The following is a 548,812-nucleotide window of genomic DNA, read 5'->3' on the forward strand; positions in this document are numbered from 1 at the left end:
TCTGTACATCTGTACCTCCTTTTCTGTTTTGCATATAGTGTTATCATTACCATCTTTTTAAATTCCATATATATGTGTTAGTATACTGTATTGGTCTTTATCTTTCTGGCTTACTTCACTCTGTATAATGGGCTTCAGTTTCATCCATCTCATTAGAACTGATTCAAATGAATTCTTTTTAATGGCTGAGTAATATTCCATGGTGTATATGTACCACAGCTTCCTTATCATCACACTTGGTCTTGTTGTGGCATGTGGGATCCAGTCCCCTGACCAGGAATGGAACCCAGGGCCCCTGTATTGGGAACATGGAGTCTTAGGCACTGGACCACCAGAGAAGTCCCTAAAACAAAAGGTTTTGTATTTTAAATCAAAATGTTTCTTTGAAGAAAGCTTATTTACTAGACTTTTACAGTGCCTCCACATTATAGGAAAGGAGAAATGTGATATAACTGTTATGTTTAGAGGAATTTTTAAAGGTCATGTAAATATATGTAAACTACTAGACACAATTTTTATAATAGAAAATTAAGTTTATTTTCTAGGAAAACATCTTAAATGATTAAAATTTGAGAGTAAATGAAAAGAACTAATTGGAAAAAAACATTTTTTAAAAAAGTCATGTAGGACCAGATAGTTGTACAGGCTACCCTCTGAAGGAACAGAAAATCCTATGGAAAAGTTGTTCACTCATGCTAAAAGACTACCATAATTCTGATAATAAAATTAGATGTAAAGTAGCCCTTGAACAAGAAATTCCAGAATAATGCCACTTACACATGAAAAAAAAATATGATAGTCAAATGATATTTACTCAAAATGTTTAACTTCTGATCTGGATAGGTGGTAATTCTACAGTTTAAACAACAGCAAGATATTATGAAAATATACCTTCTCAGTTTAGTATTTGATTTAGTCTATGTGCATTTTCTCGGTACCTTTTAGTATTACATGAGTTAAGGAATGCTGAATATGTGTATTTATATTTAGTACATTTATAATTCAGTTATTTAGCAGTAGTTAAACAATATTAGGGAAGAGTCATTCCCTCCTTAATTACTGTCTTTTATGGAATTTCACAACTCATGGAAAAAATGAAAATTTTTGTTACATGGCTTTATTATTAATAAACAAACCATTCATGCTGACTGAATTATTTTTAAGGTGACAAGTACACTAAGAAAAATAACATTTAGAGCTTTCTGGACATCCATATACATTTAAGTAGGACGCGTTCCTGTTTTCTTTGGCCCAGACTGCCTTGTTTGAGTGTATTGTCTTGCTGCTATCTCCTTCATGGTGAATTTCTGGATCTCATCAAATTACTGAGGTACATGCTTCTTGAACTCCACTCTATTGATATGTTTGCGGATATTGATAATGTCTTCTCTAGTCTGTCTTACAGATAAGACAGGTAAGAATGGCCCTTAGTTTTTTCCTAACCACCGTTCTTTGCAGGAGCCATTATAGTGGGACCATTTGGGGAAAGAACTTAATAATTAGTCTTAATACAACTGGATAAAATGTAGGGGGAAAAATTAGGTTCATGCTAGGCAGTATAAAGTAGGGTAAATTCCCAACAAAAGGTCTAACTATTTTTAAAGGAGGGGGAAAAAAATGAAACTTTATTACAGGAAAACATGAATGAATTCCTTTATAACTTTGGAACTGAGATATCAATAACTGTGATTCAAAAATCCAGGAAGAAGTGAGGAAGAAGTCAATTTTTTGTAGAACTAAAGCTGTGTCAACAAAGGTAAAGGAAAATTGCAAATTAGAGATATTTGCAACTATATCACAAACTCATATTCTTAAAGAGCCTAAAAGTTGAGAATATAAGACCACTACACTGAAATACCACTTTATACCAATCAGATGGACAGGACTCCAACAAGGTATTAAAATATTCTATTGGCAAGACTGGAAAAACAAGGACTCTCACATTGATGAAAATGTAAAATAATATAACTAATATAGGAGAGAACTGAGCAATGTCCATGTGTAATATATATATATATATATATATATATGTGTGTGTATATATATATATATATATACACACACACACATATATCTATCTTAAGACCGAAACCCTTGCTTCTAAAGATACACTGGTGAAGTTACAAAATGTGGTATGCATAAATTTTTTAAAAATGCTGTATGTGAGTGCAGCAGGCTAGAAATAAGATGTCCAACATAAACTAGATGAATTAACTTCATATTTATGTAACAGTGGGATATCATGTAGCTGTATCCTAATAGGGAATGATCTTCAGGATACATTAAAGAAGAACATAGGTAAGTGGAGAACAATATGTATATTATTCTAATAATTGTAAAAGGAAGAGAGGAATACTATATATGCCTATACTTTAAAAAAGAAATAATCAAAATGAAACAACAGTAGGGAGAGGACTCTGTCTGCCTCACAGGGGGAGAATACATAGTCACTAAAGGGCTCAGCAACCAAGGATGTTAGAAGGCGGCAGGTGCACCTGTCACACAGCCACAAAAGTGCACGCACACACACATCCGGCGCTGTGGAACATAAAGGGTATTAATAACCTATTTCACTTTACTCAAGTGACTCCTCAGAGGTTCTAGAAAACCTCAGAGGTTACTAGACCCTGAATCTTGCAGTGAAGCCTTCCGAGAAATAGTAGTCCAGGACTGAAAAAACTGCAGAAGTCTAAGAAGTAGGGTCCAGATTTCTCAGACAGAGCTCTGGTTTGGATGTGATGATGGTGAGTACCGGGTTGCTGCTCAAAGGGGTTCAAGGGTGTGATGCTTGCTTCATGGTGGTGGTGGGTATGTGTCCCCTGTGTGTGCGTGGGCGGACGCACAAGTATCCTCTACTGGGGAAGGGAAGACTGTAGGGAGTGTGATGTGTGTCAGACTGTGCTTGAGTCTGAGAAATGTTAGTGGATAAGCATATAATCTATTTGGGATTGTTAAAGTGTCTCGGGATGGTGTGACTATAGCTTTAAGGGTGATGTCTGGGATTAATCAGTCTATGACTGAGTATTTTATAACTTGTTAAGAAAATGATTTTATTTGCATGGTTGTGTACTTAGCTTCCTATGAAATTATAGAAGTGTTAAGTGAAAGATACATGGGGAGTTCATTTGTAGCAGTGAATGCATTCACAGTATTATAAGAATGGGTATGATTGTGTCATCATGCAGCTCTGTGTAATAGTGATATCTTTAAGCTTCAGTGTCCTCGCCTGTAAAACAAAGCTAATATTCATGCAGTGTTGTCCAATAGAAATTTCTGCAGAACTGGGTTACATGTTCAATGTCTGCTATCCAATACTGTAGCCACTGGCCACATTTGTCCACTGAGCACCTGAAATGAGACTAATTTGACTGAGGGACGAAATTTTAAATTGTTTAGTTTTAATATTTTAAATAGCTATTGTGTTGAAAACCGTGAAAGTGTTAGTCACTCAGTCATGTCCGCTTCTTTCAACCCCATAGACTAGACTGCCAGGCTCTTCTGTCCATGAAATTCTCCAGGCAAGAATACTGGAGTGTAGCCTTGCTCTTCTCCAGGGAATCTCCCCAACCCAGGGATTGAAAGTGAGTTTCCTGCATTGCAAGTAGATTCTTTACGGTCTGAGCCACCTAAGGCAGCCTGAAGCATCAATTTACCTTCAAGATTTGGAGGGGGAGAAACTTAAATAATTTCATCAAATTAATTTGAAAATAATTTGAAATATTTCAATAATTTGAAAAATGAGAAATGAAATGAGAAATATATATTGAAATGAAGAGAAATGAAAAATGCAAATTCAGCTGTCTTTACTGGGGGGATAATTTGCATAAAGTCCACAAACCATTACTATATACCTTAGGGATTTTTTTTTTTTTTAACATACCACACACATCAAGATGAAGAACAGGGATACCAGAATGTTCCCTTTTACCCCAGCCTGGTCAGTTCTGACTCTACCTACAAATGACCATTATTTGGACTTCTGGCACTGTAGATTAGTTTTGTGTATTCTTGAACTTCATTTAAATGCAGTCAGTGTAATATGTGTCTGGCCTGTTTTTAATCAACATTATGGCTCTTGAGATGAGTCCTTTAACCAGCTAGTAAATATTTTAGGTTTTGTGGGCCAAATGTTCTCTGTCACAACTGCTCAACTCTCTCAGTGTAGCATGAAAGCAACCATAGACAACATGTAAACAAATGAATGTGGCTGTATTCCAGTAAAACTATAGACACTGAAATTTGAATTTCATATAATTTTGACATGTTACAAAATATTTTTTTTTACATCCTTTAAAAGTACAAAACCTTTCTTAGGTCTTTGGCCATACAAAAATAGGTGACAGGCCATGTTTTGTCCACAGGCTACAGTTTTTCAGTTCTTGCTATAATTTATCCATTCTGTAGTGACAACAGACATTTGGGTGGTTTCCAGGTTTTTGGTTATAATGAATAAACCTGCCATGATTAACCTTAAAATATCTTTTGGTAGACATAGCATTCATTTTTATTGGGAGTCCAAGAGTGAAATAGCTGGATCATAAAGTATTAATAGGTTTACATTTATCTGTGGAAGTACACTGTCAAACTATTTCCCAAAGTATTTGTGTCAGTTTACACATATATCAGCAAAGTAAAGGATTTCAGTTGCTCCATATCTTCTTAAACACTTGGTATTATCAATCTTTTTGATTTTTACCATACCAGTAGGTGGATAGTAATATCTCAGTGTGATTTTTATTTGCATTTACCTGATACTCACTTTAGCATTGATTCATATGTTGGCCATTTGGATGATCATTATGCTGAACTGCTTTTTTCACTCTTGACCATTTCATTAAAATCATTTTGTGTTTCTTGCTATTTGTTTATAGGTATTTTTATATGCTGGGATATGAGGACTTTGTAAGACATATTTATTGTGGATATTATTGGGGGTATGGCTTGCCTTTTCACTGTGATAATGAAGTCTTCAAGAACAGATGCTCTTAATTTGAATGAAGTTCACTTTATTAATCTTTTGTTTATTATTGATGTCTTTGCCTACCATAAAGACATGAAGGTAGAACTCTGTTTTTCTTCTAGAGACATAATTATTTCACCTTTCTCATTTAGAGCTATAATCCATCTCAAATTAATTCTTCTGTTTATTTCTTTCGAGGTGAGGGTCCAAGTTTTTTTTACCATATGCATAACAAGTTGTTCTAGAACTATTTATTGAATTGCAACAGTGCATTTGTAATAGGACTAGTGACCTTATATGTGTGCATGTTTTCTGTACTCTTATTTTGTCTTTGGTATATCTAGCTATTCTTGTACTTATACTGAACTGTTTTAGAGTAAATATTGAAATATGGTATACATTTTAAGCTTTATTCTTTTTCATTATATTGGGTATTCTAGGCCTTATGCAATTCCATATATATTTTGAGAACTGGTGGTTAATTTAAAACCTGGAGGAATTTTAACTGGCATTTCTTTGACTCTTAAAAAAAAAAAAGGTGAATTGTTTTAATACTGAATTTTTCAAGTCACAAACATATCTCTCATTTTCTTTAGGTCTTCATTAATTTCTCTCAGCAATGTTTTATAATTTTCATTGGAGAAGTTTTATACATTTTAAAAAGCTTTATCGAGATATAATTAACATACCAAGAAGTTCTTTTATTTAAAGTGTTTAGTTCAAGTGGTTTTTAGTATATTCACAGTCATACAACCATCCCCACATTTTCTGGTTTTAGAACATTATCATCACCTGAAAAAGAAACCCTATATCCATTAGCAATCATTACCACTTTCTGTCCCCCTACCCCCCAGTTCCAGGCACCCATTAATCTTCTATCTTTATCTGTATAATTGCTTATTCTGGACCTTTCATATGAATTGTTGTTGTTGTTCAGTCGCTAAGTCCTGTCCGACTCTTCGTGACCCCATGGACTGCAGCACTCCAGGCTTTCATGTCCTTCACTATCTCCCAGAGTTTGCTCAAATTCATGTCCATTGAGTCAGTGGATATGAATAAAATCGTACAATATTTGTTTTCTTTTGTGATTGGATTCTTTCGCTTATTTTTAAGGTTTATCCTTATTGCATGTATCAGTATTTTATTACTCTTTATTGTTGATACTATTCTATTGTGGGGCTTCCCAGGTGGCGCTAGTGGTAAAGTGCAGGCGATTCTGGGGCCGGAAAGATCCTCTGGAGGAGGAAACGGCAACCTACTCCTGTATTCTTGCCTGGAGAATCCCATGGATGGAAAGCCTGTTGGGCTAGAGTCCATGGGATTGCAAAGAGTTGGACACGACTAAGGTGACTTAGCATGCACATTCAATTGTACATATCTATGCCACATAACTTAGGAGAAAACATTCAGTCTTTCTCCATTTATTATCAAGTTAGCCGTGATTTTTCATAAATGCCCCTTATTTGAAGAAGTTTTTTTCTATTCTGAGTTTGTTGAGTGTTTTTATCATGAAAGGATAAAGAATATTGTTAAATATTTGTCCTGTGCTATGTGCTTTCTGTCCTTCATTCTATTAACATGATGTATTATATTGATTGATTTTTGCATGTTAAACCAACCTTACATTCCTGGCATAAATCACATTTGGTCATGGTGTATAAAATTAAAAAGTTACTGGATTCAGTTTGTTAGTATTTTGTTGAGGACTTTTGTGTTGTTTGTTTGCTATGGTAGGTACCTTTGTTTTTTTTAATGATTTATTTAGTTATTTTTGGCTGCACTGGGTCTTCCTTGCTACATGCAGGCTTTCTCTAGTTACAGAGAACAGGAGCTACTCTTTAGTTGAGGTGCACAGGCTTCTCACTGGGGTGGCTTCTCATGTTGCAGAGAATGGGCTCTAGGGCAAGGGCTTAGCTGCTCCATGGCATGTGGGTCTTCCCAGACTATGGGAAGCATAAGAACAACATATGTTGTTCCTAATATAATGTCTATATATGTTAAGTTGGCTAGTTATAGTAGTCTCACGCACAGACACAACCCCATCCACATAACGTACTCATTCAGGCACAGTGACATCCAGCTCGCTCTGGGATCCTGCCCCTGGCAGTTTTACCACCCAGTTCCAAACCCAACTGCTTGCTCCTGAAGAATCCAGCGAGAACACACACTCCTCTATGCGCCTGCTGCACTAGTGACTGTGTTTAGCATTCCCTGCGGTCTCCAGAAGGAGCGGGTCGCAGAACCGATAACTAACTAAAGAAAAAAACCCAGAATCTCCGACACTTCCGGCAGAGTCCCAGGGAGGAATTAGTCGCAACTTGTTACTCAAGGGTTCTTCTTCAGTGTTTTGAGATTTTCTTGTGTTTGAGAACTATCAATAACCTCAGATGTGCAGATGACACCACCCTTAAGGCAGAAAGTGAAGAGGAACTAAAAAGCCTCTTGATGAAAGTGAAAGAGGAGAGTGAAAAAGTTGGCTTAAAGCTCAACATTCAGAAAACTAAGATCATGGCATCTAGTCCCATCACTTCATGGGCAATAGATGGGGAGACAGTGGAAACAGTGTCAGACTTTTTTTTTGGGGGGGGCTCCAAAATCACTGCAGATGGTGATTGCAGCCAGAAATTAAAAGACACTTACTCCTTGGAAGGAAAGTTATGACCAACCTAGATAGCATATTAAAAAGCAGAGACATTACTTTGCCAACAATGGTCCGTTTAGTCAAGGCTATGGTTTTTCCAGTGGTCATGTATGGATGTGAGAGTTGGACTGTGAAGAAAGCTGAGCACTGAAGAATTGATACTTTTGAACTGTGGTGTTGGAGAAGACTCCTGAAAGTCCATTGGACTGCAAGGAGATCCAACCAGTTCATCCTAAAGGAGATCAGTCCTGGGTGTTCATTGGAAGGACTAATGCTGAAGCTGAAACTCCAATACTTTGGCCACCTCATGCGAAGAGTTGACTCATTGGAAAAGACCCTGATGCTGGGAGGGATTTGGGGGAGGAGGAGAAGGGGACGACAGAGGATGAGATGACTGGATGGCATCACCGACTCGATGGGCATGAGTTTGGGTAAACTCCGGGAGTTGGTGATGGACAGGGAGGCCTGGCATGCTGCAGTCCATGGGGGCACAAAGAGTCGGACATGACTGAGCGACTGAACTGAACTGAACTGAATAGTTCATTGTCTGGAGGAATCACACTTTATCCATTCACCTACTGAAAGTCATCTTGGTTGCTTCTAAGTTTTGACAGTTATGAATAAAGCTGCTGTATCTGTGTACAGGTTTTGTGTAAACATAAGTTTTCATCTACTTAAGGATCTTAATTTCTGGGTTGTATGATAAGAAAGAGTATGTTGGACTTCCCTGGCCATCCAGTGGTTAAGACTCCATGCTTTCACTGCAGGGGCCTGGGTTTGATCCCTGATCAGGGAACTAAAATCCTGCATGCTGCACAGCGTAGTCAAAAAAAAAAAAAAAAGTCTGTTTACTTTTGTAAAACCACCACCAAACTGTCTTCCAAGGTGGCTGTGCCAGTTTCTTAACTGGAAAATACTACTTCGTAGCACTGTTAGGAGGGTTAGATGAGTTAATAGTGCAAAGTCCTTAGAATAGCCCCTGCCACATATTAAAAGCTCAGAAAACATTCCCTGTTATGTGTTTTTCTCTGCAGGCAGAATGAGCACCCAGCAGTGGGCACAGTCAGGTGACCCTGGTGAATGGAAGTCCATGTTGCTGAGCCCATGCATAATGTCCATCCCCTGCCACCACTATGTTCCACTGGATGATAATGGGGGGTGACTGGGAAAAGAAACTTATCCACAGAACAGACCATCCTACCCACTTGATTATTAAATCCTCTGCTGAGGTCACCCTTTAGTGAGCAATTACACAGGACACAAATAACTTCAAATGTTTTGCCCAGAGAAGCCTATCCACGCTTCTCTTTCCCACATTTCACTGTCACCAGATTTCTAATCATCTTCCTTCCACCATTATTCTACGTCTTAATATCCATTCCTATACTTGTTCCCTGGATTTCTGTCTGTACAAATTAGAAAACTCAAGCAGTTCTTTTCGAGTGTAGCACACTTCCTCTCAGGTCACACTTTGAACTTCACCTTTAGGAGTCTGCTGGGACTTGAGTCTACTAGTGATGGGCCCAGAAATAAAAAGGGGTAGCAGGGACAGTTTCTGAAGAGTCACATGGCCTCTGCCTCAGGGGAGATCATTATGCTTTTCAGGCAATGCAGTGCCTATCCCATCAAATGGAGGTCTGGATAGGGATGCCACTTCCACTGGTAAAGCAGACTCTAAACTTAGGAGTTCAATGCCCCCAGCATCACCAGGGTCTTCCCAATGTCTCCAAACCAACTTACAAGATGCTATTCTTTCCCAATCTATGCCCTCACTTTAACAGTATTTTAACACTATTTATTCAGCTGAGAATTTTCTAGATCTTTAGGTTCTGCTTCAAAAATTCCACCTTTTAAGTCATTTCTCTTTTCTTGCACTTCATTATCATCAGCCGGAAGGAGCAAAGCCACATCTTCAATTTCATTGCTTTAAAGTTCTACTTTCCACAAAACATTAGAACACAAACACAATTTAGCCAAGTTCTTTGCCACTTTTATAAAAAGAATGACCCTTCCTCCCACTTCCAATAATACATTCATTTCCAGCTCAGAATGAACCAGAATGGTCTTTATTATTCATATTTCTACCAACATTTTGTTCATAATTTATTTTCCAAGAAGACTGAGGTTTTCATTTCAGCTCTCCTCTTTTCTGAGGTTTCACCAGAATCACCCTTATCATTCATTATTCTTTGCATACATGTCAAAACTCTTCAGCTTTTATCCACCCACTATTCAGTTCCAAAGCAGCTTCCATGTTTTTAGATATTTGTTAGATTAGCATCCATTTCTAGTACAAATTTGTCCTATTTAGCTTGGGCTCCTATAACACAGAATCACAGACTGGGTAGCTTATAAACATATTTATTTCTCACAAGCTTGGAGGCCGAAGTCTGAGATTAGGGTGCTAGCATAGTTTTGGTGACTATTTTCTCGTGACTTTGTTTTAGTGAACATTTCCAGATTGAAAACTGTCATCTTCTTGTCCTGTCATCCTCATATGACAGGACAGGGTGACAGAACTCACTGGAGCCCCTTTTTTAAAAGCACTAATCTCATTTAGGAGGGCTCTATCCTCATGACCTAATTATCTTGAGAGGCCCCATCTCAATACCATCACAGTGGGGCTTAGGATGTCAACACATTTTGAGGAGACAGATTCAGTCCATTGCAAGAGCCAAATGGTTTCACTGGAAAATTATACCATTCAAAGATTAATTAACACCAATTCTACACTACCTCTTCAAGAAATTAAAAGGAGGCAATACTTCCAAACTCCTTATGTGAGGCCACCATCAACCTGATACCAAATGAGAAAAAAAAACAGAACAAAATTATAGACCAGTATCCTTCATGTAGACACAAAAATCCTCAAGAAAATATTAGTAAATCATAGCAATCATAGCAAATCCAGTTATATATATATATATATATATGTTTGTGTGTGTATATATATATTTAAAGTATACACTACAGACAAATGAAGTTTACTACAGTGATATAAGATTTAATCAGTATTTGAAAATCTATCATATTAACAGAGTAAAAAAAACCACATTATATTCATTGTATCAATTGGTGCATATTTCAAGTAGAATTTCAAAGAAGTATAGAAGATTCATGACAGTGTTTACAGGTAGCAAAGGGTTCTCAAAATTACAACGGGCTTGAGAGGGGAGGAACAATCAAGTATGCGGGGTTGTCATAAAAATATGGCTCCAGGGTAAAGATAAAGCCAACTTTCATCCTTTCTGTGAAAGAGCAGGGCTTCTAAGAATTTTAAAGTCATTTTCGCACAGAAGCCTCACAGGAAACCCAATACAGAGAAGAACCTGTTGATCTTCTAACTGATGAACCCTAATAAAAATCATAGAAAATACAATCTTAAAGAGAATTGTACTTGATGCACTGCAAGCTTGAGCTTAATGGGAAACAGTATAAAATTTAAAAAAGGCCTTTGGATGCCAAAACATCTACAGGCCAAAAGCAGTCTGCGAAAACGACTCAGCTGTAAACACAGGCTACATTTTATGAAGAAGGGGGAAAAAAAAGTCCAGCATGACTCAGGGTAGAACCAAGAAGGCCTCAGTAAACAAACATGCTACTGGACAGCAGAGACACACTTAAATTTGGGTTCTGTATTATGTAGTAACAAATCCACTGAAGTTCACAGCTTCCCAACTACAGCAGAGAAATGCTGTGAGAAATTGAGATGTTAATTCCTTTTTTGAATGAAGTATTCAAAACCTCATGTGTATTTTACACTTAAGACCATTTTAACTTGTACTAACCACCATTCCAGTTCTCAGTAGCTCAGTTTTAAGTGCTCAACATGCTGCTAGCATCTACTTTATTAGATACTACAGTTCTATTCCATTGATTACACAAATAACTGCAACTGCTCTTTTTACTCACTCCTGAAATATATGAAGTACTATGGGAACAGGTACTACAAGAGATGTAGCATTAGTTGCACTAGGGAAAATCTGGATCCTCAATCTTAATTTCCCCAATACCTTATAGAACACTTACTATCCCTATGTGTAGAACTTTAGTTACATCCGTAAGTTCTGATAGGTAGCCATTTACAAACACCATTCACTTAAAGCTGGCTATAATTTCATAGATGCTTTATGATTTTAAAAGTGATGGAAAATTTCAAATACATGAAAATAGAGAAAATAGCAAAAACAAAATAAGCAAAAACCATGCAACTGATTTATCTTACCATAACTTAAACAAGTTATCTATCCTCACTTTTCTTTTGCATGAGCATTTTAACAGTAATTCTACACATACTGTTTATGTGTATAAACTTGCTAATTTATCTCCAAGACACTTTTACATAAGCATAATGCTATTAGCACATCTAACAAGAACATAATTTCTTAATATTACCTAATACTGTCAACAGTTCCATTTCCCCAACTGTCATAAAAATGTCTTTTGTTTGTTCAACCTGTGATCTAAATGAAAAACACTAATTCATTGCATTTGATTGATACATCTCTAAAGACTTCGTTAACATCTGAGAGTTCCACCTCCCTTTTTTCAATCCATTTCATTGGGTGAGAAGCTTATAGTCATTACTCATAGAATTAACCACATTTTATTGGTCTGCTTCCTGTTATATGATGTAATTTGTTCTTCTGTTTCCTGAATTTTCTTTAAAGTGGGAGTTAGATCTTGATGCTTAATTAGATTCAGGTTCAATATTTTTGGCAATGGTATGTCTTATTGTATCGTACAAGGAGGCATAAAATGTTTTGTCCTATTTTTGATGAGATTCAAGTTGATCAGTGGGTCAGATGTCAACCTGATCTATCCACTGGGAAGTTCATATAGACCATTCACCTAGAGGTCTTAACACTTCTACTGAGAACTGTGCTTAGATCCATTATTTCATTATGTCCTACAAATTCTCTAATAAAGAACTTTACCTCATCAACATCTAGTTGCCTTAAGCTATAGTTTATACAGGAAATGCAGGCTAAATCACTCCTTCTTCCTCTGTTTATCAATGTCCAGAATGAGTTGGTGCCCTGGCAACCTCCAAAGGTTGGTATGGTATGTACAGACGAAAGAACAGAGGTGGTAATAAGTAAGATCAAAAGCTTTTTCACATTCACTCTTTAAGAGAGTTTCTTTCTATGAATTTCTATCAGTTTCCAAAAGTTTAACATGGTTTGAGTGGTGATAAAACACTATGTATTCATTAAATTAGCCTACTCTTTTAAAACCTCTTGTTTTAACTTTGAGCATGAAGCAAAAGGGATTTCTACATTCAAATTCTCCTCCAGAATTTCTTTTCTAATGCTCCTTAACACAAAATTCACAATGGGTGACTTTCTTGTAACTATTTAGTGACATTATGAACTCGCTGATGGTAAGTAAGATGTGAATGCTGCCTAAATGCCTTCTTACATTCCTTACATTTGTATGGTTTCTCACCAGAATGAATTCTCTGATGTTGGATAAGAGATGAATGAAGTCTAAAGGCCTTTCCACATTCCTTACAGTCATAGGGTTTCTCACCAGTATGAATACTCTGATGTTGAGTAAGTTGGGAGAGCAATCTAAAATTCTTCTCACATTCCTTACACTTATAAGGTTTCTCACCAAAATGAATACTCTGATGTTGAGTAAGTTGTGAGAACAGTCTGAAAGCCTTCCCACATTCCTTACAATCATAAGGTTTCTCTCCAATATGAATACCCTGATGTGAAATAAGTTCTGAGTAACGACGAAAGAACTTCTGACATTCCTTACATTCATAAGGTTTCTCACCAGTATGAATTCTCTGATGGAGAGTTAGATGATAGGCACGACTAAAGGTCTTCCCACATTCCTTACAATCATAGGGTTTCTCGCCAGTATGAATTCTCTGATGAAGAGTAAGTTGTTGCCGCACTCTAAAGGCCTTCCCACATTCCTTACAGTCATAGGGTTTCTCACCAGTATGAAGTTTGTGATGTACTCGAAGGCCTGTACTACACAGAAAAGCTTGCCCACATTCCTTGCACTCATAGCATTTCTCAGCAATATTAAGTCTTTGATGTCGAGTAAGGTGTGCATATTGTCTAAAGGTCTTTCCACATTCCTTACATTCATAGGGTTTCTCACCAGTATGAATCCTTTGATGGAGATTAAGTTGTCCTCGCACCCTAAAGGCCTTCCCACATTCCTTACAGTCATAGGGCTTCTCACCAACATGAATTCTCTGATGTACACGAAGATCTGCACCACATGTGAAGATCTTTCCACATCTTTTACATTCAAGGAGTTTGTCAGAAGCGTGAATTCTCTGATGTCGACTAAGGTGGGCACACTGTCTAAAAGCTTTTCCACATTCTTTACATTCATAGGGTTTCTCGCCTGTATGAATTCTCTGATGAAAAGTAAGTTGCTGGCGTACTCTAAAAGCCTTCCCACAGTCCCCACATTCATAGGGCTTCTCTCTACTGTGAATTCTTGGATACAGAGTAAGAGATGTGCGTTTTCTGTTCTTGGGCATTTTTTCAGAGGTGGTCTTTTTCACTTGCCTGAAACATGCCTCGTGAGGACCCTCCTGTCCCTCAAACTTTTTGTATTCACAATCTTTCCTGAGAAAAGAGTCTTCAAGGCCACAACCTCTAATTCTTTCCATTATCTCCCACTGAGAGAAACTCATTTCACAAATATCCTTTACTTGAAATAACTTTTTAGTGTCACATCTGGATTCCAAATCTGAAAGAAAAGAAGATAAAACACATGCTATTTTCTTCTAGAAAAAGTAAACAAAGAAGCAAATAAAAACTTTATAATAGGAAAAAAAAAATAAAGTCCAGTTGAAATAAATGTGCTTAAAAGTACTTTAAAAATGAACATAGCTTGAGAAAAGCTAAGAATAAAGAAAATGATGAATTAAGACCAGATAATTCAGAAGAAAATCGAAGTCTGAGATCTCTACCTAAACTTTTTAATGATTTCCTTTTTAGTAAGAATAAAGTACAAACGCTTTATTATGAATAACACAGCCTTTGTTTACCAAAAGATGTCATTTCAAGCTGTAGACCCCTTTACTCCCTATGTCTGTCACCCTTGCCTCCTTTCAGCTACTAAAATATGTCACAATCTTTCCATTTTTTAGAGCTTTTTACTGGCTATTAAATCTCCCAGGAATGCTGATGGGTTCTCCACATGGTTAGGTTCTTTTCATCCTTTAGATATCATGATAAAAATCAGAAAAACTATCTGTGCTGACTTCATCTAAATTATATCCTTCATTTTCTATCCCAATAATTTGTTCCCTGCTTCTTAGCACTTTTTTCAATTCTGTTGTCATATATTCATTAATTTTCCAAGTTTTTATTCTGTGTTCTTACCTTAACAATTTCCCAAGAGAAGAAAAAATCTTTCACTTATCACTGAATAACAAATGCATAGCACAGAGAAACTATTTATTATTAAGTTTTCATAATTAGTTAATAGTAAAAATATATATGTTTCCTTGCCTCCAATCTTACACCTTTTTTTAAGCACTTTCTATAGAGATGGGAGACAAAAGCACACCAATGCTATCTCAATCAAATACACAAATGGAAAAATTTCTTTACATCTGTTCATCCCTCCAATGGCCTCTTTACTTTCATGTGCAGATATCTCCACTTCAGCTCACTGTCTACATAGCTGTAAGTGAACCTCACTTTTGCAACCAAGGTAATGAAAGGTTCTATTTATTTATCTTCAAATTTATTAACTATACACATGAATATTACAAACATGCAGCTCATTTTGTTTCTTCATACCCTTTCCTATATTCTCCCTAAAGTCATCATAGCCAGTGTCATTTAGTTACTGTCTAGAAAGTATATTAGTGATTTTTTCAGTCATAGCAACAGGTTTATAAAATAGTAACATGCTAGTAAAATTCTGAGCAAAAAAATTGTATTTTTTTAGAATATCTACAACATTATTTTTAATATGCACAAACTAGAAAGAATCCAAGTATTCATTAACAGAAGAATGACTGAGAAAAGTTATATATATAGATATGGATACAACACAATAAGAACAAACTGTAACAGAAATAAGAATGAATAATCTACAAGTACACACAACAATATGGGTCATTCTCACTAACATAAGGGTGAGCAAACAAAGCCAGGCATAAAATAATATATATTATTCCATTTTTATAAAGCTCATAAACACTAAAACTAATCTATGGACTTATTAAAAGTCAGGCTATTAGTTAATTTTGATAGGGAGGAATGACTGGAGAAAACTAGAGAGGAGCTTCTGATATCCTACTAAAACTATTTCTGAATCAGTATACTGATTAGCTGGGCATAATTACTTTGTGAAAATTCAGTGAGCAGCATATTATGATTTCTGTTTGGATCTATTTCAAAAAGTTTACTTTAAAAGTATATAATAAAAAGATGTTAAAAGGCAACAATGATTTAAATACTGTAGATAATTTGTGAGCAGAGACAAATAAGTGAATGTCACAGAAGACACTCTGATGAAATCTGAGTATCTTTCTGCCTCCTTCCGTCTCCCATCCCTCTGTCCCTTCCTTCTTCCCTTACTCTTCCTCTTTCCTTTCTCTTTTTCTCTTCCCCTATCTTCCCTTCCTTCCCTTCCTCTTTCCTTTTCTTTCTCTCTCTCTCTCCCTGACTATCTTCCCTATTCAAGAAAGCAATGTAAAACTAATGTAATTTTGTAAAAGTTACTGGGAAAAAAAAATTCAACACCTACAACTGTTAAGGCAAATAAGTTATAAATGATATATAAAATGAACAGTAATTAGCTAGTCATAACAGTAGTAAATAACTAGGTAACTACAAAGGCGTGACAGCTGTTATTAAGATGGTGATTTCAAAGAATTTACTTGTAAATTAAAAATCAGTGATTTAAAGAAAAATAGTAGTCAAAATAAACACTGAAGGCCCAAACATTGGGAAGAAAAATGAGAAAGTGTATACAAAAAGCTCATACAAACTGGTATAGGAAAATTAAACAAAAAAAAAGAAAAGAAAATTAAACAATTGAAAAAGTAAGAGAATAAAGGAAGTGAGCAGACAATGCACAAAATAAAAATATAAACACATTGAGGACAAAATATCCATATTCATTCATTTAAAAGAAAAAAAAGTAGAAGTTACAATACTTACCCTATAGAATTTGAAAGTTTTAAAGAACAAACAAAACATTCCCAGTGTGGATTTAGTGAACCTGAGACCTTTTTTAAAATTAATTTATTTTTAAATTGAAGGATAATTGCTTTACAGAATTTTGTTGTTTTCTACCAAACCTCAACATGAATCAGCCATAAGTGTACATATTTCCCCTCCCTCTTGAACTTCCCTCCTACCTCCCTCCCCATCCCACCCCTCTAGGTTGATACAGAGCCCCTATTTGAGTTCCCTGAGACATACAGCAAATTCCCATTGGCTATCTATTTTACATATGGTAATATGTTTCCATGTTACTCTCTCCAAACATCTCACCCTCTCCCTTCTCCCTGTGTCCATAAATCTGTTCTCTATGTCTGTTTCTCTATTGTTGTCTTGCAAATAACTTCATCAGTATCATCTTTCTAGATTCTATATATATGCGTTAGTATACGATATTTATCTTTCTCTCTCTGACTTACTTCACTCTGTATAATAGGCTCTAGGTTCATCCACCTCATTAGAACTGACTAAAATATGTTCCTTTTTATGGCTGAGTGTAATATTCCATTGTGTATATGTACCACAACTTCTTTATCCAATCATCTGTCAATGGACATCTAGGTTGCTTCCATGTTCTAGCTATTGTAAACAGTGCTGCAATGAACACTGGGGTGCATGTATCTTTTTCAGTTTGGGTTTCCTCAGGGTCTATGCCTAGGAGTGGGATTGCTGGGTCATAACCGAGACTTTTATATGGCTTCCCTATCTGACATGACACATTAAGACTTTGGAATGCTGAATATTCACATCTAGGAGACTATACTACAGTTGACCCTTGAACATTGGCGTAATAGGGGCCAATACCACCCCTCCATTGAAAATCTGTGTATAACTTTACAGTTGCCCCTCCATTCCTGCAGTTCCACATAAACAGATTCAACCAACCTCAGATCATATAGTTCTGTGCATGTGTGCTAAGTCACTTCAGTCATGTCCAACTCTTTGTGTCCTTATGGACTGTAGCCTGCCAGGCTTTTCTGTCTATTCTCCAAGCAAGAGTACTGGAGTAGTTTGCCATGCCCTCCTCCAGGGGATCTTTCTGACCCAGGGATCGAACCCACATCTCTTACACCTACACTGGCAGGTGGGTTCTTTACCATTAGCATCACCTGGGAAGCCCACACTACTGTAGTACACATTTTTTTTTTAAACCCATGTGTAAATGGACCCATGAAGGTTAAACTCATGTTGTTCAAGGGTCAACTGTATAAACAACTGAACTGTAATCTTACGATTTCTATAAAAAGTCAGTCATGATTTTTCCCAAATTTGTTTAATGCCAGTTCTTTCCCCTTCAAGAAACTAAAAGACAGCCATTTCAGTCAATCAAAACTAGGTTCAGTGCTTTGCTATTTCTGACTATAGATGCACACTGCATTGTTTCAGAGTAGACAGTGAGAAAATAGTAAAGATTGATGGGAAACATAAAAATTCATGAAGGACTCTGCACACAGATTACTTTACAAGTATCTTTAGATTCTTGTTCTACTTTAAATAAATTGAAACTGGAAATTATAGCCTATGCACTATACATGTGATTTAATCAAGAAAAAACTGGCTGGCCCAACACTGAAACAAAGGACAAACTAAACATCAAAAGACATATACAAAATATTTAACTACTCAAAATAAACCAAATACTAGTTTGTAGTCTATTGAATCAAAGGGCTTTATTCTAGTAAATGATACTAATGCAAAAGCAAAATATTAGCCCATCTTAGAGCAATGTAAAATGAGAGATGTTATTTCCATTGGCAGGATACCAACTTGAATTAAAAAGAAAATAAGGAGCAAATTACCTTATAAAGTTAATTTGTTTCCTGAGATGATGTCTTCAATAACTTTGCTGATACAAGATGATATGAATGTAGAATATTTATGACAGAAGCAGTTTTAGTCACATTAACACCAGGGTTAATGTATCCAGAGATCTGTAAATGTTAAAACCTTATAACCACAGAATTGTACTTCTGAAAGTCAAAACTGATTACATACTAAATAATCCATACTGAATTCTAAATAATTTTCATATTCTGCTAATTTTATTGCTAATTTCATCAAAGAATCAGAAGCAATGGAAAGAAAAATGTTATTCTCCCCTTTACCACGTTATCCAACCACTTAAGTTCATATTCTTATCTTATGCATTGGTTTTCCTTCATAAATTGGCTCCTACTTCTACTCATTTACTGAAAGTCACTGCTTACAAAAGTCACCCTCTCTCTTGATGCCATCAGTTTTCCTCTTTGAAATCATTCTCTTCAGCCTATATACAAGTCCTAATACCTCACATCTTAAGATACTTTCCCTGTACCCCATGTATCTGCTTTTATGGCAAAATTCCTCTTAAGTATTACATACATTTATTTTCACCACTGTCTCACTTTCTTTTCCTTTTATCTCCCATTAACTTTAAAAGAAACCAAAATTTTATTACAGAGTATTTCTAACATACACAAAAGTAGAAGAGTAATATTAAATGTACAAGTTATCTATGGACCAGCCTCAACAACATCAACCAAGCCCAATACTAACCTATGCAGACCCTTATCCACTCTCCTCAGATTGTCTGAAGCAAGTCCCATAATATATTTTGTAATCACTTCAGGATTTATCTCTAAAAGGATTTAAAAAATAATTGTAATACCATTACCCAAACCTGAAAAAATGAACAGTAACTCTTTGTCATTGTTGTTCAGTCGCTAAACTGTGTCCAACTCTTTGTGATCCCATGAACTATAAGCACACCAGGCTTCCCTGTGATTCACCATCTCCCAGAGTTTGCTCAAACTCATGTCCATTGAGTCAGTGATGCCATCCAGCCATCTCATGCTCTTCTGCCTCCTTCTCCTCCTGCCTTCAGTCTTTTCCAGCATCAGGGTCTCTTCCAATGAGCTGGTTCTTCACCTCAGGTGGTCAAAGTACTGGAGCTTCAGCTTCAGCATCAGCCCTTCCAATGAATATTCAGGGTTGATTTCCTTTAGGACTGACCGGTTGGATCTCCCTGCTGTCCAAGGGACTCTCAAGAGTCTTCCCCAGCACCATAGTTCAAAAGCACCAATTCTTTGGCCCTCAGCTTTCTTTAAAGTCCAACTCTCACATCCATCCATGACTATTGGAGAAACCATAGCTTTGACTAGACAGACCTTTGTTGGCAAAGTAATGTCTCTGTTTTCTTTTTATTTATTTATTTTTTCCATATGTCTCTGTTTTCTAATACGCTGTCTAGGTTGGTCATAGCTTTCCTTCCAAGGAGCAAGTATCTTTTAATTTCATGGCTGCAGTTACAATTAGCAGTGATTTTGGAGCTCAAGAAAATAAAGTCTGTCACTGTTTCCATTGTTTTCCCATCTATTTGTCATGATGTGATGGGACTGGATCTTAGTTTTCCTGAATGTTGAGTTTTAAGCCAGTTTTTTCACTCTCCTCTTTAACCTTCATCAAGAGGCTCTTTAGTTCCTCTTCACTTTGACCCTATAGCATTTCTCATATTCTGACTGTATTCCCAAGATGTAGTAGAACATGTTTCTCTATCTTCCTCCAATAAATTAGTGGCTGGCTAATTTAGAAGCTCCATCAGACTTAGGCCCACTTCATAGGTGATACTGTATTCTTTCATTTGAAGAAATACCATCTGACTGTCTCTATTTCTGTGATGTTATCAGCAGTGATGTTCAGTGTCTAGGTCCAATAGCTCACTACAGGTTCTAAGCTGGTAATATTCTAAGTCTATAATCCTTCATTTATTCACTGAATACTTTAAGAAAAACATGGGCTTCCCCAGTGGCTCAGCTGGGTAAAGAATCTGCCTGCCCATGCAGGAGACATGAGTTTGATCCCTGGTTTCAGAAGATCCCACACGCCACAGAGCAACTAAGCCAGTGTGCCACAATCACTCAGCCTGTGCTCTAGAGCCCATAAGCCACAACTACTGAGCCCACACGCCACAACTACTAAAGCCTGCTTGCTTAGAGTCCATGCTCTGCAACAAGAGAAGCCAGGTCGATGAGAAGCCCATGCAACACAATGAAGAGTAGTTTCCACTCACTGCAAGTAAAGAAAACCTGCATGCAGCAATGAAGACCCAGCACAGCCAATAAATACATAAATAAATCTTGGGGGAAAAAGAATTTACAGAATTAAGTATATTTTATGTGGTTGTAATACATTTCAGTTATGTATACAGATGCTTAAGTGATTCCATCTTTTACAGGTTGAAGAGCCTCTGCCAACTGGTTCCTCTTCCCTGACTACCCTATCTAAATTACCCCATTAATCCATCATAATTCCCCATATTCTTACCTCCTCACTCTTCTTAACAATATTTAATCAGTTCATGATACTAATCCATTTGTTTACCATATGATTTCCCTACTACAATGTAAATGCCATGAAAAGAAGGCAATGAAGAAATATATACCTAAGAGGCAAAATACAAAAGATGACCTAAGTAGAAATTAGATGCAAAATACAAGTAAAATGGTGGTCACCGGGGAAGAAAGCTTTCCCCCATTGAAATGAGAAGGAAACAGGATAGTGGAGAAAGAAGAGATAAGTGGAAGTAGAGATGAAATTTCTTTGGCTGTCCATGCTGAGATCTAAGTTTTCTTCTCAGGTGTCACGTCTCTCCTTCATAATCAACATCAAAGGAGTGTGTCTCTTCCCAACCTGCAGGGATATGCTGTGCCACAGTAGCTTACCCTCCCCGATAAGTACTTACTCACCTAGTCTCCATCTTCTTTTCTCATCCCTCACAACCATCCAGGGTTCCTTCCCTTGCTCTAACAGGGTAATTACATCTGGCTTAGAAATGGAACATCCTCCTTGGGAAAAAACCACAATAGAACATAATAAAGAAAAGTATAAAATTGACCAAGGCTTCAGAACAAAGAAGGGTAATTGGACAGAAAAACATTCATATTAGAGTTACTTGAGGATCACAAGAACAGAGAGGTAGGAATACTGTCTTATTATAATTGCCAGTTCATACAGCCTTTGTCTCTAGAAGTAATCGTTGAGAGCACTGGCTTCAAATGCTGCCTCTGTCACCTGAGTCACTTACAGGCTAAGTTTTTTCAGTTGGAAAAATAATTATACTCATAAGTAAATAATAATATATTGAAAAATATATTAAAATATATGAAATAATAATGTATACCCTGGAGAAGGAAATGGCAACCCACTCCAGTACTCTTGCCTAGAGAATCCTGTGGACAGAGGAGCCTGGTGGGCTGCTGTCCATAGGGTCGCACAGAGTCGGACACGACTGAAGTGACTTAGCATGCATGCATGCATTGGAGAAGCAAATGGCAACCTGCTTCAGTATTCTTGCCTAGAGAATTCCAGGGACAGAGGTGCCTGGTGGGCTGTTGTCTATGGGGTCGCACAGAGTTGGACACGACTGAAGTGACTTAGCAGAGGCAGCAATGTATACCCATAAGATTTCTGTGAGGTGTCACTTAATAAACCAAGTGCCTGGATGAGTGCCTAGTACATACTAAGCACTATACATGTTCATTAGGTGCTATTTTTGCTTTTATTTAAATATTTTGCTAGGAGGAAAATAATTTGTTTCTCGCCAATATATTCATCCAATGTCAAATGCAAAGTTCATGTATTTTAAACTTTTAATCATAAAAGTTAATGTTTAAATCAATTAAAAACATAATGTTTGTTGTAGTAAATTGAATGTGTCCACTTGAATTTCAACAAATTTAATCCAGTATCATACACTGTATCAATTTTTTCAATAGGTATATACAGCCAGACACCTCTGTCTTCCTACTCACACTGCAGGTAAGTTAATAGATAATAGACCATCTACCACAATATGAAAACAGACTTCTTTGAAAATGGTTTTGCTCTGAGTGTCTAAGAATTTATATCCAACTGTCATTAAAGAGAAGCAATTATATAATAGAAAAGGCAAAGGAAAATGTAAAGGCCAGTGATTTATGGGGGAAGCTAACGGTGCTATTTAATAGTTTAACAGCTCAAGGCACCTATTCTCAAACTACAAAACAGACAGTCGGCTAGTTTTTAGACAGTCAGCCCTGAAATTCAGTCATGTGAATGTCCACATTATTTGACACAGATAACTTACCCAGTGACACCAAGTTGCTATAATTCTCTAATATCACATCTCTGTATAAATTCCTCTGATTTGAGTTCAGGCATTCCCACTCTTCCTGAGAAAAGTCCACAGTCACATCTCTGAACATCACCAAATCCTGAAATGACAAACCCATGCTTTATTTGTAAAATTATTTATTTCTGTATAGGGCCATATGCCACATATTGTCTCTGCATATCCTTCCCTTTATCTTCTTTTTTAAAATAATTATTTCAGAAAGTAATTAACCATAGCTTGTACAAAAATAGGACCTGGGTTGACTCTGGCTCACAAGCTGCAGTTTGCCTATTACTGCTATACATAAAGCTTCCTATATACTGTGGTATACCTAGTTTTACTTCCAGATATGCACAAGTAGTTAATCAGTTTCACTAAATCATAGCAATATGTTCTTAGATCACTCTCCCACAGCAAAAGAAATAAAAGCAAAAATAAACAAATGGGACCTAATCAAACTTGAAAGCTTTTGCACAGTAAAAGAAACCATCAATCTTCTATTGATGGACACAAAAGAGAACAAAATGCAAAGACAGCCTACTGAATGGGAGAAAATATTTGCAAATGATGTGACCAACAAGGGGTCAATATGCTAAAAATACCAAGAACTCATACAACTCAATACCAAAAAAAAAAAAAAAAAATCAAAAAAATGGGCAGAAGACCTAAAAAGACATTTTTCCAAAGAAGACATTCACATGGCCAGGAGACACATGAAAAGATGCTCAACATCACTGATTATCAGAAAAATGCAAATCAAAATCACATGGTATTGCTTCATAACAGTGACAATGGTTATCACCCAAAGTCTACAAGTAATAAATGTGAAGACGGTGTGGAGAAAAGGGAATCTTTCTACACTGTTGGTGGAAATGTAAATTGGTGCTGCCACTATGGAGAACAGAATAGAAGTTCCTTAAAAAACTAAAAATAGAGCTACCATATGATCCAGTAATCCCACTTCTGGGTATATATCGAGAAAATAAAATTGGGTCCGGAAAAAATTCTTTAGTTTTATGCAAACTCTACTTTTTAAAACAGAGATCCAATTTCATCACTATATGTATCATTAGCATTTTCCCTTATTATAACAAACCTTTTATTGAATATTTTAAGCTTACTACAAAATAGTCCATTTTATAGATATGTTGGCCTTAATGATTATATTTAGATATTTCTTTTTCTTTTTAGTTCTACCACTTTATTGCTACCAACCCATCTCCCTCCACCCTCGTGCACACATGCTCAGTCATGTAATCCCATGGACTGCAGCCCGCCAGGCTCCTCTGTCCATGAACTTTTCCAGGCAAGAATACTGGAGTGGGTTGCCATTTCCTTCTCCATAGATATTTCTTTTTTTTGTTTTGCTTTTTTTCTGTAACAGATGTTTATTTTTGTTTTTTTCTTTTCTTTTTTTTCATTTATTTTTATTAGTTGGAGGCTAATTACTTTACAATATTGTAGTGGTTTTTGCCATACACTGACATGAATCAGCCATGGATTTACATGTGTTCCCCATCCTGTACCCCCCTCCCACGTCCCTCCCCATCTCTTTTACAAAATTTCTAAAGCTTGCTATCTTAGACACACGTGGTTACTGAGCATTTGAACTGTAGCTAGTAAAAATTTAGATGTGCTATAAAATACACACCAGATATTGAAGACTTTATGAAAAAAAAAGAATGCAATATATCTCAATAATTCTTATTTTTGTTATACTTTGAAATGATAATATTTTGCTATATTTGGTTAAATAAAACACTAAGATTACTTGTACATTTTGTTTTTACTTTTTAAAATGTGACACTAAAATGTTTGAGATTACGTGCCTTGCATATTATTCTACACTTTTTATGAGACTGACATGAGGCCTACTGTGCTAAGAAGGCATTAATTTTATATTTTTAATATTGGACACTGCAGCTCTAAAGTGTTCTCCAATCCTGAGTTTCTCATATCAGTTGTCTCCCTCAAGGGACTTCATTTCTGCTTTATCACTGCTCTAGACAAAGACTGAACACACAGGAGACTGAATAATTTGGTCAATTCACACACGGACATGGATGGACAAGAGAGGGGCACACAGGAAGGGCCAGGCTGTCTGGCTCAATCCTTCACTAGAATGGGAACATCTAGGAAGCCGTTTGGACAGGGTTCTGTTTGGAAGTTTCAGGACAACTAATGAGAATGTTCACATAACCTGAAAAAAAATTACAGCATTCCAAATAGAGAAAAATACCAACTTACATGAGCCATGATTTCAGAGTTGCAAGAAAATGGTTAGTTTTTCTCAAGGGTCATTTACTGAAGAAGCAGAGTCCACAGACAGAAGCCAAAAACTGGAGGAAGAGTATGAAGCCATAAGAACAAAATCCCAGAGCCCCCAAATTTTAAAAACTCACATGACTCCTCCATTCCTACATGCAACACCCCTCCATCACAACTCCCAACACACAGACAAGTTATGAAAAGTAAGAGCTAATTTAGACAAATACATGCCCTCCCCAAAACAACAGGAAAATCACTGCACAAGGATAGACATGGAGAAGACTCTCCAGAAGAGAAGGTCATTTCCAGCTGTTTTGGCAGGAGAGATTCCGGGCAGTCCTCCACCTCAGTGAGGCTGATCTGGACTCAAGAGTAGGCTACCCAGACCTGTCCTGAGCAGAGCTCCATCTCCCCTCATTCCCAGTTTTCCCAGCTAATAAGTGGCTACACCATCTAAACCAGAATATCCTTCTCAGACTCAGGAATCTGGCTTGCCTACCCAACCCTGAAGACAGAAAATATTATAGAGAAGAATTTTCTAAACTATGCCACACATTGGAATCACCAGCAAATCTTTTTTTTAAGAGTACTTAAGTGTATTTTTTTTTTTTTAACATTTTGTTTATTTGACTGTACCAGGTCTTAGCTGTAGCACCTGGGATCTTTGATCTTCATTGCAAGCATGGCAGGATTCTTTAGTTATAGCATGCAAACTCTTAGTTGCGGCATGTGGGATCTTCTATTATAGTTCCCTGGTCAGGGATTGAACTCGGGCCCCCTACATTGGGAACACAGTCTTAGCCACTGGACCACCATGGAAGTCCATTAGCAGACCTTTATTTTTTTTTTGTTTGTTTGTTTTTTTGTTTTATCAGACCTTTAAAATATACTGATGCCTGACTCCCATGCCCCAAACATTCTGATTCAGTTAGCAGAGAGTTGTGACTCGGGAATCAAAATTTTTAAACTTTCCACAGGTGATCATAATGGGCAGGTTGAGTAATCAAACTTTGTATGCATCAGAATCACCTGAAAGGCTTATTAAAATACAGTTTGCAGGGCCCTGTTCCTCAAGTTTGGCATTTACTGGAGCCAGGGTTGGGCTTGAGAAATTGCATTTGAAAACATTTCCATGTTGATACTGATGCTGCTGGTCCAAATGCCACAATTTGAGAACCACTTGCACAGACCGTGCCTAGCAACCTTTATAATGGCAAAACTGTACTTGCCCACTGGGATCTCTTCCTCAAGGCGGAACTATCTTTCCCAGAATCCTCAGAGCTCACTGTTCACCACCTTCCTATTGGGAATCATCAATATTGTCTACATGATCTCATTTACCGATCCTATTCTCTTGGTACCCAGGCTGGGGAAAAGTGAATTTGTAAAACCTGAGTATGGATAATGAAATAACCCACTAGTTAAAACTCAATAGTAACTAAGGAGTTGCATTTAAAGGAACTGGATTAGCAGATTTTAAAAACAGATAATACTTATCACTAAGACTGGAGAAATGGACACTTGTGGTATGGTGTAAAAAGAATGAAATCATACATGGAAAATGATTATAATGAGACCAAAAAAGTCAAAATGGACTTGGAATAAGATTTTATTGTGTTACCTCTGCTGGATGGTATCTCACGTGATCTTTATTTTGTTCTTCCCAGGAGTCTCTCAATTTTTTAATCAAGAAATTTTTAATCTGTAAAAAAAAAAAGAAGAGAAAACTTTAATTTGTATCACTTGTACCTGAACATAAATTTAAAACAGCTCTACAAGGGATATCACAAAAAGCCCCAACAATTCCATCCCTGCTACCCTTTCCCCTAGCTTCCAAATCTAGAGGCAACAATTTTTACCTCTTTTAGCTATTTCTTTTGTTATATAAATACCATATATTCAAATCACATGCTAATATTACCACTTCAGCTATCTTTTATCCACCCATCTTCCCACTTCATGCATACATAACTGCATCTCCCTATCCTTCCAATATGTTTTTTTCCCCAATGTGGTTTTGTTCTATTAAAGGGTGCACAGATATTCAGTTTCTATGACTATGACTATTTAAATACCATTACCAAATGAACTATATAGTATAATCATATTATTTTGCCTTTCTTCTCTGATTTTAAAATGATTTTGTTTTTTGTAAGATTCATTTTCTGGGCAATTATCATTAATTTACTTCTCAAACTCTCACTCAAATGAAGGATCAGGAGGATGAAGCTTCTGGCATAAAATAACAGAACTGTCCATCTCATACACTAAGAATCCTTCAGAAATAAAGCCAAATACTTCAGAGTTATCACTTGTATCCCGAGTTGGCAGAAGTCAATGCCATATTCCTCAACGTTCCTACCTCTGAAATCCCACATGACTTTGAAGTGAAAAGTTGGTTAAGTAGTAGGACCTAGAAAGCCTGCTGAAGGAATTGTGTAGGCAGTTTTGAACATCACTTCCCAATAACTTATTTCTTAAATACTTGATAAAACATTCACAAACAGAATAATAAAGTAATCATTAAATGCTGAGTTTTAGAAAACTTAAGGAATGGAAAATATCCAAGACACACTGAAAGAAAAAAAATCAGTTTAAAAAATATATAAAATCCATAAAAATGTTACAAAATCCATGAGAATACTGAATTCCTTTTTTATTAATTTTTATCCTCTTTTTTAAAAAAATAATGAACTTCTTTTTTATATAATTTTATTTATTTATTTTTGGTTGTGCTGGGTCATCATTGCTATGAGCAGGGGCTACTCTCTTGTTGCAGAGCACAGGCTCTAGGGCACACGGGCTTCAGTTGTTGTGGCTCCCCGACTCTAGAGCACAGGCTTAATAGTGTATATGGGGTAAGCTGCTCCACAGCATGTGAGATCTTCCTGGATCAGGGATTGAACCAATGTCTCCTGCATTGGCAGGAAGACTCCTTACCACTGAGCCCCCAGGGAAGACCCCTGAATTCCTATCCTAAATGAAGAACCAGAGGTCTTGCTTTCCTTTAAATTTTCAATTAATGTTATCCTATTCAGAAATAAAACTATATACAAAACCACAAATGCTTATTAAAATATTTTTGGGAACATATGCTCTAAATATGAATAGTGATTATTTCTGGATGTTGGGAATATGTGTGTGTATGCTTAGTCAATTCCAATTCTTTATGACCCTACTGACCATAGTGTACCAGGCTCCTCTGTTCATGGGATTTTTCCAAGCAAAAATACAGGAGTGGGTTGCCATTTCCTCCTCCAGGGGATCTTCCCAACCCAGGGATGGAACCTGCATCTCCTGCAAGTCTCCTGAATTGCAGATGGATTCTTTACCACTGGGAAGCCCTCTTGAGGACTATAATTTTTATTTTCTTCTTTAAGGTTCCTTAGTTACTAAATATTTCACAAGCTTGCATTAAATACATTATCTGAAATTTTTAAAAAGCTATTACCATTAAAAATAATTTTTTAATGATTTGGGTAGACGGGTAGTCATTAAGCAAACTGTGATTACATAGGCCTGCATAAGTGGTAACAACAGGGAAATCAATGTCACTGGAAAAATAATTCTTACCAGTTCTTGAACACTGTATTTCATTAACACCCAGAAACCCTTCTGTGAAGGATCACAATGCTGATTCACAACATTTCCAAAAATCAAGAGATAGTATGCACAACAGGCAGAAAAAAATGCTTATTTCATAGCAAATGCTCAATCATTTGAGTTGACTCCTCCTGAATAACCAATTACTAAATCCTTGCAAAAGATCTTATTATTCCTTACCTTAGTGTTCAAGATACAGAGGTAACAACAATTTCTTAAAAATTTTTATTCAGAACAATAAATACTTCCCAATATTACATTTTATATGGTTTCTTCTTATGACTTTATAATCTTTATTATCCCATAACATTCCATCATATGGATGGAGTGTGAATCACTTAACATTTCCATATTGTTAGATACTAGTTTTTTAAGATTATCCTCAAAATTATTCCTATTTATTCCAGACTTTGATGCTAGACCAGTGAAAATCAATCTTGTTAGGTCTTATACAATTCTGATATCATGAAATTACAAGTAAACAGATTCCCCTCCCAAATTAACCACTGAAAAATATTTACAATATTTCTCTATATATATCTTTGATTTTTTTTTTCCTGGTCCTGAAAACCCATAAATAGAACCCAAAGACTTCATGTTAAGAATCCCTATGCTGGTCCATTTGCTGTTGATTTTTCTGCTTGCATTCATCATAAGTAACTCCACATTTTCATTATTCTTGGGAATAAAGAAACTTGACAGGGAATGATTAAAAATCATCACTAACAGTAACCACTAATATAATTAAGCAGTATTCTACTATGCTAGGTAATGTTTTAAGAGCTTCAACAGATATTAATTCAGGTAACCTTCAAAACAACCCTGTGATGCATATACTATTATAATTCTGATTTTACATATGAAGAAACTGCAACACAGTTTTCCTTTGAGTGCCCAAACTCACTTAGATTTAAGTGATGGTCAGGATTAAAATCCTCTTAATCTAGGTTCAAAATTCTTAACCACTGCATACATCTCTGTTCCTCTATCCCTAAAAAGTGAAAGTGTTAGTTGCTCAGTCCTGTCTGATTTTTTTCCCACCCACGGACTGTATTCCACCAGGTTCCTCTGTCCATGGAATTCTCCAGGCAAGAATACTGGAGTGGGTAGCCATTCCCTTCCCCAGGGGATTGCCCCAAGACATACCCAAAACAAACTCATGCTACAAAATTTCATTTATAATAATCTCTGAAGACCTCATGCACAACATGGTTACTATAGATAATAATAATGTATTACATACTGGAAGTTTGCCAAGAGTATATCTTAAGTACTCTTGTCATACACAAAATAGTTAACCGTGAGAGGTAATGGTTAATCAGTCGGTGTGGTATTCTGTTCCATGATGTTTACATGTATCAAAACATTATGCTGTACACATTAAACAATTTTTCATTTGTCCAAAGTAAATAAAACTCATGCTACCAAACTCTAACCACATCAGGCTGGTACCAAAAAGTTCCACTCATGGATTCCCTTTGGGAAAAAAAATCCCAACTCCTACTGTGGAATAATTAGAGATGTCTAAACCCAACACAACCCAATAGCCATGAAATTAAAAAACACTTACTCCTTGGAAGAGAAGTTATGACCAACCTAGACAGCATATTAAAAAGCAGAGACATTACTTTGTCAACAAAGGTCCACCTAGTCAAGGCTATGGTTTTTCCAGTGGTCATGTATGGATGTGAGAGTTGGACTATAAAGAAAGCTGAGCGCCAAAGAATTGATTCTGAACTGTGGTATTGGAGAAGACTCTTGAGAATTCCCTGGACTGCAAGGAGATCCAACCAGTCCATCCTAAAGGAGATCAGTCCTGGGTGTCCACTGGAAAGACTGAGGTTGAAGCTGAAACTCCAATACTTTGGCCACCTGATTCGAAGAGCTGACTCATTTGAAAAGACCCTGATGCTGGGAAAGATTGAAGGCAGGAGAAGTGGACGAAAGAGGATGAGATGGTTGGATGGCATCATGGACTCAATGCACATGAGTTTGAGTAAACTCCGGGAGTTGGTGATGGACAGGGAGGCCTGGCGTGCTGCAGTCCCTGGGGTCGCAGAGTCGGACACGACTGAACTGAACTGAAACCCAACACTACTTAAATCACAGTCGAAAAGAAAACATAAACGGTAACTTCCAAAGGACTACTTCCATCATTAGAAACTGGGCTCACAGAGCAACTGGATTTATAGCACATGGTTAACTAAGGTGGCTCGGTGGTGAAGAATCTGCCTGCTAAAGGCAAGAGACACGAGTTCGATCCCTGGGTCGGCAAGATCCCCTGGCGTAGGAAATGGAAACCCACTCCAGTATTCTTGCCTGGAAAATTCCAAGGACAGAGGAGCCTGGCAGGCTGCAGTCCATGAGGTCCTGAAGAGTCTGACTGAGCATAACTAACTGAAGAATTGCGCTAAGTGGGCAACAGAAAGGGGAATCTATAAACTCGGTCCCCTGCCAGGACGTAGGTAAATCCTAAAGTCAAAATCAGTTAGTAGATTATTCTTACGCAGGACATTTCAAGAGAAGGAAATTTTAACAATCTCGTGTCCCAAATATCAAGTGCATTTCACGCAAACAAAGAAGCAGCAGAAACTCACAAAGAACGTGGCTTTTAGAGATGCAGTGGCGATTTGCTTCACTTCATAGGCCTCTGGAGACTGAAAGGGCTCGGGAAGCAAACCCGGTTGATTACATCGCAGGCGTTTCTGGACTCGGTCAACACCCACCGTCCACGCCCCCTTGACCGTCGCTACCCACCACCTGCAAACACAATGGGCAGATAAAGACCGAAGAAGGTCCGCCGCTCTGGGTCGGCTGTAACTCAGACACCGCAGCTACCCACGCTCGGGCGGCCACCGCGCCTTGCAGGGGACTTTCATTCAGAGGTTCCCCCTCCCGTTTCCCTCTCAGGCCTTTCCTCTACGGCCAGGCCTCGGTGGTCTGGGCGAGGAAGGCGACGGGCAGGACCGCCGGGAACAGGCCGGGGCGGCGCCCAATTACCGCCGCACGAGCTTAACCCCGCGCCGCCCAGTCTCAGAACTGCAAAGCCGTCTCTCCGGCCTGAGGCCCCCAAATCCAACCTCGATCTGGTCCGCAGAACCTGGCCGGTCTCGCGCTTGTTTCCTTCAGAAGAGCAGCGGCTACCAACAAGTCTGCCTTACCGCCCTCGGGCTGCGCCAGGCTCCGGGGACCGCCCAGCGCTCAAGACCGCGGCGCCGGAATTCCGGAGAGTGCCTTCTCGGTCCCGAGTGCGCAGGCGCGAATGGGGTGGGTGGGTGTTGGGGGGCAGTCCCCCGGCTCCTCAAGAAGCGCTCGGGAAGACTGCTGCGGCACGATGCCCGCGGGGTCTGCAAGAAGAGCAGGGTTCCCTCGTAGGCCAACTCCTCGCCTGTAAAGGTGATCTTGTGAGTGACTGGTGCCCTCGAGCAAAATCCACACCTGCTCTCCTGTTGGAACTGCAGTCCAAAAATCAGAGAAACTATATTCCAGCTTTTCTCACTCGGTTCTCGGCTCCGCAAAGGGCTCAGACCCGGAGCTCCGCCCCTGGCGCGAGAGCCAAGCTCTCAAGCTCCTGGAAGGTTCTGTCTCTGTCCCTCGTGGCCGTGAAGGTGTTCCAACCGGGGATTCTTAATGCAGCTGAGGAGGCTCTTGGGGCCACGCACATTGAGGGCTGGGGGAGGAGGGGTACGAAGAGATTGGAGCCAGTATTCCCAGTTGGTCTAGGGTGTCCACATCTTTAGATTTTTAAGGGTGACCCTGATTGCTATATCCAGTGCCCCAAGCGTGTCTCTGTGACACTTGCCCAAAGACTAACAGTGGTGTAGTGCTCTCTGTGCCTGCCTTGTGATCGTGGTTGGAGTTGTGTTTTCTTTTTTTTTTGCCCCCCCTCCCCCCCCGGAGTTGTGTTTTCATGCATTAAGTTTCATGGGATGTGTGCCACTCCGTGGATGCTGGAGTGAAAAGGACTCAGGGAGAAAGGAAACCAAGCAGGACCCCCTGCGGCCCTCCTTGATACAAAAGCTGTTTGGTTTTAGCCTCCTGCATCTTCCCAGAGTTCCAAAAGGCAGATTCAAACAGTTGCTAATCAAAAAAAAATGGGGAAATGTAGAAACAGAAGAGAGGGGATCAAGCAACAGTGATCAGTACAAACAGTGCAGCAGTGGAAGTTCTAGTTTTTCCTCGAGGAATATACATAGCAATGTATCTGAGTTCTGCTGGAACTAAGGCCCACACCCTGGTGGAGGATGGCAACATGAGGCTGAGTACAAAAGTCTGGGAGCCCTGTTCTGTAATCTCACCACTAACCAATCAGAAAAAGGTCACACAATCCACAGCCTTCACCCCAAATTTTGCCTTTGAAAACTCCTGGAAAACCATTAAGGAGTTTGGGGCTTTGGAGGACGAGCCACCTGTTCTACTTGCTTGAAAAGTGGAAGTCACTCACTCATGTCCAACTCTGCAACCCCATGGAGACTATACAGTTCCTGGAATTCTCTAGGCCAAAATATAGGAGTGGGTAGTCTTTCCCTTCTCCAGGGGATCTTCCTGACCCAGGGATCAAACCAGAATCTCCTGCATTGCAGGCAGATTCTTTACCAGCTGAGCTACCAGGGAAACTGCTACTTGCTTAACCCTGCAGTAAACCATTCTCTGTTCCAATCTCTTGATTTGTTTGGCTTCACTATGGGTTGGGCACGAACCTGCATTTGACAACAGGTCGCATGCTATTATGCTGCACTGTGAAACCAGGTTTAGGAGTGTCTGGTAGTGTTGAAGAGGAGGGAATTTTCCTCTTAAGCTTCCAAGTTCTTCTGTCTCTTGTTACTTGAAAACTGGGTTTCCCTCTTTTGGTGTTGAGCCAGAAGACACTACTAGGCCAAAGATTGGGAGAAGGATGAATTATTACCTGCAGCATTTAAGGGGAACACTGGGATCCTTCCCAAAGCAGTGTCTCCTCAAATAGAGAAATTGGGGAAGTTTTAAGTTAAGGGCACATGCATATTCATGAAGGGGCTTGAGCAGAGGAGAATTCAACATTGAACTGGTATAATTCTAGAATCCTAGCTTTAGCTGACTTAAGTCTGAAAAAGTCAACATCATCTTTCTGTCCTCCTCCTCAGGTGGTGGAGCCTTAGTTTCTCTAGAACTCAGAGATATGTTAGTCGGTATATCCCTTGAAGAGGAAATAGGACTTTGTTTTATGACTGCACTATTGTTTGACTGCCTTTTCTCTGTTCCTACGTTCCTTTGTTGCCTTAAGATCATTCATTACTGAGTCTGTTTAAGGCAAGGAGATCACAAAATGGCTTAGGCTGGGACTTCCCTGGTGGTCCAGTGGTTGAGAATCTACCTTCCAACGCAGGGGACATAAGTTCCATCCCTGGTCAGGAAACTTATGTCCCATATGCCACAGAGCATCTAAACCCATGTGCTGCAACTACTGAGCCTGCAAACTCTGGAGCCTCCATCCCACAACTAGAGAGAGGCATGCCCCAACAAAATCCCAGGTGTCACGACTAAGCCCCGACACAGTAAAAGAAAAAAAGGCTGGACCAAAATGGCTTCTCTGAATTCTTTCCTGGAGAATCCCAAGGACAGAGGAGGCTGGTGGGCTACAGTCTATAGGCTCAAAAAGAGTTGGACACAACTGAAGCAATTTAGTACATACACTCATATATGTCAGGAAAAGCATTCCTGGTTCTCTTTCTCCAGTGACCTCCTACCCTAACTGCTTACAATCTAAGAATTAAGTTGACATGAGACAGGTTAGCAGAATAAAATCAGACAAAACTTTAATAACATGTATACTTGGGAGAGATCCAGAAAAACTGAGTTACTTGCCAAAATAGCTAAAGACAAAAGAGAATATTGGGAGTTGTGGTTTGCGAATTCGAAGAGGAGGAAGACAATTCAGCCAGAGATGGAAAAGCAAACGTTTGGTAAGCAAATGTTTGTTGAGCTACTCAGAGACAATGGAACAGGTAGTGGACCCATCTCCAGGCCCTGCCAAGAGTTTCCCCACCTCACTTAATTTGTGTTCTTTGCAGATCTCTAGATTGCTCTATTCTGAAAACAGCCCTTTATCTAAACTTGTGCGTGCATACCCAGTGGCATCCAACTCTTTGTGACTCCTGCCTGGCTCCTCTGTTCATGGAATTTTTCAGGCAAGAATACTGGAGTGGGTTGCCAATTCCTACTCCAGGGGATCTTCCTGACCCAGGGATCAAACCAACATCTTCTGCACCCCCTGCAGGGAGATGTAAAAAGAAAAACTTCTGAGTCTTCTTTTTCTTAAATATAATCAACCTAAATTAACCCTCATGCCAAAGAGACATTGTTTTTTTAAATAAAAAGTTTTATTGGAGAAAAATAGAACCACCATGTACACAGGGAAAAGAGCACAAAAATTCAACTGATGCAGAACTGAAAGTCACAACTACCCAATGTTGTTTGCGATTACTTTTCAATTTCTTAAATGGCTTCCCTCAATTTTTTAAATAGCCTTGCCGATTTTCAGCTGAAATAGAATCAAGTTTTCAAAAAATTAAGAGCCTCAGTGAAGGGACCACCTTTTAAGATAACAAAGGTGACACCAAGAGTCTCCTAATAGGACCAATTCTACTGAAAAATTCCTGAAGCACATAACTACTGAGTCTGGTAGAACAATAGCTCAGAGACCATCAGGGATTAGTCAGAACACTGACTCAGATGGTCCAGTATGCAGAGAGGGCAAACAAAAAAACTGCATTTCCCTGTCAAATGAGTTCATGTAAGAAAACCAAGGAGATGCTAAGAAAGTACAGGCAATGGCTGCTCAAAATAATTAAGAAGGCATTCTAAATACCACATGTTATTAGACAACAGTGTGTAAAGTGATGCAACTAGAAAACAGGCAACTTAAAAAAAAATATGGTCACAGGTCTTTGAGAACTCAAGAAAACAATCAATAGCAAACACAAGAGCTGAAAGTCTTCTCAGCTGAGGGTTGAAAGTGAAAGTGAAAGTGAAGTCGCTCAATCTATCTGACTCTTTGCGACCCCGTGGACTGTAGCCCACCAGGCTCCTCCATCCATGGGATTCTCCAGGCAAGAGTACTGGAGTGGGTTGCCATTTCCTTCTCCATGAAAGAGACATATTTTGGGTGGCAAAATTTGCTCCCGTACAGCCACTTCCTTGTGAAGTACCTGAGATTATGTGTATCTGTGAAGACTGTGCCTTGAAGGTAAACCATAGTATGTCACTCCAACGTGTGCCTTTTTGATATAAAAACAGTTTTGAGTTGAGGGCAATTTAGAACCATCAAATGCAGGAAAAACTCTCTCCACCCTCACCCATTTCTGCCTAAAGACAGGATACAAATTCTCCTTTACAGGAGGCAACTCTAGACTCTTAGCCCATAGACTGCACCAGAGGAAATGTGCAAATAAATTTTACTCCATTAGTTTCCTCCCAGTTTGCCACCCATGGAAGCTCAAGACTGCTTTTCTTTATCCTGTCATTTCTCAATAAATTTATGTTCTTTGTTGACGATACCACATAATATGGAGTTCTAAGCCACACTTTGAATTGCTCTTGTTAAAGTTTTCCCATATGACAGGTACACACAAGTTAATAAATTGTTTTTGTCCTGTTAATCTTTTTTTGTGAAAGAGACCTGTGTGCGAACCTAAGATGGCTAGAGGTAAGATTTTTCTTCTCTTGTAGCCCTATTATATTTTGGGGATGGTTTTGATAAGCCAGCACTTCTGGCTCTTGCTTTCTATGAGAAGTGTGTTGTGGGTCTTTGTGTTACTAGATGTTAGGTTTTTGATGATCAGTGTCTAAAGTGTGTGCCCTCAGAGATGTGGAGCTGTACAAGTTGGATGAATAATTACAGGCACAAGCAACACTGGAAAGGGAGAGGCAAGGTTATCATTATTTCTGAGACAGAATTGTAGGAGTATATTAAAAGAGATTTTCACATTTTGAGGTATGGGGAAGTCATTCTGGCTTATACATGATTTAACTCAAATTCTATGCTAACTAAAACAGGCTGTCTGTGACCTATCAAATGTACACTGCACATCTGCTTCAATTATTAAGGGAAAAGATTCAAAGAGCAGAAGTAAAGAATGTCCATTTTAAAGATAAAGATTAAATGCCTCTCTTCCTGAGATGCCAGTGTACTAGCTCCTTTGATAAGACTCCCTTCCTTGGTGCCAAGGCCTTACTCACGCGCTGTGAACATGCTCATCTGTTTTGTTTTGTTGAACCTTGAAGGAGTGTATCCCTGACATGTTTGGTGTCTTTTGTACTGACAAGATATAAGACTGTGCTGAAAGCCATGCTTCTCTAGAGCAGATCCTCCTAGTTATCTGTGAAGCTGTCTTCCAAGATATTGTTTTCAGTGTGGCTCAAACAAAATTCTTTTCGACTTCTATTATAGATTGTTTATTCATTATTTTTGTGGGCAGTGTAATCAGAAAGTTGAAATTAATAGGACTTTGTAAAACAAAAGAGAGAGGAACTTTATTTTCTCCCATAATTGCACTTGTAGTATTCCTCTGTGGATGAGGGTCTTTTCCCCTGCTCCTAGATGAAATCTTGGATAAACTCAGTGTCTTCATTGGATAATAAAAGTTTCTTTGAACATTTTTAAAAGATCAGTCTCATTTTATTAGTTAAAAATATCTTTTAGTTTCAACTAAAAAAAATAAAGTGAAGTGAAGTGAAAGTTGCTCAGTTGTGTGCGCCTCTTTGTGACCCCATGGACGATACAGTCCATGGGGTTCTTCAGGCCAGAATACTGGAGTGGGTAGCCTTTTTCTTCTCCTGGGGATCTTTCTAACCCAAGGATTGAAACCAGGTCTCCTGCATTGCAGGCGGATTCTTTACCAACAGAGCTATCAGGGAAGCCCCTCCTCCCCCAAAAATGTACCACCAAAATGTTGAGAATTTTATTATTGAGGAATATAGCCTAGGAAGGGGCTTCTCTGGTGGCTCAGTGGTAAAGAATCCACCTGTCAATACAGGAGATACTAGAGACTCGGGTTCAATCCCTGGGTCAGGAAGATCCTCTAGAAAAGGAAACGGCAACCCACTCCAGTATTCTTATCTGGGAAATCCCATGGAGAGAGGAGCCTAGCGGGCTATAGTCTGTGGGGTCACAAAGAGTCAGACATGACTGAGTGATTAAACAACAATGATAGCCTGGGATACAGCCTCTCAGATAGCTCTGAGGAATTGTCCCAAAGAGGTAAGGGAGGAGCCAGGATGTATGAGGTTTTGCTGGGGGGAAAAAAACAAAACATATAGTCAAACATCAAAATATTTCTGCAAATCACAAAAACCAGACATCTCAAGTTAATGATTTTAGTGCTTTTCTATGTATAGAAAGATGCAAGAGTCTGGGTGCATAGAAATTATTCCCTTGATATGCATTTTAACTGCTAGGGCCAGTATTCTATTTTTCTCCATCCTGAATTCTCCTAAGGGCTCACTTTCAGGGGTGACTGCAATGGCAGATGGTTTGATGATGGGCAGTATTTGTTGTTTACTGAAATGGCAAGTAATATTTTTTGTCCACATTAGCAATAAAAATGTGCAGTGTAATAATACTTCACTTAAAGAAAAAAAAACTTGTTTCTTTTTGACCATCTTCAAATATAGTTAAATCTCAGTTATTGGTTATGTCAATATAATTATGTAAATTTTTTAAAATTCAAAACCAAGTGTAGTTTTAGATACATTTTTGTCTATTAAGGACTTAATTAGGGACTTCCCTGGTGGCCCAGTGGCTAAAGACTCCATGCTCCCGGTCTGGGTTCGATCCCTGCTCAAGGAACTACATCCCACATGTTGAAACTAAGGCCTGGTGTGGTCAAATAAATTTTTTTTTAAAGGACTTAATTAGCTTTCTATGTATCTGTTGCTAGTTTTAGAGATGTTCCAATGCATGTGTTAAGCGTCCATTGGTTTCTTTTTTTAAGTTGTTCAAATATCCAGTTGGTATCTCTCAGGCTTTCATTCTGTGCCTCTAACTAGACTGTACACTTACTGTGAAACTTACTTTCATTGTCTTCCTGAACTGGATTCCTGTTTCCTAGAATTAAGTTAGTTTTTGCTAACGTTTCATTTTTGCTCAAGTTCCTTTTCCAATAGCTTCCTTAAGACACATGCGTTAGAAGGAATCCCCTAATGCTGCAGTGGTTAAGACTGTGCTTCTGAGGGCTCAGGTTTCAATCCCTGTTGCCATGTGGCCAAAAGGAGAAAAAAGAAGAAACATGCATATTTTAGAGATGAATATTTGAATCTTTCATGTTTGAAAATGGCTTTATTCTACACACTTTGCCAATATTCAGAATTTGGAAACATCACCTCAAAGTTTCCTGGTCGTTCCTGTTGTCAAGTCTAATGCCAATTATTTTCTGTCTCTGTGTATATTATCTTATGCCTCATTCCTGCTCACCTCCTAATACTTACTGCTTTTTATATTTCCAATGTATTAAATTTTCATGATTTATGTTGTGGATTTTTTTTTAACACTTTTATGCTACGGAGAGGTGAGCACTTTCAGTTTGTAGGATCCTGTTCTGCAGATTTTTCATATATGTTTGTTATTTGATAGTCTTCTCTAGGTTTTTTTGTTCTCTTCCTGGAATTTGTATTTGATAGAAATCTTTTTCATGAATTGTGTCTAACTTCTTCACTGCTTTCTATTCTTACTTATCGATGCAACATAATCTCTAATCTCTCAGAGAGTAATTAGATTTGTTTAAAGTTTTCTTGTCCATTTTTGTCTATGTCCAAACCAAACTTTAAAAAAAATTTTTGAATTGTCCTCTCCCTGTTGCATTGAATACTTTCCTGAAATGTGTAGTGATTCGGGCCTCCAGTTGTGAGGTAAAACTTCTCAACTTGTAGACTTTAGAGCCAACCTTTTTGCCAGGAGACTGCCAGAGCTCTGTTCTCTGCTTTTTAGTTTACAGCAGAGGACAGCTCCAGTCTCTTGAGTGCTGTGGATGGGGAAGATCCTTAGAGGCCCAAAGTCCTGGGTATGGTTTTTCACTCCATCTGTCTGTGCCTCTTTTTTTTTTTTTTTTCATTTATTTTTATTAGTTGGAGGCTAATTACTTTACAATATTGTAGTGGTTTTGGCCATACATTGACATGAATCAGCCATGGATTTACATGTGTTCCCCATCCTGATCCCCCCTCCCACCTCCCTCCCCATCCCATCCCTCTGGGTCTTCCCAGTGCACCAGCCCTGAGCACTTGTCTCATGCATCCAGCCTGGGCTGGTGATCTGTTTCACCCTTGATAGTATACTTGTTTCAATGCTATTCTCTCAGAACATCCCACCCTCACCTTCTCCCACAGAGTCCCAAAGTCTGTTCTGTACTTCTGTGTCTCTTTTTCTGTTTTGCATATAGGGTTATCATTACCATCTTTTTAAATTCCATATATATGCGTTAGTATACTGTATTGGTCTTTATCTTTCTGGCTTACTTCACTCTGTATAATGGGCTCCAGTTTCATCCATCTCATTAGAACTGATTCAAATGAATTCTTTTTAATGGCTGAGTAATATTCCATTGTGTATATGTACCACAGCTTCCTTATCCATTTGTCTGCTGATGGGCATCTAGGTTGCTTCCATGTCCTGGCTATTATAAACAGTGCTGTGATGAACATTGGGGTCTGTGCCTCAGTCTTATCTTTCTTTGTGCAGGTATACATCCTCTCCAGGTCAATTTATGCAGAGATCAAACCTCCCATTAGTGTATTATATTTGGTTAGAGAAAAAAGTAAAGGGAGAGAGCAAATAATTGTGCACAAATTTTCAGCCAGTCTCCTGTTTCCAGTTCTGTATCTCTCCAGGGTCATCAAATTTCATACCTGAGTGTTCAGAGGTCTTATACAGTTAATTGTCTCACTCCATAGGCCCTTGGAAACCAGAGTTCTCCAACAGTTCTCACTTGTTATCATTTTCATTTTCTTTCGTTCTCACATGTTAATACTTTTTGTCTCTCTAAACTAAATATACTCACTTTAACCTCTCTTTTTGTAGAGGAAAAATGGAAACTAAGTTCATCCACTGGCTCTGTTTATGGAAAAGCCTCTCTTACTCTTTCTAAATCATAAGACTTTGCTTTCGTACTGGAAGTTTTTCTCTTATGTCAATTTTTTCTTTTCACTACCGATTTTCTTATTTCATCAATTTTCACTTTTTTCACATTTCTTCTGACTGCTTTCAGTATATTTTGTCAATGAAAACTTAATTAAAAGTCTAAGGAACAAATAGAGAATTGTACTTGAGCCAACCTCAGGATTATAATCCAAGAGACAATCTTTCAGAAAACTCTGAGGACTATTTTCCTTGTTAGAGATTAAAGCGGATTTATATATGTTTTCAATGCAAAGGATTAACAGTACCATTGCATGGAGCTGGGACTCAGGGATCTTTCATCACGACCTGCCTTACCACATTTCCACTCTGTCCCTCTCTCCCATTAGATGCAATTTCCACATAACCCAAACCAGGAACCAGGTTTGGTGGCAGAGATACAGTATAATTGATGTAAAATGTTATATGTTACAGGTGTACAATACACTGATTCATGAATTTCTAAGGTTATAATTCACTTATTATAAAATATTGGCTATATGCCCTGTGCTGTATTAATAATACAATATAGCGTTGTAGCTTTTTTTAAAGATTTTTTTTAATGTGGACTTTGTTTTTTTTTTTTAAGTTGACTGTGTTGGGTCTTAGTTTCCTTATGCAGGATCTCTAGTTGTGGAGTGCAGGCTCAATAGTTGCAGCACGCAGGCTTCTCCTCTAGGGGCTCACAAGGCAGGAACTTTAAAGATAGGAATCATGAGGGGAGGAACAGTATCTATCTGCATCTTGCCACCGGGGCCCGCCCCACTGCAAGCAAGCAGCAGAGATCTAGAAATCTGGGCTGTCAGAAACCAAAGGAAAGAAAGGCTGGTTCACCCTCCCTGCTGTTCCCCAGCTGGTTGCCCCAGACCCATACCCCTGCCCTTCCCCCGTGGAAGCCAACTGTGCAGGCTTCAGTGGCAGAACCAAACCTCAAAAGGAGAGAACCAGACCAAAAAAATGAATATCAGAGTGGAATGGTTTAAATCACCCTCTTGGTCTCTAGTGAACCTGAGCCTCATTCTGTGCTCAATGGACTCCATTTGCCTAACGGGAAACACCTGACCACATGGAAGGATTTTTTTTTTTTAAAAAAACGAACAAACAAGATGGGACCACGGTTCCAGGAAGAACCCTGCTTTTTCTAAGAAAATCCAAACCTCTTTCTCCCTCATGATCCCTACTTTTTAAAGTTCCTGCCATGTGAGCCACTAGAGGAGAAGCCTGCATGCTGCAACTACTGAGCCTGCAGGTGGAAACTAAGACCCAACACAGTCAACTTAAAAAAGAAAAATCTTAAAAAAATAAAACAAGCTACAAGGATACATTGTATTAATACAACATAGGGAATATATCCAATATTTTATAATAAGTGGATTATAACCTTAAAAATTCATGAATCACTGTATTGTACACCTGTAACATATAATATTTTAGATCAAATATACTGCAATAAATTTTTTAAAAACTGAACTTTCTTCAGTGAATTACACAAATATATATTAGAGTATCTACAAGTGTTTTCTTTCCCTCTTCTGGCACTGGGAGGAAAAAAATGGATACCTTTGGGGATCTGTCAGAGCCGTAAGTGCTATCAAGAGGATGTTCAAAGGTATGAAGTAATAAAATCTCTCTTCTTTCTTCAATAAGTTCAGTTTGTTTACCAGATGGATTTGTTCTTGTCTCAGTTCAGTTCAGTCGCTCATTCGTGTCCAGTTCTTTGTGACCCCACGAACCGCAGCACTCCAGGCCTCCCTGTCCATCACCAACTCCCGGAGTCCTACCAAACCACTGTCCATTGAGTTGGTGATGCCATCCAACCATCTCATCCTCTGTCATCCCCTTCTCCTCCTGCCCTCAATCTTTTCCAGCGTCAGGGTCTTTTCAAATGAGTCAGTTCTTCGCATCAGGTGGCCAAAGTATTGGAGTTTCAGTTTCAACATCAGTCCCTCCAATGAACACGCAGGGCTGATCTCCTTTAGGATGGACTGGTTGGATCTCCTTGCAGTCCAAGGGACTCTCAAGAGTCTTCTCCAACACCACAGTTCAAAAGCATCAATTCTTCCATGCTCAGCTTTCTTTATAGTCCAACTCTCACATCCATACATGACCACTGGAAAAACCATAGCCTTGACTAGACAGACCTTTGTTGACACAGTAATGTCTCTGACTTTTAATATGTTGTCTAGGTTGGTCAAAACTTTCCTTCCAAGGAGTAAGATTGCATGGCTGCAATCACCATCTGCAGTGATTTTAGAGTCCAGAAAAATAAAGTCAGCCACTGTTTCCACTGTTTCCCCATCCATTTGCCATGAAGTGATGGGATTGGATGCCATGATCTTAGTTTTCTAACTGTTGCGCTTTAAGCCAGCTTTTTCACTCTCCTTTTTCACTTTGATCAAGAGGCTCTTTAGTTCTTCATTTTATGCCATAAGGGTGGTGTCATCTGCATATCTGAAGTTATCGATATTTCTCCTGGCACTCTTGATTCCAGTTTGTGCTTCATCCAGCTCAGTGTTTCTCATGATACACACTGCATCATTTTCCAGTGATGACACTTTTGAATATTTTAATATGTTGAAATATTTTTATGTTGTTATGACAATGGAATTAAGGCAGGATTGTTTCCAAAAATTTCATTATCTAAGGAACTCATGGAGAACAGAGTTGGCATAATGCAGTACCCCACTGCCCAGAAATACAGACTTTCAAACTTTTGATATGTTTGCTGTTTTCATCTATGTACATTTCCAAGTGGTTTTGTTGCTGTAGAACTGAATTAACCAAAAAGAGGACAGAGACTCCAACTCTAATTTTGAAGACGTAATCTGACCCAATTATGGCCCAATTTGGATTTCTTTATATCAGTGCTTGCAAGTAGTAGACGGAAAGGCTTTCTTTTTTTAAAAATTATGTATTTATTTATTTATTTATTGGCTTGGCACAGTTGTGATGAAGGGGCTTCTCTTCGTTGCATGGGCAGGTTTCACCTTGTGGTGGCTTCTTTTGTTGCCAGGGATTCCCAGGTGATGCAGTGGTAAGGAACCCGCCTGCCAATGCAGGAGATTCAGTCCCTGGGTTATGTTACCGTGTAGCCAGCCATAATGAAACTGAGAGTGTACCCTGTGGGGTGTTCCAAGCAGTACCTGTGGGGTCCAAATTGTTTCTGTGTCCCATTTTCTTATTTGTAGGAAACAGGCTTCATTCAGGATCCTTGACCTTCCCAGAGTTCCGAAGGGCAGATTCAAATAGTGGGTAATCAGTGAAGGGAGAGAATGCATATACAAGGGAAAAGCAGTGAAGAAAAAAACAGTGCAGCTTTGGGGCAGCATGCCATTCCTCTAGGAGTCTACAGAACAATACATCTGCAAAGAACTAAAGTGTGTGTTAGTTGGTTGATCATGGACTCTTTGCGACCCCATGGGCTGTAGCCTGCCAGGTTCCTCTGTCTATGAAATTCTCGAGGCAAGAATACTGGAGTGGGTTGTCATTTCCTTTTCCAGGGGATCTTCCGGACCCAGGGAATGAGCCACCAGGGAAGCCTGAACTAGCAAAAAAATAAGGCCCCATCCAGCTGGAGGATGAGATGATGATGTTTACCCCTAGTGACTTCAACTAAAACTTGAACTCTGTAGACCTTTGTCTGAATCCTATGCTGAATTCTCTACTCAAGCTTGCTCATGAATATGCATGTACCCTTAGCTTAAAACATCCCTACTTTTGCTGTTTGGGGTACCCTTTGGGAAAGATCCAATGGACTTCCCCGGTACCTCAGATGGTAAAGCATTTGCCTACAATGCGGGAGACCTGGGTTGAGTCCCCGGGTCAGGAAGATCTCCTGGAGAAGGAAATGGCAACCCATTCCAGGATTTTTGCTTGGAAAATCCCATGGACGGAGGAGCCTAGTAGGCTACTGCCAGGGTCCAGCCTCGGCAGGATCCAGGGGGTACCCTCAGGATGAACGGCGTCGGCGAGAGATAGAGAAGACACGTGAGACTAGCCTTGATAGGGCCAAGTCTGCGAGGGAGAGAGAGAGAAAGAGAGAGAGAGAGAGAGAGAGAGAGAGAGAGAGAGAGAGAATGGCCAGCCGGGGGTGCAGAGAGTCTGGCAGAGTCTGGTAATGCTTTATTTTTTACCATGGCTTTTATACCCTAAATTAGTACATTTCTAAGGGGAAGATAATTTAACATTACGTCAGCTTGTTCTTCACGAAAGCAGGGTGTTTTCTGCATACTTCTTTGTTTATGAGGGTCTTGTACATTATCTTCTGGCCTTGGGGCCTGTTAACATTTTATGCAAGTCAGGTGAATGTAAACCTATTTTCTGTTTTTCTGGTGACCTTAACTGAAAGGTAGCCATCTCATAGGGCAACAGTACAGAGTGGAAGTATAATCTTGTTAACACAAAAATTAATCCTTCTGCAGAAGTTGTCAGTTGCGTTTATCTAAGAAGTTTACCCCACACTGACTCTGCGACTTTGGTGAGGCAGCTTCTGCCTAGCACTCCTGGCTGACAATTAACAACCATCTCATTGTTACCACAGTAGGGCTAAGTTCTTATTTCTCTAGATCTTTAACTATATTAACAGTGGTTTCTATAACACAACCTTAGCACATTAAAAGCAAAAACACAGCAAGAAAAACACAGCAAACAAAACACAGCAAGCAAACGTCAACCCAATAAACACTTCTATAATAATTTTTTCTTATATTTTCTAATAAAACTCCTTCACCCCTCAAAAATGCTCTATGTCTATTAGGGCTTTTATATAATCAGGTTCTTTATGCTATTTTATGATTAGAATATTATAAGCAATCATGCATATTAGTACCAAGGTCATAAATCCATTTGGCTAACAAACTACCAGCAAAGGAGTTTAAATTAAAACACTCCTTTCACCCTAAATAATCTCATAAAATATCACCACCCTAAAAACTTATAAATTAAAGTTCTAAATTGATTCTTATTTGGAAAGAAATCTGGGAAGGCCTTCTGTCTATGTTACAGAAATGAGGGAGTAGTCCATTGAGGCAGGCATCAGAAAGACAGATATCTTTACGGTGAGCGCCGGGGGCAGCTTTTCGAAATCCCTGAAAACCTGATCTGCCTTGCCTGTCAGGCTTTCTCCTCGTGACCTTGTCATGGATGGGATCTCATAAGCTGGCCTTTTCGAAACCCCTGAAAACCTGATCTGCCTTGCCCGTCAGGTTTTCTCCCTCATGGCCTTGTCATGGGTAGGGTCTCGTGTCTTGGCTCCCGGCAGGCTACAGTCCATGGGGTCGCAAAGAGTCGGACATGACTGAATGACTTCACTTCACTTGGGAAAGATCCTCAGTGTTCTCTTTACTTGCTGCAAGTAATAAATCCTTCTCCTGTGGTTTGGCTTAGTTGTGTCTATTGGTTTGGCTTAGTTGTGTCTATTGATTTGACATCTACCAAGAAGTGAACCCAGTTTTCGAGTAACAATAACATGTTGAACCTTTTGCTTACTGTGAGATATTTTATTTTTTTAGTTTAGGTTGTCTGGAAATCATTCTTCTTTTGAGGGGGTTCCTAAAATTTTTCTTAAAAACTTCCTTTTTTTTTTTTTTTTTTTTTTTGCCACGCCATGAACTATGCAGAATCTTAGTTTTAAAGACTGCTAGTCTTTCCATGTATTATTGATATATTCATGTGTTTTATAGAAAAGAAATATCGGCCAACCAGGGTTTTCTATTGACATTATATCTGGAATATTTTCCATGTCCTTCAATATTCTTCACAAGGTAATATTAACGACTACTTTGTTTTCTAGTATAATAATGGTATGTCATATATTTAGTGAGTGAGCTTTGCTACATTCAAAATGTGGAACATTCTTGTCCATTTCCAATATCTTGACAAACTAACCAATTTCTAAGCCACTAAAGAGGTTCTGTTTGGGATGATATGACCTCTTTTTAGTCTTAAAGTTAAAATGTTAAAAATGGAAGAAGGAATATCTTCTCACAACAGATGAGTTGCTCAATCTTAGGTGCATATTCACCTGAACAAAATGATACATTGGCCAGAAAACTTCATGTTGAAGTGTCTGGGTCTGGCTTCAATACAGAAATGCCTCTGGTCTATGCCTTTGTGCAGCTGTGGACTCTGGGAATTGGGGGATGAAATGGATTTGTCCAGAATCCTAACTTCCCTAAATAACTATGATGGATAGCAGTTTGGAACTTGGAATGAAGGACATAATGATAATAATAACTTAAATCCAGTGGGGAAACACAGCAGTAAAGCACAGCTGGTCTCAAGGTCTTTCTCTTTCCCCAGGTGTGGTTTTCTGGACTCTGTTTTTCTGATAAAGGAACCCTGAGGACCGATCAGCCCTTGCAGGTCTAAAACCATGGCCCGGGTAAGTTGATGTTCTTTCACAGTTGAAATTTGTGTGTTTTTCACCTCATGTAAGTACTGTCCTTAATTTTTGTGAAGTTTCCTACCCAAGGAGGAAACTTCATTAGCCTACATCTTAGTTCTTTTCTTCCCATAAAGTGTGTGCCACATTACCCAGCTTCCTCCCTCCATGGCCCACTCTGAGCTAATTACTGTTCACTGTCATTATTGGCCAGATTACTCAACATCTCCCATGTGCCTATTCTTTTATTAAAGACACCAAAGAATGAGAAAGCAGACAAGTTACTTGAAGTCAAGGTTTATGCATTTCATGTCTGTTGTGTCCTCTGGTGAGACAGAGACAGTTGTTCTATTGGTCTGTCCATGAGATGTGGTCACTGTAGGGCTTAAATGGAGTGGATCTGCTTCCAAGCTTACTTGGATGGTTGTTGATAGGATCTAATTCCCTTTAGGGAATTAGGTTGTTGATCTGGGAGCCTTCCTCAATAGTCTTTGGCTGGAGAACTGCTCTAGGTTTATTGTCATGTGGGCTTCTCCTTAGAGTACCTCACCACAGAATAAGTGGGAAATCAAGAGGGGAGAACAGTCTGGAAAGTACAGTCTTTTATATTCTGATATTGGAAGCGTCATTCGCTCACTTTTGCTAATTCTGTTTGTTAGAAATAAGTATGTCAGTAGGTTCATGCCATCCTCAAAGGTAGGGGATTATGCAGGGCATAAATGCCAGGATGCTGAAGTCACTGATTACCATCCTTGAGGTTATCTTCTACACTCAGAATATGAAAAATGTTCGATGAGACATGGTAGGTGGCAGTGAAAAAGAATATTGTAAGGAGTAGGTAAACACAGAATCCTAGTATTGGGGAAGGCCTTACAAATATTGTGTAAACTAGCATATAAATGTTTATGCTTAATAGAATTTATATTATAAGATCTATAATATAGATCCCTAAAATATGTCTTATGATAAAATCTATTTGCTTATTCGAAGCACATGATAATGTTTATGGTAAGATTTGACATCCACATTTCTCACCAAATTACTTTATTGTTGTAATGCATGGTTTCATTTTATCTACTTCTGTTTTCCATATATTTTTCTGGATTTTCCTGAGTAATTCATAGTATTGCCATTCCAGTGACCAGTAACATTCAGGGATGTGGTCATAGAGATCTTTCTGCATGAGTGGGAATTTCTCAACTCACTTCAGAAGAAATTGTATTGCGATGTGATGATGGAGAACTGTAGTAACTTGGTTTCACTAGGTATGTTTATTAGCCTCAGTTAGAATCTACTCTGTAGGTTATATGTTTTTTCCCACTGTGATTTTTAGGACTGCCTTTTAAGAAACTGATTAAATTTGTTTTCCCTCTCCCCACCCTCCAAAAGTGGTTTGACCTTTATCACACGGGAAATGGCAACTCTGTTAAAACACTTTCATCTTCTCTATCCATCAGTGACTTTCACAACTCCCTTTGCTTCTCCTTGTATTTTCCTCTCTTCCTTAAGGACCAAGGGGCTATCTCAGACTTCCCTTCCTTTGATTATGTAACCATTGTGAAAGGATCCAGGTTTCTTATTCATTTCTGCTCAGAATTGCTGTGGTCCTCAGTCATGTTATATGATTCAGTTATTGGGACATTAGCTTGATAAAGTGGTCTGAACTGCTCTCATGTAAAGAGCTTCTGTAATGAGGAACACTCAGCTTCAATGACTTGCGCAAGGTCGTATACGGTTGGGAAGTGTCATACACAGGAATTGATGCCAGGCTCTAGATTCTGTGTCTTCCACTATATTATGCTTACTCTCAAAAGTTAAGAGGACAGAGGAGTTTAAATTTTTAATAAACAACAAAACAAAAACTTTTGCCCTCCCTAACTGATCTCTTATTCTTTTATTCTCTGATTCTTCTCAAAAATCATATTCAGTATGATTTCTGCCTTTTGTTTATTACAATTTTAATTTTAATTTTGACTTTTAAAGTTTGTGTCTATATTCTGTCACATTTCTTTTCTTTGTAAGCAGGCCATTCCATTTCTAAGCCAGACATAATTGTGTTATTGGAGGAAGAAAGAAACCCCTGGATGGTTGTGAGAAAAGAAGCAAGAAGCTGGCATACAGGTAAGTATGATGAGCAGGCCAGGTGGGGGAAACCACCCATATAAGTGGTTGCCCAGGTGATCAACACTCATTGAAGACATCTCTGAAACATCATTTGGTCCTACCTCCTTTCGAAGACAATGGGCTGCTTTTCTGGGCGCCTGGTGACCTCAGCTAGCGATCAGAAGTTGTTTTGTGAAGTTTGCTCTGTGTTCAGTTATTCTTTTGATGAATTTCTAGGAGAGAAAGTGGTCTCCCCGTCCTACTCCTCCGCCATCTTGGCTGAAACATCATTTGGAAAAGCTAACTTCTTAGTGGAGAAAAAGCTTGTGATGTAGAGAGAATATCTTGCATGAAATATCTGGTGAGCTTTATGTCCACCTCGTTAACCGCTTGCCATTTTATACTCCTATTTTTGTCCCCAATTTAGTGAGAGTTACCATCCTTCCACAGAGTCACCCTTTTACCTCTATTTTGGATTCAGTTACTTTGCAGATCCTCTTTCGTATGTAGAGTTATATATGTGGCTCTGTTGCCTAAAAGTACATCATTCTATATCTAACAGGTATTTGAGTACTCTGAGCCTGGTGCTATGCTTAGCACAGTTAACTAAGTAATACTGAATCAACAGATTAATGTTCCTCTAATCATGGACATTGTAATATAGAAAGGATGATGTAAAATACACATGAAAACAAAGTAATAGAAGCAGGTAGAAATGTAGCTGAATTAGTGAGGTGTGACTAACAAGATACTACTAGGTCAGTGTGTTAAGAAGAATCAGGTCCTATGAGATTTTGAGTTTCATTATGAAGAAATTAGGATTGTTTTCTAAAAGCAATTAGGGGTCATGTTCTCACATAAGTTTTTATATCATTACCTTTTAAAAAAGATTTCAACCTTTGTATTAATGTTAAGACTTATATAGAAACCCAGGTTAAATAAATAGAATGTGATGAGCTATTCACTTTCATCTCTTACTTTTATTTCCTTTTGTTTTAATGTTGTCTTAACATAACAGGTTGAGTTTATCCTCTTTCTTTCTATTTTGGTATTCTAAAATAATTTTCTCTTTAATTTCTACTTTATTCTTAAGCTCTGTTGTTTGTGAGCTTTGCTGTTTCTCTTCATGTTGTTTTATATTTCTAAGTACTTCCTTTCTTGTATCTCATTATCAAATAGCATAGTGTTAGTCTGGTTTGATGGCACTTATTTGAGTTGTATTTCTGTTGTCTATATGATGGTCATTTAGTCTGTTTTCTCTTCTGCATTCTTGTGTGGGATTTGACCTTAGGCATTTTTATCATTCATTTGTTTTTCTCAAGCATGAGCAAAGAGTCATGATTTAGGACCATGACTTTCATTTTAGTTTCCAGATTTGTGGTTTTAAAGCTGTCTCTTTTATTTAAGTGTTTCAGTTATCTTGGCTCTGGAGAAGGAATGGAGCTATATGGGAGTGCAGCATTTGTATACTATTGTAATTCAGTGTAATAAATCTAATTTAAATTGTCAATAATTAATTATAATCACAAGGGGAAACATAAGAAAATAACTGAAATTTTAAAACTGGGGAAGGAAAAAGTATGAGAATTTAACTGGTATCTAGAAAATATCTATGAAAGAGAAAAGAAACCAGTAATGGAGAAATAGAGGAATAAAAAGACATAAAATACGTAGAAAAGAATCAGGAGCAAATCAGATGTATATTCTATAGGTAATTTAATTAAATGAAAATGAAGTGAACACTCCAATTAAACACAAAACGTGGCAGAATGGATTTTAAAGAGAAAACTTCTTAGTATATGCTGTTAACCACAAAAATATTTTATAGTCAAAGGCACAAATAAGTAAAATTAAATGATGCAAACAATCAGAATATTCAAATAGTACAAAGAATGCAGAAGTGGTTCTACTAATTTCAGACAAGATAAACTTTAAAATGAAAGAGTCAGATTATATATATTACACAAACACTAAAGAAAATAGAGTTTAAGGCAAAACTTGGTAATAGGGAGAAAGAAGAAGGACATTTTATCATAAAAGGGCCAACCCTCCGAGAGAATATAACCATTATAAATGTATGTTACCTGAGAACAAGTCCCAAAATGTATGAAGGAAAAAAAGTGATGGAATCAAAGAGTAAAGGTATAGAAAATTGAACTATAATTGATGGAGACAACAGTAAACTGGTTTTAATAATGAATGAAGGAACTTCTGGTGGTCCATTGGTTAAGAATCTGCCTGCCAATGCAGGGGATGCAGGTTTGATCCCTGGTTAGGGCAGTAAGATTCCCACATGCTGAGGGGCAGCTAAGCCTGAGCCACCACTAGGGAGAAGCACAAATGCTGTAATGAAGTTTCCGTGTGCCACAATTAATCTGACACAGCCAGAAATTCAGTAAATCAATAGCGTTAAAAAATAACCAGTGGAACAACTGGATAGAAAATCACTATGGAGAAAGAATACTTGAACAGTATTGTAAACCGAGTAGGCCTAACACAGTTCTGTGGAATACTTCTCCCCAAAACATCAGAATGCACATTCTGTACACAGGCAACATTCTCTTCGATTGTAGAACATGTTTTTTATCCACAGTTGGGTCAAATGAAAAATGCATAACCTTTGGAAGGATTTTTGGGAAATTTAACTGTATGTGGAAGTTAAACAACACAACCCTTAAAAAAGCAATGGGTCAGAGAAGAAATGAAAAGAAAATTAGTTCTTTGTGACAAGTGATAATGAACATGCAACATACCAAAATTTATGGGATGCACCAAACTGCAGTGATGTTAAGAGAGAATTTGAAGCTATAAATGCCTATATGAAAGAAGAAGGAAATCTCTAATATTTTTTAACCTACCTATAAACAAGGAAAAGAAGGGCAAAATAAACACAAAGTATGTTGGAGAAAAGAAATAATGATTGGAGAAGGAAATGGCAACCCACTCCAGTATTCTTGTCTGGAAAAATCCATGGACAGAGGAGTCTGGCGGGCTGAAGTCCATGGGATTACATGACTGAGCATGTGTGCACGAGGGTGGAGGGAGATGGGTTGGTAGCAATAAGCTGGTAGAACTAAAAAAAAAAAAAAGAAAAGAAATAATGATAAGAAGGGAGATAAATGAAACACAGAATAAATACATTAAAAATACAGAAACTTAGCCTGAAAGTTTATTCTTTGAAAGATAAAAAAAAAATTGACAAACCTTTGGATTGAGTGACCAGTAAAAAGAAAAGATCCAAATCACTAATATCTGGAATGAAAGGGTACAGTTCTTCCCACCTTAGGAAATAAAAAGGAATTATCAGGGAAAGTTATGAATAACTGCCAACAAATTAGACTGAAGGATATAAAGTTTTCATATTTCTTTATTTTCTTTTCAGTATCTTAGTGATCATTTCCCATAATTTGATACTTGTACAGCCATTCTATCTTCTACATCATGTTATTGTGTAGAGAAATATCTTTCACCACTTTTTACTTTTATATGTTTAACATCTTTATAATTAAAATAGCACTAACCCAGTCTTCGGTTTTTGTTTTGTTTTTTTGGTTATTGGTTGGTTTTGTTGGTTTTAACAATCTGGATCTTTTTATTGGAGTATTTAGCACATTTATATCCAGTGATATAGAGGTAGTTGAGTTGAAATTTACATCTTGCTATTGTTCTTTGTTTTCTCTACTTGTTTTGGCTCATTTTAATATTTTTTACATTTAACATTTATTTTTTAATGTTTAAAAAATTTTAAATATTTTAATCTTATTATAATATTAAAATATTCTAATATTTCTAAATATATTCTAATATATATCTAATAAATATATTCTAATATTCTAAGTATATTCTAATATTTCATTTTATCTCCACTGTGCCTTTGGGTAATGTTTGTTCTAGTCCTCACAATAGGCATCCTTAACCTATCACAGACTACCTTCAGACAGTATTACATAGTATATGTAAGGCCCTTATAATAGAAGCTTTCCTGGTGGCTCAGATGGTAAAGTGTCTGCCCGCAATGCGGGAGACCCAGGTTCAATACCTGGGTCGGGAAGATCCCCTGGAGAAGGAAATGGCAACCCACTCTAGTACTCTTGCCTGGAAAATCCCATGGATGGAGGAGCCTGGCAGACTACAGTCCAGGAGGTCACAAAGAGTCAGACATGACTGAGTGACTTCACTTTCTCCTATAATAGTCCAGTTCCATTCTCTTACATAACTTTTATGCTATTGTTGTCATAGTTTTTCTTTAATTCCTGAACAGTGTTGCTCTTGCTCTTCCATCCTCTGTAAACCTTGGGGAGTTGCCTTTACATTGTAACAAGGTACTTCTGGCTGCTCTCTTGGTAGGGTTTTCTCATGTTAACATAACCAACATGAAATATTTCTCTGTTTTCCTTTTTCTGTAGAATTCTGAGTTAAGCCAGACCACTAGAGATTGGCAAGATAAATATGAAGCAGAAACCATATTCTTATGTTTGAAATGAATGCAGGCCAGGACACTGTCTTACAGTCATACATTTTTTCACTCAACAGCTGGCTAACTACGTTGGCTTGAGTCGAAAGCTGAACCTAGTTTCTCCTGTCTTTGCTAGAACTCCTCTTGCAGCTGCTATACATCTTGGGACATATCAAGTCTCTAGCTCCATGGAAAAGGTGCCAGCTTCTGCCAAATTCCCCCCTTGTCAAAGCTGGAGTCTTGGAGAACATGAGATGTCAGGGCAAGTTCTAGTCTATCTTCATGGCTTCCAATTGATTTTCTAAAATTCTTGTTTAAAGGTCCTTGCTCCCCTCACTTCACATCCAAGCTTCTTGCCCAACTGTGCACCACCCTAAGTAACAGTCTCACAGAGAGTGTTTAACCAGCTCCCACGATAATTTACTTAACTAGTGGCCTGAGTAAATCCCTTAGTATTTATCTTTAATTTGTGTTTCTATCTTCAAATCCTGTCTTCAAACCCTAAATGTTTTAATGGTACTATTTTCATTGTTTTATCCAGTCACATCACTATACACCTTTGAATGCTTCTGTCTTTTTTGGCTTAAGATTTCTAGGCTTGCTCTTCCAGTGCCCTTCTTGAATTGTGCCTTTGTCCAACTATCCTATATTCATACTTTGGAACTGTATATTCAGTCATTACAATATAGGCAAGAAATCCATTTAGCTTTCTCTTCTGTGATCAATTGTGATGAATATGTCTATTCATTAGCATTCAGTTATACCATTATATAGTACTCTTGTAATTTATTTTATTTGTTTGCTTTCTTTGGGGGTTTTTTTTGTTTTGTTTTGTTTTTTGGCAGCACTGTGTGACTTGTGGGGAATCTTAGTTCCCTGATCAGGGATTGAACCCAGGCCCTTAGCAGCGAAAGCACCAAGTCCTAGCCACTGAACTGCCAGGAAATTCCTCTTGAAATTTAAATAAATTTCTTTATATTTTTGATTTTCCTCTTTTAATTTTCATTATTTCTTTTTATAATTTTTGATTGGTTTAGGCTTCTGTGGTGGCTCAGACAGTACAGAATCTGCCTGCAGTACAGCAGACCCAAGTTCGATCTCTGGGTCAGGAAGATCTCCTGGAGAAGGGAATAGCTACCCACTCCAGTATTCTTGCCTAGAGCATGCCATGGACAGAGGAACCTGGTAGGCCACAGTCCAAGGGGTCACAAAGAGGTGGACACAACTGAGTGACTAGCACTTTCAATATTTTACTTTATGATATTTCTAAGCACCAGCTCTTCAGTTTATTAGTTAATGCTGTTTTGTTTCCCAATTCGTCACAATCTCTTTTTATCTTTAAGTTTCCAATAGTTTACTGTTTATTTCCAAAATATTGGGTCCTACATTATTTGTTGATTCTAAAATATTTTTCTTCCTTCTTTCCTTCCTCCCTTCCTCTCTTCTTTTCTTTTTCTTTTTTTTTGCCACATTGCATGACTTACAGGATCCCAGTTCCCCAGCCAAGGATTGAAACCTAACCACTAAGTCACCAGGGAACTTTTCAAATTTTTCTTTCATTTTTATTGAAATAAATACTTCAGTCTCTGAATTCCCTCAGTGTTTGTAATGAATGTCCATGATTATGAAAAGCAGTTATTTTTTTCTATTGTGATTTGATAGGATTTTTAAAAATTTTTATTTATTTTTGGCTATGCGGTGCCTTTGTTGCTGCTGTGGACTTTCTCTAGTTACAGTGAGTGGGGGCTACTCTCTAGTTGCAGTGCATGGGCTTCTCATTGCAGGTTTCTCTTGTTGCAGAATATGGACTCTAGAGCACAAGCTCAATAGTTGTGGCGCATGGGCTTGCTTGCCCTGAGGCATGTGGAATCTTACCAGATCAGGGATCAAACCCTTCAGTGGCAGGCAGATTCTTAACCTCTGGACCACCAGGGAAGTCCTGGTAGAATTTTTCCATTTCAGTTTTTTAATTTCCATATTGTCCTAGTGTTTATTATGTAGAGGACATTTCCATTTCTATATGGAAGGGCTCATAGTTTTTTTTTTTTTATGTTATTAATATCTTTTGTTCCTGTATTCTGGAAGTGTTGTATAGATTATTTCAGTTTTGTACACAAAACAGACTGTAGTTCCAAGATGATACTTTTTGCCTTGAGTCATGTAATTTGGCACTTGTGACTTTGTTCAAACTATCGCTTTGTATAAAATATAGACTATTATCCTGCAGTTCCCTTGTTCCAGTTCTTTTTCTTGTAGTTCTTGCTATTTTTGCTATTGACAAACTTTATATAATTCAGGTCCACCTGTTTTGCTTCAAAGAGTCAGCATTCTATTAAAGTGGTGTTTATACCTGGTGCATGTCTGAAAACTCATTGATGTACTCTTCTGGGGATGAGAAGAATGGTTGGCCTGGGTTAAAAGGGAAAGCTGGACCAGACCTTTACGAAGATAGGAAGGAATAAAACGGATAAAATGGGTTGGTGATGTGAAATCTCAAGAGGAGTTAAGTAAATAACAGCTCAGTATCATCTGAAAAGAAGACATGGCTGTGCATAAGAGGGAATGAACTACAGTGAGGGAGACATTTGTGACTTTTAGGGCATCATAACTGCAGAATATCAGATACAGAATGCTACCAGGCATAGATATTCATCTTTTCTTATTATACATTTGTATATACGTACACTTAATGTGGGAGTGGTGTGTTAGGGTTAAGCAGTAATGTCATGCCAGGGCCAGCTATACACATCTCTTCCTAACTCTGTGTTCACCAAATTATATTAATACATTGATATTAGCCATGGTAGGAGTATTAACACTGTAAACACTACAAAATAGAGGTGTCTGTGTAGAGCTGGTTGTTTAACCAGCACTTCACTCCATAAAATCATTGTTTTTTGAGCTGTCCTTTCAGTATTTCAAATTTTACAACTGTTCTCTCACCCATCTTCACTGGGGCAGATTTTAAAATTTCTATTAATTATACTGTAGAACATTACCTTTTTCTTACCATGGAATGATAATATTTTTGTTTTTTCATTTATTTTAGATTTGGATTCAAGTTATAAAATAATCAGCGATAGAAAAATATTTGTATCTGGGAAACATTCATCTCTTTTTCTGCATCAGATCACTCATGGTGGTGAGAAACCCTATGAAGAATGTGGGAAGGCTTTTTGTTGTGCCTCAAACCTTGCTCAACATGGAAGAGTTCATACTGGTGAGAAATCCTGTATATATAAGAAATGTGGTAAGGCTTTTAGTGATGCTTGAACTCAGATTGCATCATAGAATTCACAGTGGTGCAAAACCCTTTGAATGAGTCAAATGTGGGAACTCTTTTACGTACATTTCAAACTTTAAACCACACCTGAGAATTCATACTATTAAGAACACTCTAAGAATGGAAGAAATGTGGGAAGGTCTTTAGAAGGTGTGAGAGTCTTAATCAACATCATAGAATTCATACTGGTGAGAAATCTTATAAATGTAACATGTATGGTAATTCCTTTAGTGTCAGTTCAACCCTTCACAGAGGATTCATACTGGTGAGAAACCCTGCTAATGTAAGGAATATGGGAAGGCCTTTCACACTGCCTCATACCTTGTTACATGTGAGAGAATTCATACTGGTGAAAACACCTTTTGTGTGTCAAGAATGTTGCAGAGCTTTTAGTTACAGCTATCAACTTACTGTACTTTATGGAGTTCACAGTGATGAGAGACCTTATGAATGTAAGGAATGTGGGAAGACCTTTGGTCTGCATGGAAGATTCATCAGGCATCAAACTACCCCTGGTTGTAAGAAACCCTTTGAATATTACAAATGCAAGAAGGCTTTTACATGCATCGCAAGCCTCAAAAACATCAGAATACTCATGTTGTGAGAAACCCGATGAATGCTGGAAGAAGCTTTCATGATTACTTTCTGTAGTTTCTTTCTTTTCAGTTGAAACAGTGCCTACATTCTCTATACTTTTAATGTCACCCAATCTCCTCATTAGCATCTTTAATGAATTCCATGTATGTGATGGTAATAAAAGGATGAATTATTGAAGTTGTCCTTCAGTTCGTCCCATTAATGAAGAAACTCCTGGGCTTAGCAACAGACCAGGAAATATCCACTATACTTAGTCACTTTGAACAAAAACGAAAACAAACTGAACTCTCTGTTTCAGTTTTATAATGTAATGAGGATGGAGTAGCAGCCGTAAGTTGGAACTACCTGATTTCCATGATTAGGGAGAGTGAGGACTTGGTGCTCCCTCACAATAAGTTGAGATTGTCCACTCATATTGAGGAAAGAGCATATCTCAAATGGAATCAAGATGGTTAGGTTGCGAGGTCTTGAGAAGTAGATCCGAGCCGTGACCATACTGGTGGCCTGTGTGCTTGAAATACTAAGTTGTTGAATTCTGAGAGGCAGCCTCCTACCCTTGCTATATTCACAAATCCTAACATGGGGCACAATTAGGGAAGAAAAAAACGTAAAAGGAGAACCTGGGCAAATTAATACTCAGTCATCATCACACACACACCAGAAGGCTCATTTTAAAATTTGACAGTATTAACTTAAAATTAAGTAATATTTTTAAAATACTGGAGTGGATAGCCATTCCCTTCTCCAGGGAATCTTCTCATCCCAGAGATCAAAGCCAGTCTCCTGCATGGCAGGCAGATTTTTTACCATCTGAGCCACCAGGGATGTCCTTAACTGTTAAAAGAAAGTGATGTTTTTGAATTATGATACATTTGTGGACTGTGAATAGTTTATTTACTTTGGGGGAAATACAGCAACATCTAGTGAAGCTGAAGATAGTAATCAGGATACCTACACCATTCTTTTGGTAAGTTCCAAAAATGAAAACAAACCACATTGATTATTCTTTTTTATTTTGTATAACTTTATTTTTTAAAGCAGTTTAAGTTTTAGAACAAATTTGAGAGGGAGATACAGAGATTTCCCATATACTCACTGCCCCACACATGCATAACTTGCCCCATTATCAGCATCCTTCAATAGAATGGTAAATATTTTACCAAGGATGAACCTAAACTGACACATCATAATCACCTTAAGTCCATAGCTTACCCTAGGGTTCACTGTTGGTATTGCACATTCTGTTGATCTAAATAAAGGTATACATATAATACCAAAGTTTAATGTGTGTGTGTGTGTGTGTGTAGATACACAAATACAATATACAGAGGATATTCACTGCCTTCAAAATCCTTTGTGCTTCCCCTACTTATCTGTCTCCCTTGGCAACCACTAATTTTTTTATTGTGTCCATGGTTTTTCCTTTTCCAGAATGCCTCACAGTTGGAATCGTTACAGTACATGGCATTTAAAACTTGGATTCTTTGATTTAGCAATATGCCTTTAAGGTTCCTATGTGTCTTTTTATGATGTGACAGATCATTTCTACTTGTGTCTGCTAAGTCGCTTCAGTTGTGTCCAAGTCTTTGCGAACCCATGAACTGTAGCCTGCCAGGCTCCCCTCTCCATGAGATTCTCCAGGCAAGAATACTGGAGTGGGTTGCCATGCCCTTCTCCGGGGAATCTTTCCAACCCAGGGATTGGACCCACATCTTTTATGTCTCCTGCATTGGCAGGTGGGTTCTTTACCATCAGCACCACCTGGGAAGCCCCATTTCTACTTAGTGTTGTATAATATTGCATTATCTGGATGTTTTACAGTATATTTACCATTCACCTACTGAAGGACATCTTGGTTGCTTCCAAGTTCAGGCAGTTAGGATTAAAGCATGTATTCACGTGCACATTTTTGTGTGTTTTCAACTACTTTGAGTAAATACAAAGGAGTACAATTGTTGGACTGTATGTGAAGAATATGTTTAGTTTTTTAAGAAACCTCAAACTGTCTTCCAAAATAGTTGTAGCATTTTCTATTCCCATTAGCATTGAATGAGAGTTCCTGGTGCTCCACTTCCTCACCAGCTTTGGATGTTTTCAGTATTTTGGAATTTGACCGTTGTAGTAAGTGTGTAGTGGTATTTCCATATTTTAATTTGTAATTCCCTACCTGGTGGCTCAGAGCTTAAAGTGTCTGCCTGCAACGCGGGAGACCCGGGTTCGATCCGTGGGTCAGGAAGACCCCCTGGAGAAGGAAATGGCAACCCACTCCAGTATTCTTGCCTGGAGAATCCCATGGACGGAGGAGCCTAGTGGGCTACATTAGTCCATGGGGTTGCAAAGAGTCGGACATGACTGAGCAACTTCACTTTCTTTTTTTAATGACATATGATGGGTGTTCCTGGTGGCTCAGTGTAAAGAATCCGCCTGCCAATGCAGGAGACATGGGTTTGATCCCTGGGTCGGGAAGATCCCCTGGAGGAGTGGCAACCCACTCCAGTATTCTTGCCTGAAAAATCCTATGGACAGAGGAGCCTGGCAGTCTACATAGTCCATGAGGTCACAAAAGAATTGGATATGACTTAACTACTAAACAACAACAAATGACATATTATGGTAAACATGCTTATTTGCCATCTGTTATCTTTGGCAAGGTTTCCGGGTATTGTGCCCATTTTTAACCCATTTGTTTATTTTCTTTTTTTTTAATAATTGAGATAGAATTAACATATACCATTTTATCAGTTTCAAGTGTACAGCATAATGATTCTTTTATATAGTGTGAAACAATCAACACTGTAAGTCTAGTTAACATGGATCATTGTTCATAATTAATAATTTTTTGTTTTCTTGTGATGAGGACTTTTAAGATCTCCCTCTTAGGAACAGACTGCCAGGACTCCAAGATGGCGTCAGTTTTACTACTGAAGAAAAAGAAACTCCTGGATGCCAAACTGGATCCTAATGCGAGATTTCATCCCTAAAGGCATTGCTGGAGCGTTTCAAAGAGGTCAGAGCCTTATGTGTAAATAAAAGCAAGTCTCTGGGTCTTCAGGTCTCTTTTTGCCCTGAATGAGTTTGGCCAGTAAAAGCTTTCTTAGACTAATGTTATGTGGAGACAGACAGGGCGAAATTGTTATCTCCTGAATTTCCATGTTTGATGGGTCCTATCCAAGGCGGGCTCTGAGGCATTTTGGACAAGGAAATGTTTTTGTATTGCTGGGAATCAGTACCACTGCCTCCATCATTAAAGAAATGTCTGAAGACTTGAGGAAAATGAGTTTGAAACATAGGGAACATCAATCTATGATGCTCCTCTCCCTGTCAGAGAAAACTTTTGAGATGGATATTTGATATGGGCTGTCCTTCAGACCTGTGCATTTTAAAGTGCATGACTAGTCAGATCAATCCTGTGGAACCCATGTCATCATCCTTTGGGGGCCTGCATGGTCGCCAGCCTCCTCAGGGGCCCTCTTCCTTCTGTGTTTTTTTTTTTATAATTTTGGCCGCTCTATGACTTTTTTGTATACTATTTCCTCCTGCCCTGAGGCCTTTCCTCAGCTTTGTCCTCTCATATTAGAATGCATAGAATGTGCCCTCAGAGAAGTGACTTCCTCTCCTGTTTGCAGGTTATTGCCAGTATTACAACAAGTTAAACATGAAGAAAGGGAGTGTCGCTGGGCTTTCTATGGTGCTGGCAGCTTACATCCTGATCAACTGTTACCGTTCTTACAAGGAACTTAGTAAGTCTCTTGCGTTGTTTTGCCTTTGGTGGGGTTTCCTGTGACAGGGTGGTATTGGTTCTCTGTCAAATTAAGAAGTCCATCATTCTACCGACAGCTGAAGAATTGAAAGGACTTATCAGAATATAGCCCATAAGTGAGAAAACTGTGGCAAAGACAGGAAAATGAGATGGGGCTGGGGTAAAGGTAATACTTAGGCAGCTTTCTCTAAGTTACCGCAGGCAAAGGCTGGTAGAAAACTTGGCTTTATCTTCCTAGCTGCTGCTGCTGCGGCTAAGTTGCTTCAGTCGTGTCCAACTCTGTGCGACCCCATAGACGGCAGCCCACCAGGCTCCCCTGTCCCTGGGATTCTCCAGGCAAGAACACTGGAGTGGGTTGCCATTTCCTTCTCCAATGCATGAAAATGAAAAGTGAAAGTGAAGTCGCTCAGTCGTGTCTGACTCTTAGTGACCCCATGGGCTGCAGCCTACCAGGCTCCTCCATCCATGGGATTTTCCAGGCAAGAGTACTGGAGTGGGGTGCCATTTCCTTCTCTGTATCTTCCTAGCAGCCATTGTGAATAAGAAAATAGGTTGAGTGCTACAATCCAGTATCTGTAGTCTCTGGAAAAGCATGGCTGTTTCTGAGACTTGAGGGGAGTGTGTCTGATAGGAGACACATGGTCAGGACCTGTGTCAGTGGTGGCCACTGACTGGGTTTCATGGACCGTTTCTGGCTGCATCCAGCCCTTGCCAGTCTGGCACCCAGAGCAAAGAAGGATGGGCTCTTGGGTGCTGTTTTTCTGAGTGAGTGTTCCTTCAGGGAAAGAAGAGGCTCCCTAGGTGGCAGATTAGCTCCTAATTCCTCAAACAGGTTGTGGGTCATCTCCTGAAAGGAATTCTCAGGATGGTTTCACGTGATCTTAGCCTGCTGCCCTCCCCGTCATCCTGTGCTTTCACCATACTTTTGAAGAAATTGACCATTTTGCCTTTGTAACTTCAGAACAAGAGCAGCCAAGCGAGTACCCCTGAAGAGGGCACATCTGCATTCCTGACCATCACCTTTGCCAGGCACCCCTGAATCCTTTCATAGCCTCATGGAGAATTAACACCCAATTAAAGATGACTGGTTAAAAAAAAAATCTCTTAGCAACTTTCAAATCAAGTAATATGAATTATAATCACCATTCTGTATATTACATCCCCATGAGTTATTTACTTTATAATTGGAAATTTGTGGCTTTTGGCCTCTTCACACATTTCAGCCACTGCCTCTGGCAGTCATTAGTTTCTTCGAATGTTTCTTCTGTATCTGTGACTTCCGTTCCATCTTTTTGTCTTTGATTTTTTTTTCCAGAGTCCACATATAAATGAGGTCATACAGTATTGGTATATGTCTTTCTGTCTGACTTCACTTAGTATAATGCCCTCATCCATCCATGTTGCCACAAATGGCAGGATTTCCTTCTTTTTATTATTGGATAATATTCAATTGTATACCTGCCACCTTAAAAAAAAATCTCTTGATGATGTCTTGTTTCCATGTCTCTAAAAAATGCTGCATTGAACACTGGAGTGTAGATATATCTTCAAAATAGTGATTTTGGTTCCTTTGGGTAAATACCAAGAAGTGGAACTGTTGGGTTAGATGGTAGTTTCTAGTTTTAATTTTTTGAGAAATCTCCATACTGTTTTTCATAATATCTGAACTAGTTGACATTCTCTCCAGCAGTGTAGTGCTTCCCTGGTGGCTCACAGATGGTAAAGAATCTGCCTGCAGTGTGGGAGACCTGGGTTCAATCCCTGGGTTGGCAAGATCCCCTGGAGAAGGGGATGGCTACCCAGTCCAGTGTTCTTACCTGGACAATTTCACGGACAAAGGAGCCTAGCGGGCTACAGTCCGTGGGGTTGCAAAGAGTCGGACACTACTGAGCAACTAACACACACATACACCAGCAGTACATAAGGGCTCCCTTTTCTCCACGTTCTTGCCAACATTTGTTATTTCTTGTTGTTGTTGGTTTTTTGTTTTTTTTTTTTTTTTTTTTTTGTAATAACCATTCTTACAGGTATGAGGTGATATTTTATTGTAATTTTGATTTACAAATTTACTGATGGTTAGTGATGTCGAGTATCTTTTCCTGTACTTGTTGGCCATTTGTTTGTCTTCTTTGGAAAAATGTCTATTCAGATCCTCTTCTCATTTTTAAATTGGGTTGTTTGCTTTTCTGTTAAGTTGTATGAGGGTTTTTTAAAAAAGTATATTGTAGATTATAAATAAACTATATTCTAATAGAAAATAAAAGTTTTTAAAATATACTGCGGAAATTGTTTTATTATGATACTTAGTGCCAAAGGCAGAAGATATTATATACTGAGTAGTAGTGCATTAAAATGTACATCAAAAAAAAAATAAAATGTACATCCAGGAATCCTTGTAACAAACATTTTGAAATGTTCATACTGGTTTTAATATAAGAACTGTATTATGCAGGATTTGATTCTCCTTTATGTTTTTTCCCCAAAATATCTTAGATAATTTTACCAAAATTTCTGTTATAAAATCACAAGAAAGCAAATATTTCATGTGCTTTCTCCCTTCTCTTGTAGTATAAGGCCTAAAACGTTCATGTGGTATCTTGACATCGTTGAACGTCACTGGGCTCAACAGTCTAACCATCAGTTCCCCTCTTCTCACCAGATATGCCTACCACCCAGTGGGAAAGGCTTTCAGCTGGTTAGTTCCCATATCTGCCAAACCATCTGTACCCTTCCTGGCCTTCAACCTGTTGGGGTGTATCTCCCTGTCAGTCACAAAGTTAATCAAAGAAGCCAATCACATCCTTCCACAGCAACCAGGGAGCAAGCACCTCATCTACTAACATCTTGTTAGCAGAACTCCTGTCTTCTACCACTCCTTGTTTTACTCTGCTCCTAAGTGACACCACCCTGTGACCTGTTGTGTCCACCTCCCCTAGGACTTCAGGATACTCGACTCATAGACTACCGTCAGTCTCACTTGTCTGGTATCTAGGTGTGTATTCAGATATCTCCAGAACTCTAAGGCAGGACTCCTCCATTGCTACTAGCTGAGAAAAAAGCTGCCTACTCATTTTTACTGCTATTCCATGAGTTGTCAGCATCTACACTGAGAAAAAAAATTTTTTTTTAATTTGGCTGCCTTGGGCCTTAGTTGCGGCACATGGGATCTCCATTGCATCATGTGGGATCCTTCATTGTAGTGTGGGCTTCCTAGTTGTGGCACATGGGCCTTCAGGTTGTGGCACATGTAGGTTCAGTAGTTGAGGCTCTGCAGGTTTAGTTGCTCTGACACATGGGATCCTAGTTCCCTGACCAGGGATTGAATCTATGTCCCCTGCATTGCAAGGTACATTCTTAACCACTGGACCACCAGAAAAGTCTCAAAAGATTTTTCTGAAGCTCAATTAGCCTTCAAATAGGAATGCTAGATCATGTTGTCAACTTACATGTCTGTGACTGAAATTTTATTTTGCTGAGTCTACAAACTAATATTATACTTTTGCCCTATTTGTAAGACAGATAAGGCTAAAATTAATGTAGGTATCATAGGTAAGGAGCCCTCATTAAGCTTGGAATCAAATAGAAAAGGATGTTTTTTGGATTACTTCTTCAGGTTGGGTGCAAGTCAAGCATTAGAATAAAAGAACTGCAAGTTAAAGGGGGTGAGGTGAGAAAAAAAGAACAGTTAAAATGGGAAAATGGTAGCAGAAACACATTCTTGTACTGCTGTGAGAATGTAAAATGGTATAATCACAATGAGAAGTTTGTCGGTAACACAAGTTAACCTGCAAAAAGTAAGTCTACTTTTGAAGTTAACTCACATATAAGCCTTATATATATGTGCAAAACTGAAGTTTATGTAGGGATATTAATTGAGCATTATAAGAAAGTGTAGGAAAATTTATAATATTTATTTGTAGAGTTTCATTTCTTAGAAAAGGGTTCAGTTACACATACTGTGGCCTACTTTGCAGTTGTTGAAAATGAAAACATTTCTTGTGTACTGATATGGAAACACATTTGTGTGAAGAAAAACATATACTTTCATATGCATATAGCACACATAGTATTTGAAATTACATATACATTTTGTATTCATGTGTGTGTATGTGTAAATATCTGTATATTTTATTTTAAAATATCATTTGAAACAACAATGTCCTACTGTATAGCACAGGGAACTACATTCAATATCCTGTTATAAACCATAATGGAAAAGAATATGAAAAATTATATCTATGTATAACTGAGTCACTTTGCTGTACTGCAGAAATTAACATTATAAATCAACTATATTTCAATAAAATTTTAAAAGATGTCAAGATAAATTATTTTTATGAGAAGAGGAAAAAATCTGTAAGGTTAAACACTAAAACCAAAATGCTGTGCATGCTAATATTTACCACTGTATGTCTGAAATATATTGCAAAAGAGGTTGATCACATTTTAGTTAAATTTTATATCCTTTTAAATGCTAATCTATTCATGGTTTGTATATTTAAAATATGTTGTAATGATGATAACTGACATATAGGTATCCTTTGATGAGAACTTTACATTTCCCACTTGCTGGTCTTACTCATTTATCTAAATTTATATGAATGCAACTTTGATTCTTCTGATAGCCCAGAAGAATTTTCCTCTTAGATTCTGAGCCTGATTTATCTTCACTGTCCAAACAACAAAGAAGCAAAATATTTTTCAATGAGATGTCATGACCAGGCATTAGGAATTAAAAGATGTTTCTCAACTTGTGGGCTCTTAAAATGCAGTCAAACCCATCAGTTCATAATAGAGAGGGATGAAAACAACCCCTTAACAACAATTTCAGGTGGACATAGTATTGTAAAATGTAAATAAGGTATTGCTTTTCTTTTTGTTCTAGTTTTCAGAGAACTCCTGCAATCAGTAGTCTAGAAAAAGGGACCAAAATTCATTCTGCCTTTTTCTACAGTGGGAAAATGTTATATATTAATAGCAAAGTCTCACTTTATCCGGGCTTCCCAGGTGACTCAGTGGTAAAGAATCTGCCTGCCAATGCAGTAGATTCAAGAATTCTATCCCTGGGTCAGGAAGATTCCCTGGAGGAGGAAATGGCAACCCACTCCATTATTCCTTCCTGGAGAAGTCCACGGACAGAGGAGCCTGGCAGGCTACAAGTCCATGGAGTCGCAAAGAGTCAGTCGACTGAGCAAACGCACACACACACACACACACACACACACACACACACACACACACTTTATCCAGCTTTTCTCACCTGGAAACACGGCTTTGCTAATCAACAACATAGTGTTATACATCCTTTGTAACCTCGGAGACTTCAGCTGTAAAAACGACAGGAATTAGTATCTGTGGCATTTTGAGTGGAAAGAGCCTTGTAGGGAAGGGAGAGTTTGTTTGGATTATGAACCCACCTTCCAGATCTTCCACTCCTGGCCCTCAGGGTCATATTACTGACTTAATTGTGCAGACCTCTCACAAGCAGGCTTGAAGCTTGGGAAAAGAAGAGCCCCTCAGTCCACTGCTCCCAGTTCTTTGATCTGGTCCCATCCGGACACGCCTCCTCCCGGCCCCGGGACCCGCTGGACACGCCCCCTACCTCATGTCCCGCCTCCTGTCTTTGAGAAGTATGCCCTGCGCAGGCGCAGTCCGGAGGTCACTCCCAGAAGTCTCCCGGCCCCACCCGGCGGCTACTTCTAAGTTTTACGACGTGGAGCCTCACGTCGCACAGACGACCGGGTGACTTTGGCCTCTGGTTCTTTTCCCGTATCCCTTGTTGCAAACTGCGCGTGAGTGGCACCGTCTGAGGAGAAATCCAGCGTGGGTCGCCGCGGAGACGACGGTGCAGACTTAGCCAGAGCCCGCGAGGGACGGTGAGTGGCGGTGGGAGTGGGGTTGCGAGAGGCGCTCAAAGCGTGGACCGCCCGAGCGCCGCCGCGCGAGTCCGCCCGTCCCCTCGGGGCTGTGGGCGCTTGAGCAGCGGGGTTGAGGGGGCGCTGGGTTTTCTCTTTTAGGGTGAGTGCGATTGTGAGACTGAGAGGTGCACGTTCGTTTTGTGTGACGGAGACACCGAGTGAGTGCCCTTTCTGTAAACGTGGATTACACAGAGCTCTTTGTCCCCGCCGCTGCTTCCAGGCTTCTCTCAAACATGTATGTCTCCCAAAGAATGTGGGGGCTCTTGGGAAATCTGTTTTTGAGTCATGCAAGACACCTTCCAGCAAGAAAGTACATACCGACTGCTGAGATCGGAATTTTAAAATCAAGAATTGTCCCTGAGGCCAGGGTTCTGAGAGAGGCCACTTTGTAGGAAGGGGCCTGAGAGTCTGTCCTGGTCGCTGCCCACCCTAAATTGTAAATTCCCCCATTTCTCCTCCGTCCAGAACTTTAAATAGCCTCCAGCACACTGTGTGGCTGCCAAAAGTTGTATTAATAATTAAATAATGTCCAACTGTCAAAAGGCTGTTAAAAAAAAAAAAAAGAATTGCCCCTGAGACAGGTTCTACCCCGATCCTTCCTCGGGTTACCCTTCCTGGAAATTCTCTGGGGCTCATTTATACATTTGAGTATGAAAGCATTTCTTGAGCTCAGACGGCGGAAACCTGCTATGAGCCTTGATACAGTTTCCACAGTCCTACTTACTTCTGGTTTTATGTATGAGATCACGGCGGATTTAGTAGCTTTGAAGGATGGAACACAATAAATGCTTAACATTGTCTTTATTGTGGTGTCATTCACCCTTCAAATTTCTATAAATCAATGACGAAAATATGAAGTTAATGTGATGAGTGCTTCTATATCAAAGGGCTGCTGCTGCTAAGTCACTTCAGTCGTGTCCGACTCTATGTGACCCCATAGACGGCAGCCCACCAGGCTCCGCTGTCCCTGGGATTCTCCAGGCAAGAACAATGGAGTGGGTTGCCATTTCCTTCTCCAATGCATGAAAGTGAAAAGTGAAAGTGAAGTCACTCAGTCGTGTCCGACTCTTCGCGACCCCATGGACTGCAGCCCACCAGGCTCCTCCGTCCATGGGATTTTCCAGGCAAGAGTACTGGAGTGGGGTGCCATTGCCTTCTCCTATATCAAAGGGTTAGGTGGAGCTAATTTTCCAGTGTTCTGATCCAGGGGTCCTTTGTGTTTGGGGGCTTACAAGGGACCACAAACTCTTTGTAATTGTCTAGAATTACCGCATATATTTGTAAATGCATTTTTCAAGGTGTGCATAACCTTAACAGATTAGACTTGGGTAACTGATCTGCAATGAAAGATTTTTATACTTTTGGATGATTTTTCACAAAATTAAGGATTATACAAATGGAATGGTTAAGAAAATCACAGGACACCCATGAGTTAAAATATTACATAGATAATAAAATTTCATAAGAATTAGTCATTACAAGAAAAAAATGGCTATGATCTAATGTTGAGCAATGTTAATATACTATAGTTATAAAACAGTAGTCAAGAAAATTTGAAAGCAGCAGCTCATTTTATTTTTTTTTTAGCAGCTCATTTTAAAAAGAGAATTTTGTAAAAACTTTTGCAAGGATTATAGACAAAATGATAATTGGTTTTTCAGAGAAGAATAAAAGTGTTCAGCTACATTTACTGAGCATTTTCTATGTACCCAGAACTTTTCTGTCTACTTGGTATACATGTTCACATTAATTTGTGAAGGCAATTTCCCATTGCGTTGATGTTAGAATGTTTATGGTGAAATGTCTCTAATTATCATCAGTGCAATACAGCTAAAGGGTATTCAGGAAGTGAATATACTTAAGTGGTATTTTAATCATGTTGAGTTTTTCATCGTAGGTCTGATATTAACAAATCTTTTTAATGAGGAAAATATAGCCTCTTTCCAAAGTCATGTCTACAAATATTTTAATACTTTGAAATATCTTTATATTTTATTTATGATAATGGAATTAATACAGGTTTACTGCCAAAAAATAAGCCTATGTTCACTTCCTTAAGGAATTTATTGAGGAGAAAGCAAGGATAATCCATAATCTCCCTAGAGATAATCACTTTAACATTTTGGTGTGTGTATATATATATATATATTTTTTTTTGTTGTTGTTCTATTTTTGTGTGGCTTTGTTTTGGCAGAATAAAATTGATCAAGTAAAGGAGACAAAAGAGTCCAACTCATAGTTCAAAAAATCTAGTCTAATCCAATAATAGATTTCTTTATGCCCTGTATATGTAAAGAGAAGAGGGAAGGGCAGAGAATCTTGTGTGAAAAGCATTACAAACAGTTATGCCTTTTATTTATTACAAATGTTATTTGAGACAATTACCAGGGCACCATATTACTAAGGGAGACATCTTTTCAGAGTTAATAACTTAGAAGTTTGAGCTTACTTTCTGAAAAAATAACATTAATCTCTAATTTCCAGGTGTCTTGCAAGTACAAGCAATATTTACAAACATAGTTGTTATGCTAGAAAATAAAGATGATATTTATAAATATTTATGTAAATATGTGAAGAATAAAATTGATTCTCCAGTTGTATTCTCAATTTTATCATACTATTCTTTGAACTGGTTTATGATTCTGAAAAGTTTTTCTTACTCTCTATGGCTGCTGCAGACTGAGAAAACGCAGTTTCTCCTTTCTTGTCTAATAATCTCTCTTTTTAAAAATAATGATTTTATAAAGCAGAAATCTATTTTCTCAAATGTAGCTCCTAAAATTTTATTAAATATTAGAATTATAAGAAAGAGGAAGCTCAAGAAGCACAAGTTTTAATATAATAAAACCAGGAAACATCAGAATTAACTTTTTTTTCTAGTGAAAGATTAAGGAATATGGAATGATTTTCTTCTTCAGTAATGATAGAAAATTTACATTAGTCATCATGATGTACAGTTTAGTATGTATACGGATTATTTTGCCTAGTCTTCAAAATAGTTATATATGATTTTTTTTATCCTTACTTTGCTGATGAGGAAATTGGCATTGAAATATTTTTCTTAATTTCAGTGGGATGCCACCTCCTAAATTATGCATGCCTTCTTCACCGAGCAATTCTTTAAATATTGTTTTCCATTAGTTATATGGTTTAATATCATCCTTATTAAGAATTGCATGGCATATATGTCACAATATAGCAGACTATAATATATTTAACCTGTTTGCTTGCAGTGAGATTTTCATGTTTTTAATTGTGGACCATCAAAGATTATTCTCTGATGAACATCCTTGTGTATAAACTTTGTAAATTTATATAGTTATTTCCTTTAAAATTTTTTGAAAAGTGGTATTTTGTAGTAAAAAAAATCATACTTCTTTTAATTGTTTAAAATATGCCAGACCTAGAAAGTATAATATTTGAGGTAATACAATTACTAAAGACATAATTGCTTCCTTCAGAGCACTTATAATCTGTGAAGGAATTTAAAACCTGAATAGGAATAGGGCTTCCCTGGTGATTCAGTGGTTAAGAATCCACCTGGCAATGCAGAAGACATAGGTTCAATCCCTGGTCCAGGAAGATTCCCATATGCCTTGGAGCAACTAAGCCGGTATGCCACAACTACTGAGCCTGTGCTCTAGGGCCTTGCAAGCCACAGCTACTGAAGCCCATGCACCCTAAAGCCCATGCTCCACAACAAGAGAAGCCTTTGCAATGAGAAGCCTACACACTGCAACTAGAGAATAGCCCTGCAACTAGAGAAAAGCCAGTGCCACAGCAAAGACTCAGCACAGCCAAAAACAAATAAATAAATTTTTAAAAATTAAAAAACAATCTGAATAGGGATAATTATAAAGTAGTATGTGATAAAGGCCACTGGTGAGAGTTAAGTGACCTGCCTAAAGGAGACATCCGGGTGACTGTAGTGACAGTAAGAATATAAACAAGTGACACTGAGCACATGGGATCTATATGGCAATATAAGTGGATATTTTTACTATAACCTTTATATCTTGTAGACATCATTCTAGTATGAGATGTATAGCAAAATTATAGGTAAAATAATTCAGTAGCTTTTTGGAGGGTATCATGACAAAACTGATTGGTTCAGAAACAAAAATTCTTCTGTCAAAAAGATCTGAAATAAAGATGCATTGAGACTGTCATCACTTCATAAAAGAGATTACTCAGGGATTGTTCCCAAGTTTTTTGTAGCCAAAATTCTAACATAACTGAGAAAAAAGTATAAAATGAGCTATTAGGATCCAAAGGAAACAAAAGCCATTTAGTAAAATAACGTGAATTTAAAGAAGAAAGAACTTTTGGGAAGTCTTCACCTTAAGCTGAAAAAAATCTTTCAAATTCCTATGTAAATTGTTACAATGATTATGAGGTAACCTTTTAAAAGAAACAAGGTCTAAGCAAAAAGATAGGGATTGCTCATGTCAAATTCTGATCATGGTAAAGGTGTATTTTATGTCTTCAGTAGTCTTATTTGATTGTTTCATGTATGGACTAAAAACAATTGAATACACAGTGATTCATTTCTAAGGACATCCCCACAAAAACAAACAATGCAAAACATAACCAAAAATATAAGAGCTCTTAGTATGTAGACATACAAATTTCTAGACATTTCTATCTTCTGTTTTATGATTGTCATTCTTTTCTCTGTATTGATTAATATGCTGCTATATTTTATAAATAGAAATATATTAAACTTGACTTTTCTATGGATGTAAATGAAACATTTTCCACTTCGTTAAATATTCTTCCCAATTTAACATTTAATGACCACTTTGTATTCTAGTATATTGTTGGTCTGTCATATATTTAACTAATAATCTTTGCTGGACTTAGAATGCTGAACATTTCTTGTCCATCTCTAACATTTTGATCAACTGCAACCACTTTCAAGGCCACAAAAGAGGTTTTAATTTGGATTACATAGCCTCTTTTCTGTCTTGAAGTTCGCAATGGAAAGAGGAAGATCTGCTCAGAGCAGGACACAGCTGCCCAATCTCAGATTCATATCAATCTGATCACAATGGTACATTGGTCATAAAATTTTCTACTGAAGTATCTGGGTCTGGGTTTCAATGCAGAAGTGATTCTGCAGCTGAGCCCTCTGGGAAATGAGTGAGGGATGCATTTGTCCAGAATCCTAACTTACCCAAGTTGGGTGTGATAGAAAGTGATTAGGAGTCTGGAATGGAAGAGCATAAATAGTGATATTAACTGAAGCCCAGTGTGGAAACCCTAAAGCACATCTGAAAGTCTTTCTCTTCTCCCAGGTCTGTGTTTTTTGGACTTGGCTTTTCTGATAGAGAAGCCCAGAGGACTGATCAGCTCTTACAGGTCTAAAACCATGGCCCATGTAAGTTAATGTTTCTCTTCTCATTGAAATATATGTGTGTTTTTTAGGTCATGTAAGCATTTTCATTAATTTTCCTGAAATTTCCTAAGAGAAAGTTTGCACAAATAACCTGTTTCCTAAATAAATAAATAACCTGTTTCCTAACTATTGTTCCAGAGAAATATGAGGTCAGATTACCTAGCACTGTCTCTGTTTGACCCATTCGAAACTAGCATTCATATCATTATTTCCCAGATTATTCAGTATATTTTAAGTGCCCATTTTTCAATTAAGGGCAGTGATGGAATAATGGGGCTTAAAGTTCTTTGAGTAAAGATTTATGCTGTGCAGGTCAGATTTCTAGCTTGAAGATAGAGACAGTTCAGTTTAGTCGCTCACTCAAGTCTGACTCTTTGCAACCCCATGGACTGCAGCACGCCAGGCCTCCCTGTCCATCACCAACTCCTGGAACCTGCTCAAACTCATGTCCGTCGAGTTGGTGATGCCATCCAACCATCTCATCCTCTGTCGCCCCTTCTCCTGCCCTCAATCTTTCCCAGCATGAGTCTTTTCCAATGAGTCAGTTCTTTGCATCAGAGTTTCAGCTTCAGCATCACTCCTTCCAATGAATAATCAGGACTGATTTCCTTCAGGAGATAGAGATAGTGGTTCTATTTAACTATCCATGGTAAGACTTTGATGTTTTCCACAGATGTGAGATTTCCAGGTAGATGAGGTGGAATTTTTCATTGAATGACCTGAATCTTAGTGTGGTATGAAATTCTTGCTTTCTGTGGATTAGGTTATGATTGGGGCTTTTAACATGGCAGTCATGGATTTGCTAGGAAAGCCATGAGACATAAATACTAAGGCTATTTTGTTGTTGAATGAGACATGCTACATTAGTGTAACATCTGTATATTGACCAGCCTTCTTCAGTAACATTTACGTCAAATGAGTTATCTTTTACTGCATAATTAATTCCTCTGAAATTAATTAATTTAATTAATTATTCTGTATCTTAAAGCAGCAAACGTTTATCTCACAGTTTCAGTCAGTCAGCTATTGAGATGTGGCTTAGCTTGACCCTTCTGCTCTGGGTCTCTTACAGGGTTATCAACGTGTTGGTCAGGTTTGCAGTCATTTTAAAGCCCAACTCTGAGTGGATCTGCATCCAAGCTCACTGAAGTGGTTGTTGACTTGATGCAGCAAGATGGCTGTTGGATCAAGGGCCTCACTTCCTCAGCAGCTGTTGCCTGGCAGCTGTTCTTGGTTTATTGTTATGTGGGCCTCTCCTTAGAGCAGCTCACAACATGGTAGCTGGCTTCCACAGGGTGAGCAAGTGAGACTGCAAGAGAGAATAAGCAATGTGGAAATCATAGATTTTATAAGCTAACGTTGAACATGACATTCCATCACTTTTCTGTATTCTATTCTATCAGAAATAATTCTCTCAGTTCAGCTCACATTCAAAGGAAGAGGATTACATGAGGACAAAAATTCCAGGAAATGGAGATTATTGGTAATCAATAAAGTTACCTGCTACACTCAGAATAAGGAAAACATTCAGTGAGAAATGGTAGATGACAACAACAATGCATATCAATATATGTAGTTGGTGAAAACAGGACCTTAGAATTGTGGGAAACTTTCCAAATGTTGTGTATCTAATTGTGTAAATGATTAAATCTGATTTACTTATAAAATACAATGTCATATACCAAAATAATACATGGATTTATTGAACAAAGCAAAAATGCTTATGGCAATATCTGACATAATGAAGTACTTAATGCTTATTTCAAATCCTGAAAGATGATGCTATTAAAGTGCTGCAGTCAATATGCCAGCAAATCTGGAAAACTCAGCAGTGGCCATAGGACTGGGAAAGGTCAATTTTCATTCCAATCCCAAAGAAGGGCAATGCCAAAGAATGTTCAAACTACCGCAAAATTGCACTCGTTTCACATGCTAGCAAAGTAATGCTCAAAATCCTCCAAGCTAGGCTTCAATGATATGTGAACCAAGAGCTTCCAGATATACAAGCTGGATTTAGAAAATGGAGAGGAACCAAAGATCAAATTGCCATCTGTTGGATCATAGAAAAAGCTAGAGAATCTAGAAAAACATCTACATCTTCTTCATTGACTACACTAAAGATTTTGTATAGATCACAATAAACTGTGCAAAATTCTTAAAGAGATGGAAATACCAGACCACCTTACCTGCCTCCTGCAAAACCTGCATGCAGGTCAAGAAGCAACAGTTAGAACCAGACATGGAATAATGGACTGGTTCAAAATTGGGAAAGGATTATGACAAGACTGTATATTGTCACCCTGCTTACTTAACTTATATGCAGAGTACATCATGCAAAATGCCAGGCTAGGTGAAGCACAAGATGGAATCAAGATTGCCAGGAGAAATACCAGTAACTTCAGATATGCAGATGACACCGCCCTTATGGCAGAAAGTGAAGAAGAAATAAAGAGCCTCTTGATGAAGGGGAAAAGAAGAGAGTGAAAAAGCTGGCTTAAAAAGCAACATTCAAAAAAAAAAAAAGATTATGGCATACATTGCCATCACTTCATGGCAAATAGGTGGAGGAACAATGCAAGCAGTGACAGACTTTATTTTCGTGGGCTGCAAAATCACTGTAGACGGAGACAACAGTCATGAAATTATAAGACATTTGCTTTTTGGAAGAAAAGCAATGACAATCCTACACAGCATATTAAAAAGCAGAGACATTACTTTGCTGACAAATGTCCATCTAATCAAAGCTATGGTTTTCCCAGTAGTCATGTGTGGATGTGAGAGCTGGACAATATAAAGACTGAGTGACAAAGAATTGATAACCTTCAAACTGTGGTGCTGGTGAAGATTCTTGAGAGTCCCTTGGACTGCAAGGAGATCAAACCCGTCAATCCTAAAGGAATAGTTAGGATTCCTGAATCAACCCTGAATATTAATTGGAAAAACTGATGCTGAAGCTGAAGCTCCAATACTTTGGCCACCTGATGCGAAGAGCTGACTCATTGGAAAAGACCCTGATGCTGGGAAAGACTGAAGGCAGAAGGAGAAGGGATTGACAGAGGATGGATGGTATCACCAACTCGATGGACATGAGTTTGAGCAAACTCCGGGAGATGGTGAAGGACAGAGAAGCTTGGCATGCTGCAGTCCATGCAGTCACAAAGAGTCAGACATGACTGAGTGACTGAACAACAATGCTTGAAGGATGTCTTAATTTTATGCAACCCAGTTTTCTAAAATTTGAAGAAATATTTATTGAGAATTTTTGAGGCAGATACTATTTGAACATTATTCTTATGTAGGCTTTTTAATTTAGGAGGGAAACATTATTATTTTGTCCATTTCCAAATGGTTCAGATATTTAGAAGTATCCAGAGTATGGAAGACATTTGCCCTGTGTCAGCAGGCTTCTTAAAAAATACATATACATTGTGCTTTGGTTTCCTTCCACATTCTAGATTGCCAGTCTACATGCTTTCATTTTCTCTTTTCCTGCAGAAAAGTCCGTCAATTCCTCTGCTTCTACAATTTCTTCAGTGACGCATATATTTATGGTTTCAGGGATTGTTGACATTCAGTGATGTGGCCATAGGATTCTCTCAGCAGGAGTGGGAATGCCTGGATCCTGTTCAGAAGACTTTGTACCGGGATGTGATGATGGAGAACTATGGTAACTTGGTCTCATTGGGTACGTTCATCAGCCTCAAATCATTTAGGTTAATTTAGAATCTGCTCCATAGGCTATGTATTTTTTCCACTGTGATTTACAGGGCTGCCTTTCAAGAAACTAACTAAATTTGTTTTTCCCCTTCCCCGAAAAGTTGCTAAGCTTTGTCAGGTTAGAAATGGCAGCACCATTAAATACCTTAATCTTCCCTATCCTTCAGTCATACTTATATCTCCATGTGTTCTCTTTTGCATCTCTTCCATAATGACCAAGCAGCTAAATTAGAAATTTGTGGCATATATTGTACAACATGGTCAAAGGATCCAAGTTTTTCATTCATTTGTGTTCCAAACTGCTCTAATACTTCATTTTATGATTTGAAACAGTTTTAGGGCTATTAGTTTATCACAGGGTCCTGAATTGCTCTCAGAGCCTCCACAGTTTGTATGATAATGGGTTGGATAATTGGAATTTATTTAAAATTGTACCAAAAGCAGTTCATTTCCTAAAACAAAAGTCTTCATCTGATTTGTGGCTGAAAGTTGTGATTGGTGAAAATTACATTCAAAATGGAATGAATATCTTATAGCTGTCTTTTCTTGTGTCGTCTAGTGATACTAGAGCATAAGAATAAAATTAATAGTTAACATTTTGATTACTGTGTAGTAATTGTTATTCTAGGTACATTATGTGGTTTAACTTATTAAAATAACTTGAGAATTAAGTGGTTTAATTCCCACAACAGTACTATTATCCCCATTTTATAAAGGAGAATACTGAAGTGCAGTGGGTTTAAATGAATTGTTCAAGGTTATGCCAAAGGCAGGAATTGATTCCAGGCTTCAGAGTATCTTTTTAACCACATTATACTTGATCTCTAGAGTTAGAAGACATATGAGTTTGAATTTTAAACACAGCAAAACAAAAACTTTACCAACTGATCTCTGTTCTTTAATTCTCTCATTCTTTAAAATAGTCAATATCATTATAATCTTTTATAATCATAATTATAATTTTAATCTTGACTAGTTGCAATTTATTTCTCCATCCTGTGGCATTCTTTTTTCCTTAAAACAGGCCATTCCATTTCTAAGCCAAATGTGATTACCTTACTGGAGCAAGGAAAAGAGCCCTGGCTAGTTGTGAGAGAAGAAGCAAGAAGTTGGTGTACAGGTAAGAGCCAGGCAGGCAGAAGACATTTGTGTAAGTGATAGCCCAGGTAGTATGCACTTGGTAAACATATCCTTGAAACATTAGTTGGAAGGTTTCCTTCTCAGTGATGTGTGCTAAGTTGCTGCAGTCATGTCCAACTCTTGTGACCCCGTGAACTGTAGCTCACCAGGATCCTCTGTCCATGGCATTTCTGAGCCAAGATTACTGGAGTGGGTTACCAGATCCTCCAGGGGATCTTCCTGACCCAGGGATCAAACCTGAGTCTCCTGCATTGCGGGTGGATTCTTTACCGACTGAGCCACCAGGGAAGCCCAGAAACTGCATGTTTAACAATCTTAGAAAGTTTACCTTGCTCCATTCCACTTACTCCATATTCTTTTCTTTTTTTTTTTCCATATCCTTTTCAACACTTGATCTTGTCAGTCACTTAAATTCTAGATACTACAGTTGGTATGTAGTAGTATCTTAGTGGTTTTAATTTGCATTTCCATGATGACTAATGATCTTGAGTTTCTTTCATTTACTGATCATTCATATTTTTAGGAGTATTTGTTCAAATCTTTACCCATTTGAAATCATTATTTTCTTACACTTGAGGGGTAACTGTTCTTTATTTTGCAACAGAAGGAAGTTGTTTTGGAACATTAAAAACATTTTCCCCACAATTTGTCTTACCTATTTTATTACTATCTTAGAAGGAGTTTTAAAATTTTTATATATTCCAATTTATCAAATTCCTCTTTTATGATTTTTTTTTTGTATATTATAAAAGAAATATTTGCCTACCCCAAGGTGGCAAAGTTTTTTCCCTACTTTTTCTTGACCTTTTTTAAGTTTTGCTTTTACATTTAGTTCTGTATTCATTTTGAGTTAATTTTTTATTACAGTGTGAGTAGGGTTCAGGACTAACGGTTTTCCTATGGATACAGTTATTCTAGCACCATTTTTTAAAAAAGGAATTTCCTTTCCCCTTTGGATTGCTTTGGCACCCCGTTGGGTTATATGTGTGTGTGTCTGTTTCTGGCCTCTGTTGTGTTCTTCATGTTGGCATAGAAAGTGAGAATCTTGAGGTAGATTTTTTTCATTTGTGACCTTTGTTGAATTGAGGTAGTTTTATTTTGTTCCTAGTTTGCTGCTTTCTTTTTTGTTGCTGTTTGTTTTTTCTATGAATGGGCGTTCAATTTTGTCAAATGCTTTATCTGAGTCTATTAAAAATTTTTTTCAAAACTTGACATTTCTTGTGTCTGCTCGTAATCCTTCCTGCTCTGTCTCCTTTCAACTTCCCTAGGTAAGCACTGATCTACTTTCTACTTTCTATCACAATTGAGTTGATTGCATTTTCTGTAGTTTTATATAAACATGATAGTGTGAAGTTTTTCATCTTCCTTTAGTCAGTGTAATTATGTTGAAGTTCATCATGTTGCTATTTTTATTTTACTGTTTATTGCTCAGTACTATACCAGTATTTGATTATACCGTAGTTTGTTTCTTCATTATCTGTTGATGGACATTTTTGGTTTTTAGCAATAACAAGTTAAGATGCTGTAGACATTTGTATACAAATTTTTGAATGGATGTATGCTTTCATTTCTTTAGGCTAAATACCGAGCAGTTGGATGCCTGGATTATATGGGATGTGTATGATTAAATGTATAAGATTTAAAATTCAAATTTATTTATTTATTTTTGGCCATGCTGGGTCCTTGCTGAGGCTCAAGGGCTCTCTCTAGTTGCAGCAAGTGGGGGCTCCTCTCTAGTTGCAGTGCGTGGCTTCTCATTGTGGTGGCTTCTCTTGTTTCAGAGCCTGGGCTCTAGGGTGTGGGTTTCAGTAGCTGTGGCTCACAGGCTTAGTTGCCTGGTGGCATGTGGGATCTTTCAGGATCAGGGATTGTACCTGCGTCTCCTGCATTGGCAGGTGGATTCTTAACCACTGGACCACCAAGGAAGTCCAAGATTTTAAATTTAGATAAATAAGATTATATATTTAAATTTGTAAGAAACTTTTATAGAGTTTTTATACCATTTCACATCTCCACCAGCTCTAAGAGAAGGGTGGATCCTCTATATCTTATGAACAATTGGTATGGTCAGTCTTTTTAATTTTATCCTTTTAAATAAGTATATAGTGGCATTTTGTTGTGGCTTAAATCTGATTCGCTGTAATGGCTAATGATATTGAGTATCTTATTTACTGTTTCTTTGGTGCAGTATCTTTTAAAATCTTTTCTCTGTTTTCTTATTGAACTTATAAGTTACTTTTCATATTCTACGTTAAAATATAATGTTTTTAATATTCTCTTTTTCATTGTGATTTTTCCTTTCATTCTTGTAGCAGTATGTTTTGGAGAACAGAAGTTTTTAACTTTCACAAAATTGAGTTTACCTATTTATTCTTTATGAATCATGACTTTTGGTGTATCTAAGAATTCTCCTTGCTGTCCAAGGGACTCTTAAGAGTCTTCATCAACACCACAGTTCAAAAGCATCAATTCTTTGGCACTCAGGCTTTCTTTATAGTCCAACTCTCACATCCATACATTACTACTGGAAAAACCATAGCTTTGACTAGACTGACCTTTGTTGGCAAAGTAATGTCTCTGCTTTTTAATATGCTGTCTAGGTTGGCCATAACTTTTCTTCCAAGGAGCAAGCATCTTTTAATTTCATGGATGCAGTCACTATCTGCAGTGATTTTGGAGCTCAAAAACATAAAGTCTGTCACTGTTTCCACTGTTTCCAAATCTATTTGCCATGAAGTGATGATCTTAGTTTTCTGAATGTTGAGTTTTAGGCCAACTTTTCACTCTCCTCTTTCACTTTCATCAAGAGGCTCTTTATTTCTTCTTTGCTTTCTGCCATAAGTGTGATGTCATCTGCATATCTGAGGTTATTGTTATTTCTCCCGGCAGTCTTGATTCCAGTTTGTGCTTCATCCACTCCAGCATTTCTCATGATGTACTCTGCATATAAGTTAAATAAGCAGGGTGACAATATACAGCCTTGATGTACTTCTTTCCCGATTTGGAACCAGTCTGTTGTTCCATGTCCAATTCTAACTGTTGCTTCTAGACCTGTGTACAGATTTCTCAGGAGGCAGGTCAGGTGGTCTCGTATTCTAGCCAGTCCATCCTAAAGGAAATTGGTCCTGAATATTCATTGGAAGGACTGATACTGAAGCTGAAACTCTGATACTTTGACCACCTGATGTGAAGAACTGACTCATTTGAAAAGACCCTGAAGCTGGGAAAGGTTGAAGGTGGGAGGAGAAGGGGACAACAGAGGATGAGATGGTTGGATGGCATCACCGACTCAATGGACATGAGTTTGAGTAAACTCCGGGAGTTGGTGATGGATGAGGAGGCCTGGCATGCTGCAGTCCATGGGATCACAGAGTCGGACACAACTGAGCGACTGAACTGAATTGAACTGAACTGAAGAATTCTTTACCTAGCCCAAGGTCACACATTTTTTTCCTGTTTTCTTCTAGAAGTTGCACAGTTTTGTTTAGTGTTCAGGTCTGTGATCCGTTTTTTATTTCATTTTTATTTATGAAAGTCTGCATTCTTTTTTTCTTTTCCCTTTTTGGCATATGGGTATCCCAGTTGTTCCTGCATCATTTCTTTATTCACTATTGCCTTTGAAATGATGAAAGTAAAATTTTCACATATGTATTGATCTATTTCTGATAATCTGTTCCATTGGTTATGTGTCAATTTGATGTGTCTTGCTGATTACATATCTTCATAAGTCTTATAATTAAATAGTGTTATTTAGTCCTTGTATTACAGTCTTTTCAAAGTTTATTCTAGATCCTTTGCATTTCCTTATAAATTTTAGAATCAGCTTGTCAGTTTCATCATAGACAACAAAAATGTTTGCTAGGACTTTTTAATGAAATTACATTAAATCTATAAATCAATTCAGCAATAATTATTGACATCTTAATAATACCAAGTTTTACATCCCATGAACATGATATATCTCTCCATTTTTTTATTTATTCATATTTCTCAGCAGTGTTTTGTAGTTTATAGTGTACAGGTCTTACACATATTTTTTGAGATATATCCATCATGATATCCTGTTTTTGGTACTACTTTAAAGTTTTTAAAATTTGAATTCCTGAGTGTTCTCTCATATTTATTGTACATATTGATTGTATATGCTTCAGCCTTGCTAAACGGAGTTATTATCTTCTAGTAGCTGTTTTGTAGATTACATTTGACTTTCTACATGTATGATTAAGTAATCTTGATGAATGACATTTTTTGTTTCTTAGCTTTTTTCCTGCATGCCTTTATTTATTTTCTTAACTGCACTGCCTGGAACTTCTAGTCCAATGTTGAATAGAAGTGCTGAGGCCATAACTTTTTATTGTTCCTGATCATATGTGGTAGGTATAATTCTCTCACCATTGGATATGATGTTAGCTGTGGGTTTTTGGCAGGTGATCTTTATTAGGATAAGTTCTTTTTTTCTCGTTTGCTGTAATTTTTTTTAGATTTTCTTTAATGTGAACTATTTTTTTTGAAGTCTTTATTGAATTTGTTACAATATTGTTTCTGTTATTTATATTACGTTTTTTTGCCTGCAAAACATGTGGGATCTTAGCTTCCCGACCAGGGGTTGAACCCACATTGGAAGGCGAATTTTTAACCATTGGAGAAAGTCCCTGCTGTGAGTTTTTATGAGGGACAGATATGACTTTTATTAAATGCTTTAAAAAAATTTTTTTTAGACATGATCCATATGGGTTTTCTAGTTAATTAGATTGATGGAATTTTCAAATATTAAACCAGTCTTGTATTCCTGAGATTGATCATTGATATGGTCTGAATGTTTCTATACCCCAGTATGCACGTATTGAAATCCTAACCCCCAAAGATAATGGCATTTGGAGGAAAAGCCCTTGGAATTTGCTTAGGGCATGAAGGTAGAGCCCTCATAAGTAGAATTAGTGTTCTTATTAAGAATTCCCACACAGATTCCTAACTCCTTACACTGTATAAGAATGCATTGAGAGGGTACTGGCTATGAACTAGGAAGAAGGCCTTTCCCAAAATATGATCATACTGGTCCCTTGATCTTGGACTTCTCAGCCTCTGGAACTGTGAGAAATAAATTTCTGTGTTTATGAGCTACCCAGGGTATTTTTTGTTACAGTAGCCCAAATGGACTAAGACAGGCATAATGTATTATCTTTTTTATATGTTAATCAATTCTGTTAAGATTGTGTCTAGTATTTTGCATATATGTTTACAAAGACTTCCCAGATGGCTAAGTGATAATCCACCTGCCAAGCAGGTTCAATCCCTGGGTCAGGAAGATTCCCTGGGGAAGGAAATGGCAACCCACTCCATTATTCTTGCTGGGTAATTCCATGGACAGAGGAGCCTGGCAGGCTACAGTCCATAGGGTCACAGAGTTGGACATGACTGATCAGCTAAGCATGCACACAAATATATTTACAAGATTTTATACTGTTTTATTTTCACTTCTTACAATGTTTTTCTCCTGTTTGGTATCAGAATAACCAGCTGCATAGAGTGATTCACTCCTCAATTTTCTGAAAGAGTTTGTTTAGAATTGGTAGTACTTCTTCACTAAGTATTTGAAACAGTTCACCAGTGAAATCACCTGTGCTTGTAATTTTCTTTGTGGGGAGGTTTTCAAATTGTTTTGTAGGTATAGTGTTGCCACACTGATTTATATCCTCATGCACATGTCATTGTTGGTAAGGGTGAATGTTGTACTGATCCATACCCAAACAGGCTTCCCTGATAGCTCAGGTGGTAAAGAATCTGCCTGCAATGCAGGAGACCCGGGTTCGATCCCTGGGTTGGGAAGATCCCCTGGAGAAGGAAAAGGCTACCCACTCCAGTATTCTGGCCTAGAGAATTCCATGGACTGTATAGTCCATGGGGTTTCAACAAGTTGGACACGACTGAGCGCCTTTCACTTTCACATATCCAGATACCAAATTAAGAAATCTCCTTTTCTGGCTATTTTGTCCCAGTGTTCCCCCCTTGCTTTCTAGTTTGTCAGTGCTCCCTTTCATTGTTCTTATAGCCAGAAATATTGTGGAGTTTCTGTGGAATTCTTGTAGCCCATGCTTACCCCACAATAACTGGGACCTGCCCTTAAAACACAGACATGAAAGTGACTTAAGCAAGAAATTCAGCTCAGTCTCAGCTGCTTTGTAAAGTCTAACTCCTTTCCAAAGCCCTCATGATTTATTTACAGCCTTAATGTAGTTAATTTTTATGTTTTGTCAAGTGTTAATTATTGAAGTCAGTCAGAAAGGGGGCAGGCCATAGGAACTTCATGCTGCCATACTGGTACTAGAATTTCTTTGATTAGAGTTATTTAATGATGAGAAACAATTTTTATCTCTTGTATCACTGCTGATTCATTGCTTTTTTTTTTTTATTCATTGCTTTTTATTGCATGGTTTTTACCTGTCACAATCATTTTTATGCCACTATTTTTTTTATTTTTTGGCCAGGTTAAACTTTGTAAGCTTTTGAATTCTTCCTCTCTTTTGGGCATGAGAGCCTAAATTTTCCCTTTGCCCAGCTATGCTGTATCCATTTTTTTAGATCTAGATATTGAGAAATTACAGTACAGGTGTTAAAATATGTTTATTACTTTTTTTTTCTGGCAGCTTTTTTTCTGTTTCTTCTGTAGCATCTGATTGGTTCAGGCTTTCTCTTCTGTGGTCAGTTTTGATAAATTTTCCCAGAAAGTAATCCATACTTTCAAAAGTAGTCATGTAGTATAATTCATACAAATTATACCTTACAGTTTAAATAAATTCCTATTTCTTTTAATTCCTCTGGTGGTTCTTGTTTTCCTCTTATTATTATTTGCTTTTAATTGTCTTTTTTAATTGATTTATGTAACACTTCTTATAATGATTTTTTTAAAACACCAGCTCTTTATTTGTTAATGCTACTGTTTTCTAACTCATTATGTTCTACTTTTATCTTTATTTTACTGCCCCCCTCTGCTTTGTTGTTTGTTGTTTATTTTTTACATATTAGGCTTTGAGTCTCAAATCACTTTTTTGTAGAGATAATTATTTTAGGTTTTGAGTTCTCTGCCTGGTGATACAATGCCCAAGATTCAGATATGGGCTTGTTTTCTGTGTGGTCCACTTACTAGAATTCTTTTATTTTAGTTTTTCCTTCCTGTCGTGATCTAGCCTTTTTGGAGAAAGCATTTTCATTTCCACATGAAAGCTCTTTTGGTTTCTAGTATTTATTAATTTCCATTGTTATCAATTTTGAAGCATGTTAATATTCTTTCAATTTTTTATACACATACCACACCATACGCTAGTTACAAGAAGATATTTTTTGCTCATAGCCTCCTCATTATACACTTTGTATTTTGATCAAGATACTTCACAGAGACTTTATCATTCAGCCCCCAACTGCTAATTGTTTTTCACATAATTATTGGTGCTCTTCTAGACTCTTTTGTATAATTAAAATTCCCTCTTTTGCCCAAAGTCCCTAAATGTTCAAAATACTACATGACTTGTAGGTATATCTGGTATATATCAGAGAACTGATGGACAAACTTTTCTGGGGATGACCAGAATGGTTAATGATGATGATGTGATGTTTAGTCGCTAAGTTGTGTCCAGCTCTTGTGACCCCATGGACAGTAGCCTGCCAGGCTCTTCTGTCCTTGGGATTTCCCAGGCAAGAATACTGGAATGGGTTGCTATTTCAGTCTCCAGAAGATCTTCCCAAACAAGGGATCGAATCCATGTCTCCTGCATTGGTAGGCAGATACCTTACCATCAGGGTAAAGCCTTGATCAGAATGGTTGGCCTTGGTTAAAAAGGAAAGCTCGAGACGACCTGAGAAAAGCTATGAAGGAATGAATGAGATTGAACATCTATAAGGATGATAAATAATAAAGTGTCAGGGGAGGAGTAACTAAGCAAAGACCCTCAGTATCTTAATTTATTATGAAGAATAAATAAAAGCACATGTGGCTATGCACAGAGGTAGAGTCACAGTGGTGGAAATGAATATTTTTAGGGGAATTGTAATTGAAGACTGATCAGATATATATAATTGCCTTTTGAAATTTTGTATATGTACCTATTTATATTTTAGATAGAAATGGTATTTAGAGATGGCTGATACTGGCTCTCTAGGGACAAGATTTTACAAATCATCTTAAGTCTAGTTTCAGTTACATTACACTGATAGCTTGAAATTGCCTGTGGTGGGACTGTTTACACCATAGACATTGGCAAACACTATAAATCAGGGCTGGATGTGTTCTGTGTATGTCTTTGTAGAGCTGGTTGTTAAACATTTACCAGCACTGTACTTCATAAACTTACTTTTTCTGAGCCTTCCTTTTAAATTTTCAAGTTTTATAACTGTATTTTGGAGTTCTTAAACCATCTCTACTGGGTGAAATTTTCAGCTTTTCTCTTAATTCTATAAAATGTTTTGTGGTCAAAGGAACTTTTTTCTTATTTGTTTTAGATTTGGACTCAAGATATGAAATAACCAGCAATGGAAAAGCATACATTTATAAAAAACGTTCATCTCTTACTCTACATCACAGAATTGGTAATGGAGAGAAACCATATGAATGTAAGGAATGTGGGAAGGCCTTTAGTCGTCATACAGACCTAAAAGTACATCAAGTAATTCATACTGGTGAGAAACCGTATGGATGTAAGGAATGTGGGAAGGCCTTTAGTCGTCCTACAGATTTAAAAGTACATCAAGTAATTCACACTGGTGAGAAACCGTATGAATGTAAGGAATGTGGGAAGGCTTTTAGTCGTCTTACAGACTTTAAAGTACATAAGAGAATTCATACTGGTGAGAAACCCTATGAATGTGAACAGTGTGGGAAGGCTTTTAGTCGTGCTTCCAACCTTGCTCAACATGCCAGAGTTCATACTGGTGAGAAATCCTATGAATGTAAGGAATGTGGGAAGGCCTTTACTGATGTTGGAACACTTAAAATACATCAGAGAATTCATACTGGTGAGAAACCGTATGAATGTAAGGAATGTGGGAAGGCCTTTAGTCAAGCCTCAAACCTCATACAACATGACAGGATTCATACTGGTGAAAAACCCTATGAGTGTAAAGACTGTGGGAAGACCTTTAGTCATGCTTCACATCTTGTTAGACATGAGAGAATTCATACTGGTAAGAAACCCTATGAATGTAAGGAGTGTGGGAAGGCTTTTAGGAGTAGTCATCAACTTACTATACACCATAGATTTCATACTGGTGAGAAACCGTATGAATGTGAGGCATGTGGGAAGGCCTTTAGTGTGTATGGACGACTTACTCGACATCAGAGTATTCACAGTGGTGAGAGACCTTTTGAATGTAACAAATGTGGGAAGTGCTTTAGGCTCAGTTCAAGCCTTAAAGTACACCAGAGTATTCATACTGGTGAAAAACCCTTTGAATGCCACAAATGTGGGAAGTCCTTTAGGCTTAGTTCAATGCTTAAGGTACATCACAGAATTCACACTGGAGAGAGACTTTGTGGGATATATGTATAGTAGACAGTGGAATTATACAACTTGTAATGAAGAGAATGTGAGAAGGATTTTATATGGTTCAGTTCTTATAAGGCATCAGATAATTTAGGAACTCCTTGGAATTCAAGCAACGTTTGAAGTTTTTCAGTTATGACCCAAATACTGTTCACCTCCAGAGAATTTATATTGTACTTTATGTTAACAAGTCTTTTATGGCATTCCCCTTTTGTTACTATTCATTGAGTGACCAAGCTCTCTGGCCAAGGTTGCAAAGCAGATAAGTGCCTCCAGTTCCCTGGTTGTGGAATTAAGATCCAGCAAGCCATGCAGCATGGCCAAAAAAGGAAAAAAGGAAAATAAAAACCTCCCAATAAAGAAAAGTCCTATGCCTGGTGGCTTCACTGGTGAATTTCAACAAGAACTAATACCAGTCTTTCTCAAACTTTTCAGAAAAATTGATAGAGGAGGGAATACTTCCTAACTGATACTGTGAGACCAGCACAACCCTGTTACCAAAACTACGAAAAAACCACTACAGTAAAGAAAACTACAGAACATGTCTCTTATGATCAAAGTACTGGCAAACAGAATTCTGCAGCATATTAAAAGGATTGTACACAATCACCAAATGGATTTATTCCTAGAATGCAAGCATGGTTCATCATGTGAAAGTTCACCAATGTAATATGGCACATCAGCAAAATAAAGGAAAAAAACATGATCATGTCAACCAATACAGAAAAAGCATTTGACAAAATTCAACACCCCTTTATAATAAAAACACTCAACAAAATAGGAGTAGAAGGAAGTCATCTCCATTGTAACAATAGGTATATATGAAATTATCTCCACATAATAAAAGCTATATGAAAGACCAATGGGGAAAGAAATCAAAGAGGACACAGATGGAGAAATATACCATGTTCATGGATTGGAAGAATCAATATTGTCAAAATGGCTATACTACCCAAAGCAATCTATAGATTCAATGCAATCCCTATCAAGCTACCAACGGTATTTTTCACAGAACTAGAACAAATAATTTCACAATTTGTATGGAAATACAAAAAACCTCAAGTAGCCAAAGTAATCTTGAGAAAGAAGAATGGAACTGGAGGAATCAACCTGCCTGACTTCAGACTATGCTACAAAGCCACAGTCATCAAGACAGTATGGTACTGGCACAAAGACAGAAATATAGATCAATGGAACAGAATAGAAAGCCCAGAGATGAAGCCACGATCCTATGGACACCTTATCTTCGACAAAGGAGGCAAGGATATACAATGGAAAAAAGACAACCTCTTTAACAAGTGGTGCTGGGACAACTGGTCAACCACTTGTAAAAGAATGACACTAGAACACTTTCTAACACCATACACAAAAATAAACTCAAAATGGATTAAAGATCTAAATGTAAGACCAGAAACTATAAAACTCCTAGAGGAGAACATAGGCAAAACACTCTCCGACATAAATCACAGCAGGATCCTCTATGACCCACATCCCAGAATATTAGAAACAAAAGCAAAAATAAACAAATGTGACCTAATGAAAATTAAAAGCTTTTGCACAACAAAGGAAACTATAAGCAAGGTGAAAAGACAGCCCTCAGAATGGGAGAAAATAATAGCAAACGAAGCAACAGACAAAGGATTAATCTCAAAAATATACAAGCAACTCCTGCAGCTCAACTCCAGAAAAATAAATGACCCAATCAAAAAATGGGCCAAAGAACTAAACAGACATTTCTCCAAAGAAAACATACAGATGGCTAACAAACACATGAAAAGATGCTCAACATCACTTATTATCAGAGAAATGCAAATCAAAACCACAATGAGGTATCATTACACGCCAGTCAGGATGGCTGCTATCCAAAAGTCTACAAGCAATAAATGCTGGAGAGGGTGTGGAGAAAAGGGAACCCTCTTACACTGTTGGTGGGAATGCAAACTAGTACAGCCGCTATGGAGAACAGTGTGGAGATTTCTTAAAAAACTGGAAATAGAACTGCCATATGACCCAGCAATCCCATTTCTGGGCATACACACCAAGGAAACCAGATCTGAAAGAGACACGTGCACCCCAATGTTCATCGCAGCACTGTTTATAATAGCCAGGACATGGAAGCAACCTAGATGCCCATCAGCAGATGAATGGATAAGGAAGCTGTGGTACATATACACCATGGAATATTACTCAGCCATTAAAAAGAATTCATTTGAATCAGTTCTAGTGAGATGGATGAAACTGGAGCCCATTATACAGAGTGGAGCAAGCCAGAAAGATAAAGAACATTACAGTATACTAAAACATATATATGGAATTTAGAAAGATGGTAACGATAACCCTATATGCAAAACAGAAAAAGAGACACAGATGTACAGAACAGACTTTTGGACTCTGTGGGAGAAGGCGAGGGTGGGCTGTTTCGAGAGAACAGCATCGAAACATGTATATTATCTAGGGTGAAACAGATCACCAGCCCAGGTTGGATGCATGAGACAAGTGCTTGGGCCTGGTGCACTGGAAGACCCAGAGGGATCGGGTACAGAGGGAGGTGGGAGGGGGGATCGGGATGGGGAATACATGTAAATCCATGGCTAATTCAAGTCAATGTATGACAAAAACCACTACAATATTGTAAAGTAATTAGCCTCCAACTAATAAAAATAAATGAAAAATAAATAAATAAAAATTTTAACCAAAAAAAAGAACTAAAAAATGAAAAACCAAATCTGATCCTGTATGTACATTCAAATCTTTGATAATTAAAATACAATAAAATATTCTTAGCATGGGAACTAACTGAAAAAAAAAAAAGGCCAATGGGAAGCATAATACTTGATAAAAGATAAGATTTTTATTTAACATCAAGAAACAAGACAAGCATGTCTGCTTGTACCACTTCTATTCAACACAGCACTGAAAAGTCTCAGCATATCATTATGCAAGAAAAACAAAGGCATCCAAACTGGAGAGGAAAAGGTAAAATGATCTCTGTTATTAGGTGACATGATGTTATATGTAGAAAACCCTTAAAAGACTACAAAAGAAATCTGTTAGATTTGATAAATGAACTCAGCAAAGTTTCAGGATGCAAAGTCAACATGTGAAAATCAGTTGCATTTCTGTACATTAACAAAAAACAAAAGGAAATTTCAAAAACAAGTCCATTTATAATAGCATCAAAAAGGATGAAATAGTGAAATTAACCAAGGAAGTAAAAGTACAATGAAAGCTTCAAAATAAGAAATTATAGAAGACATAAATAAATGGAGAAACATGCCATGTTCATAGATTAGAAAACACTATTATTAAAATGCCAGTGCTACCCAAAGCAATCTACAAATTCGAAGCAATCCCAATCAAAACCCCAATGATGCTTTTTGCAGAAATACAAAACCCCACCCTGAAATTCAAATGGAATCTCAAAAGGATCTCTAGTCGCCAAAACAATCTTGAACAAATCTAGAGGACTCACATTTCCTGATTTCAAAACTTACTATGAAACTTTAATAATCAAAACAGTGTGGTATCTGCGTAAAGACAGACATATCCACAAGTGGAATAGAATAGAGAGCCCACAAGTAAACCCTTACATATATAGTCAAGTGATTTTGACAATGCTACCAAGACCATTCAATGAGGAAAGTACTTTTTTCAACAAATATAGCTGGGAAAACTGGATGTCTATACTGAAAAGAAAGAAGGTGGACCCTTACCTAATGTCTTGTACAACAACTATCTCAAAATAGACTGAGGACTTAAACACAAGACTTAAAACAGAACTTTTAGAATAAAACAGGACAAAACTTTCATGACATTGGATTTGGCAATATTTTCTTGGATATGACATCAAAGACACAGCAAAAGAATTGGACTTGATGAAATTTTAAAAAATCGTATCAAAAGACAGTGCCCATTCAAACAATATCATTGAAACTAATGGAGTATCATTTTCAATAGGTTATCTTTGGAAATTACTTTTCTATAACTATGTATCTTCTTCATTAGATGAGAATGTGTAGATCATTTTCACCTGAAGGAAGAAAGAAAAAACAGGCACTATCCACAGAGTGAAAGGCAGTCCACTGAATGGGGGAAAATATTTGCAAATATGATAAGCAATTATATCCAGAATGTAGAGAAACTTCTAAAACTCAACAGCAATAAAAAAAAAATGGGTAAAAAACTTAAATAGACAGTTCTCCAGAGAAGATATATGAATGGAGAATAAGCACATGGAAATACGCTTAACATCACTAATCATTAAGGAAATACAAATCAAAACTACCGTGAGGTGCCACCTGACATCTATTAAGATCACTACTATTGGGGGAAAAAAAAGAAAAACAGAAGAAGAACAGTGTTGGAAAAGATATAGAAAGATTGGAACCTATCTGCACTACTGGTGGGAATGTAAAATGGTACAACCATTGTAGGAAGTGTATGTAGTTTCCTCAAAAGGTTAAAAAGAGAAGTATGTATGATCCAGCTGTAGGTATAATTGAGGTCAGGGTCTTTAAGAGCTAGTTATATACTGTTCATAGCAGCATTGTTCACATTAGCTCTAACATGGAGGAAATCCAAGAGTCCATAAGCTAAATGTGGTATATATATATAATGGAATATTCCTCAGCCTTTTAAAAGAAGGAAATTTAGTAACATGCCAAACGAAGATGAACTGTGAGGATATTTTGGTGAATGAAGTAAATTGTGACAAGAGGCAAATATTGAATGATTCCACTTACGTGAAGTACTTGCTCAAAAATCATTGAACTTGTAATGGTGGTTGTCAGTGCCTGGGGAGAGTGGGGAATTATTGATTATGATTGATATGTATAAAGTTTTAGTGTTAAAAAATGAAGAGTTATAGGGTTCAATGGTAGTTTTGACTATATACAATGTCACTGAAATGTATATTTAAAAATGGTTAAGATGGTAAATTTATGATATATGCTGTATTTTAAAAATACAGCAACAAAATTTCACAGACTGGATAGCTTTAATTTATCTTCTCGTGGTTCTAGAGACAAGATGTCATCAAGTTTGGTTTCTTCTGAGGCCTCTCTCCTTCGCTTGCGGATGACTGCCTTCTCACTGTGACCTCGTGTGACCTTTTGTCTGTGTGTGCGCATCTCTGTTGTCTCTCTGTATGTCCTAATCTTGTAGTAACATTAGTATCAATAAGAGTGGATTAGCGCCCACTCAAATAGCTTAATTACTTCTTTTAAACCTTATCTTCAAATACAGTCACATTTTAAGGTCCTGGTGGTTAAGGTTTCAATAGATCAATTTTGGGGAGGCACATAACACTGGTTCATAACACTGGTTAAACTGATAAAACGAGGTCTCAGGCATACAAAAAACTTTTTAGGCAAGATATTCCAAGGGATATTCCAATTATTCCCAGAAACTGCTCAAAATCAATCCCTTCTTAGAATGTGCAGGATTTGGGCAAACCAAGGCTGAGGTATTAACCCTTTACTACAAGCTATGCAAGCACTAACTCAAAGCTAATTAAGAAAATAAAGATAACCAGAGATAAAGAGGAATAAAAAGGTGAACTCATCAGAAACATGCAGCAATTCAAAATTTTGTGTAAACCTAATAACATAGCTTTAAAATACATGAAGTAAAAAATGACAACAAAAAGAAGAAATAGAAAAATTGGCAATTATAGTGGAGGACTTAATCCACCTCTCTTTTTTTTTCATTTATTTTTATTAGTTGGAGGCTAATTACTTTACAATATAATCCACCTCTCTTAATATACACATAGAGAGAGAATAAGTAGACAAAAGAGTCAATGAATATCTGAGTAACATGATGAGTGAATTTCACATATATAAAATACTATACCCAATAATGACTGATACACACCTATTTTCCCATGCATATGGAACAATATGTAAAAGTTGATCATAATTTTTGGTTGAGCCATAAGTTTCAAAGCATTTTTAAAAATTAGGATTGTTCAGATCATGTCCTCAGAGTAGAAGGGATCTTATATAGTAAAGAGTTTTATCCAGAAAATTTTTTTCTTAATGTTGAAATATTGAAAACTTTCCCCTGAGACTTAAAGCGAGACAAGATATCCATGGTCACCATCACTACTCAATATTGTATTGGAGAACTTGGCCATTGCAAAAGGCAAGTAGAAAAGACTTAAAGGTTGGAAAGGAAAAACTGAAATTGTCATTATGTGTACATAGGGTATCTAAAAGGATTTCAGGTAGCTTAGAGGGAATGTATGAAATTAGTAAGGTTACTGGCTGTAATGTCAATGTTTTTAAATTGTTTATATGTACCAACAACAAATACTTTAAAATGTTGTTTTTAATTACAGTTTATAAAGTATTAAAGTCAAATACCTAGAAATAAATTAACAAAAGACATGCAAAACTTCTACACAGAAAAGTATGAACTATATTGAGATGAAGTAATACCTAAAGAAATTAAAGAACATATGCTTTGTAGATTGGGAAATTGTTGAAATAATTTCAGTTCTCTACAATCTGAGTTGTATATTTATTGCATAGTACTCCCCCCAAAATACCGTCAGGCTCTGTGTGTGTATAATGGACAAGCTGATTCTAAAATATACTTCGAGTTGCAAAGGAGGAAGAATAAATAAGACAAATTTCAAGAACGGGGAGGAATAAGAGCAACAACAAAACTGGAGGACGTGTACTAGCAGGCATCAACTCTCACTATCCATTGTGGCTTTGGAATTTCCCCTGAGGCTTTGGTCAAGGATAGATAGATAGACCAGTGGAACTGTAGAGTACAGAAACGGGCTCACACATGTAAGACAGAGTTAACACTTGGTTGTCAGTTGGGAAAAGAATCTTTCTTGTAAGTATTTCTGGGTGAATTGAATATATGTATGGAGAAATATTTTGATGCCTACATTACACTTTTCTCACCCTCATAAACATACCCCCTCATTCATATGACTTGAAGGACTAAATCTGAGATAAACAATAAAGCTGTATGGGAAAAAAATAGATTATGATACTGGGAGTAGGTAGTAAATTTTTCCTCAAGTAGTGATAAAGTTTTTTTTATATTGGTATATAGTTGATTTATTAATTTCTTAAATAGAGTATAAAAAACAATGCCACTGAGGGAAAAATTGATAATTTGATCACATTGAACTTAAGAACTTGTATTTGTCAAAAGGCACTATAAATAATGTGCAAGAGGGTGGCACACCCACAGAGTGGGGAAAGATATTTGCAGTGCATGTATCTGATGAAGGCTTCCTATCCAGAATAAAGAGTTCCAAATCAATACGAAAATGAGGAAAAGGTGTGAACTGCATTTGACAAAAGGTAGATCCAGGTGACCCCAAAACATGAAAAGGTGCTCACCCTCGTGAGTTATTTTGCCTTATTTTAGTTTATCCAACTACTCATAGTTCCATAAATTTGAAGTTGCACCAAGATGTTTTATTGGGTTCTAATTGATCATTTTTGGCAAGAATACTTCTTGCCAAAGTATTACTAGGTGACATTGTATACATTAGAAAGCATACAATGTTGGAGTTTTCCAGTGTTAACGAATGCTAAATGCTGTCACTTGGTTAACGTGCTACACACTAGATACTGCCATTTTAGAGATCAATTTTACAGTTAATTTGTGTGATACTGTTTTATCACCTCCCCTTTGATGTTTATAAGCTCATTTATATGTCCCAATTAATAATCAAAATAGTATTCTTTCAAATATCCCCTCCCCCATGGAATACAAGGAATATATCTGGAAATACATTTTAGGTTTGGTTATGAAATGTAATCTTCAACCAAAGCTTCCATGGGGAAGCAGGGGTCGCTAAGACACTCAGGCTGCAAAATTCCCCACAAGGACTTGTGGGCATTCAAAAGATAGGATTAAGGTTTATTATAGTGACTGCTACAGATTAAATTAGCAAAAGGAACATTCATATGGGTAATGTTCAGGAGGTACTAGGCACAAGATTCCAGGCATCCTCTTTCATTAGAATTAGAGGGGGACATGCTTAATCTTCATAGCAATGATACATGACAACATGTTCATGGTGCCAAATAGGGAAGCCCATCTGAACCTTGTGTTCACAGTTTTTACCGTGATGTGTGTGTGTGTATGTGTGTGTGCACGTGCGCATAGTGGTCTTGTAGTGCCCACACAACTGAATGTAACTGTTCCAACTCCAGGCCCATAAAGGTCAAATGGTCAAATCTTGCTGAGGACTTTGGTCATACAAAAACAGTTTTCAGCATTATTTGCGCTGTTAGCATTAACTATCAGGGCTTCTCTAGTGGCTCAGATGGTAAAGAATCTGCCTGCAGTGCAGGAAACCCAGGTTCAATCCTTGGGAAAAGATCAGAAAGGTCAGAAAGATCTCTTGGAGAAGGGAATGGCAACTCACTCCAGTGTTCTTGCCTAGAGAATTGTATGGACAGAGGGCCTGGTGGGCTACAGTCCATGGGGTCACAAAGAGTCAGACATGACTGAATGACTAACACTTTCACTTTGAAACCAATATAGCTTATCAGGGCAGATACTCCAAGGACTCAGGTTCAGTCAGTTCAATCCCTCAGTCGTGTCCGACTCTTTGCGCCTGCCTGGACTGCAGCACACCGGGCTACCCTGTCCATCACCAGCTCCCGGAGCTTGCTCAAACTCTTGTCCTTCGAGTTGGTGATGCCATCCAACCATCTCATCCTCTGTCGTCCCCTTCTCCTCCTGCCTTCAATCTTTCCCAGCATCAGGGTCTTTTCCAATGAGTCAGTTCTTCACATCAGGTGGGCAGAGTATTGGAGTTTCAGCTTCAGCATCAGTCCTTCCAGTCAATATTCAGGACTAATTTCCTTTAGGATGGACTTGTTGGATCTCCCTGCGGTCCAAGGGACTCTCAAGAGTCTTCTCCAACACCACGGTTCAAAAGCAATAATTCTTTGGTTCTCAGTTTTCTTTATAGTCCAACTTTCACATCCATACATGACTACTGGAAAAACCATAGCTTTGACTAGATGGACCTTTCTTGGCAAAGTAATGTCTCTGCTTTTTAATATGCTGTCTAGGTTGGTCATAGCTTTTCTTCCAGGGAGCAAGCATCTTTCAATTTCATGGCTGCAGTCACCATCTGCAGTGATTTTGGAGCCCCCCAAAATAAAGTCTCTGTTTCCACTGTTTCCCCATCTATTTGCCACAAAGTGATGGGACCAGATGCCTTGATCTTAGTTTTCTGAATGTTGAGTTTTAAGGACTCAGGTTATCTCCTCTTAACACAGGCCTTTCTTTGGAATGTAGTACTTGAGCACATGGGTCTTCTGAGTTAGCCCTCTATTGTATGCTCAGCTCATTTTCATCATTCTGATTTAGATAACCTGCTGCCTTTCATATATTGTAAAATATCCATGTAATAAATGATAAAGGAGAATATTGAGGACACAGAAAATGTTTGAGAAATACTGTCAGAAAAGTCAGGTTACAAAGCCATATGTAGAATATGATACTATCTGTAAAGTATCTGCATATTTCAATATATAATTACAGACCATTAGACTTAACAGAAAAATTCTAGAATGTTATACACCCATATATTAACAATTCTTATCTTTTTGCTTTGATCTTGCTGGAGGTTCTTTTGTTTAAATATATCATAGTTTTTGGTTCAGTGGCCATGCCTTACTTGAAATATATAGGTATGTGAACAGTTTTTATGTTTTAAGAGAAAGCTATCCTTCAAAAAAAAGAAGTTCTTTTATTAAAACCATTATGTTCATGCATGTGGATTTCTGTCTATAAAATGGGGATATCCTTGAGTAGAGTCTAATATATACTGATGCTGGACTCACTTCTACATCCTTTTACAGATCTTTACAGAAATATTTCTGTGTTAGTCATGATACACTCCAGATATGTGCTAAATTAGCCCGTTACTTTCACTTTGCACCCAACATCATTAGAATAAAAAATGTAAGGTATAACTTACAGCATAAATTCCTTCCCTTCACCCCAATCTTATCAGTTAGGCTTAATTTAATTATGATCTGATCATGGTAACTGTAATCAGAATTACATCACTACATCAAATTTCCAGGTCACGTCTTGTTAGCAGCCCCTAATCCTTAATACATTTATTCCTGTTGAGAGGTTATCTTACTACATAATAAGACACTTTAAAAACTATGTCATTTTAGTCTATCACCTCAAAGACTTTGATTGCAGGATCTGGCATGCCGTAGGTAATTAGTAAAGGTCTGGTGGTTTTGTCCCAAATTCTACTTCTAGCAGTCAAGTTAAGGAAATATCTGTAGAAATTTATGACATGAAAGGACATTCAACATATGTTTTGGATAACCAAACATTAAAAACAAAATTCTAACAATGGGCAACAGATTAATTAATTTGGTTCTGCTATATAAAGACAAATATACTATTGTTATAATGATTTTAGTCTGGATTAATTGCTGAAGAATTAGTGAGTAGGTTTAAAATAAACACATAATTTGGAGATGGTATCTTGTTGAAATTTAGATCATAGGGTCTCTTGTCAGATTTTTAAAATATGAAACTGAGTTCATAGTGTTTATGACATCTTAATGCCTTGTTTTTTCATTGATAAATGTAGAATATCACCTACTATGAGTATTGTGAAGAAAGATACTCTATAAAACACCTAGTAGTATTTTATCCCACATATTAGTGTAAATTAGCTGGTTTTACTCATGTGAAGATGTTACATGTCCTCAAATATAAAAGAATCTTAATAGTAATATTATTATATTATACTATTAAGAAAATTTGTTTCTCATGCCTGCTATTTCTTATAGTGCTAATAACATCCACCCCAATTTAGTAGTTAAGTGTGAGAGTACATTTATTCTTATTAAAGGAATATCTTTTTAATCAGAAAAGAGTTTTGAAATACAAACCCAACCCACATTGCCTGAGACTGGCCTTGGCTCAATTAATAGAACCTGAAACTGTAAGAAAAAAAGGGAAAAGAGGTCTTTTTAAACTCATGTGAGTAAACTTAATTTATTCCAATTGTTATTTATAAGCTAATAAGTTTTATATTGAAATAATTGATTCATGACTAGGTTTTAAAATGAAACTATGAGATATCTGATTCTATCTTTATGCAAAAATTAATTTGTAAATGAGCTCTATTTATTCATTGAAAAAGACCCTGATGCTGGAAAAGATTGAAGGCAGGAGGAGAAGGGGATGACAGAGGATGAGATGGTTGGATGGCATCACTGACTTGAAGTTCCCCAGACCAGGGATCCAACCCGTGCATCCCACCCCATCTCCCTCACCCCCACCCCCTACCCCACCACTGTGGTAGGAGTGAGCAGTCTTAACCACTTGACCACCGCCTGGGAAATCCCCAATCCAACTTTTTGATCAAAGAAAACTATATTTCTAATAGATGTGGACACATTCACAAGAAAATTGAGTTTCCTTGCAGCTTTGAACCTTACTGAACACTTCTGGAGGTCTGGAGAAAGAGTTTTCCTCAGCAAACTGCCTAAAAATCTACAGTTCCACATTTCTGATTCTGGCTCTTCAAAAATTATTTAGAAGTATCAGGAATTTCTATGCTTGAGACGTGGTAGAAGCTTGTGTGGGAAAATAACTTCAAATCAACTTAATGCTTCTATATCTGTCCTCTTTTTCATTTTTTCTGCACTTAAGATAGAAAATGTTATGAAACTTACCCAATATCCCCTTTTAGTCCTGGGTACTTTTTTCCAATTCCAGATATTACTGGGGCCCCTGAGTCTTAGATTATCTGGCTCTCAAGGAAGAAATAAATAAATCAACTAACTGAATGTGATTTTGATGTGATCTGATGTTTAACATGATGTGATGATGTATGCCCCTTCCGGAAAAGAGAATTACTATAGACTGCAATTTCTGAAGTCAGTGATCTTAAAAAGGACCCAAAGTCAGTCACTCCTTGTCTACAATGAGAATACACTAAAAGGTAGTCTCACTTTATCCAATAAGACCTGGAAACATGGCTTTGCCACTAAACAGTGTAATTTGTATCTGTTTTGATCTCAGAAGCTTCAGTTCTAAAATGGAAATACAGGGACTTCCCTGGTGGTTCAGTGGTTGAGAATCTACCTGCCAGTGCAGAAACACGGGTTCGATCCCTGGTTGGGGAAGATACCACATGCCATAGGGAAACTAAGGCCCTGCACCACAACTGCTGAAGCCAGGGTGCCCTAGAACCCACCAGCGACAAGAGAAGCTCCCACAATGAGAAGTAGAAGCACAGCGACTAGAGAAAGCCTCGTGGGCAACAATGAAGTGCGAAGCAATGAAGACCTAAAGCAGCCAAAAATGAAATACATGATAAAAAACAAAATAAGATGGAAATATACTAAGCATCTGTAACATTTCAGGTGTAACTGGAATTTTAGGAAAGATATGTACACCCCAACATGCATACACACGCAAATACATACACAATCGTACAGCATGGGTAGATTATGAACCCAAGTTCGGGTGCTCACCTGTCAAGGCTTCCATGACCTTGGGCATCCCATCACTGACTCAACAGGGTGGACCCTCACACATAGTCCTGAGCCCTCGTAAAATATGATCTCTGCAGTCGCCTCTTCAGAATTCTCCGGGGCGGTGCCACGCCACCGGGGGTCGCCTCCTCCTAACCCTGGGAACCACTCAGCTTAGCCTCGGCCTCAGGTCGGACCGAGATCTGCGGGCAGAGATAAGCGGTGCGCACGCGCAGTCCGGCGGTCTCAGAATTCTCCGGCGGGCTGGGAGCGGCGGCTTAGCTTTGGGACCTCCTAGGTCAGACCGTAGCTCCCACAGTCGACGAGGTGTCTTCATCCTCAGGTATTTTTCCCATGTCCCTTGTTGCGCGCTGCGCGCAAGTGGCACCCTTCCAAGGAAGAATCCGGTATGGGTCGCCGCAGAAATGACTGTGCACAGGTAGCCCGAGCCCGAGGAAGACGGTGAGTGAAGGTGAGAGTGGAATTTCGGGAGGCGCTTAAAGCGTGGGCGCCCCGAGCACCGTCGTGGGAATCCCCCAGCCCCCTTGGTCCTGTGGGCTCTTGAGCAGCGGGGAGGGTGGTTGCAGTCCTGAGAGAAAGTCGGGACGGGTGCGTGGTTGTGAGAGGCCTTGCTCCGTGCGAAGGGCCGCGGGGGAGTTCCATGGCGGTGGGTCGAGACCGGACGAGGTGCTTGGTTATCCTTGCCTGACGGGGATCAACGGTGCATGTCCTTTATGTGAGCGTGAATTGCGGTAGCCTAGTGGTGACTATCTCAGTGACCCATGGGTCTGAGCTCCCTGCTGCTTCCTCTACGTTCCTGTCAGCACCGACAACTGCCACAGAGAAATCACTCCCAAGTGGGAAACCAGATGCTAAGCCCTCGATGAAGGTTTTTGGTAAGAAGGTACAGACTGGCTTTTAGGATGCGAATTTTAGATTAGGGATTGTCCCCGAGTCACGATTCTAGGAAGGAATGGATAGGCTCTTAAGAATGGGGTTCCTTCCTGTGACAGTTATTTCTGGGTTCATTGGTACATTTGAGGATAACAACGTTTCTTGAGCTGTGAAGGCATGAACCTACTGTGAGCACCCTCTTATTTAATTTTGGTTTTCTATATGAGCTCACAACCGATGGAGCCACAGAGGGTGTATTGTAATAAATAATAAATACCTAACGTGTGGTGACTCTGATTATTTCCCTGCAGGTTTCTGTAAAGAAACAAGAAAAATGTGAGGTTAATTATGACTTCTGTTTGAAAGTTAAGCGACTGAGCCAGAATTCAGTTGTCTAGTTCTTAACCAAAGTTCTTTTGATTGAATTTATGGGTGTAGAGGGAACCACAACCCCCCAAATTTTTTATAGATAATCTCTATGTATATTTGTAATTTCCATTTTTCAAAGGTGTACGCAATTCAAAAGATTTAGACCTGGGTTTTTATCTAGAATAAAAATTTATTATATCTTGGGACAGTTTTGTACAAAATTAGTGATCAAGATAATGAGAATGATTAAGAAACTCCCATGACATCCATGAGACGATATTATGTAGATAATAAAATTTCTGTTTGTAAAGTTAGTCATGATAAGGAAAAATGGCCATGATCTAATGTTAAATCATTTTCATATGGGACTTCCTTGATAGTTCAGTGGCTAAGACTCCTAGCTCCCAATGCAGGAGCCCCCCAACCCCCTTTACATCCCTGTTTGGGAAACTAGATCCCACATGCTGCAACTAAGACCTGCTGAATACAAATAAATATTTTAAAAAATCATCTTCTTCATAGTTGTAGATAATGATACCCAAGAAAATTTAAAATTACATGTGGCATTCATTTTTTAAAATAGGGGATAATCCTTGCAAAAGGATCCCCCTTCCTGCAACACTTAGTCTTCAAAACAGGCCTCTTTTGTAGGTGGTATTCTTATCCCTTTCTTTGCTGATGTTATAAGTTAACATAGGCACTGAGATATTTTTAACTCTCACAGCTTAAAGTTGGTTTTCAATTCCCGAAAGTCCAACAACATAGCTTGTGTCTTCATTTTAACAGTATATTATCTTATACATTTGCATGCCTTTTTTTCCCTTTTTTTAATCCATTATGTCAGTCTCTTTTAAGTGAACAGTTTAATCCATTTAAATTTGAAGTACTTACTGATTAGGAGAAACTTATGCCATTTTGCCATTTGTTTTCTGTGTGCCTTGCCTTTTTTGTTCCTTGATCCCTCCATTCCTGCCTTCTTTTTGTGTTTAATTGATTGTGGTGTCCTGTTTGATTCTTTTTCTCTATTTTTTAGTTGTTTTCTTAATGGTTATCTTGAGGATTATAATGAGCATCTTAAATTTACGACAGCCTAGTTTGAATTAATACCAGCCTAGCTTTAATAGTATACAACAAATCTGCTTTTTGTTTGTTTGTGTTTTTTTTGTGGGGTGTTTTTTTTTTTTAGTACACTGTGGGTATAGCTCAGTGGTAGAACATTTGACTGCATACTTTTGAAACCTGCCTTGGTCTTCACTGAGTCAATATTGTTTTCCATCATTTCATATGGATTAATTATTAAGGAAACCTTAAGAAAGGCAATGCCAAAGAGTGCTCAAACTGCTGCACAATTGCACTCATCTCACACTCTAGTAAAGTTATGCTTAAAATTCTCCAACCCAGGCTTTAGCAATATGTGAACCGTGAACTTCCAGATGTTCAAGCTGGATTTAGAAAAGGCAGAGGAACCAGAGATCAAATTGCCAACATCCGCTGGATCATCGAAAAAGCAAGAGAGTTTCAGAAAAACATCTATTTCTGCTTTATTGACTATGCCAAAGCCTTTGACTGTGGATCACAATAACCTGTGGAAAATTCTGAAAGAGATGGGAATGCCAGACCACCTGACCTGCCTCTTGAGAAACCTGTATGCAGGTCAGAATGCAACAGTTAGAACTGGATATGGAACAACAGACTGATTCCAAATAGGAAAAGGAGTATGTCAAGGCTGTATATTTAACTTACACGCAGAGTACATGAGAAACGCTGGGCTGGAGGAAGCACAAGCTGAAATCAAGATTGCCGGGAGAAATATCAATAACCTCAGATATGCAGATGAACTGTGGTGTTGGAGAAGACTCTTGAGAGTCCCTTGGACTGCAAGGGGATTGGACCAGTCCATACTAAAGGAGATCAGTCCTGGGTGTTCATTGAAAGGACTTATGTTGAAGCTGAAACTCCAATACTTTGGCCACCTTATGTGAAGAGCTGACTCATTTGAAATGACCCTGGGAAAGATTGAGGGCAGGAGGAGAAGGGGACAACAGAGGATGAGATGGTTGGATGGCATCACGGACTCAATGGACATGGGTTTGGGTGGACTCCGGGAGTTGGTGATGGGCAGGGAGGCCTGGCATGCTATGGTTCATGGGGTCGCAGAGTCAAACACGACTGAGCGACTGAACTGAACTGAACTGAATGGGTCACCATATTGCAAGCTGTCATATTTTTAACCTGTTGCCTGAGAGAGAGTTATTTTTAATTTTTGCCTATCAAAAATTATTCTCTGATGAACATCCTTGTATACATGCTATTAAGTGCCTACAATATTCTAGACCTAGAAGTTGTAAGACATGGGTAATACAATCACTAGAAAGTCATAGTTGCTTCCTTTAAAATGCTTATTATCTAAAATGAGGTCAAATCTGAATAGGAGTAAGGTGGTGTGAAATGAGAGATGAAGGTGACCTACCTTGTGAATTCACAGGAATGTCTGTCTGTAGCAATAGTTAGGACCTGAGCAAAACACACAGATTCTATGAAATATCAGTGATAATAAATGGATTTTTTTTGTTGTGACTTTTGTACTTTACAGTTTCCTTCTAATTTTGTTGGGCACAAAGTGAACCTAGTAGGATATCATAATTCAGCAGCTGTCTGGGAGACATCTTGGCTTAGTTGACAAGTTTAGAAACCAGGTAAACCTTTCTGTCAAGAAAACCTGAAATAAAGCTATACTGAAATCATCATTTCATACAAGAGATTACACAAAGACTGCTCTCTATTTTGTCTAGACAGAACTCCATCATACCTGAGAAGAAATGGTAGAGTGAATGTAGATACTGGGATCCAAAGAAACAGACAAAAGATAAGCCGCTCAGTAAAACAATCTAAATTTAGATAACAAAGAATTTTCTTGAATTCTTCTTTTTGGACAACATCTTCCTGTTAACAATTTTTTGAAAAATAATACACATTTATTTCAAGTTTCTTGTTGTTTAGTCACTAAGTCGTTTCTGACTCTTTGTGACCCCATGAACTGCAGCATACCAGGCTTCCCTTTCCTTCACTATCTCCCATAGTTTGCTCAGACTCATGTCCATTGAGTCGGTGATGCCATCCAACCCTCTCATCCTCTCTTGCCCCCTTCTCCTACCCTCAATCTTTCCCAGCATCCAAGTCTTTTCCAGTGAGTAGGCTCTTCACATCACACGGTCAAAGTGGTAATTGTTAAAATAATTATTGAATAAACTTTTAAAAAGAAAAATCAAGATCAGAATTAAAAAATAAGCACTGCTGTTAGATGGTCACATAACCTTCCAGACTTTTATTATCTACTAATTTCAGTGGTCTCTTTCTCTGACTCTGCTTCTCTATGTGGCTTGATATATTTAGATATTGTTCAGAAATACATATATTGGTCAATCTGATTGTTTTGTTGACAGTGTATCTGGAATATTTCCCCATATCCTTAAATATTTTCCCAACTTCACATTTGGTATCTACTTTGATTTATAGTACAGTGATGGTTTGTCATATATTTAACTAGTAAGCTTTGCTAGACTCAAAGTCCCGAACACTGACTTTCTCTCTTCAATGTCTTAACCAACTTCATATAATTATAAAGCCACAAAAGAGGTCCTTATTAGGATGGTAGTCTTAGAAAGTGGGAATAGAAGGAAGAGGATCTGCTCTGAGCAAGACTGCACTGCCCACTCTTAGGTCTGCATCTCCCTTACCAAAATGATACAGTGCCAGAAAACTTGCTGCTGACATATCTGGGTCTGGCAGAAATGCCTCTGTTCTATGACTTTGTTCCTCCTAGACCCCTGGGATTTGGCAGAGGAAATAGGTTTATCTAGAATCCTGATCTACCCAAATCACGTGTGATGGTAAATAGTTTGGAACCTGGAGTGGAAGATTATAATGTTATTAACTTATGTTCTGTTGGGAACACCAAACTGCTCTCAAGGTCTTCTCTTCTTCCAGCTCTGGCTTTCTGGACATCTGCTTTTCTGTTAGAGGAACCTTGAGGACTGATCCAGTCTTGCAGGTCTAAAACCATGGCTCATGTAAGTTGATGTTTCTCTCATTCTTGGAGTATGTGTATTTTTTTAGATCATTTGAGTATTTCCATTAATTTTTCTAAAGTTTACTACCCAAAGAGGTTCCTCAGATAACCTGCCTCCCAGCTTTTGTTCTAGTGAAATGTGATACATAATTACCCAGCATCCTCTCAATGTGCTTCAGTCTAAACTAACTAGTGTTGGTGTTGCTGTCCCGCAAAGCTGGTGTCAGACGAGCTGCAGGGCAGTGCAGCCAGGCAGTGAGGTAAGCTGTCTGGCCTTTAACCCTTCCTCCTTGGTTAAGGAAGTGGCCAACCAGTACAGTGTTCTCTTCAGACAAGAGCACACCCATGATGATGCCATCTGGTCAGTTGCCTGAGGGTCAAACAAAGAAGACTCTGACACAGTGGTCATAGGATCCCTAGATGACCAAGTGAAGGTCTGGAAATGGTGTGATAAGAAGCTGGACCTACAGTGGAATCTGGAGAGCCATCAACCGAGTGTGTTGTCTGTGGACTTCAGCCACACCCTACCCATTGCTGCAACCCATTCTCTTGATGCTCATATTCTTTGGCAGTTGGAAAAGAGCAAACAAATAAAGTCTGTAGATGCAGGACCTGTGGATGCATGGACTTTGGCCTTTTCTCCTGATTCCCAGTATCTAGGCAAGGAATTCATGTGGGGAAAGTGAGCATTTTTGATGTGGAAAGTAGGAAAAAGGAGTATTCTTTGGACACAAGAGGAAAATTCATTCTTAGTATTGCATATTGTCCTGATGGGAAGTTTCTGGCCAGTAGAGCCATAGGTGGAATCATCAGTATTTTTGATATCACAACTGGGAAACTTCTGCATATGCCAGAAGGCCATGGTATGTCCATTCGCTCCTTGACTTTTTCCTGGATTCACAGATCCTTGTAACTGCTTCGGATGATGGCTCTGCCAAGATATGTGACGTACAACATGCCAACTTGGCTGGCACGTTGAGTGTGCATCCTGGGTGGTGAATGTTGCATTTTGTCCTGGTGACACACGCTTGGTTTCCAGTTGATCTGACAAAAGTGTAAAAGTTTGGGATGATGGAATGAGGACTTGTGTTCACACCTTCTTTGATCACCAGGATCAAGTCTGGGGAGTCAAATACAATGGAAATGGCTCAAAAATTGTGTCTGTTAGAGAAACGACCAGGAAATTCACATCTATGATTGTCTAATTTAAAGGTCAAAGTCTTCCAGACTAATGCAAAGAAAATGTATAGATTGAGCATGACATCCCTTACCTTTCTGTCTTGTGTAAAAGAAATAGCATTTATTGTAGCAAAAACTTTTGTAGATACGCATAAATCTTTTCATGTTTTATTGTAAATGCCATTCATACTTTAACATGAAGTGTTCTTAATGCAAAAAAAACACCCAAAAAGTAGTGTTCATATTATTACTAAGAAATTATCCAACATGTCTTACATGTCCATTCTTCTATCAAGGGCAGTGTTGAAGGAGTGAAGGAGATAAGTCCATTAAAGATTTGTTATATGAGTCAGGTCTGGATTTTTGTTGACATGGAGACAGTGGTTGTATTTGACTGTCCAGGAGAAGACTTTGAAATTTTCCAGATGTAAGATTCCAGGTAGATAAGACAGAAATTTGGTATTGAATGACTTAAATCTCAGTGAATAGTAGTATCTCATAGTTTATGTGAATTAGTGTATATACATGATTGAGATTTGCAAACTTGGAGGTCATGGATCTTGGCAGGAAATCCCTGAAAGGTAAATATCAAGACTATTGTGTTGTTGAATGGAACATACTAAATTTGGGCGACATATTTCAACATCCTTCCTCAATATTCTTTAACTCTACCTATTAGTTATCTACTGTTACATAACATATTACTCTGAAACTTAGTAGCTTAAAGCAGTAAACGTTTATCTCATGATTTCACTGGTTCAGAAATCTGGACATGGCTTGACTTGGCTCTAGATCTCTTTACACTAGGTCTCTTGCAAGGCTATTAAGTTGTTGGATAGAGTTGCAGTCATCTTAAGGCCAATATTGGGTATATCCTCTTCTAAGCTGACTCAGATGGTTCCAAGATCCAGTTACTCATGGGAGGTTTGGAGGCCACCCCTGGTTGAGCAAGTGAGACATCAAAAGAGGCAAACAGAATGACAGTCTTAGTCTGCAGTCTGCCATCACAAGTAACATTTCACCACTTTAATCATATTGTGTTTATTAAAAACAAGTCACTCAATTCAGCTCATACACATGTGAAGGAGAGTGCATAAGGGCATAAATACCAGAAAATGATCATTGGTAACCTAAGTAATCACTCAGCACAAGCCAAGTGTTCAGTAATAGACGTTAGATGGCAGTAAAAAGAAAATGTATCATCATAAGTAGTAAGTGAATACAGAATCATAGGATTGGAGAAGACCTTACAAATGCTGTGCCTCCTAAATGTTGTTCACTTAAATCTGATGTATACATAAAATATAATGTCATGTGCCAAAAATTAGGTGAATTAATTTTTTAAAAAACTATAAGATCTGACATAGTGAAGCATTTAATAATTGAGGAAATTCTGTTTTATATAAACTGTATTTGCTAAAATTGGGGCTTTATACTGCATTAAAAAACAGCTGATTAAATTTTCACTTCTTTAAAAAGCAAAAATTTTCCTTGACAGCTCATGTTTACTGAGAATTTACATGACAGATACCAATCAGGCATTATCCTCATGTTCACTATTTAATAACCAAGTGTCACTATTTTACCTGTTGTCAAATGGTTCAGATACTTAAGAACAAGCCAGGCAATTTTGTCTATTTCAACAAGCTTCTTCAAAAATACCTGTATATTCTGCTTCAGTCCCTTCATATATTATAGATTTTTAGCCCATGTACTTGCCATATTACTCTCTTCCTACAGTACAATCCTTATCTTCTCTCCTGTGCTCAAAATATTCCTTTCATCTCCCCAATAATACATAGGTTTGCTGTTTCAGACATCGACATTCAGGGATGTGGCCATCCACTTCTCCCAGCAGGAGTGGGAATGTCTCAACCCTGTTCAGAAGAACTTGTACCGGGATGTGATGATGAAGAACTATGATAACTTGGTCTCCCTGGGTATGTTTTTCAGCCTCAAGTGATTTAAAGTAATTTAGAATCTGCTCTTTAAGATATGTATTTTTTCCCACTGTAATTTTCAGGGCTGCCTTTAGGAAACTAGTTAACACTTTCTTGTTCTTTTTTACCAAGGAAGTGGTTTGAGCTTCGTCAGGTTGGAAATCACATCTGCATTAAATATCCTTATCCTCCCTCTCCTTCAGTTACATTGATACCTCCTCTGTTCTTAATTACAGTTGCCTCTCTTCCTTTATGAATAGGGTGTAGTTTAGAAATCTCTGGGATCTGTCATATATCATTGTCAAAAGAATCCAGATTTCCTATTTATTTGTGCTCAGAGTTTCTATAGATATTCCATTTTATTATCTGATCCTCTTGCGGAGAGATCAGTCAGACACAGGGTGCTAAATTGCTCTACTTGCTCTAAAAGAGCCCCTATAATTTTTATAGCAGTGGGTTAAATAAATGGAATTCATTGAAAACTGAAGAACATGCATTCTGTTTTGGAGAAATTTTTTCTATTTTGCAGTTGAAAGTTATAATCAATGAACACTGCATTTTAAATGTATTTAATATCCTGCAGATAGGTCTTCTTGTGTACTCTTTGTAAAACAATAATATAGGTAATAGTGTTAATAGCTAACATTGTGCTTAGGATTTAATAGGCAAGGCTCTAAGCATTTTATATACATATATATATCAACTTGTTTTTTCCTCCTTATCATTCCCATTTTATAAGTGAGTACTGAGGCACAACAAGTTTAAGTGACTTTCCCAAGGTCAGACACAACTGGAAGGTGTAAAAGCAGGAAGTGAATTAAGGTTCCAGGATCTGTATTTTCAACTAAGGTATTAATACATGTGTTCAATAAAAAGAGGATATATGAGTCTATGTGTATGTATTCATATATATATATATCTTAAACTGACCCCTCCTGATTTCTTGTATTTCATTCCTTTACCTTCTCTTCTAGAAAATTTTATTCAATATTATTTTGACCTTTTAACTGAGCGATGTTTTCTTCTACATCGTGTGCCATTGTTTTCTTTGTAAGCAGGACATTCCATTTCTAAGCCAGATGTGATTTCATTATTGGAGCAAGGAAAAGAGCCATGGATGGTTGTGGGAGAAGAAACAAGAAGATGGTGTACAGGTAAGTATGAGCAAGTCAAATTATGGGCCCACATCCATGTAAGTAAAAGCCCAGTTGTCAAGGAGACACACACTTGAAATATTGGCTTGGAAAGCTTCATTCACATTGGAGAAAATACCTTTGATCTAAAGTGGAAATAAATGCTCTGCGTGAACTACCTAGTGAATTTTATCTTTACTTCATTAACCACTCCCTTTGTTATTCTTCTTACATTTTCCTCCCAGTTCAGTGATGGGCACTGTCCTTCTTCTTCATGCACCTCTTATTTATTTATTTATTTATTTGGCTGCACCAGGTCTTAGTTGTGGCATGTGGAATCTTTAGTTGAGGCATGTGAACTCTTAGTTAAGGCATGTGGAGTCCAGACCAGGGATTGAACCTGGGTCTCTTGTGTTGGGAGCATGGGGTCTTAGCCACTGGACCAGCAGGAAAGTCCCCTTATGCATCTTTTATTATGTATTTTGGACTCAAATGTTTTCCAGAACCTCTGGGGCACTTAGGTTTGTAATATGGCTTCATTAACTAAAAATATATTTATTACTATATCTGGTTAATAAATGGAGTTTGTATTATATTAGGGAAGACATAAAATAAATGTAAACAAATAAGTAGATAAACAGCATCACATAGTGAAGCATAGTTTGAAGGAGACTGCCAAGGATAAGGCAAATTTAGATAATGAGGTAAAATGGTCAGGAACCCTTTTCTGAGGAAGTGATATTTGAGCTGAGACATGAAGGGTAAGGGCCCAAAGCATTTGAGTATATGAGGATGTCCATTACAAGAAGAATAAATAATACATACAAAGGCCTGAAGGTGAACATGAATGTTGTGTGTTAAGGAGTATGTGGCAGATTGGAATAGAGTTATTGAGGGTTAACTAACAAAACATGAAGTCAGTATATTATGGGAGTTCAAGTAATTTAAGGTGTTATTAAGAAGAATTAAAATTGTTTTCTAAGGTTATTTAAGAGCCATGGTCTGATTAAATTTTTAATATATTTATATATTTTAATACATTATTTCAGAAACCTTATTTATGAAACTTAGAAGTCTAGATAAAATAAATTAAATTTGTTTATTTTCTCATATACTTTTTACATATTTGAAATTTTTTATTAAAAATTTTTGTCCTAATATTAATATATTGGAGTTTTTCTTATTTCTTTCTAGGTTAATATTCTGAAGTTATTTTTTCTTTTATCTCTACTATGTTCCTGAGCTCTATTACTTCATTTCTGAGTTTTTCTAATTCTGATTTATGTTGTTCTTTCAGCTCTTATAGCATATCAGAAAATTCAGAACACTTAATACAGTTAAGATGGCAATACTATCCCACATTCTGTTGCTCAGTTGCTTAGTTGTGTCTAACTCTTTGCGACCCTATAGACTGTAGCCTGCCAGGCTTCTCTGTCCATGGGATTCTCCAGGCAAGCATACTGGAGTGCGTTGCCATTTCCTTCTCTAGGGGAACTTCCTGACCCAGGGATTGAACTGGCGTCTCTTGCATTGGCAGGCAGATTCTTTACCACTGAGGCACCAGGGAAGATTCTTTAAACCATAATTTTAAAATTCTTTTTCAGGAACTTCATATATCTGCTTTTCTTTAGAGTTGGTTTCTGGCACTTTGTATTGGTCCTTTGATTTCCCTGTTTCTCTGTATCCCTTGTGATTTTTCACTGAGGTTTTGGCTTTGTGGAAACAGCCACTTCTTGCAGTCTTTACAGACTGCCTTACTACCTTCATCAGTAAGCCCAACCAGGGGTCCTGGAACCTATCAACCACCTTTTCTTGGGATGCATCTTCTTTGGGGTTGTGTGTATGCTTTTATTTTAGTATAAATGGCTGCTTCTGACATGTTAATTTGCTGTTTCTTCTGAGGATCTTTTAGTTTCTCTTGTATTCCTCTAACCCTTAATCTATTGCTTCTCCTGGTGCCTGCCTGTGGAAATGTATATTTTTTGCTACCCAAACATGCTGCAATACTCAACTGTGTTTTCAGTGGCCTCCAATGTGATGTACAAACTATGCCACCATTCCCGTTGGCAAACCAAGCCAGATAAGACAAAAAACCAGTCCCTTGGGTAGCCCCCAGAGAAGTCAGAATGTTGGACACAAGTTCCACTTTTTTCCTGTCCTGAGGAAGGAGCCAGAAATTAGGAGTAGGTGGGCTTCCCAGGTGGCTCAGTTGGTAAAGCATCCACCTGCTAATGCAGGAGATGCAACAGACTCAGGTTCAATTCCTGGATCGGGAAGATTCCTTGAAGGAGGAAATGGCAACCCACTCCAGTATTCTTGCCTGAAAAATCCCAAGGACAGAGGAGTCTGGCGGGATGCCATCCATAGGGTCACAAAAAGTAGGACACAACTGAACGACTGAGCAGGGCACATATTCTTCATCACACCTCATTATACTGGGTGGCAAGAGGGACTCGGGCAAGCGAACTCTAAACAAGCAAACTTCTTGGCTGTCTTTTCTTTTGTTTATGTATTTATCTGAGTGCTAGAGCCCCTTAACTAGTTTTTAGAGTAAAGATATTTTGGTACATGTAATCCTATTGATTCAGTATCTCTTGGGGAGAATGAGGGGCTGCATCTTTATAGTTCACTCTTCCTAATGTCCTGTCTTCCTTTGCTTTAGGTCTTTGAAAGTTTCCATTTCCTGCTTTGTAATGGAGTATTGAAATATTTCTTTAGTATTCATTTTCATTTTTCTCTTGGCATTTTGACTATTTCTCTTTGAATATTTGTTTTAGTGTATGTTATAAGGGTTACAGTATAAAATATACTTAAGCTTTCACAGTCTATTTTTTCATATATTGTAGCATTTCTTATGAAATGAAAAAACTTATACCTTCAATATGTTTATACTTACCTTTCCGTTTATGTTATAATTGTCATGTTTATCACATTTACATATATTGAAAACACCACCAGACTGTTAAAAGCTTTGCTTTCCAGTCAGATACATCTGAAATAACTTAATAGGGGAATAAATGATCTTAATATATTTACCTAGATATTTAGCTTTCATGTTGCCATCTTTCATTCCTAAAGATTCTATCAATGTAAATAACTTCCTGTAGTCATTTTTTTCAATCAGTTTTTTGCCTCACTGTGTCTCCTTTCCTTTTCAGATTCTATTTGCATCCTTACATATATTACCACAATAACTTTTATACATCTGTCACGTTTACTTTTTCCTCTGTCATTTCCGTCTGCTGTAAGCCCTCCAGCATTTTTTTCCCTCAGACTTTAAACTTTTTATTTTGTATTGAGGTATAGCCAACTAACAATGTTGTGGTAGTTTTGCCCAGGCTGAGCAAAGGGACTGAGCCGTACATATACATGTGTCCATTCTCCCCGGCATTTTAGGAGTTACTTATTTCAGTTCTGTAGTTTTAGTGTTTTCCTTTATGTGGTTTCTTTTTCTCTGTGTTGTCTCAGCATCTGTGGTTTATCTTTTACCTTGAGAGTGGATCACATTTTTTTTTTTTTTGTTCTTTTTACAATTAATAATTTTTAAGTTGTTTTTTGGACATTGTGAGTGCTGTGTTATGTTGAAATGTTTACATGTTGATATTTTTATTTTAGCAAGTAATTGAAGCAATAAAATTTAGGCTACATGTTATGTCTTGCTGTTTGCAGTAGTATAATTCTCTGGTTCTGGGCTTAGCTATACTGGTTTGTGTCCTTTTCATGCATACACGATTCATGTTTAGGCTAAGGTTTGTACCTGTTTCCTTCACACATTAGGGAACCTTCTCTCAGTGTTTCCTTTCCAGGACTCCTCCCTCACTTCCCTCTTTGGTGGTATTCCTTACTGTGATTCTTGTAGTAGGAAATATGTTGGGGTTTTTTGTAACTCAGTTTTGTCCCAGTATACTTGAGGCCAACCTATATTGCAAAGCTATGAGTGATAGAGAAAGTGGCAAGAAACTCAGTCTAGTGTAGGTCATTTTTTAAGATTTTTACTTCCCTCCACAACCCTTTTCTGTTTAATTTACAGACCTCAAGTGTTTGATTTTTTTATTCTGTCAAGCATTTTTAGTTGATATCAGTCAGAGAGGTTCAGAGAGGGAGATGATCTTGAAAGGGTTTTCATCACCATGATGGTACTAGAACATATTCAGTTGAGGAGTTATTTAATGTGAAAAAATTTTTTTAATTTATTTTCTGTTGTATCATTGTGGACTCATTGCTTTTTTTAAAAATTTGCTTATTTTTACTATTTATTTATTTATTTGTTTGGATGCACTGGGTATGAGTTGTACCATGTGGGATCTAGTTCCCTGACCAACGATCAAACCCATTCCCCCTGTGTTAGGAGTCCAGAGTCTTAGCCACCAGAAAAATTTCTGATTGCCTTTTATCATATTGTTACATTCCATCACAATAATTTTTATGCTACTGTTTTCACAGTTTTGGCCAGTAACACCTGTGTACGTCTTTGATGGAAACTGATATAAGAAAGAGTATATTAAATCACTCTAGTAAAGTATGATAAATGAGTTATGGAAACTGTCATTGATATTACACAATGTATAGCTGATTTTAGAGTTATCTAAAGTAATTCACTCTAATGAGTGATATTTTTAATTTAAAAGAATGCAGTGTAGAATATTCACTGTTCTTTGTCAAGGAAAATAAAATGTTTTTCTCTTTTAGATTTGAATTGAAGATATGAAATAATGAGCTATGAAAATGTACATATTTATTAAAAACCTTCATCTCTCACTGTGCATCAGAAAATTCATACTGGTGAGAAGCCCTATGAATGTGACAAATGTGGTAAGGCCTTTAGTTGACACACAGACCTTATAATACATCAGAGAATTCATACTGGTGAGAAACCCTATGAATGTAAGCAGTGTGGAAAGGCCTTTAGTCGTTCATCCAACTTTCTGCAACATCAGCTAATTCATAGTGGTGAAAAACCCTATGAACGCCATGAATGTGGGATGACCTTTAGTCTTAGTATAGGTCTTAGGGAGCATCATAGAATTCATACTGGGGAGAAACCCTACAAATGTAAGGAATGTGGAAAGGCCTTTAGTCAGGCCTCACATCTTGTTCAACATGAGCGAATTCATTCTGGGGAGAAGCCCTATGAGTGTAAGGAATGTGGGATGACATTTAGTCATGGCTATCAACTCATTCCACATCAGCGAATGCATATCAGTATAAAACCCTATGAATGTCGTGAATGTGGGAAGGCCTTTAGTCATGCTTCAGCACTTATTCAACGTGAGAGAATTCATACTGGTGAGAAACCCTGTAAATGTGAAGAATGTGGGAAGGCCTTTATTAATGGTGGAAGGCTAAGAATGCATCACATAATTCATACTGGTGAGAAACCCTATGAATGTAAAGAATGTGGAAAGGCCTTTAATCACCCCTCAAACCTTGTTAGGCATAAGACAATTCATACTTTAGAGAAACCACATCAGTGTAAAAATTGTTGAAAAGCCTTTAGTCATGTTGAAAGCCTTAGAATGCATCACAGAATTCACACTGGTGAGAACCCCATCAATGTAAAGAGTGTAAGTAGTGGACATCAACTAATTATACAAAGTAGATTTCATACTGGAGAGAAACCCTATGAATGTAAAGCTTGTGGGAAGCCTTTAGTGTGTATGAATGACTTACTGGACCTCAGAGTATTCACAGTGGTGAGAGACCTTTAGAATGTAACAAATGTGGAAAATCCTTTAGGCTTAGTTCAGGCCTTAGAGTGTATCAAAAAATTCATACTGGAGAGAAATGTTACGAATGTAAGGACTGTGGAAAAGCATATATATGCAGTAGAGAATGTATAGTAAGTCACTGTATTTATAACACTGAGAAAAATTTTGAATGAAAAGAACATGGGAAAGCTTTTAGATACGGTTCAATTCTTAAGGCATTAAATAATTTATACTGGTGAGAAGCCCTCAGAATGTAAATAATGTTTCAGATATTTTAGTTATGACCCAAATGTTCAAATTCAGAAATTTACAGTTTATGTTTTTGTAACTCAGAAGGCCTTTACTAGCATTTCTCTATTTATGGATTACCAGAATATTTATAATGGAGAAAAATTCAGAGAATGTAGAAATGCCCTTGTTTTGTATGCTCTGTTTATAAAAGCTCTATAGCCCTAGTCAATTCTTGTTACATTTGAAAAAAACTAATGCCAAAGAAAATCCTTGTTGACCTAACAAATCTGAAAAAAAACCATCCTGATTGCCATTTGATTTTTAGAGCCTGCGTGCAAGATATCTATCCCTGTGGGAGTCTTTTGTAAGTGATCATAATAGTACCTACATTATAGTGCTGTTATTGGAGTATAAGAAACATGGAAAGCTATCTCAAACATAGTATTTATTCAGTAAAGGTGTGGTGTGTGTGTATGTGTTTAGTTGCTAAGTCGTGTCCGACTCTTGCGACCTCATGAACTATAGCCCACCAGGCTTCTCTGTCCATGGGATTTCCCAAGTAAGAATACTGGAGCAGGTTGCCTTTTCCTTCTCCAGGGGATCTTCTCTACCCAGGGATCAAGTATCTTGCATTGGCAGGCAGGTTGTTTACCCTGAGCTATCTGGAAACTTATAGGAAGCAGTCAATACAACTAAAATTATTACAAAATGACACTAATAAAAGTTTGGTTTTTTTCTGTGAAAAGTTATGAATACATCTAAAAATATAGTTTAATAATTTAGAAATGTAACAGTAATCTTGAAACGATTATTTAACTTAAAAATTTTTCTATTAAAAATGTTAACATCAAATAAACATTGGTGGATCTGGTCAAGAAAAATTATAAATGTTACATTATAGCATTGTTAGTAAGAAAGGGGATTTAGCCATAAATATGGAAGAAGAAAAAATCAAAGGAAAACAACTTTTTTAAAAGACAGCACTATGGCACATAGTCAGGTAAGACTTAAAGAAGGAAATTATTTCTAACAGTCTTTCTAGCTCATTACTGTATGGGTTACATAATTATAACAAGTCTATTAGAATAATAGGCCCTAAAAGTCAAAAGCTAAATGAAGTTTCCTTATGAAATTGAGCATAGAAAATCCAGATATATTACCCGCCAACTAAAACTGAGAATCTACCAAAAGAATTATGTAATTAAAAATCATTTATCTAGAATATTCAAAACTTAACTATTCTTGTTTGACTTTAAATCTTGAATGATTTAATCCAGTATGAAGCAATTGATCTAATACTTTCTATTTATTTATTTATAATTAGAAGATAATTCCTTTGCAGTGTTGTGGTTCTGCTATACAACAAAGTGAATCAGCTACGTGTATTCATGTATCCCCTCCCTCTTGGACCTCTCTTTCACCACCCCCACCATCACACCTGTCTAGGTCATCACGGATTACTGAGCTGAGTTTCCCTGTGCTGTACTGCAGATTTCCACTAAGCTATCTGTTTTACACATGGTAGGGTGTTTATATCTCCAGTCTGGTACTTTCTAATGTTAGAGGTTAGCAAATGATTGCCCTGTGGGCCAGCCACCTGTTTTCTAAAGTTTTATTGGAACACAGCCATATTCATTCACTTACATATTATCTAAAGCTGTAACAGAAAATGTATGCCCCGTAAGCCTAAAATATTTACTCTTGACCTGTAAGAACAAGTTTCCTGATCTGTGATCTAGATTCATTCGTTTTTCTGATATTAATACTAAAAGGAACCTCTCTCCCACCCCCTCAACACACCTACCTGACCATTTTTAAAATCAGGATACCTACTTTCAAACACTTCCAACCAGATAAATGTCAGAAATTAGTCATTTGAAATACCTTCCACTTTTTTTTCTGGCAATGTCAAAGAAGTGCCAGCAGCAAATCATATTGGTTTTGATAAAATATTGTGTATTTTTGCATAGTTGGTATTCAGTCGCATAGAAGAATTGTTATTTGTCAGATAAGAATGATTCAAATTACAAATTATGCATTGTCAGCTCACCATCTGTGATGTCAGTGTGATTGTCCCTTATAACCTGTACTTCTCTAACCACTTGTTGCAGTTGGGGAATCCACTATCGTATTCACCATCTGATGGTTAACATCATTGTCGCATACATGTTTTGCTGTTGTTTAGTCACGCCATAGTTTCTGACTCTTTGTGACCTCATGGACTGCAGCATGCCAGACTTCCCTGTTCTTCACCATCTCCATGCTTAGGTTTTAGAATTAAATATAATACAGGACAGAATAATTTGAGTTCTATAATAAAATAAGCCTGCAATAGGTCAGCATGGTACTTCTCCAAGTTACTATATACATAGTATATAATACATGTATTATTATATGTTGTTGTTGTTAAGTCATTCAGTAGCGTCCAACTCTGCAACCCCATGAACTGTAGCATGCCAGGCTTTCCTGTCCTTCACTATCTCTCGGATTTTGCTCAAATTCATGTTCATTGAGTCGATGATGCCATCCAACTGTCATCCTTTGTCTCCCCTTTCTCCTCCTGCCCTCAGTCTTTCCCAGCATCAGGGTCTTTTCCATTGAATCAGCCCTTCGCATCAGGTGGCCAAACGATTGGAGCTTCAGCTTCAGCATCAGTCCTTCCAATGAATATTCAGGATTGATTTCCTTTAGGATTGACTGGTTTGACCCTGTAGTCCAAGGCACTCTCAAGGATCTTCTACAATACCACAATTTGAAAGCATCAATTCTTCAGCACTCAGCCTTCTTTATGGTCCAACTGTCACATAACGTTGGAGAAGGAAATGGCAGCCCACTCCAGTATTCTTGCCTAGAAAATCCCATGGACAGAGGAGCCTGGTGGGCTGCTGTCCACAGGGTTGCACAGAATCGGACACGACTGAGGAGACTTAGCATGCATGCATGCATGCATTGGAGAAGCAAATGGCAACCCGCTCGAGTATTCTTACCTGGAGAATCCAGGGACAGAGGAGCCTTTTGGGCTGCCATCTATGAGGTCGCACAGAGTCTGACACAACTGAAATGACGCAGCAGCAGCTCACATACATACTTGACTACTAGAAAAACCATGTCTTTGGCTAGACAGACCTTTGTCAGCAAAATGATGTCTCTGCTTTGTAATATGCTCTCTAGGTTGGTTATAACTTTTCTTCCAAGAAGCAAGCGTCTTTTAATTCCATGGCTGCAGTCACTGTCTGCAGTGATTTTGGAGCCTGAGAAAATAAAGTCTGTCACTATTTTCATTGTTTCCCCATCTATTTGTCATGAAATGATGGAACCAGATGCCATGATCTTAGTTTTTTGAGTGCTGAGTTTAAGTCAGCTTTTTCACGCTCCTCTTTCACCTTTATCAATAGGCTCTTTAGTTCCTCTACCAAACATTTAAAGAGGAAGTAACACCAATTCTTCAAAAATAGAAAAGGAGAGAACACTTCCACACTCATTTTATGAAGCCAATGTTGCCTTGATACCAAAACCAGACACTACAAGAAAAGAAAATTACAGGTCAATATCCTTATGGTCATATATGTAAAAATCCTCAACACAGTGTTAGCAAACTGAATATAATATATTCAAAGTATACACCATGATCAAGTGAGATTTATTCCAGGAACAATAGGATGGTTCAACATCCACAAAACAATTGATGTGATACACCACATTAGCATCATGAATAAAAATGTGATCATTTCAGTAGATGCAAAAGAAAAGCATTTGACAAATATCTATTTATGATAAAAACAATGTGGGTATAGATGAGGCATAGCTCAACATGATAAAGGATGTATATGAGAAGCCTACAGCTAACATTGTACTCAGTGGTGAGAGACTGAAAGCTTTTCCTGTTAAGATCAAGAACAAGACAAGGATGCCTACTCCCACCACTTTTATTAAACAGAGTACTGGGAGTCTTAGCCAGAGCAATTAAGCAGGAAAAAGTAATAAAAATATGAGAAGTTGGAAGAGAAGTAAAACTGCCTTTTTGTAGATGGTAAGGCATTATATAGGACACCACCCCCCAGAAAAACCTGTTAGAATTGATACATGAATTCAGTAAAGTTAAAAGATGCAAAATCAATATCCAGGAATCTTGGACTCCCAGACCTCTCCCATGATATCTGACTTCTGCTCCAGGGTCTCTTCCCAAAGCTCCCAAGCTTTGGATCGCCTGGGCTTCCAAGCTTTTGCTTAGATTCTGTCATCTCCCAGAGGACTCTGATAATTCTTACACCCAAGAGCTTCTACTGAGCCTCTAAGCATCCTCAAGCTCTGGCATCTCCTTTGCTCTTGCTCGCCGTCTCTTTGAGCTCTGTCCCTGTTCCCAAGGTACCTTCAATCTCTCTTGAGGTTCCAGACCCCTCATCTAGCCTACAGTTCCTCTCCTGTGCTCCCAGTATGCTAAAATGGGCATAGGCAGGATTTTGTTCTAACCTCATAATGAGCCCCATTTTTGCACATGATAAAACAGGATTAGAGACGTGAAATCATTGGCTTGAGATTACATGTTAAATTGAAAGATAGGGATTCAAATCCTGGTTTGAATCTAGAACCTACATTTTTATCCCCACACTATATCTCATTAAAAATAGCTATCCATTAGAGGAAAAGGACTGAATTCCAGGAACTGAATTAAGCATTTCACTTAGGTAGACATTATTGTCACCATTTTACTTTGAGAAAACCAAAAACTAAGATTAAAGAACTAATAAATGGCAAAGCAAGGGCTAGAATTCTTCTGAATTCAAATTGATTAACAGCCATTATTTCACTCTTTATCCCTGTGATGTACATGAGAACACTGAATCAGAAATGTTGAAGAACTTAAGTCAAAAACAAAGTTTAGGCTTCCCTGGTGGCTCAGTGGTAAAGAATCTGCCTGGCAATGCAGGAGACACAGGTTCGATCCCTGTTCTGGGAAGATCCCACATGCCATGGAGCAACTAAGCCACAACTACTGAGTCCTCCTGCTGCAAATACTGAAACCAGCATGCCTAAAACCTGTGCTCCACAGAAAGAGAAGCCCACATATCAAAACTAGAGAGTAGCCCCCACTTGCTGCAACTTGAGAAAATGCACATGCAGCAATGAAGACCCAGCACAACCATAAACAAATCTTTTAAAAACAACATTTTTACAAAATTGTGGGTCTTCTTTCCTTCCTCTCATATTAACACTAAATAAACAAAAGTCCACCTGTACCAAACACTCCCTCCAAGATCTCTTGAGGAAAGGAAATTACAACCAAAGAATTTGAAGGACAGGCTTTTCTGTCAAAAAGTGATCAAACACTGGCCCCTGACCTCCAAGGGATGTAGCCCACTGAATGGAGAACTTGTGCCTCTTCAGTTCAGTTACTCAGTTGTGTCCCGACTCTTTGCGACCCCATGGACTGCAGCACACCAGGCCTCCCTGTCCATCACCTACTCCTGGAGTTTATTCAAACTCATGTCCATTGAGTCAGTGATGCCATCCAACCATCTCATCCTCTGTTGTCCCCTTCTCCTGCCTTCAATCTTTCCTAGCATCAGGGTCTTTTCAAATGAGTTAGTTCTTCGCATCAGTTTGGAGTTCAAGTTTCAGCATCAGTCCTTCCAATGAATATTCAGGACTAATTTCCTTTAGGATGGACTGGTTGGATCTTGCAGTCCAAGGGATTCTCAAGAGTCTTCTCCAACACCACAGTTCAAAAGGATCAATTCTTTGGTGCCCAGCTTTCTTTATAGTCCAATTCTCACATCCATACATGACTACTGGAAAAACTATAGCTTTGACTAGACAGACCTTTCTTGACAAAGTACTGTCTCTGCTTTTTAATATGCTGTCTAGGTTGGTCACAGCTTTTCTTTCAAAGAGCAACCATCTTTTAATTTCATGATTGCAGTCACCATCTGCGGTGATTTTGGAGCCCAAGAAAAGAAAGTATCTCACTGTTCCCACTGTTTCCCCATCTGTTTGCCATGAAGTGATGGGACCAGATACCATGATCTTAGTTTTCTGAATGTTGAGTTTTAGGCTGACTTTTCACTCTTCTCTTTCACTTTAATCAAGAGGCTGTTTGGTTCTTCACTTTCTGCCATAAGGGTGGTGTCATCTGCATATCTGAGGTTATTGATACTTCTCCCAGCAATCTTGATTCCAGCTTGTGCTTAATCCATCCCAGCATTTCTCATGATGTACTATGCATATAAGTTAAATAAGCAGGGTGACAATATACAGCCTTGACATACTCCTTTCCTGATTTGGAACCAGTCTGTTGTTCCATGGCCAGTTCTAACTGTTGCTTCTTGACCTGAATACAGATTTCTCAGGAGGCAGGGAAGGTAGTCTGGTATTCCCATCTCTTTCAGAATTTTCCACAGTTTGTTGTGATCCACACAGTCAAAGGCTTTGGCATAGTCAATAAAGCAGAAGTAGATGTTTTTCTGGAACTTGCTTTTTCGATGATCCAGCGGATGTTGGCAACTTGACCTCTAGTTCTTCTGCCTTTTCTAAATCCAGCTTGAACATCTGGAAGTTCATGGTACACATACTGTTGAAGCCTGGCTTGGAGAATTTTAAGCATTCCTTTGCTAGCATGTGAGATGAGTGCAATTGTGTGGTAGTTTGAGTATTCTTTGGCATTGCCTTTCTTTGGGATTGGAATGAAAACTGACCTTTTCCAGTCCTGTGGCCACTGCTGAGTTTTCCAAATTTGCTGGCATATTGAGTGCAGCACTTTAACAGCATCATTGTTTAGGATTTGAAATAGCTCAGCTGAAATTCTATCACCTCCACTAGCTTTGTTTATAATGATGCTTCCTAAGGCCCACTTGACTTCACATTCCAGGGTTTCTGGCTCTAGGTGAGTGATCACACCATCTTGATTGTCTGTGTCATGAAGATCTTTTTTGTATAGTTCTTCTGTGTATTCTTGCCACCTCTTCTTAATATCTCCTGCTTCTGTTAGGTCCATACCATTTCTGTCCTTTATTGTGCCCATCTTTACATGAAAATTTCCCTTGGTAGCGCTCATTTTTTTGAAGAGATCTCTTGAAGAGATCTCTAGTCTTTCAGTTGTTTTCCTCTATTTCTTTGCATTGATCACTGAGGAAGGCTTTCTTATCTCTCCTTGCTATTCTTTGGAACTCTGCATTCAAATGGGTATATCTGCTTTTCTCCTTTGCCTTTTGCTTCTCTTAGGACAAAGATTATTTTTTTTTATTCCTGTCTACTTTTTAGGGGATTCTAGGTGTGGGAAGGAAGAGAAATAAGCCAAAGTATTTGTTAGATTTTATTTTCTTGGGCTTCAAAATCATTGTGGACAGTGACTGCAGCCATGAAATTAAAAGATGCTCCTTGGAAGGAAAGCTATGACAAACCTAGACACCATATTAAAAAGCAAAGACATAATTTTGCTGACAAAGTTCCATATGGTCAAAGCTATGGTTTTTCCAGTAGTCATGTACGGATATGAGAGTTGGACCATAAAGAAGGCTGAGTGCTGAAGAATTGATGCTTTCAAATTATGGCACTGGAAAAGACTCTTGAGAGATCCTTGAACTGCAAGAAGAAAAAACCAGTCAATCCTGAAGGAAATGAACCCTGAATATTTATTGGAAGGTCTGATGCTGAAGCTGAAGCGCCAGTCCTTTGGTCAACTGATGCAAAGAGCCAACTCATTGGAAAAGACACTGATGCTGGGAAAGATTGAAGGCAAGAGAAGGAGAAGGCAGCAGAGGATGAGATGGGTAGATAGCATCATTGACCCAATGGACATGAGTTTAAGCAAATGCCTGGAGAGAGTGATGGACAAGGAAGCCTGTAGTGCTGCAGTCCATGGGGTCTCAAAGAGTCGGACACAACTTAGCGACTGAGCAACAACAAATTTGTTACAAATGAGAAATGTCATTTTATTTAGTATGTATTAATAGGTTTCTGGAGCTGAATGAAAAGGAGTCCATGTCGAGCCTCACCTTAAAGTGGGTACCAGGTAAGGAGGCTTAAAACCTGTGGCCGGGTCTTATTTTCAAGTAAGACCCCAGAGTCTTAATAGTCAACCAAATCAGAGAGTGGGGGTAGGGATTTTGGGCAGCCTCTCCCTACGGTAAGGATTGGCTTTTGGTAGCCTTTTCCAGGCAAGTTCTAAGAATCCATACTTGGCAATGCCCGTGGGTTGGATAGTATGCACTCTGTTCTGCCCAGGCAAGGGTATAACATTCTGGAATTCAAGGGGACCTGCAGGGGCATAAGAACTACCACACATCAGGTCACAGAGTAACCGTTCACCAGGCACCAACTCCTTGATCCTTGCAGCCTCTTCGTAAATGGTCTGTTGTGGTTGGAGTCTCTTTCTCTGCAGCAACTCCAGTAGCAGCCTCTGGATTCCGGGGGACTTGAGTTGGTACAAGTCCATGAGATGTTTGAACTGTTCCATCCACGCAGCACTGTCTCTTGCATATCGCTTCTGCAACATCCGCAGAACATGGTATAAGGCCACAAACGTCTCCCATTGGGGGAGTTCTTCCTTGTCTTTAGAGACAGGTTGTGCCTTCTTTTCCAGCTGGGGCAGCTTGAGGGCCCTGCCTTCACCCTTCAGAGCTCTGAGATCATTCTGAAACATCAGTGCCAGAGTTTGTTTTTCCACAGAAGCATGGGCACCTGTGAAAATGTCTCTTGTGGCAGGATGAAAGTGTTGCATTCCCATCTCTTGGAGAACATGGGATAATTGCTGTGCCCGTGCACTCCTGTAAGGCTTTCCTAAAAGAAGCCAAGTTAGAGCCTTTGGATCTTGAACCCTGTAGGTCATTGATGGTAATGCTGGTGTAGGGATGGGCCGGGCCTTTGCCTTGTGAAATGTGGGGAGCTCACTTCTCCCCAAGGCTCGGATCTCCAAGGACTCTTTATCCACAGGGGGATAGACGGCTGTAGGAACATCCTTTCTGGTTTGATAAAGGTGCTTTAACTTCTTGACAGCAGTGGATAACTGCTGTACCTGCTCCTTCCTATAGGACTCAGCTAAGGGATACCAACTGAGATCCTGTGTTGTCTGAGTCCTGTTAGTAGCTGACAGTAACACTGGCTCATGGATAGGGAATGACTCTCCCCAGCTCTCCATTTCTTTCCTTCTGATTGGAGGGATCGCTTTTATGTATACTGGGCTCAAAGCATCTTTATAGCGTCGTGATATATCTCTGTGACCTACCTGTAGGTTCTGCTGGAGGTGTTTAGCCACAGCTTTAAGACTGTACAGATGGGCCTGTTTCAAATATCCCTTTGAAGTGAGGTGCTTGAGGAGTTGGCTCAGTCTATGGAAACTGTCCCTTGAAAGTTGTTCTCCTGCTTCCAGTCTTATTAAGGCATTACTAATCCAGTCCCCATCTGGGGAATCAAGCCTCTTAGCTGGCATAGAGGTAAGGGATGGGTACAGGGCTGGAGCTGGGGTTGGGGTTGGGGCAGGGGCCTGGCCCTCAGTCTTGCCCTTTTGAGATTCCTGAGACTTTAAGAACCACTTCCATGTGCCGTCTTTGGGTCTGTGTTTAGGTTTCTGTGATTCTCTGATAATTTCAGTTAAGTGGGACTTTGGCTTGTGGAGGCCTTTTGGGGTCTGGGTCTCCATTCCCATGACTTGTAAAAACATGCCCTTGCCTTTCTCCAAGAGCACATCCTCTCGTCTTCCCCATGACGTTGTCATGGGGTGTGCTTTAAGAAGTTGACTTTCCTGTCCTAAATCGAAATGATGCCCTAACACTTTGAGGAGCATTCCCTTTTCTTTTCCCAGGGCTATAGGAAATGGTGTTTTGAGGGGGCTCTTCATAATTGTTGGCCACATAGTCTTATCACTAACTGTGGGACTTACCTGTCCATAAAACAGTGTGTCTTTTTTAGGAGCCATTTCTTCTTTAGCTATGTCCTCCCTTTTCTCAGCAAGAACCTCACTTACTGTCTCTGGCTTCACAGGGAGTTCTGTTTTCCACACTCTCTGCTTTACTGGGAGCATTGCCTCTGTAAGTCTTCTTGGCTGTTCCTTCTCTTTACTCATACTCTTCTTATCCTTCTGTCTTGCCTTCTTTTCCTCCTCTTTTTTCTCTGTCTTCTCCATTTTTTCTTCTTCCTCCTCTTTCTCACTCAGACTCTTCTCCTTCTCACTCAGAGCCTTCTCTTTCTTACTCAGACTCTTGTCTTTTTCACTCAGACTCTTCTTCTCACTCAGATGCTTCTCCTCCTCGCTCAGCCTCTTCTCACTCAGGCCCTCTTCCTCCTCGCTCAGGCTCTCCTCCTCTTTCTCACTCAGCCTCTCCCCCTCCTCCTCACTCAGCTTCTTCTCCTGACTCAGACTCTTCTTCTTCTCCCTCAGACTCTTCTCTTTTTCATTCAGATGTTTCTCCTCACCTAGGCCCTCCTCTTCCTTCTCACTCAGACTCTTCTCCTTCTCACTCAGGCCCTCTTCCTCCTCACTCAGGCTCTCCTCGTCTGCACTCAGACTCTCCTCCTCACTCAGGCTCTCTTCCTCTTCACTCAGACTCTCCTCCTCACTCAGGCTTTCTTCCTCTTCACTCAGACTCTCCTCCTCACTCAGGCTCTCTTCCTCTTCACTCAGACTCTCCTCCTCACTTTGGCTCTCCTCCTCACTGAGGTCCTCCTCCTCCTTCTCCATATGTGGCTCCCCACCTTCCTCCTTGCTGAGGGGCTCCATCTCTTCCTCATGTGGGCCCTCTTTTTCCTTCTCCTTCAGCTTCTCTTTCTCCTGAGTCAGTTTCTTTTCCTTTTTCCTTATTTGGGTTGAACTCTTTTTCTTATGCTTCCCAGCCAAGCTCTCCTCCAATTTCTCTTGACTCAGGCTTACTTTCTTTTCCTTCTTCTTCATCAGGTATTTCCGTTTCTCTTTCTTGGGCAGAATCTCCTCCTCCTCCTCCTCCTCCTCCTCTCCTTCAATGAACCTCTCCTCGTCTATCCTCTTCTTAGTTGGAGCTTCCACTTCCTTCTCAATCAAACTCTCTGATAAGCCTTCGAATAGTATGTCTCTGATATTCTCTAATAACCACTTTACCGGGGTCTTTTCTGGTTTCTTCTCTTTGATTATCTTTAGAAGCTTCTTCAGCTGCTTTTTTCCTAACAAATTTTGCTGCTGGGCCTCTTTTAACATACTATCTACCTGGGTTTTATCTAATAGTATATTTTCCTGGACCTTCTCTAATAACCTTTGGTCTTCCTCCAAGCTCTCTTCATCGGTCAATATTCTCTGTTCAGTAGCTAGTCTGTCGTCTTCTAGTTTTCTCTCTTTCTGAACCAGCTGCTTCTCTTCTCTGGTTATTTCCTCCAGTTCTTTAGAAAATTCCCACCTCTGGCCATCAGTTTCACTCATTTCCATAGAAAACAATTGATCTTCCTCAGGTATTCCTGTTTCTTTCAATGGCACTCTACTCATTTCTCTAATTATTTTAGCCAGGATCTGCATCAGGTGACTCTCTTTCTTCCTTATATCTTTTTCTCTGGAACTAGTCTCTCTTCCTTCAGAACTAATCCCCACCCCTGTATCCAGTTTCCTCATTTCCTGTATACTCTCCTCTTGGATTCTTTTCTTTTCTTCCTTAGCAACACCCATCTCCTTGGCCCTAACGTCACAGGCCAGTTTCCCCTCATCTTCAATAGTTTCTTTCTCTTCTTGAGTTGCTTTTTTCTTTCTCTTAGTTACACCAGTTCCTTCCCTGGCTATTGCCCTTTCTTTCTCGGCAGTATGCCTCACTTCCTTGCCCAGAATACTGTCTTTTTGAGTCAGTCTTTTCTCCAAAGCCCTTGCCTGTCTTTGCTGGGACTTTTTCTCCATTTCACTGGCTTGTTTCTTCTCTTCTCGAGACAATTTCTCTTTTCTCCAGGCCCATTGTTTTCTTTGATCACTCTCTTTCTGACCCTGTATTCTGTCTTTCTGGGCCTGTTTCTCCTCTGGTAGGGCTATTTTTTGTGTGTGGGCCCATTGTTTTTTTTCCTTGTTGATTTTCTTCTCTTTTTCCATGACCCATTTCTCTTCTTTTGGGGACACTTTCTCAATTTTCTGTCTACTCTTCTCTTTTGAGACCAGTTTCATTTTTTCTCTGACTAGTTGGGTTTTTTCCTCTGCTGCTTTCTCTGCTTTTGGAGTCAATTTTTCCTTTTTCTGATCCCGTCTCTTTCCTTCCTGGGCCTGTTTCTCTCCTTTCAGTGACAGTCTCTCCATTTCCCCAGCCTCTCCCTTCTCTCCTAGGTCCACTTTTTCCCCTGAGATCTGTCGTCTTTTTTTCTTGGTTATTTTCTCCACTTTCTGGGCCCCTCCCTCCTTTTCCCATGCTTTGCTTGCCCTTTTCTGGATCTGTTTAACTACTTGTTGTGACAGTTTCTCCTTTTCTCCAAACAGTTCCTCCTCTTTTTGGCTTAGTTTCTGTCTTTTCCTGGCTAATTGTTTGTCCTTGGCATCTTCCTCCTTTTCCTTAGCCTGCCTCTCCTTCTGGTCTACTTTCTCCGGTTTCTCAACTGGCTTTTCCTTTTCTTGGATTTGTTTCTTTTTATGGGCCCTTTTCTTCTCTATCATGAACGATTTCTTCTTTTCTCGGATCAATTTCATCTCTCGCTTTACCAAGCTGTGTCTTTTTAATGTCCGTTTTCTCTTTTTCCCAGACAGTCTTTCCTCTACTTTAGACAAATGTTCCTCTTCCTGGGCCAATTTTTCTCTTTCCCAGGCCTCTTCCTCATCATGTTTCTCCATTTCCACCATGTGTTTCTTTATTTTGCGATAGTTTTTCATCATTTTTTCAATTTGTTTCTCTAGGTGCTGGATTATTTCCTCCTTCTCCTGGGCCAGCTCCTCCTCTTCCTCACCCAGCTCCCCCAGTTCCTCATTGAGCTTCTCCAGTGCCTCAATTAGCTTCTCCATTTCCTCACCCAGCACCTCCAATTCCTTTCTCAGCTCTTCATCTTCTTCACTCAGCTCCCCATCTTCCTCACTCAACTCCTCCTCTTCCTCCATCAGCTCCTTCTCTTCCTCCATCAGCTCCTCCTCTTCCTCCATCAGCTCCTCCCCTTCCTCCATCAGCTCCTCCTCTTCATGGAGCAACTTCCTCTCTTCCCAGACAGGCAACCCTTCTTCCTGGGCCTGCCTGCCTTCTTTGTACCATGTTCTTTGTCCCGGGGTGACCTTTCCCCCTTTCCAGTTCATCTTCTTTCCTTTACCTAGTAGTTCCTCTTCTTTCCCAGTTCTCTTCTTTTCTCTTTGGACTAACTTCTGCTCTGCCTTGGTTAACTTCTTTTGTGAAATGGGTGATATTTCTTCCTCCTCAGCTCTTTTTTCTTTTTGAAGGATTGATTTCTTGTCCTCGGCCAGTTTCTCTTTTCCTTGCATTAATTTCAAATCCTGCTTACTCAGTTTTCTTGCTTCCCCAATTATTTTCCCTTTTTGCATAGCTAGTGTCTTTACTTTTTGGAATCTCATTTTGTCTGATACTTCATCATCTAAGTAAACAAGTTTCTTTTTCTTGACTTTAGAAGACACCTTGCCTTTCTTTAACATTTTTTTAGCTCTTTGTTCTTCTTGTTCTCCGGGTCCTACTGTCTCTTCTTCCTTGACAACCTCTGTAACCACTTCTGTTACAACAGGTGTTTCTTCCATCTCCATGTCATCCGGTTCTGATGAGTCCTTTAAAAGAGGACAAATCTCCTGGAAGAGATCCCAGCTGGGCTCTTGGGGAGCAAGTATTGCCTGAGCCCAGTTCACCACCTCTTGACTCAGATCCCTTAACATTCGTGGATCAGAACTTGCTATCCTTGAGGTCACAAGATTGCAAATGTCATCGCGCCAAGATCTGGCTTCTGACTTGGTTGTGCGGCCAGGCATCCCAGACAAACCACGACCACCCTTTCTAAATACTTTTGTTGCATCTTCTTCTTGCTCAGCAACCTGTATAACCTCTTTCTTGGGCTCTTCTGCAGTTGTTTCTGGAATTACCTTCAATTTTCTCTTCTCTTTCAACTTCACACGTACTTTGTCATGGCTTTTTTTCATTGCTCTTTCCCAAAGCCTTTTCAGGTTTTCTTGTCTCTGCACCTTACGGATCACTTTTCCATAATCTCTCATGGCCTGTTGATCTGTGGCCTTCATAACTCCCATGGCCTCCACTGCCTCTCTGACCTTCACTGCTTTTTTGATCTCCAAGGCTTTTGTGGGTTCTGTGACTTCTGTGGCCTCCAACACAACCTCCTTTGATTCAGCATCCTCTATGGATGTGACTGGGCTGAAAGTACTTAGTGACAGGTCTGGCTCTGAGGCAACATCCTGAATGTCAATTTGATCTGATTCCTTGGCTTCTCTCTGTTCATCTTCATGCTCTAAAGTCACCAACACAGGGCTCAATTCTGTCTCTCCCTGCTTCCTGGAAACTTTCATGTCCTTTTTAACTGCAGAGATATTGGGAGAAAAGTAATTGAGAAAAACACAGAGGTCCTGCGTGAGATCCTCTGACACATCTCGTTCAATGAACTGCTGTAAAGGGTAACAAAAAGTACAGGCACCAAAAGCTTTATGGCCCAGAAGTGCCTGCTGTTTTATCCCAGTTTCCATATCCCTAAAGAAATAAGACCTTGGTATTTGTTGTGGGAAGATCCCCAAGAGAAGGAAATGGCATCTCACTCCAGTATTCTTGCCTGGGAAATCCCATAGACAGAGGAGCCTGGCAAGCTACAGTCCATAGGGTCCCAAAGAGTTGGACAGGACTGAAGTGAGTTAGGACAGCACAGCACAAAGAAATGAGACCTTGATGTTTGTTGTGGGAAGATCTCCTGGAGAAGGAAATGGCAACCCACTCCAGTATTCTTGCCTGGGAAATCCCATGGACAAAAGAGCCCGGCAGGCTACAGTCCATGGGGTCACAAAAGAGTCACACACAACTTAGTGACTAAACAATAAAAACAAATTTGTTATGGGGTAGATCTTTCCCAGAAAGGTTACTTTCTGTGAAAGAGTCCTTAAGTCTGTCACCACTGGTATCTTTTTATATAACTTGGGCTTATTGACCCTGCCTTTTGGTGCCATAAAGTGGGCCCCAAATATACCCTATATGTCACCCCATACATACTGAGATTTTTGCTCTTTGCTGTAACAACACGTGTCATTCTTTGCTTTGGCTTGGCGATCTTTGCAGGTTCTGACCAAATTTTGAGTGTTTGTTCATCAGGGGCCTCAGGTTCATGATCCCTTGATATAACTAAAACCAAAGGAGGTTTCTCCTCTCTGTGTGACAGGGTCAGGTTCTCATTTAACTGCTGTTCCACCTGAGTAAGCAGGTACTGGATACCACTAGCTTGAATTCCCAGCAGCTGGTTCAGAGAGATTTCTCCAATGAAGTCTTGCCTACAAAAGTCAAGGTAAAACAAGGATTATACTGAGCCATCAATTAAACAAAATTAGAGGGAAAGGAGGAGGAAAGGGAAGAAGAGGAACAGGAGGTAGTGGCTTAAGTATAGTGGAAGAAGCAGGGCTAAAGTAACCATCTAGGACAGAGTAGTTCAAGGTAAAAGATGGATAAAGAGGTAAAAATCTACAACAGCAAGGAATGAGAAGTCAGAGTGACCCAAGATGCTTCTTTAGTTGGGAGATTTAGGGACTTGAGTCTTGAAGAATCTTAAGGAAGTGAGGAAATGATGGAAGAGCAGGCTACTCAATGGACAGAAAAAGAGGGTGTCAGCTACAAATTACCACTTGCCAAGGACACTTGCCATCTGCCTCTACAAGGATTAAGTCATGTGCAACTGTGGCTTGCTGACCTTCAACACACCCTGAACTGTGTTCAGGAGGTGGAGATCAGGAACAAGGCAGTCTGCTCTGGAAAAGCTGGCAGAACAGATCTTTAGATAGTTAGATATTTTCAGGAACTGATTTTATGTGCCCAATTCCTTCTTTTTTCTTTTTTGAACCTTTAATTTTTTATTGGGATATAGCCAATTAACAATGTTGTGATAGTTTCAGGTGAGCAGCAAAGGGACTCAGCCATACATATACATGTATCCATTCTTCCCCAAACCCCCTCCCATTCAGGCTGCCACATAACATTGAGCAGAGTCCCGTGTGTCAATACAGTAGGTCCTTGTTAGTTATCCATTTTAAATACAGCAGTGTGTACATGACCATCCCAAACTCCCTAACTATCCTTTCCACCTGGCAACCATAAGTTCATTTTCTAAGTCTGTGAGTCTCTTTCTGTTCTGTAAGATCATTTGTATCATTTCTTTTTAGATTCCACATATAAGGGATGTCATATGATATTTCTCCTTCTCTGTCTGATTTACCTCACTCAGTATGACACTTGCTAGGTCCATCCATATTGCTGCAGATGGCATTATTTCATTCTTTTTAATGTATGAGCCCAATTCTTGCATCTCCTCATATCTAGAAAAGCACCAGATTCCTTCATGGTGATATCTGCTCCTCGTGACTAGCAGAAACCTGCAAAAATATGTGCTTGATTGTATGAACTCCCCCTTCACCAAAATCACATATATATTGACCTCCCCCTGTCCCCCCCCACCCCAATCTCTTTGGAGCATTTTCTCAGAAATATCTGAAATGCTGTCATAGGCTGAGCTATGATTCTCATTTTGCCCAAATAAAACTTAACTCACGAGTCTCACATTGTGCTTTTTTTTTTTTTTAAGTCAATAAGGGATAGTGTGGTGTGGGGGAGGGGAAGCAAATAGAAATAAAGAACACAGGCAGAAGAAAAGAACAGAAAAATCTGTGGGAAAAGGAAAAGAAGCAGTCAGATCAGGAGCCAGAAGGAACAGAAGGGAATAAGATTACTGACTTACTGCATTTCCTTGAGAGTGTCTCGTCTCTTCAGCAGAGCTATCAGCAGGCTCTTAGTTTGGATGCCCGTGACTCTTGCCATAAGGTATAAGGCCTTAGCCCGCACATTTTTATCGCTGTCCATCAATCCCACAGCCAGGGGAATTGCAAAGAGACGGCTCATGAAGCCTAGCTTCTCCAATCCCTCCCAGGCTGTCTCCCGGACCTCTGGATTGGAATGAGTTGTGTCTTCCATGAGGCAACAAGCAGTCTCAGAGTGCCACCTTGGAGATACTTGATGGGAGGCAAAAATCTGTGCCAGGATACTGATATATGTCTTGTATTGCTCTATAGAACAGTAAACTCTGAGGTTGAGGACGGTCTCAATTATAGTATTGATAAGTCCTTCATCCAGTTTTCTTCCCATCCAATTTTGACTGGCCAAGTTTACAAGAATATCAAAGAAAGTTTGTTTCCCCAGCATGGGTTTTTGGTCTGGTTTCCTCTTTGAGATTTTCTGTTTTATTGAAGTCACAGGTGACAGTGCCTGACTTCTGCTGAGTCCAGTCATGTCCCAGTCCTTATCTTGGTAGGATAGGTGGAGATCACAGTGCAAGAAGACGGGGGTACCCTCAGGCCAAAGACGGGCACGGATCACTGAGTTGGGGATGTAGCCATCTGGAGGAAAGGGCCAAGGCCGCCCTTGACCAAAGAAATGACATAATATCTGGTAGGGTTTCAACCCATCCCAGCCGGCCAGTCGCAACTGAGAAGGAACCACGAATGGGGGACGATCACGCTTGGGAGTAAGAGTAGGAAAATCAGTATACTTATCTTCCAAAAAATGCAATGTGGGTCCCTCCTGCATCACAGAGGACTTAGGCCTCTCTTCCTCTACAACATGGGGCACAGTATGGTCAAAGGCAATCATCCGTTTGTTAACAAGGGCCTCTAGCCCCTGTAATTCCTGTGACCCTTGACCAAAGTAGACAAATTTGGGTACAAATACTTTTTCGAATGAAAAGAAGAAGCTAGGCAGGAAGGGTTTAGGGGCTTCTCGTATGTCATCTGCATTGTCCAGGAGAGTTAGGTGAATCAGCTGGGCTGGAGGGAGCAGTTTTAAGCAGGATACCAGGTAAAGACTCTGGTTAAAAGTCAAAAGCAGGTCACCCCGGTTATTGGCAAAGCACAGTGGGCCAAAATGTAACGCAGAGTCCAACTCGGTTATGAGTTTCCCATGGAAGTCCCAGATCCGGACTGAGCCGTTAGTGTCCCCTGTGACAAAAAGTTTCAGGGAAAGGCAAACATCAAATGAAGTGATGGCACACTGGTGCAGGCATTTTGTCTCTTTAAACTCAGATCTCTGCTTTGAGCCTGGAGATGTCAGAAAGTCCTGATAACTCCAGAGATGCCAGTGGTGGTTCTCAGTGATGGCACCCACAGAACCTGGCAAGAGTATCACGTGTTTTAGGGGGTGAACACAGAGAATTTTGCTGACAGGCTGCAGGACTACCCTGTCCCCCTGCAGGACAGCTTCTGTCAGATATACAGTATTATCCGTGCTGTAAGAACAGAGCAAGGAGTACTCCTGGGGACCCTCCAGGGTAGACAATGCCAGGACTGCCCCAGAGTGAAGAATCTTTGCTGCTCGGGCACAGCTGTAGTGGGAGAGGATTCTCACAGTGCCGCTGTCATGCCCACTGAACATCAGTCCTACAAGGCCCTTACCCAAATGGTACTGCCCATAGGCCAGGCATTTGACTCTATCCCCAAGGCTTCCTGAAGGACACATAAGATACTTGGCTGTGCAAGGAGAGCGTGTTGCATCAAACACCAGCACCTCTGAACTATCTGTTGCCACAAAGAGCTCCTCTCTGTGTGAGTCATAGGCCCAAGCCACGGCCTTATCCATGATAAGTAGAGGCCAGGTGATAACCAGGAGATCTCCCGTTACTGGAGACAAGAAGCGCAACAGACCATCCTTAGTGGCACATAGGATCCGAGTCCAATTATGGCCACAGCAGACCCGCCGCACCTCCTGGGGAGCAGAACCACAGATATTGAAGAGGCTATAAAAGTAGGGCAGGTGATACAATGAGACAGTGTGGTTAGTCTGGCAGAAAAAGGTGCTATTATCAATGAACTGCAGTCTCTGCATGTTCTTATCAATATCCAGCTGCCGCAGCAAGTTCCCAAAGGCAAGGTTCCATTCCTTCACTACACCTTCACCACCCGCTGTTAGTAAGGTATAGGTCTCTGACCGGCTTTGGATACACATCACTGATGAGGAATGAGCCTGGAAGCTGTGGAGGAAGTTACCTCGGTCTAGACCCCAAGCATGGATTTCTCCATCCTTGTTTCCAACATAGAAGTAACCCTGAGATAAACAAGTGAAGGAGCAGGTGATGGTGGAGCCACTGTTGATGGGAGTGAACTTCTTCACCTCTTCCAGTTGGCCCTGACCTTGGTGGGTGAAGACTCTCACCTTATTTTCACAATGAGCCAGCAGGGAGCCCGGGGGGGCATTTAGGGAAAAGCCTTGAACAAGCTCACCACCAGGCATAGGCACAGTTTGGGCCATTTGCAGGCCCCTGCCGTTCGGCAAGATAAACCAGGTGACCACAGCCCCCAGGGTGCCAGAGAGAAGCATCTCAGTTTCTGAGTCATAGATGAGGCAGCTGATGGAGAAACGACAGGGGACCACACCCAGAGATATGAACCCTTGATGGTGATCCCCAAAGAGCCACAGGCGCATGTCATCACAGTAAGCAATTAACATGTGATAGGGACCTGTGTGGACCATTGCTTGGATGGGTGGCACTTGAGCCATCACATGGAACTTTATCTTTTTTATCACTCCTTCCATTTCTGCAGCTTTCTTCTGAATCCAGAGTACTGCCTAGAAGAGGATGAGAGATGAAAGCCTCACCATGGAGGAAGTCTGCTCCCTAATGTAAGGGGTAGATGGACCTCCCTGGTGGGCCAGTGGCTACGACTCTGTGCTCCCAATGCAGGGGGCCTGAATTTGATCCCTGGTCAAGGAACCAGATCCTATATGCCACAGCAAAGATCAAAGATCCCACATGCTGCAACTAAGACCTGGCACAGCTAAATAAATAAAAATTTTAAGTGAGGGGTAGAAAAAGGTTGAATGTTTAGATCCCTTTTCCCTCTTGTGGGTCTAAGAAAAGACTGAATAGCTTGACTTTGGGAGTTTCCTGATGCTAGGAGTCAGGTGTGTGATAGAAACACTATGCTTAAGGCTCTTTCCTTGGCCTTTAGCCTACTTTATGCGGAATATGAATTCTGTCAGCCTGATGACTAGAGGGGAAGAAGGATCACCGCATCCAGGGCAGAGTGGGATATAGAGATGGGTATTACAATGAACTAGCTTAGAATCACCCTCAGCATCCTGAGATGAGGGCAGTTGAAGTATGATGCATGTAAAGTGGATTAAGAATGAGGTAGGGGACTTCCCTGGTGGTCCAAAGATTAAGAATTTGCCTGCCAGTGTAGGGGACATAGGTTCATTCCATGGCCTGGAACTATTCACATGCTGTGGAGCAGCTAAGCCTGTGGGCCAAAAATATTGAGTCTGTGCTATAGAGCCCACGAGCCACAATTAGTGGGCCTATGCAGCGTGACTGCTGAAACCTGTGTGCCCTAGAGTGCATGCTCCGTGACAAAAGAAGCCACTTCAGTGAGAAAGCCGCTCACTGCAGCTAGAGAGTAGCCCCCATTCATCACAACTGGAGAACGGCTGAGCCCAGCAACAAAGACCCAGTGCAGCCAAATAAATAAATACAATTAAAAAAAAAAAAAAAAAAAGAATGGGGGGAAAAAGGATGAGGTAACTTTACCTGCATTTGTTTTGAATACAGTTCTGCCTGGTGTAAGGAGACAAAATAGTTGTCATCAATGGAGTAGAAGCAGATGAAAGGTTTGCTTTCAGGATGGTGAGACTCTTGGCATAGAATCTCAGCCCAGTCACTCAGCATGTTCACATCACCCTCTGTTTTTTCATCAACCTGAGAGAGAGGAGTGACCTGAGCTAAGAGGGTTGAATCCCCACATACTCATTCATTTAATGAATATTTATTGAGGGGTTAGTAGAAATCTGTTCTTTCGCTAACCAACATTTATTCACCCTACTTCTAGAAAGCACAATTGGGGGAGCTATCCTCTCCTCCCTAGCCCTCAGAATGCATCCTAATTCATCAAAGTATCTGCCAGCCTTTCTCACCAAATTTCCATAAAAGAAGTAAGCCCCAACACCCCAACATATCTATTCTATATAATGGGTATTAATTCTTCCCTATGCATCTGGAATGCTACTAGTTATGTACCATCCTTAAGAGAACTGAGAAAATAGTCACTCAAATCATTGTCTGTGTCCTATGGGTCAGATGAGGTACCACCTTTGAGAAAGGCTGGTGGTATGTTTATGACAGGCACTGGGGATATAATCCTGAGCAAAAGACACACGGGCTAAGCTCTTAAAAGATAAGAGTCCAGTGGAACAGATGCTAAGCACCCAACTAACACATGACTGTATGTATGCATGTATGCTCAGTTGCTCAGTTGTGTCCTACTCATTGCGACCCCATGGACTGTAGCCCGCCCGGCTCCTCTGTTCATGGGATTTTCCTGGCAGGAATACTGAAGTGGGGTGTTGTTTCCTCCTCCAGGGGATCTTCCTGACCCAGGGGTCAAACCTGTGTCTCCCGCGTCTCCTGCATTGGCAGGCAGATTCTTTACTACTGAGCCTTCTAACAAATGACTATACAAAACAAAGTCTTCAAAAGAAATACAATCCTATATGAGTATGACAAAGGAACTCAACCTTGGCAAATATCTCTCCCTGTCACAGTTGAACCAAAACTTTAAAGTTCCTGCCTGCACCCAAAGGACCACTCCTGTCATAATCACAGACATGATATGTAGCCTCTGGGAAACTCATGCTTTACACAGGTGGAATGACCACCGTGTGTGACAACTAGACCCTGTGGCATGCATCTCCTTCACTATTCTCATGTACATCCATAGAAAACATGTTGACAACACAGAGTTAGCTGTGCGTCAGCTCTAATATTCTGAATTCTGACCCAGTGGAGTGAGTGTGTGTGTGTGTACATGTGCTCATGCACTTCACACACATGCATCTCTGAAGAGAAGTTTGTTTCTTTTCAACATGTTACATAGTACAGTACACACCACCTTCTAGTGACCGTAGCATCTTCCTAGGATATATATCCTTATTTATATAAGGATATCACTATAACAAGCATATATGAACTCCTCATTCTGACTAACCAAAGCTGAGGCTCAATAAGTTTATTTTGGAAGTCCCTCTTCTCAGCAGACACTCATGCTATACCTGCCTCTTGAACAATCCTCCATGAATCTAACTCTCCAAGTCTCTCTGTGTTAGAATGTGCACTATGACCAACGAGGCTGACAAGTAAAATCCTCAAGTTCAGTTCAGTTCATCTCAGTCACTCAGTCATGTCCGACTCTGAGACCCCATGGACTGCAGCACGCCAGGCTTCCCTGCCCATCACCAGCTCCTGGAGCTTGCTGAAACTCATGTCCATTGAGTTGGTGATGCCATCCAACCATCTCATCCTCTGTCGTCCCCATCTCCTCCTGCCCTCAGTCTTTCCCAGCATCAGGGTCTTTTCAAATGAGTCAGCTCTCCGCATCAGGTGGCCAAAGCATTGCAGTCTCAGCTTCAACATCAGTCCTTCCAATGAACACCCAGGACTGATCTTTAGGATGGACTGGTTGGATCTCCTTGCAATCCAAGGGACTCTCAAGAGTCTTCTCCAACACCACAGTTCAAAAGAATCAATTCTTCAGCACTCAGCTTTCTTTAATGGCCCAATTCTCACATCCATACATGACTACCGAAAAAACCATAGCTTTGACTAGATGGACTTTTCTTGGCAAAGTAATGTCTCTGCTTTTTAATATGCTGTCTAGGTTGGTCACAGCTTTTCTTTCAAGGAGCAAACATCTTTTAATTTCATGATTGCAGTCACCATCTACAGTGATTTTGGAGCCCAAGAAAAGAAACTCTCTTGCTGTTTCCACTGTTTCCCCATCTATTTCCCATGAAGTGATGGAGCCAGATGCCATGATCTTAGTTTTTTAAATGTTGAGTTTTAAGCAAGCTTTTTCCTCTCCTCTTCCACTTTCATCAAGAGGCTCTTTTAGTGCCTCTTCACTTTCTGCCATAAGGCTGGTGTCATCTGCATATCTGAGGTTATTGATACTTCTCCCAGCAATCTTGATTCCAGCTTGTGCTTCATCCAGCTTAGCATTTCTCATGATGTACTCTGCATATAAGTTAAATAAGCAGGGTGACAGTATACAGCCTTGACATACTCATTTCCCAATTTAGAACCAGTCTGTGTTCCATGTCCAGTTCTAACTGTTGCTTTTTGACTGCATACAGATTTCTCAGGAGGTAGGGGAAATGGTCTGGTATTCCCATTTCTTGAAGAATTTTCCACAGTCTGTTGTGATCCACACAGTCAAAGGCTTTGGCTTAATCAATAAAGCAGAAGTAGATATTTTTCTGGAACACCCTTGCTTTTTCTATAATCCAGCTAATGTTGGCAATTTGATCTCTGGTTCCTCTGCCTTTTCTAAATCCAGCTTGAACATCTGGAAGTTTTCAGTTCATGTACTGTTGAAGCCTGGCTTGGAGAATTTTGAGCATTACTTTGCTAGCGTGTGAAATGAATGCAATGAGTACATTCTTTGGCATTGCCTTTCTTTGGGGTTGGAATGAAAACTGACCTTTTCCAGTCCTGTGGCCACTGCTGAGTTTTCCAAATTTGCTGGCATACTGAGTTCAGCACTCTAACAGCATCATCTTTTAGGATTTGAAATAGCTCAGCTGGAATTCCATCATCTCCACTAACTTTGTTCACAGTGATGCTTCCTAAGGCCCACTTGACTCCACATTCCAGGATGTCTGGCTCTAGGTGAGTGATCACACCATCATAGTTATCTGGGTCGTGAAGATTTTTTTTTTTTTTTTTTTTTTTTGTATAGTTCTTCTGTGTATCCTTGCCACCTCTTCTTAATATCTGCTGCTTCTGTTAGGTCCATACCGTTTCTGTCCTTTATTGAACCCATCTTTGAATGAAATATTCCCTTGGTATCTCTAATTTTCTTGAAGAGATCTCTAGCCTTTCCCATTCAATTGTTTTCCTCTGTTTCTTTGCATTGATCACTAAGAAGGCTTTCTTACCTCTCCTTTTTCTTTGGAACTCTGCATTCAGATGGGTATTTCTTTCCTTTTCTCTTTGCCTTTAGCTTCTCTTCTTTTCTCAGCTATTTTTAAGGCCTCCTCAGACAACCATTTTGCCTTTTTGCATTTCTTTTTCTTGGGGATGGTACAGTGTCACAAACCTCTGTCCCTAGTTCTTCAGGCACTCTGTCTATCAGATCTAATCCCTCGAATCTATTCGTCACTTCCACTGTATAATTGTAAGGGATTTGATTTAGGTCATATCTGAATGATCTAGTGGTTTTCCCTACTTTCTTCAATTTAAGTCTGAAGTTTGCAATGAGGAATTCATGACCTGAGCCACAGTCTGCTCCTGGTCTTGTTTTTGCTGACTGTATACAACTTCTCCATCTTTGGCTGCAAATAATATAATCAATCTGATTTCGATATTGACCGTCTGGTGAAGTCCATGGGTAGATTCAACTCTTGTGTTGTTGGAAGAGGGTGTTTGCTATGACCAGTGTGTTCTCTTGGGAAAACTCTGTTAGCCTTTGCCCTGCTTCATTTTGTACTCCACGTATTAATACTTCTTTACTCAAAATGCCCATTATGTCTGCTGCCTACATCCACAGAGGCTTTGAAACTGTGCTGAAACCATTATCGACAACTCAGAATCTCTGTTTTCCCTAAAATTCTCATTGTCAGATCTTTGTATGTTCTGAGAGAATACAGAGAGCTGGAGAACTTCAAGTATGATTCAGGGACAGACACAGAGTGTGTCTAATCATGATCTTCCCTCTTCATTGAACCAGAAACCTCATTTACACACCCTTTATTCCTTAGTTAATCACCATTCCTCTCCTCCTTTCCAGACTTCATGTACAAATAATTCACTCACTCATTCAGCACTATCAATGCTCATCTACAGAGGAACTCTAAAAGAAAAGGATATCTTAAGCCCAAGCAGTGTATCTGTACCTGGCACTACTGTTACCTACTCTGTGTCAATCCCCATTTCTTGCTCTTCCTCCTCCTTCCATTCCAATAAAATTTGAAACTTGATTAAGGTGATCATGGACTCAGAAATTCTGGAGAGTGGTACTGACGCTGAAGCTCCAATACTTCGGCCACCTGACGTGAAGAGCTGACTCATTGGAAAAGACCCTGATGCTGGGAAAGATTGAAGGCAAAAGGAGAAGTGGGCAACAGAGGATGAGATGGTAAGATAGCACCACTGACTCAATGGACACGAGTTTGAGCAAACTCCAGGAGATAGTGAAGGACAGGGAAGCCTGGTGTGCTGCACAGTCCGTGGGGTCACAAAGATCAGACATGACTTAGCAACTGAACAACAATGACAACAGAGTGGCACCATGGAACTTCAAGGCTGGCACAACCCTGTGCTCTCTGACCTTCTGTCTTCCACCTACTTTTAATTTAAAGCTGTAAGTGTGGCAACTATCTTGTACCCTTATGATAGTAAGCTGAATACTAAAGAGGTTAAAAAAAAAAGAGTAAAAAGGAACATGGTTCTCTGACACAGTGTAAGACAAAGATGCTTCCTGCTTGTTTAATCCATTTAAGGCCATTTTCTGGTTTTCATTTTGTTTTTGCAGAGCATGTTCTAATTATAACTAACGTTATCATATTAATCTAGACTTGGAAGTTGTTTAGGGCTATGAGAGGGCCCTTCCAAAGTGACTCACATGTTGCTCATGCCACAGGCCGCCCTGGCAGGGATAGATAATTAGTCCAAGCCCACCATGCACATATCTCTCATACACTTCACCTGTTTATCCTTCAGGATATCCTTTAAGAGGGGTTTCAAGTCCTTCCACTTAGGAATAAGTCTGGGTGATGTTGACGTTCTCGTGATATCCCAGCACTTAAAAGACATCTTGGATTATTTAATCTGTGGAAGCAAAAGTGACTGAATTACAACGTCTGATGTGAGACTGGAAAATAAGGAAACTGAGAGAGGGAAGAGCAACAGGGAAACTTAGAGAAGTGGAGAAGTAAAATTAGTCCTTTAGAAACAGGAGAAGCTCTTATTTCAGAAAGAGAGGCCAGGACTTCCCTGGTGGTACAGTGGATAAGAATCTGCCTGCCAATGCATGGGACACGGATTCCATCCGTACTCCAAGAAGATTTCACATGCCAAGGAGCAACAAGCCCATGCGCCGTAACTATTGAGCCCACGCTCCGCAATGAGAAGCTGCTGCAATGAAAAGCCTGCACACAGCAAGGAAGAATAGCCCCTGCTTGCTTCAACTAGAGAAAGCCTGAGTGGAGCAGTGAAGACCCAGTGAAGCAAAAAAAAAAAAAAAAAAAAAAAAAAAAAAAATAGGGGTCAGAGTGAACTACTGATACTTGCAACATGGATGAATCCCAAAAACATTATAGAACATATACTATTTGATTCCATCTATTATATGAAATTCTAGAAAGGAATTTCTCTGTCTCTATAGGGACAGAGAGCAGGTGAGTGGCTACTTGGGGCTAGGAATTTGGGGACTTTCCTAGGCAGGCATAAAAGGGAACATCTTGCAGTGATGGAAATGTTCTATATCATGACTTTGGTAGTTGTCACAGGGGTATATAAACCTGTCAAAACTCACCAAAACATACACTTCAATGGGTATACTTTAGTGCATGCAAATTATACCTAAATATGATTTCTAAAAAGAGATAGGAATGAAGTAGGGGTTTTTATGAAATCTACAATTAGGAAGAAATGTAGCAAAAGCAAGCTGTGAGGTGAGCTTAGGTGAGTCAGTTGTAGCATAGGTAAAACAACAGAGGAGCCCAGCTTTCCAGCCCTCCTGTAACTCTCTTCACTGGCATGCTCATTTCTCAAGACATAATTCTGTAGACACAACTGTGTCTAACCTCATCACAACTGAAGGCTTCATGTATGTGAAAGTCACTCATCCGTTCAACGTAGGTTCACTGAGTGTTCATTATATGCTAGGCTCTGTGCTGAGAGCTAGAGACAAAGCAGTGAACAAGAATGTTTATCTGCCTGCACGGAGTTTACTATCTAACACAGAAGGCAGACACTGAACAAGATGCCAGAGTAAAATAAGCTGAAAGTCCCCCACTACAAACTCCTTAGAGATTCTGGGTAGAATAACAAGTAGCTCAATTCCGGGAGCCAGAAATGAAGAAAGGGTTAGGGAGAACGACACAGCAATAAGTGCAAACTGCTTCTGTGATGGTCCTGAAGAGATGTAGTTTTCAGAGCCTCAAACTGACCCTAATGGTCACGCCTAGCCTTTTGATATACTCTGCTGTGTTCCATGTAGCAGCATCATACATATTTGTAATAATAACTTTATCATAAATGAAAAACTTAATCCTTTTATGAATCCCCATTGGTAAACCTAAAGAGAGGTGGGCAAGAAGTATATATCTTTTTATTGTCACGTGAATGTAAGGTCAATAAAGACACACTTTTGCCTATAGTGATGTTGTGTTCACAGCACCTGGAATTAAATCATGTAGCACTTTAAAAATGTCTTTAAGTTAACAAATGAATAAAACAATTAAGTCATAATGGTCTAAAATATGGGACAATAGTCTTTAATTGAAGAACATATATTGGCAAACACAAGGTTTTTCTTTTTCTTTTTTAAAAATTTTATTTATTATTTTTTGTTTTATTTTATTTATTTTTTATTTTTTCATTTATTATTATTAGTTGAAAGCTAATTACTTTACAATATTGTAGTGGTTTTTGCCATACATTGACATGAATCAGCCATGGATTTACATGTGTTCCCCATCTCGATCCCCCCTCCCACCTCCCTCCCCATCCCATCCCTCTGGGTCTTCCCAGGGCACCAGCCCTGAGCGCTTGTCTCATGCATCCAACCTGGGCTGGTGATCTGTTTCACCCTTGATAGTATACTTGTTTCAATGCTGTTCTCTTTGAACATCCCACCCTCGCCTTCTCCCACAGAGTTCCAAAGTCTGTTCTGTACATCTGTGTCTCTTTTTCTGTTTTGCATATAGGGTTATCATTACCATCTTTTTAAATTCCATATATATGTGTTAGTATACTGTATTGGTCTTTATCTTTCTGGCTTACTTTGTATAATGATAAGTCAACACATGTAAAGTGCTTAGAATGGTGGCTAGCAAGTATTAAATGAAAATTAGTTGTTGGGAAAAAAATAGTTGGCTACTATTGTATTCAGTTGACCTCTAACTTTTTTCTTAACCACAAAAATGCTTTTAGCCTGAGCTCTCTTTTCAATATCCATGTCATGCATTACTGTAAGACCAAAATGTTATTTGTTAGGAACACTATAATAGCTTCCTAACAACTGATGGTCAGGCCAAAAACATCTCTTTGTGGCTTACAAAAAGTCAGATTTTGTGAGTGCAACTACATAGTTATATTCTCTATGAATTACTATAAGACCGGGAAGTGCTTAGATGATTTGTTATATATTTCTGACTTTGCATGTGTTGAGAAATAGAGTGTAGGAGATATCATGTGTTAGATGAATGATAAATTGCATAGAGATTGTATTGTAAAAATGAGTTTTGTGTTGATTTAGGTTTTATTTTCACATTGTTATTCCTTTAATAATATATAAAATTAATAAACTTGTGATATTATGAAAAATTAAAAAAAAAAACTGACCCTGATTGCTGGGAATTAGGGTAGTACTGCCTTGGCTAAGAGAGGAGAGAGGACTTGGGCCATGAGAGAGAGGGACCTGGGGCTTTGCTGGTGGTCCAGTGGTTAAGAATCTGTCTGCCCAACGTAGGGGACACAGGTTCGATCCCTGGTTCAGGAAGATCCCACAACTAAGCACACAGGATGCAACTACTGAAGCCTGTGTGCCTAGAACCCATGCTCTGCAATAAGCGAAGTCACCGCAATGAGAAGCCTGTACGCCTCAATGATGATTAGCCCCCGTTCACCATGATTAGAGAAAGCCAGTGTGCAGCAGCAAAGACCCAGCACAGACAAAACTAAATAGATAAATAAATAGAAAAGAGAGCTAGGGACCCAGAACTGAGACTCCTCCATTACCTTGGAGAGTAATACTTCCACAGACAGAGCTGGCTTATGACCAGCTTCATGAAAGCTTACACACCTTTAAATCTTTTTTCCATGCATGAGTTGAGAATGTACACACCTCCAAATTCAGGAGATAACTGAATGGGTATCATCAAGCTCTCCAAATAATTCTCTGACACATATCTCCCAAAGAAGAGAAGGAAGGAGAAATACCACAGAGCATATGAATAGTTCTTTCTAAAGAAATTATTTAAAAACTGCACCTGAGAGGGTGGTGAGCTACAAAGGTAACAAAAATCTCCTCTACAAGGTCTTAGCATGCTCTGCATAGGTTATCTGACATCTGCTGTTCTCAAATGAAATTCCCAGAACATTGAAAGCCATATTTAATATTATGTTATAGGTGTATATTAAAAAATCTAAGGAAGCCACCAAAAACAAAGAAGCAAATAGACTGTATGATTTAACCAGGGGAAGGGGATAGGAAATAAAAGAAATATAAATCAATCCAATAGGGGAAATACAAGACAAAACATAAGAAGGAAAAAAGAGGTCTTGTAAATAGAAATAAGGTGATAGAAACAAATCTAAATATGTTATTATCATAATAAGTACAGACTAAACTCTTTAGGTAAAAGAGAAATTTTCAAACAAATATTGTATATTAATGCATATATATGGAATCTAGGGAAATGGTACTGATGAGCCTATTTGTAAGGGAGCAGTAGAGACACAGACATGGAGAATAGACTTGTGGACACAGTGGGGGAAGGAGAGGGTGGGAAGAATGGAGAGAATAGCATTGAAACCTTTACATTATCATATGGTAAAACAGATTTTTTTTTTTTTTTTTTTTTTTTGCTGTATGACACAGGGAACTCAACCCCATGCTCTGTGACAATCTGGAAGGGTGGGATGGAGTGGAAGGTGGGAGGGAGGTTCAAGAGGGAGGGGACATATGTACACCTATGGTTGATTCATTTTGATATATGGCAGAAATCAACACAGCATGGTAAGGCAACTATCCTCCAATTAAAACTAAATTTTTTAAAAGACAAACTTTCAGATTAGATTTTTAAAAAAATGAATACAGTATAGTTGTATGCTGTTAGTAAGAAACAAATCTAATATTTAAAAGCATGGAAGCTTTAAAGTATCATCATTACCATGGTCTTCTATTCTGAAAATAATCTAAAAACAAGAAAAAGAATGAAAAGATCTTTGCAAACTCCACATTCAGCAAAACTAGGAGATGAGTCTAATTGGAAGAGAATAAGTTACATGTAAGGACTGAGAAAAGCAGCTGAAATTGGGGGCAATTATGAAATGGGAACTGGAAACAAGAAACTATGAAGAAAAAAAAAGAGGGCTTCCCTAGTGGTTAAGAATCCACCTGTCTACACAGGGGATAGGGGTTCGACCCCTGATCCTGGAAGATCTCACATGCCATAGAGCAGCTAAGCCCGTGCACCACAGCTGCTGAGTTCACATGCCCTACAGCCTGTGCCTGCAAAAGGGAAGCTACTGCGATGAGAAGCCCACCCACTGCAGCTAAAGAGTGGCCCCCTCTTACTGAAACTAGAAAAAGCCTGACGGAAAAAACAAAGATCCAGGGCAGCCAAAAAGAAATAATCGATTAATTTAAAAAATAATAATAGAAACTATGGAAGAACATTTGAGCATAAAGAGGGACAAGCAGAGGCAGATGTAAAAAATATGAGGAAAATTACATTTCCCGAAGGTGAGGGTTTCACCATTAGCGTCCTCCTACTTGTAACGATGGCTGCAAGAAACTGGGAAACAGAGCAAGGAGGGCTGCTCAGTCCTTTATAAAAGTCATGTTTATGATGGGAGACAAGAAGGGAGCTTTAGTTTCGGTTTTGTTTTTGTTTGTTTTGGCTATGTTGTGGGGGTTTTCCTGGTGGTTCAGTGGTAAAGAATCCACTTGCAATGCAGGAGGCGTAAGAGACTCGGATTTGATCCCAGGGTTGGAAAGATCTCCTGGAGGAGGGCACTGCAACCCACTCAAGTATTCTTGCCTGGAGAATCCCACAGACAGAGGAACCTGGTGGGCTACAGTCCATGGGTTCTCAAAGAGCCAGAAATGACAAGCAACTTAACAAGCATGCATTCATGTGCGACCAGGGATTGAACCCAGGCCACAGCAGTGGAAGCCTGAAATCTTAACCACTAGGCCACCAGGCCACTCCTAAGAAGTAAGCTTTAATGTTATGAAAACCAGCTGACTTGGAACTCTACTCTGACTCCTTCAACATACCCAGGAACCTCTTGCAAAGAACTAGTCTGAGAAAACTCAACTCAGACAATGATGTGCAAGAAGAAAAGATTGAGTATAATATTAATCCAAAGCTACAAGATGAACTGTTCATGGGTTCTTGAGGCAAGAATACTGGAGTGGTTTGCCATTCCCTTTTCCAGTGGACCACGTTTTGTCAGACTTCTCCACCATGACCCGTCCGTCTTGGGTGGCCCTGCACGGCATAGCTTATAGCTTCATTGTGATCCATGTGATCATTTTGGTTAGCTTTCTGTGGTTGTGGTTTTCATTCTGGAGGCTGTGGGATTGTAGTACTTGCTTCTTCTGTTTGATCTCTGATAGATGAGGATAAGAGCTTGTGCAAGCTTCCTAATGGAAGGGAGGCTTCCTCCTTGGAAGAAAAGCTATGACCAACCTAGACAGCATATTAAAAAGAGACATCACTTTGCTGACAAAGGTCCATATAGTCACAACTATGGTTTTTCCAGTAGTCATGTATGGATGTGAGAGTTGAACCATAAAGTAGGCTGAGTGCTGAAGAATTGATGCTTTTGACCTGTGGTGTTGGAGAAGACTCATGAAACTCCCTTGGACAGCAAGGAGATCAAACCAGTCAATCCTAAAGAAAAGCGACCATGGATAGTCACTGGAAGGACTGATGCTAGAGGTGAAGCTCCAGTACTTTGGCTATCTGATGCAAAGAGCTGACTCACTGGAAAAGACCCTGATGCTGGGAAAGATTGAGGGCAGAAGGAGAAGGGGATGACAGAGGATGAGACGGTTGGATGGCATCACCGACTCAATGAACAGGACACTATCAAAAAAATAAAAAGACAGCCCACAGAATGGGAGGAAATATTTGCAAGTCCTCTATATAGTGAGGGTATAATATCTAGAACATATAAAGAACAGTTAGAATTGAATAAAAAGACAAATAACCCAAATTTAAAATAGGCTAAGGATTTGAAATGACATTTCCCCAAACAACAAATGCAAATGGCTAATACCCACAAGAAAAGATGCTTAACATCATGAGTCTTTAAAGAAATGCAAATCAAAACAACAGGATACCACCAAATATCCACTCCAATGGCTATACTTTTTAAAAATGGAAAATAACAGGTGTTGGCAAGGATGTGGAGAAATTGGAATCAAAATTGTCAAAACTTGGAAGGGCATCCTTGATAGATAAGTGAATAAATAAATTGCAGTACCTCTAGACAATGGAACATTATTCAGTTCTAAAAAGAAGTGAGCTATTAAGACATGAGAGGACATGGAGGAACATTAAATGCTTATTATTAAGTGCAGAAAGCCAATCTGAAAAGGTGACATACTATATAATTCCAACTATATGACATTCTTGGAAAGGTAAAACAATGGAGACAATAAAAAGATTCGTTGTCAGGGTTGGGTGGGATGAATTCAGAGATGAGTAGGCAGAGCAGAGAGAATTTTTCTTCTGGTTCTTTGTTTCATTTTGGCCACGAGTCATGTGGGATCTTAGCTCCCTGACCAGGGATTGAACCCATACCTGCTACACTGGAAGGTGAAGTCTTAAGCACTGAACCACCAGGGAAGTCTCTCAGAGACGCTTTTTATGGCATTAAAAACACTATATGATGGGACATCCCTGGTAGTCCAGTGGCTAAGACTCTGAGCTCCCAATTCAGGGGGCCCAGGTTCGATCCCTGATCAGGGAACTGCATCCCACATGCCACAACTAAAGATCCCACAACTAAGCCCCAGAGCAGCCAAGTAAATAAATGAAAGAAAGTGAAAAGTGATATTTGCTCAGTCATATCTGACTCTGTGCAAATTCTCCAGGCTAGAATACTGGAATGGGTATCCTTTTCTCCACCCAGGGATCGAACCCAGGTCTGCCCGCATTGCAGGTGGATTCTTTACCAGCTGAGTCACAAGGGAAGCCCAAGAATACTAGAGTGGGTAGCCTATCCTTTCTCCAGTGGATCTTCTTGACCCAGGAATCAAACTGGGGTCACCTGCATTGCAGGCAGATTCTTTACCAACTGAGCTATCAGAGAAGCCCCAATAAATAAATATTTTTTAAAAAATACTCTATGATATTAAAGTGATGGATATATATCATTATCAGTTCAGTCACTCAGTCGTGTCCGACTCTCTGCAACCCCATGGACTGCAGCACACCAGGCTTCCCTGTCCATCACCAACTCCTGGAGCTTGCTCAAACTCATGTCCATCAAGTCGGTGATGCCAAATATATTTATATATATACTTTTGCCCAAACCTGTAAGATGCACACCAAGAGTGATAAGACATGGACTTGGATGACTATACTGTATCAATGTAGGTTCATCCTTGATGAAAAATGTACCATGCTGGTGAGTGATGATACTGAGGGAGAGGTAATGCATATGTGCAGGCAAGGAATATACGGAAAATCTCTGTACTTTCCTCTCAATTTTGTTATAAAACTGAAAGTGCTCTAAAAATATTTTTTAAAATATCTTCACAACTGATTTGCTTTTTGTATGACAGGAACCAATACAACTGTTAAGCAGTTTTCCTCCAATTAAAAAGAGATTTTAAAAAATCTTTACTTAAAAACTTGTATAGAAGTGTTCACAGTAGCATTATTCATAATAGCCCCAAAGTATAAACAATCTAAATGTCCATCACTGGTGAATGAATTAAATTCTTTTTTTCATCCACAAAAAGGAGAGTTCTGGTACATGCTATAAAATGGATGAACCTTGAAAATACTGTATTATGCTAAAATATTATATATCTGGATGAAAGCATCTGGACACTGGATAATGACACAAAAAACTAGTTATAATGAATTTCAAATGTGAAATTCTGAGCTGTGGGGTCATGAGTATTACTTTCCTGCAGCTTATCTAAATTGTAAACAAGGAATTCCCTGGCAGTCCCGTGGTTAGGACTTGGCGCTTTCATTGCCGTGGTCTGGGTTCAGTCCTTGGTCAAGGAACTAAGATCCTGAAAGCCATGCACTGCTCAGCAAAAAAAAAAAAAAAAAAAAAAAAAAAAAGCTAGTTCCAAAATAGTCAACAACTATTTGTTGACATTCTACTTTATAACATATACTTTGCTATCCACTCGTTATCCTAAGATCAAAAGCAGTCACTGTCCTCAAGAAACTTACCTGATTAAAATTCAGTAATTGCTGTAATGGAGCACATGAAGCTGCATGCGATGCCACAGAAGATTCTAGGGGGAAAACATAGGTACTCAGCGCAAGAGGAGCATGAGGGGGGCTACTCATGCAGATAATGCATTCCAGGAGGAGAGAATGGCACAGACACTGAAAGTATGATTTGTGCCCAAAACTACACAGGAGTTACTCTTTTTTTTAATTTTTAAAATTTATTTTATTGTATATTAGGGCGGGGGGTGGCTGCACTGAGTCTTCATTGCCACATGAAGGCTTTTTCTGGTTGTGGTGACCAGGGGCTACTCTCTAGCTGTGGTGTGTGGGCTTCTCATTGCAGTGGCTTCTCTTGTTGCAGAGCACAGGCTCTAGAGTGAGTGGACTCAGTAGTTGCGGCCCACAGACTTAGTTGCCCCATGGCATATGGATCTTAGTTCCCAGACCAGGGATCAAACCCATGCCGCCTGCACTGGCAGGCAGGTTCTTAATCACTGGACCACCAAGGAAGTCCCAGAAGTTAAATATTCTTACAGCACAAAGTTCAAGAGGGCAATAGGGGGGAAAAAAGTGGCTATGTAGGTGGGAGTCAATAGTAAGCAACAAACTAAGGAGTTCAATTTTTAATTTATTTGTTTTTGACTGCTGGGTCTTTCTTACTACACTCAAGCTTTCTCTAGTTGTGGTGAGTGAAGGCTACTTTTCACTGAGGTGGGCGGGCTTCTCACTGCAGTGGCTTCTCTTGTTGCAGAGCATGGGCTGCAGAGCAGCATGCAGGTTTTGTTGCTCCACTGCATGTGGGATCTTCCTGGAGCAGGGATCAAATCTGTGTCCCCTACATTGGCAGGTGGATTCTTAACCACTGGCCCACTGAAGTCCCAGGAGTTCCATTTTTATCTTGAGTAGTTGTTAGAAAAACACTTCAAAACAATTTTATTAATATATTAGCTGATTTAGAGCAGTGGGAAAGGAAAATCAAAATATGAGAGCAATATAAGATATTTAGGGGTTAGAAACTGTGGGCTTCCCAGATGGCACTAGTGGTAAAGAACCTGCCTGCCAATGCAGGAGATGTAAGAGACAAAATTTCTATCCCTGGCTAAGGAAGATCCCCTGGAGGAGAGCATTGCTTCTCCTGGAGGCAACCCACTCCAGTATTCTTGCCAGGAGAATCCCACAGACAGAGGAGCCTGGCAGGCTAATCTATAGGGTCGCAAAGAGTCGGATATGACTGAAGGAACTTAGCATGCATCACACAGAATCTATGGATCTTGAAAATTAGTTGGTGGGGAGAGTCAGGAAAGGAGAAATCTATAATGGTTCCTGGGTTTGTGAGTTGGCTGTGAATGAAATTTGGTGCATTCAGATGGACTAAAGAAGAGCAGGTATGGGGAAAATCAGTTTGATTTTGGATTTGTTGAGATGGTTATGGAGTATCTAAATGAAGACAACTGGATATGTGGGTCTGGAGATCAGAAAAAGTTCTGGATTGAAAACAAATCTGAAAATGATCAACCCATAGGGAAAGCTGAAGCCAGACACCTGGAGGAGTGTGCCCACAAGGGAATATGCAGCATGAGAGGGGACTTGATAAGCAGATAACTGTGGGGAAGCACACTGAGAAGGAACAACTATAGGAAGATAGGATGTTCTCCCAGAAACCAGAGGAGGAGAGTTTCATGAAGGTAGATCAACTGTAACAGAGAGATCAAATGAGATGAACCAAAGAGTGGATTTGGCAAATGCTACTGGCATCTTTAATGAGAACAGTATCACAGAAGAGTGATTCTTGAAGTCAGATTGGAAGGAGCTGAGGAGTAAATGAAAAGTAAGAGTACATCATGAGAAATGCTGGACTGGAGGAAGCACAAGCTGGAATCAAGATTGCTGGGAGAAATATCAATAACCTCAGATAGGCAGATGACACCAGCCTTATGGAAGAAAGTGAAGAAGAACTAAAGAGCCTCTTGATGAAAGTGAAAGAGGAGAGTGAAAAAGTTGGCTTAAAGCTCAACATTCAAAAAACTAAGATCATGGCATCCAGTCCCATCACTTCATGGCAAATAGATGGGGAAACAGTGGAAAGAGTGGCTGACTTTATTTTTCTGGGCTCCAAAATCACTGTGGATGGTGATTGCAGCCATGAAATTAAAAGACGCTTGCTCCTTGGATGGAAAGTTATGACTAACCTTGACAGCATATTAAAAAGCAGAGACATTACTTTGCCAACAAAGGTCTGTCTAGGCAAGGCTATGGTTTTTCCAGTAGTTATGTATGGATATGAGAGTTGGACTATAAAGAAAGCTGAGCGCCGAAGAATTGATGCTTTTGAACTGTGGTGTTGGAGAAGACTCTTGAGAGTCCCTTGGACTGCAAGGAGATCCAACCAGTCCATCCTAAAGATCAGTCCTGGGTGTTCATTGGAAGGACTGATGTTGAAGCTGAAACTGCAATGCTTTGGCCACCTGATGCAGAGAGCTGACTCATTTGAAAAGACCCTGATGCTGGGAAAGATTGAGGGCAGGAGGAGACGGGGACAACAGAGGATGAGATGGCTGGATGACATCACTGACATGATTGACATGGGTTTGGGTGGACTCTGGGAGTTGGTGATGGACAGGGAGGCCTGGGGTGCTGCGGGTCATGGAGTCACAAAGAGTCAGACATGACTGAGCAACTGAACTGAATTGAACTGAAGAAACTTAAATGCAGCTTTTCAAAAGCCTGGAGATGAAGGGAGGGAGGATGGAGAAATCCAGAGAGAGAGGGAGAGAAGTAGAAGAGTATATAGGGTCAAGGAAAGATTTTTTTTTAACTCCAGATTTTTCATTATTAAATTCAAAAATATGATTCCTGTCAAATCGCTATAAAAGTCCTGAAATACTTTCTCTGAATTTCTGTACTTGTTGAGGACCGGAGCAAACAATTCCTGGCTGCCATTAGAGTACTAAGGGGGACTGCCTTAGGGATTCCTACAATTCCAGGCATTTCTCTCCCACCTAGCAACCTCTCGTACTACCTCACTTCAGTTTCTACCACCAGTAAACTTTAAACCTTCTGAAATCCTCCATATGTCTCTCTAGGACATGCATGAGAAGACCAAATGCCTGCATGCTCAGTTACTCAGTCACGTCGGACTCTTTGTGACCCTACAGACTGTAGCCCACCCCATTCCTCTGTCCATGGGATTTCCCAGGCAAGAATACTGGAGTGGATGGCCATTTCCTCCACCAGGGGATCTTCCCAACCCAGGGATCAAATCTACATTTCCTTTGTTAGTAGGTGGATTCTTTTACCACTGGGCCACTTGGGAAGCCCAAAGACCAAATGATTGGTCCCTAAATGGTCCAGATGAACCAATTTGCAGGGCAGGAATAGAGACCTAGATGTAGGGAATGGCTTTGTGGACATGAGGCAGTCCGAGGATGAATTGGAAAATTGGGATTGGTGTATGTACACTGCCATGTATAAAACAGACAGTTAGTGGGAACTTGCTGTATTGCACAGGGAGCTCAGCTGGTTGCTCTGTGGAGGGGTGGATGGATGGGATAGGGCAGGGGGTGGGGGATGAGGGAAGTTCAACGGGCGGGGTATATGTATATAGAGCTGATTCACGTCTTTGTACAGAAGAAACTAACACAACATTGTAGAGAACTATACCCTGTTTTTTTAAAAGGATTGTTTTAAATGAAATAATTAAACATGGTTAAATGGTGTTGGAGAAGAATCTTGATAGTCCCTTGGACAGCAAGGAGATCAAACCAATCAACCCTAATGGAAATCAACCCTGAATATTCATTGGAAAGACTGATGCTGAAGCTGAAGCTCTGATACTATGGCCAGCTTATGAGAAGAGTCGACTCACTGGAAAAGACCCAAATTCTGGGAAAGATTGAGGGCAGAAGAAGGGGGCAACAGAGGATGAGATGGCTGGATGGCATCATCGACTCAATGGACATGAGTTTGAGCAGACTCCGGGAGTTGGTGAAGGACAGGGACATCTAGTGTGCTGCAGTCCATGGGGTCACAAAGAGTCAAGACACGACTTAGTGACTGAACAACAACAAATGCCAGGAAGGGGATGCCATAAAGGAGGGAGAGTACAAATACAGAGAAGAGAGAATGGGCTGCTACATCAAGCTGATATGAAGAGAAATGAGGATTGGTTTCCACAATCTTAGAGACTCCCTAAAGTTTTCTCTAGTAATTCAAGACTTGGAGCTCTGGCTGGAAAAAAAGGAACATGTCTGACACTTCTGTCCAAATTCTGGGCTAGGGAATTCCCTGGTGGTCCAGTGGTTAGAACTTGATGCTTTTGCTGCATGGGCCCAGGGTTCAATCTCTGGTGGGGGAGCTAAGATTCTGTAAGCCTCTCAGGAAAAAAAAAAAAAGATCCTAAGTTAACACTCCATTTCACCAAGTTTGCAGTGAGAGGCATTTCACTTTAACCCCTCTTGGCCTCAAGGAGGAATGCCCTCTCTTTCTCCCTATGAAAACCTTTAAAAAATAAAGTGAGATACTGAAATTCAATAGATTTTGTAAAAGAAAAAAAGTACAGTAAAATTCAGGGAGGCTATTATTGTGAGAGAAGTGAAGGGGCATGTTGTGATTGAGGGGAATAGGAGAGATGAATAATGACACTTGAGAATAAAATAGACTTACATGTATAATCCTAGGTTCTGCCACTTCAGTTTCTTCTTTTTTCCCTTTAGGTTTCTCAGACTGAACAAAGTCTTCTCTCACATATATCAGATACCTTAATGAGCTCAGTGGCTCATTAAGTGGCTCAGATACCTGAATGCCCCTCAATATACATTCTCCAAGTTGGTAAATTTTTACTCACATCATCCATCACAGGTTTCCCATCCCCTCCTTATTCGCTCCTAGCTCATATACCTTTATCTTCCACAGAAGATAACATGCCCCTAATTCTAGAAGAGACTGTGTCACAGCTTCCTATAGAAAGAGTGTCACTAGCTCCAACATCATAATGGTTCAGATCTCTCAACCCCTCCCCCCCCCCACACACACACTATGTCCAGTGGGCACAACACCAGCACTGTTAAAAACCTAAAAATCCCCACATGAGTTTGAGGAGCACTGGGAGCAGGGAGAATCTGGCCCTTTGAAAATATGGCAGTAGAGTGGAGAGGGCATGTACACTGGACTTGCTACACAGAGTGGCTTTCTGAAGGGCGACCATTTCAGATAGCACAGCCAGATGACTACAGACCCTAATGTGTTGGGATGTGATGTAGTTAGAGGAGCTTTGCCATTTTATATAAACTTCACTGCATGTTTACATATGCCAGATACTATTTTAGGAACTGTTTATGCACTGCTCCAACAATACCTTAAATCAGGGTTGCCAGATAAAATACAATTATACTTGAATTTGATTCCCAGTTAAATTCGAATTTCAGAAATACAGTATTTGGGACATGCGCTAAAAAAAAAAGAAAAAGAAAAATTGTCCGTCTTGTGACTGAAATTCAAACTTAACTGGAGGTCCCACATTTTCATTTGCTGACTGCAGCCCTAAAGTAAGGTACTGTGATGCCATGGTCGGGTCACACAGCTAGAACGTGGCAGAGCCAGAGTCAGAGTCCAGGCATGTTCTTAGCTATTATGCCATGTCACCGGATCTGCGGGGATGCGCATTTGAGGCTCTGGCCTTTATGACAGAGGCCGGGCATCAGCGGCCGCGGGCGCCGCTGCCCCTTTGTGGTCATAAAGGGGCTCCTCGCGCCTTGTACGATGCCTGCGCCCGAGCCCCAGCAGGCCAGATGAAGCCACAAAGCAAAACCTTTTATAAAAACACCAGTGGTAGGAGATGGAGCAGACAGATCCACACATTCCTCTGGCTTCTTTCTGCGCTATCCCTCACAGGCAAACAGGCAGAGAGGCCACTGGAGGGCGAACTTGAGAGAACGGCCCCGCTCCATCCCCGTGCAGGTTGGTCGGGAGGAGGGACGCGCGTTTGAGTCACACCAACGCTCCGTTCCGCGTCCGCCCGGCCCTCTGCGAGGATCTCGCTCCCGCCCTGCTTGGGCCGGGAGGCGCGGCCACAGCATTTTGGCGGGAAAGCACGGGAGCCCCACCGGGCAAGGGGGCGGGCACGGGGGGCGGAGCTCCGACTAGCGCGGAGATGTGAGTGACGTGAGTGCGCTGGCGCCCACCCAAAGGCCCTGCCCCACCCCACGCCCCACTTTCCACACCTGAAGGCTCTCGAGGCTTGCTTCGCCTTCTCCCGCTCGGTGGCGCCCATTCTTGGCCTCTCACGCGCTCTTCGGCCTCTTTTCTCCACGGGTCTCGCGGTTTTCCCGCTCTTCAGTCGGAGACACCAGAAGGGAGGGACAGAGAGACCCGCGTGAAAGGGTGGCTAGTAATACGCGATCTCTCTCTGGGCGGGAGATTTCGTCCCTCCAGGCAGGGGACTTGGAACAACACCCACGACGGCGAGTGAACTACGACTCCGGTTTGGGCCGCGGAGGCAGGACGACATTTCCCGGCGTCTATGCAGCGCTCCTTAAACCAAGTCTTTCTCCGTCTCCTGGAGACGTGACGGCTAGAAGTTTGGATTTTTCCAGTGTGCTGCTGAATCATGCAGTTTCCAATACCATCCGTCCCAAGTTTCGTTAAGTTCCGCCTTTCACTTCAGCCTTAGCTTGTTCCTTAGGGACCCCAGGCCTAGGGAGAGGACGGCGCGGGGGGTCGGGAAGGTGCGGCTGCAGCTCCCGGGATGCTCGTGGGGAAGCTCCTTGGGGTTTACCTTGCCACCAGGCCAATCCACCTGCCTAGTATTGCCTGCGGTAAGTAGGTAGGAGGCGGTGTTGGGAGTGGATGGGAACCATAACCCCTAACCTACACAATGTTGTGAAACTAGTTCCTGTGTGCTGCTTGCCTAGCTCCTTGTGTTTCTTGGAGCCAGGGAATTACAGCTGTCTCTCTGGAGACCCTGGGGAGAGAGGGAGCTTTCCCAGGAGGCCCCGCGGGGTCACCTCTCTCCTTAAGTAGTCCAACTGGACCCGACCCAAACTCATTAAAAAAAATTTTTTTTTCTTATGGTAAAAGTCACATAAAACATACTATTTTAGCTATATTTAACTGTATAGTTCAGTGGCACTAAGTACATTCACATTGTTGTGCAGCTGTCCCCATCATCCATCTCCCCAATTTTTCACCTTCCTAAACTGAAACTCTGTCCCCATTAAACACTAACTCCTGATACCCTCTTCCCACCCCCAAGCTGCTGGCATCTGCCAATGTACTTTCTGACTCTATGAATTTGACTCTTCTAAGTATCTCTAGGTATAAGTAGATACAGTATCAAATCATTCTTAATGCTTCCCAGCCCTTTTTTTCCCCAAGTCCATTCACTGTCACCCAACTTTTCAAACACATACTCCCATTCCCTTTCCCCCAACTAATAACCCTGCTTCTCATTTCACTGGGAAAATATAAGCTATCAGAAGAGAATCTCCAGACTCACCCACCTACCTACTAATCTACCTCTGTACCTCTGTATGAACACTCCTCTAGTGCTCATCCCACAACTAAACCATGATTTGATCTAACTCTAGTCTTTCCACTTGGGCACTAGATTTCACCCTTTAAAAATTTTTTTAAATTTATTTGGTTGCACCAAGTCTTAGTTGCAGCATGTGGAATCTAGTTCCCTAACCAGGGATCGAACCCAGGGCCCCTGCATTGGGAGCACAAAATCTTAGCCACTGGACCACCAGGGAAGTCCAATCTCACCTTTTTTTTGTTTGTTTGTTTATCAATTTCTCTCTCTTTTTTTTTTTGGCCAAGTGGCTTGTGGGATCTTAGTTCCCCCACCAGGGATTGACCCCTGGCCTGCAGTGAAAGCCACTGAGTCCTAACCATTGTACCACCAGAGAATTCTCTATCAAGTTCTTGACTCCAGCAATTCCCTTACCTTGAAAACACATACACACACACGACTTTTATTTCTTTTCTCTCATCAACTACTGTCACATTTCTAGCAAAGTTACTAGAAAATATCTATATTTCTTGCTTCCAATTCCTTTTCTCTTGTTCTGTCTTTAAAGCAGTCTAATCAGACTTTTGCACTCATCACTCTACCAAAACTACTCTTGTCAGCGTTACTGATAATCTTCATCTTGCTAAATGTAATCACTGACTTTCAATTATTTTCTGCTTGACCTGTTAGCAGCACTTGACACAATTGATCACTCCTTCCTCCTTGGTACAGTTTCTTCACTTAGTTTCTGTGACACCAGAGGTTTCTTGATTTTTCTTTCTACTCATTAGCGTTCCTCAGTTTCCTAGGTTGACTTCTCCCTGCCCTTTTAATGTTAGAGCTCCTCAGACTACAATCCTTGTTTCTCTTTCTTTATCCACGTCCACTTCCTTGATCATCTCATCCAGTCTCTTGGATTTTTTAAAGTATCATCTATACACCAGCGATTGCCAAACTTATGACCCCACTACAAACCTGTCTCCTAAACTCCAGACTTATATCCAGTTGCCTTCTGGACATCTCCTTTTAAATGTCTCATGGGCACATCAATCTCAATTCGTCCAAAACTGAATTCATGAACTCCTAATCTTCCTAGTACCAACTCCTTGTTAATCTTCCCCAACTAAATAGATGGTGCCTCCAGCTTTCCAGCTGGTAAAGCCCCAAACCTTGGGGTCATCTTTGACTCCTTCTTTCTCTCCTGTTCACGTCCATTCTGACAGCACATTCCAGTGGCTCTACCTCTAGATGGGTCCAAAACTGCCCAATACTCCTCATGTCTACTGCCTCTTTCTCCCTGGTTCAGACCCACTGCCCTCTTTCCTCTGAATTGTAGTAACCTTGTCATTAATCTCCCTGTTTCCATTCTTGCCCCCAGCCTCTGACTCCCTTACCACAATCTATTATCCACACATAGGATGCTTTTTGAATATGAAAATTGATGGGATTTTATTGGCCGAGACAAGTGCAGCTTGAGGGATGTTAGTTCCACAACCCGAGATTGAACCCTTGCCCTCGGCAGTGAAAGTGCAGAGTTCTAACCACTGGACCGCCAGGGAATTCCATGTAAATTAGATTTTTTATCACTCATCTTCTCAGAACCCTCCTATGGTTTCCATCAAATGCAGAGTAAAAGCCAAAGGCCTTAAAATGACCCCAAATTTGTTATAAGATATATGAACAATCTGTAGGATACCCCAGAACTGAGAGTACCTGGAGAAGAACAAATTTGGAAGAATGCTCCCTCTCCAAGGCAGTGGGTGGAGGAATACCTTGCACATACCAACAAGTCTTTTTAATCTAATTTCAGAAGTTTCATGCACCCCTGACACACAACCAGATCTCATTTAGCAAAACTCTGCTCAATCAGAAAACTACATGGGAGAAACCTAAAGGATAACTGATTCAGTGTCTTCAAGAAATCTACAGTGTGGAAAAAACCGGAGAGAGATGAGTGTAAATATTTAAGATTAAGAGTCTTCAGTTCAGTTCAGTTCAGTCATTCAGTTGAGACCCCCTGGACCGCAGCATGCCAGGCCTCTGTGTCCATCACCAATTCCTAGAGTTTACCCAAACTCATCTCCATTGAGTCAGTGATGCCATCCAACCATCTCATCCTCTGTTGTCTCCTTCTCCTCCTGCCCTCAATCTTTCCCAGCATCAGGGTCTTTTCAAATGAGTCAGCTCTCTGCATCAGGTGGCCAAAGCATTGCAGTTTCAGCTCAACATCAGTACTTCTAATGAACACTCAAGACTGATCTTTAGGATGAACTGGTTGGATCTCCTTGCAGTCCAAGGGACTCTCAAGAGTCTTCTCCAACACCACAGTTCAAAAGCATCAATTCTTCGGCGCTCAGCTTTCTTTATAGTCCAACTCTCATATCCATACATAACTACTGGAAAAACCATAGTCTTGCCTAGACAGACCTTTGTTGGCAAAGTAATGTCTCTGCTTTTTAATATGCTTTCTAGGTTGGTCATAACTTTCCATCCAAGGAGCAAGCATCTTTTAAATTCATGGCTGCAATCACCATCTGCAGTGATTTTGGAGCCCCCAAAAATAAAGTCAGTCACTCTTTCCCCATCTATTTGCCATGAAGTGATGAGACCAGATGCCATGATCTTAGTTTTTTGATTGTTGAGCTTTAAGCCAACTTTTTAGGAAGCATAACAATAAAATCCAATATGTAGCCCTTGTTTGAATTCTGATTCAAACAGATTAAGCATAAAAGGACACTTTTGGGGACAACCAGGGAAATTTGCATAGTGCATTGGATAATAGTAAAGGATTGTTTTGTTAGCTGTGAAAATTTTTATATAGCAAAATTTTATTTTTTAGAGATAAGTGTCAAAGGACTTAGGGGCCTTTGATATCAAAGACATCATGATGTCTGGGATTTATTTTAAAATATTTCAATTAAGGAAAAAATAGATGAAGCAGTTTTTGCAAGATGTTTATAATTAAGTGATGGGATGTTAGGGATCTGGGGGGTTCATGATAATACTCTCTTCTACTTTAGTGATTGAAATTTTCCATACTAAAGAGAAAATACAAACAAGCCCTGGTCTCTGCCATTCTGGTAGAGGCAAAAGGCTATCCAGGTCATCATAGCCATAGCCATAGCCACTACCATCCATAGAATTGAAGAACCATCTATAGATTTCCTGACTCTGGGGCAACAGTTAAGACTATTTCTTGTTACAGTGTTTTATTTGTTGTTTGTTGACTGGAAGACCCACTGAAATCCTGCAAAATAGATTTGATAAGTATTACTATTCCCTTTCTGGATCTTTCTAGGAATTTGTCCTTTTCATCTGTGTTGTCACATTTATGGGCATAGAGTTGCTCATATTAGTCTTTGCCCTGTTAATGTCTGTAGGGTCTGTAGTGATGTCTCCTCTTTCATGCCTTATATTTGTAATATATATTGTCTTCTTTTTGACACAGATAAGTAAACAGATGCCAGAAGGAGAAAAGATTGAGGTCAAGACTGCAGAGCCAGCTGGACCATCCTTACTTCTGTTGCCTTGCCTGACTGTTGGGTTGATCATCCTTTTTGAGACTCTGTATCCCCAGCCCCCAGCTTGCATATATTCCATACTCCAGGCCTAGTATGTAATCTGACGTGCAAGAACCCTACTACATACTCAGGGCTCTCATTATCCTTGGCCTTCAAAGTGAATCCAACTTCTCAAAATGTTCTGTTGCCCCCTATTCCTGGATTCCCCACAAAAGCAAACTCAGGTGGAGGGAGTAGAATAAAGGAGAGGTTGGGATCGAGGGTGGCAAATCGCATAGATGGGCTACTTGCTAGAATATGTTGGTTTGGCTTACCTGGAAAGAGGCAGTTTTGAAGTCTTCATAGTGGGAAGAGGAGATTGGGGAGGATCACCATTACTGGCAGTGACAACTTCCTCCACTTTATTAACTCTTTCCCTTTAACTTGTCTTTTTTTTTTTTTTTTTTAAGATTTACTTATTTATGGCTGTGGTGGGTCTTCACTGCTGCGCACAGGCTTCCTCTAGTTGCAGTGAGCATGGGCTTCTCCTTGTGGTGTGTTCTCTTGTTGTGGAACATGGGCTTAGTTGCTCCATGGCATGTGGAATCCTTCTAGACCAGGGATCAAACCAGTGTCCTTTGCATTGCAAAGTGTATTCTTAACACCACACCATCAAGGAAGCCCCTCTTGTCTCCTTAATCACTAGAGAAAAGGATCATAAGTCCCTAGAATGTCCAGGGCCTATTAGAGTTTACACCTAATCTTTCAAATTTTCATTCTATCATCCTCCCCCAAACCCATGTTTAGGTTGGCAAAGGAAGTGAAAGACATAGTCTTCCCTCCTTTGCTTTCTGCTTTAACCTCAAATGGCCTCATCTTTTAATGCCATCCAGTAATGAGGTCACCAGGTGGTACTGGCTAGAACTTGAAGTTTTTCCCATATTCTGAGGATTTTCTTGACACCCACCATACAGGCTGTTTGGGAATTAGGCATCAGCATGCAGAACTATGATCAGGGAACTAGAGTCTGCCTCCACTGTGTACATCCAAGATCCAAGGGCAAAATGCTAGGTCTTTTGATTCTAAAATCCATTTTCTTTCCCTTGTATCAATGCCTCTTATATTAATGCCAAATATACATTCATTTTTGTGCCAGGTGCTTCCCTTCCTCTGGTCTTTAGGGGAGAATGGTGGGGGGCAAGGAAGAAAGAGGACAAAGACAGACTCTTCTGCCAGAACGCCTCTGGAGGGTGAGCACCACTGGCTCTGGAGGAGTTTTCCCACTCTCAGGAGTAGGTGAGTGTCTGGTCTCCCTGGCTACCTTCCTAGAGAAGCAATGTTTGAGGAAAAAAGGACCCATCACGGTGCTTGTTGTAAATGAGAACCTCCTCTTTATTCCACGTATAAAGGCTAGTTTCTGGAATTGTCCAGGGAAAGAGCTTTGACCTGGCTCTACCTCTCTGTGAGTCCTAGAGGTAAAGGTCTAGATCCTGGTGACAAGGCCTTTCTCCAGGTAGGAATGAAAAACCCCGCCCCTCCAGTCCCAAATCAGAGAGTAGGAGCAGCTACATAGGGCAGTTCATTGGTGAGGTGTAAATCAGCTTCTGGCAGGCTCTTCCAGGCAAGCTCTAAGATCCCATACTGGGCAATGCCCATGGGGAGCATGGTACGCACAGTGTTCTGCCCAGGGAGGGGAACCACCTCCTGGAATGCCAGAGGCTCTTTAGGGGCTTGAGAGCCACCACAGAGCAGGTGGTAAAACAACCGCTCCCCAGGGGCTAGCTCCACGGCCCTTAGGGCCTCTTTGTAAGTGACCTCTTGGAACTGGGGCTCTTCTCTCAGTAGCAAGTCCTGCATCAGCTTCTGGATTCGGGGAGACTTAAGCTGGTATAGGTCCATAAGACGGTTGAATTGTTCCATCCACGCAGCACTGTCTCTTGCGTATCGATCCTGCAACATCCGCAGAACATGGTACAGTGCCACAAACGTCTCCCACAGAGGCACCTCCTCCTTTACTTTAGAGACGGGTCGTGCCTTCTTCTCTAACTTGGGCAACCTGGAAAACCTGCCCTTATCCTTAAAAGCCCAGAAGTCTTTCTGAAACATCAGCGCCGAGGTTTGTTTTTCAACACAGTCCAGGGCACCTGTGAAAATGTCTCTTGTGGCAGAATCATAGTATCGCATCTCCATCCCCCTGAGAGCAGTGGCTATCTGCTTTGCCCGCGCACTCCGGTAAGGCTCTCCCAGAAGATGCCAGTTGATAGCTTTTGGGATCCCTTTGGTAGTTAACAGAGACTTTGGTGTGGAGACAGCCAGATGTTTGAGCCAGCTCTCGTTTTCCCTTCCTTTGATGGGAGGGATCACTTTCAGGTACTTTGGACCCAGGGGCTCCTTACTGGGCTTGGAGACATGTGTGCCTCGGGATTCCATGATCTGCTTGTGATGGTACACGATGGCTTCGAGCTTGGCCAGGTGCATCCACTCTAAGTTCTCCTTTGCGGTGAGGTCTTTGAGAAGCTGGCACAATCGGTGGAAACTATCCCTGGAAAGCTGTTCTCCTGCCTCCATCTTTTCTAGGACATGGCGGATCCACTCTACATCCGAGATACTGATGTCTGTGTAGATTTCCTCAGCCAGGATTTTGGACAAAGGTAATTGTACCTCACTCTGTTTCTTCAGAGATGGATGACGCTGCAGGATCCACTGCCACTTGGCCCCCAGTGGTTTGCCTTGGAGTTTCTGAGCTTCCATGGTCTTCCTCAGCATGTGGGATAAATATGGGGTCTCTAAGTCAGGCTCCTGGGCCTCCAAAACTATATCCAAAACTTGTAGAGGTATGGGCTTATATTTCTTCAACAGTTCTTGTTTATCTATAAACCCTGCCCCTGGGAATACTCCAGGCTTCCCAAATGCTATGGCCTTATCTTCCCAGGATATTTGTTTAGTTAGCACTGGCTCTGATATCTTCTCTTTGCTCCCCAGAACGACTGAGATCAGTTGCTTGGAAGGGCTTTTCAGAACTTCCAGTTTTACAGCACTGCTTTTGATGTCAGGGATTCTTTTTTCAATAGAAAGGACTTCTTCTCTTCCTCTTAAGTGCTTTTTCCCTCCTTCTGGTAACTTATATATTTTTTCTCCTTTAAAAATTGTTTTTTTGTTGTCTACCTCTTTTTCTAACAAGATTCTGTGCTCTCCTTCCTCTTTCTCACTCAAATGTTCCATCTCTTCATCACTTGTGCTTTCCTCCTCAACTACTTCCTCTTTCCCCTCTTCCTTCTCTTCCTTTTCCTGCACTTTCTTTTTTTTCTTTTTCCTTTTCTTCTTCCTCTCCTTCCCTTCCTCTTCCTCCTTCACCAACTCCTCCTCTACCATTCCCTCTTCCTTCACCTCCTCCTCTTCCATTTCCTCCTCCTCCTCCTCCTCTTCCTCTTCTTCCTCCTCTTCTTCCTCCTCCTCCTCAGACAAACTCTCTTGCTCTATTTCATCTAACAGGCGTTCCATTTCTTCAGAAGAGCTCTCCTCACTTTTCACACTTTTCACCTCGTCCTCTTGGCTGAGTAACTCTTCCTGTTGTGTATCAGCTGTCTTTAGCTTTTCTCTTTTTCTTGACTTTTGTTTAAGGAATGACTTTGCCTCTTCTTCCTCTGTTGTTTCTTCTTCCTCTATTTCCTGTATGACATCTTTCTGTTGCCTGGCCAATACGCTTTCTTGTTCAGTAATATTTTTCTCCCTCTTTATCAATCTTCTAATTTCCTTGGCTAGTCTTCTCTGCCTCTTAGCCAGTTTCTTCTCATCTATGGTAATTTCTGGTTGTTCCTTGGAAAAATCCCAGTCCTTGGCATCAAGTTCATTCTGTACCTCGTTCAATTCCCTTTCCTTAAGGACAAATAACCTCTTTAATTTTGTCATCTCTATTTCTTCCTTGGTTAGTTTCCTTTCTTCTTTAATAAGGTCTTGAAGTGTCTTTAAGGCTTTGCTGCTCACTTTTAATGGTTCCTTGGAAATGCCCTTGCTTTCTTTAGCTAATTTTCTTAGTAACCTGGCTAGCTTCCTTTGTTCCTGGGCATATACTCTCTCTCCTCTGGTAAATTCCAGTTTTTCTTTGGCCATGTCTGTTTGCTCTGTGGCCAGGATCCTTTCTTCATAGAGCAATATCTTTTCCTCTAGTGACAATTTCCTCTTGATTAGCTCTAGCTCATCCTTAGTTGGTCTTTTCTCTTTGGAAGTTTCTTGAGTTTCTTCCTTAAAGAGAATTTCCTTTTGCTCAGCCAGTGTCTCTTTCTCCCAGGTCAGTATTTTCATTTCCATGTCCAGTGCCTTTTCTTCCCTGGTAGTAGACCAGTCACCTCTGAGCTGGTTCAGTTCTTGGAACATTGCCCTCTTCCCCATGGCTAATTTCATTTTGTCATGGGCTACTTTGTGCTGTTTCTCAGCCAGGCTTCCCTCTAATTGAGTCAGTTTCTCCTCAACAGTAGCCAGTTTCTCCTTCTTCTGGAAGAGTTTCTCCTTTTCCTCCATCAGCTTCTTCTCTATCTGAACCAGCCTGTTCTTATACATGTCATACTCCTTCTCAGGGACTGATTTCTTTCTGTTCTGGATGAGGATTTCTTGGAGCTGGATTAAGTTTTCCCTCCTCTGAGCTAATTTCACCTTCTCCTGAGCCAGTTTCTCCTTCTCCTGGGTCAGATTCTTTAGCCTCCAGGCCAGTATTTCCTTGCTTTGGGGAAGTTCCTCCATGTTCTGGACAAGCTTAGCCTTCTCCTGGGCCAGTTTCTGCTTATTCTTTATCAATTTCTCCCTTTTCTGGGCAAGTTTTGCCTCCTTCACTGGCAGTGTTTCCATGTTCTGGGCCAGTTTCTTCTCTTCCTGGATCAGTAGCTCTTCCTCTTGGGCCAGTTTCTGCTTTTTCTCCATCAGTTGCTCCCTCTTCTGGGTAAGTTTTTCCTCTTCTCCAGGAAGTTTTACCCTGTCTTGGGCTAGTTCCTTCTCTTCTTGGATCAGCAGCTCTTCTTCCCGGGTCAATTTATGCTTATTCTCCATAAGTTGCTCCCTTTTCTGATCAAGTCCTTCCTTTTCCTCAGACAGATTTTGTTTGTCCCAGGACAGTCTCTTCTTCTCCTGAACCAGCAGTTCTTCCTCCTGGATCACTGCTTTCTCTTCCGCATCCAGTTTCTCTTCTTGTGATGCCAGTGTCATCTCTTCCTGATCCAGCCTGTTCCCTTCATTGATTAGTTCCTTCTCTTCCTGATTCAGTTCCTCTTCTTTCACAGCCAGTTCCTCCTCTTCCCAGGTCAGATCCTCCAATTCCTGGGCTAGTTCCTTTTCTTGCCATGCTAGATCTAGCTCCTTCTGGGCCAGTTTACCCAATTTCTGCATCATTATCTTTTTGACCTCAGCTAGCTTCCCTCCTTTCTTTGCTATGTTCTCTTCTTCTCGGGCCAGTTTCTCCAATTTCTTGGCTAGTCTCTTCCTTTGCTGGGCCAATTTCTCTGCATCCTGGCTCAGCATCTCCTCTATTTGGGCTAGTTTTTCCTCATTCTGGATAAGCTTCCTCTCCATCTGGACCATTTTCCTGTCTTTCTCGGCCAGTTTCTCATACTCTTGGGCCATTTTCCTCTCTTCCTGAGCTAGTCTCCTCTCTTCATGTGCTAGCTTCTCCTCTTCCTGAGCTAGCTTCCTCTCTTCTTGGGCCCGTCTTCTTTCAGCCTTGGCCCGTTTTTGCTCAGCCTGGGCCTGTTTGTATTCTTGGTGGATCTGCCTCTGCTCTTCCGTCATTGGTGCTTCTCCTCCTTCTTCTTCTTCTTCTGCTGTTGCTTCTGCTTCTTCTTCCCACTCCTGAGGTGGTTCTTCCTCCAGGGTCACTTCCTCCTGAGTCACCAACATCTCCTCCCTGGCCCTGGCTGACATCTTTTCCCAGATCTGTGACCATTCATCCCATGTCCGCTTCGTCTTGTCCCTTCTGACTTGTCCTTCTTCTGCATCCGGGAGCAGCAGCTCTTCCTCCTCAGGTAATTGCTCCTCTTCCTGATGACGCTGGCTTTCCCATGTGTTCTTCCATTCATCCCATGATATCCTTGTCTCACCGAAAGCATTTTTCCATTGATCCCATGACTTCTTCCACTCCTGCCAAGACAGTTTTATTTCATCCTTAAGTGGCCTTCTTTCTTGCTCAACCACTTTCTCCTTTAATTTGGCCACCTCCTCCACTTCCTGACTCCTGCCCCTCTCTTCTTTGGCTATCTTCTCTTTTTTATCCACTTTTATCTCCTGCTGGACTGCTTTCCTCTGTTTAGAAGGTTTAGAGGATTTTTTCTCTTCTTTCTTTGATATTCGTTTTCCCTTGCTTAGTTCTGGTTGTGCAAAAAGAACTTTCTTCTTCTTGCCTTTTTTTGGACTTACATGGGCTTCCCACAGGTCCTGCATGTCCTTTTCTGTCTTTTGCTCTTGCGTCTCTCTTGTCTCCTCTTCCATGCCTCTGATCACCATGTCCTCTCTAATTGCTGATCCGTGAATAAAAACTGGTTTCTCCTCTGGCCAGGCTACATCCCAGTCAAGGTCCTCAAGCAGTTCCTCACTGTCTTTCTTCAGCAGGGGGCAGATCTCCTGAAAAAGCTCCCAGCTGGGCTGTCGATCAGCCAGCATCTCCTGAGCCGTGGTCACTAGCTCATTGTTGAGAGCTTCTAACATTTTTGTCTGGGAACCAGATATTCTCAGGGTCATAAGACGACACAGGTTGTCCCGCCACATCAAGCCATCTCTAGACCTGAGGCCAGGAGCTCCAGAGGCACCCCGCCCTGTGCTTTGCAATGGCTTCATAATTGAGTCTGTCTTTCCAGTATGTGGTAATCCCTCATATGTAACTTTAGTGTCTGTTACTTTCCTTTTGCGCCTCTTCATGGTTTTCTGAGATACTGATTTACGGCCCCTTTTTTCACGTGTCTTTCTCAACATCTTCATGGTCAAGGCCACGTGATCCTTTGAGGCATCTACCTCTGAAGATTGTTGTTCATCATCTTTTACAACCTTTAATATACTGGAGGCTGAAGACCTAGTCTCCTCCACCTCAGTGGGTGCAGCTTCACTCTGATCACCTTCATCCTCTAAGGGACCTGGCTCTGTGCCAGTTTCTTTGGGCTTTTTGAGGCTCCGCAAAAATTTTCGGGCTATAGGGAAAATCAGGAGATGCAGATAAGGAAAGCTTGGGAGGCTTAGATAACACCCTTCCCAACTGAGCTAAGATGAACTGCCATAACAGAAGTAGTGACAGAGGGGGCTGAGGGCTTTAACAAGAAGGCCTTCTCCTTGCTTTATCCCCAGTGCCTTCCTTCCCTCTTCCCCTCTCCACCCCACCTCTGCCGAGTCCCACAGAGATAGGTTTTGGGGTCCCTCTTAACTTGGGTGGATCCTTCCTAGGAGGGTTCTTTTCTGTGAAAGGATCTTTCCAGTTATCTCTGTTCGTCTCTGATACCTCTTGTCTCACTTTAGCCCTAACTGCTCTGCCTCTTGGGGACCCTGAGGCATGAATCAGATTACCCCATACATACTGTGCTTTCTGACTACTGGTCGGCCCCGTCTTGGGCCTTTGCTGTGCTTGACGGCAGCTTCAGGTTCTTCAGGGACAGTATCAGTTTCCTTGGAAAAGGCAGTAAGTTCAGAAGCCCCTGAGACATCTAAAGTAAAAGTAGGCTTTTCATCACCCTGGTATAAGGTCAGGTTTTCATTCAATCGCTGCACCACTTGAGTATGAAGGATTTGGAGATCTGGGGCTCTCAGTCCCAGCAGACGGTCCAAGGTTTCCTCCCCAACCATTTCCTGCCTATGAAAGTCAAAGGAGAGAAATGACCATGCTGAATCAGGGACAAGAGGGAGAACAAGAAGGAAAGAACTGTTATAGAACTGGCAGGAAACTGGGCAATGTAACTCACAGAGACAGCATATTTAGAGGAAATGATGGCCAAGAAGAAAGAAAAAGTCTAGGAAGTCAAGATGGCAATGAATGGAGTGACCTGAATGGGGGCTTCCAGGGTAGAAGAAAAGGGTGAAAGGGGTTCTTAAAGAGGCAGGGGACAAACAGGAACAGAAGAAGAAATGGAGAAAGGAGTGGGCAGTTAGGGGATCATCAGATAGGCTAGGAATGGGAAAAGACTATGAACAAGGGAAAAAGACAGGAAGAGCTCATGAACAGAGATGAAGAGACAGTGAAGGAAGGGAAGGGGAAAATGGGGAAGAGGAAGAAGAAAATCAGAAGTTAGTAAAGAATGGAGGAAGGCACAAAGAACTTACTGCATCTCCCGGAAAGTCTCTCGATTCTGGACCAAGTTCAAGAGTGAGGTCTTAGAATGGATTCCAGTATCAGCCATGAGGTTCAGGGTCTTATTCCTCACTCTCTCATCTTTGTCCATTAGTCCTTGGGCCAGAGGCACGGCAAAGAGATGAGTAATCATTCCTAGACGCTTCAGCCCTTCCCAGGCCAGCTCTCGAATCAGTGGGTTGGAATTGGTTGTATCATCCAATAGACGGTGGGCTGTTTCAGAGCGCAGGGGTGGAGACACCTGGTAAGAGGCAAAGATCTGCCCGAGAGCACCAATACAGCACTGGTACTTCAGTGGAGTGGCATGGATTATAATATTGAGAATTGTCTCTATCAGGCTATTGATAGCAATTTCACTCATCTTTTTTCCCAGCCAACTGCGGTTTGCTGAGTCTGTAAGAACAGTGTAAGTGATATCCTTGGATGCTCTTGTGAGGAGGAAGTCTTCATCTTCCCTTTCATGTATGTATGGTCCCACATCGCTTATAGCTCTTGCCCGGCTGTGCCAGAAGAAAAATTGTTGAGACTTGTCCCATTCCAGCTCCCGCACAGGTGAGTGCAGGCTGCACTGCAGGGATATCGGGCTGCCCTCTGGCCAGAGACGGGCCCGGATCACTGAGTTAGGGATGTAGCAATCTGGAGCCAAGAGCCATTCCCGCCCGTGACCAAAGTAGCATTGCAGTATCTGATAGGGGTTGAGTTCATCCCAGGTAGTCAGCTGTAGCTGGGGAGGAAGCACATGATGGAAATAAGGTGGTTTTTTCACCTGTGACGCATCAACTTCCTTATACTCGAAATCATGTTTGAAGGAAGAGAGTAGCACAGGGCTCCCTTGCTCGTCTTCTTCAATGACATGTGGCACATTATGATCAAAGGCAATGGCCCGATGATTGACGAGACTCTCCAGACCCACCAGTTGCTGCTGCCCATGTCCAGGGTAGATATACTTGGGCACAAACATGGTCTCGAAGGAGAAGAAGAAGCTTGGTATGAAAGGCTTAGGGACTTCGAGCACTTCATCTGTCAGACCCATAAGGGAGAGGCGAACCAGCAGGGATGCGGGAAGCAGCTTTAAACAGGACACCAGATAAAGACTCTGATTGAAAGTTACAAGCAGGTCACCCCGGTCATTTGCAAAGCAGAGTGGGCCAAAGTGCAGTGATGAGTCCAGCATGGCTATGAGTCTCCCATGGAAATTCCAGATCCGGACAGAGCCATCACTGCCACCCGTGACAAAAAGACTCAGGGACAGGCAGACATCAAAAGAGATGATGGTGCATTGGTGCAAAGGCAAGGTCTCTATAAACATTGAGCCATCCTGTGAGCCAGAAGACAGAAAGTCATGGAACTTCCAGAGACGCAGGCAGTTAGTCTGGGTGATGGCACCCACTGACTTGGGCAAGAGTATCAAGTGTGTTAGCTGACAGCTGCAAAGAATGCTGGCAAGGGTTCGCAGTTTCACTCTGACCCCTTCAAGCACAGCTTCTGAGAGGTGTATGTAGTCATCCATTCCATAGGAACAGAGCAAAGAGTTTTCTCGGCTACCAGAGAGCCCTCCGGGCAGTGTAGAGAGGGCTAAGACGGCCCCAAAGTGCATGTATGTCTCAATCCGGGCACAGCTGTGCTGGGAGAGCACTCTAATCATACCACTCTGGTATCCAGAGAACATGAGTCCTTCTAGACCCCGGCCCAGGTGGAAGTGCCCATAAGCCAGGCACTGTACCAGGTCCTGAGAATCTGGTGAGGTACATAAGAGATACTTGGCCATGCAAGGGGAGCGGGTGGTGTCAAAGACCAGCACGTCTGGGCTGCCTGTTGCTACAAAGAGCTCCTCTTTATTGGGGTCGTAGGCCCAATCTGTGGCCTGGTCCAGGATTGAGAAGGGCCAGGTGATGACCAGGAGATTCCCCGTTATCGGGGACACGAAGCGCAGCAGGCCATCCTCGGTGGTGCACAGGATCCGGAACCAGTTACTGCCACAGCGGACCCGGCGCACCTGCTGGGGAGTGGAGCCACAGACATTGAAGAGGCTATAGAAGAAGGGCAGGCTGCGCAAGGAGAAAGAGTGGGTAGTCTGGCAGAAGAAAGTGGTGCTGTCAATAAACTGGAGCCGATACAGCTCCTCGCCCAGTTCGAGCCGCCGCAGTAGATTTCCTGAAGTCAGGTTCCACTCCTTGATTATGCCTTCCCGGCCAGCTGTGAGCAGGGTGTGGGCTTCTGGCTGGCTGCGGATACAGATCACTGAAGAGAAGTGGGCCTTGAAAGTGTGGAGGCAGTGGCCCCAATTGAGGTTCCACACTTGGATCTCCCCAGTCTTGTTTCCGGCGTAAAGAAAGCCCTGCTCAGAACAGGTGAAGCAGCAGGTGATCGAGGAGCCACTGATGGTGGAAGAGAACTTTTTCATCTCTGCCAGGAGGCCACGGCCCTGGCGCTCCAGGACCCTCACCACATTCTCGCACATGGCAAGCAGGGAGCCGTTGGGGCCGTTCAGCATGATGTCATGGACCAACTCGTCACCAGGAAGGGCGACCATGTGGGCTATTTGGAGACCCCTGCCGCTGCGCTCAATGGTCCAGGTGACCACTGCCCCCAGGATGCCCGACAGAAGCATCTTCATTTCTGGGTCATAGCAGAGGCAGGTGATGTTAAAGCGACAGGGTACCACCCCCAGGGATTTGAATGACCGAAGGTGGTCCCCGAAGAGCCGCAGGAGCAGGTCACCACAGTAGACCACGAGGATATGAAAGGAACCTGTATGGACCATGGACTGGATGGGTGGCAGTCGATCTGTCATGGAAAACATTCTCTTCTCCACCATGTCCTCAGTCTTGCTCTTCATCCATACTACAGCCTGAGAGAGAATAAGATGGAAAGTATCTAGGGTAGATAGTAGAAGAGCAAGGGGCAGAGTAGTCAGCTATTTTTCTCTTGCTAAGGAGAAGCTGGAAGATCCTAGAGTGACTTTACCCACTGGTTTGAGGAAGTGGAAATACTGTAAAATCAGGAAACCTAGGACTCTTTCCCTAACCTTGGCCTACTTTAGGAAAAGAATAATATCTACTCAACATGGAGATGGTAACTGGAGAAAGGATGAACGAGGACTCCTGGGTCCAGATCATGTTCACTCAAGGGGTATATCTTCCTGGATTAATCTAGGGTCAGAAGTTACAAAGGCATGGCCCCCACTTGGAATGGGCTAAGGAGAAGAAAGACTGGGGAGTTTTACCTGTATTTCTTTTGTGCTTGTTGTCACCCAAGAGAGGGAAGAAAAGAAGTGGGCGTCACTGAAGTAGTAGCATATAAGCGGCATGTTTTGAGGATAGCGAGACTCTTTGAATAGGATCTGGGACCGGTCACTCAACACAACTACATCAGTCTTCAGGTCATCTAAATTTTGCTGGGAAGAGGCATGGTATTAAACTCAGAGAACAGGAACACACATACACTAAATATATTCTCACGCAAGTCACAATTGAAACCATTGTCAAATTTCTGCCTCAGCCCCAAGGATCACTCCTGTGACACCCACACATGCAGTTTATCACCTGTGGGACACATGCACTACACAAGGATGGAACAAAACCCTCAACACAAGGGTGAACCAAACCACTGTAGGGTCTATGTGGGCATCAGGGGAAACTGATATTCCTTCCAACGTGAAGTTAGCTGTTCTTGAACATTTTCCCTTCTGTCTAATAGGGCACACATGTCATGAAAGAAACATTTAACAGATTATAAAGGCAAGTACACTGCCATATGCCCATATGCATCAGGGAAAACTGATATTCCTTCCAACGTGAAGTTAGCTATACCTGTCCTTGAACATTTTCCCTTGTGTCTAATAGGGTACACATGTCATGAGAGAAACATTTAACAGATTATAAAGGCAAGTACACTGCCATATGCCCACAGGTAAAGTAACAGGGTGTCCCAAAAGTCAGTGCAGCTTTATTAAAGCCTGAAATTGCACTAAGTAAGACTTTCAGGACATGCTACCTGGCCTTTAAATTTGACAGAGGACAATAACCTATCTATACACACACACATACACACATGTGTATATATGATCCCATGGTGACAGAGCATGTGCTATGAAACATGCACCTGGCGTCCTTCTACAAAGAGTCAAGTCACAGCAAACCTGAGGTTGGCAAATGTTCTCTCTGGTACCTTCTTCCTTCTAGTCTAGAAAAATCTCTCTTCCCAGAGGGTGAGTTCTTCTGACAGTGCTCCAAAGTGTTCACCTCTCACTATCAAAATGTCCCAGTAAGAGGTCTCTAGTCTCACTTGGAAGTTGATGGCCCACTTCCTGCTATGGGGATAGTTGTCCTTATGATCTTCCCTGCCTGCTTCCTCTTTCCATAGGTGATCTATGCCCCTCTGAAAGGCTCATAACTTTTCTGACAGACAGGAACCAATAACATGTCTGTCCTACATATACATTACCGTGCTTTTCTGTATCATGTCACTTAGAAGGTATTTAAAGTCCTTCCACAGGGGGATGAGTCTGGGAGAAGTCATCACGTCGATTATCTGCTGGTCTTCCTCAGGACTGTTGTTTAAAAACCGGTGGGAATCCGAACAGCTTAGCCACTGCTGCTTTTTGAGAGCTGGAAATCAGAAGTCCAGAGCCATGAACTCATGTTTATTGGACACTTTTTGAATGTCAGGAACTATGCATAAGACATACATTCTTAGGAGGAGAAGGGGACGACAGAGGATGAGATGGTTGGATGGCATCATCGACTTAATGACATGAATTTGAGCAAGCTCTGGGAGATGGTGAAGGACAGGGAAGCCTGGTGTGCTGCAGTCCATGGGGTCGCAAAGAGTTGGACATGACTGGGTGACTGAACAACAACAACAACAGCCTGGGGAGGTAGGCATTATCTCATTTGAGAAAACTGAGGCTTGGAGAGGGTAAGTAAAGGAGATGGGCTGTCAGATCTTAGCATGGGCTGTCAGATCCAATTATTCCAGGGGAAGGAAGCAGAGAAACCTAAAGGGGCTGGAAAGGAATACTGTCACCGGCAAATAGTTATTCTTCGTTCGTGGTGGGCTGTCAAGAGAGCTTTCTGCCAGGACTAGTAGTTCCCAAAGTGTGTCCTGTGACCTCCTGCACCATGATTCCTGGGGGAGAGGTTCATCTTAAAATGCAGATCCTTAGGTACTGAGGGCCTCCCTGATAGCTCAGTTGGTAAAGAATCCCCCTGCAATGCAGGAGACCCAGTTTGATTCCTAGTCAGGAAAATCTGCTGTAGAAGGGATAGGTTACCCACTCCAGTATTCTTGGGCTTTCCCAGTAGGCTCAGCAGGAGACCTGCACTGGGTTCGATCCCTGGGTTGGAAAGGTCCCCTGGAGAAGGGAAAGGTATCCACTCCAGTAATCTGGCCTGGAGAAATCCATGGACTGTATAATCCATGGGGTCACAAAGAGTCAGACACGACTGAGTCACTTTCACTTTCAGGTACTGAAGCAGAACCATGGCAGTGGGATCCTGAGTCCTTCCCTTGTAATAAGCTCCCTAGGTGACTCAGTGGATGTTTAAGTTCAACTCCTGAAACAGGAAATCAAGATAAAAGGTGCCCAGGACTAAGAGTCAGCCCCACGTAGTCCAGCTGGAGAAAGAATCCAGTCATTCAGCCATGCAGGCTTTCCCAGGCTTGTGGAATCAAGTCACTTTCTTGTGTGTGATGCATCTGCTATTCATCTTCTTCCTCCCATCCCCTTCTCTCTAGCCTTCATGAGGATAAACCTCTACTTTTTCTGACTGGATGTGAATAAAGCCTACTTTTAACAAGTCCCCTTTGTCAGGGAGTCTATCATTACTGGTCTGACGATGGACTTGTTTTCCTTATTTGTATTTATAATATGAAAATGCCAGTCTCGCCTGCTTCACAGGATTGTTGCAAGGATCAAAGATGATAATTCCTGTGAATACCTTTTAAAGTATACTCTGAAGCAACAGACAATATGACTGCTGTTTTTAGGCTGGTTTGGTTCTCCAGAGTAGTAGTTATTTCCTCCCAACCTATACTTTGTACTTTTCAGTTGCTCTGGAAACATTATAACTAAATTTATAGTCTGGCCAGCAGGGGGCAGTGGAAGCCATTCTTGCACATGCCAGATGAAGGAAAATTGGTGGACTTTAAAAAAGTAGCCCCAAAGGGCAATCCTCAGGACAGCAGCATCAACATCACCTGGGAACATGTTAGGAATGTAAATTATCAGGCCCTACCCTCAACCTACTAAATTGTAAGTCATAAGGGTAACGCCAAAAATTGAGTTTTGAGCAGCCAACCTTCAAGTCTAGGAACTGGTGGTTTGGAGAACTCTTGGAATTCCAGGTCATTTGGCCGGGGCATCCTGAGGTAAGGTCAGCAGAACCCACCCTCTTGCGTGGCTAAGCCTAGACTGTGTGTTTCCACAGAGACATGATGGCTGGATTTGGGGCAGAGGGAGCAGCAGGCAAAGCTTATCATCATCTCATGTGTAGCGTGGGTAAGAGCCCCCCCCCCCAAAAAAAAAAACCCCACAATCAATCACTTCATGAGTTCTCGAAAGAAATCTTAGAGGCAGATCCTGTCACCTCCATTGTATGGATTAAAAAGTGTGAATTCAGAGGGGTGAAAGATGCAAACAGAGCTCTGCATGGTAGGCTTAAGACTAAGACCCAACCCACAGTTCAGGATTCTCCTGTCCTTTCAGAGAAGCAGGAGGTTCTCCCAGCTGAGGCTAAGTGAGCTCTCTACCTCACAAACTCACTGATGAGAGCTGGGGACTGGCTTTCAGACACTAGCATCCTGTGTTTCTTCTCTCCCAAAGGCTGCGCGCTGCCCTCCTGCTGTATATTTTTTTCCGTTCTATTTCCCTGTGACCCTGCACTTGCTGACCGCCTTTGTGGAGCCACTGTGACCTGCTGAAATAGATCAGTGGGTGGCCCCTCAGGCCAGGGCTCCATAGCGCAGAACTATACCCCCCCCCCCCCCAGCTCCTCCTTGAGGCCCCAGAGCTACTGAGAGAGTGGTCACTTGGAGTCAACAAATCTGCCGTCACTGCCGTAAGTTTCCATTTTTCCTAATATCTCCTCTGGGTTCAAGCTTCTCTCAACCAGCTTATAAAAAGCAAGTGGTTGGGACCCTTGAGGGCATATTCTTTGGAAGTTAGTAAGAAAGAAGTCCTCCAACCCCCAAACCTCTGTTTGTTGTTATTTTGGGAAGTTTTGTTTGTTCATCTTTTTTGTGGGATCTTAGTTCCCCAACTAGGGATCAAATGTGTGCCCCCTGCAGTGGAAGCACAGAGTCCTAACCACTGGGATGCCAGGGAATTCCCTGTTTTTTGTTGTTCTTTTGGCCACTTTCTCCCATCTCATACACTGGTCTCCTTAGAGGAAACGTCTCCTATAATTTCCCACTTTGATTCCCTAATCCCATTACCTGTCCTTAAAAGCAAGTCCAGAGTGAGCTTCAGATGCCTTAAGCCCAATGATTTTGACTTTTTAATATCTTGATAACTGAAAGATGATCTAATGTGAAGTCATGCAGCCAACCTAGTGGAGTCAGTATGTGGGGGCCGAGATATGGTATGTAATACTGACTATGAAGACAAACTAGGTCTATTATTGGACACTGATGCTGGCACCACATCCTTTTTCTTAACTGCAGTCCATTCCAAGGTACAGTGCTCTGTTGATGGTGGGATGGAAGGCCAGCATCCTGTGAGCCCTGCCTTTGTAATACAGAGAAATGACTCTAGGGGGCACTGCATCCCATGTCACTGTTGGGCCTTATTTTAAGACAGAAAAGAACAAAGTATTTTGAGTATGTGTAACAGGGAAACCTGACCACCCTAAAGAGTAGTGATGTGAGGTAAAGCCCTGCATGGATCTTATAGCCTTGCAGGTGGCTCATATGTTTGGGGACAGCGATGCAGAAAACCCAGCTGACATCAGTTGACTGGAAAGTCAGAGGGACTGGAAAGCCAGAGGGCAATCTCAGCTTACTCTGTTGTTGTTGTTGTTTTTTGAATGACATTTCTAATAAAGAGCTAAAGTCTGTCCCCAAGGCCTGGACTACTACTCTGGTCTTATAAGTGATGTCACAGCTAGGGCTGGGCCTGGAATGCATTTAACACACTTTATGGAAAGAAACAATTTTCCAGGCTGAAAAACATGTATTACCAGGGTGGGCAAGTTCCTATTAGGTAAAGAGTTATCCATTCAGCATGGGACTAGTGATAGCATCCAGAAATGGTTAAGGTTGTAAAGTGGTAGGTAGGTACTTTACATATATTGTTTTAATACTATACAATAATTCTGTGACTTAGCTATCATCCTCCACTAATTGATAGCTAAGTCACAGAATGGACATGGTAAAAATATTCAAAACATACTAAGGAACATATACTGAAAAGAGAGTTACTTGTCCTATTTCCCTTTCAGAAAGGTAACTCTGGTTGTCTTTCTACAGGTGTTCTGTACACACACAAGGATGTATGTGGAAAAAAACTACTTTTCTTACACAAATGTTAGTACGCTATATTGTTGTTTGATCACTAAATCATGTCAGATTCTTTTGCAATCCCATGGACTCTAGCCTATCAGGTTCCTCTGTCCATGGGATTTCCCAGGGAAGAATATTGGGGCCAGTTGCCATTTCCTTCTCCAGGGGATCTTTCAGACCCAGAGATTGAACCTGTGTATCCTACATTGGCAGGTGGATTCTTTACCGCTGAGCCACCAGGGAAGCCCAGGTGTTATACACTGCATTTTTCTCACTTAATAATCTTAAAGATTAACTCATATTAAAACATACACTTCTGTCTCATTTTTCAACAGTTGTCAGCTGCATGGTATTCCATTGTCCAGCTGAACTATCATTTATCTAATGTCCATTAATAGAAATTGGGCAGTTTCCAGCCTTTTGCTATAACCCATGTCACAAATGAATATTTTTGTTAATGCCTCACAGTTTAAAACTGAAGCAATGTAAACCTTTTTTTCATTAAACATAACTTTATTTTAGATATACTGGTTTAAATTATTAAAATTTCACCTGTTTAATTTTTTAATGTAAATTTTAAAGTTGCAGATTTGGCTTGCATTATACTTCTATTAGACAGTATTGCTTTAGATTATCACCTTCCGATGGTGGTCTGGACTTTGGTTCCTTGAGAGTAGGAACCGAATCTATCTTGATTTCTCCCCTGTCCTGATAATCACCCAAGCTGGCATGAAGTAGGTGCCTAATACATTTTTGTTGACTGAATGAGCAAATGAATCACCCTCTGCCCCTCTCCCAGGAATAGAAATATATACTTCCCAGTTCAGTCTCATTCAGCATCTTCTTGGAAGTAAGGAGATGGGAAGGGTATTGACTGGTTTTTCTTGACCAAAGAACCTTGCAATTCCAGCTAGTTCCTTCGGTAACCCCTTATTTAGTAGTAGGAACGCCAATAAAAAATGTCGGATCCTTGATTATGTCGGCATGTGGACTAAATTTTAACAAAATCTCCCCAGCCATAGGTACTCAACGAACACTGGTTACCCTAAGAATGTGCGATCAACGAATGAATGATAGGTAACATGGCTTCCAGGGCAACCCCATGGGTGGTGGTGAAGAGACTCCCGTCGAAGGCAGAGCTCCGGAGACTCCTACTACGGGGAGAGGCGACCAGACCGGAATCCCAACACATTCTGGCATCCCGGCTCTCCGCGTGGGAGGGAAGAAGGGCGTGTCCGCCTCCTCAAGGCTGGGGCCGCGCCTGTTACCTGCGACGACTGGGCTCCAGACAAGGGACGGGTACGGCGTGTGTGGCGGCACTCCGAAGCTATGTGAAGGGCCAGACCTAGAATAGGAGCGCCAGAGGAGCGACCTTGGGGATACTGCGGGAGGACTCGGCCAACAAAACGGTTAGCTCCCCAACCCCGCGCCCGGCGGACTGACCAAAGCAAGGGGAGTGAGCGCGCGTGCGCACTGGCGCGCGCCCGGCAGGAAAAAGCCCAGCGCGAGACCCCGCGCGCGCGCGCGTTCGAAAGGAGAAAAAAAGTCTTCCCCGCGGGGGCCCGCGGCAATTTAGGCCGGAGTTGGCCGGCGAGCGCGCGTGCGCGAGCGCGCATAGAAGCCTTTCTCCTCAGCTCCCCTCGGTTGGGGGTCTAGCGCTGTGTTCCGCTGCTCCCACTTCTCCAGAGGCTCGCGCCCTCGGGGTAAGTACCTCGCGCCTCGCGGAAAAGGAGAAAGAGGGTTTACTGAAGGAAGGGAGGAGGCGGATAGAGCTGGGAAAAAGGAAAAAACCGCCTTCGCAGAGCAAGGAACGCAGTCAACGGGTTGGAGTCCACAGAAGACACACCTCCATCCCTCACGCCCCTCGGGGCTGCGGAAGTACTCTGGAGACTCGAGCGGCACGGAGGCGACAGGTGGACTACCATTCCCAGAAGGCGGCGCGGTGCCGCGCCTACTGCTCCCGGCAGCACCTGCGCATCAGGCTTTTTTCAGTTTGCGGCCGCCTAGGGCGAAACTACAGTTCCCAGGAGGCCTCGCGCGAAGCGGCTTGGAAGTGGGCAGCCTGGAAGTCACTCGGGCCACTGGAGCTGGCGGCGTCTCCAGCAAGCGGCGCGGATCTGGACGCCGCGGTCGTGGGGCCCGCGGGGCGGGCAGCCGGGACACCCAGGTGTGTGGCTCTGGGTGCAGGGTTGGCCTTGTGCTAGGGTGGCGAGGAGTCGATGTCCAGTCGGACCCCGAGGGTCAGCGCGGGCGAGCTACTGGGCGGCCGGCCGGGTGTGGGCACCGGCTGTTGGGGGGCGGCGGCGGCACTCTCACCCCCCGGACCTGGCCGGATTCGTGCCCGCATGCTTCAACTTTCCAGACTAGCTACCGGCGCCGTTGCGGAAAAGCATGGTATGGGAGTCGGGTAGCGGTGGGTTCGCGTACGGACTCTGCCTCTCGGGAGGTGCAATCTAGGGAAACCGCGCCGAACCTCAGTTTCTCCTTTCGGTCAAACCGGGGAAGAATAGTGTCTGTCTTATGCTGGGAATTCTGTTGAGATGTTGAGATCCGATGAATAAAGCGTTTGGTACATAGAAGACACTTATTGCTTGCTTGCTTTATTGTTAGCTCCGGAGAAATGGGATGAAGGTATTATCGACTGAATGTGGTAAGCCGAGGGTGAGCCACATGGTTAGCACTCGGTGCAAGGTGGCTGTTGTTAGGCGAAATTATTTTGCTAAGAGCTTCGGTTTTGGAGGCAGAGCCAGGTTCAAATTTAGGTTCTACCTTTTACCAGCTCTGTGACCTTGGGCGACAGACTTCACTGCTCTGTACCTTGGTTTTCTCTGTCTACAAAATGGGTATTTTTTAATAGCAGCCACCTTGTAGAGTCGTTTTGAGGATGCAGTGAGAATACCATTTGTGAAATGCTGAGAGCAGCAGCTGGCACATAGTCAGCATTTAATAAATGACCATTGATTCAGCGTTTTCCCGGTTTCTCCGAGACCCCCTGAGGGTGGGGCTCTGCCTGTAGTCTTGCTTTTCTAGTGGATCAGACTTATACCTGGTCTGGTTGACTTCCTCTCCTGCACCCTCAGGTTCCATCCGTGTAGAATGGGATAACAATATCAGCCTCAGAGGGTTGTAAGGATTTGCTGATACCGCGTTCCCAGTCCAGAGCCATCTCTCACTAAGTAGCAGCTCTTATATATTGTAATTGTTGTTCTTCCATGTGCTCCATCTGGCCCAGAGCTTGCCTAACTGTGGTGGGATGTGACATGACAGCCCTTAGCTCCCCCACATGTTCACTCCCAGCCTCAGTGTCCCATCTGTGAAATGGTAGTCATAGGACATTTGTGCCAGGGTTGTTTCAATGATTCCAAAAGATAATTCATGTGTAGTGTTCAGCGCAGGGCCAGGTGCATCCTAAGCACTTAAACAGCACACCTTTTTTTTCTTGATGGGCTTTTGCTGCTTAAGTTTGTATTACAGTGCAGAGCAGGACAAGGTTAATGTCCCCTTGCCCCGAATTTTTACTCACCAAAGGTAAAATTGTGGAACATACTGCCATATAAGGGGCTGAGAAGAAATGGCACTGACTAGCTACTATCAGCAGGCCTCTTGCCCTCTCCCCAGCTCTCACACACTCCTGCCCCCAAATCGACCACTCTAGGGCTTTTAAGTGTTGTACCACTGCTGCCTGCACTTGACTGTCTCAAAGCCCCATTAGCCCCCCGAGCTTCACTTCCACATGTGGGGCCTGTGCTCCTTGATGTCCTCTGCTGACTTGATGTCCCCTTGGGTGCCATGAACTCAGAATGTTAAATCGAAGCTCCTTTTCCTCTCAGACCCAGTAGTCACCACCTTGGCAGATGGACCAAGCCGGAGACCTGGGAGTCCTTCTCCCCCAGGCTTCCCAGATGCACTTGATTGGCAAGGAGGATGGTGCTGTCATTCCATAGCAACCATTTCATTGGCCTGTCTTGGTTTCTTGTCTGTGGGCCCCTGAAAGTCCCCCTTGGCTACTGAAGGTGGCTTTTTCCAACACAAGGTTGAGTTGTTTCTTTCAAGTCACCAAGGATGAATTCATGTCAAACACTGTATCAGTAGGAACCAGAGAAGGCACTGCAGACAGGGCCAGGTGTCAGTGGCCACGAGTCTGGAGTAAAAGCCCTGGCTGTCAGGGAGTCCGTTTCTAGCCTGGCTAAGCTTAGCTGAGTCGCTCGCTTTCTTTCTGCAAAGTTACCCAGTGTCAGCGGGTTAGAATATCCTCTGTGCAACAGGCCATCCTGAGTGTTTTGGGAGGCAGCACACGCACACCCAGGAAGAGGCCGGGCAGGGAGTATGTTAGCTCTCCGTTTAGGGTGAGTCTGTCATCAGATCTGTCATTGTAATTGCTTTTTTTTTTTTTTTTTTTAAAGATTTTATTTATATATTCTTGGCTGGGCTGGGTGTTCCTTGCTGCACGTGGGTTTTCTCTAGTTGCAGTGAGCAGGGCTCACCATTGTGGTGCACAGGCTTCTCTTTGCAGTGGCTTCTCTGGTTGCAGAGCACGAGTTCTCTGAGTTGTTGTGGCGCACCAGCTTAGTTGCTTCTTGGCATGTGGGATCTTCTCGGACCAGGGATCAAACCCGTGTCTCCTGGGTTGGCAGGCAGATTCCTAACCCCTAGACTACCAGGGAAGCCCCTGTAATTGTAGTTTCATTTGGTGATGGGAACCTGTGGTCTCAACTTTGTTCTTATTTTTTTTATTAATTGATTGAATTTTTTTTTTTTTTTTTGGTTGGCCATGTTGCTTGTTGGATCTTAGTTCCCTGACCAGGGATCGAACCTGGACTTCAGCAGTGAAAACTCCAAGTCTTAAGCACTGGATTGCCAGGGAATTCCCACAAGTGCTTTTTTTTTGCATGTGAGGAAATAAAACAGTGACTTTAAAACAAAAATCTTGGTCTTAATTGTTAGTGACAACAGCACCTGGGTTTTTAGCAGTCTGTGCGGAACGGTCAGAGTTAAACATGAGCCTGTTTTTCAGACATTGCAGTTGTTAGGCGGTAAATCAAAAATGGAATTTAGAATGTGCAGTGATTGGCGCCTTTTTTTTCCCTGTGAAAGTTATTTTGCTTATATTTCAAACTTCAGTTTAAAAAAATGACCCGGGTTATGATAACAGCTTAACCTTGTTGTGTGTATAATTTCCCAAATCTAAATTAAATGTCTATATGTTTTGATAAAATAATTGAGCCATCATTGCCTCTAAAGTAAAGGGTTTTTAGCAGTTAGAATGAGAGGCTGTTAGGACCAGTTTGTGCATTTGTCCTTTCTTTAAGACACTGCCTCTATTTCTTAGGACTTCTGTGGTCATGGCCTTAATTTGTGTGTGTGTGTGTCTGAGGATTGGTTGAATTTGGCTTTTAAAAAGTTATGCAAAGAAATGCATACTCGTAGTAACCTGTCAAACATGACAGAAATAGGCAAGGGAAATAATAACTGCCACCCTCCATTTCAAAATCCCATCCCCCTAAGAAAACCATTTATTCAGACAGTGAGTGTTTACTAAGTGTCCAGTGTCAGGCTTTGGAGATGTCTGAGAAAATAGTGTAGATTTGTTACCTTTGGAAATTTGGGGGTGGATGCTCTCATCTTTTTCTGTGCTTGTTTGGATGTATGTATGCATATAGTGGGGCATCATCCCTGGTGGCTCAGATGGTAAATAATCTGTCTGCAATGCAAGAGACCCGGGTCTGATCCACTGGAGAAGGGAATGGCAATCCACTCCAGTATTCTTGCCTGGAGAATCCCCTGGACAGAAGAGCCTGGTGGGCTATAGTCTGTGGAGTTGCAAAAGAGTTAGACACTACTGAGTGACTAAACAGCAGCAATGCATATATCGACTGTTTTCTTTCTTCTCCCTCACCATTCCCCAGAAAAGGAGGGATCAAGCCACACATATTTGTAACTCGATTTTTAAAAATATTTGATAGCGCATATCTCTTCAAGTCATTACATACAGATCTGACTCATTCTTTTTAACAGCTAGACCCACGTTCTTCAGTGTGGCTTCTTCAGAAAGAACATTTAAGTTCTTTCTGGTATTTCTTTCTTTTTTTAAATTTATTTGGTGGGCACCAGGTCTTAGTTGCAGCATGTAAGATCTTTAGTTGTAGTGTGTGAGATTTAGTTCCTTGACCAGGGATCAAACCTGGGCCCCCTGGATTGGGAGCGTGGAGTCTTAGCCCCTGGATCACCAGGGAAGTCCCTCTAGGTTTTCTATTACATCCACAAACACACATCCAGTAAGCATTCTGGTACATAGGCAGTACAGCATAGTGGCTAAAAGCATAAATTCTGGACAGAGAATAAGAGAGACAAGATCTTTGCTCTCCTAGGGTTTACATTCTAGCTGAGGGAACACGCAGTAAACAAGGTAATCTCAGGTGGTGTTAACTTCAGATGGAGGAAATAACAGCGTGAGGGGATGGAGTAGACCGGTGATGGGGAAGGGCTGGTTCCTTTCGCTTGTATGACCCCAGAAGCCCTCCTAGGCCTCACTGAAGGGGAGTCATGTGAACTGAGACCTGGATGCGCAAGAGGCACCAGCTGTGCCGAGAGCTGGGGGAAGACCATTCCAGGCCAAGGGAACAGGAAATGCAAAGGCCCAGGTGTGGGAATGTATTTGCTACAAAAACAGTATCATCAAAACTGGAGAAGGGTGAATTCCCACTGTCCAGGCTCATGCTACTTTAATTTTTGTAAAATAATAATAATAGCAGCTGACATTTCCTGGTACTTTACTCTGTATTCAGTGCTCTTCTGGGCATTTTGCACTTTTCCTCAGCTAATCCTCACTCTAGAAGAAGGGGACAACAGAGGCTGAGATGTTTGGATGGCATCACCGACTCAATGGACATGAGTTTGAGCAAGCTCCAGGAGTTGATGATAGACAGGGAAGCCTGGTGTGCTGCAGTCCATGGAGTCGCAAAGAGTGGGACACGACTGAGCAACTGAACTGAACTGAATCTTCACAAGAGTCCAGTGAAGTAGATAAATGTATGGAACTCATTACCGATGAGGATGCCGACTCCAGGGTCCCAAGTCTTGACCCATATGCTACACTCCTCTTCCCAGGCCCCCTTGACCAGGCTGAGGCAAGTTTAAGAAGTGGGTGCAGCGTTTCCTTTCCACGTTGTTTAACATGCAGAGCTCTGCGGACTGTATTTAGTACCTCATTCATGTGGCAGCGGGAGTGGTCTGGGGATGTGGCGTCGTTTCCACAGTAAGACATGACAGGGTCAGTTTCTGTGGGGATGTTTAGTTGGTTGGTTGTCGGTTACTTCAAAACTAAAGGCTTTTCAGCAGAGCATGTCCTCAAATAAAACAAGATTGGCGGTGTGGCCGCCACACCAGACACAAGTTAGTAAGAAATGAGGTGTGGTGTTGAAGGAGCGTGAACAAGGAGGTGTCCCATTGAGCTTGCAAAGGGTGAGCTTTGCAAGAGGACTTGGATCAGCTGGAGAAAGAGTGTCTCTAAGCACTGAACTAGTATTATGGATTGTTAAAGTTTTAAAATACCGTCCAGTTATTAAAGTACTGATGCCTGGCCCCAGTAGGGGCTCCAGGATCCTGTTCCAGCCACCATGACCGTGTCCATTTTGATCTGGTGTAGCTTGGACCTTAAGAGTTGTTCAATATTTTGAATGAAGGGCAGGCCTGATTAGATGTGAAGATGGTGGTGGTTGCTTTTAAGACCAGGAAAAGTGTGGAGAGCATCTTTGATCCAGCCATCTATGAAGCATGTTTTTCTGCCCAGCCTGTGTGCCAGGCACCATATGTTAGACACTGACAGTATGAAGTCAACATAAGAAGACTCTGGTTCTCCAGGGTTTGCACCAGTACTGTCCATTAGAAGTATAACTCGAGCCACCAGTGTGGGCCAAAAACGTAACTGAAGCTCTTATGGGGATCACTTTTTAAAGAGTAAACAGAAATAGGAAATGGACTTTAATAATAAATTTTATTTAGTCCAAAGCATACCATTTCAACATGTAACCAGTATAAAATTATTGAGATATATTACATCCTTTTTTTCTCACACTTCCTTCAAAGAAACGTGTGAAATCGACTCCTTCAGCCATCTCCATTTGCACCAACCGCGTTTCAGCAGCCACATGTATTGGACAGAGTGGGCCTCAGGTGTGAGCCTCAAGTGTGGGTCAAGATTCACAGTGATGGGTCGAAGATGAATGAGGGCAGATGAGTGGTGAAAAGCATGCTGATCAGAGGCAGGCCTCGCTAAACTCACAGCTGTCGTCCTTCAAAGGCGCCTTCTGGGCCTGGTGTTCTGCTTGGCTCATGTGGCCTGTGTTCTGAGGTGGCCGGGACTCTGATCATCCCCACTAAACAGATGAAGAAGCTGAGGCCTGGCAGCAAGAGGCCGCTTGCTCACAGTTAGCAGGTGATGAGGGCAGAATTTGAACTCAGGTACAGAGACCACACTCTTAAGTCTCTGCTGTGTCTGTGTTGTGTTAGTGTTTGAGGGAGGGTGGGGTCTGAGCTCCTAGCCATAGAAATACCATAGGAAGGACTCATCACACCAAACAGACTTCCAGTGTTCATCAGCCTCAGTCCTCGAGTTTCTTTTGGTGCTATAGTGCTGTTTTAGACCTGAGAGGTTGGCTGACCCCCTCCTTACATTGAGCCCCAGGTTTGGTGGGAATGGATCTTTACTTCCCAGGAAGGGGAAGGGTGTTTGGGGACTGAGGACAGTGGGCAGGATGAGTGAAGGAAATGAGAAAAGGATGCAGCCTATTGAAAGTCCATTCTAAGTAGCTTATGTGGGCATGAAGCCTCTTTTCTTTTTAATATTTATTTATTTATGTATTTGGCTGTGTTGGATCTTAGTTGCGACATGAGGTGGTCCTCCTTCGTTGTGGAATGTGGGCTTAGTTGCCCCACAGCAGGTGGGATCTTAGTTCCGCAACTGGGGATCGAACCCTCATTTCCTGCACTGCAAGGCAGATTCTTAACCACTGGACCATGAAGGAAGTTCCTGAAGCCTCTTTTCTCTTTCATCTGCCTCCTCTCTCTGTCCCTCTTGACTGTGGCCTCCTGAGGGATCTTCGTGGCCTTTTCCTGTGAGCTCAGCGACAGCCGAGTTTACCCAGTGTGTGAGTATTGCCCTTGTACAAGTCTCTGCTCTGGGTGCTTTTCATGTGATATCTCATTTAATCCTCACAACTCCATGGTGTAGGTATTCTTATCATTCACATTTCTTAGGTAAATAGACTCAGGTCCTGAGAAGTGCAAATCACAAAGTTGGTGAGTATCAAAGTCAGGATTCAAACCCAAGCCAGTCAAGTCCAGGCTCTTCTTTTTTTTTTTTTAAGTTTCATTTATCTGTTTTTGTTTTTGTCTGCACTGAGTCTTCGTTGCTGCATGCGGGCTTTCTCTAGTTGCGGCAACTAGGAGGTACTGGCGGTGTGGTGGCTTCTCTTGCTGTGGGGCGCAGGCCACAAGGCTCATGGGTCCTAGTTGCTCTGTGGCATGGGGTATCTTCCTGGACCAGGGGTTGAGCCTGTGTCCCCTGCATTGGCAGGCGGATTCTTAGCCACTGGTCTACCAGGGAAGTCCCTAGGTCCAGGCTCTTAAATGCCCTGTCTGCAGTCTGTCTGTGGCGGCAGGTGGCCGAATGGGGTCGGGCAGCAGGGCCACACTGACGAATTGCAGTCTCCGCACTCCACACGTGGTCTCTGAAGTGGTCTGGGGTAGTCCTGCAGCTGGTCCCAGGCCCCTTTGAGTCTGGAGACTTGACCATCACTCTGGGCGTGAGGTTTTTCTCTGACTGTGGACTTGAGGGAGTTCTGCCTGGTGGTCCTGTGGCTAAGACTCTGTGCTCCCAATGCAGGGGGCCCGGGTTCGATCCCTAGTCAGGAAACTAGATCCCACATGCCACAATAAGACCTGGGGAGTCAAATAAATAAGTACAAATACATATTTTTAAAAAATCAACCAAAAATAACAAAAATGCACTGGATGTTTGACATTATTAAGGAATTCTTGTTAATTTTTGAAGGTGTGATAATGATACTGTGGTTCTGCTTAAGAAAAGGTCCTTATTTTGAAGAGTTCCAGTCTGAAATCCCCATTAACTGTTAAGATATCTGAGATTTGCTTCAGATTAATACGAATGGGCAGGGAGGCGAGGGGGCCAAGTGTGTGGGTGAGGAAAGAGATGAAGTGAGACTGGCCAGGAGGCAATGCTGTTGAAGCTGGCTGGAGGGGCGTTCTTATGCTCTGCTTTTCACCATTGTGTGTTTGCACCACAAACATCTTACCACAAAAAGTTAGAAGCAAATATAACAAATGTCACTCAGCATTTGTGTGTTTCAAACCAGAGTGTAGTGTGGAGGGATTCCCTGCCTCTGCCCAGTCCACTTATATAATGCAAAGGTGGCATTTTTTTTTTCTCTTTTCATCCTACGAGTCAATCTTTGGCTCCGTTGGCCACATGCTCCCCCAACTGCTCTGAGCACCATGGCACTGGTTCTCTGAGTCAGCTCACAGAGGTCCCTCTTCCCCAGGTCTGGTTCTCTCCAGCATCTGAGCGTGGGGCCCCTCCCACATTTTTTCCAAAGACGAGTTCCAGCAGGAGGCCTCAGATCCTAACCCCGTCCTCCCCTCAGGACAGACATGCACAGATCCTTCCTCTGATGTGTCTCTGTCAGCCTCAGCCCCCCCCCCCACCCCCACCCTGCACGGAACCACAATCCAGCATTTGGTTTTGCCTCCAGCGCTGCTGCGGGAGGCAGGGAAAGTGCCCCCTTTCAGTCCTGACTTTTGACAAAGCTACAAGATGCAGCATGTGATGGTGCCACGGACCTGATGATATTTCTCATCAAGCCAGCAGATAAAACTCCTTTAGAACAAACATGCGCAACACCTCCCCTCCCCCCGCCCGCCCCTTCAAATCAAGCAGAGAGGCTTCTGTTGCATTTGTTCTTTGGGGGTCTCTAACTGAACAGTGAGTCAGCAAGGGGCAGAAATCCGTGTGGCAGGAAAAACGGGCACCCTCGCGTTTGGGGGTTTCTGCTTGTGGTTTGCTTGCCAGGGAGGGGTAGAGATGTGTGATGTGAAGAGGAACTCGGGTCTGGCCTTGCTCGTGGTCGGCGCCATTGGTTCTGGTGATGGGCTCTTTCTCTGTTATCACGCTCTTGGTTTGCAGGGAGGAAGGCAGGCCAGGGCCTGGAACCCCCCACCACCCCCACCTCCTGCGGGCGTTGCCACCTCTCCCCCCACAACAGTTCTGCTCTTTCGTGTTCCTTTGCAGGCTCTGAAGCACGTCTAGCACAGAGAGAGCACATTAGGATCCCTGTCATCAGTTTAGGCAGCCTGCTTTTTCCCGGTTTCCCAGTGTAGACCTATATGTGTTGAATCTGAAGGTGGCAGACGCCAAACACTGATACTGATTTTTTTTTTTTTTAATATTCATGTATTTATTTGGCTGCGCCAGGTCTTGGTTGTGGCACATGAGATCTTTGATCTTTGTTGCGGCATGCAAACTAGTTCCCTGGCTCGGGATTGAACCTGGGCCCCTTGCATTGGAAGCACAGGGTTTGAGCCACTGGGCCACCAGGGAAGTCCCCCGATTATGATTCTTACACTTACTCATTCAACAGATATTCATCCAGCTGAATGCTCTTCCAGGTACTAGGTTTATAGCAGTCAGCAAGGCAGACAAGGGTTCTCCCCATCTAGGGCTCTCATTCAAGCCGGGGATTCAAACAGTCAACAGATAAATAAGACGTATACTTCGTTAGGGCGCTTCCCAGGGGCACTAGTGGTAAAGACTGCCTGCCAGTGCCGGAGACGTAAGAGACCTGAGTTGGATCCCTAGGTCAGGAAGATCCACTGGAGGAGGGCATGACAGCCACTCCAGGATTCATGCCTGGAGAATCCCATGGACAGAGGAGTCTGGTGGGCTACAGTCCATAGGGTCGCAAAGAGTTGGACACAACTGAAGTGACTTAGCACGCACGCATACTGTGTTTGATGGTAATAAGTTCTAAGTGGAAGAGGTTAAGAAAGGGGATGTGAGATATTAGGGTGGAGGATGTTGACGGTTTAGACAGGGTGCCAAGGGATGGTCTGCCTGGGAGTGACTTGAGATCAGGCCTGAAGGAGGCGAGGCAGTGTGAGCAGTGGGGGTTTCTTGGCAGAGGGAGCAGCCAGTGCAAAGGCCCTGCGACAGCGGCTGCAGCAGAGTGGAAGGGGGAGTGGATGGGAGGGCACGAGGGTGCAGGAGTTCGCAGATCTCTTGGCATCTAGTGTGGCCTCGTCTTTTCTCTGAGATGGGACCATATTGCAGGGTGTGTTGAGTTATTAAATTTCATTAAGGGACTTCCCTGGTGGTCCAGGGGTTTAAAAATCCACCTTGCAATTCAGGGGATGCAGGTTCAATCCCTGGTCAGGGAACTAAGATCCTGCATGCTGCAACTAAGACCTGACACAGCCAAGTAAATACATAAATAAATGATTTTAAACGTTTCATTAAGTTTTGATTAGTGGCCACACATGCAAGGAACCAAAGGAACAAAAATAAAGCACCCAGTTCCCTTCTCCAGAGGCCATCACCATCGCTGGTTCTTGTTGGTGACCAGTGCCTTGGCACTGCATTATTTGAGTCATTTCCTGGCCTACATTTGATCGAACCATATGAAATTGCCTTTTTTTGTGGGTCAAAAAGAATGGTTGAATGTTGACAGTTTTGGGAGGTTCAGCCTCAGAGCTTCCTTTCCAGGGCCCAAGGAGCTTGACCCATCCTTTCTTTGGGGCTTTCCTGGTGGCTCAGACAGTAAAGAAAATACCTGCAATGTGGGAGACCCAGGTTCTATCCCTGGGTTGGGAAGATCCCCTGGAGAAAGGAGTGGCTCCCCACTCCAGTATTCTTGCCTGGAGAATCCCATGGACAGAGGAGCCTGGTGGACTACAGTCCATGGGGTTGCAAAGAGTGGGACACGATGAACACTTTCTTGCCTCAGGGGTTGGTGGTCAGAGGTCGGGACCCCCTTTCTGCACCCGCACATCTCTCTCATTAACTGGCCCAACAGTGTCCATGACACCAGTGTGTGTAAACCCCCTGCTCACCCATAGCCCCATACCCGTCTTGCTGTTAGGCCTGACGAGAAGCTGCCTCTTCCTCCTAGGATGGTACCTGGGGGTGGCATTAGTCATTCTTTGGCTTTCTGCATCTTGGTGCCACCAGTTTTGAAATCACAGATAACTTCCAGAGGGAAGGGCACCCTGGACTCTTGCCAGGTGTTTGGCATGACTCACATGGCGGGACTGGATCAGTAACTGGGCAGAGTAGGTGGCAGGGAACGAGCCCAGAGTATTCAGGAGGAGGTACTGGGACTGTGTAGGCTCAGGCTGTGGGGGGAGGGCTGAGGAGCGATGGTCTGGACTTGGGAAGGCCTTCCCTCTCCTCTGGTGTGTCCCCTCCAGAGAGTCACACATCCTAATCCCCAGGGCCCTGGGCCGGATCTTTCTTTGGGGGAGTTCAGCCAGAAAATTGTTTCAGTTGGTTTGCCTTTGGCTGCCAACAATAGTAAGAGCAACAGCAGCAGCAAATTTTTTTTTGTTGGGGGGGGGGAGGCGTACCACATGGTGTGTGGAACTTCCCTGACTAGGGATCGAACCTGCACTCCCTGCAGTGGAAGTGCAGAGTCAACCCTTGGGCCATCAGGGACATGCCAGCAAATAGATAATTTATTCAGTGTCTACTAGATGCTAGGCACTGTGCTCAGTGCTTCCCATAAAACGACTCATTTAAACCTCCCAACAACCCTGTAAGTACCCTTATTATTCCTGTTTTGCAGATGAAGCCAACTAAATTTAAATATCTTGCCCAACAGCTAGAAAATGGTGGGGACATGATTTGGATCCTGGCAGCCCGGCTCCAGAGGCCACATTCTGAACTCTTAATCACTGTGCTTCTGCAATGGTTCTCAAACCCGAGCAGGCACCGGCGTCCCCCAGAGGCTGCTTAAAACACAAGTTGCTGGGCCCCACCCAGAGGTTCCGATTCAGTAGGTCTGGCTTGAGAATATACATTTCTAACAAGTCCCCGGGTGATACTGCTGCTCCTGGGCCTGGGAGCACATTTTTGAGAACCACTGACCTACTATAACAGGAAGTTCAAGTGAAATTGGCCCCAAATCAGGAGATTGATGATCTGTAACAGAGAAGCCTGCAGATAGGCAGCACCAGGGTAGGATAATTAAGCCTGTGAGGAGACCAGCCTTCTCCACTATGCTTGGTGTGTCTCCTGTGTCCTCAGGCTCCCCTCATGGCCACAGGATGACTGTCACAGCTCCAGTCATCATTCCCTGATGAGGCGATATGCAGCAGCAGGAATATCCAGCCTCTGGAGGCTATATCCAGAGCATTCTTAGGAGTGTGGAAACTCTTCCTAAAAGCCCCGCCTCCCAGATTCCCCTCATATCTCATTGGCCAGCATTGTGATACCTGACCACGCCTGGGCAAATCACAGGCAAGAGCCCATCAGGATTTACTGTCAGGGCGGGGCTAGAAGCCTCTTCACCTGAAGCACAGGACTATGCGGTGCGGCTGCAGGAGTAAACCCTAGTGCTGTTTAGGAACAGACTGGGAGAGGGGGTGGATACTGGGTGGGCAGACAGTGGATCTGCTACAGAAGTTAGGGAAACAAGGTGAATGCCTAGTACCTATCCACTTTTGTGTCACTGTCCTTACCAACTTCCTTTTGTAATTACCTGAATCAGGACATGGCTTTTTAGTTCTCTAATCATTTCCACCTTTAAGAATGTGTGCACATACAATAAAAAAAAAAAAAAAAAAGAATGTGTGCACAGAGTCCCTGTATCATAGGAGCTCTCAGTCCTTTCGGGAAACCAAGTATTTCATCTGAACACTCAGGGAAACCCAAGCTAGGTGATGAGGCAGCAGTCTGAGGGGCGGTGTTGGTGGTCCGTGAGCGCACTCACTCTGCTCAGCAACACTTGCGGCTCTTCTCTCTGCTTCTGACCACTTTTCCTGTTCAAGGTGCTCCTTGCAGAGGCTCAGTTTCCCCCTTTGAGGACTACCTTCTAGGGTGGTTGTGAGGATGAAAGGAGAGGATGCAGGTCAAGTGCTGACCCCCAGGAGCCAGCTCATGGTAAGTGCTCAATAATGTGGCCCCTGCTGTTAACATATTTAATTTGACTTACTAATTGAATAGGGCTTCTCTGGTGTTTCAGGGGTAAAGAATCTGCCCACAATGCAGGAGACATGGGTTCAATCCCAGGGTCAGGAAGATCCCCTCTAGAAGGAAACGGCAACCCACTCCAGTATGGAAAAATTTTCCAGTCTGGAAAATCCCATGGACAGAGGAGCCTGGTGGGCTACAGTCTATGGGATCACAAAAGAGTCGGATATGACTTAGGGACTAAACAACAACAATTAATTGAATAGCTATCATTTAATAATCCCACCCTTTCCTCCCAACAACCCATGAAAGTGACCATTCATTTTGCAGACTGACATTTCCTGTGGGTGCCTGTTGCTGCTGCTTATGGACCCAGCATAAAGCTGTTGCCCTGTAGATCTGCCAAGGGACTGAGGAATGAAGTGCGGGCTGTGGAGCCACACCACTTGGGCACAAGTCCTGGATCCATCTCGGGCTCCCATGTGACCTCGGGCAAGCCACTAGCCTTGCAGTACCTTGGTTTCCATATCTTTAAGGTGGTAATGAAACCGTGTAACTCAGATTGAGATTTGAATCAGTGAGCCCAGACTTGAACCCAGCCAAAATCCAGATGGTGACTTGAATCCACGGTCTTTTAACTGAGATCCCACACCTGGTCTTAGGACTTAATGAAGCTCAGGTTCTTGATGTCTTCTTGCAGAAAGAATTCAGTGAAAGACAAAGTGATGGCTAAGAAGTTGATTTATTTAGAGAGAAACACACTCCACAGACAGAGTGTGGGCCATCTCAGAAGGGGAGAGTGTCCTTGAAATATGGTATGGTTAGTTTTTATAGGCTGAGTCATTTCATAGGCTTATGGGTGGGGGGATTATTCCAACTATTTTGGGGAAGGGGTCGAGATTTCCAGGAATTGGGCCACCGCCCAGTTTGTGGTCTTTGATGATTGGCCTCAAAACTGTCACGGCACCTGTGTGTCATTTATCTTATGTCTATGTGTTACAGTGAGTATATACTGAGGCTCAGGGTCTAGTGGAAGTTGACTTGTCCACCATCTTGGACCTATTTGGTTCTAATCAGTTTATGTCCTGTCCTCAGGCTGTGTCATTCTTACAAGGTCTGTGCCTTGCCACCTTCCCTCTGGGGCTGATGGGAGCATTGCATTCAAGCACACAAAGCATTTTGAGTACTGCAGCCCCTGGCCCCCAGTGAGCACTCAGTATATCCGCTGTATCTGCTGTTCTTTGAATATTTGTGCCAGTTTATTCACAGGGGATGTGACTTCCTTGGTGGCTCAGTGGTAAAGAATCTACCTGCCAATGCAGGAGACACAGGAGATGGGGGTTCAATCCCTGGGTTGGGAAGATCCCCTGGAGAAGGAAATGGCAACCCACCCCAGTATTCTTGCCTGGAAAAATCCCACAGACCAAGGAGCCTGGTGGACTGAAGTCCGTGGAATTGCAGAGTCAGACTTGACTTAGCAACTAAACAAATAAATAAGCTCCTTGAGGGCAGGGTCTGTGTGTTTTTTGTTGAAACCACTGTGTCCTGAGTAGGTGGGTTATATATTTCTTTTGTGGATGAAAACAAGGGCAGTAAATCATCCTTCTTTTGTTTTCCCTTCAGTTGCCCAGAGTTTAAACTCGGTGACTGTAATAACCTCCTGTTTTGAACCTGATTGAATCTGGGGGCAGCATGTGATGACTGCAGCTGGTGGTTATTGAGCGTTTTGTGCATTAGGGCTAAATGCTCTCTGTAAGCCCTCACTGACTCTTCACACTCACCCATTTTACCAGTGAGGAACCTGAAGCCCAGTTGAGGATGGGGCACCTGTCTTTCCTCTTGAGGCGCTCCAGTGCCGAGGTTAACAACTGGAAACCCAAGAGTTGCTCTGCTTGGCTTAACTCTGCGCAGCCACTTTCTTGCTGTGTGACCTTTCTCCTGTGACGTCTCTGTTCTTGAATTTTCTCATATGTAAAGTAGGAATGCTAATCATGCTTACTTAGAGAGGACGGCTGTGAAGGCTGGGGGAGGGGGCGATAATTCACATCCCGTGGAGTGCAGAGCGAGGAGGGGGCGTTCTGGGGCTGTTATTGTTGGGCTGGCCCGAGGGGTCCGGTGGCCGCGTTTAATCATTAAGCCGCGCTGCTTCTGCGAGCCCGCTCGCCGTCCGCCCGGCCAAAAGGAGCCCATCTTTGGATCGTGCGGTTATGAATGAAGCGGGCAGGGGAGGCCGTGGGCGCCGATCCAGCCCTGGATCGGTCAGCGAACAGGTGGCGCGTTCCTGGATCCGAGGTCACCGGCCAGCCGCCTTTGTTACCTTGAACTTTCACTCAAGCCCATTCAGGCTCCTCAGACCACGTGTCTGATGAGTAAGGAGTCCTTCTATTTCCCTCCCCCGAAGGGACCTCTGGCAGAACAGCCCGCCCTGGGGACGCGCGCCTGTTCGCCGAGACCCGGCCTGCTGTCGGGGGAACTCCGGTGGCCGGCGGGTCGTTGCTGCGGCTGTTGTTGAGTAAGTCGCTGTGAGGAGCTGGCACGGCAGGTTCCCGCTTCCGCATTCCAGACACCCACCGCGGGCGGGGGAGGCACCACCCACCGCGGGGCGAGGGCGGCCGCGAGCGCGGGCAGGCAGGTGGCCTTGGCCCGGACCGGACCCAGGACGGGGCTCGAGAGCCTGGAGCTCCCCCCCGGTTCACCTGCCGCCTTGGTGATCCCGGCCGGGCTCCGGACGTCTTTCAGGTGAGCGGTGTCGGTTAAGTTTGGTAGCGGCTTGCAGAGAAAGTGAATAGTGTGTTTCCTTCTTTTCGGGCATGAGACTGGTGGCTTTCTTTTTTTTTCCCCCCCTCCTCTCCTCTCCCATGAAATGTTTACCTGTCTGCTGCTAACTGTGAAGAAAGGGTGGGCGGAGTGTTGAGGGAATGAGAAGGAAATGGAGGAGATTTCTCCCGCAGAAGGCATGGGTGAAAGCTGAACTCCCTGGGGGATGCCAGCTTCTGTACTAGTGGGGTATCCTAGCCTGGTCCGGATGAGCTGTGTGGTCTCAGGTGAGTTCCTTTCCCTCTCTGAGGCTCAGTTTCCTCATCTGATGAAGTGGTAAGTAGGAGCAGTACCCACTCACCTTCCCAGTGAAGCATTGCTCACAGCCTGGGCGCTCACAGCTTGGGCACAGAGCGGTGGTCAGGGTCAGCTAGCCCTACTCCCACCCCAACCCCTAGCCCCACTGATGCCCTGTCTGACCTTATCTCTGACTTCTCAGCTGCTGCTAGCTGCCTCCGGCCCCCCCTCCCTCAGGGCTTTTGCCCTGACTGTTCCCTCTGCCTGTAGCATTTCCCCAGTATCCCCGAAGCTCCCACCCCCTTTGGGACTCTGCTCACATGTCACCTTCTCAGTGAGGCCCCTCTCCTCCCTAAGTAGCACCTTCTCCATCACACTCTCGCCGTTTACTCTGCATTCGTTTTCCTCATAGCATGACCACTGATGTGTTTATTCTCCCACCTCCCCTCCCGTTGTTGTTGTTTAGTCACTAAGTCGTGTCTGACTCTTTGCGACCCTGTGGACTGTAGCCCCAGGCTCCTCTGTCCTTGGGATTTCCCAGGCACGAATACTGGAGTGGGCTGCCATTTCCTCCTCCAGATAGTCTTGCTGACCCAGGGATCGAACCCGGTTTTCCCCTGCATTGGCAGGCAGACTCTATCCCTGCGTCGCCAGGGAAGTCTCCTCCCCTACCGTAGGCCCCAGGAAAGCACACTGCCTCTTTTCGTGGAACCATCCCTGGCATGTGGTAGGTGTGCGATATACTGTTTTATGAGTGGATTTGGGATCGTGGCTGAGGAAGGGTGGCTGTTCCTATCTGGGTTTTGAGGAGAAAGTCAGCATATCCTCAGAGCTGCAGCTGAGGGTGGGGCGGTGGTGTGCGCACTCCCTCTCCTTGGTCACCCAGGGTCCTCGGGCCTCCCCGCAGCACCCAGCCCTCTAGCTTCCTGTCCGTCAGCGCCTCCAGCCTGTGTCGCCTGGGCCCTGACAATACCATGGGTGTGTGTGGCATGGAACAGATGGCCTTGACCCTGGCCTTGCTCCTCATGAGCACAGAGGATGTGTGCAGTTTAGCTCAGGTGAGGAAGGCTTTGTTGAAGACACCGCACACCCGCCCCACACACACATACCCCCCCCTCCCCCTTCGCATATATATGGAAAGCTGACGCTATCATCAGGCCCTCTTGAGTGTTCCTGCAGAAGTAGTGGGTCAGAGAATACCTTGGAAATAAGAATGAACTGGCCAGGCAGAGTTTATCGGCCTCCCCGGGTTTAACAGGCAATCATTCTTGTTCTGGGGCTGAACAGGCTTTAATTAAATGGTGAGCTCCACGAGTCTGACCATGTAAGAGCTGACACTTCCACATCTGTCTCCTGGCTCCAGGTGTCAGCAATTGATTCTGTAAAAATATCCGAGGAGTGAGGTCAGTGGCCCTCTTGGGTTTCTCCAAACAGCATGGAGGGCCTGAGGTGTGCGTGGCCTTCACACACATCCTCACACCTAGGGGCCTACCGCTATTTTAAGAATGTGTGAAGTGTCAGAGTTGCTGCTCCCGTAACCTCTAACTGTCCTCTCAGCTCAGGTGCAGTGGGTTTTGGAGTTGACCCTCTTGCATAATAGTGCTCCCAGCACTGCCCAAGCTCTCAGCCACAGCACTTAGCTTCTCTGGGCCTCAGTTTCCCTATCTGGAAAATGGGAATAATTAATAGCACCTGCATTAAGTGAGCAGTTTAAAGTGTGATGGAATGACCTAGTTAGCACTGTGTCTAGTGGATTGAGAGCACTCACTTAATGGGGATAATTATTTTTACGAATTTTTTTCAACTCATTTAAAAATGTTTCCAGTCCCTTTTTGGGGGGTTCCTCTCTACTGCATCCCCATGCCAGCATCCTCCCACAGTCCTTCACCCATGGGAATAATCAAGCACTGTATGTATCTTTCCACATGTTTCTCCATGGTTATATAATCCTATAGGGGGAAATATTACCTATAAGGGATGATAATGCCCTCATTTTCCTGCAGGTTGCTTTTCTTACATGGCAGTACTGTGTGGAAATGGAGGCCCAAGTCCTCAGGTTATGCTCAAATTTGCTCTTGTTAATGTCTGTGTAACACATGGAGGGATGGGTGTACCACAGTTTATTTGGCCTGGCTATTACTGTTGTGCATTCCTTTTGTTTCTAGTTGTTTGTTTGTTTTTTCTCATCCGTATTATTTTTACTTATAGCTTTTTTAAATTATTTTTTAAATTTTTACTGATAGCTTTTTAAAATTAGATTGCAGACATCCCACCTTGTTAAGCTCTAAACCTTTGAGAATGAATAGGAAGTACCATTAGTTTAATGAGGCATCTTGCCCAGATAGGAGATGTATTTTTGGAGGGTTCTCACCCGGTCCAGCACAATGTTGAGCCATCTACTTTAAATGCCTTTTACTTATAAAAATGATTAATAGATTCCTCATCCTCTATACAGATTATTTGTGCTTAATGAGTAATTATCACCAAATAAGAGACAGAGAAAGTTCTTATTTTTTTTTATTAATGATCTTTGTTGGAAATCAGAACATGCAAGAGATCTTACTAGAGTTGTGATCTATTGGCAAATTTCCTTTTAAGGTGGTACTTTAGTAAGGGAATATATTTGGCTTCCTGAAACTTGTGCAGTGGTGTATCCCTTTAGAGGCCTGTTTCAGTTCTCTGCTACATAACCAGCCATCCCAGAACTTATGCCTTAAGGGGATGGAAGTTTATTATTTCTTATCAATCTCTGATTGACTGAGGCTCATCTGGATGGCTCTTCTGCTAGGTTTAATTGGGATCTCTTATGTGGCTAGAGTCAGAAGACGGATGGGGCTTAAGATGGTTGTACTCACAAAGGCTTCTCTGGTGTTTCAGCAGTAAAGACGCCCCGTGCAATGCAGGAAACACTGGTTTGATCCCTGGGTCGGAAAGATCCCCTGAAGAAGGCAATAGCAACCCACTCGAGTATTCTTGCCTGGGAAATCCTATGGACAGAGAAGCCTGACAGGCTACAGTCCATGAGGTTGCAAAGAGTCAGACACAACTGAGCTACTCAGCAACAACAACACCTCACACGGCACCTTGGAGACGCCTGGCCCCCTCTCTGTAGTCTGAGAACCTCTCCTTCTGCATGGGTCTTGCCAGCCAGTAGCTGGACTTAGAACATGGCAGCCCAGAGCTTCCTAAGTCAAGGCATAGGTCTAGAACTGGCCCAGTGGCAGCCCAGATTTCATGTCGGAAGGCAGACAGAAGACTTGAGTTCTGGAAGGTGTGGCCTATTGAGGGGCCATCTTTGGAGACCACCACAGCCTTCATTTTCTCCCAGAAGGAAAAGTGCAGAGGTCTTGCCCACGTCCCTCCGGGGCACGTTGGGACCGGGGTCGGGTGCGGAGAGCCCTTCATCCCGGGACACGGGGCGCGGCCGGAAAGGCAGCCACCCCCTCACCTGTCACGCACCACATGTTCGTGGGGAACCTGGTGCTAAACCATTCGTAGACGACCTGCTTCTGGGTCAGGGTTTCGTAGGTAGCAGAGCAGCTCCCTCGCTGCGATCTATTTAAAGTCAGCCCTCGTCGCAAGGGTTTGTAAAACAAGAAAAAAAAAAAGTGCAGAGGTCATGAGGGCCAGGTGGTGTTGCTGTTTGCAGCGCCCCAGTCTCTTGTTTATCTGCATTGCTGCCCTTAGCCTCATGGTGACAACAAGGCTGCCCTATCTCCAGTCTCACATCCTTGTTACAGGCAGAAAGAAGCAAAGCTCTAAGATAAAGAAATAGCACCTTGTCAGGAAGCCAAAGTCTTCCCTGAAATCCATAGCAGACTTCTGCTTCTCTTTGGTTAGAACCTTGTGACAAGGTCACCCTTTGACGAAAGGAAGTCTCAGAAGCAGTGCTTATTGCCGCTTTAGACAGAGGGTCAGTAAGGAAGCTGTGAGGAGAAAGGACATGCTGGGTAGGCATCTACGAGTGGTCTGTTCAGACAGCTAAAGATGTGGTGGGTAAACTGAGGCAGCGAGAGTTTATTTATCAACCCTTTGTAGTGGGTACATGGAGTGGGCAAGACATTGGTCATCGTCTTTTTTTTTTTTTTGACATTGATCTTACAGAGGCTACAAAGATTGGAGAAGTGGGTACATTTGGGGCTTACACTGACCAGGATCATCTGGTGGCCTGGACCAGATAATTGTTTAGCTTTGGTCTCCCGTGTAGATGTTTGGAGTTAGACTAATGATCATAGAAATAGCCAGTCTCATTAAGGGTTTAATTTGTGAAGAAGAACTAAAGAACCAGCTCATGTTACCTCATGGCCCTATGAAGTAGGCACTGGTATCATGTACCTTTTCAGGTACAGAGAAATGAAATAACCTGCAGAGGCTTATGGCTAAGGAGTAGTAGAGTCGACATGCCGTCCCTCTCTGGTGGTCGGCCTCCAGAGTCCGTGCACTGAACCACTGTGCTATCCTGCTCTAGTTTGTTTATGATTAACCCAGCGTTTCTTGTTGAAATGAGTGTGTAAGTGACAGAAACCACTTACTACTCCATCCCTCCCCTCCTACTTCGTGCCTTATTGGTCTTATCTGTCAGTAACTTGGTGTATGTTCTTTTTCACCTCTTTCTATATGCATTTCGATTTTTAAAGGTGACCTTTGGACACACACAATTGGGTTAATCATAATCCGTGCTGCATGATGCACTGGTGTTTTTGGTCTGTACAAAATGTTTATTACAATGAATGGCCATTAGCCTACTCTATGCCCAAGAACTAGAACATTACCTACCAGTAACTTATATGAAACTGTGGTATTTCCCATTCAGATCCCAGGCTGCTCTCAGCTGTGGCCACCATCTTGAATTTTTTGTTTAAAGTTATTTGCTTTGAAATAGTTATTTTTGAACATCTACAGCGATATCAAACTATACATAGTCTTCCGGGGCTTGTATTTTTCTTTTAATATTGTGATTAATCCAGACCATTTGGTATAGTGGTATTTCATTTTTTACTGCTGTATAATATTCCACTGGCCAAAGATACCTTCTGTTTGTTTTAGTCATTTCTGTGGCAATGCATATATCATTAGTTTCCAGATTTGTTTTTGCTATTCTTGGGCTACTGTGAATGTTATTAAACACATTTCTTAAGGTGCCTGAACAAGAATTTCTTTGAGGTATGTAATGGGCACAAGATTGGTGGCCATAGGATGTGAGCATCTTTAATTTTGCCAAATATCATCAAACTGTTCTCAAATTCTCACCAACGATGTGTAAGAGTTCCTGTTGTTCTATATCCTGTCACACTTGGTTTTATAAAGCTTTTTTTATTTTTGCCAGTCTGATGTGAGATGAAATCTCATGGTTTTAATTTGTATTCCCCTGAGGACTAGTAAGACATTCTTTTCATTTATGTTTCTTCTTTTGGATATAGCCTATTCATCCTCTTTGCTTCTTTTTCTTATTGATTTGTAGTCATTCTTTATATAGTCTGGTTACTCATCTTGAGGCTGCAGCCAGACCTAACGAAACATTTATGATTCTCTTGTCCCTGTTTCCTTTGTTGTCTCCTCTGTCCACTCTCTCCCCAACTCCATGATGCCTCTTTGTGTTCTCCAGCTCACAATGATTCTCCCTGGAACACTTCTCAAATTATGGGCGTTTTTATATGCTTGCGTGGATATATGACTATACCTGTTCCACCCACTGTACCATTGCTTTGTGATCCCAGGTGTAGCAGGATTAGGTTCAACTGTAGGTAATAGAAAACTGCTTATAAAACAAACTGACAATGGCTTAAACAAGGTAGAAGTTTATTTCTCTCTCACATAAAGGAGTCCAGTGATAAGGAGGCCCGGGCTGCACTCTAATCAGGAACCCAGGTTCCTTCTGCCTTCGTGCTCCACCATCCTTTTATTGTCACCTCATGGTTCAAGATGGCTGCTTAAGCTCCAGCCATTATATCTCAGCAGGGGATGAAGATGGACACTTCTGCCTTATGGAAGTTTCACTCTATAGTTCTGCTTACAGACTCTTGCCCAGAATTTAGTCACATATATAGTTATAAGGGAATCTAGAAAATGTATTTCACATGACCTTGTTCTTAGCTAAAAATCAGATTCTATTACTGAGTTAAAAGGGGGGACTAAATATTGGATTAGGCAGCCAACAGTTTTACTAGTTCTGAAAAGTTCCCTAAAAATGGCTCTTAAAGGAGTTGCCAGACACCAGGATGGCGCCTCTACATGATGCCCCTTTTGATTCTTTGATTTGTTACACAGATGTTTAATGAGCATCTGTTTTGCACAGGCACTATTCTGGGAAGCCAGTATTGAACAAAACAAATGAAGTCCCCACCCTCACGGAGCTTATTTTTATAAAAGGGAAGGTAGATAGTAAACAGACAAGGAGTTTATAGTGAATCAGAAAGAGATAACAGGTGTGAAAAGAAATGCAGGAGAAGGCATGGGATGAGGGTGAGTAGCATGTGGTGCTGTTTTATTTTGTTTATTTTTTAAGGATTCATTTATTTTTGGCTGCATTGGATTTTCATTGCTGCACGTGGGCTTTCTATAGTTGTGAGTGCAGGCTACTCTTCGTTGCAGCGTAGGGGCTTCTCATTGCAGTGGCTGCTTGTGGAGCAATAGAGCTCAGCAAGGCTTCAGTAGTTGTGGTTCGCAGGCTTAGCTGCCTCGAGGCATATAAGATCTTACCGTATCGGGGATTGAACCCATGCACCTTGCTTTGTAGGCACTCTTAACCACTAGACCACCAAGGAATCCCTGGTGGTGTTTTAGATGGAGTGAGTGGTCAGGGAAGGCCTCCTTCATGAGATGACTTTGAAGCTGAGATGAAGGAGGCAAGTGAGGGAGCCATGTGGATCTCTGGAGGAAGAGCATTTGGGGCAAAATAAGGGCCAGTGAAAGGCCCTGGGGCGAGACAGTTACCCTCCTGTTTGAGGAGTTTTGGGGAGTGGTCCACAGAGCTTGAGATTGATGAGGGAGGGTGGTGGTGGGAAATGAGAGGAGAGAGGTGATGGGGCAGATCGGTGAGGGGGTGGGGGGGGGCTGTTTGTGGGCCACAGTGAAGACTTTTGGCTTTACCTGGGGTGACATGGAGACGCAGAAGGGTTCCGAGCAGGAAGAAGATGTGGTTTGATCATTAGCACTTGATAGTGGAAGTGATCTTTCTTTCTTCTCAGTTCAGTTGCTCAGTCGTGTCTGACTCTTTGTGACCCTGTGGACTGCAGCACACCAGGCTTCCCTGTCCATCACCAGCTCTCGGAGCTTGCTCAGACTCTTGTCCATTGTGTCGGTGATGCCATCCAACCATCTCATCCTCTGTCATCCCCTTCTCCTGCCTTCAATCTTTCTCAGCATCAGGGTCTTTCCAGTGAGTCAGTTCTTTGCATCAGGGGGCCCAAGTGTTGGAATTTCAGCTTCAGCATCAGTCCTTCCAATGAATATTCAGGACTGATTTTCTTCTCAGAGCAGCCTACATTTTTCACCTCCAGACACCTTTTGAAAAAGTAAATAGCACCAGGGGGACTTCCCCAGTGGTCTAGTGGTTTAAACTCTGCCATGCAATGTAGGGTATGCCAGTTTGATCCTCAGGCTGGGAGATCCCATATGCTTCGCAGCAACTAAGCCTGGGCAAGTAAGACCTGACACAGGCAAATAACTAAATAAATACCATCAGCTCTTATTAACCACTCTGGTTTTATAGATATCTGCTGCTGACCTCTCCCACTGGATTATTTTAAAGCTAAATATTTCAATATTGATCTCTGAAAGATAACGATTCTTTTTCCTTAAATTCATTGTTCTTTCCATAATGACAGTATTACTGTCATGATTAAAATAACTACCAATAATTGAATGTCATCATCTAGTGTTCAGTTAGTGGCTCTTCTCATAAATATCTCTGTAGAATTGATTTGTTCCAGTCAAGACCCGACAAGGTCCATAGTTGAATTTGGTTCACATGCTTGTTAGGTGTCGTTTCATTTATGGGCTCTCCCTACCGCCACGTATTTTTTCCCCCCTTTTAATTTATTTGTTGAGAGAAGCCATGTCATTTGTCCTGAGATTTTGTACATTCTGTGTCTGGCTGATTGCATACGTGTGGTGGTATTTAATGAGCTCTTCTGTCCCCGTGTTTCCTATGAATGAGCAGTAGGATTGAGACTTGAGCAGATTCATATTTGAGATGCGTGCACACACACACACATATTTGTGTGTTGCTGTGTTTGTATATCCATTGCTGCTGTTGTTTAGTAACTACGTCGTGTCTCTTTGAGACCCTGTGTACTGTAGCCCACCAGGCTTCTCTGTCCGTGGGATTTCCCAGGCAAGCCTTCTGGAGTGGGTTGCCATTTCCTCCTCTCAGGGATTTTCCTGACCCAGGGGTCAAACCCACGTCTCCCGCATCTCCTGCATTGGCAGATGGATTCTTTACCGCTGAGCCACCAAGGAAGCCCTTGTATATCCATCAGGGTCTATAAAACCTGATGTCTCTTTCTGTGATGTTCTGTAGAGTTAACCACTGTAAATGACTGTTGCCTAGACCCAGGCTTTCACTTGGGGGTTGCAAAAATTGTGACATTGTAATTCAACCCTCCTCTTCACTTATTAGCTGGAATATTCCTCTAGAGAAGAAACCTCTCTCATCTATTATTCAGCTGTCCCGAGTGTACTGACTCTTTTCAGCTTTTGTTTACATTAGAAATGAGTAGTGAACAACTGGGCTGGTGTCTAATCAGCTGGCTTTTCCTTCCATGATTCTAGCCTTCTTTGTTTTTGTGTTCACGTGTTTTGTGATATTTACTGGTCTCGGCTCCTGCCCACGTCCGTCTTGGATTTGGGAACAAACAGATGAGCAGCGGTCACAGTCATCTCATTGTGTAGGCATGGCTGCCTCGGGCCTTACCTTTGACCAGGTGGAGCCCTGTATGCTTGTCAGTGTAACCAGGGAGAGTTGACTCTAGCCTGTTGACATTTTCTTTTTTTTTTTTTTTTTGTCCTCTCCTGCCCTGGCCATGTATTTCCAAACCAACAGCCTCTGGAGAGTTCTCGTTCAGTGCCAGGGGATTAAATCTTTCTGCTTGGGGCAAGAGGTTTTTGAGCATTTGAATTTCTTCTGATCTGAAACTCCATTCTTGAGACAAAAGAACAATAGAAGACGCCTCTCCTTTGGAAAGGCCAGCCCTTCTAGTAGCCTGGCCAGGGGTGAGCTCTGACCCCAACCACTGTTGTCTGGGTCATAAATTCTTTAGGGCACTAGCACGCTTGAAATCGCTTGGATGCTTTGTGGTCAGTTAGGCACTGGATACCTGAGGGTTTTCTTTCCTCCTGGAGATTACAAACACATTTATTCCCACTGGGTGGGGAGAGAAGATTTGATGTGGAGTGGTTCAGAATTCATTAATTCCTTCATCCCCTGACTTGTTCATTTGGCAAATATTTATGGAGCCTCATGTGTTCCAAGTGCCGGGGTCAGAGCCTGGGAAGGCCCACACTCTGGGAGTTTACGTTCATGCTGAAGGACCCAGGTGATAACGTCGTAAACAGAGTGATCATATCCTTTCAGGTGAGGATGAATAATGCTCTGAAGTCATGGAAGCAGAATGTGAGCGGACACACCTGGAAGGTGGAGGGGGGCTGTGGGAGGCCAGATAACTGGGGTGCTTGGGGGAAAGCCTCACTGGGGTGGTGACACGTCAGCTGAGCTTGGGATGGTACGGAGGTGACAGTCTTGTGTAAGACCCCGGGGAGAGCCCTCCCAGCTGCAGGGGCAGCGAGGGCAGGGGTGGGAGTGAGCTGGGTGTGTCCGCTCTCTCATTCCCTCTGGCTGCTGTGACAAGCAGAGATGGCAGAGGTGGGGGCAGAAGCGGGGCGATGAGGGAGGTGGAGTGAGCAGAGGAGTGTGGAGCCAACTTGAGTGGTCTCGTTGGCGCTAGGGAGAAGCGCACGGCCCCACAGGACGTGCCAGGGGATTGGTCAGAGTGGATGGTGAGTGGGGTGAATGCTTTTCCAGAGGCTTCGGGCTTTGCCGGTTTGGGTGACAGTTGTAACAGTCCCAGGTACCCTTAATTTATTTATTTTAAGGTTTTTTTTTTTTTTTTAATGTGGAACATTTTGGAAAAATGTGCTTTTTGACATGTACACACTGCCCTATTTATTTATTGTTTACTTATTTTTGGCTGCACTGGGTCTTCGTGGCTGGATAAGGGCTTTCTCTTGTTGTGGAGAACGGGGGCTACTCTCTGGTTGCGGTGCTCAGGCTTTTCACTGCAGTTGTTTCTTTTGTTGGAGGGCATGGGCCCTAGGCGCACGAGGTTTAGGATTTGCAGCAGGCGAGCTCCGTAGTTGCGGCTCGCTGGCTCTAGGACTCACAGGCGTCAGTAGTTGCAGCACAGGGGTCTTTTACTGTGGCTCTGCATCTCTAGAGCCTGGGCTCAGTAGTTGTGGAGCACGGGCTTAGTTGTGGAATCTTCCTGGATCAGGGATTGAGTGCATGTCTTCTGTATTGGCAGGCAGATTCTTATCCACTGTGCCACCAGGGAAATCCTCGTTTTTGTTTTTTATCTTTATTGAATTTGTTACAATATTGCTTCTGTTTTATGTTTTGGTTTTTTGACTGCCAGGCATGTAGAATCTTAGCTCCCTGACCAGGGATCGAACCTGCCCCTGCTATATTGGAAGGTGAAGTCTTAACCACTGGACCACAAGGGAAGTCCCCTAGGTTCTCTTTAAAATGGACTGAGGCTCCTACTTACCCCTCATTTAACCATCACTTTGGTAGGCTCTTAGTCCCCTTTTCACAGATGAGGACACCGAGGCCCAGGGAGGTGAAGCCCTTGATCCTTGTCGCCCAGCTCCTCGGGGCCCAGGTTGGGACCCGGGTAGCTCATCCCAGAGTCTGACCTTGGTTGAGCTGCCTGACCACAGCTGTTAATTCATGATGTTGACAGAGTCTGTGCCTAGCAGGAGCCAAATGTCAGTGTCCTACATGTGTGAAATCAGGACAGGGGTTCAAGTCCACATCGGTGTCCCTTCCACCTTCCTGCTAACCTGGGTCCTGACACACCTTTTATTACAGTGTTTATTACAGTGCAGAAAACAAGGACTTTCTGGTTGCTAACATATTAGTAACTTGACTTTGTAACTTGACACTCAGACCAGATAAAACGTGTACGTAGGCCCCGGACTTCAGGCTTCTGAGCCTGCTTAACTGATGGGGCTGAAAGTCTCCCCAACCATCAGATCCTTCTTATCTCCTCCTCCAGTGCTCCATGGGTCAAGGGGGCTCACTACTTATGTGGCGTGTCCTGTGTGATGCCTCAGCCAGACTCACGGCTGTATTTGGTGTCCCCAGGAGAGAGGCTTGAGATGTCCGCCTCCCCCGACACCCCCTGCCCCCCCGGATCATGGCTCCTGGAAAAGGAGTTTGATCCTGCTTACCACTTACCCTTTAACAGCACCGATGGACGCTGATCATCTGCCCCTACCTGCATTTAGGGTAGGCAGCAAAAATTTTCTATTGATAAGTTTTTTAAAATTCTGTTTTGGGGCTTCCCTGGTGGCTCGGTGGTAAAGAATCCCTCTACCAATGCAGGAGATGCCCAGAGGCCTTGGTGCAACTAAACCTTGCTCACTTCAATGAGAAGCCCATGCCCCGCAACTAGAGAGTAGACCCGGCTCGCCACAACTAGGGGAAAGCCCTCGTGCAGTAAGAAAGATCTAGCACAGCCAAAAATAAATAAATAAAAAAATTTAAATTCTGTTTTAAAAATACTGATTTAAAACTTATGGAAGCCACTTGCTAGTTTTAACAGTTCGAAGAGCAGAGCGGCATGTAAAACGAGGACGCTCTGCGTTCCCATTGTGGCCCTAGCACTTGGCCTTCTCCTCACCTCCCTCACTTGCCCAGAGGGACACCACGTGTGCCCTTCCTTGCTGTGTGTACAGGGGATTGTGTGTGCTAAGAAAGCGGGCTCTGGAGCCACAGTGCTTGGGTTCAGATGCCAGTTTTGCTGTGTGCGTACTTGGGCCTTGACTTAATCACTCTGCCTCAGTTTCCCCCTCTGTTAAATGGAAGTGATGGTCCTAACTTCTTGACTGAGGATTCATTGCATTAAGTATGTAGCAGTTAGAGTGGCACCTTGCACGTGACAAGTACTCACACATTAGCTATTTTTATTAACACAGGTATATACGGGTATTGTTTTACAGACATACTTTTCCCACATATGCACTTTCTGTTAATAATCAATCTTGGAGAGCCGCCCATGGTACTCACTGGGTCAAGGTCAGCCACATTCTTTTTAATGACTTCACAGCATCCCATCCTGTCAATGCCTGTTGTTGAACACACTGGTTGTTTCCAACCTTCACTGTTACAACTGAACATCTCACACACCAAAACCTTTGTCTGCTTCTTAGATTTTTCTTTTTTTTTTTTTAGATTTTTCTTAAGACAAAACCCCGGGGTTGCAATTACTACCACAAAGTGAATAAATAAGCTTAAAGACTTGTGATATTTATTGCTCACTTGACTTCTAGGATCTCTTTATTAAACATATGTATTCCTTGTTAGTTGCCTGTTTGTTCTAGGGTTTTTTTTTTTCCTTATAGATTTATAGGGGATCTTTACATTATTGAAGGTATGATTCTTTCATTATACGTTGCAAGTTTTAATTTAAAAAAATTTTTTTAAGTAAATTATTTTTTTGCCCGCCATGTGGCTCGTGGGATCTTTGGTTCCCCAAGCAGGGGTTGAACCTGGGCCCAGCAGTGAAGGTGCCAAATCCTAACCACTGGACCGCCAGGAATTTCCCTATTTTGTGAGTTTAAATTCCTACTTAGTTTTACTTTTTATTTTATTTTTTTATGTTGTTAAACATATCGAGGCTTTTCTTTTTAAAGCTTTGGTCTTAAATTTGAGATAAATATATCCCTAGTTATTTTATGGCTTCATCTTTTACATCCAATATGTGGAATTTTTTCTTGGGGTTAGGTGTGGGATAAAGATCTTAAACATACCCTTCACCCACCCCCAAGCAGTAGTTAATGAATTGTCTCCTTCATATTGTCAGAGTAATACATCCTTTCCCACCCATTTGAAAAACTTATGAGCCAGGCCCCAGTCTAAGTGTCTTAACACTTACCTCTCAGCCCCCTGCCATAACTCAGTGAAGCAGGTTGGTAATATCACCATTCACTGGAGGAAACCAAAGCACCCAGGGGGGTGATCTTGCTTGCTTAATGTCTTACAACGTGGATGAGGCAGAGCCTGGCTTGCAATCTTGTGGATTTATTCAGTAATGAGCTTCCTTATTTCTATTTTCAGCAGCTTTCCCTGCAGTTGCTTGACAGACCTTCCTTTTGTCCACTAGTAATAGCCATTTCCATTGCCCCTGTGCTATTCTCTGCCTCGTTGCCTTGGCCAGGACTTCTGTGACAATGTTAAATACCAGTGGGGGGTTGCAGATGGGCGTGGGGGCCTCAAACTGCAGGGCGCCCCATGTTGGGGGCCTAGTCAGGCAGGGACCAGAAAAGTGGCAATGTCAGTACAGTGAAGCAGTGGTCCCCAACTTTGATCTGAAGTAGAGCTGATGTAATAATAATTAAAATTAAGTGCACAACATATGTAATGTGCTTGATCATCCTGAAACCAACTTCCACCACCAAGTCAGTGATAAAACTGTCTTCCATGAAACCGATCCCTGGTGCCAACAGTATTTGGGGACCCCTGCAATAAAGACCTCCTCTGCCCTGTGGCTGGGCCAAACCAGGGAAGAAGCTGGCTAAGACTTGACTGGCTGTCTCCATTTCAGGACAGGGGGTCTGATTGGCCCAGCCATGGTCAGTTGGCTTCCTCTCATTCAGAGCTGAGGAGAGGCAGTAAGCATGGTACACACACCTCTCCTAAGATGAGGGCTTTCAGAAGCCCAGCAGACCCTCTTCTTCGCTCTCCTGGCCGAGGACATCATTCCTCTTCTTATATATGAACCATCATCATGCAGTGGTTTTGCCCATGGGCCAGATGACTTGGATTGAAAGCTCAACCAATTACTAGCTCTGTGTGTTTACCTTGTGTTCATCACTTCATCTCTCAGGGCCTCCGATTCCTTACCTGTAAAAGATGATAATGGTTTCTACTTCATCAGGCTACTGTGAGTATTTAATAAACTTATAGAGGGGACTTCCCTGGTGGTCCAGTAGCTAACAGTCCATGTTCCCAATGCAGGGGGCCTGAGTTCGATAATTAGAGAACTGAATCCTGCATGCTGCAACTGAGACTCAGTGCAACCAACTAAACTTTAAAAAACTTATGGAAAGTATTTAGTCTGAGCCTGCTTCATTGTAAGTGCTCAGGAAGCATTAGTTCTCATCACCATCATCATCTTTATTTTTTTCTTCTGGGACTAGATAGGGTTCTATTGTTCAAGCTTGGGCTTTGGAATAAGGAGTCAGGAACTGATCTCAGCTTCCCCAGCTAACTCTGTGACCTTCACCGAGTGAGTAACTTCTGAAGGAGCTTTAGGTTCTTCATCTGCAGAGTGGGAAGAATCACAAGCTGACAGAGCTCCTTCCCTGGATGTCTCATGTGCTGTCTGTGGTTTGGGGCGATTGTGGAGAGGGAAGAGATCCCCGGTGTCTGGACTCAGTATAGCCCGAGTTCCTCCTGATCACACACCCTGCGAGTGTGACCTGGTGAGGCTGAGGTTAAGACCTGCCTCACCTCCTTCTCAGAGCTGTGCAGGGCCTCTCTGCACGTGGTATGACACCACACCTGTCCCCTGGAAGTCCATCTGCCGCCCCTGGACCTGTGAGAGCAGGACCCAGGTCTGACCCACCCACTCCTGTCCCCTGGCTTCAGTGCCAGGTGGGACTACAGAACACTCACCCTCATCAGGCTTCTTTTCTGGAGAAAGACAGATCTGGACAACAGCTTCTCAGGAAGTGTATCTGTATTTGTATCTGGTCATACCCCTTCCCTGGGTGGTGATTCTGAAACCTGGCTGGGCATTCGCCTCACCTGGGGAATCTTATTAACAGTTGGGCTTTTCTGGCTTCCCTCCTGGAGCTCCTGTTTGGGCAGGTGTGGAAGATAACTGTCTGCTGCTTTGGCTGCCCAGCAACCATTCTTTGAGATTTTCCCTTGGGGAACTGCTTCCGCCATTCAGTCCGTTTATTTACTGAGCTCTACTGTATGCATGACGAGGTCTTCCCTGGTGGCTCAGCAGTAAAGAATCTGCTTGCAGTGCAGGAGACCCAATCCCTGGGTGGGGAAGATCCCCTGGGTTCAATCCCTGGGGCAGGAAGATCCCCTGGAGGAGGGCACGGCAGCCCACTCCAGTGTTCTTGCCTGGAGAATCCCGTGGACGGAGGAGCCTGGTGGGCTGCAGTTCGTAGAATCACAAAGAGTCGGAAACGACTAAAGCAACTGAACGCGCACTATATGTATGACACCAGTTACTCTAGCACTGGGGACCGGGCGATGAATCAGACACGGAAAGCCCTGCCCTTAAAAATGAGATGACAGTGTCTCTGCTTTTTAAATTTTTTTTCTTTATTGTGATAAAAGTCACAGAATATAAAACATGCCACTGCTGCTAAGTCGCTTCAGTCGTGTCCGACTCTGTGCGACCCTATAGCCGGCAGCCCACCAGGCTCCACTGTCCCTGGGATTCTCCAGGCAGGAACAGTGGAGTGGGTTGCCATTGCCTTCTCCGATAAAACATGCTCTCTTAACCATATTTAACTGTACAGTTCAGTTACACTAAGTAGATTCATATTGTTCTGCAACTCTAACCATCATCCATCTCCCGAGTTTTTCACCTTCCTAAATTGAAAGGCTGTCCCCATTAAACACTAACTCCCATCCCCCCTCCCCATCCTCTGGAATCTACCACTGCCTCTGTGAACTTGACTATTGTAGGTAACCTCCTGTAAGTGAAATCAAGCAGTTGTTTGTCTGCTTCACTGGTGGCTCAGATGGTAAAGAACCCGCCTGTGATGCGGGAGACCTGGGTTCGATCCCTGGGTTGAGAAGATCCCCTGGAGGAGGGCATGGCAACCCACTCCAGTATTCTTGCCTGAAGAATCCCCAGGGACAGAGGAGCCTGGTGGGCTACAGTCCATGGGCTCGCAAAGAGTCAGAAACAAATGAGCCACTCAGCAAACACACGATGTGTATTGGAATGCATGTTTAAGGTTAACTTAATATATGGAGATGACAATATCTTGTAAGTTATATATTATCTTATAAGTTACATATTAGATTAGATACATTAGATAACAGTCATTTTCTGATTTCAATAATTGTACTCTGATTAGGAGAATTTCATTGTTCTTCAGAAACAGGCACTGACTTCTGTAGGGGTTAAAAAGAAGAACCAATTCTTGGGAAAAGGACAAGCAAACCAGTATTGGCCGAGCAATCATAAAATTGACTAAAATATTTATCCTTTTCCAGTTTGGGGGTAATGGTCATGAAGACTCAGCCATGAGGAAAGTTTTATAGAATAGGTTTGTTTTATAGAATAGGTTTCTATTCAGGAAGTCAGTGTGCATATGCACAATTTTGAGTTTAAAGGTTCTAAAAACATTAGGAGGTAGAAAGTTTATAGATTCTTTTCTTTCTTTATACTTTTATGTATTTCTCACATTTTCCAGAAGGAACTTTTGGAATAGCAGTAAGAAGCAGCTTTAAGGAAAAAAAAAAAGCCCCTCCTCCCCACTTGTGGAATGTTCTGGTCCATATGGTTTGGCTGTGGAACCGTGAGCAAGCACGGGTCCTTCCCATCGGCCCCCCTCCCTGCTACAGTGACTGGTTCAGGAAGTGGGGGTCTCGTCAGACCACTCAATTAATGCCGGAAAGCGCCAGGAAAGAGGTATTTTTCTCTCTGCTGGGATCTGAAGTTGTGGGGCAGAAACCTAATGCCACTGGGGACCGTCTTTTCCAAGGGGTCAGACAGAAAGAGGATAGAAATGATTAGTTGCTCATAAGCTCTGGAAGTAACTGGTGTTGGAATAACCCCTGCACTTGTCAGCATGGTGACCCAAAAGGTTTCTTTTTTTTTTTTTTCCCTCCAGCCAGTTTGAGTTGGGTCTCAGTCACTGGCAACCCAAAGAGCTCTGTAAGTAGCAAAATAATTTTAGTGGGCCCTAGAACCTGGAGCTTAAACATTTTCCACAAATTATTTGCATCAAGTTTCAGAACCACTTTGCTAGGGTTTTCCGAGCGGTGATTCTCAGACTTCAGTGAGCAGCAGACTTGCCTGGAAGTCTTACTAAAAATACAGAGCCTCTGCTCTGTTCCAGACTGCTGGAGATTCTGATCTGGAGCCAGAGGCCAGGGGATCTGAGTTTTGAGCAACAACCACTCTGACAAAGGGTGGAGATCATGCCCAGTCTAAGGCTTTACCCCTGGTTGGGGCCCGCGGTCTCTCTGAAATGAATGAAAGTAAAGTTTGAGGCTAGATCACCTTTGGAAAATCATTCCTCTCCTGCCTGTTACCCAGCTATGCATACTACATGATGTTTTAATAAATCTAACCAAGGAACTTCCTGATGGTCTAGTGATTAAGACTTTGCCTTCCAATGCAGGGGCTTTGGGTTCCATCCCTGGTTGGGGACTGGGATCCCACACGCCTCACAGTCAAAAAAACAAAACAAACCCCCCCCCCCCAAACATAAGAACAGAAGCACTGTTGTAACAGACTCACTTTAAAAATGGTCCACATCACGCCTGCACCCACATCACCACTGTTGAGCCTGAGAACCTCAGCTACTGAATCCCGCTCACACTGGAGCCCATGCTCCCCAACAAGAGAAGCCACCCCAATGAGAAGCCTGCACACCACAACTAGAGAAAGCCCACGCAGCAATGAAGACCCAGCATAGCCAAAAATTTTAAAAAGTCATCCACTTCAAAAAAAAACTTAAGAAGTCTAACCAAAGGAAGATATGTGAGCTTCATTAGTGTAATGGTTTAACCAGCGTGGACCCCTCAAGTAATTTGGAAACAGCTGGATATTGTGCAAGCTGAAATTGTTGCTTCAAATTCAAAGCAGTCTGCTCTTGAAGAAAGCTTTTGGCAGTAGTGGAAAATGTTCCAGAGGGTAATTACTCACTGACTTAGTCTGAGGTAATTTATGGTGAATGCTTCCCTCACGTGTGTGTTGTGTGTGTGTGTGTACATGTGGACCCGTACTTACTTGGAGGTGAAGGAAGGGCCATAGCCCTTTTACTTGGGTGAAAGGGAATCTTTTGAGTTGACCCATCAGGCCAGAAAATCCCTTTTCACATACCGTCTTGTAGCAGCTTTGCTCTTGAGGCCCCTGAGAGCTGGGGGAAGAAGAATGTGGAGCCTGAATGAAATGCCCTGTTGGCGCTCACCCCAGGCACGTGTGGCTTTGCCATTGTCTAAAGTCTTCCCCACCCCCACCCCCCACAAGGATTTGTACCCTACGCTGAGTTCCTATACCTCAGCCACCAGGAATTAGGGTGTGGGTTGGCTATGATTATGCAAATTTAAACTGATCATCTTCAGATATTTTTATTTGTGTCCCCTTAAGAGAATTCTGATAAGCCACACCTCCTTTTACATTATCAAGCTAACATCCAAAATGATTTTATGGTAATGTAAGATTTTTCTTATTTTTGGGAGAAAGACAAGAGTGCATATTTTTGTAAGATGAGATAAGATGAAGATTAATTGAAATAACTAGGATATGATTAGATAAAGTAGGTTTTTCACTCCTCTATCAAATAAAACATGCAGACTCTGAAAGAAATCAGATTTGGAAATTTTTTCTGGTGGATTTCAAAAGGTTTGGTGGTCCTGCAAAACATTCCATTTAAGTGAATCAAGACCACTAACCTTCGACAGTTCTGAATTTAGGCAATCCCAGCATAGACCAAAATATCCTGTTTTTAAGGCCAAGTTTCATATCTAACAGAAATATGTGTAAGTCAGGGAAAGACAGGCAAGTCTGGGAGCTTAAGGAGCTTTATTATTCATTAAAGGCTACTTCTCTGAAACCAGTGTTTTGATGCTTTCTGTTGCTCGGAGGCCTGGAGATTTATACACCCCGCTGGGCAGTGCTTTTTGGGAAGAGGTGGGAGGTTGGGTAATGAAGGCTGCACAGCTGAGAAGGCTGGCTGGTTCACAGATCAGTCTCAGGAAGGAAACCTGTGGCAGTTGACAATCTCTTCCCTTAGAGACATTTGTGTTCTTGGATCAACTGAAAGTCTCTTTAAACCCCTGGAGAGAAGTACTTCCTCTGAGCATGAAGACTCAGCTGAAAGAATTTCGCTGTTTCTTATCTCATTGATGAGGAAGTCCAGAGGTATCTAGGTTACCGAGATGGTTGACTGGTTCACCACGGTCACCACTACTGCCATCATCATTGCAGATCCAGTTGATCTCATCTCCTGGCTCAGCAGGCTTCCTCCTTCTGTGTGCATGGTCCAGGGACCACTTCTGCAATCCTGGGCATCCTGGCCAGATAGGATAGTGTATATGGGAGAAGGAAGGTGATACCTGTCTCCTGAAGCCCCAACCAGCCTCTTCTTGCTTCTTCTTGGCCAACTGGCTTAGGCCAGACCATCTCCTACTGAGAGGTAACAAACTATCATGTTAATATGTAAAAATTCTAAACATCACTTCTCGATCACTAGTTAATATGGTGGCTAAAAGCCAGTTGTCACATCCCTTTACACCATGATTCCCCTCTAATCAATATCTAAACTTGCATCACTTATATCAGCCTTGGTCGACTGGTTTCATGTCCACAGGTGGTTCTGACCTTCTGATTGTATTTAAAATGTAACCTTGAGACTTTGCCTGCTTAAAACGTTGTAATGAATTTTGAGAGCATAAATTTTTCCCACATAAAAATTAGGTGAAAACACATCAAGAACTGTATACACTCAGTGAACTTTGTGTATTAAAAACCAAAGAGGCATTTTACTGGGAAAAGAATTTTAACCTGGAAGACATTCTTTGTAGTGATACCTGGCTCATAATAAGCCCTCAATAAATGTTACTTGTTATTCTTACTGGTAGGCTATTTGTTAAAATCTGTAATACCCTGCTTCCCCTAAATTAACAGTGTCTAATAAAGTAGCCATTCGGTAAATGTTGTTGAGTGAATTAGAAAGCATGGGGTAGTGACTGAATTGACAGCCCTGGAATTGTTGTTGTTGGTCACTAAGCTGTGTCCGACTCTTTGCAGCCCCATGGACTGTAGCCTGCCAGGCTCCTCTGACCATGGGGTTTTCCAGGCAAGAATACTGGAGTAGGTTGCCATTTTCTTTTCCAGGGGATGAAACCCAACCCAGGGATCAAACTCCCATCTCCTGCGTTGGCAGCAGGATTCTTTACCACTGAACCACCAGGGAATCCCAGTAGCCCTGGTATTAGACAGACCTAAATTCTAATCCCACCTCTGCCATCTTTTAGCCTTGATTAATTTCCTAGTAAAAACAGGATTAACTCTAAAGGTACTGAGTCAGTATGGATAGGCTAGGTTATGCTGCTATAACAAATAACCCTAATATCTTAGTGACTTAAAAGAGGGATTGTTTTCTTTATTATTACCACATGTTCCTTATGGGTTGGTAGTATTCCCTGTTCTGCATCATTCTCATTCAGAGATCCAGGTTCTGCCATCTATAAGTTGTTCAGTCTTGCAGGAAGGAGAGAATGGGGGATTGTACCTCAGCTCTCAGAGGATCCCACGTGGAACTGACCCACATTGCTTCTGCTTATGTTTCATCGGCCAGTGAAATATAAGCCTTCAGTGTGGTGGAGAGGTGTAGTCATACTCTTTGCCTAAAGGGTGAATCAGAACTAATACAATTGCTGTGTGGCTTAAGTAAGAAATTTGTGAAGCATTTAGCACTGTGTCTTATGTTAAGTGGGAAGTATAAGTGCTGTTTTGTTACGGTTGATGATGATGATAGGAGATTAAGTGGTTATTACTTTCATTCTGCAAATTTGCAGTGAGGTCTAGTGGCTGAGCTCTGTGATTCAGGTGCTGGCTTGGGTTCCAAAGTCAGTGGCCCTCCTTGCTAATAACCCTGTTGTTGAAGAGTGGTTCTAGTAGTGAACTCTTGGGGACATGGGGATGTGATGTTTGTGCACAGAAGGGATCATTCCAGAGCCTTCCCTGGACACAACCAAGAGTAGATTGTTACTGTTGTTGTCACCCACATTGTTTCATTAGCTGAACCTGAATTATCCTACATAGAGTAAGTTTAAAATTACTTAGCTTTTCTCTTTTGCTTCTTTTCCCCTACACCCCATTCACTCCACACATACTTTACAGATTTTTGCTCTGTTATTTATTTATCTGGCTGTGTTGGGTCTTTGTTGCAGCACACATGATCTTCATTGTGTCATGCAGGACCTTTCGTTACATAACCTGGACTCTCCAGTTGTGGCGTGAAGGCTCTGGAGCACGTGTGTTCAATAGTTGTGGTGTGCGGACTTTCGTTGCTCCGAGGCATGTGGAGTCTTAGTTCCCTGACCAGGGATCTAACCTGAGACCCCTGCATTGCAAGGCGGATTCTTAACCACTGGACCACCAGGGAAGTCCCAGCCCTACAGATTTTGATACGTCATTTCTTATGAATCATACATTTTTTAAATGATTAGCAGTTTTAAGGTACCTTTATTGACGTCTTTTTATACCTGGGTTCTGCCACTAGCAATCTGTTTTTTAGGCTCTCCGTGTTTTAACATGTTTCAGTTCACTCCTTTTGTTGCTGGATAGAATTCTATTGTATGAGTATACTGCCTTTTGTTTACCCATTCACCAGTTGGTGGATATTTGGATTGTTTCCAGTGTTAGGCTAGTATGAGTAATGCTGTTATGAACATTTGAACATTGATGTACAAGTCTCTTTGTGGACATTTGTTTTCACTTCTACCTAGGTGTGAAATTGCTGGGTCATTTGATAACTCTGTGTTTAACATCTTAAGAAACTGCCAAATTGTTTTCCAAAGTGACCATACTGTTTTACGGTCCCACCAGCAATGTATTGAGGATTCCAGTTTTTCCATATTCTCATCAACACTTGTTGTTATAGTCATCCTAGTGGATGTGAGGTGGTATCTCATTGTGGTTTTGATTCACATTTCCCTGTTGACTAAGGATGTTGATCATCTTTTTATGTGTTTGTTGGCCATATTTATATTTTATTTGGTGAAATGTCTCTTTGAATCTTCTACTCAATGCTTAATCCTGCCTTCTTATTTGGTTGTAAGACTTTTTTATGTTGTGGATAACAGTCAGTCATCAGATATATAATTTGCAAATAATTTCTCCTAGACTGGAATTTGTCTTTTCTTTTTCTTAATGATGTCTTTCGAAGTGCAGAAGTTTAACATTTTGATAAAATCAAGTTTATCAACCTGTTCTTTTATGGAACCTGCTTTTGTGTCATGTCTAAGAACTCTGCCTGATCCAGTGTCAGAGATATTTTTCTTATATTTTCCTCCTAGAATTTTCATACTTTTAGTGTAATTTGACCTAAAGTCCTGTAATCTATTTTGACATCACTTTTGTGTATTATTTGAGGTAAAGATCTAAATTTATCTGTTTGTGACTGTCCAGTTGTCCCAGCACCGTTGGTTGAAAAAAGCACATTATTGCCTTGAGTTGTGTTGGCACTTTTGTTGAAAATCAGCAGACTGTTCATGTAAAGATATACTTCTGAACTCTCAGGGTTGTTGTTGTTGTTTTTTTTTTTTTGCCACACCACATGGCTGTGGGACCTTAATTCCCTGGCTAGGCATGGAACCTGGGCCACTACAGTGAAAGTGCCAAGTCCTAACCCCTGGATCACCAGGGAATTGTATTTGCAGATGTTGAACCAACCTTGCATTGCTGCGCTAAATCCCTCTTGGTCATGTTGCTAGATTTAGTTGCTAATATTTGTTCAGGATTTTGGTATGTAACTGCTTCCCTGGTGGCTCAGAGGGCTTCCTTTGTGGTTCAGACAGTAAAGAATCTGCCTGCAATGCAGAAGACCCAGGTTTGATCCCTGGGTTGGGAAGAGTCCCTGGAGAAGGGAATGGCTACACATTCCAGTATTCTTGTTTGGAGAATCCCATGGACAGAGGAGCCTGGCAGGCTACAGGTCATGGGGTTGCAAAAGAGTCGGACATGACTGAGTGACTAATACTTGGTATACGTATTCATGAGTCATAATGGTATGTAGTTGATTTGTTTTTTTATGATCTTATCCAACTTTGGTAGTAGGGTAATACTGGTTCCATGGCATGAATTGGAAATATCCTCTCCTCCTGTGTATTTATTAGAAATTTATGAAGGGTTGATTTTATATCTTCTGTAAGCCTTTCACAGAATTCACCAGTGAAAGCATCTGGGATGAACTTTTGTTTATGGAAACATTTTTAATTACCTCTGTAAAATCATTTTCTTGTTAGGTCTAGTCAGATTCTTTTTTTTCTTAATGCAGGTTTTGATAATTTGTGTTTTTTTAGGAGTTTGTCCTCTTCATCTGAGTTGACTAATTTGTTGGCATAAAAGTTCATAGTATTCCCCTATATTTCTTTTAATTTCTGCAAAGTTGGCATATTTTTTCACTCCTTATATTTTCTTTTCTCTCTCTTTTTGGTTGATCTTTTCACTAAGAACCAACTTTTAGTATATGTGCTGCCAAAGCAAGCATAAGAACTCACTTTTGGTTTAACTGACTTTTCTGTTTTGTCAGTTTTTAATTTCATTGATTTGTTTTTTAATTGAATTATTGAATTGACAATGTAACATTGTTAGTTTCAGATTTCAAAGCATCACCATTTATATGTATTGTGAAATGATCACCACAGTAAGTCTAGTTACATCTGTTATCATACATAGTTAAAATTTTTTTTCTAGTGATTAGAACTTTTAAGATTTACTCTTAGTAATTTTCAAATGCAATGCAGTATTATTGACTATAGTCACTATGCTATATATTACATCCCCATGACTTATTTCTTTTATAAATGGAAGTTTGCGTCTTTTGACCACCATATCCCCCTTGCCCACCTCTGGCAACCCCCAGTTTGTTTTCTATATCTGAGTTTATTTTTTGTTTGTTTGTTTATGTTCCTCATGTAAGTGAGATCTTATGGTATTTGTCTTTTTCTGACTTACTTCACTTAGCATAATGCCTTCAAGGACCCATCTGTGGCAAGATTTTATTCTTTTTATGACTGAATAATATTCCATTGTGTGTGTATCACATTTTTGTTTTTTAAAGTTTATCTATTTTTGGCTGTGCTAGATCTTCATTGCTTCTTTTTCTCTAGTTGCGGCAAGCCAGGGCTCCTCTCGCTGTGGTGCTCGGGCTCCTCACTTTGCTGAGTTCCCTTGTTGTGGACCATGGGCTCTAGGGCATCTGGGCTCAGTAGTTGAGACACATGGGTTTAGTTGCTCTGTGACGTGTGGAATTTTCCCAGATCAGGGATCAAACCTGTTTCTCCTGCATTGGCAAGTGGATTCTTCACCCCTGAGGCACCTGGGAAGCCCTGTATCACATTTTCTTCATCCATTCATCCAGTGAAGGATATTTATGTTGTTTCCATGTCTTGGCTCTTGCAAATAATGGCTGCACGAACATGGGGGTGCATGTATCTTTTTGAGTTAGTGTCTCTGTTTTATTTGGATAAATACTCAGAAGTGGAATTGCTGAATCTTACGGTAGTTCTATTTTTAATTTTTTGAGGAATTTGATCATCTGTTTTTAGTTTCTTCAGGAGAAAGCTTAAATTATTTATTTGAATTCTTTCTTATTTTCTAGTATAGGCGTGCAAAGCTATAAATTTCCTTATGAATACTGATTTGACTGCATTCCATAAATGTTGATATGTTTTTATTTTATTCAGTTTAAAATATTTTCTAATTCTCCTTGTGATTTCTCCTTTAACTCCTGGGTTATTTAAAAGTGTCTTATTTAATCCAAATATTTGGAGGTTTATCAGATTTCTTTCTGTTGTTGATTATTGATTTAATTCTGTTGTGTTGGAATAACATTCTTTGTATCATTTCAGTCCTGTAAAAAATTTAAATCTCACAGAGAAATGCAAAAATACCATAGGTGGAACAAATGGTTATCTTCATGCAGAAGAACAAAGTTAAAGTCCTACCTCACACCATATACAAAATTACCTCAAAATAGATCATAGACCCAAATGTAGAGCTAAAACTGTAAAACTCCTAGAAGGAAATATAGGAGTATGGCTTTGTGACCTTGGGATAGGGTAGTGGTTTCTTAAATATCACTCCAAAAATACAAGAAACAAAAGAAAAAATAAATATATTGGATTTTAATCAAAATAAACTATTTTATGTGATTCAAAGAACACCATCAAGAATATAAAAACACAAACCATAAAATGGGTGGGAAATGAGCTGTTGATTGATTTGATGCTCCTTGTGCATAACCACCTGTTTCTTTCTTCCTACTTTAAAGATTTTATCCTTGTCTCTCTATTTCAACAGCCTGATTATGTGTTTCTAGGTGTGACTGTCTTTTTAGTTATCCTGTGTGTTGTTTGTTGGGCTTCTTGGACATGTAGACTGATGTTTTTCGTTAAATCTGAGATGTTTTTGGCCATTATTTGTTAAGATTGTTTTTTTTCCCCTTTTCTCTTTCTTCCTCTTTTGGAACTTTCATTATACCTGTGTTATTGTCCTTCCTTCATTTCTCCCCCCATTTTTTGCTGTTTCAGATTTGATAAGTTTTGTTGATCCACCTTTAAAGCTCACTGGTTATTTCTTTTGCCATTTCAAATCTGTTGAGCTCCTCAAGTGCCTTTTTCTTTGCAGTTATTATAAACTTCAACATTAAAAGTTTCTTTTTTTAAAAAAATATTTCTTTATTGTCTCTACTTTTAATTCTTTTAACATGATTTCGTTTAGTTGTTAACTTATTTACAGTAACTCTGTGAAGTCTTTGTTTGCTAAGTCTAACTTCTGAACCCTCTCAAAGACAGTTCCTGTTAACAACTGCTGCTTTTCCTGAGTGTGGGTCACACCTTACTATTTCTGTGCGTGTCATATTCTTTTGTTGTTGTTGAGAACTGCACATTTTAGATTGTATATTGCAGCAATTCTGGATTCTGATTCCTTTTTCCAGACCATTGTTTTTCTAAAGTTTTTTTGTTCTTTTTATTCATTGGATGACTTTCCTTGGCTAATTCTTTGGTGTCTCTCTCTCCTGTGGTATAGAAACTGATGCCCATGCTCTTTAAAAAAAAAAAAGGTCTTAATTGCCAGATTTATTTATTAGAGGTTGTCCTAGGTTCAGAACGATTTAGTGGTGGTGGTTTATACGCCAAGTCGTGTCTGACTGCAGTGACCCCATGGACTGCAGCCCCCCAGGCTTCTCTGTCCATGAGATTTGCCATGCAAGAGTACTGGAGTGGATCCCTGTTTCCTTCACTAGGGGATCGACCCGTGTCTCCTGCTTTGGCAGGCCGGTTCTTTACATCTGAGCCACAAGGGAAGCCCTCAGTGTGGTTTAGTAGCCAGCGGATGCTTGATCAGAGGTTGTGCTGAAAAATCCCTGAGTTGGTAAGGCAATCTTTTGTGTGAATTGGGTAATATTTTCAAAGTTTAAACAGCCTATGAATTTTCCTCTGTTACTGCTTTATGTCTGGTCATCTGGTATCTTCTTTGCATAGTCTGAAGGGCTCATGTTCAGCCAGGGATATGTGGATAGTGAAGGCCCTCTCTTGTGCCCTTGGAGCTTGCATGTGGCCTTGTATAAATATACATTCTTCCAGACCAGCAGTGATACCCAGGAGCTGACAGGCCCAGTATGGCTGTCTCATTCTCTGGATCTTCCTGTGAAAGTTCTGGTTAGTCTGCAGGTCCATTGCTACTCCAACCTGGTCGTAACCACAGTTTAGCTGTGATGAAGGCCTCTCCCATTTGTTTGCTACTGAGACTGCTACTGTTTTAATAATGCCCAGGGGTGTGGGGTTTTGCCTGCTCCTCTCCAATTCGGTCAGCCTCTCCAGCAGTGAAGTTTTCATGGCTTGCTCTGCTTTGTTTAAACTGTAGCACAGATGGAGCATGTGATGGGAGTAACCTAAGTTAAATAGCACATACCTCCACTGTTCTTACTCAGAATTCAGCAGTTTTTCTTACGTAAATGCTTCTTAGGTTATTGTATGCCTTTGGATGATTTCTGGTGTCCTCAAATGTTTGTGTTTAGTCATTTTGTCCATTTTTAAAAATTGGTTTGTGGGAGAAAGGATTTTCTGAGTTCCTCATGTCACCATTCCAGATATTTGATTGACAGTTTTGACTTTTTATTTCCTACTTAAGACAAGCACAAGTATTTGCGAGTTTTGCAGATTTCAATTATGTAACCCTGGTTACCCCTTTTGATCTGTTGGGGAACTTTTATTTATTTATTTTAAAATGCTTTTATTTATTTGGCTGCCCCAGGTCTTTGTTGTGACACTTGGGATCTTTAGTTGTTCCGTGTGAACTCTTAGTTGTGTCATATGGGATCAAGTTTCCTGACCATGGATTGAATCTGGGTCTCCTGCACTGGGAGTGTGGAATATTAGCCACTGGACCACCAGGGAAGTCCTCATTGGAGAACTTTTTAAATTGTTTTTTTGTTTGTTTGTTTGTTTATGTTTTACCTTTTATCATGAACACTTGCCAACATGTGGAAGTACAGCATATATGATCTTGTCCTGATCAGTCTCACCTCATTAATATTCTGTTTGTGCCTGCTTCCCCCCACCATTAGTTTGAAACAAGTGTTATACATCATATCCAAACCACAGATATTTCAGCATGTAATTCTAAAAGGAGAAGGTCACTTTTTGAAAACATAACCACAATGCCATTATTACAACTAAAACAATTTATAGTAATTGCTTAGTATCATCACATAAGCTTGGAGAACTTTGAAAAATAAGATGCCCAATCCAATGAAATCAGACTCTCTAGGGCTGAGGTCTCGGCATCAGGATATAGGATTAAACTCCCCAGGTTTGTTCGCTTGTTTATTTTTATATTTTATTTATTTATTTGGCTGCCTCAGGTCTTCATTGCATCATGCAGGATCTTTCGTTGCTGTGCACAGACTCTCTAGTTGTGGTGAGAGGGCTTAGTTTCCCAACTAGCGGTGGAGCCCACATCTCTGACATTACGAGGTGGGTTCTTAGCCATTGGACCACCAGGAAAGTCCCCCACTCCCCAGGTTTAGAACCACTAGGTTAGATTTCTCTTTATCCTTTTCCAAAATTGAGTTTATTTCTAGTTTAAATGCATTAGGGTCAGTGTATTGTGATAGGAAAAATTCTCTTTGGGGGAATTTGAGAATTTTCTTAACATAGGATCAGTTTTTATGAATATTCAGTGGATATTTTATAAAGAATGAATCTTATCTGCTTTCAGGTAAAGATTTATATCAACCTTTAAAACCAAATTGCTACCAACAGGGACCTACTGTCCAACACAGGAAACTGCTCGATATTCTGTGATAACCTAAATGGGAAGAAAATTTGAAAAAGAATAGATTCCTGTGTATGGATAACTGAATAACTTTGCTCTACACCTGAAACTGACATAACGTTGTTAATCAACTATGCTCCGATAGAAAACAAGGAAGCCGAGTTGCTAATTTATGTTTTTCAGTTTCTCTGTCACCTTATTATTTGGCCACATTATATATTGTTACTTTCCTGAAAGGAGTGTGTGTGTGTTTCCCACAGTCATTATGATTTTGTCTATTCTTATATTTCTAATGGTTTCTGTTTTAGGCATTTAATTTTAATTAAAAAAAGTTTTTTTTGGCCATGTGGCATGTGGAGTCTTCTCCCAACCAGGGATTGAACCTGTGCCCCCTGCACTGAGAGCAGAGTTTTAATCACTGGACCACCAGTCCTGTTTTAAACATTTAGATTCACATTTCCCACATAACTTTCTGCCACAAAAAGTTGAGGAAAACAACAGCAGACTGTCTCCTACCCACCCACCCCTCCGTTCCTGCATTTCCAAATCCTTAATTGTAGTTGGAATGTTCTCTGATGTCGGTATCATCAAATGTGTCGGGTGACATCAAATGCCATTTCAGCCCTTCTCTAACAGGCCCTGTCAATCCAAGGTTCATCTTACGGTCCCAGCCTTTGACTGTGCCTCAGTATGTCTGGACGTGGCCACCTCCTGCCCACCTCCAAAGCATCTGCCGTGTTTCTGATCTTTGTGCATGGTGGGCACTTAAGGGAAGCATGTATATTAGAAACAGCAAGCTGTGTGTGATTTAACACCTGATTTTTTGTGGCCCGGGTGTGTGCTGGGCTCCCTCTCCACTCCCGCTGTTAGTACCATTTGGTCTAGACACAGAGTGTCTCCCCCACCCCCAACTCCCCTGCTGTGTGATCCACGCCTCAGTGTTTTTCCCCCCCGAAATAAGTGCTAATTGGTTTTCAATTCCGCTTGGATTTTAATGCTGCCCACTTCAGCCTTAGTCCAGAAACACTGATCCATTTGAAGAGGTGCCCCTCAGGAGGAGGAGTCCTCACGGCAGGGAGCTGGCAGGCTCTGCCCTCCCCAGCTTGCCATGGTGGCCATGGGCCCCTGCCAGCCACACGTGCCACCTGCTTGGACTCCGCGAGGGGTGTTCTGCAGAGACCTGCTCACAATGGCGAGGACAGGTTTGGACAGAGCTTCTTTGCCTCCATGAGTGGAGAGCAACTGGGTCTTGGTGGGCAGGGGCTGGGGGAATGTCATTCGGCCAGCTTTGGGGTGGTGGGATGGGGACTCCTGATCCAAGAGCGTTGCCCTGTCTTCTGGATGACTCCTGCCAGAGGCCCGTCTCCCTCCGCCTTGCCCATCTGGGGTCGGCTCTGCTCTTGGGGCTGCTGCCGTGCCAGCCATCTGGGGTGGGGAGGTGGTTTTGATCCGCCTCCACTCTCCTCTCTGGTGTTTACTTCTGTGCAGAATGCTGTCCGGGATTGCCCCGCTTCTGGGCAGCCCTCAGGACCTGCCCGTCTGCCGCCCATCTTCCCTTCCCCTCACTCATCCAGGCCTTGGGAGCGTGGGGAGGCCAATGTCAGTCATGCTGATAGAGACCAGGGGCACATGGAGGGTTGGGGCCGTTTCTAGACCCCGGGGTGGGGGATGCGAGCAGTTGCCACAGGCCTGAGGAACAGAACGGTGGTTGGAAACACGGCCTCCCAAAGTAGACAGATCCAGCACCTCCCCCGCCAGCCGGGGCATTTGGTGACGGTGACCCCACCCCTCCAGACCTCAGGTTCCTCTTCGCAGTATTAGTTTTCTGGAGCTGCCATAACCAAGTACCATGAACTGGGTGGCTTACACAACTAAATGTATCATCTCACAGCTCTAGAGACGAGAAGTCCAAGATCCAAGTGTTGGCAAGGTTGATTCTTTCAGAGGGCCACGAGGAAGACTGTTTGCCTCACTCCTAGCTCCTGACAGTTTGCTGGCAGTGTTTGGTATCCCCTGGCTTCTGGTGCATCATTTTGAGCTCCGTCTTCACTTTCACATGGTATATGGTGTTCTCCCTGAATGTATGTCTGTGTCCAAATTCCTCTTTCTTCTAAGGGCAGCAGTCACACTGGGTTGGGGCCCACCCAATCCCAGTGTCACTTTGTGAAGTCAAAGTGTTAGTTGCTCAGTCATGTCCTATTCTACAACCCCATGGACTGTAGCCCACCCGGCTCCTCTGTCCATGGAATTCTCCAGGCAAGAATAATGGAGTGGGCTGCCATTTCCTTCTCCAGGCATCTTCCCAACCCAGGGATCAAACCCACATCTCCTGCATTAGCAGGCAGAGCCTTTACTCTCTGAGCCACCAGGGAGCCCAGTATAACTTTATTCTAACATAATTGGTTACATCTACAACAACTGTGTCTCCAAATAAGGTCCCATTCTCAGGTGCTGAAGGTTAGGACTTCAGCATATGAGTTTTGAAGGGGACACAGTTCAACTCACACGAGAAAAAAAGCAGCTCTGATAATACTATCCATGCACTAGGATTGTTAGGTTGCTAAAGCACTCAGCTCAGTTCCTGTCATGTACTAAGTGCCCAGTAAATGTTAGTCTTGTTAATAGGCTCTGGTGACCTCATCTTCCAGTGAGACTGTTGAGGTAGCCTCCTAACTGGCTCACTGCTCCTATTCTGGCTTCCTCGATTCATTCTCCAAATATAGAAATAAAGTCATGTTATTATCCTGTACGTGCTTCCCCGGTGGCACAGTGGTAAAGGATCCGCCTGCCAATTGCAGGAGATGTGGATTCAATCCATGGGTTGGGAAGATCCCCTGGAGAAGGAAATGGCGACCCACTCCACTATTCTTGCCTGGGAAATCTCATGGACAGAGGAGGCTGGTGGGCTACAGTCCATTGGGTCACAAAGAGACACAGCTAAGTGACTGAGCACACATGCATACCACATATATAAACCCTCCAGTGGTTTCCCATTTCTAGTAGTCAGGAAATTAGGATTGCAAGAAATAAAACCCAATCCAAACTGGCCTACGGAAATTGAGAAATCATTGGTATGACTTGATTTTTTAAATTAATTTTTATTGGAGTATACAGTAGTTGCTTTACAATATTGTGTTAGTTGGCGTGACATAATTGAAGTTCATTATGTCATGAACTTCATGCTTTAGATGCAACTTGATCCAGAGCTCAAATTATGCTATCACCAATACTGAGTTTTTCTCCTTGATCCCTCAGTTGGTTCCTCTGAGCTGTTTTTACTCATAACAGTTCTGACACCAAATGTGTGGGTGTTTCCCTCATAACATCCAGTCCTTCAACTCTCTGGATGGTAACCAGGTGTCCCACAACTCAATCCAGTTCTGAAAATAGCTACCCTGAGTTGTCACGGATCCCACAGGTGAAGGGCTCAGTTCCACAAGGCTGCCCCCACTTTGATGCCAGGTGCAAGGCCCGCGTGGCCCGCTGTCCTTGACCAGCTGACTATAAATTGAGGGTTCCAGTGACTCCAGTTTATAGTTAAACCCTATAAATTGAGGGTTTCAGGTTTGATATTGGGTTGGCTAAAAAGTTCATTCACGTTTTTCCTTAAGATGTTATGGAAAAACCCAGTCGAACTTTTTGGCCAACTTGACTGTTTTCTAGATGGACTTCCCTGGTGGCACAGTGAGTAAGAACCCACCTGCCAATGCAGGTGAGGCGTGCCTTCGATCGCTGGCCTGGGAAGATCCCACATGCCTTGGAGCAGCTAAGCCCATGCGCCACAGCCACTGAGCCTGTGCTCTAGAGCCCACTTGCCACACAACTCTTGAAGCCCAAGTGCCTAGAGCCTGTGCTCCGCAATAAGAAAAACCACCGCAATGAGAAGCCTGCACACTGCAAGAAAGACGCAGTGCAATCAAAAATTGTAAAAAAAAAAAAAAACAAAAACCAGCATTTAAAAAAAAAAAGATAATTTGCTGTAACAGCTCACAAAAGACTGGAAAACACCTTACTTAGCTTTACTGGTTTATGATAAAGGATACAGCACAGGATGAGTCCAGTGGAGAGGATGCACAGGGTGGAACGTGGGAGGAGGACCGCAGAGCTTCCATGGCTCCCCAGGGCCACACTCCCCGAGCCTCCACCTGTTCACCAGCCTGGACACTCTCCCAACCCGTTGTTTAGGGTTTGATGGAGATCTCAGTATGTAGGTGCAGTTGATGAAGTCACTGGCCTTTGATGGTTGTCTCAACCTCCAGCCCCCCTCTCTTCCTGTAGGTCGAGGGTTGAGGCAGACAGTTAACAACCCTTTGATGATGCCTCGGTCTTTCTAGTGTGACCGGCCCCCATCCTGAAGCTCTCAGGGGCCTCTCAGTCAAGAGTCACTTTATGTGCATAAACTCAGGTATCGTTACACACAGCAAGATGTTCCAATCACCCCTGTCATTCAGGAAGTTCCAAGGGTTTCAGAAGCTCTGTGTCAGCAACTGGGGACAAAGACCAAATATATATTTATCACAGTTCCAGTCTTAAATTGGTTGTTCTCTGATAGTTATGATTGCAACAACTCTAGTCTCAAATTATGAGGCTCAAGTCCAGCGGAGAAAGAGCTTTCTTAAGCGCCCCCCCCCCCTTTTTTTTTGGTGTGTGGGAATTTCTACAAAAGTTCTGAAGTCCACTCTGAGCCAGCAGAGGTCATGTGTGCAAGTATTACCTTCAGTATGACCTGGGGAAGGTGAGACACCTTGATGGACTTAGTCCTGGGTCAGGGCTGGAGCCCCACTGACATCTGGCCTGCAAGTGGGGGCGATATGGGCTCCAAGTGCAGATAAGGTACTTTGTGGGAAAAGAGATAGTGGTTGCCAGTGGGGACAAAGAACAGTTACCTACTAATTTACTCCTGTACCAACAATAACTTTCAGAGATCCTTTTCATGGCCAGGACTTCCCTGGCATTCTAGCAGTTAAGATTTTGCATTTCCACTGCAGGGGCGTGGGTTTGTTCCCTGGTCGGGGAACTACGACCCCCTCATGCTGCGTGGTATGGCCAAAAAAAAAATCCTTATCATGCCCTACATGGTGCCCCACAATACAGCCCCTGCTGACCTCACTCGCAGCATATGAGCCAGTCTTTGATTTAGTTTCTCAAACAAGCCAAGCTTTTCTGACCTCAGAGCCTTTGTTCATGCGCTTCCTTGTCCTTAAAATGCTTTTCCTGATGGCTTTTCTCCTAGCTTTGGTTTTCATCCCGAAGATTGCAGCTTAAATAGCAAGGCTTCTAAGAGTCTCTCCTGGACCATCCTGATTCTAAATTAGGCCCCCTGTTATCCTCACCTGGCAAACCTTCAGAGCAGTTATCATAATATTTAATTATACATTATGTTTGCCTTCACAGGTTTAATGCCTGTCTTCTCCACTGGGCTGTGAACCCCCGCAGGTCACGCCTAGGCCTGTTTTTATTTCCTCGCGTTGCATCTGCAGTACATGCTAGGTGCTTAAAAAAAAACCTTTATTAAATGAATGTGGTGGAAGTGGAAAGGTTTACTCATTTAAAATTATGATTAGCCTGTCATTGAACTAGGGTAGGAAACAGTGACTGACCGGAAGTTTTTTAAACCCTGGCAGTGAAATTTCAGAGTGAAAGTTTTACTAGTAGATTAAATGAAATGCCTGCCTCAGCTATATTTTTTATAGGCCTCTGGGTATTAAATGATACCCAACGTGACCTTCTTTTTGGAGTCTTGGGGCCAGTTGAGATGGTCCATCTCCTAACAATAAAAACTTCACCACATGAACTAGAGAAGGAGGAGGAACACACATTTTTAATTAGCCTGTTAGTCATCTTGTATCTGAGGAGGCCAGAGAGGGGGAAGCTAAGGTCAGGCACTTGAACACTTGGCTACGTTGTCCTGCATCTCTGCAGGCCACGGAGGCTCCTGCCCTTGGAACCTTTCCCCGCGTGGCTCTGCTAAAGCCGCAGTCAGCCTCTCAGTGCAGAGCAGAGAGGTCACCAAACTGGCACGACAGCCATGGTGCCTGATCCCTCCTCTCCTGCAGGAGGCAGGGGTGGGGACTCTTGAGCTTGGGGAGTGCACCTCGTGGCAGAGTTAGCTTTGGCAGTCGTCGAGTAAAGCAGAAGCACTGTAGGGTCAGTTGACCTTGAACTTCCTCTTAAGATGTCTGGTATCACTTAAAAATACGTGGGCTATTTTCAAATATCTTTTGGTATTGATTTCTAACATAATTCCACAGTAACAAGAGAACAGACTCTGTATGATTTCAATACCTTTAGACCGTGAAATTTTTGCGCCTTGTTTTATGTCCCTGGATATGTTCCAGTGTCTCTGAGTTTATAGTCTATGGGAACTTCAATAGAATTTGTATCCTACTATTGTGTGAACATTGTATAAATCTTCTTTATGTTGAATTGGTTCATGGTGCTTTTCAGGTCTACTATATACTTTTCTGTATATTCATTCTATTAATTTTTGAGAGTTTGATATTGAAACCTCAACTAAAAATTGTAATTCATCTTCTTAAAAGGTAATTATAATATATAGTGGAACTGTATGTAACTTTGTTCTGTATTTTCCAAGTCTCCTGTAAATGTGTTATCATACTTTCATAATTTAAAAATTAAAAGCAAAGAGAAAAAAAGATGTTGGGTATTAGTTGAATATGGATTCGGCTGCTGTAACAGACCCAGAATAGCAGTGGCATCAGTGAGGGAGCAATTGATTTCTCTTTCCTGAAACATTTGAGAGTGAGCAGCCCAGGACTGATGAGGCAGCTCCAGAGTCTTGAGGACCCAGGCTTCTGCCAGTTTGTTGCTCCCCATTCCTGGGATGTTGTCCTCATCTGCATGGTCCAGAATGACTCCCCACCATCACCAAGTGTGCCTTCCAACCCACGGGAAGGGAGGATATAAGAGAAAGGGAACCTCCCCTTCTCCTTAAAGCACTAGTTGCTTCTGTTTTGAGAGAGAATTCACACACCATAAGATTTACTGTTTCATTTTTAAAAAGTTTTTTTAATGTGTACCATTTTTAAGATATTTATTGAATTTGTTATAATATTGCTTCTGTTTTATGTTGTGGTGTTTTCACCAAAAGGCATATGGGAACTTAGTTCCTCAACCAATGATAGAACCTGTGCCCCCTGCAGTGGAAGCATGGAGTCTTAACCGCTGGACTGCCAGGGAAGTCCCAAAATAAAATTTTTGAAATAGGACGATAACAAATTTGTGATCTAGTGTGGCAAAATCCAATGACAGGACCAATAGCTGCATGATTTCAAAGTACCAGAAGACATCGATACTGTTTTGAGATGTTTGTAGGAACTGTAGTGTGGTTAAAAAAAAAAAAAAAAAAACCTGTGATTTCTATTGTAGGTGACAAATTCACAGGTATTGTAAAAACTACTGTGGTTTGCCTGTGTTCATAATGGAAGGAAATGATGAATTTTGGTTAGAAGCTAGTGAAAATAAAAGAGGTAATCTTCCACCTCTAAATTAATGGAGCTCCTGAATTCTATCACACTTCAATGAGCTGACCCAGAAATCAAGTACAGCTGTTCCATTTCTGTCCTGTTGGTCTGAACTTAGTCACATGACCACACCTAGCTGCAAGGGAGGCAGGGAAATGTAGTCTGCATTCACATCAACCATGTGTCTGGCTAACATGTAAGGAGTTCAGTTATTAAAGGGAAAAGGGAGAAGGTGTGTTGAGGGACAACAGGAAGTTAATAATACACTACACTCCATACAGCTGATTTCTTGCCCAAGTTCAGAACATGCATTCTTCTTTCTGACAAGTGCCTCCTGAAGGAGCTGGTTTGCCTCGAGAGGCCATGTTTTAGGAAAATGTACATCTTGAGACACTGGAATACTGCTCAAGATGGTGAGCTGCTAGCTGAATCTGCCTGAGGGAACAGTGTATGCTCAACTCCCCTCTCACATTCACACCAGAGCAAGTGCTCATGAAGTGGAATGCTGGACACTTGTCCCACCTTAATGATTGGCCCTTTGGAGGAAGGAAAGGGGTCATGTGCATTGTTGAGTGTGTGCAAGATAAACATTTGACGCAACCTCTTGGTACCTCTGGACTGTGCTGTAAGATGTGCGGTTGGCTTCTCAAATGCTAAAGTGAATGTTCCATTGAACGCTTGATCTTAAGTGTCAGAACTCATCTTAGATCACACAGGACTGGAGAGGGGCTGATTCGCTGGCTCCGAGTGCAAGGAGTTTGGCAACGAAGAGAAGCGGGCAGCTCAGGCGTCAAGGGTAGGAAATTGCAGGTCACATTTGGCCCATTGTCTCGGTCGTAGGGCCAAAGAGCAGTGATGCTGATCATGGTGATGGTAACAGCTAGTTTTCATTGAGTGCTTACCGTGTGCCTCGAGTTTATGAGTGAGCTCATTTGACAACCATCTTTTGAGCTGAATCCTGCTGTGTCCCCCTTTTCCTGATGCACAGGAGTTAATTGGCCCATGCCCGAGATCATATAGTTATTTATTCATGGCAGGGATGGGATTTAAACACAGAAGGTGTGGTTCTGGCCTGTGCTGTTAATTAACCCTACTGTCATGAGGACAGAAAGTGAGCACAGGAGTAGAAAGCTTGAAATTCTGGAAGGAGGAGTATGTTTACTTTCACGCTTTCATTTCCCCAGTATTTATTTTGTTGCTGACTTTTGAGTTGATACCGCAATGGTACCGTCACAGACTCCCCTCCTGCTGCTGCAGCACCCAGGGCTACATCCTCATCTTCTCAGCTCCACCTCTGAAATGCTCAAGTGACTCTGTTGATCTCATTGCCTGCCTCGATTCTAGGCCACCCCTTCACCCTGGTTTCAGTTTTAACAGCCAGTGTTTTGCTGTCCTAGTTTTAAATGTGAATTTTTTAAAAAGTGGTTGATTTGCTACTCGGCTAGTATTTCCAGAGGCCAGATCTGAGCCAGCAGACACGGGTAAATCATTAAGCAAGTCCCTGCCTTCATGGAAATGACAGTCGGGAGGGGAGGCGAAAGACTCAGGCACCCAACAGATAAAGACACCATCAAGGAGAAATGCAGGGAGCTCGGAGAGCATGTGAGGGTTTCACTGGTGGCTCAGAGGTAAAGAATCCGCCTGCCAATACAGGAGGCACAGGTTTGATCCCTGGATTGGGATGATCCCCTGGGGAAGGGAATGGCAACTCACTCCAACATTCTTGTCTGGAGAATCCCATGAACAGAAGAGCCTGGTGGGCTACAGTCCACAGGGTCACAAAAAGAATCGGACATGGCTTAGCAACTAAACAACAACAGAGAGCATATGAACATGTGGAACACAGGTCCTGGGCTGGGGGAGGGTGGTGAGGAGGGGCAGGGCTTCCTGGGGAGGCGTGTGTCTGTGCCGAGGCCTAAAGCTGAGTGGTGGTGTGTGGGCAGCATCTGGGCGGAGGGGAAGCAGACCACCTTCAGGATGAACTGGGAAGCCGCAGACACTGGTCACAACCTCACTGGACTCTGAGGAGACTGCTTCCAAGCGAGGCCCCTCTACCTACGAGCAAGATGCAGCCTAATCAGCCTCAGTTTCCTCATCTGTCAGATAGCGGTGACCTTGGTCATGGTGCCCACTTCATTGGTGGCTGTGAGGATTAAATGAGTGGATGTATGTAAAATGTTTAGAACAGCTCCTGACATGTAGCAGGGGCTCTCTCCGTGTTAACAGGTCATGAAAACTTGTGTGTTGTGGGACTTAAAACAGCTAATAGAAAATCAAAGAACCCAGCCCAGGGCCAGAATCCAAGCTAGGGAAGAGCTGGATGGGGGCTGCCAGGCCTAGGGACTTGGTGTGGGTATTAGGGCAGCAGCAACTGGATTCCATTCCCAGGAGGCTTTCAGGAACATATGGGGGTAGCTTTGATCTCACAGTGAAATGATAGGGACACCACAGGAATTTAGGACCTGGAGACCAAGGATGCTGAATGTCCTGCAATGCAGAGAATTAGTAACAAGAGGGTCCCTCTCATGAGTTTGTGTCATCTCCATATATTAAGTTAACCTTAAACATGCATTCCAAAATACATCGTGCTTGTGCTCAGTGGTTCAGTTGTGTCTGACTCTTTGTGACCCCATGGACTGCAGCCTGCCAGGCTCCTCTGTCTGTGAGATTTCCCAGGCAAGAATACTAGAGTGAGTTGCCATTCCCTTCTCCAGGGGAATCTTCCCGACCCAGGGATCGAACCCTTGTCTCCTGTGTCTCCTGCATTGGCAGGTGGATTCTTTATCACTAAGCCACCTGGAAAGCCCAACAAAGGATTGTTCCACCCAAAATGCCAGCAACAGTCCCCCACCCCACCCCCTGGAGAGAGCTGTCTCCTAATGAGTCCCCTTGGTTCTCTCCTTGCTCTCTGTATCCTGTTGGGTTTCTCCTCCCTTCCCTCACCCCCTTCCTCCCCACTGTGGAAAGAGGCTGCTCTGGCAGTTGCAGGCCACCCCCAATGCCCTGACCACCAACTCCACGTCCTCAAATGTTCCTAAGCTGCTCCTGCCCTGTAGCACTTGGAGGCACACTCTGCCCATCTGGCAGAAAGTGTGAAACCAAGTAAGTATTCCGGGTTTATCAGTCCGTTTCTTGGGTTGCAGGCAACAGAAACCAGCTGGGGCCACCTGCAGTAAAAGTGAAACCGAGGTCAGGCAGCTCGGGGGCACCTCGAGGTGGGTGTTCAGGGCCATCTCAGGGGTCGAGGGGCCAGGGGAGGGGAGCCGTGAGGAGCTCTGACTCCATAGCTGGCCTCCTGAGGATGAGTCTCAGCCTCACCGCTTACTCAGAGGTTTCCCAGCCTTTCTGTGCCCCAGTTTGTCCGCCATGAGACGGGGAATAAGAAGGATTGGGACCTCCCTGGTGGTCCAGTGGGTAAGACTCCATGCTTCCACAGCAGGGGCCGTGGACTTGACCCCCTGTTGGTGAACTGAGACCCCACATGCCGCACAATATGGCCAAAAAATAACAATAAGATGATAATTTTTAAAAAAGAAAGGTTGTTGTGAGGATATAAGTTAATACTTGAGACAGATTTAGAATAGTGCCTAGTACAGGGTATGTGACTCTGATAAATATTACCTGCTTTTGCTTTTATTTTATTGCTGTAATTACTGTCGTCATTATTGAAGTCCAAATTCATGAGCAAGACCAGCTGATTGGCCGAAGCTGGTGAGGGGGGCAGAGTCCCATGATTGACAGCCCCCTCCTCCCCAAGCTAGGAGGAAGTGGGGAGGAGCTCTTCTCCTAGAAGTAGGCTGCTGTCACTCAAAACTGGGGCAGGCCCAGACCCCAGATGTCCTCCAAGCTCAGTAATTTGACCCCATTAATGTTGGTTATTTGCCTGCTTTGTACCACGACCCGCTCTAAGGACAGAGGACACGGAGGAAACAATAATGAGCAAGGTCTTTTCCTGACAGGTCTCAAAGTTCAGAGGGAAGCAGCTAGAAGACAAGGGGCCTCGTTAAGACCAAGTACCTAGAATAATGCCTGGCTCTTTGGAGGTCAGTATATATTTGTTGAATGAATAAAGACACAGGAAAAGCAGAGGATTATAGGAGCACACCACCAATGCATCTGCCTTCCCTCTGATTCCATCAGTTGGTTTGTTTTTGGCTGTGCTGTGGGATCTTAGTTCCCCAACCAGGGATAGAACCCCTGTCACCTGCAGTAGATACTTGGAGCCCCAGCCACTGGACTGCCAGGGAAGTCCCCCATCAGTTTATTTAAAAGAAGCCCATGTTTGCACCTGCAGCCTCCAGGGCATGGTGCAGAGGGGTGTCTATCTGCATGCCCTGGCACATGCGTTTAATAAATGGGCACTGAGTGATCCCATGGATGCAGGCCGCAGTCCACCCCGTGTGACACTCAGGGACAGACCCTGGGCTAGGAAACTGGCCTCCTTCCCCGCCAAACAGGACGTGCAGACGTGGCTCCAGGAGGCATCTTTGTGGAATGTGGTTGCTAATACAAATGAGCTTCCTTACGTCACAAGGCATCCATTATATGGACAGTCGGATGACTCGCTGTGGGACTGGGCGGACTCTCAAGGGGAATTTTACAGCCGCAGTTATGTTTCAGGCTTCCCTTCGGAGGAAGGCTCTTCCCCATGAATGACTCTTAATGAGGATAATAATAGCCAGCATTTTCCAGGTGCCTGGCGCTGTGCAAAAGGCTTATTAACCCATGGAAGCCTCCCAATTGCCTGTGAAGCCAATACTGATGTTATCCCCATGGTGCTGGGGCTCAGAGATGGCAAATGACTTGCATGTTGGGTCCACAGCAGGTGAGGAAGAGTTGGGATTCCAGCCATGGTCTCTAAGTCCTGAGCGTGGGCTCTTCACCCCACGCATAGCCTCCTTTCTTGTTTAAGTATTAACTTTAAGACAGCACTCTGTTAATTCACAGATGGTGTGCTGTGTGCTAAGTTGCTGCAGTTGTGTCTGACTCATTGCAACTCCATGGACTGTAGCCCACCAGGCTCCTCTGTCCATGGGATTTCCCAGGCAAGAATACTGAAGTGGGTTGCCATTTCCTTCTCCAGGGGATCTCCTTGATGCAGGGATTGAACCCATGCCTCTTACATCTCCTTCATTGGCAGGCGGGTTTTTTGCCACTAGTTCCACGTTATTTAAAAATTTTAAAATGAACTTCCTGCCTTGTCCATCTCTGAACCCTGCATAGAATCAGCCACTGTGACCTGTCTCCTTCCTGAAATTCTCTGCGTATATACAACAAGCATACACATGGTGCCATTCTCTATATCCAGGGCGTCAGACTGCAGACCGTGGGCCATTCAGCCCGCTGCATGTTTCTGAATGGTCCAGGAGGTAAGAATGATTTTTACATTTTTTTTAATGGTTAAAAAAAGAAAAAAAATCAGGGGATTATCCTGGTGGTCCAGTGGCTAAGGATCCACCTTGTGGGAATTCCCTGGTGGTCCAGTTGCTAAGACCCTGCACTCCCAATACAGGGGGCCTGGGTTCAATCCCTGGTCAGGAAGCTAGATCCCACGTACCACAACTAAGACCCGACGCAGCCAAATAAATTTTTTAAAAAATCAAGAGTATTTCATGCCATGTGAAATTAGATGAACTTCAGGTTTCAGTGTCCGTGAGTGAAGTCATGTTGGAGCACAGCCGTGCTCACACTGTCAGGGCCGCTCTCACACGACAGGGCAAAGTTGAGTAGTTGAAACAGAACCATGTGACCCCCCCAGACTTAAAAATAAAAGATTTACTGTCTGACCATTGACAGGAAAAGGTGACTGATCCCTGAACCACGCTCTTTCAGCAGTGTGTCTGAGAGCCCTTTTCTTGTATAGTAATTGTGTTCCCTTCCTCCATACTCATTAGTTTATTTCAAGGAAACCGACAAGCAGTGGGCTAAGCTCCGGTGTGCAGCGGGTGGTGAGTTGAATGGTGCATCCATTGCCGCCCACTCTGAGCTCGGGCTGGCAGCCCGAGCGGGTCCAGACCTGACCTCAGGGGTCCTGAGGGCCAGTGGGTGAGTCGGACATTATCAAGGAGTCCCACAGATGGATGTGTTCGGGTTTGTGGTCACAGGCCACCTCTTACCCTCTGCCCTTCACTCCTGCTTTGCTTTGTTCTGTTTGTTTTAAATTTTACTTATTTATTTATTTTTGGTTGTGCTGGCTCTTCACTGCTGCGCAGGTTGTGGTGCACGGGCTTCTCATTGCCGTGGCTGCTTTCGTTGCGGAGCACGGGCTCTAGGGCACTTGGGCTTCAGCCCTTGCAGTTCCCTAGCTCCAGAGCACGGGCTCAGTAGTTGGCGTGCACAGGTTTCGTTGCTCCACAGCATGTGGGATCTTCCCACACCAGGGATCGAACCCATGTCTTCTGCAATGGCAGGTGTATTCTTTAGCACTGAGCTACCAGGGAAGCCCCCCTGCTTTGTTTTCGGGATACTTTTTAAAAAGTAGGTCATACATCTGTAAGCTTCAAAAGTCAGTTCTGCGTGCATGCCTCTGTGCATGTGTGCGCATGTGTAGACACACACACTGAGCTCTCTCCTACCCACTTCCCTGCCCACCTTGTCCCTCCACCCATTAAGTAATCATTCGTATTAGTCTCTTGTGTATCCTCTAAGCTTTATGCAAATACAAATATCTATTTTTATCTTCCCCTCCTTACACAAAGTGCAGCCTACTCCACACCCTGTCCTGTACTTTGTTTTTTTATTTGATTTTTTGAAATCTTACCAGCAGATCACGGAGCTGTCTTGTTATCCAGCCCAGTGGCTAAACATTGAAGGGTTGGTAGGAATTAATTAAGGGAAAGAGAATAATATGTAGTGGGGCAAAGGGAAGCATGAGGAAGAACATTCTAGGCCAAGAGAAGAGTGTTCGTTGAGGCTCTGGGGAGCAGGGCTTCCTCCAGAGCAGAGATGAGGCTGTGAGGCTACAGCGGCGGGGAAGGGCCTGCTCTAGCTCCGAGGGCCTGATGGTCAAGGGAGGGACCATGGCCTTGAATCTAGGAGTAGCTGGGAGTGGAGTTCTGCTCTGTTTCCTTCCGTGCCCTGCTTTTCTCTGTGGCCAAGTACACGTGGCCTTTATCACACATGGCCCAAGAGAGGCCAATAGTGTCCTTGAGAACAGGTTATTGAGTGTGGTTAATAGTGAAAAGAAATGTCTCCTGCGAGCTATTTCCAAGAGGTGTGATTCAGTGTCTGGGGGTTTACAGACCTGTACCTCTGACCTCCGTGGTCCTTACCAATCATGTGACAGAGGTCAAGTCTAGTCACCTCTCAGCTTTTCAGTGAACACGGTCATGGTGCTGAGACAGGGGGTCTTTGGAGCGTATCACACTACGCCAGGCTCTCAGGTTGCCACATAGTAAGTGCTCAGTAGGTGGTGGCGATAATTTTTATTATTTTTACAGGGCGACCTTGTGCTCATACTTGTAAGTGTAGCTCACAATGAAGGCTTTATTTTAAAAAGGTGTTTTTTGGCTGTGCTGGGCCTTTGTTACTGTGTGTGGGCTTTCTCTAGTTGCAGTGTTCGGTCGGACTCCTCGTTGCAGTGGCCTCTCTAGTTGCAGTGCACGGTCTGTAGGTGCAGGCTCAGTAGCCGTGGCACCCCGGCGTAGTTGTTCTGTGGCATGTGGGATCTTCCCGGACCAGGGATCGATCCTGTGTCCCCTGCATCTGCAGGGTGGATTCTTAACCACTGGGCCATCAGGGAAGTCCACGGGTGAGATTTTTGGTTAGGAAGCCTGGTCACATGGGTTCTGATAGGTCCTCTGCCACTTACTATCTACATCTGGCAAGTTACTTAACCTCATTGTGCTTGACTTTGGTCGTCTGTAAATGGAGATGATAATACCTGCCTTTTGATCCTGTGCTGAGGCTGAAATGAGTTATCATTTGTATTGCACTTAAAATAGTGCACTGCAAGTAGTGACAAAAGGGGTTGCCCGCCATCATTATTACATCACTGGACACCCTCTGCTTTCCATCTGGAGGTCTGTACACTGTACACTCAGGGGGAACTTGATGTCACCACCGCCATTTCAGGAGAACACTGCCCTCTCTGCATTTGCAGAGACATCTCACTTTTTCCGAAGATCACCTGCCCGCAAATACCTGGAGAAGATTGTCTGTTTAATCAGGAACGTCATTCCACCAGACTTCCTTTTATGTCTTTGGCCATATAAAGTCACGTGACCACCCTTAAGTGCAAGGGCGGGTGGGAAATAGTTTTCTAATTCTCTCTCTCAGTAGAATACAAATAATATATTCACAGGCAGGCTCAGTAAATATTTGCAAGCATAGAAACTCATTTAACCCATCTAGCTATCATGAGACTTCCCGGCATTTTGCTCATGTCCGTGTTGGGGTCAATTTGCAGAAAGTGACCCATGAAATGTGGCAAAACAATTGGCCCCCAACCTGAAGTGCTAGAAGAAAGCTTGTGAGGGACACAGTGTTAAAGCCTCTTGAGTTGTAGCTGTCTAATCAGGGAGATAATTATACCTGCTAGATCAGTGTGGCGGGGTAGGCTCTGGGAACTGGGCCCAGAGCAGCCAGAGAAAAGCTGCAGAACCGGTTTCTTAAACTTTTGATTGCCAAGGGGGAAGGGGAGGGGGGAAGGGATAAATGAGGAGATTGGGAGTGAGGCAAACACACATGTAAAATAGATAACTTGTAAGGACCTACCATATAGCACAGGGAACTCTTGTCAACACTCTGTAATGACCTATGTGGGAAAAGAATCTAAAGAAGAGTGAACATGTGTGTGTGTGTGTGATCCCCATGCCTGAGATGGCAAAGAATATGCCTGCAATACAGGAGACCCGGGTTCGATCCCTCAGTAGGGAAGATTCCCCTGGAGGAGGGAATGGCAACCCACTCCAGTATTCTTGCCTGGAGAATCCCATGGACGGAGGAGCCTGACGGGCTGCAGTCCATTGAGTCGCAAAGAGTTGGACATGACTGCAGCTAACACAGCACAGCATAACTGACTCTATTTGCTGTGCATAAGAAACTAACATAACACTGTAAATCAACTATACTCCAATAAAAATTTAGAAGAAAGAACCGGTTTCTTGGACAGGTCTGTTTACCTACTTCTCTGATGCCTACGGAACAGTCCCATTGGCTAGGCCTCCCAAGTCATCTCCTCCCTTAGGCGGGGCCTCTCTTTGCAAACAGCTGCGTGCTGTAATTCATGGGGTCGCAAAGAATCCGACGCGACTGAGCGACTGAACTGAACTGAGACAGCCTGGGGCCAGGAAGTGCCTACTGTGTGTCTGGTGCTGTCCAGTGTGCTGGAGATAAAGTAAAAGATGACATTTATTGGGTGCTCACCATGCCAGGCGCTGCAGGTGCTAGGGTTAACTCATTTTCTCAGCAGCCCCATGAGGTGGGTCTTGTGTTCCGCCCATTATAGATGTATGAAAAACAAAAATACGTGGGATTTGGGGATTTTTTGCGTTTTCTCCTTTTTTCCCCCCTTTATTGAAGTACAGTTGATTTACAGTGTTGTGTTAGCTTTAGGTGAACAGCACAGTGATTCAGTTATTTCAGATTCTTTCCCCTTATATATTATTACAAGATATTGAGTATAGTCTTCTGTGCCATACAGTGGTCCTTGTTGGTTATTTATTTTATATATAGTAGTGTGTATATGTTTATCCCAAACTCCTAATTTTTTTCTCCTCCCCTTTCCCCCTTTGGTAACCATAAACTTGTTTTCTATATCTGTAAGTCTATTTGTTTTGTAAATAAGTTCATCCATATCATTTTTTTAGATTAAAAATGGATTTGGATTTAAAATTGTGGGTTTTTTAAATTGAATTATAGTTGATAGATTGTTGTTTAGTCACCCAGTTGTGTCTGACTCTTTTTTGATCCCATGGTTTGGGATTTTCCAGGCAAGAATACTGGATTGAGTTGCCATTTCCTTTCTCCAGGGGATCTTCCAAACCCAGGGATCAAAGCCACATCTCTTACCCACATCTCCTGTGTTGCAGGCAGGGTCTTTAATGCTGAGCCACTGGGGAACCCCATGGTTGATGTAACATATTATCAATAGTTTCAAGTATACAGTGTAATGATTTTATATCTGTATATATTGCAAAATGATCCTAAAGTCTTCATTGAAAAACCCTTATTTTGTTTTTCAGTCAGTAAGTTATGTCTGACTCTTTGCAGCCACACGGACGGCAGCGTGCCAGGCCTCCCTTTCCCTCCTGTCTCCCGGAGTTTGCCCAAGTTCATGTCCATTGAGTCAGTGATGCCATCCAACCGTCTCATCCTCTGCCAACCCTTCTCCTTCTGCTTTCCGTCTTTCCCAGCATCAGGGTCTCTTGCAGTGAGCTGTCTGTTCGCATCAGGTGGCCAAAGTGTTGGAGCTTCAGCCTCCAGTCCTTCAGCATCAGTCCTTCCAATGAATTTTCAGAATTGATTTCCTTTAGCATTATCTGGTTTGATCTCCTTGCTGTCCAAGAGACTCTCAAGAGTCTTCTGCAGCACCTCAGTTCAAAAGCATCAATTCTTCGGTGCTCAGCCTTCTGTATCGTCCAAGTCTCACATCCGTACATGACTGAAAAAAGCCATGGCTTTGACTATACGGACCATTGCTGGCAAAGAGATGTCTCTGCTTTTTAATATTCCGTTTAGGTTTGTCATAACTTTCCTTCCAGGGAGAAAGGGTCTTTTAATTAAGTCTTCATTTAAAAAACTCTTATTTTATATGATGCTTAATATTTTAAAATTATGAGTATTTGTTATCTCAGTATAACATATGCCTTTTTCACTGATGGCTTGTTCTATTAAGATTGATTCTTTTTTAAAAAGTAGATTTACTTTTTATAGCAGTTTTAGAATCATAGCAAAAATTGAGGAGAAGGTATGGAGACTTTTCATGAATCCATACCCCACTCTAGAGTAACTTCCCCCATTATCAATATCCCCCACCGTAGTGATACATTTATTATAATTGAACTTACATTGAAGCATTGTTATCACCCCGAGTTTATAGTTTACATTAGGGTTCACTCCTGGTTTTATACTTTCTGTGAGTTCAAACTAATGTATGCTATGAGTCTACCATTGTGATGTCATACAGATTTTCACTGCCCTAAAAAATCCTGTGTGCCCCACCTGTTCATTCTCCCTCCCCCCAACCTCTGGCAACCATTGATCTTTTTACTGTCTCCATAGTTTTGTCTTTTCTGGAATGTCATATAGATGGAATCACACAGTAGGTAATCTCTTCATATTGGCTTCTTTCACTCAGTAAATATCATTAACTTTCCTGAATGTCTTTTAATGGCTTGATTTCTCATTTCTTTTCTGTGCTGAATAATATTCCATCACATATATATTTCGAAGTTTTGGCATTTGAGTAAAGCTGGCATAAGCATTCTGTGTGCACAGAAGGTTTCAACTCCTTTGGTAAATACCAGGGATCATGATTGCTGGACCATATGGTAGGAGTATGTTTACTTTCCTGAGAAACTGCTAAGTTGTCTTCCAAAATGGCTATACCATTTTGCGTCCCCACTCGCAATGAATAAGAGTTCCTATTTCTTCATATCTTTGTCAGCATTTGCTGTTGTCAGTTTCCGGTTTTGCTGATTCTAACGGGTATGTGGTGGTATCTCACTGTTCATTTCCATTTTCATTTACCTGGTGAAGTGGAGCATCTTTTTATTTGCTTATTTGCCATCTGTATGTCCTCTTTGATAGGATGTTTGTTAAAGTCTTTGGTCTGTTTTTAATCATGTTTCTCTAATTGTTGAGTTTTAAGAGTTCTTTTTATGTTTTGGGCTGCAGTCCTTTATCACGTGTCTTTTGCAAATATTTTATCACAGTCTGTGACTTGCCTTCTCATTCTCATAATGCTGTCTTTCATAAAGCAGAAGTAGTAAATTTTAACAAAATCCAGCTTATTGATTCTTTCATGGATTGTGCCTTTAGTGTTATAGCTGAAAAAGTTATTCCTGTACCCAGGGTCATCTAGATTTTCTTCTGTGTTATCTTCTAAGAGTTTCATAGTTTTCATTTTACCTTTAGGTCTATGACATATTTTGAGTTAACTTTTGTGAAAGGGGAAGGATCTGTGTCTAGATTCTTCTTTTTATTTTTTTTGCATGTGTATTCAAGCTGTCCCAATACCATTTGTTGAAAAAGATCGTCTTTGCTCCTTTATCAAAGATCAGTTGACTATACTTATGTGGGTCTATTTCTGGGCTTCCCATTCTGTTCCATTAATATAGTTGTCTGTTCTTTAGCCGGTACCACAATATCTTGACTATTGTAGTGAGTCTTGAAGTCAGGTAGTGTCAGTCCTCCAACTGTTCTCCTTTGATATTGCGTTGGCTGGCCTGGGTCTTTTGCCTCTCCATATAAACTTTCGAATCAGTTTATCAGTATCTAGAAAGTAATTTGCTGGGATTATGTAGAATCTATACATCAAGTTGGAAGGAACTGATATCTTGACCACATTGGAGCTTACTATTTATGAAGGTGGAATAGCTCTCCATTTATTTAGTTCTTTGATATCTTTATCAGAATTTTGTAATTTTTCTCATTTAGCTCTTATTGGGGTATTTTATTATATTCTCACCTAAGTATTTCCTTTTGTGGGGTGCTTAATGTAAATGGTAATTGTATTTTTAATTTCAGATTCCACTGTCCATCGCTGGTATATACAAAAGCAATTGACTTTTTAATATTAACCTTGAATCCTACAGCCTTGCTATAATCATTTCCAGGAGTTTCTTCTTTCCCTCCTCAATTCTTCAGGATTTTTGACATAACGATCATGTCATCTGCAAACAAGGGCAGTTTTATTTTTTTCTAATATGTATTTCTTTTATTTCCTTTTCTTGTCTTATTACATTAGCTGGGACTTCCAATACAGTGTTGAAAAGCAGTGGTGAGAGGGGACATCCTTGTCTTGTTCTTGATCTTAGTGGGAAAGTTTTCAACTTCTCACTAGTAAGTATGACACTATGAATATGACTTTTCTCTCATTAGTTCCCCTATGCCAGACATTTGGAGAGTGGCACCTTGTATCTACTTCCCTTAGCCCAATCCTGACCATGTAATTGATTTTAAAAACATGTCAACGAATGAGTAATAAATGACTCTAGTGGCACAATGAACAGCTAAACAGAACTTTACTTGCAGTTATCTTCTGGGCAGATGTCAAGTTAGAGTTAAATAGGCAGTAGAGGGTAGTGATTGTCAGCAGAGTCTAGAGCCATGAGCTGGTGTTCAAGTCTGGCTCTGCTGCTTGCTTGCTGAGTAACCTGGGGCAAGGGACTGTACTTCTTAGGACCTCAGTGTTCTCATCTGTGAAGTGAGGATAATAATAGGACCTGCCCCATGAAGTAGTTGTGGGATTTAAATAAGTTGGGAGTGTGGAGTGTCTGGCACACAGGCACACGTGTGAGAGTGAGCTACTGCTGTTACACTGTTATGTTACAGTGTTATGTGCTAGTTTCAACTGTAAAGAGTAATTTGTCTTATCTTCAAGTGTGTGGAGAGACAAGTTCCAGGGAAGTGAAGTTCAACCCATGAACCTGAGACCCAGCGATTTCAGCCCCCAAATGGCTGCTTGGCACTGATGTGGAATTGTAAGTCCAGCCCTGATCAGTACGCTTGCTCGTTAGTACAGGTATGACGAAAGTTGGAATTTTTGGAGTTGTGTTCTTTGTGGGAGAAGTTGGGAGAAAGACACAGCCTGCTTGAATCTCCTGAGAACGTTGAGGCACTTTCCCAGATGCCCTGTCATTCCGTTCTCAGGAAGCACTGCCATATGCTCTGTGCAGAGCAGTGGTTAGATAGAGCTCGGTGCAGTATTCAGTCCTCGCTGAAGTGTGCCCTTGGGCAAGCATCATAATCTTCCAAGCTTTGGTGTCCATCTCTGCAAAATGACGAAAAGAATAAGATGCTACATCCTAGGCCTGTTAAAGAGCTTTGAACTAGTAAAGCTCCTTGCAGTTTCTGTTCCTTGGAAGAAAAGCTATGACAAACCCAGACAGCATATTAAAAAACAGAAACATCGCTTTGCCGACAGAGGTCCATCTAGTCAAAGCTGTGGTTTTTCCAGTAGTCATGTATGGATGTGAGAGTTGGACCATAAAGTAGGCTGAGTGCTAAGGAATTGATGCTTTCAAACTGTGGTGTTGGAGAAGACTCTTGAGAGTCCCTTGGACACAAGGAGATCAAACCAGTCAATCCTAAAGGAAATCAACCCTGAATATTCATTGGAAGGACTGATGCTGAGGCTGAAGCTCCAATACTTTGGCCACCTGATGTGAAGAGCCGACTCATTGGAAAAGACTCTGATGCTGGGAAAGATTGAGGGCAAGAGGAGAAGGGGGTGACAGAGGATCAGAGGGTTGGATGGTATCATTTACTCAATAGACGTGAGTTTGAGCAAACTCCGGGAGACAGTGAAATAGAAGGAAGCTTGGCGTGCTGCAGTCCATGGGGTTGCAAAGAGTCGGACACCTCTTGACGCCTGGATGACAACAGGTAACTCTATAGCAAACTAGAACGTCGTGGTCTTGGTGAACCCTCAAGAAGATAATATTTCATTAACCTGAATAGAAATAAAAGTTTCACCTATTCACTCAACAAATATATGCATATATATATAGGGCTTCTGTTCTGTGCCAAGTACTGTTGTAAACCTCATGTCCACTGTAGACAAGACAGACACAGTCCCGGTACTCCTAGAGTACAAGGTCTGGTGGGGAGGCAGATTAGAGTGTATCAGAGTGATATTGTTAAACTAAACTAAAGCAGGATACTGAGATGTGAACAATGGTGGGAGAGGGACTTTGGCGAGCGGGGTCAGGAGATGTTGTTTGAGCTGAGATTTGAAGGCTAAAATTGTGTCAGCCATGCAAAGAGGTGAAGAAACAACCAAGAGAACAGCAGATGCAAAGGCCCTGAGGTGGAAATGAGTTTGGCAAGTTGGAGGAAAAGAAGGGAGGCTGGCATGGCTTGAGGTGGGTGGACAAAGGTGAGACTGTGGGGGAGGGATTTGTGGGCCCTGAATTTGCTCCCTGAAACCTGCGCTTTCTTGCATCCCTGGGAGTGTTTGAAGAGAAGGGCTATGGAGTGCTGACTTCAGTACCTAGGAAGAGGTGTGGAGGGAACCAAAGGCTTGGCTCATGCCTCAGCTCTTACCAACCTTCTCAGAGCCCTATCCCAGGGACTCCAAGCCAGGATGAAGAGACCTTTCGCCCCATGGCTGGCTTCTCTGACTTCCAGCCAAGAATGTGGTCCACATTTTTTTTCTTGTCTCCAATGTGGCCTAGCTGTGCTGTCAAGCGCGGCAAAGCCTTGATGCTCTGTACCCGAAGCCCATTCTCCTCTTCCACAAAGTAGGACAACTGAAAGCTAGCTGCCCTGGAGAGATACCAGGAAGCACCCTGGCCAAACCCCCCTGCTTCTTGGGAACGTGGAGGATGCTTTGTGCCAAAGGCTGACAGGTCAGGTGCTCAGTCATGTCTGAGACTTTGTGACCCTGTGGACTGTAACCCACCAGGCTCCTCTGTCCATAGGATTTTGTAGGCAAGAATACTGGAGTGGGTTGCCATTCCCTCCTCCAGGGGATCTTCCCAGGGATCAAAGCTGAATCTCCTGTGTCTCCTACATTGGCAGGTGGATTCTTCACTGGTGACTCAGCTGGTAAAGAATCTGCCTGCAATGCAGGAGACCCCGGTTTGATACCTGAGTCAGGAAGATCCCCTGGAGAAGACATAGACTACCCACTCCAGTATTTATTCTTGGGCTTCCCTGGTGGCTCAGATGGTAAAGAATCTGCCTGCAATGCGGGAGACCTGGGTTTGATCCCTGAGTTGGGAAGATCCCCTAGAGGAGGGCATGGCAACCCACTCCAGTATTCTTGCCTGGAGAATCCCCATGGACAGAGGAACCTGGCGGGCTACAGTCCATGAGGTCAAAAAGAGTTGGAAATGACTGAGCAGCTAAGCAAGCACAGTGCCACCCCCGAAGCCCCGTGCCAAAGGGGAGAGAGGTGTTAAAGCCTCAGGTCTTGGTGGGAGAGCAGTTCAGCAGTGAGGACTCTGAGTTTCAGCTCTTGCTTTACCATCTATGAGCTGTATGATCTTGAGCAAGTAACTGGCCTGTGCCTTGCCTTAGCTATCTCATCTGTAGAATGGGGGCATTAGCTCCTGTGCTTAGAAACAGGCACACGGGACACGCTGGCTATTGTTAGTATCACCTTCCAATTTGAAGTCACAGTGAGATAAGTTTCTCTTTCTTCTTGTTTCCTGTGAACAGTTAAGACGCTCAGATGTTTTACTCCTGTTTCTCCACATCGGCCTAGTTCCTGCCCAGGAGCTTGGTGTCTGGCAGACAGCATAGGCTCTGGGTGCCAAAGCACCCCTGCTTCTCGGGGCCCAGGTTATTCAATGCCAAGGACCCGAGAGTTGATCGGATATTTGTCACCAGAGGGCGGCGACTCTATGGGGGGCCTCTGCAGTGGTGACTGCTCCTGCCTGCCAGGGAGAAAAGACTGCTTCCTCCAGGGCTGTGCTTCTGGGCTTCTCAACCCTGAGTTTGAATTGGTACTGAATTGGGAAGGTGGAGCTGGACTGTCAAAACCTGCCCAGCTGCCCCCCTCCATCCTGTCCCTATGTAAAAAGCCTGAGGCCCAAGCATGGAAAATTTTTTCAGTGCTCCCTAATTTGCCACTAGGATTCCCTGAATGTCCCATCACTGAATGTACCTGAGAATCTTGTTAAAAATGCAGATTCTGGGAGATAGCTAGTGGGAGGCTGCTGCATTAGCATGCAGAGCTCAGCTTGGTGCTCTGTGCTGACCTAGAGGGTGGGATGGGGGTGAGCGGAGAGGAGGCCCAGGAGGGCGGGGATACATGTGTCCTCACAGCTGATCCGTGTTGTTGGACAGAAGAAACTTAACACAACCTGGTATAGCAATTATCCTCCAATGAAAAATAAACTGAAAAAAAAATTGCGGATTCTGTTTCAGCAGATCTGAGGGCAGGCCATGGTCTGCATTTCTAAGGTGCTCCCAGTGTTAATGACACCCCTGCTCCCTGGACCAGAACTTTGAGGCTCACGGGCCTAGAAGTTGGCTTCACAGACTCAAGAATCACCGCACCCCTCCCCCCGCCCCACACACACTGAATTCCAGTCTTCATTTTTACCAACTCCATTGGTGCTTCAGCATCTTTTTATTGTTTCCGAGCCTAGACCCAGGGTTGCTCAGCCTCATTTGTCGACCTTTGGGGCCAGATCGTCCTTTGTGGTGGGGCTGTCCTGTGCATCGTGGGACATGGAGCAGCGTCCCTCACGATTGTGCACCAGATCCCAGTAGCAGGCACCACCCCCAGTCAAGATGCAAACGTCCTAGGGTGGTCGTTCAGTCACCAAGTCATGTCTGATTCTTCACGACTCCCTGGACTGCAGCATGCCAGGCCTCCCTGTCCCTCACCATTTCTCTGAGTTTGTCCAAGTCCATGTCCATTGAATTGGTGACGCCATCCAACCATCTCATCCTTTTTTACCCTCGTCATCTTCTGCCTTCAGTCTTTCCCAGCATCAGGGTCTTTTTCCAAGTCGGCTGTTCACATCAGGTGGTCAAAGTCCCAGGGTAGGGGTGGCAGAACACCCCCAGAAGCAAACCCAGGGGTCATGAGCCCGCCAGCTTGGCCATGCCTAGGAAGCCCCTGGCCAGGCAGGCGCACAGATGTCCAGGTCCTGATGCAGAGGTCACGACTGCTTTAGTTCTGGGTGGGGTTGGAATTCATAGAGAATAAACACACACAGTGCCAGACCAGCCAGATCATTACAAGTGGACTATAATTACTGCTGTCTCACAGCTGGTCAGCAGGAAACCGAGAACCCTGCCCCAGCTCTAGGCTGCTGTGCCCTTCACCACCAGCAGGCCTGTGTGCTCCTTTGAGAGAGCCTGCTTTTAAAAAAAGAAAAAAATTGTGCAGCTGATGGGTGATCACAGGGTTTCTTAGAGACTGACTGGGAATCTGCCCTCCCAGTGGGCATGAATGTGTTTAATTGGGCTGCTCTTACTACAGCAGCAAATACCTTTTTTTAAAGCCTTTTTAAAAAATATATTTATTTTTTAATAGATTTAGTTTTATTTGGCTGCACCAGGTCTTGGTTGCAGCATGTGGGATCTTTTTTCTTTGTTGTGGCATGCAGTATCTTTAGTTATGGCATGTGGGAACTAGTTCCCCGACCAGGGATTGAACCCTGGGACCCTGCATTGGGAACTCGGAGTCTTAGCTACTGGATCAGCAGGGAAGTCCTATACAATAGCAAATATTTATGTAGCTCTAAGCACCAGGTCCTATTCTATGTATTTTTACACAACAACCCTATGACATTGGTACCATCATTATCCCCTTTTTCAAAAGGGAACCTGAAGCACAGAGAGGAGAGGTAACTTGTCTGAGGTCCCATAGTGAGTAAGTGGCAAAGATGGGATTTACACCCAGACCATCTGACTTCAGAGTACTTGCTCTTAAACATGCTGTGGACATAGCACAAGATTGGACAGAACCAGGATTGCTCACGGGTTGATCTCTTTGGGGATGTGAGGAAGCCCTGTGAGTGCAGAAGTTAGCAGTCCCAACTCCAGACCTTCAGGGAAGAGACAGCTCCCCATGTCCCAGAACAGAGGCCATGGAGTACACCTGAAACTCATATAACATTGTTAACCAACTCTTGTTGTTGTTTAGTCCCTAGATTGTGTCTGACTCTTGCAACCCCATGGACTGTAGGCCACCAGGCTCCTCTGTCCATGGGATTTCCCTGGCAAGAATATTGGAGTGGCTGCTATTTCCTTCTCCGAGGGATTGTCTGGACCCAGGGATCAAACCTGCATCACCCGAATTGGCAAGCAGATTCTTTACCACTGAGCCACCAGGGAAGCCCCTAATCAACTATACCCTAATGTAAAATAAAAATTTTTAAAAAAGGGAGAACTAATAGGGAAAAGTCAGACAAGATTATTCATTAAAAAAAAGAGAATGTGTAAAGAAAATTAAAAAGCAAAGGAACACAGTTATAGATGCTGCAGAGATTAAACATGTTGTGAATAACTTTATGCCAGTCAAGCTCAAAATTCACAGGAAACAGATCCACTCCTAGAGGTATGAAACACACACACAAAAATCACTCTGTAGAAATAACAAACTGAATAGTACTAACATAGAAATTACCAAAAATTAATCAGATATTGATGATTGTACAATATGGTGAATGTGGTTGATGCTGCTGAATTGTCTGTTTAAAAACCATTACATCACAAATTTTATGTTATATATATATTTTACCACAGTAAAAAAACAATGTAAAACCCTCAATCTAGAAGACAGGAACAACAAAAAAAGGTCATGAATAGTAGAGACACAGAGGTAGAGGGTGGACTTGTGGACACAGCATGGGAAAGAGAGAGTGGGACAAATTGAGAGAGTAGTCTTGAAATATACGTATTATCATATGTAAAAGAGCTAGTGGGAAGTTGCTGGTTAACACAGGGAACTCAGCCTGGTGCTCTGTGATTACCTAGAGGGGTGAGATGAAGGGGGTGAGAAGGAGGCTTATGACTGATTCTTACCTGGGAAATCCCATGGACAAAGGAGGCTGGGGGGCTACAGTCCGTGGGCTCGCAGAGTCAGACACACCTGAGAACACACACACCCATGAATGATGCACTTGAGTTCAGTAGGCTCCTTACTGGGGAGGGGGGATGGTGCAAAGCAGCAGTTACCAAATGATGTGCAACTGCCGCGCCGTCTCCTGTCCTGGGGATTGACCAGGGCTTCTGGTCACTGGGAGGCCCAGTAGCAGTGATGACAGTCCATCGTGAAATGAATATTTGGAGCTGGAGACCGGTTTCTCTTAGGGGGCTTGCTGGGAACAGGGTAGAGATTTCGGACCTCTGGAATTGGGGTGTGAGGCTGTGAATCCTTGCAGCTGAGGGTTTTGGAGTCACGCGGTCGGCACCCGCGTCCTGGTCTGTCCTGCACTAGCTGCGTGACAGATGGGACTGCACGTCTCTGAATGTCAGGCTCTTTGTTTTTAAAGCATGCACCTTGGGACTTCCTTAGTGGTCCAGTGGCTAAGACTCCGTGCTTCTAATGGAGGGGGCACAGGTTCGATCCCTGGTTGGGGAACTAAGATCCCACATGCTGTGTGTCATGGCCAAAAAAATGGGGAAAAAAACACCTCATCAAGGTGTGTGTATACGGAGGATAGGGGTGGAAGTCACTGAGGTCATCTTGTGAAAGGTGTTTAGTCCAGAGCCCGGCACCCATGAGTGTTGAGTGCACAGGCGAGATTATGTCGTGGGAGGCAGTGTCCCTGAATGGTTAGGACATGGCCTCCGGAGCCACCACTCCCAGCTCTATGGCCTTGGGCCAGTGGCCTTAGCCTCTGTGGAGCAGCATTTGCTCATCCTAAAACAAGGATAATGCTTGTCCTTACCTCATAAGGTTGCTGTGAGCTTTGGGTGAGTCAGAACCTGTGAGGCAGTTAAATTAGCACAGGGCCTGGTGCTCGCACCTGTCATGGTTTAATTATCATCAAGAATGTGGGCCTGAGGCCTAGCAACCAGGTGAGGAGAAACCTCGCACAGAAGAATGTTATGAATGGGCTGGTTTTAGAAAACTCCACTTAGGTCAGCCAGCTTCCCTCTAGGCACAAGAGACAGTGATGTGAGGCTCCTTTGGTTGTGTCAGGGCCTCATCTCCTTGAGACGGGGGTTGGCCTCTCGGGGCTGAATAACGTGCGCCAGGGCCCCGGGCCTGCGTTCCCCTCGGGTTCCACTCAGCTGCTGGCTGTGTGGTCGGTTATGAGGGTGAGAATGTGTTCCAGGATCGGCTGACCTGGATCCCAGCTCTGAGCGGTGTGACTTCAGGCGAATTCCTCAATGTCAGTGTTCAGTTAGCTAGCAGGAGGTTAGTCTGCGCCAGCAGTTCTGGGGTCAGCAGGGTAGTGAGGAAGTTAGGAGGGTGGACCCCTGGAAGTTAGGGGGGTGGACATGGATTCAGCCTTGGCTATGTCACACCCCCGCTGTGGGACCTTGAGCAAGCAACTTAATCCCTCGGAACCTCGGTTCCCTCGTCTGTGAAAGGAGAGTGACCCTGCTTTACCTGGGGCCTTGTGAGGATCCTCAGTTCGTGGGTGGGGGGTCCCGCATTGTGTCTGACTCTTTGAGACCCCATGGACTGTAGAGTCTGCCAGGCTTCTCTGCCCCTGGAATTCTCAAGGCAAGAATACTGGAGTGGGTAGCCATTCCTCTTCTCCATGGCATCTTCCTGACCTAAGGATTGAACGTGAGTCTCCCGCATTATCTATATAAAGTCCTAAAGCAGAACCCAGTACAGGGAAGGTCCTTAGTGCACGTTGGCTGTTGTTCTTGCTGTTATTGTTACAAACCCATCCTGGAAGACAGTGTAAGTGAAAGAATGAACCATGGATCCATTCCAGGGGACAGAGCCCTAGTGAGGGAGTTTAGGGCTCTGCATCTGAGCTAGCATCTGAGCTTTGGTGTTTCTAGAATGTAAGTGAGAAGAACGTGCAAAGGAAGGGGGGTGGAGGGGTAGGAACCTGCTGACTAGGAATGATGTCTTACTGCCATAGGGACGGGTTTCCCGAGGTCGGATCGTTCCACTAGATAATTTGAGGTGGTATGAGTAAACACGGTAGACAGTTTCATAGTCCTACTTTTATTTTCATGTGTAACAGCAAAAGAATTTCAATAGCATATCAAACCTGGTATTCCATGGCTGTTACTGCTTTGGGTGAGGCTAGTGATGGTATATAAGCCAAAATAAAAGGGAATGCAATTAAAGAGAAGTGCAAAGTAAGTCATAGTACCAGTGGTCTGAGGATATGGCAAGAATGGTGAAGGTGCGTACAGATCCCGGCACTTAGGACATGTGCATTAGGAGAATGGGTCTGAGCTAGTTTTGTTGTTCATTTTTTTTCTTTTTTTTGGCTGCATCAGGTCTTAGTTGCGGCATGCAGAATCTAATTCCATGACCAGGATGGAATCCGGCCCCCTGCATTGGGAGCACGGAGTCGCAGCCACTGGACCACCAGGGAAGTCCTGCCAGCTGGGTTCTAACCTTGTTTTTCAGCCTGGAAAGACTGAGGCTCCCTCAGGAGGCTGCCAAGCTGCAGGCCTCCTTTCGCCCCTCTTCTCCTTGGCTCTTTCTTGCCCCTGAGGGAGGGTTGCAGCCGCCTCAGAGAGGGGCCGCAGCCCTGGAGGCTGTAGCTCCCTCCGTCTGGGGTGGCAGGGCGGGCGCTGAAATGTACCAGGTGTCTGCAGCCGGCCCCTCCTCTCTCTGCCAGGGGATGTGGAAGCAGCTCACTATGATAATGGTAATAATCTGTAAGCAAGATTGAGTGAGCACCCAACAACATCCCAGGTGCTTTACATGCGTGATGGCGTCACACCCCTGCTCTGTGAGGCGATGTGTCAGTGAGGATACATCGGGCTGCAGGTAACAAGATGCCTGGTGAGGACTCCTGCCATGACTCAGTGGTAAAGAACCTGCTCTGCCGATACAGGAGACATGATTTTGATTCCTGAGTCAGAAAGATACCCTGGAGAAGGAAATAGCAGCCCACTCCAGGATTCTTGCCTGGGAAATCCCATGGACAGAGGAGCCTGGAGGGCTACAGTCCATGGGGTCACAAAGAGTCAGACATGACTGAGCGACTGAGCACCCACCTCTTGTGTAGGTTCCAGGGCAGATTCTACATAGGGAGTGTTCACCAGTGCGGGTAGGGAGTGCGCTGTGGACCCTGGAGCAGTGGCCTCCCACGTGGAAAGCCCAGGATGCTAACTTGCCAGGATCCGGTGTTCTCATCTAAACCTTGATTGCTTGCTCTCACCTGTCAGCTCTGGCACATAAAAGCTGTGTAACCCTGGACAAATGACTTTGCCTCTGTGTGCCTCAATGTCTACATTGGTACCGGGAAAAAAATGCTTAAGACATCGCCAGGCACATGAGAAGCATCAGTAAATATTTTTTCATCGAGTCCACAAATGGAAGAGCTAAGTCAGCAGATACATGCTGGTTGTCAAGGTTTTGGGGATCCGTATTGCCACGAGGCCCTGTAGAAAGGCATTTTTCCATCATACTAGCCGAGGTGACCCATTTCCCTACTCCTTAGTCAACATGAGGTCTTACCTTCTAGGAAAAAATTCATTGTTATTTTGATCAATTAAGAAACCAGCTTAATATTGTGGACACATAAGCACCTGTCTGCATACTTCAGATCTACCAACTGAAACATGTAAGATTGAAAGGACCTGATATCTAGGATTTACTTTAAAATCCTTCACACACGAAAAAAAAAAAAAAAAGAAAGGCTTCAGACAAAAGGAAAGGGGTGGGAGAGAAATAGGGAATAGATGAAGCTAATGGGGCAGAATTGATAATTACTGAATCTGCGTTTGAGTAATTGAGAGTGCATCGTACTTTCTCTCTACATTTTTAGAATATTAGCAAAACTGAAAAAACCAGGCCCCCCCTCCCCCCCCCCCCACAGCACCTAAAGACTGAAGCATGGTGAGACATTACTGAGCTCTGACTGTACACAGGCATTTAGCAGGGCCGGGGCCCAGGTAGGTTGGATACATGGCAGCCTTAGAGCCCTTGGTCACCCCTTCTCTGCATGGATCCTCTTCATGGGGAGACTGTTTTGGCTCAGCACCCAGAAGGATAGTAACTCTCAGACCCCAAGGCGCGATTTCTCATCTCCCTCCCTGAACCAGGCATTCTGAGACTTTTTCCTGAGATAGAGGTTTTCCCTTCCTAACCTGGAGGGAAAACAAACTCCCGAGTAACTAACTCCTGGGAAAACCCCCTGTGCTTGTGGGTCTGGTTTTGCTGTGGGGTTAGAGGGAGTCACAGAGCTGCTGTGATGATGGGAAAAACATAAGTGGCTGATCCTCTGTGGTGATTCAGTATTGACACTAGCCCCACTCAGCCTCTGAACGTGCCGAGAGCAGTCCCTGCCCACCCCTGTCAGACAGCTGTAGCCCTCAGCCCTCTCTCTAGATTCATGTGTAAATACATGGCGGCCAGTCAGTTTTCTAAGCCTGTTTTCCAACCCACTGGGAGGTGAAGTTTGGGAGGGGCTTTCACATCCCGTCTGACACTAGGTGAGGTCTCAGTCGGGGGAGTGTGATCCACCCAGGAACTGACCCCTGGTCCCCTCCAGAAAGATCATCATTTAAGAATGTTTCTTAGCCCAGCAGAGACCTACATGTGTGTGTGGTCAGCTCTAGTTTCCGGCTATCTCACTTATGCTGAATTTCAACAATTTCTCATTTCCTTTAGGAAATAAAATGAGTCTGGAAAGAAGTATGAATAATGATGATGACAGACTTGGCAACAGGGACATTGGGAACCTTGCCCTGAATGAAGCTCATAGCTGGTGTCATTGTTGTCAGGGTCTTGATAGTTGAACCCAAAGGAAGAGGATCGCTGGGGCCAGATGACTTGGGTTCGGACACCGGCACCGGCCATGTGACCTTCAGAAAGTCACTTAGCCTCTCTGCTTCAGTCTTCTCATCTGTAAAATGATAATAGTACCCGCCTTATGGGATTGTAAGGATTAAATAAAACAGTCTTTATAAAAACATTTAAAATGGCCTGATTGAAAGTCGTTATTCAGTTAATGCTAGCAGTGGTGATTGTTATATCCCGTTATGGTCATGCGGAGTTAGGATTGAGAACAACTGGTCTGTTCTCAATGGTGGTCCAGTGGCTAAGACTCCGAGCTCCCAGTGCAAGGGGCCCGGGTTCAATCTCTGGTCAGGGAACTAGATCCCACACGCGCATGCCCCGGCTGTAAGATCCCACATGCCAAAACGAATATTGAAGATCCTGCATGCTGCAGCTAAGACCCAGTGAAGCCAAATAAATATATATATATTTTTTTTTAAAAAAAAGGAAGAAGAAAGAAAAAAGAATCACTGGTCTGTAATGGTGGTTCAGATGGAAGCAGAAGTTAGAGGATCAGAAGAAGGGGATATTCTTCCTTTTTCTTCCAAACAAGTGTGTAGTTTGGGGAGACAGACTTAATTTCGCCATTTAAAGATATTTTTCACTCAATGTTTAAAATCTAGAAAAGCACAGGTGAAAGACTTAAAGGAAGAAAAAAAATCTCTTTACTGCTCTATACACATATTGCTCACACTCAAGAGAAAAGACTAGAAGGAAATGAACTAACATCTTTATAGTGGTTATTCTCTGTGGGGAAATTATGGGTAACTTTATATTCTTCTTGGCACATTTATTTTCCAAGTTTTTAATGTGTATGTATAAGCATATATCACTTTCATAAGCAAGAAAAATATTTTGAAAGGTAAGGAATCATGTGAGCTGTGGCTTCTGGGGAAGCTAGGTGGAATTCTCCCAGAACGGAGCTGTCTGTCTAATGATTGAGAAGCTTGTGTTCCAGCCTTCCTTGACGAGGCATACTCCCACCCTGTAACATTTTTACTCAGAAAATCCTTATTATCAAAGCTGATTCCTCAGCATCCAAGCCTCCACCTGGCCAGCCTTGCTCTAGGTATTCACACTCTCTCCCATCCTGTTCTCAAGATGAAAGAACTCCAGGTTTTTTTTGGTGGCTCTGACCTTGAGAAGGAGGCTCATTTTTAAACGACCATGACCAGTAGTAAGTAGCCCTTACATAGGTGCATCTCAGCTCACTGCTGTGTGCATACAGGTGCTTTCGTGTTAGCTAATGTTATGAATAACTATCAAACTGGAAACAAAGCAGTTGATTTATGTATTCAATAAACATTCATTGAAGACCTGTCCTGAGCCAAGTATCAGTGAGCAAGGCAGACTCGATCTGCCCCACCACAGAGAGTGGAAGACGCAAGAAACACATGGCCACACAGCTTCTAAACATTCAGAAGAAGGATAAGATTTTTTTGAGCCATAGGACAGGCGCTTCCCAGAGGCTCCTCAAGGAAGTAGAGTTTAAGTAACATACTCCGGGTGCAAATGGAAAAAATGAACCTGGTGTCCATCTCTAGATAAGCCTCGCTTCCGAACGTTTCCAGCTGTGGGCAGGGATCTCCAGATGGGCGTTGCTATGGAAGCATCTTCCAGTTCTCACTTCCTGAGTTTATTTCCGAGTTTCCCGCGCCCATGCCAGTTCCCAGCTGTGGATACAGACATGGGGTGGAGGGGGGTGGGTGGCAGTCCGGTCTTCCTGCTGCCTCATAGCTGTGCGGAGAGCGGATGTGGCTGGAAGCCAGCCGGGAGCCTCCTCCCGGCTGAGCTAGTTGTGGAACCTGCCGTGTCGTGGTTTCTCTTGCATCCGGGCTCTTTCCTTTGTCCGCTCATGGGACTGTGCCAGCATGTCCCAGCCTGTGTTTTGAAACTTTAGACCCCAGCTTGTATTCGATGGAGAAATGAGCTCATGAGGGCTTCCTCCGCCACCCAGCTACAGAAGTTGAGTCTAACCGCTTTCATTCAAATTCCCTCACCCTCCCCTCGGAGCTTAGATTTGCCATCCTCCTGACAGAAACTGGGCTGGCTGTTTGTTCTTTGGGACTGTTAGTGAATAAAGGATTTGATGACCTAAACAAAAGGAGTAGCAAAACAAGATGGGGGAGGGCTGTAGCTAATTGCTGTCTGTGATTGAGACCTTTCAGCCTACCCTTCGATGCTTTAGTATAATCATTGCTAACATGTTGAGAATTTGCATTGTGTTAGGTATTCTTTAAATTGTTTCTAATCCTCTTAACCCAGTGGAGTGTTTATTATTATTATCCCCATTTTACAGCTGGATAAACTGTTGTTCAGTCTCTCAGTCGTGTCCAGCTCTTTGCGACTCCATGGACAGCAGCACGCCAAGCTCCTCTGTCTTCACTGTCTCCTGGAGTTTGCTCAAGTTAATGTTCATTGCGTCCGTGATGCTGTCTAACCACCCCATCAGGGTAACTTGTGACAGGGGGCAAATTATGTTGTCGGTCAAATTGCTTTATTGTTGTCTTAGAGCTCCTTAAGGCCTGCCATTTTAGCAGCTTTTTAGGCCCCAAAGGAAGATTTAACAAGAGGGTGCTAGGATGGCCCAGAGAACCAAAGCAGGACCTCGGGAAGGACTGTGTACCAGTTGCTTGGTTACAGGTAGCGGAAACACCAAGTCAGATGGGCATAAGTCCTGGGGACAAGATTGACTCACAGCTGGAGAGCCCAGAGGTGGGACAGGCTTCTGGGCTGGTTGGCTCTGGAGCTCAGGGCCATCCCCAGTGACACACTTTCTCTCTGTCCTTCCGTTCTTTCCTCTGATGTCCGAGTCATCCTCAAACCTGGCTCTCCTGGAGGTAGCAGACTGGCTGCCAGCACTGGTCCAGGCTTTTGTCTTCTCATCTCGGCCTGAGAGGTGGAGAGAGTGTCTTATCCCTCAGCCATAGTGCAAAGCTGCGGAGTTCCTGTCTGGTTAGATTAGCCTGGGTCATGTGACTCTCCTGAACCAATCCCTGTGGCAAAGGGCTGGGGCCACACAAACAGGCTGGTTGCTCCCTCCCAAAACCACTCATGGGGAAGGGCGGAGTGGGTGCTGGGCAACAGCCAGCCTGTTGAATTGGAACCAGCACACAAATGCCACCAGCAGGGTTCTCTTCCTCCTTCCTGCCCCCGCCCCCATCTGCTTTATTCATTCTCTGATATTCATAGTCTTTCTGCCTTTCCCTCTGCCCACTGACGACCATCTACAGACCACGCTGTATACCTGTAGTGGGCTCCCAGAAAGGCCAGAACAACCCAGGGGAGGGAAGGTGTCTCCCTTTGGACTCATCGGCCAGGGCCAGGGAAGGGGTTCTCAAGATGGGCTCAGTTGAGGTCAGGTGCTCTTTCTGGACCAATAGGCTGTAGGCAGGGATGGAGTCATTGTTCCCTCTGTCCTCCCCTCACCCCCCCAGGTGCCCTACTGTATCCTTTTCTCAGGACCTCTGGGCTGAAAGTCATTTAAGCAGGACCCCTGAAGACAGCTTCCCAGGTGGTGCAGTTGTAAAGAATCTTCCTGCCAGTGCAGGAAATGCAAGAGACCCAGGTTTGATCCCTGGGTCTGAAACACCCCTGGAGTAGGAAGTGGCAACACACTCCAACATTCTTGCCTGGAAATTTCCATGGCATCAAAAAGAGTCAGACACGACTGCACACACACACGCACACGCACACACATGCACACTTGAGGACAGCAGTTAGGCCTCACTTCTTGACGGTAGTGACACTAAAACCTCATTTTATTTCCAAGCGGCTGGACATGAAGGGTGTCCCTTGCATTTCCCACATTCCTGGAGCTGTCCCCTTGCGAAAAAGCCAGGTCTTAAGTCTCACCAGGCTGAGCAGCCTGTGGCCCCTGCTCGCCTGTCCCCAGCCTCATCCTGCAGGCCCCTCGACACTCCACCCTCCAGCCACCTTGGCTGGCTTTTGGTTCCTGCAGCGCATGACATTTGTTCCGTCTCCTGGAGAGCTTCCCCTTCTCCCCGGTCTTGCTCCCCACCCTCCCACCACCATTCTGGCCTCCCTGTGCCACCACTCTTTCAGATTTCCCCTGACACATTTCTGCAGGGGCTTACCTTGACCACACACCCTACTCTTCTTCCCTGAACTACTCAGCTGACATATTCAGGGCCATTCATCCTCTTAGTGAAAGGATCAAATCTACTTTGCTAAAGTTGTAGCCCTTTCTGTCAAAGAGATGCCTGACTAAGTTTTGCTGAGGGATTGAATGAAGCAGTAGTGACAGTAGTGGTCTTTTTTTTTTTTAATATTTATTATTTATTTGGCTCCACTGGGTCTTAGTTGCAGCATGTGGGATCTAGTTCCCTGACCAGGGATCAAACTCAGGCCCCCTGCACTGGGGCCTCGGAGTTTTAGCCACTGGACCACCAGGGAACTCCAAGACTTGGTTGATTATGGCAATTGAACTCAATCTCTAGCCCCTCTCCTCTCCTCAGAGGTCGGGGGATGGGACTGAAAGCTCCAACCCCCTAATCCGAGTTGGTTCTCCTGGCAGCCAAGCACCTCAGTGGGTGTGGGGGTTTGGGGGGAATCCTTGGGTTTCCTCTAGGGACTTTCCATTAGTCACCCCATTAACAAACTCAGGTGTGGTTGGAAGGGACTTGTTCTGAATAACAGGACACTCCTTTCCCCTTTATAACTCTGTAGCTACTTTAGGAATTTAGGACAAAACACCAATAATTTGAAACAAAAGATATTCCCTTTGCTCTTATAACTTAGGAAATTCCCAGGATTTTAGAAACTCTGTACAAAAAACATAAGTTTGAGCAAACTCCGGGAGATGGTGAAGGACAGGGATGCCTGACGTGCTGCAGTCCATGGGGTCACAAAAAGTTAAACATGACTGAGTGACTGAATTGAACTGTGCCAGAAACAAAGACCAACTACATTTCTTACTATAAATCACAACACCACAATACATATTTCTATACATTCTATGTGTATAGTCTACATATACTCTACATGGCACATAATAAGATAAATGCCAGTTAAGATCATGCTGAGATAATAGTTTTCACCTCTCAGAGACTTCCCTGGTGACTCAGACGGTGAAGAATCTGCCTGCAATGCAGGAGACCCGGATTTGATCCCTGGGTCGGGACGATCCCCTAGAGAATGGAATGGCTACACTTCAGTATTCTTGCCTGGAGAATTCCATGGACAGAGGAGTCTGGCGGGTCCATAGGGTTGCAAAGAGTCGGACACGACTGAGTAACCAGCACACTTTCAGTCCTCAGAAGGGCAAGAGCAAAAGGTGAGCTGCAGGCAGTGGTGTGGGGGAGCAGGCAGGCTTGTCCAGTGCTGCCGGGGGTGGGTGAGCAGGGCCGTTGTTTTGGAGGGACTTGGGCGATGTCAGCCCCACACTTGCACACCGCTCCCTTTGAACCCTCCCTTTGCCCAGCACTCCCACTTCGAGGAATGTTTGCCTCAAAAGATGTTCCCGGGTATGAGAAGTGATCTCTGTCCAGCGTGGGTCGTTGCAGCACCGTTTGGCAGAACAGAAGCTGGGAACTGCCCTACATGTCCCTCACTGTGCGGGGACTGGATGAATCAGTGAGGGTCATTGTACAATCGAATACTGTGCAACTTTGCAGGGGGCATGGGTCCTGATCGAGAGTGTCTTTCGTGTCTGTGGTACACCGCCAAGTATGAAAAAGTAAAGGAAAAGGAGCACCTTTTTCAAATGATGCTCCGTTGGGAAGGGCATTTTGGAACCTGAGGGGGAAAGTGTAGGTGTTTTAGGAAGGGGGTCCCCTTGCAGGGTCTGAGAGTGGGCTCTTGTCTAACCCTCGGAAATGAATTATCCGAGGAGACACACATGCTGATAAAGCAAGAGACTTCATTGGAAAGTGATGCCTGGGAGGAGAGCAGGAGGTTAAGGGGACCCAGGAGAACTGATCTGCCACGTGACTTGAAGTCTCAGGTTTTATGGTGATGGGATTAGATTCTCAGTTGTCCCTGGCCAATCATTCTGATTCAGGGTCCTTCCTGGTGATGCATGCATTGCTCGGCCAGGATGAATTCCAGCGAGGAGAATTCTGGGAGGCTGGTAGAACACGTGGCATCTACAGTGACCTTTCTGGGATTTTTCTGGTTGGTGGTGGCTTGTTAGCTCCGTGTTCCTTACCAGGACCTCCGGTCATAAAATAACCCATACAGATGGTTGCTATGGTTCCTGGCCAGGATGGGTGGTTTCAGTCAGTGTGTTTCCCCTAATATAGATTTTTCGAAGATTCCAACCCCCGTAGCCCAAGAGCATGAGTCACTATCAAAGCAGATACCTTAGATTTCTATAGCAGGGGCTGTGTTCTTGGCTCTGTGCATGTGTGTATATTATGCATACAGCCAACCAGCCATATCCAAGATTATGTATGCATGTGGGTATGCGTGTATATATAATTTCACTACTTTATTCAGGCCTCAGCTTGAATGGCCCCTCAGAGGGGCCTTCCCGAGCACCCATCTAAGACAGCTCCTGCTCTGTTTTCCTTCATGGCAGCCGTCATCTTCTGTTCTTACACATTGTTTGCTTTCTGCACCATCCTCCTCAACTCTGAGAGCAGCGATCATGGGTCCATTCCTTGTCTTATCTCAGTGTCTAGAGCAGTGTCTGGCCCACAGTAGTTGCTTAATAAGTCTCTGCTGAACGACTGTGAACACGCCTGAAGAGTGAAAATTGTCCCCATGTTAGGTGTGAACCTGACGCCCTCAGAGGCCTTGACCTTCTTTCATGGAACAGACCGAGGGCCCACTGCTCTTCCGACTGGGAAAGAAGCAAGAAGTGGCCCTAGACTGCCTTTGATGTGGCTAAAATTCTTGCTTTACTCACATTTCCACCTTGAGAGATACAGATGTAGGCTGGGGGCGTCTGCCTGTGAGGCACTGAAAAACGAGCCTGTACTGTTCTCATGTGATGCCCACTTCCCAGACTGTCTGTGGCCCATCTCTCCTCTCTGGCTTGCATTCGTGGAGAGCAGCTTAGAGGGAGAGAGAATCTTCCAACTGAAGGCTCCTCTCCCCTGGAGGACCCTTCATTTCTGCCCTGTGCTTGATATTATGAGTCCAGTTTGGCCAAAGGATGTCGGCAGATGTGAGGAGTTGAGAGTATTGTTTATGGTTTCTTCAGTGTTTGGGGTATAACAGCTTTGCTAACATCTTTTAGGGTTCCCTCTTTGCCAAGCGTTTTGCTAGTCCCTCAATCCCTGTTACCTTATTTAACCCTCCCAACACGCTTGTTCAGGGGTGGACATGACCCCCCCACCCCACCCCCACCTTTACTGATAAGCGGACTTGGATTCAGAAAGGTCTAGTCATGAGTCATGGGTCACATAGCTGCTGAGAGGCTGAGCTGGGATTTGATTCTGGCCCTCGCCAACCACCATGAAGGCATTCTCCCAGCCACATGGCCTTACTGCTTGTCCATCTGCTTTGGGTATTCTCCCGGTGGCCAGTGGAGGAGGGTCTGGTTTCCTTCAGTGCGATATGATGGTTTGTCGGTCAGGTCACAAAGCCCCGCTGGCCAGCATGAGGCCTTGTTGGGCTGGAGGAAGTGGGTGGAGAGCCTTCTGCTTGTTTCTTTCTCATAGACATTTACTACGCAAATGACCAAACTTCTGTTTCTCTTCAAGACTGGTTTTCACCTTGGGCAGGAGAGAGGGTGGGACAGCAGCCAGGGGAACCCTCTTACCACCCCGTCAGATTTGTCTGTCCTCTGCTCCCTATTACCAAGTAAAAATCAAAGTCCTCATCGTCCCCACACAATCTGCCCCTCCTTGACCTGTGACTTCCACTCCTCACCTGCCTGGCTCCTTCCATGGGCCTCGTCAGTGCTCCATAGAGACCAGGGTATGTACCTCCTCAGGACCCTTGCTCTGGCTCTTCCTGCTACAAGGAAGGCTCTTATCTCATACCCACGCACTTTGCTCTCACTTTATCTTCTAGGGCAAAATGTGCAAAGGCCCTGGGGTAGGAATAAGCTTGAAAGGGGAAAATAGGCCAGTATGGTGGGAGCATTTGGGTGAGAAGTAAAGTGGAAATGGATGAGGTTTCTAGAGGCGTTAAAAAATTATAAGCAGGAAAGGGATCTGGTCCTTGTTTGATTTGATCCTTCTGGCTGAGTGTGTGTAGAATAGAATCTGGGAAGGCAAGAGTGAACTCAGGAAGACCAGCAGCGGATGTCAGGGAGCTGTCCAGGTGAAAGATGGTACTGGCAGCTTGGCCTGAGAAGAAGGAAAAGGGGGTGAGGGGGGTGGCTTCCCTGGTGGTCCAGTGGTTAAGACTCCACCTTCCGGTGCAGAGGGAGCTGGTTCAATCCCTGGTCAGGGAACTAAGATTGCTCTATGCCTCAGGGCCAAAAACCAAAGCATAAAACAGAAGCAATATTGTAACAAATTCAATAAAGACTTTAACAATGAAACAAAATTAAAAAGGCAAAGGAAATAGATTCAGGATGTTCAGAGGTCCTGGCAACAGAACTGGCGAACAGACTTACTCTGGAGGGTGAGGGAAGGAGAGACATGGACTCTGGTGGGTGTCTGCACTGCACTTTGTTGGCTCGCCTCTGCTGACAGTCCCTCAAGTTGTCTCCCGTTTTCCCCATTCATGGAGGCCGCCCACACCCTTGCTGGCCAAATCTCGAAGGATCAAGGGCAAGGGCATTCCAGGTGGAGGGAACCACTCCAGCTAAGGCTGGGACCTCTGCTGCACCTGGCCCAGCTTGGGTCAGAGTGTGGGCTGCAGAACGGGAGCAAAAGGCCTCAATCCACCACCTGAATCCTGTGGACCTGCTACTGATTTGAGATGTGTTTTCATGCTCTCCCATCCCCCACCTTCCCCTGAGTAGCTTTCTCATCTGGCCACGTCCAGTCCCTTCCCCACCCCCCAACCCCCTACCCCCGCGACAGGTGAGTCCAGAGCTGCAGGCAGTGTGGCCACAGCAGGTGTGTTCAGCTGGAACAGCTGCCAGTGCTCAGGGCCCTCGCTGTCTACACGAGCTCAGCTTTGTCGTCCTGTCATTTGAGTCACGCCGGGGCCTTTGGTTCTGGACCAGCCCTGCAGGCTGACGGGCCTGTAGGAAGGGAACGAGAAGACCTTTTGCTTCTCTGAGCTCGACTCTTCTGTATTCTTCATCCCCTGTTCCCTCCTGTCTCGTCCTCAGAAGACAGGGCCCCACCGCTAGCCGCTGCCCCTGCAGCCTCCCTCGCCCTTCCTCAGAGGCTAGGGGCACTTGGGGGTCTCCAGGCTGCTCGCTAATGAGGCCGTTCAGCCGGCAGGAGTTTCAAACTGTGACCTGCATGCCTGTGAGGACAGAGCGTCCCTTCTGTCTTCTGCGTTTGGTGCCTTCAGGTCCCTAAAGACCGGCTCCCACCCTGCCTGGGGTTTCTCTCTTGTGCCGTTGGGAGGTGTCGGCCAGGCTGACTTGTCAAAATTAGTATCTCTGGCAGTTTGCTTTCTGTCTGCCCAAGGGCTGTGGAATTAGAGGAATTGTGCATCTCGTGAGCAGGTAAAATGTGATGTTTGAGCTTGCACCAGGTCAAGAAATGGGGGCTGGGGGAATGGACAGCCTTGAAGGAGAAAATATAGGGCATTAATGAGCTCAACCGAGTCTTCTCCCACGTTACTGGAGGACATGTGAATCATCGCAACCTTTTTAGAAGACAGCCTAAAAAAGAAACCTTATTTATTTTTGAATGAGCCGTCCAGGCACGTGATAAAGCAGTCAAATGACACAAAAAACCACGTACAGTGAAAATCAAGTCCCCCTCCCCAGTCCATTGTCACCCAGTTCCCCTCCCGTGAGGACACCCATTTCAGGTGTATTCTTCCAGTGACACTCTATACCCCAACAAGCACCTGTTCAACACACAGCTCCATCCTTTGATCTCGGAAGCCATTCTCTAAGCTAACTGTAAAATACTCCATAAATAGCCTTTGATGCCTGCAAATCTACCCTGCAGAAAAAATGGTCCCCCGTACAAAAGATTACTTATTGCAGCATTATTTGTGGTGGCAAAATGAAAAACAAAGCAAAACCCCGGAAGGAAAATGAACGCCCATTTTTCAGGGGACAATTGAGTAAAATATGGCACCTCCACACTGTGGAATATTAGCTGCTAAGAAGAGTGAGTCAGAGCTCTCCTAGTTGTTTTAGAGGCGATTCTGTGATGCAGTTAAGGGAAAGCAAGATTCCGAGAAGTAGATATGATATGATTCTGTTTATCTAAAATACAATGAGAAAAATCTGTATGTTGTGTATGGTTTTTAAAACAAAGCAAGGCATTTATTTATTTGCCTGCACCAGGTCTTAGTTGTGGCACACGGGATCCTTAGTTGTGGCGTGCAAACTTTGAGCTGTGGCATGTGGGACCTAGTTCCCTTACCAGGGATCGAACCCAGGCCCCCTGCACTGGGAGTGCGGAACCTTAGCCCCTGTATGTTGTGTCTGAGTGGTGGCTATCATACTCACGCTCTTCCACATCACACGGCCCAGCGCTGTCTTCGGGAGACTTTGCAGTGTCCTCCATTGTGGTCAAAACAAACTCCACTTGTTGGACAACCATAGAGGCCCCCTGGGGAGGGTATCGAACCCACATGACGAGAGCCCATGGATTTGGTGTTGGGAAAGGTGCCCCGGGCCTCTGTCAGCATAGAAGGGCCTCGTGTGGCATGTGGTGAGAAGTCCCTTCTAAACGACAATGACAGGCTATTTGACCTACTTCCCAGGCATTTGGTAGGATGAAATAAACAGAATTTGGTCAACTGTGTAAAGCATGCAGTGCCACCAAGTCTGCCCCTCACGAGAATAACCAGGAAGAGTTAGGGAAACGCCGAAGTCAAGGCCTCAGATCCCAGGCAGTGATCCTGGTGAAGCTGCCCAGGGCAGGCAGCACAGGTAACAAGTGACCTCACGTCCACCCCCAGCCCACCCCACGGAGCCACACGGTGGGATGCTGCTCACACCCACCCCTCCAAAACAGACCAGCCCTGTTGCTGGGGAGAATGGACCTGGAAGGAAGCCATGGGAAGGAGACATCCCCAAAGGACTGTATGTCTCGCCACTCTGGGGGCTCTGTTTGTGCTGTGGTCTGCGATCGCGGTGGCCCTGGAGCTGTTCTCTGTGAGGCTCTGCTTCCCTCCCCGTCTCCTGCTCCTCGGCCCAGAACAAGGATTCATTCCTCCAGGATTCTGGTGTCCCCTCAGGATGCACGTGGCTGTCAGTGGGTTGGGGGCTCATGACCCCGGTGTGTCACAGCTTATCTGCTGGGCTTCCCTGGGTGATTGTTGTTCCGTTGCTAAGCCAAATCCAACTTTTTGTGACCCTAGGGACTATAGCCCGCCAGGCTCCTCTGTCCGTGGGATTTCCCAGGCAAGAATACTAGAGTGGGTTGCCATTTCCTTCTCCAGGGGATCTTCCCGACCCATGGATTGAACCCAGGTCTCCCGCATTGGCAGGTGGATTCTTTCCCACTGAGCTACCAGGGAAGCCCTCACCTGCAGTGGCTGTTCTTGATTGAGGTACAGGTAAGGATATCATATGGAGAGAGAGACAGAGAGAATGTATGAGAGAACATATATATGATCGTACACACATACGTATGGAGAGAGAGAATTCATATCTTTATTGAAAATACAAAAATATGCCCTACAAAAAATCAGGCAGCGACTGTTCATTTATTGAATTCATTTCACAGGCATTTGCTGATCTGCTCTTCTTGTGCTGTGCTCAATTGGAATCTGGCAGAAAAGCACTTTGGAAAAACTCATTAGACCATGTAAAGATCACTCTCGAATCTTCCTTTTCCGCCTCACCCCATCACCCCTTTCACACCCAGGCCCCCATCAGGACTTCTCCATCCTTGACCTGAAACAGATCATCACCAACCTTCTCTTCCATCCCGCTGCCTTCACCCTGCTCCCAGCCACCAGCATTCATCCTGGGGTGTGACAGCAGCCACTTCACCCTTCTCCCTGCTTCTCTTCAACCCTGGCAGTCTCTGTGAAACAACCAGAGGGGTCTTTCAAATGTCAATCAGAACATACCATCCTCCTCCTCCTGGTCAGACTTAGAATAAAGAGCATATGGCTGACTGGGGCTCACACAGCCCTTGAGCTTCTGCCTCATCTCCCAGCACCCCCTCCCTCCCTCACTAGAGCGATCTGGACGAAAGGGCCTCCTCTGAGTGTCTTTAAAAAATTCCTCCATCTCCTGGAATATTCTTTTTCTTTCTTTCTTTTTTTTTTTTTTAGCTTTCATTAGAGACTTTATTACCAATCTGGTAATTCAGTCTGAGTAGCCCTTTGAGTGTCTTTTAATTGAGATATAATTCACATACTGGGCTTCCCTGATAGGTCAGTTGGTAAAGAATCCACCTGCAATGCAGAAGACCCTGGTTTGATTCCTGGGTCTGGAAGATTCCCTGGAGAAGGGATAGGCTACCCTCTCCAGTATTCTTGGGCTTTCCTTGTGGCTCAGCTGGTAGAGAATCCACCTGCAATATGGGAGACCTGGGTTCAGTCCCTGGGTTGGGAAGATCCCCTGGAGAAGGAAAAGGCTATCCACTCCAGTATTCTGGCCTAGAGAATTCCATGGACTGTATAGTCAGTAGGATCGCAAAGAGGCGGACATGACTGAGGGAGTTTCACTTTTCTTCTTTCACATACCATAAAGTTCACCCTTTTAAAGCATAGTTCAGTGGTTTTTTGTGTGTTCACGAGATTGTGCGACCATCACCAGAATCTAATTCCAGGATGTTTTCATCCACACAGGAGACACCCTGTACCCATTAGCAGTTACTTCCCTTCTGTGTCCCCCACCTCCCAGCCTCTGGCAACCACCAATCTGAATTGTCCTATTCTGGGCATTTCATATAAATGGAATCTGCTGATATGAGGTGGTATTTTGTGATTAGCCTTTTTCACTTAGCATCATATTTTCAGTGTTCATCTATGTTGTATTTACAAATCTCTTTACAACTGAGTAATACTCCACTGTATGGATGTATCATGTGTTATTTATCCATTCTTCATTTGCTGGGTGTTCTGGGATATTCTTACTCCTATTCTTCACATGGCTTCCTTCTCCTTTCTCTTCAGTTTTGTGCTGAAACTCACTCAGGTTTCCTACATCATACTTCTTATGGTTTGCACTTATATATATATTTGTTCCCCTGTTTATCTTCTGTCCTCTGTTCCGGACTGTGAGTTCTATAAGGGTGGAGACCCTGTCTGCTTTTTTTTTTTTTTTTTTTTGGCTGCAGGGTCTTCACTGCTGCTCATGCAAGCTTTCTCTTGTTGTGGCGTGTGGGGGCCACTCTCTAGTTGGGGGTGCACAGGCTTGTTGCAGAGGAAAGGCTCAGTAGTTGTGGCTCATGGGCTTAGTTGCCCTGTGGCATGTGGAATCTTCCCAGACCAGGGATTGAACCCGTTTCCCCAGCATTGGCAGGTGGATTCTTAACCACTGGAGCAACAGGGAAGTTCCGACTCTTAGCTGCTTTTGTTCACCCTGCCTCACTCAGTGCCCAGAATAGGGGAGTGTGTAGTAGTTGCTGGATGAATGACTCAGTACATCTCATCCAGTTCTCACTTTACATCCTCTTAAGGCAAAATGATTGTAATTCCTTTCTGTGGGAAATTCTGTATCTAGCCTTCTACTTACTGTACCTAGCTCTGTACTCTGAATAGTGGCAGGTTGCTGTGAGGATTCCTCTGGTGTAGAACACTGTCCCGTCTTCTGTGTAAGGCCACAGTGTCATTGGAAACTGCATGTGACTGCCAGTAGCAGAGATGAGAAGTAACAGTGGTGTAAACTCAATGGAAGGTGGTTTCTCTTGTGAGTAAGATGTCCTGAGATCTGCAGTTTGGGGCTGGGCTGGCAGCTCCATAGTCCTTGGGTAAAGCAAGATACTTCTATCTTTTTGCTTATCCACACTGGCACAAAGCTTTCATCCTTAAAGTGGCCTCATGGTCCACTGTGCCTGCTGGAGTCAAGCCAGCGAGTCTGTAATCCGGGTGGGAATCGGGGTAGGGAGTGGGGCACAAGAGTGTGTGTTAGTTGCTCAGTTGTGTCCGACTCTTTACAACCCCACAGACTGTAGCCCGCCAGGCTTCTCTGTCTGTGGAATTCTTCAGGCACGAATACTGGACTGGATTGCCATTCCCTTCTCCAGAAGAACTTCCCAACCCAGGGATTGAACCCTGGTCTCCTGCATCTCAGGCAGATTCTCTACCATTTGAGCTAGAGGGAAGTCCACAAGAATATAGTCCAGCTCTTTGTTCCTGGTGAGGAATTTTCTTTGAAGTCCTGTAATAACATCTCCCTACCTTTTGTTGACCACCCCTAGCTGCAGGTCATCTTACACACTAGCAAAGTATTGCTCAAAATTTTCCAAGCTAGGCTTCAACAGTATATGAATCAAGAACTTCCAGATGTTCGAGCTGGATTTAGAAAAGGCAGAAGAGATCAAATTGCCAACATCTACTGGATCATAGAAAAAGCAAGAGACATCCAGAAAAACATCTACTTTTGCTTCATTGACTACGCTAAAGCCTTTGACTGTGTGGATTACAACAAACTGTGGAAAATTCTTGAAGAGATGGGAATACCAGACCACCTTACCTGCCTCCTGAGAAAGCTGTATGCGGGTCAAGAAACAACAGTTAGAACTGGACATGGAACAACAGACTTGTTTCACGTTGGGAAAGGAGTACGTCAAGGCTGTATATTGTCACCCTGCTTATTTAATTTATATGCAGAGTACATCATGCAAAATGCTGAACTGGATGAAGCACAAGCTGGAATCAAGATTGCCAGGAGAAATATCAGTAACCTCAGATACACAGATGACACCACCTTTATGGCAGGAAGCAAAGAGGAGCTAAAGAGCCTCTTGATAAAAGTGACAGAGGAGAGTGAAAAAGCTGGCTTAAAACTCAACATTCAAAAAACAAAGATCATGGCATCCAGTCCTATCACTTCAAGGCAGATAGTGGAGAAACAATGGAAACAGTGAGAGACTTTGTTTTCCTGGGCTCTAAAACCACTGCAGAAGGTGACTGCAGCCATGAAATCAAAAGACGCTTGCCCCTTGGAAGAAAAGCTATGACAAACCTAGACTGCATATTAAAAAGCAGAGACCTTACTTTGCCAACAAAGGTCCATCTAGTCAAAGCTATGATTTTTCCAGTAGTCTTGTATAGATGTGAGATTTGGACCTTAAAGAAAGCTGAGTGCTGAAGAATTGATGCTTTTGAACTGTAGCCTAGGCAAAGACGCTTGAGAGTTCCTTGGACTGCAAGGAGATCCAACCAGTCCATCCTAAAGGACATCAGCCCTGAATATTCATTGGAAGGACTGATGCTGAAGCTGAAACTCCAATACTTTGGCCACCTGATATGAAGAACTGATTCATTGGAAAAGACCCTGATGCTGGGAAAGATTGAAGGCAGGAGAAGGGGACGACAGAGGATGAGATGGTTGGATGGCATCACTGACTTGGTGGGCATGAATTTGAGCAAGCTTTGGAAGTTGGTGAATTACAGGGAAACCTGGCATGCTGCAGTCCATGGGGTTGTAAAGAGTTGGACACGATTGAGTGACCGAACTGAACTGAGCTTTGGGGGAGCTTGGGAGTTGTTGTCTTTGCTGAGCATCCCAATAAGAAAGAGAAGAATGCCTACTAGCTGGACAGCTCGCACCAGAAGGTCCATTTCCTGCCCCTGGGCCCTGGCAGCCAACTTCTGCCCATTGGCCTGGGCTTTCAAGCCTTCTCCTTCCCTAAATGGCCAGGATCAAAGGAGTGCCTTTCTCTGCCTGATTGACCAGAGGGGGAGATTTTGAAGCCTCTTGTGGGCTTTTAGTCCAAAAAACTGACCATGTCACCAGCATTAAAAATAATGGTATTGCACCTTTTTGAACATTTAGTACATGATCAGTCCTGCTCTAAACATTTTTCATGGAGTAATTTACTTCATGGGGCTTCCCAGGTGGCTCATTGGTAAAGAATCTGCCTGACAGTGCAGGAGACACAGGTTTGATCCCTGGTCCAGGAAGATCCCCTAGAGAAGGAAATGGCAACCCACTCCAGTATTCTTGCCTGGAGAATCCTATGGACAGAGGAGTCTGGTGGGGCACAGTCCACGGGGTCTCAAAGAGTCAGACACGACTGAGCGACTGAAAAATAACAACAGTAGTTTACTTTATCCTCATCTCCACCTTACAGATGGAGAGACTGAGGCACAGAGAGGTTAAATAATCCTAGACATTCTCACTGTTAATATTTCTTTCTCATTCTTCCCTTTCAGTGTATACAATGAATAAGAGGATTAAAAAATAAAGCCTGACCTATTTTGGTAGATTGACCAGTATTTGGTCTCCCGTCTGATGAGCTGAGTTCCAGAGAGTGCTTTGTGGAAAAGCACTCGGCAGTCGAAACCACACTGACAGGCTGTTTTCATAGGAGTGCAGGAAGGGGCTTAACTCTTGGCACATCCAGCAAATGCCTACTGACAGGAGGAAAAAGGATCCACAAGCTCTGCAGGATTTCCCCAGCCCGTGAGCCTGCAGCCAGTAGACCTCAAAGCATTTCTGCCAATGGGCGGGGCATGGCCTTTGAAACCATGGCCTCTGCGACAGCTCTTAGGGTCCATGGGGAGAAAGAAGGCCCTTTCCAGTTCAGATCCTTTGAGAATTAATTCAGGCACCAAGTCATCTTTCTGGATGCCTCTGATCTGGGAGGTAGTGAAGGACAGGGAAGCCTGGCATGTTGCAGTCCATGGGGTCACAGAGAGTTGGACACGACTGAGCGACTCAACAACAGTAATGATCAGCCATGCTTGATGGAAATCTCCGATTCTCAGAGTTCACCTCTGAATTGGGACTTTTTGAGAGTTTCAGGCTCCTATTAGAGGCTCTTTACAAACTCTAGTTAGTGGTGTGATGGTGCACTGTGATGGAGCAGGTCTGTTTCGGTCAGGAGTGCATTGGGCTGCAAGTATCAGACAACACAGGTGGCATTGTCACTTCAACACATTGGAGGTGGTTTGTGTCTTATAATACCTACAGGGAGAGGATGTGACTCAGTAACTTGGCAGAGTGAATGCCAGCGCTGTGCCCCATCGTGGCCGCAGGAAGGCTGCTGCCCCCACCTTCCCCACGGGGCTGGGGCACCCTGAGAGTTCAGTCCTTTCCTTCTGGCAGAGGAGTGTTCTGGAGACAAGAGGGATCCTCTCAAATCCAAGTATCATGTCCACATTCCAAGCTGGAAAAAGGCAGACTGGTGAAGGGGCAGAGGGTCGTGTGGGTGAGCCTCAGATGCCCTGACTGAGAACGTTCACTTACCCTGGTGTGGAGATGCGATTCTGCTTTATCTTCTAGATACACTTGTAACTTCCTTTTGCCTTTAGGTCTTGGTTCCATCTGAAAATGATGTCTGAATGTGGAATGAGTTTGGGTTCCGGGCTGAGCCTTTTCTTTTAACTCTATGTTTGGGAAGTGGCATTGGGAAGTGGCATGGTTGGTGGTTCTGGTGCCAGACCCACTGGGTTTGAATCCTGCCTGGCTGCACCACCTCCTTGGCTGTGTGACCCTGGGCAGGCTACCCCTCTGTGCATCAGTTTCCTGAGCTGTTAAAAATGGGGATGCTGGTAGACCCTCCTTCACAGGCTTGTTATGATGGTTAAATGAGTTGATAGTTGACTTGAAAACAGTTCCTGGCATGTAACAAAAATCAAAGCCTTACCCTTCAAGCCAGAATGAGAATTCACAAGGTCTCGTGGGTCTGGGGACTTGGCAGGGAATCTCAGACCCCAGTCAGTGGGGAGAGTGAAGCATGTCACCGAGGTCACCGTCTCTTTCTCTTTACAAGAAATGGCCAGACTGTCCTCTGAAGATGACTGTTGCAACATACGCTCCCACCTGCAGTGACTTCCCCTAATTCCATAACTTCAGTACATTTGGTGGTATCAGACTCTGACTTCTTAGCCAGTCTGCTGTGCATGGACGCTTTACCTGAGCAGTTTTTCTGTAGAGGTATGTCATGTGCCACTCAACCAGAAGTTACTTGGGCTAGGCTGGAGGCAGGACAACCATGAGACAGTTCCCCCCACCCCACCCCACCGCTGGCGCAGTGAAGACCTCAGAGTTCCGTGCTCAGAGCCCAGTACCAAGATGCTTCTCTGGGACAGGGTTGGGGAGGGGTGGAGGCTGAGGAGAGGATAGAAGGTGAAGCTCTAAGACCCTTGTAGTGAGTGATCCAGCCTTGGTCATGACTGTGGACTGAATCAGTCAGTGAAAGAACCAGTGCTGAATCGTTAGTGTGTGTTATTAATAGAATATAGGTCATAAGAGAAAACATGATTAATTACAAGAGGATCCCAGCGGCTGTCATACAAGATAGCAGTTGAGGGCCTGAATTTTCCCACGGCAAAGTCTTTTCTTCCCATAGCAGCTTTTCTTTGTTGGCAGGTGGGTAGAGGCAGTTCGTGAATGGAGATTTTCCGAAGTTGCTGTTTCAGAGACAGGATAGGGATGGGTATAATGGGAATCTTCTCTAAATGAAGGGTGATTGGACCACTTTATTAGTAGGTCCCTCATGCCCCCAATGTGAAGCTCTGGTAAAGTCTAAAAAAGAGAATGCAGCTTGTAGCAGAAGACCCTTCCTGGGCTTGGTTCTCCTTCACCTCGAATTGAAATGCCTAGGCCAGCCACTTATAGACCTGTCTGCCGCAATGACCGCCTGGTCAAGGGGGGTGCCTAGTGGTTGGATGAACACCAGCCAGGATGTGTGTCTTGCTTAGTAAAAGACAGAAAGCTGCCGTCTCTGGGCACAGGGGGAGAAAGGAGCTGGTAGGGCCTGGTCCTAGCCTTTGGGGCTGCTGATCCTGCCGACTGGGAAAGTGGGTGCCGGCGCCAGTCACAGGCTCTCACCGGTCAGATTAGCCACCGCTTTACCCAGGTGGCACTAGTGGTGAAGAATCAACCTGCCAGTGCAGGAGATGCAAGAGCTGTGGGTTCGATCCCTGGGCCAGGAAGATCCCCTGGAGTAGGAAATGGCAACCCACTCCAGTATTCTTGTCTGGGAAATTCCATGGACAGAGTAGCCTGGTGGGCTACAGTCCCTGGAGTTGCAAAGAGTTGGACACGACTGAGCATACACACACACACACACAGACTTCCTTACTTGGTCTTTGTGAAGAGGTATGAGTGGATGACCTTTGCTACATGACCTGAGATGGAAACTAAAGGGAAGAAGTGCAGGGACAGAAAGACCCAGGTTCATAGGCTGCTCTGGGGTCAGGAGAGCAGCGCCCGGGCTGGCTGGCCTTGGAGAAGCACCTTCCCTGGAGCCATGGCTATAAAGCCGGCTTCACAGGATTTCAGCAAGGATCAAAGCCAAGATCATTAACATGTAAACACCATGAAATGTGATATAAGAGATTGGTTTTCAGGATGTTGATTGTGGAGTAATGGAACTTTTGTCAGACACTTCCCTGAGAGCCCATTTTTAAAAACAGAAAAAAGTAGAGGTGCTGTAGGGGAATGGGGGTATGGAGGCCCCCTGCTGTCTCCCTAAGGACCATACTCAGGGGAGTTCAGGGTGAAACCTCCTGGGGCTCTGAGGAGGCTTTGCCCCCAACTGGCCCTGAGTCCCAAGCAAGACATCTCAGCATCCTGAACCTCAGTTTCCTTATCCATTAAGTGGGCAGATCAGACTAGCTTGAAGAGTTCTTCACCTGGTTCCTATGAACAGAGGTTTCAGAGGTCTTTGACATCCCTGAGACAGTTTGGGGGGTGGAGGCAGGGAGGGGGCGTTCCTAGAGAGACAAGACATAGTTTTGTTTTGTCAGCTCCTTGCAAGGATTATGTTCATTGGAACACGAAAGAGCACTGTTTTGATTTCTGAGGTCCCTTCCAGTTCTAACAGTCGGTTATTTCTGTTGTAAATGATAGAATGAATCCTCCCAACTCAAACTGGCTTAAAGTGCAAAGGGGGAATTCATGGCTCTGGGACTTGAAAATCTCAGAGCTGGTCTGACCAGAGTCCGCACTCAGGTGTTCTTGTCAGGAATCCACCCTCCACCACTTGTGGATTCTGCCTCTTTCGGCTTTGACTTTTATTCTCAGATGACGTTCCGCTCCCCCAGGGGGCAGAGAAAAACCCTCAGCAGCCCCTACCTTCCACCCATTTCTTCCTCCCAGTAATCCAACGAAATGTCCGGGGTCGACTGTGATTGGCCTTGCTTGGATCATGTGTGTCTCCCAAGAGCCAATCTCTGTGGCCGAGGGGAGGAGTCATCAGACTTGGAGGCAGGCCAGGATGCCCTCTCACCCCCAGGTTCTCTCATCCTGGCTTCTGTTTCTTGGTATAAACCCTAGGAAGCAAGGTGCGCAGCCCTGACTGTAACCTCTGTGACGGATGAGCCAGGGCTGTTGCTCTGGTGGGTGCTGGAATTACGTAAGCAACTCCAGCGGGGGTCCTTCCTTCCCAGGTGGTATAAGAGGGGCTCTGGGCTGTCTGGGGTCCTGGCTGAACTCCTGGTGCTAAACCCTGCCTTTGCTGCATTTCCACATGCCTTGGGCATCTTCCTTTCTGCTGCGGCCCCTCCTGTGTATCAGGGACACCAGACTGATGGACATCACAGCTTCCTCCATTTGACAGGAAATAGATTCCCAGCTCAGAGAGACGTGGCACCACCGCACATCACTGCTGATGTGCCTTTAAAGAGCCATGAGCATCACTCTAGAGAAAGAAAGGGGGGAAATGAGTGGCAGAAAAGCAATTTCCGATGCAATTAAAAAGGCACTGATTACAATTTTACAGGAGCTTTATTGCAGGGGCTTCCCCATCATCCCAATAATTTTTTTAATGATAAAGCCTGGTGATAAAGGAAGGTGTTCTAGGTGCTTCTGGCTCCCTCCTGCCCTTCCAAGCATGTCGAAAATCAAAGTCATTAGTATTTCATAGACCAGCTTTAGAGACTTCAACCACCCAAGAGATTATTTCTGAGTTTTTACCGAGTGTGTGTTTTTCTGTATCTGATGATTCTATGTATAGTAGCTGTTTCTAATTTTATTTTGTGCTTTCCGAAGTGTCTTGGTAGTGAGCTGTGGGAATTGTCAAGAACCCTGCTCACTCCTTCCCTTCTCTGTCCGTTGAGAGTCATTCGGTTGTGTGAACAAGTAGAAATTCAGGTCAGCCTGCTTACATATGAGAGGAAGTGTTTGAACTTGCAGTCTGGGACATTCTGTGTGTAACAATCTCAGGGTTGCCGGGACCCCGTTTCCTTCCGTCTCCTGGCTCTACAGTCCTCTCTTGGTTATATTGTCAGATAGGCTCTGGGGCGGCTCCAGGTATATATCCGACCAGCTTAGCCGCCCCCGGGATTTTTCTATTATCCCAGGTCACGTCCTGAGACTCTTCTGTGGACCTGATCAGCTGGCTCTGGTGCTAGGGTCATGTCACCCTGAGCCATCCTTGAGGTTAGGGCTCTGGAAGAGGGGGTGCAGTGACTTTATTGGCCAGGCCTGTGTTTTTATGACACCATTCCCTTCCCTACCAACCTATGGGTGGGGTCATCCTCACAGGAATCCCATGGGCTGAGTGAGAAAGATGAGGTTCCGGGGGCTGATCTGGAAAAGGAAAGTGGGTACAGAATGCAACAAAACCACTCAGTGCCCAGGACTGCTTCCCATGCGAAACTCACACAGATCTGGATCCGCCCCACACCCCCTAGTTGTTACCTTCCCCGAACACCTGCTCCGCCTTTACCCTAGCTCAGGACTAGCACAGGTGTTCTTAGTCTTGGGTTCACGGACCCTTGAAGAAATCCTCGGATGGAATTTAGAGGATCACGAAGTTGGCTGGGGAAAAATTACGTCTTTATTTTCTCTACCATCTAACTGAAATAATTTCCATTCCTTCTGAACAAAGACCACAAGCCACATTGTATTAGCAACACCCATGACTTTGTCGCCACTTGAAAACTCAAAAGTATTTCCATATCACATTACTGTTGTGGATAGTGCAGCTTATCATTGACACTCGTCTCTTTCTAAATGACTGTAGCTCCTGGACCCACTGCTAAGGTCTTGTGATTTGAAGCATTCATTGTTGCTGTTGTTCAGTTGCTCAGTCCTGTCCAACCCTTTGCAACTCCATGAACTGCAGCACGCCAGGCTTCCCTGTCCTTCACTGTCTCCCAGAGTTTGCTCAAACTCGTGTCTATTGAGTCAGTGATGCCATCCAACCATCTCATCTTCTGTCACCCCCTTCTCTTGCCCTCAGTCTTTCCCAACATCAGGGTCTTTTCCATGAGTCGGCTTTTCACATCAGGTGGCCAAAGTATTGGAGCTTCAGCTTCAGCATCAGTCCTTCCAATGAATATTCAGGGTTGATTTCCTTTAGGGTTGAATGGTTTGATCTCCTTGTTGTCCAAGGGACTCTCAAGAGCCTTCTCCAGCACTACAACTTGAAAGCATCAATTCTTAGGTGCTCAGCCTTCTTTATGGTCCAGCTCTCAGTGGAAAAACCATAATTTTGACTATACAGACCTTTGTCAGCAAAGTGATATCTCTGCCTTTTAATACACTGTGTAGGTTTGTCAAAAGCATTTGTAAAGAAGCACAAAGATGACTGTATAGAATAGGTTTTGTGCTACAGATATTTTGATATCTGAATATAACTGATTTCCTTTGTAATCTTGTGTATTGTATTTTGTACACTTGAGCATGTGATTCTAAGAAAGAACCCACACCCTTTTTTACCAGGTTGCTAGCAGGGGTCCTTGGCCTGAGAAAGGGTAAGAACTAAGAACTCCTTTTGGCTTCTCGATTATTGAAACTGTCCTCATCCTTAGGCTCTGGATAGTAGGTCAGCTGCTTGCTAGGTTTCCTTCCTCGGAGGCTCGCTGGAGGATCTGGCTGGCGTGTGAGGTCGGCCTTGGTGTGTGGGTGGCATGTGGATATGGCAGCATCGGGGAAGGACGGGGAGGGTCCCTGCCAGCCTGCAGTTAGCCCTCTCTTCGTTGATCACCGTGACCATGTGGCCTGGCCAAGTGGTCGGGAGCAGGCTGTGAGCAAGTGTGAGGGACCAGGCTGCCTGGGCTCATCCTCCCTGAAGTGTACTTTTGACTGGCTGGGCAGCCTCAGCTAGTGGGCCCTTTACCCACTGTGTGCCTCAGTTCTCTCATCTGTAATATGGACGCAATAATATTTTGTATTTCCTAGGGTTATTGGGCAGGGGTGGAGACTTGAAATGAGCCAGCACATTCTGCCTGGACAGAGCCTGGCACACAGGGAGAGAGAGTCACCATTTAGCACCTGGGAAGGTTCTAGGTTGTCCTCTCAGATCTCATCTTCCTGCCTTCATGCCTAGCCTCAACTGAAATGTGATGGTGAATTGTGCAGACGGTGGCCTCTCGACCCAGAGACATTCATTCATCCATGAAATATCCACTTAAAGATGCACAACCATACTAAATATTCAAAAACATAAATTAGTAATACAGAGTTACAAGTCAGGACAAGAGCTTTTTCTCCACCACTCCTCTGCTCACAGTTGTCTGAAGGAGATGTCATTATAATGGGCTTTCATCTGTGCTCCTGACACCTCCCTGCCCTCATCTCCTGCACGCACTCTGCTTCTGCTGCTTCTGCACGCCCCCCACCCCCACTCCAGCACACACACGCTCACGTGCGCACACACGCACCCACCTCAGGTTGCGTGCACCGGCCATCCCTGTGCCTGGAAGGCTCTCTCCCAGATGGTCACCTAGCTCATGGTCTCCTGTGTTCAGGTCTTCGTCCTCAGGCCTCCTCTGACCCCTCAGGAAAAGCAGCCGCCCCCTCAGTCTTAGGCTCCATCAAGGCGCCTGCCACTCTCTGGCTGCAAATTGTATTTGTTCAGGGTCTCCCTCCCCTGCTTCAGTGTCTACTCCCCATGGGCAGCGACCTGGTCCTGCTCACCGGCATACCCTCGGTGCCTGGCACGCAGCAGGCATTCAATAAATGCTCACTGAGGAGTGAATTCATGAAAAACGGGTGGGTACTATGGTAGGAAGGCTCATATTGGCCAAAGGCGTAACCTTGTGTTTTGGGTTTTTTTTCTCCATAGATGCCCAGTCTTTGACCTTGGCTCTCCTGGGACCCATAAGGAGCGCTAGTGTCCAGAACGTACCAAGGGTGAGTACTAAGGTTTGTTTGACTTTGGTTTGCTTAAGCTTTACAACTCATGCATTTAAGTCTCTTTATTATTTTTTGCTTGTTTTTTAGTTTTTGAGGGTTTTTTTGTTGGTTTTTTCTCTTTTCTTTCTTATTTTCTTAAAATTTTTATTTAAAAGTGTATCAGGGGAAAGACAGAAGTCTCCTTCACTGTCCCTCGCAACACCCACAGTCTGATGTCTTCCCTCCGAAGTAATGACTATCAGTAGCTGAGTGGGGTGTCCAGCCGGACCTCACTTCCTTTCAACTTTTTAATTTCCGTTTTTAAAATTTACACCAAGTGAAATTCACCCTTTGGTGTGTAGTTCTTTGAGTTTAGACAAATGCATGCCATTGTGTAACTGCTACCACAGTGAGGATACAGAATGGCCCCATCCCCCACCGTGTGGATGTGCTGGGTGTCTATAGGCTAAAAATGTCATGCGAGTAGTTACACGAAATTTAGATATGTGTACACGGTAAGTACTTACCTGTAATATGAAGATTTTTAACGTGTTTTGAAGTGGATTTCTGGGTGTTTGGCTAGTGAGCACCCTCTTTGGTTTCTTTGGCCTAGGCCAGAGGAGGGGGCCTCAGCGTGGGGGGTGTCCCAGGTGACAGTGGGGATTCCTAAACGAGGACACCTACCTTTGTTGTCAGGATGCCACAAGGGGCTTGGGAGAGGGGATGCTGTCTGACCCTTGAAGCACCAAGAGACCCCAATAGTGTGGCAAGTGAGAGAACAGAAGATTCTGGCATCCAGGCTCTGGATGCAGATAATGGTATTGGCTGAGTTGCACGGACCAGACAGTTGAGTTTGGGAACTGAGTGACTCAAACTAAGATCTTGACATCTGGTCCCATCACCTCATGGGAAATAGATGGGGAGACAGTGGAAACAGAGTCAGACTTTATTTTTTGGGGCTCCAAAATCACTGTAGATGGTGACTGCAACCATGAAATTAAGACACTTACTCCTTGGAAGGAAAGTTATGACCAACCTAGATAGCATATTAAAAAGCAGAGGCATTACTTTGCCAACAAAGGTCCATCTGGTCAAGGCTATGGTTTTTCCAGTAGTCATATATGGATGTGAGAGTTGGACTGTGAAGAAAGCTGAGCGCTGAAAAATTGATGCTTTTGGACTATGGTGTTGGAGAAGACTCTTGAGAGTCCCTTGGACTGCAAGGAGATCCAACCAGTCCATCCTAAAGGAGATCAGTCCTGGGTGTTCATTGGAAGGATTGATGCTGAAGCTGAAACTCCAATTCTTTGGCCACCTCATGCAAAGTGTTGACTCATTGGAAAATACCGTGATGCTGGGAGGGATTGGGGGCAGGAGGAGAAGGGGTCGACAGAGGATGAGATGGCTGGATGGCATCACCGACTCGATGGACTTGAGTTTGAGTAAACTCCGGGAGTTTGCGATGGACAGGGAGGATCGTGCTGCGGTCCATGGGGTTGCAAAGAGTCAGACATGACTGAGTGACTGAACTGACTGACTGACAGATAGAATTCCCTGGCAGTCCAGTGGTTAGGGCTTCAAGCTCTCACTGCAAAGAGCCCAGGTTTGACCCCTGGTTAGGGAACTAAGATCTTGTGGCCAAAAAACAATTTTTTTTTTAATTAAAAAATTTTAGACAGCATCTTCCTCCTTGTTTGTTTCTTGGGTCTCTTCATATTCCTTCATCCTGGTCTATGGCTCTGCCCAGGTACAAAAGCTTGTTTGTGGGGCAGTCTCTTGAGACCAGATTTCCATTGTGGGATGCTTCTTGGCCCAATTCTTTATTAACTTCTTTTTTTTATTTTAGAGGAATTTTAGACTTATAAAAAGTTACAAAAATAGTACAGAGCGTTCACATTATCTACCCTTCAGCCAGCATCACCTAATGCTACCACCTTATACAACTGTGGCACAGCTATCAAAACCGGAAAGTGAGCTCTGGCCCAGTACGGTGAACTAAGATACAGACTCATTTCACTTGTTTTTTCACTGATGTCCTTTTGCTGTTCCAAGATCCTGTCCAGGATCCCTGACTGTGTTTAGTGGTCCCGTTTCCTTAATCCTCCTCTAGTCCGCCTCGGTTCCTCAGGCTTTCCTTCTCTTTTATGACTGTGACACTTCCAAGAGAGCGGTTCTGTCATTTTGTAGATTGTCTCAGTTTGGGTTTCTCTGATATTTCTTCATGACTGCAGCTTATGCGTTATTTGGTGGAACACCTCGGAGGTGAGGTGCCCGTCATGGTGCGTGGCACCCTCTGGTCCACATGTCTTATCACTGGTGATGTTAACCTGGATCACTCAGTCAGGTTGCTGTCTGCTGGTTTTCTCCACTGTCTGGTAACTGTTTCTCCCTTTGTAATTGATACTTATCTTGGGAGAGGTGCTTTGAGACCACATGAGTTTCTCCTTAAGCTTGCACCCACTCATTTTGGCACTGGTAGGGTGCATCTTGTATGCAAGTTATTACTGTGGTATTTCCCAATGGTGATTTTTTTTTAATATCCTTCATTCCTTTTACATTTATAAATTGTCCTCATGATTAGTTCTGTAAGGAAGACCTGTCCCTTGTCCCTCATTTATTTCAGCTATTAACATATACTTGTATGGCCTCATGAAGTGAGGTGAAAGTTGCTCAGTCGTGTCTGACTCTTTGCAACCCCATGGACTATACAGTCCAGGGAATTCTCCAGGCCAGAATACTGGAGTGGGTAGCCTTTCCCTTCTCCAGGGGATCTTACCAACCCAGGGATCACACCCAGGTCTCCCGCATTGCGGGCAGATTCTTTACCAGCTGAGCTGCCAGGAAAGTCCAAGAAATCTAGAGTGGGTAGCCTATCCCTTCTCCAGCGGATCTTCCTGACCCAGGAATCGAACCAGGGTCTCCTGCATTACAGGCAGATTCTTTACCAGCTGAACCACCAGGGAAGCCCTATGGCTTCGTAGGTACTCATTTTAATCTAGTGTGGCCCTTTATAACATGGTAAAAGGGGGACTTCCTTGGTGGTCCAGTGGTTAAGTCTCCACGTTTCCACTGCACCAGGTTCAGGTCCAGTCCTTGATAGGGGAACTAAGGATCCCACATGCCGTGCAGCATGGCCAAAAAAAAAAAAAATTTTTTTTTTTTTTTTTTTAAATTTAGTATAGTAGAAGTTCCAGTTTCTGAATGAATTCCTAGTATCGCCTCTCAAGCCACAGGAGGGCCAGCATTGTTCCCACCTCGTAACCAGTACATCAGGGACTGGAGAGCAGGAGATGGGGTTTCATTTGTCCCTTCATTTGTTCCATTCATTCCCTCAACAAATAGTCATTTGAGCACCTACTGTTATGTTCTAGGTACTGGGGATTCAGAAATGAACAAGACAGACAAAATCCTTTCCCTGCAGGCACTGACATCCTACTGAAGGATAAAACAACAGACAAACGAGTGATTGTCGGGATAAGTACTATAAGGATGAGTACAGCAGGAAAGGGGACTCACTGGGAGCAACTGGGGGCAATTTTATTTTATTTTTGGCCTCACTATGCGGTGTGTGGGATCTTAGCTCCCCAACCAGGGATTGAACCAGTGCCCGCTGCATTGGGAGCACGGAGTCTTAGCTGCTGGATCACCAGGAAAGTTCAAGAGGGCAATTTTAGACCAGGTGACTCAGGAAGGCTTCTCTGAGGAGGCCCTGACCTAATTCTTCCACCTGCCAGGCAGGAGAGCTGAACGAATTAACTCACTTCTGAATAGGGTTTTGGGAATTGTGGCAAACAGGAAAACGTGTTCCCTCTCTGAGGAGCAGCCCCTGCTTAGCTCTAGCCCATTTGCTGCCCTGTGGAAATGCTGAATCTTGCCAGATCTTCTGATTTTTTTTTTCCCCAATAGAAGACAAAAATGAGGAATTCTTGCCAACCACCTGAACCCAAATTATGGTACATCAGTTAGCTTTCAGAAATCAGTGGATGACTATCTTTTGTTCATTTTCATTGTGTTTATTCATTAAGTTACTTTTGTAGCAGAGGATACCAGTTTTGCTGTTTGAGTAAGAATGTAGATTCTACATATAAATACATGTATATATATTCAAGTTTATTAAGTAAGTAATTGTATAATGGGACATATTAATAGATGCAACTGAAGAGGGAGGGTAGAACACAGCCACTCAGGTTTGGCAAATGCTGCCCTGTCTTGGCCTTCCATGCTTTCTTCTCTGGATCAGGAGTTCTCAGCTGGGGACCTGAACTGAGGCTGGCAGACGGTTACCATGGCCATGTGCCCTGAGCCATCCGTGTCATGGTGGGTGCAGCAGCCTGGAATGGTTTCAGCTGCAAGAGCAGAAAACCCAGCACACAGCAGCTTAAATAAATGAGGGTTGCTTTCTGTCCCGTAACAACAAACCAAGAGGTACTTGGCTGCCAGTGTTAGTTCAGAGGCTGAGTAGTGTCTAAGTTGGGGCTTCCTTGAGTCCCTTGACCTTTTGCTCATGGTTCCAAAGTTGCTGCTGCAGCTCCAGCCAGCACACAGAAGGATGCATCAATGCCCGCAGCCTGTTTTTTCTTTTTCTTTTTTTTTCCAGTTCTGAACTGCTCAGCACTCCCAGAATCCCCCTCCCCAGAAGATTCCACTTATGCATCCTTGGCCAGAAATGGGTCATATAACCTCCACTAGTTCTAAACTATGAAAGTGTTAGTCACTCAGTTGTGCCTAACTCTTTGTGACCCCGTGGACTGTAGCCCACCAGGCTTTTCTGTCCATGGAATTCTCCAGGCAAGAATATTGGAGTAGATTGCCATTCCTTTCTCCAGGGGGTCTTCCTGACCCAGGGATCGAACTTGGGTCTCCTGCTTTGCAGGCAGATTCTTTACCATCTGAGCCACCAAGGAAGGTGAGAAGTTTCGTTTAGCTTTTCAACATCTTCTGAGGGGGAAGCTAGAGAAAAAGGGAATCAAGAGTGTCAGTGGGTTAGCCAGCCAACAGTGTCTGGCTCCACAGGGGAAGAAAAAACAATAATAACGCACATTAATGGGTGCTGACTCGTTGCCAAGCCCTGCTGTAAGCACTTTACACGCATGATCTCATTCACTCCTTCCACCCACCCTGTGATGTCTCTGCTGTGATCTCCCCACTGTAATGACTTAGAAACTGAGTGCCGAGAGGTGAAGCCCTTTGCCGGGTAGAGGAGCTGGAGTGGGAGCCTTTATTTATTTTTTTTTTTTTAATTTTAAAAAGTGATTTTATTTTGGCTCTGCTGGGTCTTCACTGCTGCAGGCAGGCTTCCTCTAGTTGTGGTGAGGAAGGCGGCTACTCTCTAGTTGTGGTGCGTGAGCTTCTCATTGGGATGATGTCTCTTGTTGCAGAGCATGCGCTCTGAGGCACACAGGTTTCAATAGCTGCAGCACGTGGGCGCGGTGGTTGCAGCTCCCAGGCTCTGGAGTGCAGGCTCAGTTGTCGTGGCGCACCGGCTTCGTTGCTCCGAGGCACGTGGGATCTTCCCAGATCAGGGATCAGACTCATGTCTCCTGCATTGGCAGGTGGATTCTTTACCACTGAGCCACTGTGGAAGCCCCAGAGTGGGAATCTTGACAGTGTCTCCAGAGTGCTCACTCTTGGCCACTGCATTTGGTTGCTTCATTAAAGGTCCTGGGGTTCCAGACTGCTAGCTGTCTGACCTTAGCTTAAATTCTTCTAGGAAGGCAAGAGTTGGGCAGCATATTTACTTTGGGGAGGTTTTGGTCATTAAAAAGCTGCTTTGTGAATCACATCCGGTCTGTGTTCACATCTCAGTGGTTCTGGCCCCATCCTGGTGAGGGGCCATGGTCACACACCTTCCTCCCGGGGGCTGTTTGTGGCTTGCAGATGGCGGAGTCGTCTCCTGAACTCTGTTTCCAAGCAAGCTATGTCTGTGCTTTCAGCTCTTCTTCCCAGAATGATGCTTCCAGCCTGCCCTCCTTTCTTGGGGTTCTGCTGGTGGATTCAGTGCCTCCTCGGTGCCCATCCCTGTAGTGTAGTGGTGTGGGCGAGACGGCCCCATGGCCGAGTGGACCATGGACTCGGGGTTCCTCATGTAGTGAGGGAGGCAGACCCTCAGACAGTCACAGCCCAAGCTGTATGGGGCAAACCCAGGAGGTGAGGGGAGCCCAGAGGAGGTGCCCAAACAAACATGGGGGTCAAGGAGGTCTCCTGGGAGCAGCTAGGGTCCTTGAAGGAGGAATGGCAATCATCAAAGAGCAATTTCTCTCTCTCCTCTACCTCCCCTGTCTTCAGGGAAACTCTTGCACTGCAGCTTTCATTGCTGTATCTCCACTGCCTTCCTGTAGGATGAAGGGTTTGGACTTGGGTTTCCATCCGTCCATCCAGCGAACAGATCCCATTTGGGCACTGGGCCCCCAGGCCTGCCCTCTTGGATAGAGAGTATTTGGGGAAAGCTTTGTAGGTGCACAAGCCAGAGCGATGAGAGTGCTGAGAGGAGAGGCCACAGGCCCTGGGAACTCTGAGGAGAGACACCTGACATTGGCTTGGGGCTTCAGGGCCAGCTACTTGAAGGGGGTGAAATCCATCAGAGCAGGCTGACACAGTGGCCGAGAGCACAGGCTCAGAGTCCAGCCCACCTGGGGTCTAGTCTTAGCTTGATCACTGATGAGCCCCAAGTGGGGAGCCTAACTGTTTTCTGTTTTCTCCTAAGATTGCCTTGGGAATTACAACATGACTATGAATGTTGGGGGAGCTTCTGTTTTCTCCTAAGATTGCATTGGGAATTACAATATGACTGTGAATGTCGGGGGCTTCCTTGGTGGCGCTGATGGTAAAGAACCTGCCTGTCAGTGCAGGAGACAGAAGAGATGCAGGTTCGATCCCTGGATCGGGAAGATCCCCTGGAGGAGGAAATGGCAACCCACTCCAGTATTCTTGCTTGAAAAATCCCACGAACAGAGGAGCCTGGCAGCCTGTAGTCCATGGTGTCACAAAGAGTAGGACACACCTGGACAGCAACAGCACAATGAATCTCAAATACTTAATGCCTGGCCGAAGTCGTCACTTAGTAGATGAGATGGCCATGGTGGTGGTGGTGATGATGGCCACTTTCATTCATTAGCCTTGACTGCATGTCAGAAGTTAGGCATGCTTTAGTCGCCAACCTGTAAGATAATAATAAGCACCCACTGCTGCTGTTAGGATTGATACGAGTGTTTACCTTGCGCCCAGCTCCAAGCTAGCAGGGTGCCTGGACTGTGCTCTGGAAACAGCTGAGACCTGAGCCAGAAATTTTATGGGAGAAGAGAGGAGTTTGTTCAGTGTGTATTGGAAGCCGACAGCTTTCAGTCTCCCCATCCCCTTTCCATCTAGTCCCTGGGCCTTTCAGCGAGCGCTAGCCTCCAATGCATGGGCTGCCCTTGACCTCTGTGGCCAGAACGCATGGATGCTCTCTCTGCTCAGCCCATCAGCCGAGTCCCAAATTAGACCTGACAGTGTGATTTATTCTCTGGGATGGAGCCGGGAGGGCAGAGCCCCAGTGGGTGATTCCGAGGGAAGGTTGTCAGCCCGAATTAGCCCAGGCCCTTCATGCAGCCTTGCTGTTTCAGCTTCCACTAGCTAATAGGGTTTTCCAGGGTGTTGCTGGCTTTGGAGTGGCCTCCTCCCCATTCCCAGGGGCCAAGCCTTGGCTGTGATCCCTAAGGGGCTCCGTTTGATGAGGGCCCCGAGGCGGGCTCTATCTGAAGGGAGTCGGGGCTCTGGGTCCTTTCATCTGCCGCAGCAGGCACTGAAAGTGGTGATGCCCCAGGGAGCAGTTATTCAATCTCCCCCTCTCATCCTTTCAGTGAGCTCAGTACTGGCAGCTGAAGCCACCTCCCTGCTCCTCACCTCCCAGTCTGTAATCACAGTTGTCTCTGCCTTCATTCATCCACGGAGAATGTGCCAGTGAGAGACAAGATTCTGCTGCTGGGGCAAATTAACCCTGAGATCCTAGAGGCTGCATGCAACAAATGTTGACTTCTTACTCATGACCCAAGATTGGTGGGGGTGGGCATTGTGGGGGAGGCTCCCTTGTCTTGAACAGCGGGAACATGCAGACTCCAAGGTCACCAATGCAGCGCACTGGAACTAGAGGGTCACACAGCAGAGCTTAGATGCCAAGGCCGGAGTGACACAGTCCACCTCTGCACACCTGGAACTAGCTGCATGGCCTTGCCTAACTGCACGGGGCCGGGATGTGGTTGCTCGTGGGTATTCAGTGAGCAGTAAATATCCGCCACTGTAGGCAGGTGTGGTCTTTATTAAGCACTTACTGTGTGCCAGCTCTCCTCTGGGGGCTCTGAAGATACAAAGGGGCCCTTGCCTTCTTGGGGCCCGTGGTTCCGTGGAGGAAACACAACCTCAGTAAGTAATCACTGAATGAGCCGAGTCATTACCTCTGCACTTCGTGCCCCAATGGGGGAACCAGGAGAGCCTATCCAGGGGGGATCTGCCCTGTTCAGAGAGGTCAGAGGACGTCTATCATACAGACTGCCATTTGAGGGGAGGCCTGAGGATGTGTGACTCCCCAAGTGACTCAGTGTAAAGAACCCGCCTGTTAATGCAGGACACGCGGGTTCAATCTCCGGGTCAGGAAGATCCCCCTGGAGGAAGAAATGGCAACCCGCCGCAGTGGTCTTGCCTGGCGAAACCCATGGACAGAGGAGCCTGGCGGGATACAGTCCACAGGGTCACACAGAGTCAGACACAGCTGAGCATGCACACACATGTACTGAAGGCTGTGTAGACTTTCATGGATCAGGGCACATGCCCAGTAAAGGAAACAGCATCAGCGAGTTCTGGACGTGGGAAGGAGCTTGACTTGGAAGGAACTGGAAGGCGGCCAGCCTAACGGCAGGATCCTGAGCTGGGGAGAGGAAGGTGGAGGCAGACCGTGCAGGGGCTGCGTGGTTGTGGGGAGGAGTTCGGTATTTGTTAACACCTACCTTTTGGAGCTGTTGGAGAAGTTACATGAGCTCAATCATTCTTTCAGCAAAGGCTTGTTTCAACTCTTTGGCAGGCAGCGTTTCAGGTCCACGGGACATAGAACAGGATGGACACGTGTTCCTGTCTCATGTAGCTGGCATTCTGGAAAGTCGGGGGAGACAGATAAGCAAGAAAGCCAAGTAGTATCATTTTACCTGGTGCAAAAACTTCTGACCAGTGAAACAGGGTAATTTAATAGAGAGCATTTAGTTCAGATGCTTTTGGCCACGAGTAACAGAAAACCTGATTTGTGCCAACTTAAACTGTCAGGAAATGTGTGGGCTCCAAGTCTAGGTGTTCTCAGGGCTGAGGACTTGGCTGCTCAACGTGCTGTGGAGAACCCAGGTTCACCCTGCGGCAGCTGGGCTGTCCATGATGCACCTACCTGCACCTTAAGACAGGTCCCTGCCATGATCACTGGGTGGCAGTTGGGACATCGCAGGCAGTCTCGGGTAGAAGCAGAAGCTTTTTCAAATTCTGTGTGTCCCCACTAGGGATCTCCTTCAGCCCACCTTTGTGGGCTGTGAATTGTAGGGCCTGTGGGAGAGCAGGAAGGCGGCTTCTGCCAGAGTCCAGATGGCAGAGGATGGAGGACAGAACCAGAGTTGGGGGAGTGGAGGGCGAGGAGGGGGCAGGTTAGCAGGTAGAATGGCTGCGGTTTGCTAACAGCACGGCTGCTGGAAAGAAGAGATGCTGAGCACACACGCTCGCATGCAAGCTCACACACATGGATGGCCGCCTTGTACTGTGTCCTTTTCTTGCAAAAATAATGATGCATATTTGCATATTGCAGGCTCTGAGAAATCTTGCAGGAAGGAAACCTGCTTCTTTGACGATGGAACCTTTTGCTTTTCTAAAAGGCACTTAGTAACCTGTTCTGCAGAAAAATTTGAAAATTTTTGCTTTAATGGTGTCTCATCTTTGTGGCACCTTAGAGTCACATGGGGAGCTGTGAGAAACCCCAAGGCCTGGGCCCCACCCCAGAGCATTCACTAGAGTCACCAAGGGTAGGACCAGGCGTGGGATGGGTTTTTTTTTTTTTTAGGCTTCCCAGATGTTTCCGGGGTGTGGCTGAGGGTGGGAACTATTGTGTTATTGTGTCCTTTGGTGAGCCTCACATTATAAAACTGTATTGTTTTTCTGTGTGTCTGATTATCAAAGTAATAACTTGCTTGTTGTTTAAAAAAAAAAACATCAAAGGACCTAGACTCTGCCAAGATAATCATTTTTTCAAGCCTGATGTGTTCCTTCCAGATTAAAAAAAAATCCTTGTACCTAAAAATATGTATATGTTTTGTATAAAATATTATATATGAAGTGTGTGAAGTGTGAAAGTCGCTCAGTCATGTCCGACTCTAGGCCAGAATACTGGAGTGGGTAGCCGTTCCCTTCTCCAGGAGATCTTCCCAACCCAGGGATCGAACCCAGGTCTCCCTCATTGCAAGCGGATGCTTTATCATCTGAGCCACCAGGGAAGCCCAAGAATACTGGGTTGGGTAACCTATCCCTTCTCCAGAGTATCTTCCCAACCCAGGAACCAAATCGGGATCTCCTGCGTTGCAGACTGAGCTACCTACTGAGCTACCAGGGAAGCCCCCAATATTTTATTTATGTATATATATACACACACACATACATACACAAAAGCCCCTAATACTATATATATATATATATATATATATACACATACGTGTGTATATATATCCCAAAGCAGGGTGAGCGACTGAATTGAAGGCAAAGTGATTCCCCATCTTTCCAGAGAAAAGATTTTTTTTAAAGTTTCGGGGTCTATTTGAAATATTTAGGGATATTGATGACATAATCAGCAGCCTATCTATATTTTTAGCTTATTAATTTTGTGACACATTTAGAATCATGATATTAAAAATGTTGAATTTAAAATATGGCTTAGATCCTCTCACTTCATAAAATGTCACTCATACTATTCACAGACCTCCTTCTCATCATTGGAGCCCCTTTTCAGTCATTGATGCACATTTCCAGAATACACTGTTTCCACCTACCTCTAAAGTGCTTGTGATGTGGCACTTCTTGAATCTGTGTATTAAGTCATTTCTGGAAACTGTATCCCAAATAGTCTTATATCATTATACAGTTTTTTTCAAATTCCCCTTTTAGTTGTGTGTTGGTGATCTCTAATGTGTAGCCAATAACTTTTACTATGTTACATTAAGAAAAAAAAACAGATTTTTTTAAAAAGGCAATTACAGAAAATTAATAAATGAAAAAATATGAACATATAAAAGTGGTTACATAAGCATTCATTTTTTTGAGTCAATCAGACTAATGATTCCAGTATGAATAATAAATGACAGTTTAGGAAAATGCAGTTTCATCCCACACAGCAGCAATTTGCCTCGAGATGGTTTTCAGTCTTACTTTACACAGCCTTTTTTTCAGTTTTCAAAATTCTAGTTTAAATGCCCCTTCCAAAAGTCCACAGTAAGACTTTTTTACATTGAGTATTTTCTTTAAATTAAATGATTTCTTTGTCCCTATCTTGCTTTCTGTCTTTAAAGGGCCTCTTTAAGTGACTTATAACACTTGGAATTGTGAGGTCAAGCCCCCCAGAACAGTTCCTGAGTCTGTTATACTATATCCCTCCTTTTTTATTGTTGCCAAAACTGGCATCACTGAAATCTTTAGATGCTACTGTGACTTTTTCTCAGATGGCACTTTGTTCAAAAGAAAATTATGTGAAAACTCTTATTTCTGAAGATCATTTTTGAGGGGGGAAATCTTAACTTTGTAATTGGGTAGATCTTATATTCAGACTAAATTAATTAGGTTAAACACAGTTCACTCAGTGGTATTTGTATTTGATCTTCCTGCCATGAGCAATAACTCCTTGGAAAACCTGAGTTTTCTCTTTCCCAGCTTAAGCTCATTCGTTCATTCAATACTGATTAATCTCCTATTAGCTACCCTAAGAACCAGGCTTCCCAGGTGGCTCAGGGGTAAAGCCACCTGCCAGTGCAGAAGAGGCAAGAGACAGGTCAGGAAGATTCCCCTGGAAGGGGAAATGGCAACCCACTCCAGTATTCTTGCCTGGGAAATCCCACAGAGATGCCTAGTGAGCTACAAGCCATGGGGACCCAAAGAGTGGAACAGAACTGGGCGACTGAGCATGCGCAAACCCACGCACCCTAAGAACCAGTGAAGAGTCGTGGGACAAAAGGCCTGTGTTGGAATCCCAGCCTCCCACCCATGTGAGTGTGGCCACCCACAGCACTTAATCTCCCTGTGCCTCGGCGTCCCCATCTGTAAACTGGAGATGATATCACTAACTCCTTTGTAAAGTGGTTGTAGGGATTCAGGGGTTTAATACAGATCCACAGTCCCAGGTGGAATGTTTTCCAAACAGATAGATTATCATCACTGTAGGAATAGCAATGTGACGGATGCTTCCTGGGACCCTGCTGGGTATAAGTTCTCCATCGCTTTTCTAAAACCCAAATCATGCAGGATCCCAGTATTCATTTGGTCTAAAAGGTTTGGAAAGGCACCTGTATCTATAAAACACTTAGGAGTGCCTGGCACATAAGAAGTTCTATGTAAATAGTAACCCTTCGTTGTGTGTGTGTTCAGTCGCAAAGTCCAGTCCGTCTCTTTCTGGTCTGATGGACTGCTGCACACTTGGCTTCACTGTCCTTTGCTGTCTCCTGGAGTTTGCTCAAATTCCTTTCTGTTGAGTCAGTGATGCTATCTAACCCTTCGTTATTATTATTATTTAAATAATAATATTTTTAAAAAATAACCCTTTGTATCATATTATATTAAATAATAATAATATGATTTAAATAACCTTTCATTATTATTATTATTTGAAGCACATACCTCACTATCCTTAATCATCATGTGGAAATGCACATGATAACTATGAGATGCCTGCCATTGCACACCCCCCTCAGTAGCTGAAATCAAAAGACAACACGGGAGGGGATGAGGTCAGAGTTACATGTGAGGCCTTATAGGGACCGAGGCTTTTTCTGAATGTGTTGTAGGAGGGCTCCGAGCAGAGGAGGGAGATGGTCTGACTCAAGTTAGCAGACTCCCTCTGGCTGTGTGTGGGAGTAGGGCCGGGAGCTCCTGCTTTGGTTCATGGCCCAGGCTGGCGGGGAGCGGGGGAGGACCAGGGAAGTGGGCAGATCCTCACCATAATTTGAGGGTGGGGCCAATACTAACTTTGAGTGGACTGGATGTGGGGGTGAGAGAAGAGGGTGGAAGGTGGCACCAGGGGACGAGTGAAGGTGTTGATTGAGAACCAGCAGAGTGGAGATGTGCAAGGAGCAAGTGAAGGTGGGAAAACCAAAGATAGAGCTGATGGGAATGGATTCAAGAGAAAGAGGAGTTTTAAAGGTATACAGAAAAACGATCATAAAGTACAGAGAGTTCTCACAAACTCCATCTCTCCCCACTATACAGTTTCCCCTTTTATTTACGTTCCTATTAGCGTGGTATGTCTTTTTAAATTGACGAACCAGCACTGATATGACATTATTAACTGAAGTCTGTAGTTTATAGTTAGGGCTCATGCCTCATGTTCTACATGCCATGGGTTGTAACACGCGTGATGTGTATCCACCATCACACTGTCATGCAGGGTCGCTGCAGAGCTCTGTGCTCCACCTATTTGGTCCCACCCCTCCGCCAACCATCACCCCCCTCAACCACTATTGATCTCTCCTGAAGAAGAACAGGGCTTTGTATCCATCCCCCCAGCAGACGTGAGCCTGTGAAAATGCGGCTCCGTGTGTTTTGTTTGTTGCTGTGCCTCTCATGCTTTGGCCATGCCTGACACACAGTAGCTGCCCAAGAAGACTTACCTGGCAGTCCAGCGGTTAACACTCTGCACTGGGGATGCGGGTTCAATCTCTGGTTGGGGAGCTTGCTGTGCCGCACGGCCAAGAGATGAGAATAAAAAATAATATGCTCAGTTAGTGTCTTCTTGGATTGGAGAGGCATTAGAACCTGAAAGGGCTTCCCTGGTGGCTTAGATGGTAAAGAATCTGCCTGCAATGTAGGAGACTCGGGTTCAATCCCTGGGTTGGGAAAATCCCCCGGAGAAGGGAATGGCAACCTACTCCAGTATTCTTGCCTGAAGAATTCCATGGACAGAGGAGCCTGGCAGGCTACAGTCCATGGGTTCGTAAAGAGTCAGACATGACTGAGTGACTAACACTTGTAGAACCAGAAGGAGCCCGTGGAATCAGAGGTGATACATAACCAGCGTGTGACACAAATGTGCTCCATGGACCTGGGCTTCTGCTCCCCCGTGGACTCCACTCCTCTCTACCTTGGACATTAGGGGGCAGGAATAATCAGAATGTACCCTCAACATCTGTGTCCCCCCTCACCCCCAAACTAACCATTTACAGAGTGCCTGGCCCCATGGACAGGACTGGCGTGACTTCCCCATCTGTAAATTAGGGTAGTAATAGTATTGACCTCACAGGGCTTTGGTGGGGGGTCACTGAGATAATGCTGTAAAAACATCGTAGGTGTTTAATAAACATGATGAGCTGTTGTTAAAAGTAATAATGTCACTGCCATTATTCTGACTTCATGGCACTCCCCATGTGCTGAGGGAAATTACATGTCGGATAATCACTCAGATAACAACATAATTTAAACTGGTGGTTAAACTCTAAAGGAAAAGTTCAGAATGCCTGGAGAGAGAGTTAACAGGTGGGCCCTTACTGGAGTGGGGTTGGGAGAGTCTGAGAAGCCTTTTCTGGAGAAATGACCCCTAAACCTAAACTTGAAGGATAAGGAGGAGCTCATCCAAGGGCAAGCTGGAGGCCAGGTGTTTTGGGGGCAGGAAGATGAGCCTGTTCAGAGGCCCCGTGTTGTGGTGGAGGGGAACAGAGGCCCATGTGCCCTGAGCAGAGAGATGGGGGGAAGGGTCATTCCGGACCTGGTGAACCATCCATCACGATTGGTCTTCTTCTGGGGGCCCCTGAGATAGAGGAAGGGTTTTAAGGAGAGAAGTGATACCGGTTGGCTTGGTTCTTTAACTCCCGTGTGCAGGGCCCTTTCACAGCCTGGCCTCCCGGCTGCCTTCCTCCCCCGAGACAGTTTATACCAGAGAGTAAGCCAAGGTCAAGGTCAGAGACTGCAGCCCTCCCTTGTGATGCTCTTTGTGGCCCTCTGGCTGTCCGTCTGCAGGGCTGGAAGGAGCTTTACATAAGAAGGTGCCCCGGTTCCAGACTCACCCGCCCTGAGGAAAGAAGCAGCTTGCGGATCCATCCCAGGCCACAGGGAGGCCCGCGAAACAGGTCACCGCGGCAGGGCCTCTTCCTCAGAAAGGCTCGGGGCCTCGCTGACTCACCATCCCCTCCTCTCAGAGAAGGGACCCGGCCCCACCCGTTTCCCTGTTTCTTTTGCAAGATGCCCACCGGTATGCTTCTCTCAGTTCTCTCTTGTGGGCCAGGCCCTGGAGAGACGGGGGACAGCAGTGGGGAGGAGAGATTCCTGATGACCTTGGTCTCCTCAGCCCGGCACAGGAAACAGCTATTTTGTGGCCCAAGAGTTTGGGGAGGCCCCTGCGCCCGGCCCCTCCGCGAGGGCTCAGGTGATTCCTCCAGCCTGGGGAATGGTGTCAGATTTCCGGGGTGCGGAGAGGCCCAGGTGCCCTGAGCAACTCCTCCGCTCCTGCCCTGGAGTCTCCTCTGCTGGTTTCTGGGTAAGTGGAGGCCTTGCTGTCCCCTCTTCCGCTGTGTCCCTGTCTGGCGGTTCCCAGAGCTCTCAGAGGGGAACTCTAACCCATGGAGGGGGTGGGGGTCTCCCTTCTGAGCACTCGGGGACACTCTGTCTCAGGAAGCCCACAAAACTTTGAGCTGTGGCTTCTCATCATTGCTGCCTGGGGTGTTGAGAGGCTTACAGAGTCTTTTAAACTGATGGATTCCACACCCAGGGTCTGTGCTGCTATTATCTTGCTCAGTCCTCCCAACAGCCCTGGGAGGTGGGTTCTCTTAGGAAACCGATGAGGAAACCAGGGCACAGGTCTGTGAGGGCGCTTGCCTCAGCCCCGCAGCTGGGAAGTGGTGGATTTGAACCTGGGCTGTTTGGTTTCCTATCACTGGCTGTGCCTCTGGCCTGCCTGCCCTTATCACAGCACTCTGTTTATTTTCTTTTTAGCACCTACTCAGTTTGTTGACTTGTGTATTGCCTATCTACACACCCTTTAGGATGTAAGCTCCTATTTGATAATACAAATTACGCTTCTTGTTTGCTGCTTAATAAACATCTGTTGAATGAATGATGACAAGGATGTGGAGGAACTGGATCACTCCCACTTGCTGGTGGGAATGTCATATGGTACAGGCACTCTGGAAAATAGATTGGTAAATTCTTAAAAACTAAGTGGGCAACTCTCATATGACCCGGCCGTTTGACTCTTGGGCGGAGAAGTAAGACTTGGGCTCACACAAAAGCCTATATACACAGTTGTTCACAGAAGCTTCTTCATAATAGCCACACACTGGAAACAGCCTGGCTGTCCCTCAGCAGATGAATGGTTAAACTGTGCTACATCCATACAATGAAATACTACCAGCAGTAAAAGGGAACAAACTACTGATACACTTGCCAATTTGGATGAACCTAAGGAAGTTGTGCTGAGTGAAAAAAGCCAATCCCACATGGTTGCAAACAGTATGCTTCCATTTACATAACTTTTTTTTTTTTTTTTACTATATATGCTATAATTATATTTTTTCCACTCATCATTGATAGTTATCTTTGTTTTTTATATATATAGTTTTTAAAAGTTACACTCCATCAACAATTACTACAAAATATTGGGTATATTCCCCACGTTGTACAATACATCCTTTTAGCCTGTCTTACACCCAGTAGTTTGCACATCCTACTCCCTAATTCCTGTATTGCCCCCCCATAACCACTAATCTGTTCCCTGTATCAGTGAGTCTGCTTCTTCTTTGCTATACTCACTAGCTTGTTGTGTTATTTATGTATTTTCTTTTGGCTGCTCTGGGTCTGTGTTGCCATGCGTGGGGTTTCTCTAGTTGCGGCGAGGGTGGGCTCCTCTCTAGCTGTAGTGCACTGGCTCAGTATTGCGGCGCAAGGGCTTGGTTGCTCCGCGGCTTGTGGAATCTTCCCCGACTAGGGACCGAACCCCGTTCCCCGTGCCTCGGCTGGAGGGTTCTTTACCACTGGACCACCAGGGAAGTCTCTTGTATTTTTCAGATCCCATACCTAAGTGAGATCCTACAGTATTTGTCTTTGTCTGACTTATTTCGCATTGTCCTCCAAGATGCATGTTGTTGCAATATGTAACATTTTAAAATGCCAAAACCATACAGATGGAGACCATGTTGGTGGTTGTCAGGGGTGAGGGCCCTGGTTATGGAGGAGTGGATGTGGTTGCACAAGATAACACAAGGGATCTTTGTGACCATGGAACTGTTCATATCTTGTTTGTATTGGTGGATACACGGGCACACACATGTGATGAGTGGGTGCAGAACAGGATTACACACACAAATGAATACAGGAAATTGGAATAAAGTCAGTAGGTTGTTTCAGTGTCCATATCCTGGTTATGATATTGTGTTTCATTTTTATAAAATGTTGCCTTGTGCCAAATTGGGTCAAGTGTATGTAGTATCTCTCTGCAGTGGTGGTTTAGTTGCTAAGCTGTGTCCAACTCTTGCAACCCCCGCCCAGCTCCTCTGTCCTTGGGGTTCTCCAGGTTGTATCATGGTTTACAAATGTAGGCGAGTCTGCAATGATCTCAATAAAAAATGGCTATTTTTAAAAGTCACCAGTGAGACAGGAAAGAGAGAGACGGGGAAGGGGAGGATGGATCTCTCTGCAGAGACCAGGGAGAGCACAGGGCCTGGAGGCCATGGGAGGGGTTTAGAGTTTACCCTGAGGTCAGCCCCTGAAGGGTTTCAGACTGGAGAGGGGCCTGGCCAGTTAAGTGATAACATCACACTTAGAGATTGCAGTCAGAGCAACTGGAGGACAGAGCCATGGCAAGGAGACCAGAATGTGGAGGAAAGGGAGCTGGCTGGGGAGCCTTTTAGGGCTACAGCTGACCAGCCTCCATAGGAGAGGGTCAGTGATGACTCCTGGAACAAGGCACTCAGTTAGTTATGTTTGGTCAGCTAGCCTCCGTGTCTTGTTCAGAGTGTGTGTTACACATGTAGACATATGTCAAAATTATATATATAAAACACACACACACACATACACACACATATGTGGTGGTGTTCAGTCACTCAGTCATGTCCGACTCTTTGCAACCCCATGGACTGCAGCACGCCAGGCTTCCCCGTCCTTCACCATCTCCCGGAGCTTTCTCAAACTCATGTCCATTGAGTCGGTGATGCCATCCTACCATCTCGTCCTCTGTCCTCCCCTTCTCCTCCTGCCTTCAATCTTTCCCAGCATCAGGGTCTTTTCTAATGAGTCAGCTCTTTGAATCAGCTGGTCAAAGTATTGGAGCTTCAGCATCAATCCTTCTAATGAATATTGAGGATTGATTTTCTTTACAAATGACTGGTTGGATCTCCTTGCAGTCCAAGAGACTCTCAAGAGTCTTCAATACCACAGCTCAAAAGCATCAATTCTTTGATGTTCAGCTTTCTTTATGGTCCAACTCTCACATCCATACATGACTACTGGGAAAAACGTATGTGTTATTTATTTATTTGGCTGCTCTGAATCTTAATTGCAGCATGTGGGAACTTTGGTTATGTCATGTGAACTCTTACTTGTGATATGTGGGATCTAGTTTCCTGACTAGGGATCAAACCTGGGCCCCCTGCATCATCGGGAGCATGGAGTCTTAGCCACTGGACCACCAGGAAAGTCCGCAAACTGTATACTTAAAACTGATATGTGTTACTATATGTAATTGTACTTCAATAAGATAGCTTACATTTATTAAGCCTTTACTCTGTGCCAGACTCCTTGCTAAGCGCTTTACACATATTCATTCATTTTATCCATACAACAATCCTGTGAAGTGGGTACTTCTGTCCTTATTTTATAGATGAGGCAGCTCAAGTGAAATCACTGGTCCAGGGTCACGAGGCAGCCTCACGACTGAGCGGCCATTGGCACCAGGGCAGGCCAGCTACAGAGGGCAGGTCTCTTTGAGCCCCTTTCATCTCATTCAGGCCTTTCCCTTGATCCTAATGGAGTGATGGTACACCGCAGCCAGTGGGGTGTCCTTGCCGAGGTCCTCAGGCCGTGAGCCATTTCAGAGAGCCTAGCTGTAGTCATATCTCAGGGTTCTCAGATCCAGAAGTCCAGCCTTTGATTCAGGAACAGAGTCTCTGCAGGAGAGCCAGGCTGGGCTTTCTTGTCCTGTCTGTCATCCTCAGCTGAGTCAGCTGGGGATTAACCCCCTGCTGAGTTCAGGACTAATAGAACATAGAAAACTGGCTGCAGCTTGGCTCTTATGAAGAATGAAGGAAAGGAGTAACCCACCGCATAACGTTTCCTGAGCTCTCGGGCGCCAGAGACAACCCGACAGCCTGTTTCTGCAGCATCCCATGTGTGATGTTGTCCCACCAGGCAGGGGACGCACACCTTGAGACTTGTAAACCTTCTCGATGCTGCGTTCCTTCCTGTCGATGTCGCAGATGCCCCATTTCCCTCTTGCAGGATTTTCCTTTGTGAACAGTCGAGAAACAGCTGCCTTTGTGGCTTTAAGGATGCTTTCAGTTGCAAGTAACAACAACCTTGGTATCATTTGGCCAAATGGTAAAGACATTTAATCCATCTTAGAAGTCTAGAAGTGAGTGGGTATCAGGCCAGGTAGGGTCAGCAGCTCAAATGTCTGCCATCTAGGTTCTCAGCATTAGCTTCATCCTAGAGTCTCTCTGTCTCTATCTATCGATATATATATGACCCATATGCCTCTTGGTCCCAGGATGGCTGCCAGTGACAGTCAGGGCCACCTGCTTTCCTGTCTCCAGATATCAGGAAAGAGAGAGAAGAAAAAGAGAGCCCAGTCCCTCATGGATTATAAATACTTCCCTTTAGTCTAGGATTGCTCCAGCTGAGGTCATGTGCTCTCCTCACCTGGCCAGTCAGATCACCAGAGGAATACCATGCCCTGATTGCCTTTGACCAGTTGGGGTGCATCTTCCAGGGGAAGAGGGGAGTGAGTATTAAGTAGACAACCAAATACCGGCCACAGCTGGGCAAGGCCTCCAGACTCAGTGACCGAGGCTAAGTTAACAAGTTGTCAGGCCCAACAGGTCATGCCATTGGAGAACAAAGATTTCCTTTCGAAGAAGTGTAGTGATTCATATCCAGTTTCTGCCTTCTGCCTCCTTTTCCACCCTCACCATGTGTACCATGTACTCACTCCCTCAGTCGTGTCCGACTCTTTGTGACCCATGGACTATAGCCCACCAGGCTCTTCTGTCCCTGGGATTCCCCAGGAAAGAATACTGGAGTGGGTTGCCATTTCCTCCTCCAGGGGATCTTCCCAACCCAGGGGTTGAACCCACATTTCTTGCGTCTCCTGCTTTGGCAGGCGGATCCTTTATGTCAGGTCGGAAGCCCCCAGAGAAAGGCGGAGGGTTAGGTAACTTGCCCACGGTCACACACCTAGGGAGCAGCGTACCAGGAATCCACATACGAGCAGTGGTAATAGCAGCTAACGCCTCCTGGTGGTTACCCGTGCCAGGCGCTGCCCTCGGAGCTTTACATATGAACCCACTTACTCTTCACGTCAACCCTGTGAGGGGAGGTATTTTAGTTATTTCCATCTTACAAGGAGGTGACAAGTCAAAGACAAGAATTAACATTTGCTTGCGGGGATGCTTTGTACCGGACTGTTTCAGATTTCTAGTTCAACAAAGCTGAGACAGATCATGGTGGCCACTTGACAGGCAAGAATACTGAGGAGGAAAAGAGGTTGACAGTGATAGCAGCTGCCACCCATCGCTGGCATCAGGCCCTGTGCTAAGTGCTCCAGACGTACAGATATTGATGCTTCCTCTGGAATCCTGTGAGGTAAGCCCTCACAGATGAGGAGACATAAGCTCAGAGAGCTGAGGTGCCCTGTGTGGAGCTGGAAGGTACTGTTGCTGGCACTCAGACAGTAGCGCCTGTGCTCCCAGCAGTTGGCCACAGTCACCAAGGACATCGGTGAGGATCAGTCACCAAATATCACCTGTGTGCCCACTGTGCCAGTCATTATGCTGGTGCTGAGACATAGCCTTGCACAGCACTGGCAGTGACCCCCTCACGGAGCTCACATTTAAGTAATTGGACACAAACAAGACTGATGTTCACCGTCCATTCTGGTTGCGTGTTACCATGTTGTTGTTTTATGTCTCACCCTGGTATGTAAGTAATGCAGAGTCAACTCACAGTGGCTTATTGATCAAGAAGTTCAGAGAAAAGGTAGTTCTGAGATTGGTTTCACAGCTCCACATGTCAGGGCCCCAAGAATGCACTCCTGAAATCATCTTGACCTTTCCTCATGGTTGCAAAATGGTTGCTGTGGCTCCAGGTAACATGTCCTTTCAGCCACAAGGCAGAAAGCAGAAAGCCAGCTAGGACTGCCAGATTGCTCTTTTATGAGTAAGCGTTCCTATCTTCTAGCAGCCTTCTCAGTTGGAAAAGTGAATATCTAGCTTTTTCAGCCTCAGTATTGGCAGGTTAACAAAGGAGAGGGGGTTTAAAATGTGGGGAGGCCAGTTGAGAGTGTTTGCTGTGACTTAGGGAGAAAAAAGTAAACTTTATTGCTGCTCAAGCCTGGCCCCAGGTGACTCTCTTCATGCCATGGACATTTGCACATTTATTCTTGCAATGGAGGAAGAGCTCCTAGAGGTTAAAAACAGGGACTGTGTAGAGTCAGTCTGCAGGATTTGAAACCAGCTTTGCCATTAGCCAGCTGTGTGACCTTGGGCAAGTTCCTTCATTCTATGCCTCAATTTCCTCCTATGTAAAGTGGGGTTAATAAAAGTACCATTCTCAAAGGGAATGGCAACCCACTCCAATATTCTTCCCTGGAGAATTCCATGGACAGAGGAGTCAGGCGGGCTACAGTCCATGGGGTCACAAAGAGTCGGACACCGACTGAGCGACTAACACATACTGACATTTCTCAAAGGATTGTTGTGCTGATCAAATGAGCTAATACGCATAAAGTGCTTAGAACAGTGCCAGGCACATAGTAGGCCCCATATGAATGTTGGGCAGTGTGATTATTCTTTGTCCCATTCATCAGATGGACTTGAACTTGTCCTGGAGGTGCCAGCACTCCTGGGAGAGTCGGCACAGACCGTAAGACTGCAGGAGCTGGTGTTGTGGAGGCTAACACACTACCCGATAGGAGTGCCAAGTAGCCGGCCTTTCCAGACACCACATCAGGCAGCCAATGGGCAAGACAGAGGGGCCCCGTAGCTTTCCTGAGGGGCCATGTCACACGGGTTAGGGAAATCAGGGAAGGCTTCACCCAGGAGGTGGCTTGGGAACTGGGTTCCCAAAGATTGGCATACATGGAAGCCACTGCAAGCAGAAGACAAGACCAGTGCAAGGTAGGGCAGTGAGGAAGCTGCTGGTAGAGTAGTTGGGAATTCGCTGGGAATCCTGGGGGTATTTGACTTGTGAGAAATCATCTCAGTTAGGGTTAGGGTTAGGGGTTGTGTCGAGAAATCATCTTTGCATCCAAGAATCCCCTAGAGATGGTGAACACTTTTGGTCACAAGAAGAGGTCTTTGGAGGAGGAGATCCACACTGTACCTCTGTGATAGTAATAATGGAACCAGTTATTGGGCACTAGCTGGACACTGTGCTTTCCATTCATTCCTCATTGAACCCTCGCAGCTTCCTGTAAAGCCAGTGGTGGGGCCCCCATTTTTCAGAAGAGTCCCTCCACCTTCCCTAGCTTACTTGTAGCAGAGTACAGTCTTGACTGACAAGAGGACATTGGTCATTGCTCCTTTGGGAGCACCCACCACCAGCCCAGTTCAAAGCAAAGGAAACTTGTGCTTCTAGTGAGGGGAGTAGACAAGCAGACTACTGAATGGAGAAGTAAATTGAAGCCAGGTTTTCTGTAAAGCCAGTATTCTTCACTAAGATTCAAGGAGCTGTTGATACTATGAAGTGGTTAGAGTACAGGCTCACATTCCAGCCTTATCTCTTCCTGGCTGTATGTGACCTTGGGCTAGTGACCCTTCCTCCAAGAGCTTCCATTTCCTTACCTGTAAAATGAGGATCTGGTTAGGACCTCATATCTCAACATAGTTTCTCTTGCACATGGGAAGGAAAGGAGTGTGGGTGGACTGGCACAGGGCCACTGGCTGGGAGAGAGGGCTCCTGAATCCTTGTATGTGGCTTTCAGCCTCATAGTCACAGTATGGCTGCCACACCTCCAGCTATGGCATCCACATTCCAGGAAGGAGAAAGATGCAGAGGATGTGCTCCTTTTTATTGGAAAGCAATAACTTTACCAGAAGACCTCTTCCCCCATGCCCAGTGGACTTCCACTTAACCTCTTGTTGGCCAGAATGAGACAACTATTAGTGATAACTACAAGGGAACCTGAGAAGGCAGTCTCTTTGGATGTACATCCCGCTGCTCAAAACAAATTCAGGAAGAAGGTGGATTTGGATTTGACAGCCAGCAGTGAAGTCCATGGGCTTCCCTGGTAGCTCAGTTGGTAGATAATCTGCGTGCAGCATAGGAGACCCAGGTTTGATTTCTGGGTTGGGAAGATCCCCTGGAGAAGGAAATGGCAACCCACTCTAGTATTCTTGCCTGGAGAATCCCATGGACAGAGGAGCCTGGCGGGCTACTGTCCATGGAAGCGCAAGAGTCAGACACTACCTAGCGACTAAACCAGCAACCACCACCACCAGTGAAGTCTATGCAGACACAAGTGTGAACTACTCAGCATGTGATGGTTAGCATGGGTGCTTAGCACGGGAGCGGCCTGGGTGGAGAGTCACAGTATTCTCACAACCGAGGGCCCGGATTCTTACTCTTGTTATCAAGAAACACCATGATTTGCACCCAATTTCCTTATCTACCCATTGGGGATGCTCCTTGCCTTAAGGTCTCCTGAGCAGCACTTATAAAAGCCTGCCCAGAAAGGATTTTGAAATACTGTGCATCCTACCCCATCAGAGGGTAGGGACTGACTTTTCTTTGGAAACCTGTCACATTTCTCACAGCTGCACACAGCCCTACGAGGTGACTGTCAGCCCAAGCACTTTGCCCTGTGATGGCTCATTTGCTCACCTCTGCCCCTCTGTAGCCTGAACAGCGTGGGGCTGAGAGCAGAAGTGATGGCCTGCCTCTTGGTGACCTGGTCTAGGCTGTTCCCACCTGATACTCAGTTTAGGACTGAGTGCCCTGGAGTTCCTCCTGTGTGAGGAGGCAGCCAGATCCTCTCCGGTCCGCGCCGTTCCCCTTCCCTACATCAGCACCACCCCCGTTCTGGGCAAGGCCACTCCTGCCCTCTGCGAGGATGGCTACCCCAGCTCCCAGGGGGACTGACTCTGCCACTTACCAAGTTCATCATCTACGTGGCAGCCAAGCTGGGTCACTGCCTTCTAAACCTGCCATGAAGGACAACTCTAGACTCCTCAACACTCCGGGGTCTTTCCACTTGCTCTTTAGCTCTACTCCTCACTTACCACCCTCCCTCCTCTGGTCAACTTCACATCCTTCAGGGCTTAAATACCACCACTTCCAAGAAGGCTTCCTTGATCACCACACTGCAGCACCCTGTTCTTGTCCTCCATCAGCTCATTCTCTCTTCACATCGCTTATTCTAATGTGCATGTTTGATAAGGGTACTCAATTAATATATATCTCCCCCTCCAGCCATGGGGCACAGGGGGTCTAGTTCCTTCACTGCTTTATTACAGAAACTTCAGGAAACATTCCTCTAGTGAAAGGAAATCAATTAAATGAATGAAAACTTACTGCTTTGTTCCCCTGATTTTGAAAACATTTTTTAAAGGTAATTGGGAAAATATAGGAATGTTTAGGTATAAAAAACACATTTTCAAAAATAACTAGGTGACTTCCCTGGTGGTCCAGTGGTTAAGACTCTAAGCTCCCAATGCAGGGGGCCTGGATGTGATCCCTGGTCGGGAACTAGATCCCATATGCTACAACTAAGACCCAGTGGAGCCAAATAAAAAAATTAAAAAAAAAATCACTGGTAGTACCAACTCCAAAACATAATCCTGATGAACATTTTGCAGTTTATTTCCAATCTTGTGTCTATCACTACATTTGCATTTATAATAATAATAATGTATAATGTCATAAGGATATGTGGTAATATATTTAACCATTCTCCTGTTAGACAATGAGGTTGGTTCTTTTTTCTTCCCCCTTTATAACCAATGCCATGAATTTTTTTCTTCATTTCTGTTTCTTTGGGATCAGTTTCCAGAAGTAGCTCTACTGGAAGGTAAGAACCTTTTTAAAAGCTGTTGCCAGGTTTCCTCTTAAAAGCTCCACCAACTGTGACCATTAAAAAAAATGGTTGTCCTGCAAGTGAGTGGCTGGTTTCCTGGCGTCCTGGGCTCCTTTGAGCTCGCAGAGAGCCCCTGCCCTCGCCTGCTCACGGCCAGTGCCCCTTCCAGCCTGTCTTCCTCAGCCTGGGCCTTGTTCTGAGTACCTGTCCTGCGTGCAGTCCTGGGAAAGGATGTTTGATTATGGTGGTGTTCAAACAGAGCTGCAGTCCCCGCCAGCTGTCAGCGGGTATGTGGGCCCCAGAGGAGGCTGCGCACCCAGTCTCGGGTCAGGAGCCCTTCAGAGCTCATCGGTCTGGTGAGGGACAGGGGGACCCCACCCAGCCCTGTGCCCCGAAGCCCTCCTGCATTTCTCAGGTGGCTGTCTGTCCCCCCCACTCTGTCCCCAGCTGTCACTTGACGACTTGTCCTGAAACTGATACTGTGAGACACCCCTCCTCTCCCTACACCCGCCTCCCCGCCCAGGGCTAGGAGGAAGTACACCTTCCCTCAGCCTGCCCAGGGTGTTTGTGTTCACACGGGCCAAGTGGCCCTGCAGGTTCTGGGAAGTGGAATCCTTTTACAGAGGAGAGTGAGAGCAACAAGGGTGGGTGTGTGTGTGTGTGTGTGCACGTGCGTGCGTGCCAGGAGAGTGAGAGCAACTGTGTGTGTATGCATGTGTGTGTGGCAGGATAGTGAAAACAGAGTGAGAGCAACTGGGGGGTGTGTGTGTGTATGCACCACCCACAAAGGCATAAAACTGACCCTCAGGTACTTCAGAGTGGGTCTGCAGAGATCAAACAGCTGAGATTTTCACACATATTTACCTGCTTTTTAAAATTACATAATATGAGTACAATAGTATATAATACTCATGTAATAGAAGTATGATCTCATTTTTAAAAAGAATTCGTACAATGCAAAAGACTTTTTAAAAACTTTGCTACTGGGGAACGTAACATAGGCACAGAGAAGCATATTTAAGACGTAAATATACAGTTTGGAGAACAGTTATAAGGTAAGCACTCCTGTAACCCCCGGATCAAGGAGAGAATCTTGCTGGCACCCCCAGAAGCCTCTCCCTACCCCAGAAGCCACCACTCTCAGGACTTCCCTGCTCACCGTGTCTTGCTTTTGAAGTTTGGTCACTTGTGTAAACAACTCTGCAGATCATGGCTCCATTTTGCCTGTTTTTGAACTTTACCATCATGGAATCATAACCCATATTACGTCGTTCTCTGTCTGGCTTTTTTTTTTTAAACCGCCCCTCAGGATCATGTCTGGGAGCTGCATCCTGGTTTGGATGTCAGTGCATTTCTGGTATGAAAGCTTGTTCACACTGATGTACAGACAAGTCTTACGAAGGCTCGCATTTGTGCACTTTGTTTGATGAGTATTAGAAGAAAAAATAGTAACTTCAACACTGTTATTATTAAGGCTTTAGTGAGTGAGTTGGTTGAAAGGACCATCTTAAGTAAATAATAGCACAGGTGGTCTGTCAAGTACATAAGCCCAGGTAGTCTGTTTGGTCTCAGTGAAGGTGTGTGACTTCGGGAAGTTTGGGAGCTTTAGGGTCCAGGACAGGATGTTCGCTTGTATGCATACCACCACTCCCCTCCCTGGGGTAACTGCCGACAGCTGGAGCACAGCCTCCCAGATTTCAGCCCTGTGTTGACCTAGGTAGCTATATAGATATAGCATAGGTAGCTGGGAATTTTTTTTTTAATACGAATTTTTTTTTTGTTTTTTTGGTAAGAGTGTGGGCCATGCTTCTAAATTACTTCTTGAAGTTTCTGAGTTTGTTCTCCAATTAAAATAGCCCATTTCCTTTTAAGATTGCCCTTCGGGGTGGAGATGAGACTGGATATATATACATATATGTATGTATGTATGGTCTCAAGCTGCAGATGTTGGGAACTTGGAATCTGGAAGGAACTTAACAGAGGGATCAGGCAGAGACTGCCGGCCTGGGACACATCCCCCATAGTGAATTAGCACGGGATTGTGACTCAGGGATCCGACATGTGCAGGGCCATGATGTGGCCATCTGTGCATGCATATGTGTAAGAGAGACACACAGAACAAGGACAGGGACATGGAGAGAGGGGAACAGGGACACAGAGGTGGAGCAGAGACAGAAATGTGGGGCAGAGATGCAGACAGACAGGGGTCGAGGGCGCATTGAGACCAGCTCGATGGCTAACTTGCCAGGCGGCTGGTTGGCTAGTTGGTTATCTGGCTGAGTGACTGATTGGTTGCCCTGGTAGTTTTGGCTTGGGGTTTTTTAAATGGACTCAGGAAATCCAGGACTCCCTGGATTATGAGGACTCGCCCAGATCTTGGAGCTGCTGTGGACCTGGGGACAGAGCGGTTGACAGTGGCTGCAGAACATCTGGGTGTATGACCCTCCCCACCCCCATGAAGGTACTTTGAATGTAGCTGCTTTGTCTTCATTTTTTGTGTGTGTGTGTGTGTGTGTGTGTTAATCCTGGATGAGGGTGTATGAGTGCTTTTTAAGCACCATTACTGTGGGGAGTGGGGCCTTAGGTCACCTCGGGCTCCTGCAGCAGTCCGAAAAGGCGACACTGTTAATCCTCTCTGGTCTGTGTTGGGGCCAGTATTTGATCCCAGGAGATCTGGCTCCAGAGCAGGAGCCTAATTTCTGCCATGAAATCACCCAAGAACAGAGGCCAGGCATTTACTGAAGACTCACCATATTCACGGCTTCGTGCCTGCTTTTTAGAAATGACAGTAGTTACAATAGCCATAGAGTCACCCACCTGGGTTCAAGCCCCATCTTGCCTTTTTCCTCACTGGGTGATCTCAGACAGGTAACTTGCCGCTCTGAGCCTCAGTGTTCCTTTCTGTAAAGTGGGGAGAACAGTAAGGCCCTCCCCTAGGAGGCGGTGTGGATTGAGGAGGGCCAGGCGTGAGGCCTGTGCTTCTTAGCAGGGCCACCATTATTACATGTAGCTTAGGGGAATGGACCTTGGGAGCAGGCCTCCAGTCTGGGCTCCGGGCTCCATAAGAGCCAGATTTGGCTCCTTCTTTTGACAGCTTGTACTCATGTGCAGGGATCCCCCGAGTGATCTTGCGGCAGACTCTGGAGTAGTGAGCCAGACCGAGGTTCAGACCCCCGCTCCTCTGACAGTGGGCGTATAATGTCCCCTCTCAGAACCTTGCCTTCCCCATGTTGAAGTGGAGGTGCTGAGAACACTGCCTTCGAGGGTCGTTAGGAAACTTAAGTTCAGTTTTGTGGCAGGTGCTCTGCAGGGAGCCTGCACTCTGGATGGGGGGGGTGGGTAGTTACTGTTGGCAGCTGGGCGCCACCCAGGAAATCAGGGCCCAGCTCTCTGTGTCCCCCTCACCCCCTCCCCGCCCTCTCACCATGGGGAGGCTTCCTAGTGTTCCTGGGGGGTCCACTGCCCACCACCCCCACCGCAGAGCCATCCTCAGGTGAGGACACGCGGAGCCTGGCCCCCCAGGAGCAGGCTGGAAAGAACAGGGCTTTAACAGATGTTCCTTGACGAGGATTCCCTGGCTCTGTTTAATCAAGATTGTCAAATATTGATTTAATCTCCAGGCCCAGCAGATGTGATCTTAGCAGTGGCAATTAGCTGGGATTAGTTAGTAAGTCGGGCTCCACGCTGACAAGACATCATCTTCCAAAGGCAGCCTGACCTGGCCACAGGAGTGAGCCCTGGGAGAGGGGGACAGACTGATATTTAACCACCAGTCCGACCAGCAGTGGCCACGAGAGCAGAGTCAGAAGCAGGGTCCTGGAAGCCCCTGTGGGCCCAGCGTTTTCCGAAACAGTGATCGCGGGAACACTTGGGGTTCAAGGCAGCAGCCGTTGACTGAAAAGCTTCAGTATCAAAATAAACGGCACAGGGACTTTGCTGGTGGTCCAGTGGCTAAGACTCCACACTCCCAATGCAGGGGGGCCCAGGTTCAATCCTTGGTCAGGGCACTAGATCCCACATGCCACAGCTAAGTCCCAGCACAGCCAACCAAATAAATAAATGGGCACGACCACACCAGTGCTTGTGGTGTGACACTGGGTATATAAGTGGGGCGATCCCTTGAGGGGTGTCTGACTCTTGGAGAGGGGCTTGTGCTCCCGATTAACTCTCCCCAGAAGGATCTCCCCCTTGACCACAGAGGCCTCCAACCCGGCTCTATCACTGTCCCCCACTCCTCAAGCCACGCCACAGCTCCTGGGTGGGCCTGGCACGTGTGCCCAGACTCCAGGAAGCATCCTTTTTTAATTGTGCATTTCAAAGTCTCATTTGAAGTGAGCAGGACTGCACCCAGAATTGGAACAAGATGCTCAATCCACATGTGCTTCAGGGAGGTAGTGACACCCTCACCCAACCCACCCGACCCCCCAGGGACTCAGCAGCGAGTGCCCTCCTGGCTCTGGGACCACCAGGAAGGAGGGACTTGTTCAAGGTTGGCTGGCTTCTGAGCCCAGAGGAACCAGAGTTCATTCCAAGGCCACGTTTGGTCCTATTTGTTTGCTTGAGATATTATTATTACATAAATGAAAATGGTAATTTTCATTGTTGTTTAGTCGCTGAGTCGTGTCTGACTCTTTTGTGACCCCTGCATGAACTGTAGCCTGCCAGGCTCCTCTGTCCATAGGATTTCTTTCCCAGGCAAGAACGCTGGAATGGGTTGCCATTTCCTCTTCCAGGGGATCTTCCCGACCCAGGAAATCAAACCCATGTCTCCTGCATGGGCAGGTGAATTCTTTCCCACTGAGCCACCTGCTGATATTTATATATCACTGTGTGCCAGGGTTATTCTAAGTCTCTACGTTCATTAGTTCATAACGTCTCCAAGAGTTATGCCCTATTATTATCTCCATTTTACAGATGGGAAAACTGAGGTATCAGGCGTCTAAGTCACCCGCCCAGGGTCTAACTAAGGGGTAGAGGTGGGAATTGAACCTGAGTGGTCTTTGCTTCTAACCTCTCTGCTGCTGCTGTCACATCAGGAAACATCTCTGATCTCTGCTAATAAGTAAGAAAAGCGGCCATGGAGCTGTTAACTCATTTATTTAAAAAAAGATTCATCTCTGGGTATAAGCACTTACTCCAGCTTAAGCATTTTGGGTAAGTGCTGTTCCCATTTCTCTGGGGAACACACAAGCCTGAGATGGGTGCCGCTTCCTTCCCTCAGAGTGTCTAGGGGCAAGCATCCTGTCAGACCACAGAGGAATCTCCACTTGGAAAGTCGTGTATTTTCAGACTCCATGGCGCTAGAGGCGACGTTATTGTTGTTCAGTCACTCACTTATGTCCGACTCTGCAGCCCCATGGACTGCAGCACACCAGGCTTCCCTGTCCATCACCATCTCCTGGAGCTTGCTCAAACTCATGCCCATTGAGTCAGTGATGCCATCCAACCATCTCATCCTCTGTCGTCCCCTTCTCCTCCCCAGCATCAGGATCTTTTCCAGTGAGTCAGCTCTTCGCATCAGGTGGGCAGAGTACTGAGGTGCGGACTTGTGCTCAATCCAGGGGGCGGGGTGGCTCTTCCATTCTAACCACATCCATCAGGGTGTTTGCGGCGTGGCTTTCGCTCCACCCCCATGTTTCCCTTCCCAGGCTCCAGTTTGAAAACTGAAAACCTAATCCCAGCCTGAGTCGCCCATCGCCTATGCAGTTGTGAGCATTTCCTTATAGACTTTCAGAGAAAGATTTGGAAGAAGACATGCACGACCCGTTCTTTCTAGGATTTGAATTTGAGACAGAGCCTCATAGGAGGAATCTTGAAGAGGGCCTTGAACTTGCATGCTTGTAAAAGTTTATATATAGCCAGGGGGAGAATATTTTGTTTTTTTAAGTTTTCCTTTATCTCCATTCCATTTTACTCCTTAGAAGTAACTGCTTAACAGTTTGACGGATGTCTTCCTAGACACTTTCTTGTCTATTTTATAGGATTTATGTACATACACACTCACACTAACAAAATTTGCCCCCCCCCTTCATTTAAACCTAATGGGGTGATGGGGGGGGATCTTCCCTGGTGGTCCAGTGGTGAAGAATCCGCCTTCCAGGGCAGGGGACGCAGGTTCAATCCCTGGTCCAGGAAGATCCCACATGCCACGTGCTACTAAGCCCGCACACTGTACAGCCCGTGCACCACAGCTAGAGAGTCTGAGCGCTGCAGCAAAGACGCAGCGTGGCCAAATGAAAAACACACCATGCTTTCTAGCTGAGTGACCTTGGGCAAGTCACTAAGCCTGTCTGGACTCAGTTGCATTGATTTGGTTACTTGTTTTTAATATTTATTTATTTGTCTGTGCCAGGTCTTAGTCGCAGCACCCAGCATCTTTGATCCTTGTTGCAGCATGTGGGATCTAGTTCCCTGACCAGGGATCAAACCCAGCCCTGCGTTGGAAGAGAGGAGTCTTAGCCACTGGACCACCGGGGAGGTTCATGCATTGTCTTTAGATGTCTTTGAAGGGCCCTCGGTTAGTCCCTGCCTCTCAGGCCGGTCAGGATGAAATGGGTGAATTATGTAAGCATTTCACCTGGTGCACAGTAAGCACTCCATAAGTAGGAGCCAAGCTCATTCACTTCAGGCCGTGGAGATGATTCCCCTGCCTGACACAGCGCTCCCTCACTGTTTATCAAAGCAACGGCACCTTCCCTGGAGTAAAGGCAGCCAGACACGCTTAACCCATCATCTGCTCCTGGGCACTGGGGCTCTTCCAGCGCTCCCATATCACAGCAGTGGGGCAGTGTGAGCGTGCCTGCGATTGAACCACCTTGAGCCTGTCTGTCAGGGTGCACTGGGGTGAACACCTGAGGGAGAAGTTCCTAGAAGGGGAATTGCTGGATTCAAATACAGCAATATGAGGACTTCCCTGGTGGTCCAGTGGCTAACACCCCATGCTCCCAATGCAGGGGGCCTGGATTCAATCCCTGGTCAGGGAACAAGATCCCACATGTGATAACTAAGAAGTCACATGCTGCAGCTGAGTCCTGGTACAACCAACTAAATAAATATTAAACAACAACCAGTATGCACACCTAAAATTTCAATGTGTAATTCCAATTCGTTCTTCCTATTCATTCAAGAGGAAAAGACCATTAACTGATTTATATCATTAGAAACAGGATGAGCCACTGGGGAACTCTGACCTGTTTGGGTGAAATAGCTCTACATGGCTGCCCTTGCCCATGTGGGGGCTGCCCTTGACTCCTAGGTAGGAACATGGACCCCTCCTGGATGCCTGGGAACATTTAGTTAAAAACACCCATTCAAAAAAAAAAAACACCCATTCATGGGGCTATTTGAGGTTAAATACTAAAGTACAGGTTCTTACCGTGTGATATTATGATATAATAAGAAAAATATTTTGCTCTTCATTCAGGTTTCTGGCACAAGAGCTTATAAAACCCTTGACTGATGTGGGTGATACCATCTCTTTGTTATTCAGGATAAGCTCCTTTCAACCATTACTTGAGTTTATGCTGAAGAGGTGACTCTTGGTGGACCCCTGAATAGCTTCAGGGTGGGCTGGTTGCAAGAGGAACCGGCCACGTGCTTAGAGGGTTGGACCTTTCAATCCCATCCCCTGACCTCTGGGAAAGGGAGAGGGGCTGCAGGTTGAGTTAATCATCAGTGGCCAGTGATTCAGTCAACCCTGCCTTCGTAACGGAATCTCCCGGAAACCCTGAAAAGGAAGGCTCAGAGAGCTTCTAGGTTGATGAGCTCATCCATGTATTGGGAAGGCACCAGACTCCAAACTCCATGGGAACAGAAACTTCTGCACTTGGGACCTTTCTGGGCTTCGTCCTGTGTATCTGACTGTTCATGTGTATCCTTTATAATAAGCCAGTAATAGAAAGTCACACTACTATATATAAAATAGATAACTAATAAGGACTGACTGTATAGCACTGGTGGCTCAGACAGCAAAGAATCTGCCTGCAATGCAGGAGACCTGGGTTCCATCCCTGAGTCAGGAAGGTCCCCTAGAGAAGGGAGTGGCCACCCGCTCCTGTATTCTTGCCTGGAGAATCCCATGGACAGAGGATCCTGGTGGGCTACAGTCCGTGGGGTCACAAAGAGTCGAACACGACTGAGCGACTAACACTATGCCACTGGATAGCACAGGGAGCTCTATTCAGCACTCTCTAATAACCTAAATGGGAAAAGAATCTTTTTAAAAAGGAAGTAGTGTTTCCCGGAGTGCTGTGAGCTATTATCACACATGATGGAGCTTGAGGAAAGGCTCTTGGGAACCCCTGATCTATAGCCAAGTCGGACAGAAGTGTGGGTAACCTGGGGACCTGCTTCTTGCTGTTGGGGTCTGAGGTGGGGACAGTCTTCTTGGACTGAGCCCTTCACTTTTGGGGTCTGCACTAACTAGCAGGTAGTTAGTCTGAGGACTGAGCTAAGTTGTAGGACATCCAGTTGAAGAGTTGCTTGGTATGGAAAACCCAAACATTTGGTGTCAGAACTGTTGAGAGTACAGAACAGATCACAGTAGTATATGGCTATGGCCAAGGCCCTGCTTCTCGTTCTTTGGGCTGATGGAGCAGAGCCTCTGCTGTGATAACTTCCTAATGAGATTTCTGAGAATCCCATCCATCTTGTTTCCTAGGGGAGCTCTAAAGCAGTCCTGTGTTTGCTCAGATTTTCAATAAAGTGGGGAAAGATATAGGAGGAAGAAAACAGACTCCTAATCTGAAATCTGCTGAGCTGTTGCTGACATTCTAGAGCTTTGTCCTTATGAATTGATTCTGAAGATACATGTGTCACTCATGTATTCACACAGCACACCCGTGGGACCTGCTGTATCTTTTATCGAGAGTGGAGCGGGGAAGGTACGGGACTGTTGAGGTTTGCATCCCAGCTGCCCCACTTGCCAGCTTGTGACTTGACCATGTTACCCTTGCCTCATCTGTAACATGGGCATGCTAGGGTCCCTGTTTAATAGGATAATGATAACACACAAATTAATACACCCCACGAGGGTAGCTCCACATGTAATCCATCAGAACTCATAGTGTTAGCCTTATTGTTACAAACATCACCACCATATTATCCTTCCCCTCTTCCCAACCCACGTAGCAGGAACACATATGTTAGATTCCAGTCCACCGCAGACTTGGAACTGTTCAAGGCCTGAGAAGGACAGAAGATATTCAGAGGCTTAAAAATTCAGTGTACTTGGGACTTCCGTGGTGGTCCAGTGGTTAAGACTCCACCTTCCCAGTGCAGAGGGCCCAGGTTCCATCCCTGGTCAGGGAGCTAGATTCCACGTGCCACAACTAAAATCCAGCACAAATAAATAAATGTATCTTTAAAAATCCAGTGGGCTAACTCTTGTAGGTGAGTGTGTGTGCAGCCCAGACCCCAGAGAGCTCAGCCAGGGGAGGACAGAGGTGAACCCTGCCTGGGGTGTGGAAGAGCTGGCAGAAGGAAGCCATGGTGGGCCAGCAACACCGGCGCTGAGGGGTGTGAACTAGGCTCCCTGGAGCAGCAGTCCTCTGCAATACCTCCTGCAGTCGTTCCCAGTGCCCTTCAGACCAGTGCTGTGTGCTTGGTTGCTCAGCTATGTCTGTTTTCGACCCCATGTACTATAGCTCACTAGGCCCCTCTGTCCATGGCCTTTCTGAGGCAGGAATCCCGGGGTGGGTTACCATTTTGTCCTCCAGAGGATCTTCCAACCCAGGGATCGAACCCGTGTCTCCTGAGTCTCCTGCATTGGCAGGCTGATTCTTTACCCCTGAAGCCACCAAGGACGCCCTCTTCAGACCAGTAATCGCCACCAAAGGTGATCCTCTCGGCAGCATCCAGCCCTGTGGACCCCCTGGTCCTCCCCAGACCACCTCCCCCTCCGGGCCCCCCTGCATCACACTTGCCCTCCTGCCCCTCGGCCTGAGCCCCCGGGGACCGGGGTGCTCACTCCCTCTGGCGTTTGCGGCCTCTCGAGGCCTGACATCAGACCCTCCTCTCTCTGCTGTCTGCATTTCTCCCCCTGTCCTCGGCCCTGGCTGCGTACTGGAGTCAGCTGCAGAGCTCTTAAAAGACGCTCATGCCTGGGCCCCACCGCCAGCCAGGTGATTCAGACACTCTGAGGAAGGAATGGGAACACCTGTATTTTTACAAAGCTCCCCGGGTGCCTCTAATGGACAGCTCGGGGGGAGAACCATGACCTCGGACAACCCCTTGTACACAGCCTCTCCCAGCTTCCCTGCCCGGACACGTCAGCCTTGCTCATCAGCCCACCTGGAACAAAACAGGCACCCTCTCTTAGTGCTGACCCCCATCAGAGGGCACCCCCTCTCTGAGCCTCCAGGGTAGGGCCTCCTCCCACCCTGTCCCAGCACTGACTCCTTTATATGACTGACTCCCCTTTGAAGTTCCCTTGTTTTCTGTCTTTGTTTACTCATTCCTCTGGCTTCCTCCTACTGGAAGTACATTCTTAAAAGAAGGCGTGGTCCATCCTCTATCTTCAGTTCCTGCAACAGCAGCACATAGCAGTAGATGCTTTAAAAAATTTATTGACTAAATTAACCGATTTGAAATGTTTGTGGAATGAATGAGTTACACACGCCTAGTGAATGTTGATGAGTGAGGGATTTTTAAATTTGTATTTGATACTGGAATATAGTTGATTAACAATGTTATGTTAGTTTCCGGTGTACAACGAAGTAATTCACTTTTACATAAACATGTGTCTGTTCTTTTACAAATTCTTTTCCCATTTAGGTTATTAGAGAGTATTTATCACAGAGTTCCCTGTGCTGTACAGTAGATCCTCACTGGTTATCTGTTTTAAATATAGCAGTGTGTCCATGTCAATCCCAAACTCCCTAACTCTCCCTCCTCCCCAGCTCTTCCCCCTCATAACCATAACTTCATTCTCTAAGTCTGTGAATAGGTTTCTTTTTTGTGAATAAGTTCATTTGTATCATTTTTTAGATTCCACCTCTAAGTCTTTGTCTGACATACTTCACTTAGTATGATCTCCAGGTTCATCCATGTTACTGCATTGGCCTTATTTCATTCTTTTTAGTGGCTGAGTAGTATTCCATTGTATATATTAGCAAATACCACATCCTCTTTATCCATTCTTCTGTCAATGGACGTTCAGGTTGCTTCTATGTCTTGGCTGTTGTAAACAGCCCTGCAGTGAACATTGGAGTGCATGTATCCTTCTGAACCATGTTTTTCTCCAGATACATGTCCAGGAGTGGGTTAGCTGGATCATATGGTATTTCTGGTTTTTGTTTCTTAAGGAACCTCCATACTGCTCTCCATAGTGGCTGCACCAGTTTACGTCCTCACCAACAGTGTAAGAGAATTCCCTTTTCTCCACAGTGAATAAGTTTTTAGTACTTTAAGAATGTGGTAGATACTTGTTGTGTGAGTGAATGAATGAATAAGTTTTAAGAACTAGTTCTTACTGGTCAAATGAATGACTTGTATATGCCAGAAATGACTGAATCACCAGTTGTTATAGATGTTTTGTTGTTGTTTCGTCATGTAACTAAAAATGTCCGAAGGTAGAATAGACTTGGCTCCAGGTTCAGGCTTGATGTTGAGACTCACATAGTGATTATAAGCCCCCAGGTTGGCTGTAACCTATGCCCCTTTCACAAACGATTCTCCCTTCATGATCACAAGATGGCTACAGTGATTCCATCCTTCACATCCTTTCCTACTTGGGGTAAGAGGAGAAAGCACAGTCTTCAGCCCCAGCATTTCTAGCAAAGCCATCACGAAGTCTGTGGTTCTGTTTGGGTCATGGGATTTTGTTCCTGACCTTGAGAAGAAGCCCTCCTCTAGCCCATTGGATGGAGATTAGAGGAGGCAGATTCTCAAAGGGAAGTCTGGGCTGTTGTTAGAAAAAGAAGTCATGGAGCAGACTATAAATGTCTTAACACCGGAAGACTTGTGTTTTTCCCTTCTGGTCTGCCCTGTGAGGTTCTGGTAGACATTGTGGCCCTGCTCTGCAGGGCCCTTTAGAACCAAGATGCTGGGGCCATGGTGCTAGCCTGTTGGTCTGCCGTGCTAGCCGCCAGGCTTTGGGGGCCTGATAAGGAAGTGTCTTCTCAGCTCCAAGTTAGTTCCCCAGCATCTCACAAATGACAGTCTGGGAGCATTTAAACAGATACACCATAAGTTGCCTGCAGACCTAACACAGTCTACCTAACAGACCGTGATGATTTCAGGGGACCAGTGTGGCCAGCCCCAGACATAAGTCCTCCCTGGCCCAAGGACAACCAGAATAGTCACAGATCTCGCTTCACCAGCTTCTCTGGCAAATAGAGTGGCCATAGTGACCACATTCTGGTCAATGAAACATAAAAGAAAGTCTGTGGAGGTAGGGGCAGTGTTCTGGCAAACGTCCTCATTCCTGGTTAGAGCAGATAGGTAAGAAGAACACTCTTACATCATCTTTTCTTTAGCCTTTGCCAATAGTGCGGCGAGAAGCATGACTGTAGCTGCCAGCTTGTGACCATGAGGCCACAGTCAAAGATGCAAGCCAGCTGCACACTGCCGGACAGTGGGGAAGGGGGAGGATAGAGAAAGCGCCTGACATCATTCACCTGGCCCAAGCTGCCTCCTTCTTCCATGAGATGATGAAATGTCTTCATTGCCCAAGACACCACTGGGTGATAGCATTCAGTTCAGTTCAGTTCAGTTCAGTCGCTCAGTCGTGTCCGACTCTTTCCGACCCCATGAATCGCAGCATGCCAGGCCTCCCTGTCCATCACCAACTCCTGGAGTTTACTCAAACTCATGCCCATCGAGTCGGTGATGCCATCCAGCCATCTCATCTGCCATTACTTGCAGCCAAATTCCTCCCACCTGACTCACCCATTGTCACTTGCTTCTCCTTGTGCCACTGCTTGGACCCCGTTTGTTCTCCTCTGCCACTCATGGCTGCCTTCTTTGCTCACAGCACCGCATATTCGTCAAGGTCCTCAAATGCCAGCAGCAGAAGCCTGACTTAACAGTCTTGGGCAGAAGCAGATTTATTGTGCCTCATAGAATCAAAAGGGGGCCAGAGGGGCAATCGTAGAAAGCGGGCAGGAGCCAAGCAATCCTGAAAGGATCTCAGGGACTTCCCTGGTGGTCCAGTGGCAAGATTCCATGCTCCCAGTGCCAGGGGCCTGAGTTTAAATTCCTGGTCAGGGAACTAGATCCCACATGCTGTAACTAAAAGATCCTGCATGCCACAGTGAAGATTGAAGATCCTGTGTGCCACAACTAAGACTAGGTGCAGCCAAGTAAACAAGTACATATTTTTAAAAAAGAAAGAAAAGAACCCAAGCATCCCTTGCAACTCACATGCAGGAAAAGCCAGATCCATATTCCCTATCACTGCAGGACACCCTCCAGCCTTTCATGCTCTGCTGAGGTCCTGTACCCACCCACACCCCACCCACACCCCCATCCCTGTGCACTTCTGTCATTGGGGGAGGGGGAAGAGCTCCTCCAAAGAGACGCGAAGGAATGGTGATAATAGCAGGGACCCTGAACTAGAGAGTATTACTCTCAGTTTACAGATTAAAACTGAGCCGTGGTTTCAGTGACTAGTCCATGGCACAGCAGTGTCTGAACCCAGGCAGGCTGGCGCTCAGGCTGTGAGCATCCCCGTCAGGGTGATCAGAGGGCATTTAGGCAGAGGGAGCTCGACAAAGGCAGCTGGAACGGGACCTGTGTGCACTGGCCCCTGAGTCCCAGGGAGGCTGCGGGGATCACACACTCAGTCTGGGAACGTCACGGGGAGACGCAGCGGCACCTGCTCAGGGAGGGATTTGTGCAGAGAGACTGGGGCCTCGAGAACATCTGTGTGTTTTCACAGAGCAAAGCGAATTGGGGGTTTCTGACTGAGCGGGAACAAAATGCCATCAGCAAAGCCCATCTGTCAGAGGTGTTTGCATAAGCAAGTCAGGGTTGCTTTGCGGCCACTGTTTTTTTTCCCAACCAGCCCAAACGGGGCCTCTGAAGACTGATCTTCTGAACCCTGTCAGGCTGACCCCAGGACACAGCCGGGCTGCTGAGCGCTGCCAGCCTGGACCCCCAGCCTGGCCTGGGACCTGGGGCCCAGCAGAGTATGGGACTGCCTTCAGGCCCGCATTGCGGGCAAAGCTGAAGACCAGTCACATAAAGTCACAAACCAGCAGCCTCTGCTCGAATCCGGCCCACATGCTGACTTTTTCAGCCGTCCTGGTGATGTGTGTTGTAATACTATTGAGAGGTATTCTGTTGACTAGGAATACAGGCAAGTAATCCAAACAGTCGCCAGCAGTGTGCAGGGAAAAATAAGGCTCCTTCCCACCCCTTCTTCAAAAACTCAGATCCTGGTGATACACGGGCCTCCCAGGTGGCACAGTGGTAAAGAATCCACCTGCCAATGCAGGAGATGCGGGTTCGATCTCTGGGTCAGGAAGATCCCCTGGAGAAGGAAATGGCAACCCACTCTAGTATGCTTGCTTGGGAAATCCCATGGACAGAGGAGCCTGGTGGGCTACAGTCCATGGGGTCACAAAGAGTCAGACATGACTGAGCATGGGGATACATAGTAGCTCACATTCTTTTGGGGAGGAAGACGAGGGATAAATCAGAGAAATAAGTACTGAGGAAAATACATGAAGCAGGGGAGGGAGGGGGCTGGGAGTGGAGGAAAAAGATACCCAATCTCCCTCCCCAGAGGCAATCACCATGAGCGGTTTCTTGAAAATCCTTTTAGAGGTCATCTCTGCATATTAATTTGTTGCTGTTATAGCTGCTGATTTTGTTTTTTCAAACTGGGAGATGTTGCATAGAGTTCCAGACTTCCGGTTTGTCTTGGAAAAACCCCATGATCAGGCATTCACATTCCTGCAAAGCTCAGTTGCAGGAGCTGAGGCCCACCTGCCTCTTCAGAAGACATTTCTCCTGGCCAGGTCACTACAGCTTCACCTGGCCTCCATCTCCTTTAACCAGCCCAGCCCTGGGGAGTTTACACTTTCTCGCTCCTTCTCTACCCCGTCCCCTGTGTACCTTCCTGCAGCTTCTTCAGGAATGCTCTCCTGCTCTTGAGGAACCAAGAAGAGGGTGCCCTTTTGCTCCTCACCTCACACCTCTCCCCTCACCTCGTTTTCATTTTCTCGGAGGTTACAGGCTCCCCTTAGGAGGCTTCCCAGGTGGCGCAGTGGTAAAGAACCCGCCAGTCAATGCAGGCTTGATCCTTGGGTTGGGAGGAGCCCCTGGAAGAGGGCATGACAACCCACTCTAGTAGTCTTGCCTGGAGAATTCCATGGACAGAGGAGCCTGGCGGACTGCAGAGTCCAAGAGTCGGACACGACTGGAGTGACTTAGCACTCATAGGCTTCCCTCACTGTTTTACTCCGTGAATCTGCTTCATGCTTCCCGCTCGCTCCCTCTCTGCCAGCCAACTCCATCCCTCTGGGCAGGAGTTGTGAAATGCTTCCTGCACGTGTGTGTGCATGTGAGCACACACTCACACTCTCACACAGGAGGCCTTCAACTTCCTCACTCAGAAAGCACGCATAGTCACCGACCACAGTGGCTGTGTCCAGCTCCACATTCTCAGGGACAGAAAAGCTGCGGTCCCCTTGAGTCAGATGCTGACCCAGCACTCTGCCGCCTGTAGAGAGTCAGTTCAGTTGGCAGGAGGAAAGGGCACAGCTGCTGGGCCAAGCAGCAGGTTTTGCCACAGGCCGTGATCCACTTTCCCTTTCCTTCCCCACTGAGGGTTTCATCTTCCAGAAGCTCAAGGTAGAGACAAACAGAAGTGATCCTGCAGAGGACTTTATGTTGCCGGGCAGAAGAAGGATGAATTTCCTTTCCCCAGAGGTCTGCAAGCCAGGATGCACATATACATCAAGTTAGATAGAAGCTCTCTGTTCGCTCATTCGTACACTAAAAGAGTGAGCAAGGGTCCCAGACACTGTTCTGGGAACTGGGGCTACTTCAGTGAACAACAGAGACACCCCTGCCATTCTGGAGTGGAGATGGTCAGTAAATAGATAATGAGCAAAGTAATTTCAGTTAGTGGTAACTTCCAAGGAAAAAGAAGAAAGGGTGACAGAGAAAGGCTTTGAGGGTGGTTTTGGAAGGCTTCATTAAAGAGTGAATGTCAAATGAGGGAACCGGCCTGGTGAAAAACTGAAGAAGGATTCCTCGTGTATCCCGGATGGGGCTGGATGTGTTAGAAGAACAGACAAGAAGACCAGTGTGATGGGATCTTAGGGCTAGGGAGAGGCATCAGAGAGACTGGCCAGTCCTGTGGGGTTGGTGAGCCAGCAGGAGCAATTTAGATTTTATTCTAATAAATTAGAAGCTACTGGGGATATCTCAGTGAAGTAGTGATGGGAACTGATCTACTGGCTCTCAGACTATCTAGTAATCACAAAGATTTCCAGAGACAGTCCCTCCAAAAAATCCACCAGTGCTCATGGTGATTCCTCCATCTTTTTCACTTCCTTTCTGGTGGGTGAATGGTCAGGTGGACTGGAGAACAGACCGACAACAGTGCAGCCTCTGCATACAGCCACCAGTAGACAGGACTCATGGTGGGAGGCAGGGGGCACAGGGGAACATGTTCGGACACTGCAGAGAATAGCCAGCAGATCCTGAAAGTGGGAAATTCTGTGAGACAAGTGACCCTATTCCTTCCAGAAGTAAATATCATCAAGATGGGGAGGGAGAGGTGTAGAGTAGCAGAGACCTGAGGAATATAATCTGCCAGACCAGAGCAAAGATATTGTTTTGATCCTGATTTGAGCAAACCACCTCTCAAAAGACACTGCTGAGATGATGGGGGGGAAATGTAATTCAGTTGGGGTATTACCTGACCTTAAAGAATTCTTATGTATCTAGATGGTTGTGACAAAGATGAAAGTGAAAAAGTGAAAGTGTTAGTCACTCAGTCATGTACAACTCTTTTGCAGCCCTATAGACTGTAGCCTGCCAGGCTCCTCTGTCTATCGGATTTCGCAGGCAAGAGTATTGCAGTGGGTAGGCATTCCCTTCTCCAGGGGATCTTCCCAACCCAGGGATCAAACCCAGTTCTCCTGCATTGAAGGCAGATTCTTTACCATCTGAGCTACCAGAGAAGCCCCTATAATAAAGGTATCATGGTTATTTTTTTTGAAGGCCTTATCACCTAGAGATACAAGCTAAAGTATTTATAGGTGACATGGCCTGATGTCTGGGATTTACTCTAAAATATCCTGTCAAAGGGCTTCCCTGGTGGCTCAGTGGTAAAGAATTCATCTGCCAATGCAGGAGACTCAGGTTCAATCCCTGGGTTGGGAAGATCCCCTGGAAGGAAATGGCAACCCAATCCAGTATTGTTGACTGGGAAATACCATGGACAGAGGAGCCTGGCGGGCTACAGTCAATGGGGTCGCAAAGAGTCAGACACAGTTGAGAGACTGAACAATAGCAGTCCTGTCAAAGACAACGTGGAGGAGTAGGGGAACAGACGCAAGGAATGAGAAATAGTTAATGGTGTAGAAGCTGGTGGGGTGGGTCATGGTGTTCTTCTCTCTGCTTCTGGGTACGTTTGACAATGTCCATAATAAAAATTGTTTTTGTTTTTTAATAAGTTGAAAAAATAAGTCATTCTGTGGCAGCAGTAACCTCACATCTCACTTCCCTCTTTTTTCCCTTTTCAGCATGGCAGGGAAGGCCCCCCTGCAGCCCGCCGGCCCTCACACATAACTGCTGCTCCCTCTGCCCTGCTGACCCACTCAAGTCTGGAGGCCCGGGGACAGCGCCTGCCTCGAGAGGTTGTCCAGGCACCGCTGTCCACAGCGATGGTGGAGAATTGGACTCCACAGGCTCACAACCTTCCCGTCAGGCTTCAGGGGCCAGCAGCCTTCATCCTAGGACTGGTGGCCCTGAACAATGGCTGAGGGCCAGGGGACCCCATAAAGTTAGTCTACAGCTTTCAGGGGCCAGCAGCAATCCAGTGCCCGTGGACTATGACCACCTATCGGCCCATCCCCAGTGATGGTGTGGACCTGGCAGCCGGCTGCGGGGCCAGGGCGGCCGATGTCCTGCCCGGGCCGCACACCGGGGACTACGCTCCCTTGGGATTCTGGGTGCAGAACGGCAGCGTGCCCCAGCCCGTGGGCGAGAGCACGGTCAGCGCCGCCACCCGGCCCAGCCCCACCACCCCCGCCATGCCCAAGATGGGCGTGCGCGCCCGGGTGGCCGACTGGCCGCCCAAGCGGGAGGCCCTGAGAGAACAGAGCAACCCCAGCCCCTCCCTGGACGCAGATGGCACGAAGGCCACGAAGGCGGCCCATGCCATGAGGAGCGTACAACAGAACGGACAGCCCCCCGCCGGTACCCCTACGCCGGCTTCCTCAGGGTCCAAAGCCTTGCACCGACTCGCCAGGAGGCGGTCTAAGGATGTGGAGTTCCAGGATGGGTGGCCCCGGTCCCCCGGCCGGGCCTTCCTCCCGCTGCGGAACCGCAGCAGCAGCGAGATCACCCTCAGCGAGTGCGACGTGGAGGACACGGCGGAGCCCCGGGCGGCCCGCCACACGGGGGCGCTGCCGCTCTTCCGCGAGTACGGAAGCACGTCCTCCATCGACGTGCAGGGCGTGCCCGAGCAGAGCTTCTTCGACATCCTCAACGAGTTCCGCAGCGAGCAGCCCGAGGCCCGGGGCACGCCGAGCCTCACCGAGCTCCTGCGGGCCGATCCCGGTCCCCACGTCTCGGGGGGCGGCGGCGGCGCAGCCAAGGGGGAGGCCCGCAACGGGCAGCCCGCCAAGGACAGCCTGCTGCCGCTGCAGCCCCTGAAGGAGAAGGAGAAGGCCCGTAAGAAGCCCGCGCGGGGCCTGGGCGGCGGGGACCAGGTGGACTCGTCCATCTTCCGGAAGCTGCGGAGCAGCAGAGCCGACGGCGAAGCGGCCCGGTGCTCCGGGGAGGCCGAGGACGGCCGGAGCCCCCCGGAGGCCAGCCGGCCGTGGGTCTGCCAGAAGAGCTTCGCCCACTTCGATGTGCAGAGCATGCTGTTTGACCTCAACGAGGCGGCGGCCAACCGGGCGTCCACGGCCCAGCGGCGAAACACGACCACCGGGGCCTCGGCCGCCTCGGCCATGGCGTCTCTGACGGCGTCGCGGGCCCACAGCCTCGGCGGCCTGGACCCCGCCTTCACCAGCACGGAGGACCTGAACTGCAAGGAGAACCTGGAGCAAGACCTGGGCGACGACACCAGCAACGACCTGCTGCTCAGCTGCCCGCACTTCCGCAACGAGATCGGCGGCGAGTGCGAGCGCAACGTGAGCTTCTCGCGGGCGGCCGCCTGCTCCCCAGGCGGAGGCGGGGGCGGCGGCGAGGTCCGCCCGCCGGAGCCCACCCTGAGCGCCTACCGCACCAACGCCAGCATTTCGGTGCTGGAGGTGCCCAAGGAGCAGCAGAGGACGCAGAGTCGCCCGCGGCAGTACAGCATCGAGCACGTGGACCTGGGCGCCCGCTACTACCAGGACTACTTCGTGGGCAAAGGTGACGTGGGGGGGCGGGCGGGCGGGTGGGTTGGTGGGACACTGCTTGTTTCTGAGACGCTCACTGCTCATTCATTCTCTGTTTGCCTCCTGCCTGGCAGGGAGGATGCAGCAAGAGGCAAGACCTACAGAGAGGGACTGGGGGGACGCAGTGAGCCCCGCCTCATGACACATGCTTCACACTTTGAGCTGTAGGAGGCAATAGATAGACATTAGTTCAGCAAGTATGTACTGCGTTCAACTACGTGTCAGGCACTTTCTAGAGCCAAGATATACAATATTGGCCAGCTTAAAGCAAAAACCTTGTCTTCCTAGCTTTCAGTGTCTTAGTGGGGTAAGACAAGCAATTATACTAGATAAATATATAAAGTATATAAGGGGTCATGAGTTGGGAATTGCAGTAGAGAAAAGTAAAACAGAGAGGCAGGGAAACTGTCAGTATTGGGGGATGCGTTTTCAATAAGGAATGGTCAGGGAGGACTTTCTAGGTGGGTCCCCTTTGAGTACTGGGCTGAAGAAGGTGAGGGAGGGAATCTTGTGGAGATTGGAGACACTGTTCCTAGCATGGGAAACAAGTACAAAAGTTATGGAACACTGGGGGAATAGGATGGAGGAATAGGGGAATAGGCTGGGACAGAGTGTGTGATGGAGGGTGAAAGGAGACAAGATCACATGGGATTTTTGTGAGCCAAATCCTCACAAAAGTGAGGACTCTCACTTTTACCCTAAGTGAAATGGAGCCACAGGAAGATTCTGAGCAGGAGAGGGCCTTGATCTGACTCAGGTGTTAATAGCTTCCCTCTGGGGAAGGAAGCTGTAGGGGCAGAGGAGCAGGGAGACCCAGGAGGAGTCTACTGCAATAGTCCAGGCAGGAGATGGTGATGGGCAGGTCTAGGATGGGAGTCCAGGAGTGAAGAGGAAGCAGGCAGGTTCTGGATCCCCTCGGAAGGTGGAGCTGCTGATGTTTGGAGGGTGTTAACATGGGGATCATACATGGTTAAACTCACTGATGCTGATGAGGCAATCCTCAGAGGCAACAGAACATAGTGCAAAGACCACAAATCCAGGCAGCCAGAGAGACCAGGCAGGAGACAATAGAGGGAGGCAGGCCAGGCAGGGGCTGTGCAGAGGGGAACTCCTGTTCACTGTTGTCATCCAGGAAGTGTAGACAAACCCAGTGTTGCCATCCTTTCTATTATTAGATAATTATAGAATATAATTATCTAGATAATTCTAGATTCTCCTGAAATTCAGATTTTTTGAATATGGATTCTCCTATGTCAATTCAAAATTGCTTGTAATTGCTAGTAACAGGCTTAAACAACATAATTTATTTTTCTCCGAATAAAAATGTCTAGAGATGTGCACCTCAGGTATGGTTACTCCTCAGCATCAGTGGAATGCCAGCCTTAGTGCATTAGCCTCCAAGCCCTCAGAGTGATCTCCTGATGCTCAAGATGGCTGCCTGAGTTCCAGCCATCCTATCCATGTTTCCAGGCAAAGAGAAGGAGGAAAGGATTCAGACAGAATAACAGATTTCCTGTCAAGTCAGCACCCCTCCCCTACCTTTTTATTAAGTCAGCCCCTTTTAAGACGAGCATTCTCGTCTGCTTCTGTTTATTGGCCACTCCAGTCTGCAAGGCAAGCTGGGAAATGTTGGTAAGACATAGACTCTCTCTTTTCTTCCTCCAAGAACAGAGAGTTTCTCTTAAGAAGAAGGGAAGAATAGGTAATGAATAGGCAGCTAGTACTCCGCAGCTAGTACTCCACAGCAACTAATTTAAAATTTTTTGTAAAGCAGTATCCTAGTCAAACGCAACTAATGTCATCCCTCTGGGTCATCCCTCTGTCTAGAGTACAGTCTCTGGCGCTCCACCAATGTTGGAGTCAGAAAGCCTTGGGCTTGGGATGTATGTTTCATAACTTATTAGCTACGTGACATATTTTACCCCTTGGACTCTCTGTCCTCGTGTGAGGAACAGAGATGATTGTAGCAGCGTCATGTGCCCAGAAAAAAAGTGACACAGAGATTGGAAATTAAAGGATGAAAAAAAAATATTCAGACAGTGCTAATCAAGAGAAAGCCGGTGAGGCAACATCAGTATCACACGAAACAGACTTCAGGGCTAACAGCATTTGTTAGAAGAACCAAAAGGACCGTTTCATGTAGATTTTTTAAAAATTTACCAGGAAACTCTGATAGTTGTGTACCTGGTAACCTGATTGAGGGGTATATAAATAAAAAACTAATACAGCTACAGGAAGACATGAACAAACCCACAACCCATGGGAGAGGTTGGCAGGATCTCTGTTTGAAATGTATAAACCTAGTGGCCAGAATATTCTGCTGAGGGGACTTGAAAAATCTGGTTTTGCATTTATATTATATTAATTTTCTACCTAACCAGCAGAGAACACATTCTTTTCATTTAACACATAGAAATACCTACACGGAAGGACTGTGGTAAGGATCAAAGAAGACTGTACATCAAAACACTCAGTTCTTCGTCAGGCAGGTAGTAAGTACTTATCATGGAGCTTTCAAAAGGAGCTGTTTTCTTTCAAAAAATAATTTCTTTGTAGCTCTGGAAGCTCAGAAATGTTAGTCATTGGTCAGTGTTTATTGAGTGCTTAGTCTATTCTAGGACCTCAAGGGTACTGGGTATGCATTGGTGGAAAGCAAAATAGCCCCTGCCAATGTTTTGGGGATAGATTGATATCTGTGAAGCACATTTATTCTGTTCTCTGACCAGTTGGGGAGATTGTCTAACCCACTGCAGGTGCTGTTCTGATTGGGACCATTAATTAACGTTATTTGAGCTTTAGATAAGCCTTTAATTCACCAAGAGCATCTCATGAGACTAGGAACCCTCTTTTAAACATGGAAAGCACTGGAATGGGAAGAAATTTCTTGCGGTGTGTAGATGCCGGCTTCGTGGACTGAAGCTGAGACAGACTGCTGGTGGTCATGCACCAGGAGCAGGAGGTACTTGGGTTAGACACAGGAAGAACTGTTTGCCTGGAAAAATTGTAAGACAGCAGCATTTTTTTTTTTTTAAAGCAGAGACAGCTGTCATTTCGGAGAGAGAACAAATGACTTTCTCCATGACTCGTTAAAGCTCAGTCACCATAAGAAAAAAAAAGAGTAGTGTTGATGTTTCCTCCATCTATGGGAGCATGGCTAGATACAGGTGATGCTTAGGGACTTGAATTATGGTCCTGTTCTGTGATGAACATCATACCCTGAGGGTAGTAATAGCCAACACATCTCACTTGCTCCCTCTGTGCCTGGCTCTGTGCTCCACGCTTACTAACCTATTTAATCCTCACAGTCATAGTGAGATGTGGATCCATCCTTCCTGATCCCATTATATTAATGAGAATGCTGTCAAGTGACGTGGGCCACATCTGATGAGTCCAGGGCCCAGATTTCAGCCAAGCAGAAGACACTTTAGACTACAATCTTACTTCTTTTTTAAGACTAGACTCTTAACAGCTTCACGAGGGCTAATTGGCAGCTAAGCTGCTGAACATTTGCAAATACGAGATAATCACAACGAGAGGCTAAGTTTATTACAAGGCAGGCACCGCACTAAGCTTTTTTTTATTTGTAGCTTCAATTCACTCTCACATCACCACTTACGAATTGCGGGTAGCACTAGGGCCCACTTTATCCTAGATGAGAGCATGGAGACTCAGGAAACTTCTGTGGCTGGCAGGAAGGTGCCGTAAGATGGGCTTGACCTCTCATGGTCTCTCCATCGAGTGTGGCTGCGACCAGGCTTTGTGTGACCAAAACCCCACAGGGCACACAAGAGCCTTCCCCGGCTGTCCCCTCGGCAGGCCTGCCGTGGGACGTCAGCCCTCCTTCCCAGAGAGCTGACTCTGAACTCCCTTGCTCTTCCTTCTCAGAGCACGCCAATTACTTCGGGGTGGACGAGAAGCTCGGGCCAGTGGCCGTGAGCATCAAGCGAGAGAAGCTGGAGGACCACAAGGACCACGGGCCTCAGTACCAGTACAGGATCATCTTCCGGACCCGAGAGGTGGGTCTCGTCACTCCTGTTACTGTCACATGCGTCACAGCCACTCACATCGCTGAGCCCTTATCGGTGCCTGGTTCTGTGAGCAAGCGCTTCCCCTGCTCCAACTTCTTCAGTCCTTCCCACAGCCTCACAAGAGCCATCCCATCAGTCTCCCCATTTTACAGACGAGAAGACTAAGGCTCTGAGACATGTTTGAATCAGTGGCCAAGATTAGAATCCGGTGGGTCTGACCGCAGAGCCCCGGATTCTGACATTTGCAAAAGGTTGAAGGTAGTGAGCATAAAAAATAAAGGGAGAACCGTAGGCAATTCTTTCAGGATCGTGAGGTGTCCTGCAGAGTGGAAAGGTGAATGAAGGCCGCAGGTCTCAGGCAGGGCAGGAATTGGGGACTCTTAGGAGCAGGCACTGCTGTTGATGGGCTCAAGACATCCCAGCCCTGCCCCTTCCATTCAGAATAGAGGAGCCCCTTGTCCCAGCTTGGTCCGAGTCTTCCCCTGGAATAAAGGTTAGCTGTGGCTAAGGAACGAGGCCTGTTCGGGGAACCCTATGTGATTAGGTCTCTGAGTTTTAAATGGCAGATAACCTACTTCTATCTGGGGTTTTTTGTTTGTTTGTTTTTATTAGTTTGGCTCCTATAGACAGAGGAGCCTGCCAGGCTCGTTGCAGCTTGCGAGATCTTTACTTGTGTCATGCGAACTCTTAGTTACAGCATGTGGGATCTGATTCCCTAACCAGGAATGAAACCCAGGCCCCCAGCATTAGGAGGGCTGAGTCTTAGCCAGTGGACCACTAGGGAAGTCCCAGTTTCTGCCCACTTTAAGCAAGGAGTAGAATTCATTGGCTCATGAAACTGCAAGTCCAGGGGTAGGACTGGCTTCAGGCAGAGCTGGATCCAGGCACTCAAATGACGTCACCAGAGCTCTGTCTTCCTATCTCTTCCACTCAGCTGGCTCTGCCACTTTTTGCATTGTGGGTTGTCATTGTCTTCTGCGACTAACAAGCTCTCTCCATGTCATGGGAAAACTTGACCAGCTGCTCAAGTCTTCTACATCTTTCTACTTTCTCCTCCACATTCTTACCTGCTGGGGCTCTGGGAAGGGCTCTGATTGGCTCTGCATGGATCACAAGCCCACGCCCCAGGCCAGTCACTGTCATCAGGGATGGTAGAGCAATGCTCCACCCTGGGTCCCGGGGGCAGGCAGGGCGCTGTTACTGATGGTCCTGTCAGAGCCCCCTGGCGGTGCTTGAGAGGCAGTTCCTCAGCAAAAGGAGAGGGAGCTAGGCCAGCAGAAACGATGGAGACTTCCAAAAGACCCAAAGGAAGACTTTTCCAGAAAAGAGGCAGTCATCAGCTGGGCTTCCCAGGTGGCGCTAATGGTAAAGAATCTGCCTGCCTGTGCAGGAGACATGAGAGACGCAGATCCAATCCCTTGAGTCTGGAAGATCCCCCAGAGGAAGGTGTGGCAGCCCACTCCAGTATTCTTGCGTGGAGAATCCCATAGACAGAGGAGCCTGACGGGCTACAGTCCACGGGGTTGCAAAGAGTCAGACATGACTGAAGCGACTTCGCACGCACATCAGCTGGGCAGACCCCCAAAGTTGATCTCCCTCCCCACATACATTACCCCATCCCCCTTGCTCCTGGCAGACATGGGGACCAGCAGGCAGCCGCTGCCAGGGAGTTTGGCTGTGGGGCCGGCCAAACCTGGACCTCATCCAGACGGCAGATGCTGCACCGAGGGCCGCGGCCCCATCCCCTCACAAAGACCTTCCCACTGAGGGGGAACGAGAGGACACCGAGGCTTTGTGGCAACGCAAGGGAGGCAGCCCCCAAAACTTGGTGTCCATCCCGCAGGTGGTCACCATCCCCTCTGTCTCCCTTGCACTGCCCCCCACCCTGCCTTTCTGGCCAGATGAGCGCCAGGGCAGAATGTGAGATGACAGCTCCCACTGCGTCAGAGTGTTATTTGACATATGGGGAGCGGCCAGGTGAAGTGACAGCGGCAATCATATACTAGTAAATAATATTGCAGCTTCTCTTATATTGCAGGTTCACGTCACACTGCGTGTCAGGCATTTTCTATACTCGTTATGTACATTCGCTCACTTAAATGTCATGACAGTTCTACAGTGAAGGCACTGTAATCCTCCTCATTGTAATGATGAGACAGGCACAGTCAGGATGGGGGACTTGCCCAGAGCACCCTCAGTGGGTGACAGGACAAGGTGTCGGCTCAGGCCCCAGCCACCCCTCGGCTGCCTCTAGGGTTCCTCTGACTCAGCTCAGGCTGTATGTACATCGGACCCATTCATGAGTTATGAATTCCGTTTCATGCCAGCGTTTTATTGTGTTTGTCTTTTTGGTTTTTTTTTTCATGAAGACAGAACATGTAGAATGATTTTTTTTTTTAATGTACCGGACTTTGCTTTTTTTGTTTGTTCTTTTGTTTTTAGGGGATTTTTTTGGCCATGCTCTGTGACTTGCAGGATCTTAGTTCTCTGACCAGGGATCGAACCCAGGCCTTGGTAGTGAGAGCACAGAGTCCTAACCACTGGACCACCAGGGACTTCCCGCAGAGTTTATTGTTCACACCGAGAGTCGTGGAGATGCTACGTCAGGGTGTAATATTTTTCTGTGGTTCCTATTCAGTAGGTTTGAAACTGACTTGGTGCCTTTACTGGATTATGCCTACTTTTATACACTTCCCACCCCCAGTGCCCATGAAAACTAGCCTCTGAGCCGCCCCAGGCTGGACATAGGGTCCTTGGAGCTCAGGGACGCAGGTGTGGAGTTCCTCCACTCGACAGAGATTCACTCAGCACCACCAGCAGCCAGCCCTGCACTGGGCACTGAGGAACCTGCAGTAAATGCAGCAGAGATGCTCATGGGACCGTGGGGAGGGCAGACAATACATAGATAGCCTAGTAAATTATACACTGTGGTGTATGATGACAAGGTGGAACAGAAAGCAAGGAAGAGATAAGTGTGGGCGTGGTAAGATTTTTAGACAAGATAGTCAAGGGCGGTGTCACTCAGAAGAGAACATTTGAGTAAAAGGCCTAAAGAAGATGAGCGAAGGAGCCACGGGGACATGTGAAGAATGCTCCAGGTGGAGGGAGCAACCTGTGCAAAGGTCCTGAGGCAGTAAAGTGCCTGGTGCAGTCACTCAGTGGCTGTGAAACCTTGGACGATTTCTCTCAGAGCTTCCGTTCCCTCCGTGGGATCCCAGTCTCTCAGGACGGTGGCGTAGGCTTGGTGAGGTTGCCTGTATAAAGTAGGCAGTGCTGGGCCTGGCCCTTGGGGAGAGCCCGCAGTTAGTCTTTGGCAGGGGTCTCAGTCTCCCAGCCCTTTGTCACAGTCCAATCAGCCCTGTTAATTTTGGCCCGGCGTGAGGTTCACAGCCAGAGATGGGCCTTTCTCTGACCTCACACGTGTGCGGGCCACGTGGGTGTTCAGGTCTGGGCCCAGCCCCTCACAGAGCTGCCTGTTGGGCACCCAGGCCTGAGGACCTTGTCGTCTGGAGGAAGGGGCAGAGGCCAGCAAAGTTTGCCTTGCTCCTTCCAAAGGCCCTTCCTGGGACTTACCTGGTGGTCCACTAGCGAAGACTCCACACTCCCAATGCAGGGAGCCTGGGTTCGATTCCTTGTCAGGGAACTAGATCCCACATGCCACAACTAAGAGCCAACACAGCCAAGTAAATATATTTTTTAATTTAAAAAAAAAACAAAAGGCCCTTCCTGCCGTGGCAGCAAAGGAGTCACATAACCCAAAAGTAGTAAGGACAATAGTGATAAGAATAGTTAACACTTGTAGTGCATATTCCTGACATGTGCTGTTCCAAGTGTTTTATATTCATTGAGCTTTCACATCCTCTCAGTAGCCCCTTGATGTGGGTTCCATGATCCCCATTCTACAGATGAGGATTCTCAAGGTCTAGGGAGACAGTCACTTGTCAGGGTCCACAGTGGCAGAGCCAGGATAGGAACCCAGACTGCCTGCATCTCCAGTCCATGCTGTTAACCTCTAACCACTCGCTGTGGGGCTGAGTTTGAACCCTGGCCCTGTGAACAGACAGCGTGGGGTTCGGTTGAGCTCTGCCACTCACCAGCCTTGTGACCTTAGGCAGACAGCTTTACCCCTGGACGCCTCCATTTCTTCATCTGTAAAATAGACCTGTACTGTCTCTGCTGTCTCCAGGAAAGGCGGGAAGGTTCCCCTGGACCCACACATGGGAGCTGGTAACACACGGCTGCAGGGTAGCGAGTGCTCTGAGCGGAAGGTTCTGTGATGACGCTGAGGTTGTGGCTGCCCCTCTTTCCCGAGAGGTCAGAGGGCCATGCTGGGGAGTGAAGGTCAAGCTCACAGACAGAGTTCTTTCTGTCCTTCTCCTGTCACGCACTTGTGTCTCGGGGGCCAGAGCGAGGGGCCCAGGCTGTTTTCCAAGCCAGCTGGCTGGTCCACCCCAGATGGCCGCCCCCGGCCACCAGGGAGACAGAGTGGGCCCACGTCTCCCAGCAGATGGGACGGGAGCGTTGGCAGTGCCAATCTTCCCGCCAGGGCGGGAACAGACTGGAGCTGGGCTTCGGCACCACACACCAGAACGTCAGCCTCACCCGCCCTGAGCCTGGACAGGACAAGCTCCAGGTCCAGGCCAGGGCAGCCCTGCCCTGAGCCCCTGGCTGGCAGGACACACAGTCTGCCAGTCGCCAGGGGCCCCCGGGCCCAGTAGCTTCGCTTTGGCTCCCAAACACGAGTTTTTGACAGCCTTAGTTTGGTTAGGGTTAGAGGTTTGTATTCTTTTTCTTTATTGAAAAAAGTAGCAGTCACTCATTATGTATTTAAACATATACACAGTAGAAAAGGAAGAATCTTGTATTAAGTGCAGAAAGTAAGTGAACCTCATTTGGGACCTCACTTGTGTTCAGCAGGTGCCTCTGTTGGTGTGGTGTAATCTCCAGAACATACTGTTAAGTGAGGGGAGAAACCAAACTGTAGCTTCCTACTAAGGTTAAATTTTCTTTACATTTTTAACGGCACATATGGCTTTGTGTAAATGCATTTGTGTACTGTGACAACGACTGACATATTGAGCGCTCAGTTTGTGCAGATCGAGTGGTAATAAGCACTTTATTGAATTTTTTATTTTGACTGTGCTGGGTCTTCGCTGGTGCTTTCAGGCTTTCTGTAGTTGTGGGAGTCGGGGCTGCTATTCACTGTGGTGCACGGGCTTCTCGTGGTGGTGGCTTCTCTTGTTGCGGTTCCCAGGCTCTAGAGCCCAGGCTCAGTGTTTGTGGCACACGGGCTTAGTTGGTCCGAGGCATGTAGGATCCTCTCGGATCAGAGATTGAACCTACGTCTGCATTGGCAGGCGAATTCTTTACCCCTGAGCCACCAAGGACGCCCTTTGTATTGAATCTTTACAGCCTTTTATGGCAGGCACTGTTATTCTCCATCTTATAGATAAAAGGCGTGGAGAAATTCAGCAACTTGCCAGAGTCACACAGCTAGAAAAGGGGGAAGAGCTAGGATTTGAACCGAGGCAGACCGACTCCCAAGGGACCTCCCAGGAAGACCTCTGGGAGAGTGGACCAGTACGGAGGAAGGCAGGCGCGCATCTGAGTCGGGGGCTGGTGAAGAACCCCAGCCTGCGCGGGTGGGAACCTCCTTGCTGGCGTGGCCCTGAGGCCCTTTCACAGCTCAGTGAGATGATTCAGGCCGAGCGGCGAGTGTAGATTTTATTGGGAGAGAGATGGACTGCTGTCAGCGGCTTCTGCACAGAGGAGAGACATGATCTGACTCAAGCTGCTGCGGGAAGAACGGACTGGAGTCAGGTGGTGGCAGGGCGGGCGCAGGGAGACCAGAAGGCTGCTGTCACAATCCAGGTAGGACAGGACCAGGTGGAGGGTGGAGGTGGCCGCACGTTGCAGCCTGCCAGTGCCCTAGTTATTATCCCTAGCAGAGAAGTGCAATCTGGGAGCTTTTCAACGTGGCTTTTGGTCAAGTCTTCAGAGCCAGAAATGTGATGGTAGGCCACCTGTCTCCAGTGTGGAAGAAAACGAAGACTTCTGGGCCACACTCTCTCTTGTCTCCAGCAGAGGGCGCTGGGGGACAGTGTCCGCAGGATTCAAAGGCACTGATCCTGTGGGTCCGTGAGTGGAAATTCACAATCCCAGGGCCACCCAGATTGACAGAGCAAAGCATCCATATCATGGCTTTTCATGATCTATTTCAAGACTATCCTGCCTATGATAAGAGAGCTGTTTGTTTATAACTGGGAACTCCCAACCATGAGATCATCTCCTTTCCATGCCTCTTGCCCAGGTCCTGTTTGGCAAGGGCAGGCTGTGTGTTTAGAGGCAATGTTGTGACATGTTCTTTTTGCTGTCTCTTGCGTCTGTTGACTTCAGGTGAGCGTGTTTTTCCAGTTAACACTAAGCCGTCTCAGTCTTTTAAACTGTAGCCCCACGTGTGTTTCAGGTGCTCACAGCAGTCCCCTCGGGGGAGGATTTTTTTCCCTGTCCTGCTGTAGACCAGGGAGTCATCTTGCAGTGACGCTGGAGCTGCGGTGCCTCACCCAGGACATGGCGTAGCCTGGCAGCCAGCAGTGCTCTGTGGATGGGAGCCCGAGCTAGAGTCAGTGAGGACGCGCAGCAGGGGCTCTCAGACAGGGCTGGCGGGTGTAAATGGACACAGCCACTTGGAAAACTGCTTGGCAGTTCCATAAAAGTGAAAATTAACATGCCTAGTGACTCAGCAATTCCTCTCCTGGGTATAAACCCAGACGCAAATGTGTTCATGTGCTCTGAGAGGTGCTTCCATGAATGTTCCTAACAACACTGTTTGAAGTTGTCAAACACTGGAAGCAGCTTCCACGCTCATCAGCAGTAGGATGGATTAAATCCATCGTGGTAAAAACGGTATTCTCTTGCAGCAACCTGGTCCCATCTCATAGCTGTGGCATTGTGAGAAAGAGACCAGATAGAAATGAATACAAACACATGAAGCTCAGAAACAGGCAGAAATACATCATGGTGCAGAGAGTTACGATGGGATTGCTCTTGTTCTTGTTTAGTCACTGAGTCGTCCCCGACTCTTTGCAGCCCCACGCATGCACTATGACCTGCCAGACTCCTCTGTCCATGCGATTCTCCAGGCAAGAATGCTGGGGTGGGTTGCCATTTCCTTCTCCAGGGGATCTTCCTGACCCATGGATTGAACCCACGTCTGGCACACTGGGAGGTGGAGTCTTTACCACTGAGCCACCAGGGAAGCCTAGGGTTGCTTTTAGGGAAGTGAAAAGGGACACAAAAGAGTTTTTTGGAGACTGGCAATGTGTTTCTTCATCTGGGTGGTGATTGCCTAGATATTCACTCTGTGCTATTTCCTTGAACTGTACTTACATGTGTGGTGTACTCTTCTAGAGTACATTATATTTCAGAGGGAAAAAATTACTCAAAGAGAAAAATCATGAGCTCTGGAGATGTCACACCTAGGGTGGAATCCTGGTTCAGCCACTTAGCTGCGGTGACCTTGGATAAGGCACCTAGCCTCTTAGAGCTTCACTTTTCTTATCAGTAAAAGGGAGAGAGTAACATTCCCCTCCCCCAACAGACCTATACATATACTAGTAGTTATAACTACTATCATGCCTGAATACAGTGCAGTTGAACTATACTTTCATAAATGTGACTTGTTATTAAGATATATCTGTTAGAAATTACTTTGTCTGCAGAGTAACAGGAAACATGACTATAGCTAAAACAAATACGGGGTTATTTTAATTATCTAACAGGAAATCTGGAGGTCGGAAGTGACAGGGACTGACTTCTATGTCATTTTGTTGTTGTCTTATTCCTAATGATCCCAGGATGGCTGTTGCAGCTCCAGACATCTTATCCTCATACCAGTGTCCTTAGAAAAAAATGAGCAGGTGGAAAGGGGCTTTTTAAACCAGGGAAGAAAATCTTTCGCCAAGAAAGAGAATCTACCACAGATGTCTTCCCCAAGCTGAATTTCCTTCTCATGTCATGGCTTGAATCTAGTCATGTGGCCACCTGTAGGAGAAACTTGCATCTGAAAAGCAGCATCTGGGGAAGGGGAATGCAATGGCCATGATTGGCTTGACTAAATGTTTTTTTTTTTTTAAAGCAGTTTAGACAATGTATATTTCATAATTTACTGTTACATTCCATCAGGATATTTGTTACGACAGTCCAGCAGCTAAAACATGTATCTTTGGAAAAAAACTTCAAATGCTTAGTTTTGTAACATATAAACATAATGCACATAACAAAGATATAGCAAGATACCTCCACCTACCCACAAATTGAAAAAGACCCTGATGCTGGGAAAGGCTGAGGGCAGGAGAAGGGGGCAACAGAGGATGAGATAGTTGGAGGGCAACATGGACTCAATGGGCATGAATTGGAGCAAACTCCGGGAGATGGTGAAAGATGGGAGCCTGGGCCTGCTTGCAGTCAGACATGACTGAGTGACCAACAGCAACAACCCAGAAATTGCTACATTTCTGAAACACCTCTGTATTGGCCACAGTGCTTTCAGCTCTGAGAAAACTTAAGTCTGTAAAGTACCAGATGGTAACTGTCTTAAGTTCTGTGGGGCACATGGTCTTCTTCAGACTATTGAGCTCTGCTAATTTAGCGTGCAGGTACCCACAGGTAAAACAGACGAGTGTTTTTTGTTAGTGTTCTAATAAAACTTGACATTATAGACACTTATGTTTTAATATCATATACTTTTCACATCACACGATATTCTTTAATTTTTTCAACCATTTAGAAATGTAAAACATTGCAGGCAGTGGGCCAGATCCAAATCACTTGTGGAAAAACATACAACCCAACCCTAGCAAGGCACTGCAGCAGTGAAATGGGTGAATGCTGGTAACCAACCTTTTATTTATTCATTTTGCAGCATAGTTCAAAAAATACAAATTATAACAATGATAGTATCTAACATAGCGCTCTTCCTGTGTCTCAAACACTTATTCTAAGGACTTCAAAAATGTTAACTCATGTACACCTCAAAGCAATCCTAACATGTTGTTATTATCACTTCTTTTTTATAGAAAAGGAAACTGAGGCACAGAGAGGTTGAGTGCATGCCTCATGCTAGAATCTGAGCCTGGGCAGTTGGAGTCCCGAGTCCACGCTCTTAACCTCTGTGTCATGTTGCTTCTACTAAAAAGATAAAGGTAGTGAAGACCATGTAGGATTCTCATATAACTCAGCAGCAGTATAAATTGCAACCTGCTCTGCAACCTGCTAAATATCAGTTCAGCTCTGCAACCTGCTAAAACAACACTAACATATTTCTTTCTGTAGTATTACTTTCTTATTGTGTAGGGTGTTTTCAGCTTTTTTTAAATTTAACTTGTTGTTTAGTTGCAAAGTCACACCTGACCCTTTTGTGATCCCATGGATTATAGCCCACCAGGCTCCTCTCTGTCCATGGGATTTCCCAGGCAAGGATACTGGAGTGGGTTGCTGTTTCCTTTTCCACTGACTAAAGGTTTTAAAATCTGGCTGCACATCAGAATTTCCTGAGAAGTGTTAAAAAAAAAGAGAATAGGTTTGTAAACATACAGATATATAAGTGTGTGTATGCTGCACACATACATGCATACGTACAGATGAGCCTGGGCCCCACCACCAACCAGCTGAATCAGAGCCATCGGTGGTGACTTTGACAGGAAGCCAGGGCTGCAGTTCAAGACCCACAATGGTACTGCTGTCTGGGGCAGGCAGGTGTTTTACCTAAGAGTGTGTGGTAATAGACTTCCCTGGTGACTCAGGCAGTAAAGAATCCACCTGCAATGCAGGAGGCTCGGGTGCGATCCCTGGGTCAGGAAGATCCCCTGGAGAAGGGAATAGCTACCAATGCCAGGTTTCTTGCCTGAAGAATTCCATAGACAGAGGAACCTGGTGGGCTACAGTCCATGGTGTCTCAAAGAGTTGGACATGAGTGGTAATACATGTACATATATTATTGTGATAATGACAGTGAAAGTGTTTGTTAGCATGCCAACATCGTAGTGCCTGTTTTATTCACTCTATTACCTGATATTATCCACCGCCCTACCTGCGCATCAGCTCCAGGAAGACAGGGGTCTTTGTTTTTTCACCACACTAAAGAGGGCACTGGGACAATGTTTGTTGAACAAACAAAGGCTGTTCCATCCACTGTCCCAGCACTCCCTGGAAGCTGAAGTGTAGAGATAGGAAGTCACTTGGTCAAGATCTCACAGCCAAGGGGCAGCAAGTTCAAGTTCGTTCAGACCCAGTGCTTTCCAGCCCCAGAGTCCAAGCTTCTGACCATCACACATGTCGCTGTGAGGACAGAACAGCCTCGTGGGCTCTCTCTCATTCCTTCCCGCGTCCTGAGAGCCTCATCTCCCCCCTTCTCCCTGGAGCAGCTCACCACCTTGAGGGGCTCCATTCTGGAGGACGCCACACCCACCGCCATGAAGCATGGCACCGGGCGGGGCCTGCCCCTGCGGGACGCCCTGGAGTATGTCATCCCTGAACTCAACATCCACTGCCTGCGCCTGGCTCTCAACACTCCCAAGGTGACGGAGCAGCTGCTGAAGCTCGACGAGCAAGGGGTGAGCCGGGGCCCAGGGGGGGTGGGGGCGCAGGGGCAGCAGCCTGCAGCACCACTGCCTGACCCTCTTCCGTCTCACTTTTTTTTTTTCCTCCAAAGAACAGAAACCCACTCAGGCTAGTTCCAGTAAGAGGAGGAACCTTCTGTCAAGTTCTAGGGCTGCCAGGAGCCAGCATGTGGCTGCTGGGGCTCCCGGGGGAGATAGTCCAGGACTGAGGCAGCCACCGGGTCCCCGTGTGTGTCAGTGCTTCTGCTCCCTCGCTGCATACCGCCTCCCCCTGCTTCTCTGGCCCTCCCACAGCTCCCAGAGTTGCTATTAGGATGAGAGCCTTGTACAGGCCCCGGCTAGCTGACCCTCAGTCCCAGAAGAGCCTCTCACGGCCCCACGCTTAGGTCACGTCACTGTCTATGGTCCAGTGACCAGGGCATCAGGGACACATAAAACAAGCATGGCTACCAGGACTCACCCCCTAAGAAACGTCGGCCCCCCTGAGCCCTTCAGAATTGCCTTTTGCAGAACCTTAGCCAGTTCCAGCCCACCTGCTGTGGGAAGCCAGCCAGGGTGACCGTCTTTCCCTCGAGAGCGCCACCCTCCACCCTGTGTAGAAAGCCAGGGCGTGGTGGCGGCGCCCCTTGCCGTGCCTCTCTGGAAACGCGGGGAGGGAGAGGGACGGCTGGGACACGCCCCCACCCCTCTTTTCTTCTGTGGCTACGGCACTGAAGCCCCATGTAAGCCCAGCAGCCAGGGGGAGCCCCTTCTGTCCCGCGCCCTCCTCCATCTGTCTGGCCTGCCTCCCTGACGCTGCTCTCGCCGACGCTGCTCTCGCCTCTGCAGCTCTGCCGGAAGCACAAAGTGGGCATCCTCTACTGCAAGGCCGGCCAGAGCTCGGAGGAGGAGATGTACAACAACGAGGAAGCCGGCCCGGCCTTTGAAGAGTTCCTCTCCCTCATCGGGGAGAAGGTCTGCCTGAAGGGCTTCACCAAGTACGCCGCCCAGCTGGACGTCAAGAGTAAGTGGCCGCAGTGGGTGGTCTGGCGGGGGGAGCTCTAACCAGCCCACTTATCCCACGGGCTTAGTCCTGGTGATCCCCTGGCGAGGACGCTGGGCAGCGGGCACTCAAGGCCTCGGCTGCTGACAGCGTGGGCGGCGCAGGCGCTCTGGATGAGTGTCGCGTGTTCTGGTAAAGCCTGAAGATGGTCCTGTGCTGTGTTTCAGCACCTGCGCTCCCAGACACGTGCTCTGAGATCCCGAGCACGTGCGTGCCCGAGGGGCCACAGCCACAGACACCTCCATGGTGCCCACTGTGCCCGAGGACCCCAGGGAACACAGTGCTCCTGGCCAGTCTCCCAGATCGCAGCCACCGGGAGGTCACCTGGCCCTGGTGCTGGCCAGCCATGGATTCAGTGACCTCACCTGTCACAGCTTGTCCCCTGGGATGTCAGCTCACAAGAACAGGCATTCCTCGGTCTGTTCTACTGCTGCTTCCCTCGCACCTACTTAAGTTAAGCTGGGGTCCTAAGGGGCCAAGGCATAGGCCTCCAGGGTGAGTGTGACACCCTGGAGTCAGTTGCAGCGCGGCCTGTGGGTTCACTCAGACATGCAGCAGAAACCACCTCCTGGCTGTCCTGCCCAGACAGGAAGGAACAATTCAAGGTGATAGAAGAAAATATGGGGACCCTGACCTTGTATCGGGCCCAGGCCTGGACAACATGGTGTGTGACCTGAGAGGGGTGAGTTGGAATAAAATAGACAAAGAAGGGACAAGAAACACGTTCCAAGAAAAAGGAGCAGCACATGAGAAAGCCCTGAGGTCCCAAGCTTCAGGGAATAAATGGGAAGGATGAGCTGAGGGGGCAGGCAGGGGCCTCACATGCAGGACCTTTACTGCTGAAGATCAGTGATTTGGGTCTCTTTCCTAGGAGAATTTTGAAACTCATAAGAGGCAGCATTGAATACTATTAAGAAAACATTCTGGAGACTTCCCTCATGGTTCACTGGCTAAGACTCCATATTTCCAGTGCAGGGGGCACAGGTTCAATCCCTGGTCGGGGAACTAAGATCCCGCATGCCAGGTGGCACAGTAAACAACAAAAAAGAACAATGCGTGGCATGTCCAAAAATTTTTTAAAAAAGAAAACACTCTGGAGTCAGATAGTCCTAGTTCCAGTTCAAGCCCTACCACTCACTGTAGAGTGTAAGCCCTGGGGCGAGTCAACTCCATCCGTGTGCCTCAGTTTCCCCCTTGGAGTCCATAATCAGGGATTTCTCCCTAGTCATAACACCCTGCCATTAGAGAAGAACGTGTCTTGATGCTCAGGATTATCATTTCCTTCTTCATAGTTTTGCAGTCTACATATGCATCTCTAAATAATATAATCCATTTTGCCTGTTTCGGGACATAATGTGAATAGAATTGTACAGTTTGTGCTCCTTTGTGTCTGGCATCTTTTGTTCAACATTGCATTTGTAGGATTTGCCCATGTGGTGGCTGTGACTCATTCATTTTCATGGCTGTGTATTTTTCCACAGTATGAATTGACTATCCCTGGGACTGACATATTGAGAACAGTTGTACCCATATCCTGGGGCACTCATGTATGATTTCTCTAGGCTGTGATCCTAGGAGAGAAAGTGCTTAGGTCTTCAGTGAAGCCTGTCTTCAGGTTCAGTAACTATTACTAAAGTTTTCCAAAGTGATTGTACCAATTTACACACCTCACCAGCTGCACAGAGGGTTCTGGTTGCTCCACACCCTCCCCAACCCTTGGCACTGTCAGACTTTGAAATGTTTACCAGTCTGGTGGGTGCTTAATATAAGATTTCCTTTTTATCTGAATTTACTGAAATTTTATTGTTGTTGCTGCTGCTGTTGTTGTGGCTGTGTGACATGGGATCTTCGTTCCCCAACCAGGGATCAGACCCACGTGCCCTGCGTTGGATGGACAGAGTCTTAACTACGGAACCACCAGGCACATCTCTAAATTTACTGAGCTTTAAAGAGTGAAGTTAAATGAAAACATCGACTTAAAAACTAACACAGATGGCATGTGGGACATGGCAGGAGCCCAGAGGTTTTGGAGACGTGGTGCTTAACTGATGTTTCTGTTTCAGCCGACTCCACAGGAACCCACTCCCTCTACACGACGTACCAGGACTACGAGATCATGTTCCACGTCTCCACCCTGCTCCCGTACACCCCCAACAACAGGCAGCAGGTCAGTGGGGCCCAGGGTGGGGGCTCCAAGTGACTTCTGGTTGATGCACAGCTGAACCCGAGGCAGCTTCCTTCCCCACGGCCTTTGGCTGGCCGCCCGCCCGGCACCGGCTCTCCTGGCACCATCTCGTGCAGCAGGTGGAGGCCTTCGGCCCTGGAGACCCTCCCTACCGCGGTCTCATCGCCTGGGGGTTGGAGACTAGGTCAGGTGTCATTTTTTTTTCTGGCTTTTCCTTGGCCACCCTGCTACCCCAACTCCTCTCAAGGGTCTCTTGAGTCATCAGGGGTCCTGTGGGGAAAGACCCAAGTGAATCAGTCAACATTGTATTTTGACTGTAAGTGACAGAGTACAAATCAAATGAGCAAAAGCAAAAAGTGAGATTTACCGAGTTATATAATTCTCAAGTATAGTTCCAACACTTTGGCCACCTGATACAAAGAGCTGACTCATTGAAAAGACCCTGATTCTGGGAAAGACCGAGGGCAGGAAGAGAAGGAAGCAACAGAGGATGAGATGGTTGGATGGCAACACTGACTCAATGGACATGAGTTTAAGCAAACTCTGGGAGGTGGTGAAGGACAGGGAAGCCTGGGCATGCTGTAGTATATGGAGTCGCAAAGAGTCGGTTGGACACAACTGAGCGCCTGAAGAACAATTGTCAAGTACTGGGAGAGGACTGGCTTTAGGTATGGCTGGATCCAGGGGCTCAGACAATGTCAGGACTTCTTCCTGTTTCTCACCTCTGCTTGTATTCTTAGTGGTTGTGTTCAGAGATCTTCCCAAGGAGTGGCACCTTACATCCCACCAGCTTAACTCCCTCAGGAGGAAGAGAGCTCTGCCTTGCAAGTGTCCCAGGGATAGAATGGACCGATTGGCCTAACCTGAAGCATGTGCCCACCCCTAGAGAGGGCCAGTGGGAGGTGCTTTCCCAAAGGGGATGGACACAGCTGCCTGGAGGAGGAGGAGGTGCGAGGTGGGCACAACAGCTGCTGCGTGCTGCCAGGGCCTCCTCTCCTGGACACGCCATGCATGTCCAGGAGCACTTTCTCATGAACAGAAACCCCACAGGCTTTTGATGGTTTAGGAAGTGTGTGTATATTTTCCTGTTGGTATGGGGTTTCCCAGGTGACTCAGTGGCAAAGAATACACCTGCCAATGCAGGAAGCCTGGGTTCGATTCCTGGGTCAGGAAGATGGTCTGGAGTAAGAAGTAACAACCCACTCCAGTAGTCTTGCCTGAAAAATCCCCCAGACAGAGCAGTTTGGCGGGCTACAGTCCATGGGGTCACAGAGAGTCAGGCACGGCTGAGCACGCACACCACACCACCGCAGGTGACAGTGTACAGTCTACTGGCCAAAAATGGTCAGACATCAGTGATTTTTAGAACATTCACCTAGTAGCAGCTGGAGGAGCATCGCTCTCGTTGGACCCGAGTTGCGTTCTCTGCCACTTCCTCAGTGTCATCTCACCTCCCTGGGCCTCAGGCCCCTCCTCTGAAATGGGCAGAACAGTAGCACCCACATCTCAGGGTCGTTGGGCAAGGACCCTGCACTTGTGTGTGAAACCGGAGCTCCTGGCAGGGCCCAGCACAGGAGGTACACTGGAAGCAGCTGAACGTACTCCCGGAGGCGTGGTGGGGAGGGCTTGGGTTGTGGGGTCACGCAGAAGTGGATTCAAATCACAGCTCCCCCTTCCATGACTCTGGACTGAGGGCAAGACGTTTAACCCCCGTGAACCTAACTTTTCTCATCAACAAAAGGCGGTCAGGTGAATTAATCCCTCACAGGACTTGTGAAGGTGACGTGAGGTTACAGCTTTCACATGTGGGTGGACGACGCCTGGTTCAGGGCTGGTCACAATAAATGGGCACTTCAGCAGTTGAGTTTAGTCCTGTGTATAAAACACAGAGAGCCACCAGTCCGGCAGGGTGTGTTGTGCCCCTACGTGCAACCAGATTTCACACTCCCGGCCACCTCACATAGAGTTGCACGCGACTCCCACATTGGCGGGAATTCCTAACGGTTATATGAAGACTAAACTTCTATACCTAAGAACAGTGTGGGACTTCCCTGGACATCCAGTGATTAAGACTCTGCACTTCCACTGCAGGGGACGTGGGTTCGATCCCTGGCTGGGAAACTAAATCCCACATTCCCACACGGTGTGGCCAAAAAAAAAAAAAAACAATGTAATTTTAGCAAGGAAGTAAAATGCTAAGAGTACATCATCGCCTTTAAAGATGACAGTTTTTCTCAGAGGCCATAACAGTCAGGGGGGACATGCCGGGGTTCCTGTGGGCTGATCTGAGGCTATCACCCCAACCTTCTCAACTCAGGTAGCCAGAGATGGGCTCTGCCAGTGGTGTCGAGGCTGCCTCTGCCAGTGTCCATGCATGTGAACTTGAGCAAGTCAAAAGCTGCCAGACCGTGCTGTCCTCCAGCTGAGATTTATTGAGCACCTGCTGTGTGCCAGGCCCTGCTCTGGGCACTGAGGATAAAGCACCTGGCCGTGAACAAAGCAGACAAAACCCTTGTCCTCCAGGAGGTGCCGCATTAGTGGGAAAAGACAGAAACAAAAGGAAGAGGGGCATCCGCTTGTTAAGATGAGTGTGGACGAGTAACACACTGTTACTTAAGTAACAAGGGCAGAAGAGCAGAGGGGGTGCAATCACGGGTAAGACAGACAGGCAGGGCCTCGTGGGAGGGTGGCATTTCAGCCCAGACCTGAAGGAGAGCAGGCGGTAGCGAGCCACGTGGGGATCTGGGGGAAGAAATTCCAGGCCGCAGGATGGTCCACAGGAACCTCAGGGAAGGAAAGGTTTCTGATTCATTCAAGGAGCAGCAGGAGGCTGGTGTGGCATGGGCAGAGGGGGAGCGTGGCAGGAGCCAGCAGAGAGGTGACAGGGCGGGTCATGAACCTGAGCCTACCCTGACGTTTTCCTCTCCCCATCATCAGCTGCTGAGGAAGAGGCACATAGGCAACGACATCGTGACCATCATCTTCCAGGAGCCCGGGGCGCTGCCGTTCACCCCCAAGAACATCCGCTCCCACTTTCAGCACGTCTTCATCATTGTCCGGGCCCACAGCCCCTGCACTGATAACGTCTGCTACAGGTACACGCCCCGCCCCTGCATGCACAGGAAGTCAGCAAAGCTGGTTTCCAGCGTCCAGGGAGCGTGGGGGTGGGCGAGGGAGGGCACGGCTGGCCCAGGCAGGCCGCCTCCCACGTTTCTTGTCCGTGCTTCAGTAGGGGAGCTCTACTCACTCGTTCCTACACCTCCTGAGAGAGTGGTTCTTAACCAGAAAGGGGCATGTCATCCCAGTTTCAACAAAGAAACCATCAGGAATTTGTTTTTGCCTGGAGTCTTTTGGTTGCAAGTGACAGAAAACCCACCTCAAAAAGGCAGCCAAAGGGCTTCCCTGGCAGTTCAGTGGTTAAGACTGTGTGCTTCTAGTGCAGGGGGCACAGGTTCGATGCCTGGTCGGGGAACTAGGATCCCACATGCCTCGTGGTGCACGAAAAGAACATAAATGAGTGAAGAAGCAGTCTTACATGCTGGCTATCATAAATAACACAGTCAGGCCCACCTGGAGGTGTTCCACTTCCCTGTACATCATTTCATCTGCTGGCAGCTCCAAGCTTAGCATCTTGCCAACTGCAGACCCAGCAGAAAGAGCCTGCCTTTCCCAGGAAAAGAAGCCCCAAAACTGAGGCTCACTAACCCACGTAGGGTCACATTCCCATCCCAGAGCAAGACTAGCACCTGTCCTGGGCATGGGGTGTGTGCCTGAGAGGCACCAGAGTGTGGCCCAAAGGAAGACCAGAAGATGCAAGGATGGAGGCAGGGTAGACAGCGGTGGCCCCCTCGGGAGGCAGTGCTGAGGGTTCTTAATTCGAAGATCAATAAGTGGCAAAAGGGACTTCCCCGGTGGTCTAGTGGTAAGGTTCCACAGTCCCAGTGCAGGGGGCCTGGGTTCAATCCCTGGTCAGGGAACTAGGTCACTCATACCACAACAAAGACCCAATGCAGGCAAATAAATAAATAAACATATTAAATAATACTGTGTTACAAACTTCAGTCCCATTCAGTGTCTTCCCCAAGCACCAGTCTCACCGGAGGACATGGCTGGCCCCCACAAGACAAATGGAAAGTGCTCTGGGTGTGGGGTGAGGAGAGTGCTGTGGTTCTTGAAAACCAGCCCATCAATAACCTGGGCCCGGGCCAAGGTCTACATTGGTCCCTGGTCAGCATCGCAGACACCGGGGCCTGGGCTTAGGAGTGTTAGTTTACATTTAAAGGACAAAAAAACAAAGTTTAAAATTAGATACAAAAGGTAAAATTTTTTTAAGTTAAAGATCAAAATTCACCTTTCATCTCTTAAGTCCTTACCATCCCGTTGCCTTCACAGAGGCAACTGCTCTTAGCACTTTCCTGATAACCTAGGCCCATTCAGGCAAATGTGTGCAAGTATTCCTTTTCCACCTTTTTAAAAGGTAGTATCATATCCCACACACTATTCTGCATCCTGTATTTTTTCACTCAGCAGCCTTTGAGAACTTTGCACACCAGTCTGTAAAGTGTTTTTCCCTTCTTTATGACTGTGTATTATTCCTTCACATAGATGCCTAAGAATCTCCCCCTATCCCTTAGTGATGGGTATTGGGGTTGTTTCCTGTCACCTGTTACTACATTACCCTTTGCAGTGCTATTATTAACACATTTCCTCCAGGTAGTTTTGTGAGGGAGGGGCGGTTGCTTGTTTATTTTTGGCCATGCTATGCTGCTTGTGAGATCTTAGTTCCCTGACCAGGGATTGAACCCAGGCCCTTGGCAGAGAAAGCACTTAACCAGTGGACCACACAGGAATTCCCCATAACCTAGTTTAGACGCTCATGGCACACGTGTCCAGATACACAACTGGGATAGGTGAGGTTCTCAGCATGGAGTTCCTGGGCCAAGCGGTATGTGCATAGGTGCCCTGGGTGGACTCATTGGAAGTTCCAAGAACCTACCAGTTTCTTCTCATTTGACTCATTTGAAAAGACCCTGGTGCTGGGAAAGATTGAAGGTGGAAGCAGAAGGGGACGACAGAGGATGAGATGGTTGGATGGCATCACCAACCCAATGGACATGAGTTTGAGTAAACTCCGGGAGTTGGTGAAAGGAGGCTTGGCGTGCTGTGGTCCATGGGGTCGCAAAGTCAGACACGACTGAGCAACTTAACTGAACTGGCCAGTTTCTTCTCTGGGCCAAATATGTGAGAGGATGGAGGGGGATTCCAATATGCAGGAAGTGCTGTGGACCACCAGGCTGGATGTGTTGCCGCTGGGAGCTAGCATACCAGGTGGAAGGCCTGCGGCCCCTTCCCCCACCCGTTGCTGGTTCCCAGGACAGAGCACCAGCTGAGAGGGCTTGTGCCTCCAGGCTCCCTGTAGGCCTGAGGTTACAAAGATAGAGTTGTTCTTGAACATGCACACACATGTGCACACGCACACCCTTATAGCACATCAGAGGTAAGAGGCTGCTGGGTAAGCCCTTCTCCCCTTTCTCCTAACCATGCGCTCCCCTCTCCTACCTGGCTTATCACAGGAGCCTGCGGCCGGCCTCCCCGCTTTCCAGGCCACCCTTCATGTGGTTTCCAGAGGGATTTCTTTTTGTTCTGACGCACCAAGCTTTCTTGTTTTTTTTTTTTTTTCTTTTTTTTTGCAATTCAAAATATTTTCATTATGCAACCTTTCAAACGTTCTGAAAAGTACAGAGAATAACAGACACCCGTGTGCCCACCACCAGATCTCACAGATGTTAACATTTTGCCGTCTTTGCTTCAGCTCTCGCTTTAATTTTGAGGAAAGAAAATGTTAGAGAGGCAACCAAACTGCCCCCTCCCACAACCCCTTTTCTCCCCTCCCCTACACACAGCTGTTCTCTGGACGGACCTTCCCCTGTCCCCTCTTCTCCCCATGACCCCAGACACATTTCTGTCCTAGAACTTGTCACACTGTAAGAACTAAGTTTGGGGTTTTGTTTTATTTTTTGGCTGTGGTGGATCTTTGTTGCTGCACACGAGCTTCCTCTAACTGTGGTGAGCGGGAGCTACTCTAGCTGCAGTGCACGGGCTTCTCACTGTCGTGACTTCCCTTGTTGCAGAGCACGGGCCCTGAAGGCCTGGGCTTCAGTCGCTGCTGCTTTCGGGCTCTAGAGCACTGGCTCAGGAGCTGGCACACAGGGCACTGAGAGATCTTCCCAGGGAGATCTTCCCAGACCAGGGATCGAACCCGTGTCCCCTCCATCGCAAGGCAGATTCGTAACCACTGGACCACCAGGGAAGCCCCAGGAACAAACTGTTGACGTGGCTGTTGCCTCCCTCGAGGGTCACAGCACGTCACACTTGCCTTCATATATCTGTGCTGGGCGCCTTGTTATGTAAAGGACCCCAGAGATGCCTTGGCAACCAGGCAGATGCCTGACCCAAACATTGTAGGTCCTGGGAAAATAGCTGTTGAATAAATGATTGTGAGTGTTCTAGAAATACTTACTGAGCTCTAGTGACCAGGTGACCCAGTGGTCGCACCATCTCCTGGCTGTATAACACGGTACCACCTTTTCCCACTTCATGTGCTCACTTACTGAATGGCACACCAGCACCCCCACAGCCTGTGGGCTGTGAACACCCCATTCCTCCTGCTGGGGAAATGAGGACCCAGCCGTTCTGATTGTCCAGAAGCCTTCAGTAGCTTGCAGTTCCACGATTCTTAAAATCATGAGTCAGGACTGTGGGAGAAGCCAGAATCTGTCACTATGAGCAGTCTAGTCCTGAATGAAGAAGTTGCAGAGCTAGTCTCAGCTGTAAAACCCAATCTGAAGGCACCATTAATTAGAGTGGAGAGACTGACAAGGTCATCTTACACATCCCCTGGGCTGGAGGCAAGGCCACCCCCACAGGGTTTCCCACAGAAGGAAACCTGCCTGGTTTGTGTGGCCTTTGAAGGACGGGAAATGCCTTCTCCCCCGGGAAATGCCTTTTTCTGTCAGATCTACACATTGGCAGGAACCTGTTTCTTCTTGGTCTGTCCGTTCAAGTCTAAATCATGACTGCGATCGGTACTGAACACCTGTGCTGGCCCTGGGGCATCCACAAAGCCCAGGGTGGCACCTGCCCTTACACATTCCCGGGATGTGGTGATCTCACCGAACAGTGAGCCGTGGAGCCAGGGAGCACGGGGTCTGACCCTCCTGGGTCTGTAGGAGCTCCCTCCACGGCCTCTGCACACGCTCTGGCCCCTTCCCTCCCTGTCTTCACGGGGCAGCCACGGTGATCCTTGCAGATGGTCCGTCTGGCACCTGTGTTCATCAGGGACCCACGGGGAGCAGGTGCCCCCACTCAGGGTTTTGGTTTTGTTGTGTTTTAGTTTACTTGGCTGTGTCAGGGCTTGGCTGCAGCACACGTGGTCTCCGTTGCCTCACGTGGGATCTTTCATTACAGTGCGTGAACGCTCCACTTGGGGCGCACGGGCGCAGTGGTGATGGGCTTAGTTGCTCCTTGGTTGTGGGATCTTAGTTCCCCAACCAGGGATCAAACTCGTGTCCCCTGCATTGCGAGGCGGATTCTTAACCAGTGGACCACAAGGGAAGTCCCCCACTCAGGGTTTTAACTGAGGGATTAATGAACAGGCTGATAGGTGTAGTAGGGCTTCCCTGGTGGCTCAGACGGTAAAGAGACTGCCTGTGATGCAGGGGTTTGATCCCTGAGTCAGGAAGACACCCTGGAGGAGGGCATGGCAACCCACTCCATTCTCACCTGGAGAACCCCATGGACAGAAGAGTCTATGACAGCTGCACTCAGTGGGGTCACAAAGAGTCTGACAGGACTGAGCAGCTTTCACTAATAGGTGTGGGTGGGTTAAAGGATCCAGTATAGGAAAGTGAGGCGTCCAGGAGCCAGCGATAGCAAGGAGCCATTTCCCACCACGAGGGATGAGGTCAAAGGGCATGGGAGACGTTTCTGGAAACCAGGGAGAAGTATGGCTCGGGAGAGGGGCCACCCCTCAGAAGCTGTGGCTGTTGAGCAAAAGACCAAGGACTGCAGCCACTGTCCTAGCTCGACAGGCAGGCGGTGCAGAGAAGTAAAGACTCCACCCTCTCTCCTCTCCCCTCCCCTGCATCCTGGCCAGGGGAACCGGGTGAGGTGACACAGCCTGTGGAGACCCACCTTCCGGGGCGCTGGAAGGGGCCGAAAATGGCAGAGACTGGATCTGGGGATGCAGATGGTGAATAGCTGGTCCAGATGGTCGAATGGGTGCTGGTTTCCACAATCAGGATGCAGAATGCTTGCTCACTGTCAGGGCGCTGCCGGGCCTGGTCCCTGGTGACCTCACCAGCCTTCCACCCTTTTCTCTCTGGGCTCTGGTGCGCCAGCCTCATCTCACCCTGCATGTGCTCTTTCCTGTTGGGTCTTACACCTCCCCTGCCCGTTGCCTGCAGCACCCTCCACTCCGTTCTCCCTTGGGCTCCTACTCAGCCTCAGATCCCAGCTTAATTTCTCTTCATCATCGCGCCACACCCCAAACACTAACTCCCCCGGGCCCAGGGAGGGGGCCATCCCGGAAGTGCTGGTCAGACACGCGCCCTGGTCAAGTTGGGTGGAGGGCCAGGAGTCAAAACCTAAACAGGCCTTACACTGTGGTTAGGTTTCATGAATAGGTTTTCATCAAGAATCTCATTACTTTAAAAATTGTCTTACAGTATGTAGTCTCTCCCCAACACCATAATCACAGGCTGACATTTTTATAGAAGGTGAGTGCAGTACTCTTTAAGAGAAACCTTCTTTTTGGTACCTCATACTGTTTTTTAATTGTCATTGTGTAAACAGCATAACTCATGCATGGTATCTCCTGAGGCTTTTTTTCTTCTTAATTGGCTACATGACGCAGCATGTGAAATCTTAGTTCCCCGACCAGGGATTGAACCCATGCAGTAGAAGTGCAGTCGTAACCTCTGGACTGCCAGGGAAGTCCCTGGAGCCTCTTTAAGTTAAATGTCTTCCCCTGCTCCCTGGGTGCTCACTCTGGCAGCTGCGATAGCCTTTCTGCCTGATTTTTTAAATCATCTGCCCTGTAGCCACTGAGTCTCGAGCTGGTCATTACAGCATCGTAACTGAGATTCATCAGATATGAACCTGACTTACCAGTCTCCTACCTCCCAGCTCAAGGCTGCCTCCACCTGGGAGCCTCGGTGGATAGGGAGCCTGCGTCCCTCTTCTCTGTTTCTCCGGCTTGCACTTCCCCTCCCCCAGGCTCACTGCCAGTTTCTGACCTGTCCAGGGTGGGAGCACAAAGAGGAAACAGGAAGCGGGAAATTATCACTGGAACTGTGGTGACAGCTGCTGCAGGGACTCTCGAGTGCCTTTCTTTCTACCAGCTAAATAATCTCTGGACTCTAGGCTCTTCGGGGGCTCCCTGGCCTCCTTCCAGAAATCCCAGGCAGGAGCAGCCCCCAGTCTCCTTCCAAATGTAAGGGTCACCGAGGAGGCCCCTATTCAGGGAGGGAATGGAGATGACAGGCCCACTTTCTCCATGGATTTTCCTCCCAATAAGATTGTCCCTTTCTAGTTTGCATCATGGGGGAGGAGATTCAGGAGTTTGGGGGAGAAGGTTTTAGATCATTTCTTTTATACCTTCTTATTCAGTTGCTGTATGATTTCTGTCCTAATGGAAGCTCAGTTAAAACCAAAGTAGGGGACTCCCCTTGTGGTCCTGTGGTTAAGACTTCACCTTTCAGTGCAGGGGGGCGGGTTCGACCCCCTGGTTAGGGAGCTAAGATCTCACATGCTTCACAGCCAAAAGACCAGGACACAAAGCAGAAGCAATATTGTAACAGATTTAATAAAGATTTTTTAAATGATTCACATCAAAAAATCTTAAAAAAAAAAAAAAAAAAAAAAAAAACCAAAGTAGGAAGGATCCCATCCTAACTTCCCCTTGTAGTGAATTTTTAAAATGACCTTTGTAGAGATGATTTACAAAGCATGTTCATGTTATGCAAGTGTCTGAAAGAAGTAAATCACAGAATGTTCCATATCAGTCTGATTTTGCTATAGTAACAGTGCTTAACAAACCACCCTGAAAGTCAGAGGCTCACAGACATTATCATTTCTTCTTGGCTTACTCATCCGTAGGTTGGCTGAGGCCTGGCTGGCCCTGGCTGCATGTCTGCTCCGGGCGCCCTCGTTCTCCTGGACCAGTAGACCCCAGAGCATGTTCACCTCATGGTGAGGGCAGGTACATAGGAGGCAAGCCTGGCGCACATGCACATGTGTGCCATTGCTCGAATGCCATTAGCCGAGTCAAATCTCCTGACCAAGCTTAGGATCAGCAGGGCGAGGATGTACCTGTCCATAAAGGTAGAGAGGAAGGGATGAATCTTTGCAAAGCTATAATTTACCACAAGCTTGTATGTATGTAAAACAAGAGTAACTGAAGTTGAACAGTGCTAGCAAAATTATCCTTTGAATATCAGTGGATGTTGTAACATCTGCTGCATAGGAAGTAAAAACACATATGTGTGCCCTAAGACTTTCTCCAGTTTCCAATCTAGTCAGCTGGCAACTTACTGGATGTAGACTTCCTTTCTTAGAAAGGAAACTCCTCTTTTTGATTGTATATTTTCTTTCTAAAGGGACTCTCAAGTGCCTTTCTTTCTACCATCTAAATAATTTCTCCCTTCTCAGTATGGCAGTGACTCGATCCAAAGACGCTCCTCCTTTCGGCCCCCCGATCCCCAGCGGAACCACATTCCGAAAATCTGACGTCTTCAGAGACTTCTTGCTGGCCAAGGTGATTAATGCCGAGAACGCTGCGCACAAGTCTGACAAGTTCCACACCATGGCCACCAGGACCCGCCAGGAGTACCTCAAGGACCTGGCGGAAAACTGTGTCTCCAACACACCCATTGACTCCACTGGCAAGTTCAACCTCATCTCCCTGACCTCCAAGAAGAAGGAGAAGACAAAAGCCCGGGCAGGCGCCGAGCAGCACAGCGCCGGGGCCATCGCCTGGAGGGTGGCGGCTGAGGACTACGCGCAGGGGGTAGAGATAGACTGCATTTTGGGAATTTCCAACGAGTTTGTGGTGCTGCTAGACCTACGCACTAAGGAAGTGGTGTTCAACTGCTACTGTGGGGATGTCATCGGCTGGACCCCAGACTCCTCGACAATCAAAATCTTCTACGGGCGAGGGGACCACATCTTCCTCAAGGCCTCTGAGGGTTCTGTGGAGGACATAAGAGAAATTGTCCAGAGACTGAAGGTAAGGGAGAGAGCCCCTCAAGGTGCAGCAGTTCTGTGGTCTGGCAAAGGCCTTAGGAACCACTGAAGTGCCTCCCTGAGCCCAGTCAGTTGGGCCAAGACACTCATCGGCCCCAAGAGAATCAGAATTGTCACTTTACACACCAGGGGTCTAGTGGGTTCTGCAGCCTGGGTTCTCCCTGGGGAAGGCTTGGGCCAAAGATCTGAAGCTCTCCATGTCATAACCTTGAGAGGACAAAAGGCTTATTTACTCACTCTAGATGTTTAAACTCATGTTAAAAATATAAGGATACTTTCCAGAAGAATTAAAATATTGGATTGGCCAAAAAGTTCATTTGGGTTTTTCTGTACCTTCTGACAAAACACCGAATGAACTTTTTGGCCAACTCAATAGAATGGAAGACTTCCAGACCTTTAAAATACAGGGGTAGAAGCACGACATTGGGGGTGGGGGTGTAAAAAAACACAAGAAAAAAACCAAAATTATGTGGCAGGAATGATTCCACATCAGTAATCACAATAAATGTAAGTGATTTAACATTCTCTGTTAAAGAACAGAGACTCACAGTCTAGATTAAAAAATCTTACCCTAACCTCTTGGCACCTCAGGCTCAGACAGCTGCCAAACCAAAGGTAGCAGATTGGTTTCAAGTCAGATGACAGTTTAGTTGGTAATGGTTGTTGGAAGCGTTGGGCTAAGAAGTACTAAGGCTACCTCAGAGCCCTGGGTGAAGGAATGCTGTGGTCAGTGATTGGCTCTCAGTGGGTTTAACAGAATGTCAGGCATGAACTAGAGAAGGCAGTATATCACGGGAGTTAACAACACAAGTTCTCAAGTCAGAAGGCTTGGCTTCAAGTCCCAGCACTGCCACATACCAGCTGTGTCACCTCACCATGTTACTTAAGCACTGGGTGACTCAGTTTTCCTGTCTGAAAAATGGGAACAGTGATCATCCTACATCATATGACAGTTTTAAGGACTGGATGAGTTATGTTGCCCAGGCAAACTGGCCTGACTTAGGAGGCTGTGATCTCCAGAGGCCAGTATCACAGCCAGTTCTCTTCACCCTTCTCGGCTTTTGCACTCATTCTTTTGAGTTCAGGTGGGATGGGTAAAGACTAGCTTTCAGCTTCCCTGACTGCAAACTTCATGCCCCACCTTAAACTACAGCAACAGCTAGTGTGTAGATTTCCCATTAGGATGTGAGGTCCGTGAACAAGGGCCTCTGTTTTGCCCACTTGCTTATTAAATGCTGGTTATTAAATGCTGATTAGTCGATTAGCTGAATAAGATGATTGACCCCTGATTGTGTGCTCACTCCCACCCTGTGGAGTGTAGGCACTGTTTTTATCCCCATTGGACCCATGAGGAGCATGCGGCTCAGAGAGGTCACACAGCCAGTAGGTGGCAGACTGGGATCTGAATCCAGATTTTTCTGACTCCAAAACCTATTTGTGCCCACACTTGAGACTAACAACTAACTGCTTACTCAACTAACTGCAACTCAACATGTGAAAGTCAGCATGTCTAAGAACAAGCTCCTGATTTCATTCCCCTTGCCCCCCGGGGTTCTGTCTCATCAGAGAACAGGCCCATCGCATGCGTGGAATCATGAGTAAGCCTCAGCACCAGCCTCAGTCCTCTGTGTCTCATACTGACGTCCAGCCTGTCGGCTCCACCCCCCGGAGGCAGACTCTGCTACCCCTACCCCTTCTGCAGCCCCTCCTGGCCTGTCCAGTAGCCTCCCTGCTGGTCTCCTTTGCCTCCTTGCTTGCTTCCCTGGGGTCTGTTCTCAGGAAGGTTGTCAGAGGGATCTGATCATGTCCCTGCTCTGCTCAAACTCCTCAGCTCATCCTAGGTAAAAGCCCAGTTCCTTATGGTGGCCTGTGAGGCCCCACATGGCCTGGCTGGCTGTCACTCTTGTCTCCTTGTTACTCTCTCTGCTGCAAGAACACAGACTTCTATGTCCAGAGTGGGCTCGTCGGGCAGTCAGCCTCAGGGCCTTTGCACTGCCTGTGCCCTCTCGCCGGAACACATTCTTCATCTCCACATGCCTCCCTCCCCTTCTACATGTGTTTATTCATAGGTCACCTATCAGTGGGCCTTGTTATCCAGAATTGTAAAAACCCCCTCCACACCCTGGCCTCGAGCTTGTCCCGCCCACTGTCCCTGCTTTAACTTCTGATGTGTGTTTTTACATGTTTGCTGCGTCCTCAGCGCCTGGGCCAGTGTCTGATGTGCAGCAGACACTCAATGACCGTGGACTGCGTGCACGCACGTGTGCTGTCTGTAGTGACAGCAAGAATGGCCACTCACAGGGGGCCAGCCGTCTGACTCCTTGCAGCCTTGCACTTCTTCTTCCCAAAACCCAGTGAGAGAGATTCTATTATTAACTCAGTTCACGGGACACAAGGGTGATGACTTCAAAGGGAAGAAGCATTTTGACTCCCAAAGTGGAGGCCATGGTCTGGGATGAAGCCAGTCATGAGTTTCTCTTTTAAGGCACTAAACTGTAGGCTTTCCTTTCAGACAAATTTGTTTTAACTTTTTAATCATGGAAAATTTCAGACGCAAAAGTAGAGAAACTCACATTGTGAACCCCCAGTCTTATCACCAGCTTCTGTAGTTATCAGCCTGGGGCTCATCTTATTTCTCCCTTTCCCTCTCTCCCTTCCCTTCCACTGATAATTTTGAAACAAATCCTAGACATCCTGTCATTTCATCAGTAAATGTGTAAATATTTATCTCTAGAACATACAGCCTCTGAAAAATAACTGTTTTGCCTATTATATATTAAAAAACGAATAGTAATTCCTTATTGACTTGTGAACATGTTGGGCCATGAAATCAATTACTGAATCTCAGTAGGCAGTTTTCAAAGACAGGGTAGAAAAAAATGACGCATTGAGGAGGCGCTTGGTCTCGTGGAGCCTTGTCCCAGTTTCACATGTTTCCTCACCTCCCAAATTCTCACTATCCAGACTAGCCAGGAACAGATGTGTTTACATCTTCAGGTAAGTCCTTCACCATCCACACTCGTTTCTTGCTGCCCACACTCGGGAACGTCTGTGTGGATTGCAAAGAATATTTTTGTGTATGTGGATACATGTGTAAATGTATAACTGCACAGCGTGGCTTGTGACATGAGATTCTTACTGTGAGCTCTAACAAGTACATCACATAGCATCGTTTCTACCCAGGGAATGACTTCTCACAGGAGATGTCAACCATTACACAGATGCTTTCCTTAAGGCAGTTTTTAGGCAGGCAGATCTTGATGTAACTTGGTTAACAGCTCCGGCTTATTAAGTTAATCTTTTTATTCCAAGAAGAGGAAGGAATCCCTCAGGATATGCTGAAGCTCTGGGTGTTCTGTTCAGTGGCTTATCCTATCTATGGTCATACCTTAGCATGGTGGAAGTGTCCCACAAGAAGCAGGGAATAAATCAGAGAGAAGGCCCTCCCTGTATGGTCTGCTTGGCTTCAGGATGGGGGACAGTCTGAGGCGGAGGTTCGAAAGGGGTTTTTGCCTTACAGAATAAGGTTCTGGAGTAAAGAATACGGCGCCGAGCCCCCAGCCTAGAAAAACTCACAGGGTCTCTGGTCTCTGGCTTCTCCAGCTTACTCTGTTTATAGTCACCGTATCCATCAGGGCTTCAGACAACAAAGGTTTATCTCACTCATGCCATGTGTCCCTCTCAGGTTGAGCTGGAGTCCGGGAACTCACAGACCCTAGCTGACCAAACAGGCGCTCTCTGGAATAATCCTAGTGGCTGTGGCAGAGGGAAAAGGCTTGAAGAGGGTCTCGAATTAGCAATGAAATGCCCCAGCCCAGAGTATGCCAGTCCCATTCACAACTCATTGGCCAAAACAAGTCTTGTGCATGCATGCTAAATTGCTTCAGTCATGTCTGACTCTTTGTGACCCTGTGGACTGTAGCCCTCCAGGCTCCTCTGTCCATGGGATTCTCCAGGCAAGAATACTGGAGTGGGTTGCTATTTCCTTCTCCAGGGGATCTCCGTAACCCAGGGATCAAACCCGAGTCTCTTATGTCTCTTGCATTGGCAGGCAGGTTCTTTATCATTAGTGCCACCTGGAAAGCCCAAAACAAGTTCCAGAGACCACCAACCATAGAGAGGGTGGGAGGGGGCATGTGGAGAACACGACTCATGACCGCCGCCTCTGTATGAGGTGTCTATGTTTCTCCACGAGTCAGGAGCCCAGGCTCCTGTACCCTAACATCACCTGGGAGAGCGGGGTGGGGGTCTTTGGCCTCAGAAGGGCAGAATCTCCCCCCAAGAGCTGCCTCCGTTCCCCCTGAGCAGCTTGTGAAACTGGACCCTGCGTGTGGCCCACAGGTGATGACCAACGGCTGGGAGACGGTGGACATGACCCTGCGGCGGAACGGGTTGGGGCAGCTGGGCTTCCACGTGAAGTATGACGGGACCGTGGCCGAGGTGGAGGATTATGGGTTTGCCTGGCAGGCTGGCCTGCGGCAGGGCAGCCGGCTGGTGGAGATCTGCAAGGTGGCCGTGGTCACACTGACCCACGACCAGATGATCGACCTGCTACGCACCTCCGTCACCGTCAAGGTGGTCATCATCCCGCCTTTCGACGACGGCACACCCCGGAGGTAAGTCTGTCCCCCCCGGAGAGGTCGGCAGCTCCCTGGGCACTGGCCCTTGGGACCCTTCCTCAGCAGGTGGTGATAATGGTGTCAGGGTCCAAGTCAACATCTGTGAAACCCCTCCTGCAGGTGGTCATGGTCTAAGCTCTGCACGTGCGTGCTGGCCCCTCCGGCCCCCACTGCAGCCCCTGAGGTGGGCACCCTCCTTGGTAGCACATAGCGTTGAAGTCCTTGCCTGAGGGAGTTCCCTGGCGGTCCAGTGCTTAAGACTGCTTCCACTGCAGGGGGCTTGGGGTTTGATCCCTACTTGGGGACCTGAGATCCCACATACCTCGAGGCATAGCCAAAAATAGTGGGAAAAAAGACCTTGCCTGAAGGTACAGTGCGCTTCATCATTTGTTCAGCACATATTTATTGAGCCCGTACTGTGTACACATTCCATTTGAAGTGCTGAGTAGGATTTAGCAGTGAACAAAATAAAAGCACCCATTCCCTTGGAGTTTGTGTCCTGACAGGCAGTCATTAAATAGGTATGTAACACAGGACCAGGCAGTGAAGAGCTCTGAGGAGAAAGAGCAGGGTCACAGAAGGGGCTAACAGGTGGTCAGGGGAGGCTTCTTGGTGGAGGCCGCCATGTGGTTTTCCAGGTCAGCAGCGCCCGGACCATGGACAGGCCAGGGCAGGGTCTGCAAAGTGTCAGCGTCTGTAGGGGGAGGGTTCCTGCCGCTCAGGGAGCGTGGTGTTGAGCCCGGTGAGCAAGGCTGGGCGTGGGGGCAGACTGGGGCCCTTCCTGGACACAGCGCCGAGCTTTGGATTTGTTCACTGGGAAGCCAGTGCAGGATTTGTTTCTTTTTGTCTTGTTTTAATGAGATATTTCAAACATTTTTCTCTAGTATTATTTATTTGACGGCCTCGGGTCTTAGTTGCCGCACAGGGCATGTTTGTTGTGGCGCGTGGGCTTAGTCACTCCCTGGCTTATGGCATCTTAGTTCCCCAACCAGGAATCGAACCTGCATCCCCTGCCTTGGAAAGGCGGCTTCTTGACCCCTGGACCACCGGGGAAGTCCCATATTTCAAGCATATTAATAGCATGCTGAGTCTCCTGTTGCAACGTTTGTCAACATGTGGCCAGTTCTTATTTTATTTTTGTTTCTTTTTAATCCCATATCTTTTTTTTTTTTTTTTAATCCCATATCTTTCCACCTTAGATTATTTGAAGCGTCTCACTCCTTCGATTGTATCTCTACTCAGTCAGGACCTTTAAAAAATTTAACAGACTGCCTCAACTCCCCCATCCATCTTTAACTTCTTTTGTACCAGAGAGAGATTTTTAAAAAGCAGTTGCTCTGTTCATCAGGCTCTTGTTGTGGCATTTGGTTGATGAATCTTTTTTTTTTAAATCTTATTTTTTTCTTAACAGTTTGTTTTGGGAGGAAACCGGGCCACTTGTTTTTCAGAGTTTCCCGCTTCCTGGATTTAGCTGCTTGCATTCTCCTGGTGTCCTTTAACCTGTTCTTCTAGCACGTGTATTTCCCACAAATGAGTTCAGCATAAAAGCTTGATTGGATTCTGGTTGAATTTCCTTTTTTTTTTTTTTTACTTAAGATTTTTTTGATGTGGACCATTTTAAAGACGTCATTGGATTTGTTACAATTTTATTTCCGGTTTATGTTTTGGTTCCTTGGCTGTGAGGCATGTGGGATCTTAGTTCCTCAACCAGGGATCGAACCCACCTTCCCTGGCTTGGAAAGCGAAGTCCTAACTGCCAGTGAGGTCCCTGAACTTGTCTTGGTCACAGCACTTCCCAGGTGTGCACCCATCACGGGCCGCCACATGCCTGGCTGTCCCTGTGTGAGTGATACTAGGGGTGGTCAGAAGGTTCCGAGGGTGGCAGCCTGACCCTAAATGCTATACATTTCCCCTCAGCTCTCAGCAGCCATTTGTGATCCTTGTCTGGATCCCCTGTGTCATGACAGGTCACACTCAAGTGATGTCCTCAGTTCTATCCTTCCTTCATTATTTTTTTAAAAATGTATTTATCTATCTTTGTGCTGCGTCTTCGTCGCTGCTCACCAGCTTTCTCTAGTTGCCATGAGCGGGGGCTGTCCTCTAGTTGCAGTGCATAGGCTTCTCATCGCACTGGCTTCCCTTGTCGCGGAGCACAGGCTCTAGGGCACGCGAGCTTCCGTAGTTGCTGCTCTCGGGCTCTAGAGCACAGCGTCAGTAGTTGGGGCTCACGGGCTTAGTTGCCCCTCAGCATGTCGGATCTTCTCAGACCAGGGATTGAACCCGTGTCCTCTGCCTTGGCAGGCAGATTCTTAACCATCGGTCCACCAAGGAAATCCTTTCTTCATTTATTGGCTGGAATTCTTCCAAAAAGAACATTCCTTCAGCAACCATTTGATGCCTCTCAGATATAATCTGTACAGGGAAGCCAGGATAGATGTGATTCTGAGAAGAATGAATTGGTACCCTAGCAACCTCCAGCGATGACTTAGAAACAGTGGTTCTAGAATCACTACATCTCAAGTGCCGGAAGCACAGCTGCACGGAGGACAGTCTGGGCCTGGGCTGATGAATGGATTGGGGAAGACAACCAATAAGAAAGTAAGCCAGTGAGATGGTTCACATAGTCCAAGCGGTAATCACTGGGCATACTGGGAAGGCAGACCTGCAGGGAGGTTGCCTGCGTTTGAGTCCAAGCTCCTCGTCTTATTAACTGTGACCCTGGGCGAAGGTCCCCGCCACTCGGTGCCTGTTTCCTCGTTTATAAAACAGGGACATTAGTGGAGCTTTTGCCCAGAGGTGGCTGTGAGGTTGGAGGAGGGGAGGCCCACGGTACACAGGACAGGACTTGGCCTATAGGAGGCACTCAGAGGACACCAGCTGCGAGGTCCTGGGTGTGAGGCACATGAAGGGCCGGGCCTGACATCGGACTCGGGGGTCAGGGCAGGCCTGAGGGTGGGAAGGAACCAAGAGACAGGCCCCGTGGGGAGGGGAGGGTAAGAACAAGAGGCCCTTGGGTTGTTGACGGACCAGAAAGAGGGTCACGTGGCTGGAACAGGCGAGCCAAGAGAAAGGCACGCGATGAGGGGATACTGAGAGCTTATGCGCATGACCTCCCAAGGCTGGTGTGATCCCCGGTTTACAGATCAGAAAACTGACAGCCAGAGTGGGTCACTGCCTTGTGCAGAGTTGCGTGGCTAAGTGGCAGAGTGGCTCGTTTGCTCTAAACGGCAGAGCAAAACTCAATCCAGGTTTCCCCTCTCTGTGTATTCTGCTGCCTCTCAAAGCAGTCTCGAGCTATCGGCATGTGAGTCCTGGCTGCACCCTCCCACCTTCTTGAGTCTTGCTTGCTCTGAACTTGGTGGGGACAGTTCTGGGCAGGGTTCAACCCTGTCACAACCCAGGGCTTAGCCACCCAGGTGCCAGTCCCCTAGCCTTGGGACTCCAGTCAGGCCCCAGGTGTCCCCTTCTCCCAGCCCTCTTCCGGGGCCTCCTCCACCCCTGCATGGGGCCAAAGCCAGGCCACACCTTCACTGAGCTCTGCAGGGGCAAGTCAAGCTGAGGTAACCCTTCTGCCTCGTTGCATACACACACAAACACACACAGACACACACGGTAGCAGCCTGCCTGTTCTATGACTCTCCAAAGCTCGGGAGCACCAGAGGCCACACAAATATCCTTGGACCTGCAGGTAGGGACCAGCCAGGTGAAAGGCAGCATCTGCAGGCTCCCTTATCCAGTTCTGGGGAGACGAGGCCGAGGAGGGTGTGAGCAGACAGACGGGTTCCACTTCCCGCCCTGTTTAGGAGGAAAACTCTCATCCGGCTCCCTTTACAAGGCGGCCACCAAAATGGGGCAGGTGTGGGTGGGGATTTGTGTGGTGTGTGTGGTTCTTCAAGCGCAGAGAGGTCTGGCTGACCTCGTTTGCAGAGCTGAAACCCCAGCTCTGCGGTTCCTCCAGCCTCTTGCTATTACCCTGGCCGCCTAGCCCGGGTGTCACGATAAGCTCTGAGGGGCAACACGCCAGGATGAGCCCAGGCATTCTCCCTGCCACCGGCCAGGCTCTGTAGGGCCTAGGTCTGGACCCCAGGCTCTTCAGACACTGCATAGACTACAGCGGGTCATGCTCACACCCCCAGACCATGAGGCTGGGGTTCTCAAGTCAGCCCTGCCCAGGTGGGCCAGGTAGCCTGGAGGGACATCCCAGAGCCCCCGATGCGGTGTGTCATGGTGACCTGGCATGTTTGTACAGGCTCATCTCACTGTCCTGCCTGATGGGGAAGCTGATCCAGGATGCCTTTGGCTCTTGATCTGGATTCAAGACATCTGAAGGGGGAGGGGGTGCTCCTCCCTGAGAAGGGGAATTGAAAACCCCACAAGTGAGTGAGTTGGAGAAAGAGGAAGGAGTCCCCATGGTCTCCAGAAACTAGGCTGTTGGGAATCAAAGAGAAGGAGGCAGATAGGAAAAGTGGGCTGCAAACCTGGGCATCCATCACCAGGCATCTTCCGCACATGGCTGAGAGGTTGGAGAGGGAATCTTTAGTGCAGCATTGTTGGTCGAGCAAAAGACTAGAAGAAACCTAGATGTCCAACCATAGGAGCCTGGCTAAGTAAATCCCAGGTCATCCATGTGATGGAGTAGTAATAGATTGTTTACAGAAAATGCAGTGAGTCAAGAATATGTAAAACCCTGGCGGCTGTGGGTGCTCCTGGTGAGTGTAACTGGTGGACAGAGATGTCATCTAACAACACTTTAGTTTTAATTTTTATTTTTTTTAACACTTTAATTTTTAAAAACAATCCCAAAACTGGATCCGTGAAAGGAGCTTCTTAAACTTCCTCGTGTCAGCATCATCCCTGGCAACTTGGTAAAATGCAGCTTCCTGGGCCCTGCCTCAAAGAGGACTGTGATCCAGAGGAGCTAAGATGGGCCCAGGCATCTGCTTTCCTTTACTGAGCACTCGGGGTAATGTAGATGCTGATGGATCTCAGATCACAGGGAAAGAATTTGTTCCAGAGCTCCAGGTGGGTGTGGCTGGACTTGAGAAAATGGAAAGAAGGCTTCAGCTTTTGAGCTTGTGGGAATGGCAGGCAGAGTCCACAGCATCAGCTGGAGAAGGCGACCACAGCAACAGCTCATATGTGTTAAGCACTTGGCATGCGCCAGACTTTTGGCTGAGGCTTGCCACCACTCCCATTTTGCAGATGAGGAAACTGAGTCTCTGAGAAGGAAACTCCTTCACCCAAGGCTACTTGGGCCATAAGCAGAGCTGTGATCTGAACCAGCTGTCTGCCTGCGGAGCCCTGGCTCTCTGTCACTCTGTGCTGCCCTCCAATGATTGTTTCCCTCTTTGAGGTCATGCCCAGGGACTCTTGGCCAAAGGTGGAGCTGTTAGTAACAGGGGCAGATGTCACGGGCCCATGGAATCTACCCACTGGCTCCCAAACCACTGTCCCAGTGAGCTAGTGTATATGGTGGTTAAAGTTGTGGGCTTTCGGGTCAGCTTACTATCTTTAAATCCAGTTTCTGGGAATTCCCTGTGCTTTCACTGCCAGGGCATGGAACTAAAATTCTACAAGCCACATGGCACAGCCAAAAAAAGAAAAAAAAAAAAAAGGATAAATCAATCAATTCAGTTTCTACCTCTTACTGGCTGTGTGACCTTGGATAGATTACTTAACTTCTCTGTGCATCAATTTGCTTTTCTCTTCAGTGTATCTACTGATAATAACTAGCAACAGAGATGAAGCAAAAGAGAGACTTTACTGGCTAATGCACCTAAGAAGACTGGGAGATAGGGCAAGATTGAAATGTGGCTTTATGCAGGGTCTTGGACATCTTCATCAAGAATCTCTCTCACCTGTCTCATTTTCTGCGTTGCTATCATTCTCAAGCCACCTCTTCCTCATCGCAGCTCCAGCTTAGGTCTCCCCAGCTCAGCAGTTCAGTGAAATAGATCCTTTTCTTACCATCTACCCCCCACCCTTGCCCACCCCCCACCTCGCAGCAGTTCCAGAGTTGATGCTCACTGTCTTTGATTGGCTCAGCTTGGGGCACCTGACAATCCTGTGCCTGTCATCTCAAAGAAGCGCTTCTGATTGGCTGGCCTGGATCACATGCTCATACCTGGAGCCAGGAAGTGGGATCCACCCCACCCAGAGCACACAGACCTGTTCTCAGGAGAAGGGGGTGTAGAAGCTAGGCAGGCTGGAGCAGCGGGGATGCATTGCCTGGGTCCACGGTGGTACCACCTCTACCTGGGCCTGGCAGATCTGCAGGTCCTTTTAGGTGTTCGTATGCTGTCATTCCTCACCTGGCACCTGGTGAGGCGTGGGCACCTACTGATCCAGAGAAGCTGCTGGAAGGCGCTTCTGAATATCAGCTCCAACTCCAGTGCTGCCGAGGGCACTGTGTGTCTGGCCCAGGTGCCCCATTCCTGGGTCACTTTCTGATGCCTCCTTAGCAGACATGACCTGGGTCCACAGCCGCCACAACCACCAGATCTTTTGCCGGGTGACCCTGAAAGTGCCCCGGGCTCCAGGGGGCTCAGGAGAACCCCAGAGGGTTGGCTTAGTGCGGGCCTGACAGCTTCCAGGCCTAGGGCTCCTACCAGCTCGGCTCCCACAGCTGCTGGGAGGTGGGTTTTGCGAGCACGGCCCCCTGCTTGGGCTCAGAGCCCCCTCCCACGCTGCACCGCAGCGGAGGTGGAGGACTCCAGCCCAGCCCGCGGAGCCCCCCGCCCTGAGCCAGGAACATTGCAGCATGTGTGCCAGCCTGGTCTAGGGGGAGTCACAGGCCGTTCTGCATCTATTTCAAGGTTCTGGATTTTTCGTGGCTTTTTTTTTTTTTCCTAACCACCCTGCAAAGTAGGTCACCTGCTTCTCTTCCAGCTGCCTTTGAGCTTCTTTGGAACAAGGCAGATACTGTCCTTTGATGCCGAGGGCATCCGCCTTTCTGGCCCTGAGTACTGCCAAGGGAGGGCGGGGGGGCCGAGCCAGCCTGAGGAGGACACTGGCCAGCTGGAGGCCTGGGTCAGGTGAAGGGAGAGACAGGGAGAGAGGAAGAGGAGGGGACGGGGAGATGGAGGAGAGTGTGCCCAGCAGTCGGGGCCACTGTGCTGGACCCTGTCTGGGTTGAGGACACAGAGCTGCTCCATTTCAGACCAGTTTGAAGGGTCCCCACTCGGCCTTTAAAATAGGAGACTGTTCAGATCTGGGCTGCAAAGCTGCAGCGCTGCGCGCTGGTGGGCCAGGGCCTTTTCTGAGTAACGATGTTTTCCTTCCCAGGGGGTGGCCGGAAACATATGATATGAATACCTCGGAGCCCAAGACTGAGCCGGAGGGCCTGGCCCCGGGGGGCAGGCCCCCCTACCGCAGCAATGCTCCCTGGCAGTGGAGTGGGCCCGCGTCCCACAACTCTCTCCCAGCCTCCAAGTGGGCCGCCCCCGCCACCCCCGGACACGCCCAGTCCCTGAGCCGGCCCCCGAAGCAGACCCCCATGGTCCCCTTCCGGGAGTCCCAGCCCCTGCACAGCAAGAGGTAAGGACACCCCCAACCCCAACCCCATCCAGGGGTGCCAGTCCAGCCCCCACCTCCTTCCTGTCCGCTGCCGCCCTCTGCGTTTTTCTCTCTCCTCCCCCTGTTGTCTGATCTCCTCCTCTCCCTTACCTTCTCCTTCTCGTGCCCCTCCCTTCCTCCTTGCCTTAAACTTGCCTTATGAGCCTCTGGAGCGTGGACACAGCTGGGGCGCTCAGCGCCTGCAGTTGGAAATCCACCCTACCATGTGTGATTAAAACCATATATTTGTTTTAAAGGTCGAGGGACTGATAAGCACAAAATTTAGGAGAGTGATTACCTCTGGGGGAGACAGGGAAGTGGGGCGCAGAGGAGCCCACCCATGGGTACTCATGCCCCCGTTCTAGCTCTCGGGTCGGGTGGTAACTTCAGGCAGTTTCTTTTATTATGATGGCATGTACCTTACAGAGAAGTGCTTTTGAATATATTACATATTAAAAAAAAATAAAAATGTCTAAGAAATGAGAGAATACAGCTTGCAGAGGAGAGTCTTGTCCCAGGCATGGGTGGCCCGTCCAGCCCTTGTCAGGCTGCAGATGCTGAGGGGTGGGCTCAGTTGTGGTGGGAAGGAAGGAAGGGGTGTCCTGACCTCCCCAGCCCTTCACTCAGCAGCCCTGCCTCCATACCCTCAGAGGGGAGCAGGTGAAGCCCACGGGTGTGGCTGGGCCGCAGGACTGGGCCGGGCTCTCCTCCTCGTTCACACCCACCCGCTTCCTCTTTCCTGTCTCTGTTCCAGGCCAGTCAGCTTCCCTGAAACCCCTTACACAGCGTCACCAGCAGGGGTCGACAAAGTCCCTCCCTACCGACAGCCTTCTGGGAGCTTCTCCACCCCCGGCTCAGCCACCTACGCGAGATACAAGCCATCCCCAGAAAGGTCAGACTCTCTTCTCTCTTTCCCGTTAAGGAATCTGATGAAAGCCAGCATCCTTCTTCCTCGGGAGATGCACTTACCTGACATACAGGTTTATTTGCCATTTTATGGGGCTCCTGGATTCCCCGGGGTCCTCAGAGGCCCGTTGGGATGGAGGGTTGTGTGTGTTAGGATGTGGGGCCAAGCCAGCCTGGCTAGGACGCGCCCTGCCGGTCATCCCAGCAGCATTTGAGTTGCCATTTTTCTTAATGCCTGAATCACTTGTCTGAGCACACCCCTTGCAATGCAGCTGTTATCTGCCTCCAGCCCGTGCTCCCCCCACACCAGGCCCCCAACATTACCCAGTTTTCAGGGCCAGTCAGGCTTCAGTCCTGTCCCCTTCCCCAGTCTGGCAGCCAAGGGGATCTTCCCAACTCCTGCCTAGCTCCCTGTACCCTTGGAATAAACCCAGTTTCTCTAGCTTACTCTCCAGCGGCCTTCCACTCCAGTGCCCTGGAACCTTCCTTCTCCCGTGGGGTGCCTGTCTGAGGGGTGGCCACACCACTCCCCTGTCCTCGGGCCAGAGCCGTGCACCTCATCCTGGGTGCCTCCCCTCCTCCTTCCCTCTGCTGCGGCCCATCCGTTCAACCCCTTGAGCATCTCTGCCCCCGCCCCCTCCTCCTTTCCCCAATGCGCTGCCCTGGCCACCTTCCTGAGCCCCCAGCCTGCATGCCACCTCCTCTAGTCCAGCCCCCATTCAGTAACCAGGGGGTCTTTGGCCGCGTCTATCCCCTGCTCCACACCCCACCCCACATGTCCCAGAGCTCTCATGACACAGCCTCCACGCTTCAGTGTGGCCACCGGGGCCCCTCCCCTGCCTCTCCAGCCTCGTGCAGTGCCCTGCACATCAGCCTCCCCAGCTCCTTCTCCCATCCAGGTACTAACCAGGCCCATCCCTGCTTAGCTTCCGACATCAGACAAGGTGGGGCGAGTTCAGGGTGGTATGGCTGTAGACCCCAGCCACTTCTGATCTCCCAGGCAGGCTGTGTGCTTTTCAGATTCCTCCCTGTGTTCTTCCCTCCACCCAGAAGTTCTTCATGATCTTCACCCCCACAGACTCCGCAGACCCCACTCTTCCAGCGTGAGTGCTGATGCTCCTCCAGGAAGCCTTCCCTGTACCCCCACCTCCTACACAGTGACATGCTGGCCCCGTGCCCTTCACTTCCGTTTGTCTTTTCCCAACGACGGCCTTGAGTCCTCTCCATCCTGTTAGCCCAGGGAAGTCTGTGTGCATGCATATTCATGCATGTGTGCATGAACAGGCTTGCTGCTCTCCAATGTATAACACTTTTCTTCTTAGGAGCACCATCACACAACGGAGGGGCTGGTAGATCCTTGGTATATATTTGATGAAAGGATGGAGTAAGTGAGTTAGTTTAAATAGCATGCCTCAGAGTCACCCAGAGGGAGGACTTGTTAAAATACCGATGACTGGGCCTCACCCTTGAGTTTCCAGCTTGGTAGGACTAGGGTAGGACATGCGATTCCTAGGCTGCCAGCCCAGGGAACACACTTCAAGAGCTACCACACTAAACCACTGCTTGATTCTAAGCCTCTGTTGTAAAATTGGGGGAAACATACTCTTTCATCTTCTGGTAGCCACCATTCAGCTCTCAACTGCAGTGGGTCCCAAGAGCCCTCTGTGTTGCGGGTGTCAGGAGAAATATTTGAGATACTTACCCCAGGGGTTCCTGTTATCAGCATCTGCTATGGTGAGAGAAGGTCTCGGAAGGGATGCACGCTCTGCCAAGAGCTCTGATAGACTCGGGCCTTGAAGGAGGAAGCTCAGCCCAACCTTGGGTCTAAGCTGGCTGCCCAGAGCAGGTGGTATCTGAATAGGACTTTGAGGGATGAATAGGAGTTTGCTGCAGAGAAGAGGGAGAAAGTCATTCCAGACAGAGCAGAGGCCACAGACATCAGTAAGCAGAACGGTGTGGAATGTAGGAGGAACGGAAAGGAGTCTGAGGTGTGGGGGCACCTGGGTGGCCCCAGTGGCTGAGGCTAGAAGTGGCAGTTGGCATGGAGCCATCAGCCTAGAATAGAGGTGTTAGGGATGATGCTATTGGTAATTCCAAGGAGCTTTTTTTTCCCCAAAGTCATGGTTGTCCCTCCTCCTATCTTATTGCTTTTAAACTATTTGAATAATTTTAGATTCACAAGAAGTTTAAAAGAAATGTATAGAGCCCTCCTTGAATCCTTCACCCAGCCTCTCCAAGTGTTAACATCTTGTATAACTGATACAATATCAAATCAGTTGACATTGGTACAATCCACAGTGCTTATTCAGAATACACCAATTACCTGTGTGTGTGTAGCTGTGTGGAGTTTTGTCCACAGTTAAGACTCAACTGTGCCATCACCATGAAACTCCTTCTGGCTACCCCTTTATAGCCACACTCATCCCCTCCCCCATCCCTCTGGCAACCAGTAATCTTTTCTGGGTCTCTTACTTCATGATTGCTATATAAAAGGAATCACACAGTATGTGCCCTTTTGAGATTGTTTTTCTCTCAGTTGAGAGTCATCCACATTTTTGCCTGTATCTGTAGTCAAATCCTTATTATTGCCAAGTTGTATTTGGTGGTGTGGTACCATTGATGAATATTCAGGTACTTTCTGGGTTTGGGCCGTGCAAATATTCATGCTCTGAACATGCGTGAAAATAAGTTTTCACTTCTCTGCGGTAAATGCCCAAGAATGCAGTTGCTTGCCAAAATATAGAAACAACCTAAATGTCTGTTGACAGATGAATGGATAAAGGAAATGTGGTGTAATATACACAATGGAATACTATTCAACCATAAAAAGAGGAAATCCTGCCATTTGCAATAATGTGGATGAACCTTAAAGGCATTATGTTCAGTGAAATAAATCAGAAAGACAAATACTGTGCAGTATCACATGTGGAATGAAAAAAAGTCAAACTCAAAGAAACAGAGTAGATAGAATGGTAGTTACTTGGGGTTGGGGCAATGGGACAATGTTGGTCAAAGGGCACAAACTTTGAGTTATAAGATGAATAAGTTCTGAGGATTTCACGTGTCGCATGGTTGGCTGTAGTTAATTCTGTACTGTACAGTTAAGATCTGCTAAGTGGGTAGATCTTAAACATTCTCACCCCAAAAAAAGATAACTATTTGAGATGTTAGATGTGGTGATTGTGGTAATCATTTTACAGTGTATACATATATTAAATCATTACATTGTACAACTTTAAGTATATTATGATTTTATTTGTCACTTACACCTCAGTAAACCTGGGGGAGTGTGGGGAGATGTTTCTCCAAGTGCTACTTACTCAACAAGTTGAGAGCATTATTATTTCAGTGAAAGGGTGTGCTGACCATTCTGTATTGTGTGTAGAAAAGTGTTTAGGAAAAAAAAGAAAAGAATACAATTGCATAATGTGTGGTATGTCCGTTTTTAGTTTTAAAAAGAACTGCCAAACTATTTTCCAGAGTGGTTGTACCAATGTATGTTCCCACTAGCAAGCTGTGAGTCATCTGGTTTCTCCCTGTCCTCATCACTATCTGGTGTCATCGCCACTTTTCACTTTAGCTATTCTCATAGGTGTGTGATGATAGCTCATTGTGGTTTTAATTTGCATTTCTCCAATGGCTAATGATGTTGAACATCTTTTGTGTTTCAGTGTTTGTATATACTAGACATAAGTCCTTTGTCAGCTCTGCGGTTTGCAAATACTTCCTCCCACCAGTCATTAGTTTGTCTTTTCATCTTGTTAACAGTCTTTCACAAAACAAAAGTTTTTAATTTTGGTGAGATGCAAATTACAATTGTTTTCCCTTTATGGATCCTGCTTTTGGTGTTAAATCTTAAGAACTCTCCTAGTCCCGAGTCTTGGAAGACTTTTTTTCCCTAGAAGTTTTTCCTTTTTTTTTAGCTGCACTACTTGGCATGTTGGGATCCGAGTTCCCCAACCAGTGATCAGACCCATGCCCCTTGAGTAATCTTCACCACTGACCCACCAGGGAATTCCCCTCCTAAGAAATTTTTATTGTTTTATATTTTGCATTTAAGTCCATGGTTGACTTTGAGTTAATCTTTTAAAGCTAGTTTTTTCATAGGGTGAAAGGTTTAGGTTGAGATTCCTTTTTTTGCCTGCCAGTGTCCAGCAGCATTTATTGAAAAGGCTCCTTCTCCTCCACTGTCCTGCTTTGCTCCTTAAAGCAAAAGCACATTGGAAGGGGAAATCAACTGGGCAGATTTGTGAGGTTCTATTTCTGTGTTCTCTGGACTGTCCCATTGAGCTATATACATGATCTCAGTGAGTTGTTTCTATCAATTCCATGAGGTGGGTAGCATGTCCCATTTTACAGAGGGAGAGGGAAAACTGAGGCTCAGCAAAGTGGATCCACTTGGGCGGGATCACTTTTCCAGGAACCTGGGCCTGTGTGATTCTGAGGGACCAACTCTGACCCAGAGCTCTCCTCCGCCTGTCCACAGGAATGGTCCCCGCAGGATTCCCCTCCCCCGCAGTGACACTTGGTGGCTGTGATTCTGTGATTCAGGCTCTCTGGCATTGGCAAGTGGAAAACTCTCACTTTTCCCTCAGATTCCAGCTCCTCCCAGCCCACCCCTCTCTCCCCAGGGCTCCCTGATGCTGCTCTCTGTGGCACTGGTCTCAGTGTTTTTCATCTCTGACAGCCAGCCAGATTCCAAGTCCTGCCAAACATTCCTAGCATGCCTCAGCCCTTGAACCCCCCAAGTGTTCCTCGTGGCTGGTCACCAGCCAGCCTTAGGAGGCCCTGGAGCAGGTTGGGCTGCCCCAGTGGCCTTTGACCTCAGCTCCTTTCCCTGTTTCCTGTCGCACAGTTGACATCCTGGAGCCTGTGGGACCCAAGCCAGGCATTCCAGCCCAGCCACAGACATTTCCCCCTTCCGGACTCCTCTGTCTCCTGCTGTCTTCTCCTGCAGGCCTTGACCTGCCAGATTCATCAGGTTTTCAGGAACTCCGAGACCCTCATAGACTGAACCTGTCCCGTAGCCCGTCTTAGAGGGTCACAAGGGGACACAAGAGGACAAGAGGGTCTGTACTTTATCAGCCGTGCGGTGTGGGCCAGGGCCTTCACCTCTCTGCCCCTAGGCTTGCTCACTTGTAAAATGTCTGCCTCAGGGACTTCCCTGGCAGTCCAGTGTCAGGGCTCCACGATTCCACTGAAGGGGGCACAGGTTCAATCCCTACTCGGGGAACTAGGATCCTGCATGCTGCATCAGTTCAGTTCAGTCGCTCAGTCGTGTCCGACTCTCTGTGACCCCATGAATCGCAGCACACCAGGCCTCCCTGTCCATCACCAACTCACGGAGTTTACTCAAACTCATGCCCATCGAGTCGGTGATGGCATCCAGCCATCTCATCCTCTGTCGTCCCGTTCTCCTCCTGCCCCCAATCCCTCGCAGCATCAGGGTCTTTTCCAATGAGTCAACTCTTTGCATGAGGTGGCCAAAGTACTGGAGTTTCAACTTCAGCATCAGTCCTTCCAGTGAACATCCAGGACTGATCTCCTTTAGGATGGACTGGTTGGATCTCCTTGCAGTGCAGGGGACTCTCAAGAGTCTTCTCCAACACCACAGTTCAAAAGCATCAATTTTTCGGCGTTCAGCTTTCTTCACAGTCCAACTCTCACATCCATACATGACCACTGGAAAAAATAGCACAGCCCAAAAAAGAAAAAAATTAGCTGTTAAAAAAAAACTCTTTAAGACTTCCTTGGTGGCTCAGTGATAAAGAATGCACCTGCCAGTGCAGGAGACGTGGGTTTGATCCCTGGTCCAAGAGGATCCCACAGCAACAGAGCACCGAGGCCTGTGTGTCACAGCTACTGAGCCTGTGGCTTAGAGCCTGGGAGCCGCAACCGCCAAGCTCACATGTCACAACTATGGAAGCCTGCGCATTCTAGAGCCCGTGTTCTAGAATTGCAAAGTCTGCCCCCGAGCAACATTGAGAACCTTCAAGGAGGGAGGCTCTCGTGAGCACTCAGAACTCAGCCCGCCACACAGGAAGTGCTCTGTGAGGGTCCTGAAAGTCACTGCCACGAGCACGGCTATGCCGGCAACTGCAGGTGCCATCCTCATCCTCAGGAGTTTGCCACTCTCGTGTGCAAGATGAGCAAACGTCCAGACTCAGCCCAGAGCTAGGACAGAATTGTGTGCCCGGCTCAGCACCCTGCAGGGCTGGCCTGGACCCCAGACGTTTGCTTATCAGGCTACCTGTCTGGCTTTTTTTTTCCCCTTTGTTTTCCTCTGCTGGTTCCATATAGAGTGGTCCTTCAGTTAGGAAGCATTTGACATTTTGCGGTGGGGGGTGGGGGTTGCTACTCTGGGTCTTCATTATGCTGCACAGGTTCTTTGTTGCTGTGTGTGGACTGTCATTACAAGCCACGAGCTTAGTTGCCCCACGGCATATGGGATCTTAGTTCCCGGACCAGGGATAGAAACTGTGTCCCCTGCATTGGCAGGCAGATTGTTATCCACTGGACCACCAGGGAAGTCGAAACATTTGACTTTAGACAGAAAACTTAAGTCAAGAAGGCATGAGCATTAAGGGGATTTATCATCATCACATAATAATTCCAGAGGCAGGTGGCTCTTGAGCTGGTCAGTTGTGTAGGTTCTTCCTCAGGGATCTGACCCCACTCATGACCCACAAGGACTGCTGTGGCCCCAGGCAGAGCTGGTGCCCCACAGGAGAAGAGGGAAGAGCTGTTCTCTAAGGATGAAGGGACTCGGTCACTTGCCCACCCCTGAACTAAGCCCTGGAGAGGTCACATGGGACCCCCACGCTTGTCTTGTGTGCTCAGTCATTCAGTCATGTCCAACTCTTTGTGACCCTGTGGACTGTAGCCACACCAGGCTCCTCTGGCCATGGGGATTGTCCAGGCAAGAATACTAGAGTGAGTTGACACGTCCTCCTTCAGAGGATTTTCCCCACCCAGGAACTGAACCCAGGTTTCCCACATTGCAGACAGATTTTTTTTACCATTTGAGCCACCAGGGAATCTCAAACCCTCAGAATTGGTCGAGGGTTGGCTGCCACGGGAGCATCTGGACTCCACCAGCAGGGACTCAGAAGGTGGTGCCTCCTGGAGTGGCAGCCAACAGTGGCTGCATCGTGTGGCCACCCTTTACCCAGCCATCCTATAATGCTCCCTCCCCAGCTCCACCCATCAGTGTCGGAGACTGACAGAGCACGCTGGAGCCCTGCCCTCAGGACTCCACATCTGTCTTGGTACTTTCCTACGTGGCAGAGTAGGAAGTTCAAAGCAAAGATCCTGGCAGCCCAGGCCTGCATCTGGGGAGTTTTGCCCAGAGCTGTGCATGGTGAGATGCTGGAATGTCCTAGTTTCATCAGCTTGACCAGGATTTGGCAGCGATACAGATGGCCCCAAATGGGACATATTCAGCATCTAAAGAATGGTCAGTGTAGGCCAGTCAGTTTGCATTGGGATGGGAAGAAGGCTCTTTAGTGAAAGAATCACATGAGTGAACAAAGTACAGGTTTTCTTGATAGAGGACAGTTAGCTGAGAGATGAAGCTGAAAACATTTGTTCAGCTAAGGATAGTCCATCGAGGAATTCCCCAGTAATCCAGAGGTTAGGACTCTGTTCTTTCACTGCCAGGGCCTAGGTTCAATCCCTGATTGGGGAACTAAGATCCCACACCATGCTGGCAGAAACTGTCTGGGAGTCGCATGTGGAGCTTTTATTTCATTGGCCGGAACTGCAAGGGAGTCTGGTAAATGTAGTTTGTTAACCCATCACATTGCTGCCACCAGTACAATTTGGATTCTGCTACCATGGTGGAGAAGGAAATGGCAATCCACTTCAGTGCTCTTGCCTGGAAAATCCTGTGGACAGAGGAGCCTGGTGGGCTACAGTCCATGTGGTCCCATAGAGTCGGACACGACTGAGCGACTTTACTTACTTACTTACCATGGTGGAAGCAGAGAATAGACATTGAGGGAAGTGCCAGCTGTGTCTGCCACTCGGACCTCCCTCTTACAAACCTAGCAACTGCCGACCATTTTTCTTTAGCACTCAGGATTTGATTCGGGCATTTTGAGAAAATGGGATAAACCCATCAACGCTTGAGCTTCCAGCAATAGTGGAGTCACATTTTACCAGGAGGTTGGCTGGCTGCTAAGTCAGCCAGTAAGGTGAAGACTCCCTATGCTTTTTTGTTTTTTAAATAGAATATAACTGCTTTATAATGTTGTATTAGTTTCTGCTGTTCTACAGCTTGCATCAGCCATATGTGTACATTTTATCTCCTCCCTTTTGAGCCTCCCTCACACCCCACCCCCTACCCCACCTCTAGGTCATCACAGAGCACCAGGCTGAGTGCCCTGTGCTATCAGGCAGCTTCCCACTGGCTAGCGCACAGTAATGTACATATCTCAGTACTGTTCTCTCAATTCATCCTAGCCTCTTCTCCCACCACCCCCATGTCCACAGATCCGTTCTCTACATCTGTGTCTCCATTCCTTCCCTGTAAACAGGTGCATCAATATCCTTTGTCTAGATTCCATGTATGTGCATTTATCTTTCTGTTTCTCACTTCACTCTGTATGACAGACTCTAAATCACTCGCATCACTACAAACAACCCAATTTTGGTTTCTTTCACACACACACATATATATACACCACATCTTCTTTATCCTTTCACCTGTCTTTTTTTCCTGGAGGCATTAGAGTTCAGGGCCTGGAGAAGTGGGAATAATATGTGTTTTCCTGGCAGGTGAGGAAAGATGAAATTTCAGAAAGTCCAATGCACCTCTGCTGCCTGTATATGTGAAAGCCAGGAGCTTAGAGTTGGTCTTTGCAGAGACCACCCTGGCTTTGAACTGGCAGGGTAACCCCAGAGAAGTCAGTTAACTCTTCTTTTGGATTTTGGGGGAGGGATTCCAGTTTATTATCCTCTCAAGTTGCAAGTGCAGGCATAGGAAACAAGTGAGGAATCACAGTATCAGCTTGATTAATGGAGGCTCAGTGACTCCTCCAAAGTCCAGGGCTCGTGTCCATGGAATGCTTCTGGCTGCAAGTAACCAAACATTGTAGGAATATGTTATCTCCCAGAAAAGAAGGTTCAGAGGCAGAGCAGTTCCCAGGGAGGTTAATCCAGCACCTTGACAACATTGTCAAGGGCCCAGTGGCTCTTCCTGCTCCCTCTTTTCCACACTCAGCATTGGCCTTGTTCTCAGACTTGTTGGGAGAGGGCGACAGCTGCAAGTGGTGTCATATTTGGACCCTGCAACATCTGGTGAGGAAGAGAAGCCATCTTTCCTTGTCATCTCCCTTTGGAGCAAGAAGACTTTCCCCCACAACCTCTCAGCAGACTTCCCCTATTTCAGTCAGGTTATGCTGGTTAACCTGAAAATTGCTGCGACTTAAGTCACTGAAGGGGTTTCCCAGGTGACTCCACGATAAAGAATCTGCCTGCTAACGAGTTTGATCCCTGGGTCAGGAATATCCTCTAGAGAAGGAAATGGCAACCTACTCCAGTATTCTTGCCTGGGAAATCCCATGGACTGAAGAGACTGGCGGGCCACAGTCCATTGGGTTGCAGAGTCAGATATGACTGAGCAACTAGATAACAACAAATCAACAACGGTTTATTTTGCACCCACACTGCGGGTCCACCACTGAGTGGACCTCTTAGGACCCAGGCTCTCTCACAACACACTGATCGTCACACAGCCCCAACCAGCCAGTCTCAAAGGTCTGGAAGAGTGGTCCTGCCGTGTGTCAGGTGAAGAACCAGAAGTATTTCATGGGAGTCTTAATAACTCAAACCGTCTCACGTGTCCTCTGCCTTTCCTGACCAACCCCAGTCAGAGAGACAGTTTCTGCCATGGCGGATTCTGATCTGAGGTGGAATGGATGTGGAGGAGGCGCCCCCAGGCTCCAGGTTCACATAGAATGTCGCTGGGACCCCAGGCCACAGAGAACCTTTTCCAGTCCCTCTGTTAAACCTCAGGCCTTGCCTATGGGTTGCAGGGCCTGCCTCCAGGAGAATCTCCCTGTAGGAGACAGCTTTGTTATTTCATCCCTCCACAACCCTGTGTAGTAGAAAATGTCATTTTTCAGGTGGTAAAACCGCAGCTCAAACTGATGAGCACTTGCCCGGCCAACGTCACGCAGCTAGTGAGGGGTGGAGCTGGGGTTGGGCCCAGACCTGTCTCGTGCTGACTCCTGAGCCTTCACCCTCTCCCCTGCAGCCCCTTCCTCCAGCAAAGAGACAGACAGACTCAGTTCCAGCCCCTCAGCCATTGGTATCACGTGTCAGTCTCAGGCTATAAGTTCTGGGCACACAGGAATGCATTCAGTCCTACAAGGAAAGACTTAACTGCAGTTGCCTCTTGACAGCTTGGGAAACTGTCGGGGCAAGGAAGTGACCGAACCTGGCTGGGCAGGAGGCCGAGGAGAGGTTTGATCCCCCGAGCGGCCCGCTTCCAGGCCTCCTGGACCTACAAGTGGCTGCCTTGTTCTGCTCTCTTCCGTCAGAGAGAGAGGGAGCCCAAGACCAGCCTAGGAGTAGGGGCTGCTGACAGCAGCTCACCCTATTTTGTAGCCAAGAAACAGAACCCCGGAGGACTTCCCTGGCGGTCCAGTGATTAGGACTCCGTGCTTGCAATGCTGGAGGCGGTTCCTAGTCAGGGATCTAAGATCCTATGTGCCATGTGGTACAGCTGAAAAAAGAAATGGGAACCTCGAGGAGCCTAGGGTCCTAAGTGGCTTCTGCCCCCGCTCTTTCCTTGAAGACCCCACCTGGCCCCGTGCGCCCTGCCACCACCGGCTCCCTGGCATGCTTCCCGGACAGAGCTCATTCCTGACCTGCAGTTAATAGCACGTTTCCAGGCTTACTCATCCAGCCTCCCAGCCTCAAGGAGCCTCCCGGGTATTTAAAACCCGAAGCAAGCAAGTCTCAGGCTCAGGTGGTTTTTGACACACCAGCCCTTCACCCTGTGCCCGCCTCCTCTTGCTCCCCTGCAGGTACACGGCCGCCCCACACCCGCTGCTGTCTTTCGATCCCCACTTCAGCCACGACGGGACATCCAGCGGCGACTCCTCGTCAGGCGGCCTGACCAGCCAGGAGAGCACCATGGAGCGTCAGAAGCCAGGTAGGGGCCCCCCCACCCAGGGCCAGCCGTGCCCGTGGCCTCACCCTGCCTGACCCGTTACTCACAGTGTGACGGATAAAGCCCCTCCCCCTGTCAGTGATGGATAAAACACAAAACCAAGCTGTAAGTGCACCATGTAAGGTTAGAGAAGGCACCTGGGAGAATCCGTGAGCCGTATCCGTGTCCATCCAGACAGGGCATCAGCAGGCGGGGTCTGCCGTTGCTGTCAATCAGGGGTTGGAGCACAGATGTGCATCACGGAGGAGGGGACTGCCAGGGGACACCTGAAGGTGGTTCTCTGGGGGCGGGGGGGCTGAGCAGAACCGGCAGTGTCCTGAGACTGCTTATTACAGAAAGCCTCCGATGCGGTTTCTCAATTGTTATGCTGAGACACGAGCCCAAACCCAGAGCACCTAGTTTGATAATATATTCACAAAGTGAACACACCCCTGTTCCACACCCAGGGCGAGAGGGACACAGCCAGCCTCCTGGCAGGCCCCAGCCCCTCCCAGTCAGCACCCCCAAAGGCCACCGCGTCCTGTTTCTCATGGCCAGGTTTAGTCTTGCCTGGTTTTGAACTTCATGCATGTGGAACATAGATTCCCACTGAACACACTGTGTGTGTGTATACATGTGTGTGACTTCTGTTGCTCAGTGCTGTGTTGGTGAGGGCCTGCCACATGACTGTTGCAGCGCAGTTCTGAGTAGTATATCCAGTGTCTGGATGATCCACAATGTCTTACTCCACTCTAGCTTTGAAGGGCACTTGGGTTGGACCAGTTTGGGGTTGCTTAGAACAGTGCAGCCAGGAATATCCTTGTACCTGCCTTTTCTGAAGATGTGCACACATTTCTGCAGGGAATATATCCAGGAGTGGAATTGCTGGGTTATGCATTTAACTTCCTAAGAGATTGTCACACCACTTCCCACTCCCGCCAGTGACAGAGAGAGTGCTTATGGCTCCGGTCCTCACCAGCCTTCATGTCAGCCGTCCTGGTGGGCTCATAGTGGTGCCACATCGTGCTTTTCATTTGCATTGTTCTGATGCCTGGTGAAACTAAACATCTCATCCATTTACTCTCCTGTGTATAAGTATTAATCATGGCATGTACTCCTTGGGTGAATATCTTCAACGTGATGTCTCCTAACAAAGCTGTTAGCCCCTTTGAACTGTGAGAACCAGCAGGTGATAGGTGGGTTCAAAAGAAAGAAAATCAATGAAGAATCAGAGGGTGCTGACTTCGGAAGGGGAGGAGATGGAGATGTCCACGCAGTGGGTGTTTGAGAATATCCAGGCAGTTCTCATGGGGGTTGACCATATCTGCACATCACTGGCTACCCCTCAGGTGCTGTGGGGCAAGGAGGGGTTGCTGCCCCAGGGTGAGCAGCCTGGAGAATTCCTCAGCACCTCCGCCCCACGGTTCTCTCCCTCTGTATGCGTGTCTCTTTCTTTTTAAATTTTCTTCCTTCCTCCCTTCTTTCGTCTTTGGCTGCATTGGATCTTCATTGCTGTGCAGTCTCTCTGGTTTTGGAGAGCGAGGGCCGCTCTTCATTGCAGTGCACAGGCTTCTCATTGCAGTGGCTCCTCTGGTTGCGGAGCCCAGGCTCTAGGCACACAAGCTTCAGCACGTGGGCTTCCACAGTCCATGGTTCTGTTAAACCAGGGTCAGTGGTTGAACTTCAGCCAAGTAGGTTGCCCCTTCCCTGACCACACTCTCCCCATGTCCGCTGCGTCCGGGGCCTGCAGACACGGCTCGCTCCTCTGCTCAGCACACTTGATCCCACCCGCAGGTCTGTGATCTCTGCTCCCACAGACAGGTTCGCTTCCTCCTCCCCACCCAGGTGGGAAAAAGAGAAACCTGTTGCTGGGAGATGTCATTACACCAGGGTATAAGTGGGGAGGAAACTTCCCCAGCATTCACTATTCACTGTGGGCCCCAGATAAGGGGATCACAGAAGCTCTCCGTGGGCCCTCCTTCCTTCTGTCTTCAGTCCCCCACAGCCCTACTCCCCTCTCACCGCCTTGAGACCTTGTTGTAAGTTGGCCGACATTTGCCTGCATGCTCACAGATCAGGGTGGTCTGTGCTCAGAAGTCACCATGAAGTCCAGGGTGTATTCAAGCCATGGGGTGGGGGGATCCATCAGAGGGGATGGGCATGGGGGAGTGCCCAGCCCCGGTCAGATGACTGTGGTCACAGCAGCAGCAGCACAGTTTCGGGTGCTCCACACTCCGTCCTGTTTAATCATCTTAGGAACACAACAGAGGTGACCACCCCATTTTAGAAATGAGGAAGGTTAGGCCCTGAAAGGGTGCCTCTTGTCCGAGGTCCCAGCTGGTGAGTAGCTGCATTGAAATTTGGACCAGGACCTACTGGTTCTATAATAGAACCCCTCCTTGACCCACGCCTGCTGCAGATACCACCATAGTCCCTCACCCACAGTGTGAGCTGAGTATTAACTGGAAACAAGCACAGTGCCTAGAGAGTGATTTGTGAGGTCTGAGGAGGTCTCTGAACAAATAGCTTTTCAGGAGAGGCTAGAAGAGTGTGAGGGTGACAAGCTGGGAGGAGAACATTCCAGGGAAAGGGAACTGCTGAGCAAAGACCCCCGGGTGGCAAGGGGGTCTGGTGTTGGAGAAACAGGAAAGAGGCCAAGGACCTGGAGAAGTGGTGGGAGACGAGGTCAGGGAGGTGGTGGGAACAGCGGGGTGGGGACTTTGTCCTTCACTCAGAACCACGGGGCTCAGCTCTTCTGGGCAGAGGGGGTTGGGATCTGACTCAGGTGTTCAGAGTCCCTCTGGCTACAGATTCGCATGGGGCAGGGCCAGTGGAGGGGGAGAGATGGGCAGGTTCTGGATACAGTCCTTTGGAGGTAAAGTTAGGGTTTCCTGAGGTTCAAGGATGATAACTGGTTTCTGACCTGAGCAGCCAAAAGGACAGAGGAGACGAGAGATGGAGGTTTAGGGGAAGATAAGGAGCTGGCTTTGGCCATGTGCAGTAAGGAGTGCCCGGTAGACACTCCGTGGAGGTGTGTGGGCAGCTGTTTGTACAAGTCTGAAGTCGTGGGGAGATGTCCCGCCAGAGACAGAAATGTGGGAGCCACGGTGTCCTAGGTGGTAGAGAAGCTGGGTGTGACTGCCACAGGCTTGGCTCTCTGCAGAAATGTCATCTCCTGGCATTTTCAGCCCTCCTCCCAGCAGACCAGTGCTTCCTGGGCGTCTCAGATGCTTCCAAGGAGGAAAAGCATCTCTGGAGAGTGAAGCAGGTGGACATAGTGGGCAGTGACACCCTTGACTGTGTCTAGTCAGGCTGCTCTCTCTGTGTCCCTGAGTGCCCTGCCTGGCCCTCCACGCCCACCTTCCCCAACAGGAACATGGGCCCAGAGCCCCCTAAGGTTGCACCAGGGGCAGCAGTGTGTGTTCGGTGGTTAACTCAGGCTCCGATGGGCCTGATGGGAAGTTCTGAGTCAGCTGTATGACCTTGGCGATGACCTCATCTCTCCCAGCCTCAGGTCCTTCTTCTGCAGTGGACACCCTAAGTGTCTTTCCTTGCAAGGTGGTTTTGGGATCCAGTGAGATCACGCCTGTCCAGCCCCAGCTCTGGACCCAGCCCATCATTAAGAGAATGACGACTCTAGCTTCCAGAGTGCTTACTCTGCACTGTTGCTGGCATTGTCGTCGTTGGGGAAGCACAGGCCTGAAGCTCTGTGTGACCTTGGACCAGTTACTTAACCTTTCTGAGTGTTGATATTCTCCTTCATCTATTAAACTGGTACTAATATCTATCTCATAATATCACTGGGTGGTTATAGCAAGGTAATACAGGCAGAGCGCTTATAGTAGTACTGGACACAGAGCATGTGCTTAATGATAATCATCATTATGAGTATTTTAACTACAACACTGATCAAAAGTGTGAGCTCTGGGGTTAGACCACTTGGGTTTGGGTCCTCTGTTAGCGCATTGTGTGTTTGTAAGTGTGATAGATAGTAATTAGCCCTCCATTTAGATTGTGTGTATGTACGTGTGTTAACTTTTTATTTTATATTGGAGTATAGCCAATTAACAGTGTTGTGATAGGGACTTCCCTGGGGGCTCAGTGGTAAAGAATCCACCTGCCAGTGCAGGAGACACAGGTTCGATCCCTGGTCTGTGAAGATCCCACATGCCAAGAGGTCACTAAAGCCGTGTGGCAAAACTGCTGAAGCCCACACTCTAGGGCCCGTGCTCTGTAAGAGAAGCCTCAGCAATGAGAACCCGATGCACCACCACTAGAGAATAGCCCCTGCTCGCCACAGCTAGATAAAGCCCGTGTGCAGCAATGAAGCGCAGCCAAAAATCAATAGTTTCTTTAAAAAGGAACAGAGATGTGATAGTTTCAGGTGGACAGCAGAGAGCCATATACATGTATCCATTCTTCCCAGAGGTTATGTGTTTTTTTAAGATCTGATGCTCCATTCAGGCCCATTGGCCAGCCTTGGGAGTTTAGACTAATTTACACCCATAGCAACCATCGTGATTTTAAACCTGTTTCACCTTTGAACCAGCCATTTCACTTGGAGAATTCTGTCCCATACACAGTTCCACACTTGCTCAAAGTTGAATGTAGAGAAAAGGCCAGCAAAATGTTGAGAAAAATTGAAAATAACCTGAATATCCATCAGTAGGAAACTGGTTAAATAACTGATGTCCATTCAGTGATGGAAAACTCTGCAGCTCTTAAAAATAAGATAACTGCCAGTTCAGTTATGTGAATGTGTGTCATGAGGGTACACAGCGAAAAGCAAGTGTCAGTACATCTATCTGTAAAGTGAGAGTTAAATTGTCAGACAATGCTTATTATGATTCTGCTTCCATTTAACCAAAAAAGTTGTGCATGGTTAACCAACAAAGGAATGCTATCTTGCATATATAAGGAACCCTATTGAGGGACCTCCCTGGTAGTCTAGTGGTTAGGACTGCTCCACCACTGCAGTGGGGGGCGGGAGTGGGGGGAGTGGTCCCGTTCCTGATCAGGGAACTAAGATCCCGTAGGCCATGTGATGTGGCCAATAGAAAAAGAAAAAAGAACCCTGCTCACCAGAAAGTGGTCATTTCCATAGGAAAATTTAGAAAGGATATGGACAAATAATTTATAAAATAGAAAATCCAGGTGGCCAGGAAGGACGAAAATGCACTCAACTTCCTTTGAGGGTTGAGGGTTGTTGTAATAAGGCTTCACCAAGTCAAGCTATGTAAAGCGCTAGCATAGTGCCTGGCACTTAGTAAGTGCTCAGTAAATACTCTGTCCAAGAGCGTTGCTAGACCCTAAGACCTGAGTGGGTAGGGGTCATGGGCGTGTCGTGGTCACAAGCTGAGTAGACAAGCTGGCAGAGGAGTGGGACCATCGAAACCACATGTAGCGCCAGATTCGTGAGGTGAGCGCCTGAGTCACCTCTAACCACTGCTGTGTCTCCTGTTGCACTGCAGAGCCTCTGTGGCATGTGCCCGCCCAGGCCCGGCTCTCAGCCATGGCTGGAAGCAACGGGAGCAAGCACGCCTCCAGGCAGGACGCAGCAGGCAAAGATTCCCCCAACAGGCATTCCAAGGTGAGTCCGGGCCCCGCCTGCCAACCCTAGGGAGCCAGGGCCGTGGGAGCCAGCTGCCTGGCCCGCCCTGGCTGCCGACAGCTGGACGGCTTCGCAGCTTCACCTGGGCATGCTCCTCCTCCGCCCCCTCCCACTCCAGCAGAGGGGCTAAATGCCTGGTCTGGAATTAGATCCAGCCAGTGGTGCATCCTGGCTCCAGCCCCTACCGTCCATGTCATCTTGAGCAAATCACTCGCTCCTTCACGCCATGATTTCCTCATTCCATCCGCCATGGTTGGTGTCTTCACCAGCTCGGGCTGCCCTAACTAAAACACTACAGACTGAGTGGCTGATAAACAGCAGTTACTGATTTCTACTAGTTCCAGAGGCTGGAAAGTCCAAGGTTAAGGCACAGGCAGATCCAGTGTCTGATGAGAACCTGCTTCCTGGTTCATGGACAGCCTTCACCTTACCTCATGCGTGAAGGGAGCTCTCTGTGGTCTCCCTTATATGGATATAATACATATATATATGGGTTTTATAACCCCCTTCATGAGGACTATATAAACATATATAGGATAAATATGTGAAAACATATAGGAGTTTGTAATCTCATTCATGAGGGCTCCACCCTCATAACCTAATCACTTTCCAAAGGCCCTCCCTCCTAATACCATCCTACTGGAGATGAGAATTCAGAGGGATAAATGACACTGCCTACATAACGTGCTGCGTTTATCCCTCTGGGGGACACAGACTATTCAATCTTTAGCAATAGGTTAACTGTTTCCCAGGCGGCTCAGGGGTAAAGAATCCTCCTGCCGGTGCAGGAGACGCAAGTTCGATCCTCGGGTTGGGAAGATCCCCTGGAGGAGGAAATGGCTCCCCACTCAAATATTCTTACCTGGAAAATCCCATGGACAGGGGAGCCTGGCAGGCTACAGTCCACGGGGTCACAAGGGTCGGACATGACTGAGCGATTAAACAACAAACTGCCGTAACAGACAGTCCCCAGGTCCTAGTGACCTCACAAAATATAAGTTTATCCCCCTCTAATGTAGCAATTCAGTGTGGGTGTTCAGTGTAGCAGCTTTTTGCAATATTCAGGAACCCAGGCTCACTCCCTCTTGTAACGGTTCCTTGGGGTGCCAGAGCCCTCTAATGGGTCCTTGCCTCTTTCTAGCAGGTGAGGGAGAAGGGAGAAAGGACCTTTTTTGACTCAGACCTAGACAAGGCATAAATGACATCCACCTGTAATGTTACATTGGCCAGGATGCTGTCACGTGGCCACACATCACTGCAAGGGGAGCTGGGGGATGTAGTCCTGTGTGCTCAGGAGGAGACTGAGAGCTTGACAGTCTCTTCACATCCATCCATTCATTCAGTGAGTGAGTGATGAGCATGTACCATGGTCCAGGTCCTAGGACCCCAGGGATGAAGAGGACAGGTGAGCCCCCGTGCTCACAAAGCTGACATTCCAATGTGGGCAACATTCAGCCAGCAGAGAAACAGATTCATTATATAATGGTGAGAACTGATTCTTCCTGCAAGAGAAAAAGTCCAGTTAAGGGAAAAGAGAGTGTCAGGCACAGCTGCTTTAGGATGAGGTGGTCAGAGAAGGCCTTTGAGGAGGTGACCTGTAAACAAAACCTTGAAGTAAGCGGCAGCCCATGAAAATCACCTGAAGGAAGTGCATTGCAAGCAGAGGAAACAGCAAGTGCAAAGAGAGAACAGTGCGCCTGGCGTGCTCAGAACAGCGAGGAGGTCAGTGTGGCTGGGACAGAGTGATCCAGAGGAAGAAGGAGATGAACTTAGAGACTGGAACCCGGAGCTAGATCATACAGGCCCCCAGCGGCCATGGAGAGGACTCTGGCTTTCCTGAGTGAGAAGGAGGGTTCTGAGCAGGGCACGGACGTGAATGGACATGAGTGTTCACAGCCTGTCTGGCTGCATGTAGGGCACGGGCTGGGGGCCAGGGATGAGGGGAGACAGACAGGAGTAGGAAGACGGGAGGAGCCTGCTGCCACGGTCCAGTGGGAAGCAGTGGCGGACAGGACCAGGGTGGAGTCTTGAAGGGAGGCAAGCTGGCAGGTTTGGATCTATTTTTGAAGACATGGGCAACAAGATTTGCTGTTGGACTAGATACAGGTGTGAGAGCAAAAGCAAGGTTCAGAGTGACTCCACGACGCTTGGGTAAGGACAGCCGAAAGGACGGAGGTGCCCTTAGGAGACAAGGAAGAGGTGAATTCAGGAGGGAGGGCCAGGAGCTCAGTTCCAGACACACTGAGCTTAATGTTGGCAGCACGTTATGTAGGCAGTGTCATTTATCCCTCTGAGCCACCCCATGGAGCAGGGTTGTTATCAACCCATTTCACAGATGTGGCAACTGAGGCACAGGGAAGTTCAGTCACTGGCCTGAGGTACCAAGGTCAGTAAGTCAGAGAGGCAGAGTTCAAAGCTGTCTGGCTCCAGGGTTCACACTCAGATGTGAGGCAAACCCCAGTGGGAGGGTAGGTTGTCCCCTACCGCCCCTGCCCCAGCCTGGGGTCTAGGAATAATGACAGTTCTCCTGCCTTCCAGGGGGAGCCCCAATACTCCAGTCATTCCAGCAGCAATACCCTCTCCAGCAACGCCTCCAGCAGCCACAGCGATGACCGTTGGTTTGACCCCCTGGACCCCCTGGAGCCAGAGCAAGACCCTCTCTCCAAGGGTGGCTCTAGCGACAGTGGCATCGACACCACCCTCTACACCTCCAGCCCCAGCTGCATGTCCCTGGCCAAAACACCTCGGCCAGCCAAGCCGCACAAGCCCCCGGGAAGCATGGGCCTCTGCGGGGGTGGGCGCGAGGCCACCGGGAGGTCTCACCATGCAGACCGGCGGCGGGAGGTCTCGCCCGCACCAGGCATCACTGGACAGAACAAGGGCTACCGACCGAAGCTGTACTCCTCGGGCTCCAGCACCCCGACGGGCCTGGCCGGGGGCAGCCGCGACCCATCCAGGCAGTCCAGGTAAGACTCCAAATCTTGCCCGGGTTCTTCAGGGGTCCTGACCACCTTCCACATCCCCCATGGTCCTGATGGTGGAGCTCCCCTCCCCAGAGCTCACAGGTGAGTGTGCTCACACATTAGTGTGCTTACAGATCTGGGATCCCATGGACCATCCCTGGCTACCCATCCACTGGCCTTTAAGGATCTCAGTGGAAGAAGGAAAATCCCTGTCTGTCTGTCTCTGGTCCACTCTGACCCTCAGTCTCTTTCCTTTTTCTCTTTCCCAAGACCAGTAGTTTTTATGCCTGCTGGGAGTCACACACTGTTTCTATTAGGAGTGCATTTGGCTGAAGGTAATAGAAAACCAGACCAACAGAGGCTTGAACAAATAGAAGTCCAGGGAGGGCAGAGCTGGGCTGGTGCAGCAGCAGCTCAGGGAGGGCCTTGAGGCCTGGCACCCTTGTCTTCCTGCTCCATCGTCGTCCTCGTACTGGCTGTGACTTCCTGGTCGCCAGATGGCTGTGGTGCCCCGGGAGGCCTGGGGGCAGAGAACGGAGGGAAGACGGCAGCATCCTTGTTGCTCCCTGACTGTGGAAAAAGCGAACGCTTTCCCAGAACCCCTTCCACAGGCAATGTCACCTGCCCATGTTTGCTGCAAGAAGTCTGGGGAATCTTGGCTTAGCCTTCCAGCCTCCATAGTAAAGGGCAGTGTGGACCCCAGATGGTCTCCACTGGAGGGCTGTTTAACACACATTTCCCTAACCTCCTGGGGGCGGGGCCTGAGAATGTGCATTTGTACAGGGTTCTGTGTCGGTGCTGACGCTGTTGGTCCCTAGACCGTGCATTGAGAACCACTGGTAGAGAGGCAGACGGGAACAAGTGAAAATGAAAGGCATTGACTAACCAACAACCTGGAGTCTACACCGCATGGGCGTGCGTGTGTGCTTAGTAACTTCAGCTGTGTCTGACTCTCTGTGACCCCATGGACTGTAGCCCACCAGGCTTCTCTGTCCATGAGATGCTCCAGGCAAGAATACTGGAGTGGGTTGCCATGCCCTCCTCCAGGGGATCTTCCCGACCCAGGGATCCAACCCCTGGCTCTTAAGTCTCCTGCATTGGCAGGCAGGTTCTTTACCAACTAGCGCCCCCTGGGAAGCCTGAGCACCGCAAACACTTGGAGAATCCAATGGAAGCCACGAAGTGCCTCCCATAATAGTCATTCTGCCGTCATCCGACGTCTCTGGCCCCGGGCAATGAATACAGTGCTGCAGGCCCCAGTGTGAACCCCTAAGTGTGGGTCCACCTCCCCAGGTCCACAGTGTGGACGCCTCCCTTCCCTTCCCTGACCGCACCTGAGCAGGGGCCAGGACCGCATTAGGGATCTTCATCTCCCTTGGTTTCCTGACACCTTGGCCAGTCCCCAGACCTGCGCCTCTCTCCACACAGAACACATGCGCCTGGCAGTGGCCTCGGACCTCCTTGACCACAACCCCCACTGGACCTTGGGTCTTGGTCTGTGTAGAAATGTCTGTTTTTTTTAAAAGGTGAAGCAGTACTTCACTGGTGGTCCAGTGGTTAAGGCTGCTTCAAATGCAAGGGGCACGGGTTGGACCCCTGGTCAGGGAACTAGATCCCATGGGCCACAAGACATGGCCAAAAGAAAATTTTTTTCATTAAAAAAAAATTTTTTTTAAAGGTAGAACAAAAATCTCCCTCGAAGTTCTTAGTGTGATGGTGCAAAGTCCTTTAGTCTAGTTTAGGCCATCCAGAATGGTTGGGTGCTGCTCGCTACCTCCTTCAAGGATCGCATGACCTCATAGTGGTTCTCCTCTCACCAAACTCGGGTTCTGCTGCCCGTCGCTTGAAAGCCAGTATTTGAGAGACTGGCGTTGGCTGGAAAGAAAAATATGCGGTAGTCTGAGGGTGCTGGAGCTTAGAGATTCGAGTATAACCAGATTTTAAGACCAAGAGGCTGCTGACACTGACAGATTGGAAACCTCCGTGTTTGGGAGTGCCCGTGTGTCCGTGCTGTCCCTCACCCTGGCCCCAGTCCTCCTGGAGTCGGGAGCCAGGAGAAAGGTGAGTGTGGAGGGGAAGGGTCTCCCGGGGACCGAAGTCTCTGTCGCAGTCTGCCTCACTAGACAGATCTTTTTTTTTTTTTTCTAATTTACTGATTTACTGACTGTGTCGGGTCTTAGCTGCAGCACACAGTGTCTTTCACTGAGGTCCTCGGGCTGCAGAGTGCTTGAGCTCCCCAGCTGAGGCATATGGGCTCAGTAGTGGCACATGGGCCTAGATGCTCCGCAACATGTGGGATCTTAGTTCCCAGACCAGGAGTCGAACCCACATCTCCTGCATTGCAAGGCAGAATCTTAAATCACTGGACGACCAGGGAAGTCCCTAGATAGATAGACCTGAATCATTGGAACTCACGAGCTCTTTCAAACAGCTCCTTCATTCATCTACCCGTTCATTTCATTCACAAATCTCTCTCAGGGACTTGTTTTGTCCCAGGTTCTAGGCGAGAGCTGAGGAGAAGGAATAAGCAAATGCAGACGAGACGCCTAGCCCTCCCCTCACCCACCATCCACTGAGGGAGACAGACTAGAATCAGGTCATCACTGAGACATGTCTGAGGGCACCCACCAAGAAGGGCTCGCTGCCACGGGGTGCCCAGGTCTCCCCTGCCGGGCACAGGCCTATAGTAGTAAAGCTGAGTAGCTGAAGGGTTTGGAATGTGTGCTGTAAAAGCAGCGGTGCTGGGGAGTAGACCGTGGCTGAGGCAGGAGGAGTGGGTATAAAATTACCCTGTGTCTGAGAGAAGGATTTGCTGAACCCAGAAATGAAGGGAGTAAAATGGGAGAGGCACCACTTCAAAAGAAGGCCCTGTGGTTGGGAGCTTTAATTTGCATGCAGACAATTGATGCTAATTGCAAATCATTCTTATCTACTCATTAAAGCTGCTTCCTGAAGTTTTCTCCTAGGCAACCAGGCTTTAGTGTGGAACAGTCTTTCCCAAAATGGGGTGCTCAAGGTAATTTGGGTGGTGCGAGGAGGAAAATGTTGTATTTAAAATGGGTATTAGGAAAAGTGTTATCAACTTATCCCCTGATTTTACAGATAGTGCCTTGGACAAGTTAAGGAAAATTAAATGAATTGATTTAAAGAAACAAACAGTCGATGAGAGTGTGGACTCCAGAGTCAGCCCACTAGGGGTTTGAGCCCTGCCTCTGCCTTGTGTTGGCTGTGTGGCCTTGGACAAATGGCTGAACCTCTCTGGGCCTCAGTTTCCTCATCTGTTCAATGGGGGCCCAGTCACTGTCCCTAACTAAGGCCATGTCAGTGTCCCTAGCTGAGGCCTTGACGCTGTCGCTAAGGCCCTGACACTGTCCCTAACTAAGGACCTGAGCTATTTCTAACTGATGTCCCAAGCTGTCCCTAACTAAAGCTTGGCCTTGTCACTAATAGCCTGACGCTGTCCCTAACCAAGGCCCTGATTCTGTCCCTGACTGAGACCCTGAGCGTGCTCAAATGCCAAGTTGTATCCAGCTCTCTGCAACTCCGTGGAGTATGTAGCTCACCAGGCTCTTCTGCCCATGGGATTCTCCAGGCAGGAATACTGGAGTAGCTAGCCATTCCGTTTTTCAGGGGATCTTCCCGACCCAGGGATTGAACCCACGTCTCCTACACTGGCAGGCAGATTCTTTACCACTGAGACACCTGGGAAGTCCTGCTGAGGCCCTGACTGTCCCTGAAGCCCCGAGGCTGTCGCAGACTCCAAGCCTGACTGTCCTGACACCCTGAGCATCGGCTTCTGTTTATAGATAGCGCCCTCAGTGTTCACAGTCAGGGCGGGAGACAGGTCCACCTCCAGTGACGGCCCAGAGTGGTCAGGGCCAGGGTGAGGGGAGCCCTCGGGGTGTGGGAGCCCAGAGGAGGGGCCAGACCCAGTGCGGGGGGAGCTTCCCTGGAAAAAGAGGCGGAGCTCCTGGGAATGAGGAGGGTGGAGTGTTCCAGACAGTGTGTGTATGTGGGTCCCACCGCCCCCCGCCGGCCCTCCCACCGTCTTCCCAGAGGGTCCCTGAGCACCTGTGCTCAAGGGACCCACATGTGCTTCTGACTGCCGCTGGCCCCACGCTGCCCCTCGCTCGGGCAGCCCCGTGCTTCTGCTCTCACGGGTCCACTCCCTGGGGCGGGGCCGGAACGACACCCTGCTGCCCAGTCAGCTCCCCGCAGGCAGGCACGAGCCCTCCATGCTGCCCTTGTGTCTCCTTCCAGGCCTTTGTAGCCCAGCACTTGTTGCTCATTCATGTAGCAGGCACCAAGTGTATGCACAGTTCTCTGCCTCAAACCGTTCCCCAGCTCTCCTGGAACAGACAGGGTGCTGGGGGAGACAGCAGGCAAATAATTACAAAAGCAGTGAGTGAATTATGCTAGGGGAGTGCCTGCAGGGCAAACCTCCTGGAATCTGAGGAGATGTGATGCATGGCTGGAGGGGTGTCTGATCTGAGGGGATGGGGGGTGGGAAGCGGGAAGAGATAATTTCCCTGAGGAGGTGTCATTTCTACCAAGGACCAGAGGGTTAAGAGGGAAGGAGCAGGTAAAGTGGTTTCTGGGGAACTGATGATTTCATCTTGATGCAGTTATGTGGGTGTTTGCTTTGTAACTCTTTGTTAAACTGTACATATATGTTTTGTACACTTTGCTATATGTGGGCTATTTTACAAATTTTTTTTAAGAGAAAAAGGAAAGATGATGTATGGAGAAAGTGTCCCTATGAGCAGAAATAGCATGTGCAAAGGCCCTGGGGTGGGGAGGCGGGTGGGTGCTGGCAGGTCACAGGCCGCTTGGCTCAAGGATGGAAATTGGGAGGGCAGCTGATGGGAAGTTGGGGAGGTTGGCAGGGGCCAGACCACACAAGGCCCTGTCAGCCACAGCACAGAGTTTGGACTTAGTCCTAAGAGCTGTGGGCAACAAAGAAGTGTTTCAGCAGAAAGGATGATACGGGCATATAGATGTTTTGAAAGATGGTGCTGGAGGCAGGATTGGAGAAGTGTCAGGGATGGGTCTAAGGCTGAGACATCAGTGAGAAAGGAGGAAGAGGGCCTGGACCAGAGGGCAGAGCAGCTGTGGATGTGTCAGCAGTGTTACTGCCAGGATGTGAGAAGGGAGGAGACAAAGGTCCAGGACAGTGCTGGCGACTGCTCATGTCAGGAGGCTACTGCATACGGGGGTCTTGAGATTCGTGAGAGAGAAGAGAAGGCTGGGGCTAAGCAGTCCAGAGAGGAATGTTACTCTTTGGTTATGCTGGGTCTTCATTGCGGCACGCAGGCTCTTTGTTACAGCTCACGGGGTTTTTCTAGTTGTGGCACACGGGCTGTAGAGTGCATGGACTCAGTAGTTGAGTCACGTGGGCTTAGTTGCCCCATGGCATGTGGGATCTCAGTTCCCCAGCCAGGGATCGAACCCATGTCCCCTGCATTGGAAAGCAGATTCTTAACCGCTGGACTACCAGGGAAGTCCCCAGGAGTGTTATTCTTATGTTTACTGTTGTTTAGTCGCTAAGTCATGTCTGACTCTTCGCAACCCTATGGACTGTAGCCCACCAGGTTTCTCTGTCTGTGGGATTCTCCAGGCAAGAAGACTGGAGTGGGTTGCTGTTTCCTTCTCCAGGGGATCTTCCTGACCCAGAGGTAAAATCTGTGTCTCCTGCATTGTCAGGCAGATTCTTTACCACTGAACCACAGGGGAAATACCTGTTCTTATGTTTACTGACCCTAAAGCACCTACTGTGTGCCAGGTACCGTTCCAAACACAGTGATACAGCAGGGGACGAAATCGAGTCCCTCTTGTGGAACTGACACTCTCCTGGAGAGAAAGCGAGGCAGACAGACAGACAGCTGAGCAGCCATGTGCTGTTAATATGCCAGGTGGAGATAAGGCCTGGGAAGAAAACCCAGCTAGGCGGAGGTCCCTGAAGGCCTCTTGGAGGAGGTGATATTTTGCAGGAACCATGGAAGTGATTCAGGCAGGGGAAATAACAGATGCTGAGGCCCTGAAGGTAAACTCGTTTGCGGTGTTCTAGAGATGCTCTGCTGGCCAGACAGGCTGAATGGGAGAGCGGCAGGAGGTCTGATTTGCATGGTGGGCAGGGACCCAGCTCAGGCTGGGTTTTGGTTCTGAGAGACATGGAAGCCACAGAACATAATCTGACTTGTGTTTTAAGATCACTGTGGGCTCCTCAGGGGAACGTGGGCTGTCTCGGGGTAGTGGGGATTGAGTTTGCCAGCACGACTCAAGGACTGACTGACTGCCAGGGAAGGGAAGGGCCCCGCCATGCCCAAACCCCCCACCCACTCCCTCCGCGCGCTCCAGCCCTCCCGTGGAAACCGCTGCAGCCTGTAGCAGCTTGTGCCCGTGGATGATTCCAGTGACTTCACAGACTCTCCCCCCAGACATTCGTCATGGGAGCCCGGCTTCCAGGCACGGGGCCAGGCGCCAGCGCCTGCTGCGGGCACGGCAGTGGGCTGAGCGATCCCAGGCGGGCAGCCACCTGGCCCCCCGCCCTCTCTCAAGGCAGCACACGCTCCAGAGCCCCCTGGGCTTCCAGAGCAATTTGTCGGCGCTGTTTAGAGGCAATGAGAGGCTCTCGGCTCCACGTGGAGCTGACACGGCCCGGCGTTGCCGGGCGGGCAGGCAGGCAAGAAGCCCGCGGCCCTGCTTCCGCAGCCAGGGCCCTTGTCTCCGGGATCCCCTCCTGGGGGCACAGCCCTGAAAGGTAACATGAGGCCCTCAGGGTCCACTGGGCCCCACCCTGCCAGTGTAGGCTTGGAAGCGAGGGTCAAGGGGAGAGACCCACTCGGAGAGTCACTGTCAGCTTGGGAAGAGGAGCTCAGGCCATCTCCAGAAACTCCAGGGAAGGAGGATACCATGCAGAGATCGTGGGGTGGGGCAGGGGGAGTGCAAAGGCCATGAGGTGGAGGTGTGTCTGGTGTGTCTGAGGAACAGTGTCCATGTGACCAGAGAGAATGAGTGAGAGGGGGAGTGGAGTGGGTGTTGCTGAGGGCAGAGAGGGGTCAGCCCAGGTGGTGTGGGGCCCTGTGGACTCAGGAGGACTCTGACCCTGAGCTGGGGAGAGTGGTGATGGCTCTCACCTTCTGGCGGGGTTTGGGGGTGAGGGCAGGAGGAGGCCACTGTGGGGATACCTGGGCACTGTGGTGGGGAGGGGGCGCGGTGGAGGTGGCTGGTGGCAAGTGGAGTCCCCATTGATTTTGCGCCATGGAGTTTTTGCCCCATATTGTCACTGCTTCTACTTTCTGAAGACCTGATGTTTTTGCTCCCAGGCTGAAGGGCAGAATGTTGCCACGTGTGGCTCCTACACCGAGCCTGATCATTCTAGCCATGTGCAGGGACTGATTCAGTTCTCAAGCCCCTGCAGACACCAGACAGAGAAGGCCCCACAGAGTTCCCCTTGGGGGTATCTGGTGAGCAGCGTTTCCCAGGCTTTGGTCTCTGACTGCCTGTGTCCAAGTCACAACTCCACCACTAACCAGCTGCGTGGTCTCCACCAGGCTCCTTAGTTTCTCTGAGGCTCAGTTTCCTCGTCTGTAAAATGGAGGTGAAGATAGACTCTGATCCAAGGCTGCGAGGATACACCTGCACCATGGGTTCGAAGCAGCCAGCACAGGGCCTGAGACATAGCTGGCCCAAATACACCAGCTGCCACTAGGTTTGGTTCTCGTGTGTTATGTATTTGTCATGAATACTGTTGTCATCAAAAGCACAGGTTGGTGGTTAAACAGAGCATCTCTTGAGCCAGACTGCCTGGCTTTGTATCCTGGTTCTGTCCTCAACCAGTTGTGTAATTTGGGGCGTTATTTAAATCTCTCTGGGCCTCAGTTTCCCCACTTGGAACATAGGGAGAGTGGTACTTCCTGCCTCATGGGATTGCTGGGGCAGTCAAATAAAGTGATGCCTGTGAGATGCTTGGAACAGGGCCTGGCTGTGTCCACGGGCTCAGCTCTGGCCACTGCCATCACTACCACCTGCTCCGTCAGTGCTCTTCCTCCCAAAGGCAAAGGCAGGACTTCCCCGGTGATCTAGTGGTTAAGAGTCCACCTGCCAATGCAGGAGATGTGGGTTCTCTCCCTGGTCTGGAAGGATTCCACGTGCTATGGGGCAGCTAAGCTCATGCTCCACAGCTGCTGAGCCCCCATTCTAGAGCCTGTGAACCTCAAGTACTGAAACCCAAGCACTTAGAGCCCGTGCTCTACAAGAGAAGCCACCGCAACTAGAGAGTAGCCCACACTCACGGAAATTAGAGAAAACCTGTGCACAGCAACAAAGACCCAATGCAGCCAAAAGATAATAAGGCAGGGGCACAGCTTCCTTCGTGCCTGTTGCCCGCCCGGGGCCACCCATCAGCCTCCCCAGGGGTGAACAGACCAGAGCATGGCGCCCTCCCAGGCAGCTGTGCAGCTTCTTCATTCAGCCTACAGTTTTTCTACAGTTCTTCAGCAAAATCTTAACTGCTCCCCCTGAGATACAGCACAGGTAACTGCCCAGTCTCTCTGGGGGAGGGTGGGGTGAGAGTACAGAGCAGAATGTTCCCTCCCCCACCCTGGCTGAGCCCGGAGGCCAGGCATTTAGCCCCTGGACACACCACATCCCTGTGTATCTGCAGCTCCAAGAGCACATTCCAGTGCCCAGGCATACCCTGAGCACTTTGTGCGGATATGATCTCATGAGGCAAGTGTATTGTTGCCTCGATTCTCAGAGGAGGAAACTGAGGCTCGTCGAGGGGAAGGGGCTCCAGCAAAGATCACAGCATGTCAGTCGGGGCTGGGATTGGACCCCAGGTCAAGTAAGCAGTATGGTCCATGTTCTCATCTGCCGAGAGGTGCTGCCTCATTTTTCAGGCTGAGGCTCGGGGAGGCACCTGGCCTTGCTTCAGAGAAAAGGTGTATTCACTCTGTTGATTGGCGAGTGGGGTAAGAACTCCACCCTGTAGTTGGCACCTGGCGCAGCTCATGGTCCAAGGGGAGTGTGAGAAGGGGCTCCCGTCTGAGTGGGCCGGGTCAAGATGCATGGCATATTCAGAATAGTTCTTTGTGGCCCTGCTGTGTGTGGGGGGCACCCATTCATGCCTGAGGCTGGTAGAGGTTGAAAGCAGGGACAGTCGTGGGAATGCCTTTGGCTCCAAGCAGCAAGTCCCAGCTCAATTGGAGGAAGTCTGTTACCTCTGAGAACATGAAGTCCCACACTAGGGAGGGCCCCACGATTGGGGAATTTACTGACTCAAGGACTCAGGTTCTTTCCCTTTCTTTGTTCGTCTCCATCGGCCTGCAGACTGGCTCCCCTCACAGTCTCAAAGTGACTGTCGAGATAGTCACTGTGTCAAATGGAAGAACAGGTGATATTTACTACAAGTGGTCTTTGTTAGTTTTCTAGTAAAGAAACCTTCCTCAGAAGTCACCTAGCAGACAGTCCACACAAGCACATGATGCTTCACTGTCCACAAGTAGATCACAGACCTACCGCTGACCCATCCCAGACAGGTGACATCCACCATTCAGGATTGTGCCCTGGGCTGGGTGCTGGGTCACCTTTCTTGAGGATGAGTAAAACCAGCCTTCATTTATAAGGTTAGGGGAGTAGGATGACACCCAGTGCCTGCCACAGGCTGAGGGAGCAAACCCATCCCAAATGGGGCAATGGATGGAGCCAGCTGGCAGACACAGAGAAAGTGGTGTTCTTCTTTTTCTCTTCGTCTTATTATTTATTTTGGACATGCAGGGTCTTTGTTGCAGCACACAGGCTTTCTCTAGTTGTGGCATGGGGCAGGGGCTCTCTAGTTGCAGTGTGTGGGCTTCTCGCAGAGCATGGGCTTAGTTGCCCTGTCACATGTGAGATCTTAGCTCCCCAACTGGGGATTGAACCTGCATCCCCTGCACTGGGGGGCAGATTCTTAACCACTGGACCCACTCTTCCTTTTTTTTTTTTTTCTTTATCATCTTTTGTTTGTTTGTTTTCTTTTTTTTCCAACTCATAAAAGCTGAAAATGCCTGATGACAGGGTAGAGAAATATGTGCTGTAGAAATATAAAAGTTAGGGTTAAAACCAGTTAGGATGTATTCATAGAGTGGGCCACCTGCAGCCATTGAAGGGAGAGGGTTTTGTGTGGACTGACACGGCGAGAGCTCCAGGGCATCGTGTTAAGGTCAAAGCCAGGTGCAGAGCAAACTCATGATAGGCTGCCATTTATGTTAAAAAGGAAAATTGGGAAGCTACACACACACTGGGCTCTCTGTTAAAGAAGAAGGAAGGGGAAAAGTCAAGGTTGCCTCAGAGAAGGATACTGAGCTGTCAGATGGCACTTTCATTTCTACCCTGTTCTCTGTGTGTGGTTTTATCTCCCCCATCGTTACTGCTTCCAGAGATAAACAGTTAGTGTGCATTCTTCCAGAGACTTTTCTCCAAATCTGTACCAGCCCAGGTCTATCAAACATATTTTGACAGTTTCCTAAAACAGGAAAAGCATTTTACATTACAACCCAGTGTGGACATCCTCAGTGAAGTTTCACAAAACCACTTACCCTTAACTCATATGAAGTATGCTGAGGTTTTTTATTCTAGTCTGTTTCTCCCCACCTCCTACCCCAAATAACAGTCAAGATCTAGTAAATTGATTTCATGACCCACAGTTGGAAAAAAACTATACATTTCCTTTTCATAAAAGAAAAAAAAGACCCCCCCCCCCAAAAAAAAGCCCAATAAACATTCAACAACATATGTACATTTAAAAAAAGAAAAAGCATGCTTTGCATGATGCCTCATTTCCACTTCCTGTAGCTGAGGCATCTGTCTTCATCCATAAACAGAAGTTGACCTCATTCTTCACACTAGCTGCGTAGTGTTTGATCATATGGATATGCTTGGACTGATCTAAGAATTCAGGCCATGCCCAGCTTTTTCTTGTTTACACACAACTTTGCAGTGACCATCCTTGTATGTACTGGCATGTCCTTGTGCAGGCTTTTCTGCGGTGTGGATTTCTGGGAGGTCAGATGCTAGACTGACACTACTCACATCTTTCAGTTCCGCTCAGACACTGTCTCCTCCTTGGGGAAGCCCTTGTGGCCTCCCCAGATAAAGTCCGATCCCGATGTCACATGCCCCACGACTCCCTGGACAACCCCTCCCCAGTGCGCAACCTTGGGCCTGTTGACAGATGTTTATAGATTATAGAAAGTCTATGTAAGTCAGTCAGAGCTTGCATTTTATTTATTTTTTTTTTTAATTCTTTTTATTTATGTGGCTGCACCAGGTCTTAGTTGTGGCATGTGGGATCTAGTACCCTGACCAGGGATTGAACCCAGGCCCCCTGCATTGGAAGCATGGAGTCCTAGCCCCTGGACCACCAGGGAAGTCCCCAGAGCTTGCATTTTAAAATCCATTCTGACAGTCTACTTTAGGATTGATGTTTCAGTGTCCACATTTAATGAAGTTACTGATGATAATTAGATTTGCATTTGCCATTTTGCGCTTTGTTTTCTGTTTACTATCTTTCTCCTTTGTCCTTCCTTTACTTTTGCCTTTTGTGTTAAATTAGTTTTAATACACCATTTGAATTCCTCTTAACTTTTAACTATAGTATGCATCTTATCAATGTATTTCAGATTAGTGCTAACTGAATACCAACAAAATATAGAAACTTTTCTCCAACAAAGCCCCATTCCTTTCCCTCTCCTTTGTGCTATTACTGTCATACATTCTACATCCGTATATGTTATAAACCAAACAATATAGTGTTATTGTTGCCTTATACAGTCTTACATGTAACTTTAAAAGTTAGAGAAGAAATAAGAAAACCTAAATATTCTATGCTGCTATCCAATTCTTTGTGACCCCGTGTCTATAGCCCACCAGGCTCCTCTGTCCATGGGATTTTTCCATGCAAGAATACTGGAGTGAGTTGCCATTTCCTTCTCCAAAATATTCTATGAAGTCTTTTATTCTAACCCACAAACTTACCATCTTGGACCCTTCACTTCTCCATGTGAATTCAGGTCATCACCTGCAGTCATTTCCTTTCAGCCCAAGGAATTATTACTTATTAGGCAGATGTGCTAGCAACGAATTCTCTGAATCTGTTTATCTGGGGACATCTTTATTTTGCCTTCATCTATGAAAGGTAGTTTTGCTGGACATAGAAGTCTTGGTTGATGGTTTTTTTTCTCAGCGCCTTGAAAATACCACCCCATTCTTGGCAACCCACTGCAGTATCCTTGCCTGGAAAATCTCATGAACACAGGAGCCTGGTGGGCTGCAGCCCATGGGGTTGCAAAGAGTCAGGCACGACTGAGCAACTAACACACACTTCCATTGGTTCAAATGACAGGTCAGCAGTTAATTGTATTGATTTTCTCTGTATATGATGAATCTTTTTCTCTTGGTGCTTTTGGAGGTTTTATCTTAGTGTTTAACTTTCACTTGTTTTTCTGGATGAAGTCTTTGTGCTTATCTTGGTGGGAATTTGAGTTTCTTAGATGTATAGATGAATGTTTTTTTTATCCAGTTTGAGAAGCTTTTAGCCATTATTCCTTCAAACCTTTCTTCTGCACCTTTTTCTCTTCTTCTTCTTGAACCTTCAGTGAGGTTCTCCAGTGGCAGAACTTGCTTTTGCTTGTTCATTGAGCTGAGCAGGGAGGTGGGAGGAGCCCCAGGCTAAAACGTCAGATTCCCTCTGTTCTTACCCTGAAGTTCAGTTTTTCAAGAAAATAAACAATACTTGGATTGTTGCATGTCCTCGGTCAATTTCCAGGGTGCTGAAACGGTTGTTTTTGTTGATTTTGTGCTTAGTGGGGAGAGAATTTGCCAATCTTCTCATTCAGCCATAGTCAGAAGTCCCACCGTTTAATTTTGCTAAATTGACCTTCAGTAAGTTTTTATTAACTTACACTCCAAGGACATTAATTTTCCCATTAAAGACCTCTTACTTGAAGTGGAATTAGAATTTTATTTTAAAGTTTTAAAAGCTGATTTGCTTCAGTGGGGTCAGCAGTTGGGTCCCCAAGAGTTGGGTCCTAATTAACCACATGAGGTTCATTGTAGCATTAACGCCACAGGAATCCAGCATTTGGAATATCGAGCTGTGGTTTTAGATTAGATCAGCTGGAGTGGTGTCTGATGTGTATTAGTGCTCAAGAAATATTTGAGTGAAGAAACTATGTGGCAAGGCATAAGTTTAACAAAAATAAGTTCTGGAACAATTTATTAGCACAGTCTCAGTTATGTGAAAACATAATCCTCGCACCCTTCAAAAAAAAAAGGCTCCTGTTTTCCAGTTGTATACACATTTTTCTTTTTGTCCGTTTTTCTTTTTCTTTCCTCCTTTTTTATTTTAGCCGTGCTGTGCTGCTTGTGGGATTTTAGTTCCCTGGCCGGGGATCAAACCCAGGGCCCCAGTGAGTCCTAACCACGGACCACCAGGGAATTCCCAACATGTGTGTCTTAACCACAGGAAAGGGTTAGGAAAGAAATACAACGAACTGTAAACCATGGTTACCTCCAGAGGTGGGTCGGCAGGACCCCACCTTCAGCCAGGTTGTAGTGTAAGTTGTGCTCAGGATACAAGGAATCTCTGGTGGGTGGCGGGGGGAATCATTACCCACAGAGGGTGACTTTTTTAGATACCCATACAGATACCAACTGTGCTAGGAGGACGTCCCTGGGAGGGGATGGGGGCTATGAAGGCAGCATTACGTTTTCTCCACGTAGACATCTATGTATTAGAGTTTTTCACAGCAGTGTCTCTCCTGTGTGAATGAACTTTTTGTTTGTTTGTTTCCCAAGAGTAAACTTAAACAGATTGACTTTTCGAAACATGGGACAGAATTGTTTTACTTTTCTAATTTTTACATTGCAGCGACATGAGCTCACGGGCCGGCTACCCTGCTCAGGTTCACAAGACAGCCAGCACCGAGAGCCCGCGGCCCTCACAGCTGGCCCAGCCCAGCGCCTTCCAGCTCTCCACCTCTGTCCCCAAGTCCTTCTTCTCCAAGCAGCCCGTGCGCAACAAGCACCCCACGGGGTGGAAGAGGACAGACGAGCCCCCGCCACGGCCACTCCCCTTCACTGACCCAAAGAAGTAAGTGCCTGGGCACCTGGTGAGGCACCCCCAGAGCCAAGCTTGGCATCTCGGGCAGGGGGGAGGGTGACCCCTCGCTCCCTCATGTCAATCACCATGCCAGTCTACACACTGGGAATATAACTGCACACAGGCAGACAGGGTCCATGCCCTCCAGGAGGCCATGCTGGTTGGGGAGACGGACAGCAGATAGGGTGACTAAGAAAAGTGTGCAGAGTCAGATGGTGGCTAGCACTGTGACACGTCTGGATGGAGAACGTTCCAGGCAGAGGGAAGAGCAGCTGACAGACCCTGAGGCAGGAGCAGGGTCTCTCTGTGGAGGGAGACCAGTGTGGCTGGGACCATGTGAGCACATGGCTCAGAGAGGCAATGAGCACAGACCGTGGAGGCTTCTGTGGGCCCCAGGTAAGGGCCTGGGCGTCTGCTCTAAGTCAGGGGGAACCGCAGGAAGGTCTGGAACAGAGGGGGACAGACCTAAGTTGGGTGTTCACGGAGCCCCTGTGGCTGCGTGTGGAGCATGGCCTGCAAGGGGCCAGGCGACCAGGGGGCTTCTGCTGTGATGGTCCAGGCGGGACACAAGAGGTCTGGGGAGGAAGAAGGATGCAGCTTTAGGACAGATCTCTGAAATGCGAGCCAGCAGATTCCACTGGCAGATCGGATGTGGTGTAAGAGAAAAGAGCAAGGTGGAAGTGACACCAGGTCTTTCAGCCTGGAGGATGGGCAGACTCTCCTTGAGCTGAGATAGGGATTGAGTGGGGAGCGGGCTCAGGGTTGGAACTGTAGAGTGAGCTGTAAACCATGGTTCCCTCCAAGTGGGGAGCTCCAGAGCTCAGGCCTGGACGGTTACCCTTTTATCTTTTTGCTGCACTGGGTCTTGGTTGCTGCACGAGGGCTTTCCCTGGCGGTGCACAGGCTTCTCGTTTCGGTGGCCTCCCTGGTTGGAGCACAGGCTCTGTGGCACACGGGCTTCAGTAGTTGCAGCTTGCAGGCTCTAGAGTACAGGCTCAGTAACCCTGAGGCACATGGGATCTTCCCAGAGCAGGGATCGAACCAGGGTCCCCTGCATTGGCAGGCGGATTCCTAGCCACCGGATCACCAGGGAAGCCCACAGAAGGATTACTGCTGTGATGCGCAGTATACATGGAGGAGGCAGTCAGGTAAGGAGTCTGGAGCTCAGGGAGAGGTCAGGCTGGAGAGAGAAATGGGAGTATTGTCAGCATAAAGGCTGGAGAGGAGGGGGATGTAGGGCTCTGCCTGAGATCCCTCAGTGTTCATACGAGGAGGAGGAGCCAGTGAAGGGGGAGCCCAGACAAATGTGGGGTCTGGGAGCCCAGGGGTGACAACTGGGAGCAGTCAGGGAACTGAGCATGGTTGAGCCTCACAGAGGTGACTGGAGGATGCCAGAGAGAAGCCAGGGCAGAACAGGAGGCAGCTGGTTTGGGGCATTTTGCTCTGAAACCAAAAGGAGGAGAGGAGTGGTCAGTTAGAAAACAGTTCTTTGAATTTGGAGGTTTTATTTATTTTAATTTGGCTGCACTGCACAGCACGTGGGATCTTAGTTCCCCAACCTGGGATCGAACCACCCATGCCCCCTGCGTTGAAAGTGTGGAGTCTTAACCACTGGACCTTCAGGGAAGTGCCAATTTTTGAAGTTAGAGTACGATGATACTGAGAATTTATCCAGTACTCACCACGTGCTAGTTTTGGTGCTGAGCTCTAGTCCATGAATTGATTGACTGAATCCATCTCAACAACCCTGCCGTGAGTTGTTGTTCATTCAGTCATTCATTTCCGACTCTGCGACCCCATGGACTGTAGCACGCCAGGCTTCACCATCTCGTGGAGTCTGTTCGAACTCGACTCCATGTCCATTGAGTCGGTGATGCCATCCAACCATCTCATCCTCTGCCACCTCCTTATCCTGCCCTCAATCTTTCCGAGCGTCAGGATCTTTTCCAGTGAGTTGGCTCTTCGCATCTGGCAGCCAGAGTATCAGAGTTTCAGCTTCAGCGTCAGTCCTTCCAGTGAATATTCAGAATTGATTTCCTTTAGGATTGACTGGTTTGATCTCCTTGCAGCCCAAGGGACCCTCAAGAGTCTTCTCCAGCACCACAGTTGGAAAGCATCATCAGGTTCTTTGGCGCTCAGCCTTCTTTATGGTCCAACTCTCACGTCCATAACACGACTACTAGAAAAATCATTTCTAGTGATTTTTGACTAGACGGACCTTTATCAGCAAAGTGATATCTTTGCTATTTAATATGCTGTCTAGGTTTGTCATAGCCTTTCTTCCAAGGAGCAGGCATCTTTTAATTTCATGGCTGCAGTCACTGTCCCCGGTGCTCCATGAGGCGGACCTGTCATTTGCCCAGCTTTACTGCTGAGGCTCAGAGGCTCACAGCTGGGAAGGGGTGGAGAACCCAGAAAGGGGTCAGAACCCAGAAGGCCGTGCCCACGGCTCCTCTTCAGGTGGGGGCCTGCCCTCCTCCGTCCTGTTCTCTGTAACGTCCTCTCTCATGACCTGGCGGGGGCCGTTTAGATGTGTGGTGACACAGAAGCTCATAAGGAGAGAGGTGTCAGGAGACAGAAACAGGATCCCTGGAGAGGTGGGCGAGTGAGCAAGCCGAGAATCCAGTTCACGCTGCTCGCTGACAGCCAGGGGCCACTCTGCAAACTAGATTTTGATCCTCCCCTCCCCTGACTAAAACCTCCAGTGGCTTGCCCCGTTCCCAGGACTAATGATAAAGGCTCTTATTTCCTGAGCGCGTATATCATACCAGGCACTGGTACACTGTGCGCTTTGCCCAGACTCCCACCTGGACCTCACACAACGTGCCCATCACCCCTCTGCCTTCATCTCCCATGCTCCCCCAGGCTTGCTCCACTCCACCCACCTGGCCTCTCCTGGCTCCTCGGTCTTGAGTCCCACCAAATGCAGGCCGACCTCAGGGCCTTTGCAATGGTTGTCACCAGTTCCCAGAATGCTCTTCCTCCATGTCTTGTAGCCAAGGTGGGATTCTGGAGCTTGGTCTGGCCCCCTCCTCATTCTGGTCTCCCCAGCCTTCCGTCCCCGCTGCCGTCACTTCATCCCCGGTCTCCGTCCCACGGCCCGTTCCTGCACAGGAGAGCAGGTGACGGGCTTGGTCACAAGACACGTGTCACCTGACACTGTGGGTACTCCATCAGTGAGTGGAATGTCTGAGCCTCACATCACACTCCATCCTCACTGTAACCCCATGACACACAGTGAGACCCTCACTTTTCAGGGTGGCCAGAGGGTGCAGCCCTGCTGACCCCACTCTGCTCCTCCATGAGAGCACGCCGCCGTGGCCTCCCCAGCATCTGTGCTGTTCCTTCTGCCTGGGTCCCCCCCGCCCCATCTGGCTCCGTCCTGCCCACCTGGAGTTTGCTCAGGCTGCCATTACAAAGCACTGCAGACTGGGGGGCTCAACAGCACAAGTGTCTTTCCTCGGAGCTCGGGAGGCTGGAGGGAGGAGCCAAGGTGGTGACAGGGTTGGTTCTCTCCGAGAGCTGAGAGGAAGTGTCTGTACCACGCCTCTCTCCTGGCTTCTGGTTGATTCACCGGCAACCTGTGGGGTTTCTTGGCATGTAGATACATCTGAGTGTGTGTCTTTGTGTCCACATCTCCCATTTTTATAAGGACACCAGTTGTTAGATTAGGATCCATCTTAATTGCCTCATTTTACCTTGATTGGGCTTCCCTGGTGGCTCAGATGGTAGAGAATCTGCCTTCAATGCAGGAGACCTGGGTTTGATCCCTGAATCAGAAAGATCCCCTAGAAAAGGGAATGGGAACCCACTGCAGTGTTCATGCCTAAAGAATCCCATGGACAGAGGAGCTGGCAGGCAACACAGTCCATGGAGTCACAAAAAGTCGGAAACGACTGAGTGAGTAACACTTTGACTTTACCTTGATTACCTCTGGAAAGACACCATTTCCACATCAGGTCAAATTCTGAGATTCTAGAGGTTGGGACTTCAACATATCATTTGGAGGAGACCCATAACACTAGCCCTCAGGTCTCACACAGAGCTGCCATCCTCAAAGAAACTCTTCCAAGCCCCACACCAGGCTCATCCGTCCCATGGACCCCACACTTTTCCCCCTGCTTGGCCTCTATCCAGAGCACATCATACAGTCATTTGCTAGAGATTCATTTCTTCCCTGTCAACCTGTTGGACTGAGGGTACTGGGACAGCAGACCCACCTGAGCCCCATCCAGGACAAGGCATGTAGTAGGCGCTCAGAAAATATACCTGGCAGACTTCCCTGGGGGTCCAGTGGTTAGGACTCCACGCTTCCACTGCAGGGGCACAGGTTTGATCCCTGGTCAGGGAGCTAAGACCCTACATGCCACCCTGGCATGGCTGAAAAAAATACACACCTGGATAGGTGACAGCCAAAAACAAACAGCAGCCCCCCTTTTCCCACCATAAGATCCAAAGAAAGCTTTTTATGTATGTACGTGCATTGAGTAAAAATATGTAAACTAAATATACGAAATACTGGGGGACACAGAATAGTTTCATGGTTTCTTATACTTATTAATTTGGTTACAGATACATTTTTTAAATCACATGCTTTAAGTAATATGTTAACTTAGAATTAATGCTTTTGTCCACATGCTTTTAAGAAAGCTGCTTTATTCAAACTCTCCCCAAGCATTTTGGAAATGTCTTTGTCATTGTTAGAGACACTTCTGAGTCACCTAACCTAGTTTTCCAGAAAACATTGTCTTTACTTCCAGCTAAAGTATTTGAGGCTAAACGTGTTTGTTTTTTTTTTAATCTGTGTATAATTCTGTTGCTGAAATTTTATCCCAAGGCATGAGAACTCGTTTGCATAACTTATTTACCTACTTTTACTGATACCTCCCCTGCCAAGTGGGTTTCCCCAGTGGTGCAGTGGTAAAGAATCTGTCTGCCAGTGCAAGAGACGCAGGTTCAATCCCTGGGTCAGGTAGATCCCCTGGAGGAGGAAATGGCAACCCCCTGCAGTGTTCTTGCCTGGAGAACCCCCATGGACAGAGGAGCCTGGTGGGTTACAGTCCATGGGGTTGAAAAGAGTCGGGCATGACTGAGCAACTAAGCACGCCCACACACACACACACCCCTGCGAAGTATTGTCATAAGCCCTTTACCTTTTTTTAACTCATTTAATCTTCACTACAAACAGTGAGGTGTAGGACTCTCTATCCCATTTTTCAGGTAAGAAAAATTGAGGTGCAGAATGGTTAAGTCACTTGCCCAAATTCACTGTTAGTTAAGTTAATTAATTAACTAACTTAAGTTAGTTAAATTAGTTAATTCACTGTAGGTGTCATGGTTGTTGGTTTTGTAACTTGTTACCACAGAGGTCACCACATATTTCTTTTAATATTTATCTTTATTTATTTACTTATTTGTCTGCCCCGGGCCTTAATGGCAGCACGCAGAGCCTTTGATCTTTATTGTGCATGCAGAATCTTTAGTTGCCACATGTGGGATCTTAGTTCCCTGACCAGGGATCGAACCCAGGCCTTCTGCATTGGGAGCTCAGAGTCTTAGCCACTGGACCACCAGGGAAGTCCCATAGGTCACCCCTAATGTGAGTGTGTCTCCAGAGGAATAATCACCAAATCTGCCTCCTTCCTCATCGATTCTGGTTGGGAACCTCTAACACATCCCCAGAGGGCTATAAATGGCTGTGGCCAGCACAGGGGTGCTGTCTTTCAGCCAGGCTGTGTGGATAGGGCTTTTCAGACCCCCCCAGATCCTCCCAGTGACCCTATTTCTAGAGGAGGAAACTGATGCACAGTTAGAAATGTGTAGCCTGGGTCACCCAACTGGAAGTGGCAGAGCTGGGATTCATACCTAGAAAGAGAACTGGCTGGGCGTCTCATCACGGGAAAGACTTAGGCAAGGCTCGCATCCAAGGCTGGGACTCGCACCCTCTGAGGACTGACTTCTCGGAGGAAACAGTCACCTGTATTGGGGCGCATGCTCCATTGCACGAAAAGCAGTCTGAGCTGGTGAAGGGGATGGAGGAGCTGCACCCAGGGCACTGAGGCGGAAGCACCGCCCCCCCCCCCCCGCCCCCTGCCCCGCACCCAGCCCCTCTGCCGCAGGCCCTGGTCAGCCCTGCAGCTCCGCCTCAGGAGAGGGCCGCACAGCCCAGTTTCGACTGCTTTGTCACAGGACCCTGAACGCACAGGCCTGCCTTCTCCGAACCAGGAGAGCAGCACAGTGTGGGTGTCGGGAAGGACTCCCTCGTTGGCCGCTCACCCCTCCCTCGCTCAGTTTTTCTCTCTTTAAACTGGCGTGACATCCTCCCCACCTCCCCACTTCCTGAGGTAACCCCCGTGAGGACCCCAGCACCGAGATTGAGCTGCACAGGGCTGAGCAGGGGAGGGGAGGTGACCGGGGTGGCCAGGCTGGGGCCCCACGGAGCAGGAGACGGAATCCACAGCCATCAGCCCCCGCTTTCTCAGCCGTCCAGGGCACCTCCTCCCCGCCAGGCTGGCCTCAGCCCGACTGAAAGGCTGGCATGTGGCGGCCCTGCTGGCCCTGGTCCCTGCAGACAGGGCCTGGTGAGGAGGAGGCATGCCCTAGGGAACAGCCTGCTTATTGCTTAAGGGGGAGCAGTAGTTGTGGCGGCTGAGCCCCCAGGTCACATCTGAGGACCCAGGCTCCAAATGTCCTCATCCATAAGAAGGGCAGTCTTGGAACTTCCCTGGTGGTCCTGTGGTGAAGACTCCCACTTCAACTGCAGGGGGCATGGGTTCAATCCCTGTTCGGGGAACTAAGATCCCATATACTGCATGGCGTCACCATAAAGTGAAAAAAAAAATGAGCAGCCTGGGGCCTGAGAGAGTGCGTGCTCAGGGGGCGAGCTTTGCTGCAGCTGCTGTTACTGCCACCGCAATCAGGAGCAGTCCCCCGAGTCAAGTTCAGGACCCAACTCTGCAGTGACTGTGTCAGAAGCTCTCGGGGCATCAGTCCTCTTGCCAATAAAGCGAGGCAATGGCAGTGATGGCCGTGGAGAAGGAACGTAGCCCCGTGAGACACCCCAGCCCCAGAGTGGGGACCCACACCCCCAGAGCCGCCGTCACCACATCCCAGGCACACTGAGCACCGCGTTCATTCATCAAGAGCAAATCTCAGGCAGCTCAGAGCACCAGGCAGAGGGGGCTTCCGAGCATCCTCCACTCACCATGCCTCGGCCCCCAGCCTCTAAAGGGGAGGACAGGGGTGCCTCCCTCCCTGAGGTGGCACAAGGAGTCATCGAGGCCTCGGGAAGGTCCCCTCAGCGCTGGCACTGGCATCTCGCAGTTGACGTGTGGCCTGCAGGTGCCCTCCTTCCTCGAGTTTAGGGGCCCTGGGTTCAGTTCAGCGTAGCCACGGAAGCAGCAGCATCCCCACTCCACGGCAGGGTCGACCCCACCCCCACCCATCTCTCCTAGCCAGCCTTCCAGGAAAATCGGCCTGCCGCCCAAGGCACAGACCCGATGAGTGTCCTCGCCAGCGAGGCTGGCAGAACCCCCAGCTCAGGCAGGCCAATCGACAGTGGTGCTAATTAGCTTAATTAACCCAGCCCCAAGGGAGCTGCCGGGGTTGGAGGCCAGAGCTCCCAGTCATCTGGGATCAGGCCAAGCCAAGTCAGAGCCTTTGGTCGCCTTCCACTTCTGGCCCGGCCATCACAGGAAAAAGAAGTTGCTGTTGTCCCGCTCCTAACCTCAGGGCCTTCTTTGTCATTTTTCTGTCTCCCTCTTTCTTTACTAACGTGAGTGGTTTAATTCCCCAGCGTGGCAAATACAAGTTCAGACAACATGGGCAAATTAGGGACTCTGTCCAAGGCTGTCAGTCAGAACTCTGAGAGAGGGTACCTCCTTCTGGGTGTTTTCTTCATTTGTGTGCTAGATGGTAAAACATGCAGAGGGTAAAAACCAAACTAGTTCAAAAGGGCGTGCCATGAAAATCAGGCCTCTCTCCCTTCCCTGGCCCCCAGCCATCTAGTTCCCCTCCCCAGAGCAACCATTGTTTCATTCCTTGTCCATCCTTAGCAGAAATGTTCTGAACAGGACTGAGCACACGTGAGTGTGTGTGTGTTTCCTTCCCGACCACCCCCCCTTTTTTTATCCATGGGGTCACCTCCTGTCTGTGCTCCAGCCTCTTTCACTTGCTCTTTTCTCAGCTTGGCGGCAGTTCCATATTAGATAGAACACACAGAAGGTGATCTCATTCTTTTTAACAATCATAGTCGAGTCCATTTTATCCTCAGAGGTCATTAGATTTAAACATTTATAAAGACCAGAGATCTTGAGAAGAAGGAAAAAGATCAGAGGTGCACAAACCCAGTTTTTTTCTTTTAACCTGGAATTAATGCCATCTTAAATTATTGCTTAGAATTTTCAGTTTAGACAATACATTAGGAAATCCTCCCAGAAGAAAGAGAATGAGGACACAAATGATGAGTTTGACTCTCCAAACTGAATTTCATCATATTTTATTCCTTTTAGACATGTCACAGCTGCCCACTAACGGTGTCAGACCATGTGGAACTTGAAGTGGATAGATAGATGTGGAGCGGAGGGTCGGAAAGAAGGTTCTAGCAGGATTTCTTCCAGGGAGCCAGCCCTCCCCTGGAGAATCAGGAGAGCCCCACTAAAGTCCTAGGGGTCCTGAGAGCTGGGAAGATAGTTTCAGCAAATGAACCCAACAGAGCAAGGAAGGAATGATTATGTTCTCTTGGCTTGACTTTTTAAAGTATCTCTATCCTTTTATTTATTTTTGTTGGCCATGCTAGGTCTTTGTTGCTGTGCACTGGTTTTCTCTAGTTGCAGCAAGAGGGCGCTACTGTCTACTTGCGGTGCGAGGGCTTCTCATTGTGGTGGCTTCTCTTGTTGCAGAGCCTGGGCTCCAGGGTGCATGGGCCACAGTAATTGTGGTCCTAGGCTTAGCTGCTCCATGGCATGTGGGGGTCTTCTTCCCAGACCAGGGATCGAACCCGTGTCCACAGCATTGGCAGACAGATTCTTAAACGCTGGACCACCAGGGAAGTCCTCTATACTTTCTCCTGATTTATGGAAGTCATTTAAGGTTGCTGGGAAAGGGAGAGAGAGAGGAAGGGAGGTTGGAAGGAAGGAAGGAAGGAGATGGGTAGGGAGGTCGGCTGATGGGTTGGAAGGAAGGTCAGTTCTGTGTGATACACATTTAGCAACTAAGTCAGTGTGCCTACCGGCCTCGTCCCCAACCCAGGACATAAACACAGACTGTGGGTGAGGTGGGAGGAGTGGGACCCCAACCCAGTCACACAGGACAAATCACTGTGAGATGAATACAGTGAAGAAGTAGCACAGGAGAGTGATGTAGCTCACCTGGGCTAGGAGGGCGCCACAATAGGTGGAGCGTCAGGGAAGGCCTCTCTGAGGAGGTGGCATTTGAGTAAAGTTGGGTGGCTGAGAAGCTGCCATTTGCAGGGACTGCTGGGAAGGATGCTCTGAGCAGACAGAACAGCCGATGCAAAGGCCCTGAGGCAGGAACTTTGCTAGCATGTTTCAGGACCCTTGGGAAGCCTGTATGGCAGGAGATGAGGGCTGAGGTGGGTGGAACAGATTGTTTTGGACCTGGTGGGCTGTGGCAAAGAATATTTTTAGAAAGAGAATCCCTCCCACATATCCACCTTAGGAGCTGAGAGTTTGGTAACCTTGAATATACCACACTAAGCTATGTGTGGGGCTTTCCTGGTGGCTGAGACAGTAAAGATTCCACCTGCAATGTGGGAGACCTGGGTTCGATCCTTGGGTTGGGAAGATCCCCTGGAGGAGGGCACAACAACCCCCTGTAGTATTCTTGCCTAGAGAACTCCATGGACAGAGGAGCCTGGCAGGCTACAATCTATGGGGTCGCAGAGAGTTGGACACAACTGAGTGACGAAGCACAGCACAGCATAAGCTGTGTGTGAGTTTTGTTTCCTAAAAATGTTTTCACATCACACATACCCCCCCCCCTTTTTTAAAAATATTTATTTAGCTGCACCAGGTCTTAGTTGTGGTACACAGGATATTTAGTTGTGGCATACGAACTCTTAGTTGCCACGTGTGGGATCTAGTTCCCTGACCAGGGATCGAACCTGGGCCCCCACTGGACCACCAGGAAAGTCCCCATAACCACTTGCTTATTCCCATGACGTATCTGGGCAAACCTCTTCCCATGTCATGTGGACCAAGGTCTCGTGTCTTCAGCAGCCAGAGGGGGTTATTCTGGGGTACCACTGTCCCTCCCTGCGAGGCCTCGTCCTACCACTACTGGCCAGTGCTGTTTCCTCCTTAGTCAGGACTTCATGAAGCGTCCCCGAACACCTGGCACCTTAAAGGGGACGGACACTCCCAGATGGAGAACTCCTAGGGTGGAGACAGTGCACTGTTTTACACTTTCAGCAGGTCATCTTACACCCTTCCCAGGGGGGAGCCTCATGGACAGCACCCCTTGGGCAGGGGATTCTGGGAAATGGCGAAATCAAAAGGGAAGCGGGAGGGGTGAGGCCCCTTGGAGCTCCCAGGGGAACAACGTGTACTCTGGGGTTGGGGTGGGGGGGTGTCTTTCTTGCTTGTGTCTGTTTCTCTCTTGGATAGAAAGCTTTTCGTTTGCCCAGAAAGCATACTTCCCTAATAATGATGGAGCCAGAATTACCCTAGCCCTGGAATTCTCATTTGAGAAGGAATATGACCTAACAAGAAAAAAAAACTTAACCACCCTCTCTTCCTTCCTTTGTTGAAATCCCAAGACTGGCAGCTGAGAAAATAAGAGAAAAAATAAAAAACATAGACTTCAGTACCCTCAGGAGCCCAAGATATCTTATTTCTTCCTGAGTTCAAAGACTCTTCTCTTTTTCTTTCTTGAGTTACACAATGATGAAGTCTAGGTGTCAGCTCTTTTTAAACTATTTTTTATTATTATTTTTGTTACAATACATGATTATAGCAAAATAAATTCAAGCAGTTCAGAAGGGTGTTTATATCAGATGAAAAGTGAAAGGCTCATTTTTCCACCTTCTAATATGACTCCTACTTCCCAGAAGTAATTATTGTTCATAATTTCTTCCAGGATTTTTTTTAATGTATAAAAGCATTTTTAAAAAGACTAATTTATTTGGCTGTCGGGTCTTAGTTGGGGCACATGGGATCTTTGTTGGGGCATGCGAGCTTCTCTAGTTGGGGTGCCTGTGTTTCTCTTTAGTTATGGTTCCTGGCCTCCGCTGCCCCGCAGCGTATGGGAATCTTAGTTCCCCTGACCAGTAATCGAACCCACGTCCCCTGAATTGGAAGGTGGATATTTAACCATGGGGCCACTGGGAAAGTCCCTATAAAAGCATATCATTAAACCCAAAGTGATTATGTTTCACATACTATACATCTTTCGTACACCAACTCTTTGATAGAAATGTGACAGCCAAAGCGCTGTCGTGATGCCCGTGGGCTCGGTAGCCCAGTGGCCCGGACTGGAATCCTGACTCCTGCTCCCAGGCCGTGTGACTGTGGACAGTTAGTTTAACCTCTCTGTATCTCAGTTTCCCACCTGTAGAGCAGAGATGCCAATTAACAGTGGCTCCCAAGGAGGGCTGGTTAGCTCACATGGAGCCCTCACATGGACTGGTAGATAGCGCCTGGCTCTGTGCTTCTGTTAGCTGTCATTATTTCTTTCCTGGGGGGTGGCAACACCTCAGATGAGGGATCCAGTGTTGGCTGGAAAAGTAGGACCTGATCCCAAAGCCTGGGCCAGACTCAGGAGGCAGGAGGAGACTGCAGGGGAAGTCCCGGGAGTGGAGGGCAGAGAGCCCCCAGGAGCCAGCCCGGGCCAGGGAGCTGGGATGACAGTCTGTGGTGCCTGCAGAATGGGGAAGGAGCAGTAGGAGAGGACAGTATGCAGCCCCCCAGAGAAACGGTCAGAAGAGCAGCTCTCATTTCCCCAGCGTCCACTCTGTGAGGTGCTGGCCAGGCAGTTTGCAGCAAATTCCAAAATGTAGTAAGGTCACTGTGTTTTCCCTGTGTGCAAACCAAGGATCAGAGAGGCGGTGTGACTTGCCCAGGGTCCCACAGCAGGAGCAGGCAGGGTCTAGACTCAGACTCAAACCTGTCTGCGCACCAGGGCTCCTGCTGTTAACCCCAGACTGTGCCTCAGTGACTTTTAGATCATAGAGTCTTCTGGAAGGCAGACCTGAGTCAGCTTTGGGAATGCCGAAGAAGAGTGTGGGGATCAGAGTGACCCGGGCTCACAAACCAGCTTCTGGAACAAGAGTGGAAGTTGCTCAGTCGTGTCCAACTCTTTGTGACCTTGTGGACTGTATAGTCCATGGACTTCTCCAGGCCAGAACTCTGGAGTGGGTAGCCAGTCCCCTCTCCAGGAGCTCTTCCCAACTCAGAGGTCAAACGCAGGTCTCCCGCATTGCAGGGGGATTCTTTATCAGCTGAACCACCCGGGAGACCCAGTAGAAAAGCAAGATAGGAGCAGTCAGAGGCTGCTCCAAGCCCTTGTGCCTCATCTCTGGATCCTCCCAGCCACCCAATGATGTGTGAGCCCACCCCACGTGATGGAAAGCAAAGTGAGGGAGATCTGGTGCCAGACCCTGGAGCGCCCAGGCCAGAGGTCTGCAGTCTGTGGCCCAGCCCTGGCCCAAAGGGACCGGTCCCCCCAGGGGATTCTAACTCTGTGGGACCCCCTCCCTCTTCTGTGGCTGGAGTCCCTGATCCGCACCACCCCTGTGTTCCACCTGAACAACTCCGGAGGTTCCTGTCTCCTTGTTTCCGTGAGGGTGACGTCTCTGTCCGCAACTCTTCTAAAGCACAAATCAGGACCAGGCACTCACCAGATCAGACTCTGCAGACGCAATCCTGAGACCCTTCTGTGGCTCATAAGTTCCCAAACGCCTGCCCCAGCCCCTCCCAGGCCTCACCTGACGCCTCTGTAAGCTCACCAGGCTTGTTCACACGTCTCAGCCCAGCACTCGCTGTTCTCTCTACCTGGCCTCCTCTTCTACCAGCAGATTCCTGCCTTCTGCCCTTTCTGCTCAGACGTCATCCCCTTAGAAAAGCCTGCCCTGGGGCTTCCTGGTGGTCCGGCGGTTCAGACTCCGTGCTCCAGTGCAGGGGGCGCGCTGATCCCCGAGCCGGGAGCTGAGACCTCTATGCCATGTGGTACTGCCAGGAGATGACAGGAAAAGCCAGCCTCCATCCCCAGCAACCCCTGTCCTTTTACCCAACTTTATTTCTCTTCAGAATACCTCTCTCTACCTCGCATTGTGGGGTCTCTCTCCCTGTTCATTTTTTCATGGTCAGTCTCTCTGACGGGTCTGCTCCACATTCACTGCTCTATTCCCGCTGCTGAGCACACACACACGGCACGGAGGGGGCTCCCAGGCCGCATCTGAGGGATGGGCAAGTGGCGAGGATAACCCGGGTCTCGCTTCTGTCCATCTGCCCCGGGTGATGTGGGGAAGCCGCGGTCACTCGCCCAGTGGTGGTTGGCTCCCTAGGGTCAGGACGGCTCTGAGAAGCGACTTGAGCCTCCGGAGACCCTTCTGACCATGACCTTCTCCTTCCAGACAGGTGGACAGCAGCACGAAAAACGTCTTCGGGCAGCCGCGGTTGAGGGCCTCCCTCCGAGACCTCCGCTCCCCACGGAAGAACTACAAGTCCACCATCGAAGATGACCTAAAGAAGCTCATCATCATGGACAACCTGGCGCCCGAGCAGGAGAGAGAAACCGGCGTACGTGGAGGCTGCCCATGCCATGCCCACACCCGTGCGCGCATGCGTGCCATCAGACAGGCAGAGGGGCGGGGCCGGGGCGGGGCAGCTCCCTGCCCTCACTCCAGCCTCTGCCTGCCCGAGGCGCCCACCGGCCTGTCGGGGTGTGTGTGCCCCTGCAGCCAGGAGTCAGGACGTCGCGTTGGTCAGGGACAGGATCACAGTGTGAGCCAGCCTGGCAGGCCCACGGGGGCTTTATCCCCACTGGACCGCATGCAGCTGCCAATGGATGCTCATGGTGGCTCTGACATCCTTCTCCCCGAGCACAGGGTGGAAGCAGCACCCGCCTGCCCAGACCACAGGACCAGGAGTGGAGGGAGTGCTCAGGGGGCACTTGGGCTCCTGTGACCCAGAAGTGGGGAGAGGCCAAAACAGCAGGCGTTCTCTGTCCCTCTCTTCTCTGCCTCCCCTGGTGGGCCAGGCGCTTGGCAGGTGCACTCTTGTTGGGACCTGGGTGGCCCCAGTCTCCTCAGGGTTTCCTCCAACCAGCTCTGGGTGGTAGCCAGCACTCTGTCCCAGGTGGTCCCCACCAACGCCTGAGTCTCCTGCTCTAGCTGAGGTCACCCCACCTTCCCTACCTCCCCTGGAGCTGGAGAGTGGGGTCAGCCCTCCAGACCCAGGTGGGCTGCAAAGAGGGGAGGAGGAATCCTCAGGGAGAAGTGCTGTACTTTGGGCAGAAATGGGTGCTGGGTGGGTCAGGACTGCAGATGGTGGGGAGGAAGCATCCGAGGGCAGTGACCGTGGGCCTGGCCCTGACCACACCCCTGTCCTGGCAGCAGTCGCCACAGAAGAGCCTGCAGCGGACGCTGTCAGATGAGAGTCTGTGCAGTGGGCGTCGGGAGCCCAGCTTCGCCAACCCTGCCGGCCTGGAGCCAGGCCTGCCCAGCGACGTGCTCTTCACCAGCACCTGCGCCTTCCCCTCCAGCACGCTGCCCACCCGCCGCCAACACCAGCACCCCCACCCGCCTGGCGGCCCTGGCCCCATCCCCACCACCGCCGGCAACAGCTTCCCTGAGAAGAAATGTGAGCCTGGGAGCCTGGAGGCTGGTTGGGGTGAGGGGTAGTGGGGCAGGAGGGCATGAGCATGCAGATCACCTCGAGGTCAGATGAGGGTGGAAACCGAAGTACGCAGGAGCTTCCGGGGACCCCAGTGCTTCTGCACACTGGGTGTCACCCTCAGAGCAGGGGATTGTTGGCCAAGCATCAGTCACCTAGGGATGGTGGTCCCCAAGGATAGGGGTCCTCTGAGACCAGAGAGAGGGCGTTAGTCTCTCTAGATATCTCCAGAATGGAAGCTCATTACTAGGGCCCTGAGGATCAGGGTTTCCATTATATGCGCCCCTTTCCCAGCTCCCTGTTCCAGCCCCAGCTCCCTGTTCCAGCACCAAGCAGATAACCTCATGGATTTTTTTTTTTAACATTTATTTTTATTTATGTATTTGACTGCTCTGGGTCTTAGTTGCAGCACCCAGGATCTTTAGTTACAGCCTGTAAACTCTTAGTTGTGGCGTTTGGGTTCTAGTTCCCTGACTAGGGATCAAACCTGAGTCCCCTGCATTGGGAGCACAGAGTCTTAACCCCTGGACCACCAGGGAGGTCCCTGCCTTCACATACGTGACTTCATACGTGACTTCCTCCAGTCCTGCCAGCTCTCGAAGCGAGGGGATACCGTGGTGTGACCACCATCAGCAAATATTTACTGAAGGGAGTGCTGTGTGCATGGTTGCGCGCTGGCTGGGGTCAGCCATGCCTTCAGTCCACCTTGTAATCCTCTATCCACAACCTCAAAGGCTCTGGGACTGGAAGGCAGGACAGAAGTCCAGGCCAGGCCCCCCCAGCCCCGAGCAGTGCCCGACCCGAACGGATGTAAGGCTGTTCATGGCCCTTCTTTACCCCACTTGGCATGAAGCATCCGTTGCTTAGTTGAGGAACACGGGTGTGTTGAATGGGGGCCGCTGCCGACCTTTACGGGTGTATGTGTGTATATGAAGTATGTCATTACTTTGTCAGATCGCCACAAACCTTGACTTCAGAGATGTGCCCACCCCCAGGTTTCAGCTGAGGGGCTGTGCCCTGTAGCATCTGATGGAGCCCTTTTGTACACCACAGTGGATGGAGGAGACTCGGGGACTTTTTTTGAGGGGTTCTGTCTCCCCCCTTAAAATTCTTCCACAGCTTCTCACTGACCTCCTATCTGGGTCCGTATCCCTTGCCCTGATATTTTGGGGCTCCACCCCAGGGCCCTTCCTCAGTGCCTCCACTTCACGGCACCCTCCCTGAGAACCTCCTGTCCCACACTCGCCATCCTCAGGGTATTCCAAGTGACTTGTTCCCTCTGCCTGCCGTGCTGTTCCCCAGCCCCCTGCTTGGTACCTGACTCCTTTAGGGCTTTGCTCAGATCTGGCTCTTTCCTGGGGTCTCCCGTAGGCCCCAGGCCGGGTCCTCTCTCCCATCTTAAACTCGAGAGCCCCTGGCCCACCCCCTGTTGGCTCTCTCCCACTGTTTCTCCAGCCCCTGGTCCGGGCCAGGCTCTGCCGTGGGCTCTGGGCACCCAGCAGTGGGGGGCACATCGCCCCCCGCCCTGGTGGCAGAGCTTCCCGGCGGTTTCTCTCGCTTCTCTGAGCTTCGCTCTGTGTCTCCTTCATCAGCCTCTCACCTCCACTGCCCTGCCCGTGTCGAAGGCAGGGCCTGGCATGAGGAGGCATTTGACACATGGTGAGAAGGCAAGAGGCGGGCCAGGGCAGGGGTAGTGTGCCCAGAGATCACAGACAGACAGACAGAGTACCTGCCTAGCTCTACCTATCCTTTCAGTCGTGACAAAGAAGCTGCCTCCTCCAGGAAGTCCTCTCTCCCTAACCAGGCTGAGTCAGGCACCTCCTCTGGGCTGCCCCTGCCCCCAGCTCCCTCCCATCCCATCATGCTCTCTCAGCCTTGGTTTCCCCATCACAGCCCCACTCTTTCCCGGCGGTCGCTGTGTGGGAATGAGTCTGTCTCCCCCGCTGGACTGGGGACTCCCTAAGAGCAGGACCCAGGGTTGTCTGGGTCCTTACGGTGACCGCAGCCCAGGGCCCTCTTTCTCATGAAACGCGCGCACACACACACCCCCTCTCTTTGCCCATCTGACTCCCCTGTCCTCCTGAAGCTGAGAGTCCCATCTGGCCAGGGGCCCCAGGCCTTTCCACGTCTCCACGCCTGCTCGAGAGCCCTTCGCAAGCCACGTCGGGGCTGAAGAGGTGCTGTCACCCCGAGCCCAGGCTCCCCTGATGAAGGGCCCTCAAGGCCAAGGAGCCTCTCACGAGGCAGCGCCTGAGATGACTTGCGTGGCAGAGGCAGCTGCTCCCACAGTCCCCACCTGCTCAGCCATGAGACACTAGGAGGCTGGAAACGGGAGTGTGGGGATCAAGGGCATCCTGCCTGCCTTCTCATCCATTCCCCTGAGCGTTCATTCACTCGCCAACGAGCACCTCACATCCTGAGAGCCGGGTGGCTGGGGTTTGTGGTCAGGTCCTGACCTCACAGCTGTAACCTCCCTGTGCCTATAGGATGTAGGCCAAAAAAGCACCCTCCTCACTGAGTTAATCTGAGAATCAGACGAGCTAGTACAAGGGAAACGCCACGCTCAGAGCCTGATGTGCAGTAAGCGCTGAAAAAACCACTAGCTGTTGACGTGTGTGTGTGTCAGCATTCTGTCACCAGGAGCGAGCGTTCTGCCTTCTCATAAGTCAGGTTTGCGCCTCTGAACTAAGACATGAGCAGGGAGCCTCTCAAGACCAACGCCACATGGGACCAGGCTTAGAGCAGGGTCCGCGTCAGGCCCCACGTGTCAGACTCAGGTGCCCCCACCAGCAAGAGAGAGGGTGCGAGGCAGCCCGCTTCCTGTCCGAGCCCGTCGCCCCTCTGTCACACAGGGTCATGGTAGCGCTTCCCTCCTGGCTGATTTGGGGGAGTGGGGGCCGAGAGATGACCTCTGTAGTACCCAGGGCGGTGCCCGGCGAGAGGATGAACCTGGGGTACATGGAGCAGGCCCAGCCTTTCCTGCCGAGGTCACCGCCCGACCTCCATGCTTCCCTGTCACCCTCTGCGCCCTCCCCCGTAGGGTCGTGAGGCCTCAGCAAGTCAGGGCCTAAGCCCGGCGGGGGGACTCCCTCCATCTCTGCAGCAGATGCCACCGTTGACACACTGCTTGTGCCTTCCATCCTTTCCAGCACCCTGAGACTCTCTCCCTGCCTGTCATGTCATGCCTGAACCCCCCAGGTCTCCCCACAGTGACCCTAAACACCGGCCGTACCCCAAAGCCCCACGTTCTGTCTGCAGCCCGGCACTCCCTTCTGCTCCAGACGCGCGGGGCCTGCACCCCACCCACGGCTCCGTGCGGGTGTCTCAGGCTTCTCACACTCACACCTCCAGAAGCCTCACTTCTGATCTCGCCCCCGGTCCTCCCCGACTCAGTGCCAGCTCCAGGATCCTGAAGTCCTCCCGGATCCCCCCCTGCCTCACACCCACATCCACCCTCAGGGAATGCTGCCGGCCCCACCTGCCAGGCAGACCCAGGACCTTGTCCCTCCAGCCGTACCGGGCCCTGTCTGCCTTCAGCTCCCTCCTGGACCGTCCCAGGAGCCTCCTCACAGCCTCCCTGATCCCCCGGCAGAAAGCCAGAGGGATCCAGTGGACACCGGCGACAGCTCAGAACCCTGCTCTGGCTCCATCTCACTTGGGGAATAGATATGGTTCTTGTCATAGCCCCAAGGGCCCTGCACCCTCCAGCCTTGTCACCACCTTCTGTCCCAGCCACGCGAGCCGCCTCTTTTTTTTTTTTAGTTTGTCTGTGCCAAATCTTAGTTGTGGCATGTGGGATTTAGTTCCCTGACAAGGGATCGAACCTGGGCCCCCTGCAGTGGAAACGCAGAGTCTTAGCCACTGGATATCTAGAGGAGTGCCCTCCTCTGTTTCTTAAACCTCCAGGCACGTTCCTGCTTCAGGGATTCATTTCTCACTGGTTGGTTCATCTGCCCAGAAAGCTCTTCTCCCAAGATGTACCCCCTGACCACCCACCACGGCCTCGCCTCCTTCGGAGTTTTGTACAAAAGGCCATCTTCTCCGCAAGGCCTCCCCTGGCACCCTGTTTCAAATCATACCCACATAAACATCCGAGACTCCTACCCCCTTACCCTGCTGGTTGTTTTCCCTGGCATTTATCATCTAATAAATATAATTTATTCATTTAATTATATATAACAGTGTAACAGTTATGTAATGTTACATAATTGTATGTGAAGTGTAAAGTAACGTGTTCATTTCTTTATTTCTCCCACGCTGTCACTCGCACCCATCCTCTCCCCACCCAGCCACCATCTCAGCCTCCGAGCTCTCACTGGCCGACGGGCGGGACCGGCCCCTGCGGCGTCTGGACCCAGGAATGATGCCACTCCCCGACACGGCTGCTGGCCTCGAGTGGTCCAGCCTGGTGAACGCAGCCAAGGCCTATGAAGGTAGGCGCCTTCCACCCAACCCCACCAGATCCCCACTCCCTTCTCTGTTCTGGAAGGATCCACGGACGGCCTTGGAGCTTTTTTTTTTTGTAGTTTACTCTATTTTATTTAACTTAGCCCTCTGTAGTGCTGTGGTCAGTCGTGTCCGACTCTTTGCAGCCCACGAGGCTCCTCTGTCCATGGGATTCTCCAGGCAAGAGTGCTGGAGTGGGTTGCAGTTTCCTCCTCCAGGGGATCTTCCTGACCCAGAGATCAAACCCATGTCTGTTGTATTGGCATATGGGTTTTTTACCACAGAGCCACGGGAAGCCCACTTATCCTCTCGGTCAATGTTACCTTTTTTCTTTTGGTCAAACTGGGCCTTTTTCTAAGAAGGAAGATGTGTTTTCTTTTTAATTTATTTTTTAATTGGAGGAAAATTGCTTAAAAAATATGGAACACTTCACAGATTTGAATGTCACCCCTCTGCAGGGGCCGTGCTAATCCTATCGTCCCAGTTTTAGCGTATGTGCCGCCAAAGCGAGCACGGCCTTGAGGCTCTAAAGGGGGACACGCTCAGGTTCCACGTCAGGGGAAGGCAGGGTTCACATCCTCCCTGTCACTTGCTGACTGTGCAGTCCTGGGCAGATGTCTTCATCCTTCTCATCCCCCCAGCTAGAATGAGACTGTGCCCACTGCCTAGGGCCGCAGGGAGGAATCTATGAAAACTGTGTATGAAACCTGTCATCACAGAGCATGCCATCAACAGACAGAGCTCTCTGTTACTACTTTAGTGCAGAAGTGTAGTGATCCCAGTTGTACTTAGATGGGCTTTGGCTACAAGTGGCAGAATATCCAGTGACTTAAACAAGGTTTATGCGGTGAAAATTCCAGGGGTGGGCAGTCAGACTGACGGGCAGTAAAAATCTCTGGGGTCATCACTTCTGATTAGGGTCAAACTCCTTCCCCCTTGGCTCTGCCATTCCTGGCGACCTCACCCTCACAGTTGGGCTGCTAGAGCTCTGGCCATCACGTCCAGCTCTGCCCAGCAGGGAGAGACAGACACCCACCCCACCCCCACCCCCACTGGAAGGATGTTTTCCATAGCCTCACCCTCCTCCTGCACTTACATCCCATTGGCCTGAGTGTCATGGCCACACCTTGCTTCAGGGCAGCCTGAGGAATGAGACCCTGTGCACGACTGAAATTTGGGATCTATTATTACGGAGAAAGAGAAAACAGACCATAAGACAACTGACTGTCTCTGCCATTTCCATCCCATGTGTCCTTGGGCAAGCAGCTTTACCTTTCTCAGCCTCGGTTTCCTCATCTGTGAAAACCGGACAGATGAGAATGTATTCTTCTGGCTCGTTTTTCATCTTTTAGGCCACAGCTTTGCAGTCCCTCCTCCAGGAAGCCCTCCCTCATATCCCTTAGTCTGGATCAGACACCGCCTCCTGTTTCCCATGGCCCTGACTCCTCGGCCTGTGCCCTTGCTTTCTTTTTAATCAGTTAATTAATTTGGTTGCATCAGGGCTAAGTTGCAGCACTCAGGCTTCTCTAGTTGTGGCTCATGGGTTTAGTGGCCCCAAGCATATGGGATCTTAGTTCCCTGACCAGGAATTGAACCCACCCCCCTTGCAGTGGAAGTAGAGAGTCTTAACCACCAGACCATCAGAAATGTCCCCTGCAATAAGTTGTTTTTAAGAAGTAAAGGAGAAGGGGCTTCTCTGTTGGCTCAGTCGTAAAGAATTCGCCTACCAATGCAGGAGACATGGGTTTGATCCCTGATACAGGAAGATCCCAAACGCCACATGGCAGATGCCATGCACCACAACTGCTAAGCCTGCGCTCTAGAACCCAGGAGCCGCAGCTGCCGAGCCCATGCGCCCAGAGCCTGCTCTCCACAACAGGAGGCGCCACCACAATGAGAAGCCCTTGCACTGCAACTCGAGAATAGCCCCCACTCACCACAAGCAGAGAGAGCCCATACACAGCAACGAAAACCCAGCGCAGCCAAAAATAATTTTTTTTTTTAATGTGAAGGAAAAGAGTGATCAGGAGAATTAAAAACCAAAGAGATCGCAGGGCAGGAATCCCAAGGTATGTTGAAGTGTGTTGAAAAGTGCTGAAACAGGTGATGCGTTCACGACCCCTGATGCTCTTTCCTCTGCTTTGGGGCCTGTGTGAAACTCTTTATATGAAAGCATTTTCAAAAAGCATAAATATTGAATCCAAGATAAAAAACAGCAGCTATAAAGGATGTTATTTAGAGAGTTGGGAAAATTTCAAGGTGATTGTCTATTAGACGATAATAGCATGTCAACGTCAACTTGCCTGAGGACGATGTTGTGTCAGGAATATATAGGAGCATTTCTTTTCCTTTCTGGAGATGCATCGTGAAGTACTCAGGGGTGAAGTACCAGGATGTTGGTATATTCCCTTCCCCAATGGTTAGGGAAGGAAGTATGCACAAATGCAGGAAGTAAGTGTGGCATAACCGTTAACGTTGGGGAAGGGCATTTGGGTTTTCACTGTGCTGTTCTTGGAGCAAGGAGTTAGAAATAAAGGAACCCGCCTTTGCCTCCCCCGGAGAGGCACAGCCCCTCCTCTGTTCTGTCCTAAGACTCACTTAGCGAGAAAATGTTAGTTGCACAGTCGTGTCCTACTCTTTTGTGACCCCATGAACTGTAGCCCACCAGGCTCCTCAGAATGGGATTCGCCAGGCAAGAATACTGGAGTAGGTTGCCAATTCCTTCTCCAGGCAATCTCCCTAACCCAGAGATTGAACCAGGGTCTCCTGCATTGGGCTTCCCTTGTGACTCAGCTGGTAAAGAATCTGCCGGCAATGTAGGAGACCTGGGTTCAATCCCTGGGTTGGGAAGATCCCCTGGAGAAGGGAAAGGCTACCCACTCCAGTATTCTTGCCTGGCGAATTCCATGGACAGTCCATGGGGTCGAAAAGAGTCGGACACGACTGAGCGACTTTCACTTTCACTCCTGCATTGCAGGCAGACTTCTTTACCGTCTGAGCCACCAGGGAAGCCCAAGGACTCACTCAGCCAGCCACTCTTTGGATGCATTCAGACCGTTTTAGATTTCTGCCATCATAGAAGGACCACCTAACTGTCCCATGTGAAAATACAGGCACTGGCTCGGGCCCCGCCCCCCGAGCCAGTCACGTGTCTGGGGGATGGGACCTGGGCATCTTTGCTTTAACCACCAGCCCCATGAGACTGTTTCTCTCTTCCACATACTTGATAGTCTCTGTTTGGTGTCTCTCTCTGCTTTGGAAGTTTCACATTCATTCTCAGAGTTAGGACATAATGGATCCCTGTGTCCTCATCAGCCATTGTCAACCCTATCCACTTCCGGCCATTTTCCCCCCTCACCATTATTGACAAAACCAGGCCATTTCAGCTGAATTGGGGCGGTTCCTTGCCCACACTGTGCTCAAGTCCTTTCTCCGTCCCTTGCATTGTGTATAAACTGGTCATCGGGTCCGGAGGCTTACTCAGAAACAGGATGGAATATTGTGTTTGTGTCCTGACTTGGTTTGGTTTTTTGGCAAGAATCCCTCCTGTATGCCTGTGTGATCTAAGCGGGTGTGATTGGGAGTGTCCTGGGGTTTGCAGGAAGGGGTTGGCCGTTGCAGGGGGGAGGGGTGGTGTGAGGAGGAGCCGGGAGCCCAGCCGACCACCGCGCCCCTCTCCCCCGCAGTGCAAAGAGCCGTGTCACTCTTCTCTCTCAACGACCCAGCTCTGAGCCCGGACGTCCCGCCTGCACACAGTCCTGTCCACAGTCACCTGAGCCTGGAAAGGGGGCCCCCGACCCCCAGGACCACCCCAACCATGAGGTGAGGCTCCCTACCCCGCCCGTCCAGGCAGGAGGCCACCCTGCAGGTCCCCCCACCCCCTCGGCAGTAGCAGGAGGGGCGGCCACCGCCTCAGCTAACAGACTCTGGGCTCATCCACTCTCTGGGGCCCAGCGGGGACCGAGCAGTGTCAGTCCTGACCTCGTATGGAGTGATCATTGTTCTGCTGCCAGCTTTGAATCGATAAGTGGTATCCCCGGTCTTCCCTGCCTGCTGCCTCACGTCCGCCCCTTCTGTCTACCCCGCTCCCAGCCTCCAGCCTGCCCTCTGTCTGCTCCTGGGTCTCCTCCTCTGCAGGTTCCTAAATTACGTGCCGGTGCCCCTGACATTTATCTCTGACCTCGTCCCTGGCAGGCCCCAGGCCGGACTGTCTGGGGACCCAGCGGTGACTGGGGCCTGAGCCCTGTCCTCACGAGGCTTCCAGGGGTGGGGAGGCAGGCCTCTCCCATTTGTCATCTCACATTCGGCGCAGCATGTTTGAGTGCACTAGCTTGGCAGAAAATAGAATCACAAAGAGGGAGAGAAGATGGAAATGGCAGGCTTGCATGTCCGTGGATTTAAATAGTGCATTTCACACTCAGCTGCATACTTCACCGTGCAGTGACGTATGCGACAGTAATGCACTCTACTCTATGGGCAGTTGAAGCGATTTTGGGGGGTGGTTTTGGCTCTTCTTGTTTTTCACCTCACACCCTGGCTTTAGAGCTCAACCTCAAGCCGACAGTGCTGGCCCCACTGTCACAGCAGAGCTGGGCGGTTCCGGGATGGGGCGCTGCAGTGGGGTTGGGAACACAGTGCATGTAGAAATGCCAGGTCCTGTGGCTTCCCGGCAGACTCCTGGACTCCTCTTGCCCTGAGCTGCTGGCCCCCTCCCACCTGCCTCCAGCCTCACCCTGCGACTGCAGCTCCCCAAGATGTAGGACCAGCAGGGTGGAAAGAGTGGTGGGGGCATGGGGGTGGGCAGCGAGTCTTTCCCGCTTCTTGAGCGGACACCCTGCCTCCCTTCTCATCCATCTCGGGCGCGTGCGTTCCCACCATGCCCGGAGGAGCCTTCTGCAAAAAGAGGCTCTCCCCTTCCTCTGCAGGGGCCAGGCAGCCCCAGGATGGGGGAACCCACTAAGGAGGAGCCACAGGCTGGGGTCCTGGGTACAGCGTCCCTGCCTGAGCCGCTCAGACCTCACACATCACAGGGTGGGCTCTCAGGAATGGGGGCTGTTACCATCATCCGTCTAGTTACTAGTCCTGCCCCCCAGGCAGGCCCTCCTGCTCACGTGCCCACTTACACACCCCGAGTGCTGGCTCCGTGCTAGGGCTTGCTCGGTGCTGGGTGGGTGGGTGTGGGGAGGGGGCTTTGTACCACGCTGCCCCAGGTGGTGGGAGGTGGGAATTCCTCCCACCTCCAATTCCTCCAATTCCTCCTGAAAGTGCACACTTGTTCCCTCTGGGGGAGCACCGCCGCTCACTTCAGGCCTGGTGCTCCCACGCCCCACCAGGTGAGGAGTCTGCCCCATGCGGAGCGCAGCCTTCACCCCCCCGGCACTCCTGGGGACTCCAGCAAGGAGAGAACTGGCCAGAGCCTCAGGGACAAGAGGGGCCTGCACCCTGGGCTTCTCCCAGCTGTGGGCAGAGATCCTGACCCGCCCCCTGCCTTTACAGTGAGGAGCCGCCCCTGGATCTGACAGGCAAGGTGTACCAGCTGGAGGTGATGCTAAAACAGCTGCACACGGACCTCCAGAAGGTAAGGCCGCCAGGCAGCTGCCTCACATGGCACTTCTCGGATGCCTGGGGAGTGGGCAGGTGGGCAGCAAGGCTGGGGCTCCCATCTCCACCCCCATCCCATCTGTTCTAGGAGAGGCCACCCAGCTCTGAATGTAGTCATGAGTGAAGAGCTTGACAGTAGGGAAGGCTGGTAACGCACCCAGAAACTCTTAGAAGGAAAATAAGTTGGCCCAACCTTATTGGAGGGCGGTCAGACCATATTTATCACAACCATAATTGTGTACCTCGTCGACCCAGCAGTTTCACTGTGAGAATTCATTCAGTAGAATTCCAAACACGGGCACAAAGAGACCCGTGAGCAAGGGTGTTCACTGCTGGACCACTGGCCATAAAAAACTGGAGCCAGTGCAGCTGTCTGTTCACAGGAGAATAGTGACGTAAATGACAGGACAGCCTTGCAGTGGAATAATCGGCTGCGAATTAGTCATGGCAGAAATCTGTACATTCACTGACATACAGAAGAAGTCCAGTAACTCAAGGAGAAAACTCAGCATGCGGCAAACCTGTTTCCTAGAACACTGTAACACTTAAAAACTGTCTCCCAGCTGTGGGTCAGAGGGCTATCTAGAAGGTGACATTACAGATGGTTCCTTATCTCCAGAGTGTGGGAGAGTGAGGAAAAATCAGTGTGGAAGAGACTCTGGCTTGTCGTTTTACATACTTCTGGGTAAAGGGCCAGAAGGTGGCCAAGTGTAACATGGAAGCTTCAGGCACAGGAATCGCGGGGGCCCGGGTTCAAATCCCACCCCACCATGTAAGGCTATGTGATGCCGCAAACATCGCTGCCTGAGCATGTTGCCCTGTCCTGAGAGGGCAGCCCTGCGTCCACGTCCCATCCCCCTCCTCGCTGCATGAGGAGGTCTGGTCTCCTTTCCTGGTCCAGGAAAATCAGGGTCACAACATCCCACAACCCTTGGGTGGCTGCAGGACTGGAATGAGGTGATCATAGTAACTGTCACGCAGTTACTCCACTTCATGCTGTGTGCTGAGAGTTCAATATGCGTGACCTCAGGGAAACCTCTCAGCCACTCCTTTCACAGTTTTCTTGTTTTGCTTTTTTGACCAAACAGTGAGACATGTGGAATATTAGTTTCCCAACCAGGGGTGGAACCTGCACCCCCTGCCTTGGAAACGTGGAGTCTTAACCACTAGACCACCAGGGAAGTCCTGTCAACCCCCCCCCCCCCCCACAGTTTTAGAACTGGGGAAACTGGGGCCCAAAGAACTCGACCACCTCCGGGTCAAATGGGCCCATGAGGTGACCAAAGTTTGGGCTCATGAGGTGACCCGCCTGAGGTTACTCAGCTGCTGAACCCTGGCAGCTGGGCAAGGCTCACAGGCCGCAGGGGGTGCCGTCCAGCCTGCGCCCCACTGACACCAGCCCCCGCCCCACAGGAGAAGCAGGACAAGGCGGTGCTGCAGTCAGAGGTGGCCAGCCTGCGGCAGAACAACCAGCGGCTGCAGGAGGAGTCGCAGGCCGCCAGCGAGCAGCTGCGCAAGTTCGCGGAGATCTTCTGCAGGGAAAAGAAGGAACTCTGAGGTGGAGAGGCCACCACCCCCACCGGCCGCCTGGGTGGACATGGGCTCCTGCCCTCCTCTCCCTCGGCCCGGCCCCTGGTCACAGGCGTGACCAAGATACTCAGCCCAGGCCCCACCGCCCTTTCAAGGACACGGACGCTTGGGGCAGCAGTGGGACCTGAGGGAAGCCTCCCCCGGCTGTCTACTCTTGGTCCTCGAGCCCCAGAGGGCAATGTGGTCTCCGGCCTCCCTCTGAGCTGCTCTCTCTGGTTCCTGGGGTCTGGGCCCATGCCCACACCACCCCCGGGGGGCCCGTCCCACCCTCCTCACCCAACCTCTTCCTAGGACCAAGCCATTGGAAGCTGTAGGAAGGGGGGGGAGGGCAGGAGTGAGTCTCCAAACCCCACAGCTCCAGGAGTTCACAAACCAGGTTTCCTCACCACATCCAACAGTATCTGGGGTGGTGGGGCCTTGACCCCTGCATGAAAAATCATGGTGGGAAACTGGCCCAGCGGCGTGGAAGCGGGGCCAGGGCTCTCCATCCTGGGTGCACTGGCTCCAAAAAGCACGGACTTTGCCCCCTCCCCACCCTATCCTCCAAAAAGCAACCAGGAGCACTTTCTTAGAGTTTGATTTATTTTTCTTGAGGGGAGGGCATCCCAGGATGGAAAGAGGAAACGCCGGCATTCCAGAGTTAACTTCTTTGAAGGGGAAGCTATTTGCACACTTGGGACCATTTCCACAGTCTTTCTCGACCAGTCCCCAGACTGCCAGAGGCCGCAGCGCCTGGGCCCTTCCACCTTCGAGCTACTGACGGCCGGGCCCAGCGGCCTACCTCTCCTCCTCCATCAGCCCTGGCCTCTTCTGGACACCAGGAGGGCCTCCACCGAGGCCTCAGGTCAGGGCTGGAGAGAAACAGCCTTCATCTCCTCTCTACTTCTGTTTTCCCTTTACAAGACCCCCAGCCCATCTTGCAGGTCCCCCAGCAGCGACATTGGACCCCTCTGGGGAACACTGCAATGCGCACCCCCACTAGGCGCTGGTTCTCCAAAGGCAATAAGGGGCAGCTGGCCGGGCAGCCGAGCCAGTGTGGTACTACGCTGTTCACCCAGGAAACAGAGCTTCTTTTTTTTTTTCCTTTAAAAACAAACAAAATATATATATATATATATTTATTTTTTCATGTAGAGTTGCGCCAGAACAAGTCTGTATGGTCACACAATCTGTGGATTCCCCCAACCTCAAACTGAGGATCGAGGCTTGTTCCCCGCTCCCAGTGGGCTGGGGCTCAGCGGGGGGGACTCAGAGGGACAAAAGCCAAGCAGGCCCGGGGACCCTGCTCCAAGCAGCACACTCCGACTGGGAGGCCAGCGCTAGGCGTCCCAGCCCCACGTCCAGAGATCCCCGCCACCTTCTCTCTGGGGCCAGAAACCTCAGGGGAGGAGGCCCACACAGGACACAGACTTAAGGAGCAGGAGAAAAGGACCCTGGTCCCTGAAGCGACACTGCAGTCCCACAAGAAGAGCCCTCGGACCTGCCATCTCCTCTCCCCCAGGAAGGGAGGGGGCGGCCCTTGGGGTCCTCAGCCCTGGCCAACTACTGTGATGTCTGCCCCTCTTCCCGGATCCCTTCTTGGAAGGGTTCTCCAGGACCACCCACCCCACCCCCACCCCTTTCCTCCTCAGACCCCAACCTGGAGCCTGCCCCGCCCCCACCCTCTTTTTTTAAGTCATCTCCTACCTTCAGATCATTTGAATCATCTTGGGGACCTAATCATGTACATTAACACGTGTAAATTAGGATTTTTGGTTTTGTTTCCTGTTGTTTTTTAAGGATCTCTGCAAAGCACATCTATTTAATTCGAGTTTGGTGAAGATAGCAGCAGGGTTTTTTGTGTTTTTTTTTCCCCTCTCCCCCCCCCCATGTTGATTTGTTTCATCTGGGTTTTTTTGTTTTTTTTTTTTTTTAGTTCTTTATTGTCTTTCCCTCCCCACCTCCCCTCCCCTTTCCCAGTCTTGAGATTTTCTGGCATGTTTCTGGAGGTTTCAAAGGAAATAAATGTTTCATAGAAGTGGCTTGTGTGTTCACTAGCTGAGCAGCCCCTCAGAGTCCCTGACAAGAGGGGGTGATCCAGCATCAGCCGCCTGTCCCCCCTCGTCCCAAACACCATCACCCCCAGTGCGCGCACACCTTTAAGAACCCAGGGGCACCATTCTCACCAACTTCTCTTTCTCAAAACCCTAGCAACAGAAATCCAACACAGAATGTAAGAAATGTGAAAAGCACAAAGTACTAACCCCTGGACTGCCAGGGGATTCCTTCAAATGTAAGAAATCCTTAAAAAGAGGGAGGTTCTACCCTCACGAGTCATATACCGGAGGCCCGAAACCCAGACCTGGGGTTTCCCTGGTGGTTAAGAATCCACCTTATGATTCAAGGGACGCAAGGTCAATCCCTGGTCGGGGAAGATCCCACATGCCTCGGAGCAGCTAAGCCCATGCGCCTCGTCTACTGAGACTGCGCTTTGGAGCCCAGGAGCCTCAACTACCAGGCGCTGCAACAAGAGAAGACACTGCAGGGAGAAGTCTGCACCCCACAACGAGAGAGGAGCCCCGCTCTTCACAACCAGAGAAAGCCCAAGCGCAGCAACGAAGACCGGCCCAGCGCAGCCAGAAGTAAATGCGTTGAGACAAAAATGAATTTTTTTTTTTAAATAATGATCAGCTTGATCTCAGCTGGCCTTGACCTACAGTGGCTTGAAGCAGGATTTCTGTTCCTGGTCAGAGATTGAGGTCGGGCCACAGCAGTGAAAGCACTGAATCCTAACCACTAGATCACCCAGGACAGTGGCCAGTGAAGGCCCTGGCCCGTCAGTTGTGTAGAAATGGGTTTCCACATAGAAACGGAAAGTACCGAAGTAAGTGTCCGTTAGGAGGGAAAAGAGTACAGTCTGTGTGGATTAGACATATGGGTGGGCTCAGAGAAAGTCACGCCCTCCTGGTAGTTTGAATCACTTTTACGAGGCATTTCTTCAGGGTTTCCTTTGGCCAGTCATCTTGCATTGTCTGGTTCGGAGTCCCTCTTTGGTTTATCCCAGGATCCTCTTGTGTGCCCAAGCATCTCTTAGCCAAGATGGATTCCAGCAGAGAGGCCTATGGGTAGGAGTTGACATCACTGACTATGAGGTGACTTCCCCTTCCTTTTGACCTCCAAGGAGCCTTTCTGCACATGTGTAGTGGGGAAAGTCTACTTGACTTGGAGAATAAAGAATGTGTGGTCTATCTTTTATCTGGGCAGGGTCCAGCTCTTCTCTCTCCTGCTATTTTGAAGGATCTGTCCACAGGGGAGAAGCCAGCTGTTCACCCTGGGGCCCATCTAGCTCGTACCTCATGGTTTTTAAAATCTGGAGGTGGTACAGAAAGAAAGCTGGATTTTGAGCTTAGTAACTGTTCTCAAACTCTGAGCTGCAAGACTCAGAACAGAGGGGCCCCTGCCTCCCAGCTGGGCTGTCGCCCCAGGCCACACCCTCCAGGCGGGCGCTGGCTCATTTGCACCCCCTCCACCCCCGTTCCCCACCCTCTCTCTGCCAGTCGTCTAGTTGGTGGTTTGGAGTGAAGAGCAGCTGCTGCTTCCAGTCCCAGAGCTCCGGGCGTTGTCAACGTCTTGGAAAGATACTGGTGTCCCCTGGGACCTCAGCCCTGGGTCAGACCCTCATCTAGGGGCTCTCCTGACCGGGAGGGGTCCTAAACCCCTGGCCTCAGATCTGCAGCTGCCCTGACGAAATCCCTTTTGCAGTTTGACCCAGGGATCGGGGTCAGACTTATTTTTCAAATCCACATATTTCATGTGAGAATCCCATGCTCCGGCCTCTTGTGGGAAGTCTGGGTCCAACTCCGCCTGGATCCGAGAAGCAATCCCACTACCTCATTACAGGCCTGGCCCCACGGCTGGGGCTTTCTGGCCCACCTGCCGATCTACCTGTGCTGGACTTTATCATTTCTGAGCTCATACCTAACGCTTCTCTAACCCAGACCCCCGCCCTGCAAAGAAAAAAAAAAAAAAACTCTTTCCCAAACGGGTACATATCCTTTTTCCAGAGGAGCTGGACCAACTATTTCCACACCTCCTAAAAATTCTAGAGTGTTCCAGACGCCCTCCCTGTCTCCGCCCTCCTTGAGGCTCCATCTTCAACCCCGGCTACCCTCCCCCACCGGCACGGAAACGGTGGAACAAGCTGTTCTCACATCCTCTCCTGGCGCCTGTGACACACACCAACTTCCAACACCCCGCAACTCACACACGCCAGCCCGTGCTCTCGCCCGAACTCTGCCCTGCGCGTCCCTTCCCCGGCTTGCCCCAGTTTTCTGCTTCCTCTGCCTGTTTCCCCCTCTCCCCCCAAACCCAAGCGGGCGCCCTCCCTGCCCGCCCCCAGCCTCGCCCTCAGCCTCCCACCCCACTTCTGGCTCTCCCCTCACCCAGCCTTTGAATCCTCTCCTGCTGTTGGCGCTCTCCAGATTTTTCTATTGTCTCCCTTAGTTCTTGACGTCCTCTTCCCCGTGAAGTGTCATCTCTGTATCATTGTCCTGGGACTTTGCCTGTCCTGGATGCTGACTTCATCTCTCTCCCCAAATGTACCTCCTTTCTCATTCTCTCTTCCCCTCTCCTGTTTGATGGGCCCTCTGCCTTCCCTCACGGAATCTCTTCTACTTCTGTCTCCAAATCACTGATTACTTCTCCTTTCTCTGTCTCTCCCCGTGCGTCTGCTATTTTTTATTACTGTTATTTCCTCTCTCCCACTAAATCTCCATCTCGTCTGTTCTCTTCCCCCATAATTCCTATGGCTCCTTCATCCACATCTCTCTCCCAGATCTATGTCTTCCCTCTCCTCCTCTTTTTTCTGATTTTCTAAAAATGTGTGACTCTGATAGCTGTCTCTCTCCTGACCGTTCTTGTGTCCTGGTTCTCACTCTTCACCTCACCTCACCCGAGTCTGTCATTGCCCTGAGGTCCCTGGATCTGCACTGTTCTTTCCTTTGCCCCTTCCCCTCTGTCCTTTGCCCCACAGCGGGGATGGGGAGCTCCAGGGGATGTCTGGTCCTAGGGTGAGGCCCTAGGGTGGTACCCCTGCTCCCTCCTGTAGCCCCAAGGGGAGGGCGTCTTCATCTCTCCATCCCTTCCCTTCCCCCAGTCCCCAGCTTCCCGCCTCCCTCCCTCACTGCTTTCCTCCCTCCCTCACTGCTTCCCGCTGCAGCTGCAGCAGTCGGTTGCCAGGGCAACCACAGCTGGCTGGGTGGGAGCCCCCTCTTCCCCATCCCCCCCTCTTCTCCTTTCTCCTCCCCTCCACCCCATCCTCCCCTCTTCTCCTTTCCTACTAGGCTAGGAGGAGCTGGGACAAAGCCAGAGAATGGCGGGGGTGCCGAGGGGAGCTGGGAGGGAGATGGAGGTAGGGGCCCCGCTCCAGCTGTTCACCTCGGTTGCTTCTCCCCTCGCGAGGCCCCATCTCCCCTTCTCGGAGACGCCCCAAAGCAGCCTGGAGAACGAAGCCAACGCCGTGGGCAGAGGGGTCAGCCCCACTTTAATACACAGAACAAGTTAATTCACAGCAGAGGCAGGCAATAAAGGAGACTCATTGACAAGGGGGGGTGGGCACGCCTGGATTGGGGGGAGACTCCCCCAAGCCCACCACTTCCCCCACTTGCAGTCTCGATTTCCCTTTTTTTTTTAAACCCGAACAACAAACACACACAACCACAAGAAACAACCACGCCCCCTCGTGACCCGAAAGTGGCCCGCGAGGGTGGCAGGGAGGGGCGGGGAGGGGAAGGGGGAGAATCTAGTCCGTTGCAGAGTCTGTGCTTCTCATTCCAGCAGGCGCTGGGCAGGGGCCCGCCTCGCCCCACCGGCGTCGGCCAGCCAAGGCCGGCAGGCACGGAGTGGGCAAGGGCGGGCGGGCAGGGCTCTGGGGAGGGAGCAGGAACAGAATTCAAAACCATGGTTCACGTCGTCATGCAGTATCCACGGTGGGCACCGAGAGGGGGCGAGGGGTGGACACCACGCCCCCCGGCCCGGGGCACAAGGAGGGGATGGTGCCCGTCTTGGGTGGGGAGGTGGGACAGCTGCAACTCCAGGGGCTGGGGGGAGGGGCCGCCAGGCAGGACGCTGGCGTAGACTGGTGCCCAGTAGATGCGCTCAGCGGTGCCCCCTCCACCCAGCCAGACCTTATAGGACTCTTTGTTATATATTAATTTCTCTTTTTTTTTAAGTTTTTGACTTTTTCTTTAGAAAAAGGCTTTGTCCGTGCCCCCAGCCGGCATCCACCACCCCTCGTGCCCGCCTAGAGGCGGGGTATGGCTTTGAGGGGAGCAGAAGGCCCTGGCACCCATTTGCCAAGGGGGTGAGGAAGGAGGGAGGGAGGGAGAGGACCCTGCTGGGCCCACCAACCCACAGGGCAAACATTCCACTTGCTCAGAGGGGAGGGGGTGGCCCGGCCCCCTCTCTGGCTCCCCCCGCCCCTCCCACTGTGGGGCGTTAAGGATGGGGAGAGAGTGGAGGAGCTCCACGAGGAGAGGCAGGTAGGCAGGCATCACCCCAGAGGTCCGGGCGAGCCAGAGCCAGGCCTAGGTGAGGGTGATGTAGGCAGACGCCTTCTCTTTCAGGTGCCGAAGACAGAGGTGACAACTCCAGCTCCCTGTGGGGCGGGCGGAGGGCAGGGAGTTGGGTCAGGTCTGGGCAGGGCTGCCCCCACCCCCAGCCCCCGTCAGACCCTCCTCCTCTCACCTTCCGGGGGCTCCGCCATGGGGGGACTCAGGCAGTACATGTGGTAACCCCGATCGCAGTCGTCACAAAACAGCAGCTGGTCCTGGGGGGTGAGACCCGCCCAGCTGGCACCCTGGGGGCACGGGGTGGGGGCGGGGGCAGGGGCCAGGTCAAAGGGGCTGGGGGAGGTGGTCCTCTTGCAAGACAGAGGGCTCTGAGAAGGTCATCTCTGCAAAACCCTGCTGGGCCACGCCAGACGCCCTTGAGGACCGTCGGTTTGTGGTTTGTAGTTTGGGTTTTATAGGAGTCTGTGGGACATTGAAAATGACACTGAGATGGGCTGGAAGTCATGGGTTCAGGTCCCAGCGGAACCATGTCCCTAGCTGGGTGACCTCGGGCACGTGTCTTCCCCTCTCTGAGCGCGGTGTCTTTTCTGTGAAGTGGGAACAAGAGCACCTGCCTCAGGGCGGTAGGGAGCACTCAGAGAGTGAAGAGTGTTAAGTGCCGGGTTCAGTTAATGGCCACTAACAACAGTAATGACACAGGTTACTGGTGTTCACAGGGAAGGCGCTCCAGGGAAAGGCGTGAGGCCCAGCTGGCAAAGAGAGCGCTGCCAGGTGTGGAGGCTGCCTGGGGGCAGGTCCCCGGGGGAGGGCGCAGACGGGTACTCACGTCGTTCTCCGAGGTGCCACACAGGCTGCAGGACTTGCACTCGATGCACTGCCAGCGGTAGGTGCGCACGGCCGCCGTCATGTTCACCGTGAACTGTAAACACGAGGGGTGTCCTGGGGGCCGAGGGGCAGGGATGCGGTTAGGGGTTGTCATGCCCCTGGTGGCTACCGACCCTGGGGAAGCCCCTGGGGGCTCAGCCCCTACCCCCTGGCTCACGAGGCCCGGCCCTGCCCAGCCCACGGTGCCCCGTGCCCGATCCGCAGGCAGCGCCGCCCCGGCCACCAGTCTCCTAGCCAGCCACCATGGCAACCACACTCTGCTCCCCAGAACACCATGGCAACCGCATTCCATTACCCACGGTGCTGTGGCAACCACTTTCTACCACCCACAACACCGGGGCAGCCACGTTCTGTTAACCGCTGTGCTGAGGCAGCCACATTCCATTAGCCACAGCAGAGTGGCCAACCCGTTCCCTTAACCGCAGAACGTGGCAACCACAGTCTCCCAGCCACGATGCCACGGCAACCGCCTTCCACAGAGGGGTCCCCACACCCTGGTTCCCTGCAGCCCAAGCCCATTACACACAACGCCACAGCAACCATACCGTTAGCAACGTGACTGTGGAGCATGTCAACCCTCTGGTCGTCCCACCAGCCCAGCGCAGACCCACAGCCACGACCCCGGGCCGCCACGACACCCAATCGCCATGACAACTGTATTTCACTACCCGCAATACCATGACAACCACAATTCATTAGCCACTGTGCTGAGGCAACCACAGCCTCTTACCCACAAGTCCACCTTGGGAAACCACATTCTGTTAACCACAACTCCATGGCAAGCGCCCTCTGTTGCCCACAGCATCCAGGCAGTGGCAATCGCTATCACAGCCCACCACCCCGTGGTGTTTTGGCAGCCATCTTTCACTGTTCCCCATGCCAGACAGGCACGTGCCAGCGCCCACGATGCCATGACAACTGCGTCCCATTGTTCCCAGAGCCTCCCTGACCCCACTGAGTTTCCCACAGTCCTCAGCAGTTGAGTCAGCTGTTTATCCACCAGGATGCTCTGCGTTCCCCCCAGTTCTCTCTCCTCTGCTTCCTACCCTCCAGATCTGGAGTCTCTCCATCCCGGCCCCCAGAAGCCTCAGGTGGGGGTGCATCACCTGATCGCCCACAGTCCGCACAGGAGATGAGGTCCTCAGGACACCCTGTCTTCTTGGAGCCCCCCAGGCAGAAGTCGCAGTAGCCGTTGGGGATGACAGTGCCGTCAGGCGCCTTCTTGGCTGAAAGACAGCAGGCAGGGGTTGGCGGGGGCAGGAAGGGACCCTCAGTCCAGGGCTGCTGCAGAAGTAGGGGCGGAGGGAGGCGTCCCTACCTGTGTGTTTCCTCTGTGACTCGGGGACCCAGGCCAACTCTTTGTAAAACTCTGGGGGTGGGGGACAGAGAGAGGGGCTCTCACCACACGCAAGGCTCCACCCTGCCCGGGGCCTCAGCCCCAGGGGTGAACCCCTTGTCCAGGCATGGGGGAGGTGAGGAGAGGGAGCCGCTACCCCAGGCTGCCTTCAGCAGCAAAAGAGAGTTGCAGGGAGCCCAGGTAATTCTCATCAGGACCCCCCAACTCTCTGAGAACAACTGACAGGGCCTCCTTATTAGGTAAAAACTTGGCAGGTACAGCTTTAGGAAAAGCCCCCTGCTTCCCCCGCCCATATACACTTCTGCCAGACAGCCACCCCCAACTAAGCCCCAACTAAATAAAAATTAGGTAGAGGCCACTGGCCATGATCTGATATGGAAACAGATACTCAGAAGGAAAATTCTGATCACAGAGGTGCTTGGGTGTGTAGTAGGGGTGGGATGGAGAGACTGCTCTCTCCCACTAAGGAATGGGTGGGAGGATGGTTCCTCCACTGGCAGAGCCTCTTCCCAAGCCTTCCCCCATCCCTCAGCTGTCGAGGTTGGCACTGGACTGGCATGGGCGGATGCCAAGGGTTCCCAGGCCACGGCCCCTGCCCCTTGGCCGAAGCTTAGCAGAGAAGGGAGGAAGGGAGGCAAGGAGGGAGGGGAGTCATCTATCAACCCCCTCCCCAAGCTCTAATTGAAACAATAAATCAGACCCAGAAATATTACGCCCGGCCGGGAGCGAGGGAGAGATGGTTGGTTGCCATGGCAACCCCAGAGCCAGCATCCCCATGGTTGGTGGGGGGAGGGGACCGCTGAGCTGGAGATTTTCCAGAAATGTCTAATGTGCCCCCTCCCTCCCAGGCTCCTTAGCCCCCACTCCCAGGGCCCCTCACCACCCCACGCCCTGCCCGCCTGCTCACGTTTATGGTTGTTTTTCCGGTGGAAGGGCAGGGCGTGGCGTTCGGCGTTCTCCTCCCCCTCCTCCTCAGCCAGGTGGGTGTGGGTGTAGTGGTAGCTGAGCCCTGGCCGGTTCTTATACCGTTTCCCACAGACTGGAGAGCGAGCAGGGAGGGCCGGTCAACCCTCCAGCCCTGCCGCCTCCACCCTGGCCTCCAGGATCACACCTCCCCCCTCTGCCAGGGTCCAGAACAGGAGGGAAGGGGGCCGGTGCGGGGCAAGGTCTCTGGGTCCCACTCTCTCTCTCTCTCTTCCCCCCTCTTCAGAAGGACTCACTATCACAGACATACGGCTTGTCTCGGTCCTCCAGGGAAGCGGTGTCCTGGCGTTTCCGGAGCCCCCCGATGCCGTATGCCTGAGGGGAAAGAGTCAGGAGTAAGGGGCCAAGAAAGGAAAGGAGCTAAAAGAATTTTCACCATTTGGGCCTGAAAGCCCAATCACAGTTCTACCACTTCCTAGTGAGTCTAGAGTAACTCTCTTGACCTCTCAGAGGTTCCATTTTCTCATCTGTGCCATGAGCAGGAAGATAGCTCTAACCCACTATACAATCTCTGTTTTCCAAATAACTTAATATGCCCAAGCCTCAATTTCCTCACCTGTAAAATGGGTATAAAAATTCCCTACCCCTTTAGGCTGCTCTGAGAGTTAAATAAGGTAAAATTGGGGCAGGATCTGAACACTGCACAAGCAATCAATGGAACCTGCCTTGAGAGGAAGGGTGATGAGGGGAGGTTTGGGAGCAATACCTTTCCTTTGGCCCTGTTCTTCCTCCTGGGCATGTCATCCTCTGGGTCTTCCACTTCAAGATCGTGAGGAAACTCCAGTAGTTGCTGTTTCTGGGCACCAGGAGAAGGGAGACTGGGGTCAAGAAACGGGGTATTGTTCTACTTTGGGAGGTAGTTCTGGGCAGAGCAAAGATCAGGGGTGGCAGGGCAAGTTAGGAGGTCTTCCCAAAAGAAGATGAAGTGTGGAGGGATGGAGACAGGGTGCTCAAAGGTCCTAGGGAATCAGGGGAAATTTCAGAGCAGGAGCAAGATGGGCCAGGACACAGGCCGGTTGAGAGGGCAGCCACAGCCCCTGGACAGGTGGGGGGGGGGGTGGGGTGGGCAGTTCTACCTGGCAGTCCATAATGGTCTCCTCCTCCTTCAGCTCTATCTTCTTCTCCCCTGTCTCAGCACACAGGAGAGCCTCAAGGACTGGCCCTTCGGGGAGGCCACCCTCCTTCTTCAGCGGTGCTTCACAGTCTGGGGACAAGACCACAGCAGGTAGGAGGGGGGTCAGGTGGAGAACTTGTCCCTGGAGGAGGACTCAGACTGCCCAGGTTAGGGAATCATGCTCTTTGCTGGAGGAAAGAGGCTTTCCCACACTCAACCAGCAACAGACTCAAATACTCAACCATCCATACCTCCCTCAATACTTCCACACGTCCTAAGGATGCCCAGACCCTGGAGAAGACACAGTCAGACCATCAGAGACCACTGGACATACTCGGGGAGAGACGTGGCAGGACCCTCCTGTATAATACAAATAGGAGACCCTACCCAGACCCCCACAGCTGGAGAGAACAGACATTCAAACGGCACACGCGGGCATATACACAAGGGAGATACAGACAGATCATCTGAGACAGCCAGACACACAAAGGAAGAGATACACCCAGACACTCAGATACACCCAGACTCACGGAGGAGACATATTCAGACCCCTGGGCACACCCAGAGACACTCCAAAAGAGAACATCAGACCATCAGATAAACCCAGACCATATGGGGAAAACACAACCAAACCGTACCAAACACCTGAACATACTTAGGGGGGAGAGAGACACACCAGAGAATCACTCAGATGGATACACATACACACAGGTGATACAGACAGTCTCTGGGACAATCAGACACACCCAGGAAGACAGAGCCAGATGGACACGCCAATACATCTGCCTGGATCCACACAGATCCTTGGTCATGCCTGAGCAAGGGAAGAGAAACAGCCAGTGACTCTAATAGTACTGGACACATTTGAGAAGTGATAAAGCCAGACACTCATGGAGCAGCAGACATGGGCAGAAATACACCTAATACACCAAACAGACACTCAGGGACGAGATTCTCCCAGACATTCCAGAGCATCTGGTACTCAAAAGAAGAGAGACACTCAGGAACAGAGAGACCAGACACACTTAAGAGGAAATAAGCCTGGAAACACCTGAAAAGAGACACGAACACCCAGACACACTGTACTACAAATGGAAAAAGTTACAACCAGACACTGACACACCCAGACACACTCAGACAGCCACAGGAAAAAATAGGCAGATACTCTGATACATCCCAACTCACAAGGGAAGAGATATACAAGGACGGGATACACCTGGACACACAAAACAGACACCACACTGTCCAGGAATGCACCTGGGTCCAAGGAGAAGATGCAGTTCAAAACTCAGGGGAAACTGGAGAGTCTCTGCACTAACCCCAGACACACCCCAGCAGACACAGCCAGTCACTCAGACATGGGCCAAGAGGGAAATAAAGGCAGATGCTCAGACACACAAGGGCATCAACACACTGATCAGCGAGTGGTGTGGGCACCCACGGGGGCCACCCCGGCACAGGACGGACCCCACCTACCGATCTTGTACTCGCAGGGCCGGAGTCTGGGGTCTTCCAGGATGTTGAGCCTCCGTTTCTTTCTCCAACAGCGGGCCGGGTACGTATAGATCTGTCCGGGGGCCAAACCTGGAGTAAGAAGGGCGGTAAGAAGGCGGCCGGGAAGCCCGCGGCCCCGCCCCACCCCCGCCCTCCCTGCCGGTACCCGGGCCGCGGTGGGTCTTCTCCATCCAGATGTAGCAGTTGTTCTGGGCCACGCCGGTCTGTGAGTCGAGGAAGGGCAGGCGCAGGCTGCGCTCGGCGCACAGGCGCGCGTTGTAGCTGCGGCAGTGCTCGATGGCCTCGCGGTAGAAGTCCTCGCCTAGGCTGCGAGGGGCGGGTAAGCGGGCGGGCGGCTGTCAGCAAGGGCAGGCGCACCCGGTCGCCCAGCACCCCTCCCCCAGCCCACCCGTCGGGAATGGGTGGGCCGACTCCTCCAACCTCACCTCTCCCCTCCGGTGGGGACCCAGGAGCCCCCAACCCGGGACTCAAGCGGGCCTCGAGCCAAGGAGTGGATACAATATAGAAACAGATAAAGATACACCAGGACACATCCATTCAGGCACATATCCAAATGCACAACACAAATGTATCGCACAGTCACACAGGATTCACACACAAAGAGAGACATATCCCAAGACTCACAAAGGGAGAAACAGACACATCTCACATATGGGCACACACAAATATCTACTGAAAGACACAGATCTCGCAAGTTCCAGTGTAGAAACAGACAGATCACACACGTGTCCATGCACAAATATACATCACATATCCAGAGACACACAACATAAATAATCACCCACACAAAGACATACAACATGTAAACAGATTACACACCACACACTCACATTCACTCATGCATCCAAAGACACACACACAGGTACACAAATGTTAAGAGAAAAAATGTTAAACTACCCATATAGGCACTTACACACATATCCAAATACACAACACGGATCACATACAATTCAAATACACTATACAAAGAAATCTCACAGATTCACACAGGATACACACACACAGTCACAAAGATACACAATAATATAGAAACCAACATCTAAAATACCACATATTCAAATACACAAAGATACACATATACTCAGTGTAGAAACAAATCCACCCATATTCACACAAAAATTTGCACATAAATACAGGAATACCTACATATCCAAAGACACAGAACACAAATGATGCACAGTTTCAAAGGACATGCACACACACACACTCAAAGACTCAAATATCCAAAGATACCTAGAGTAGAATAAAAGAAATCAAATACACATCCACACACATATCCAAAAATAAAAAATAAAAAACACCAGAATCCGAACAAGTGACACACACTCCATATCCCAAGACAAAGGTACTGTGAGCTTCACTCAAGTTTACCAAGGTCCCCGCGCCCCTAGTCCATTTCACCCTCTCCCCAACCCCGGGGGTCTCAGGGCGGGACATGACCCCCTTTCCCGAAGAGGACTCGGAGTTCCGCACACTCTCCGCTCCTCCAGGAGCCGCGCGTCGGACACGGTTCTTGCCAGAGACCCACAGTCACACACACTCGCAACCCCGCGCAGCCCGGCCCACGGTGACAGCCCCCCAGACACCCCATCGGCCCCACCCCCAGCCGCCACACACACACACGCCCGCGCGACCCGCCCGCACGCCCTCCCCCACCTCCCGCCGGCCCGCAGCACCTCAGGGGGCCGGGGATGACCGTGGCCATCTTGCTCCCCGGGTCCTGCCCCCAGCAGGTCCCCGCCGGGCCGGTCCTCCCAGCGCTCGGGCGGGCGCTGAGGCCGCCCATCCATTCATTCCCGGGGGGCGGGAGCACCGGGGCCACAGCCAATCAGGGCGGCGGGGCGGGCCCGCCCGGGCCATGCTGGGAGTGGTAGTTCCCCGCCTGGGGCTGGCGGGACCCCACCGGGAAGCCGGTCAGAGGTGGGGCCCGAGGCACGCAGAGCCGCTCACGCACGCTCACCCGTGCACACCTCGGAGTCTCGCACATGGGTCTACACTCACGCATGCACACCTGGGCTCGCACACACCCACACACGGCGGCTTACACACACGTTCACACATATACTCACAGCCTCCCACGCAGACTCACGCACACTCCCTCTCCCACACCTTCGCACAGACTCGCATACATTTGCACTCACACAAACACTTGAGTGCCAAGAGACTTAGAGACACCGTACAGATGCCCACGCAAACGTCCCGCCAACGCACGGCTCCCTGACGCCGCCCCTGCCCCCAGTCCCTCCTAGCTCTAGAGAACCCTCTCGGTCCCGGTCTCTGGTCACCGTCCGGGCTGTCTCTCTCACGGGGACCACGCCCGACTCAACGCCTTCCCAGGCCCGACAGCAGCTGTGCTAGTTCGTTGTGTACTGTAGCCACACTTCCTGGGTTCAAATCCTGACTCTGCCACTCGGTGGCCATGTGACCCTGGGCAAATAATCTTTCTGGGAATCAGTTTCCTCATCTGTAAAATAAGGATGATGCCTCCTTGGATTATTGTGAGGATTACATGAGTAAGTACTGGGGTGTGCATGCGTTAAGTCGCTTCAGTGGTTTCTAACTCTTTATGACCCTGTGGACTGTAGCCCGCCAGGCTCCTCTGTCCCTGGGATTCTCCAGGCAAGAATACTGGAGTGGGTTGCCATACCTTCCTCTGGGGTATCTTCCCAACCCAGGGATTGAACTCTTTATGTCTCCTGCATTGGCAGGAGGGTTCTTTACCACTAGCGCCACCTGGGAAGCCCTTAAATATTGGTAAATTGCTTCAAAATCACCTAACGGTGACTTCACTGTTGGTCCAGTAGTTGACTCCGCACTCCCACTGCAGGGGGCACGGGTTGGTTGGGGAACAAAGATCCCTTAGGCCACGCAGTTTAGCAAACAAACAAACAAACAACAAACAAAACAAAAGGTACCTGGCAGGTAGTAGGTGTTCAATAAATTCATTCATTCCACAAAGAGGACCTGATGTGTACTGAGATGTGAAATGGTGATAGCTAACCATCATTAGAAAGAATAACGCTTGGCATATGTGTGTTAGTCAGTCGTGTCCGACTCTTTGCAACCCACGAACTGTAGCCCACCAGGCTCCACTGTCCATGGGATTCTCCAGGCAAGAATACTGGAGTGGGTTGCCATTTCTTCCTCCAGGGGATCTTCCCCACCCAGGGATCAAACCTGAGTCTCCTGAATTGCAGGCAGATTCTTTACCCTCTGAGCCACCAGGGAAGCTTGGCATATAATAGATGCTTACAAAATATTTGTGAAGAATAAATATACTGAGTAGCCACCAACTGCAGGCACAGTTCCTTAACAGAGATTCACCTGTGTGATCCTCATAAAGACCCACCAGGGTGATATTATCATTACCCCCATTTTCCCAGAGGAAGTGGAGTCGCATGCCGTCAGCCCCTGGTGTTTGCTTGAAGGTGAGACTAAGAGAAGTATTCACTCACCCAGATGTCAGTACCAGGTTGGTCACCCCCTTCTTTCTGCCACTGTCACCCACAGTGACTCCACCCTAAGGGATGCCCGGAGAGGAAGCTGACCTATGGAGTCCCAACACTTGCCAAGTCCCACTCACCCACACCAAACCCACACCCCCATCCAAAGTTCCTGTCCAGGTTAGCCCTTGCATGGATAAAAAGGCCCACAAATGTCCTTGTCTACCAGGGAGCTCTCCAGTAGACAGAAGAGGCCTTAAAGCCCTCCCCTCTTTTGTCTCTTGATGCTCCCATCTGCCTCCCTGATGAGAGAGGCCCCTCCAGGTCTTCCACACCCATGGTCACTTCTATACACACACACACACACACACACACACACACACACACACACACACACACACACACACACTTCCCTGGTGGTCCAGTGGTTTAGGCTCCACAATCCCCAGTGCAGGGGTCATGAATTCAATCCCTGGTCAGGGAACTAAGATCCTCCAGGCAGCAAGGCATGACCCCAAAACAAAAAACAAAATACACACACCCACACACACCCCTCTAGTCTTAGACCCCTTCCACAGGCTCTCCCCCATCTGTCCCAGGTAAGGCCTTGACCTCCCTCTCCTCAAACCCCAAAAGCAGGGAGTGGGTCTCTGCTTCACATCTGGCCTAGAGCAGATGGCAAGGGGGTGAGGCACCTCATGCATCACAGGTCACACAGTGCCACAGGGACACTGGCACCTCAGCCACTCTGGCCTCCGGGTCCCCTACAGTGGCCACCCCGATCTCATCCACAGTGAGCCCTGCCCCCTCAACCCACCAGCTCAGCTCCGAGAGCCCTTGCCACCTTCCTGTCACCTCCCACCAACCTCCAATACACCCTTACACTTGCTTCCCACACCTCTAGCCTCAGGCACCTGGCTCACCCCAGAACCTTGGCATCAGTTTTGCTCAGCTTGGAGCCTGAGTGCAGAACACTCCATCAGCTCCCTGGAGGCCCTTGTCCACTAGTGCAGTTTGACCCACAGCTGACACCTGGAGAGGGGTCTCTCTCCCCTTCCTTACCCCTAGTCACCCTCACAGACCCCTCAGCCGCAGCCAAGCTCCCCCGTCCAAACACGGGAGCTCCCCATCCCCCCATGCCCTGTGTGGAAACAACCACAAGTGAAATCAACATTGATACTAAACAGTAAAGAATCTGCCTCCAATGCAAGAGACCTGGGTTTGATCCCCGGGTCGGGAGGATCCCCTAGAGAAGGAAATGACAACCCACTCCAGTATCTTTGCCAGGAGAATTCCGTGGACAGAGGAACCTTGCAGGCACCAGTCCATGGGGTCGCAAAAAGTCAGACACAACTGACACTTTCACTACATTTAGTCAGAATCAGGCTCAGTACCAAGTGCTTTGCAAACATCAGAGCAGCAACCATGAGATAACAAGAAGTGTAATGGTGCCCCAATTCACAGATGGCAACACTGAGGCTCAAGGTGGGGGAGGTGGTTAGTGCTCAAGATAGGGTTCCAATGCAGGCAGTCAGAACCCTCCAGAGCCCATTCCAAAGGGGACTGGATTCTCTCAGGAGCCAGCCCCTTCCCTCCCCTCACCTCCTGTAGATCCCTCAGAAGGTGAGTGCAAAGAGGGCTACTGGCACTCTCGCCCCCAAGCTTACTCAGGTCTTCAGCGCCTCCCCCCACCCCCCACCACCACCCCGCAATGGCTGCCCCACACCTACTCCAAGAGGTCAGAGTGAGGAGGTCTGGATACCTATGATCCACCAACCTGCACGGGAGCCCTGTGCCAGCCAGTTTGAGGGTGTCCCTGATAGGGGTAACACGTCTGTGTTGAAGAATTAGAGTGAGAGGGAGGCAGAAGTGTCACCGTTACACACCGTCTCACGCCTACCCCAGCCCCACACACACCCTCCAAGCCGACTTGGCTCTCCGCAAAGCCACACGTGTAGGCGCGAGCTTGCAAGGCCCGGCCGCTCCTGGCCCACCTGCCCCCACCATCAGAAACCTGAAGCTACTGGGGGCCTTAGGTCCGGCCACCCCAGGCACAGCTTTTCCGAAGGGCGGGGGGCGGGGGGCGCCCCGGGCGGGGGGCGGGGGGCGCCCCAAGCCCCTCCCCCACCCCAACCCCCAGCACCCGTAGCTCAAGGTCAAGGTGGCGGAGGCGAGGGGCTGTGGGGAGGGTGGGGGAGGTCGCCCCGGCCCCTTTGTGCGGCGCCGCGGGCGTTCGCCCTCCGCCTCCTCCCCGCCAGGCCGGGGAGCGGGGGAGGGGAGGGCCGCGCGCGCCAGCCGGGGAGGGAGGGCCGGAGCGGCCGCGCGCCTGTCACTCCCAGCCCGCTGTCACCGCCTGGGGAAGGGGGCGGGGAGCACTGGGACCCAGGAGTTCGGGATCCCGAGGAAGGAGCGAGAGAGACGGAAAGAAAGGGAAGAAATGGAGAGAGCGAGGGCTGGCCAGGAGAGGAGAGGGCTGGGAGAGAGCTTAGGCTTGAACCCAGGTGTCCAGGATGCCAGCCGCGGGGCCCTGGAGGAAGCGAAGCTCGGAGGAGGCACGCGGGCAGGGAGAAACGGAGGGAATCCCCGGAGACTGAGGGCGCTCCCAGCACCCTCTCCCGAGGCATCCGCTCCCCAAGGAGATAGGAGATGCTATCATTACATGTGTACGGGCAGGGAGAGGCAGGGAGTCCACGGTCTAAACTGACCGGAGTGTCGGGGCTTTAGGTCCTGAAGACCCGGGAAGAAAAAAAAAGGTGGGGAGACAGCAGGGATTGAATCGGGAACCCCCGACGTCTCAGCTCCCACCCTGCGGCCGCGCAGACAGTGGTCCCCGGAGAAAGAGAGAGGAAAGAGAGAAAGATGCTTTTGAGGAGGTAGAAACCTGGGAGACTAGGGTCCGGACTTAGGCATTCGTACTCCCAGCCCCAGACAGGGGCAGACCCGGCGCCCTCAGAGACTCGGAGGAGGAGGAGAAAGCCCCTACCCCCACTCTGGGTGGGGAAACGGCCTCCGCCACCCCCAGCCCGCGCCACATTCCTTCACTGACAGCGACAAAGAAGAGGCGCCCCCGCGACCCTGGAGTGGCTCCTGCCCCCAGCCCCAGGGGGGAGACAGGGGGTGGCGCCCCCCCCCCCCGGGGGGGACAGGGGGACAGACTGGGGGCCCCATTCAACTACCATCCGCCCACTGCGTCCCCCTCCCCAGCGAGGGCGGGGGCAGGGTTCGGGTAGGGGGCGGGATGGAGGGACGTGGACGGCGGGGACACTCACGACTTGAGCGGGTTCTGAATGGCGGTGGCCATGGCCCGCTCAGCTGGGCCACCTCCGGCCCGGGGCGCCGCTGCCGCCGCGCGCGGGCCCAGCCCGGCCTGCGCCGCCCGCTCTGCCGCCCAGCGCGCTACGATTTCATTCATTCTTGGGGCTGCAGCGCGAGCGGAGCGGGGCGGGCCGGGGGCGGGGCTCGGCCAATCCCCGCACCTCCCGGCGCACGACGGGACGTGGAGTCTAGGGGCGCGCGGCGGCGCCCGAGGGCGCCCCTGTCCGGACTACACGTCCCAGGGGGCGTCGGGAGGACCGTGTGCCCATTGGCTACTGAGGATACAGGGCGGGGCTGGGCTCGCCCCAGAGCATCCTTTTCCCTCCCTGGAGTGCTCCCTTCCCAGCTTCGGCTCTCCAACCTCCAAGAACCACGGGCGCGCGGGAATGGGTTGTCGCTGATTTCTGGGTCTCTCCTGGGTATGTGGATGACCCCAGGGTCTGTCTTGTATTGTCTTTGCCTACTTCTCTGGTGTCTCTTCTTTTGTAAGCCAGTCTATAAACAAGCAAGCACAGGGGTTAATCAATGCCTTTGTTCGTTTATTAAGTGCCAGGCACTCTTCTAGGCACTGGGGAAACAGCATGAACAACAGACAGAATTGCTGCTCTCAAGGAGCTGAGCTGTGAGTGGAGAAAAACAGATGATAAACAAGCAAACAAGCTGTTAATTTTACAGAGTGATAAGTGCTATAAAGAAAGTGGCTTCTCTGAGGAGGTGACATTTGAGCTGAGATCTGAGAAGCTGCCATCATGCAATATATAGAAGCAGGAAAAGCTTGGCAAGTTCAAAGATTAGTGTGGAAAGCTAGTGTAAAAGAGTCGAGTGAGTGAGGGGGGAGACAAAAGGTTAGCGAGAGAGCAAGGAACCAGATCATGTAGTGCCTTGTAGGCCATTATAAAGAAAATGGATTTTTGTTCCAAGTGCAATCAATCATCCTTGACTCTTCTTTTTTTCACACACACCTCAAGTCCATCATCAAATCCTGTTATCTCTACATTCACAAAATAGATCCAGAATCTACCCACCCTTCTCCCTTCACAGCTTCCATCCTGGGACTCCCTCCTCCTATCATCTCCCCCCTGGACAATCCCTGCCTCTTCTCTCCAGGGTAGCCAGAGTGAACTGCCTAAAACAGCTGGCATCACCATGCTTTCTGACTCAAAACTTCCAATGACTTCTTTCACACTTGGAATAAAATTCTAAGTCCTCTCTATGCCCTCAGGGCCCTACTCAAGTAGGTCCCCAACCTCCATCTCATTTCCTCTATTTATTTATTTAGGCTGTGTGGATCTTAGTTGTGGCTCCAGGATCTTCGTTGTGTGGCATGCAAACTCTTAGTTGCGGCGTGCATGCTGGATCTAGTTCCCCAGCCAGGATGGAACCCGGCCCCCTTGCATTAGGAGCACAGAGTCTAACCCTCTGGACCACCAGGGAAATCTCCTCACTCCCCCCACCACCCCAGTTACATTTCTGATCTCATCTCCTTTCTTCTTTTCCTTGACTAGCTTTGCTGACTCATTGGAAAAGACCCTGATGCTGGGAAAGATTGAAGGCAGGAGGAGAAGGGGATGACATGGTTGGATGGTTGGATGGCATCACCGACTCGATGGACATGAGTTTGAGTAATCTCTGGGAGTTGGTGATGGACAGGGAAGCCTGGTGTTCTGCAGCCCATGGGCTCACAAAGAGTTGGACACGACTGAGAAACTGAACTAACTAACTTTGCTCCAGCCACACTGGCCTCCTCCTTATTCCTGGGACATTCTGGCCCCACTTCAGCCACAGGACCTTTGCTGTTCTCACTGCCTAGAATGCTCCTCCCCCAGGCATCTTCATGGTTCCAACCCTGACTTTATTCAGGTTTCTGAATTAATGCCACTTCCTCAGAGACAACCTCAGCTAAAATGGCATCCCTGAGAAACTCTATGTCCTCTTAAAAGCTTTTTTTTCCCCCCTGGGACTTCCCTGGTGGTCCAGTGGCTAAAACTCCACTCTCCCAGTGTAGGGAGTCTGGGTTCGATCCCTGATCAGGGAACTAGATCCTGTATGCCAATCTTTGCCATATGGAAAAGACCTTGATGCTGGGAAAGATTGAGGGCAGGAGGAGAAGGGGACGACAGAGAATGAGATGGTTGGATGGCGTCACCAACTTGATGGGATGAGTTTCAGCAAACTCAGGGAGATGGTGAAGGACAGGGAAGCCTGGCATGCTGCAGTCCATGGGGTCACAAAGAGTCAGACACGACTTAGTGACTGAACAACAAAATGCTGATCCTATGCTGCTGCAACTAAGATCTGGTATAGCCACATAGATTAATACTTAAAAAAAAAAAAAAGCTTTCTTTTTCTCCCAACACTTACAGTAATCCATCCTCATGCTATAGACCTATTTACTTACTTGATTTATTACCATCTCCACCCCTTTGAATACCAGCTCTAGGAGGCAGAGATTGTGATTTAATCCACTGCTCTCTCCCCAGTGCCTAAAACAGGGCCTGAAAGGTAGCAGGTGCTCAACAATTAATTGTTGAATTAATAAATGAATCAATTAGTCATTATACTCCATGTCTCTCCCCACTGTCTGGCTCTGTGGAGCGCAACCAGCAAGGAGAAAAAGAGTCACGTGGGCTCCAGGCCGTGCCCTCCCACACACATAGACACTTAGACAATCTGAAGGGGACCAGGGTGGTGGCCAGGGTAGCAGTGGGGGGCGTTGTTGAATTAAGACAACTTTCCCAGCAGAGGGTCTGGAGCTAAAGCTTCAAGGCATAAAGAAAGGAGAGGTTTGTTTCTACAGTATCATGTTTGTTTCTGCAGTATCATGCTCTGTGTGGGCATGCAGTAATGTGTTTGCACTATTTATTTATGTGTTGGCTGCACTGAATCTTCACTGAATCTTCATTGCTGCATGTGGGTTTGTCTCTAGTTGTGGTGAGTGAGGGCTACTCTCTGGTTTCGGAATATGGGCTCTAGAGCAGAGGCTCGCTACTTGTGACACACAGGGTTCATTGCTCCGTGGCTTGTGGGATCTTCCCGGACTGGGGATCAAACCCATGTCCCCTGCATTGGCAGGCAGATTCTCAACCACTGGACCACCAGGGAAGGCCCAGCAATGAAATGTTTGATGGCTCTGCCCTAGGCTCTGCCTTCAGTTTGCAGTCCTATGGGGTAACAGACCCCTCACTATACAATGGGTGGGGGAAGCCCAGGCAGAGGGGTCAGGAGATACACGGGCTGGGGGAGCCCAGAGGAGTTTCCTGACCCAGTCTAGGGGTCAGGGAGGGCTTCTTGGAGGAAGTTTCAGGGAAATCTTTTTAAGTGTTGACCCTCTGATCTCTCTAGACACAAGGTAAGTCCTTGTCCTGACCTGTTGTGTCCCTGATGCCTGATCTTTCCGTCACTCAAGTCTTGGTAACAAGCAATTTAATCACTTCTTTAATCACTTCTCCCAACCTGGAACCCAGAGATTTGACCACCAGAGGGCACTGTGGCTCCACTTTTTGTCTGGGTGGGCTGTTCAGGAAGCCTCAGATCCAGCAGGGACATTGTGCAGGATAGTGGGGCCAACCAGTGGACACATTGGTCCCCCAACTCTGAGCCTCAGACCCTGCCCACTGGTCATCAAGGTCTGAGTCCCTCCCTGCAATAACTCCTGTGGAATCAATGTGTGTGTGCCCAATAAGCCATTTCAGTCGTGGCCGACTTTGCAACGCTATAGACCATAGTCGGCCAGGCTCCTCTGTTCATGTGATTCTCCAGGCAAGAATACTGCAGTGGGCTGCCATGACCTCCTCCAGAGGGTCTTCCTGACCCAGGGATTGAATCCACATCTCTTGTCTCCTGCACTGGCATGCAGGTTCTTTACCACTAGCGCCACCTAGGAATCAGTAGGAGTCCCTCTGTCCCAGGCCCCTGGGAGCCCAGCTTGGGCCTCTGAGGGAGACAGTTGCTTAGCCTTCCTGACCCCTCTCTTCCCCACTATTCTTCAGAGGGTACAGCCCTCCCCTAAGCTGCCCTTGGGATGTTCAGACATGACCCCCGGAAGTCTCCTGCCTAGATGGGGATACTGAGGTATACAGGAGGTGTGGCTGGTGGGGGGTAGGGGGAGGATGTCACACAATACCAGGACAAAAAACAATAACAATTAATAATAATAACCACAATACAGGACTTCCCTGGTGGCGAAGTGGATAAGAATCCACCCACCAATGCCGGGGACACGGGTTCCATCCCTGGTTCAGGAAGACTCCACATGCCACGGAGCAGCTAAGCTAGTGAACCACAACCTACTGAAGCCCACGGGTCCTAGAGCCTGTGCTCCGCAACGAGAGAAACCACCACGATGAGGGGCCCTCACAGTGCAACCAGAGAAAGTCCACAGGCAACAATGGAGATCCAGTGCACCCAATGAACAAGTGAAAAACAATACATGAGGCCTCTATTTAGCGCCTCCTGTGTGTCAAGACCTGTCCCGAGCCTTTTACAGGTCTCGTGTTGCTGTCATACAGACCACACTTTGAAAGCGGGACTCTTCATCTCAGAGTCAGACCAGACAATCAGGGCTAAAAGAGACAACACCCTTATCAAAAGACCCCACTCACCCATGGCAGGAACGGGACTTTTTAAATTAATTTTTATTGGAATATAGTTGCTTTACAATATGTTAGTTTCTACTGTACAACAAGATGAGTCAGCTATCTGTATACCCTTAACCCCTCTTCGTTTGGGTTTCCTTCCCATGTAGGTAGAGTTCCCTGTGCTATATAGGTTCCCATTAGTTATCTATTTCATATATAGTAGCGAATATAGGCCAATCCCAATTTCCCAATTCATCTCACCCTCCTTTTCCCCCCTTGGTGTCCATATGTCCATTCTCTATATCTGTGTCTGTATTTCTGTTTTGCAAATAAGATCATCTATACCATTTTTCTTGATTCCACATATATGTGTTAATGTACAGGATTCTTTTTCTCTTTCTGACTTACTTCACTCTGTATGACAGACTCTAAGCCCATCCACGTCTCTACAAATGAATCAATTTCATTCCTTTTTATGGCTAAGTAATATTCCACTGGGCCTTCTGCCGTGGCTCAGTGGTAAAAACACTGCCTACAACGCAGGAGATTTGGGTTTGATCCCTGGGTCAGGAAGATCCCCTGGAGGAAGAAATGGCAATCCACTCCAGTACTCTTGCCTGGAAAAATCTCATGGACAGAGGAGCCCGGTGGGCCACAGTCCATGGGGTTGCAAAAAGCTGGATACGACTAAGCAGCTGAGCGGGCTTCCCTTCCCTGGTGGCTCAGCTGGTAAAGAATCTGCCTGCAATGCGGGAGACCCCAGTTTGATTCCTGGGTTGGAAAGATTCCCTGGAGAAGGAATAGGCTACCCACTGTAGAATTCGTGGGCTTCCTGAGATCTGGTTTCGATCTCTGGGTTGGGAAGATCCTCTGAAGGAGGACATGGCAATCCACTCCAGTGTTCTTGCCTGGAGAATCCCCATGGACAGAGGAGCCTGGTGGGCTACCGTCCGTGGAATCTCAAAGACTCAAATGTATACATGAAAGCAGCTGAGCAGGAAGAAGAGAGAAAGCCCTTAGTGTTGGCACATTTTAGCACACAATAATGGAGAAGGTGATGGCAACCCGCTCCAGTACTCTTGCTTGGAAAATCCTATGGATGGAGGAGCCTGGTAGGCTGCAGTCCATGGGGTCGCTAAGAGTCAGACACCACTGAGTGACTTCACTTTCGCTTTTCAGTTTCATGCATTGGAAAAGGAAATGGCAACCCACTCCAGTGTTCTTGCCTGGAGGATCCCAGGGACAGGGAAGCCTGGTGGGCTGCCGTCTATGGGGTCGCACAGAGTCAAACACGACTGAAGCGACTTAGCAGCAGCAGCAGCATACAATAAATATTGTCTGTGATCCTAACAATACCAGTTCCTGTGCCCACACACCTCCTGAGTGCCATGCCCAGGCTGAGGGTTTTACATGCGTAAAACACATTTCTCAGCAGCCTAGAGAAATGTGGTCTCCGGATAGAGATCACAAAGAAATCATGAAATCTGGACTTGGACTTAGGTGTGCTGACCAAAGCACCCTCTGGACTGCCCTTATGGGCACTTTTTAAATTTTTTATTTATTTATTTATTTGGTGGTGCTGGGTCTTGGTTGTTCCATTGTGGCACACGGGCTCAGTAGTTGGGGCATGTGGGATCTTGGTTCCCAGACCAGGGATTGAAGCCGTGTCCCCTACATTGCAAGGCGTGTTCTTTACCAGGGGCCACCAGGGAAGCCCCTAGATGCGCACCCTCACCTTACTGGCCCCCGTGCTAGTGGGCACCCTCATGTGACCCTCACAACAATCCTGAGACGGGGAATAAGGCGAGGCCGTATCAGGTAGGACCACAAAACCTCGGGTAAGGGGTTTGGGTTTGATTCTGAGGCTAGGGGGAAGCCAGTGGAGGGCTTTCGGCATGATCTCCTTCTGTTTTAGATAGATGCCCATGGCTGCAAGTGTGGGACAGACAGTGGGGCCGAGGTAGGAGGTGGGAGACCTGGGAGGGGGCTTCGATGGCTTGGGTGGGAGGATGGGGCCAGTGTGGGGGTGACAAGGTGATGAGAGGCAGCAGAATGCAGCTGCTGGAACAAATGACCACGAACTTGGCAGCTTAAAACAACAGGAATCTATTTTTTTTATAATAATTTAATGTATTTATTTATTTCTGACTGTGCTGGGTCTTCACTGCTGAATGGGCATTTCTCTCATTGTGATGAGTGGGGACTATCTCCCGTGCGATGCACGGGCTTCTCGTCACGGTGGCTTCTCTTGTTGCGAAGTGTGAGTTCCAGGGCACGTGGGCTTCATCTTCCCAGACCAGGGATCGAACCTCTGTCCCCTGCATTGCCAGGCGGCTTCTTATCCACTAGTACCACAAGGAAAGTTCCCAAAACAGAGATTTGTGTTCTCATGGTTCTGGAGGCCAGAAGTAAAAAATTGGCATCTCTGAGCCGAAAACAAGGGGACGGCAGGGCCACACTCCCATGGAGACTCTCAGGGAATATCTTTCCTTACCTCTTCCAGTTTCCGGTGTCTTCTGATGCTACTTGGTTTGTGGCCTTACCACTCCAGTCTTAAAGCTCCATCATCACATCGCCGCCTCCTCTGTGCTCGCGTCTCTCTCTCTCTGCTTCTGCCTATGAGGACAGTTACAAGTGATGCTATTTAGGGCCCACCTGGACAATCCAGGATAATCTTCCCATCTCAGGATCCCTAACTTCATCACACACTCTTTTTCCTTATAAGGGACTAGAACCAGTAGCTTTGGGGTACCGTTATTCAGCCTACTACAGCAGAGTGGGTGGAATTTGTAGATGGATAATGTATGGACTGGGATTCCCAAGTGGCTCAGTGGTAAAGAATCTGCCTGCTCAGCAGGAGATGCCAATTCGATCCCTGGGTCGGGAAAATTCCTCTGGAGAAAGGAAATGGCAACCCACCCCAGTATTCTTGCCTGGGAAATGCCATGGACAGAGGAGCCCGGCGGGCTGCAGTCCATGGCATCGTAAAGAGTTGGACATGACTTATCGACTAAACAACACAGCAGCAGCAACAGTTTATGGAGAATGAGGGAAAGAGCCTTCGGAACGGCAAGGAGGACTCCGAGGGGAATGGCCTGAGCAGCTGGAGGGATGGGGCTGGAGGGAGAGGGGCAGGTTTAGGAGAGCCCAGGAGCTCAGCTTTGGAAGCAGAAGCCTCGAGTCTGAGTTGGATGTCAAGCAACTAAGGGGGGCTGCTGGGTAAGTCTGGAGGTTGGGTTAAAGAGAAATTCGCATGCATAAAGGGACTGGACGAGGTCTCCAGGGAGAGAAGAGCACCAAAGTCACATGACCAGGGTTTTTCAACAAATAATTTGCTTTAAAGAAAAGGGCCTATTAGGGACTGTCATTAAGCTTTTGCGTGCAGGGGGGCCCGTAGGTACCTCAACATCTCATAAAGCCCATAAGGCCCTTTTCAGAATCAAGTTTACAAAGGTATAACAGCCACAAAGTTACAAAGGAAACTTTTTGTATTAATATACAGTTTAAGAAATAATTGTGATATTTGTTCTTCTTTATTAATACAGTTAAGAATCTGCCTGCAATGCAGGAGACCCTGGATCGATTCCTGGGTCAGGAAGATTCACTGAAGAAGGGATAGGCTACCCACTCCAATATTCTTGGGCTTCCCTGGTGGCTCAGCTGGTAAAGAATCTGCCTGTAAAAAAAATAAATAAATAAAATCTGCCTATAGTGCGGGAGACCTGGGTTCGTTCCCTCGGTTGGGACGATCCCTTGGAGAAGGAAAAGGCTACCCATTCCAGTATTATGGCCTGGAGAATTCCCTGGACTATATAGTCCATGGGGTTGCAAAGAGTTGGACACAGCTGAGCGACTTTCACTTTATTTCTTTCAAAGAATAAGGTCTGGCTGCAAATCCAGTGGGGCTTCCCAGGTGGCACTAGAGGTAAAGAACCTACCTGCCAATGTAGGAGACAGACGTAAGAGACGCGGGTCTGGTCCCTGGGATGGGAAGATCCCCTAGGGAAGGGCATGGCAACCCACTCCAGTTTTCCTGCCTGGAGAATCCCATGGACAGAGCAGCCTGGCAGGCTACAGTCCATGGGGTCGCAAAGAGTTGGACACAACTGAAGCAACTTAGCACGCAGATCCAGTAACTACCGTAATTTCTAAGCACTGATGAGTAAAACCAGTGTTTCAAGATATCTACAACAACTGTTATGTGCTGTAAACCAGCTGTGATTTATGTGGGTGATAAAGTCACAGGTTTTGCCAATAGTACTGATTTGTTGCCAGTGTTCATAATTGACAAAAATACCAAATTTTAGTTAGAGGTTTGTGAAAACAGACATTTCAAATCTTCCCCACCAAGAGTGATAGAACTCTGGACCCCTTGGAGGTCCCAAGACCCCAGGTTAAGAATCCCTGTAGATTAAAAACACAACCTGGGAGTTTGCTAGTGGTCCAGTGGTTAAGAATTTGCCTGCCAATGCAGGGGACACAGGTTTGATCCCTGGTCGAGGAAGATTCCACATGCCACAGGGCAGCTAAGCCCATGCGCCATAACTACTGAAGCTGTAGCGCTTAGAGCCTGTGCTCCACAAGAGAAACCACTGCAATGAGAAGTCTGAGCACTGGAACTAGAGAGTAGCCCCCACTCACTGCCACTAGAGAAAGCCCGCCTGCAGCAATGAAGACTCGGTGCAGTCAAAAATAAATTACTTAATAAAGTAAGTTTATTTTATTTATTTTTCTTATATTTATATACTTGGCAGCCTTGGATCTTAGTTGCAGCTCATGGGCTTTGTTGCCCCAGGGCGTGTGGGATCTTAGTTCCCAGACCAGGGCTTGAACTGGTATCCTCTGCATTAGAAGGCATATTCTTAACCACTGGACCACCAGAGAAATCCATAAAATAATTTTAAAAAATACAACGTGTATAAGAACAAACATATGGATACCAAGAGTGGGGAGGGTGGAATGAATTGAGAGACTGGGGTTGACCGCCTTGGCAACCCACTCCAGTATTCTTGCTTGAAGAATCCTATGGCCAGAGCAGCCTGGCAGGCTACAGTCCGTGGGGTCGCAAGAGTCGGACACAACTGAGCGACTCAACCATCACCACAACATATACTACTATGCATAAAATAGATTACTAATGAGAATCTACTGTATAGCACAGGAAACTCTACTCGGGGCTCTTTTGTGACCTAAATGGGAAGGAAATACAGGAAAGAGGGGATATATGTATATGTACACCCAATTCACTTTGCCGTATAGCAGAAACTAACCTAACATTGGAAAACAACTATACTCCAAAAAAACTTATTGTTTAAAAAAACCCACAATGTGTGGATCTTGCATAGATCCTGATTTGAACAAACCAACTTAAAAAGACACTTCCAAGATAATTGAGATATTTGATCATAGGGTGTGTATTATAAGATATTAAGGAAATGTTCAGTTTTTATATGATACAGGCATTGTGATTATGATTTTTGTCACATTATTACTGATTTGAGATAGATGGTAAAATATTTGAGATAGAAAGTTCCAGCTAGGGTTGGCTTATTGTGTTGTGTAGCTTAAAATTAGGGTTTGTTTTAAAGTGTCATAGCTAAAGGGGAGTGAGGGAATTTTCTTGGGTGATGGTGAGATCCTGTTTCTTTGCATGGGTGTGCATTCTCAGTTCAGTTCAGTCGCTCAGTCGTGTCCAACTCTTTGCAACCCCATGGACTGTAGCATGCCAAGCCTCCCTGTCCATCACCAACTCCTGGAGCTTGCTCAAACTCATGACCATAGAGTCGGTGATGCCATCCAACCATCTCATCCTCTGTCGTTCCCTTCACCTCCTGCCTTCAATCTTTCCCAACATCAGGGTCTTTTCCAAGGTGTGTGTTCTATTTCTTATCAAAGATTGGGATTACACAGGTACAAGCATTTGTCAAAACCCATCAAGGAGCACACTTAAGAGTCTGCATTTCTTTGTGTACAAATTTTACCTTTAAAAAAGTAAATAGGGCTTCCCTGGTAGCTCAGTGGTAAAGAATCTGCCTGCCAATGCAGGAGACACAGGTTCGGTCCCCAGTCCAGAAAGATCACGTATGTCGTAGAGCAACTAAGCCTGTGCGTGTGCCACACCTATTGAGCCTATTCTCTAGAGCCCGGAAGCCACAACTAGTGAAGCCCATGCGCCCTAGAGCCTGTGCTCCACAAGAGAAGCCACAGCAATGAGGAGCCTGCGTGTTGCAACTAAAGAGTAGCCCCCACTCCCTGCAACTAGAGATAAGCCCAAGCATAGCATATGAAGACCCAGAACAATAAAAACTAAATAAATAGTTTCTTTTTAAGTAAATAAATCTTGAAGCTAGGTAATTGTATGTGTATTAGCTTCCTAGGGCGGCCATAACAAAGTACTACAAACTGGGTGGCTTAAAAACATCGGAAATTTATTCTCTCATGGTTCTGGAGGCCAGAAGTCTGAAATCAAGGTGTCTGCCTGACCATGCTCTCTCAAAGCTTCTAGGAAAGGCTCTCTCCTTGCCTCTTCCAAGCTTCTGGCCATCCCAGGAGTTTCTTGGTTTGTGACTGCACCATTCTAATCTTTGCCTCTGTCTTCACATGGCCTCTTCTGTGGCTCTGTGTCTGCACGTGGCTGTCTTCTTACAAGGACACAAGTCATACTGGGTTAGGAGCTTCTAGCATGACTTTCCCTTAACTAATTACATCTGCATCTTCTTTTTTGCCATGCCACAAGACTTGGGGGATCTTAGTTCCTTGACCAGGGATCAAACCCGAGCCCTTGGCAATAAGAGCTCAGAGCCCTAGCCACTGGACCACCAGGGAATTCCCTATCTGCATCTTATTATTTGGAAATAAGGTCACACTCTAAAGTGCTGGGAGTCAGAACTTCAATGTATCTTTTTTAAGGGGATACAATTCAACTCTGGTATGCTTGCTAAAAAGTTTAGAGGAAGAAGGTGGAGCTTTGAAATGTATTCAAAAATGTGATGGGTGGATGATAGGATGGATAAAGGGAAAAAATAAATGATAGTGCCAGTAGGTTAAAATGTTTTTTATTAAGACGTCCCTGGTGGTCCAAGGGCTAAGACTCCGCGTTCCTAATGAGGGGGCCTGGATTCCATCCCTGGTCAGGGAATTAGATCCCACATGCTCTAAGGGTTCGCCTGCTGCAACTAGGACCTCCTGCAGTCAAATAAATAAAGATAAATATTTTCTTTAAAAAACACTAATGGTAGAGTCCAACTGATGGGTGTGTGGGTATTCCCTGAACAATTACTTCAACTTTCCTGTATTTTTGAAATTGTGGGAAAGAAAGTGTTTTAGCTTAAAAAATAAAAAGGGTAAGGAGGATAATTAAAATATGAATCACTGTGCATTGATAATTGTTGGAGCTGAGTAAGGGCTAAATAGGGGGTCATGCTATTCTCTCTACCATTTATGCTTGGAAATTCCCAAAATAAGTAAAGAAAATTAAGAATTCTGTTTAGTGAAGGAATTATGAACAAAATTAATAGACAGGTAAGTGAAAAGTACCATATCTGAAACTGACAAAGGATTAATGATAAGAATATTCAAAGAACCCTTAAAAATGAACAAGATAGCCACTTCCCCCGCCAAAAATAATCTGAGCGAGCAAAGGATGTGAGCACTTAAATGTCAGAAAACCCAAAAACCTGTCAAGCATAAGAAAATGTCTTCGAAATTGTTAGTACTCAGAAAAATGAAAGTTAAAAACAACTGGGATATGAGTGTTCAAATTCCTTCCAATTTTTCTATACATTTGAAATTTTTCATAATGAAAATGGGGGGGAAAAAAACAATGAGGGATCACTTAGTACCTAGTTGCTGTTCTTCAGTCGCTAAGTTGTATCTGACTCTTAGCGACCCCATGAACTGATCCCCTGTCTTCCGCCACCTCCCGGAGTTTGCTCAAATTCATATCCATTGAATCGGTGATGCCATCCAAACATCTCATTCTCTGTCATCCCCTTCTCCTCCTGCCCTCAATCTTTCCTAGCATCAAGGTCTTTTCCAATGAGTTGGCTCTTCGCCTCAGGTGCCAAAGCATTGGAGCTTCAGCATTAGTACTGCCAGTAAATATTCTGGATTGACTCCCTTTAGGATTGACTGGTTTGATCTCCTTGCTCTCCAAGGGACTCTCAAGAGTCTTCTCCAGCACCCCAATTTGAAAGCGTCAATTCTTAATGCTCAGCCTTCTTTATAGCACCTACTAGACAGACAAAAATCAGAAAGCTGATCATGTCAGGTGGCCGAAGAAATGTAGAGACCCGGAAACCCTCAGGCATGGGGCGGGGGTACTATTAGGGGAAGCGGACCAGAAGCTGCCTGCTCCTGCCAAGCTCCATAGTAACCATTTGCATGAGTTTTATGATGGGAGGTCCTAGTAAAGAACACGGAACTAACAAGCCACCGCCAACTGGAAGAACTCGGGAAAAGTCAAAAGGAGACACCACATGCCCTACACCTCCCAGAATCCTCCTCGCTGGCGTCCATCTTGGCTGAGCAATGCTTGCACCAACCAGGAAGGACCCCGAGTCAAAATGATGGGCCAGAGACAACCTGGAAACTAACCCCCTCACCATGAAACCCGACACCGCTACTCGAGTGGCAGAGCAGTCCTCCTGGGTTCCCTCGCCCTCCTGTACTCCACCCGGGCGCCTCTGCCCAATAAAGACCCTTCCGTTAGCAGCAGGTGTGTCTGCTCGGACAGTTCATTTTCAAGGGTTAGGCAAGAGCCCCCTTTTGGGCCCCCTCCACTGACACAAGATCTAGAGTGATTCCCCCACATTCTGTAAACAGCTTCTCTATGAGAAGTTATCTTACTCAGGCCGTCCTTATCTGATTGGCATTATGTTTCCCCTTGGGGCCATGATTGATACAGCCGAGTCCACCCCAAGCCAGTGGTACGCTTGGAGGCCCACTCACAGGACCAGGAGTACACTGTACCAGCATCATTGGTTCCTTTGTGTCTCCGGTGAATTCCTCACTGGGCACCCCAGCCCTTTATGATGACTTCATTACCGTGACAGTTGATGCAAGCTGCCAGCAGACTGTGTATATCACAGCCACCCAAGTCAATCTGTTTCTCATTCCAGCTGCTTTCTTAAACTGTGGCCCGTGCTTGGGCACTCACACATTCAGCATGTAAACTGAACTTACAGCCAATGGCTATATGTATTCCCATGGGAAAGTACCCTATGAGGGTGTATGCTTAGCATTCAGCCCTTGGGGGTCTCTGACCTGACCAGACAGCTAACCCTTAAGAAAGATCCTGTTTTTTTAGACTCTCAGACATAGAGAATAGACTTGTGGTTGCCAATGGGGATGGGAGGGATGGGTGGACTGGGAGTTTGGGATTAGCAGATGCAAACTATTATATATAGAGTGGATAAACAACAAAAAATAAAGTCCTACTGTACAGCACAGGGAACTATATATATATATTCAGTATCCTATGGTAAACCATAATGAAAACAAATTTTAAAGTTTTATATGTGTGTGTGTGTGTGTGTGTGTGTGTGTGTGTGTGTATAAATCACTTTGCTGTACAACAGAAATTAACACAACATTGATGTTGGTTATATCAACTATATAACTATATATATCAACTATATATAATTGGTTAAATCAACTATACTTCAACTTAAAAAAAAAAACAAAAGAAATGCCCCCTGGTCACAGAGATTGGTTCAGAGACAGGACAGGACTCTGCTTCACGAATCAGGGCTATTCCCTGGGATTTTTCACAGTGGACCTAAGTAGAGAGGTCGTTAATTCAGGTCCACCATAAGGTCTGTGGCTTGCAACCAAAAATCCTGATGGACACAGTCTAAGTCTCTTCAAGTCTCTTATTTATCCATTCATTCATTGATTCAGCAAATGAGTGCCAACTATGTGCCCATGTTGGGCTTCCCTGGTGGCTCAGATGATAAAGAATGCACCTGCAATGGAGGAGATTCAGGAGATGCGGGCTTGATCCTTAGGTTGAGAAGATCCCCTGGAGAAGGGAAAGGTAACCCACTCCAGTATTCTTACCTGGAGAACTGCATGAACAGAGGAGTCTGGGGGGCTACTGTCCATGGAGTTGCAAAGAATCAGACAACTGAGCAACTAACATTTTTACTTTCACTTTCACTTTCACCATGTGTCTGTGTTGGGCCCCAGGGCTACAGCAGTGAGTGAATCACCACCCTCATGTTGGGAGTATGAGAATGCTCAGTCATGGGAGACTGCATTCCTTGCTACAGCGAGGAAGTGGGTCTTAGAAAAAGTCAGAGAGACAGCCCAGTCCATGTTTAGTAGAGTGGCAGCTGTCTTGTGGTTAAGAGTTCGGGCTCGGGAGTCAGATTGCCTGAGTTTGACTCTCTTTACAAATGACTGGCCCTCACTGTGCCCCAATTTCCTCATCTGTAAAGTGGAATCATAATAAGACCCACTTCATCCATTTAATCATCTCTTCTATAAATATTTACCAAGGTCCATTTCTCCATCTGTCTGGAAGGATATTGTTGTTGAGTTGTCAAGGAGAAAAACTACCATGGCTTCCAGTTCTTTGACAAAACCTCAGATGTGTGGACTTCTGGCCAATATCTGTGATTTCATATCCTTGGATTATTCACTGTCTCCTTGGGAGTTGCAACTTTCTGTAAGCTTGCTGTGGTTGAATAAGGAAAGAAGATATATGCAGATTTCTGCAAAAATTATAACTCCATAAAAGCTTTTGAGGTCAGGAAGACAGGTATCTTTCAGAGTGCAATGTGATTTTAGAATAGAAAGAATTTCTTTGGGTTGCGTTCCATGGAAGTTTGCCACTTGCCTGTGTTCCTGAACTATGAATATCTGGGCTAAGGAATAGTTTCTCTAGATAAATAAATGATTAACAAATACTGTGCAAAAAAAAAAGGTTAACAAGTACCTATCCTGTGTCAGATGCAGTTTTAAGAATGAAGAACCCTGCAGAAAAAGAAAAAAAAAAGAAAGAAAGAAAGCAGACAACAATCCCTGCTCTCCTGGAGCTGATATATGAGAAGGAATTGTCGACTAAAAAGATGCACAACACGAGAGTTGCAATTTAAGTTTTATTTGGGGCAAAATGAGGACTGCGGCCCAGGAGACAGCAACTCAGACAGCTCTGAGAGACTGCTCCAAAGAGGGAGTGGGGGGAGGTCAATATATAAGATTCTGGTGAAGGGAGAGTTCAACAAAATCAAGCGCTTACTTTACAAAAGGGTCTCTTCTGGTCATGAGGAGTCACCATGAAGGGATTTAGTGCTTTTCTAGATATAAGGGTTTCCCTGGTGGCTCAGTGGTAGAGAATCTGCCTGCCAATGCAGGAGACACAGGTTTGATCCCTGAGTTGGGAATATCCCCTGGAGAAAGATGTGGCAACCCACGCCAGTATTCTTGCCTGGGGAATCCTATGGACAGAGGAGCCTGGAGAGCTATGGACCATGGGGTCCCAAAGAGTGGGACAGGACTGAGTGACTAAACAACAACAAGGATTAGGATCATGAAATCAACTCCTGAGAATATCTATCTAAAGACCTGTTCCACCAGTTTCCCTGGAGCACAGAGTGTCTCACTCTCCACCCTGAACTCCCTCCAGGGAGTGGCGAAGGTCAGTAGCTGCAGTAGCTCAGGGAGACGGCAAATGCCCTTGCTGTTGCTGTTCAGTCACTGGCAGTCTGTGGTTGACAGATGTTACCTGAATGAGTTCACCTCTTGGTGGGTGTTGAGCCTAAAGATAGGACTAAGCCAGAGCAAGGGAAAAGGAAGGATTTATTATCACTTTCATTCCAATCCCAAAGAAAGGCAATGCCAAAGAATGCTCAAACTACTGCACAATTGCACGCATCTCACATGCTAATAAAGTAATGCTCAAAATTCTCCAAGCCAGTCTTCAATAGTACATGAACCGTGAACTTCCAGATGTTCAAGCTGGATTTAGAAAAGGCAAAGGAACCAGAGATCAAATTGCCAACATCCGCTGGATCATAGAAAAAGCAAGAGAGTTCCAGAAAAACATCTATTTCTACCTTATTGACTATGCCAAAACCTTTGACTATGTGGACCACAACAAACTCTGGAAAATTCTTAAAGAGATGGGAAAACCAGACCACCTGACCTGCCTCTTGAGAAACCTGTATGCAGGTCAGGAAGAAACAGTTAGAACTGGGCATGGAACAACAGACTGGTTCCAAATAGGAAAAGGAGTACGTCAAGGCTGTATATTGTCACCCTGCTTATTTAAGCTACATGCAAAGTACATCATGAGAAATGCTGGGTTGGATGAAGCACAAACTGGAATCAAGATCACCAGGAGAAATATCAATAACCTCAGATATGCAGATGACACCACCCTTATGGCAGAAAGCAAAGAACTAAAGAGCCTCTTGATGAAAGTAAAAGAGGAGAATGAAAAAGTTGGCTTAAAACTCAACATTCAGAAAACTAAGATCATGGCATCTGGTTCCATCACTTCATGGCAAATAGATGGGGAAACAGTGGAAACAGTGGCAGACTTTATTTTTCTGGGCTCCAAAATCACTGCAGATGGTGACTGCAGCCATGAAATTAAAAGACGCTTACTCCTTGGGAGAAAAGTTATAATCAACCTAGACAGCATATTAAAAAGCAGAGATGTTACTTTGCCAACAAACATCCGTCTAGTCAAGGCTATGGTTTTTCCAGTGGTCATGTATGGATGTGAGAGTTGGACTATAAGGAAAGCTGAGCGCTGAATAATTTATGCTTTTGAACTATGTTGTTGGAGAAGACTCTTGAGAGTCCCCTGGACTGCAAGGAGATTCAGCCAGTCAACCCTAAAGGAAATCAGTCCTGGGTGTTCATTGGAAGGACTGATGTTGAAGCTGAAACTCCAATACTTTGACCACCTGATTCAAAGACTGACTCATCTGAAAAGACCTTGATGCTGGGAATGATTGAAGGTGGAAGAAGAAGGGGACGACAGAGGATGAGATGGTTGGATGGCATCACCAACTCAATGGTCATGAGTTTGAGTAAACTCTTCGGTGTTGGTGATGGACAGGGAGGCCTGGCGTCCATGGGGTCACAAATAGTCGGACACGACTGAGCGACTGAACTGAACTGAACAGCAGTAAGTAAGGAGAACACCAGGGATCTCTCCCAAAACAGTGTCTCCTCAGACAGTAAAACTGGGAAAGTTTTAAGCTAAGGGTGCATGCATACTCATGAAGGGGTTTGGGTGGCCAACAGAGTCCAAGCTTTAGTTGATTAAAGTTACAAGGGTCAGAACAGGTCAACGTCCTCATCCCTGAGGTTCTGATCTGGTGGTTGAGCCCTTCAGGTTAATCTTTACCACTGAAATAGAACTGAGAGTCTTTACCACTGATATATTATCTTTGCTATTGTTGTCTTGCATGCTAACCCTCTTTTGTTTCTGCATTCTTTTATTCCCTTTAGTTCACTGATTACTGAGAACTATTCAAGGGCAAGCCTTGTGGCTGGGCTCAGATCACAAAATGACTTCTCAGGTCTAAAATGGATTCTCAGGTTTCCTCGGTGGCTCAGTGGTAAAGAATCTACCTGCCAGTGCAGAAGACAAGGGTTCAATCCGTGGTCCGGGAAGATCGCACATGCTGAGGAGCAACTAAGCCTGTGTGTGCTCCACACTATTGAGCTTATGCTCTGGAGCCTGGGAGCTGCAACTCCTGAGCCCACACACCCGAGAGCCCCTGCTCCGCAAGAGAAGCCACTGAAATGAGAAGCCCGAGCACCGCAACTAGAAAGGAGCCCGTGCTGGCCGCAACTATAAAAAAGCCCACGCAGCAACGAAGACCCAGCACAGTCAAAAATAACTAAATAAATGAATGAATTTGTTCTTAAATGGCTTCTCTTGTGTCAGGAAACCCATGCCTCGTTCTTTTTCTCCAGGGACCCTCTACCCTATCTGCTTACAAGAGGAGACAGACAAGAAATGTTTTGAAGTATGTTTTGAAGTTTCATGGAGACTTCGGCCTCTGACCAAGATGAAATAACAAGGACTAGATGTGTTTTACTGCCTGAGGCAAGCAAAATCACAAAAACAAATACTGGAGTAGAAAATGGCAACCCCCTCCAGTAGTCTTGCCTGGGAAGTCCCACGGACAGAGGAGCCTGGTGGTCCCGTCTGCGAGTCTCTTCTTTCTTTGCTGTATTCATCTGTTGCTGCATCAATGCCATGGTTTTATTTATTTTTGGCCGCACCTGTTGACATGTGGGATCCTATTTACCTGACCAGGGATCAAACCCAAGTCCCCTGCCCTGGAAGCATGGAGTCCCAACCACTGGACCACCAGAGAAATCCCCAGAGTTTTCATTACTATGGTTTTGCAATATGGCTAATATTTGATAGAGCAAGCCCCCTTCTCTTTCCTCTCTAATGCTGACTTAGTTATTCTTCCATACGGCTTCCCAGGTGGTGCTAGTGCCCTGTAAAGAACCTGCCTGCCAATAAAGGAGACCTAAGATACATGATTCGATCCCTGGGTCAGGAGGATCCTCTGGAGGAGGGCATGGCAACCAACTCCAATATTCTTGCCTGAGAAATTCCATGGACAAAGGAGCCTGGCAAGCTACAGTCCATAGCATCGAAGAGTTGGATACGACTGAAGTGACTCAGCACGCATGCATGCATTCCTCCATACAAATGTTAGAGTAGGTTTTATCAAGTATCTCAAAAAATCCATCCAGAATTCTGATTGAAGCTGCTTTGAATTATTGACTAATTTGGAGAGAACTGACATGTGGATAATACTAAGATATCTTACACAAAGGCATGGATAGTCTCATTTTTCTCCACATTATCTTCCATATCCTTTATTGGCACATTGATGCTTTTTCCATCAAGGATTTATGTATTTTTACCTTTTATGAATAGCCTTACTGCCCCCTTTATTATAAAGGCGAGTAGTATTTCTAAAACATTTAAGCCAATTGTGATTAACAATCACATCATCAGTGTGACCCCATTTCTATTTGCAAAGCTTCTGGTGGTGATCAAAGATGGGCGAGTGCTTTGCAGTAGCAACCTCTGCAGCCAGCTCTTAATTAAACACTGGCTGAGCCTCCTGGAGTAACTGACCTTTGGGGTGTGGTTTAAAACAAGTCGCGAAGCCACGAGGGGGCGCTAAGGCTTCACGTCCAGTTGAGGAGGGCTACTAATGAGCGGAGAATGTGGCCACCAGGAGGCGCTGTTATTGGTCCAGCACCTGCCGGGTGCCAGGCGCTGCTCCTGACGTTAGGAATACCGCTGGGCCTAAGGAGCTAATATTCTTAAAGAGGGGGAAGGTAGGGGCTTCCGTGGTGGTTCAGTGGCTCAGTGGTAAAGAACCCGCCTGCAAAGCCGGAGACGCAAAAGGCACAGGTTTGATCCTTGGGTTGGGAAGATCTCCTGGAGGAGGGCATGGCAACTCACTCCAGTATCCTTACCTGGAGAATTCCATGGACGGAGGAGCCTCGTGGGCTACAGCCCATAGGGTTGCAAAGAGCCAGACACGACAAAAGCGACTGAGCAAGTGACCAGGGAGGGTGGACAGAAAATAAACTAAAATTTCAGGGTGTGATAAATCCTGTGGAGAAAATTTATTGTGACAGGATAGCGACAGGGTGGCTTCTTAGATAAGGGGCTCAAGGACACCTGTCTGAAATTACATCTAAATGATGAGGGATTCTGAACAGAGTGCTCAGGCAGAGAAACATTTGAGAGTCCAGAAGGGGAAGAGCCTCCTGGAAGAGAAGGTGGGGGAGGGAAAGAGGAGGGGTGAAGGCAGAATGATGACAGGTGAGGAGGGTGGAGAGTGGAGGGAGAGACTTTGGTTTCTCTTCTGAAGCCGAAAGAAGCCCATGGAGGGAGCAAGGTGGAAGATTTAAAAAGTAAGAGGGACTTCCCTGAAGGTCCAGTGGTTTGAATTCTGTTTGAACCCCCGACCCGGGTTCAATCCAAGATCCCACGAACTGAGAGGTGAAGCCAAAATTTACAAACAAAGAAAAAAAAAAGTGAGAAAAAGCATTATTTGACTGATAAGTGGAAAATAAGATCGCAGATCCCTGGGAAGCAGGGTGAGGTGAGTGTGGCAATGATGCAAACCTGGTAGGTCAGGTACACTGTGTCCTTTGTGACTTTTCCTTAAGAGAGGGGCTGTGATTCAGTGTCCCCGGGGACATTTTGTTGACCAGGGATGGTGGCTGTAAAGAGTTAATGGTTCAGTCCTCCCCCCCAGTGATAAGGTTGATCATAATGCTAATAAGCATTATGATAATAAAGCCCTGGCGCTAGTCTATGATCGATCCATTTAAACTTCACAACCACCCTGGGAGGCAGGTACTATTATCACCATCTTCATTTTACAGATGTGGACACTTGAGGCATGTGGACACAGAGGGGTTAAGTGATTTGCACTAGACCACACAGCTGCAAAGTAGAACAGAAGGCCCTTGAATCCAGGCATTAACCCCAGAGCTCATGCTCTTACCCACTATGGTATGCTGCTTCCCGGTCCTTTTGTTCTGGCCGTGTCCTCAGTCAAATTGTATTGCCCTTAATTTAAAAAAAAATTTTGGCTGCACCACACAGCATGTGGGACATAGTTTCCCATCAAACCCATGGCCCCTGCATTAGAGGCGCAGTCTTAACCACTGGAACGCCAAGGAACTCCCTGCATTGCCTTTTCAATAGTCTTTCTCAGAGAGCTGTTAGCAGTCACTAACACCTTAGTATGAATTAGTACACTTCTTCTTGCCCCTGAAGAACTGCAGTTTATGCTAAAGCTATGGCTTAAGGGCACTGTAGTGAAGTAGTAGCTAGGTTCTGGAGTCATAATGCCTAGAATTGAAACCAAGTGCCACTTTCCAGCTGAGTGACTGGGGGCAACTGACATCACTATCTGGGCCTCAGTTTCCTCAAGGGTGAAGTCCCCACTTTACAGATGAGGAGAGGCCCAACACGTGGCATACCCAAGACTTCACTTGGATGCCAGGAGGAGGGATTCCTCCCTCACACTCTGTATCCAGTTGTGTGGAGGGGAGGAGGCACTGGAAGCCTGAGGTCTGTCTGCATAGGGTCAGCAAGATCACCTGAACAGCTGGACAGACCAGGTGCTCCTGGATATTCTTCTCCAGCGTCAGCTTCTCTTCCTGCCAGACTGGAACTCGGACCCCTGGGATGGGTGCCTAATCTTGGCAAGGCTGCTGGGTGGCACTGAATGGGTATGGGGGGTTGAGGCTCAATTTTGGTTAGTAGGGGTGAGATGGGAGAGGTGCTTTGCCCCTCCAGGCTGGGGATGAGTCCAGACACTCAGCCCCACGACCAGCGCTGGATCCAGAGAGGGCCAGAAGGTCACAAAGCAGCTCTGGCCCGACCTCACTGCTAAACACAGCCACAGTCACACCCCCATCTCCTGACTGTACATGGCTGGGACTGATGGTACAAACAGAACTATTGTTAAAATAATGAAATACTTCCACAGTCTTTGGTAAATAGCCACTATTCACTTGATACCCTGGCCCTTCCCCTAAGACTCTTCAGGGCCTCCTTTCCCAAGCATGAGCATGCCCCAGCCCAATTGGCTTCCCTGTCTCAGTTCTGAAGGACTTATCCGTTCCGACTGATAGATGGGCCTGCCAATTATTTGTTATCTTCCCTGTCTCAGAAAGAAAGTGAAGTCGCTCAGTTGTGTCCAACTCTTTGCGACCCCCAGGGACTATAGCTCATCAGGCTCCTCCATCCATGGAACTTTCCAGGCAAGAGTACTGGAGTGGGTTGCCATTTCCTTCCCCAGGGGATCTTCCTGACCCAGGGATGGAACCTGGGTATCCCATACTGCAGGCAGATACTTTACCATCTGAGCCACCAGGGAAGCCTCCTCAGGCCCAATGTTAATCCCATCGCCCACCAGTTCAGAGTCCTCAAATAAGGGTACCCATTTCACACAAACTCCTACACATCCTTCAAAGCCCTGCCTAAGTGTCACTTTCTTCGGGAAGCACTCCTAGATTTCTTCACCACCCCAAGAGCAAACCACTCCTCCCACTCCCTAGGCTCCCAAGTACTTTGAACCATTCAGCACACTGCTCTAACCTTCTGCATGCAAGCTCTCCTTCCCCACCACCTTGACCCCAGGGGCCATTTTCTGCTCATCTCTGTGACCTCAATACCAATAGCAGTGCTAAGCATCCAACGGTAGTGGTTTAGTCACCAAGTCATGTCCGACTCTTGCCACCCCACGGACTGTAGCCCGCCAGGCTCCTCTGTCCATGGAATTTCCCAGGCGGGAATACTGGAGTGGGTTGCCATTTCCTCCTCCAGGGGATCTTCCGGACCCAGGGGTAAAAGCATCCAATGAATGTGCAATAAAATCTATTGAGAGGATGAACGGTTTGTTCCGGGTACGCTGCGGTCACAGCAGGCACATTCGGTCCCGGGCCTCTGCTGTGGTGGCCCACAGGTGGTCCTCCCCACAGGACCCCCCTCCCACCACTGCCCACATACGGAGGCCCTGCTGGCTGGGGCTAGGCCAAGGCTGCGGGAGGCGAGGACAGGATGTGAGCCCCAGGGGTGGAAGGTCAGCAGGGCCTGTTCTCATGCTCTCTGGCTGAGGAGCTGTTCTCCATCTGTCCGGGCCAGCTGCGGGGGCCGGGGCCGAGGAGGCGCAGCAGGAGAGAGGGCGGTGGGGGGAGGCGCTCGGGGAAGCCCACAGTAACCGGGGAGAGGAAAAACAGGCACGCGGTGTTATTGTTAGGGAACCATTAAATACAACTTATAAACAAGCCGGGACGGCGCTGGGTGGCGGGGAGACGGAGCAGGTCACAGAGGCCAGAGAGGGTCAGGGCGGCGCGGTCCGGGCTCGGTCCTGGCGGGGGCTCAGGCTGCCGTCGCCGGAGGGGCTGGGCTGACGGAGGCCTGGCTGCTTGTGGAGGCCTCGCAGCTTCGCCAGCAGCTCCTGGACGAAGTCCTGAGGACAGGCGAGGGTGCTGAGAACACGGCGGGGTGGGGGCGCCCCCTGGCCAGCCCCGCCCTTCTGACCCGGGACCCCTCTTCTTCCTGCTCTCTGCTCAGTGAGAGCGCACGGAGGTGGAGGTCAGGAGGGGCAGAGGCTCCAGATGGAGGCGAACATGCCGGACGGAGAGGAAGAGACCGGAGACAGGGCGAGAGAGAAACGGAGAGAGATGCAGAGAAGAGGTGGGGAGAGAAACGAGGGGACCGAGAAAGAAACGGAGCCACAGGGCGACATGGGGCTCTTTCTCAGGCCAAGAGATTACCAGGAGGGGGGTCCCCAGGGGCCAACGGCCTCAGCCAGCTCCAGGGCAGACAGATACACAGTGACGTTTGTCCCTCGGGCAGCCCAGAGCTGGTCTGGTCGGAGAAACACGAATAGTTTTCCCTTTTAAAGCCGGGAAGGAAGTGGGAGGAGCTGGGCCGCTCAGGGCCTGGAAGGTCTGGGGGGCCCCTGAGAGGTGGGGAAGGGAGCCCCAGGGTGCTGCAGGCAGGGACGGGGGAGAGAGGCAGAGGCAGGAGACAGATGGGGGAGCGTCTCAGCAAGGGCAGGTAATGGAGCCCCCAGGGCGGCAGACGGGGGTCGAGGGGACAGGAGTGAGGAAGACAAAAGACACCACTGAGATGAGAAAAGGGCCCTGGGACAGGCAGGGCCCCCAGGGTTCCCTCTGCGGGCCCCACCAGCTTCCACCCTCCTCCCCAGAGGCCACCCCCCACCCCCACCCCATCCCCACGGGTGCAGGGGACAGAACAGGGCCTAGAGTGGGGGACAGAAAACTCACCTCTGTGGGGTTCGTGCACGACTTTAGGAGCCCCTAAACACCCCCCAACAGAAAAAAAAATAGTAAATGACCAACACCTACACCCCTCCAGCCCAACAAAGCCCCAACGAAGCAAGACAAATGGACGTCCAGGTGGACTTCCCACGTGGCTTCCAGGGAAGAAATAGATCTGAGCGTCTTAGAGAGCTATTGGGGGTTAGGGATGAGTCCAGGCACTCAGTCCCACAACCAGCGCTGGATCCAGAGAGGGCCAGAAGGTCACAAAGCATTTCCTCCCTCCAGGAGCACAGAGGCCAGAAGAGCAGGGACACTGTGTGCAGACTCTCAGGTCTGCTCCTGCTGAGTTGTGTGACCCTGGGCAAGTGATTAGATTTCTCCGGGGTCATTTTCCTTGAAAATGGAGATAATAGTAGCGATAGTAGTGCAATGGAGATAACAGTCCCTTTGGAGGGTTTTGTGAAGATTAAATAAGTTACTGAGCTTGAAGCCATTGAAACAGTGCCTGGCACTGAGGGAGTGTTCAATAAACCCGTTAATTATTGATACGATTTTAGGGAGATGCAGGGGAGGGGGCTATGTGCGGGGCTTTCCCTTCCACCTACCTGGATTTTCCGGCTTCTCTCTTCTTCACTCTCTAGTTCCAACAATTCGTCAATGTTGACCTCATCGGGCATGTCTGCCTCCTGAGCGGAGAAGGAGGGGCAGTCAGGGTCCCTTCCCCTCCCTCCCCTGCCTTTGTCCCGGGCTCCGGAGGAGCCCCAGCCGCCCCAGGGCCCAGCTGGCGGGTCCTGGAGCAATAATGTGGTAGTCAGGGACAGCACCGCCAAGGCGGGACATCTGGGTGTGGTGGCGGGGGCAGGGCAGGGGGGGTGACAGATGGGTTGACAGAGGCCCCAGAGCCTGTACCAGCTCGGATCCTGGCCCCTGGGTCCCGGGAGTTTCAGGCCTGGCACTGCGCTCCTGCCTTGGCCCCAGTTCCCACAGTGGGAAGCAGGCCTGGTCGAGTCTTGGAATGTCAGATTCTGGGATTCTGGAGAGGGGCTGGCTCTGTCCTTTCAAGGAAAAGTTTAAGCACTAGGTGGAGGGGAGGGAAGCTGGCAGGCTAGAGCCTGCTGGGGATGGCCCCTAGCCCCAGGGGATGGGGGTGGGGGTTGGGGTCACCCCCTGGGGCCCTAGCACAACCCTCAAGTCCCCAAGGTGTGTGGGTGGGATAAGTCACGAGCCCAATTTTGAGCAGCCAGGAGGGGCACCCTTGGGTGGCCTCTCGGGGTAAAGGGCCAAATGCAGGCTGGCTCGGTACCCCTGTGGGGGACAGATGCAGCAAAGAGATCCCAGAGGCTACAGTCTCTCCTCCTCCAACAAAGTCCGGCTGATTCCACTGCGGGCTTCAGGCCTGGGTGGTTGGGGGATGGTGTGTGGCGTGGAATGTCTTTAAGTGTGTAAACCGCCTATGTGAGTCTCTGTGTTTGAGACCAGGGGCGACGGGAGGGTGCAGAGATGTGTCATGTGTGTGTGTGATGTTCTCTGCGGCTGGTACAGGGGTCTGTGGTCCTAAGGGTGGGCGGTGGGAGACTCCGGCTTAGCAGTGTTTGTCTCACCGCGGCATGGATCAATCAGTAAGTGACCACAGCTTGTGTCCCTGACAGTCTGGCTAGCTATGCCACCTACCACTAGCCACTGTCCATCAGTGTGAGCCCACACGTGTCTGAGGACAGAGGGGCCTCGGGTTACTGCAAGGGGCTGTGGCGTCTCCCACCTTCGAGCTGTGCTGAAGACAATCGCTCATCCTGTGTGTGTGTGTGTGTGTGTGCCTGTAACCGTGTTCTGCAGCATGTGTGTGTTGTACAAATGTGACTACAGACAGTGAAATGTCATGACTGTCTGTGGCCCACGAGATAGCAGTGGAGGCTATAGCCTATGCTGTGTGTGTTCACGGGCAGATGCAGTTTCTGCCTTTGTGTGGCCGGAGGAGCCCATGGCTTACGCGGTTTACTGTCTGGGTGTAGCTATAATTTCTGTTATTTTATGTCTGTGCGTGGCTGCAGCATCTATCATTGCGCTTGCAAAGTGATGATCGCTTTTTTGCTTTTAGGAGATAATGGATGGTCGTTACTTGAATCACTGGGTGTCAGAGGTAGCTGTTGCAGCTTGCACCGTCTGCCACTTGCCACAGCTTTGCTGTGTGTCTGTGAACAGCCGTGACGAGACTCCTTCTGTGTGGGTCTAGTCGTGCTGTGTCTGCGCATGGTCGTGGCCTGTGTTGGGGTGACTGGGAGAGCCTGCAGCAGTCGCAGAGGTTGCCCTGTCAGTGCTCCCCTCGTGTCCCGGGGAGGCTGTGTGGGGTTGTTGCTTCTGTCACTGTGTCTGCGAGTGGCCACAGCGCGTCCTTGAGCCTGTCTGTGAACGTCAATGCTTCCTCTGCTGCATGCTGTGGTTGTATCTACCCCAGACACCATGTCTGTGTTTGGTTTTAAGACATCCCCCTTGCCCTCACCCTTTGTCCAGATAAGGTCACTCCAGCTCCCATATGCTAAAGCCTGGAGTCTGGACCCAAGTGTGTGTGTGCACAAGCAGAGTGTCATGGAAGGTAGACGGCGGAGCCCAGGAGTCCAGGAGGCTGCCGTTCTGCCGTGCAAACGAGGCTGCACCAGCGTGCATCAACGAGAACAAACACCCAGAGCCCCCACCCGCCCGGGGTCTCCCCGTCCGTGCCCCCCACCCCTCTCCGCCTCACCCTGCCGCGGTACAGCTCCTCCAAGCGCCCGTCGATCCACTTCTCCACGTCCAGCCGCCGCTGCAGCTCCCGCCGGTCATACTTGACGGTGACGCGCGCGTGCCGCTTCTGCAGCCCCCCGGGGCTGCCCCCCGGCCCCCGGGCCCGCGATGGAGCCTGCAGCTTGCTCAGCACCCGTTTGCCCAGCCGCTGCGCTGCCATCGCGGTCCTGGCCCCGGCCCTTGCGCCGCGCTGTGCGCTTTCGCCGGGCGCCCAGGGGGCCTCTTACGGGCCGGGGCGGGGCCGGCTGGGGGCGGGGGCTCGGACTCGCGGGGGGGCCGGCCCCGCCCCGACCGCCCGGCCCCGCCCCGACCGCCCCGGGCCTCAGTTTCCCCTCCTGCAGCGCGAGGACCGGCCGCTGGGCCCTCGGGAAGCCCGCGGCTGTTGCTGGTTCAGGTATGGGTGGGATCCGGGAGCCCCAGGCCCGGCCGAGTGGCTGGGGCTCCCGGGACCTGCATCGCCCGGGCGGGGCGGGGCGGGTACCGGGATGGGCTCTCGAGGACCCGGCCTGTCTTCGCCCCCTGGTGGTTTCCAGGGACAGTGCGGGAGCCCCTGTGCTACCTACTCCGCAAGGGAAGGTCAGGCCGTGGTACTCATGGTAGGTCTTTTGACCCCTCTTTCATTTATTCCCTCAACCCTGTATCCATTTGTTCGTATTCACTTTATTCAAGAAATATTCTTTTGACATCATGTCATCTGAGCTGTTAGCCACCACCGCCCCCCACCCCCTGTGCCTTTCTTTCTCCCCTCATATCAGTCTCCTTATGCCAGAGAGCATCCAGGGGTTCTCTGTGTCCCTGGTGATCACCAGGTTCCCCCTCCTCAACTTCCCTGGGCACCGAGGACAGAGCGGTGAACAAAACAGACAAGCCTAATCCTCATGGAGTCAACATTCCATGAGGTGGAGACAAGTAGTGACATAATAAGTAAGTACAGCACATTACCCAGTTTGTTAGAATATGATTAGTTTATGGAGAAATATGAAGCAGAAGATGAGAAATGGAGGAAGGGGGAGTTTGCACGTTTAACAAGGGTGACCAGAGAAATTTCTTACTTCACAAGTCTTCCCACCTTAATTGCAAGCAGCAAGAATATACACTTCAAAACTTATATTTGGCAGGACTTCCCTGGTGGCCCATTGGTTGAGAATCTGCCTGCCAATGAAAGGAACCCGGGTTTGATCCTTGGTCCAGGAAGATTCCGCATGCCACGGGGGCAACTAAGCCTGTGTGCTGCAACTGCTAAAACCCGCATGCCCTTAGAGGCTGCGCCCTGAAACAAGAGAAGCCACTGCAATGAGAAGCCCGTGCACCGCAGCGAGAGAGTGCGCCCCCCTTGCCGCAACTAGACAAAAGCCTGGGAGCAGCAACAAAGACCCAGTGCAGCCATAAATAAATAAGTAATTTTTTAAAAACCTTACATTTGGCCATGTCATTCCCCTGCTTAAGATTATCCATTCTTAGACAATGGTTTCTTAAATATGACACCAAAAGCAAAGCAACAAAAGAAAAAAAATAAATAAATTGGACACCATCAAAATTTAAAACTTGTTTCAAAGAACATCAAGAAAGTGAAGAGACAGCCCACAGAATGAGAGAAAAAATTGCAAATTATATATTTGATAAGGTACTTGTATCCAAAATAAAAAGAGAAGTCATGTAACTCAATTATAAGATGACCCATTTTAAAAGTAGACAAAGGACATGAATAGACATTTCTAGAAAAAAGATATACAAGAGTCTATACCTGAAAAGATGATCAACATCATTAATATCAGGAAAATGTAAACCAAAACAACAATGAAATAACCACTTCACTCTCAGTAGGATGGATGTCATTTTTTTTAATGGAAAATATCAAGTGCTGGCAAGAATGTGGAGGAATCAGAACTTTGATACATTGATGGTGGGAGTGTGAATGGTTCAGCCACTTTGGAAAACAGTCTGGCAGTTTCTTTTCTTTAAGATTTATTAAAAATTTAAAAAATAGAGATTTATTTATTTATGGCTGCACTGGGTCTTCGTTGCAGCACATTGGCTTTCTCTAGCTGAAGTGACTGGGGGCTACTCTTGCTGCGGAGCAGGGGCTCTAGACGTGTAGGCTTCAGTAGTTGTGGCTTGCAGGCTTAGTTGCTCAGAGGCATGTAGGATCTTCCCGGACCAAGGATCAAACCCATGTTCCCTGCATTGACAGGTGGATTATTACCTGCTGGACCACCAGGGAAGCCCCTGGCAGTTCCTTAAAAATTTAAACTTAGAGTTACCATATGATTCAGTAATTCCATTCTTAGTATACCAGAGAGTTGAGAACATATGTTCACACAAAAATTTGTACATGAATGTTCATAGCAGACAACATGTGGGGGAAAATCCAGCCCATCAATTGATGAATGGATAAATAAAATTTGGTATATCCATATAATGGACTCTTTACTTGGTAATAAAAAGAAATTAAGTACTTATATATGAACCTTGAAAACATGCTAAGGCAGAGAAGTGAAGTGAAAGTCACTCAGTCGTGTCCGACTCTTAGTGACCCCATGGAATATACAGTCCATGGAATTCTCCAGGCCAGAATACTGGAGTGAGTAGCCTTTCCCTTCTCCAGGGGATTCTACCCAACCGAGGGATCGAACCCAGGTCTGTCTCCTGCACTGCAGGAGGATTCTTTACCAGCTGAGATATGAGGGAAGCCCAAGGCAGAGAAACCAGATACAAAAGGCCACATGTAGTATGATTCTACTTACATGAAATGTTCAGGATAGGTAAATTCATAGAGACAGAAAATAGATTCATGGTTGCCTGTGGCTGAGAGGACTGGAGGAAGGGGAGTGACTGCTAAAGAGTAAGGGGCTTCTTTTGAGGATGATGAAATTTTCTAAAATTGAACGTGATGATAATTGCACAACTCTATGAATATACTAAAACCCATTGAATTGCACACTTTAAGAGAGTACATTGTATGCTATGTGAGATGTAGCTCAGTAAAGCTGAGGCATGTTGAAAAACCAACCAAACAAAACTGTCCATAGCTCCCCATTGTTGTGGGACAATCAGAGCTCTGCCAAACACTGTCCCACCCCAGCACCTTTGCACTAGCTGTTCCTCTATCATGAAAGCTCTTCCCTAGAATGATGTCAACAGGGCTAACTCCTTCATCTCCCTCAAATGTTGCCTGTGCAGTGATCTTCTCTGACAATCCTATTTCATATTGCAATTCCCACGCCCCATACCTGGCTGTATGTTTTATCCATAATGCTCACTGCCTTTTAACCTTGTATATAATTAACTCATCTTACTTACTGTCTTTTCCCCAGCTAGTGGTGTACCAAAGGGAGGGAAACAGGAATGGTCTAACTTGGGCACAGGAAAAAGGGGGATGCACGGTCTGTAGAGAAAATTTTGCGGTTTATTTAAGATTTATTTATATATTTTTGGCTATGCTGGGCTTTCTCTAGTTGCAGCAAGCAGGGGCTACTCTCTAGTTGTGGTGCTCAAGCTTCTCATTGCAGTGGTTTCTCTTGTTGTTCTAGAGCACTGGCTCAGTAGGAGCAGCGCACGGACTTAATTGCCCCACAGCATGTGAGAACTTCCCGGACCAGGGATTGAACCCGCGTCCCCTGCACTGGCAGGCGAACTCTTTACCACAAGCCAACCCTGTGAGAATTTTAAAATAATAATAAAACTAATCAAAAGTTGAAGATGTGGTACATGTTTTATGATGGAGTATTACTCAGCCATTAAAAAGAATGAAATAATGCCATTTGTAGCAACATGGATGGACCCAGAGCTTGTCATGCTGAGTGAAGTAAGTCAGACAGAGAAGGAGAAATACCATATGACATCCCCTATATGTGAAATCTAAAAAGAAATGATACAAAGGAACTTATAAAACAGAAAGAGTCTCACAGATTTAGAAAATGAACTTATGGTTGTGGGTTGGGGGTGGGGAAGGGATAGTTAGGGACTTCAGAAAGGTCATATTCACACTGCTATATTTAAAATGGATAACTAACAAGGACCGTAGCACATGGAACTCTGCTCAGTGTTATGTGCCAGCCTGGATGGGAGGGGATTTGTGGGGAGCACTGATTTATGTATATGTACAGCTGAGTTCCTTTGCTGTTCACCGGAAACTACCACAGCATTGGTAATCAGCTATAACGCAACACAAAATAAAAAGTTTAAAGTTTGGGGGAAAAAAGTTGGCCAAGTTTATTTTATGCCATACACTGAAAAATTCTAAACAGTATCAGTGATAAAAGAATCATTCCACCCCCAGGAAAAAAATTGTTTGCAGGTCTACTGACGGAACAATTGAATGCAATACTGTTGAATTTGTTTTTTAAAACTGTTGACTTTTAATAATATATTGGTAAGTTTCAAATTAGATATTTTTATTACTCTTATCCTTTAGTAAATATTGTACGTGTATTAGTTTTCTATTGCTCTGAGTAAATTACCACAAATTCTGTGGCTTAAAACAACACTTGGTGGCTCAGTGGTAAAGAATCTGCCTGCCAATGCAGGAGACATGGTTCGATTCCTGGTCTGGGACGATCCCACGTGCCGCAGAGCAGCTGAGCCCATGTACCTCAACTACTGAGCGTGTGCGCTAGAGCCTGAGAGCCACAACTACCGAGCCCATGTGCTGCAACTACTGAAGCCCGCATGCCCTAGAGCCCACTCTCTGCAAAAAGGGAGGCCACCGCAATGAGAAGCCTGTGCAAGTAGAGCGTAGCCCCCAATCACCTCAACTACAGAAAAGCCCACGCAGCAATGAAGACCCAGTGCAGCCAAAAATAAATAAAACAAGCAAACAAACAGAAAACACTTGTTTATTATCTCATGGTTTCTGTGGATCCAGTCCAGTTATGGCTTAGCTGGGCCTTCTCTCCAGGGCCTCCTCAGGCAGCCATGCAGGGGTCAGCCAGAGCTGCCATCTCATCAGAGACTCCACTGAGAAAAAGATGCGTTTCCATCTATTTGAAGCTGTGGGGATGCAGTCTTCATTTTCTAGCTGGCTATCAGCGGGAATGGCTCTCGACTCCCAGAGGCCACCTATAATCCCTTACCATGCGGTCTTCTCCATCAATCCTCTCACAATGTGGCGACTTCTTTCTTTCAGAGCCAGCCATGGACAGTCTCTCAGTCCATGGAGACAGTCTTACACAAGGTAACGCAAACCTCCTTTGCCATATTCTATTGTAGAATTCTATTAGAATTCTATTGTAGAAGCAAGTCCCACCCAGGCCCTGCTTACACCTAAGCGGAGGGGATTATAGGGGGCTGTTTGCCACAATGGTCTAAAGGAAAGTTAATATGGAGAACCCTAATGTATACTGTTGACCTCTGACATATGTAGACTGAGCTATGTGTGCTTATTTTGAAAATATGTTCATAACAATTTGGAAGCATTTGGCCTTATATCATGCACAGTTTGAGTCTCCAATTTCTGTGACTCTGTACAGTCTTGCATTTAAATACATTAGAAATTTAAATGATAGCACAATGATTGTAAAGATGGAGAAACTATTGTCATTCTACATGTTCTTTTGGAGTTTTTGTGTTTAAAAATTCAGAAGAGTGAGTCAGGGTATGAACTGTAAGACATAATATTTTTATTTGATAAGTACAAACTTTCATTCATACATGAAATATTTTATTGAATTTGAGTAATATCTTTTAAATGGAAATTTATTAATTTTTGATTATTCACTTTAAAATTAAAGAACAAATAAAATAATGATACTTACATGATTATTACTGAAAATAATTTTTTGGTAGAGTGGAGGAGGTATTAAAAATTATCCACCCCAGGGGCTGTTACAGAACTGAATGTAGGTTCATTGGCCTGCCACACAGTAAAGCCAATTTACTGACACTAGGTTGTGGTAAAGAAAAGTGCAGCATTTATTTGCAGGACAGCAAGCAAGGAGATAACCTCAGATATGCAGATGACACCACCCTCATGGCAGAAAGTGAAGAAGAACTAAAGAGCCTCTCGATGAAAGTGAAAGAGGAGAGTGAAAAAGTTGGCTTAAAGCTCAACATTCAGAAAACTAAGATCATGGCATCCGGTCCCATCACTTCATGGGAAATAGATGGGGAAACAGTGGAAACAGTGACTGCCTTTATTTTTATGGGCTCCAAAATCACTGCAGATGGTGATTGCAGTCATGAAATTAAAAGACGCTTACTCCTTGGAAGGAAAGTTATGATCAACCTAGACAGCATATTAAAAAACAGAGACATTACTTTGCCAACAAAGGTCCGTCTAGTCAAGGCTATGGTTTTTCCAGTAGTCATGTATGGATGTGAGAGTTGGGCTATAAAGAAAGCTGAGCACCAAAGAATTGATGCTTTTGAACTGTGGTGTTGGAGAAGACTCTTGAGAGTCCCCTGGACTGCAAGGAGATCCAACCAGTCCATCCTAAAGGAGATCAGTCCTGGGTGTTCATTGGAAGGACTGATGTTGAAGCTGAAACTCCAATACTTTGGCCACCTGATTCAAAGAGCTGACTCATTTGAAAAGACCCTGATGCTGGGAAAGATTGAGGGCAGGAGGAGAAGGGGACAACAGAGGATGAGATGGTTGGATGGCATCACTGACTCGATGGACATGGGTTTGGGTGGACTCTGGGAGTTGGTGATGAACAGGGAGGCCTGGCGTGCTGCGGTTCATGGGGTCACAAAGAGTCGGGCACGACTGAGCGACTGAACTGAACTGACCTGAACTGAAGCAAGGAGAGGCTTTCCAGGTGGCTCAGTGGTAAAGAATCCACCTGCCAATGCAGGAGACACAGGTTCAATCCCTGGGTCAGGAAGATCCCCTGGAGAAGGAAATGGCAACCCACTCCAGTATTCCTGCCTGGGAAATCCCATGGACAGAGGAGGCTGGAGGGCTACAGTCCATGGGATGGAAAAGAATCAGACGTGGCTGAGCATGCATGTATGTATGCAGGGAGAAGGGAAAACTCAAAAGACACATCTTGCTGAAGGCTTTCAGGGAAGGGGTTTTAAAGGTAACATTTGGGGTAAGGGTTGTAGTTCATAGACTTTTTTCTGATTGGTTGGTGGTGAGGTAACTGGGTGATGTTTCAGAAATCTTAATCATCAACCTTCTGGTTCCAACCAGTCTGGGGTCTACATGCCTGTGGTCAGCATTTAGTCACTGTCTTCCACCTGGGTGGGGGTCTTAGTTTCTGCAAACAAAACTTAAAGATATGCGTCAGATTGTTACATATATCCCTTGAGGAGGAACTAGGACTCCCTTTTATCACTGAACAGGTTGCTTCTTGCCTGTTTCCTTTGTTTCCATTCCCTTACTTCCCTAATTAGTAACTTTTGGGTTGACTCTTTGGAACACAGGAAGGCCTAGGAGACCAAAGCTTTTTTCTACAAACAAGAAACAGGGTCCTGCTCAGTTTCAATTCCCTTTTTCTTTGATACTCTTCAATCCTGAAGGGCACAGGGGCAGGACAAGAAAGGGAATAAAGTTTTGGATAAAGAGGTTAATCATAAACTCAGGGTAACTCAGGGGGACTCAGGATAGGGGGCTCAGTCTCAGTGTCAGATATGCTAGTTATATCACTGTTCTCAATAGTAGAAAGTGAGTTCCAACAGGTCAGACATTTTGCTTTCTTCACTGTTGTAACTTCTCTAGCATTTACAACAGTACCTGGTTCATAGTGGGTGCTCAAAGAAAGTATGAATGAATGAACAGGCCTGTGTCTCCTCTCCAGCCTCACCTCCCACCACAGCCCTCTCTGACCTCCAGCATAAACCTGGGTTTAGTGGAATGTGGTGGGGATACTGAGTCCAGGTGCTTAAGAGATCTTGGGCCTCACATTCAGACTCTTGGCCTTCAGTCCCAGGGCCTCACTGCAAGATTAAAGAAGATGGCAGGCATAAAACTTTAATTGTTTAAGGTAAACACCACTTAGTTAACCCAGTTAAGACTCTTCAGATACTATTATGTCAAGAGGGAAGCCAAGTAGTGGGTGTGGCCCTGGCTTCTGTAGCACATTGAAATCTTTCTTGCTTCAGGACTTTTGCATTTGCTGTTTGCTTAGAATGTTTGTCCATCAGCTCTTCTACTCCAGGGTTCATATCTAAATCACCTCCTCCACTGTTATTTTCCATCCCAGCCGCCGGTTCCTTTCCTTCATAGCACTGTCATGGGATTTTAATAATATATTTATTTTAATTATTCATCAGCTACCCACTACTCCTATGCTTGCCCTATTTCATCCTCCTTTTGAGATCCAGCTCACACATGCCTCTTTCAGGAAGCCCTCCATGGCCCCGAAGCTGGTCAGGTGCCTCCTCTGGGTTTCCCTCCTTTCAGGTCTGATTACTCTGCCTGTGCTTCCCCAACACTCCCCTGACACCTATCTGTCTCTGGTTAATTATCTGTCTTCATCTCAGTACTGGAAACCGCGAAGGCAGAGTCTGGGGCTCTTGTTCACTCATGGGTCTATAATCTCCTCTGAGAGCCCTTTCTGCCCCTCTCTCAGACTGAACAGGGAACCTGTCTGGGTTCCCAGGTCTTCCGCCACGCAGCCTCTGATCATTCAGCCTGTGTTTGCCCCGTCTCATCCATAATCACGTTGTCCTGTGCTTCTGTCATCACTCCGCGGCACTGTTCCTATCTGGTAATGCGGAGACTGGTCAGCCCTGGGGAGGCACTCAGTGAACGTTGGAATTTGGAAAGAAGAAATCCCTTACCCTCATCGGAAGGTTGAGGCAAGCTGGGCAAAAAACCCACAGGTGTCCAGTAAAAGCACGCCTGCAGCCTCGTTTCCCAGAGGCCCAGAGCGAAGGTGCTCGGACATGGTCAACAAGCCGACGCCCAAGGGCAGCAAGAGCCTTAGCGCTCACCCTGCGCGTACCGCCCCGGGCGAGGCCTCATGCGGGGCGGAGCCAACATAAGCCCCGCCCTTACCTCAGCGCCAGGGCGGGCTCACCTGCGCCTAGGGAGGAGCATGGCCGCTCAGGTGCAGGCTCCCTGCGCCTGCGCTCTACGCGTCCCGCCTCACCAGGTGCGCCCCGCCCTCTACCTGGCCTTCCACCTTCGATAGCTGCTTCGAGGCGGCCGCCATTACCTCTGGCGCCCACCGAGGGTCTGGGGGTGTGGTGGGGTTCTGAAGGGTAGAGGGAGTCCGGGGCGGGTGAGGAGCAGAGGAAATCATCGTGGGCACAGGAGGCGGAGTATCCGCAAACCGAAAGACCGAGAAAAGGGCTTCCTGGAGATTTCCTGTGTGGCGAGGGCAGAGAAGCGCCCCGCAGACCGCTACGAGCGCCCGCACCTGAACGCAAGGCCCTCCAGTGCGCGTGCGCAGCGAGGGTCTTCCCGCACCTGCTCGCGAGACCCCAACGACCAGAGGCTGGAGGCCTCTCCCCTGGGCTGTCGGGCGGAGTCCGTCATGGCGCAGCTCTCTGAGCCGAGGCGGTGCGGGGTGCTCCTCGCCCTGCTGGCATCGCTGCTCCTCTCCGGGGCCGGGGCGGCCGACGAAGAACGTGGCGTCCACGGTGAGGGCCCGAGCGGGTGTCCTGGGGGTTGTGGAGGGTCGAGAGGCCGAAGGCGGGGCGTTAGGGGCAGGGTGGAGGGGCTAAGTTGGGGAACGAGGAGGGCCGGGGCGAGGTCTGAGCAGGGGGAATTGGCGAGGGAGGAAGTTTGGGGCGATTGGGTGAAGCTTAGGGGGGTGTAGTGGAGTCAGCCCTGCTGGATTGAACCTTGAGAAAGGGATTTGGGAGCCCTCGGGAGCGGGGACGGGTGGCATTAGAGTCCGGGCTGGGAAAAGTTTCCTGTAGAGGGGGGAGGAGACTGGCTAGGGCTGTTCACCAAGAAGGAGTGGCAGTGGCCTTTACTGTGGCCGGAAGGAGCTGAGGGACCGAATCGAAGACCGGCCTCTTCCTGCCAGCGAAAAAAAAGCCCAAGAAAGCCCGGGGTGGGGGGCCAGCCCCAGAGGACAGGGCTTGGGTTAGGGGACCTGTTGGCCTTTTAGCCTCTGGGAAGAAGCCTGCACCCTATGTTTTTTTATATTGGACCGCAGCCTCCTGAGACATCTTTCTGGGTTCAATTGCATTAGAGCGCCTCCCAGAACAAAGGTGTTTCTCAGTGATATTCAAAGGAAAAGAAGAGCAAATATGTTGGGAGGGAAAACTTGCACGGGGTGCAAGGGGCGGGGATGGAGCGCCTCTTGGCTTAAGAATATTGGCGTTGAGAAGCTGGGCTTGAATTCGTCCTTAGAGGTTGGTGGAGGGTAAGACCCAGTTTAAACCTCTAAACTCTACGGAAGTTCAGCCTGAAAGATCTTTTTGAACAAGTGTTGGTTTAACTTTACTTCCTCAGACAAGCACAAGCAGATTTTGAAAATAATCCTCCTGAAAGAAGAATTCGTTGATTCAGCAAAGCTTCTTGAGCTCCTGCTGTGTGTCAGGGGGCAGTGCTGGGAACTGTGATACCATTTGTGACTCAGACAAGCCATGTCCTTGCACTTAGAGAGCTGATACTCCAGTGGGATAGACAGAGACAGGGAGTAAGCATTTAAATAAGGAGCACTTACCACAGTATTAAATTACTAAGACGTAATTGAACAGGAAGAAGCAGACAAACAGGGATGATGGCGGCCACTTTAGCTCATGTTCTCAGGGGAGGTCGCCCTGAGGACAGTGACAGCTGGGCTCTAACGTGAAGGAACAAGTGGCAGAGACACAGAGGCGTCAGGGATGATTGTCCAGTTGGAAGTATTGGAGTACAGAGACCTTGAGGCTGGAATGAGCTTGGTCATTTGAGGAAAAGACTGCCAGGGCTACTGGAGTAGGGGTGTGTTGGGAGGGGGAGGTGGGAGATTGGAAGAGGAGGCCAAGTGGGGAAAGCAGACAGGAACCAGGTGACTTTACAGGCCAGCATTTTGGATGGAAAGAGAAAGCATTGGTGTTTGTACACCAAGTCGTCACCTGTGGTGACTTCTGAAGACTTATTTTCCCTGTGCCCAAGGCAGAGAGGAAAAAGTGAGTTGAGGGCCTGTGGGGAGAGATTCAGCTCCAGGGAATTAGGAATGCAGGTGTTGATCATTCTTGTGATCTGAACTAGAATTTGTCAGCCCTTCTGGACTCTTTTTAGATAGATATACTCCTCAGTACGTGGAATTCTCCAGGCAAGGATACTGAAGTGGGTAGCCATTCCCTTCTCCAGGGGATCTTCCCAACCCAGAGATCAAACCCGGGGCTACTGCATTGTAGGCTAGATTCTTTACCATCTGAGTCATCAGGGAAACCCATACCTTCCAGTTACCTGGCCTGCAATTTTTATCAAAACTGAGTTTAGGGATAACATCTATTGCTTGCTTTGAGCATTTATGCATTATTTAATCCTTGAAACAACTTGGTTTGGCCTTGAAGATACAAATCTTGCCTAAGGCCACACATTAGTAATTGACAAAGCTGGGTCTGGCTACAGAGATCTTTTCTGCTTGTTCCCAGTGGTTTTCCCAGCTGCTGTAGCTGGCTGGACCTCCTGACCTTTCAGAAGTATTCCTATCTGGCTGGGTAAACTAATGCCCTTGCTTATCTGAAGTTCTGTTTGTTTGAGAGCTTTCAACAGCTTATTTGGAGACAAAAAGTAGTTTTTATCCCTCTGCCCACCTTCTGATTGCTTTGATTTTTCTCAGGAAGCAAAGTCGCCCACTAACAGTGAGGTGTTTCTCCAGTCACACACAACTGCACAGTTACCTTCAGATGAATATAGTGGAGGAAGGGGGAGTGTGTAAGGGGATGATCATAATGGTTGGTCAAGGAACAATCTATGTGAAGATATGAGGGAGCTGAGGGGTAGTGGAAAGGTGGTAGGACCAGTGAGTTATTAGACCTGAGGTTTTGAAAAGAATGAACTAGGAAGATAAACTACGCTCGGCAGTGAGGGAGACCCATGAAGCTGAGGTTCTAAAGGGTCTAGGGGAGCGGCTGTGGGGAGGACAAGATCACTGGAGGAGAGGAGGTCTAGGAACCAAGAGGCCAGGATGGTTGGAGGAGCACCTGTGTAGATACAGAAATCACCAAGATTGATGATAAGAGTCACAGTGGGAGTGACAGGGAGCTAAAATCAACGAAGAAACAAGGTGGGGATGAGCTGGGTCAGCAAATGACGCACAGGGTGGGATATGATTTACTCCAATGACAAGGTTCATAACAGGGGTGTTTAGGGTGGAAGGAGAATGGTGTAGAAGCAGTGCCCACTTGCAAGGACACAAGAGAAGCCTCTCTTCAGGGGTGAGCTGGGTTCAGTTAGGGTAAGACTGTTTCGAGAAGAGATTGAGGGAATGAGAAGTTTTGCGGAAGATAGGCCATAAGTATCAGAGACTCCAGGAGTTGGGGGAAGGGAGATGGCCACAAAACAAGATGCATGGGGATGAAGGGTAACTCGGGAGTCTGGGGCCGGTGTGGTGATAAGCAAGTGGTAGGAGAGTCACATGGTGTCGAGACGGACAGTGTTGGTGAGGCACTGGGTGGCAGAGGACAGATAAGAAGGGGTGAGGAATGTAGTGGCATTTTGAGGCACACCTCTGCAGGTGGAGGTGGGGGACAGCTGATACATCTCCAGGTGTTTGTAGCATCCAGGGAGAGGGCCAGTCTGCCGTGGAAACACACAGATTATAAACTGGCTGTTGAGACTTCCCTGGTGGTCTAGTGGTTAAGACCCCGCACTTCCCATGCAGGTTCGATTCCCGGTTGGGAAACTAAGATCCCACGTTCCATGTAGCACAGCCAAAACTTTTTTTAAATAAAAAATAAATAAAGTTATTAAAAAAAAAAACCCACCAAACTGGCTGTTCCCAGGAAGCCTCAGACAGGCTTTATGTGACTTGTAGAGTTTCTAGAATTGAGAATTTTTTTTAGGAAATATTTTGATTTGGGGCTGTGCCTAAAAAATATGAAGATCTGGCACAGTATTCCCACATAGCACCCTGGGGTAGTGCCAAGTACTTCTTCTGAAAAGGACATAGACTGCTCTCTGTGTTTATTCACTTGGCCTGCCCTCTGTATCTTCTGAGCGTTTGAGTTGTGACTCCCACATTAAGAATATGCCCCATTTATTAAACAAAGGTAGATAAAACATAATAGTTTATAAATTATACAGTGCAGTGTTTGTATGTGTGTTATTATTCTCAGGGAACACCCCTTAACAGGTGGCCACAAATGTGCATGATTTTTCTCTCTTCTTGGGTGACAAGTCCTGGTATTTGGAGTGCCCACAGATAAATAATTTTGATCAATACAAGGGCAAATAATATATTCCTTTTCAGAATAGAACCTCAAAAATTCCTTTTGGGAGTGGTCAGTTAAATATAGTTCCTACTGCCAGTAACTTATACATGAGAACTTGTGTTAATGGTTCCTTGGCTCATATCCCTTTGTTGATTGTTCTTGGGAATTTCCACTGGAGACAAGTGTGGCAGCATTTATGTGAAAGCCTCCAAGGCACTTTGAAGTGATCTTCTGTTTATTTTGTTTATTTATTTATTTATCTTTGGTTGCACTGGGTCTTTGCTGTTGGACCCCAGCTTTCTCTAGTTGTGGCATTTGGGGGCTTCTCATTGCTGTGGTTTCTCTTGTTGCAGAGCACGGGTTCTAGAGCATGGGGACTTTGACGCTCCATGGCATATGGGATCTTCCTGGACAAGGGATCGAACCCATGTCCTCTGCATTGGCAGGTGAATTCTTAAATACTGGACCACCAGGAAAGTCCATGATCTTACATTTGCATCAACTTCTTGAATTAATTAGTTTCTCCAGAACTTTGACTGAAAGAGTGAACTTTCCAGTAAATCTCCAATAAGCATATTAATCACCACTCATTTCTCTTCTCCTCACCCCCATGGGTAGTTGTAAACTGGGTAGTCAAAGAGAGGATGAGAGATAAGAGTGAAATTGCAGCTGGTGTTGGTGATCAGCTGAGAGGTCTCCAAAGTTCCATCTTATACTATTTTCATCCTTCATAGAAGCGCTTGTTCTATTTTCAGGTAAGACAGGTAGGTTCCAGGACAGTTTGAAATATTTATTAACTGATTTATTCAACATAAACACCCACCAAGTACCAGGCACAGTTTTAGGCCCTGGAAACAAAGCACTGAATGAAACAGATGACAACCCCACCCCCACCCCCCGCCCCCAATCCATGACAGTTACACTGTAATGAGAGGAAGACAATACAGTAAGTAAACAATGAGTAGATACTTGGTAATGAGTACTATAAAGAAAAGTATGGAAGGGAAAAGATAAATTAGGAATTGGGGATTAACAGATACACTTTATATAAAATAAACAGCAAGGACCTACTGTATAGCCCAGGGAACTGTTGGTACTGAAGATATTCAGTATCGCGTAATAACCTACAATGGACAAGAATCTGGCTGTAAACCTGAAACATTGTAAACAACTCTGCTATTAAAAAGAGAAGAAAAGGAAGGTAAGGTTTGGTAGGTATGTTTAGTGCTAAAAACATGGCCTTTGAGGCTGAAATGGTGCCAATACTTAAATAACATTGAAGGGTTTGCCTTTAGACCCACTGAGGGAAAGTGGACCCTTGCCTTGATCAGCATTTGAGAAGTCAGCCTGTAATAGAGAAAGCCAGCCTGTGACCTGTTTCTCATTATACCTGTCTCCTGAGTCATTCGCAACACTCAGGCTTGTCTTCAGGTAGTTGGCCAGGCAGCCAAACCTCTGTTTACCATGTCCTGAGGCTGACAGGCGGAATAAGGGATGAGGTAGCCTGTGATTCATGTGAGGCAGGAGAGAACCCTGAGGGGGTCACACTGAAATGACTTAATTAACCCCAGGAAGCTTTTCATGGCCCATTGGTCACTGACTAATAAGGAGTTCACAAATGACCACAGAAGCATTAGTATATGGATTATGGACCTCCTTTTTTGATGCTGATCACAAATGTCATTTCACTTGTTTCTGACAAGATAGTTTTGAAAACTCTAATGAAGGGATGCTGAGGCCCAGGAACTTTGAAGTTAAAGTTACTTGGAAGTTTATTTGAAGCACATTTTTCATTACTAGGAAGCCATTTTAGAAATGAGGCAAGTGTTTGAGATGGATCTCACCAGTGGGGTCCTGGGTCCCTGGCTTCAGAAGCCTGTGATTCTTTGTGTTTATTCCAGGGTCAGTCATTTAGAATCTAGGACATATTCGGGAAGTGGGGTGGAATAATAGATAGTATAATAGATTTTGACCTTTCAAAGGGCTACATATATGTCTGTGGTGTTAGTGGGGTGATTAGGGAAAATGTCTAAGAAGTCTCGGAGTGGGGGATGATAATGGAAGAAAAGGTTGGGAAACATTGTTCTAGGTAGACAGCCCATTAGCTATAATCACTTTCTGGAAAATGGTTCCAGGTTTTTAAAAAGTTAAGAACCCCTGAATGTGAATTAACAGTTCACAAAGTTCATGAAAAACTTTGAAACTACTGTTTCAAATTATTCAGATTGACCACTGTAATTCTAGTTAGAGATTTAGGTAAGGGTAGAATTTATAGTCCTGCTTGAGTGATGAATATGAGGTGACAGTGGGTAGGAGTGGTGGCTGGCATTGTGATGATGGTTTATGGAATGTAAACCTTTATATCTAAATATTTTATATCTAAAATGCCAAGATTTTATATCTAAAACAAGATTTTATGAGCCTTACATTGTAAGTTGGGTTTGTCATTGTAAATGTTCTCTCCTCATAAATACCTAGGGGTTATTTTAAAGTTTCTGAATTACTTATCCTAATAATGACAACTTCCAGGCACCCGAACCTAGAGGAAGGCATGGTTAGTAATAGCTTTCTGTACTAGACACTGAAGTCCTCAAGTATATAGAACCTATCCAGCTAACCAAAACAGGTGGATTTATAGATCACCTTGAAATAAGACTGATTATAAAATAAACGTTAACTTTGGGATTTGACCCAGCAGAATTAAAGCAGGGGTGAATATCTGCCTTCCTAGTATTTAGTACCTCTTCACTCACACAGAATTGTGAGTCTCATTCCTTGATGAAAAGATAGCTTGAAGTCGAAATAGGTAACCAGCGCATAGTTTTTCTTATTTTCTTTTCTCTGACCTCTTAATCTCCAGATATTGCAGTGTTACAGGACTTTACTGCAGATTAAAATAAGGAATTTTATACCTTCAGGCAGGCATGGCAGGTGGTTGCACAGCAGAAAAGCAAAGGGAAAGAGTGATGGTTGGATTGCTTTTGTCAACTCACTGACTGATTTTCCCCTCTATCCTGGCAAGTCACCACCAGTCTAGTCTTCATAAAAATATACTACTTATTCAAAGCTTTGTGCCAAATGTTTAAACGTTTATAATTGAGTTAAAAATGCCTTTAATTTTTACAACACTCTTAATGATTGGTCCCAGTGTCAAAAAAGTCCCTTCCATTTGAGTCGTTGTTAAGAGATACATCTGCAGTCCCACAGAATTTATCTCAGTGGGACATATGGAGGGAAAACCAACTGAATCTCTGCTTTATTACTCACCAGTGAATTCAGGTTACATTGAGCAAATGCCCTTTCCCAGACAAGCCATTGCAAGATAGCCTCTAATACATGGTGCATTCCACAGCAGTAAGCAAAAGTCTAGGTCTCACAAGATGGGACTTACTGCTAACAAACTTGTCAAAAAACATTTTTATAATAACTAGATCTGGAGTGGATATTAATCACACAGAGAGGCCTTCAACTGGGGCTGAGTTGTATTTATAATGCCCTCAGTTTGGTTCTCTTGCTAACATTGTTAGCTTTCGCCTTAATCTTGAAGGGATTTTAAAGAAAACACTCTCCTGTCTACTACAGAAAATATTTCTGATACAAGATGTGTGGTTTTTCCACATCAGGCAATTCTCAGCAGACTCAGAATGGGTGTCTGACAATTTAACTCAATTCTGAATCTGCTGGAAGTGAGCACAGATCCTGTAGGTTAAGGACTTAGTCTCACAAGACTGCCCCTTCTCCTTTCAGATGCCAATCAAAGGCCAAGGTTGTCATCTGTCAGTTTCACCAACTTGAAATGTTCAAGGGTTCCCATGACCCTCTCAGAATCAGTTTGCTAGAATAGTCCCCAGAACTCAGAGAAACACATTTACCAGTTTATTATAAAGGATACAAATGAATAGCCAGGTGAAGACAGAGGTCTGGAAGGATCCCCGGTGTATGAGCTTCTGTCCTTATGGAGTTTGGGGTGAGCCACCCTTCTGGCATGTGGGTGTGTTCACCACCCTTTCAGCTGGGATATTTTACTGAAGCTTCATCATGTAGGCATGATTGATTATTAACTCAGATTCCCTGGAGAATAGGGGGTGGGGCTGAAAGTTCCAACCCTTTAATCTAGGCTTGGTTTTTCTGGCTCCCAGCCCCCATCCTTTTTGGGGGGTGGGGTGCTGAGCCACACAGCTTGTGGGATCTTAGTTCCCCAGTCAGAGATTGAACTCGGGCCCACTGCAGTGAAAGTGTGGAGCCCTCACCACTGGACTGCCAGGGAATTCCCCCAGCCTCTATCCTGAAGTTCCTGAAACTTTCTAGGGCACCCCCAGCCACTAGTCATCTCATTGGCATACAGTAAGACGATTGTGCCACTCCAGAGATTGCTGGGGTTTTAGTTCTTGTGTCAGAAAACCAAATATTAGAGTAGAACATGATATGACACTCAAGAAATTCCAAGGATGTTAGGAGCTCTCTATCAGGAACATGGGGTAGGGAGAGACCAAATACATATTTCTAATTATGTCACAGATATGACAGGTCTGTAATCAGAGCTTTGCCTTATCAAGGCTCCCAAGAGTCTGATTTAGAAACTCCAAGCCTCTGAAAAAAAATTTTTTTTTAATTAGCCCGACCTAAATCAGAAAATACAGGGCTTGCTGAATTGAAGAATGCTGGGCGCATTTTCCAGCTTTATTGAGAGATTTACACATTTTTGTTGTTTGTATTATTGTTTCCTTATTATGAATGAGGAAATGCATGTACAGGGAGGTTAGGAAAGCTGCCCCTTCCCCACACCCCCAACCCCAAACAGTGGGCAAGTAAGAGGCAGCCAGGGGCTCCTACACACACTGGTCCTTCACCAGGACAGCTTCCTGCAGGCCATGTCCTCTAATCTGTCCCCTACATTTTGGCCAAATGATTTTCCTTATTGTGTCACTTCCCAATACCAGAGCTTTTCCTCATTTCCTTTGTGCCCTGTGTGGCTTACAGCCCTTTGAATTTAGGGTGTGATTGTAGCAGCTTACCTTGTGTGGTTTTCTTTTTTTCCTTCTTCTGTCCAAGCCAGTCTTGTGGCTCTAACTTAATCGTAAACCCCTGGAGTCAGGGGCTACCTTCCCAGTGGGTGCCTTCTATGTAGGCTGGCTACTCAGCTCAGTTTACCTTAGAGGGTTCCAGCTTATGCCACTGTACTTCCAGGGTGGCTGTTAAGAACACCCCTTTCACTCTGAAAAGTGTCTTGATCAAAGGATAAATGTATGATCACCCTATTCACATAGGTGAGCTATTAACCAAACACTGTGTGCTAATCTGTGTTAATTTGCTTCAGTCATGTCCAACTCAGCGACTCTGTGGACTGTAGCCCTCCAAGCTTCTCTGTCCATGGGATTCTCCAGGTAAGAATACTGGAGTGGGTTGCCATTTCCTCCTCCAGGGGATCTTACATCTCCTGCATTGGCAGGTGGCTTCTTTACCACTAGTGCCACCTGGACGCCCCATAACCAAACACTGGTGTGCCTAGTCACTGTTGTGTCTGACTCTTTGTGACCTCATGGACTGTGTAGCTTGCTGGGCTTCTCTGTCCATGGGGATTCTCCAGGCAAGTCTACTAGGGTGGGTTACCATGCCCTCCTCCTGGGGATCTTCCCAACCTAGGGATAGAACCCAGGTCTCCCGCATTGCAGGTGGATTCTTTACCATCTGAGCCACCAGGGAAGCCCAGGAATACTGGAGTGGGTAGACTAGCCCTTCTCCAGGGGATTTTCCCAACCCAGGAATTGAACTGAGGTCTCCTGCATTGCAGGTGGATTCTTTACCAGCTGAGCTACCAGGGAAGGGTAGTTCCTTACTGTTCTCAAGATACTGGGGAATATATTTAGCACGTTCAGTTTTATTTCGTTACTGTGAAAAATGTAACAGTTTAAGCAAACAGGAGGGGTGACTGTAATCCACTATCCAGATAAAACTCTGAAAGAAAATAAGTTGTACATTCACAAAACTACTCAAATTATCCTAAAAGATACAGATGAAAAAAAAAAAACAAAACTGGAAAAGCTTCTGCCTCCTTTAGTTTCTTTTCCCTAAAGGTATATCCACACACATATCTAAATTAAAAGTTAAAAATCATAATATTGCATGTAAACCATTCTTTTGCTTTTGTCTCCCTAGTTCTATACCAGCATATACATAGTATGTGTGGATGTCTCACAAGTTACTTTACCAGCCTGAACAGGGTGTTCATGAAAAATTCAATGGTGAATTTTCAGCTACTGTAGGTTTGTGCATAGCAAGCCCTTCCTTGGGTATGCTAATAGCTGCCCCTGTTCTTTGAAACTCAATAGCTAGTTTGGTTTTCAGTACTGAGGAGTGAAGTGTATTCTGTCTTCTATTTTTTTTTTTTTTTTGGGTGTAAAAGTAATATTTTCACATGTCTGAGTATTATTATAGCAAATCATTTCCTGTTGGCTATTATCCTTTGAATTATAAGTGGCGTTCATGAAACAAGTAGAGCTGCTTTTAGTGATGGAAGGGTGTGTTGTCATAAGAAATGTGAGCCTTCGGAGTCTATGTGATAGCTTCTGACCACACATATAGGACTTGCTGAGTTCTGTGACATGATGGGGGGAGGGGTAAGTGTGGAAAATCTGAGCAGGGTGTTTTTATAAACACTCTAAAGAGCTGATTGGCAAACTCCAGCTCATGGCCACTGCATACATACAGCCTGCACACTAAGTATGGCTTCTGCTTTATTTTATTTTTTTTGGCGGGAGGGTGGGGGGCCTGCTGTGCCAGGTCTTCATTGTGGCACTTGGGCTTTCTCTGGTTGAGGAGCTTGGGCTTCAGTAGCTGCCGCCCCTGGGCTTAGTCGCCCCACGGCATGTGGGTTCTTAGTTCCCGGACCACAGGATCAAACCCATGTAGCCTGCATTGGCAAGCAGATTTTTAACTACTGGATCACCGGGGAAGTCCCTTTAGTAGTTGAAAAAGATCACAAGAATATTTTAAAGCATAAAAATTATGTGAAATCAATTTTTATTGGAACGCCAGTCATGGTCTTTTATTTACGTGTTACCTTAGATTGCTTCCGTGCTGTAATGACAGAGTTGACTAGTTAGACTGTGTGAGCCGTGAAGCTTGAGAGAAAGGCAGTCCTTGGTTTGCATGGTTTTCAACATGCACAGGTTTCAGTTACTGCAGTATTCTGACAGTACTTGGGTACCCAACGAGTTCCAGCTGCTAGCTTTTCAGTCCCAAGTCACTGGGTACATGACACACATGCGTGGTACCTGGCCACTGCAGATGCGTCATTCAGTCCACACACAGCAAAGCATGCAGTTGTGTTGTCTCCTTGCTCCACAGAAAATGCGGCAGTTTACAAAAATGATTGATCGATAAAGGAAATTGGGCCAAAATAGACCAAAGTGCAGCAAAGAAGAGAAGTGATAACGCTGGAAGTGAAATTCCGGTTGAGCGTAAATGGAGTGATCAGAGGATGAGCCAGCTGTGGGAGTGGGCACTGCTGCCATTTGAGACCGGTGTGCAGCCAGAGGAGCTCACAGACAGACGTGGAGAAATTAGTTGTGACAAAAAAGGATGGTGTTCCTGTGTATGGAAGTAACGCTGGCCGAACCTTGGACAGAATGCCAGGCAACTCTCAGGGCAATTTCATGGCATTGATAGAGCAAAGGATAAAAGGTTAGAAGCTGACCCAAACCTAGAGAGAGGTGTGACACTTACTCTAAGGTGAACTGAAAAGAAACTGGCTTCATATCAGTGTGTATGTGACCAAAGACCTTCACAAGGACTGTTCACACTACTCTTGGTGAATTTGCTTGCTCAGTTGTGTCCTACTCTTTGTGACCCCATGGACTATACAGTCCATGGAATTTTCCAGGCCAGAATACTGGAGTGGTTAGTCTTTCCCTTCTCCAGGGGATCTTCCCAACCCAGGGATCGAACCCAGGTCTCCAGCATTGCAGATGGATTTTTTACCAACTGAGCCACAAAGGAAGCCCCTTGGTGAGTTACTTATTTACAAAGAAAATTAACACTTCAATTCTCAGGTTTCTAATGTTTTAACTTACAGTGAACTAAATAAATACTCATTTTGTTATTTTTTATCCTATACATTTATAACCCACAGTTTTTTTTTTGTCATGCAACAGTCATAATTTTTTCCATTGCTTTGCCTGATTTCACACTATTCTGGCTGTATTTACTATTTGGCTCATCTTAAAAAAGTTTATTGATGTCTGCTGTAGAGAAAACAGATCGGGGGAAGAGAAAGACCATTTCATGAGTGGGTCCGAGGTTGTGAGATGATCCAGGGCTTTCTTTTTTTTTTTTGATCCAGGGTTTTCTTATTAGGAAACAGTGAGGCAGTAAGTTGGTGTTTTTCAATGTGTAGCACCCACAGGAGTAAAAAGTGTATCAAGGACTAGAATCCCAGGAGAGTTATTTTTGCTTGTTTTGTAGGTAAACTGACTCTGAATGGGTATTAAAAACATGAATAAAAGAAAATGCTAAGTTCAAGGTGGTTGTTAATTTAGGGGAGAGAGAACAAGTGGAATTGAAGTGAGGGGGTACACAAAGGGTTTCAGCTGTCATGTTTTGGTCCTTAAAATGTTAGAATTTCATAAAGCTGAGAAGTCGGTATACCAGTGTTGTGACATTTTCTGTAGTTTTCAAAATATTTGAGAAGGCAATGGCACCCCACTCCAGTACTCTTGCCTGGAAAATCCCATGGATGGAGGAGCCTGGTGGGCTGCCGTCTATGGGGTAGCACAGAGTCGGACACAACTGAAGTGACTTAGCAGCAGCAGCAGCAGTAGCAAAATATTTGAAATATATTAAACTCTTCAGTAGGGACAGCTGTAATTGTGCATTTCTGAAGAATGATTGGATACCATTTTCTGAAGCCTGTAAAATTAGGTTGGGTTAGTAGTGCCTAGGAGCTTAAAGTGTCTGTGGTGTCCTTGCTGGAAGGTAGTAGCAGGTCATTCTAGCACAAAGAGTGAAGTAGAGCACGTCTGAGCCATTGGCTCCTTCTCGTTATTTTGGTTTAAGTTCAAGTGACTTCAGAACCAGAAAAACCTGTTTTCTATGACAAAGACCTGTCTGTTTGGCAATTTTGTAACAGCTAATGTTCAAAATGCCTGCCAGGGTTTTGTAACTTAGATTCATATTTCAGATAATGTGTGACTTTAACCATTTTTGATGCTTTTCCAAGACAGCGTTACTGTTTCCCAAAGCCAGGAATTCCATTTTTACATATTCTGAAGCAAGTGTACCCAAATTTGGTGCCCCTCAGCTTTTCCCCCTATTTTTTTTTCTTCTTTTTTATCCTCTATTTTTCCTTACATTTTGAAAACTCACAGAACGTATTTTGCCGTAGCATTTTTGAGCATAGAAATAGGACTTGAAACATGTTTTTCATGATTGTTTCCCAAAACTATTCTGAGACCAAAATGTCATCTCTTAACAGTAACAGTTATTAAGGAATAACTTCCTGAAAATTGTCCAGCCAAGTCCCCTCAGCCTGGGGCAGTTCTTTGGTATGGTGCTATCAGTCACCCTGTCATTGTGGCTGTAAAAAGACCTAGCAGAAGGCCTGGCCTTGGTGAACCCTCCAGTTGTGATGAAGCCTTGAGGAATGTTTTGGCTTTTAGGCAACTTCAGTGTCTTGTTTTTCCCACTGCCTGTCACTATAGTGGCTTCTCTTTCTTTCCATCAAAGGGGTCCTTAAAGTTTGTGCTTGAGCTGTCTGATCAGACCAGTTTGATTTCAGATCCAGCTCTGCTGCTTGCTTTGGTTAACCTGCCCATAGTGTTCCCATTTGTAAAGGGAGGTGGGCGTTACTGCATGAGTCACAGTTTTTATCATGACTGTTAGAAATCGTGCACATAATGTGCCCAGCATCTAGCATAGTGAAGGTAGTGAAATGGGGTGTCAAGAAATAATCCATGCTCTGCATTTTGATTTTAAGCTGAGTCTACCAAAGATAGTATTCTGACTTTTTGGGAGTTTTTTCTAAGGAAGGTGATAAGTCATGAAAGTCATCTTACACACTAAAGTATTTCTGGCTCTTTGTACAAGCTTTTTGGAGAGCAACAGAAGAGAGAATGCGTCGATGTGATTTGGAATGAGGTGAAGAACATGTGGCCTGTGTTTCCTAAAGGAACATTCTCTCCTTTGAAACAAAACCAACCAACCAAACAAAAACAACCTCCTTTTTCATAAGATCATTTCCTTAAGCCTAGAGAGTAAAAATGTGTATCGTAGAAGCTGAAAAGCAATTTAGTTAGGAAAGGCATGCAATGAAATGGACTCTTCTCCATTTGACAAGGAGCCTCCCTCCTCACAGAAGGTACTCTGTCTTGACACAGTAGTTGTGTGGTTAAATTTCACCTTGGTTGAACCTAGGTTTGGCCAACTAATCTGCTACTTTGAGCTCTTTTACTCTAGTCAAATTTATTTTAAAAAGAGATTAGCTTCTTTCTGTTTTTATTACAGGAATTTTCAAGTGTACACGAAGTAGTGGAAGCAGGTTTATGAGCTCCCATAGATCATCACTCAGCTTCAACAATTGTCAACATGATATCTTTCCATATATACTGCGTTTTTACTGCAGGAGGTGTGTGTGTTAGTCATTCAGTCGTGCCTGACTCTTTGTGACCCCATGGACTGCAGCCCTCCAGGCTTCTCTATCCATGGAGTTTTCCAGGCAAGAGTACTGGAGTGGGTAGTCATTTCCTTCTCTAGGAGATCTTCCAGCCCCAGGGATTGAATCCAGGTCTCCTGCACTGCAGGCAAATTCTCTACCCACTGAGTTTCTCTTAATAAACAGAATTTCTAAATTCCCTGGGACAAAAATGAAGCCACCCCCATCCCCTCCTACCCCACCCAAGGAACCTGAAAATAAGGCTGCTTCCAAAACTTAAACCGTTAGGTCAGTGTGTGGTCATTGACAGTAGATGTGAGCAGCTGAGACGGAATGGCCTCTCAGTCCCACAAAGTTCGTAACGAAGGAACCATCACATCTACAGAAAGAGCATTCCAGTCAGGAAGAGGCATCGGTTCGTGGTGGCAGTCAGAAAAGTAAGTGTTCAGATGCAGACCTTGACCACACTCTCTTGACCAAAACGCGTCCTGAGCCGTCTCCTGAGAGCCTGTAGTCTGCCTGGTAGATCCCAGTAGAGTGGATCTTCACAGGAATCCTCCAGAAAACTGCCTTACTCAGATACCAGGTGACCTGCTCCATGTCAGCTGGCTTTCCGAGGTGGTATGTTGGCACACATCCGCCCTGCTGGACAGTTATTTTCTCAGGATCCTGAGATGTGCTTTGTTAGCGAGAGCAGCGTCCCTGCGCTTCTTCAGCCCTGGGGCACTAGGAGTGCCTGTCTGAGCCTGCAAAGAGGCCGATTCCAGGCGGTGTTTATTTCACCAGGGTAACTGCCGTCCATCCCTGGATAAGCTTTCTCCCTCCTCCTCTTTATGCACCCTCAGGCTTCTGTACCTGCACAGAACATCTGGCAGAAGTATCTGGCATCCTTGTTTATGATAAGCCACCCAATTCCCACTCTATACTGTGGTCGCCCTGCTGCGTTCTCTGCTGTGGCATCTGACAGTTCATGGCAACCCTGCCTTGAGCTCCATTTGGCCCCTCTCAGGTGTTTGTTTCAACTGAGACATTAATTCACATTCCGCACAGTCAACCCATTTAAAGCACACAATTCCTTTTTCAGGTGTTTTTGTTTAAAAGACCATACCCGAAGCTGTTGGAAGTTTTGCTTTTGTTTTAGATTTGACAGGTTTGTTGACAAAAGAAACCTTTATTTGTCACACACAATAAACAATTTCAGTATTTAATAGAGGGTTATTTAACTTAATTTTACTATAGAAAAGAGAAATAGAAACAATAGAGAAGACTAACAGTGTGTATGTACATCACCAAATTGAGCCCACCAGCATTCAGACTTAAACAGCACTGGGAACTTGCTTGTTAACAGCAGCCTGGAGACAGTGCATCTGCTTTGTTGATGAGACTGCAAATTGCAGTTTTGGGGGCCTCCCACTTGTAATCCCAGGCCGCAAACTGGTATCCTGATCAGCTTGCCTGCAAAATTGTAGCTCTGGTTTTAAGTTTTACAATGCTTTTTGTTTCACCTTGTGAGTCACAAGATTTTCTGGACCCCAGGGGGGCTGGTCAGAACCCACTCCCTCTCTCATCTAAAGTGCCTCTTGACTTGCTGGTAACAGTTGGTGTTTTTGCAAGTAGGCCAGTTGTCCAGGCAGGGTCAGAAGTCAGCCAGAGGCCTGCTCTCCTGCTTCTGAAGCCTGAACAAGACTACTTCCATTTTCGTTTCCCTAACAGCTGCTCAGGAAGCAAGGACACCAAGCAGTCAGTGATCCCCAAGGCTCTCAGCTTGGCAGGGCACTGGATAGGCAGTTGCCAAGCCTTGGCAGCAGTTGGGAGCCTCTGCCCTAATGTTTTCAGTTTTCAGTCATGGGGACCCTGTCTGGGTCCTCTCCAGCTTGTCTTGTTTATAAGAGTGCTGCTTCTGGTCTTTGACAGCCTGGTGGGTCAGGCAGAAACATGCACCAGAGAACTCTTCTGCTGTGTCTTCCCTGGGCCTTGTTGACTGTTTTGTGACTTTTGGCACATTGTCAAAAGTACCTGTTCCGGGCACACACCCAGCTGGTTCTGGTTGATGCAGTTATATGGACAAAAGGTGTCTGGGCCTATTTAAAACAACAACAGCAACAAACAAAACTGATTTATTATTTACATACCATAAAATCAGTTGTTATAGGCATAAACCCAATGGTCTCTGGTACATTAACAGAGTTGTACAACCATCCCCACAATCCAATTTTAGAACATTTCCAGCATCCCCATTTGCAGACACTCTCCACCATCCCAACCCACCCCCGCCAGCACCAGGCAAACACTAATCTTACTTCCTGTCTCTCTTGATTTGCCTTTTTTGGACATACCGTATGATTCCATTCATATGAAGTGTCCAGATAAGGTACTTTTTAGCTGATGATTTCAGTTATGGTTACTTGCACATTAACAAAAGGTTTTTTTACTTCAGAGTATGCTTTTTCTGCTGTGCTAGTTACCTGTGATTTATTGGAGTTCCTTGGGGATGTTTGTTTGTTTTGCATAGTACCAACCTTTTTTGTCCATAGTTACATGCTTTGTGGAATGTTTGGTTTCCTGCCCATTGTTGTGATGTATTTTAGGAGATGCAGCAGAAGCACAAATCCTGCTCTCTCTGCTTTGAAAGGCATCCCCTCAGTGAGATAAACCTAGCCAGGCTGAGAACAACTAGGGAGGAGTCATTGGCAACATATAACCCAGGTTTTGGGCCCTGGGATGGTTTTATTTGAGCTGTTTATGAAGCACCCTGTGCTGGGCCTGAGGCAGGTTGCAGTTACCTTATGCAAGAAGGCAGAGATGTAGGGCTTCCCGGGTGGCTTTGGACTTCCCTGATGGCTTAGATGGTAAAGCGTCTGCCTACAGTGTGGAAGACCTGGGTTTGATTCCTGGGTCGGGAAGATCCTCTGGAGAAAGAAATGGCAACCCACTCCAGTACTCTTGCCTGGAAGATCCCATGGACGGAGGAACATGGTAGGCTACAGTGCATGGGGTTGCAAAGAGTTGGACACGACTTCACTTCAGAGGTGTAGGAGACCAGGGTGGAGGGAGAGGTGATGTCGGCTCGTGATCCCAGAAAGGGATGATATGGTGGTGCAGAGCATACATTGAACCACGTGGTCAGGTGACTCCCTTTTCAAGTTGCTTTCAATCCTCCTAATTCCTCCAGAAGAAAGGGCCATTCTAGTAAAGGTGTTGTCTCCAGCACTTGTTTTCTCTCCCTTTTCAAGAGAGAGAGCAGAGGGACTTCCCTGGTGGTCCAGTGGCTTATTATCTACCTGTCAACGCTGGGGACATGGCTTCGATCCCTGCTCTAGGAGGATCCCATATGTTGTGGGGGCAGCTAAGTCCATGGACTGCAACTACTGAGCCCGTGTTCTAGGGCCTGTGAGCCCAGACATGAGACGCCCAAGCGTTGCAACTAGAGAGTAACCCCTGCTTGCCACAACTAGAGAAAACCTGTGTGCAACAGCAAAGACCCAACTCAGCCAGAAATAATTAATATGTAAAAAGAGAGAGAGCAGATCTCTAGGCTTTCTGTAGACAAATGTATCTGGCTGGAATTTTATAACTTTGTTCTCTTTCCCTTGTACCAAAGTGGGGCCAGGTTTAGGGGCACCTTGTAACCCTGGACCATCAAGATAGACGCTGGAAGAAAGGAGTGACCTGAGTTGCCTTTGAAGGGTCGGCAGTGGGGGGAACTAACATTCGGGAGCTTCTTTCTGAGACTCTGGTGGTAACTCGATTATGAAGTGGCCAGTCTTGGCAGAGAGTAGACAGGAAGAGTTAGGAAGGGTCCTGCTGGGGTGCTAAGTGCACCGTGCTGTGTGCGGACCGCACATCGCCAGCTCTAGCCTTTGAGTGCTAAGCTCCCCTTGGCCCAGTGAGACGGGCACATATCCAGAAGGATCCTGCAGTCTGGTGTTCTGCCTCTGAAGTCCAGCTTCTGTATGGGGGGTGTGTGTGTTTGATAACGGGGCAGGGACAGCATCAGCACACAGCTGACATTCAGTGCAGTCGGGTAGTTGGTATCTTTGTTGTCAGATGACGCCTTTCTTTCCTACACAAAGAAGGAATCCCTAAGCAGGTCTGATGGCGACACTTTAGAAACGACTCATAGAGGAGCTGCTGGAACTTAAGACTCTGGAAAGCTGGGGCCTCTTCCTCGAGGGCTGTGCATTTTCTCTCTTGCCTGAATTGCCCTGCTAAGCTAACTGGTCTCTGGTTGTGTTTTAGATTTTTGCCACCTTCCCAAGAAAGTGGGAAGATGTCGGGCCTCCTTCCCTCGGTGGTGGTACAACGTCACTGACGGGTCCTGCCAGCAGTTTGTGTATGGAGGCTGTGGCAGGAATGACAATAATTACATGACCAAGGAGGAGTGTCTTGCTAAGTGTGCTGGTGTCACAGGTAAGACAGTGCTGTTGGGGAGGTTTTATTATCTGTTGTTGTTTTTCGGTCATTAAGCTGTGTCTGACTCTTAAGAGACCCCATGGACTGCAGCACGTCAGACTCCCCTGCCCTCCGCTATCTCCTGGAGTTGGCTTAAATTCATGTCCACTGAGTTGGTGATGCTATCTAACTGTCTCATCCTCTGCCCCCTCTTCTTTTGCCTTCAGTCTTTCCCAACATCAGGATCTTTTCCAATGAGTCGGCTCTTTGCATCAGGTGGTCAAAGTATTGGAGCTTCAACATCAGTCTTTCTAATGAATACTGAGGGTTGATTTCCTTTAGGATTGACTGGTTTATTCTCCTTGCTGTTAAAAGGACTCTGAAGAGTGTTCTTTAGCACCACAATTCAGAAGCATCAATTCTTTGGCATTCAGCCTTCTTTATGGACCAACTCTCACATCCATATGTGACTACTGGAAAAACCATGACTTTGACTATACAGACCTTTGTCAACAAAGTGACGTCTCTGCTTTTGTTTAAAAAAATATTTATTCATTTGGCTGCATCAGGTATTAGCTGCGGCATGTGGGATCTAGTTCCCTGACCAGGAATCAAACCCAGACCCCCTGCACTGGGAGCGCTGAGTCCTAGTCACTAACCACCAGGGAAGTCCCTGTCTTTGCTTTGTAATATGCTGTCTAGGTTTGTCATAGCTTCCCTTCCAAGGAGCAAGCATCTTTTAACTTCGTGTTATCTAGAGACACCTTATAAAGGTGTAGAAGTCTTTTGCTTTTCACTAGTTCTTCATGGCTGAAACCGGGAGATGTTTTTAAAAGCAGAAGAAACAGGCCCAATGTGAAGGTCACCCACACACGGTGGTTTCACAGCAGTACCCTTCCCCCTCTTCCCACCCCAACTTCCTTCCTCCCACTAGTGAGCACACATCCCACGCCAGGTCTGCTCAGACAGGCGGCCTCCTTGCTCCCTGGGTGTTTGGGTTATTTTTACCTTTGGGACAAATGACTTGAGGAGCTCAGCCAGCCAGCCGAGTAATGAATCCAGTTAAAACTAGAACACACTTCTGGAATCCGTCCTTGTCCCAGCCTTCGGTGAGGACTTCCGTGCAGTCCTGTGGATCCTGTGAGCCTCCCAGTTTAAATGAAAACCTAAGCCCAGCCACAGTGTGTGCCAGCTCTGAACGGATTCTCTGGGGACTCCTTGAGACCCGATGGCAGTGAGATGTTGGCCCTCTGGGGCCTGATCCCTCCCAAGTGTTCCAGAGACCCGAGGATTCAGCCAGGCAGACTGTCTGTTAAAGATTTTCACTGGCTGCCTCCTTAACATTGTCATGGGACTTCTTGCATCCTTTCCTGACAGCGTGGCATTGCTGGGGGCACCTGGATTATGATTCTGGGCAGAAAGTGCTTGTGGCCTCCTCAGCGCTCTCGGCCCCACCAGCCTGGGGCCTGGGCCAGGCGTCTGTGCGTCCTCCTGCACCGGCTGTGCTCTCTGTTGGCTTTGAGCTCTGCATTCAGCAGTCACGTAAGTGGATTACAGTTACGTGCATAAAGAGAGGACAGCAGCAGGGCCTTGGCTGTGGCCTGAGGTGTACAGCAATGCCCAGGCGCACGAGCCCGGCCGAGGCCCAGTGCCTGGAGGGGCGTTTTACTGATCTTTTCCTGCCCAGCGAGTGCTCAGCGCTCAGCACGTGTTCGGAGAGCCAGGGGGACTGGTACTATTCTTGGATTGTGAGTGAGCCCCTCATCTTTTAGGGGGTGACTGACAACCTCACCAAATGGTGAGTGAGGAAAATACCATTTATTGTATGTAACTTTCTGTCTGATCCAGTGTCAGGGAAGGAATTAAGGGGAAATGTTTTTTGCTACCTTTCTTGTCCTTTCCCTATCAAGAGTTCACAGTGTGGGACTTCCCTGGTGGTCCAGTGGTTAAGACTACGCCTTGCAGTGCAGGGGGCACGAGTTAGATCCCTGGTTGGGGAGCTGAGATCCCACATGCCTCCTGGTCCAAAAAAAACAAAGCGCAGAAAACAGAAGCAATATTGTAACACATTCAGTAAAGACTTTGAAAATGGTCCACATTAACAACAACAACAAAAAAGAGTTGACAGTAGCAAATGTACATGCCGTTCTGGTTACTCCTTGGTTTCTCAGGAGGAAAGTTAAGTTTTAAGAACACAAGCAGTGAACAGCGGGCATAAGATAGAATGTCTCTGCTGAGGGCCATGGGGTGTAGTGTTTTGCTGGCAGAAGGCAGACAGCTGTCTTCCTAAAGGTCAGAGTCCGGCTCCAGCCTGGAGGTCCCAGAAAACTCATTTGCAGGCACCGGAGCATGGCTGCACGACACAGCTCCTGACGTGTTCTCTCGTGAGTCTGCAAGGAGAACTGGAATTGCCAGGGCGACGACTCGGCAACAAGTCACTCACGGAGTCCTTGCCAGCAGATTCCTTCTCAGGCAGGCAAACTCTGTGGGGAGCCAAGTGATAATGAGAATGACAGTTCATTAACAACTAATTAATTAATTATAATGAGAACCAAAGTCACTGAAGGGACCAGACTCTCTGACTTAGTCTATGCTTTAGTCTGTGTAGACAAAGCTCAGCCAGATTAGAAGATTGCTTGAGGGGTGGGGTGGAACCAGGGGAGCCGGTTTGTATGCTAGTGTGCGGTGGCATCAGGTTAGACCAGCCCCACGTCTCTGCACAAGGGAGGGCTCCTCCCTCCTGCACCCTGCCAGCCCTCCCTTTTTTGCACTTCCTTAAATGGCTGGCCTCTCCACCCACCCTCTTAGCTTTGTGTGCGTGTGAGAGAGAGAAAATATACATAGCATACAATTTACCGTGTTAACAGCTCCAAGTGCATGGGCTGGTGGCAGGAAGTGCATTCCCAGTGCTGAGCACGCCCTTCAGTTTTTAATTCTCTTAGTGAGTTAATACAGTTCAACAGGTTATTTGGCCCTGGAAGCCATTCTGTCTTTTTATAATGTCACTTCACACGTCTTTGCTCTGATTTCCAGCTAGTTGATCTTAACGTTTAACCCACAAGGACAGTCTTGGTTCCGTATTTTCCATGTTCTGGCAGGTTTGTGGTCCAGCATGCACACTGGAGGGCCCACATAAAAGAGAAATGGGAGTCTCTGTGAGAGGCCCACAGGATCAGGCCTGCTCAGGGATGCAGCCTGTTTTGTTTCACCAGCGATCTTAGAGGTGCCCCTTCTCACTGTGTTGTTTGTTTGTCCCCTTGCAGAGAACACCATCGATGAGCCGACCAGGGATAAAGCAGATTCTTCTGTCCCAAGTGGTAGGTTTTTAAAAAGACCCGGGATGGAATGAAGGCCATCCAGATGGGTAATGTGAAAGGACATTTGTCATTTGGGAGTTGTACCAGGGCTTCCTCCTCCTGGTTCTGTTGACGTAGAATTGGCAAGCTGAGTCTGCCAGCTTCTGGCTCCTTGCAGCCTCCCATGCTGGGGAGTTCGCATTGTCCTACGGACAGGAAGGGCTGAGGGATTCCACAGTGCTTCCTGGTGGACCTCCACTCTCTCTTGGGGGATAGGGGTGTGGCTACTGCTGCATGCTCAGGCCCTAAGTCCCCACTCTCTGCCTGCTCTGCTGTCTTCACTGCCCAATCCCCGCTCCTTGCCACGTCCATCTCCTTTGCTCTCTGTCATCCTTGCCAGTCCATCTCCCTCCCTGTGCTGAATCCTCTGTCCTCTGCCACCCCCGCCTCCCTTCCCACTGAAGTCCTTGATCTCTTTGTGTTAGCTCACTTGTAGTGCTGAGAACAGCTGCCCCATTCCTTCTTTATGCTTAAAGGACTCTGCCTCTAGAGCCTGGGGTGAGTGGTCCAGATGCACTAGCAAGGCCAGTCCCCAGGCAGTGGGTTCTGCTGGGCGAGTTCTGCTGTGGAGGGAGGGAGTCTGCCCCAACCAACTTTGAGGATGGCCCCAGTCAGCCAGTGACCACACACTGGTTGTAGTCTTGATTCTGGTTCTTTGACTCTAGCCTCAGCATGGGCCTTTTAGCCATTTATGGTGGGCCATAAATGCGAGTAAGCATTTATTGGTTTAGCAGTCAACCAGTTGGCAGAATGCTGAGAGTTAAGGTTAGAGGCACTTTCCAGTTTCTCTAGGCTAGGATTCCTGTGACTGTCCTGGCCACCGCTTTGCCTGGGTTCATTGTTTATTTCCTAACTGGCCTCTGCAAGGTCATCCAGAGCCATAGGGTACTGGATTCATAACTCTGGTGTCTGTCCTGTCTCAGAAGAAAATTTCCCCAAGAAAATAAGTGACTTCCTATACCTCTGGTCTTTCTCGTCAACCCAGAAATTGTGGCTGGGATTGGTTTCTGTAGTAACCTCTGACCTGCCGAGCAGCCCTCCCCATCCAGCCATGGTGCTAGAGGCGCTGTAGAGCGCTTTAGGACTGAGAGGTGATGGAGCAGAGCTGCCCACAGAGAGGAGCCTCCACTCCCTTCCTTCTGGGTGCCAGAGTGTCCACGCTCCCTCAGTGGGCCCCTTTCGGCTCAGCCCCAGCTAGGTCACGTGTCCCGTGTCCATTCCGGCCTCCCTGACGGAGTCACATGGATGTTTGTGTTTCAGTTCCCAGAAGGCAGGATTCTGATGACCTCTCCGATGATATTTTCAGCTATGAAGGTACAACTTTTTAAAAAACATGTTTTCTTATTTAGTTGGGAATTGAGACACACTTGAGGGTTTCTACTGAGGATATTGTAGAGCAGGGCTTCCCGACCTTTCCTGGGTGTTAGGACTCAAGAGAATGCCCCGGGGCAGCAGGAAGCAGAATGGGCCCACAGCATGCCCTTGGAGAGGTTTGCCCTGCCTGCCAGCAGCTGCGCTGTGGGTGGGTAACTAGCTCTGCCTACGAGTCCTGAGATTGAAATGAGGGGCCTGGTTCAGACCTCTCAGAGCTCACACAGGTTGAGTGCCTACACCAGTGACTGACACAGGGTAACCTCCATAACTGTAGTCTGGTTATGCTACTATGTAAAGAGAAAGGTATCTGAAAATGTGGGCCAGACTAGCCATGTCTGCAATTAACCAGTGTCTTTTAGCAGAGAGAGGTTTTCCCCACAGGCCAGCAGCCGTATGACTGCTTGGGAGCATTCCAGCTCCAGTCATCTCTCCTGGGCCCTGCTAATTTGTACTCCCCGGGCTGTCTCGCTCCCAGAACACTGCATTGCCAAGGCTGTCACTGGGCCTTGCCGCGCAGCCTTCCCACGCTGGTACTTTAATGCAGAGAAGAACTCTTGTGATAACTTCATCTACGGAGGATGCCGGGGCAATAAAAACAACTACCGCTCCAAGGAGGAGTGCATGCAGCAATGCTTCGGTGAGTCTGCGTAGTGCCTCAATCCAAGACACAGCCACGGGCAGGGGAACCCTCCCGAGAGGACCCCCATCCCTTTCCTCATCCTCTGGACTCTTACCCTCACCCTCCTCTGGCTTCCTAGTGGGGAGGGGGTGGCAAGGCCTCAGAACCCTCTGAAGGGCTGGAAGAAGTCACTTAGCTAGAGCTCCCCTCGAAGGCCCAGGACCAAGGGGAAGCCTCTGGTGGCTGCCGCTGTGAGCGAAGGAGGGCTGGGAGCTGACCTCAGGGTTGTGTGTTTTCTTCCAGGCAAGCAGTCGTATCCTGCCCTGCCCTTCGGCAGTAAAGGTAAACGGCCCCTCGTCCCCCTCCACCTGCCTGCCTGGACTTAACTCGGCTCTGTCTCTGTGGCCTCATGTTGTCTGGACACATTGTCCTTCACTGTCCACATCTTTTGTTAAAAAGTCACGTTTCTGCACGAGATTGGCTGGGCAGCTTGGAACACGCGGTATATGTGTGTCCCATGGTGCGATGTACATAAACGGGTTCGGAATGAGGCTGTCTCTTCCCAGCAGCCCCGAGGATGACCGGGGGACACCACCTCGTGCTTAGGCATCTGGGATCTGCCACACACAGGCCTGAGATTGACCCCAGTTTTGGTGGGGAGCTTTGCTTCCCTGGGGTGTTCATCGTTGGTCCTGTGTGACACTGAGGAGGGTGGAAAGCCCGCGCTGTGGGTGGGCCATGACTCCCACCAGCACTGTTGTCCCCATGCAGTCTGGTCTGGCGAGGAGGCTGGGCCTTCTCTTGCTTTTGTTTCTGATTCTGAGTCTTAATCATGGATGGTAGTGTTTGCACAAAAGACCTGCCACTCTGGTTTGGCCTCTTTGCACCTGTTTCCTGTTCAGGAGCCTAGGTGTGGCCTGTGTGTCTGCCCTCCTTTAGAAAAAGAGGAATGAAGCTGGAGCCTGGTTGGCCAGGCATCGGGATCTGGAGGGTGGGAGATGGGGAGGGAATTGACCCTGTCTGGTTCTGTGGCTATGTGGGGAGAGGGAGCTGGGCAACTGCCAGCGGACCACATTCCTTAAGGGGAGCCTCGCCTGAAGAAAAAGCATCTTAACTGACCAGTGGGACTGCTGTGGGGTAACCACTGTCAGATTTGCCTGGGCAATTAGGAGTGTGAGGGTCCCCTCCCGGCCCTGCTCTGAATAGACCCGTGCCCATCCCTCATTCCACAGGCCACCACCCCAGCAACCTGCAGGGCCACGTCTTTCTCTGGGCTGGTTGGGGGGGTGGGGTGTTTACACACCCACGCCAGAGATGGGTGCTTTTCCTGTATAAGTTGCCCCAGAGAGGTGGTAGGGAGATGAAGTGAGGATTTTTTTTTTTGTTCCAAAAGAAGAAACACAAATAGCCACTCTGTCTGTGTGCACCTAGCACAGCACCTCCATTTTTTAGAAACCTATTTCTCAGGACTATAGGGATCTCTTGAGGACTTGACTACCTGTCAGGCTTCCTGGGTTGGGGCAGGGGGGCATGTGGCTCAAGGGGTGTTGGTCTTCCTCCTGAGCTCACGCGGACATTGGCTATGGCCCCCTGGGGTCCTCCCTCCCAGTTCTGAGGCCTCTCTCTCATCCGCAGTGGTGGTCCTGGTGGGGCTGTTCGTGATGGTCCTGATCCTCTTGCTGGGAGCCTCCGTGGTCTGCCTGATCAGGCTGGCGCGGAGGAACCAGGAGCGGACCCTCCGCACCGTCTGGAGCTCTGCGGATGACAAGGAGCAGCTGGTGAAGAACTCTTACGTCCTGTGAACCCCCGTCCTGTGAACCCCCGTTGCCCTGGGGCTGCCCCCTTCCACCCCCTGCCGATGAAGAGAATCTGGGAAGGGAGGGGAGACGAGTGTTGAACGCATGTGTACTTTTTCAAATAGAGTGATTGATTTGCATTTGCGCGATCATTAGGGCTTTTGGTCTGTTTGTTCTTCCACAAGGTGAGAGGGCTGCTCCCTGACCCCTCAGATGGGTTTGCTTTAGAAGTCCTCTTAGTGAAGGGCTGTGCACAGTGCAGGTGGTCTGGCCTCCATCCAAGTTGGTTCCTTTTCGATTTCTTTCTTGGCTCCAGGTGTAGTTTTCTTTGCTTATGTTGAATCCTGTTGCCTCCTTTCCCATCACAAAAGTGATGTTTTCAGAGTTTGTTTGTTGTTGTATTTTTTTAAGTAAGCAGAAACATGGTTTTTTTAAAATTAGGATTCTGAAAGGAAGAAGATAAAATGTACAAGTTTAATAAAAAGGGGCCTTCCCATTTAAAAAAATATTCAGCATGTGCTTTCTTTATGGGACTGTCAATACAGACTCTGCCAGAGTATCCACAGGACATGAGATGTCCCCATCCAGGAACAGACTGTAAGAAAACATCTTTCAGATCTTTTTGAATGAAATACATCTTATGTTACAACTGAGTGCTTATAAAGTTTCGCCAAACAACACTTAGCCTTACATCTGTGGTAAGCTCTGATGTTTTCTTTTTTTTTTTTAGCTCTGAATATTTTCTTACTCAGTTTCACTTTTTAAAAATTCTGGTCATACCATGCAGTTTTTTTTTTTTAATGACTCATTTTGGCATCCTTGATCTTCATATTCCCTGCATGTCTGCAGTCATCCCCAGGCCTCCCTCCATGACCCTGCATAGAAATGGGGACAGGGCACCACCAGGCTGAACTCTGCCTCCAGGCTCAGTCCCAATTCTGCGCCTGCCTGCGGGCACTCCCTTCCTCTCAAAGCCCCCTTTCTCCTCACCCTTCTCCTAAACACATAGTCCTAAACATGGGGCCGCGTCTGGGCAAGCCACGGGGTCAGGCAGGTAGACTGGGGCCTCCGCCTGCCTCAGTGACTCAGGAGGCTGGTCGCCAGCCTGGGAGTAGGTAGAGGTGCTGGGCCTGGCTGGGGGCCATGCTACCGGACACAACAGTTCCAGATCTTGCTGTGGCCTCTCCTTGGAACAAAGAAAGTAAGCCCCTCTTTTCCTTGACCCTTCCTAGAAATCCCTTCAGGCCAAAGGTCACCCTCTATACAAACTATACAGGCAGACCTCCTTTTATTGTACTCTGAAGACACTGTGGCCTTGTTAGATAATGGGGTTAGCATTTAAGTACATTTAAATTAATGTATATACACTTTTTTTTAGACCTAGTACAATTGCACACTTAATAGACTATAGTGTAAACATAACTGTTACATGCACTGGGAAGTCAAAAATATCATGTGACTGGCTTTATTGTGATAGTCTGGAATCATACACACAGTATCTTGAAAGGATGCCTGCACACTGAGGGAAAGACTTGTGTCTGTTAGGGCTTAGAAATCTATTGCAGAAGCAATTGGGTAAATACCTCATCCCCTCCCAGCCTTCTGGTCCATGGTAGATGTTGCTCCTGGATTCTGGTATTCTCCCTGCCAAGCCTTCCAGGCAGTCTGGCACTCCAGGCCCTCACTGCAGTTAACTCAAGTTTGTGAGCAGGTGAAACCTACTTGCTGCATCCCAGACAAATTAGGACCCCTCAGTGCCTCCAGTGGAGAAGGCAATGGCAACCCATTCCAGTACTCTTGCCTGGAAAATCCCATGGACAGAGGAGCCTAGTAGGCTGCAGTCTGTGAGGTCGCTAAGAGTCGGATACGACTGGGTGACTTCACTTTCACTTTTCACTTTCATGCAGTGGAGAAGGAAATGGCAACCCACTCCAGTGTTCTTGCTTGGAGAATCCCAGGGATGGGGGAGCCTGGTGGGCTGCCGTCTGTGGGGTCGCACAGAGTCGGACACGACTGAAGCGACTTAGCAGCAGCAGTGCCTCCAGAAGAGCCTGTGGTCCAGGGAAAGAGGGCCGAGGCATTGGGAAGAGACCCTCCACCCACTGCCCTCAAGTAGGCAGGTCACTTAACTCCTTTGAATCTCCGGTTTCCTCACTTGTAAGATGGGTGGATGGGAAAGTTGCACGAGATCACAGATGTCAGTTCACCCATGGAAAGTGGTGGCCACCTCTGCCCGCCTTCCTGTGTCCTCGTTGCTCCTTACTCAGTGGTTCTCCCCTACAGCCCCGCTGCCGCCCCACAGGCAACCCTCAGGTCCACTCATGTGTCCTGTCAACTTCAGGGGCCTCAGACCCACTGATGCCTCTGGCCTAACAGAAGGCCTTTCTCCACCTACTTGGACAAGAGTTGTCTCTCCTTCATATCTTAGTCATATGAAGGGAAAAAAGCAGCATATTGGATTTTAGAAGAAACTGTTGGGAATCACTTTTAAATCTCCTGCAGTAGGAGGAGATCATGAAGTGAATTCTCCTGACACCATCAAGGCCAGTCGAGCTTCCGCAGGTTTTTCCTATGTCATGCCTTTATATGTTTCTGATGCAGACAATATCTCTGTGACACTTCTGCCCAGATTTGTGCTATCCTGTCTTGTGGTTTGGGAGGCCCTGTGGCCCCACTTGCTCCTGGCAGGGTGACAGCAGGGGGCCTTTGGGCTGTCTTAGTCTGCCAGGGCTGTCTCCCTTCTGTACTTTTCCATGTTATGGTGCTGCTGTTCCAGTCTGGTTGGCCACCTCCTGCCATGCCACTGTGACCCCTGAAACTAAACTGCCGTGTTTTCCACTTTATAGACCATTTACAGGCTTACATTGGTCCTCTTTTTGTTGCAAAAACTGCCTAACAGTAGGCGAGTAGCCAAGGTGCTCAACGGACATTTCATGGCCTTTGTTATCCTCAGACAGACTGCTGGCATCATTCAGAGGTGGAATGGATTTCTAAAAAGTCAACAAAGATCTCTCCTCTGCTTCTTCTTGGTCCATACACTTTAGCAAGGCAGTTTGGTCACTGAATGTGGTTGTCATCAGAAAGGGTTTTTTCTCAATCATCTCCTGGGTAAAAGTCACGTCAAAAGGGTTGGGAGTTATGTAGACTATTTTGAAAAATTTGGAATTCTACCCTCATCAGCCCTGTGTATGACGCATCTTCCCCTGAACAGCAAGCTCACGTGCAACCTCCAGGTGGCAGCTGATCAAAGGGAGCCTCGGGAACTAATGCTGGTTTAGTCCCCAACATTCCTTCTTGGATGACTAGTCCCACGTCATGGGGACAATGGCCGCTTGGTCGCTGAGCGCCCTGCCTGCCATGTCTCCCTATGGGGCCCACGTGGTCTCTGTAAATTTGGGGAAATGTTTGTTCCATTCACATCTGACCTTTGCAAACAAAGATCTGGGTGTGAGTAGGAGATGACAGAAGAGGTAAAGCTATACCCAGTGGGACAGGAGTCACGCTGATTCTTGGTCTTTGAAGGGAGTGCAACCTGGCACCTGGTGTGCATACTAAGTTGCTTCAGTCATGTCCGATTCTTTGCGACTCCATGGACTACAGCTAGCCAGGCTCCTCTGTCCATGGGGTTCTCCAGGCAAGAATACTGGAGTGGATTGCCATTTCCTTCTCCGGGGCATCTTCCCAACCCAGGGATCAAACCTGAGTCTCTTGTGTTGGCAGGCAGATTACCATCTGAGCCACCTGGGAACCCCTGGTGAGGGAACACCTTAGACCCCAGGAAGCGGGACTGGGGGGCAGGAGGGGTGCCATCAGCCCTCTCTTCTCTAGACCCTGCACCTCAGCCTGCCAACTCATCACCTGGTCCACCTGAGCCCTGCAGCCGGCAGTGTGACCCAGAGACTCGGCCAGTCCTGAAATGTTCTATGCCTGATCCCGTCACCGCCTGAATGTGGGTCCCACCCGTAGACGTTTACAAACATGAACCTGCTCGGCCCTGTTCTAAGCTGGCTGATAACAAAAGTACACACTTCTGACGCCCAAGCAGCCCTGGGCTCTGCCATGTATGGTAGTTGAGGCTGCAGCTTCTCATGGCACTGCCCACGTGACTTAACCAAACCAGTGGTGAACTGGAGTGCTCTGTGCCCAGTCCTGCGTGTGTTTGCCTGCGGGAAAGAATGAGTCACAATGCCTCTCCGTGGGGCATGAGGGCCGCTCTGGGGCCTTGTAATTATTGGCAGTGACACCGAAGATCAGCAGGTCAGAACTCCCTCGTGTGGTTCCTAATGGACGAGAGACTAGCCTTTGATTACGACCTGCCTGGCTATGTCTTGCTCGGGCACAGCTGGATGAGGCTGGGACACCAGAGGGCAGGTTGGCCACATAACAGGAGTCACTGCTGCTTGGGGTCCTGCTGACGCTAATTAAGTGCCTTATGAGACAAACGGAATTTAGCCCCAGCCTCAGTCCAGTTGGGCTTCCCTGGTGGCTCAGACGGCAAAGAATCTGCTTGCAATGAAGGAGACTTGGGTTCAATCCCTGGGTTGGGAAAAATCCCCTGGAAAAGGGAACCGCTCCCCACTCCAGTATTCTGGCCTGGAGCATTCCCAAGGACAGAGGACCCTGGCAGGCTACAGTCCCTGGGGTCCCAAAGAGTCTGAACATGACTGAGCAACTTTCACTTTCAGTCGGGTTAATCAGAACAGCTGACAGAATGGCATACTCTTGTGAAAATTCACTAGAAGCCAAGAGAGGTGCACTGTTTCAACAGATGATCCTCCATGGAGATCTCCTGCTTCTACAAGTCTTGATGGGTGTGTCAAGAACACACAGCCCTGACAGCTGCTTACCTGGGCCATTCTCAAAATTGGATTTGCAGTGAGAGCGCCTTGAGGGATGAGGTGAGGCAGTGGCTCCCTTGAGGACAAAGAGCAGGCTTGCTTACTGCCTGCCATAAAGCGGCAGGTCCTCCATGCTCAGCGACCCTCTCTTGTAATGCAACCAGTCACCACATGTGCAGGCTCCATCTGGACCTCTGCTTTGCCCCCTGGGACAAGGGAGGGCAACACACAGGTTGATGCTTATGTTGCTGCTGCAATAAAGCCTTCTGTCTCTGACCCAAGAGTCGAAAGGCTTCTGCCAGCATTTTGGAAACAGTTAAAAGGCTAATTTATTGTCCCTTAGTTGTGTCCAACTCTTTTTCGACCCCATGAACTGTAGCCCACCAGGCTCCTCTGCCCATGGGATTCTCCAGGCAAGGATACTGGAGTGGGTTGCCATTTCCTTCTCCAGGGGATCTTCCTGATCCAGGGATCAGGGATCAAACCCAAATCTCCTGCATTGGCAGACATTCTTTACCACTGAGCCACCTGGGAAAGCCCGCAAGGCTAATTTATTAACTTGTAAATAGAATAAAATCAACCCCCAGACACAACAGTCAGCTGGGTGTAGACCAAGCTTGGGTTTCTCCAGCTGGGCCGTCAGCCCCTTGGAACCTCCTAGCGTATGATCTGTTGGGATTTGCTGATTACCAGTATCCTCGAACATCCAGGGCAGCATTTCTGTCATGTGGGAAAAGAAACTGAGACCCTGCATTCTGTGTGTGTAAGGTCATCCATCTCCCAGGATGTGGTTAGATTCAAAGAAAACATTCCAGGACGGGGATTATGGTGTTTATAGGACTGGGGCGCTCTGGTCGTGTAAGCTTCAGGAAGGAGACAAAATCAGGCTTCCAGCGGTTGCTCTTCCAGCTAGGCGTGTCCGTCCACAGACATGTAGGAGCACAAAGACCCCCAGGAAGGACTATCTCCCAGCAATCTCAGTCTTGTACCACTAAAGTTGGCATCCAGAAATCTCTTCCTAAACTGCAGTGGTTAAGTAAAAACTTGAGGGTTGGAGTGACCCTTTGAAGCATGTTTGCTGGTGAAATGTTGGCGAAAGGGTAAGCTGATCTAGCCGTGAATGACATGGGGATCGCAGGCCAGCTGGGAACTGTGTCTTTTTCCTACAAAGGAGAAAGCATTGCTTATACCTTTAGGACCAAGTCATTTTAGGCGAAAACAATGAGGAAACAAGCAGGGGAGAGCAGTACCATAGGATGCTAGAGGCAGGCAGGGCCTGGGGAGGACAGTCGTAAGCTACTGTCTCTGCTCCTTTTAACCATAGAAGATGAGAAGTGAATGGCAGGGAACTCACCTTCCAAAGAGCAGGCGGATGTGCCCTTCTTACAAGCTCATGCCTGTGTTTTTCATCCAAACCTTTACATCCACCTTCCCAGCTTAAATCTCATCTGCCATTTGTAAACCCTCCAGAGTAGATGAGTAAGGGTCTCTCACTGCCACGGACAGGGAGTAATTATAGATGGGCTCCTTATCCCATTTCTCTTCCTTTCAGTAATAAAAAGTCCCCAGATTTTAGCGGGGATGTGGCTGCCGAGCTAGGAACTCATTTTCCTGTCTTTCTTGCAGCTGAATGTGACCAGGTGAATAAATTCAGACTGAAGGGGTGTGTGATGCCTCCAGGTCATTGGGTCTTTAAAAGGAAGTGGTGGGACTTTCCTGGCCGTCCAGTGGTTAAGACACTCTGCTTCCACCATAGGGGGTGCAGGTTGCATCCCTGTTCAGGGGACTAACGCTGTGTGCCAAGTAACACAGTCAAAGAAAAAGTCACAGTGTGTTTAATGTATGTGTGAATGGCCATTTGAAATTAATCAAATTCCTACAGAAAAAAAAAAAAAAAAGGAAGCGGTGTGCCCTCCGCTGCTCTGCCCTTCCTGAGAAGCAGATGGTGGGTATCAGCCTCCCCAGAGGCCTGGGGGTGGCATCCTGGAGGTATACAGAGCACCCAGACAGGGAACCTCATTCCTGGATGACCTCACAGAGCCACCCATCACCTGCCCTGGACTCCCACCAGCTCAGGCTGTTGTGGGAGAGAGAGAAAAGTGAAGCTCTCTCGTCAAGCCTCTGCCTTCAGAGTCCCTGCGAAAGCTGCCACGTCCTAAATGTACCATAACAGAGTGAATAGGTAGGGGGTCTGGAGGCCCAGGCCAAGGTCTCCCGGAACCCACCCACCCCACCGTTTTATTTAGCATAGTGGTGAAGAGCTTACCTCATCTTGGGTCTGGAAGGTCTCGCATTGCTGCCCCACTCCCTACTAGCCCAGTACCCTACAGTTCCTTTTAGAGCTCAATTACATATATTGTGGGGATTGTATTATCAGTTTCATGAGGAATCATGAGACTGTGTGTATGGATCACAGTAAAAACTAACATTTACGACTTCCTTCGTGGTGCAGTGGTTAGGAATCAGCCTGATAATGCAAGGGATGGGGGTTTGATCCCTGGTTCCAGAAGATTCCACAAGATAAGGAGTAACTCCACAAAGCCCGTGCTCCGCAACAAGAGAAACCACCGCAACAAGAAGCCCGAGCACCTCAACCAAGAGTCGTCCCCACTCGCCACAACTAGAGAAAACAACAAAGACCCAGTGTGGCCAAAAAAAAAAAAAAAAAAAAACCAACCCAAAGAAGCCACTAACATTTATCAAATATCTATTTACCTTGTCCCAGGCAGGCTCCGTGCAAAACCATTTGCCTTGTGAGGTAAGTTCCATTTGACAGAGGAGGACAATGAGGGCCAGTGACTGACCAAATGGTCCACAGAGCAGTAAGGGGTAGAGCGAAGATTCACCAAGCTCACAGCCACCCTAGGCTTGCTCGAACCTGCCAACACCACACTGCCCAGCAGCAGGCCGCCTAATGCACCAAATGATAGGGAGCACCGGCTCTGAGTCACACTGTTTGTCACTGAGCAAAGCATGAAATCCCCACCCTCCTGAAATGTATGTTCTGCCAGGAGAGACAGACACTGTCTCTCATATCCTGCATGTGGTTGTCGGCAAAACCACAATCTCCGTTTACCTCCTCTTCTCACTCAAAGACCAAAGATCTTTGGTTTACAAAACATTTCCCCCAAACAGCCCCCCTGCCTGGGTTGTCATCTGTCCTCATCTCCCACCTCTTTTCCTCCAGCTCTTTGGGCTCACAGGCACATTCCTGCCTCAGGGCCTTTGCACTGGCCATTCCTTCTGCCTAGATATGCCTCCATGTGCTTGTGTGGCTTATTTTCTGACCTTCAGATCTTAACAAAAAAGACTTCACTGTGGCTTTCCTGGTAACTGTATCTGAAATCCAGTGCCTCCCAAACATACTAAGTAGTTATTACCTAATTCCCTTTCTTACTGTATTTCTCCTAATACATATTACTTGAAAAAAATAAAACTGTTATCAGCTACAAAACCCATTTCAAATATCCAATTCAAGGATTTTTAGTAATTTTACCATGTGGTGCAACTATCACCATAGATCTGTTTCAGAACATTTTCATCGCCTTCACCCAGTACGATCCCTCATGGTCAATTTAGAGCTAATCACTGTTCCCACACTCAGCTCCCAGCAACCACTAATCAACTTTCTATCTCTGTAATTGTCTTTTCTGAACACTCATATGAATAGTGTCATATGACATGCAGCCTCTTGTGTCTGGCTTCCTTCACCCAGCATATTGTTTTTGAGGTTTATGTAGCCGTTGCTACATAAATACCAGGAGTTCATTCCTTTTTATTGCTGAATAGTATTCCATTGTATGAAGGGATCTATCACATTGCATGTATCTATTCACCAGCTGTTGGACAGTTTCATTTCCAGCTTTTTCTAGCATACTCTACATTTTGCTATGTTCCCCCTGACTAGAATGTCAATTCCACTGGGCTGGAATTTTTGCTGGTTCTGTTCACTTCTGTGCCCCCAGCACTTGAACTGTGCTGGACACACAGTAGGTACTCAATAACTTTTATTATAAAATGTATTATGTGCTGAGGGAATCAGAATAAAGATAACCTCAGAGAGTGGGAGGCAAGGGCTGTCTATGCTGGTTATCGAACCAGGGGAAAGGGGACGGAGTGACGAGGCTCCATGGAGTTGGCAGTCAGGCGGGGCAGGTTCCTCTAAGGAGTGGACTTTGGAGCAGAGACCTGAGTGCACAAGGCTGATAGCTGCACGTTTGTCATTATCCTCAGGCCTAAGTCCCAGCCCTGCCCCCCACTTCTGCAGGTCCAGCAGCCAGGTCGGGGGGAAGGGCTGGGACGGAGAGGGACTCCCAGGGACACCTAGCCTCACAGCAATTGGAACAGATGACTCAGGCTCTCAACTCCTCCCTGAGCCTAATCTGGGCCCCACACAGTGTGGGGAGGGAAGGCTGGGCTCCCGTGGCTGTCCCTTCTGCTAAGTACAACCTCCCCCAGGGTGAGACCAAGGGGCTACACTTGGACTTGAGCTACACTTGGACTTGGACTTGCACTCTACTGCCTGGGTTTGAATCTTAGTTCTAATCTGTCCATTACTGTTTCTGCTTCTCAACATCTTTTTTTTCTTTCTTTTTTTGGCTGTGCTGGGTCTTCACTGTGGCACAAGGACTTTCTGTATTTACAGCACATGGACTTAGTTTCCGTGCAGCTTGTAGGATCTTAGCTCCCTGACCAGGGATTGAACCCATATCCCTTGTATTGGCAGGAGTATTCTTAACCGCTGGACCACCAGGGAAGACCCACCCCTCATCATCTTAACTGGTCCCTCAGTTTTCTCATCTGTAAAACAGGGATAGTCACCATACCTACCTTTTACTTAAAAACCAAACACTATAAGCATTTATTGCTAGTAACTATGTGCAGGCATGGTCACAGGAAACTAATCCGTTTGATTCTTACATCAACGCCATATGGTAGTTATCATTTACAGATGAGGCACAGAAAGGGGAGTAACTTCCCCAGATCATTCTGTTGTTGTTTAGTTGAAAAGTCGTGTCCAACTCTTTTGCAACCCCATGGACTGGGAACCTGCCAGGCTCTTCTGTCCATGGGATTTCCCAGGCAAGAATACTGGAGTGGGCTGTCATTTCCTACTCCAGGGGATCTTCCCGACCCAGGGACTGAACCTGCATCTCCTGCATTGGCAGACAGATTCTTTACCACCGAGCAACCTGGGAAGCGCTACTGGGTAATACAGGTGGGTTTCAAATCATGAGACTGGCTCCCAAGTTTATGATGTTCTTCCTTTCAGACTCTGCTTCTCACTAGGCCAGAGGGGATGTTACAGTGAGTTAATGTACAAGAAGCCTTTGGAACAGTGCCAGGCACAAAAGTACCCAAGGAGTGTCAGTATTATCATGGCACAGAGAGCATGCGGAGGCACCCTTTCTCTCATTTCTTCAAGTGCAAGCATCTGACCCTTTAGGGGAAGCTAGTTGGATTTCTCTGGCGGCTCAGACAGTAAAGGGTCTGCCTACAATGCAGGAGACTCGGATTTGATCCCTGGGTCGGGACGATCCTCTGGAGAAGGAAATGGCAACCCACTCCAGTACTCTTGCCTGGAAAATCCCATGGGTGGAGGAGCGTGGTAGTTACAGCCCATGGAGTCACAAGAGTCGGACAGGACTGAGCGACTTCACTTTCACTTCTCAACAGTGCTAGTACTCCCCTCCCCAGAAATCTTCACCCACCCACACTCCTCTCCCAACTCCGAGTCCCTTGGACTGCAAGGACATCAAACCAGCCAATCCTAAAGGAAATCAGTCCTGAATATTCATTGGAAGGGCTGATACTGAAGCTGAAGCTCCAATACTTTGACCACTTGATGCGAAGAGTCGACTCACTGGAAAAAACCCTGATGCTGGGAAAGATTGAAGGCAGGAGAAGGGGACGACAGAGGACGAGATGGTTGGATGGCATCACCGACTCAATGGATCTGAGTTTGAGTAAGCTACAGGAGAAGGTGAAGGACAGAGAACCCTGGCGTGCTGCAGTCCATGGGGTCGCAAAGGGTCGGACACAACTGAGCGACTGAACAACAGGGTGCTGTGAGGTGGCGGGGAGCATAGCAATTAACTGTCCACCCTCCCCGTTTCCCAGAGGACCAGCTGGGCGGTGCTGGGGAGGGGCAATGAGTCAGGGTTTAGGACTTTGAACAGAGGTCGGGTGGGGCTCCTCAGAACTTCCTGGCAGGCCCACTGCCCCTCCGCAAGGCCCGCCCCCTACCCTCGCAGCCCTGCTCCAGCGCTCTGGCCCTGCACACACACCTTCTCTCACTGCCATGGAGTTCGACCTGTCAGCAGGTGCGCTGCTGTTGAGTGGGGAGCTTGGGGGCCAGGATCAAGCCCTAGGGTCTGCCTCGGGGGGCATTTTCTGCGCCTGCGCCAACCCATCCATTGTCTCTTCTCCCTGCAGCCGTGGAGTCCACCTCCAAGAAGCCCCAGGGGGCAGGCAAGGTGGGAGACCCCAAGCACAGCCCCCCCAAAGTTCAGGGCGGGTCCGCTGATAACCTAAAGGTAAGTCACCTCATTCCTGGGAGTTGCTTTTTGACCCCAGGACCCTGCTCGGTCTGGGGCCTCCGACTTGGGGGGAATGGGAGCTGGGAAAGGGGTCCCCCGGCTTCACTGGTGTGCCTCTCAACTAGCATCACCACGGTCATGGCCACGGCCAAGGGAGCGCCTCAGATTCCAGCAGCAGCTCCAGTGATTCGGAAAATGAGGTGAAGGTAAGAGGCCTCCCCCTCCGTAGCGGGTGCCCGGTGCCCCAAGTGAGGGCGGAGTCCCAGCCCGGAACGCGGGCCGAGGACTCACCGGCGGAACCCTCTCTCCCCTCCCACCCCCACCGCCCCCTGGCCCCACAGCCCGGCTCGGAGCCGCACAAGAGCGCCCCAGGCAAGGTCAAGAAGCCCAAGGTGAAAAAAGAGAAGAAGAAGAAAGAAGAAGGGAAGAAGAAGGCTTCCCATTGATGGGCCTGGGCGGGGCTCATTAAACCTTTGCTCGGCCTCCTTGTCGCCTTCTGGTTGCGAGGCGCCGTGAGCGGTCCCCGGCCTCCTCCTCCCTTCCCGGGCCGGGCCTGCCCCCTGCTGGACACCGCGCGCCAAGGAGAAGCTGCCCACGCCGTGTCCGTCACGGTTTATTGTTTCTGGAACAGTGGCCGCCCTGCTGGGGGGCGGCCTGTGCAGCTGGAGATCTCAGCACCTCGGCGAGGGCGGGGAGGGTGGGAGGGGCTCGGGCTGCGGGGCGCCCCGGAGGCCGGCAGGTGGCCGGGAGATGAGCTGTGGCGGCGTCGCCGGTGGGGGTGGGGGGCGGCGGCCGCCGGAAGCAGCAGCGGCGGGAGGCGTCGCGGGGCCGCCCTCACCGCACCAGGTGGAAGGTGAGCCAGTACATGAGGAGGGGCTGCGCCGCCGCCACGGCCATGGTCAGGTACATGCGCAGCTGGTTCCGCGCCCCACGCACCGGGATGCCCTCGGCCGCCGCCTCCGCCAGGATCTTCAGCCGCAGCGTCCGGATCTGGGCCGGGGAGGGAGAACACTCTTGAGCCCGGCCTCCTTCGGGACTCCACGCTCCCCACCCTTCCTTCAGAGAGTGGCTGGGCTTAAGTCTGCTCCTGGGGAGCCTCGGGTTTCTCCTAGATCTCCAAACAGACAGGGAGGACCTCCTTGTCCTCCCAAGCCTTGGGAGAAAATGTGAGAGGGTTCCAAACTCAACTGCCAAGCGAGGACCTTAAATTGATGAAGTGGAGAACTTCAGTGTGAACGCCCCGCCCATGGGGATGGCCAGGCTTGGCCCTTTGGCCACCATCAGCTTGTGCTGAACCTGACGATTTTTCAACCCAAGCCGGAAATGCCATTTTTTCTCCCCAACTGTTTTGTTTAAACCGCCCCGCCCCTAAAGCTGTAAATAATGCCATGTAAATTGAAGTTTATCTGTGGGGCAGATCTGGCCCACCAGTCACTAGCTTTCGCTCTCTGCTCCTCACACTTTTCATACTGTTCATGGGGTTCTCAAGGCAAGAATGCTGATGCAGAAGTGGTTTGCCATTCCCTCCTCTAGTGGACCACCGATTGTCAGAACCCGCCACCAGGACCCGTCTGTCTCGGCTGGCCTTACACGGCATGGCTCATAGTTTCATTGAGTTACACAAGGCTGTGGTCCATGTGATCATTTTGGTTAGTCTTCTGTGATTGTGGTTTTCATTCTGTCTGCCTTCTGATGGATGAGGGTAAGAGGCTTGTGCAAGTTTCCTGATGGGAGGCACTGGCTGTGGGGAAAACAAGAGTCTAGCTCTTGTGGGCAGGGCCATGCTCAGTAAATCATTAAATCCAATTTTCTGCTGATGGGTGGGGCTGTGCTCCCTCCCTGTAGTTTGGCCTGAGGTGGCCCAATCCCTAGAGTCTGCAGTCTTTATGGTAGGTTATAGGCTCTATAGTAAGGGTAAGGGCGATGAACATATGCCAGCATGCCACGTGTCTCCCAGAACTGCTGCTGTCAGGACCCTGCGGCAGGCCACTGTCGACCCACGCCTCCGCTGGGGACTCCCACCCACTCACAGGCAAGCCTGGCTCAGCCTCTTGTTGCCCAGAAGGGGGAGAAAGAGGATGAGATGGTTGGATGGTATCACTGACTCAATGGACATGAGTTTAAGCAAACTCCAGGACATAGTGAAGGACAGGGAAGCCTGGTGTGCTGCCGTTCATGGGGTCACAAAGGGTCAGACATGACTGAGCGACTGAACCACCTAACACTTGCTCACACTGATACTCTCAGTATCCTGAAGTGGAATTATCATCACCCCATTTTACAAAGGGTTTCCTTGGTGGCTCAGTGGTAAAGAATCTGCCTGCCAAGCAGGAGACAGGTTCAATCCCTGGGTCAGGAAGATCTCCTGGAGGAGGAAATGGCAACGCATTCAAGTATTCTTGCCTGGGAAATCCCTTGGACAGAAGAACGTGGCGGGCTATACAACCCATGGGGTCACAGAGAGTCGGACATGACTTAGCAACTAAACAACAACAACCTTTTCAGAAAAGGGGAAACAGGTTTAAAGAGAGGAAGTGAGCTGCCCAGGATCCAGGGAGGCCTGGGGTCAAAGCCAGGGCTGGTGGATCCCAGGGCTCCTAACCAGCACTTCTATTCCAGCTGGAAGGACTCTCAGAGAAGCTACTTCAAGGACACTACACTCTTTTCATCCTAAAGGAAATGCTGGAAGGAAGGCCCACCGTACAAGAAAAGTGGAGTGAGAGCCGACTGGCTGGCTCCTCCTCCCCCTTCAGCACCCCGCCCTTGGACACCCCCCTTTCTGGGAAGCTCTCTGGACCCCCAGGCTAGGGCAGCCCTTCCAGGACTGCTCAGTTCACCGGTATGGCTATGGGTCTAAACTCCCACCTGACATCCCCTGCTTGGATGACCCCAGGGACCCCCAATGCTGTCCAGAAGCCTGTGCCCTGCGTTCCACCCTCCCTTGAGCCCCAGCTCACCATGAACACAAAGATGGACACGCAGCACCAGCCCAGTACCAGGTAGTAGCCGATCTTCCCAAAGAGCAGGCCCATGAGGACGCCGCCAATCATCCTGTGGGGAGAGCGGGGGAAGGCTGGTCTGAGGATGAGGCCCTTGGGGCTGGGGGCTGGCAGTGGGGAGGCAGAGGGGGTACTCACCCAACATACTTGTAGCCCAGGAAGGCCACCAGGTCGATAGTGCTGAGGTCTGTGTTGACAGTGACAAGGTAGAGGCTGAGCAGGATGGCTAGCACCTCCAGTGTCAGCCAGGCCAACGCCGAGCTCGCCTGCAGCCCCAGGAGGTCTGGAGAGAACCTGCCGACACCCAAGCTCTGTCAGCCCCAGTTGGCTGGCTCAGACCCTCCCAGAGCAGGGGGGACAGCCTCTCATGGCAGGGGTACGTGCTAGAGACCCGGCAGGGACCAAGATGGATATGGGCCCTGTCCTGGAAATCCCATCCCAAGTGACAGACAGCCCAGAGAGGTCAGGCCGGGATGGGGGAAAGCGCAGGGCAGGGCAGGTTTGTGACCCCGGTGGGAGGGAGGGTGTCCGAGAAGAGGGGACACTTGAGCTGAGGCTTGAAGGATTAAGGAGCTGATGGGGGAAGAAGACCTCTGCCGTATCCCTGGAACTCAACAATTCATGGCTCTAATGACAACGGTTTTCCATGCCACGAAGGTAATGAACAGGGGTCTGTGAGCAAGAGGTGGGGGCCTGACCCAGGCTGGAGGGTGGGGAGGTTTCCCCGAGGCAGTATCAGCACAGTGGAGACATGAGGGGTGAATGTAGGGGATGGAACACACTCCTCAGCAAAAGGAACCGCGTGTGCAAAGGCCCTGGGGAGGCAGCCCAGGTCCTTGGCAGAAACAGAAAGAGGACCAGAGTGGCTCAGCAGAGTGAAGGGAAGGGGCAGAGAGAGACTGCAGGCGGGCAGTGACAGCTCCGGAGCTGGGGCTTGGTCTGGGGACAGCTGAGCAGGGGACGGGGAGGGGTTGGCCTGGCCAGGCCCACCTCTCAGACAAGATCTTCCTGTTGGAGTTGGGGTGCAGGGGTGTGTGGGGGCCGGGCAGTTAGTTAGGAGAGGCCAGAGAAGGCTAGATTCAGTGTCATCCAGCACAGGGTGGGGTGATAGGCTGCACATAAGTGGGGAAGAAGAAAGAGGCGAAGGCAACCCTGAGGATACACCGAGGGCTCTGTCTTGGGCCAACTGGCTACATGGTAGGACTGTTCTGACCCAGGGGAACCAAAGAGACCTTCTTGACTGTCCCCCCCGCCCCCAGCACTGCAAACCCCACACTCCTCAGCTGACCCCAGGCCTCTCTTACCTATCCTGGGTCCCCAGCGCCAGGCCAGCCACCAAGACGTAGGTGATGAAAGCCATGGCTGTGGGAGGCAGACACACAGACACTGGTCAGAAGAAGGAGGACCATCGGGGCCTCCGGGCACCTAAACGTCTGCCCGAGACAGGCCCGCCTGGAGGGAGGAGGTCGCCGGGTGGAGGTGGGTGGGATGAAACCTGGAATGTAGAGGTCGGGAGCGTTGACGTCAAAGCGGGGGGCCACCGGCGTGTCCTGCTGGTACTGCACCTCCCAGTCCTGTGGGGAGAGTGGGGGGAGCAGGCAGGACCTGGAGTGGGGTGCCCGCGCCCCTGCAAGCCCTCTCTTGGGGCCAGTCTATCCGGCCTGCTCCTCAGTCTCCTTCACCCCTGCCCATCACGTGCCTTCGGGGGCCAGTGCTCACCTGGTGCAGGTAGGGAAAGATGAGCAGGCCCAGCTTTTTGCCCACGTACATGGTGTCCACGGCGAAGTAATACTTGAGCTTGGTGACGGGAATGAAGCGGTCGATCTGGGGAGGCAGAGCTCAAACCTGAAGCCCTGGCCCCATGGCCCCTGCCTGCACCCCCCACCCCAACTCCCACCAGCTCAGCCCACTCACGTTCTTATCCACCAGCTCCTTGCCCTGCGCAGCGAGGCTGCTCCCATAGGCCATGGCCATGTTGGACACAGGATCAGCCAGGAAGGCTCCCTGGGGCGAGGCGGAGGCTGCAGGGTAGCCCAGGCCACCGGGCACCCGCTGGGCCCCATAGCTCCGGCTCTGGGCTGAACTCGTGTCATCAAAAAGCTGGTGGGGGTCAGCCATGCCTGGCTGGGACACAGGAACCCTCCGCTTCGAGGCTGCAGGGAAGAGGGATGGGAGCCTCATTCATTTGTCAGGAGCTCTCCCTCTGGCTTCTGCTGCAGTGGGGCGCTGGTTTTGATGTCAGATGGGTTGTCTAACCAACTGTGGTGTTGGAGAGTCCCTTGGACTACAAGGAAATCAGTTCTGAATATTCATTGGAAGGACTGATGCTGAAGCTGAAACTCTAATACTCTGGCCACCTGATGCAAAGAACTGACTCACTGGGAAAGACCCTGATACTGGGAAGGACTGAAGGCAGGAGGAGAAGGGGACAACAGAGGATAAGATGGTTGGATGGCATGACTGACTCGATGGACATGAGTTTGAGCAAGCTCCAGGAGCTGGTGATGGACAGGGAGGCTTGATGTGCTGCAGTCCATGGGGTTGCAAAGAGTTGGACATGACTGAGCGACTGAACTGAACTGAACTTAGAGTTGTCTAGTCAGGTCTGGGTGGCCTCTGCCATCCATCCATCCATCCATCCTTCCAAATAACGATGATGATGATGATGACAATGACGGCTACTATGTACTGGGGTTGACTGCACAAAATCGTGTACTAAGCCTTTTACAAGCAAAGTTTCTAGACAGACTGTCTCTCTTCCTGTTCCCTCTTAGTCATTCAGTTCCGACCGCAGGGGCCTTGTTGCTCACTGAACACGCCAGGCACCTTCCATCTCAGGGCCTCTTCACTGGCAGTTCCTCTGCCTGAATGCTCTTGATTCAGACACCCTCAGGACTCCCTCTTCTCCTCGAAGTCCTGGCTCCATGGGACCTTCCCCAGCCATCCTGTCTGTAACTGCATCTGCCTTGGTAACACCCCCCATTCCCTTTCTGCGCTTAATTTATATCTATAGAACTCAGCACCAGCTGACATACTAGCTGTTTTTTTTTTTTTTTTTCATACTAGCTGTTTAATTTCTCTTGTTCACTGTTTCCCCCACTCCAGTGTGAGCTCCCCAAGGTAAAGAGCTCTGTCTTGTTTGTGGGTGAAGCCCTAGCCTCTAGAACAAGGTTTGGAATAGATGCTTGATTAAAAAAAAAAAAAAAAAAAACCTGATGAATAAATGGCCATTCCCATTTTACAGATGTGGAAACTCAGGCTTAGAGAGGCTAAATGGAGACTTCCCTGGTGGTCCGATGGCTGAGATTCTGTGTTCCCAATGCAGGGGGCCTGGGTTCAATCCCTGGTTGGGGAACTAGAGCTCGCGTGCGGCAACTAAGACCTGACGCAGCCAAGTAAGTAAATAGATAAATAAATAGAGACACTAAATGACTTGTGCAAAGGGAGAGACAGAGCAGGATTCCATCCCAGGTCGGCCTATAAAATATTATAACAATTAAGCCCCAACTGACCACTGAAATCACATCAGGCCATGTTCTAAACACTGTGGATGAACTCATTTAATCCTCGCAACAACCCATTCTGTGCTGGTGATACTATCACCCCATTTTACAGATGCTGCTGCTGCTAAGTCGCTTCAGTCGTGTCCGACTCTGTGCGACCCCATAGACGGCAGCCCACCAGGCTCCGCCGTCCCTGGGATTCTCCAGGCAAGAATACTGGAGTGGGTTGTCATTTCCTTCTCCAATGCATGAAAGTGAAAAGTGAAAGTGAAGTCGCTCAGTCATGTCCAACTCTCAGCGACCCCATGGACTGCAGCCCACCAGGCTCCTCCGTCCATGGGATTTTCCAGGCAAGAGTACTGGAGTGGGGTGCCATTGCCTTCTCCTTTACAGATGGGATGCCGCCAAAGAGGTTCAGGTCCTTGCCCAAAATCATACAGATAGCATGAAGCAGAACTGGGTCTTAAGTTTTCGAAAGGTCCCTCTGCTTCATATGGGGAACAGGCTTGGGAGGCCAGGACAGGGAAAGGAGAGGAAGGAGGCTGAGGAGATGGTCCAGGTAGAAGAGATGGTTGAGGTGGGCATTGGGGGGGTGCAGCGGGGTGCTGCTTCTGGATGATTCTGGAGGTAGGGCAGGATTTCAGGAAGTGTGCTTGGCTGGGGTAGTGTAAGGAAGAGGCAGGAATCCACGTTGTCTTCCCAGATTCTGGTCTGAGTGGGTGGGGTGCTGTCTACAGAGATGGGGAATATGAAGAGGGTGGATCTGAACCCAGCGCTCTGGCTCCAGCACCCTGAGCAAAGCAATGCCTCCATAGCAAATTTACTGAGAGCCTCCTCTGTGCCAAGCGCCATGGTGGGAAAAGGGCAGTAAGATTACAATGGGATGGGGGAGAGGGGTCAAATAATCCATGTCATGGCTTTCTCCACACCTCCATTTTCTTCTCGGTGGAAAGGTGACCACTCTCCGGGGCAAAGTGACACTCATAAACTGCTCAGCCCCTGGCCTGGCCCATAGAAGAGTGATCCATCTCATCACCTGTCATCAGTCATTAGCCCCTCAACTCTTCCTCTTCATTATGTGTAGCCTGAAAACAGACCCAGGGAAGTCCTTGATCTCAAAGCCAATAGCACCGGCACTGGCCCACTTGTCCCTGAGCACCACTTCTCTTTCCCTCTCCCACTTCTGGCCAAAGGGCTGGTTTCCTGAAAGCTTTGGTATAAGCCCTTCCTTCCTCTTTGTCCTCACCTCTGACCTTGGCAGCTGGGGTTCTGCTCTCACTGGTCCCTTAAATGCCCCTGCACCACCAGGCCGGGGGTGTTATTCCTCTCTGCTCGGACTCAAGGCCCTTGGCAGCACTAAGGCCCTTGCCACAAATGCCAACCTCTGACTCAGTATCTGCTTTCCTGGCTTCCGAGACACCGTACTACCTTTTTCTCTCTCCTGTCGGAGTCCCACAAACATCGACTGAGCCCCTCTATGTGTTACGCTCTGCTGGCAGGCAAAGTGGATACAGCAGTGAGCAAAAGGGGACAGCTCATGCTTTTATGGAACTGATGGTCTGATCAGTCCCTCAGTCACTGGTTTCTCTCCAGCTCCCTGAACTGTGTGACCCAATTTTCACCCTTACCCTTGTCTTCTGCCTCTCACCTAGGGCAATCTCACCACACTCCTGGCTTTCAAAACCACCCACCTGATGCCCTGGGGTGTCTCTAGCCACCATATCCTGCCACGGCCCTCTGACTGCCCCTGGGCCTTTACCTCTGACACTGGTGCTCACCCACCATGTCTCAATGTTACCCTCCTTTCTCAGATTCTGTCATCTTGCGCCTGAATTAAATGTCCTTCTACCAGGTACCCCTGTTCATTCTTGGGCAGAGAGTATTTCATGCCCTCTGCCTAAGATCATTGCCCACTGCACTGAGAATAAAACCCAAATGCCTACAAGGCCCTGCATGACCCAGCCCTGCCAACCACCCTGGTTTGTTACCTCTCTTGGGACTCATTTCACCTGGCCACAAGGGCCTCCACCTCTCAGGCCCTGACCCTGCCAAGCTCCTCACCACCTCAAGCTTTAGAACAGACAGTGCTATCACCCTGGAACACGTTCCCACAATTTGTTCCCACAATTAACACCGGCCAATAGAGCACCTGGCTTCAGCTCAAAAGACTCCTTCTCAAGAGATCTTCCTTATCCTCCATATGAAGCCCTAGCCCTACCTTGCTCTTTCTCATAATATCCAGTGGTTCTTTTTTCTCTTTTAAGGAGTTACCACAATTTCTAAATCTATCTTCATTTGATTACTTGTTTACTCAGCACAAGCCTTCCAGGCTTTTCACTCTCATCACAAATCCCCTTCTCATTCCTCATCATCAGCTGTATCTCTTCCAGGAAGCTTCACTGACACGGCAGGGCCGGGTCAAGTTTCCTAATCTGGCTAACACACACCTCCATCCCAGTCACAAGCTCTCTGGCTGTGCTTCCCCCACCCCAGCCCTGAGCCCTATGCCTGCACATAGCTCCATCACACTAGACTGTTGCTGTCTTCCGCTCTGTACTGGTAGCTCCATGAAGACAGGAAGCAGGACTGATGGGCACGTCTGTGTCCCCAAGATCCCCTACCGCAGGGCCAGCCAGGTTTCTTTTTTTTTTTTTTTCCAGTCAGGTATCTTAAGAAAGGTTGAAGGGAGGAATGCAGGCATCATGTCTTGAGGCCTCCTCAACTGCCCCCCCCCCCCAATCAATTTCCAATTTACTCCCTTTACAGTTCTAATTACTTCCCAAATTATCTTGCTGACTAGTTTACTCCCGAGTTTAGTGTCTGTCTTCCCACTAAATTCTCCGTTTTAAGTTGTCAAGTTGTAGGTTACCACTGGGTATTCATATTCCACCAGCACAGGGCCTGGCACAAGGGAGTTGAAGCAAGATACACTGAATGAATAAATAAGATGCACGGTCACTCCTGGGGATGAAGAGGAACTTAGAGATAGAAATTCACAGATACGGGAAAACAGCACAGTAAATCCAGGTTCAAATCTTAAATGAGGAGTAAACACGGTCCTCTGAGATCGCATAGGGCTACAGGGCTATAAACGCCGTTCTACGCTACGTGGGCAACCGCGCAAGGCCACGGAAGGGTGGAGAGCGGCCAGAGGGCTAACTACAAATGAATGGAAGTCGCGTTTTTCTGCACATCACACAATATCTTGCCCAAACTTGTTCTAAAGGAATTTCCTAAAGAAAAGAAGAATCGACCCCAACGCGCCCCCTACCCGGACCTGGCATCCCTGCGCTGTGCACACCTCGTAGCTCCCTGACCTCGTGACCTCTGACCTATGGCGACCTCGCCAACCGTCGAGGCGGCCCCGCCACGCCCCGCCCTCCCGATCTCTTCGGTCGGCCACGTACGCCACTTACGCTGCCGGGGCGTCCCCGCCGCCGCCAAGCCTGCCGGGTTCATCTTTCGCCGCCGCAGCCACCGCCGCCGCAGCCGCCGCCCCAGCCACGGTTCGAAATGTGCCCGCCCGGCTCCCGTAGCCACGCCCTACCGGCAACACGACAGCCAATGGGCGCCTCGATCGCGCAAGGCCACCACGCCCTCACACGGAGGCCTGGAGAAGTTGGCGGTAAGAGGAGAGTTTGGAGGCTGGTGACGTAAGGCAAGAGTCAGGCCTTCAGGGCTAGGAGGGCGGAGCCGGGAAGAATCCGTGGAGCGGGAGGTGTCGTGCATGCTGGGAAATGTAGCTGTCGAGCGAAGAGGCCGATGGGAAATGGAGTTCTCTGTAAAAAGAGCTCAATTTAGCTCCTGAGAGCACTGGGGAGCCAGAGAAGGGTATGGAGCAGGAGGAGACCCATTTGTATTCCCCAGCGGCTAAGCGAAGTTGTGTGGGCTCTAGGGCTTATACGATTTTGTCAGGCTTTCAGTATTAAAGTGATTATTTTGAGTGAGAAAAGGACATCCAACAAGTTAGATGGGGAAGAACCAGGTGTCTTTTTGAGGTGTTATTGTTAAAAAACAAAATTAAACCGAGAAAATATGAAGACCTAATGGGCTTTATTCAACAACTTATGAATTAGGCAGCGTCACATCTAGTAAATAGGAGGGAGTTTGTAGGAATTGTACAAAACGGAGCTTTTTATGTGAAAGGAGGCAAGGAAATTATTAACAGAAGAAAAGAAAGAACTGTTTCAGGCCAGGTCACCTTCTTTTGGGGGGAAGGTAAGAATCTATCTTGTAGAATACTTTTACTTTTGTAGGTGGGAATTGGGGGTGGGAGTGGGGAGTGTAGAAATGGAGAGGTCCCACATGACAGATTATCTCACTGGTGCTGACCAGGAAATTCCAAACGGGCCGATTAAGATTACCTTCCTGCGGAAGGACACAATTGCAACTAGGTCAGATATTAAAATCTAGGTTTGGTATCATGGGGCTTCCTTGGTGGCTCAGCTGGTAAAGAATCCACCTGCAATGCAGGAGACCTGGGTTCGATCCCTGGGTTGGGAAGATCCCCTGGAGAAGGGAAAAGCTACCCACTCCAGTATTCTGGCTTGAAGAATTCCACCGACTGTATAGTTCATGGGGTTGCAAAGAGTTGGACATGACTGAGCGACTTTCAATGATGTGTTGGTATCATGGGCTTTAGCACAAGTGACACATTTAGGGTCTCTGGTTTTCTCTTTAACAATATCTTTAGACGTTTCTCCCAAAATTCACAAAAATGCTCCTGTGTTGAAACCTGGTTTCCCTGGTTTGCCAAAAACACTATGACCCTCGGCAACTGAGCACATACAGGCACACCTGCTAGTGAGAAGCCCTGAAAATTAAGTTACCTTAGTCTCTCTCTCTCCTGTGTCTGCCCTCTGTCTCTCCCTCTCTAACTCTGTCTCCTCCTCTTTCACCCCCTCAGCCTCCCCTTTTCTGTCCCTCAGTTCCTCCAGTTATCTCAGGCAAAGATAATGGTAGAAATGACTTCTGAGGAGTGATAGTATTCCGGAAGGATGTCGGCAAGTGACCCTGTCACTGTGGCTTTCCCTTTCCTCCTGTGAGACATTGTCTTTTCTGGGGAACTGGAACTGTTCCGGTCTCTCAGTTAAGAGTCCTGGCTCCACAGTCCTGTAGGCATCGCCCTCCCAGCGCCTGTCACTCTGCTTCCCTCGTCACAGCCCCTGACCCTCTGGTCTGTCACTCTGTTGAAGTGCTGGGAGCCCCCTGAGGGTAGGACCCAGGACAGCCTTGGTCGCTGCTGTTTCCCTGGCATCAGCCAGCAAAGGGCCGGGCACAAAGTGGGCGCTGAGCAAAGATTGAGTGAATAGCTAAGGATCCGCAGTCTGTGAGGGCGCAGGTGACACCTGGCCCTGTGGAGTCCCCTTTGTGGCGTCCCCTCCAGGTGGATGCATTCCCGCTCCAGAACGCACGACTTGACGAATGGATTGAGGGCTGGATTTCAGTTTGTCCCTCTGGCCCCTAAGCCAAGCGCTAGGGTCCGGCGCAGTCGGGCAGCGACTCCTCGGTCCGCGCGCGTAAAAGAGTTCGGATTCTCTCTGGCATAGGGAGCCGCCCGCTCGGGGGAGGAAGCACCCTGCCGGTCTCCTAGGTCCGTGAGCGCTGGGCTCCTCCCCCTCGGTGCCCACACCTGGCGGTGGGGCGTGCCTCAGTTTCCTCCACCCCCGCCCCTCCCCTTTTTCTCTTCTTCCTCTTTGGGTCGCTGGTGGCCGCGCGTCGAGCACTCCCGGAACTGAAGCTGGGCGCTGGACGATCGGGAGGCGGGGGCCACGTCAACGGGGCGGCGGGGGGCTCGGCGGGCTGCCCGGCTGAGCCATGCGGCGGGGCGCGCTCCTGGCGGGCGCCCTGGCAGCATACATCGCGTACCTGGTGCTGGGCGCGCTGCTGGTGGCCCGGCTGGAGGGGCCACACGAAGCCCGCCTCCGCGCCGAGCTGCGGATGCTGCGCCAGCAGCTGCTGCGGCGCAGCCCGTGTGTGGCCGCCCCCGCCCTGGACGCCTTCGTGGAGCGGGTGCTGGCGGCCGGACGGCTGGGGCGCGCCGCGCTCGCTAATGCCTCCGGGTCTGCCAACGCCTCGGACCCCGCCTGGGACTTCGCTTCGGCTCTCTTCTTCGCCAGCACGCTGGTCACCACCGTGGGTACGTGAGCGCCGCCCCGAGCCCCCGGCCCGCGAGGACCCGGGACCCCCTGCTCCCCCTCGCCTCCCTAGGAACCCCAGAGCCACCACGAAATATCCCCATCCCAGCAGATCATTCTCAATTAACTCTGAGCCCAGGATCCCCTCAAAACCCCTCGATGAGAACCTGGGACCCACACTTGTGGGATCCTCCACCTTGAGGAGTCCCTATCCAGACCTTTCCTCCCAGTAGGAAGTCCCGCAGTTCGCTTGGGGTCCAGGGCCATTCTCAAAGTACCTTCTGGCAAGCATCTAGGGCTCCCTTCCTCTCCCTTGGAGACCTGCGTCTAGTCCCGTCTAGGCCTAGAACAATCCTCAGAGACCTCCTTTGAGAACTCAGTGCCCGCTGCCTGAGACCCTCTCCCCATTAGCCACCCAGGACCTCCGCCCTTCTCTCTGGCTCAGACCTCCATCCCCTCCAACACCGTCTCCTGACTGCAAATACATCCTTCTGGGATGTGTCCTTCCAGAAGCCTTACCCTAATGTCCTCCCGACCCTGGTGCCCTAGTGAGGACCCTGAATCTCCAGACTCTCTCCAGGCACCATCACTAAAGACCTTACTGCCAGCAGAGATCCCTCAGCAAAGATCCGGGGCCCGCATCTCAGACTTCCACCCCTCTGGATCTAGACCACTCCCCAGCAAGGGCCCCTGCCCTCCTCCTGACCATTGTCATACCTCCCTGCAGGTAGCCCTGACTCTAGACACAGGACCCCACTCCTTCTTGGCATCTCGTTTGTATTGGGGGAGCCCTCAGTGTAGGACTTTCCTTCCAATAGGGACACCCCCGTTCCCTCTAAACCTGGGACTTCCAATTCTGCAGCCCTCAGCTGTGGAAGTATGGGAGAGAACTTGAGTGCCTTCCAGGAAGAACCACTGACTTTCTAACTGGAAGGTCCCCACCCAGGACTCCCACTCCAGTTCCAAAACAGCTCCAGCAAAAACCCCTAGTGTTTTTCAGACCAGGGACTCTGATGGGGTCCTCTGTTTATTTATTTTGACCTCTCCAACCGGCATGTGGGATTTAACCTGTGCCCTCTGCAGTGAAAGCTCAGAGTCCTAACCACTAGACAACCAAGGAATTCTATAGGGGCCTCTTTGAACATGACAACCCTAGCTGAGACTGTCACCAATCTCTTGTCCCTGATACTCCTTGTAAGAGCACCAGAATACCTGGGATTCCAATGCTGGTCACACACGCTATTCTTGACACAAGAATCCACCCCCCCCCCCCCCAACCAGGGTACCAGCCCAGGGACTCTTCTCTCCGAACCTGGTACCCCTGCTCCTAGACTCCCCCTGTCCACCCTGAATTTCCCAAGAAAGGGAAACTCCTTGGGACCTGAGATCCCTTCAGTCTCTTCTAGACCCACAGCTGGGACCTTTTGCCCCAACTCTGTCCCAGCCTGGTTTGGACTCTCCCTCCATCAAGGATGCTCCAGGCACTTTCTACCCCAGAACCCTCCCCACTATTCACTCAAAACCAATACCGCTTTCCACCCTGGACACTCTCAGCCAGGACATGAGACACACACCCCCTCCCATCATCCCCTTAGCATTGTCTCCCCCCATCATGTTGCCTCAGGCATCCTTGGGCTCAGAAGCCCCCTCTACCTGAGAACCCCCCCTCCTAATCCAATTTGTAATCCCACTGGTGCCTGTCCCCCTTCTTCCTCTGGACCCAGGACCCCAGTCCCAAACCAGGATCTGTTTCAAACCAAGACACTGGCCTCTGATTTCAGAGTACTAACTGGACCCCACAGATCCCCTTCTCTGGATCCCTACAGCCTCAAGTAGGACCAACACACACCCCACCCCTCAGCCCTACCTGGGAAACCCCTCACCTCAACGCCCCTCAGACCTGGAAAATCCCTTTGTTTGTCAGGCTCTTCTGATCCTCCCACAATCCTCCCCAGCCCCCAAACTTCCTCTTTGCCTCTTTGCTAGGATTTGGCTTCCCAGGAGACTCAAGTGGTAAAGCATCTGCTTACCAATCCAGAAGACTGAGGAGATGCAGGTTCGATCCCAGGGTTGGGAAGATTCCCCTGGAGAAGGAAATAGCAACCCATTCCAGTATTCTTGCCTAGAAAATTCCATGGACAGAGGTGCCTGGTGGGCAACAACTGTCCATGGAGTCGCAAAGAGCTGGACATGGCTTAGCAATTGAGCATGCTAGGATTTGGACTAGGGGGGTGGTCTGGGGCTCGGCTAACCCAGACTCCTAACTCCCTATCCCTGCTGACAATAGCCTTTGCCGTTTGTCACTGTGACAGCCTTTGTCACTGTCAAGTGGACCAGCAAACCAGGCCACAGCAACCGGGCTGGATCTCACAAACGCTGCCCACTTGCTGGCTGGGCCTGCCCAACCTGCTTCGGGGCTTCTCTCTCCCTCTGTCTCCTCCCAGATCCTGCCTTCTAGAAGTCATCCCAGGCAGGACAGGTGAAGAAGCCAAACTCAAGGCAGGCACAGGTTCAGATTCCTGTTCACACACTGCTGATCTCTAGTCCTCTGTGTCCTCCATCATCTGTAAAATGGGATAATCACACTCCCTACTTCACAGTAATAGTAAGACCTGGTACAAGACTTAACCACACCACATACAGACTTCAACTCACTCATCACAGTAAGCCTTGTGAGCCAGGTGCTGTTTGTGGTCCTATTTCTTAGCAATAGAATCTGAGGCCCAGAGAGGTTGAACAACTTGTCCAAGGCCACACAGCTAGGAAGTGTAGAGTGCAGATTTGAACCGAGGCTGTCAGGCCTCAGAGTTCCATGCTCTTTTTTTTAATTAAAAAAAAAAATTTTTTTAAACTTTGGATGCACTGGGTCTTTGTTGTGGCACGTGGTCTTTCTCTAGTAAGGCTTCTCTTGTGGCACTAGAGCTTCTCTAGTTGGGAAGCACAGGCTCTAGAGCACACAGGCTCAGTAGTTGTGGCACATGAGGTTTGTTGCCCTGTGGCATGTGGGATCTTAGTTCCCCAACCAGGGATTGAACCCAAGTCCCCTGCATTGGAAGATGGAGTCTTAATCAGTGGACCACTAAGGAATTCCCCAGAGCCCCATGCTCCTAACCAGTGCACCGCACTACTTCTTCAGCTTCCATGAATGATGAAGGGTGATACATGTATATTGTAAAAAAATTTCTGACAGTCCTTAAAAATGGTAAGTTATTGCAATAGGGGAGAGAGATTGACCTCAATTCAGAGTATAGCAAAGATAGCTGGAGATTTAGGGCTGAGAGCAGGAGGGGACTAGTGGATGGAAATGGAGAAGGCAATGGCACCCCACTCCAGTACTCTTGCCTGGAAAATTCTACGGACAGAGGAGCCTGGTAGGCTGAAGTCCATGGGGTCGTGAAGAGTCCGACATGACTGAGCTACTTCACTTTCACTTTTCACTTTTATTCATTGGAGAAGGAAATGGCAACCCACTCCAGTGTTCTTGCCTGGAGAATCCCAGGGATGGGGTCACACAGAGTCAGACACGACTGAAGTGACTTAGCAGCAGCAGCAGCAGCAGTGGATGGAAAAGTACTAAGAGGGGACATGGATGGTAGGGAGATTCTTGCTAAACTGGCTTAATAGGATTCTTGTTAAAGACTGCCAAGAGCTTCAATACAAGTGGTGGATAATGAGAAATTTGATCAGATGTCGAGTATGGGGGATTCTCCCTAAATAAACTTAGTGTTAGTGGCATTATTGCATCTAACTCTTGGTGATCCCACGGACTGTAGCCCGTCAGGCTCCTCTGTCCATGAAATTCTCCAGGCACAAATACTGCAGTGGGTAGCCATTCCCTTCTCCAGGGGATTTTCCTGACCCAGGAACTGAACCTACATCTCCCGAATTGCAGGCAGATTCTTAACTTAGGATTCCTGCTAAAACCAGACTTGGTCATGAAGAGAACTCAGCGGGGCCTGACTCAAGCTTGGTCAAGCAGGAAGGCTGTGTCCATGAGACATGCCAGTGATAATAACCGAGATTGACAGAGCCTCATTTATCATTAGTGCCGTTGGTGAAGCCGGGAGCCCTGAATATATCTAGAGAAATGGAAAACCCGACAACTTCAGAGAGGCCTCTCCCACAGCGTTCCTGGGCTTGTTGCAGGCCCTAGGCTTCTGAGGAAGATCTGAGGCCTGGAGCTAGTCCAGGCAGCCTTGCTGCGATTGAGGTCAGGACTGGAGGAGTCGGCCTGCTTGGAACTGGGAATGAGGAGAGGGAGCGAGCATCACAGTCTTCCTGACTCTTTTCATGCCTGTGCTAGGTGCTGTGTCCCAACCTGTATACTCAAGGAAGGGATCATTTATGAGGCCATTTCAAGTACTGTGAGGAAACTGAGGCTCAGAGAGAAGTCACTTGGCCAGTATCACTCAGGGGCCAAATAACAAAGCACTACTTTGGACTCAACTCTTGGAAGTAGCAAGTTGAGGCTCATAGCCCACATTCTATTCTTCTTTCTTTCTTTTTAAAATATTCACTAGTTTCTCAAAAGTATTTGTTTAAATTTTTGGCTGCCCTGGGTCAAAGCTGGGGCACAAGGGATCTTCGATCTTCTCTGCAGCATGAGAACTCCCAGTTGTGACGTGTGGAATCTAGTTCCCTGGCGAAGCATCGAACCCCAGCTCTCTGCATTTGGAGTCCAGAGTCTTAGCCCCTGGACCACCAGGGAAGACCCCCTCCCCACTCTATTCTAACTCTGATTTTTTCTGTTTATAAGAATTTCATGTCATTTGCAAACCTGTCCTTTCAGCCAGGTTGCTGGAGTTTCTCCATCAAAATCCTTGTATTAATGAAGCTTGGAGCCATAAGTGATAAACCTCAAATAATAGTTGCTTAAATATAATGGGAATTTATTTCTTGCTCATATTCAAGGGAGTCAGTCTAAGACCAGAATGGTGCTGCATGGTCAGAGACTCTCAGGTTCCAATATAACTCTCAGGCCAGGTGCGGTTTCTATTCCCAAGCTCATCTCATGGTCCCAGATGGCTGCTCAGCTCCAGCCTTCCTATCTGTGATCTAGTCAGCAGGAGGAGGGAGTAAAGAAGGGAGATAGGCATCTCCCTATCTTTAAGGATACTTCCTGAAGTTGCTTGCTTCTTTTGTCTGTATCTCCTTGGCCATAAATTATTCCAGACCACACCTAGCTGCACTGGAAGAGGGAACGTCTTTTCCTGTTAGCCACGTGTCCAGCAAGATCTAGAGGATCCTTTATTTTTCCCTAGTTTTTTTTTTTTTTAACTGGGGCGAAATACACATCAGATTTACTATCTTAACCATTTTTAAGTGTACAGTTCATCAGTATTAGGTATATTCATATTGCTGTGCAACCATTGCCAGCACCCATTTCCAGAACTCTTTTTACTTTTATTTTTTTTAATATTTATTTATGTATTTAGGCCGCATCAGGTCTTTGTTGCGGTGTCGGGGCTTCTCTTTAGTTGTGGTACACAGACTTAGTTGCCCCGAGGCATGTGGGATCTTAGTTCCTCAGCAGGACCAGGGGTAGAACCCACATCCTCTGCATTGGAAGGTGGATTCTTAACCACTGGACCCCCAGGGAAGTCACCAGAACTCTTTGGATCTTGCAAAACTGAATCTATACCCTTGTGTATGCTCACTCCCCACTTACCCCTCTCCTCAACTCCTGGCAACCATTGTTCTACTTTCTGTGTCTGTGATTTTTTTAATGTTTATTGTTTTTAAAAATTAATCCACTTATTTGGCTGTAACCAGATCTTAATTGTGGCACACGTGATCTTCAGTCTTCATTGCTGCCTGCAAAATCTTTAGTTGTGATATGTGGGATCTAGTTCCCTGACCGGGGATCAAATCCAGGCCCCCTGGATTGGGAGTGCGCTGAGTTTTAGACAGTGGATCGCCAGGGAAGTCCCCTGTCTCGATGATTTTGACTGCACTAAGTGCCACATATAAATGGAATTGCAGAGGCTTTGTCTTTTGGCAACTGGCTTATTTCACTTAGCATAATATCCTCAAGATTCATCCATGTTGCAGTATGTGTCAGAATTTCCTTCCTTCAAAAGGCTGAATAATATTGCATTGTTTGTACTTGCATTTTGTTGATTCATTCACCCATCGGTGGACACAAGGGCTGTTTCCACCTTCTGACTATTGTGAAGAATGCTGCTATGAACATGGCTGTGCAGATATCTCTTGAGCCCCTGCTTTAATTCCTTTGACTATATAAAAGCCAGGGGGAGACTTCCCTGTGGTCCAGTGGCTAAGACTCCACGCTCTCAATGCAGGGGGCCCGGGTTCGATTCCTGGTCAGGAAATTAGACCCCACGTGCTACAGCTAAGAATACCTGACTCGGTCAAATAAATAAATACTTTTTTGTTGTTGTTTTTTAAAAAAAGTCAGAGCCAGGGGATCCTTTTGCATGGAAGATGGGCTCAGGGGGAAGCCTGCTCGTATGGGCAATGCTTTCACACTTTCTTATGAACCACAAGGCTGGATCTGTAGTATTTTGGACAAGACATTTTACTGTCAACATAAATCAGGCCCCTTACCACCCCAGTCATATCTCTGACCCTTTGGTTTGATTCATTTGGGAAATTACACATTGCCAAAGTGAGCCAGTTTCACCAGCACCTGAATTCCCCTTAGTCATATTTCTGTTTGCAGAACTCACACCCACACTGACCCTTCAAGAGCACGGTAGGGCTTGTCACACCCATTTAAAAATTTATTTATTTCTGGCTGCCCTGGGTCTTCGTTGCTACACGTGGGTTTCCTTTAGTTGAGGAGAGTGGGGGCTACTCTCTAGTTGCGATGTTTGGGCTCTCATTGTGGAACGTGGGCTCTGGGGCGTGTGGGCTCCCGTAGGTGTGCACAGGCTTAGTTGCCTTGCAGCATGTGGGATCTTCCCGGACCCCTGATGGAACCTGCATCCCCTGCAGGGCGCGTGCTGCCCTGTTGGATTGTGTGGCGTCCCGTGGGTCACCAGACAAAGTGCTTTGACCTGAGATGGAGCCACAGGAGGGCCCTGAGCAGGGGAGGGACATCACCTGACTCCCATGTTCACAGGGTCCCTCTGACTGCATGGCGGGGAGAAGGGAGACCAGGGAGGAGGCTGCTGGTAGACAGGACCAGGATGAAGCCTTGTTGTGGAGTGAGGGGGAAAGTGGGTGGGTTTGGGCTCTGTGCAAAGGTTGAGCCAACAGAGTGGATATGAGTGAGAAGGGAGCCGATGATGACACTAGGCTCTCAGCCTGAGCCGTGGGGAGGGTGGAGGTGCCATCGCCGGAGGTAGGACAGTCTGGGAGGGGTGGCTTTGAGGCTGAAATTAGCCCTCAGTTTAGGGCAATCACAGACCCCAGAGTGGATGCTGAGTGGGCCGAAGGATTTCCCCCTGACTCCCGCAGGCTACGGGTACACAACGCCTCTGACCGACGGGGGCAAGGCCTTCTCCATCGCCTTTGCGCTCCTGGGCGTCCCGGCCACCATGCTGCTGCTGACCGCCTCGGCCCAGCGCCTGTCGCTGCTGCTCACCCACGCGCCCCTGTCCTGGGTGAGCCAGCGCTGGGGCTGCGCCCCCCGGAAGGCAGCCCGCTGGCACCTGGCCATCCTGCTGGGGGTCACGGTGACCCTCTGCTTCCTGGTGCCATCCGCTGTCTTTGCCCACCTGGAGGAGGCCTGGAGCTTCCTGGACGCCTTCTACTTCTGCTTCATCTCTCTGTCCACCATCGGCCTGGGAGATTACGTGCCGGGAGAGGCCCCCGGCCAGCCCTACCGGGCCGTCTACAAGTTGTTAGTCACAGGTGAGTGGGGTGGCTGCCTGGGGGCTGAGGGCTGGTGTGAGGGGGGTCTGGCCCCGTCCCGGAGGGATGGGGCATTCAGAGTCGCAGCCCCATCCTGGGGGATCCCGTAGCCCCATGGCCATGACCTGGGAGGTCTGGGTCCACTCATCGCCTCTCTGCCATCTCTGCAGTCTACCTCTTCCTGGGCCTGGTCGCCATGGTGCTCTTGGTGCAGACTTTCCGCCGTGTGTCTGACCTCCACGGCCTCACAGAGCTCATCCTGCTGCCCACCCCGTGCCCTGCCAGCTTCGAGGAGGAAGATGACCGGGCGGACATCCTGAGCCCCGAGGCCGAGCCACACCAGCAGCTCACCGCCGGCTCTCACGTGGACTACGCCTCCATCCCCAGGTAGCTGGGGCAAGTGTCGGGGCAGCTGCAGACCAGGCCTGCGGCTGAGGGGCCCTCGGGACTGGAACCGATGGACTAGCCCGTCTACAAGCACACGCTGGTGTTCCTGAGGCCCTGCCTCCACTGTCTGCCCTTGTCTGACCGGCCTGAGCACCGCCCGGATCCAGGAAGCAGCACTGCCTTCTTTCCCCCACCCCTCCTATCACCTCCCCGCACACTCTGTGCTTCCCTGACTTTCTCACCGTCTCTGTATCTCTCAGGCTTTTCCTCGCGCCATCTGCCTCTCTCACTCGAGTAGCCACTCATCACCTGCCGATTCTCCCAGGCTCTGGGCTCAGACCTCATTTCAGGTTCTAGATTGATCACTTCACCTCGGGCCAGTGACTGGCCCCTCCTGAGCCTTGATTCACCTCTTGGGTCAAGTAGAAAGAATATATTCCCTCATTCAAAACTCCCTCCTCTGTGCCAATCCATGCTGGGCAGCGCTGGGGCCACTGCAGTGTTCCAGATGCTCTGGGCCCTGCTCTCATGGGGCTCGCTGTCCTGCCTCCCATACAGTGACAGTTCATAACAGGCAGGACTTCATTAATGGGGGCAGGGGAAGGTGGGCAGAGTGGTCAGGGCTGGGGTAGAGGAAGCACAGGGAATGAACCCAATCCAGTCGGGGAGGTCAGGGAGGGCTTCCTGGAGGAAGGGGCAACTGCATTCAGACCTGAAATCTGAAGAGTAGTCAGTCTGGGGAAGAAGGTGTACCTGACTCATTTTCCTCCAGTGTGTCCAGGGAGTTAGACATATTTGGATATGCCTGGGGTTGGCTTGCATAATAGAGTCTTCCAGGAAGCTGAGACGGGATCCTAGCCCAGTATGGAAGGTATTGCTTTTTTTTGTTGTTGTTGTTCTTTTTTGTTTTGAAGGTATTGCTTTTAGTGAGACACTATCATTAACAGCTGTTCCTGTTTACCAAGAACTAATTACTTTACGTTCCCTGGGCTCTGGAGCCACCCTGTGTGTGTGTTAGTCGCTCAGTCGTGTCTGCCTCTTTGCAACCCCATGGACTGTATCCTGCCAGGCTCTTCTGTTCATGGGATTCTCCAGGCATGGATATTGGAGTGGGTTGCCATGCACTTCTCCAGCTGGAGCCAGCCTGCCTGGGCTCAAATCCCAACTCAGCAGTGTCCTGCCTGTGTCTTTGGGTGGTCATTTTGCCCCTATTTCCTCGGTTTCCTCATCAGTAAAATGGCAATAATAATAGTTCAAAAGATGGTTTCACAGTGCCTGCCATGTTATTCTGGGATGATTTCTTTGGCTAGGCCCTGTTCTGGGTACTTTACACATGAGGAAGATAATGCAGTATTATCATTGAATGTGGGTATATTGTAAGTGTCCTTAAATGACCATCTTGGGAACTTGGCTTCTTTCTTGAGGGCACTAGAGAGCCATGGAAGGGATTTGAGCAGGAGAGGGCCATGGTTAGTTTTGGGCTTTTGCTGCTGTGTGTTTGTGGGGTGGGGGGGGGAGACTGAGGCTGGGTGCCCAGGGGAGGCTGGGGCAGGAATGAAGCAGGAGACAATGGGACTGGGTGAGGCTGAGGGAAGGGGAGGGGGGAGCAAGTCAAGGGATGCTCAGAAGGCCAGGTGGACGGGCCATAAGCCTTACAGACTTGGGAGGGACAAGGCCAGGAAAGTGTCCAACCATGCTCAGCTGCCCCCGAGGTGGGGGACCTGTGAGAAAACAAATTTGTAGGGAGATGTTGAGGCTTGTTTGGAATATGTTGGCTGTGAAGGGCTAAAGGGACACCCAGGAGAAGGCAGCAGGAAGTCACAGGACCCTTGGAGCAACGACTTAGGGGGTGGTTGAGGCTGCAGACAGATGAGGAAACGAAGACTATGAAGGTGGATATTGACAGCCCTGGGTGGGAATAGAGAGAGAAGACCAACCTTGAGAAATCAGCCATAGGGTGTGTGTATATATACACACACACACACACATACATATGTATGTGTGTGTGTGTGTGTGTGTATATATATATATATATATATAATATCAGTAAGGAAAGATTTGGGTTGCAAGTAACACAATCCTGACTGGCACTGACTGAAACAGTGAGATGATTGTATACTGTATATCACCCGAGTTAGAGAGACCTCTGGGTTTGATACAGTTCACAACTCCAAGAGGGTCTTGTGGCCCCTGGTTCCCTCTCTCGCTGCTCTATTACCCTCAGTTGAAGGCTTGGCTCCCACATAGGCTGTCCTCATGGCCACAAAGTGGCTGCCACAGGTCCAGGCATCACAATAAGACATGTTAATTTTTAGTACAAGAAGAGGGAAAGGGGTGTGTCTTCCCATGGTGCCTCTTTGGAAAGAAGGAAACCTTTTCCCAGTGTCTCCCAGCAGACTTCCTCTTCCATATTATTGACCAAAATTGGCTCCTGAATCAGTCATCGGCCAGAGTGATCATGGCATCACTATGATTAGCTTAGGACTCCCCCTGCCACCAGGGACTGAGGCTGGGGCTGAGGTTTTAGTTTGCAGGCTGGTAAATACTTGAACAAAACTGGGCTTCTATTAGAAAGGCAGAAAGTTGGGAGGATGGGAGCTGTCAATGAACTAGTCAGCCAGGATGATGATGTATAATTATGCAGGTTGGGACCTGCATAAGGGTTACCTGGCCAGCAGGGTGGTAACAAATTGGGGCTGACGTTCAAGGCTGAGTATACCCAAAGGGGACTTCTTTTTCTTTTTTTTCAGGGGGGACTTCTTTTTCTAATTAACAGAGTCCCATATGATGAGCAATGACCCCTCAACCAAAGAGAAGAACTTACAAAAGAGACAGAAAGGAAGTTCGAGAGAGGAGTAGGAAAACCAGGAGAGTGGGAAATACTGGTGAGAGATGAGAGACTTTTAAAAAGGGAAAAGTCAACATTGTCAAATGATGCTAAGGAGTCACACAAAATCATTTTAATAACACGAGAGAGAACACTTATATAGGATTTACTACCTGCCAGGCACTCTTCCAAGCTCTTGATACACAAGAATTTATCTTATGCTCTCAGCAACTCTGTGAGTTAGTTACATTCTCCATATTGCAGATGAGGACAGGAGGCCCAGAGAGGTAAAATAACTTATCCAAGATCACACAGGAAGTGCAAGACTGGGATTTAGAGGAGGATTTTTGTTTTTTTGGTCACCTTGTCACATGGAGGCTCAGAAATATCCACTGTCTAGTTCTTTCTTAGTCTCCCACCCTTCCTGGCTCCTCAGCACAGTTGTTGACCCTGCTGCTAAAGTCAGCAGTTGGGTGAGGGGCAGTTGCTCGAGGGAAGAAGGTGCCTGTGTGATCTGGCTTCTGCTCCCCACCACTTCTCCTTTCAAATTCCTTCCTCCAAAAGAAACCAGGCCCTGCTCATTTCAGATACTTAAAAAAGTGCACACTTAAAAATGGAAAAAATAAAAACGAAAAACAACAACAACAACAAAAAATGGAAAAAGTAGAAGAATGTTCAATAGAAATAAGTCTTTCTCCTGTATGTGGGCTGTGATGGCAGATTTTCTCAGGTTTCCTAGGCATGTACCAGCAATATACCTGTATGTATATGTGTGTCATTAATTTTTTTTCTTTCACTCTGCAAAAGTGGTATTATATGGTGAGGTAATTACAATCACAGTCTCTGGAGGCAAAGTCCCTGGGTATAAATCTGAACTCTGTCATTGCCAAGTCTGTGGTTTTGGGCCACTCATTTCACCTTCCTGTTCTGTTTGCCAATCTGTGAAATGGTATAACAGCACCTACCTCATGGACTTGTTGGAGAATTAAGCAATATCTGTAAAGATCTTAGAACAGTGTCTGGTGCTCAATAAAATATCGGCTCATTTCTGCACCTTTTTCATATTATTTGTCTCATATATGCATATATAATTTTTATATGCTTTTCTAATATTCTCTTTCTATACCTTGCTTTTTTTTTTTTTTTTTACCAACCCAGTGTCATTCAGAGGTCATTTCAGAGGCACAAGAGTAAGTCTCATATCCATTTTAATTTATTTTTATTTGGGGTTGCACTAGGTCTTCATTGCTGTGTGTGGGCTTTCTCTAGTTGCAGTGAGCAAGGGCTACCCTTTGTTGCAGTACACGGGCTTCTCATGGCAGAGCACAGGCTTCAGTAGTTTTAGGACAGGGGCTCATTAGTTGTGGCTCACAGGCCCTAAAGCTTGTAGGCTTCAGTAGTTGCAACACATCAGCTCAGAAGTTGTGGTGCATGGGCTTCGTTGCTCCTCAGCATGTGGAATCTTCCCAGACCAGGGATCAAACCCGTGTCCCCTGCATTGCAGGTGGATTCTTAACCACTGCGGCATCAGGGAAGTCCCTTATATCCTTTTTTATGTCTGCTGTGCCTCCTTTAGGACACACATCCCACAGAATACTGGAGTGGGTTACCATTTCCTACTCCAGGGACTCTTCCTGACCCAGGGATCGAACCCACGTCTCCTGCATCTCCTGCCGCTCTCACACTGGCAAGCTAATTCTTTACCACTGAGCCACTGGGGAAGTCCAAGTTATTTCCATGTTTCATTAATGGATGTGTGGGTGACTGCTAGTCTTTTGCTAGCATAAATGAGGCTGTAGGGTGTACCTTGGGCATGTAAGTAACAGGGAGACTTTCTCCTGGTGCGGTTATATTCCAGAGTCGGGGGTACCATGAGGACACCCCAGTCTCTCTGCTTCTGTGAGTCTAGAAGGGCTCAGGTACACAGCTGCTCGGTTTCTTCCCTCAGATGAAGTCACCCTTCCTGGTCTGTGGGGGTGGGCTAGGGGGTGGGGGGGGCACAGACTTTCATCAGCTCTTTCTTTACAGGGAACACTTATTCTGCACTGTGTTGCACATAATTGGAAACAACAGTGATAGACAAAGCCCCAGGCCCTCCCCTCACAGAGCCTGCGATGCAGTGGGAAGCAGAGACCCATTCCTGGGCAGCCATAGCCTAGTGTGGTGAGGGGAGGGATGAGGGCTGCTTCTGTATCACAGACAAGACATGAAGGAAGGAAAGTGGTCAGGTGGTGACAAAGTAGGGAGTAGTATTCCAGAAGGGGTTTATAGTGTGTGTACAGTCTGGAGGAGAGCCAGCATACTGGGTCAAGGATATTCAAGACTCTGCTTTGGACCACAGAGAGAGCAACAGATGAGTGGATAGGAGGGACAACAGGCATCAGTTTATGCAGAGCTCTGGAAAACAATTTAGTTTGGATGTTTCCCTGGGGTTCTGGGGAGGTATGGAAGGTTCCCAGGGTGTTGTCCCCAGACCATTAGTATCAGCATCACCTGGAATATAATCACCAGCCCCATCTAAAGACTTAAGGGTATCTAACCCCTGGGGGTGGAGCCTAACAACCTGTTTTAACAAGTCCTTCTGATTGAGTCTCTGAAGTTTGAAAACCACAGGAGTTTAAGTCAGCTTTGCAGTCCATCAAAAAGTCATGGTCTGGGGAATTCCCTGGCGGTTCAGTGTCAAGGACTCCAGGCTTCCACTGCAGGGGACCCGGGTTCAGTCACTGGTGGGGTAATTATTATCCCAGCGGCAAAATAAAATAAAGACGGTCTGAGTCCTTAACTGTTGGGCGTCAGAGTACCAATGAAAACTGTTAACTTATTGAATATTTATTTGTGCCAGGTACTCTTCACGTGTTATCTTATTGACTTCTCAAGACAACGCTATGAGATCACTGCCTTTGTCTTTGTTCTGCAGATGAGGGTGTTAAGCCGCAGTCAGATTAATTTCCCACACGGCCCTAATTTTTTTTTTTTTCCACCAGAATTCTGATAGCAAAGTCTGATTGGGTAGAAGGATAAGCAGGCCAGAACCACCAATAGGAACTCCCTGAAGGCCTTTCTAACACAAACTTCGTCCGCAGTTCCCTCTGCAGTCCAGGGCCCGCGCGAGTGTTGAGCTGCTCCCTCCCTCTGTCCCTTAAGCGGTAAGCGCTAGTCGGGAAGCGCGTTGCCACGGAGACAGGCGGGTGAAGCAGGCGTGCCTCGCGAAAGGCAGAAGTCGGTTGTGGAAGTGTAGGCGGCCATTTTGAGACCGGGCAAGAGGGGCGGGACTGGAGCGGCAGAGTGACGGTTGACCGGTTTTAACTTAGTGACTGGTACCACCGGGCAGGGAGAAGAGGGAGGTCTGGGGCCTCCCTGGGAGGGATGCGGGGGGTGGGGGCGGGGTTAAGAAGGGGCGGAGAGGGGCGGGGGGAGGAGAGGCGGGGAAAGGCTGAGGAAAAGGAGGAGAGCCCAGAGACTGGGCACAGGAGGCGCGGGGCGGAGAGAGGGCGGGGCGAGGAGCCTGGAGAGGCCGAGAGAAGGAACCGGGCCATGCAGAGGGGCGGGGCTAGAGGAGGCGGAGCTTAGAGCTGGGCTGTCCGGGGCATGGAAAAAGGTGGCGAGAAGACGAGGGGAGGAGACAAGGTACCGCGGTTAAGGGGAAAGGTGAGGGCCGAGAAAGGGCTGACAGACAAGGCAGCGCCGGCAGGGAACGAGGA

At 46.6% G+C, this 548,812-nt stretch overlaps 12 protein-coding genes, 1 long non-coding RNA gene and 2 pseudogenes across 26 annotated transcripts; 8 read left to right on the plus strand and 7 right to left on the minus strand.

Annotated features, from left to right (window-relative positions):
* Window positions 1-9,784: 9,784 nt before the first annotated feature.
* On the minus strand, window positions 9,785-31,467 carry LOC136161216 (zinc finger protein 30 homolog). Of its 4 annotated transcripts, XM_065925883.1 has the most exons (6): window positions 31,418-31,467; window positions 26,839-26,919; window positions 25,197-25,288; window positions 22,923-23,049; window positions 21,544-21,642; window positions 9,785-14,324 (listed from the first exon to the last, which is right to left on the minus strand). In XM_065925883.1, the coding sequence occupies exons 3-6, from the start codon at window positions 25,203-25,205 to the stop codon at window positions 12,955-12,957; spliced, it is 1,605 nt and encodes a 534-aa protein (XP_065781955.1). In that variant the 5' UTR covers window positions 25,206-25,288; window positions 26,839-26,919; window positions 31,418-31,467; the 3' UTR covers window positions 9,785-12,954. The 4 variants fall into 4 exon arrangements, with proteins under 4 accessions (XP_065781955.1, XP_065781956.1, XP_065781954.1 ...); XM_065925884.1 differs by lacking the exon at window positions 25,197-25,288 and having other exon boundaries at window positions 31,418-31,459; XM_065925882.1 differs by lacking the exons at window positions 25,197-25,288; window positions 26,839-26,919; window positions 31,418-31,467 and having other exon boundaries at window positions 22,923-23,067.
* A 35,755-nt stretch (window positions 31,468-67,222) lies between these two features.
* Window positions 67,223-89,402, plus strand: LOC136161232 (zinc finger protein 607-like). The gene is made up of 5 exons (XM_065925922.1): window positions 67,223-67,422; window positions 72,762-72,844; window positions 76,421-76,547; window positions 77,604-77,699; window positions 86,213-89,402. Exons 2-5 carry the CDS (start codon window positions 72,836-72,838, stop codon window positions 87,256-87,258), a joined length of 1,278 nt encoding a protein of 425 aa, XP_065781994.1. The 5' UTR covers window positions 67,223-67,422; window positions 72,762-72,835; the 3' UTR covers window positions 87,259-89,402.
* A 15,561-nt stretch (window positions 89,403-104,963) lies between these two features.
* On the plus strand, window positions 104,964-109,399 carry LOC136161289 (uncharacterized). Its single transcript, XR_010661702.1, has 3 exons — window positions 104,964-105,094; window positions 108,075-108,212; window positions 109,271-109,399. It is a non-coding gene; the product is annotated as an uncharacterized lncRNA (long non-coding RNA).
* LOC136159219 (superkiller complex protein 8-like) lies at window positions 105,103-106,303 on the plus strand (annotated as a pseudogene).
* Window positions 109,400-114,087: 4,688 nt separating the features above from the next.
* On the plus strand, window positions 114,088-114,831 carry LOC136157486 (zinc finger protein 345-like; the record flags this gene model as incomplete). Its single annotated transcript, XM_065919354.1, is given in 1 exon segment — window positions 114,088-114,831. A coding segment is annotated over 1 exon segment (744 nt), but the record flags the coding sequence as incomplete, so codon positions are not given.
* An 8,533-nt stretch (window positions 114,832-123,364) lies between these two features.
* Window positions 123,365-141,243, minus strand: LOC136157487 (WD repeat-containing protein 87-like). The gene is made up of 4 exons (XM_065919355.1): window positions 141,136-141,243; window positions 132,130-135,005; window positions 130,537-130,675; window positions 123,365-129,808 (listed from the first exon to the last, which is right to left on the minus strand). The coding sequence occupies exons 1-4, from the start codon at window positions 141,241-141,243 to the stop codon at window positions 123,365-123,367; spliced, it is 9,567 nt and encodes a 3,188-aa protein (XP_065775427.1).
* Window positions 141,244-162,365: 21,122 nt separating this feature from the next.
* On the minus strand, window positions 162,366-173,649 carry LOC136158756 (WD repeat-containing protein 87-like). Of its 2 annotated transcripts, none has more exons than XM_065920568.1 (6): window positions 173,575-173,649; window positions 172,479-172,525; window positions 169,101-171,986; window positions 168,362-168,633; window positions 165,969-167,980; window positions 162,366-165,716 (listed from the first exon to the last, which is right to left on the minus strand). In XM_065920568.1, exons 1-6 carry the CDS (start codon window positions 173,647-173,649, stop codon window positions 162,366-162,368), a joined length of 8,643 nt encoding a protein of 2,880 aa, XP_065776640.1. The 2 variants fall into 2 exon arrangements, with proteins under 2 accessions (XP_065776640.1, XP_065776639.1); XM_065920567.1 differs by having other exon boundaries at window positions 169,101-171,979; window positions 172,355-172,525.
* Window positions 173,650-178,894: 5,245 nt separating this feature from the next.
* On the plus strand, window positions 178,895-430,450 carry SIPA1L3 (signal induced proliferation associated 1 like 3). Of its 4 annotated transcripts, none has more exons than XM_065926010.1 (22): window positions 178,895-179,333; window positions 280,572-280,639; window positions 323,795-325,634; window positions 329,546-329,676; window positions 340,113-340,301; window positions 341,136-341,310; window positions 343,413-343,516; window positions 346,472-346,629; window positions 354,245-354,821; window positions 359,180-359,454; window positions 366,742-366,993; window positions 367,766-367,903; window positions 378,951-379,078; window positions 384,547-384,665; window positions 387,225-387,652; window positions 401,559-401,780; window positions 415,381-415,546; window positions 416,362-416,608; window positions 420,931-421,074; window positions 424,774-424,909; window positions 426,584-426,665; window positions 428,102-430,450. In XM_065926010.1, the coding sequence occupies exons 3-22, from the start codon at window positions 324,104-324,106 to the stop codon at window positions 428,243-428,245; spliced, it is 5,346 nt and encodes a 1,781-aa protein (XP_065782082.1). In that variant the 5' UTR covers window positions 178,895-179,333; window positions 280,572-280,639; window positions 323,795-324,103; the 3' UTR covers window positions 428,246-430,450. The 4 variants fall into 4 exon arrangements, with proteins under 4 accessions (XP_065782082.1, XP_065782080.1, XP_065782083.1 ...); XM_065926008.1 differs by lacking the exon at window positions 178,895-179,333 and adding an exon at window positions 179,364-179,797; XM_065926011.1 differs by lacking the exon at window positions 178,895-179,333 and adding an exon at window positions 179,364-179,797 and having other exon boundaries at window positions 416,365-416,608; window positions 428,102-430,449.
* Window positions 421,501-421,601, minus strand: LOC136162160 (U6 spliceosomal RNA; annotated as a pseudogene).
* Window positions 430,451-433,917: 3,467 nt separating the features above from the next.
* Window positions 433,918-442,390, minus strand: DPF1 (double PHD fingers 1). 2 transcript variants are annotated; one of them, XM_065920571.1, is made up of 12 exons: window positions 442,358-442,390; window positions 440,827-440,987; window positions 440,643-440,750; window positions 439,129-439,256; window positions 438,759-438,848; window positions 438,289-438,367; window positions 437,976-438,107; window positions 437,030-437,080; window positions 436,818-436,937; window positions 435,653-435,765; window positions 435,002-435,083; window positions 433,918-434,912 (listed from the first exon to the last, which is right to left on the minus strand). In XM_065920571.1, the coding sequence occupies exons 1-12, from the start codon at window positions 442,384-442,386 to the stop codon at window positions 434,842-434,844; spliced, it is 1,164 nt and encodes a 387-aa protein (XP_065776643.1). In that variant the 5' UTR covers window positions 442,387-442,390; the 3' UTR covers window positions 433,918-434,841. The 2 variants fall into 2 exon arrangements, with proteins under 2 accessions (XP_065776643.1, XP_065776641.1); XM_065920569.1 differs by having other exon boundaries at window positions 435,002-435,113.
* Window positions 442,391-463,130: 20,740 nt separating this feature from the next.
* Window positions 463,131-475,043, minus strand: PPP1R14A (protein phosphatase 1 regulatory inhibitor subunit 14A). 2 transcript variants are annotated; one of them, XR_010661703.1, is made up of 5 exons: window positions 474,569-475,043; window positions 472,437-472,517; window positions 471,835-471,867; window positions 471,319-471,536; window positions 470,924-471,011 (listed from the first exon to the last, which is right to left on the minus strand). XR_010661703.1 is itself a non-coding variant. In XM_065926012.1 (4 exons), exons 1-4 carry the CDS (start codon window positions 474,767-474,769, stop codon window positions 470,883-470,885), a joined length of 444 nt encoding a protein of 147 aa, XP_065782084.1. In that variant the 5' UTR covers window positions 474,770-475,043; the 3' UTR covers window positions 463,131-470,882. The 2 variants fall into 2 exon arrangements, 1 of the variants encoding a protein (XP_065782084.1); XM_065926012.1 differs by lacking the exon at window positions 471,319-471,536 and having other exon boundaries at window positions 463,131-471,011.
* An 8,521-nt stretch (window positions 475,044-483,564) lies between these two features.
* Window positions 483,565-510,571, plus strand: SPINT2 (serine peptidase inhibitor, Kunitz type 2). The gene is made up of 7 exons (XM_065926013.1): window positions 483,565-484,140; window positions 502,766-502,936; window positions 506,182-506,235; window positions 507,535-507,588; window positions 508,124-508,285; window positions 508,571-508,609; window positions 509,903-510,571. Exons 1-7 carry the CDS (start codon window positions 484,035-484,037, stop codon window positions 510,067-510,069), a joined length of 753 nt encoding a protein of 250 aa, XP_065782085.1. The 5' UTR covers window positions 483,565-484,034; the 3' UTR covers window positions 510,070-510,571.
* Window positions 510,572-520,211: 9,640 nt separating this feature from the next.
* C2H19orf33 (chromosome 2 C19orf33 homolog) lies at window positions 520,212-522,048 on the plus strand. 2 transcript variants are annotated; one of them, XM_065926017.1, is made up of 4 exons: window positions 520,212-520,867; window positions 521,337-521,437; window positions 521,566-521,646; window positions 521,782-522,048. In XM_065926017.1, exons 1-4 carry the CDS (start codon window positions 520,747-520,749, stop codon window positions 521,884-521,886), a joined length of 408 nt encoding a protein of 135 aa, XP_065782089.1. In that variant the 5' UTR covers window positions 520,212-520,746; the 3' UTR covers window positions 521,887-522,048. The 2 variants fall into 2 exon arrangements, with proteins under 2 accessions (XP_065782089.1, XP_065782090.1); XM_065926018.1 differs by lacking the exon at window positions 520,212-520,867 and adding an exon at window positions 520,929-521,224.
* YIF1B (Yip1 interacting factor homolog B, membrane trafficking protein) lies at window positions 522,038-531,494 on the minus strand. Of its 2 annotated transcripts, none has more exons than XM_065926016.1 (8): window positions 531,359-531,494; window positions 526,354-526,592; window positions 526,159-526,263; window positions 525,935-526,013; window positions 525,744-525,801; window positions 524,578-524,733; window positions 524,398-524,491; window positions 522,038-522,430 (listed from the first exon to the last, which is right to left on the minus strand). In XM_065926016.1, the coding sequence occupies exons 1-8, from the start codon at window positions 531,399-531,401 to the stop codon at window positions 522,275-522,277; spliced, it is 930 nt and encodes a 309-aa protein (XP_065782088.1). In that variant the 5' UTR covers window positions 531,402-531,494; the 3' UTR covers window positions 522,038-522,274. The 2 variants fall into 2 exon arrangements, with proteins under 2 accessions (XP_065782088.1, XP_065782087.1); XM_065926015.1 differs by having other exon boundaries at window positions 531,350-531,478.
* A 2,194-nt stretch (window positions 531,495-533,688) lies between these two features.
* On the plus strand, window positions 533,689-546,148 carry KCNK6 (potassium two pore domain channel subfamily K member 6). Of its 3 annotated transcripts, none has more exons than XR_010661704.1 (4): window positions 533,689-534,081; window positions 541,502-541,897; window positions 542,068-543,155; window positions 543,199-546,148. XR_010661704.1 is itself a non-coding variant. In XM_065926019.1 (4 exons), exons 1-4 carry the CDS (start codon window positions 533,760-533,762, stop codon window positions 545,051-545,053), a joined length of 954 nt encoding a protein of 317 aa, XP_065782091.1. In that variant the 5' UTR covers window positions 533,689-533,759; the 3' UTR covers window positions 545,054-546,148. The 3 variants fall into 3 exon arrangements, 2 of the variants coding, with proteins under 2 accessions (XP_065782091.1, XP_065782092.1); XM_065926019.1 differs by having other exon boundaries at window positions 542,068-542,284; window positions 545,035-546,148; XM_065926020.1 differs by having other exon boundaries at window positions 542,068-546,148.
* The last annotated feature ends 2,664 nt before the right edge of the window (window positions 546,149-548,812 follow it).

This window comes from Muntiacus reevesi, chromosome 2, assembly GCF_963930625.1.
Source record: "Muntiacus reevesi chromosome 2, mMunRee1.1, whole genome shotgun sequence".
Lineage (NCBI taxonomy): Eukaryota > Metazoa > Chordata > Mammalia > Artiodactyla > Cervidae > Muntiacus > Muntiacus reevesi.

Coding starts and splice junctions, on each gene's coding strand:
- LOC136157487 (XM_065919355.1), bottom strand. CDS start 141,243: ATGTCTTTTAAGTGCTGGGATATCACGAGAACGTCAACATCACCCAGA. Junction 135,006..141,135: donor ATATCCTGAAGGATAAACAG/GTGAAGTGTATG, acceptor ATCCTCTTCTAG/GCAGTACTCTGGATTCAGAA. Junction 129,809..130,536: donor GAGAGGAGAAACCTCCTTTG/GTTTTAGTTATA, acceptor TACCCTTTACAG/CAGTTCATTGAACGAGATGT.
- LOC136161232 (XM_065925922.1), top strand. Junction 76,548..77,603: donor TGGTAACTTGGTCTCATTGG/GTACGTTCATCA, acceptor TCCTTAAAACAG/GCCATTCCATTTCTAAGCCA. Junction 77,700..86,212: donor AGCAAGAAGTTGGTGTACAG/GTAAGAGCCAGG, acceptor TATTTGTTTTAG/ATTTGGACTCAAGATATGAA.
- SIPA1L3 (XM_065926010.1), top strand. CDS start 324,104: ATGACCACCTATCGGCCCATCCCCAGTGATGGTGTGGACCTGGCAGCC. Junction 354,822..359,179: donor AAATTGTCCAGAGACTGAAG/GTAAGGGAGAGA, acceptor TGTGGCCCACAG/GTGATGACCAACGGCTGGGA. Junction 379,079..384,546: donor CATGGAGCGTCAGAAGCCAG/GTAGGGGCCCCC, acceptor GTTGCACTGCAG/AGCCTCTGTGGCATGTGCCC.
- PPP1R14A (XM_065926012.1), bottom strand. CDS start 474,769: ATGGCAGCGCAGCGGCTGGGCAAACGGGTGCTGAGCAAGCTGCAGGCT. Junction 472,518..474,568: donor AGGAGCTGTACCGCGGCAGG/GTGAGGCGGAGA, acceptor TTCTCCGCTCAG/GAGGCAGACATGCCCGATGA. Junction 471,012..471,834: donor CGTGCACGAACCCCACAGAG/GTGAGTTTTCTG, acceptor GCCTGTCCTCAG/GACTTCGTCCAGGAGCTGCT.
- SPINT2 (XM_065926013.1), top strand. CDS start 484,035: ATGGCGCAGCTCTCTGAGCCGAGGCGGTGCGGGGTGCTCCTCGCCCTG. Junction 507,589..508,123: donor TGATATTTTCAGCTATGAAG/GTACAACTTTTT, acceptor TCTCGCTCCCAG/AACACTGCATTGCCAAGGCT. Junction 508,286..508,570: donor GTGCATGCAGCAATGCTTCG/GTGAGTCTGCGT, acceptor GTTTTCTTCCAG/GCAAGCAGTCGTATCCTGCC.
- YIF1B (XM_065926015.1), bottom strand. CDS start 531,401: ATGAACCCGGCAGGCTTGGCGGCGGCGGGGACGCCCCGGCAGCGTAAG. Junction 526,264..526,353: donor AGGAGCTGGTGGATAAGAAC/GTGAGTGGGCTG, acceptor CTGCCTCCCCAG/ATCGACCGCTTCATTCCCGT. Junction 524,492..524,577: donor CTGGGCTACAAGTATGTTGG/GTGAGTACCCCC, acceptor CTCTCCCCACAG/GATGATTGGCGGCGTCCTCA.
- KCNK6 (XM_065926019.1), top strand. CDS start 533,760: ATGCGGCGGGGCGCGCTCCTGGCGGGCGCCCTGGCAGCATACATCGCG. Junction 534,082..541,501: donor CACGCTGGTCACCACCGTGG/GTACGTGAGCGC, acceptor TGACTCCCGCAG/GCTACGGGTACACAACGCCT. Junction 541,898..542,067: donor CTACAAGTTGTTAGTCACAG/GTGAGTGGGGTG, acceptor CCATCTCTGCAG/TCTACCTCTTCCTGGGCCTG.
- LOC136158756 (XM_065920567.1), bottom strand. CDS start 173,649: ATGACTTCTCCCAGACTCATCCCCCTGTGGAAGGACTTTAAATACCTT. Junction 172,526..173,574: donor ACATGATACAGAAAAGCACG/GTAATGTATATG, acceptor GCCTCTTCCCAG/CAAAATTTAGATGACCTGAA. Junction 167,981..168,361: donor ACCAGTAGTCAGAAAGCACA/GTATGTATGGGG, acceptor TTTTCCCTATAG/CCCGAAAATTTTTGCGGAGC.
- C2H19orf33 (XM_065926017.1), top strand. CDS start 520,747: ATGCGAAGAGTCGACTCACTGGAAAAAACCCTGATGCTGGGAAAGATT. Junction 521,438..521,565: donor GGTCCGCTGATAACCTAAAG/GTAAGTCACCTC, acceptor CCTCTCAACTAG/CATCACCACGGTCATGGCCA. Junction 521,647..521,781: donor ATTCGGAAAATGAGGTGAAG/GTAAGAGGCCTC, acceptor CTGGCCCCACAG/CCCGGCTCGGAGCCGCACAA.
- DPF1 (XM_065920569.1), bottom strand. CDS start 442,386: ATGGCCACGGTCATCCCCGGCCCCCTGAG. Junction 439,257..440,642: donor GCCCTGCGAGTACAAGATCG/GTAGGTGGGGTC, acceptor TCTTGTCCCCAG/ACTGTGAAGCACCGCTGAAG. Junction 435,114..435,652: donor GTGGCACCTCGGAGAACGAC/GTGAGTACCCGT, acceptor CCGTGCCCCCAG/GGTGCCAGCTGGGCGGGTCT.
- LOC136161216 (XM_065925882.1), bottom strand. CDS start 23,067: ATGGGTTTGTCATTTCAGGATTTGGTGATGTTCAGAGATGTGACTGTG. Junction 21,643..22,922: donor TAGCAACTTGGTGTCACTGG/GTAAGTTATCTG, acceptor TTTTTTCCCAAG/GAGGATGTTCCATTTCTAAG. Junction 14,325..21,543: donor GAAAAGAAGATGGAGACTAG/GTGAGTAAGTAC, acceptor CTTTTCTTTCAG/ATTTGGAATCCAGATGTGAC.